Here is a 576,716-nt window from a genome sequence, read left to right on the forward strand (position 1 = left end):
ATGGAAGATATATTTGCTTCTTTTGAATTTTGTTTCTTCTCATTTCTGTCTGGCATTCTCTGTCAAGTTTCCATGCTTAGCTTTATCAGTCTTCATTTCCCTGTTAAGGCTCACTGGGAGGAATTCAGCTCTGGAAATCACTCTCTAAAACTTGCTAAATCAGAGCTCAACCAGGAGTTACCAGGAGTTATCTAGTTTATCACTGCACTAGGGCAAAATTTTCTCTGAGTATTAAACCTGTGCATGTTTCATCTAGTCTACTCTGGAGTATTCCTAATGGTGGCCCCCAGTTACCCCTCTTGGCAAATATTTCCATTGTTTAATTTCATTGCTTTTTAGCATTTTTATTCCTTATGTCTAACCTAAATTAATTTTCTTTCTTCAAGTTTCATCCCATTATTCCTTATTATATTACCTTTAATCGCTTGAAGTAATTCCTCCCCATATTTTATGTTACTTCTCCTGAAGTAGTTAGACACAGTTATCATACCTGCTCTTTGCCATTTTTTCTCTCAGCTGTACAGTGTACATTCCTTTCCTGTCACTTCATAGATCATGCCTACTAAACTATTTATTGTTTTTTGCTACCTCTCTTGCCATTTTCTCTAATTTATTCCTGTCTTTTTATAGTCAGGAAGCCCACCATACACAGCCAAACCAAAACCTTTTAAATAAAGAAAAAGTGAACATGGAATCTCATTTTGTAGCAGCCATTTTAAGAAAGTGTTTTGAAGGTTTATTAAGGTATTATGTACCTAATTAGTCATTTTTACGAGTACTGAATCACTGTGTTCCGTGTAAGCATAATTAACTTATGTTAATGAATCTAATAACTAGTCTGAATAATCAATCTTCTTAAAAGTAAATATATCATTTCATAGAAAGTTTTTGTTCAGTGTCCTGGCAGAATAATTCAAAACCTAATTTAATCTCATGAACTTTGCTGGATTTGTAATTATTCTGAGTTACACAAATAGTCTTGGAAAGAACAGAATTTTCTGAATTAAGAAGGCTGTAGATGACATTCAACAGGAAGAGAGCAAATTCACAGGTGACAAAAGTTGGCTGATGCCAGTAGAGATAACTGCACCTATGGCAGTGAGGAAGCGTCCCTCATTTATGTCGACTGTCTTTCACGCTGCTTCAATTTGAGAAGGAGTCATAGGTCAGACAAGTCTTTATTAAAAAATAAATGTTATATAAAAGTAAAGCTTTGATAATCTTATTTTGTATGACCTTATTTTGTCCTTGGGCAGGCAATTTCAGAAAGCCGCTTTATATTTCAAAACTGGTAGTTGTGTTTTAAAACCACACCAGAACTCTAACCAACAAGGTGTCTGATCAGCAGCAGCTTAGACAGGGCCCACACCAGTGCAGAAAGGCTCTGGAGACCAGGCAATTGTCTCTAATGCTTCCTGAGTAGTTTCATATAATCACAGCTTTAACCCAAACTGTTGTTTCTAGTGACAGGCTCCAGGATGCTTCATTGCATGGCTTTGATCAGAAGAATGACTGTATTTTATATTTTAAAGAAACAAAACCAGCAAGACATACTAAAGTCAGACCTAGTTTTATGAATTTGCATTTTGATAAAAATAGATTGTGTTTTCATAAAAATCTTTGCAGTAGTAGTGGCTTTTGTTTTGAGTACTTTGGGTTTGGGATTTTTTCTTGAGAGCTAATGCACATGGAGACTCACACGTTGCCTTTCTTTCAGTGGAGTCATGCCCTAAACAACACCGGTTAAATAGGCACCTCTTATAGAGTGATGCAATTACATCATCAGTCTTGCAGCTCAAAGAATTTGTATATCCTCATTAGAAAATAAATTGTAACTTTAATCTCAGGACCATTTAATACTGCATTAGTTACACTGCCCAACCTTTGGAAGGTGCCAACTGTATGTGACAATATGTGATTTCTTAATTGAAATCTAGACTATGGTATTTGCAAATGCTATGCATGGCATTATAGCACATTTCACTCCTGCTGAAGCAATTCATTCAGGAGACATGTGCCTCTTTGGCTGCTCATTGGAGCTGGCCTGACCTGAAGCATATGCTATGTGGCCAAGGGAAACAGGATGAGAATGTGTGGGTGGGGGACCAGACTGAAATTTTCCCAGATGCAGGTCCTTAGAAGAGCAGGGAGACCATTTCATCTAATTTAATGGCAGCATACCATGCTGGCAGCTTGCAGTCATTTCAGAAAACACAGTTGAGAGAAATGAAAAATCAACAAATATTATTGTCCATTTGAAAGCAACTATAATTCAGACAGAGCTCAGCAAATGGATTGCTGTTATTTAGGGTCTGGGGAGAGCTGTTCAAAATGCAGAGCTGAGCTATACAGGCTGTTATTCCACAATAGCTGATGCGTTTCACACCTGACCAGATCTAGATTTACTTTCAAGAACAGATAATTCTATCTATAACCACCGGTCTGACTCTCCTTGCACATATGCCATTAAAAAATTAATGTATTTCATCATGCCTATTGGAAAACCTTCAGATTTGACTCAGCAATTTAGGTCACAATAATGCCCTAAGAGCATGCCATTTGCCTGATAGTCAAAGTGAGCATTCTCAATTAGTCTGAAAGAGAAAAGCTTAAAAAGAGGAACAAGAATTCCGATATTCAGCAAATAGCATAAGTGGAATTTTAATTCCCACTAAAGTCGGGTTTCAGTAGGGCTTACTGAAATGGGAAGTATGGCAAGAACAAAATCACTATGTCATCACACTGTTTTAAAAATATCTCTACGTATGCCTCTATCTGTAAGTCTAAGATAGTATACATCATGGAAGAGTCTGAAGGAAAAATCCATACTAGAGAGGATCTGAACATGGTGCGTGTTTCACCAAGAAATGCTGACAGTACTTGGCCTCTTCTCTGTTAAAAAGAATGCATTTGGATAACAGTTTCATAATCTCATTACATGAGAAAGTTTTTAATATAGTTTTTTTATATGTTCAAAATTAATGTAAATAATTTTACATGAGAGAACAGATAGAAATTTCTGGATTAAGAAAAAGAAAGTAAGAAGGTCTTGCTGGATAATGTTCTCAAAACTTGTCTAATTATTACTGTTCATTCTTTCTGTCATTGTAATTTAACAGTGTTTCATTGTTTAATTTATATGGCATTGAACCCATGTGTATTTCAAACATATCAAGCATATTTTCCAAAATTTTGTATTTGGTAATGATTTCAAAATTAATTTACTGTTGATCGTGCCACATTTTTTCCCAAATTTGTGCTATTTGGAAATACAACCTTGATTTAATTGGTGTTTCGATATTTGAAAATTTAGGATGCTGCTCTCTTTTCAGTACTATCAGTAAAACCACATGGGAATTGGTTTCTTCCAAATTTTTATGCATATATTTATTTACCTTGTAGTCAACTGCTGTAGTTCTGATAAGTAACTAAATTTGAGTTTAAAATAATCCTTACTGAGGGCCTTGGGTTGGCAAATGCCTTTTATATAAATAACAACTGCTTCAATTTAGGTTTTCATTATTTCTAATGGAAAAGAACTAGTGATACACTGGAATTGTGATAATGAAAATTGAACAGATGGAATTGGATGAAAATGGCATAAAATTCTGTTTAATTATATTTTTTTCCTTTTATTTCTTTTGCATGGAAAGAGCTTAGTTGTTTGTCCTTTAAATGAAAATGATGAAAAAGATTTTGTAGGAGATAATAAAATTTAATCATATTTAATTGAAATAAGGCATTGCAAAGTAACTCAGTTGTCATTGAGAATGACTTTGTAGGGAAGTCCTCCACTGTACTCTCCCTCAAGAATACAGATAGGGTGCAAAAGAAGCAGTCTGTATTCTTGCAAAGTTTGTTGATATTTCCACAATAAATGTTAATGTGTTCATCAGTCTCAGAACGAAGTATCTCATGTTTTCTTTTTCATGTTCCACAAACTTGAAAACACCAATAAACAAAATCATATTTAGACAGTAAACTCTTTCAGAATTATTCTCATGATTGTGCTCTCATTTGCACCTTTATAATAGCACATTTATAAATTCAGATGTTCCAGTGTGCATTATTCCCATCTTATGTTACAGAAGAAAAACTAAAAAGATCATTTACAGTTTTTCTTTTTCATACCACATTAAGTAGAAGCCTTAATGATCTATTCCGCGGTAACATCTGGAAGTCTCAGTTAGATAAAACGCTGTTTTGTTAGGTCCCTTACAAATATACAGTTGGAAAAAGTCCAACTCTGAAGGAGCTCTCACTCTCAGAAATGCTTGAGGAAGGAAAAATAATGATTCACTTTTTGTAGCTGCAGACATGAATCACAGAAAGGTGATGTGACTTGCCCAGGGATATACATGCAACCTCTGGCAGAGCTGGGATTTACGCTTTCATCTCACTGCTTAGTTCTTTAATCAGAAAACCTTCATTCCTCTTGCAGCCTGAAAGTGACCCAGCTTTCCTGCAAAACATTTCTGTTTTTGAGGAAACAGTATTGTCTAGCGCTTCTGAGCCCTAGTGGTCCTTGTGTTCTGTCTGCATGAGTTCCCAGTCTCAAAATCTCCCCAGCTGAATTGGGCAGAATTTAAATTTGAGGGGCAATTTGCAGGATTGAAAATATACATTGTTAGAGACTGAGGGGCTTTAGCACAACTCTGAGAATGTATTTACAGCTGCCATCACATACATTAGCTGTAGGCACTGTCTGAGATCTTGTAATCATTAAATTAGAAAAAGTGACCAAGTTTATTTTAAAAGCATTTCTTTGTTTATACTCACTTGTATACTCTTACCCTGTGTTCTTGGCAAGCTATCCTGTTCTTCTCTAACTCATAAATTTGTATTCTACAGAATATAACGGCTGCATTTAGTTCTTCTTATTACAGTGATTACCAGCCATTGCCATACAATGAGGTTTGATATCATATCGGAGTGAGGGGTCTGAATTTCTCTGTGGTTGACATGCTAACAGCAAAGTTTGAAAGGGCAGATTTTTAAAACAGTGAGCAAAATGATTAACATGAGACTGAAGGGCAAAGTAATAAAACTTTAAAACCACTAACTAAGCCTGGAGGCCATGTAAGAGCATTGTAGTAGTGGCACAGATGGTGTGCATACCGATGAGCAGGAAAACATAAAAGAGAGAACAAAACTGTATGGCTAAATGGAGAATTATGTAACTTTTACTGGGGCAACAGATGCATTATTTTCTAAAGCAAAATCCCACGGTAGACAGCAGAGAGAAACTCAGATGGAAAGCTATAGTGGATTCACTACCAAAAGAAAATCAGGGAGTGAAGCTCTGGAAAGAACAAATAACAAAAGATGGAAAATAATGAAGCAGCAATGGGAGATTTTGAGACACAGAAAGGAGTTATGCACACAGTTAGCACTTCTGGGAGCCTGAGGCTAAGATTTCAGAATCTCCATTTTTGGTGTTGAATCTCAAGGTGTCTATAGTCACCTTGTTGTGTTGTCTTGGCTGAATGCTGAAGTATTGCGGACATCAGCCCATGGCCTATTTTCTTCTCATCTCCTCAAGCTAATGAGCTTCTTGTCTTCTGCCTTTGGCTCTGAACTATGTGTGTTGGTCAAACTAATGACACACAGAGTAATCACTCTGGACAGAAATTTCTAAATCATTCATTTATTTTCAGTCCAGCTAAAGAATGGATGACTTCATCCATGTTATAACAGTAAGAAAACATTCTCCCCTTCTATTCCCCTAGTAGTGGTATTTTCTCTATTTTAAGGTGATAGCTCTTGCCACCTACAGAGATGAAGCTAAGTATGGCAGATGAAGATGCAATTTTTCTGTAATCGCATTGGAATAACTGGCACTGAACCTGAATTTTCATTCTAAAGGTCATGGATACCTGCAACATTTACCATCATAAATACTCCCAGGTGATTAATAAAATGGTATTTATTCTGAATCCATGTTGCCAGAAAGTCCTGAGAGCCACTTTATTATGCAGCACCCTTTTCTACTTGAAAGGCTCAGGTCTGGATAGGAATAGACCCCTGGCAGTGTAAGCTGGACATGTGGGAAGCAGAGTAATGGGGAATGTCAGGCAGTCACAGAGGTTGCTGATCCAACATTTCCCTTGTTTCCAACAGATCTTCTGAAGCATCTTAAAAGCCTCTACTCATTGGTTAAACTCTTAAATGGTTACTGTCTCCAGGGAGCGCCATCAACAGATGCTAATTACAACTCTTGGATTGCTATTACTTAATCTAGCCTATCAAATGCACTGCTTCACAGCGATAGAAAAAGATTTTCCATAGAAACTGAGAATGTATTCCCAGTCCTTCTGTACAACTTTTTAGATGCAGTGTGGCTTGCTTCACAGTCTTTCTTTGAGGCATCTCATTCTGGTCACCAACTGTGTTCAGATCCTCAAAGTCAGTTCCTAAGTTTCCTTAATTTTTAAGTTTATTGCTATTCTGCCAAAATTTAATCAGTTCTTTTATCCCCCTCTTCACTGTTCAGTGCCTCCACATGTGGAGCTCTTTCTGCATCTCCAATTTAGAAAACATTAAACATTAACAATATCACCCCTTCTGTTATCAAGCTGACACAGTACTCTTTGACCCTCGGGTATTTTCTGAACTTCTCAGCTCTGCATCTGAACTCAGCATGAGGAAGTGCCATGCACAATGGGAGAAGCAAGGAAAGATGAAATTAATTCCATTTCACATTTGTCTAATATTATACTGATAGTAATTTACCTGTGTCCTTGTGGATGGTGCGCTTGGGGTCTGCAACTGGATTGTTACCTTATAAAGATGACTCCTGTTTTATTATCCCTTAACTATCTATGGTTGCAAAATAAATTGTCTAGTATATACATGTTATAAACACTACTGCTGAAATGATGTAAAAGCTTTAGAGAGCTCATTGCGGTCTGTGTTAATGGACATGTTTTCAGTAGAATTTTATTTTTATGTGTGCCTTCAAATTTCACAGCACTCTAAACTAGATTAACAATGTTAGAAACATGCGTGAAATATACTTAATGAGGCTATTCTGTGCCAAAAACTAAATCTCTGCCCTTAATTCAGTGGCTGTAACTTCTGCATCCTTTCCATATTTTAGGCAGGAGGGATGAGACCCAGCGCCATGTGTTGGCCAGTGACATTTATTGAACTTTCTGCTATTGTGAAGCCATGTGCTAGTGTCTGAGGTCTGAAGACACTCTCTGATCCCTGTGTTGAGAAAGTCCAGTTATCTATAGTCCTCTACCTTCCACACATAGTGGAGATACAGCCCACCAGACCGTAGCATCAGTACCTCTCTGGACGTTGTAGAGGGCTTTCAGCAAAACCAGGGCATGTTACCAGAAGCGTGCTATGAGGTATGTTAGACAGCAGTATGAGCTGGGCTTAAACAGCTGAGATACTTATTAAAACTACAAAAATAACTGCATAACTTCCACATAATACTTCTGAATTCACTAAACTATATTCATTGGGTGCCTTTTAATAGGCAACACATTTCTATCCATAAGCACTTAGTTCTAATAGGAAATACAGAAAACTTTCTTAGGAGATAAAAGCAGTAACAGTGTATCTGAATAATTGCTAGATGATTCACTCCTCCACCATAATATTGACAGCAATCTCTTCATGTGTTTCTCTACCTTGCAACAGGCTCTTTAACACAGGCTTTCTTTGTTCCTTTTATAAATCACCACGTACAAGCCAATCTCAGTTGTCTATCATTCCAGCACCTAGGAATGCATTTGGGCAATCCTCCTCTGTCAGAGCTCACTTGGCTCTGCTGTTGCAGCATATGTATAGCTTAGCGTGAGAGCCTCCTCCCTGCCATCTTCCAACAGGCTGTCGGGAGCATCCCTGCCCCGGTCTGTCTCATGGCTCCCACTGCTACCCGCCCCGGCCATGCTGCACCCTGACAGGAGAGTCATGGGTTGCAGGCAGGAATCCAGAATGGATGCTGGTAGGGCTGTGCTGCTCATGGACCATGAGGCCCTGTTCACAGTGGATCAGAAGAATACCCTGTTGGGACAGTCATCTAGATTTGCTCTGTCTTAGCCTTCCTTTCAGAATTGCTTCTTATGGTGACAGGATGATCTAAGCAGGCTAGCGATCATAAATACCACGCAGAAATAAAAGAAAAGCATCGAGGGCATGGATGCTGGTGGATATTTATGGCAAAGGCATGGCATTTTAGAGTGGATTTTGCTGCTTAGTTCATCCAGCTCATAACCTTCTTTCCCTGCTTGAGTATCTTTCCCAAGAGCTCCTCAAAAAACATCTGCAGGCTTGACAAACTGCTCTGCTGGCAGTGACATCTCATTCTCTGTCTTTAATTTTTCCTGGGGGCCTTGTGATTGCTCTTGATTGTATGACATGCCCAGACAGGTAGTCATAAAGTAGGAAGGAATAAAGGGCCTTCGGAAAGATAAAATCTAGGAAGGAGCTGCCTCTGCCATTGCCAAAGCAATTATTCTGGGTCTTCCCTACATTGTGTCTCCAAATAGTTCCCAGGACAGAGAAGGGCTTGCTGCAGATCACATGGATTGCTCTGCTGGCTGCAGCTCATTTTTGGTTGCTCCCTGCTCTGGTACACCTCAGACACAGGCAGGGATGAATACCAGGATGAATAGACTTTGCATAGAAGCTCTGGAAATGTTATGGGGTCCCTGTGTACAGAGTTCTGCATAGAAAATGATCTGTGACTCTTTCAGATGAAAACTGAACACCACTTGCCTCTAGCAACCCTTAAGAGCTATGTCCTGTTTAGATCCTTGCAGTGTCAGGTCTCAAAGACACAGCCCAAGGTCAGAATTTCCTCAATTTGTGAGGGGTCTCCTAAATAATTCATGTTGAATTCGCTAGCAGAAAAGAAACTGCACCCTAAAATGTTTATCTTACATAAGTTACTTCTAATTGCTTAGCTATTTCTCAAGCACATTTGTTTTTATGAAAATAATTATTAGGTTCCCACCAATTTGCGGTGTTTCACTTTTATTGTGCAGTGATGGTTACTTGGCTTTCATAGATCAAGTGTTGATCCTTACTTGTTAATACAAGTGTTATTTAGCATACATAAAATTAAACTCATTATAACTGCAGTAAAAGCTGTATCTTGCTAGGGGTGTGTGTCTGTGTATTATATATGCATCTTGTTATCTTACAGCAGGTTGTATAGTTTAATATGCAGATACTTTATAGAGGTCTCATATTCATAGTTTTCTTTTTAAAGGGAAATTAATGAGCCAAATAATAATCATTCTAAACACATACAGCAAAACAACTCAACAAAAGAGGTTTTCATGACTAGAGCTGATGAAGATGCAGGACTGTGTCACTTTGGGAAAAAGAAAAAAAAATACTTGGAGTGAAAAATATTGCTGGATGAGAAAAAAGGCACAAAGAAACATGCTGATTAAAAAATGAAGTGTGCTTGCCTTTTGATTGTTCCAAATTCTTTATGAGCCAAAAAAAAATTTACATGCTTAAAAATTCTAAATATTCAGCATTAGATAATATTATCTTCTGCAGAACACAACTACTCGTTCCAGCTGGTTCATACCAGGACATCCTAAATATTCAGCTCCCCATATCTTTATTTCCTCCCTGGCCAAACTTGATAAAGTATAGTTAATAGAGTTAATATTTCAGATATTTTAAACTAAGTAAACTAATTACCTTTGTTTAGTTAGAGGCAAGTTATCTATACATAAAGCTGTAACTGTTAGAAACAATATGAGTAGTGGTGCCAGCTGGTATGTCTTGGAAAGCACTTTCCTTAAATTTTATATGTAACATTAATGAATTGCTTACTGACTGTTACAATTACCTAAATATTCTGCAGCTGTAAAACTGAAAGCCTGACCCTTCTCAGTTCTTGTGTTCCTTTGAACAGTGTATCCCTTCTTAAAATCTTCTAAGACTTTGAAAAAGCAGAATAAAATATTCAGTAGAAAAAAAACCTTGAAAAATATTGATTTATGATAATAATAATAATAATTCCAATACTAAAACAGATATTTTCAATTCTTCATAAAGAATTTATAGGTGAAAGCAACCTTTTTGATTATGCTTAGTTCTTAGTCCTGCCAAAGAAAATTCAGTTTGTACTTTCGTGTTTTATGATGTACATGCTGTGTGTCCAAATATTTGAATACATCTCTTCATCTTTTGTCTGCATCTGCATTACCTTTATATTTATTTTCAACCTTCACCTGGCACTCCTTTTTTATTGCAAACATTGGGGAACTAATAAAAAAGGTTAGCTTCTTCTATATGCTTAAGGACATTATTATTAACTTCATTAATGAAATTCATAAAATCTTTAGCCTTTTGCCAAGAAGTAAATTTTTTAATTAATTCAGAAGTACTCATGGAACATGAATTGCTTTTCTTTGAATGTTGTTGCAGAAATTCAAGCTCCATTTGCAAAAAGTTAATACTTACTGTCTAAAATTTTCCATTATCCCGACTTTTAAATTTTGTAATTAGAAAAATCAAACTCTTTGAAGAAGAAGAGAAGAAGCAAAATCCCACTTTACAAGCCAAAATATTATTATCTTCTATTTTTGTGATTACTGTGAAAAGCATCTTGAATCCACTTCAAAAAGATAAAGTGCAGCCACAGCAGGATTGTTGAACATGTCAAAAATCTTGGACACCTGTCCTACAAGGGGGAAAAATATCATTTGTGTCAACATGTTTATTGACTCTTCGTTGCAGAGATAACCATGCCTTTATATATTTTTCAAGCCGCAGTGGGACCTGGTTTATAGCGGTTAACAGAGCTGTGGGGTTTGGGGAAGGAGTACCTATTGCTGCACTTCCCTGCAGCAGAAGGCAGCCACCCAGAAGACTGGCTCAAACCTAGCCTGTCTATGTGTTCTGCTCAGCTATAGCTAGCAACCTCGCAGCAATGATTGCAGCGGTGGGAGGTTAGAAACCCAGCCGACAATGGACCTGTTTGCATTGAAGGTTTGACACAACAAAAGGATGGGCTTGATGAGATTACATCCTGCCAGACCACAACTTCTAGACAGTGTCTCTCAGCTGGTGTATCTCACAACAGCTGAAGGACTTACCCTGGCACTGTCTGAAGATGGAAACTGGTATTGTATCCTGGGTTACAGACTTAATAGACTATCACAATTTCTGCAGACACTTCCACCTGGGGATGGGGACTGTACTGAGTGACAGAGCCCACACTGTTATTTGAAATGGCCTATTGCATGTGAGGTTTTGTCAGCACTCAATCCACCAGCTGCTGAGGCAGGAATGGAGCAGCATGGATGGCTGAGTAGGTATAGCAGGAAGAAGCATCAGCTGGCAGTCTTAAATACATCTAGGAGTATTCAGTCTTTGTCTCCTTTGGAAGTGTGGGCCTCTTGAGGTAGGATTTTCTCTAGGAAAATGATTTTGAATAGGTTTATGCAGTCCAAAGTGGGTCTTTCTAGCATAGGCAGTTTCATTTAGCAGTGAAAGCTCTAGATAATGGTGGTTATTTTAGCCTAAGGATTTGAGATGCAAACAGAGGTCAAAAGAATGCCTTGTGTGGATCTTATGATGCCCTAAAGATGTGAATCCAGCCAGCACTCTTTATTATGAAATGAACAACTGTGCTGCATACTGCAGACCTCCAGGCTGAGGAAACTGTGTGATACTTGCAGAAAAAAGTGAAACAGTGAAGGCCTGTTGTCACCCATATTCTTATTTGTTTGTAAATGTGTGAAATAATGAAGGAGAGCTGAAGCACAAGGCTCAACAAAAATTCCTCTGGTTCATATTCAACAGCCTTGCAGGCTCGTGCTGCTCAGGAAGACCAGTTACAGCTGCACAAGAGGGACTATTCATAAAACAGAATGAACAAGCTCTGATACCGGTGGCAACTGCTACACAGGTTTTCTGATCTTGTCAGGCAACATTTCTTTGACCCAATGTCAAACTGAAACTAAGTAAACCCATCTTTGAGGTCCCTCAGAAGGTCAGTGGGCTCTCAGAAGTAGTTTTGGAAGAGAAATGAGATCAGTGCTGGACACAGTGGTCACTGACGAGTCAGGTAGTAAATGGCAGGGATCCTATTGTGGATGACTGATGCCAGGGCAGTGCGGTACAGCTCAGCCCTGACTGAATGCCGATGACACCAGTTCATGCCTCACCAAATCACAGAGTGCATTCAGGTTGGAAGGGACCTCTGCAGGTCATCCAATCCAAATAATACCCTGCTCAAAGCGTGCCTCAGGATAGACCTCATATAGACATGACTACAGTGAAAATAGCTTGTATGCTGACATTCCTAAGGAATACCTCCTCCTGTATTTTGTCACACACTATGAGTTTTAAAACAATTTTTACCCTACGTATGGGTGTCTTGGAGGTAACTGGCATGGACCCATGCCAGAGAGTGGACTGGGGAATAGTTCCCATGTTAAAATTAAGTCAGAAGCTATTTCTACTTGACAGCAAAACTAGTTACATGATCTCCCAAGTAATACATACATGCTGATCATGGATTTTGCATAATGTTGGTGGCTGGATTCCACGAAGGACGTCAATGACAGAATTATGAGCTAGCTTGTGGTCTGACAGCAGGCAGGGCAGTCAAACCAGCACACCCATTATAGTAATTTTTCCTTAGAAAACTTAACCTTACAACCACCTCTGAGCTGAGAGTCTGAGTCTTTGTGAGACAAGCCACATAACTCCATGCTGCTGGTTCAAATGTTGCTAGATGCATAGTGATTCAAGCTGCAGGTGGTCGGCTGGGCATGCGGCAGGTGACCCTGCCTATAGCATCCCCCAGCCAGGGGGGAGCAGCTTCCACCTGCAATAGACTGACCAAGTCCAGAGCATGGAGAGGGCTGTTGGACTGAAAGGAGAAGTTTCCCTAGTTCTTCTGGCAGTTCTGATAAAATGATCCATACCAGGATACTAATTTTCAAGTTCTTGTTTAATTTTGCCAATATACCTGTTGTGTTCTTTCTTCCTGACCTGTGGAAAACTGGGTTGAGATTGTCATCTTAAAAGGCAGCAATAAGATCTGTCAAATAGCTGTCTTACCAAGTTTCTGTGGTGTATCGTTTGCATTCTCACAGTTTAAATCTGAAAACTAAAAAAACCCAAACAAACATACTTCTCTCCCAGGAGTATAGCACCTGGGTAAGCTGGTAAGCTGATGCAAAACCATCTAAACATGAGTTGAAGCAACATCTAGGAGTGGAGTGTATTTCATAACTGAAATAATCCCAAACTTCTTGCATAGCGTACAGAATTAGTATACTTATGTCTACTCTTTCAGTTTTAGACTGAGGTGTTCCATCAACCTTCTGGTGCAGGCAAAACCTTTACTTTATTGTGTGTTAGGATCTAAAATATGCTAGAGTTTTGAGGTGATTCCATGCAGATCTTTCCCATACAGAGAACTATTTTATGTTCTAGTAAAATATGGTATTTTGCTTTATGCTTAAACTAGAATGGTTAGCTTTCTGAACATAGAAAACTAAAAGTAACATGTAAGAAAAAACAGTGAGAAATGTCTTAAACACGATTCTACCTCTATCCATTGTGTCCTTGCTTCTACTCTTATTTTCAGTCAGCTCATTGTCTTGCTGAGTTTCAAGAGGCTTTCCATGCACAAGCTTCCTCTCGTGCCTAGAAAAATTTGAGCTTCAGACCTGGTTTGTTTGCTCTTTGCTGAGAATTTTATTCTCCTGCCACACTCTACAACATCTAGAACTCTTTCTCTCCTGAGCAAGTTCACCTCCCTGCCAGGGTATACCAGCTGCTGATTTCTTTTTTTTTTTTTCTAAGGGAACCAAGAACAAACAATCCAGACTCTGTTCATCACAGTCACATTTTTTGGAATAAAATTAATTATATGGTGACTGCTGAGTTTATTTATGTTGCATTAGATCCAAGTGACTTCGCTATTAAAACCAAAAATTTTCCTATTTCATTTAAGTCTAAAGCTACCAAAACAAAACTTCAGCAATTAAGATTTCAGTAAATTATCACATCAGGGTTTATCTGTGTTGTACTGAAAAAATGGTAATAAACTGACAAACATACAACCAGGATTCCAAGTAAGGCCCACTCCCTCAAAACCACTTACAAAGAGCTGCAGAAGAAAGACCAAATGAAACAAAGCAAAACCTTCATTACAACACTCCCAGTCAGAATACAAGCATAAAACCCAATCATCCTGCTTTTTAAATCCGTAGATTTTGGTATCATGCCAAGATAATCAAGATAATTGCCAGCTCATTTTTTTCTAATGTTAAAATAAAATTGTTCAGCAAGCTTCTTCATGGTAATCAGGAACACCTCACATTTGCATTATGAAATGGACAATTTAAAATATTCGCTTAAAGCCACAATGCAAGACAAATAGCATCCTGTATTTCACTCATCAAAACAACAGGACACCTGACTGCAAAAAAAAAGAGATCATCACATCAAACGGGACAGCTGGCCATCTTACCCTAACATTTGAATTGCAGATATGCTTCTCAGCTTCAGTATTATCAGGTAAAGGCTAGGAATGCCTTTTCTTCCTTACTTTAGTTTTGGAAATGAGAAGGCCTTCTCTAAATTTCTGAGGAGAAATATTTCTTGATATCCTCTTTAGGGACTGCTTCAGGACATTGTGTGCTTGTGGCTGTGTGGAGGCAGAGGGTGTCTGATTCTATAGAAACACCAAGTGTAAGCTCTCAAAACGAGGGCACCTCCTCCCACTTGGAAGCCACCATCCTGAGTTGAGATGAAATCTCTAACCTTCTCCTGGCCAGAGGGGTATTCCTTGGTACTATCAGACAATGGTAGCTCTCACTGAGACATTGTCCCAGTCCTGTTTCTGGGATTGGAGAGGGAAATCTGGGATTTTGTGCTCATCCAGATCCCCTGTCACTAAAGGTCCACCTGCACAGGAAAGCTGTAGAGTCCCTTTGGCACTTTTCCATGCTGCCTAAATATGTAATTATTTCTTGGGTTTGAGAGGAGTTGTCACCTACTCACTCCATATCCTGATACACAAAATATGGATGGCTGGGTTCAAATTGGCATTCCAGACCAGAAAGAGAGGGCAGTCCCAACCCTAGTCTTTTACATGAGTGAGAGCCAGTTGTCAGCCACACTAGAGCTGCTTGAAGGCTTTTTTGACAAATGTTCATCACACCTGTAACTTTCTCATGGAAAGTTTTAACTGTTAAAAATTTCCATGTCTAAGGGACTAAAAGGGTGCAGCATGGCTGCGGCAGGCAGTGGAGGGGTAGTGGGGCAGGTGGTTCCTGCAGTGGCCCCATCCCACTGGAGGTGGCGAGCAGAGTTGGGCTGGGGATGGTGACCAGAGCACGTGAGGCCAGGACAGGCAAGGGACTGGGCTGGGTGCAGGGCTGGCAGTGGCATAGCTCAGGCCAGGACTAGGGAAAGGCCTGAGCTCAGAGGCAGCTCCTGGGCAAACAGGATGAGGGCGCATGAGAGGAGGCCACTGGTGAGGCTGGTCAGGGTCATCAAGACCAATTAGTGCACTCAAGGCCCTGACAGTAAACATGGTTCAGAAATACTCATTAAAGTCGGCACCAGACTAAACATCCTTTCGTCTCCTACCAAAGGGTGACCGTGGTAGGCAAAGGAAGAATGCAGAAGAAAGACTGAAACCTCTTGCCACAAATGCAAATTAAAATATGTTCAAAGCAAAACCTGCAAACCCTTAATTGGTTTAGTTGATTTAAGCAAACCCTTAATTGGTTTAGTAGTGGGCTTGGTAATGTTAAGTTAATGGTTGGACTGGATGATCTTAAAGGTCTTTTCCAACCTAAACGATTCTATGATTCTATGTGCATTAATAAAACATATCCTACTGAGATAATTCAGCATATGAGATTATCTATACAAGAATGCAGTTAACAAACTGTCATCTTCATTTTCATGTAAAATGAAATAAACTAAAATTTTTTCAGACCAATATGTATATCAAAACCTAAATAAAATCATGCAATTGTTGACCATCTGCTTGCAGGGAACATTTTTGACTGTGATAAGCTATTTAATGATGTTGCCCACACTAACAATGCTTATGAATTAGAGCAGTCATGTGCTTTGTGATGATTTGCTCTTATGTGTCTTTTCCTAAATACCTTTATTGTTGTTGTTAAACCCTGACACTGGAATATATCCAAAGTAGGGTGTAATTAAAGCTGGCTGAGAGCTCAGTTCTCAGAGCAGAATGTCGAGCTTGATGAAACAGATGAATGCTGTTTCAGGCTCTGCCAATGACCATTGACTGATATTTCAGCAAAAGGCAACATTTAAAGTATCTGGTCATGTTTTGCAATACTGTCCATGGCTTATAAATTCTTACTTGAACCCAATGTGATTTACTTTGTCACATAAAGTTTGATTATCCAGCTTATCATGCGTAACTGAAAATGTTGCTCATAAGATTATCTACTTCTTTTTAAACTCAGCTGTAGCACATGAAGGCTTTAGCTCCTCTAGCAGTGGATTGTGGAAAGCCTATCTAAAAATCATGTTATATACACTTTAAATATACACATATGTTATTAAATGTATAGCATGTCTTACATGATTTTAAGAGAAACTGAATAAGAGATTTTGAGTTTTCATTTCAGGACACAACATGAAAGAAGGTGATATTACTGCCAACACATGGCAGCAGCTGAAGCGAGCCCTGGGCTCAGGGACCTAACTCCCTAGGAAAAAGAGAAACGTCAACTTCATGTAGCAGGATTTCTGAACTTGCGGATAGTACGTAGGGTGAAATTCTCAACTTACCTTGAATCTTCCCAGGATGCTTGGGTTTGTACCTGTAGAAGTCAGATTAGCGGGTTTTATGAAAGGGCTGGTTCAGCCACCACATTACTAAAAAAGGGAAATAAAAAAAATGAAGGATCCAGCAAAACTCATCTCTGAAAGGGTTCTGGGGCTAACACCATCTCATGTACACTATAGTCAAGTCCTTCTGTTGTTAATTACTTGCTTGGCTTGCAGTGGGGCTGAACAAAATGTTCCCAGTAATACTCCAAAGGTTGTGAAATATGCTTGTTTCTTAGATTTCATTGCAAATGAAATAATTACAGTGGTTTTGTTGAGATTCACAAAAACCTTTTGAGTGAAAAAGGGTCTTTGTTGTGAAGAGAGGAATTGGTATTTATAGCAAAAGCATTGAAAAAATGCTAGTCTTTGCTATTCTGATATGAAAGACAGTAAAACTTGCCGGAGCTTTATTTTGTATTCTCTAATCCTTAAAATGAACCTCAGGAGTTATAAACATAGGTGGAAAAATGAAACATGAGACTCTAAATGATAATTTATCACATTTCACCTTGCTTTATTCCTACTACTTATAGCTAAATTAGTAAGAGAAGAGAATTAACTCATTAAAAGGGTAGAGATGATGCCTTACAGAACTTGAGAAATCTCATTACTTGCATGCAAGATAGACTGGGTCTAATTTACATTTATGTAAATCCACTGGAAGAAATGCAATTATACTAGCATAACTTAATGTGAAGATGAATCAAACCTGATGTCTTTCTTTATAGCTGTGGGGAAAAAAGATGGGTTTCACAAAGACCCTTTAAGGTGAAACTTAGGGTTTCTAGTTGATGGGTTATTTCAATGTTTCTGCCTCAGGAAAACAATTAAAAATCCTCTTTTTTTTTTTTTTTTTTTTTTTTTTAAAAGGTAAAGCGGGGGATTTGCTCAGAGTTACTTTTAGGTTATGTGCATATTGGTCACGTATAGTTTATAACTGAGCTAGCTGGTCAGCAAAGCTCAGGTTTGGTTGGGGTACCCTGCAAATTCTGCCCTTTGCAGCTAGTGACACCAGGCTCTTTTAGCGGGGATTGAGAGATATCTGGTCTGCCTGATACCCACTACATGGTGTCACCTCAAAGTCTGCTCAGAGACTGCAAGGTGCTGGGACTCATCCCCACAGCAAATGAGTGTGCCATGCACACATAAAGCAGGGATCACAATCACAGTTCCCCTCACATACTACCTATGGCTTAGCTGGACCAAACATAGCCTCTGAAGGGAAATAACCAGGACCTGAGTCCACCCTTGGGCTGCTGCAGCCCAGCAGTAGAGCTGCAGCCTTTTGCAGGGATAATACTTCCTGGAAGAAGGGGCAGTGCTGTGCCAGCGCGGGGACCCTGAGCCAAGGCTCTTGGCTGCAGGCTGCGTGCTGCAGAGCCTTTCCTTGTGCTGCCTTGTTTCTCAAAGCAGATCACAAAAGCAAAGCAGTCAAGGTTTTGGGAGACTGAGGGAAGAGAAAGAAGGACTAGCTAGTATGCCATTAGCGGGTAGGTACGTGTGCTCACCCGATACTAGAGTCCATGTTTGAAAGACTCACTCACTAGAAGCGCACAAGATGGACACATGCTATGTGCTACCCCAAATGCCCTTGATCGCTCACCCAGCACTCTCTCCCTCCTTACAGTCCCTTTTGTCCCTCTGCTCAGAGCATCTTCCCTGCTGGGCTCTCCAAGCATCCTCCCTGAAGGGCTTTGCATCCAGAGACCACATAACTATTCATTTCTGTTATTCTGCTTGTCTGATCACTGCTTCTCCTGCCCCTCTCCCACTCACAGGATTTTCTGGTGGTCTCCTGGCCCAGTTCAGTGGCTCACCTACATTACATGTCACCTCACAAGATAAGCCCTTCTATCCTGGATGAGATTATAAAAGTTAGAACACAGGTACTTATGCAAAGTCTTTACAAATAAGGCAAGAAAAAAAGGGGTCCCCCTCACCATCATCAGTGATTATATCAATGCATGGGTGGACAACCATCCATGCAATTTTTTTGCACAAGTAAGAACCCATGTTTTACATGCTTAAAATAAATTTTTTCGAGAACAGGTGTTTGAAAACAGTAATCTAGGGAGATGCCTCTCTCTTCCCTAAATTGTCATTGCCAGGGAACAAAACCCTGGAAACCTTGGTCCCTGTTTACTGGTCTGAATCTCACAGAGGACTAGTTTTTTGAAAGACGAGCTCTTCAGGACATTCTTCCATATTTTTTGCTTACCAGAATTATTATATAATGTCCTTAGTTACAGCCAGTTCTCTGGGGAATTTTTGAGATAAAGGCAGAATCCAAAGAGCTGTCACTCATTGAAATGACTCCTTAGAGTCAGCAAGGAAGTAGTTATCTGGAGCTATATCATTTTCTGCATTTCAGACCAGACTTCTAAACCATCATTTTGCAGAACAACCGTGTTATCACTCTATGTCAGAAGCAAACATTTCAGTAAGTAAATTGGGCATACCGTATTCTAAAAATAAGGGTCAGGAAAGGATGCATTGTCTCCAAAAGATCTAACTGGACCTGACACTGACATATATCTGGCTGCCTTTTAAATGTAGATAATATCTATTTTTTAGATATATCATATTTATATAAAAGTTATATATTTGTATATACAGAAAATATATAAACAGAAATATATCAACATATATCAACATTTATATATATGTGCCTCTACCAATATATCAACAGAGATACAACAGTATAAGTGAGAATAGAATCAGCTTCTTGGAGTAGGTTGTTTTAGCCAAACAGCAATTCTAATATTTCATTGATTTTAAGACTAGAAAGAAAGGCCATTAAGTAATCTCCATCATAACACAAGAACATTCAGAAGCCATCTGTGAAACTCAGAAAGCATGATTACAACAACAAACACTAAGAGGCTATGTCTATGTTTCAGTGTAGTGAGCTTTATATTAGTTTAGCTCAGGTACCAGAAACAATCTTGTAAGATACCGAGCACACTTTGGGGTTTCCTCAAGGTGTGTGTTGCTGAAGATACACTATTTTTATGGCTCATGCTGCTGTGTTTATAACTAACTCAGCTGTCTCTAGGTGAGGGTGAGGCATAGGCAGGTTCCATCCCTTGTTATGCTTGGTTTAATGCATTAACCCAAGAAAAAAACCTCTAACGGGCACTCCATCCCAATTGTCACAACACTGCAACAGCATCCTTGAAGGTGCTGCAGAATCCAATTGGAGGTTTCTTGTCTATGTTACTAATTCAACCCCATTTTTTTTTGAAGGAACATTTTAACAGTAGGTAATTCTGTACATGATTTGTATATAATGTCAGAGACATAATAATGTGTATAAACATAACTAGAAGAGTACTGTAGTTTGTTGCAGTCTGAGAACTAAATGGGGATTAAATTAAGTAACAGCATAAAAATCAACAATAGGATTGTACAAGTCACCTGATCATAAATTGATTGTCTTACTACATTACCTCTCAGCATAATCCCATACACAAAATGACAGATTTAATCGTTACACTAGTTTAAAACTTCTATCAATTTTATATGTTCTCTTAAACTCATTTACTACTCAAATATAACAAACATGACCATGAAATTTTTGTAGAGACTTTCATGTACTGCCTTATACAAGTAAACACTCTGTCTCATTGTTTTGACTTGTGAAATAAGAAAATGCAATATGGAAATCATGGTGGGAGAATAAATGTAGTATCTTGCAATGCCATTTTTACTGCCACTTTTCTATTACTGAGCTTTAAAGGTCCCCTGGTTTTGATCTGTGACAGAACTGTTTTAAAAACAAAATTTCTTTCCCCCGTGAAATTACTGGTTTTAGGCAATTCTCCTCTGGCTACCATGCTGGCTGTCCATAGGTAATAACATGTGATTAAGATAACCTGGGAAACCAGAGTTAGCAGATGTAAAGGTCTACTCTTTTTCATCTTTTCCCATTTCTTGTCCTATCTCATCTCAGAACCATTGATATAGTACATAATACAATTCTTGCTATTGAACCAACAAATATAAAGATGTTATAATACTCAGGCTACTGCGGCAGAAAGGTTCCTTCTCCAGGTGTGCAGATAAGATATGAAATGCACTGGGGATTCAGAAGACACACATCTATACAGCTGTCTCAGGAATGAATAGGGAAGGTGTTTTTAGGATAGCTGCAATCAGTGATAGTTCCAGCTACAACTAAAATGCTGAAAGAAAGGAACAGAAAATTATTTTCTGTAGCTATACTACAAGAGGCTGTGTATAGGCTGATTAGTTTGATCAACACACACTAAACTTGCATGTGCGTGAAAATACCTTCCTGTTGATACAAAGACAAGGCTCTGCAGTGGGTAAGTTAAGAGCCGACGCAAACATTGGTTCAAATACAAGTGCTCTTTTCTAAATAGCTCTACCAAGTTCCTGTGGTCCAAGAAACAACTTGGAAATTTGATTGGGGGAACTTTTGCTTTCAAGGGGAGATGGAGGGAAGGGAAGCTGACAAATCTACTGTTCTTCCACACCTCGCAGAATGAGTTGTTCAAGAGGGAAACAGATAGCTACCAATTTCCTGACTTCCTCTCTTAGTGACAGTGTATGTGCAGAAGAAAAGTTGCATGTCCCACCATGAGACTTCTCTGGAAGCTACTGCATCTCCATAATTATGTGCTGACCAGTATCTCTGTACTTCTACTTACCATAATAATTACTGTACTGCAAGGCATTGACAACTTACAGATCAATCTCAAGAGCACACTGACCAATTGCCTTTGCAAACAGATATTTTTAGTGAAATTACTGTTCAAAACTGCCTGTTCAGTCTTCAGTTTGAACCAGTAATAAATATGGCATACTAGGTAGCACATTAATAAACAGTTGACTAATATTGGCTCCAAAAATTAACACAACATTAAGTTAAATGTAATAAAGAAGGAAAGAAAATTAAATTTTCTAGAAGTAAATATAATTTTCTGAGTGTATCTGATATCTGTGGCACTGTGTTACATTTTTTCCTGGTATAGTTTGTTCCAAATTTGAGTCTTCTTGAGTGGGTGTGCGAGAATTATATAGAATTTCATTGAATTATCCAGGTTTACTAAAGTATAGCTCTTGCTACACATAATTTCCTCGTGACAAAGAGTACATACTACTTCTAAAGGCAATAGGAAATGATTCATATAGCCTATCTATGACCATGATTCCTGTGTGGATTTGATCTCTCAGGAATCCCTACAGCCCTGTCAACATCTTAGAGTCAAGCACCACTGAGACTTAAATTTATAAGTAAGCATGTGCATTCCAGTAGTAGCTTTGATCTGAGATCTATCATACCAAATACTGTACAAACACAATTTGAAACAATTCATGGAAGAGGTAAAATGAACATATAATCATGGAGTGTGAACTGCATAGTAACATGGTGGGTTTGAGGGCTTCCCTTTCTATGTAGTGCATCTTTCAGGTATGTGCCTCTTCCACTAGTGGGGATTCCCAAGGCTCTGCCACTAGCCCAGGTATGAACATTTCCTAAATTCAGTGTCAGTTGTGGATGTTTTATATGCCATTTATATGTCCATTTTATATGCCTCCTTCCCTCACTCACCCATTGTCTGGATGATTTAAAGACCTACTCCTCCCTTGCTAGCTTTTCCATTTCTCCTACTGCCACCTAATCTCTTCAGCTCCTCCTCCCTCCTACAACTTTAGCCTTCTTAGAAGTATGAAGCACACATAGCTGATGAAAACAGGAGAAAATGGAGATGGAAAACACTAATTTAGTATCATCTTTTGTCAAATTAATTCTTCTAGAAACTCATCAGGATAAATCATATTGCTTAGGCAGAATTTAACATAATTTTCAAACTACCCTAACACATCTGAGCTGCATGGTCTATTCTAATATCTCCAGAGCCAGAAAGGACCCAGAAAAATTAAAGGCCCAGATGGACATCATGGCTTGGTCTCGAGCAGACTGTGAATTGAGATGTGGAACTTTACAAATTTTGGATCTTTTCTTCAGGCTGAAACTTGAGAAGAAGGACACCCACCAGCATACTGTTCGTATCCCAGAAAAGATCTGAACTTTCCTTGCATCCCACAAGGAAGCTGCTCTGCTCCAAAAAACCTGGATTCCCAAGGTTTTCAGTTCACCTTAGGAGAATATGCTAGTCAAATACAGGGGGAAAACTGAGTTCATATAACAGTACAATACAAACCCCTGGTGCCTTCAAGTTAGGAGTCTGACCACAAACATCTGCCACTCCATACTTACAGAGCTGACCAACAAGATTTGCCAGATGAACACAAGATAGCACAGGCAGAAAGCCACAGCACCCATGGTACTCCTTTGCAGGAAGAACAAATAGCCAGTACTGGGGCTTGTTGCTGCAAAGGAGGCTGAAATCCCATTTCTGCTCCTCCAGAAATCAAACACAGCAGACTCATGCTCAGCAGAGCAGCAAAGGATTTCTCCTTTTTGGTAAGCAGGGCAGCAGAACCAAGCAATGAAGTGCTGTTAGTGTACTTTTTTTGAGAAGGCAAAAAAACCGTAGGGAACTTGGGGAACCTTGTAGTACAGTGCCAGAAGACAAGCAGGAACTAGCTTCAGAATAACTTTCTCTGCCCCCCATCTCAAAAAACCCCACCCCACAGTCCAGTAAGAGGAAACTGTGGGAGGAAGGAAAGGTCTGACTCACAGCAGAAACAAAAAAGCAATGCAAAAAGAGCAGCCTCCGTATGCCATAATAAAGAGACTTCATATGTCTTTAATTAGCTCATTATAGAAGGGTGTAAAGCAGATAAAGGAACCCAGCATGGAATTATTAAATCAAATTATATTAAAAAAGAAAGCAGGGAGCAAAGAAGTTGGTCATGATACAAGTTTTGCTGTTAGTGTGTTGTTCTAAGCAGAAGGGAAAAAGAAGGTGTCTGTAAAGCTTAAGGAAGAAGAAGGATGAAATGGAATAAAAAAGTTTGGACATAATCTGCTGTACTGGAAGTGTCCATGGGAAGTGAATGGGGAGATTATATTACTGCCACCATCATTTTGCATACATGTCTGTATTCCTGAAGGGGACTTCTCTTTCCATGTCCATATTCACTTTCAGCTCTCCAAACACCATAATACCCCAGGTTAAAGAAATGTTAAAAAATGATGTGATGTAGCACGATGTGTCAAAATGTAGACATCAAGTCTAATGTTATCCTGACATTTAAAGATAAATGATGCTAATTTCATGCTTTATCTACCTAACCTCTGCTGTTATATGATCTGCAATTCTGTAGCAAATGAGAGGAGACTAGCCCTTTAGGTACTGTAAGTGTTCTGGCTGCAGCACACCATCAGTGTAAGTTATACTTTTCAGCTCTACTCTCACAAAAATGACCTGCTAGGTGTCTTGGCACATGCATGCTTCATGCTTCTTTATTTTCCTTTGAGTTGACAAAACAAAGCAAAAAGGCAAATTGGTTTTAGGGACCATGGCACAATGCATTTAAACAACTTTGGCAGCTTTTGGAAAAACAATCAATCACAGAATAGTATAAAAACCACAAAGAGCTACCTTTGAACTTACTCATCTCCACTCAATGCAAATGGAGTGGGAGGGTGTTACAGTAACCTCCTCTGTGCCTCTCAATATGAGCTATGCTAGAGAGTAGTTGGCATGACTTGGAACATAGATCATAGAATCATAGAATCGTTTAGGTTGGAAAAGACCTTTAAGATCATCCAGTCCAACCATTAACCTACACTACCAAGTCTACTCTAAACCAATCAAGGGTAGACTAGACTAAACCATGTCCCGAAGTGCCACATCTACCCGTTTTTTGAACACTTCCAGGGATGATGACTCCACCACCTCTCTGGGCAGTCTGTTCCAATTCTTGACCACCCTTTCCGTAAAGAAATTTTTCCTAATTTCCAACCTAAACCTCCCCTGGCGCAGCTTAAGCCCAGATAATAGGTATTCACTGCTTTGGCCCTTTTGTGGCTACACAAGGGATTGCAGGGGTTGTACTTTTTTACTCCTTTAGCCTGCTGAGCTCTTGCACAGGGGAGAAATGCAGAAGTTCCTTCTTCCAGGCAGGAAATGTCCCACTTGTGAGTAGGTACAGGACTTCTTCCAATGTCTCTGATATACAGTACTCTCTGCTGTCTTCTTTAGCAATCAGAGTAGCTGAAATTATGAATAATACTGAAAAAGTGATCTAAAAAGAGGAAGATGTAAACTATCAGTCTGAGGCAAGGGAGAGCAGGGGAAAAATTATAGTTCTCTGTCAGCAATGTAGCCCTGGGTGGACCAGATCAAGATGAATGATATAATGCTCATCTGTCCGTGTTGTACTCTTTACTAGCTACAAAGCTGACATCTTCCTGGAAGGAAGCATAGAGCTTGCCACTCATCTTGGGAGTGCGCTTTAAAATAGATACTGAGAATATTAATACCTCAGAGACTGACTTGTGAGGGCCATCTCCTACCCTTCAGTATCTTTGACCACGTCCCTGTAATGCATCCCATCTTGCAGAAGGACAATTTCTGGTTAATTATTGAGAGAGTAAGCTAGATGTGAGCCAAGTGGTTTCTTATGAACATATGGTATCCATATCAGTAGTGCAGGGACTTGGTATACAGTTTATGCTAAGCCACATAGATCTGCATGTACGTGAGAGCCTAACACTTCATGTAGATCTCCAAGTACCCTACAGGCTAACACTTCACATTTGCTCTGTGCTGACCGGTAGGAGCTGGATACTGAATAGGCAGTTGCTGAGAGATGGTGAACTCTGTGTTACTCGTACATATATAAGTGAAAGGATGCAATGCAGATGGGAACCGGATCTCACAGTCCACAGTCAGGACTTGTGAGTCCTTTGCAATTCTCTGCACACTGCATATCTAAAGAATGGAGATAGGCAAAGAACCACGTACCTCTTAGCTTCAGTTCTATTTTGATGTTTCCACACTCCCTAGTCTCATTAGACAATTTACCCAACTGTAAGAAGGCCAAAAAGATGCAAATACACCCTAGCATAAAAAAAACAGAAGATCACACAGCACATAAAGCTGTTGTTTGCTCTATGTGCAGCAAAATAATTTAAAATCAACTCCAGTTGTGAATTCCAAGTGTTGCGGTTAAAAATAGCATGTGTATTGTATTTCAGAATTAAAATATCATCAATTTGATTTACACTAATTTACTAAAACTTTAGATCACTGTATTTTGAATACTGGATTTGAAAGTTGTTATATCTTAAAATTCGTATCTTTGTTTATTTGGATAAATTTTTCTGATACTGCCTGGATAAGTCTGGAATTTTTATTCATTCCTCGCATAAGCAATTTAATTTAGCTTTTAATTAAACCAGTTATGCATACTTCATGACTCTCAAGAGAGAAGAAACGCTTCAAACAGGAAAACATAATCTGTGGAGCTGCCTATGAATATGACTTTTTGCTCCCTTCTTTTTCACCACTCTTGTATCTGTCAGAAAATGGAAACAAATGGGACTCTTCCAGTTTGTTCTGTCACTGGGAACTAGTGTTTAACAGGTGTCCAGCCATGGCTGAGAGTTTCTGGTGGTTTCACATCTAATTACTAGATAGGCCTATCACCCCTCAATTTCCCGTATTCATCTTAGTGCAGTCAAAACCACCAACTGTTCTTATATAGAACATTGTGAATCATTGACCCCAATTCCTACAGCTGTAGGATTTGATAAACATAGATGTATTTATTTATTCAGTTCAGTGCCAGCAGTGAGGACCCAGCTTTGCTGTAACCCAAAACATGAGCAGTGAACGAGCCCCATTTCCAGACCCCACTGAATGAGTGGGGGCACAGCCCCATACCTACATATCTGAATGGTATTAACTTACGTCCTCTTTCTTTGGAGCCTGATTAGAGCCAGCCTGAAACTGGCTACACGTGCCTTTTGGGAAGAAGCTTGTTATGCTTCAGTGGCTCTTACCCATATTCATGGCTTATTCTTCCTCCTGTCAAACAGCATCACAGACCGCAGGGTTGGAGGAGCCTGTAGGAGGATGCTTTGCTCACTTCTCACCTGTCCCAGGCTCTAAGGCAATATCTCATTTACCTAAGAAGGAAAAAAAAAAAAAAAAAAGAGGAAAGAGAGAAAGAAGCATAACTGCTATTCTAGAAAAAGGAAAGAGCCCAGGTGCTTTTAGACATTCAGAAGAAAAAGAAAAAAAACATGCTTTGGTATGTCAACTTCTAAAAGAACTCTTCTTTAAAATGTGCATTTCCTGGGGAAATGTTAGGAATTTGTAGTGTCTTTTGAAACCATGGCACACAGTTACCCTATTTAACTACCTGTGACATTCAGAACAGCAATATGGAAAATGTGAAATAAATATCAAGGGTTTGATCCTGCCCTTTGGTACAGCAGTTGAGCATCACCTCCAGTTGTTTAAAATCAGCTTTTGACTGCATACGCCCTAGAAATGTGGGAGGCAAAACAGGAAAAACTCTTTTGGCTGTGTACATCTCAGCACAAAAGGTAATGGCATTTTATTTGGGAATTGCTGCAAGTGATTTTACCTTATTTTGTTATGTAGAAATGTGTTCAGTTTTAATTTACACTGCCAACACAGAGCAATAATGCCACCACAGCAAAAATGTAAGAACAGTCTTTGTAAAGAAAACAAATCCAACCAGCCAAATGAACAGCTCCCACGCAACACAGTATCTCTCAAAACCACTGGCATTGTCCTTATTTTCTCTGCAGCATTTTTCAGACATGTTGGTTAGGTTGGGTTTGGGTTTTTTTTGTTTTTTTTTTAACATGATGCTCATTCCTGGCACCACAGAATTTGACAGAGGTCTGTATTTTCAGAAAAATAGTTTTAAAATGACTCATAGGCATAGTTTGGAGGCAAAATAGATTTATTCATATGTCTGAAAATTCCTTCTTTGTCTGACTCCATTCACCCAAAAAACTCTGGAAAATTACACTTTTCCTACAGGTAGCCAAGAATCCATAATATCTGCTGTAATGGAAGAAATATAGAGGGAGGGAGGAAAAAGGAATGAGTAAAAAAAGAAGTGAGACAGGACAGATTCAGACAAGTAACTAATAAAATACTTAAAGAAAATAAAGGGGAACAGGATGAAGAGTGTAGAGAGCAGAACAAACAATGTATTGAAACAAGCTAAACAAAGGAGTTAAAAATCTGATAAGGGAACAGAGATGACAGAAACACAAAAGAAAAATGAAAGAATTAGGAAAAATATCCCAGAGGAGAAGCAGAAATCCAAGTGCCTGTTCCTTCATTTGTGACATAACCACAAATTCCCATTTACTTTGATGGCAGTGAGATAGGACTGTTAATGAAAAGTAGAGAAATAGAAAGTTTTCTTGAAGATGAAGGAAAGGCAAGCAGAAAATGCTCCTAGAGAAAAATAATAAGAATTAATTCAACATTTTGAAGACGAAAAGTACTCTAAACCTGATATATGTTATTATTATTATTGTTATTGGGAATTGTAAAACTCACAGAAATTGGGAAACAGAATTTATCACTCTATTATAACAACTTACAGTGGTTTCTCTTGTTATCATGTCTCTGAAGAAACGCTGAAGTTGAAGCATCACAGCTTACAGTTCTGCCTCTTGTAAAGTTTTTGCCTTTTGTCTCTTGTTTCCTCCCCCTCTCCCCTATAAGATGAACTGAAAATGGGTCTCACTCTGGAATTCACCTGGTACATTGATCAACAGGGCATACGCTGGCATTTTTATGCTCCTAAAGTATGCTCAGAAGGCACAGAAGAGAAATACTTGCCAGTTAAAACGGCTTCTCTCTAGCAAATCTGGAAAAAAGATCAGTCCCTAACACACCTTTGGGGCTGAAAATATTATTTTTATGATTATTTTATGATAATTATGAAAATATCATTTTTGATACGACAGTGCGACATGTAAATGTGATGAGGGAAAGGTGTTCTGTTGCTGTCATTGTATCGACACTCCAAGTCTCGGTGGTCCAAACAAAAGGGAGAGTGTAAGGATAGGAGAGGAAAGAAGTAAGGGATATATCCAATTCGGTGATGGGGTTCAAAATGCACCCCAGCACAACCCTCCCACTGGCTCATGGATGTATTCTTATATGTATATTTTTTTGTATTTTTATATTTTATATATTTATATGTGTAAATTCTTATATGTATATGAAACTTCTCTCCTCTCCTTCCCATTGACTTTGCCTCTCCATAACAGCACTTTCCTCTTTTTTCCTCTTTTGTAACTGTATTCCTTCATAAAGGGTGATAGACTCCCCAAAGTAATGGGGGATACAATTAACTGACCACACTGGGGAAAACATGAAACCAATAATCTGAGAAGCCCTGCAGGATTGCCTTGGGAGGGGAGGAGAGCAGCGGACGTCAGCTGAAAAGGCAGAAGCACAGAAGGCAGCAGGGTCTGAGTTGCAGAAGGAGGCAGAGAAGGCAAAGAGGAGTTTGGATCAAGTCCCCTTGCTGAGGAATGGGTATGAGCTGGGCTTAATGATGACACAATTAAGTGAAGTGTTTCTGCTGCCACAAAGAAGCAAAATGTTGTGGGAACACGTTTTGCTGGTAGGGACAGAGAGGAATGACTGGATTTCTCAGATAAGAAATAGCAGCAGGATTTAATGGCAGGACTGAGGGGAAAATAAATGAAGAGAGAAGTTAGGAAAGAAGCACCAACTCTGTGACACTGATGACTCCAGGAGATGAGAGAGTTGCCAGTGGTGACAAACAAAGCAGAAGATTTATGTGAAAAATGTGTAAGTTAACCTCCAGCAAAATGTGAAGTATCAGCAGAATCTGGGAAGGGTGGTCTCTGTTGGATGATTTATGTTGCTGAGGATCATCTAAATGTTGTGGTAACTTCTGAAGTCCTCAGCTTCAAAACATTTTAGACACCTGCATTCCTGTGTTTTGCATTATTCCCTGATTAACCAACAAAGCTGTAACTTGACTCATTTTGGTTTTATCTGTGTGACTTCCTGAGAGCTGAGTGAACTTATGAAAGTAAACCAGTATCACATAAGGTTAAACTTGAGAAAGTTCAGTCTGGTAGTGAAAGTAATCACTTTAAAATAACTCCCACTGTTTTCAGTACATTTTAATCTAACTTCTGGCTAAAAGTCAGCCTCTCCTTAGTGACTCAGTTTTGCTGTGTTTCAAGCGCTCCTTGTTGGCTTCCAGCTGCCATTATTCCTGTATGAACTGCTATCTCGTGATAAAAGAGAAAGAAGTTATATGGGAATGTCTCAACATGGCATTCGCCTTTCTTCAAGATGCATTTGTGAGAGGGACTTTGTGTTAGGTTTGGGTAACTAGAGTCTCATGTAATGAAAAGACCTCGGATGTGATCAGTGCTTCAGGCTCTGACCCCTTTCATAGTTTGCAGTGATGGAGAGGTATGAAAGCAGTCTATAATATTGTAATACTTCCTGGGGAAGATACCCCTAGAGCAGAAAGTGTGGAAATAGTCAGCAGCTCTGTGGAATCAGAAGTTTTAATGACTCCTTCTGCCTCAGTTTGCCATTTGAAAAAAATGAATGCTAATTTACAGAGATATTGTGGGAGGTGACCTACTTAAAGTTTGCAAACCATTTTCCTTTATAATTTTTAAACAGTGTTATTTAGCTAGAATGAGCGCACTTGTGAACAATTGTAACCATGGGCTCAAATTTATAACTGTAAGGCATCTTTTGGTTAATAAATTCACACTGAGAGCATTTGTATCACCTTCACTGTTTTCAAGCACCTTGGTGAAGGCTCCAAACCAAATATATGCCCCCATCTTAGTGAAAGACCCTTCTTCTCTCATTGTTAGCTTACAATCTACACAATAATAATAGTAATAGTAGTAGTAATTACAATAATAGTGGCGATAATAATCATCACCATAATAATGAAACACTCTGGTTTTTGTGACTAAGAATCTTCACATTGATTTCAATGGATACTAGATATAAGATCAAGTCATCTAAACTTAACCTCCTTGACTGGATCTTTGTATAAAACTTTGTGTAGAACTGTTGATGTCACTGCTGTAGCAGGAATTCACAAAATATCGCTTTCAGAGTCTAATGACCTCCAAAGATACTAAAAACCATAGAGTCAAGTGAGATATTGGTTTTATGCAGTTTTTCCCAAGCCATTTCCCGATAACTCAGTGTTCCATAGGTGATAATTACTAATTTCTCTTTTTGTCCCGCAGGAGCCGATGACCTTATCATCTCTTCCTTTTCTAACATCCCCTTTTTCTTGACTGGTGCCATCCACATTTTTCTCGCAGATTGTGTAATTGAGTAGCATAATTAAATTAAACTCAGAGTAGTTTTTTCCAGTCTAGAACTGCTTTGAAATTGCTACTTCTATTTCAGACCTAAAAGATATTTATTATTTTCCTCTGTGTTTTTCTACAAATCTAGCATGTGCTAGTTCAAAAACAGTTATGCCCTTTCTTAAAAATCTTGGCTCACTGAAGTCATCATTACCCTAACTGTATAAAAGAAGAAGAAGAAAAAAATATGACATGTTTCTATATTTTAGACTGTATTCTGAATTTTTTGAAATGTTTTCTGTAGTGCCAGTTGCAGTCTGAGCAGTGTTATTCCAGAGAAGGATGAGAAGGCACTGTTCTGTAAATAGTTAGACTTTATATAATGCTGACAAAAAAATAAAAATGGAAATGCGTGGAGATGGTCAATCAGGGCATCAAGTTTCTGCTGAAACCTTCAAAACTCTTTATCTGAATGGAGTTTTTTCCCCTATAAACAAGTACAGTTGTGGAAAGAAAGGAAAATTAGGACATATATCTAACCCAAAAATGTAATCACACCCAATTTAAATTCAATGAGCACTTCTGGTAAAAGTCTACATATATAAATGTAGGTACCATCTTATTATGCTCTGTTACGTTACCGATTGTGACCTGAAATAAACATTTGCAAAACTGTCTACTCTGGCTCAAGGACAGGACCAAAAAAGAGAAAGTAGGGAAATGTGAGTCTTGGAAAGGAAAACCACGTTTTGGACTAGCAACTGTTTGCTTGCTTGCTTGCTTGCTTGTTTGTTTGTTTTCTCTAAATCCCTTTTTTTTTTTTTTTTTGATACTGTCATATATCAAATTCTGAGTTAGCAAATGGTCTGGTTTCCAAGCTATGACATTTAAACTATTGGTCGTCTTGGTTTCCAGGAAATATTCTTCCTCTACTGTTCCTCAGGGAAGTTAAAGAGCAGCAAAAAGAGAAGCTGCAGTTACACTTTCTTACACCAGAGCCCACCCCTGCAGCTGGTGGAAAGAGCCTGGCTTTAAGGAAGCCCCTGGGAGCAGCACTGGGCCCCAGGGGAGGAATTGCCCAGACCCTGTTTATGCCTTGGGCTTGGTGGCAGTTCACCGCAGCTCGGCAGTGTTGCCATCCTGGCAGTTTCTGCTGTCAGCAGATCTCTCAAGACTGAAATACAGCCCTGTGATTACTCTCATTATGTCTATTATCCCAGATCCAACCAGCTCAACGCAGGAACAGAAAAAAAAATGATGCTAATTACTCCCTAGTTATGACTGTTGTGGCGTAACAAATTCTTTCATATAAGAAGCCATATCAGGAAAGCTGGTGAAAGTTTAAGATAATATAAATAAAATGCTGACTTTGCAAAAAATTTGTGTCTCATTCAGCTTTTTAAGGAGCAAAATTGGCAGGAGCAGAGAATCTCTCCTGTGTGTCCGCATGCCAACTCTATTTGTTTACTTTTCTGGAGCAGTTGAATATCCACTACTCCTGCCTCTGAAAGATGTTTTATTTTGGGATCAGACTTTAGATCACAGACCTCATAATAATTTTACCAGTGTACCATGAATAACTAGTATGGGCTTGATATACTAACAGGCAATTCAGATGCTAGTAAGTCCACCTATATCAGCTAGGTAATGATTCCCGTCTCCCTTTTAATTTTATTACATTAACATAAGAAAGAAACTGTAATGTAGAGGCACGGGCATGTGCAAAACATGCTACAGTGTATGAATTTACAGACAAGCAATTAATCTATAGTAACTGCCCTGGGCAGACTCCTCTCCCACAGTGTATTTTGGGGTAGCAAATGTTGTTTTCACTCAAAGGCAAGCAATTTAAAATGAATTTGCATTTACCAATGAATAATTGTGCAAATGACCTGACTGTAAATTCACTCTCTAGCTTGTTTTGTGGCAGGTTGTTCATAACTTCATATATACTAAAGTCTGACTATAAATGATCCTCCACATCTTCACCTCTCTTAGCAACACAGTAAGTTGCTTATATTGGGAAAGCAGTATGAGAAAGCAGGCAAGTTATGTCAGTAGAAAGCACTGGTACACCGGTATAACTGCTGTTACACTGGAATTGTAACACGCTATTACTAGGCCCTTTCGTGTTGCAATCAACATAGGCTAATGCAACACTTGAGCATAGATTGGATCTAATATATATGCCAACGTACAATAGAAAACTGCCCCTCCTCTGCTTAATATGATGGAATAATATGCACACATATCACCTCTCTAAGCAACCCCTAGCATTTGGCTTTTGAGTGGCCCCATGATTACTAGAACAAAGATGGATTAAAGTTAATTTGCACCTTGTCACCTTCATAGAATTGACTGCTTGTATTTTTTGTGTGCCAAATTTTTTTGTAGATTGAAATACAGACTAATTTCCTAAAAATTGATCCACATTATATGACAGTAAATGAACAAACAACTAATAAGCAGGTCATTTTTCCTCACTGAAAAGCAAACAAATGCAAAATAATTTTCTTTATTATTTGAAGGGTGACTAACAAACCAGTTCCTTTCAGATTATTTGAAATCCAAACAAACAGTTTTATTTTACATGCTCCAAGTATCAGCAATTTAATGGTAGACATAGTCCTAATTTCAGCCCTAGTGTTTTGTCAGTCTAGCACAATGTTCTCAAATGGAGGATTATAACCTTTTTGGGCATCATGAAAAAATGCAAAGAGCTGCAAAATGTTAGAAAAAGCAGTACTTTTCTGTTTGTGTAACGCCTACTTATACCAAGAAGAGGAGATACTGCTGTCATTACTAGCTACAAATATTTATATAAAGATATGCCAAGGGTAAAGCGAAGTGCCTTGGAGTGCTGCCCCTAGTATAGTTCCTACAGGGCAGAAGAATGAGCATTTACACCCACGCTGAATAACTGTAGAGAGTTCTCACTTTCCTGCCCCGGGGAATCTGATCTCCAGCTGTCCCGGAGATTAGCTGAGAAGGGCCTGCTCATCTGAGAAGTCTGAGATGCTCTAGTACATCTAGCATAGCCTGATGCTCCAAAAAGCCAGGCGCAAATAAGAGCAAAAAGTCAATGGCAGTGGCAGGTACTTAGCACCTTGGGTAATCAGGCCAGAAGGCATTCTCTTAATCTTCCCACAGGTGGATCAAGTGGGACAGAGGCCACGGATAGTTCAAAGCTCTTAGAGGAATGGGTGTACTTTGTCACTTTTTCAGTTCTGCACTCTCTCACCTTGCATTTCTGATATCTTTTCTAACTAAAACAGCAAGAGAAACTGCCTGCTCTGCAGCTGGTCTCTAGTTTAATTAAAAGCTTTATTTCAGCTTTGTACAGATTCTGTGTGCTTACTGGCAGCAGTTTCAGCAAAGAATAATACTGTCCTTGGACCCACCAGCCATCTCCAGGTCAACAGCAGAGGTATGGTCCAGTGGAAGAACAAGGGCAATTGAGATTACTTTTGAGCTCCAGTCACTCACATACTTCTGTTTCATTTTCATCTTTGTTTCACTTCTTCCTTCTCCCTTTCTGTACAGGGTAAAATCTTTTGCTCAGCACTTTTTTTAACGCATTAATTGCTTTCTATATAAATAAACACTCATTTCCCTTGTCACTGCCCAACAATAGGCTCCCCTTAGCATGAAAATGATGCAGTGGTTAAGTAGAATTACTTCTCCAAGTTCTCCCAAATGGCTTGGAGTGGCTACAGTCTTTGATGACTGTACAGCTGTTTCATACTCACCATAACTCTACCATGCAAAGGTGCCTCTTGCTCTTCTGTATCTCTAAAGGTTTAAAAATAAATTTACCAGGAGCAAAAATATATATATAAAAGCTCAACTGTCTTAGCATCCTAAATTCTGGTCAATCCTAATGTAATCTAACTGGCATGAGACAATGTCCCACATGGACTGCATGTGTTAGGAATATCTGCAATATTAGCAACAATAATATCACAAATGTCAATGACGGTTCTACATTTCAGCCCCTCACCTTCAATCCATTACTCCACTGCAGCTCCATTTTTTTCTGGGCCATGCCAAAGTGCTCATTTTGCCATTCCTAAAGCAGGATGCCAAGTGTCATGGACTAGCTTTCTGCTTGGATTTGATATTTTCTCTCTTATAAGCACTCAATGTTCACTGCTAGCTTTGAATGGTAAGCTCAGTATAAAACAACTTTTTTTTTTGTCCCAAATCTGTTTATTTCTTAGTTTTAAATATGCAAATTTGGCCTCAATCCCACAGATGAGTTTGAATAGAGTTTATATTCAGATTGATCTTCCAATATGCAAAAAACTTTAGCCTTTTGTGATACATAACAGATTTTATAACAGGTTCAAGTAGATAAAAATTGAATATTTTTTTCTGGACTAAAAATAAAATCAATGTTAGTTATGCAAGTCTTTCTGTTTTGTAATCCATTCAAAAGCCATCTAGATGTGGTCGTGGGCAACCAGCTCTAGGTGGCGCTGCTTGAGCAGGGGGTTTGGACCAGATGATGCCTAGAGGTTCCATCCAACCTCAATCATCCTGTGATTCTGTGATTCTTAAGGATTAAAAGGCAGCACAAGAAATGAAGGGAACATCTCAGCATTCTGAAGAATTTTAAAAAGAAATTGTCAGGACCACAAAGATACTTGGTCATTTAAACATAATGACACTTTTTGTTAGTGGGATGCAGATATTGATGGGTTTTGGGAAGCAGAATGATCTTAAAACCAGGAGCATTAGGACACTTTTTTGTATTCAATGAGCATTTTTAACATCAAGACTGTTCCTGTTCTTATCTTGAAAAAAATTTTTAAATCTTCCAGACAACCAGAAAGAGAGAGACAAAGTAAAGATCCTGCTGCTTAGGATTTTCAGCTGATATATGAGCATGTGTAAATTCTATGCTGTATTAAGACTTCCCACCTTTCTTATAAATTGACATACGGAGGGCTTCTTTTGGGTTAGCTGTTTCTTTTGCACAAGGCTGCAGAGTACACTTAAGTGGATGTTTTCTTGTGATGCAAGGTAACCGCAGGTAATGGTTCATCCTGTTCTGTTTCCTCACATCCTTCTTTTCTAGTGAAAGCATATGGCTGATGTACAAAGAGTTCCAGCCAAGAAAGTCTTTGATTTTTGTCTCCTGAAAAAGTGAATGGGATTTCTCACTAGACAAGTTGTGTCTTGCCCCTAAAGGCATTGGGGACATGGGATACTTTATCATATAAACTCAAGAACTAAAGGCTGCTCCTGGATTTAGCTAGGCTAAACAGGCATGGATAGAGGACACAGAGGTTCAAGACTGTGGTCTGAATGACAGAATTAATTTGGAATGTAAAACTGTAGCTTTCCTCTTTTACCACTAAGCTACTGACTACTATGGAGGCGTCTACCGGTGGGTGCTTGGGTGGAGGGGAGTTCAAACACCAAATTGGGAATATTTTCCAAGCACTTTGAAAACAGCTAGGTTGTTTTTGACACACCAGCATTTTCTGATTAAAGATTTATTCAATTTCTTCTAATTGCTTCTAAAGCTAAACAGTTGGGACTTATGGGATAATCATATTAGGAGACTTTTACAATGATCATTAGTGTTAATTACTATTCTAAAAATTTAATGTATACAATTACAGTTCAAAACTAAGACAAACAGGGCATTTCCTACCACTACATGATATTTACTTAAGACACCAAACAGGTTACTTTGGGAAGATATTTGAAAGGATGTCCTTTCTAATGACAAATTCTGCAGTAATCAAGAACAAAGAAAAGGATTCTCTGACAAGGAACAGATTTTAGGACAGCTGCAAAATCACTAAGGACAGGGTTAGACACACATTACAAAGTTAAAAAATTAGCAGTAATTGTTTAGAATAGTTTTGGAATATCCTTTTCTGATTTTTGACTTTACTAGTGATTTCGCCTAGGAAAAAAAAAAAAAAAGCAAATAAGGACTGAAGAATCTCAACCACTTGCCGCCAAAACAGGAGAGACACAATGAAGCCATAATGAGTTGCACTTTATCAGTGTCTTCTTCAATGCAACTGCTATGGCTGAAAGCCCTACATGCAACAGATCAGCAGTCCTATCCATTTAGCCCTACTGGCAATAGCTGAAGAAAATCCATGGCAAATACCTCAGACAAAGACATCTCTTGTGCTTTTGATGAGCTGATTTATCCGAGTCTTACCTACACTGAATAACAATTTATGTTAACTATGTCAGGAGAAATCCTGCTGACCACCCAAACAGTGTCGGTACATGTAGTAGAAAATGACTGTGTCCCTATGTGCAACTCCTTTCAGAGCACAGGGACCATAATGACAGACTTTCCTTTAATTAAAAAAATAAAAAAGTACTAGCTGCAGCTGCATATGAAAAGTAGACATGTTTCTTAGGTAACAGAGTGAAGAGCAAAGCAATATAAAAAGATATTTGTGACTGAGATTGTACCTAACCTCAACAAATTTTCATAGATGCATAGATGTGTTTCAGAGAAGTCAGGAAACCAAAAGGTGACATTACAGCTTGTTCTGTCTCCCAGTCACCAGTCTGTCCCCAGCCCTTGTTTCTGCCAAAGCCTTGTTGTCAGGCCCCATTTTGCCATTTGAGCTGTGATAATCTGTTTCTGTTCTACATCCAAGACAGTGTTATTTCTTCAGTTTCAATATCTCCAGGTGAACAAATCCCTATTTCCTTTCCTACTTATCTCTTTTTCTGTCCATAACACTAATTGGAAGCTACCTTGGGAGCAGTTTTCATCCAGGGCTTGGGAAGCAATTCTTTCAGCATACAGGCCTCCTCAGGGCCATGAGAAGTGTAACTGAGAGCTTTTCACGTTGCATTGGCTTTTTCTTCCTAATGAAGTCACCATGACATTTGTATGTTTTCCCAGAATCATGTACATTTTTCATGAGATGAATGGGGGTGAGGAAACAAAGTCCTCTGCCGATGGTCCCTGCTCGGTATTTCTGGCATAATCAGATGGTCGCGGTGATAAGTTCACTCTCTCCCTCCCTACAGCACACTTGGTCCCAACATCCCTGTGTGTTCTGGGGGAAAGGTTTAGTAAATGGGGGATCTGTTCCTGGAAGAAGAACAGCATGGAGATAGTCCTCAGCTGAACCTGTGGAAGCCAGCCAGGGAATGGGGAAGGAGGATGGCAAGACATATGGCCTCAATGCATCGTTCCCAAGGAAGTCCATGTAGGGACACTGATTCTGTGAACACACAGATAGTGGTGTAGGTGGTGACAAATGAAAGCTGGTAATAACAATTATAATTGCATTCAGTACTATTTTGCTCAGGTGTGGTATCTTTTAACTTCCCAAAACAATTGCAAATGACTCTATTTAATTAAGCGATTAAAAAAAGCCCCCAAAAGACCTGTGCATAATATAAAGCTGTGTGCAGTGTGTGCTGTATTCACAGTGCTGCCTGCAATCACAGACAGGTTCAGTCCAAGACAAATTATACTGGAAAATCATTCTGACAGCATCTGATACTTCTTACAGTGTTTGGGGAGACAGAAATGACTTTGGACATTGAAATAAACATTTTTTTCTCACTGTGCAAAATAATTTATTATTCTCAGCACGTAGTCAATCTAAAGGCTTGTTTGAATACAAGGAGATGTGCCATTGCTCTGCATCAGGAAAGATTTCTTACTCCAAAACATGCCTCCTTGCTAGTCCCATGCCTGAAAGAAAGAGTAGATAGAGCAGCCTTCTCACTGTCTTCTTTCTCTCTCTCCAGCCAATTATTTCACATAAAACTGCAGACAAATGTTGTGTCTCTTTTCTCTCCTCTTCTTTCCTCCATTTGCTTTTGCTCTTGACTGTATTTGGTACCTGGATTACATGAAGAGTACTGGGATGGGGGAGGAAATACAACCTGCGGTGGGGCTGTCTCGGACAAAGTCCTGGGTCTACTCTCATCATGCAAAGACCATGTACCCCGTGTGCTCCAAAAGGAAAGTAGCTTGAGGAGTGGAAATGCAGCAGTCGTGTCAAAACACCACTGCTGTGGCACTAGTGAGCCCTACTCACTGGGGCAGGGCTTTTTATCTCATGGTTATGCTGCTTCTCTGACACCAACATATACATCTGCTTGAGTAGCAACAAGGCTGCCTTACAGGGAATTTCTAATGTAATCTGTGTTGGTTTGCAAATGTCTTTAGTGATCATAACTGTGATTACTGCAAATATATATATATAGTATATGTATAAATACACACATATCTATATGTACACTTACATGTACATACATATGCATATACCCACATATTCGTACCCACATGCATACTCACACCATACCTGTCAGTTGTAATGACTCAAACAAACCAACTTTATGATCAGTGAGACAGATTAACTATATATAACATAAACAGAGGCATTTGCCTGATCAAGTGGAACAAGAAACAAAGGTAAATTTGCTGATTCAAGGAGAGCACTTTACTGCACTTAGTATATTAGATAGGTATTTTGTTCCACCATCTCTTCTATAATGCAGCTAAGTCTCTCTTGGAAGTGTCAGAGCTCATTTAAATAATGGTATAGAAGGGGGGAAAACTTTTCAGAGACAGGACTTAAAAGCATTTACAAGACTGAATCAAGGAGGGGTTGTTAGTGAACAGGATCTTCTACAAGGAACAGTAATTTCAGTTCAAGCAACACCTCCCATAACTGTGAAAAGAGAACACTTTACAAAGGGAAAGCTCTTCTACAATCCACAAAATCAGTTTTTAAAATTGAATCCAAGACATTAAGTGTTTTGGTTTGGGAAGGTTGCTTGGTAATGTTTGAGGTTTCCCTGACCTTTACTTGCCTAAGGGAAACTTTAACTGGAATAAGCACCAACTGTTCATCATCACCATATATTATGAAATAAAAGCTTCCTTTTATACTTTTATTTGTGCTTGTGAATTAAACATTTATGAAAAAATATACTACTAGGTCTGAGGTGTGATTTGTGCTTTGTTTCATGAAAGAGACTGCAGCTTGGTTCATCCTCCATAAAGCTGCCAGATTTGTTAATAGAATCAGCAAATATAAGACCCTGCTACGTGCCAGCAGATATTTTTTACAGTGCACAGGAATTTGGATGATAAATCCAAAAGAAATCCTCCTGTTCTGCAGATTGAGTAGATATTACAAACAAGCTCCTTAAATGAGAAGACCTGTTTCTCCCAAGAGAACTGGTGGAATCCCCAGTGCTTGACCCATGCCAGATGTGGTCATTAAAACACTGGAAAAGGTTGTAGGGTAGGGAACAAGTCTGCACAGGCCAGGAAATAGACTGGTGGACTGAAGAGACTTTGCCAACTCTTCTTTGATGAGATACCATCAAAAATCTACTGGAGAAATCAAGATGGAATTGGCACAAAAATATGATTTTAAAGAAGTTTTAGTGAAGAAAAATGTAACAATAGAGTCCTTAAATACTCTTTATCTTCTTGACCTATGGATGAAAATTCAGTGTAACAAGTGAAAGTCTTCCACTGGACAAGAAGTACCTTTGAGAAGCATGCTTTGGGGAAAAGAAAAAAGAATTTCCGATTCTATCTTTGATTTGAGATTTGTAAACTGGGGTGTATATAATGACTATTGAAGTCTAAATGAACAGTTTTATTCATGACATGTTTAGTCATTCTGAAAGCTATGTGTTAATGTTTCAATATTTTATACTTCAGGTTGCATATCATATCACTTAGTTTCTATGAAGATGAAGGGTTTTTTTCCACTTCGCTCATTACTTGGTGAAGGAATGAGAAGGGTGAAATTTACGTACAAGTGCTTGATGAAATTCAGATTTTACACACAAAAAATAATTACTCAGATGCAGAAATGTTCATGATGACTGCTGGTATTATACTTCTATGAAGGTGTGATTGACATAACAGCTGCCCAACCTGACAGGCAGAATCACAGCCAGAGGAACCATGTTTCCAAGAGGAAGGACAAAAGATTTCAGGAATAGGGTAGGGGATAGGAATATAAACCTGGTAGTGGAGGCAAGGGGAACAATGTCCTGCTGTGTTTCTGCCATGAAAATAACCTCCTGGTTAACATGCTCAGGTGGGAGTGGGAATGCTCTTTTTGCCTTGGAGCAACCTCTGTTCCTACATCCACCCCACCTGCTGCTACCGCCTTGAAAGCCCATAATAATTTCCAAAACGCCCTAGACTGGCACCCCTTCCCTGCTGAGGTTGCCTGCATGACCTGAGGCTGGTCACAGCTTCACAGTGCCAGATCACCCCTCACACACCGTCCTGCCCTCTTCCCCAAATCCCTCACACTTTCTGTGCCAGTGTCACCATCTGGGGAGCCCCCTCTGTACCTGTTGGCCTGCGTCAGACCTCAGTGCAACACTTAATGTCATGGGTGGGTGGTCTTGCGTATTTTATAACAATACACACACACAGAGAGATACTTACGGGGTGAAGTGGAGGCTGGGAAAAGGAAGCAATAATATAGGATGTGTGCTAGCCATGCTCTCACTGACGCTACGAGGCTGCAGATCAGACTCTCTTTTAGTATGCTCAGTGTCATAGCTTTTAATATTCTGCTATGCTTTTGAAAACTTTCAGTCATGAAGAACATTAATTTACATTTTCAGACTTTAGTCCAAGAGTTCAATGCAGTTAGACGGTGAGGAGGGAGAGGAGAGGAACTGTGAAGCACCAGATACAGTCAATCATCGTACGACATGTGTCACAGTCCAGTGGATAGGGAACAATAAGTTACAGCTCTGTGAGCACCTCTACACCTCGCAATAAGTTTGTGTTTGCTGCCGGATGAACTGGCACAGCTACTTTGTACCAGGCTTGCAAAACCCATGCGACCTACTCACAGAAAAATTTTCTTTATAATCTGCTGTAAGGGTAGGCTTTATATCCTCACATAATGTGATTCTTTTCCTTTGGGATTCCCCTGAATCACTGAAAGTATGTTAAATATTTTCTAGTAATATTTTTCAAAATAAAAATAAAATTTTCTTAGATTAATGCTTTTCTAACAAGCCTGGTGGAACATTTTGGATAAAAAAAGCCTGCTTTTTTCTCTGTCTTAAATCTTTGTTCTCCAATTCTTTCAATACTTCATCTTTTGAAATGAAAGGAAAATAAATAAAATAAAGGTATGGGAAAATAAATAAATAAAGAAAATAAACCCCAGGAAATAATGAGTTGGAAAAGTTTGAATTAAATAGTGTTGAAGCATTATTTTTCATTTGCTTCATTTCTCTTAGGAAACCGACATAAAATCTTTCTGTTTTAACAGGAAAATCACTACAAATAGTAAAATTTTCAGCAAGTTTGAAAAGTTATTTTCCAGCAAAGAAATCGTTGATAGAAAAAATATAAACAATTCTTATTCCACTGAAGTCTATACCACTTAGCTTGAAACACATGAATTTTACAGATTAGCTGTAAATTATCTAAAATAAACATTTCCTTTCATCAGTTTAGAATCTGACACTTTGCAGTTGTGTAAGTTGGAATAAAGAGTTCCAAAATTATTTGTTTTATTTACCAACTACAAACATTTTTATCTTGTTCAGTTCATTTCCACAGTAAACAGTCTTAATCTTCTTAATTAATCTCTTTGTGTCTTCTTAATGCTTATAATAATTCTTATTGCTTGTCACTGAACAGTTGCAATTTCTATAATGTTATATTTCGTTTGGATAACCAGAGCCAAATACAGTATTCAGTGTGGTTGTAGAGTATTATCTGAAGACTTTATAGTTTCAGGGTTATTTCTATATCACTATTTATGCTTCTTGCAAATTTCTGTGTGCATACATGTATTTTTACTCCCACAGCCACAACTGGACTGAGGTTTATTTTGAACATGAAATGGTCCTTTCCATTTAGCTAAGAGGTCAGTTAATTTAGACCCCACCAAATGCACTGGGATAAATCCAATTATTGTCTTGCATTTATCAATATTGAACTACAGCTGACTCCATGCTCTGCACAAGATCTAGCTAAGCAGCTTAGGGGTATCCCTAGCCTTGAGGCAGTTGCTTCACCTGGGACTGGTGCTGCCTTGCTTTCCAGTCCCTTCTCTAACTCACGAGCACTGCTACATGTGTGTCTGTGATCACACCCCACTGTTACCATTTTGCCCTGCTGAAAATTGACCATTTTTTCCTCTTCATTTTCTGCCTCTAGCTCTTCTTAATCCCTGACAGTACTTTATCTTTCATATCATGACAACTTACATTCCTTAATAGCTTCTTGTTACATACTTTTTCAGAAGCTTATGAATAATATCTGATGAATTACAGATTCAAACTTCTCTGAATGTGCAAGGGCCAGGAAACAAAAAGGGAAGCAGTAGATGAAAGTAATTTTGAATTATATCAGTAAATCCAAAACTGACTAAGGTGCTTGCTTAAAGAAATACTCTGCCTGCTGCAGAAAAGACATAGGCTCTGAAACATGAAACAGGGACTGAGGATTTTATTTTGACATGGTGCCGTGGTTTAACCCCAGCCAGTGACTAGGCACCACACAGCCACTCACTCACTTCCCCTGCCATTATGGGATGGGGGAGAGAATCGGAGGAGTAAGAGTGGGAAAACTCCTTGGTTGAGATAAGAACAATTTAATAATTGAAATAAAATAAAGTAAAATAGTAATAATAATAATAACAACAGTATAATAAGAATAGTAATAATAATATACAAAACAAGTAAGGCACAATGCAATTGCTCACCACCCGCCGACCGATACCCAGACAGTTCCTGAGCAGCGATCGCTGCTCCCTGGCCAAGTCCCCACAGCTTATATACTGAGCATGGCGTCATATGGTATGGAATAGCCCTTTGGGCAGTTTGGGTCAGCTGTCCTGGCTGTGCCCCCTCCCAGTTTCTTGTGTACCTGGCAGAGCATGGGAAGCTGAAAAAGTCCTTGACTAGCATAAGCAGTACTTGGCAACAACTAAATCATCAGTGTGTTATCAACATTCTTCTCATACCAAATCCAAACCACAGCACTGTGCCAGCTACTAGGAAGAAAATTAACTATCCCAGCCAAAACCAGGACACATGGGCACTAGTGCACCTAACTGCTGATCTCTTTAAAAGCCAACTGAAATATATCCCACCTAAATGTCTAAGTTGAGTCACCGTTTTTAAGGTTGAGGACCTAGGTCTCTGTATCTGATGGGTGGTGTGGGAAAGGGTGCAAAAACAGCATGGGAAACTGAAGAAGGGAGATTAAGCACAGTCCTTACCTTGTCTAAGGCTTAGCTCCACAGGTATTAGTGACTGAAAATCTTTGAGAGGAGAATATTTGTAGAAGCACAATGGGAAATATGATTACTGCTGAGGGCAAGCTGTACCTGACTGACATGTGATGAACTGTTAATATTTACATTATTGTAGTGCTTGGGGGGTCCAGCTAGAAGCCAAGTCTGTATTTCACTCTTTGCCTGCACATAGAAAGCAGGTGTCTTGAGGAATGTTTCAGCCACCTGAGATTTGGAGCCAAACCCATTGTTTCCTTCTCCCTTGGCACAGAAACCAGAGCTATGTACATTGCCAGGTTCAGTGAGCACCTGAGGGTCACCAGAAACCGGAGTGACAAATTGGGCTGAGTAGGAAACAGTTCTCTCCTTCCTTCATCCCTTTTTTTCACGTCAGAGAAACTGTGGCATTTTGCTAAAAAGGCAAACACTTAACAAATCCATGATGAAGCAAAGTGTATTTTACCATGAGATAATATCACTGCGTCTTCTGAAAGTTGTAGGTCATGGATTTGAAAGCCTAGGTGTCCCTCAAGGGCGCAGTCAAATATTAAGCTATCTTTTCCCAAATCCACTTTCGTTTCCTTACTGTGATGGCCTCAGACATTGTCAGCCCTGGGGTCCTACAACCAGCGTGTGTGAAGAAGAGGGAAACCCAAGCCAGAACAATTTGTTCTAGAAATACACTTGCCTTTCTTCTATTTATCCCTCAAGGTAATTTAAAATTTCTTTTAAGCCTTGAAAATGGTATTCATCTCCCTTCCAGTTTTCTTTTCTTTTTAATGTCAGTTTTGTAATGAGATCTTTTAATGCTCCAGCTCTCCTCCTAGACTTTTTCCCATGGTTTCCCTAGTATTTATCAATACAAACTACTAAATGAGAAAAATACAGAGATGGCTGCCAAAATAACGTCTGCAGTGGAGATCCTATATTAGCTGAAGATTACATAGGTGTACCCAAAGTAGCTCTAAAACTTGCAAGTTTGGATGGTAATAACAGCTACTTCAGCTGCTAAGACTTATTGGGCAGCTTTTATAATGCCTGCAGAGTCCCTTGCTGCTGCTGCAGACTCACCCTTGTCCAGTGCTCAATCCATAATGACTATTCAGTTGGCCTCTGTGACTGCATTTCTAGGAGGTGCAGCGGTGCCTTTGACTACAGTGTAGACATAACCAACAGAGAGGATAATTCACCACAAGTAGTAAAATTGTCTGTAAGTTAAGAATAGAGAATGCAGCTGTTCTCACCTGCAAATTTCCCTTACAAGGATGAAAGCTTTTCTGAAACATAATATTCTTGAAGGACAAAATGACAGTGGTTCCCATGGTGATGAGACAAAGGATATTGGAATAAAAATGTGGAGGTCTTTTGAAATAACTAGCAAACAAATGATCAGGAATGTTGATGAAATGGTGAGTAAACAGAAGTATGGAAATGTATAGCTGAATCAAAAGAAAGACAGAAGTTATGGGCTGCCTTGTGTGTCAGAAAACACTGTTTTGTGGTGGTTAGGTATATATGATTTTGTGTGTGTAAAAGCTATGTTCACTTTAAAATAAAAAGCATACACCTCATTTTTATTGCTAGAAATGGATGTATATTTTTCCCTCCATGTATATTTATCCTGAATTGTTTTGGTTTTAAAGAAAAAAAAAATCTTAATTTTACATGGAAGTGGTTTATATTATGCTATTAAAGTCCTATTTTAACAACCTTTCAGAAATTGCCACAATTATATTGTCCTTTTGAAGGTCATCAAATATATTGAATGTGAATTTACACATCGAGATCATAGTAGAAAGTTTAAGATCAATCTTGAATTCTTGAATCTACTAAAATTTTCAATATAGCACATCCAGACTAAGTGTCTGTAAGCAGCTATTTCTATAACATTTCTCCCCTCCCTCCTCCCAAGGAGTTAGTGCATGTTAAAGACTGTACGTATATGGACTTTTAAATTATATGGTTGCAGCATGGTTAATCACCAGCTAATTTGCAACCTTTCAGACATCTTCAATCACTGAATTTGAGGCATAATGAAAGAATGACAAATCATTCTGTGATTTTGCCAAAGAAATCAGGCAAATCAAATATAGATACAAAATTATTTGGTAGAAGAAAAAATGTTTTTTAAAGGAAATATACAACCTCTTCCCGTGTAGGTGAGAATGTGACTGAGAAAAAAACTTAGCGAGCTAGAAGAGAAGAGCAACCTGAGATCACATATCCATATCCATAACTGGTCAAAAAATTCATGGCTTAATCTGTTTTTGACTACATGAAAGAGAACTGTTAAATACACATCTCTTCTTTGAGTCACCAGCACCCTGGGAAGAACACCTGAGGGATTTGGTGTAGCATGGGTGCTGTATTATGCCTTTTAACCAAAGTTGGATCAAACTGCAGATCAACTTTAAAACATGAGCAACCTCCTTGCTTGTCTTACTGTTCCTCTCCTATGAAAAATCCACCTGAATTTGTCTCAGACTCTGTCAGCTCTTGACAGATTTAACCAGCCAGTCTTATTCACATCTTCCTGCTTGTCTGTTCTCCAGGTTTTAGGATCTCATGAAATTCCTGAGAGAGAGCATTTAGAATGGAATCTATCAAATGACCTCACACAGGAAATAATCCATTTTATTCAATTTCCTTTGCCATGGATTTAGCTTGCAGACTTGTTACACGGAATCCTTGTTTTGGTGTACTAAACAAGATCAAAGGTGACTCTGACTCTTCCAAATTCCTTTGAAAAACTAATCTGAATCATTATGCTTTGGACAACTTCTCTCCTAGGAGTCTTTTCTTTAATGAACCATTATTCTACATAGCACAGGATCTGCTCAACTAAAATAAACCCAAGCATCTTAGAATTTTACAGCTGCTGCAATTAAAGAGACATTGTCAAGCCAAACTTTTCTGAAACCACACAGCAGAAATTTTTTGTTAGATGTGTGTATATATATAAATATATATATGTATTAAATTCAGTGGATCAGTTAAGAATGTTTTCAGAAATATTTTAAATCCAGATATCATTGTCTGTTGCCAATATGCAAAAACCAAACAGGGAACCTAATTCAGTGTTCATTATGACTCAAAGCACTTTTGAGTTCATTGCTTTGTTCAAGCAGAATGCAAGAAATGATCTTATGAAATGATAGGGTCTGATCCAGTGGAACTGAATTAAATCAAATTGAAAATTAAAGTGAATTGAAATCTTTAAGCTCTTTGTCTTTCAGCAGATAATGTTGCAGTTAGTGGTAACATTAAGAGCATCTGACTTTTTCTCAAAATATCTCTAGGCAAGGATATCTTTCTAGTACTCCAAACATGGTAGCTGTGTGTACTAGAACATTCAAAATGTTGCCATGAAAATATTCATAAGACTAGTGCTTGAAAAGACAAGAATCCATTTTCCATAAGAGAGGCTGATTCCATTGTCTGATTTCCTTTAAGAAAATATATTATAATATAAATATAAGTGTTATATATGTTATACTTATAAATATAAGTTTTCATGTTTATTTATAGCTACTGCTTTCATTATATCTTGCTTTCTTATGTGCCATTTCATGCATTATGCAGGAGCAAAAATGAAACAAAACCCAGTGAAAATTTGGCTGCAGAACAGCCATGAATTACACCAACTTAAATTTCCTGAAAGCTCCCTGTCTTTGAAAAAAGGTATACTTTCTGGGGCTGGTGAGAGAGAGATGCGCTGCGTCAGGGTGGTACCCAATCAGCCGAGGAGTCCATCAGTGCCTGTCCTCTGGGGAGTGCGCTAAAAAGGCACCAGTCAGGGGTTTCACCCATAACAAACCCATGTCTCTGTGGCAATAAATGGAGAGCCATGTCTGAAATATGTCCATTCTTCCATACAGAAATGGACAAAGCACAGCAGCTTTCCCTCTTGTTATCCAGACAACTTTCAAGTACTACTGCATCTAATCTGATCTACAGAATTTCCAGTTGCAGGTAGCTGATGCCTCCTTGGGCATGCCGTTGATACAGGGCCACTGATAGGGTGCCTTCGCAGATTAACAACACTGGTATGATTGACCAATCCTTACATCCCCTTTAAAAGTCTAGGGATACCCTTTGTTTTTAATATAATTTCAAATATACATTTTCTCTCTATCTTTTCTTTGCTGGACTTCCAGGAATTAAAAAAAAAAAAAAAAAAAAAAAATCACACACCCTAATTCACATTTTTAATCCAGCCAGATTTCAACCATGAGAAAGATAATTTTATTCTTTTGACATTTGGTTTCACCAGTCTTCTGTAACTTTTCTGTTAACAGAGAAAGCTCCATAAGGCATTTTATTAAAGGTTTTAATATGACATCTGATCAATATAGCCACCACTATAATTACAAAAACCTTGTTCCAAGAAGATAATTACATTTCATTTTCTTTTGATTCAATTATATTAGTATATTACACTTGCATGTTAATTTTCCATTTTTAAGTGTTACATTATGATAGGAAAGTTTGATTTCTTTGCAGTTTTGAATGTTTTAAAGATTGTATTTGGTCTCAATAATTAGAAAATCAACAGAAAACACCTAGCTGTATAGAGAAGAACCTGCTGTTACCAGTACTACTGTATTTTTTTTCTGCAATTTGTTATTTCCAGACTTTGGCCAAAATCCACGAAAGTAAATGAAGTGCCCGGCAAAATGTTAAAAATTAATCGCTTTCTGCTACGTGGCAACTGATACTGAGTTGGTCAAGAGAGACTGTCTGAGGATATGGCAACCTTCGGTGTAGATTCTGTGAACAGAGTGGGTCTAAATAATCATTTGGGTCACTTTCTGTTAAATACAAGAAGATTATCATTAACATTTTAATCTAAGCAAAGTGATAAAGTTACTGAGAATGATGTCTCATCTTCAGTTGATGTCTTTCTGCCATAGTTATCTGTCTTGGGCAGACTGATGTTAGTCTTCAAAGGGCATATGCACACACAAGAAATTTGGGAAGAATCCTTAACATAAATAACCTCCCATGAAAAATGTCATACATGCAGCCTGCACTTAAATCTCACTCTCAGGGCACCTCTGACTGAGGCAAAGCTTTAAAATCCAGAAACATCATGAGAATTTCTCTGGGCAGAATTAAAAATGCCAGGATTTATTTAAAGTAGCACAATAGTTAGATGATGGATGAAATCAAAGTTGTAAGCATCATATGCAAGTTTGATATTTTTTTTTTAATAACTTGAAGGCTTTTCCTTTTCCTTCCTGCCCACACAATCATTTTTGTTAAAACCCTTTCATAGGGTGTTCTGGAAAAACACCAAAGTGACATTTTGGAAATATCATGGTCTCTGCATGTGCACAGAACAAGGAACAGCACAGAAACGAAAGTACAAATATCAATGTACTGCCCCAGAAATGAAGTGTCAGTCTGCCTCTGAACATTTATAAATCAAAGGAGTGTGAGATTACTATCCACTTGGAGTTTTCCCCTCCAGGGTACCCAAAAGCATGCAAATTAGTGCCAGTTGTGCTGACAGCTATTCATTAAGTCTATCAGGAAATTGCTCTGTGATTTAGGGTTTTCATTAATTCCTCAAAAAGCATCAGAGCTGGTGCTTTATCCATGGTGGGAAATCCAAATGCTACCCTTTAAGATAGCTTATGTATGCTTCAGCGTAGTCGACAGTAATTTTGGTGAGGGTCATAAATGGCAGAATACACTGCTTGCTTTGCTCTTGCCGGCTGAAGTAAAGCAACTGGCACTTACTGGCAGTTCTGGCCCTGACAACACGTCCTCTCTGCACATCTAGCAGAATCTCACCATGCACATACCGCGCTTGAGCACAAGATGCGATCCGTGGTTTTCAAGGATAAGTTCGGATCATACAGGCAAGCAAGAATGACAGGAAGGAAATTTCCACTTGCAAGGGTTTTCCTATATTTCAGGGGAAAGCAGCTGGGATTTTCCTCCCTTCATGTTCCCCAGATGGTGCTCTTAGCACCAGCTGGCTCACCCTACAGAGCCTCTTCTCTTGTAAGGCAGTATTTATCAGTGCAGACCTCGACTATTCTCTGTTCTGGGTTTCAGCTGGCTAAATTCTCCCTAGCAACAGAAATTACTATGGAAGATTTTTCTCTTTAGCTTATGACATGGATCATGACAGTTTAACTCTTGGTACTTTTTCCTCACTGACACATTATGGATATTATTATCCACATAAAGCTCACAGTTTCTTGTATGACAAATTTTTGAGTTTTGAGTCCCAAAGATTACATTTTCCTCTAGAAAGACAGAAACTCTGAACACTGTATCCAATTTTTGCTTAATATCTTTCAATTTTTTGTCACCACTTACTCTGTTTTATGAAATGTGTGAATTTGCAATGGCATCTGCTATTTTATATTTCTCTATCGTTATGTATGACTTGTATGTATCTGTATCATATAGTCTTTGTCTCATAAGCACATTGATACCATATGGTCATTGCAGTCCTTCACAAACAAAGGATTCAATTTTTTAAATTATTTTTATTTCTTTTCTGTTAATTACTTATTTTTCTCTGCTATAACTTAAGGCAGGATTGCAGAACTGAAAATACTATTGGTACTAGGAAAGCACCAATAATTGATGTAAACTAAGCATCTCCATCTAAACTCATCTCTATTTTTCTTCTTTCTTTCATGTTTGCAGAACATTGAAGTTAAGACTTGAGACACAGAGAATAGAGTTTGTCTCAATGCAAATAACGTATGTACAGGCAATATTTTTTCTTCTGTTCTTTTTTCTTTTTAACAAAAGCATTTTAGTTTACTTTTATTAATTCAAGTCTTAAGAAGTGTTTATTAAACAAAATGGATCCCCTATTCTGGTTTTGAATTCTCATCTTTCAGATCTTTCCAAATAGGACCTGCATATTTATTCTTAATAAACCTAATTTCACAGCCTCCCCATTTCCACATTGCCATGATCTTAACTGAAATGTGTGTGTATACACATATACACATATGGATTACATGAAATCAAGAACTATTTAATAAAGTTCTTTTTTTTTGTTTTCCCCTTAAAGCATTAAATACAAATATCAACCTTGATGTCATAGTTTCAAAACTCATTGTGTAACTCTTCAGAATACACTGTGAGGTTCCTATTGACACTAATGTGAGCAGAATTAGTTTCTTAAACCAAACACTTCTGAAAACTTTGTAAAGACTCCACATGTACAAATATTTGCAGAAACTCTAGAACAGACCTGGGGCTTTTATTTTCTCCATTTATAATGTACTAATGCATTAGGCTGTATTGACTTTGAAATTTTTTTCTCATTCTTGATGTTTATGACAGATTTTTCTGTCATTTTTCCTCCATGCTGGAAAAGTAGAAGACTTGAGAAAACATTTTACCATTCAGGTGAGTGCAAGTGATATCTCTTTTTGTCTAGAATTTAATAAAGCTTTGAGTTGAGCTGCTCAGCTCCTTCTTCCTTTTCTTTGTTATTTTGTGATTGTTTATGCCTTTATTTCTTTTAAGTGATTCAGAAGATGACCTTGAAAACCAAGAGAATAAGGATTTTGAAAGAAATAAAAGCACGATATAAGCACTAAAGCCTCGTATTCCTATTTTTAAGCTGTAGAACTACCTTGTTGTTGCAGGTTTAGACCAGCCCCAGGATGAGTTCCCCCTCCAGGGACCACTGCTTTAACTCTTTATTACCTCTGAATTAGATTGTCCACACAGGCCGCAAATAAACTCGCTCGTCATGTAGCCACTGGGCAATGTTTTTGACTTTCTTTATGTCTAGGGCCAATTAGGGTCTGTTACTGGCATTTCATGACTTCTGGTCTCCCCCCACAAGGGTGTTGCAGAAGTGTTAAGTTAGGGTCAGCTACTCACAAATTCATCCATTGTTTCTCTGTTTTTCCAGCTTGCTCGGGATTAATCTGGCCTGTAAGACCTGAGCAGAGGTAGTCCAAGCCCCAGTTGCCCAAGTGGTGCTTTTGGGTAGGCTTTACCACATGGCAAATACCTATAAGGATTCGGCATGTGACTGTGGCCATTTTTATCCAACTAAGGGTAACTTATGTCCATTTCTTGATGGTATTTGTTTCATTGTATCTGTGTACTCAGGTGACATCATGTATCCATGAAAGAATTTTTAATTCTTAGAAGAAAACTGTGTTCTGACTGAGAAATATAAAAGCAGAAACTAGCCCTGAGACTGGCAATATTTTGTTATAACCCTGATCTTTTCCACTGTAGAACAGTGAATTTTAGCTGATCAATTTATCTGTGAAATGCTTCTTTATGCCATAAAGCACTATAGGGGCGGATGGACTCTTTTCAAACAATACATGGGTACTGTTGCCAAAATGTCTTTTACTTAAATAGAATTAGAGTCCACATTTACTGATGAAAGGTCTTCTATAGTTGCACTGCCTTTCTGATTAACACCTCCCAGCTACAAACCAAACTAATCAAAAGTAAGGAATTTTATTTAACAGCTCCAAAAGTATGACAGAAAAGAAGATTTACAGTGCTGTAAGTCTTTCTCCTTCTCCTAAAAGAATGAAATGTTTTGTCTAAAATACTAAAAGCAATTATTCCTTAAGTTCAGTTGATAATGGACACTTGAAAAAAAACTTGAAAAAAAAAGAAAAAAAGAGAGTTCCCATGAGAGGTGTAGGTTTCCATTCTTTTAGGAACCACAGCACTGGGTCAGGTGTCTGTGTCCTGAGGCCCCCTTGCCACAAAATGCAAAGGAATGAGCAGAGCTGTCCAGGGCAGCTAATAAAAGATTTTGAAAAGTGGACACCTCATTCTTGAATCTGGTTTGAAGTTATGAGCTTATGTTGGCCCTGTCTTATAATATACGGAAAGGTGTGCATCTTTTGAGGTAGAGAGAGCAGAAGAGGAGACGGGCAGAGGAGTGACAAGTTTAGGAATCCACATCACCATGGTGCTGTTTACTCAAGCAGGGACCCTCTGCCTGCCTGCGTGCATGTGCCTGACAGTCATATAAGAATAGCTGAAGTCTTGGCCCCTTTGTAGCCTATGGGAGTTTATGCACTGACTTTAATGGAAATGGGCTTTCAGTCAGAACTAGGGAACTTTTTTCACAAGTACATTTATTAGATTGGAATACAGTTTCCCACAGGAAGTGTCAAAGGCAATAATACTAATTCACTTCAAAAGCTTTATTCCATTCAGCTTCTGTGATCCTATGAATATGATGGTTTCCATTTCACTTACACTAATATATATTTAACTCCAGCTTTAAGACTAAGAAATTACATGTATTATATGTCCTGTTTGGAGAGACTCTTCCTTACTAAATATCACATGTTTCACCAGATTAAATGAAGCAACATTTTGTTTAATAATCATGAGAATAATGAAAAAATTGGTAGTGTATATGTTTAAATACATAGCCAGAGTGCTAGACCTAGCTGATAGGAGAATGTAGTAAAATGACATTTAAATTCTCAGTCTTATAGGGAATCATGGTGACATTTCTAAATAGATGTTACTAAATGAAGGATTTCCATTTACACCAAAAAAAAAAAAAAAAAAAAAAAATCAAAAGGAAGTAATAAGTCTAATTTTCCAACCAGCACTACTTCAGAAAACTTCAATTATGAAGACCATTAGTCTGACCTCATTTACCAGCACAAAATTCACTTAAAACTGATTATAGTAGCAACTTATCTGTCATGCTCTTTTTAAATACAAAGAACAAGAAAAATCGAATCCGTGTAGTAATTATACTAAAATATCTTCATTTTTCATAATTGTTTTACATGTTAACAAGAAAGAACAATGTAACCAATGAAGTAATTACTTGTCTCTATCTGATCCCCATTTTTGTAAGAAAAAAAATTAAAGCCCAGAACTAATTATTTTTAAACTCTTCTTTTACCCTACCTTACTTTTTATATACTAAAGACCAAAAATTGATGTGTTCAGTGAAATAATTAACCTAAATGCTCCTCTTTTCTACATATATTAATGTAATATGTGTTGGAGAGGAAACAACAAACAAGTCAATGAATGGACTACGGTAGAAATTGAAATCTTTCTATTCTTTCCTATTTCTTTTCTTGGATTATTTACCCTAGGCTGAAAGAAAATACAATTTGATGCCTTTTTTAACGTGGTTTTAGGTAGGGTTGCAGCTGGGCCTCTACAGCAAGGCACTTAGAGGCATTTGTATTCTGCTCTCTTCCCTCCTCCTGTAAGCCGGTGCTCTCTGAATAGAGCAATACACTGCAGACAGTGCTCAGACACCTGTGTGAGGATCCATGGAAATACTGCTCAAGATAAGTGTCCTTCTGAGCTGGAGTGACTACATCTTTATAAGCTGTCACTGGTTTAAGCTGAGGTTAAAGTCAGGGTTTGCATTAGATGTAGGTTAAAGGAAGAAATCTGTTTCAGGAGGATGCAATGTGCAGGGCAGGATAGAAGTCAGCACTTGCATTCACTGGTTTGTTGAGGGTGTGGTTCTCTTCTGCAGTGAACAGAAGTCTGTAGCTATGGCTAAAGGTGGTGCTGAATTTTACTGCATCTACAGCTGCATATACATGTGTATAGCTGGATGCTGTACATGTTAACATCAGAGCCAGCTGACCCCTCTTTGGCTTCCGAAGTGTACGGTATCATTTGTGTCTCAGAGACATGGTAGAACTTTCAGAATTCAGCAACAAGTCCGTGTTCTATGAAGGCTCCTGTTTTGAGTCCTACTTCCACGCTTAATAACATAGCCCACCCCAAAACCTGTTCTTTCCTCAAGAACTTAAGGAATTACAGATACAATACTCACTTATTCAGCTCCTTCAGTTTGGAACAGTTCCTGAAACCTAACTTAGATTCAGTCCTAAGTCAAGATTTAACTATTTAACTACATATACACATGTATGTATGTATAATGAAATACTTTGCACTTTCCAACAACAGGCTTCATGAGAGCCCTCAGGTCCTTGCACTTCCCAACAGGAGATTGAGGTCTCTTGCTTTTAACCATAGCCTCACCCATAATGCAACTTTGAACATAATCAATCTACAGCTTTCCAGGGGTTACTACCATATCCCTGAAAATCAGAACTAATTTTAAATTATTTGCTCTTGTTGATGTTCATGATCCTAGTATTAGCAGCTTGAGATGATCTAGAAAAGTAATGTACTTGATCAGCTGCTGCTTTCAGCCTGAGACCTGATCCATGATACTCCAAATAGTCCAGTTGCACCAATGCAAGCTAGAACCATAAATCATAATTCCAGCCCCTGCTGACACCCAGACTCTAAACCCTATAAATTTAGAAGGATACAGAAATAAACCTAACACCTGAACTGTAATCTATCTCTGAATACCAAGTACCATCCTTTGCTTACTCATACTCCAGGAATCCTCTTTCTTGTTCAGGACTACCCTTCAAGCTGCAGCTACACCAGTGCAGCTCAGCCCAACCCTGCAAGCCTTGTACCTTGCTTCTGTCAAGAAGCAAAAGCTTTTTCCTCTAATCTCTGCCTTTACACCAGAGATTATCATATTCCTTGTTACTAAATCTAAACCTTTGTTTGACCATAGCAATAATCTTAGCTATTCAGTCCTTCCTGTCCTGAAGCCTAAACTGAAGCTGAGCCAGATCTTCCTTATCCAGAAATTATTAAAGATGCATTAAGTTTTTCTGTAAGTTTTCATCATCTTAGCCACAATAATATGATTTAAGCAGTAAAACTACTTCTTTAGACATTACTGCCTCAAACTCTAACTCTAATATGCTTTTCTGACAAATGGACCCTTTCTGGTCTGGACAACAATATGATACTTTTTCTTCTCAACCAGAGCCCTCTCACCAGCCTTGCATGACCCAGTTTATTCATTATTCTTCTTTCTCTGGGTTGTATTCAAGACACAAACCTAACTGCAATATTTAACATAGCCCGGTGGCCTAAACTCTCCTCAAATATAAACCTAGCCTAATCCTCACCCAGAAACAATTGCACATCTTAAACCAGTAATTGTCTTTGAATGTTCTTCCTTCCTGCTTTGGCAAGCAGATGAGCATGTGATGAGATCAGACAAGGTCTTATTGTTTGGACTGGCAAGATGTGAGTTAGAACTAGATTTTGCCTTACCATTTATGACAGCAGGGGTTGGGAGGGAATGAGGTTTAATATATGAATGCCCTAACCTTCAAGCTAACCAGCATCAGAGGCTATTTTAGCCAGTGATGGCTCAGAAGATGAACAGGTATAAACATATAATCATGTGTAAATTGGAAAGTTATGTAGGTGCTTGTTTTTGTTTGTGTGTCAAATAGAAAAATTATAAGTTTTCATTCTTGGTGGGGTGTGTGGTTAGATTGCTGTTCTTATAGCTATCCATATAAACTGTCAGACAAAGTGATATAAGTGGAAAACCAATGGGGAAAAGTTTGAAAAGATCATCTAACTAGCAGTGCCTGTGGCTTGCTCAGGAGTAAGAACTGTGTTTCTGCATATCAAACATCATCAGAGTCCAACATTTGTTTAACTTTTGCAGGAAAGAAATCTGAAGCAACTAAGGAGGAGCTAATGTTTGACTGGAGGAATGGTTCATTGAGTTCTGGGATTATTTGGGAGACTGCGGTTTGACAATCCAGACACTGCTGTTAATTCATTAAATAAACTTGACTACTACCTCTATTAAATACACTTGGCCCCTGCCTTTATGAATGCTAGCTGGGTCTTTTCTGAAACTGAAAAACTGAAAGCATGTGTTTCTGATTCTGGTAAACTGTTTAATTCTATAATGCCAGTACGACTGCCTCTGGGCTAGCTGACGGCTATGGCCAACATGAAGCCTGAGGACTGGTAGGAAACTGGACATATTAATGATAATGCTAGGAATTCATCAGGTAGTATTTGTGCTAGAGTTCATGATTAAGACTGGTGCTCATGACTTCTCCCCCTCATGGGGGCAGAAGCTGGTTTTCCCCCTGGCACCTGTAAAAACTAGGGGAAGGGACTGGTGCTATAAGCATATAAAAAATACATCCTGACTCCGTGGGTCTGGCAGGCTATTGAAACACTTGGTTCTTTAAATCCTGTTACTTCTAGTCTTAACCTTAATGAAATTACAGTGCCACCACCCATCAATTCCTGACAGTGTCTTAAAACATTCACTTGTGAAAAACTCCTACCCCAGTCTCACAGGAGTGAGCAATAAATCTCCCAGTGCCTTCTTGCTCTTCTGTCCCCTAACTCTAGTCTTAATCTATCCATGACAGTATACAGCAGAATCTGTCACTAACTCAAGAATTAACATTAAGCCACCCACATTAGTACTGTGACTGACTTCTCTGAAAACACCCGAGTATTTTTTGTCAGGCCAGGAGCTGGCAGGAGATACCTGCTACCACTGCTGGAGCTGCAGTAAGATTTAGAACAGTGGAGCCAGCTGTATATTTTGGTCCTGCTAAGATCGATAAAGGTTGTTGCTGACATAGGCAAATACCTTCTGCAGAATTTGGGAGGAGGATGAATTAGAGTGGTTTTCATTATGGCTGGGGTTAGGTGTGGTACAATCCCCTGCTTCTGCCTGCAAATGCTGCATGTCTAACTATGATGAGCAACTCTGGGGTGTTTGAGGACTTCTAGATCATCCCTGGAAGGGGAAGGAAGGCTGGCCTGGATCCTGCAGGATACAGGGAGGGATTTTTTTAGCCCAGGGTTAGAACTAAGGCTGAAGAACTAGATTAACTCCTGGATTATTACTGCCAGGTTCAGTTTATAATTGATTCTGAGACTGTGAGTGGTGAGTGCTTTATTGTGTTGAGGCTATGTTTAGGCTTGTAGTGGGGGTTTGGGGCAGCTGAGGTAGGAGAATGAATGTTAAGTATGAATTCTGCATGGCACACAGAGCTGGTCCTTTTCGAAATATTTTTTCATAAGGTCTGGGATGGATAGAGCTAATAAACTACTACATTAAATGTAGGTTTGGCATTAGACTTGAGGACTAGAGAGAATAAAAATTATTGTATGGTATTGGGCTACGCAGGAGTGAAAGCCTACAGAGGTAAATGCGTTGTGATTTCTGCCAAAGGGAGGGTTGCTAGTCGACTTTGTTGAAGGCAGAGTTACATTTGAGTCAGACTTAATGCCAGTCTTTAGGAAAACAGGCTGAATTTAACTAGGGGTTAGCTTAATTGGTTGACGGTATAAGAATAAGCTAACATCAGGTAAAAAACACATTTGGTCTTAAGATCCAGAAAACTGCCACTGGAAGAAGAGTATGACTGGAAAGTACTGAATAAAGGTGAGCTGTATGTTTGTGATTACTGCTTGGGTTATCAAGGTCATTATAGTATTATGTTCTTATACTAATGCCAGAATTTAGTTTAGGATTAGCATCAAGTCTGACCATTGTGGTTCACTGACAGATCCTACAAAGCCTACAGAGCTAAGACGAAGGTCAGTGCCAGCCATGGCATTTAGCTTTTGATTGATATTGGGACTCAGGAAGGTCACTGCACTTGTGTGTTAATGGTTGTGTCAGGGCAGGCATTTGAAACAGCAGAGCTAGGTTTATTGATCGAATTCGCAAGATTACCAGGGGTAGGATGATATCTTAAATAGGTCATACTTAGTGCAGGTGCTAACAAGAATTGCTGTTCTACTGTATTAAGTTTGTAATTAGAATTTGCTGTGTCAAGGACTAAAGAGCTGAGGCCAGCAGGCTGGAGAGGAAACAAACTGAGAAGATAGGCTTGTTGGTTGTTCTGGACGCAATTATCCCTGGGCTGTGGGATACCTGATAGGATAACTATGTAGATGAGTCTCCATTTAAAAAAAAAAAAAAAAAAAAAAAGGTGTGGGGTAGTCCAGGTGATGGAAAAATTCTGATAGTACCCATGCCCTGAAACTGATTGCATAACCTTACTTCTAGTCTATTACAATTTATAAAGCTCAGACTACCCTGAATCCCCTGCACTTCAGAGCTGGAAACGTTGCCTAGCTCAAGTATAGTGTAGCAAACCCACATTTATCCTGCTCAGGTACAGTGCTGAATTCTTGCTAGTAAGCCTGAAATTCAGAGCAGTGGACAGCTCTGGCTGGGCACAGACTTGTTCTGTGTCTGAGGCACATCAGGACTTATTATTTCAGATGTAGTTGAGATTGCTCTGAAATATTTTTTCTGCTGTAAAGCCTAAACTTCTGGTGAGTTCCTGAGCAGATCTTGGGGAAAACCGAAACAACAGAAACCACGCAAAAACTCAAAAAATAAAAAAAACCCACCCAAGCCACAAAACCCCCATGATATAAAAGTTGAGAACACATTTGCAAGTAACTTAAGAATAGGTTACTTTACAACCATAGTGTAACTATTCTAACTAAAATACTACATATGTGTAGTACTCAGTTGCCTTCTACATATATGGACTTGGAAGAGGACTTCTTTCCTAATGTTCTTTGTGAAGGTAAAGTAAACAACAAGGAGAATAAATGATATTCATAATTCCATTACTGGAAATACTAATAAAATATTACTCCTCTCTGTCTTTGTTTCAAAAGGAACTTTCACTTTAAAAAAATAAACCAAATATTGCTACAATCCTAGTTTTGCTTTGGCATGAGTATTCAATATGTAGCCATATAGCAGTTGAAAGGATCTTAATTAATCTGTGAAATCATATAAAAGGAAAGAAGAAAGGTCCCAAACACTTTGCAAAACGATTTTGAACACTTGTTTTAAAGAGAGGTAAACTGAATTAAAATGAACAACTTGCCAATTCTCTCCATCAAAATAAAAGAAATCTCTCTACATTCAGAAATAATGCAATGTAATTTCATAGAATCATAGAATAGAATCATAGAATTGTTTAGGTTGGAAAAGACCTTTAAGATCATCCAGTCCAACCATTAACCCAACATCACCAAGTCCACACTAAACCAATTAAGGGTAGACTAGACTAAACCATGTCCCCAAGTGCCACGTCTACTCGTTTTTTGAATGCTTCCAGGGATGGTGACTCCACCACCTCTCTGGGCAGCCTGTGCCAATTCTTGACCACCCTTTCCGTAAAGAAATTTTTCCTAATTTGCAACCTAAACCTCCCCTGGCACAGCTTGAGCCCATTTCCTCTCGTCCTATCGCTAACTACAGGGGAGAAGACACCAACACCCACCTCACTACAACCTCCTTTCAGGTAGTTGTAGAGAGGAAGGATGTAGGAATTTGTAGGAAGTTGTAGGAATTTGTAGGAAGTTGTAGAGAGGAGGATTTTGGGAAGGATGTACTGCCTTTTACATATACTGTGCAGCTGAAGCCCTACGTCAAAACCAGAAAAATTCAACTGGGTAACCATTTGGGGATTCTTTGCCTTTAATTCTGTGACGAGTGAGAACAAACATTTGAACCAAAGCAGCACAGAAAACCTTCATTCCTATCCATGGTGAAATGATAAAAACACTGGGTAACCTCACACTTAACATTCCAGGTGGGGCAATGAGATTTAGTACGGTGGCCAAGGCAGCACTGGTTACACTGATTTTACCTTTTCACTTTATCCCTGGTACCTACAGTGTTGTAAGGAAATTAGTAGAGCAATGAAGGTCATGCAGTGCTCTGGGGATTATAATACTGTAAAAGACACTGCTACCTGATAGCCCACTAGTGGCCCAGAAGACCCTGGTTCTTTGCTGACTTTGGTCTCATCTGAGCATCAGAGAGCAGCTGATGCGAGCATTTCCAAGCAGCTCGGTCAGATTATGAAACAGCATTGATAATGATGTTAAGTTCATGAGGTTTGGGCTCGTTCTAGTTGTAAATGACAGGGACAAGGCTGGGAAGGAAGAAAAGCCAATGGTTAATGGTGAAGAGCGTTGACCTGAGCACAGAAATCTGACCAAATGCCCATTCACGTCAATGGAGTCATGTCATATACGTGCATCCCTAATAAGTGTAAAAGAGGAAAGAATTAGGACTTGAAAACAGCAGGTAGCACTGATAGAAAGATTTTTAAGGGAGTTTTCTCATTTGCCACAAAAATTTTAAGTAGACACTGAGAATGGGAATTTTCTTACTGAACTATGGCTGTCTAACTATTCAGCATATATTACATGTTCCCTTTTCCACTAGGAGAGAGAGATAGGCATCCTCAGAATGGGAATTCCTCCTGGTTTAGCTATTGCATTACATTTGGATGGATTACTCTCTGGACACACTTTAGCCTCCCAAGTTTGTTTAAAGTAATAACAGAATAGGGAGACAGTGTGTATGTTTTAACCTGGAACTACGTGTTTGATTGTTGGAATTGAACCATAATGTTTCAGTTGCAAGCACTCCATTATTAACATGGTAACAAGTTCAAAGAGGTCATAATCCCGTCTCAGACATTTGGGTAGTTTCCAAATTAAAAAAAATCTGAGCAACAGGTTATATTGTTTTGATCTTTACCATAGAGAGCCAGCTAGGTCTTCTGCAACATGCTTCATTCTTCTCTCATTATTAGGGCATTCATCATCTTACAAGTGCATGCAAGTACTTTTGAAAATAACATATGAGGGTTGATGGGGTCTGCTGTCTCTGTAAAACCATTTTGTCTGACATTTTTATAAAACCTGCATCAAAAGTGCTCCCATGAGGCTGTACCCATTTAGGTGAGGTCAGTATGTTCTTGTTGCTGTATGGTAAACCTACTCATCTTTCTGAATATGAAATTATTTTCTAAAAAATGTCAATTATAAACCAAACTTAACTGGGGTAATGCAGCCTGTGGTAATGATGGCGGTTCTCCAAACAGATTTATGTAAACATGTTCACTTAAGTGAAATGTAACAAGTGTATATATGGGCTATAATCCTGATCTTTCAAAAATACCAGTCCAAAAGATATTAAACAAAGCCCAGTTGCACTAATTTTATGAACAGACATTTGCATTTCATTACATGTATATTAGCGCAGAAAAATTGACACTGATGTTTTCCAGAGTTCATGTCTGCAGGCCATTTAATTTCCATTTCATAACAACTTTATTTTGTAAGCACAATGAAGGAAAAGGAGTGCTTATGTCTCTGTTCCCTAGTCAGGTGTAGCAATGTGTCCTGGTTTCAGCCAGGGTAGAGTTAATTTTCTTTCCTAGTAGCTGGCACAGTGCAGTGTTTTGGATTTAGTATGAGAATAATGTTGATAACGTACTGATGGTTTAGTTGTTGCTAAGTACTGCTTATGCTAGTCAAGGACTTTTCAGCTTCCCATGCTCTGCCAGGTGCACAAGAAAGTGGGAGGGGGCACAGCCAGGACAGCTGACCCAAACTGCCCAAAGGGCTATTCCATACCATGTGATGTCATGCTCAGTATATAAGCTGTGGGGAGCGGGCCGGGGTTAGTGATCACTGCTTGGGGCATCAGTCAGTTGGTGGTGAGCAATTGCACTGTGCATCACTTGTTTTGTATGTTCTTTTATCATTGCTATTATTATTGCTTTCTCTTCCTCTGCTGTCCTATTAAACTGCCTTTACCTCAACCCACGGGTTTTACTTTTTTTTCCAATTCTCCCCCCTATCTGGTGGAGGGGAGGGTGAGCAAGCGGCTGTGTGGTGCTTAGTTGCCAGCTGGGGTTAAGCCACGACAGAATGCGAGCAGACCTGGAGAGCAAACCAGCTGGTGTTGAGCACCCCATGTCCACAGCACACACATTTCAAGCGGGGGAGGAGGAGGTTTCAGGCCAGGTCTTGTCTGGTTCTGTGGATTGGCTTGCATGTGGGGTGCATTAAGTGAAATCTTGGGGAGTTCACTGAAGTTCAGTTATATCCAGAGGGAATTCAGATCAAGTGCTTTGAGCCACCTCTGTGATGTACACCAGAGCATAATAAACAGGGAGCACTGGACGAACACTTCGAAAGAGTACTCCTGATCCAAGTAAAACACTAATGCAGACACTGAATGAGAATAGGCCTCAGGAAAGTACTAATGAGAATAAAACAAACATTGTTTTCACCCACTTTCAATTTTGGAGACATAAGAGTCAATTTACCTCTCACTGTCACCAGCTGGCAAGCGAGATGAAGCAAACAGATTCCTTTCCTGTTTGCCTATAAACATCGAATTATCTTAATCTTCTTACATTCTGCTCACTGGGATTACCACGGGAGATTTTGAGACTTAGACTAACACTTCTAATTGCAGGCATAATACCAAAACATATACAGACGTGGAAATACAGTCCTTATTAATTAATCAGCTGTAGAAATAGTCCCTTTCTTATTGAACAAATTGCTGACGCAGAGAGTCAGGTTATCCTCTTCTTTCTTTATCAGCAGGGGAAGTGCTAGGAGTGGCAAGGCACTTTGGGACAAAACTGCCAGGCACCAAAGGAAATGTTTTTCCTTTGTGAACTATTGAAAAGCTAATACTACCTATTCTTTCTGTTCTCACAAATCTTTAGTGAAATCATCAAACTGGTAGTAACTGAAAAAAAGTGTGATATAAGAAGCAGAACGTCATTTGAGTTGGGCATATAACTTCTGGCCTAAGGAAAAAATAAAATATGAGAAAATGAATTAAAAATAAGTTAAACAGAATAAATACAGACAATGGAAGATGTCAATGTGAAAAGGCCTTTTTCTGATTAAAAATTTAATTGAATTTCCAAATGCTCCTCTCCAGCTAAATGCTGAGGAAGCTCTGTTGTGTATTCACAATTTCCTGGATGTCCTAGAACTGATTGATGACAAGCATGTTATCATTTTGTCACAAGAGACAGTTACATATGAAAAGAGAAAGTAAAAATTTTATCAGCATGAAAACTGCAGGTGTGTTTAGCAAGAAACTTGTTTTTAAAATAGTGCCGTTGCATTTTCTTAATAGGTAAGATAGCTGTGATCAATCACTTAGGCCTGAAGACTCAAATAGATTTTGAAATGCTACCTTTCAGCAGACTAGCCCACAATTACACTGGGGATATGAGTTTAAATGCTCTCATTTAGTTAATAGTAACATATTGTGATGTAATCATTACACAGAAGCAATTGTTTACTGTTTGTGATAGCTAATGACGTTTAATCCTGAGAACTAATGACTTGGATAAAATGAAGAGTAAAAGCAGAAATGTAATTTGTGAGTAAGGCAAGTTTCAGTTTGCTAAAACTACAAACTGGTCAGAGAGTGAAAGACAAGAAAATGCCACTTCAATCACTACAAATATATAATTTCAAATTAGAGGGCCTTTTCAAAGTACTCCAATAAGCAACAAAGAATAATGAAAAGAAAACTTGTGTTAGTCAAAGCACAAACCAGTTTTTACCAAAGTGTAACAAAGTCTCACAGAAGCCACTGGAAGGTTGTTTAAAATGTGCAGTTTTCTTTAATGAAATTTACAGCTGTCAGGGACATTTCTTTTAAAGGATTTCATGTGACTTACAAGTCATGTAGACAGACATAGTCCATCATGAAATTTGAGGTATTGGCATCTTTACCATTTGATATTGGAGACAGAATCATGGGGTTTATCATCAAACCCCTGTTTTTTTGTGGATTTTTTTTGTTTGTTTGTTTGGGGGTTTTTTCTGCTTTGGGAAGACATGCTGAACAGACCATAACCTCAAATGAAGAAGCAAATAATATTATTGTATTTATAGCTACTAAATCATACTTGCTAATCCTCCCATGTCAACTTCCATTTTGTCTTCCACAACCTACTGCATTCACTTGTGATTTGCTGTGAGCTTGGTTAGCTATCAGAATATGTAAAATGTGATAACTTATTGGCACTAGATTGTCATTGCAAATATCAGTTAGAAGTGTGCTAGTTTTAATTTAAAAAGTGTAAGTCAATAAAAGCCAACTTCATATGCTACAGAGTGTCCAGAAAAATAGGCAAACCAATAATTTTTTTCTCTAATGCAGAAGAAAAATGTAAGGTGCTATTGTGATTAGACATCTTCTGATACACACTATGCCTGTGCTTGTCAGGAACAAATAGACCTGAACCTTTTTGTTATTTTAGAATTAAACTTTGGAAGAATAAAATCTGAGGGAACATAATCAAACACTGAAATTAACAGGATTATGATTTACTTTCTCCTTAATAAAGACATTAACGTCTCTTTACAATAAGTGCACTGTTGGAACTTGTCAAGTCAGCTTCCTGTTAGGAAAAAAAATGATCGGTGACATGGTACTGGGGTATGTTCTCAGTATCATTTGTTTCATCTAGATGCCATGCATGTCCTTTGTAATGAGGATGGTCATAAATGTCAAATTCCATTAGAAGTCACCCCCCAGGCAGGGTAGGCTGCAGATGATGATGGGTGGCTGTGAGCAGCCCCGGCCATAACCACCAATCTTGCTGAGATGCACGCAGGGCTTTCTTCAGAGTCCTCAGCTTTGAAACAATACCCAATAGGCTGGAAATAAGTACCTCTAAAATTCACTGTATTCTAGGAAATTAAGGCAACTAGCCTTCCATCTTCCCATATCTGCTCTAAAGAACTAGCTATACAAAATCTAGTAAGGAGAACATTCTTTTTTTTTTTCCAAAGCCTTACATGTAAATGCTACATGCTTACATACAAATGCTATGTAACTATTCCCATCACAGCTTTGTCTTCAGGAGGAAGAATGACATTGTGCAAATAAGCAAGCAACCACATGATTGCACAATTACTTTCATGATGATCAGGTTATTTGTGTGTTTAGAGACTAGTTGTACCTGCAGCGAATGCAAATCTAAGCTGAAGAGGACTGTCGAGAAGAGGAGGGGGCAGGAGGGGAGAGCCACTACTCTTCCTGGCAGCTTCCCATATCAGGGAGCAGCAGAAATAGGTCTCGTGCCTCTCCAATACCCTTAGGCGGATATGCGCTGCCTTGGCATACAGGGAGAGCATCGAGACTGCAAGACCTTCTTCAGGGGCCACAAGGCAATCTATGCAGACTTCTGTGTTTTCATATTTGGATGCTCCTGCTCTAATTCATGAGGATGAAGGCAATGGGTTAAACACACCCTTCCTGTAACTGCTCTGAAGCGGAAGCAAATCCTTAGCCAAAGATTTGAAATGACCAAGATTTATCCTTTATTCATAGTCTAAGTTCCTCCAAAAATCTGGAAAGGTGTTTTTTACCAAAGATTAAAGAGAAGCTAGTCCTGGAGACAAAAATCCAGACGAGGGGGAGTGAAAGAGGCAAAAGAAATGAAGATTGGTATGGAGCTGGGGCTTCCATCCTCTGCAACATGTGTTTGTGCCTCAGCTTATTTTTAATTGTTTTCTCCATTAGTAATATAGATGTTCCTGTTATTCCTGGCAAAACCAGAAATATTATCTTTGTCTCAGCTTTGTCCTTTTCATTAGGGGTTCTGGAGGGATAATTCTCTCTCTGAGCTTTCCATAGCATATAAATGGAAGGCCACTGCCACTGAAGTGGAATTATTTTTTAATTAAAAAAAGTCCCTTATAGTTAATCCAATTATATCAATGATATACTAGGATATGTATGTTAACCAGCTATATGTACAGGCTGGTTCCCAAAGAGATTAAAGAAAGTACTGCTGTACGACCACTGTTGTTGGAAATGTTCCCCATAAGACCTGTCATGTTAGATCATTTGTCCATAGCATGCAGCCAGAAGTCAGCTGAGTTCCAGCTGCTGACAGACGAGAAGTTGCTGCAGCCAACATCAGGGGGTTTCTAGGAAGGGCTATGACAGTCTTCTGTATCCGATGCCATCACTGCAGGGTGTTTGGAGGTTTCACAGAGCACTCGGAAAATCCATTTGGTAAGCATGTGCTGGAAAACATCCCAAGGGACGTAATATGCTGGAGGTACTAACCAAGAAAACAAGAAGCTAAGGATAGTAAAAATAAGGGTTTTTCTGAAGACAAATGTTAAGTCAGAAGCAAGAATTTTTGTCCTATTCTTACAGTTCATACCATGGTCTTTTTTAGTTCCTATGCCATCTGTGTCATGGTAAGCTTTAATAAGTTATGATTGCTGTGTTTTCTCCATGTATCTGAACATAACAGCAATGAAAAGCCCATTAAAATATGTATCTGACTTACAATAAATTACAAATTATTACGTAGTCATCTTCACCCACTTTAATATGTCAGTTCTTGTGTTTGTTTGCATTATTATTATACCTGTCATATAGTTATAAATTCTCTGTTCCTGTTGGGCATACTTTTTGCCTTTTAATCTTTCAGGAAATTCAGGAAGGGAAAAAAAAAACATTCTAGCCAACTCGCTTTACTTCTATCCAAAGAAAAGAGCTAACAAGAGATTCTGAGGCATTAAAGGCAAAAAGCAGGTATGTCAGATGAGAGAACAGGAAAAAGTTTTTCATTAATGGATGTGTAACATTCTTAAAGGTAGGTAGTCTCAATATAGTTTTCTTTTTAATGCCTGAACATCTACAGAATGTTTCTCAATGGTAAGGCCAGTAAATCAATGAATAAGTACATTTGCTAGGTTTTTATGAAAACCCTCTACCTTTTCATAACAACAAATAAATTAAGTGGAGGAAAGCACAATAAAGTAGTATGAGCAAAGGAGAAGGACCCCAGGGAGATTCTAAGCTCTAATCAAGGCTGTGAGAAAGTCCTCTTGTTTGAGACAGATTCTCAGACATGCTTCTCGAGAGGCAAAAAATCCCACCTGTGGGATTTCTGGATCCTCACCTCCCAGTGAAATCTTTGCGTGTTTAAGTACCTCTTGTCAGGTATTAATCTTGCAGTTTATCCCATTCAGGCATATGTTGCATGGATTTACAATGAAGTCATGAGGGAATTCTGGAGACTCAGCAATAATCTGGTGTCAAAACATTAAAGAAGTTGTGTCTAGGTTTCTTAATCTCTAAATAGAAACAAATTGAAAAAAAATATCAGCAGTATATATTAACTTGTCTTACAGAGCTAAAATTTACTGTTACTAATTTACTTAATTGTTTTGGAAAAGTGCATGTTTTCGTAGGAAACAGTAACTGACCAAAACAAATAACATTGCAAAAAAAAATCTATCCACAAAACCAATGGAATGCTAAATTCACCGAAAAAGAATATATTCTGGGATCCAGTGCCTTTGGCTATCTGACGTTGCTTGGGGAAAAAATAATAGTTAATTGGCTCGAGAGGGTGAACCTGCAGACTTTAAGCAAAGTGGGAATAGAATGAAGGGAGAAGGGATATGAATTTAGACATCCTCTTCATAAACAAGCTCCTTACCCATAGGCTACAAAGTATTTTTCCTATACTTTCTTTGTACAGTTGAATATTTAATTACTGTATGTGAAGTGGAACAGCTTCAATGGAAGGAATTTAACACCCTGCCTCAAAAATCCTTACCTGATAATGCTTAAATCAGTCCCATCGCCCTAGGCAGGAACAGAGGAGGAACAGAGCAAAGACTTCATAACCCTTGCGCCAGTCTGTGTCTGAGAGGGAGTTTTCATAGATGCTTAGCTCAGGGGCTGAATTTCTGTTGGGGACAGACCACCTGTGCTGGCCTGAAGGGAAATGTCTAACTCAGAAAAAGGTACACTTTATTATATGTGTTTGTTCTCATCGTTTCGTATCCTCTGGCATAGATGTTCATTACTCCTTGTGCTATTTTCTGTGATCCACCTTAAACACGACGTTTTCTTCCTGCACAGTGCAAAGAACATAAACCCTTAAGAAGGGCTGTGAACGTCACACAGGTAACTGTGTACTGTAAAGATGGGCAGTGCATTGACAGTCTGCACTCTGAGACTCACTTCTCTTGAGCAGTCTCAAATTCCTCCATAAGGACACGATGGAAGCGCTCAAAAAGCGGGTAGATGTGGCACTTCGGGACATGGTTTAGTCTAGTCTACCCTTGATTGGTTTAGAGTGGACTTGGTAGTGTAGGTTAATGGTTGGACTGGATGATCTTAAAGGTCTTTTCCAACCTAAGCGATTCTATGATTCTATGATTCTATGTACACCTGTGTTTTGACAGGTGGCAGTGACCCTGGCACTGAAAGATCCAGTGATAGGTAGAACATGTTAACAAAATTATACTTTTATTTTTCCTTCTCCATCCAACTTGAGGTATCAAAATCAATCTTCTCCGACCTCCTTCTTCATTCTTTGTAGTAAATGTTCTCCAGGTCAAATCATACCCCCGTGTATATTTTTGCAACTCTGCTGATTTCCCCATTCCATTGGTGACAGCTGTGTAGTCACATTACCTTCATTTTATGTCAGCTGTAGCACCTGGGTGACCCGAGGACATCAGTAAATTGGATCATTGCCTCAGATTGCCTTAGATGACAGTCAGTGTTACTTTGGTTATTTCTGAGGAGAAGCCTCCACTTGTACCCAGGTGTAGCTGGCTCTACAGGACTTATAACAGCAGAAGCAATAAAATCTTACATTTGTTACACATTTAACAGGTATTACTCTGAATAAGTATCAGAAATGATGCTGCTTCATAAGAAAAAACAAACATTTTTAATTTAGGCACTTGGCAGAGCTACCTCCCTGTTCTGCACCCCAGTGCATTTCAAGAATTTGATTTAAGTTGACACAAGATAAGAAGATTTAAAATAATGCCTGACACTTCATCCATAATCCTCACTGTGGTGCCATCTTATTGCCCTCTTTTTATTTAGTTTAACACAGTGGCAGGTGGCAAGGACATGTAAGGTGTCTTCACTTTAGATTTCCCGATTCTGTTAGACCGCTGTGGTCATTTGCACATCATTGGTACAATTCGTAACAAGAAATGTACTTCCTCCTGTGTGGAAAGACAATAAACATAACAACAAAGAACAAAGAAATGGATTCTAAGATGTGGGTATGGGGTTAAGCTAAGTAGGATATTAGATAATTGAAAGGTGCTTCACCCAGGTGAAGCAAACCAAGATAAAGTTGAATGACCTGTGCACAGGTTTTGCAAGGGAATTATTGAGTTACAATTCAGTGAAAAGTACCTTAACTAGGGTTTTTTTTGTCTATGATTATTTGGTCAATATAAAACTCTGATAACCAGAGTAGGTACATTTTGTGCTTTCTAGAGAACAGCAATCATCTGTCAACATAATGCTGACTCTATAGCCACTGAACCTCTGTAAATTGGCACTATTTTCCTCAGTAAATACACACAATGACAACTTACAAAAGAAACAGGAAAGCTTCCAAACAAATGATCAGATGGTCTCATTGCAGATCAGACTAATGGAATGTATTGCGTTTACCTGGCAAGGTTTTGGTAGCGGTGGAGGATGCAGGGGTGGCTTCTGTGAGAAGATGCCAGAAGCTTCCCCTATGTTAGACAGAGCCAGTTCAGGCCAGCTCCAAGACAAACCCACCACTGGCCAAAGCTGAGCCAATCAGAGATGGTGGTAGTGCCTCTGTGATAACATATTTAAGAAGGAGGGAAAACTGCTGTGCAATAGCAGCTGGGAGAAAGGAGTGAGAAAATGTGAGAGAAACAACTCTGCAGACACCAAGGTCAGTGAAGGAGGAGGAGGAGGAGGTGCTCCAGGCACCAGAGCAGAGATTCCCCTGCAGCCCATGGTGAAGAATATGGTGAAGACCATGGTGAAGACCATGGTGAAGCAGGCTGTCCCCCTGCAGCCCATGGAGGACCCCATGCTGGAACAGGTGGATGTGCCTGGAGGAAGCTCTGACCCTGTGAAAAGCCCATGCTGGAGCAGGTTCCTGGCAGCAACTGTGGCCCCCTGGAGAGAAGTCTGTGCCGGAGCAGGTCTTCTGGCAGGACCTGTGATGCTGCACAGGACCCACGCTGGAGCAGTCTGTTCCTGAAGGACTACACCTTGTGGAAAGGACCCACGCTGGAGCAGTTTGTGAAGAACTGTAGCCCATGGGAGGGACCCATGTTGGAGAAGTTCATGGAGGACTGTCTCCTGTGGGAGGGACCCCATGCTGGAGCAGGGGAAGAGTGTGAGGGGGAAGGAGCAGCATAAATGAAGTGTTACAGACTGATCACAACCCCCATTGCCTGTCCCCCTGGGTTGCTTGGGGGGAGGAGGTAGAGAAATGAGGAATGAAGTTGAGCCTGGGAAGAAGGGAGAGGTGGGGTAAGGTGTTTTTAGTTTTGTTCTTATTTCTCAATATCTATCCTACTCTGATTTTGATTGGCAATAAATTCAATTAATTTTCCTAAGTGGAGTCTGTTTTGACCTTGATGGTAACTGCTGACTGATCTCCCTGTCCTTATCTTGGCCCACGAGCCTTTCATCGTATTTTCTCCCCTTGTCCTGCTGAGGTGGGTGAGTAATAGAGTGGCTTGATGGACATCTGGGGGCCAGAAAAAGTCAACCCACCACATGAAAATACAAAGAAAATCCAAGATTCTACAGGAATAGTTCCACAATAAATAAATAAATCCTCCATAGCAGCATGGATAGAGATATGTGAAATAAGAGAATTATTCAGCAATCCAGCAAATCCAGTTAAAATCAGAAGCAAACATCTTCAGCGGTCTGTCCTCAAAACTTGTCTTGAAAGCTACTAGTATTGGTAACAGTTGCACAAAAAAGCATCTGAGTAGCTCCACTACAGAGGAATACCTCAGGGGACAAAAAACCAAACAACAAAACAACGGGATAGTTTAATTTTTTGGAAATTCTTTCTGTGTTAGTCCAGATCAGGAACTTTCTTAAGATACTCAAAATTATTTGCAACAGAATCAAATACTGTGACCAGAAAACCTATCAATGATATCATACTACTGAGCTGAAGGCAGCTACTTTCTATATTCTTTTGAATATAATATAACATTAACTCTTTCCATCAAATCAAAATATGTTGAAATTTTATTATGATACAACTTCAAGTCCTGTGAACAAGGAGAGTGCCAAAGGTTGTCTAGGCTGTTCCAAATTCCTTGCTACCTATCTGAGGACAGAAGATACTACAGCCTTTGTACTTGACCCTAAATACACAGGTAGGTTGACTGTCTAATCTGACATCCATTTATCTGCAAACCAGATGATGCTTAGCAGTGTTGAAGTTGTATGAGGTCTGTAGTCTTGAGTGGTCTACACTCTCAAGTATTCAAAACTGTAAATTAGGCCCCTCTCATCAAATTCACAAGACATTTACTATTAAATAGGGAAATATTTCAGGTCTCTCAACCTTTAGTATGTTCCTACTTAGTGTTTTCCAGATGGTTTTTGAAATCATGAAGATTAGACTTTTTTTTTCTAAAAAAGATGGTAAAATTATCTCAAAATATTGCTTTCTGAGTGATTAAGCTTTAAGATATACTCAAAAATGTGTGAAACTCATTATAAGATGGTGAGAATTAGCAACTTTCTTCCCTCGTTTGCAGTGAACATGAAGGAAGAGCTGGGGAACACAGTGACTCATCTACATGAATTAATTAAATATTGCCTGTAGTGCTTTCTTATCTCACTCTCATATTGTTAAAAGGGTCTCTGGCACGATTTTGCTCTAGGCCACCAAGAGGTCTCCTAGTCAGTGCCTGAGCAAGTCTGCGTGACGATTCCTAATAGACAATTTGGATAAGGCACCTCTTTTGGATGCCAAAAGCGTTTAATAGTATCGATGCACCAGTTGGCCCCAGGGCCAAAGGATGGGTCCAGTTGCTGTTTAATTTGCTAGTTTCAAGGTGACCAACATGAGGAAGACTTGTGAAAACATATGTGGAAAAAGTCTAGGGAAAAGCAGTAGACTTATTGGGAAAATCCCTTCCTCAAAAAGAATAAACAAAAAACTCACTAAGGAATGGAAAAAAGAGATACCTAATTGCAAAGTAAACTTAGAGGTCTCTATGATCAGGTAAAATCAACATTGGCAAAAGTCAAGCTGAGTTAGAACTTGCAAATTAACTTATACTATAAAAATAGTCATATACATAAACAAGAACAGGAAAAGACATCCCCGCTGCCCCCTGCCCCTGCTATACAATAAGGATGGAGCAAAGATTAAAGGCAGTGTTGACATGAATCCAAATGTAAACCAGAGCTTTGCCTTTTTTCTGGTGTCATTGATAAAGGTGACTAGCCAACTATCCCAAAAGATAATGGGAAAGTCAGTAGGCAAATGGAATTACTAAATCCAAGACGCAAGTAAAACTCAATTTGGAGATATCTGTCCCAGAGGTCTAAAAATATTGCACATTAATTCTAGGTCAAATAGTAAGAATTGTTAATACATTTATGAAGTTGATAACTGTACCTCTTGGCTAAAGAATTGGAATTGCAGTACCTCCATTTAAGAAATGGAGAAAAAGGGACAACGCGGTACAGACTCCTTTATCTGACTTCAGCAGTATGCAAGATTTTGGAATATTTTAGAAGAAACTACTGAAAGTTATGGGAACAAATAAAAAGGAAGTTGAATAGTGTAGGTCTATCATCTATGCATTATGCAACACCATCCAGGTAAGGCCTCTGGTTTTCTAGAAAATGGAAATAAAATAGATCTAATCAACCTAGATTTCAGTAAAAGATTTAATATGATGCTGCATGGGAAATTATTAGTCAATAAAGATAAATTGATAAAATAGATAAAGGAGATTGTGTTGGATTATGTGGAAAAGAAAATCTTTCAGGCAGGAGAGCCTGGTAATGGAGCTCTTCTTAGATCAGTCTTGTGGACCATCTGGCAGCTCATGGCTTGGACAGGCGTAGTCTTCGCTGGGTAAAAAAATGGTTGAGTGGCTGAGCCCAGAGAGTAGTTGTAAATGGAGTTAAGTCCAGCTGGCAGCTGGTCACGAGCGGTGTTCCCCAGGGCTCTGTTTTAGGGCCAGCCTTGTTTAATATCTTTATCGATGATCTGGATGAGGGGATTGGGTGCACCCTCAGTAAGTTTGCAGACGACACCAAACTGGGTGGGAGTGTCGATCTGCTCGAGGGCAGGATGGCCCTGCAGAGGGACCTGGACAGGCTGGACTGATGGGCTGAGGCCAACTGTATGAGGTTTAACAAGGCCAAGTGCTGGGTCCTGCACTTGGGTCACAACAACCCCATGCAGCGCTACAGGCTTGGGGAAGAGTGGCTGAAAAGCTGTGTGGCTGAAAAGCTGTGTGGCGGAAAAGGACCTGGGGGTGTTGGTAGACAGCCAGTCGAACATGAGCCAGCAGTGTGCCCAGGTGGCCAAGAAGGCCAACAGCATCCTGGCTTGTATCAGGAATAGTGTGGCCAGCAGGAGCAGGGAGGTGATTGTCACCCTGTACTCGGTGCTGGTGAGGCTGCACCTGGAATACTGTGTCCAGTTTTGGGCCCCTCACTACAAGAAAGACATTGCGGTGCTGGAGTGTGTTCAGAAAAGGGCAAGGAAGCTGGTGAAGGGTCTGGAGCACAGGCCTTATGAGGAGCGGCTGAGGGAACTGGGACTGTTTAGCCTGGAGAAGGGGAGGCTGAGGGGAGACCTTATCGCTCTCTACAACTACCTGATAGGAGGTTGTAGTGAGGTGGGTGTTGGTGTCTTCTCCCAAGTAGTTAGCGATAGGACGAGAGGAAATGGGCTTAAGCTGTGCCAGGGGAGGTTTAGGTTGCAAATTAGGAAAAATTTCTTTACGGAAAGGGTGGTCAAGAATTGGCACAGGCTGCCCAGAGAGGTGGTGGAGTCACCATCCCTGGAAGTGTTCAAAAAATGGGTAAATGTGGCACTTCGGGACATGGTTTAGTCTAGTCTACCCTTGATTGGTTTAGAGTAGACTTGGTAGTGTAGGTTAATTGTTGGACTGGATGATCTTAAAGGTCTTTTCCAACCTAAACAATTCTATGATTCTATGATTATCATCAGTGTCTTTGCTTTTAGCTGTGCTAAGGAAAAGTTCTGATTCACAACTTTGGGATGCACTGTCAATAAATAAGTCTAAGAATAATATGTGCAAACATCAGAAGACCTTAAGACTTAACTAAAGGCTGGAAATTGATGAGGGATTATAACAACTGCCTCCAAAAAAACCAACAACCAAAAATAACCCCCAACCCCAACCCTTACATACAGAGTTCATAGTTCATCATGAGGCAATTCTGAGTCATTCTAGACATCCATAAAAATAGATTATTGTAGTCAGGAAAAATATGTTCAAAATAGAGAGAGATGTATCAGTGACATTTTAAAAAGCCCTGGTGGAAGATCTCTTGCAGATCATTAACAGGATACTGCAGACTCAACCATATTCAAGGAAGATGTTTTCAAACCAGAATCATCATGGAGAAACCTTAACTATGCTGAGGGGGAAGACTATTATAGGAAGGCTAGACTAGCTTGTCTTGCTTATCTTAATAAGAAAAAGGATGAGAAGAACATGGATGATACCTAACACTTTGTTACTTCGTGTGTAAACACAAAGAATGAGAGAATTATTTGAGCATAGTAACAACATTGGCACAGAAACAATATATTTAGGATAAATTTTTAATGACTTCTGAACAGTAGAAAGTGATGGTCTGGAACAATATATCTAAGAGAGAAATAGGAACAAAAATTATTTGGATTTAAGCTTAAGTACCACATTGGGTACTTATAGTAAGGACTGGACTTGACAGCCAGTAGTGTTTGTCCTAGTGCAATATTTATAGGACAGTCCCTTATTTCTACTCAGTGGCACCTTCTAAGAGGTATCTGAAGCCAGCACCAAACCTTTTTTGGACTTGTCTGGGCCTCTTTTGTGGCATTTCTTTTTCATAACTAATGGAGGAGATTTACACGTCTACTCCACATCTTCACAACTTATTTTCTACTATGGCCACATCCTACAAGGTATTTTAAGACAACAAGGATCTCAAGAGAGAAAATATTTTCCCAGAAATAATAATTCCAATTATTTGGGTGGGAAAATTACTTCACATCTGCTGTAAATTCATTCTTAGTTCTGGGAAGGGGGTGAAGCTCTCTCCCTCCTATGGTTAAGTCACCTACAAGTAGGAGTCAGGAGGAAAATGAAATTCTTCTCTGCTGTTTCTGAGTGGTTATATTTTTTATCAAGACTAATATAAGCATGAACAGTTGCATAAATTCTTGATCTGTGAGCATAATCTCTCCAGGAACAGAGCTATCTCTTTCCACATGGAAATAAAAGCTCTGTAACACTATCACTTTTGCTCCAGATGATCATAGAATCATAGAATCGTTTAGGTTGGAAAAGACCTTTAAGATCATCCAGTCCAACCATTAACCTACACTACCAAGTCTACTCTAAACCAATCAAGGGTAGACTAGACTAAACCATGTCCCCAAGTGCCACATCTACCCGTTTTTTGAACACTTCCAGGGATGGTGACTCCACCACCTCTCTGGGCAGCCTGTGCCAATTCTTGACCACCCTTTCCGTAAAGAAATTTTTCCTAATTTGCAACCTAAACCTCCCCTGGCACAGCTTGAACCCATTTCCTCTCGTCCTATCGCTAACTACTTGGGAGAAGAGACCAACACCCACCTCACTACAACCTCCTATCAGGTAGTTGTAAAGAGCGATAAGGATGCTGATGTATAAAGCATATTAGACAGAAAATCTTAAAAAGTATCTATTTAGAGTTAATTCAGCTTCAGATCACAATAGTTTTTGTAAAGATGTTCATGCAAATTTGAAGGCCAGACCTCATTTCACAGCCCCACAGGACAAGCTCTGAAGGGAACCTCCAGCAAATAGCATTTTATTCTAGCAAAAAAATAGAAAACAAGGATGGAATATCCTTCTGTTTTTAAGTTGGATGGCTTTTGCCACTTTTGAATCAAATCCTTGATGGTATTCAAATATTTTTTTAAAAGAATTTCCACTTCTCCCATTTTTAATTAAAAGTTATAAAATGCATTATTTATCCAGATTAGATCAGAGCCATTCCATCCTATTTACAACAAAGAGAGCCTGTAATAAGTCCTTGAATCCCCTTCTAATCTATTATATAAATATTTATTTAATCAGTTTAAAAATGCTAATTATTTACCAGAGAGACTGAACAATTGCTATAGAGTTACTATGGATGAAAACAGTTTTTGAAAGAATCATGTACTTAATAGCTTGAAACAGTTCCTTTACAAAATGCTCAAATCTTTCTGGCAAATGCATATTTAGGTTGCTATCTTTTTATTGTATTTCATTTAGCTATAATCTAAGGAGATTTTTTCCCAGACATTTGTTGATTACATTAATTGTTAATTAGCCATTTGTTTAGAAGTGTATGTTCTGCGATTTCAACCATTAGAAGGAATGCTGCTCTTCACCATTACTTACAATTTCAAACTAGTCTCTGTTTTCATACCACCACATCCTCACTTTTGTATACCCAGACAAATATACACTCCTCAACTTTACAATAATTTTCCATAATGCGAATGTCCTCTTAGATGTATTGAAATAAGCAGGATATCAAAAGCAAAAACTATCTTCCCAGAAGACAGCAAAATAATGCAGTGTATTGATAGTACATGAAATGTTATGGCAAAGTAGAGCATATCATTAGTAGTTACATCCAGATGAGTTTTGGAAGTTAACTTGGAGGAAGTCACCTGTTGCAGTAGGGAGTGTAGAGGTGGCTGAGCTAGCACTGCATGGAGGAATTCAAACGGTGTGGCTCAGCATTGCCTATCTATCTCATCTGTCTGGGGACAGAAACTGGGACCAAGCAAGGCCTGGTGGAGGCAACAAGGAATTGATCATGTGGGACGAGATATCAACCAGCGTTAGAGGAATAGCTCTTTTTCTTGCATCCTCTTTTCTGGTATATTCTTCCTTTAGTGCTTTTGTACTACTTCCTTTCACTCCACTACATGTGGTACTACTATAGGGTGCAGGATGATGCTCGATGGAAAACAAAAAGCTTGTGGTTGTTGTTGGCAGCATATCCAGTGCTGCTGACAGAGAAGCCAGAGTATATTCCCACATCAAATACTTGGTCTGTGTTGCTTCTGACAGCTGTCTTCACCATAACCAGTACTAATTCTGATGATAGTCAACACCTAATTTCTCAAGACAGAAATGAGAGTGCCATATAAAGTAATCATAAAGGGCACAGGCTTTGTCCTAGCTTTACCTTGCTCTGCAATCTAAGTATGGAGAACATACTAAATTGGTTAAGTTTCATCAGTGTTCATAGCCTGGAAAAATAGTTATATGATTTTGTGGCAGGCGTGTTGATTTAAAAGAACAAGACCATTCTGAAAGTAACGGAAAGTAAAGCACTTTAAAGATCTCTGACATTTTCTGGAGCCTATTTTTCAATCTCTAGACAAAGCGTTTAGACATCACTTCTATGCTACTGTTTTATCTCCTCTGTCTGGATGTTAGCATTATTCTCAGTACTGTAGTTCCTGTTCTGATGAAAAATATACTTACTGTTCATTTTACTTTTGATGTTTGCTTTCACTGAGCTTTGAAACTAACCTGTGTGTAATCCATGAGTCTATATCAGGTGAGGATGTGTTTCCCAGACCTTTGGAGAGATTTTGAAAACTTAAACTGCAATTACAGATCTACATTGCATTGTAATGTCTCTTTTTTTCTTATGCTCAGTGTCTCCTTTTCTAGTAGATGACTATCAGGGTGTATTTTATGATTCTTAGCAAGTTGTTTAACAGAAGACCTTGTCCTCCAGTTGAAATAAAACAGCTCTTTACTTACAAACAACAGCTTTATTTGCACTTCAGTGGATACCATAAATACCTGAGAATTTAATTTTCGGTTATGTATGTATTACTTCAAACGACATTCTGATCTCCCTGATGCAGTAGTTAACACTTAGGCTCACAAGTGTGTGAATAGTTGCATTTCACAGCTCTGTTTGAGAACCTATGTTTCAATTACAGATACTACACTGAATATCTAAGGCAGCAAACCTAGTACTTAAAAGATACATATTTTTTCATTAATTACCAAATCCAATTATCTATGCAAAATAAAGTAAATATGAAAAAAAACCCAAATAAAAAAATCACATTGGGAAAAATACGAAGGGGAAATAAGTACTCATAGAGGTGAGGGAAAATCTATAATCTAATCAATGAATGAGATTGATTATAATAATAATTTGGTGATCCAAAAGACCCTCAAAAGCAGATAGTTTCATATGCTCAGGAACTTTGTTTCCAGTATTTGAGTTATAGCATGCTGAAGAGGTAGACTGGGTGTGGATGAGAGCTCATAGCAGAAGAAAAGAAAACAAGAATGATTCTGTGGTTTTGTCAGGAAACAGCCATCATGAAATGTAAATTTCCAGATAACGACTCTACATGGTGCAGGTCGGGAGTCTCCAAGAAAGCTTTCCAGGTATCCTCTTAAGTATTTTGATCAGTACTGGAGTTTGTTGGTGCTTTTACTCTTTCTGTTTATTTGTCTCTGTCTCCGTCTTCCTCTCTCTTTGTTTATTTATCTTTTGGAACCAGCACTCTAGAGTGCTCTGCCAAGCAATCTTCTTGTTTACTTACTTTTTTCTGTGGTTGTCTCTTATCAAGCATGCAGCCTTATGTGGTTTCCCAGGCTGTTTACATATGCATAATTTTGGGAAAGAATACCAGCAATTAATAACATTTTTACATTCATACTTGCCTCAGTCATGAGTGTAAGAACTGCAAGGAATGCAGAGTAATGCAGCAAAGGATAGAGCCCCTTGTGTTCTTGAATTTTTTTTATTAATGTCTGCTTAATAGCAATATTTAAAAAATGTAACTAAATATACATAAACTTTTTTTTTAATTTACAGTGGATACCATATTTCTGTGCACTTGACATGCTGGTAGTTGAGTAATCATAACTCTTACGATGTCTAACAGAATGCTAAATGCATTTCCTGCCACCATACCAGGCCAATGAATCCTGTTGATATTGGTGAACCCATGATCATTTAGTCAGATGATCTTACTGATATTTTGTGTAGCAAAGATAAAAATCTTATGAGAAGTAGATGCAGTTCAAAAAGGTGACTGTCTGTGGAAACAATATTTTGTAATATAGGTCACCTTGACTCCAGGCTCCAGACTGCAGGTGCAGAATACAGTGCTTATATTAAAAATTTATTTAAACATCTGTTGCTGCAGGTAAACTGATCCAGTTGTCATGTCTTAAAAGCCTTGTGATACTCATGAGCTGCAAAGACACAGGGTGGTCTATGGCCTGAGCTTCTGGAGGAAGAAGATCGCTAGCTCTTTTGCCAGCTTAAGCTCTAGATATGGCATATGATCAGCCTTTGCAAGAGCTGCTGTGCCCTGGTGCCTGTCTTTTATTGCAAGGCCCCAAATTCTTGTGTCAAAGAGGTTCAAATGTGGAGCAATTCCCCTGGAATCTGAGGGCATACACAACTTAAAACATAATGAAAGTGTGGAAACAAGTTAAGTGTTTCTTGCATTTTTCAAAAAGTTGAGGAGATGAGGGTCTTGATAGAAAAGCCAAAAAGAAGGTGATGCAGTTCATGTGACTGGTATAACATGGGTATAAACCCACTGCCTTAGATAATGACACTCCTGATTTATGACACTGCAGTTGAGAAGAGAACCACAGAGCTTACAGTCCATTTGGAAAACCAAGGATGGAATTTGTCTTGACCCAGGCATGATGTCATATTCAACAAACTTAAAAAAGGAAAGCATTCATCCAGGTTTTCAGTAATGCCTTTTTGGACATTTTCTTGTCAGCTTTCATTTGTACAATGACAACACTGCTGTGATTTGAGATACTTCTGTTCCACTACAGTTCCTATATCAGTCAGGATCTTCCACTCTGCTCGCACACACCACACGCACACACTGTTAAAAACAATTATTCACTACCATGTTACTCTATTCCCCTGTCACCCTGTGGTTCCAGTGGAGCTACACAGTTATAAAGCTGGAGCAATGCAGTAGTAAATCAAACGTATATGTGTGCACCCACACACACGCACAAAATATTTCCCTCAGAGAGTCATGAGACTGTGTTGCTTGCTTTACTATGAGTAAATCCATAACCCGTCATGTTTTTAAGAAAAATAATATGCATAGAATATACACATCCTAAAGAAATATCCTTAAGAAATAAAACATCAGAACAAGAGGAAACAACAATAAAGAAAATATTAATGAAGAGATATTTACTGTTAAAAGTATTCTTAAGCAAAAAGTCGGGTTCTCAGCTGGTGTAAGCTGGAGCAGCTCCATTGCCTCCAGTGGAGCTGTGCCAGTTTATCCCATGCGTATGCTCTGGCCCAGTATGTCCTGCAAGTCAAATCGCTGAACAGGAATCTTCAAAGCCTTCCCTATCACGTTGTTAAATTTGTATTGCTGTTAGCAACAGTTTCTTTTAAACAAAGTTTGCATACGCAAATTATTCACATTGCTTTATTTTTTCTTTGTCAGTTCACAAAAAAGTATTTCAAGCTGTCATAACCTTGCATTTAGCCAGTGAAAGAGTAATCCTGAAAGGAGAATATTTTTTTACAAACTGGACACATACCCTGTTTATTTTTCTCTAAAATTTGCACACCATAAAGCAAGTAGGTTTTTTTGTTTTGTTTTAAATCCTTCTTCAGATATTATTATACAAAAATATTCATATGCAAGTAATAAAGATTTTTTTTAAACATCCAACTTTTTTAAACCTAAAGCAAAGTTACACCAAAAGGTTTTTTTTTGTTGTTTTTGTGTTTTTTTAATCTAGACAAAGTACACCTTGTGCTTTAACAAACCTACGGCATCATGTGCTCTTTACAAGGATTCTAGTGAAGATGCTCATGTGTCATTATTCATTAAATAATGCAAAACTTGCCTACTTTTGTGGATTTTATTTCCCTTAATCTTCCCCCCCTGCCCCGTGTGTTATTTGTGTTTGTATATATGTGTGAAAAAGTTAAGGCAAGTGCAATCAAAGTTACAAAAATCACTATTTCTATTGCTAACATGTGCAGCATTCATGTTTAGTGAGTGATGTCTTTTCTCCTGTAAGAATAAAAATTGATGAAAATACAAAAATGTTTAATATATTATAGTTGTTACAATAAGCTGTTCAGTTTTATACACCATGCTTGGTGAATTTTCCAAAGGTTAGGATAACATAAAACGTGTTCTTTTTGAAGTAACCTACACTGAAACTAGGTAACATTTTGATCACGACTCTCTTGCTTCTCAGCGATGTGTATAGTATTACTACAAAAATGCAGTTGCTTTTAGCTATGATCCATCTAATTTTTTTAAAAAATAAATATAAGTTAATCTCTTTAGGTAAAATATTTAATATACAGTAAGCATAAATATAGGTTGATGTATCTCAACTTTAGTGCTTCTATTCTAACTTCAGTGATTTTGCATGAAGTGTATAAAGGACGAAGCATATTTTCCAGTTTTTAGTCATATCTGTAGCCTTAAAGAAAGCCTTGATAAGAATGCATATGTTAATCTGTGGTTTATATGGCAATAGTAACGAACATTTGGAAAAGGCAATGATGCTGAATCTTCAATTAAATTCTAGAATAACCAGAAATCCATGTTCACAAAATCTGGGCCTGATTTTGCTCTTTTTTGCACCAGTTATACACAGAGTTAATTCTGCCGACTTGAGTAGAATTATTTTTTAATTTTACCAGCCGTTAAGCAAATTAAGAAAAATGATCACAAAGCCTAGTATGGCACCTGTTTGTTTCATTCCATCAATGTAAAATGTTTTAAAGTTGGTAAGTATATGTTTATATCTTCAATGTATGTGCATGTATTCAATAGGAGTTACAGAGCATTTCAACTATAGTTGTTCCCAGAATTACAGAAGGCCAGCTGAGAGCTTACGTAATAAAGTGCTTTATGGAGATGCTTATCCAGCTATTAACTTGGAATAGCACGCTCCCAAGAAGGGACTGTTACTGCTTGAGTTGTGTTGTGCACTTTGCTTACCGACAGCCAGTTCCTCCTGAGCTGAGTAAAGTAACTAAACAAAATTAAAGAAACTAAATCCCCTAGACAAATTGTGGCTGAAAGAAGATGCTGCAGGTGACATCAGAATCAAACATTTCTCTACATACCTTTATTTCTTTATTTGTATTACATTTGCAGTTTTTGTGTAAAAGTGAAGGCAGTGAAATTTTTCTTCTACTATGGTAACTAGGCACATGTTTTTTCTTGTAAAGGTCTTTTGGTCATTTTGCTTTCTTGTCATCTGAATAAAATGCAGTTATCTACTGTATGTTAATAAAAATATTTACCTATGAAATAGTGTATATGTTTAAGCATATATATTATTAATAGTCACAGGACGCTAGTAACTGCACAGACTTAATAATGTGCTTTTCTTGCAAAATTCATGTGACTCAAAATTGCTGTGAGTGACAGTAGTGGATTTCAGATGTAATGTTGGGAAGATAATTTAATTCCATTTTACTCTAAGAGCTAAAATGAATATTTTGTCTTCTAGCATCCTCAACTCATTAAATGTGTTGGCTCTTTCACCACTGCCCAGCACTGGGCAGCTGCCTACTTTATTAGCTGCTGAACAGGGATAAAATGAAAATGATTAATGAATCTGCAAATTTTTATGATGAAACCAAGATGTTATATTAAATGATTTCTGAGTTTGCTGACTAATATAATAATAAAAACCCTAGATCATATCTTTACAGAATGTTTAGAATAATTTATAGCTGGTGACTGGCTAGGGCAGAAGGACAGGAGGAGGAACAGGAAAAAGGGGCAGATTTGTGTATTCTAGTCAGCTACCTGAAACAATCAATGATGATATTGTACATTTCCATTGATTCACCTTGACTTTGAAATGTCTGATTTTATTTTATTTTTTTGAGTCTTAGGAGAACCTTATCAAGCCAACAGATAGCAATCAGAGGGCCAAAATGAAAAGGAAACCTCAGGTTTCTCACAGAAACCTGATCTTTCTGTCAGCATGTGGCATCAGACTCACTGTGTCTGAGACTCCATGTGTTATGGCACCTGAAAGCACCATTTTCCCTTTCTAAACCTCTTTGTTGGAGTGTCTGTGAAGTGGAGAACTAGCTGAAGTGGGAGCTGAGGAAATCCAGCAGCTCTTTGAACAGGTGCAATACGCACAGGTAGGAGATTTAGTCCTGATGACTCTTTCTTTATGTTTTTTCAAGATCTTGAAAGCAGCACGATAGGTAAGGTGCCCAAGATGACTAAACAGGGAATTTTTCTTCGAAATTCCACAAAGAACAAATTGGCAAGTGTAATTTCAAGTAGATAGTGTCTTTACTGCTGTTTCTCACTCTTCAAATATCTAACAGTAAAAAAAAAGAAAAAAGTGTAGGAATTCTATTTGCTATATGGCACTGAGAGCTATTCACAGTCTCTTGTTCAGGAGAGTGAAAAGGTGGAAGTGGAGAAAGTAGGAGATGAACCATACTGACACTAATTATTATTTACAATGATAGGAACTCTGGCAGATATTCCTATGATTCAGGTGGATCCTGTCATCTAGAAAAAACATTTCCTACCTCTAACAAGGTTGTATAAATGGCTTCACATAGCACCTAAGAGGTGAACGAAGTACCTGGTAAATTCAGGTACCTAGTGCCCTACAGGCCAAGGATGACTGCAAACTCCTGTGGCAACAGAACTAGCTGAGTGCGAGTCATGTACCACCTACCTGGTCCTGACTTGACCAGGAAACATCTTCACTATACTTCTCCCACCCAGTGTCACTCCTAGCTACATATCTGCGTCACAGTGCCACCTAGCAATGGCCTGGTTACAAGTTTGTCTTCTTGCAGCACATGGAAGATGTGGTCCTGTGAACAATCCCAGGTTTTTGGGACTTCTTTGAGTTTTTATGAGAGCGCTACTTATTTTATTGCACTGTTCTATGATCGAATGATTACAGGTTAAAGTATCTATGTATAGGCATTTAAATGTATAAAGTGCTTTTTGTGATGTAACTAAGATTTGAGAGTGCTTATTGCAACAGTTTTTCCCCAGATATCTGCACGTTTTGCCAAGATTCATGTGTTTAGCTGAGGTAGGCATAGGTTAGTGAGGACAGTTGTGTCGCTGCTTTCCTCTCTGCTTTGTATTTACATAATTGTTCCATTTGAAGTTGCCTAGGTTTTAAGAAGACAAATGTACAACGTTCTAATGTGATGCTGAAGGTACACGTATCATACTAATTATTTACATTTTCTACTGAAATGTCCCCAAGAACTTAATTAGGGATGCAGCGAGCTGTTCACCAGAGAATATTAACTCTGGCAAACAATTTCTTCTAAGTCTGTAAATTCATTGCCACTTGCATTGTAAACTTACAATGAAGAATGGGACTTTCTAAAACAATAAATAAAATCTCCCTGCGATTTACCTGTCATGCAAAGAATGAAAAGAAAATTTAAAACAGTCTCTCACATAACTTCCTACAAAACAGCAGCAGAAAACAACTTGCCCTGAAAAAAAAAGAAACCCTTAAAAAACAGGTTGAAAGAGGGTTTAGTAATTGCATTGTTATTTTGCTTTTCTTTGCTTATTTTTATTTTTCGAGTGTGTGTGTAGACCCTGAAGCTTAATGGCAGATGCATGGGTGAAAATATTTTGAGCCCATGACTGACCTTTTTAAGACTTTCTTTTTACTTCACAGAAGGTTCAGGACAGTATCTGGATGTTGCTTCACATGAGCACTCTATGTGGTTGTGAAAAATGGTGTGAGAACTAAGAACAAAAATAAAAACTTTTACAAATCAAAGCTTTGCTCCTGTAAGTCTCTTCTCAGGAGAGAAGACATCTACTCACCCTAAACATCTCTGCAAAGAGTTTTCACATGTACCCCAGCCTGAGGGCTCACAGCCAGCTTTGTGTGCTTGTACTTTTAATACAGCCTGCAAGCTAAATGGAGAGGAGAGGATGGGATGGGACAGGATGGAATGGGATGGGACAGGATGGAAGTTGCTGTGAAGGAGCTCAGGTGCAGTGCTAGCTGATTGAGATGGCAATTTCCTGTAACTGGCATTTAGTGGATTGCACACTAACATAGTAAGCTAATCTCTTTCTGTGCTCAGTGCTGGCTTTTACTTTGCACGCTGAGCAAATGGGAAATACTGTCAGCTGTTTCTGCTCTTCTGGTTGCTTTACAATAGGGGATCTGTGCTCAGTCAGCTGAGGGCACTCACATTTACTGTCACTAACATCAAGGCTTACTGCCCACCTTCTCTCTCTGTTGCCTGTAGCAGGTAGAAGAGTCATGATGTATTGAGCCTATAGTATCTTCTACACCCACTTGACATAGGAGTAACGAAACACGATGGCCAAAGGGCCCTGTGCTCTCCCTCTCCCTGTGCAGGTGCACACAGTCTCCCCACTGTAGAGCTTCTCAGTCTCAGCCATGTGGTGCAGCCCCACGCTCCAGTTTGCACTTCTTTATCCATCACCAAATGTATGTGAGAGTATGGGCTTGGTAAGTATTCATTTTTCCTGGATGATTTTGTATTTTTGAGGGGGACAGAGAGAGAGCTAATATTGGATAAAAAGAGAAAGAGAAGGTTAAAAAGCACATCCACTTTATTTTTGGAGTAGTTTGTGTGTTCCTTCTGTCATGCCTTGGCGGTTAAGAGAGATGTCTTTATAAAAAATACCAAAATATCTCCACCAAATGCTTAGCTCTCAAATTTTGCTTCAAATTGTTTTCCTAATACTAGTGACCCAGCAAAGGGATGTTTGTACTTTCTGTAATCTCAGTACTAGACAAAGATTATCTATTTCATTTAGCATTTAGATCCTAGAGAATCATGTTACTCTTAAACCACCAAAATAAAAGTATTTTAATTGACTCTTGAATGTTTCTGAAATTACATTATCTAGGATATCAGCTATTTATGTATGAATGCTGATAAGCTTTTGGAATGAGGCTGGTTGTAATAACAAACAGAATATTTTCCTTCAACAACCCTCAAACTCAATGTACTCAATTTTTAGTAATCTGAGCAGCTTCAGAATTTATGCATTTTCCAAATAAGGTATCAGGCCTGCTTTTGTAATTTCTGCTCTGACTGCTTCATGACTCTGCGGACTCTTGACCTCTCACCTGCAGAGCTTATTAGTCCAGAGCAAAGGTCAAACTTTGTCTTAAACAGAATTTAAACAAACAAAAAGCATAGGAATACTCTTAATAGCCGAAACATTTCTATTAGTTTTGCTCCTCAGGGCAACAACTTCAAGTTCTGGAAAATCAACCCGAGGCCAGCTGGAGAAGTGCAATACTGCCAACACGTCTTCTTGGAGGATACGGCCAGAGTGGATGGGAAATTGCCCAGCAAAATTACATCACAAATGACAGCTCAGTACCCATACTAAATTCAGTGAATCTCAAATGAAAGACACAGCGGTGTTCTCCAACCTCCACCCAGTGGGCTGTTTACGAGGAGAATAGTGATTATACAGAAAAAATGCAAGGGAACTTGCAGCATTCGTTATACAAGGAGACTCGCTGTTATGAAATTGCCTACATTTTTTCTGATGCCACTCACATTAAACTCTTGCTCAGCTGAGAAAGGGGTTAAAAAAAAGTGTTCTAATAACAGCAAATCAGAGAAGGGGTGGGTGTGAAGTAGTATAATTACTCTGGATAACAAACTAAGCCTGTTACAGGGATTTTTTTTTAGTACTGACAGATTTCTGCCATCCTCTGTATCACAACAATAGAAGACACACCAAAAATACTCTGTGCTAGGCTACCAACAAGTACAAAATCATTCAGCAGTGTATTAGACATACAGGGACATATTTGTGTTGCTGATCTGTCTGGATGGGCCCCAAAAAAGCCAGTTGCTTTATGTAGGTCAGCCAGAGTACAGAGCTCTGCAGGACAAAAAAGCCACAATACAGTAAAAAAACAGGTAGGTATTTTGACCTTTCTTCTCCATTGACCTTTATCTTATTTTTGAGCTTACTTTACTGCTGTGATTTCTTTTTTCTTCTTTGGATTTTAATTAAGCTCTTCTTAGGCTTGCTAGCTTGATATATTGTTTTCTTTTTTTTTTTTTTTTTTTTTTTTTTTCAATTTAAGAATGAAGGAAGTCTGTTTACCAGACCAGTTTTCCCCAAATCTCACTGCTTTATCTATAATTTAAATATGGCATTAATGCACAATATCCAAGTAAAACTTTTTGAATTTTAATCAGGTGGGTATAACAAGCTTTCTAATTATTTTGAAGCTGATTATCACCTATTATGTAACATACACATGGTTTTCACAGCTGGGCAGTAATAGAAAAAAAATCTTAGTTTGCATCTAAGCCTGACCGTATTTAGCTCTGAACCAGATCATATTGAAAGTGCTTTATGTTGGCTGCCAGGTGAGAACTGGGTCCTTACTAAAATGCAGAAGATATTTTGCTGCTGCTTTCCTTGCGGCCAAGATTTCAGCTTGTCACAGACTGCAAATATGAAATCTTTTTCTCTTTGCTTTTTCAATTTTCTCCTCCCACACAAATCAATCTTACACTCATTCAACTTTATTAGATTTACTCTCAAATCATACTGCTGCAACTGAGAACAGAATCAGACCCAGCAATGCACTTTGCCTTCAAAATAATTAACTGCATACTGTACAGTCCTCCATTTCTGTCCAGCTATATGTGCTGTCCAGAGAACATACATACTGACTTTGCACAGGTTGTGCAACAGAGTCCTTTAGTTTTATATCAAGGACTACCCTGATTAGAGAGAGCCTTATAAAGACAAAGCACCACACTTGGATAATTCATGTGCATAGAATCCACATACAGACCCAAAGTTATTGACCAGGCAGAGTAAGTTTTTCCGATCATCGCACTGTGCAGTTTTTAAAATAAAGTGCTATTTGCTTATGGCTAAAACTTACATGTGGCTATTGCATGCACACTTCAGGCTGCATTGTCAAAAACTGGAACACTTTCACCAAAAAAGGATGGAGCCTAAGCACTAGGGCAATGACAAGTTTTGTTGGTTTGTTTTTGTTTTTTTTTTCATTTTATTTTGCGTTCCAACAGAACTTTTGCCAAACATAGAGCACGTGAACACACAACAGTTTCCTTCACTGTTCCCCACACAGAGCTGTTCATAGAGAAGGAATACTAAGGAGGAATGTTTCTAAAGCCACAGACAGCTTCTCCTTTTATTTCAGGTTTTGTTTTGTGGTTTGTTTCTTTTTTTTGTTTGTTTTCCTTTTGTTTAATATTATGACAAAACATTATAAGAAAAAATATTTTTAAGTAGTGTGAATATCAAATAGTATCCATCAATCCCTGAATCATGCTATTCAAAGTGCTTAAATCTATGCTAAAAATAGAACAACAAAAAAGTACTCCTCATGTGGTTAAGGAAACACCTACTGATCATCTAAATGTGACTGCAGTCAGATAGTTACATTCTACATTTATTCCACATCCCAGTCTTTACCCCAGGGCATGTAAAGGAGAGGGAAAGGGGAAAAGTAATGCATTGCTTTCAGAGGATACTGGGGTATTTGGCATCCAGCTGAATGAAGGAAAATGCCATCAGTCCCTGACAGGTGTCTGTAAGAGCAAATAAATAATAGCTTTCTTACACTATGAAAATAACCAAATGTGCAAAGATCTCTTAAAATTTTATCTGGCCTGGAAGCTTCATTTCCATTTTGTGGATGTTTGGCACATATCCAGAAGGAGACACTGTAATAAAGAACAGATTGTAGAAAAGGACTTGAGCAAATTGTCAGAGAAATAAACATTTTTAAGCAAATAAGAATCAGTGCATATCCCAAAGCTCTATTAGCTTGTTATGCAGATACTGAGATTTCTTGACTTTCACAACAGGAGCATAGTCATTTCCTCCCACGCTGTCAGTTCTGGAATACTCCCACAAACATCCCCCAAACTGCAGTTTACCCGTTCTCTACCCATCATTTCCTATTAAGAAGACCAAAATATTATAAGCTGTACTTTTCTCATTGTGACAATCGGGATGAACAAACCCCACACATTCATTATATTGGCCAATATCATTCAGCTGCCATAAAAATACCTAAAGCTAATTAATTACATAAATAGCCTATAACATCTGTTTGCCAGGATACCAGCTACATTTCTGCCAGGGTAAATCAGACCCACAGCTATATGACAGTGTGCTGCAACCAGTAAGTCTACCCCAGTTCCTCTGCTTCTGCTAGCAGAGAATACCAGAGAGCTTGGCCTGAATATGTTGTAGAGCTACAATACCGCTCCTTTCTCTTTCTAAAACCAGAAAGGACATTTCCATTATTTAAAACATATTTATGAGTAACATGCTTATTTCATTTGTCTTAAAGATGTCCAGATGTGAACGTGATGTTTCTTTTATTCTTTCCTGGCAGCTGTGGTACACACATTATTTGCAACTCCTCAAAGATAGAATCATACATAAAAAATAAAACTAATTTATTTATTCATTAAAGTGAATAAATTGTTTTTAATGCTTCCAGGTCTGATTTAAATATTAATTTTGTATAAATAAAGTTTATTCTGAAAACAGTTATATTTGTTGGTATTCATGTCATTTTTTCTGCCTGAGTTCTTACTGAAATCATGTTGAAACTAATAAAGTTTTACTTATTGTTACAAGCTAAAACCAAATGAAAGAAGATTTCTTAATCCTGAATATATCATTTTAAAGCAAATACAGGTTTTGGAACATTAAAATACAAGGGGACTCTGTAATCCACAGCAAAATAATGTTTTCCTCTTACTTTTTCAGAAAATAATACTTCCTATAGTACAAAGTGACAAACCATCTACAATACTGTCTTTTTATTCCCCTTTGGTTTGGAAGTCATCACTGTAAATATCAGCAGGACTCTCTGCACTTCGGTGCCTATTGCCTCACTTGTCTTACTTGCCTGACAATTGCAAATGATCTTATTTGCAGGATTTTTAAAGGGGGAAAATAAAATGTTAAATGCTTAAAAATAAAATCCACAACCACATTAATACATTTCCAGGAAGTGTTAAAAATAGGGTTTGCTTTTATATTTATAAAAGGGATACAATCAACTCATTCTTAAAATAATAATTAAAAAAAACAAACCCAAGAAAGCAAAACCCAAACCATCTCTAGTTTCTACACACTCTGTAGTGACTACTGTGAAGCAACCGATACAGACTGGGTATATTCTGTTGTTTGACAGGTATCTACCAAGTTACATGTTAGATGATCAGACTGTAGTGTTACCCCAAGTGGGGGTCATTGTAAGGGCAGGGAAGGAGCAGTGCACATTACGGGAGTAGAAATGAAACTGGAGCTCTCAGTGAGGGATGGGGTCCTTCTAAGAACAAATATTTTCCAAACGAGGTGAACTGCAGCAGGCATGGCCTTCAGGAATCAGGCTAGGCAGGCCAACAAAATGGATGGTGCTTCTGATATCAACATAGCTTTGTCCAAGCATTCCCAAGAGAGGTTAAAAACAAACAAACAAAAAGTCTAAAACTATACTAATGAAGCAAAAAAGTTTCCTATCTATACAGCAGTCTCTTCATTTAAAAAAATGTAAATATACAAATTGCAATGACGTATAAAACAAAGTCGAAAATGTGAATGGGAAGAGACATGGGTAAAACAGGAAGACTGATGCTACAAAGAAATTGCAAAAAACATATGTACAAGACCCTGTTTTTCCTCGTATGTTATCGATTGTAATGCATGTTTAACAGCAGCAGTCGAGGATGTAGTTCCAGGCACCAGACTGCAGACTCAGCTCCTACTCAAGGGGGTTGACAGCCCCTTGCATTTCTGTCACCAAATGACACTTGATATACTGGTCTCCCGTGGCAAGAGGGGCAGTATCGCACTGTTTGTGTGACCCTCTTCCGGATTCTGCTCCCTGTTAGTTTTTGTCTGTGGCCGCTGCCCGTTTATAAGTGTCATAGGGATGTTGCAGTAGGTATGCTGGTTACCTATTGAGGTAAGTGGCAGGGTGCCGGTAGGAGGTACATCGTATTCATAGCTTCGATAATAGTGTTTCTGGCGCATCTGTGAATGATATGTGTTATGAAATGTGGAGCGCAGGTCTGGATGGGCAGTGGCAAGAGCAGTGGAGGTGGCAGCAGCCATGGAAATTGCGGAGACTGTTTGCAGTTCCCCAAAGGGCCCCTGCTCACTGACATCTAAAACCTGCTCGTGTGTGATGGGTTCAATCCTCTTAAAAGGCATTTCATACTGTAAACGTTTCCAGAACTTGGAATTCAACTTGTTGCATTTTGGTCCATGCCATTTAATGACAGTGAGGAGCTTGATGGTATGTTTCAGGGCCTCGACCTCCTGGTAGTTCATAACTCCTCGTAGTTCACTGCATTCAATCAGTATCACTTTGATTTCGCCTGTGACTAACATGTTTCGAAGCCTTGTTTCCAGTTCAAAGATGCTCCAGCCTCTTCTTACCACATAATTTGGAGTCATGACGATGATCAGTCGCTTGCTTTGGTCTACACATCTTGCCACGTCTTCAATGTAGGCTACAAAATAAGACAAGTGCTCAAAAATCAATCAAAGACAACAGTCTGCTCCCATAGAGGGCAAATCGCTGTTCCCAGAAGAGCTCACTGAAATATGCAAAAACATCACTTGCAAACATGCCAGGTTGGCTTGCCAGGACATGGTCCTGGGCAACCTGCACTAGGTGGCCCTGCCTGAGCAGGGGTATTGGACAAGATGACCTCCAGAGGTCCCTCCCTTCCAATCTCAACCATTCTAGATCACAGGATCCTGCAAAACGTCTGTTCCCCCATGTGCTATGGATTGGGAATATTTGTTCATGAGCTGTGGTTTTGTATCAATATCTATGTCTTTATTGGAACAAGTGTATCCATCACCATTTTTTGCTTTAAACAGGCAAAGTCACCCAGGTTGGCAACAGAGCAGCAACACTGTGCTTCAGGGGCTCAGTCTCAAACCTAAATGATACTCTAAGGTGTACTGTAAGGTTAGATTCTTGTTTTCATTTCATGCCCCCACCACACACATTCACAAAAACAGTGTTGTCTCCTGCAAATGAATGTTTAGTTTGCTGTGGATTTCAAAAATATCCATGCAATTATGTCTGATGTTGTGCTTTGTCTATACCAAGCAACCTTTCTTATCTCCAGTAAAAGATAGTGAACTTAGTAGCTGTCTATATGGTTACACTAAAGTTACGAAGAATACTATAGCAATGTACAAAAAATTACTGTATGTAGGTTGGAATATGTGAAAGAAACATGAAAAAGATCTGCTTGTACTAGCTGGAATAAATTCTAATTTTCAGTCTCCGAGAATGGTCCAGTACCTCCGCTATATGTTTATCTGCAGTGGGCTCTAACAGCATTCACTACTTTGTTCTTCTGTGGATGTTATTACTTAACCCTTGCCTTAGTCCAAGCACAACTTTTTCCTTCCTATCTGAATTTCTGTAATAAACACTTAGAATCCTGGATATCTTTCCAGGCAAACTCTAAGGAACAGAAAACAAAGACCTCTGTATTCATTCCTAGATATGCAAGCTCTCAGAAATCTGTACAAAAATGTTAGTCTCGTTCATTTCCTTTACTTATGCATGCCCTTTCTGCACTGTTTCACCTTCAATCAATACAATTACTAAAAAATAATCCTCTTATCTGGAAAATAGACATTAAGTATGTTTGGTGGCTTCATTCCCTAAGACGAGGAAGGAAAGATGACATTCTGAAGGAGTAGTCATAGAAAAGATACCAAAACAATCATTGTAATCACAGCATTTGCTGTTTAGGAAACACACAAGCATAAAGACATGACTTACTTCCTGTGGGAATCAAATCTCTGTCTGGTATGAACAACTTGTATCCATAATGCTTTTCAAGCATATCTGGCAGGATTTCAAGAGCAAATCTTTCTTCTTCTCCAGTTTCTTGATTCCACTGGTCAGGATCCACTTTGGTATAGGATAGATATGCATCATAGTCTTTGTTGTCTAAGGAAAAAGAGGAAGAAAGTAAGTTAGTTTATTCATTATTCTTGCAGATTTCCTAGATAATTCCCCAGGAATTATTTCTGGGAGAATTTCCCAGGAATAGGAAGTTGTTTAGATAAAATGGCAAGCTTTCACCCAATCTCCAGATATGAATCCATTCACCTTTCCTGTTTCACCTGGTAGAGGTAATCCTTATTTACAGAGATGCAAGGGAGAAGGGATCCATATCCATAGACTGAAGTAGGTTTGTGCATAAACATTTGTGTAAGGCTCTGTATGAAGGAAATCCACTCAAGAAAAAAGTCACTGAAAAGAATTTGAATTATTCTCTAGCTTTAAAAGGGAAAAGAAAAGCATGGAAATGCCTAAGCTAATGTGCAATTGTCTCTGTTGCATAGTATTGCATTTCAGTCTTGCCAGATTTTTACTATAAATGTAGGGCCTGGGGCTGAAACGTTTTAAGTGTATATGTATCTTTACTTGTAAAAGTCATTGACTTTCCAGGTCTGAAATTATTGCCAAGCTTAAATCTTTGCAGCATCAGCTCCTGATAATGCAGTTTAAATCTCTTGAATTCTATGTGCTTAAATTTGCAAATTTAATGTTGCATTAATGTACATTTCATTACTTAACAGTGTGTTATTTCATTTCAATATGAGAAATAAATGCCTGTTTCTTAAATGTGCTTGGTGAGCCTACTTGAAAGACTGAATCAAAAGAGCCATCATTAATTTTCATTAGGAGGTCAATAATGCCAAGTGCTCTGGAACTAATTCAGTGGAATAAGAGGTCACGTTTTGACTTTTGTTGTGAAGAAAGCAGAAAAAAATCAATGGCAAGAGTAATGAAATGTTAACATCCTTCTAAGTCTCTCAACAACATTATGCACAGGCTATCGAGAATATCAATTGCTTGCAAAAGAGACCTGACTGAATACTCAACTGTGTGTCATAAATAACACTATATTCCTTCAATGATGACTTCAGTTATTTACTGAACCACTCCTTTCCTCATTTTACAGCTTTTTGTATTGTGGTAGCTTTACTTGGAAAAGCCTGCCAAATGCAGGATGAGTGCAAAGAGTATAAATGAAATTAATGAAATGGTGCTAATCTTGAACAGGCCACTCTTCCTTCTGAGGAATCACGCATACTATACTCATTAAAATTTGCAGATGATGAAATTAAAGTGGTAAAACTGTAACTACTTTCAAACTTACCAAACTCATTAAGTGACTATGTGCTTATTCTCTCCCCTGCAGACTTTTTGTGTGATATTATCTATTGGATTGTTATATGCACAGAAAACAAACCAAACAAAAAAACTCACCAAAAATAAAAAAAAAGAAAAATAAGTAAAAGAAAAGTACTGTTTTCTATGGTTCACTCTTTCCATTAATTTTCCCTGGAGTGTTTGTGAAACCATGATCCTTCACAATAGACAAGCACCTAATGCCTTTGACAATGCCTTGAAACAACACTCAATGGATCAAGTATGACATAGAGGGAGATTACATAGCAGGTTTTTGTTTCTACAGTAGGACAGAAAGAAGTTTTTTACAATGAGGGTGGTGAAGCACTGGAACAGATTGCCCAGAGAGGTGGTAGAGGCCCCATCCCTAGAAACATTCAAGGTGAGGTTGGACAGGGCTCTGAGCAACCTGATCTGGTTAAAGCTGTCCCTGCTCACTGCAGGGGGTTGGGCTAGGTGACCTCTAAAGGTCCCTTCCAACCCAAAGCATTCTATGATTCTATGATTCTATGACAGTGTTAACCCAGCAACTGAGTTAACACACAGAGAGGTCAAGAGATATATGGGTAAATTACTGACAAAATGATGATGCAGTAATGCCATTTGCTGTTGTCACCTTAATAATGGTCATAACCATAGTACATGCTTGAGAGCAGTGTTGCTCTGTTTAAAGTCTTTGAGTAAAGATGAGAATGTATAATTTCTCAGAGGGATAAATAATAAGAAATAATGCAGTGTTCAAACTATTTTAAAGGTTCAGAGTATTGGCTGTTAAGATGTTTTTTACATTCTTATTTAGAGGGAAAATTATTCATGCTATGCCACTGTTTTCTTGCATATGTAAATATCGCACTAATGCGTTTATTTGAAATACACATTTTTCATACCACAGAGACGCCAGCATTTCCACTGACTACAACTGCATTAACCTGTGTTGCAGGGAACATTTCCTTCCACCCTAGTTCCCTAGTTTTAATAGCATTTGAAGGGCTATGAACAGCCAGGATCTAGGGTATGTCTACACAGATGGGTTCAGGCAATCATGAATTTATTCAAACTCCAATCCAGCAAGATGTGTAGTCCGGTTTGGGAAACTGTGAGATGCATTAACACAGTGGTTTCCCTGATCTATTATAATCTCCATCTGTCAGTTATTTTTAACTTTGTTTGATGAAAAGTAAAAAGTTCAGTTTACAGCAGTATTACCTTATGCAGTAATTTTGTTATCTGATGGGCTGACATACTGGCATGAGTAGACAATTTGCAAAATGTAAAATGCCTGGGATGATCACATATGTCTTTGTTTTACTCCTGTGATATTTATGTGTTATCCTGCTTTTAGTTAATTAAAATTATTTGGGTTAAATTGCCAACTCTGTGAAATGTTTTAAGAACTACAGCAGGCAGATAGCTATGCCGCCATCAGAAGTTATCTTTTCTGTGAAGTGATCAAAGAGCAATGGCGTTATTTACTATCTTCTCTAATTGTTATGGATAGTAAAAAAATGTAGAGTTTCATTTGTAATAAAAAATGGGAGAACTCATAAAATTGTTGAAATCTTCCATCTCCAGGATGGTATTTAAACACACAGTAGATAAAGTCTCTGTGTGTGGTTCTTCTCAGTTAAACGGTCCCACCTACTCCTGCTTGTAATGGGTGGAACTGATGCTTACATTCCAAAGAGGATTTCTGATCTTAATTCATGATTTTTAATGTGCTGTCCCAATGGACTGAGAGGGCGAGATGGGAGCTTGCAGACATTCAGATCTTATGGCTCAGTCAAACGCTGGGATCTGGGGCTTGCATCTTGCCAGTCTCGTGGCCATGTCACATGGAAGCAGGAGGCTCTTGGCTTTGCTCTTAAGCCCTTTGCTCTCAGGCTGTTCTCCATGTAAGCCTTCCTTCAAGCAATGCATCCAGGAGTCCCCAGACTCCCAGCAAGGATGCAGGAGGTCCATCACAACTTTCTGTTTTTTTGACCATTCATTGGAACAGGTATGTTACCTGTGAAAATATTTGATGTCAACACATCTGCCTTTTCCAAGAAAAAAACACTTCATCAGAAAATTACTGATCTACTCCTAATCACAAATCAAGTTATAAAGGACTTGATATTACTACTTATATTATTATGTAGTATGATAATTACTGATTTGACAATGCAGTAAGTGCAGATACTGGCTGGATCTAATATTCAATGTCAGAAGAAAAGGGCAAAAATCCAAATTCAAAGCAAACAAAGCTGGTGGCAAACTAAGCTTTTCTTTAAAACAAGAATTTCCTTATTTCCCTTCATCAGCAAACAATTAAGTCTTCTATCCAAGCATCCTCGGAATGAAAAAGTGATTGATTGTTGCTTGCACTTTGATTTTAGATATAGATTATGCAATTTCAAAGATTTGGTTTTTTGCCAGGCGCCTGAGCATTAGCAATAAACTAGAATATAGTTACTCACTACCCGTTTCCTCCCACACTTAGGAAGAAAAATACCTGTTAATAACCAAAGGCAGGGATGTTGATCATTTCATCTGAAACCTTTTTTCTTTCCCATGGAGATTGAGAGCAATTATCTACATATACTTTTGTATCTGAAAGCACTCTTATTCCCTTAACCATTTCAGGATTCTTTTTTTAGAAACATATCAGAATACGTTCATCTTGCATTGCCTCCAGTTATGTTGCAGAGATGTATTATGTAATGTCTGTCCTTTAATTTAGTGAACACAGCTGAGTGTGACATACAATATCATGCAACAGTAATACTGTGAGACATCTTAGTGTACTAAGTTTTCTCTTCCCATTCTTTGTGAATGGACAGCTAATCCCCCTCAGTTATATGTTTTGTAGTTGCTTTCTGCTGCCTACCCTATTCAACTAGGACAGAGTTCTTCAACTCAGCAGCCTCCATTTCTGTGAAGTTTTGTTGTATCCATTAATTGAAAATATTGAAAAAAACCCTAAAGCAGACATTGCATGGCCAAATTCAACCAGACTTCATGCAAAAAAATTCTTTGATATTGTACCGTAGACAGCCATGAGAGCATATGGAAGCTCTGGATTAGTTCATCAAATGGGATCAAATACAACCTGTGCTCAAGGTATGATGCATTCAGTCCACAAATGTTTCAGTCAGCCCAAAACCACTGGTTATGTAAGACTGTTCAAAACAGACTGTGAGGTACAAACTTTGCCATACCATTTTAACCATTCTATGGAGTTGAAAGTGAGGACACTGAGTAATGATCATGGAGCTGTGCTCAGCCACAGGTCTGACAAAATTGTTTGGGTCAATCTTAGGAGTAAATATTGAGGGTGAAATCCCAGCTTCATTAATAACCCATGGAAACATTACTTCATTTAGTGGCCCAGGATTTTAGCCACACCACCTGTTGCATCGTTGCGACATGCATTCTTTAATGCCGTCCATTCCTTTCTGTACTCATCTGAATGTAGAACATGTTATAATACTCCCTGTAACTTTCTACAGTGTTAATCCAGCAGAAGTGATATAAACTTTCAGGGGATGAAGTTGCAAATGCTGCTTGTTATTCCAAGGATGTGCTCAGCAGCAGTCACTTAAAGGCTCAATGTAAGCACAAAATGAAACCCAGACTCTATATGCATCTACTTTGTCACATGCAAATGGGATCTTTGGGTAAGTAGATTGCTATCAGACATCTTAGAACTCATCTGTATGCATGCTCTTTTAACAGCTACACATGAAGAAATGGTAAGCTGGTGCCTACAGAAAGATAGATAAAACTTCCTCTTCTACAGGGACCGGCAAACAGATTAAACTTTGAATTTATAGATATACATGTTTTTTAATGATTTCCATGTTGCACTCCAAGAAGCCAGCAGTTTGAGCCTTTGAGGGTTTATTAAACCTTAAACACTGCAGATATTTCTCCTAATGGGGGACAGAAAAATTATATATATGGATGAAAAATTGAAAATAAAAACGCCTTCATAGAGTCAGTTTTTTTCTTATCAGCCACGTTCAAGCAGATGACAAACTCTGATCTTCAGCTGGCATGATACATTTTAGCACAAGACAGAATAATAGATCAAAACAGAGAGAAATGGCACAATGTCATATTTCACAGTGAATCATATTTTAATGAAGCTGTAAGTGCTAGACACCAGGGTCAACCCACACCTCTGCGCATCCTGAAATACTCCAGAGTAATTGGCAGTGCCTTCAGAAACATTCAGTGCACTGAAGGCAGCTGACCGTGTGCAGGCTGCTCTGTGGCTAAGTCGAGCCAGCAACATGTCTGGCTTCGGCAGATCTTCCATTTCGGTATCAACAGGGAACAGGACAGCTGATTCTTCTCCTTTGCCAGAGCACATGCCAGCCTAGTAAAGACTCAGATACTCATTACTGGAGTCTAGGAGCAATGCGCTGATTTAACTCGGGGTTTCAGGATTTCAAGAGGGGTTCTTAGAAATGACAGACCTGATCCTTCCAGTGCTGCAGGGAGTTGGAGTCAAGCCGATGCAGGAGGCTTCCCTCTTTAAAAAACGTGCTGTGTTCAGGAAAGGTTGCAAAGTACTGAGCTTTCAAGATTTCCCAGAGACTGTAGCTTTTTCAAAATTCTAATGACTATGGCATTTCATAATCTGTATTTGTTTCATGATTTGTGGGGCCACATTTAATGTGCACATTGTGATAGTGTTCATCACCCTTAGCGTAATGAAAAATGTAATTTAAATGCTTAGTTGAGTAAAATGCCCAAATCCTAAGTCTTTCAAAATGCTTATACTTTTCCTCACGCTATTTACTGTTGCTTATGAAGCTCACCTTAACATTTTTTTATTTTTAAATGTCAAGCCCTTTTAATGTTAATAAAAATTAAGAACTACAAACACTAGCTTTTTCCATGGCAAAGTATTTGTTAAGTGTAGCATTCCTAATGATAGTTCATATCCTTGTGCAGATTGGGTAATGGTGAATTAGAGGGAGGTTTTGTAAATGTAACACTGGGGAAGAGGTTAAAGAAATGTAATCAATTCTAAATAGGTTCTGGAGTATTCTCAGCACACCATAGACCAGGAAAAAAAAAAAGAAGAAGAAAAAAAAAAAGTCCTTTGTCCCTAGTAGGCAAATTTATAAAAATATTAAAGCAATGGGTATGCGTTTCTTTTTCCCTTTTTTCCCTCCCCCCCGCCTTAAGCCATATTGAATTTTGGAAGTCTAAAGAACATGAAAACATAGAAGAAATACCACTTTTAAAGTTGATTTTATAAGAACATTTATGAAAACCCCAAGATATCAATGCTGCATTTGACATTTTTTGAAAATTAGGAGTGACTCCTGGCAGATAAAAATTCAGCCAAAAAATAATACAATGACATGATTTCAAGTGTAAAATGAATTCTCTCTGTAAGCTATATTTTCCCTGGTGTTCTATAATTACAGCTAACTTTTGTCATTGATACATACATTAGATAAAATATTACCTATTTAAAGTGAATAACCTATTATTAAAGTTAATTTTTTCTCTTATATTTAGTTTGATTTTGTATTCCTAACTAAATGAAGAATGCATCTCAAATGTTTCTCAGTCATTCTCATTAACATGGCCGTTTAAATTTATTACTCTTACTGAAGACATTCTATTTTCAATATAAAAATCTGATGAAGCATTGATCTTAGAAGTTGCCCTAGACAGATATGAAAACTCAGAAGTCCTTATAAGAGTTTCAGAATATTAAAAAATTACAAAAGTTAAAAGGTGGTGATAGAAATTATTCTCTTGGTTGCTATGAATTATTTGCAGGTCAAACACTAATTAAAAACTGTATTATTAGTAGATATTGAAAGACTGAATGCTAACTATGGAGCTGGAAACACAGCATAGTAGTTATCCATGAAAGACTGGAAGAAACTAGCTGCTATTTAAAAAAGGAGAAAGTAGGAAGAGGCACTAATAAAGAGTGTCATGTAAACTCTGAAGATGGAAGAATATAATTTTTTTCTATATTAAAGAAATTTCTTAAATAAAAAAGGGTCAAGAAGTTATACTCTTGTTATGGTCCTAATTCAACAAAGCAACTAGTTACCTGTATAAAATATATGCTTAATTTTATGTTTATTCCTTAGTTCTGTTGATCTCAGGGACAGTAGTTGTGTCTTATCATTGGGTTAAGTATTTTGAAAACCAGAGCTAAGATAGCATTCATCTAGGCAAAAGCAGTGAAAAGTTAAATAAATCATTATAGATATAAACAAAACTCAAGGGCAAAATGGCTTGGAAACAGGCTTTCAATCTAAGATTCTTGAAATCAGATGCCAATATGCTGGCAAATCTGCAAATTTTTAATAAAAAAACTTCAAAGTTTAGAACCACTTGACAGAGCTGCTGGTTGAGGAACAGGAGATATCTCAGTCTTCACTGATTTATATATGTTAGTAATTTTTTTTTTTTTCTATTTTACATCTGGAGTTTCTAACCTACAACAATCTTTTAGTCTGGAATCTAAAGATGTTCTTGGTGATATTGTGATTTATATATATATATATATATGCGCATGTATTTTAGATGCTATAAAATAAGAAGAGAGAAAAAAGCAGGAATTTTTCTTTGAATTAGTACGTTTGAAGGACATAATCTAGAAAATCCCATTCAGTGGAGACATAGATTGAGATTTTATTGTTTGAATCACATTTCAGATGTAAATAAATAGCATAAATAAGAAGAGTTAAGAGAAGCAGCCCTCCAACAGTAAAATTGTAACTAAATAAGAGGAAACCCCTTTTTTGTGACCAGTAATATTTAGAAAGATGAAAGCTGCATTTTTCTAATGGTGATTTTAATAGAATTTGAAATTGATAATCATAGAGCAGGATTTCTTATTGCCACAATTTGCCAATAGCCAATAAGAATACATACACAGTGGTGAGGCTGCTACTGCAAACTTATTCTATGGGTCCCCAGGGAAGATTCTGTAATTGCAAAGTCATTAACCAGCAGTATTTTTAGTCTTGCTATACTTGCATAGCATAATCATTAACACAAGTGTTTTGACGGTGCCTAAACCATTGGTAAAAGTTATATTTGAAAGTTAGTAACTAAGTCACACTGAAACATGAAGAATCTCAAAGCATTGCCTTTCGTTGCTGTGTAAGAGGTTTACTAGGATGAAACCCAGGAAACCACTAAGAAGTACATCTTACCTGCTCTTGTCTTGCACAGTTAAGGTATTATCTGTGCAATCCCAGAGGTCTGTCCAGGAACCCTGCTAGTCTTTTGCAGCTAAATAATAGTAAGGACAAAAATCATGATTACCTAAGGACTCCCAGGTGCAACAGAGACTTCAAAGCACAAACTGTTTCATCAGTTTCCTAATCTGAGCATTAATTTTCTTCCTCTCAGCAAGCAGTAGAAACTCGTCTCTTAAGAAACTGCAACCAGCCCAGCCAAGGAACAGCCACTATAGATGCCATGTACCAAATCCAAGCAAGACTTCCTGAATTTAGAGAGCTCAGTAGTGACACATTTTAATCACGTTAGGAGCACTCTGTTTTATTTCAGCAAAGCCGGGGAGCAGGAGGGGGCATCAACCTGCAGAACTGAAAGTGAAACCCAGAGGAACTCCCCAGCCCTGGCCGCCAGGTACCTTCCCTGCCTGCACCCGAGCTGCACAGAGCCTGTGTTTTCCCTGCCTTCACCAAGGTTTCCTTGGAAAGGAAAGCTGAGAATAAGATCGTGGACACCACGGAAAGCTCCTGCCCAACACTGTAGAAACAGCTGATGGGACCTAAAGGCACCAAGGGTAATTGTGAAGGTTCATTAGAAAACTATGGCACGTTTGTTCAGTCTTTCTCTTTAATTGCTACTTCCTTTTCTTATCAATTTTAATGCCAGCCTCTTAATGTAAAATTTCTTTTTTTTTTATGATAATGTTCACCCCTTGCTTATTAGTCCCTTCATACAAAAAATTCCACCAATTTAAATGGTTACTAATATACCCAGGTGTTGGTAGGGGCTGATGCCTGCAGACTGTTTTTAGTGCTAACAGTACGATATGTTCTTTTCTCTGAAACTGGAATCTGGAATGTAGACACATATATAAGTTCATGATTTTGAGTAATTTTGCCTATCTGACCATGTCCAGTGGTTTTCAGCCTGTCATCTGTAGACTTCTGGATTTATCCTTAGTATACCTTAAAGCTGGCATACAGACACCTGCACATCCACTGGAAGCTCTCAAGCCTTGAAATGGCAATAAAAAGTTGAAAATAGCTGTTTGGTGACATTGAGCTTCCTAGACACTTTAAGGCAGTGTCATAAATGGTGCTGTTTAGAGAATTGGTCTGACTCCCTTCTCCACCCTCGCTGTGTCTGCTGTGGTTGTCATGCCTGGGAACTGCTCTTTGCATGAGTTGATGAGGATGAGCAGTCTCACAAAGGAGAAAGTTGTCCCAGGTAAAATCCTGGGAAAATTTCCACGATTTTAGGGGGCCTGGAAGTCAGCTTGTATGTAGGCAAAGAGCAGATTTCTACACAGTGGTAATACCTCTTCTGACACAAATAGCCTTTTAAGGTCACAGAGTGCAAGGTAGAAAGAAGTCAGGGCATGTGGTGATTGCAGGTACCTGTAAATGTTTACTTGCATTTTTACTTTTCTCAGTTAAAAGTACAATACTTGGTTTGTTCATCAAGTCATTTAAAAACTGGGAAAGCCTGCAAGAGAAGATCCCTGGAAAATAAAAATACATAAACAGTAACTGCTAAAACACTCCTCAGAGGACGAAAGCAGTGTAAAATTTCTTGTGTTGGAGAGCAATGTACAGCAAAATAGAAGAAATCTTCACTTCTAAAAGTGGCTTTCACTAATAATGTGTTAGTCCTTAAAGTGCACTTTATGGACAAGGATTTTTAATATAAGCTTTTAAGGTTAGAGCTGCAAACCTAAAAAGGTTGCCTGACATTTAACAATGATCAACCCTCAGAAGTTCCCAGTGAATACCTATTTCTGAAAATTGTGTTGTTTTCAGAGTAACACTGGACATTCCTTTGTCTGCATAACACTTCAAGGTGTCATCTTCATCGTGTATGTGGAGAGATCTTGAACTGAAATTCACCACTTAAACAGATTTGGGAGTTCCTGACCACCAAACTGGTAGGGGCAAGTTATATCTCTGAGACGCCATGGACATGCCAAACACCTACAGGTGAGAAAACTACTGCTTTGCCAAGGGTCAGAGTGTTTTTCTTGCCGCTGTGCTCCAGCTCCCAGGGGGATCTGTCAGATGTTCACAGTGAGGTCCCCTGACTAAACACCAGCACGTTGCGTTACTCCACACTGAAGGACACAACACGGTGTCTGTCATGCAGTCCCCCGGTGTGGAGTCATCTCCCAGGTGGCTGGAAAGCGCAGGCAGAGAGTGGGAGGAAAAGCAGTAAAATGTGAGCTGGATTTGATTTTATTCCAATTTAGTAGGAGAGGCAGGGAATTAACCATGAAAACAAAAAAGGGGGGCTTCAGTGCCTGTTCCCAGGAGACAATAAGTGTGAGGCTGAACTGAAGTGTTTGCAGGAGAGAGAAAAAAAACAGGAGAGTCTGGTCCCCATGATGAGAGAGAAGATGGGAAATTCAAAGCTGTACGTTAGAGAAATGAGGAATCAGCAGCTGTGATCACTTTCTTAATCTACAGTACCTCTACCGAAAGTAATAAATTAAGTTGCATTAGCTGTAAGGGTTAAATACTTTGTTTTTAAATATTTCTTACAATTTCCCATGCCTCCCACAAAAATGTGTATGTTAGCCTGAGAAAAACTGATGTGCCTAAGGCTTGGAAAGGAAAGAGCAATTGTGATGAGATTTGACATCCTGAAGGGCTTGTTCTCTGATCAGGGAAGAAATGAAGCATTGCATTTTAAAAGAGATTTTCAACTGAATATTGTAATTGGACCTCACTTTTAAAGTGTTTGAAATCCTCTCAGGGTACAATATAGTGCACACAAAAAAAGTCTGTGATATTTTGATGTTTGCTTATCTACATGCTGTCCCAAAGTATAACAGAACATGGTGTAAATTATGAATAGCATGTGGGCGCTCTGCTTTGCACTGCAGGAGATGTGGTTAGAAGAAGATTTTAGAGTTCAGCATTTTGTGTCTGTCAGTAACAAACTAAGTCAAAGGAAAGGATCTGAATGTATGTCTGCAATTTAATTCTGCACAAGCCATGGCTTGGTCTTCTGTGGGACATTTTCTGTCTGTCTCCTTTCTTTTGCAGGATTTTAAGTGAAAGAGACAGAATAAAAAGTCCAGCTGCAGTAACTTCATTGACACAATGGGTTTTATCTATGTTGCTAGTATATTGAATACAGTAGAAGCTACAGGTTTCCATTAGGAATCTGCAAGTAGTATTTTTCTTCTTATAACACTGCGGTTAAACACTCAAGCTATCAGTGTTTGTATTGATCATCTAAGGAGACCTCATGCTTTATCTTCTTTAACAATGAACTTTGCTCAGAAGGATAAAGGGAATGGATATTGGTTCTCCTCCTCTTGAATCCCAGAACAGTATCCTTTAGAGGTCACTTTTTTGTTGTTTAAAATGTGTGATTAAAGTATTGTTGTTCCCAGATGACCAATGTTTGGGATGGGAGGAGAGAGAGGCAAGTGTGTAACACCTGGTAGAATAAGTTTGCAAATGAACTGGCATTATTTGAGATAACAATAAATGACAGCTGTAAAAGGAAGATTTACCAATATGGAGAGAGAACACATTAAATTGCATCTATTTAAATAATTATTAATTAAACTCTCTATTTCTGCATAATTTAATATGACCATTATTAAAATCACACAATTCATCCAAGTAAGCATGCCCGTTTAACCTGGGGGCTGCTTTGTGGAGAAGAGAGGATCTCAGCTCCTGAAAAAAAGGTGTCTGCCAAAATCACAGTCACAGTCCTTCTGGGCCTCAGTTTCCTCCTCTGTAAAATAAGTAGAATAACCTGATTTTTTTCCCCCACTGAGCTGCTATATTAATGTATCCTTTTTGTAAATCCAGTAGAAGGATACAAAATGTTCTAATGTTCTTGGGCTTGTTGTTATGAGCATTTTCTATTTTGAATCCCTGTGCAATTTTAGATGGGAGGCAGAAGTGGGTCATTCCCTAGCGATCTTATTATGGAAATCTTTCCTTTATATAAGGACCTTTAATTCTGCTGTTGCTCCTCTGCCTTATTGGTGACAGATTTGGCCATCGCTTGTTTATCAGTACATATTTATTTTAATACATCACAGTGGCTTCTGCCCATGGGCTATTACCTTGAATTGTAAAATAACTTTTATTAGTATTTCTGTAAAGAAGAAGGTCCTGTCACCAAAGATGTAGTGGTAGCACAAAACATCAGGAACTCTGACCCAAGAAACCAAACCTAATTAATCAGAGCCTGCAGCTCAACCCAGTTTGCTGTTCAACAGTAGTTTTGATTAGTAGGACTAGAGGCAAAGACGACTTTTTCCTTCAGTGCTTAAAAAGAGAAGAAAAGAAAATGCATGTATACATTTGACACAAGCTGGTGCATACATTGCAGATTACTGTTGTTTAGGCTGGGTGTCCTTGAATCACAGAACAACTTTAATGACCATTAGCCGCTCTCTCAGTGATTAAGTAAATGATCTCAAGACAATGAACTGCTGGGTATGTTCCCAAACACTTGGTACAGTTTATTGAAACTGATCAGTTTAAACAAGCGGTAAATTGAGATTCACTTCAACCTCTACCTATTTGGCAAATACAATTAGTGAAGACACTCCCTAGCTTATGGAGAGGTGAAGCTGACTTTCAGTACTGACAGAAAGTGCAAATCTTTAATGCATCAATGTTGGTAATTTACATTCAGTATTGGGAATAAAAATCTAAAAGACATGGGTGTTTTCTGGAGCTCCAGAGAGCAGCAAGAACATCAGCTCAGCAATCACTGTTGCTGATGTGCTGTATGAGGAATGCATATTCAAGTCAGTGCCTAATGCAGCGAGAAAAAAAAATTGCAGTTGTTAACGCATCTTGAACTGAAAGAAAATTTGGGCCTTGGTGGAAAGAAATGAAAGACAGACATACTTAGAAAGTAGGAAACATACTAAGAAGCTACCTTACCTCCATCTAGTTCTTCAGCTCCAAAATGATTCCTGTAGAAGAGCATAATCTCTATCTTGTAACACTTGTAGATAGTAACTAAACAAACAAGCAGCAGAAGAATAGCACCAAGCCCACCAGCAAGCTCAACTGTGTACATCAGCTCTGCAAAGAATCACAAAAGACAATAACAACCACATTCCAAACCACAGAAAGATTAGCAGCAGATCTCGCTCTTATGTGAAACATTAAAATAAAATAATGAATGATGGGTTATTTTTGTATTTATTTCATTATAGGGCCCTTGACGAAATACCTAATTAATAGATTTTTTTTTTTTCCTTTAATAAAATAGTTTTTCCTCTGGTACACCATCTGAACTGCTCATTTAAAAAATAACAATTGTTGGGGATGGTTTCGTGTATGAGTGTATGCATGTATGTAAGAGATATTTGATAACTCTCTTCCTTCTCTGTAGATAGATCACAGTTTGCTTTACACAGATAAATGTTGACATTCCACTTACAATGAAAGCAGAGGTGAATGTTTCTTTTTTGGGGACTATAATGCAAACACAGCTCCTCCCTTACTCCTCACACGAAGAAGATGAGTTTCAGTCTACTGAATAAGATTACACTAAAGATTTGATTTTTTTTTTCCAAAGAAAAATAAAAATTTTTAGAAAACCCCCAAACTTGAGAGTTGTGAAGACAAATTATCCAAGGAACCCTCACATCTCAGTTACATGTTAATATTTTTGACACAGTGTCCCAATGATCTGCAGTTCATCTTTATTCTCCTCTTTCCCCCAGTGGGGTTGGCTTATGTGTAGTCACAGCAAACCATCCGGATTTGTCCATTCTGACATTCCCATTCAGACCATGACCCCCTGGTGTCTTCACTGCATGCTGCCACTGGAGACTCACATGATGGATTGAGATCCTTGCCATGTAGCTCCGTTCCTGAGGACAGGGGCTCTGGTCAAATGTGGCCACAACTATCACCAGCAGCATCCTCAGTGGGGCTGCTTAACAGTGCATAAGTAATATGCCATCATGGACTTTCACCCCCCCAGTCTTAAGTGTTGCACACTCAAGGAAGCTCACACAGTTAGGTGGCATCCATTTAGTTGTTACTTTTCATTTGCATATTGACTGAAAACTGGCAATGTTAAAAAAGGAGGGCGGGAGGAGGAAGAGCGTTACTAACAATGTTGCAATTTGAAATGAGTAATAAACAGCATATCTTAAGACCACCCATACTTTTCCAATATCACTCAGTTTTGAGGAATGCCAAGAAATCAGATCTTGGAAATCCAAGATATACAGTTTGCTTCATAAAAATCTGTGCTGAAGAAAGCTCAGTTCCGTGTTATTTTCACAGTATCCTCTTCCAGTGGGCAGCTTCTGTCTGAGTGAAGCAGGGTAGCCCTGAAGTAACCTTTTTTTTTTTTGTGTGTGTGGTTATGTAGATACATTACTCCAGCACAATACAATTCAATTAGAGAAATAAAAGGTTAGAGGAAAAAGTGACAATTCCATTTATTTTGACTGCATCTACTGAGAATCACACACTTTTTTATTATTTTGAGGCAACTGTAAGAAGATTTCATTGCTCTCTAGAAGACACTAAAAGTGTAATAAAATAAAATAAAAAGGCATTTATATTCCATGTCACTCTCTCCAAAACTGTGCTGGAAACTCCTTTGTGTTAGATATTTTTAAGACTGGCATGGTTATTTCAGACTTTCAATAATTTTTCTGGTCCAGAGAGGGGAATGTTATTAAAAACACCCAACAAAAAACTGTTTTCATAGACAAGTAATACAGTATTTTAGAATATAAATGGAAATGGAAATTAGTCTGCACTGGCTCACTATACCCTGTTTATCATTTTGTACTACAGGTGATGCAGCTGTTCTGGTAACTACAAGAAAGGCTTTAATATTTTGGGTTGCCAGGCACAAAATACTCTATGTGCCTGCTGTTATGACTCATTAAAGGCAAGGAAGAACCTTACAAGTGGAAAACAAAATTTTTTCCTAAATTAATGATTTTGAGATTAAATGGAAAAAGTAACTGCAGGTAGTCATCTCTTCTCTGTCACTGTGCATGAAATCAGACTAATGCACTGCATAACTTTTGCCAACAGAGAGTCCCTCTTAGTTATCTTTTTCTCCAAAAAATATTTCAAGTTTATGCCTATATTTTTACTTCAGTAAAGTCTATCTAAACACACATGAAACTGTCCTAAATTAGGCAATCAAAGCAAACATCAAAATTCTCTAAGTCACCCTGAAACATACTAGAAATTGCTTTTTTATGTGCTGCTGCCGAGCCCATCATGACCACTTATGAGCACAAGAATAATGTGGTTCTTTCTTAAACAGATTTGTTTGCCGTGTAAGTTTCATGCTCTGTCCATCTAGCATAGCAAGCATGTATTTTTCTCCATGCTGGACAATGTCTATTAGCACAGGTTCACTCTCTGTCTTGGGTGCTGTTTGTCAGGGTCCAGAGGCAGAGAGGAGCAGTGATTAGCCAGGCAGACTGCTGCGTCCTTACACCCAGGTCTGCAAATGCCTGAGCTAACCCCCAAAGCCCTGGAAGTGGGACAGCCACACCTGTGCAGCACCATGGAAGGTGGGACAGATTGGCCTGGGCACTCCACCACACCAGGCTGATTGCTTTCAAGCCTTGAATTAGTATTTCTGCAGGATGCTAAACTGCGCCCCACAGGGGCACTGGCTGGCGTTGAGCGGCCACAGGAATTTTGTGAACAGCGTTACCCTGTGTTGTGCTGAACTGAAGGTGTGAGGAGCGGAAGGCTTCGTCCTGCCTCTGCTGTTGGCCCCTTGGGTGACTGAAGCCATTTCACATTTCTGTGCCTTGGTTTTCCCAGTGTGAATTGGGGAGGGCGCGTCTGGCTCCTTTGTGGGAGGGGTTACTCCTGAAAGGTGCTCTGGGAATGCCAAGGGTGTTGGGGATGTGTATGCTAACAATGATGCAGTGACTGTTAAAGATAAGTTAGAGTGTAACAGCAAGGTTAGAGTGTAAGGCTACCTTCACAATAACAATTTTTTCTGCTGCTTTATTCTGCCTTTTGCATTGCGATTTAGGCACAGTTGCTGCAGCAAGCATTACACTTCCTTTGAAGTGTGATCTGTTTTTCCTGCTGAAATTCAAGTTTCCTGTAGCGGCTCCATGCTAAAAAGATTCAATTTCAGCACAATTCCACATCAGAGGGGAGAGACAAAAAGTGCAAGCCTTTTAAAATCTATTTAGCCTCTGTGTTACATTGCTCAAATTACAGACCTGGCCCTCCTTAAGGAGCTGAGGCTGAATGTAGAAAATAGTAGAGGAAAATTACTCGGCTAACCCTTAGGGAGACAGGCATTCTGTTAAACACAACAAATGAGCAAGTGCCAGGGAGTTACATCCAGAAGCACAGCAATCATTTAGTTACAGGCAATTAACAATAGTCCTCCAGTAGCACGGGAACAGTTCTACTCCAAGGGAAAACACATTGATTACTGCTGCAGTAGTAGATTGGTTTCTGAATAAATAGCTTCAATTTAAAACAAGATTTGTTACAAGCATTTTGACCAATGTCTACAATTTTTTTTCCTTATTGGGAGGCTTTGGGCAAGCAACCCAGTGAAAGAGATGGCTAATTAAAACAAAGTATGTGTCCTCTTCAAATATCCAGCACAATATAGCTGGTAATAAACACACTCATTTAATACTGATTCTATCCTAACTGTTAGGCATATTTGTAGGATATATCTTTAATTTTCACCCAGCTTTAATATTTGATAAACTTCTTTTCACTGTGTCATGCAGGTAATTCGCTTATCGTAGCTGAAGTTGTAACAAGAAAGTAAATAAAAGGGTGCCTTCAAAGATTCATATCTTTTGACTTATACGACATGCTTCAGGGAATTTACATTTAATGATCTGTGATAATTTAAAATTAATCTTATTCTATTCATTAGTCCACATACAGCTGAGCTACTAAGAAAAATAATTATATTTCAAACGTTCTTTTTTTGTGATTTATAACTCTTCGAGGACATGTGATTTATAGCTGTGTATTCAATTTCTGAGCCTTTTTCAAAATCCAATTACAGTCTATCTAAGGTTTCAATTTTGCAATCACTTACGCAGATTGCTTAACTTCATGGACTATAAGTAATCCCTCTGAAGTCAACAGGACTATTCACAGAGCTTCAGGTTAGCACATAAATAAATCTTTGCAACTTTGTGGCCTAAACTCATTTCCATTCTCTGCTTGTCTTGGGCGATTTAACTCACAAAGCTACAAGGTTTGGTTAGAGACAGCTGTCAGTTTGTCTAGGCATACTTTCATAGGGCTCAATTGTTAAATTGTAAAGGTAATGAATATAATTTGGAAGGGGAGCAGTTGAAGACAATACTAAAGCTCTTATGATGACACCTGAGAGAAGGTAAAGACAGCAGATACTGACAACCAATGCAAGACTGATGGGCCATAACATGCAGCTTTGCTTGTAAACAGGTGTGTTTCTTCTGAAGGAAGGAGGAGGCTGGCTAACACAGGGATACTCATCTGAGTGTCATTTCAGACATCAGCAGTAAATAGTAGGCAGAGTTTAGGTTAAGAAGAAAGAAACAGACACTCACAGTTTAAAAAAGGAGAAGTATGTGCTTTTTTCCTCTTTTTCCCCCCTGCTTAATACAGTACTCATTATGGCATGGCTGTAAAACAATTTCTCTTTCCAAAGTATAGCATATGAAACCACAGCTTTATACAGCATATGCATATCCAATGTGCATATATACATATCAAATCTATTCTCTACTTTTTAAGACTTTTTGCTTGTTTGTTTCAACATGCCAAACAAAAACTGTTTGTATTTAAGGTACCTAGATGGCTTTGTGGATACTGTTGTGAATAATTACTGATGGATATTGTAAGACAATAATACTTCTGATACCAGTAGAAACAGGTTTGGGATGTTCCTGAGCTTGATTATGAAATAATTTCTTAGTACAAAGTATATGCTTTCTGCCAGCATAGGCCACGCATGCCTGTAGATGTCTGCAGAGTTGACTTAAGGTGGCTAAGTTTAGTTACAATTTTTAATGTGGTTTTCAATGCAGTAGTTTATTTATTAGAACTATTGAGACCTAGTTATCTCACTTTATTTTTTAGATCAATATATAATGTATATTCCCGATTCATCTATGACAAAGAACTAGTTGGGTTAGGGATTATATGTACGTATGTATATATGTGGGCAAATACAAGACAGGGAACTTGTTAACCTATTCATCAGTATGGCAGGCATCCTATCTGAGCCTTGGTGGTATTGGATTTCTCAGTGTTATTAGAATAGAGATAGTAAATTATTATAATACAAGTATATTCTTACTGATGACATTTTTAGTTCTTCTGAGAAGTGTAGGATACCTGTTCCCAGCAGGAGAATAATTACTATCTCCAACAGTATGTTAGCTCAAAAGAGGATAAGGTTGAAAAGAATATAGATGCTGCAATGTTACTGAAGTTTACTACATTTAAGAACACTGCACTTTAAAAGCAGTTTATATTCCAGGTAGAAGGAAAAAAATCGTCATGGTGTGGAATTGCATTAATCTGTGGTTAGCTTCCCCAAATAAATGAATTGTGTATGACTTAAAACCTTACTGATTAGGAGAGCTTCTATTTGCTTATTGCACTACAGAAATCAGACAGCCCACACAATTACTTCTTTTAGATCTTCCGAAATAAATGAATGTAAGAAGCACTGGGAGGTGTTAAAATGTGGGGAAAAATGGAGTACCAAGTTCCAAGAATGTAAGATCATAAAACATACTGTTTACATTTTTTCTGAGGATAGCATTAATGAATAATTTAGCTCTGCATGGATTATGGGAACAATTTGTGACATTTTATTTTAAAATATTTTCATCCTTGCCAATCAAGGTTAGGATTGCACTTAGACATTATATAAAGAGAAGAACTATGATAAAAGCAGTACAAAAGCTGTTTTAAAAAGGAATCTGTTAAGCAAAGCAACTTGTTTGACACTTTGTCAGAGGAAAGTTAGATTTAGCCACATGCTAAGTAATCTGACTAACCTTTTTACTGGAAATGTTTTAGTCCAATTTTCTAAAGGATGAGAAAAACCTTACTGATGAAGAAAATGGTCTTGTAAAGAGTTTCTGTCAGGCAGCAGTCTTTAGCATTCTACTAATTTACTGATTTTAGATGAGATTGAGTGTAAAAAGAAGAGTCACTTTCAGTTAGGTTTGGGACAGGAAGGGAGGCGATATTTGACTTTTGGCCGTATGTCATGAACTTCTTGTCAATTGAACCTTTGCACTGCCCAGCACAGTGACAACCTGAAGGCTTCTTGAATGGCCATAGGGGATGAAAAATCAATTCCCATCAAATCAAATCCAATTTAAATTCAAATTCTAAAACGTGGTGAGGAACTCTGCAAAGTTTTTCCTGCAGTGCAGAATAAAAAATGAATGCTTTATACACTGGTAGATATACATGTGTCTTAACTGACCAAGTGCGTCAGAGTTTTGTTTCCACCGAGACTCAGAGATTTGCTGAAATGTTCAAGTAAGTAGGACCAATTAACAGAAGTTGAAATATAAAACTCATTGTTCTCATATCTCACATGATGAGCTCCCATTCAGAAATTTCGGAAGCATCATGAAGCTTTATGGCAAAGGGAGCTATAACACCTGCGGTTTCTTTGTAGAGGTTAGAAAAGAACTTGTTTCTTTTCTCTTTTAAGTCTTAATTGTCACTCATCACTACCACTGTATGAAATCATGTCCTAGTGGCCGAAAATGCTCATGAGATCAAAAACTTAGCTTATTCAAGTCCTTACAGTAATAAAACAGATTTACACTATTATGTGAATGACACTGTAATTTGAGGTGCTCGTCAGATATTCTGTTATTGTTAATAACTGTATGAAGAAAATTCAGCATTACTTGCTATTCAGAATTTGCTATTCAATTGTACAGAAAATACTAATATGATGTTTATGCATTAAAAAATGATGAGTTTAAAGTATGCCTACGTATTCATAGGTTTCCTCAAGATGCATTTCCTATAGGAAATATCAACTTGTTTCTTTTTCAAACATACATTCTCATGGGCAATTTCAAACAGAATAAATCTCTTCCTCTAAGCAATTTATTTCAGTGAAGGTCTTTTTTTGTCCCAACAGAAAAAAAGTTGTTTTAACCATCCCTCATTAGCTTATAGTCAATAAGACCCATATAAGCCCATTGAGAACACCTATGATAGAGGAAAATAAACCCAAAACATAAAAAAGGCCTAGGACAGGAAATTAGACAGCACTGACAAAATTGGAAAAAAGGGAAAGAGATACTTTGAAAAAATACATAAAGTATGTTACCTGCTCTTAGTTCTGGTGTCTGTCCCATGAAAAGTACAGGTATATTATTAAGCTTTTAGAATAATATCAATAACATAAAAAAAAATGCCAAGATATAATTTGAGATTATTTTTGCTTTAGAGTTTTAGTTGCAGACATGCAGACAAGAATTTCCATGAAAATAATCACATAATTGGATAATACTCCAATAATAGATAATTTCCAACATCGTCTATGATTAAATGAGACTACAAAGGCTTTGATCCAGCATGTAAGTCATACTTTTCAATACATAACAATATAGAAGAGCATTCTTTCTCCTTATGCATTATATTTTTATCTACTACATTGGTAGTCTATGGGCTTGTGTTCTTGAATTAAAAACCTGTGAAGAAATTAGAATTATAGTGTGTGATCTACCCCTTATATCATCTGCAATATGTGGTCTGTCATTAATAAATTTGTGCTTAGCTGCTGTCACTACCACTCTCAAAATTAATTTCTAGAAGGTTCCTCTACCTGGCTGAAGATTAACATGTAACTGCTACCCATGATCAATGATAACTGTAACCAACAAGTAAAAAAATCAGCGTTAGATTATAACAAGTAATTTTTTTTTTTTTCCCTCACACAAAAGAGAAAATAACTTGATTATTATAAAGGTGATAGACAGAGATTTGGCCAACAGCTGGTGGAAGGGAATGAAAATGAAATCTCCTGGGTTCTGATCACTCTCTTTTTCTGATTATTTTTGCACAAATTTTGTAGGAATGGACCAGAAAAGGAAACAGCATCAGCATTGTCATGCTTAAAATGCTCTACTGCCTTTAGCTCCGAGTTAAATGCCCCCTACGCAAGCATCTGAGGAAAGTCTAAAAATGGTTAGTTGGCTGCACAAAAACATGGATCATAGGTTTTCTCCACTGGCAGTCAGAAAGTAAAAGAAGCTCAGGAGAAAATCAGGGCTCAGCTCCCCGAGATCTGGGCTTGAGGGAGGTGCCAGGGACCCCAGCTTTCTGCCAGTGATGGATGGATATCCAAACTGAGTTCTCTTTTCCTGCACAAGTGGTGCTGGAGTCTGGGGGAGCTGTGTTCTGCTCCCCTCCCGAAATTCCTCGCGGGAAAGGGGAGGCTCCAGGCTTCTGTTCCAGTGCCGCATCAGGGAAAGAGCAGAAGCCCCCTCTCCCCAGCTGAATGTGCCAGGCAGTGGCTTCTGGTGGGGACCACCATCAGAGGGACCCTGCTTGTGTTTCCTGTGAGGTGAGTGTGTGTCCCTGCTGGGCTGACCAGTGGGAGGAGTGAGGAAGATGCATCCAGCTTTTTGCTGGTGGTTTAGACTCAACTTCTTGCCCTTTCAGGGCCTGTGTAATTGCAGGCATATCCAAAAGCTCTGCCTGGAAGTTTAAGTTTACAGAGGATATATTGAGCAGGGCGAAGTAACAGTTGCAAGGGTATTTGAAAGGCTTAAATTTTGTACCTGAATTCCCACTGCAGAATTTGGCCCTAAATACCTCTTTTCCCAGGAACACTCTTTGTTCAGTAACAGAGATTTCTGCTTTCCTGTCCCTTCTGATCCTGGTGATAATATACCACATATGAAGTTTAAGAAGGATTATAATTTCTTTTTCAGGTATCCAGTGAACATTCCAGATTCAGCATTTTTGTTGGTTTATACTGCTGGAAAAAAAGATCACTAACTAGAAACCCAGCCAAAACTAATCTCTCCGCAAATGCTTCGGTGTTCAGGAAGCAAATTTACCTAATTGTTAGGTCCCAATTGTTCTAAGTGAGCCAGAAATTAATAAGCAGCTAACTCATTCCTAGCAGAGACTAAATGTGGATCTAAACAAGGAAACCTAAAATGAAATGTTGTCATGGTGATACAGGAGACTAAGCAAGCAGTGCAAAGCTCCTCTTCCTAGGAGACCTGAGAGACTAGCTCAAATTTTTATCTGTCATGGTTAATTTATTATTTCACTGAAACAGTTGTCAACATGCAAAATATGTAGAAGGCTTGTAACAGATCCCTTTTGTTTTTCGAGGGCACAACAGATTTTGTTTCCAAATCACAATTTCAGATTCAACCTTACTTAAAGAGGGGAAAAAAAAAAAATTGGGGGAGTTTTTGCTATTTTTAGCTTTTTGCTCTGTATAAGGGCAATTAAATATTGAGGTTACTTCCTCTTAAGCGTGCCATCATGAGGCCACATACTGTGGTGTGTTTGACATACTGATTTCTCCAAGAAAGGAAGCAAGGAAAGTAGACCCTTGCAAAATGTATGCATGCATGCACTCTGGTAGATTAAAAAGCTGGTGGTCACAGAACAGAAAAGACTTATGTGTTGTCAGTCTCGGAGCTACTGCTTGTATGGAAGGGAAAATAAGGACTCACCATCAGCATGTGACTTAATATATGTCAGTTAATTAAGTATTTGGTTTAAAGTAACTTAAGCCTTAAAATTTCTTTATTTTCAGTGTTCCATGCACTAATCTCATTTTTAAAACAAGTCATTGGATTTCAGTGTTTGTTGGGTTAAGCTCTTGCTCTGGGTTCAAACGTCTCTGAATTAGGAGTATATGACTACTAGCAGGTAAATTATTGAGGTTCAATTACGTAATAAGTTAATTTCCCATCTCAGTAACTTCAAGAAAACATGGCAAATGCCAGGCTAAGCAGAACATCTGATTATTTACATCTGCATCTCTTAAGAAGCAATGACAATAGTTCTGAGAAATGGTACAAATTAGTTCAATTAATTAAAAGTACACAAAAATACTTTTAAATAAATGAGTCACACTGTCTTGATTTATGGCTTTCTTTTAAACTTAGACAGACTTTGCATACTACAAGACTAAAACTAGGGAAGATATCACGGCTTTGATATAAATTGAGATGCCACAAGTAGTTCAGCAGCACAGTAAGAGCCTGGTTTGCTCAGCTTTACAAACAGTCTGAAAAAAGCACAGTAATGACAGTGAAGTACAGGCACTGCTCCTGATTATTCTTTGCTCTCTTAAACCAGCAGGATGCTGCATGAGGGTGGGGACTGTTAAGCCCAGGCATATGGAGCACCCTTTGGGAGGTAAAGTGAACAAAGTGGATCTGGGAACCTCGCTTTGTAAGAGATTCTCCACCTCTCTGTAATTATCTCCGTGGGGGATGGTTGTGGCCATTAGGCAGGCTGGAATCACGGGATGTGAGTGGTGAGTAGAAGCAGAATGGTCCTTAGAAGTTTCTGTCATGACACTTCACTTCAGAAATGTTGGTGTTAAACAAATGTGTTAGAAGGAAAATGTCCACGGTCAGGCTATGCTGGAACTCCCCTGGCACAGGGTTTATGTGGCATTTTTGACAGAAGTGGAATGTATTTTTCTTGGCTTGTCTAATATTTGATTTTATTTCTTACAGAAAATTACTACAGTTGTATTACCTGTAACTTCCTATTATTTTTTTCTCTGTTGAGCCTTTATTAGTTTTAAGGTTCACGAATTATGAAATGCATCTTTTATATAAATATAATTAAAAGGTGTTATTGTTATTTTTCCCAGTGACAGCCATAGTTAACAACAACATTTCTGTTTTATATTGAGAGTTGTACAAATGCCTGGGGAAAAATGATCTTTGCCTGTTAATATCTCAGGAAACCAAAATTCCTGCTTGCATCAGAAGGAAGCTCTACAAACTGACTGCCCCTATATTGTACCATTTCATGGAGAAAAACTGCATATTTACCCCTTTTATGTAGAAGAATACTGGCATGTCGGCGTCCATTTCCATTTTCGACGTAGCACGAGTAATTCCCCAGATCTGCCTCTTCCACAGAGTCAAGAATCAATGAGATGGAAACCTCCTGTTCCCCGAGATGTTCCTTGAGAACCCTGAGAAAGAAGCAACCATCGCTGCTATGCTGCTTATATCATAGCAGAGCATTAAATAATCATGACATGATAATGCTACTTACAATTCATAACTCCCTGGCTTCAAATTTGGCTATGGTTTGATGAAATCTTAATTAAATTATATCATGCCCTTTTCTTCCTCACTTCTAATGAGGAGGTTTGGCTTTGTAAATGTTAATGAGAGCTTCAGTTAATTGTCTTCTTTAAGCAGGATGATGTACATACTGATAATATATTATTGCACACTGATGTAGACCCTGATCTGTGAAGTATGTGAAATCTTGAAATGTTAGAAGAGAGAAAAAGAAAACAGTTATTTTGGGGTTCCGTGTCACACTAGGAGTCTGGACCAAACACACTATTTGTGCACTTTCTGAGGGTCTTCAACATGTCACTCAGAAATACTGTGTTCATGCCAGGGTCTGAAAAGTTATTTCTTGAATGTATTATAAAATTTGACTGTGTATTATAAATCTGTAGAAATAACTGGCATACCAGCTATGCTTGTTCATACAGATAATAAATAATAAAAAAAAACCTCCTGTGTAAGACTGCACCTGTCTTTGCATTGCTTGCTTCTCCTCTTAGCAAGCCCATCCATGGTTTTAGAAACCCAGCAAAGCAAATCACAAACTGCTCTAGGCTGCTCCTTCATGTCACACCTGAGAAAAGAAGTGGAAACCAGCCTTCCTGCACCTCCCTCTACAAAACAAGAAAAGTTGTTAGGAGGTTCTTGTCACCTTTTTATCAACCTTCAGAAAGCCAAGTCTCTGGCTGAAGGGCTTAGGAGAAGCTTTAGATGCAAAATACAACTGATCTGGTTGTCATGCACTATTTAGTGTATTGGTCTCTTATAGGATAAACTTGAAGTACACTGTAGTGAAATATGCTTCCAAGATGATCTTGAATGTCTATGTGGCCTTCTTGATTTTGGTAAAGGAATCGTCTCTCTTACTTTGGTCACACTGAAGAAGTCCAAGGTTAAGCTGAAAATGAGTGTGACTTCATGTCTTTTGATGAGATAGTAAACTCCTATGTAAGAGGTGAAGTGTAAATAAGCTCATTTTGTTCTATTACAGACAATTGCTGTGGATAACAAATCTGTGATTATTTAGCTTCCTTTGTAACACACATTTAGATTTGCCTTCATTTCTGGGTTTATCCATGATATATAGCAATATGCACACATACAGAATTATAAATGAAAAAGGCATCTCTTCAGATCCAAGTAGATACTTCATACTGGATAGGAGCTGATATGCTATGTCAAGCATGTAATTCACAATACAAACCCACTTTTTTCTTAATTTCCAAATGAGGCAGCACTTTTAGGAGCAGTAAAAGTACATGCCACGAGTTGCCAGATCCTCTCTAAAACAAGATTTTCAGCAGATATAAGCAGCCCACATAACAGGATGCTTGGCTCTCACATCCCAGGAAACTAAATTTTTAACTTGAAGAAAAGAGATCAAAACATTCCAAAAGAGAAGCTAGACTTCAGCATTTATTTAAGGCTCCATGTTTTAAAAGACTTCTTTTGAGCTGTTCTCCTTGAATGTATTTATTTTTCGTTATTTCATCTTGGTAACTGTCTTAATGGTTCTTACTGTAGATTGCCAGAGTTTGAAAAAGTCACTATGCAAATTCCAGTCAGTTACACTACAGTACTTCTTGGGCAGCTATTCTGCTTTTGGAGCTCTCTAACATCAGATGTGGCCGAGGAGTGCATTTTTCTGTTCTCTACTGGTAGACTTGAAAAGGTAAAGAATGGATGTTGCAAAACCAGGGATTAGACCCAAAGTATTCCTGAGTTAGCCTGTGATAACCAGTATTACATTAACTACCAAAAAAAGATATTGACAGAAAACCAAAATGCTTTTTCTTTTACCTGATGTCACTTTCCCAAACTCGACTATCATCCAAATCTTCAATAAACTTCTCCCCTTTCATCCAGTAGATTAAAGGACTGACATCTCCACTATATCCAAAGAAAGCTCGGCAGGTTAGATTAGCAGAACCGCCTGTTACGAAGAATATAAGAAAATATATTATTTCAAGATTTGTAGAAAAAGTTTCATTTTTGAATCAGTCACTTTTGTTGATTTAAAAAAACTTTATATTTGTAGAGACCCTCAATATCCAGCTGCTGTTGAAGATGTCTGAAAGTATCTACTTGTCTTGCAACTGTTGTTCAATGTATTTTCTGAAAATAAATACAATAAAAACTAAATTAAATGTTACATAAGAACAGGATTCAATTTTGTATTCTTTTACCAAGTTTTCTATGTTTGGTAAGGAAATGAAAGACTGTTTTTTCAAAACCAGCTAACTTAACCAAAGATTTCCATGTTTTCACTGAAAATAGATAAAGGTTAGGTAAAATAGACATGCAATCACATCTGTGCTAGTTCAGCTTTGCAATGGTTTCTGCAAAGAGGCTGGTAGATTCCTGTAGGGTACCATTTCCAAGGGACAGCCAGCAGAAGGATGTATGCTCATTGTTAAGTTATCTTTGCTGGAAAGTATTAAACACTGAAACTGAAAAAAGAAGATGTGAACTCATTCTGTACTTTGTGGGACATGTCTCACTGTATGAATGGGAATAACCATTAGGTACATGCAGCAAGGAGCAGAAATTCTATATATGTGCAACATTACTTATTTAATTGTTATAACAAAAATTAAAAAATGTAATATGCCTTCACTTTGGTTTATTTTCATTGTGTAGTCTTGCATTGTGTTAGTACTACTTGGCTTTGGGGTTTCAGCTACAGCACATACAGGGGTCGAAACAGTACTTCGCACGTATTTTGTGTGTTGGTAAGATCGGATAAAATTAGCCATACTGTGGACAGCCACATAGTTAAAGATCTCCCGTTCACTACTGTAAAGATGTTTGTCTCAACATGCGCCAATTCTTCTAAACTGCTATGTGCATTTCTTTAGTGGATAATTACACACTGATTTAAAGAAGTGTTGTGACTTAAGGAATGTTTTTCCACCCCCCTGAGGGGAGTATTTTCACGGAATTTATATTACTGCTGAGACCAAACTCATATTTTATTTACACTTTCAATTTTTGATCTTAGGATTTTAAAGCTGACTGACCACAGCTCCTGGAAAAAAGAAAGATGCATTGTTAACACTAGTTCATTCTGTACCGAGATGCCATGAGAAGTCCATCTGGGTTCAATGAATTCCTTAAAAATACACTGCTTTGGGTCAGGACCTGCTCCTTCTCAAACATTAATATTTGAACATCTTATTTACTTTTTAGTATGGCAACAAATGCAGGATACTGTATAACAAGAAGATTAATTATTAAATAAATGTCTTATTTATCTGAAATGATTTGTGGTTTTCTGTAAAGCATCTGACTCCTCTGCCTGGCTTGAACTCTCATGTCCATGCCATAAAAGGTGCAGAATCAAATGTTTGTAATCAAAATATGCAACATCAAGGCAAGTACCATCTATGCTGCTTTCACAAGCTGTTTAGGAACCGAGCTGCTTTTAGTCATTACATGAACTTTTGGTTGCTGCCATGCCCTTTGCCAGCAATGCCTGCTAAGGAGACAGGAGTATCCCAGAACTTGAAATGAGGATGGAGAGCAGGGTCTCATTCATAATCAAAAGGTATGAAATCAAATCTCTGACTAATGAAACATTTTGATAATATCATTTCATTCAGAGCAAAGTTACTTAATGTAAGCTGAAGATCTTCAGCAAGAAAGCAAAAACTCTCTTTCTAAAGACAACCACAGCTCTTGTTTCCACACCCCAGGGAGCAATGGTCAGGAAACCTCCCTGGAAACCCACCTCCTCAATCTCTACACAGCTCACGAAGTTCCATTTGGAAGCACTGGAGAGAAAGATTTTTGCAATCTTGAAGCCCTTTGTGGGGAATGAGATGAGCATTGGGGCACTGACTTCATGTGGGTGAAGTACATGAAAACCTGTAACGGAACATGATAAACTTCCTGATTGTGCCCAGGACATTTTAGCAGCTGCAAACCCAGTTTCTTATAGCAGTTTCATAGCAGATATAAACTAACTTTTTGTTGTTGTTTTGCATCATAATTATGATACCTGAACATGTGAAAGGGAAAATACAAAACCTTAAAGGATTATGAATATCTTGGCCACAGTCATCCAGTCCTAGCACATGTCCAGGGCTGCAAAATGTCTAGTAACCACAGCATTGGGGAACTCTGATCAGTCTCAAAACAGGAGAAGGTGCACATCTAAAGCAAAAGCAGGCTCCTGTGATAATTGGATAACCTCTATGGCATTATCTACCAGTCTTAGAGGAAAGAGTGCTACCTAATGCATCACTGCCACTTCCTGGGCTTTTTCTGGAGCTTTCCCACCAAGTCAAGGCCTGGTTGAAACCTTTTAGCTTTTAAGAGCTGGCAAGATCACAGCTGGAGGGACTGTAGCTTCTGGCCAACTTATCCATGATTCACAGAGATTAGGCACCACAGGTGCTGAACCATCAAAGCTCTCCAGGCTCCTGCAGCTAACAGGCACCCAACTGAGAGCTGATTTTTGCACTGTGCAGGCCTTTAAGCCTTTTACAGGTGACTATTAACACACATAGGTTTGCTTTTTAAAAATAAACTTATTTTGTTAAGGGCAAAAAATGTTGGAAAATAAGAGTTCGTAAGATTAAGGCTTTTTTCCTCATTACATTCTTAAAGGAATTTTCCCCTTAAATACAACATGTAAACATATTTTTAAACACAGAATCCAAAGTTTCCATTCAACATGAAATATTTACACATAGAAATAAATTAGGAAGGATGTAATGCCTCTTAGTAGTACTGTGTTGATTACAGCCACTGAGCAAAGGCCATTAGCATACTGGGTGTTCAGCTATAAATTACCTATATTGTCTACCTTGACCAATCTTCACAATAAGCCAGTGGGAAGTTCATTAGCAAGTCATCAAGGAAGATTTAGTGACCAGCTAATGACCAGCTGTGACCATTAATGAGGATGTCTGTTACTCTAGAGCTTACAGGTCTTTGCAGAGGGCAGTGGAGCTCACTTGGTGGAGCAGAGATGCTCACAGCTGCAGGCACATATAAGTAATGGGCAAACACTGACTGAAGGGCAATATTATGAGTGGACAGAGTATTTTGGGAGCTCTTCTTGATCTCTGCTCCACAGCTGCTCTCATGTGAGTGAGTGTATGCTGTAGGGAGGGCTGCATTTTTCCCTAGAGGTGCACCTTTGAAGTGAGCGGTCAGAGGATACTGAGTTTGGCACAGAGTGGCTGCTCTGCATGATAGTCTGTTTTTAAGGGTGAATATTTTTAGAAAGCATGCAAAATTTAAGTAAATAATGAAAAAGCAGCTTTGCTTCATGTCTAAGCTGATGTATAAAACAACCCCTCAGCCAATTAATAGATATCATTCACAGTTAACGCTAAATCCTAAATCTCTCCGTGTGTTTTCTGTGCTGAGAAAAACTATAGAAGTGATTGAAAAACTGCAGAAGTTTGATGAATGGCTATGTAATGCTTTCTATGCCATTAATTTAAATTTTCCTGTAAATGTTGGATTATTACAGTTTTTTAGTCTATCTTTGAAGGAATTTAAACACATGTTTTAAATTAACCACTACAGAAAACCATCTCTCTCTCTGTGTCCCCTTTGCTGTGAGATGTGAATTCTTGAGAATGTTCTGTCTCAATTTAGGCCCTGGGTAAACTGTTTTTTTTAATGGATCCTTGAAAAGTCCAAAGGCATGAGATTAGAATTATTAAGTGAGACTGATAGTGTTGGGGTTTTTACTAACACCCTTTCCAAAAAAGAAACCAAGCCCAGAACACCCTCAAGAAAGGATGAAAAATGACACTTTTGACTTCTTAGTATGATTGTCATTTTCACTGTGAAATAATGCAATAAAGACATGTAAGAGAACACCTAAAAATTAAGCTTCAACTGCATATTTCTCCATCACCCTTATTTCTGAAGATGAATATGCTTTTAATATATTGAGCGGATTTTTGTAAAAACTGGAATATATAGCACTACATGTTCCTGTTGCTTGCTGTGATAAAGTTGCACTGTCAACTCTAGCCAACTGGGTTCAAGCTAAATTAATCAAAAGCTCTTTTCCATCTAAACTGAGAACAATTTTTGTTACACAGTATGCTTTCAAGTAGAGCAGAATGCAAGGAGAGACCACAAGAAAGTGTGCTTCCTTGAAACCAGCAAATCCCTTCAGCAGAGCAACCCCACTGTTTTTGTGTCCATTTTCTCTAATTGGCAACCTTTGGGGCACTTTGTAAACTACTGCTATGGGAGCCTATGACCAGGAGAGGGCACTGTCTAACTTCTAAACATTAAAAAAAAAAAAAAAAAAAGTAAATTCCTAGTGTATTAGTTCTAATTAAAAACATCAGCCTGCTAAGAACCTGCTAGTTGTAGTTAGCAAATAGTGAGTGTTTGTGGTTAGTGAAATGTCATCTTGTTGGGCAGTATAAATTACACTTGCACCATTAGTCATATAAGTTAACATACACTGTGATGTCACCTGTTCTAGCCTTTGATTTGACAGATTCATCAGTGAAAGACAACCATTTTTGTTGGAAGCAATGACAATTATCAGACATCTTCTGCAACCTCTTTTTAGAAGAATCCTCAAAGATGTATTATGGAAGGGAAGTGTTTTGAGAACCATGATCAGCATCTAGTGATATGGAGGGCCAAGAGAGTGGAAGTGCTCATGTTTTCAGAGAAGGCTCATGTCCTAAGACAGTTCTTGAAAGGGTTCTTGTAAACATGATTAAAGGAAAACAAAAAAGAAAAAAAAAAAAGAAAAATAAGGTACCATATAGTTTTCATGAACCTTGATCACATGATCATATTCTAGGGATCTGTTAGTCTTCCCTTAGTGTAGGATGAACTCCAGAGATTCCTCTTGATTCCTTCCTTGCATGCACAAAGCATCACCTACTGCTACACTGCTCTCCAATTTACATGCATATTTTCACATCTTGATACCTTGTACTCTCTTACCAAATCACAACTGTCTTTCTGTATGTTTCATATAGCAGGTTAGGCCAATAAAAAATAAATAATGTTGTTTCCTGAAATATAACTTCAAGCTGGGAACTGCTAAATTCTACTCTTGTCACTAAGTTGATGTTGTGAAGTCTTTGATAAGGCATCAGGTCTTGCATACAATTGTGAAGACACAACGTGCAAATTCTTTCTACTTTGAATTCAGTGGATGTAGGTTTGAAAGGGCTGGGTATTATCATTCCACTAAATATTACCATGCAAGTATCATACAAAGTGGCTGAATGTGATTACAGAGCTATATCTCTTCATTAATAGAACTGTCCGTATTTTGCTATGCTGTGGAGTGGAATGTTGATTGCATGGGACTGAATTACATATTGAATAAGCTCTTCAAGCCATAAATGTGTAAATTTAGAGTACACACAACCACAAAAAAACCTTATCAGCTGAAGGTTTGCAGCAAGATCAGAGAGAGATTGTAGCTTTTGAACTTTCGCTGAATTTGTAGATACCACTATTTATAGGAGAGGCTAAAAATCACTTCCTTTAATTTCTGGTTTTTTTTTTTTTTTGTTTGTTTGTTTTGGTTTTTTTTTTAATTTGGGAAAAAATCCTACTTCCTACTCATTAGGTTTTTCTTTGTTGTTTTTTCTTTTACTTAGAAGCTAGCCGTCTTCAGCATAGGGCTAAACTGATTTGCCCACACATAGGCGTTTACAGCCACATGAAAAGCCTACAAGGCTTCCAGCTGCTGAATTACAGTTCAACAGTGAGACACTTAATGGAGGTGTCTGTATGTTGCCACTTACATGTTACCTGCCATCATCTGTCAGATATTTGAATCCGCAACACTTAATAAGGTACTATACTGAAACATACATGGTAAGATCTAAGATTAACCTAAGAGTATTAAAAAATTTCAGTGAACTGCTTCATAGATTGTGAAGGAAAAGAAACCCAAATCCTTTCTGCTTTGAACGGGCTCTTTAGCAGCAGGACTGTCAGAGGCAGAGTCAATGAAGACAGCAACCACCACAGCAAACTGCAGAAAAAGAAGTGATGTATGGGACTTTGGGCTCAAAATGCCCAGAACATCTCTCAGGTACATATACTGTTAAACTAACCTTCATTTCACGAGAGGTAACAAACCCCCTGAACCAATAATCTCGATTTTCCTAACAGCAGGCCTCTCCTCTTGATAGATGGTAATGTCAGGCTGGTAAATTAGTTGTTCAGAAAGTATTTTTCATTCCTTCCTCTTCAGAAGTAGAGGCTGGAGTGGAAGACAACTATCAAAGTATAAAGCAAGAGTTGCTAAAGAAAAGGAAAGTCACTGCAATTGTTTCACAAGCTTAACTTAACTTTTACTCCAGAAGCTCATATTTTCTCATGGTTTTTTTAGACCAATGCATTTCTCAGACACTTTTTTCCTATGCCCTCTCTGTCAGATCAAAAAATAATTTATCTTTTAAAAGCTTAGCTGTTTTTAGATATAAGTCACAAGAAAATATCCAATGGAAAAACAACAAAAAAAGAGGAGTGGCTCTAAATGTCAACCTTCACATGTTTTTAGCTCTTACAGACTTAAGACTTGGGAGCTTTAAATCTGTCTGCACCATGCATAGCTTAATATTGTTCAGTGTTTTGTTTCTGGATTTTTCGACCATACTGCCTTTGACTAAGGTGCTCTGGCTTTTGCATTTTAATGATGCTACAGGGTAAGAAAACAAGCTTAGCTAGCAGCCTGAAGTTCCCTTTGCATAAAGGAGTCCCGTATGGGAGACCATACTTCTTATGGTCTCTGTGCCTCAAAAGCGAGGCAGGTAGGTCACGCACCGAGGGATGCCACTGCCCCTCAGCAGTCTCTGATCACCAGAATGGCCTCTTGCAGCTCTAGCTTTGTGAAGTCCTCATCTGGGTCACGTTTTGGGAAACTCTTAGAAAAGCAAGAGGGGTTTCCTGTTTATCTTTTCACATTTCAGGGAGGTTAGATTAGGGAAAAAAAAAAAAAAAAAAATTCAATGCGTGTCTCTCTGGTAAAGAATATTTATTGATAAGAGATATATTAGGGACTGTAACCTCCTGGAGTTCTGTAGATGGATCTGGGCCCCAAGAAACTACAAAGCTGGAATAATTTCTCTATTAGTTAAGGAAGACAGTTTCAAGCCATTACAGCTCTTGCAACATTTTTGTCATTCCCATACAAAACCCAGAAGCAAAGCAGCAGCAGATTGAAAGTGGGACTTAGGCAGCTCCTCAGAATGCAGCTGTCGCTAGACTTGCTTTGCTAAGGAGCTACTTGAATGTAATGATAAATCCAGTTCACCCATGCCTATGATGACAATAATTTTCTAATATAGCACGCTTGCAATAGCACAGCTCCCTTTTCACTTTGCTTTCTTTTACCTGTGCAAGCGGTAGAAATAACTGACCTTTTATTTTTTTTTTTTTTTTAACCTGAGGAGTGTTGGCCCAACAGATGAAAACATTCAAATCTCTTGCCATGGAGGTTTTGTTATAAATCCTGTTTTCTTGTTCTTTCTGAACAGAATATAGTGGGTTTGCTTTGGTCTCTTGTGGGTGCTAGTCCACGTCAAAAAACACAGCACATAAATCATGGCAACCAGCTGCAGCTCCAGTACCTTCTCCCAGCCTCCCTCTCAGGTGCACCACACAACGCTTTGTGTACAAGAAACGCAGACTATGTTCGGGATTCTAGATAATGATAAATAAAGCACTTTTTTCCAAAAGAGGTTAACTCTGAGGACCTGTAGCAAACAACTTCCTGTGTCAGATCACACTTAAATGAAAATATCAACAATCTTAAGGAACAGATTTGGCAATTCAGTTTACATACAAATTATTGGCTATTCAACCTCTTGCAGTTATTTCAGCCCCTGACTGTTCAGCCAGTTGATTTCTTCAGACATAGGACTTAACGAATGGCATTAGAAACTGTGTTTTACTATAATGTTTCATAATACCTGCTCTTTAACTGCTTTGGAAAGAGGGATTTTAGCATTTGTGCAATCACTAGATAATTTGAGTACACATAGCAAATTCCCAGCTTTGAAGCCACACATATATATTAAATAATAAGTTGTGGTCTTATTTTCCATTGGTCAGCTGGACTGCTCTTTTCTTCCCTTTGCTCTATCTTCATGAGCAAGCCTTGCAGGGAATTATTTGGGCAAGGAAGTATTCTGAAAAATACTGTAAAGATGGGATGCGTATGGAAGATTTTTTATAGAAGTAGAGCTTTTGGGAAGTGGCAGGCACAGTGTCACCTACAACTGCTGGGTGGGTATTAAGGGAGTTGCGACTCCAAATAACAAATGATAAATAATTAAACACTATACCTTCCTCTGGTGAACTTTACTGTTCATCACACACTGGAAACATTAGCAATTGTAAGATTTTCATGAACTAACGAGTTCTGTCAGATCACACCATATGATGGAAAATGTCATTTGGAAAAGACCGAGGCTAGTTTGGCAAGCACATGGAGGGGGAAAACTACAATTCCCATGAAGCAATGTGGCACAACAGGGTAAATACAATTGAAATAAAACACATCTATTACATGAATCAAAATATTTCAGTTTGGTTCAAAACAATGTGAAACTACTTTTCTATTTAAATATTCACCAGGAACGCCATTAAGCACCACTGAAAATTGGAGCCCTGATGAACTGAACTTGTTGATTACTAATAAAACAGATAAGAAAAGTCAACAACAGCTTTCCCTTTTACTGCAATAAAACCTCTGAGGTTAGGAACGTATTTCATCCTTATTCATACTGGGTTTTTCCATGTAAACAAAAGAATGAAAAAGAATGACATATGCATAGTTTAGATGTGCTTCTGCTTTAAATCGTGCTGTCCCCACCTTATGTCATGAAGATATTGTAATAGACAGAGAAAATACTAATTCTTAGTATATCCTCAGAAATAGCTGACATTTGCCATTTAAATAAGTATCACATGGAGTAATATCTGTTTATATAATTAAAAAGCCCTAACACATATTTCTATTGCATAAAAAATTGAATGCATGCCTTTTCTAACAGCACTAGGTTTTCTGTTTTTATACCGCAGTCATTACACCATGTAGTCTTTCTATTTCTCTTGGATGTGTGAGCTAGTCCCCTACTTTCCAGAGAAGCTCCTGAAACAAAATCCATGAAAACAAAACCCTCTCATTCACAAAGATACAAATAGAGAAACTTGGGTTTTTGTCCATGACAAATATGCTATATTCTTGGACCATACACATGCCGGAATCTGCTGCAATTGATCAGCATCCTTTAAACACGAAAGGCAGACAGGCTTTTTTCAGTATATACCTCTATGTAACTGCATATTAATAGACAACACTTAGTGAGGGCAGCTGCACAGATACCACCAATGGAATAAAGAGAATCCAGCTAGCACTGCATATGTTCTACCTGAGTTTAAAGGAAAAAAAATGTATAGAAATGGGGGCAAGCTTGAATTCTTGATTCTATACCCTGCTTTCTGACCTGCAGGTGTACAAGTGGATACATGAGAGCTTCTGCCCTACAGTAGGGTCTGTGCATTGTCCCCAGCTCCCAAAAACTGCCTTCTCTCACTCTGATTTTTGGAATGGGTGAAGACCTGTGACCTGCATCCCCCTCCACAGATAGTAGCTGTTCTTGCATGGCATGTGAAAGAGTGGAAGAGTTGTTCTTGTACTCCTAAATTACACCTGCTTGAAGGCTGACTTTACATTGGCTCACTCTTTAACAGGAGAACAGCCTGGCTGGGCTGGAGGCCAGGAAGAAGCAGAGCCTGATGTGCCCGTCTGTGTTTGAAGTAGGTGCGGTTCTGGGCATCATAAAATGTGATTCTCCCAAAACAACTTCCTTCTCAAGAAGAACTAATCATCAAATTATTTTGGCTTCTTGCTCCTTTGTCAAGAGGAGATGCTCCTGAGTACTGGAAAACCTGGACAACAGCAAGGCTTAAATGATTTATCCTCTTGCAGCAGCCACGCGGGCCTCTCTTCTCTAGTCCGCCTTCATCCTCCTTTGGTTGTAAATTCCATAGTTGACCTGTACAGGGTCCTGCCAGCAAAACTCCTCAGACATTTAGGGCTTCTGTATCAAATACCTGAGGTCAGCAAGCAGGATATCAATCCTTGTTACTAGCATAATTGTGAATTTCCTGATAAATTTACACAGCTTGCCCTCCTCCTGCTGCACGCCCACCAATACTGTAATTTTTGGTTTAATTTTCTAAATGCTCTGACAGGCACGGGAGTTGTGACATTTCTTAAAAGCAGAAGAAAGTGAGGGAAAATTTCACTTTGTTCCATTCAAGCTCCAGGAATGCAGAATTTTTTTTTACAATGTTGTTTGTAGTTTTTAACAGTTTTTGCAGGTCTCGCAGCAAGGACTTAAAAGCAGAATTTGAGTGACAATAGAAATATAAGGCATGACAGCTGCTGGTTACAGGAAGAGACAAATATTGATTATGCAATATTTATGATACAAACTGTGCAAGGAGGGAGGTGGCAGGCAGGTGCCTCTGACAGTACAGCTCTCTGCAGAGGTGTGGGGTGCCACCCTGAGCAGCACCCCCACTGCTCGCCCAGTCCTCTACCCCTCCAGAGCTGAGGCTGCCAGTCACCCCAAGCTGCGTGATGGCTTTTTAATGTGGACACCTGTCCACGAGGGACCAGGGTAAGTCTGCAAAACCTCTTTTCACTTGTGACTTGGAGCTAGCGATTTAATCCAGGTCTGGGGAAGAAGAAGAGACTGTGCGAAACTCTTGCACTACCTAGCCTATTGTCAGGTCTAAAGAATACCATTGCAGCTATGGGCTTTGATTTTTATTGATGCAGATATTTGTAAATGCTGTTACAAACTACTGGGTAATAAAACAATGATGGATTTTTATTAAGTGCTTAGTACAGTGTTTACTTTCAGTCCTTTGGCATCTAAATGGCATCCCTTTAAAAAAGTGTTATAATTGTAGACGTATGAAAATGAGTATTATTTATACAACAGTCCAAAATGAATGGCCTTAAGCATTAAGTATTTCATGATTACATATCCAGACAGTTTCCTAAATGTATAGTGTACACCCTCAGTGGAGTTTAAATGCATACTTATCTTAATTTTTAAGTCATGCATTATCTGAATTAAGATCAGTGGGAAACCTCCCCTGCTTTAAAAAACTCTCCTTCTTTCACAAACAGGTTTTTTTTAATGTTAATTTGACATCCTTAACCTTCAAACACAAAAAGCAGGGAAGAGTAAAACAGCCATCCAGACTGAATCAAAGCAAAGATCCACTATCCCAGCATGCTGTAACCGACAGCATTCAATAGAAGGAGGGCAAAAGTCTAGATACAAGTGTCATAGTCCTTGAAAACAGCCCTAATTTTATGATGAAAAAGCTGAAATACTTTAAACTACAGCAATACTATTAATAAAAAGCAAGATCATATGGCTGTCCTTTGCAGGCAATTAATCTGTCTGTTCTAACAGGATGCACATATAAAACAGTACCAGTAATCAGCTTCATTATCACTAGGAGACAAGAAAAAATAGCCTTCTGATAGAAGTTCAGCAATGTGCTTTTTAACAAAAGCATGTGCATTTATATGAGAAGTTAAAAGATGGAGATTTATTGTTATGATAAAAAGCAGCTAGGTGAGCTTATCCAGTTGAATGCTTTGCCCCCAACTTGCTTTTATTTTCTCCAGGTTTCAGGATAAGCAGAGATAGTTATGACTAAAGTTTGGCAAGAGTTGTTTGGGGTTTTTTTTTAAATGCATTAGATTTTTGATAACAACTATAATAAACTTTATTTTAAATAAATTATTCTCCTAAAACGCTTGGTAAGTGAGATGATAAAGTTAAAGTGTTAAATAATGAGAGAATCTGAAAGACATGAAAAAACAAGGGAAAATAACAAAAGGCAGAGGGAAAAAGGCAACGTTGTTTCTTTTCTAGGTGGTCATTTTAAGATGAAGGGAGGATTTTTTTCAGGACTGTGATGGCAGGCAGTGTTTCCTTGGTGTTCAAGGCAGGTAATAGGATGACATGGGGTGGCTGGTCCTGTAACTTTTCTATTTCCTCTGTGTCAGTCTCTAAAACAAATACCTGCCCTCCTGAGTGAGAGAGAAAAACTAACTCAATGGTAACAGTAGTAATTTTTAAGTCCTGCTGAATTTTACCCCCTTATTCTACAATAAGGGATTCTTGTAAAAGCTGTTTCCATTTTTAATGTTTAGGTCAGTATTGTGTGGAAGGAGTAGCTGGGAAACAAAAAGATCGTTGCTGTTGAGATTAGGACATGACCTTTTCAAGGGTGTGCATATGGGAAGCTGGACAATGGTAATGAGAAGATATCCTCTTAGAGGTGGCCTGCTGGCACCTAACCAGTGACACTGCAGTAGCCAAAAAGCAGGTTTCAGCAAAAGGCTGAGCTGAAAGAGCCTATCAAAGCCTGTAGCTGCAATGGGGACATTGCTTTTCCTCCTCAAAACAAAACACCACAATACTCCTGTTGCCCCATGTTCTCAAAGTCACCCTTTCTCATCTCATCCCCTCTTCCCCATCCTGAGAGATCTCCTGCAATTGCCAGCACCTCCCTGCTTGGAGATAACTCCAGGGCTAGACCTCCAGAACCCAGATCAGATGAGAGGCAGCCTAAACCCTATTAACATGGAGATGCATCTTACACCTCTCTCTTCACACAAAAAGTAATGAAGGCTGGAATCCTCCAGGACCCTAACATAAGACATCATCAAATATTACAAAATTACATTGTCCGAGGAGTGATCAGGAAGAAAAAAGCCCAACAAAACAAAACAAAGCAAAACACTATAAAAGAGGTGTTGGAAAACTGGCTGACAGCAGCTGCTTCCTTTCATCCATAAGAAAGATTCTTCTGCTGTAGGTTTAAGACTGGCATTACGAATAAGAACTAGCTAAGAGAAACAGTTTGCCTTCCTGAATAAAATGAATCATTCCTAATATGATTAGCACATTATATATTAGAATGAAACATAAAAGTAAGTTTGAAAAGAGCATTTGTTGACAAGGCAGAAGAAAAAGGTTGACATGACATTTTCCGCATAAATGAAGACTTTGAAGGAAAAAAAAATCTGCTTTTTTATGTTCATTTTAGAGTTATTTCTATTAAAAAGCTATTAGTTACTCAAATGTCACTTTTATGAACAAAAACTTATCTCGGTGACATGGGAAATATTGCAGATGAGCTATTGTTTGTGTGAAGAGCTGCAAACCCCCAGATTTTCACTAAGACAGACAAAAAATGCAGAGCTCCTAGATCACCCTTTCACTAAGTGGGAACATGAAAATCTCCAATAGATTATTTAAAATTACCAAGGCAAATTGTTGCTTGTTGCTTATTTCTTAGACAGGAACAAAAACGTATCTCCCATAGAATTTTTATAGTTTTAAAACCCTCTGTTAAGGACAGCAACTTAGTTGGGGCTGAGGATCCCAAGGCTTTACTGCTAGCAAACTTCAAATCAATGTCCTTGAAGCTCTTCCACAGCTTTCTGCCTGGAAACATGGACCTTGGAAGACCAGCTCAAGCTTCTTGAAGATGTAGCTTCTAGGGTGCCTCCCATGTCGACCATCTCCAGACCAGGGATGCATACCATTCACGTTGCACAGTAAGACTGCTTCTGAGATGACAGCTGTAGCCCACAGGAAATTCAAACTTCCAGCTTTACTGCATCAGGTGTGAAAGGCCCCACGTGACTGTTGATATGCAAGACCAAGGCAGTGTAAACTTAGGGATGTCCCCTGACTTGCCATAAATCTAAGATGTTTGACTTACCAAAATGCTGTGAAGCCCATTTGTTCTGAGTGAGACTATCTTTTACCAAAAATTTCTGACCTTGACTTTTAGATGCAGTTCCACCTCTGCTACATGTGTTCTGTATGACTTTGGGATACTTACTGACATTTTCTATGCTAATTTACCTGCCATCGGGGCTCATAGAAATTTGTCCTCCCATCCTCTGTTTTGTTTAATTAAACGGCAAGGGCAGCAAGTCAATGAGATTCCACAATTGAGACTCCCCGGCATCAGCTGAATGAATGAGTAGGCCTGGGTACATTACATAGTAAACCAATATGCAGATATAGTAGCTAAACTCCTGAAAGCAATATAGCTGTAAAAAGCTGTATTAGATCATCCGTACTGCTTCTGTACCAGAGTTTACTCATTCTGAACCACATCAATGATATAACTGTAGGATGTGTTACATACTGTAGATCTATTATTACTGTTTCTTCCGTACAAACCAGATTAAAATTGCAATGGATCCTCCTTCTGGTGGAGGCCAGTAAATGTTGCTGTGATAACAAGTATTGCTAGTTACATTTGTGATTGTTCATTTCTTCATTCACTATTTCTTCATCTGTTCCTCAAAGACGTTACTCATTTTGGCAGGCTATGTAAAGAAGTGTGAAGAAAGGGGAAGATTTATTAATGCATTTATATAAAGGGTGTCAGGTTTAATTCAGTATAATCTGTAGGGCAATATTACTTTCAACTTATTAGGAAAAGACTAAATAAAGCTTGAATGGCTAGACACTGGAAAGGGCTCTAAACAAATTGCTAGTGAAACCTTAGCAAAGAGCACCCTTGCTATCACTCTGGTTTAGGCTACACTTCTGCAATGAGGAAACTGCTCAACACTCTGTAAGCTACGAGATGACTCATATGCTTCAAATTAAGCATTTACATAACTGTTTATAGTCTGGGGGCATTGGATCATAAGCTTCATCGGGTAAGAGGATAATTTCTCTCAAGCTCATCACACACCTAAAATTTCATTCCTTTTCCAGAAATATTCCTGCTTCTAGTAGGAATATCTTGCAATGTCTCTTATAACATCCCAGATATCTTTTTACCTCCTTTTCACTATTGACTTGTAGCAAACATAGTGCTTTCTGGATGCTTTTGTTGTAAAAGGGAAGGCATGGGTAAAATGAAAAAAGGCAAAGTAGTAAAGATAAAAATCAGGGAAAACATTTTGTAATTTAATTCATTGTATTAGAGAAGGAATTATAAGTGGAAGAAAAATGTGTGCTCGTAACTGCTTTGTTAATCTTAATACTCTATGACATTAACCTACAATCAAGATAAAATCTAATTGCATATGATATAGAAATAGATGTATATTCTTATATGGGTGTCCATGTACTATTTAATTATTTCAATAAGTTCCATGTTTCTTCAGTCAATATGTGTGTAAGTCTTTTAAAATACACCCTGAAAGCATAATTACTGTCGTGAATGGTATTACAATAGGGATGAATTTGGACCCTAACAATATAGTCTGATTGTTTTTACTGGTTAGAGATGATATTTGCTAGAAGATGCAGATGCAAGGAAACTGAAATATTCATCACAAAGTTAGAACACACTTGCCCCATCCACCTCTAATTAACATCTTTCTCACTTCTATGTTACATAACCAGTGTGTGCCCCATATATTAATTCACCTTTTTCCTATGTCTGCAGTCCAGTGGGAAAACTTGGGGCTCCATGTTGCATAAACTTTGACCTGTTTCCTTTCACAAAATGATCCATTTCACCTCTACTTTTATGGATAGCATTTTGTATTTCTATACTGCCTTCATATTGACCATCTAAGGTGTTCTACAGTGCTGTTAAACAGCACAACAACTTTTCCGATACAAATGTCTGGCTTTATGTATTCTGCCAAGTAGAACATAATTAATACACTTCCATGATTGCTATCATGATGAGAAACCAATTGCTGAAGTACTGCCCAGCCTGACAGCAAAACTCCCATCCTAGTCTGGGATTTCACCCACTGTCTTCACAGCACCACAGCATTTTGCACAGTAATATGCCATCTGTTGATGGCTGGCAAAATAACCCTCATCATTACCACTGCCCAGCTCAACAGCTGTAGTAGTGCAATGAAATATAAAACCATTTAAGGCTCCTATTGCTGTGAGATAAATGCATGAGGACAGCCCATATTACTGCTTCCATGTAAGGGTGTATCACCTTGGAGTCTTTTATTATGGGTGAATAGTAGGCAAATGGAATCTGGGTGTTTATCTGGACTAAAAAGAAAGGGTTTACTCAATCTTTCATGCATGGGTCACTGAACAATTTTCACTGCTCACAGCAATTACTGATGTACTTGTATTTCTGGCTCATGTTATCAAGTAGAGCCCTGTCAAATGCTGCCTGTCTTCCCAATGTGTTTGTGATGACTACACAAAGAAAGTGTGGTGAACTTGGAAGAGGAATATCAGAGTAGCTCCTTTGAGAGACAAGATGAAAGGTCAGCTGGAGAAAGTGACTAATTGTGAGGAAAGAAAAACAAAATCAACCCATACCTTGCAAAGAGGGATTTTATTTCTGGTGTTAGGGGATGAACACTTACTGGTAATAGGAAAGGTAGCCATGGAAACATGGTGGCTACAGCAGAGAGCTTTCAGACCACTGACTCCACATCCTTAGCACAGGATATAGTTTTCATACTTCTAACCTACTTAGTAGATATTAAACTGATGTTTTAGTTTAGCCAAAAGACCAACAAGAAAGTTGCATAATTATGTGAGAAATTTGGACAGAAACCAAGACAAATGTTTTGGGATTAAATATTATATAATTAGTTTTATTCACTGTAATGCTTTAAAATTCTCTGGAAGGTATCCCCTTTATTGGTAGATTGAAATATATTCCCTTTGTGAGAATATTGGAGGGAATATTTGCCCTCATGAAGTAAATACTTATTATCTTCCCAGCTGCCTGATAATACACTTGTGGTAATGGTTCCTTTGCCAGCTTTGCCAGTAATCTCTATGGTTTGTTTGGATTCAAGCTATATCTTCTTGGGGGGTTATGGGTAATAGTTCAGTTTAAATATTAATTCTTTCTTCCTTTTTTTCTGAATTCACAGAGAACATAACATTTCTACTTGTTAAAGAAGCAGTAAGAAAATCCTTTGGGTTTTTATGCATAAAAAGGAGGACTATCCAGAGACTATAACATCATGGGAATTGACCTATTTAGTAATGTTTCCTAACAAATTCTTATCCTCTTAAGAAAGGCATCTTAAGTGAATTAAAAGGTTTATGTATATAAATTGTCTGGAACTATTCAAGGATGATGATAAAAATAAGATGAAATTTGTAATTCTGTTGGTAGAGAGAGGAACTTTACGGATGGGAGTGGCTGGAGGTGGTAGAAGGAAGAAATACCTACTAGTCATGTAAGGTAAGACTACAGGCTTGTTTGCAGAGACAGGCAAGGTCTGTCGAGATGCTAAGCAGGGTGCATTAACTCTCATTCAGAATTGTGACATTTCCAGTTACTCAGGAGACCACAAAGAACAAAATTCCCAGTAAAAGACCATACAGACTGTGACTACGCCTCCTTTCTCAGATGTACACAAAGCTTTTATACAATTCACTTTGCCTTGACCAAGGCAATGTTTTTTCAGTGAATATCTAAATTTAGAAAACAAAAGATGTAAAAAAAAAGATGTAAAATTATTTGTGAATTCAGATGGGTTTTGGCTGACAGACTAGGGAAAGGCAGAAAATATGTTCTTCTGACATTTTCGAATAAATTTCATCAATATTTCTTACTCTAATTTATTTTATTTTGAGAGATGAGCTACCCTGACAAAGGAAAGATTTTTCAAAGGGGATTAAAAAACTGCAAAAGAAACGCAACTTACTGTTTTGTGCTGAGTGAAAGAGTTGGCTACTCCAAAATGAAATACTGCATGGCATAATTGTTACTCTAAATATCCCTGAAAAGAAAATTTAATTTCAAGCTTAAAAATTGCACTCGTATTTCTTATCCAAATATTGACCCTTGTCAGATTCAAATCACAAGGTTTGAACTATGCTCATTAATGTGAGAACAGACTTCTTTAAGGCATTAAGCTCCTGTATCTAAATTGTCCTTTCACCATATCCTAGTCTTTCAGGCAAATGGTATTTGATAGAGCCAGAGGGAAGGGAGAGGTATTGCATCTCTAGATATCTGAGTTCTGTCAAGGGGTGAGATATGTAAACACAACCTAACATAATACTTACATGCCTTTGAGTGCCTTAGACTTGTACAGAAACATGCAGAAAACATGCAGAACTTCACTAAAAAACTATGTAGGATTTTTTTCTGCCAGCCTTTACATCTCCGGATGTGACAGAACGGAAGTGGTATATAACTTAATCTTGCTCAGAATACACTTACTGGAAAGATCACAATCTGACAGTCATTGGGAAATCTGCAGAGCAAGGATTGTCTTGGCTAAACTATCTTCTGTGAATTCAAATTTCCTTTAAAATATGCCATACGAGTGACTCATAACAGATTACATGTTTGTATGGTCACTGTCATCCTGCTGGGATGAAGAGCAGCATGTGGACATTAAATTACACAGAGCCTAAGAAATCGTGGAGGAGTCTGCACAGATTTTACTTGACTGCTTGGTATTCTGACAACAACAGAATAAACCAAAAGACTTGGAAAGACCATATGGAAAGAGATTTTCTGTAGGTCCTGATTTTGTCTGGGCAACATATCTCCAGAACAACAACAAATTTTACAGTATCTTAGCCAAGATAAGTTTATCTATTACTATCTATAACACAAAAAACTATGAGAAAAAAACTTTTTGGTGATGTATCAAAATTGAAGTGGGCTACGAATCCTTAGGCCTGGAACAAAGTGTGCCATCACAGAACATTTTCTATGCAGGTTGCAGTGCTTTCAACATCTCAAGTTGAGGTCATTTTGACCTTTGTTTTATCACTCTATTCTAATATAAAACCAGGAGAATTACTTGTGAATGTCATAAGAACAGACAAGAGGTGTTAAAATTCCCTGAACCATTGAGACAATGGTTTGGTTTTGGAGTTTGACTTGCATTTCAAATAAAAAATTATTTTCTGACCTATTCTGTGCACCTTTGTCATTCAGAGTTAACCATCCCAAACAGGGCATTAACTGGCATGAATGACTAATGCTCGCCATGTGGATCATTCTCTCTATGTCCTATGTAGCCACAATATATGAGCTAGATAGAATGATATTTTTAATAAAGTTTTGCCTAGGGAATTTTTATTTTAATATTCAGACTACTTTGGATTCATATTCATTTGGAGGCTTGTCAATGTGATGCCCATCTACAAGAAGGGCTGGAAGGAGGATCTGGGGAACTACAGGCCTGTCAGCCTGACCTCGGTGCCAGGGAAGATTATGGAGTGGTTCACATTGAATACGCTCAACAGGCATGTGCAGGTCAACCAGGGGATCAGGCCCAGCCAACATGGGTTCATGAAAGGCAGGTCCTGCTTGACCAACCTGATCTCCTTCTATGACCTGGTGACCCACCTGGTGAATGAGGGAAAGGCTGTGGATGTCATCTACCTGGACTGCAATAAAGTCTTTGACACAGTCTCCCACACCATTCTCCTTAGGAAGCTGGTGGCTCATGGTCTAGGCAGATGTCCTCTTCACCGGGTAAAAAACTGGTTGGGTGGCCAAGCTCAGAGAGTTGTGGTGAATGGACATAAATCCAATTGGTGACTGGTCATGAGCAGTGTTCCCCAGGGCTCTGTTTTGGGGCCAGTGTTGTTTAATAACTTTATCAACAATCTGGATGAGGGGATTGAGTGCACCCTCAGTAAGTTTGCACATGACACCAAATTGGGTGGGAGTGTCGATCTGCTTGAGGGTAGGATGGCCCTGCAGAGGGGTCTGGACAGGCTGGACTGATGGGCCAAAGCCAACTGTATGAGGTTTAACAAGGCCAAGTGCTGGGTCCTGCACTTCGGGCACAATAACCCCATGCAGTGTTACAGGCTTGGGGAAGAGTGGCTGGAAAGCTGCCTGGCCAAAAAAGACCTGGGAGTGTTGGTCGACAGCCAGCTGAACATGAGCCAGCAGTGTGCCCACGTGGCCAAGAAGGCCAACAGCATCCTGGCTTGTGTCAGGAATAGTGTGGCCAGCAGGAGCAGGGAGGTGATTGTTCCCCTGTACTCGGCACTGGTAAGGCCACGCCTGGAATACTGTGTCCAGTTTTGGTCCTCTCAGTACAAGAAGGACATTGAGGTGCTGGAGCGTGTCCAGAGAAGGCAATGAAGCTGGTGAAGGGTCTGGAGCACAGGTCTTATGAGGAGTGTCTGAGGGAACTGGGGTTGTTTGGTGTGAAGAAGAGGAGGCTGAGGGGTGACCTTATTGCTCTCTACAACTACCTGAAAGGAGGTTATAGTGAGGTGGGTGTTGGTCTCTTCTCCCAAGTAGTTAGTGATAGGATGAGAGGAAGTGGGCTCAAGTTGCATCAGGGGAGGTTTAGATTGGATATTAGGAAAAATTTCTTCATGGAAAGAGTGGTCAAGCATTGGAACAGGCTGCCCAGAGAGGTGGTGGAATCCCCATCCCTGGAGGTGTTAAAAAAATGGGTAGACGTGGCAGTTTGGGACATGGTTTAGTAGTCATGGTGGTGTTGGGTTGATGATTGGACTGATGATCTTAGAGGTCCTTTCCAACCGAAATGATTCCTAGTTTTACTTTCTTAAAAAATAAGCCAGCCACCAAGCCAGGAAATATGAAATTAATTATTACTCAGCCCTTAATTGGTGTTAGGTTAATGGTTGGACTGGATGATCTTAAAGTTCTTTTCCAACATTAACATTTTGATGATTCGATGATTCTATAATACAGGAGCTGGGTTGCACTTGGAGGGCAATGTTGGGATTACTGCCCTGTGATTCATCAGAAAAGTCTCCACCTCAAAATAAGGTTGCAAAGAAGTTATCAGTGTAATTGTAGAACTAATCAAGGATGTATCAAAACTCTCACATAATGACATGAACAAAGAGATATTTTACTAAACCAATTGTGCACCTGATTTTTCCTGCTACTGAGGTGCTATGAGGCTAACCCAGTGATCTGGTGAAACTGGCAAACAGCCATAATTAACCACAAATGTAGGATACAGCCTTTCACACTGATCAAGCCTAAATACTCTGGGGATGATTTCTTGTTTTATATCTGATCAAGGTTTTGATTCAGCAGCATGGTAAAGAACATGCTTTACTTTAAACGTCTCAGTCCCATCCCTGCTGCACTCACACAAATGGAATCAATTAGGCAAAACACAGTTTATAAAGCAATGTACATAATTAAGAGCTCAATTGAACTGTTGTCAAACTGTCTTTAAGGGCAAGAGATCATTTCCAACTACATGTCTCAGTATTGGTGTAACAAACATAGTGACAAAACTACAGAATTATTAAAAATACATTTCACATTTTTATCCTTGCTTGTAAGAGTCCTTATTACAGATGTTAAAGTCATTCATCAAAAGTTTAGTGGTAAATTATAGAAATAGATTAAAGATGTACACAGATGTATGTATTTGCTTAAATTTAAGTACCTGGCTACCCCTACTGAATTATTCCTATTCCTTAGATTGAACGAAGTTTTGTTTTGTTGGATATGTATCTCACAGTATTGAATTTTCCCAGTAGAGTTTCTCTATAATTAAAACTGCACCAGACTTTTCAATTTCAATTGTTCTTAACTTCTAGAAAAATCCTTTCATCCATTTCTAAAACCTTCCAAGAGTGGTCTCAGTCTCATTCATGACTGTCACTGTTGCCTAATTAAGAATAAATGAAGTTTATACATTAAGACAAGAAAAGTTAATCCAATAGAAATTTATGCATGACAAAAATAATTATAGGCCATTTCCAGCACAATGCGAAAAAAATACTATTTTTAAATCAAACTGAAAAGTTTTTTCATGATCTGGGTGTGACGTTGGGTTTCTATTGTTATGACAGGAAGCTTGAAATAGATTGACATAGTCCGGTAGATACTACCACAATGTTCCTGGGATCAAACACTTGGAAATGGTTCTGTTGCTGATGCATGCCATAATTTTAACTGAACACCAGGTACAGTTTAAGCAGGTACACGCTCATTTGTCCCTGCTATGTGAGCACTGCAGCTTTTGACTCCTTGCCTGTTGCTTCTGAGCAACTTTGTAAAAGAGTTTCCCAGGGAAGAAAGACTACAGGCAGCAACCTAGAGAAAGAGGCAAGAAAAATATGACTACCATCTTTCAGCAGGCTCTAGAGTATGAAATGACAGTAACTAACTACTATGGTCAGATATTGTATAGCTCATGGAAAGAAATAAAAAATAAATCTACTAGTATGGAAAGAAATTTTATTCAAAGTAAATTCTGCATGGTCACAGCTTCAACAGTCTTCAATAAAAACCATGCTACTTGAAAAAATCCCAACGTATGGACTTAAAAAACATGGACTTAGAGCACAGTAACTCTTTTCCATAGATGTCTATGCAAGCATGGTCAACTGAAGAGAGACTCCATAATAATTTGAAATCAATTTACATTACAAGAGCCATTGACATCACTGTCTCATCATTTGTTGCTAAATGAGGAGATCTAATATTCTGCCTTAGCAGGTGCTCTGGACCAATTATTGAACATAAATTGCAAATCCTTTGTTAGTCCTAGACTTCCTCTGAGGTATGATTTGGGAAGAACATTGATTTGTAGTACCCTGGGATCTGGTCTCTTTCAATTAAAATGCTGTAAACACATTGATCATAAAAATGAAAAAAAAAAAAAAAAAAGACTCCACAGAGGATAGATGAGAGAGAGAGTAAAAGGGGAAATTACATTAAAGAAGTCAAAAGGAAATAGCTTAACACCTTCAAAGGTTTGGATGTTTAGACATTTCTAAAAATGGGGAAGTCAGAAGTGGAAGAATCGGTTGAAAATACCACTTGCTTTCTGCACCCACCCAAGGGAAAAGAAAGCATAATATGTCCTTTGACTGATGTCAATTGCTTGTGTGTGACAGAAGGAAAGCAATTGTGAACAGATCCAGCTCTTGCTCTTTCTTATGCCATGAATGTAGAAAGTGTCTAAATCTTGTTATTTTCTTCCACGGCATTTGTGACATCTGCTCTTTCCTAACATCCCTAACATCCCTAACCTCTGAAGATTCACAACATCTCATCTAATTTCTACAACAGCCTTCTCTCTAGCAGTCCTGTAAAATCCTCTCTCCCATTGCCATAAAAACCTGACTACTAAGACCAGCTTCTCTGAAAGCAGCTTTGACTATCAAAATCCTTCACATCCCCAACTGCAAGACCATTTAAAACCACTTTTATTCTCTCCTTATTCCATCTTCTTTTTTTTTTTTTTAATTATCTAAACAATTTGCCACTCCTAAATTACTCTGAATAATAAAGTCCAGCACAATCTTTTAATCAGGTAAACCTTTTGCTGGAAAAAGAAATAGATGTTTTGTTTAAAAATAGAAACAAAATTTAAAAAGGACCAAATCAAAAATTATCTCAAAGTTTGGACTGATGTGATTTGTCTTGAGGTTTTAGTTCTTAAAAGCTGTTGTGATTTTTTTTTTTTTTTTATTCCAATTTAATAATTTTGGGGAAAAAATTATTGTAGGACACAAAAACTGCCTCTTAACCAGTTATGTCTCCTTGTATAGATATTTGATTTTAGGTGGATATGTACGCTACTACTTGACAGAAAGCGCTTTTACTACTTCCTTTTCATCTTAATCCTTTCCATTAACCCAGTTAGGAGGGGTTTCACTGGCAGATCGGAAATGATTTGTGTGTTACCATGGTTTCAATAGATTCAGTATAAAAGTATAAATATCTAGTTCATAGCTTTAACTCCCTCCCTCCTGCCTCATGTTGCTGGTCTAAGGATTTGTAGTATGAAGTAACTTGGATTTCTGGTTAGAAACTTTCTCAGACAGAGTTTAGCTGTGATAAATAAAGTTTTAAAAGGTTCAAGTTTTCAGTAAGGGAAAGACTCCAATAGAGACTTAAAATAAAAAATAAATTAGAAGCATTATTTCTTCATTGCCTACTACTGGGCTTTAATCTTCATTAGCAAATGGGTGAATGGATACATTTTTCATCTATTCATTTTTTCAGAGAGGGGGTGGTAATTCAGGAATTAAGCTAACATGACCATGTTGGAAATAACCCATAGAAAACTGGCAAAACCTGATTAGCTTTGCTGTGTGGAAATGCCATTTTTCTCAGACTGTGGTGTTGTAAGGTTGCAGGTTCGTTGTGACTTCCAGTCTCTAGGTCATGCAGGGCACCTTGAAAATAAAAAGATGTTTTTTACCTAAATTCCCAGTCCTCCAAACTCACAGAGGGATCCACTACCCCATTTTCACATGCTCACTGTTCAAAGTGGAACAATGTTTTAAAGGTTGTCTCATGAACTAAAAATTTGATGTCAGGAAAACTTCAGCATAAGCCCCCAGCTGGATGGTGTTTATCTCTGTCAACCCAAATATGTGATGTCTCAGTATTCAGCTTCATACCAGCATCCCTTCACCCACTGTGGTGCCCTTAAATTAAAATTCACATTTGAACTACTTAGCTGTATTGGTACTTGGGTAGAAATAGATGACACTTTAACATTTTCTTTCAAAGGGTAGACTTATTGGCTCACTATGGAGTTAATCTTACACAGGTTTATCATACGCAAGATAAAATTTGAATCATTTAGACCAGTAGTTTTAAAACTGTACTGTTTTAGTTATCCTGAATTTTTTTTTTTCCTTCATAACAAAAGTCACTCAAGGGATATTAATATTGCCAATTTTTTGAACATCCATTTGCAGTTTGAATAAGATGCAAATAGCTATACCCTGAGAAATGAAGAAAACTAGGTTGCCTTTATATTTTACAGCACAAGGTTGAAATTAAACGTGCCATTTTTCACCAAAATATTGTTTCCCATTACTGAAGAGAAGTGATGGGCCTGAGGGCCTCATGCATTACAAATCTCATGTGCTTTAAATTGCTAGTAAATCACTTGCAGTTTTGCCTTTAGTAGTTTCTGCCGAGCTCAGCGTTTATTGCTTACAGCTGAATACAGCCACCTAAATCATCCATCACATTTTTATAACCTACTGTAGCTTTCCATTTCATACACGAAGGAACTGGCACATCTTCAGAATGGGAATGGGTGAACACACTCTATATACACTGAATAGTACTATACGTGTAGTTCAATGCAGTGTTTTTAATAGCACGGGGGAAAACAGCATGGAGTTTCAGCCATCAGCAGCCGTGGGTGTTTGTGCTTACCCACAGGGACAAAGATCTACAGCCTGACTCTCCAGCACAGACCCTTCCCCGCAGGTTGATGTTCACACCTCTAGTGCTTGCTGGCAGCATGTTGCTTACCCATAGATGAACCTTTCTCACCCTCAGTGGCCCCACGCAAGAAATAAGATGAAACTTCACCCAGCCATGACAGAGATGCCAGCAACCATGGAGTACTGAACAAACACGCTCGGACCTGGTTTGCATGCTGGACCGATGAGCCAAGATTTTGCTGTGTTTAAACTTCAGACTCCCTTGGTAGGACTCAATTATGAGCCAAAGCCTCTCATTAGTTGTAAAGTTTCTTGTAGCTGGATGTAGCAAAATGTCTGTTGTTAGCATTTAAATCCCCAAGGGGGTAATACCTTTGAGAGCAGTGACTGAATATAGAGAGGTGTAAAATTCATTTCTGTGCAAAAGGCTGACACCTCTTTATTCACCCGTGAGTACTGTCCAAATCATGATTTACATGGGAGTTGAGAGGTTCAGAGGCTCTGGGTTTCTGGAGCCTGAGAGAATGGTAAATAACAAAAAATTCAAAAGTTTCAGTGGAACTAGTGTTTTACCAGGTCCAAATTTGATGCCACTGTGTAGTCCTCATAGATCTAATGTAGCTTCATCGCTTGCTGTTGAAGGCTCTCTTGCAATATATATATACATATTTCCTTGGGATTCAGCCATATTAACTCAAAACCATCTAGATTATGGACTTATTCCAAAAAGGTCTGATCCAAATTCCTAAAATGGATTTTTTTCCTTCTCAAATTGCACATTATCCTTGCATAACAGCAGTTGAGTTCAAAACTCCGAGGTTACACCTTATTACTCCAACTCTGAATTTTTCAATGAAAAACCCAGGCTGTAGAATTTTTCAGAAAATTTTGCTATGAACTTCATTTTAAAGTGTCATCTAATACACTCTTTAGGAGGTGTCTTTTCATACTGTGTTAAACTGCCTTTTTTTTCCTTGAATGGGAAACTAAATGCATAAACTAATGGACCTTTCCACATTTCTATTTAAAGTAGTATTTTAGATTATTGCAAGCACATTGCCTCAACAGCAGAATCATGTCTTGTTTGCTCAGAGTTGGTAAAAAATTACAAAAGGAATTACAGAGACTTTGTATCCAAATGGATATGCAGTCAAACTAAAGGCTCCATCCATTTACCCAACAATTGCAAAGTCCCTTAGACTTATTTTTAAAGAGAACAAGGGGCTTATTTCCCTGTAATTTGATTGATCTGTCCTTTAGATGCTACAGGTATAGATACTAGAAAGGGATAAACAGTTTTACTGCAGATACACTATAAGTGGAATTTATAATTATCATCAATAATAATTAACAAATGCTATTAATCATTAGTCAGTTCCTAAGCAGTATCAACTAATCATTATTTAGCAATTAATCACATTCACCTAAGTATTAATTATTCATTAATTGATCAGTATTAACCAGCTAATAGTTTATAATAAGTTATTCTTAACTACCTAAAAGCAATAAACTTTTCCTTCACAAAGGGACACTTTTCACATTTTCCAAAACTTCTTTCACATTTATTTTCTTCCTCATACTTTTAAGGGGGGAACCCCTGCTCCCAACGATATGTCCTCTGATCCTTTAGGTGCACAGTCTGTGTTTGGGTCAGTACCAGCCTGTCACAAAAAGCCCTATATCCTTAATTTGTCCTGGTCAATTAACTCACTCCAATAGACCCAGATGCATTTAAAAAAAGTAAAAAAAACAAAAAAAACAGTCACTGAAGTACTAACTTCAGTATTTGAGTATAGCTTTTGGCATACTCCAAATAACTGAAAGTCACCTCAGAAATTCCAAGATATCTAAGATATCTTCAATCAAAGCCCTTCAGAATTCTTTCTTTTTCAGTGTTTTGACATACATCTTCAGTTTTCTTAATTCTGAGTATCAAAGAAATATCTGCAGTGGTGCTAATGGGACATGCTACCCAGGAAGCCCCTTTCACTGTGCTGAGTGCTATCCAGACAGAGGCAATCCGATGCTTAACAGACCTTGCATGTTATTTTGTGGAGAAGTGAAGACTAGAGTATCTGTTTCTTCCAAGTATTTCTATAGCTTTGCATGTATATCCCAGAGTGCAGAGATTCTATCAGGAAATACTATCTCGTGTTTCTCTGGGCATGACAGAAAAACCTTACATTTGCGGGAGTCACACTGAGCATTTAGGTTGTACAACGCCTATGGAAATCCAGGGGTCTTCATCAAGAAGACTCTACTAAGGAAAAATAATATTGAGTTTTTGTTAAGAAAAAATAATATTGACATTCATTTCCATTTTTCAGTTTAAGCTGCTTCTAGTCACTAAATTCATATAAAACAGCATAAGAACAAAAGGAAAATGAATGTAATAAAACTAGGAACGCTGAGATTTCAGAAGCCAACATATATTACTGAAGGTTAGACTGTGTTCATAAATGCATGTGATTCACATTCTAATATGACTAACACAATTTAACGCTGCTGAAAACCACTTAAATTTCAAAAGCCAATACAGAAATGCAGACTGGTATATGATGACCCATTGATTTATAAAAAAAAGCCCCACAAAACCAAACACACAAGAACTAAATTTGCTTAGAACAAATTCTCATTTTTAATTGGTTATCTACAAATAAAATGAAGGTTTAAATGATCCTGAGCTGAATGTACCTGCTTATATGGTAGATGGTTAATGACATCTAATGTGAGGGAGTTCTCTGAATCTCCAATTAACTGACTTTCAGTTGTAGCTTGGGTGTTAGCTTTTTCTCCAAGTAATGGCAATGCTATAGCCATGCCAGATCTGTTTCAAACTATGTTTATTCATCTGCTCTTTAGACCATAGTAGCTTTTCTGGCTATACCTTCATTCAAATATCGGAAGAAAAATATAACTAATAAACAAGCCTGGCTCACAGCTGGTATAAATCAGTGCAGCTTCTCTGTCTTCAGTGGAATGACACCAATTTATAGCAGCTGAGGATTTGGCTCTTGGAACCAGATTATGAGCCAGATGAGCACAATGGGATGCAAAAAGAAGGCAAAATGTGGCCATAAATTTGCTCAAAGGCTCTTCACATTTTGATGATAGTCTCTTTGTAGAATTCAATTAACATTGCTGTTTCTACTCATAAAATTTATGCCCATCCTGAATCTTTTTTTTTTGTTCTTTTACACTATCCAGAGGCCCAATCTTACAGCTGCTACTGAAGCTAAATTCTATTGATTTCACAAGATGCCTTCAGTATGTAAGCTGGACTATTTGAATATCTATGTTAAAAAATATGAACTTGGAAAGCAGTCTGGAAATATTCTTTGGAGTGCAGAATCTAACATTTGTCAGATGTCTCAGCCCCTAACAGGTTCAACCCACAGTGCTGCCTTATTGCAGTCATTTTATTTTTGCAATTTATCAGTTATGTTTTGTGTTGTGTTAGATTTTATGTGCTGGTTTCCTGATGTTGGATTAAGAAAGTGTATTTGTGTATGAAGCGTATGCTGTAAATAAATAAATGCCATAAAAAAGAGTCAGAACCAAGTATCTTAATTACTGTGTGGTAATATTGTAAAAAAATCAAGAGAAAATTTCAGGAATAGGTTTTTTAATCTTGTTTGTCGTACAGCAAGTGAGAAAGTCATTAAAACCAACCAGTTTCTGTTAGTATACCATTTGCAAACACCACTGCCTTTAAAGGTTTATTAGAAGTTTCAATATATGTGACGTTCAAAACTAAGAAAAACAGAGGCAAAACCCAGCAATAGATCATTACTGTTTTCCTGTATTTTCCTGCCTATTTAATCTTAACAGCTAGTTTGAGCCTTTTGACTGAGTCAACAGCCTAGGAGGAGCAGTAATTGTGACCAAATTACAGTCCCTTCCCTATCCTTCCAGGGCTGGAAAGTCATGGCAACAGCAAAGGTCAGATTGTTATCCTCCTTCTATGCTGCTATTAGCTGCATTATTTAGGTGCTAAATCAAGACTCCTTTTCCTGTCTACTGGACAGTGATATCTGCATCCCAAAAGTGGCTGACTTTCTCTAGCCTCTTCTATGTACCATCCAGAAAGTTTTGCAAAACCATACTGTAAGGAAGGAGAGAAAGCCATTGTTCATTGTTCAACCCCAATATTCCATTTAGGGTACATTGTATGTTTGGCCTTTTTCCAATTAAATCTAAAATTTCATCCTTTCACATTGCCTGTCCAACTTCTTTCCATCCACTTTCTGACACAGCTGCTAATGCAACATGTACCTGGTGTCTCCCCTCTCCTTTCAGTTTTCTCCTCAAGAACACTTCTTAGAGATCATCCATGAATTCTAGCTGGGTGTTTTAATGGTATTACTGAGGAACTGACATGAATGATAAAAATATTAGACTAGCATAGTCCTCTGGATATGAGCCTTTCTAAAAGCATTAGAAAAGAAGATTTTTCAGCATTTTTGTGCCTAACACATATATCCAGTATTGCCCATCGACTTTGTTTGTAAATTTTTAGGGCAACAGCTATGTCTTCTTTTATGTTGTGGAAGAGAATGTGGAGATGGTTGTGAGTGCTTTCCGAAGACGGATAATCACAATAAATGACAAACAGTGCTCAGACTCCTAAGTGGTCCTTGGGCTGGGAATGCATAAAACTTAAGAACATTCTAAACGAAACTACAAGAGCTGGAGGATGTGACTACACCACTACAACACAGGCCATTGAACTACTGAAGAGAGAATAGATCACAGGGTGTAACATTTAGGAAAAATACATCCTTTAAAATAAAAATTATTGTAGTATATTGGAAAATACTTGCCCAACATAGCTTTAAAGCTTCAGAAAGCTAATTTTATAAGCAAAACTAAAAAGTGTGAAAAAATTATTGGAAACGAAACCAAATATTAAACCATGATAGAATTAACAATAATCTAACAGTAAAAATAATGACAAAATTAATAGTGCAAGAATTCTTTATCAAAGTCATAGTGAGTTTTAAGATGAACTCTACAAGTCTTTTCCTGTTCCATTTTATCTGAGCCACAAAATCTTCTCAGAAACACTTTAGTCAATGAATATAAACTTCCCTTTAAACATCCTCTGATTTGAAGGAGTGAAGCTGCCATTTCCTTTTGTGGTTTGTAATTTTTCATTATATCTGATTTTTATTTTTCATATCCAGTCTTATAATTCTGCAAACACAGAAAAAACTTGCAAATTTTGTATGTTAATTTATGCTAAACCAGTATTCAAAGTGTACCACTGCTTTTGTTTGGTGCTATTGACTTTGGAAGCGGCCAGGCAGCTCAAGATGAATTGCAGAAAGTTTTGGATGGTTTAATCTGGTCAGATAAATTTCAGTCTGCTTCTTTAGCCATATATATCAGAAATGGTGATTTTGTTCTCTTGTCTGACAATAGCTGTTACATACATGAGCAAAGAGCTACTTTAGCAAACAAAATTGGTTATGTACGTGTGATCTTACTCTGGACTTCATTCTTCATTGCCTGTGGCTGTTTAGGTTTGTACAAAATGAGCATAATGAAACTGTTTCATTTTGGCAGTATTTTATTCCCATACTGCTTGCTAAGCAGTCTTTAACCAACAGAGATCCAAGCACATTCTTTCCCCTCACCCCCTTTGTGCAGCTAGGGTGCAAGTCTCAGGATTTTTCCTCTTCAGCAAACACAAAGGCAATTTAAAAAAAAAAAAAACCACAAAACAAAACATGAGAATAGAGGCTAAATTTCAGCTTCCATTTGTTTTTATTTTCAGTGATACCAGTTAGGCTCAGCAAATTAAAAAAAAAAAAAAAAAAAGCATTTACTTCAGTTTCCCATATTTAAAGCTTAATCCTGTGCCAGATTCTAAGTGAATTTATTCTACTGGCACTTCCTAGATGCTTGAAAAGAAATCACAGGAGAACCTAAGTATTTTCTCTTCATCAGGCAGAAGAAGAAATATTGTCTCTTTTCCTCTCATCTTAACTTGAACTCCATAAACTGCAATGTTTGCCAAAGAATGTCTTCCAATCCATTTGAGTTTTAAATCTGATATTACTACTTAACTAAATTAACTAAATATTGTGAAGAGACTAAAAGTGGAAAATAAATTATTCAATAAAAACATCAAAGTCAGGTGAAGATCTGTCTTTTATATTGCACTGTAGGCTAATAAAAGCTATAAATAACATATGGTTAAAAAAAGATTCAAATGAGCATAGTAAATAATTGGGATTCAGCAATAATATGTACTTGTAACAGTCTTCTATGGGTCTGGATTTTGATCATATGGCAATTTTAAACCAGGAATTTCTCTTACTTTACCAATTTACTTCCTATTACAAAGTTATAAATGAGATGAAATCCAGATTGTGAGTGAAGCTGTCAATATTCATGTCCAAATTATTAATGTTTGATTAAGAGGAAATCTCGATACATAGTTATGACCATCTTTTACTAGGCTAAAGATGGCCATATCCTGGAGTCCCACAACTGACTATAAAAATTAAAATTATGGTATTTGAAGGAATCTCTGACAGAAATGTTGAAATAAATATCTCCTTTTCTTAGAAAAGCCATTAGAGATTTGTCCTTTCTAATGAATCAGATTATGAATGTTTTTAAAAATTCTTTTTAACTTAAAAGTATATATAACAACAGCATTGACAAAGTCAGAAACCATCATTCTTACATGAGATTTTTTTTAAGAATTCAAGTATGGACTCCTAAACAATTACTACCATCTCCCAGACATTAGAAAGAAATAAATGAAAAGCAAAAATGGAAAACATGTGTGAAACAGTTGTCACTTAATCATTTTTGTCCACTCATTATCATCTTGGTATCTCAACCTCTGACCTGAAGGTAATGCTTTACATCCTTCCTTCAGGTTTTCCCAAGAGACCAGCATTTGGAATAGAATACAGATTCTGAAAGCACCTTCTGAAGCTTGCCTGAGTGCTTTTTGAGCAAGGCTCAGAAACAGGAAGAAATCATCCCCTGGATGTCAGAGACCATCCCTGGCACCACTGAAAGTGGGGTGCCATGATGAACCCCCAGGTCCACAGAAAGCCACCCTGTGAAATCTGCAGAGAATGTGTCCCCCTCCCCCGGCTCTAACAACAAGATTTGGACCTGTGTGTTTACAAAACAGCTTATGCATTCAAAACTGCTTGTTTCTAAGTAGTTTTAATAATTCAAGGATGACCTTAATATTATCAGCCTTGGTTCATTTTCTGTTGTTTGTATGGTATTATTATACAATATTTCAAAATAAATATATGCCTAATGTAATTAATTTCTTCACACAGAAACCTTTTTTATCAAGGGAGTTTTCTTTGAACAAGACGACCCTTGTTCCACAGGTATACTTCATTTTGTGTTGTGTGAGATGTGAAAGGAGAACACTGTAGGTCATGTGCATTCTTAAACACATGCTGTTAAACACATATTGAGGTGTTCTGCTAGATGGCACCTGAAATTCCTGTGGCAATAGTAGCATGGTATTAACGTATATAATGAGATAACTAAAGAATATTGGCAAATACTTTTCCTTTTAAACAGTTTTCAACTTTCAAAAATGAAGGAGGAATGAAACACTGAATTTGCACAGAGACATTTGAGATCCTTACAAGAATATTTTAAGTAATAATTTCATGTAAAGATAGATATTAATTAGGCAATAGTTGGCTAAACTACAAGTTCGATGATCTTACTAGATTAATAATTGCTTTAGGGGATTTTCTTAATTTTTTACTTTACATTCTTATGCTCTTGCAGTTTTTGTATCCAGTTCCACAAAACAATGTTACTGCCGATGCCAGTGAAATCACTCATATGTTTAAGGCTTGGTATACGCTTAAGCGCTTTGCTTCATCAAAGCACTTCATATATTGCTACAGTCACACATTCCTGTACTTTCTGTCTTTCTTTCGTGCCTTTTTTTCTGTACATCTGTGACGTATTCTGAGATCTGCAGTTGGAAAGAGACAGCTCGCTGACTAAGCTCCCTGTACCTGCTTGTCTTATTTTACATTCTAAGCTTTCCTGGGGAATGGTAATATCTCTCTAATGTACTTGTCTGTTGTCTAGTACAATTGCCCCAGGGCACTAACACGATGCAAATAAATAAATAAAGAAATAAACAACAAATACAATATTGCAAATCTGTTCAGACTTTTTTGATATGCCTCTTTTTTTTTTTTTTTGAAATCTTGTAGGCAATTGGGATTAATAATCTGTTGCTAAAGTTTTGCTTTAGAAATTCAGAGAAATATTCTTGTGCATTGAATTATTTATATAACATTTGTTATTCTTGGTTTTGACTCTTATTGCTTATGTCATCCTGTCTTTGCTTTTCAGACAGCTCACCAGGATGAGAACACTTCTTCTCTAACTCCATGTGTCAGTATGATTATTTCCAGTCACTGAGTGCCACATAAACTGTGTCATCTTGGTGCATTGGACTGACCAAATCTCTAGGATCCCTGTGTTGAAAATCTGTCTCAGAACAGCTGGATTCTATCCACAGGCCAACAATTTCAAACAGATTTTGGACAAACTATGCTTTTTCAACTTTGTCATTATATGACACTTATCTGCATGAAACACTAGAGATTCTTCCTTACAAGCTATTTCATAACTACTTTGGCTACTTTAAATATGAATTATGTTTAAGCACTATTTTTTAACTATAAAAGTAGACTAATTAAAAGACATATGAAACTTCTTTTCTCTGATTGATTGAACTTTTAGGAGGCAATTTAAAGTAAAAGGATATACCTAAGATGCTTAGGAAAAGCCTTTAAATCACCTTGGTTTCTTTCAGTATGCTGTTAACATTTGTAGTTTCAGAGACCTGAAAATTTGAAAACATGCTGTTCTTGATGTGGGACTGCTGGAAAAACTTTTGCCTGTAATAAGCCAAGATGTTTTTAGGGATGTATAGACTGGTAATGATAAATATTTACTACTCTCTTACATAAAGCTATTGATGAATCCTTAAGTGGTGTAAGCTGCTGATCTTTAAAGGAGAATCATATGGTGAAGATATGACAAAATTGAGCAACTGGAAATATGTCCTCCTAACATATTCTCATTTATAATACCTCCAATGTTAACAAGGTAGAAAATGCTGGTGTTCAATTAGGAACAATTCCTAAGTGTCTCAAAATTTTATCATGTTTTTTTTTGTGTTGCTGCTAGTTCAGATAATCTAATAAGAGATACTGCTTCTTACCCCTGACCTTGTTTAGCGCTTGATCACGGCACCGTGAACACTGTTAGATGGGGTCCTGTATTCTGAAGGATTCTGCACGCTGGCAGTGCTTGACTGAAAATAGCAAAAATGCTACTTTGGGGCTGCAGTGGTGGGCTTGTGAAGGATGATACCATACTCCTCTTGCCTAAGCAGCAAAATTCTGCCTGGCTTTCCCTGGACAGCTGGGGAACAGTAGTACCCCACTTGATTAGGCAGGTAGAGATATATGCTGCCACAAGTAAGAAACACACCCATGCCCCAGAACAAATTCATCCAAATTATTGTGGAGCTTTATCCAAGCTAAAAATCTATAATTCTCAGTATGGTTACTTCTGCTGCCTGTCCGAAGAGGTGCTGTGACAGTATGCTTGTTTCTCTTCTGTATCGGCTGTGAAATATCTCTCGCTTGCTTTTCAACTGTCACGTCATGAAAAGCTTCATCTTGAGTTCATCTTTTAAGGCAATTATAATAACAAGCAAACAACCTGACATAGTCATTAAAGATACAGTTTTACACCCTTTCTGCAGGGGAGAAGAAAGAGCAGATTGATATTTTACCCCCAAAATTTCGGAACTGCTAGTTCTCTTTTGGAAGATGTTTTTAGTTTGCTCCATAAAATCTCTGGTTTTGGTAACAGAGGTTTTAAATTCACCTCTCTCTGTGGGTGATTGATAACTAGAATGAGTATGCAGAACAGAAGGATTATGGAGAAAAATACTGAAATGTGTAAGAGGTCTGAAGGGATTGACATACAAAGATAGATTGAAATTTTAATATGTGTAGAGTAGCTAAACAAAAACTAAGAAGGGATTGATAGTCATGCAGGGAGTAAACATAATAACTTGAAGCAACTGGAGGAAATTAAGCAGAATAAAAATTAGTCAGAAAAAAATTAGGAAAAATAGACTCGATTAATTCCCCAAAACAAAAGGGGAATTCCCAACACTTCAAGTCTTAAATCCAATATAGAGAAAAAAACATAATAGGATGTTCTTCTGGGACAATTCCTGCACTGCAAAGGCATATTACTTTCTGACCTACTAGGTCCTTTTTAACACTAATTTGTCTGTATATGTAATTAACTTTTGGAAGAATGCCAGAGAAAATACTGCAGCAAATCCTGTAGAATACTGTCTCCTTATTTTCGTATGGGCAAAGGTGATAGACATTAACTGTGACATAGTATGGGAAATATGTACTGATTCTGTGATTTTTAAGAAAATGATGGTAGACTGTAAGCCAGGCTGGAGAATTCATGAATATTCAAATTAAATTATCTTTTTTTCTTATCCACCCTACTTTGCCACCTGTACATTGTAATGTCTGTTGCTCAAGAGGTTACCCAGAAACAAGCTTTGGGAATATATTGTCCCTTGAGAAATGTAATTAATTACTATTGTTTCCCCCAAAGGATTTCACTTTCAGATAATTTATTTTCTAGAGTCACTGATGAGCTGACTGGGAAAATGAAACACTTGAGTTTAATTACCAGTTAAAATTACAGTTTTCTAAGCAGGTACTTCATCTCATACCCTTTTTATAATTGTCTCTTCTTATGATATAATATGCAGTTATATCTGCTGCCTTTCACAGTTAACAATGTCTTACCACCACTTTCAAGGCAAAATGAATATAAGATGATTGTAAGATGACTTAAGTGTGGCTTTAGAGTGCACTAAGCATAGCACAGTTTAATCTCTCATAGATGCTTAGATATTTCCCCAAGACTGGTGCAGAAATGAAGAAAGGAAATTAACAAGTAAATTACCTGAAATGACATATTGACATTAAAACTTCAAGGTCTTTTCAAATTTTAGTTTATAAAATCTAATGCAAATGAGACAATGGATATAAACTGCATTATTAATTTCAGTGATACACTTCAGTGACCCCTAAATGTAGTGCTTGAAGCCAGATTCCCAGTGGAGAGACCATACCCTCAAGACCTGAGCTTTGCTCTGCAGTGTGAGCATCTTCTAGGTAGGGTCATTTATAACAAAACACATATCAACAGTGTTAGCCACAAAATGACTAAAAATGTCAAGAAGTAATATATTATTTGCCACTGGTTTTATAAGATCTGGTTTTGTTCCTAAAAAGGAATAGCTTTCTTCTTCCTCACTAGTTTGCTCAGGTATTTACAGACATGTTATGCTTTGCATTGCCTATGCTGGATGATTAAATGGAGTTGCAGCTGAACTGTTAGCTGAACTAATAATTCTCCAGTCTTTTGACCTCCATCTTGTTATGTTGCCACTCTGATATTCTCTGGTATGGTCTTTGCAGCATTATTCCTCCTCCTAGGAGACAGAAGAGAGGAATTCAGTGTAGATGAAACTGTGAAAATCAAATCTAGCAATGGACCACACCAGAAACTCAGCTCAAAATGCAACATTTGTTCTACTCCAAGCAGGAAAATGTTTATTGCTATGACCTATACTTTATAAATCATCATTAATTCTGGCATGTATCTAAACATACTTCAGGTGTCTTAGCCAGGAATTTTATTTTATTTTACATTTGTAGCTATGAATTAGAATTGCTGGAGCTAAGTGATCTGCTAATGGGATGGAGTTATCATAAAGCTTATCTTTAAAGATGATAAAGATTTTCTTTTTCTGGCATGGATAAAATTTATTCCTATTAATTGCAGATGTGAATTAATGAGACAAATATTATGATTTGAAACCATGTCATGTTTTCATTTGTGTTATGGGCTGCCTAGGGAGAGTGACATCTAAGTCAAAGATGTAAGACTATACAAGTATAAGGTCAGTTCTTAGGATGTTGACAAACAATTTGATAATGCGCAGTTCACTGAGCTCTAACACATGCACAGATAAATTAGAACTTAAGATCTCCAATACCATCTAATTGGCTTCGAACAACACTAATTTCAAATTATTGTAATCCTTCCACAAGTAAGAAAAGAATCTATGATGCTCAGTTGTTTGCTTATGTACCGCTGACTACATATCACTTCTGTCTCCAACAAGAAAATTGTATGTGTTTTGATTCCTCCAGAATTCTCTGTCTCCTCCACCGAGAAAAACTCAACCCAAATCCACCAAAGACACAAATGTGTCTCCAAGATAGTCTATAAATTGCAGCACATTTCTGATTATCCACTTCTTCTGGCTAATATACACGGTCATAGGTCTGTCCCATTTACCTCTTGAGCTTTACTTTTGTTGGATTTGGACTAATAGGAAAAAAACCCCAAACCAACGACCTCCCAAAATATGAAAAAAGTGCTGAAATCAGCTGTAGAGACCACCCAGAGGAAAAAAGTAACATACGTCCCCTACCCCCTCTCTTCTTGGTTCTGGGATGTTTATTCCTTTTATTTTGATGGTGTAAAGTTACCAGGGTTTTTTTGGCTGTACTTTTTTGGGTTGTTTTTTTTTTTTTTTTTGCCTCTGTGTGTGTGTGTGTCACACGCAAGATATTTGTTAAAGTTTTTCACATATAAACTTTTTGTTTCTTATAGTTCTTTATTTTATTTGCTAGATTTCAGACAGGGTACAGGTGTTTCAAGTGAGCAAATGCTCAGAACAGAGAATTTCTCATGGTGAGTAAGCAGTGTTCTGGGTAGTTTTATTTGTCATCCTCTCCTGCCTCCCCAGTCTCACCTTTGGTCTTTATTATATATATTGTATATCTTTTAAATTTCTGAAGTTTTTACATGACTTGACTACTAATATTGTTGAAGGCAAAAGTAACTTTTTCATTAGCATTTATATTGTTTTACTTTCAAAAGACAGGAGAGAGAACATTACTTAGCCATTAGGAAGGATAATAAAATCCTAAAAATACAAGGATCCAAATTAAAATGACAAGAAGCAGCACATTACATGTGAATGTACTAAATTAAACAGAATCTTCTGAAACATAAGGTCAGAGCATATGATCTATCTTATAGAATATTTTGCACAAAGAATGGGTTACATGTCTATTATTCAAGTTCTTTATAGAATCCAGCTAGATCAGCAAGGACTTAACTAGGAGTGAAAGCGCTTGAGAGAAAAATCTGCTTAAGATTTCAATCAGTAGTGATTTGTGAACAGAAGAGAAGAAATGTCTTAGGTCACCAAATTTAATTCTCTCATCTTGTCGGCAAATAAAGCCAAAAGCCAAAATGCAGCAGTTTCCTTAGGATGTGCAGCACCTATACCTTCAGGTTTAGATTAAAAGCTTCACTAAACAATGGAGACTCAAGAATTCACAGTAACTTTTAACTAAGAGACAGAAATGAAAGAACTGGAAATGTGCTTGCTGTTTCCCGTTATAATAAAAAACTGGTTTTGTCTCAATAGATCATTACCAACCCTTACAAAGTGGAATATCCCTCCTTCAGAAAGCAAGATTTCTATAAGACCTTTAGAAAGCCTAATTTCCAAAGCAGCTTCTCCCCTTTACCCCCTTCCATTACACCTGCAGTGGGTGAGTACTAATCTTAAGAACAGTTTAAAAAAATTTAAAACCCAGTTCCAGTCATTGCAGACACAGCAAGCTGGGAAACCTTTTAATCCAGTTTTATATAAAGATGCAAAGATGCCAAGATGCCACCTGTTAGACCAGGCTAGAATTGGACAGTTCACATTAACCAAATGAGGAATACCTAACTGTGAGGATTTTCATCTGCCTCAAACTTTTTCCAGTGTTTGCTCAAAACCCCAAATATGTTGGTTTTTTTTTTTTTTCTTGGTTATAAAATGTGTCAGACAGGAATGCAGCTGTTTATATAAAAAAAATAATGCTTTTTCTTGTTTTCCTGCCATAACAAGGGAAAACAGGGTAACATCACTTTCATCATTATTATTTTTTACATTATTACTTTGAAATCATGGGAATTTCAAATCTTAGGTAAGTGATTCTTTGGCAAAGCTTAGACCCAAGAAAGCTTTCCTTTGCCTCCTATTTTCAGAAAGGCGAACTCCCACCTGCTGCAATGTCTTTCTGACCTCGCTCAGTTCCTCCATGGCTCACAGAGGGCTGCATTGTCCTTATCTCAGCCTACCTCGCTTGAATGTGCTGTTAGCATGACAATATACCATTGTTGTTAATTATTAATTGAGGTGGAGTGAGTCAGTAACTTTTCTGTATTATTTTTTCAGCTCAGATCTTGCCATGCAGAGGCAGCTAGTGAGCCATCAAAGGCAGCAAGATGTTATGAGACCTGTAATGCCCCATAACTTTGATATGCAGCTCTCCTCAACACCTCATTCAGGTGACAAATATTTTAGAAGAGAAGCAGACAGATAAGTTAATTACTTCATAGATTCTTGTTTATTAAATGCTTGCTCCCAGGTTCTGTTAAAAAATTACTTATTAGAGAAATGGAAATTTGCTTTCATGAAATGACGATCAGCCTCTCCCCACCACAAAACTGGTGCTGCAAATGGCACACAAACCAGAGCACAATCTCCTTTTGAAGGGAGAATCCTTGCCCTGCATCAGAGATCAAAAGCCCTGACAAAATTGTTCCAGTCTCATCACACCATTTGTGTGAGCAGATATGCCTATCATTTAAGAATAAAAAAAAAGTAATTTATTTTATTTATGGCTCATTCTCCTTGGACTTTAATTGACTTATAGAGGGTCAGAAATCCCATTTATGCTTCAAACAAAGCTGCTTTACCCCTTTGAGATAGTCAGTCTCTTTCAACTTGTTCCCTGATAAACATATGCTTGTGTTGAGGCTACCCTTATATGAAATACTCTTTCTTCTTTCTATGTCTATCTGAGACTTCCCTCACTTGGAAGATATTTTTTCTGCAAAATGTTTATCTATCACTTCATTACTGGTTTAGATCTGTCATGGAAACTGAATATATTTCCATTTCTCAAAATATTTACCAGTGAGACTTAATAAAAGATCCGTTTTAGAAGCCAAGATTGACATATTTTAGACTGTTCTGTTACATGAACTGAGTAGGACAGACAGAAGCCTTCCCCTGCCCCAGTGCAACTGGCATGCCTCCAGCATGCAATGCACACGAATATATCGTTGCTTCCAAACAAGAGGATTTATCTGTATGACACAGCTGTGCAGGGGTGGCAGCTCTCGTCCTAAATGTGTTATAGGCATGCTAGCAGTTTGTATATATGAAGTCTTCTACCCTGAATTCAGTTGCTAATGCTACTGTCAGTTCTTGGGCTAATCCAGGTCTGCTCATGCAGGTGTTGTAACACATGCTGCATATTTCCTCAGAGAAATGCCTTTCCTTCCAGCCAAGGCTATTTGCCTGAGTGGTAAGTGGTAGTAGCACAAGCAAAATGTCTCAACTTTTTGATTGATTTTTTTTCCCTTTTTTTCTTGTCCTCCCTTGACTTTAGTTGTTTTTAAGTTCTTTCCAACAGATATTTCCCACTACTGCTTCCCGTTTCTGAACCATGACTCACTGAGTCCGCTGTAGCCTGTGCCCCGTAACATCCTTCTGTCATTAGCTGTCCCACAGTCCTCCTGTTCCACTGACATTTTTTCCCACCTTCTGTTGTCCTTGGGAATCTAGCACCTCCCCTGTCTCTCATCACCTTCCCACAACTTGCAATAAATGGACAGTACGTGAAATACATTCAGTGGTATTGGGAGCCACAGCTACTAATCAGGATTTCTCCCTTTGAAGTCAGTGCCCTCATCGCAGGCCAGAGAATCATGCTCTTTCGTTTGCCCTCTTTCTGGCCAAATAAATATTGCATTATTTCTTGAAAGGGGCACATAGTTCCTAGGAGCTTGCAGCTAACCTCCAGCAATCTTTTAGAGACAAAGGCAGATTTGTGTCCTCCTAGTCTAAGGATGCCTGGACTTCAGCCTTTCTCCTTCCAGTGTACAATGACAAAGGTAACAGCAGAAATGTTCCCACCAGCATGTTTCAAAAGAAAAGACCGATCCTCCACTCCATTTTTTAAGAGAACAATTTCAGTTTCAAACTCTGTGACAGAGTTCAGATACATGAATCCCAGTCTGACAGGAATGCTTCTCTGCAGACTTGAGTTAAGTACCAAAGCCTCTGAGAAGAGTGACATTTAAGTTAAATCCTGCTCTTCAGTATTCATATGAGGTACTTGAGGTTGCTCTCTGCTGCTATGAAGCTTATTGCAAGTGTCTCATTTTCCTCAAATAGGCAGTTTATGGGACTGTGTTTTCCACTTTGGATTCCAGTAACTCAAAAATAAGATGTGGTAATGTTTATCTCTGCTGTGCTTAAGACACTTTTTGAATTGTTTTTGAACGTTCTTTACACTCTTTAATCTTCATATTACAATCTTAATATTTTCACTGATTGGTGCCGCAGTGAACTGAAAAATCTCTTCATTCAGTCAAGCTGCACCTTATTTTTCAAATCAAAATATATACCACTGTAATTGGATTAATTAATAGAAATAATTAGCTAAAAGAAATATCCATAGAGCTCTCAGTGACCTAATAATAATGACCATATACTCTAAAAAGAAGAATGAGAGATGGAGGGCTAACAGGCAGATAGTAAGCTTTTAGCTGAACTACAGTTTATTATCTAAGCAAATGCCCCATGCCAAATCTTCTATCCCTACAGTTCCATGACACATGTTTCATAGCAAAGCTTCAAAATAGAAACAACTGTGAACAGAGATCCTGGAGCGGAAAAAGCCTAAATTCTGAGAAAATTAGTATTTGGGGTTGGGCCTTTGGAAAGTATGAGTCACATTGTCCAAGTGGGTATTTCAACTGTCCTTTGCTTTTGGTGAAGGAATTGAAGAACTTCCTAACAGTTGTTCTTACTTTTCAGTCATTATTTCCTTTGTAGTAAGCCACTAACACTGTGAAATGCTGGTTCATTGTAGCCATCAGTCAGTGATCAGTCAAGAACTTTTCATACTTCATCTGTAACCTTTTTTCATCTTAGGAACCCTTTAGTTTGCAGCATGGGCAACAAACAGACATCTTTTTCTGTGAATCCTCTAGCTGAGAGACTTTCTTTTTCTGAACTCATTCATGTATCCAGGAGCTGTTAGAATGATACAGTGAAGTTTTCTGATATTTCCTTCATCATGCTCAAGGTCTTTCTTTCATATCGCATGGGGTTTAAACTAACATTATAATTTAAAAAGAAAATAGCAGCAAGGATTAAAATCTGGCAGCAGGAAGAAGTAGAAAGCATTGCATGTTTGTAAAGTTTAGGTAGGACAGGAATCTTTGTTTCAATGATATGAAAAGCCCTCAGCTGGACTGATATTTTAAGAGAGAATAAATGAGACAATTCTTAGCCAGCTGAAATTTTTTTATTTTATTTGAAAAGCAGGACCATGGACTCATAGCTACTATGACCAAAAGAGAAGAACATCCACATTTTTAGGATAAATTCTCATTCCTTTTAGCAATATACTGTTATTTAAGTGCATGTCAGTCAAATTGGATAGGCACTACACTGAGCTGACTAAATCTGGGGAGAAAGACTGTTCTGCTATGTTGAGAGCAGAGCTATAGTCCATATACCTCTCCTTTTCCTCCTTTATAAGTCTCCTCTTGAAACAGTACTGATATTATCACATATTTTGCATAAATTAAAAAAAAATCTGCAGATTCAAAATGTATAATGCATAGGTACTCCAAAAACCCTGCACATCAGCTGAATATTTAGTACAAACTCTCTATACTTTTAAAATAAATCTTTGGAAAAAGGTCTGCTTCCTTTTTCCTATAAGCAAAGCAAAGCAAAATAAGCAAGACACAGTACAATGCCAAAAAGGAAAACACCACCTAAAAGCATATTAAAGGCAACAAATACATCATTGCGAATTCACAGCAATATTTCATTTCAAACAATCGCCCATTCTTGAGTGCTAGAAATGACCCATTGTTGAAAAGCTATGTGATTTGTGACAGTGGTTGTATGAGAGTTCAACATAGGAATCTGTAAACACACTTCAATTTTATTTCAGTAATTGCTGAAACAAACATAAAGACCATTCTTAAAGATTTTTTTTCTGTTTCTTAAATCCACATTTAAGCAGGCCACAAAAATCTTCACTTTTCATCCTCATACGGCACCCCTCTCAAATGACAGCACTCTTCAGGAGAGCATTAAATTGACAAGTTGCAACTAAAGCTCCCCAAAAATAAACACATTGCAATTTATCCAGGGGTACAAGCATGTCTCACGTTGTCAGCTTTCAGACTGTTGAGCTGAGAAAAATAGGTGCAACTTTCCATTAAAGGTCTTCTTTAAGCCTGGTAGTTAAGAACATAAAAATGGTACCTTAAAGATGGTTCCTAAATCCTAACTATGAAGTGCTTAGAACATTGATTTTCTAAAGTGCTGCACACTCTGCAGTTCCCTTTAAAGTCATAGCTTAGTCAGGGCAAGATAAATGCCTAGTGATTTCTGTGTGGCCAGCTTTAGGTGCCCGTATATACGGGTGCTTTTGGTATTTAAGCTACATGTATAGGTGCTTAAATAAAGACATTCCTCTGTTTGTACTGAAGTTCTATGGGGATTTGTAGGCTACAAACTAGCTTTCCTCACTTTTCAAGGTGTGAGATGGTGTGGTCAGCTAAAAAGCCCTGTTAAAATTTTTCAGATGTGAATTCTGGGAGTGTAATCAAGATGAAAACATGCAATAGAAGCATAACAGAGAACAACTGCTATTTCTTTCTCTTGTTTACCTGCTGATGTCCACAGCAGTCCTAGCTGTTTACATGTACTTTTTCTGAGTAAGCTGTAATAGCTATATAGTGTGCTTAGCATTTACACATTTTACAAATATGTTACAAGGCATTTTCTGAAAAGAACTTGCAGTGACAGTCAACTCCAGACACTAGGCAATACTGGATGGTATGGTTATTCACGGTAACAAGAAATGACTGGCTGAAGTCATTTCTTGGGAGCGGTCTCTGAATACTAGGAAAGAACAGCTGGACTGAGTGGGCTGGGGAATGAGAGGATGACAGGACATTAAGTCAAGAGAAGAAGAAACCAAGGGAGAAGAAGGCGTAGGGAATGTGCAGATGAAAAGAAACTAGAAATAGCAGTATCAGTGAGATTGCAAAGGGTTTTGTTATCAAGAATTAATAGCTTTACCATCATACAAAGGAGAAAAAACAGGTAACAAAGGGATTCAGAAAGGACAGTGACATGATCAGAGCAAGAGATAGGAAAGGAAGATTCCTTTGGCAATGGCACTTAAAGACATTAAAATGGGAGATAATGGCAGGCAGTGGGGGTGGATAATTTCAGGGACTCAAATCCAGCCATGCTCAGCTCATAAACACACATGGATTTCAGCAATGCAGTGTTGTGGAACCAGTGGCTCCCAGAGATGTTAGAGGGGAAGAAATCACATATTCTAAGTGTCTGAGTATGTTTGTGTTTTAAAAACACGTTAAAAACATACCACCAGTGGGTCTGTACTTCACTGGAAGACAAATTTACATTGCAATATTAAATTTCTTCCAAGTACTCTGAATCAAGGACACACTGCAGCCTGCATCTTGAACTCTAGCCCTCATTACCTTAATGGGTTTAACTTAGACCTTTAATCACATATAATACTGTCCATTGCTGTAATGATATTCCTCAGTCATAGAAGGAAGATATATGTTTGGCAGCCTGCTAACAGTACCGTTGGCCACAGCAGGCTGTTTTAGCTGGTGCTGAGTTCCTTTGCCGTGGGTGAGGGAGACATGGCCACCCCCCTCACAAATCCTGCTATTCAGCAAAGATGATAACAAGGAAGCTACACTCTGGTGGCCTGGTACCTCATTTTTCTATTTGCTAATTCTTTAAGACTGGATTAGGAAAGCTCTGAGAGAGTCGTAGCTCTTATCTGCAGGAGGAGGTGCTGCTGCTGCTGCTTTGTGCTCCTGTTTTCCATGTGAGTGAGTCCCAGGTAACTGCCATCCGTCTTTACACCCCAGAGACCTGCAGCCTTGTGTTGCTACTGTGGTGGGATTTTCCACAAAGGAAAAAGGCATCAGAGGAAAGAGGTTAATTAGGCAGAGAAGACTTCTGTCCCTAAACAGTGAAGCAAGTGCTATAATGAAAGTCAGTATAATGAGGCAAGTAGGATGGACTTTGACACAGTGATCATGTCAGGTGGGTAAAGTTACCCTCCTTTCTTTGATAAATAACAAAATATATTTTTAACTAATAAAAGCCTTAGCTCAGTGTAAATCTTCACAACCATTGTTAAAAAGTTGCTCCTTTCCCTTTTTATTAATTTTTAAAACGTTCTTTCCTGTGCTCTAAGGATATGGTCCACAGGTGAAAGGAAGATTGCTGTTTATTCACATCTCCTGGTATAAGACTTGGCTGTTAATACTGGGTGCAGTCCTTCCTGTTGGTGGTGTGGATAGTTATATTCCAGCCAAGAGTTTATGTTTAGGAAACCTTAGCTAATTGAAACTCTTTTGCTCAGGTGCATTGGTTCTTTTAGCTCTGCTGATGTCTATAGAAGAGTTCTCTGTGAAAGTATTACTAGCAATATGGCTTAAATTCAGGGAATTTTTTCCAACTTGGAAATGTCTCTGTTACCCCTACAGTGAATGTTATTGATTATTCCAGTACTCAAAAAAAAAAAAAAAAAGTCATTGACCTACTTAAGTACGTTATTATTTAATTTGTTAAACTCTCTAATTTTTGAGAGCAAAATTAGCAAAGCACCAAAGCAATGTAATAAAGCAACCAAATTTCATCCCCTTTTAAAAGCAAATGAGAGGAGTTATTTTAGTGTAAGAGTAAAGGGTGTGTGTGTGTGTGATTATCTGAAACATCTAAGGTAACTGTCAGTAAAATCAGCTACAACAAAACACAAAACCAAAGTCTGAGAAGAATCTGGCCTTCAGATGTTGTCTCAGTCAGTTCAAGAAATCACAGAACTTGCCATGACAAAGCACCGTGACATGACAGCTTCTGCTGTATCTGAACCCCAGTCAGGTTTCAAGGTTAAAGCCATATTTGTGTTTTCAGAGTTTTTCTTCATAATTGGTAAGGTTATATCTATGAATATTATAACATCTAATCTGAAAATTTCTCATAGGTTAAAAGGCAATCTATCATCATCTTTAAAATGTGATGTTAACAGCTTTATAGTTAAATTAGGCCATGAAAAATGGCTAAAGGTTGTCTATGAAAAAGCTCTTTTTTATGACAAGGATAATTGAACCCATAGAGAGGAAAGTATAAGCTGAAAATGATTTTAAAAATTCATCATGAAAGTGTGTCATTATATTAATTTAGAGAGAAAATAACTTTTTTTTTATTTACCTATCTCTAATGAATTCATCTTTCTCCACACAGACAGGCTAAGAGAATGTCAAAGTGTTAATGATGAACATGTCAAAAGTTAGACTTTAACCTTGTCACATTCTGTGTAAAGCTGAGCAGTTAAAAACAGTGTTTCTGACGTGCTTGTAATGCAACAAGAGATGAATCTTTGTGAGCTTTTTTTTTTATTTGAAGGATAAAAGAAAGATGTTTGGGAAAAATTGAATTAAATCAATTTGTTAGCTTTTTTTTTCCTCATATCAATGTATTATGCAATGAAAGAGTGTTCTAAGAGCACTGAAAATTTCACTTCAGCCTGCATATAAAATTACTTAAATTATTCTCCAAATGTGGCTCTTTATCACCACAAGATAATAACGATGACAGAACAGAATATGAAGAAGGGCATTTCAAGTCCTGTTACTATTTTTTAGCTCTGAATAGTAGTTGCAGTGCACACTGAGTCAAATTTTTTCCATTTTGTCAGTGTTTGTCGAGTAATTTGTAGTCAGCACAATTAATTGCCCCAGTAATGAAACCAATGATCATACCTCTAGAGTTGACAATAATGAGGCAGAATATCCAAAGTACTAGATGATAACTAAGCTGTGTCAGACCCTGGAATATGTAAGTTCTTTTTGAAATGAGTCTTCATATATCATTTAACTGTTCCCTTAGACATTTTTCATAATGAACCTTCATTTTAGTTCTTAATTTTCTTAGTGTTCAGAGATTAAAAAAAAACATTTTAGCATCTCTGTGTAGTGTTAGGACTCCACAGAATTTTGTGAATTCTCATAAGAAACAGGCATTTTCCTTTCATGACAAATGAGGGGTTTTAAACAATGAGTATGGCAATATCTCATTTAAAAAAAAAAAAAAAAGAAAGAAAAGAAGCTAAAAATGTTATTGAACCTACTGGATATTTTAGTGTTGTTCACTACTCATTAAATAAAAATGTTGCTATTATTTCTATTTTACAGAAGTACTGATTCAGCCAGGAAAGAAATTATCCTCCTGAAAATGTAGTTGAAAGATCTTCTCTTTAGACAGGTTTTGTAAAAGAAGAAAGGCATGCATCTGGGGGTACTTCAATTTGAAGTTGTATATTTCAAAAACTCCATAAGCTTTGCAACATATTAAGGTGAACTGCTGACACTTAACAGTAGAAACTTGGGGCTGTTTCTGTTCTCATTTACATTGGATTCATATGGGTATATGTCATTTAGTTCTGTTAAATCCATTTTAATTTAAATAAGTGTATGTTCATGTAAAAAAGGGTCCATTCAGGTTATTTTTTTCCCCATTATGGACATGTTTCTCCATATGTCATTATAATAAAATCCCAGCTGAGGAGCTGTTATAATGCACTTGGTCAAGGTTCAGGGCTGTTATGCCTCTTCCCCCTTATCCCCCAGTTTGGTAAATAGAACAGACCAAAAAATATCTGCTCAGAAAAGGACAGGAAAATAAAATATGTTGTTCTGCCTATGCTTCTGTGGCAGTAGCTGAATGCAGTGTAAAGGAATTACTGTAATGATCCTGTAACATCTTAGTGTTCCTCCACAGAGAGAAAATCAATAGTTTGATCAAACGAGCTATTAGGACAGCAGAGAACAAGTTCCCAAGGTAAAAGAAAGTCTTTTTTTATGATGAGGGTGATGAAACACTAGAACAGATTGCCCAGAGAGGTGGTAGATGTCCCATCCCTGGAAACGGTGAAGGTCAGGCTGGATGGGGCTCTGAGCAACCTGATTTAGTTGAAGAAGTCCCTGCTATTGCCAGGGGGTTGGACTAGATGACCTTTAAAGGTCCCTTCCAACTCAAACTATTTTATGATTCTACAAAAACAAATTGGTCTGCAAAAATGGCTACACTTATGCATTGCATTATTTTTGGTGTGGATGGAGTTGTGTATACAGGGACACAAAAATAAAAGTGTATGTCTTCCATGCACAGTGGATTTAAATATGATGTTTGTCACTGGGGTACCTAATTAAAAATACATTTTTAACTAAGTTAAAGTTCATACAGAAGAGGGTATATAGAACAGCACACAAAACTCTGTAAATTCCCTTTATATGAGAATATAAAAAATGTGAACCCTCTTACTTCAAAGAAGAACTAGTTCAGTAAGAGATTTTATTTCATTACCTTTTTGCATAGGTGATAAAATTTTGCCATAAATGGAGGGTCAGATGAGCAAAAGATATTATCAAAAGTATAATTTGGGAACACCTTTGATTTATTTCCATAACAAAGGACTATCTGTTAGAGATAAATGAGATGTTGCACCTAACACTTTTAGATGACACTACCTGCAAAGGAGAGCTAGCTGCAGATACTGAATCAATAGCACACTGTTTTATGAAGCTGAATTGTAAGTTAATACATGCACTCAGACACATATTTTGAGATCTCTATGTAAACACAAGAAACCACATTTCAAAATAATAACTAAGGTGTTTATCATTATCAGATAGAAAACAAAAATGTCACTGTTGAAAACAAACTACATGTGAAGTACTAGCGACAAAAAAGGGACCCATCCCCCTATATTTAAATCCAGGAAGAATGGTACAATGCAAGTGAAAGGAGAATGTAGTAGTTTACAGTAATTCTCTTGAATATGTTGTTCCACAGACACAGAAAGTTAAATCTGGGTTTAATTATTTTCCTTTTTAATTAAGAAGTAAATAACCTTATTAGAATAATGTTCTTCAACCATTCAAACTAGTTTTCTCCAAGAAACACAATTAGTGAAGTCTCTGCATGAGTTACAGAGATAATTCCACCAATCAAGAAGCAAAGGAAAGGTCATCTTTTATGTCTCATGTTAGGCATACTTTGTCAGTGTTGTTAAATTACTTTTCTGTGGATTAAATTCCTGTTAAATGGTTGATTTTTGCATTTCATTAACTCAGATCATTATTAAAGTCATGATAAGCGCTAATGAAATACAGCTTTTTTCACTAATAGACTGTCATAGTGATGCTCAGATAGATCTTTTCCTTGGTAATCATTCTCTCAAGTAAGCCTGAGATGAGGAATAGCTAAATCAAGACATGAACATGCTAAAATAATTGGAATGTATCCCTTAATCCTACGCCTTCTTTCATAAAGGCCAATACATAGAAGAGCAGGAAAGCTCTAATTGCATCTGTCCTCAAGAAAGAGGAGATAGTACACAACCTCTCCTTCCTGGGTACAATTTTGCTGCTAACAGAGAAGGACTTGATGTACTTCAATCTTTTAAGCTTCTGTGTTTTTTCCAAAGATGCTTTTAGGTGGATAAAATGCATGTTTTGGAATGTAAAGAAACCATACAGACAGAGTGGTCATCGTCCCTCAGATAGTCAGTGCAGTAAGCATTTATGCATATTTTGGGTATCATGGGTCTCTCTGAAAGGCAACATTGAAGTATATGTACATATATATCCTCATATGAATTTTAGACTTATTAGCACACCTACTAGGAATGACCCCATACCTAAGTAAATTTTTAAGATTTTCTCAAACACTTCAACCATGAAACATGATTATTTAGTCTTCTTTACATCTGGCCATAAGTACAAAAGGTCTCACTGGATGACCCAGAATGTTGTATTGAAAGAAAAATGGCTACAAATACTTAGCTTGAAATGTGTCAGTGTGGGTAAGCTTAGTGAGCACTCAAAATGGCAGTGCAGAGTAAGTATCCTCCCATTACACATTTACCTTTCATAGACAAAGGAACTGATCATCTAAAACTGTTTTTCTGAGTCAGGAAAAAGGCAAAAGATATAACTAGTTCGTACTGGTGTCTAATTCAGAATGAGATTAATAATTCTCTGGAGTCCACTGTGTTGACTAGACCTGTATTGACTACAGGAGGAATGTAGGAGCCTGGCTCACATCTAGACAGGCACAGGTAGGTATCTTAATCTGTAAATTCAATATCAATAATGAAATTTCAATATCTGAAGAATTATTATGAGGGATTTTACAATTTATGAGGAGATGCTGAGCAAAAATTATCAAGCTGTGAAAGTACTCAGAAAATAAAGTAGTGGGCACAGCATCAGAACTTGAGCATAATATTAATTACCAAACCTGTTATATCTCAGGTATTTTGTTGCAAAAAGCAGGGAAATATAATACATGTGTGTCTTCCTGTTCTCCCAGCTTTTAACTAAACAGACTGAATGTGGAATAAATTGTTTAATTTTCCCAGGAAGACAAACTGATTTCATGCCCAGGATAGTCCCAAGACACTTATGGAAGAAATCAGGCTGAGGGAGCTGGGATTGTTTAGCTTAGAGAAGAGGAGGCTGAGGGGAGACCTTATCGCTCTCTACAACTACCTGAAAGGAGGTTGTAGTGAGGTGGGGGTTGGTCTCTTCTCCCAAGTAGTTAGCGATAGGACGAGAGGAAATGGGCTTAAGCTGCACCAGGGGAGGTTTAGGTTGGAAATTAGGAAAAATTTCTTTACGGAAAGGGTGGTCAAGAATTGGCACAGGCTGCCCACAGAGGTGGTGGAGTCACCATCCCTGGAAGTGTTCAAAAAATGGGTAGATGTGGCACTTTGGGACATGGTTTAGTCTAGTCTACCCTTGATTGGCTTAGAGTAGACTTGGTAGTGTGGGTTAATGGTTGGACTGGATGATCTTAAAGGTCTTTTCCAATCTAAATGATTCTATGATTCTATGATTCTATGATTGTATTTCAAGCAACTTATTTAGAAGCACTGCATGTTTATCACAATTTAATTAGTGACAGAAAAAATAATAGTAATAGCTAATTCATGTTCAATCTAATAAATGTGCATATCCTGTGCCCTTGTAAAACTAACTCCAGACCTGCTTTTCAGAGGAAGCATTTGGACATTTTGCTTATGAAGATACCTAGAAACTGCAACATTCCTAAAAGAGGTAGTATCAACATATGTTTTCAAAAGCAAGGTGGCATCCAAAAAAGCAAGGTGTTTCTCATTTTGCCTTCTTTCTTTTCCTTTTTTTCCCCTCTTTTTTCTTCCTCCCACCCCCCACCCCCCCTCCGCACAAATTGCAGGAAAGTTGAAAGTTATGTTAATTGCAATTACTAATTTTTCTCAAAGCACTTGTATTTGAACTTTTTCAATTACACCTGAAATCATTGTAATCACAGGTCTCCCAAGGGCCTTGCTTTTTTATCTTCTCTTACTCAGATCTCATTGTGATAGTCTAGATAAAGGAAGCATTTTGTAGTATTTATTCAAGCTTTTTCTTCTGCTCTTATCTCCTACTGCTCCAAGGGCAGCTTTACCAGTGTTCGCCAGCAACACAAGTGAGAATGTTTCTTAGGGATTTAGTTCAGTGTTTCTATTTGCTTCTGATTCCTCTTCCCCAATCTTACTAAGTCTTCAGATGATCCATATTATTGTCTGCATTTCAGGTTTCAGACCACTGGGTCTGTTGTTCCAATCCAAGACCAGTCACAAAGGTTTCTATGCAAACAAATCCTAAAACACAAATCCTGTTTCTAATTGGGATAAATTAAGAGGAATTAGAGTGAAGTACTATGGATCTAGGCCAAAGTGGCCTTTCTTTTCTACTTGAGTTTTTAAGAACCTAGTTCTCTATATCAGTTCTCTATGGCTATATCAGCACAGACCAGAGTGACGTTGCCCTGAGATAAAAATCAGTTCTGCAGAACAGGTGATTGAGCACAAAATTTCCTGTAAATCTTGTATTTCCTACATACTGTTTACAGCCATGTGGACATTGGGGTAATTTAATTCCTTCTGCGGGTGACTATGTTTAACCATGCATGACACAACAGATTCATGTTCTCATTCTGCCTTCCCCCTTTTTTTGCACATGGATCACCCCAGAGCTTTAATAATCGTGCCATCCTTATGAAGCTTGTCTGACAAAAGAAGATGGTTTTTTTGGATACAGTTGCACACTTCAATTAAACAACTTTAAGCAGCATATGCTTTACTGAATGACACCATGCTACCACGGAAGAACTCTAGCCAAGTGATGAATTTAAGTAAGTGAATACAAATAAAGTTTCCTAAACAGAAATATTTAGTGCTTTTTTGGTGCATTTCATTAACTATTACATGTAAAATATTTAAAATAAAAATATTTAGGCTAAAGTATATCCTAACATAAGTGATTATTGAAATAGTCTTTTCATTGTTGTGTTCACATGGTTCAGGCTTACAAAGCATTGAGAACCCTAAGCATATGAAGTGATCCTTCTTGAATCACCAGCTAAACCACTTCTGTGACTTAAGTGACAGTTTGATCTTTTTCATATTCATATTTATATTTCTACTTCATGATCAGCACTTGACCTTAGTGCATTTGCTGTCTGACTGCAGAGCAGTGTTAAATTGAATAGAGAAGGATCTGGGTATCACATGTTGATGAAAAGTATCTGTACACAATTAGTACTTTGCCCTTTTCAGACTTTGGTCATTCCATCATGGCAGGAGACACTGCTTATGGTTCAGTTCAGATGCTAATGCATACGCATCAAATGCCATTTCAGTTGCACTTATACAAGATACTTTGTGGGATGGGTAGGTATGCCACAAGAGGTTTGGGAGACCTGTGTCATTGCAGTTGCAGAATGGATGGGATACCGTAGGCTGTCTCAAATTGCATAAAGGTGATTGAATCCTTCCCTACCTACCTTATAGGTCCATTCACCATCCACAATTTCCCCCTATTCAAGAGTTAGAATTTTAAGCTGCTGCTTCTGTTTATATTGCAGTAATACTTTGCTAGTTTTAAAAATAAACTGTCGTTTAAGTCTTCTTTTAGTGGAGACTTTAAAACTCGCCACCACCTATCTCTTCAAGCAAAAGGTTCTGCGCAATAAACTAGAGTGGTGGGTTTTGGGGTTTTTTGTTTGGTTTGTTTCTGAGACACATGAACTAGAATATGCTGGAAAAGACATCAGTCATTTCTGGAACTTTAGTCACAATGTAAGCACTATGAAAGTCAGTATAGAGCTCAGGACACAGATTATATACAGCCCATATTCTGGCAAACTTTGGCACTTCTGATGAAGTTCCAAATTTACAAAAACATAATACTAGTGAGTCTTTCAGTGGTAACTGGCACTATCCACATACAATCATTTTTAAAACATCTGTTTTAAAGGTTACCATGACTGAGTAAGGCTGAGACTGCTCATACTAGGTCAGGTCAAAGTTCCCTCTACCCCAGTACTGAGGCTCCGCTGGGGGTAAATAGAAGGTACAAAGGTCAAAACTGGAGCAGAAACTATGCTTGTTCTGAGATTAAGGAGATACCACAGTGCATGTCAAGGCGTGTAGGTGCTTGCTTGACCCTGCTCTCTATTTAAGCATGTGAAAGTCTCCTCTTCCCTTAGCATTTAAATCTGAGATACTCTGTTTTAGCTCTTCCTCTGTTATTTTCTATAGGGTGAATTAGTACAAGGAGGACCATATTAATAAACCATGAATCGATAGTCCATTAAAAAAATTCTTGCTACAGATTTCATCAAACTGTTCAGAGCTGCAGAGCAGTTCTGCAGGTAATCCTCTGCTCTGTTACATTTACCATGTATAGACAAAGTTTTCAGAGGAGTCTTGATGCGGACTAAATTTTTAAAGAGAACACCACGTGTGCACCAGATCTGGTCCCTTTGGGCAGCTTTGAGCCACATGCATGGAGGGGGCATGCGTCACAGGGACCAGTCTAAATCTATTCTGAAGTACAACTCCAAAATGTAAAAACTGTCAAAATTCAGGCCGCAATACAAACGAGGTCAGTCTGTTGGACTGCTGATATTGCACCAAATTGTTTGTCAAGATAGAGATACTCACTGCCTCCAAGCTTCTGATTTCAGTTTACAAGCTCCAGTATGAAAGTGATTTTCAGCTTCTTAAATCTCAGAATTCCCCACACTGGAAGGAAAACATTAGGATTGCGTATGTGGTATCTAAGTTTCAGCTGTCAGTATTATTAAACCATTCAGGGACACAAATATAGCTTTATATTTGAGACAAAAACCCAAAGCAGATAAATGGCACTCTTGATGGCATGTTGTATGCCATCAAAACAAAAAAATTATTTACAAGTTCAAGTCATTCCCAGTCACCTTTCAGATTGCTGAATTCAGTCCACATTTTTCAGCTTCGATTTGAGCACAAAACGCAGTATAATTGTATGGAGGCTAGCAAAGTTGTACTGGAACAGAACATTAGCTACAGATATAATATCTCTAATGGAAGTTGGGTGAAGGTAAAATTGATAAATAGGAGACACAAGGGTACTTGAGAAAAGCAAGAAAGCCAGCAGTTTAAAAGCCCACATGTGAACTGATCTATGAAGTTTTGAGAGAAAAAAGAAATTAACGTTTCTTCTGGAATGTGTAAAATTCTTCCATGGGGAAAGGATGGAAAATGTAGTCATTTAAAAATATACCAGATGTCAGATCATTGGAGAAGATGATTTTCCTCTATAGGAAAAAAACATTGGCAAGAATGGTGGATTACAGGAGCTAATTGTTCTTTTTTAATTCTCTAGTTCCTATAATTATATTATGACTAGGAAGTTATGAAACATCGGTTACCAGCTAGCAAGCTGATTGGCATGGTGTATTCCAGTAATAGCTGTAGTGAATTCTCCTTTAGAAAATTAATTAAGCAATCTTAAGCCTAAAGTAATTTATTTCAGGAAAAGTCATATGGTATCTTGTGAAAGGAATCCATATACATGCTGGGGGAACTGCAGTTGTGAACAATTATATCCAGTTTAAAATAGATTATCAATATCCCGTGGACACTCTCTGATAGCATGAAGACACTTGCATTCCCATCGTTTTGGCTGGTGCTACTTCACAGGGCAATAGAGCAAGAGACATTGCAAAAGGATCTTCACATGCCGGGAGGAAAAAACAAATTGATATAAAAGTGACAGAGCAAAAGGTCACCAAGCAGTGGCAGTTACACAACGGCTTTTGAATCTTAAATAGCAACATGAAGGAGAAAAAAATAGGCTATTGCGATCCTCAGTCTCAGATTCTATCAGTAATGGAGAAACAGGGAAGGGTAGTAAAACAAAAAATGAACAGCAGTTTTCTTGGCACCGTTCAAACTGACTTAAATGGTATCAATGCAAAGCTGTTTGCTTGTTTATTTTGTTTGTGCTTTGGAGAAAATGTTCAGAAGCAATTCATCCTCATGTTAAGGATTTGCAATTTAAGATTTACAGTGTAATATAGCCAGTGATAAATTGGTTTATCTATAACATGAACATGTTAAAGCTCGGAAACATTTTTTAAACTTTTTCTCAGAAGAACTCTTTATTTCTCTCTCTTTCTTTTTACTTTCTGTTTTAGACCAGTTCTTATTCTGTACTTGGAAAAGAGAGAGTGTTATAAGGTCCCTTAAAGACAAAAGATGGAGTCAGTTATAAATGTGGCCATCACTTCAGAGACACTAATCTGCAATCATATTTGGTCTCATTTATGAGCCAGTAATGAAATGAAGTATTAATCTCCTTTATTTGTACAAAGGAAGTTTGCAGAAATCACAGCTGTTATTTTATATCTTTCTGTAAAATATTAATTTCGACGAATGGAATTAATTTCCTATTGAAATGTCTGTATTGCTGTACTAGGTAAGAAAAAACATTTTACTCATAGGTTAATGACTTGTTAATTGTTTAAGGAACAGAGAGAAGGTATCTGCACCAATCCTGTCTAAAGGTCATTAGCATTTAGAGAGAAATAAGAGCAACTGGCAGTCCAGGAAGGAAAATTCTTGGTAAATTGACTGTCAGTATTTTCAAGGACAAAAAGAGATTTTGAAGTTAAATAAAAACATAAGCAATGGCATAAGTATGCAAGTTAGCATTCTTTTCTGTCCACAAGATCTTTCTCATGAACGTAGTCTGAAGATGTATGTCTGGCAGGAGGAACAAGATCTTGACCGTACCGGGTAAGTATGCATCTACAAGTTGGTATGAGTCTCAGGGAAAACTCCATCTAGCTTACAGAGATTTGATTCTGAAATAATCCAAATACTTTCTTTTTTGACACTTCTATCTTTATAGCCTTTGTTGCTCATTTTTTGGTTTTGTAAATTAATTTTTTTTCCTAATGGCATGGCTTTTATTTAGAATGGTTTCAAGATATATGGGTAACATATACCTGTGTGATATTGTATAAATCCAAGGCATTCCTATGGCACAACAGTTTTCCTCAGAGAATCCACAGCGTACTCCTGCACAGATGGGTTTGAGAGTCAGTAGTGCAAAGTCTAAATGGATCAAATACAAACTAACAACTATTCTCAGCTAAGAAATTTCCCTGTTCTTAAGGAACTTAGAGCAGAGTACACTTAATTCTTGACAGGCCTAGAGGAGTTTATAATACAAGTATGCAAAATGAAAACTAAGATGAAGGACTCTCATAAAGATTAGACATTTCAAATTTGTTGGATATTTTCCAGCTAAGTCAGAGGACAAAAATGTAATTTTATAGTTCTGAAATTACATATTACTAGAGACGAATGACAGCTATTTTTCAGCTATATAAAACACTGAATCTACAATACTAGTACTAATGTTTTCTCCTGCAAAGGTTTTGTGATGCTTTCTTTTGGTTTGTAGCATTGGTAAAGATGACATAGTAAAACCCATAGTTTGGAGGGGGGGAGGGGGTGGTGTAATTAGAGACAAAAGTTATATTTCTACCAGGACATGCCAAGTACATGAGTGCAATATATTTCACAAAGAATTAGTAATGTAAAGGAAACTCTGAATTATTTTAAATTCTTATTTTTAATAGGAATAAAATAATATTTATAAGCAATTTGGGAGGGTAGCTAACATTAGATGTATCAAAGTTAAGTGTACATAGATGAATTAATTCTTTATTGTTGTATATTTTATTATTTTTCATCTCATAAGGAAACAAAGCTGTGGGACAGCCCAAGTAAGCAAATATATACATTAGGCTATTGAAAGGTAGAATAAGCGTACTACAGAAAGGAAAGGAAAGGGCAATGATATTACTGTCTGCACTGACTGCAGAGTTGTGGAAGGCTGTATGACACAGGATGCTTTCGAGACAAGGTGAGATTGTCTCCACAGAGGGACTGGTCAAGGTGGAGCCAGCTGGGCTGCCTTGTACATGCAACACAGCTAAACCACAACACAGATCATCCTCCCATGGATAACTGAGAGTTAACTGCTTTGTGCATCCTTGTTATTACTACAGTTATCTCACTTTCTTTTATAACTAGTATGAGCTAAATATGGGCAAAGAACAGTTTGGCATTCAGAAGATTTAAATTAGGCTGTATTGCTGATTTGTCTATGACTGTCTAATGCATGGGATGAGAGTGGGTTTATAGCAGTCGTTCTCAGAAAAAGACTAAGAATTAAGTCACTTTTAGTTAGGGAACCCTGTGCATTGTCTCCCTAGATATTTTTAGCCTTTGCTGTTTGATATAAAGGGAAGTGCTGAATGTATATGGGATGAGGCAGATCTATTATCGTAAAAATTGATGTTTAAAAGCACTAGATAGTTTCAGTGCCCACACATTTGCATATCTGACTTGCTACCAGTTTTTCTAGAGGGCACCTTGTCAAGACTTTCTGTAAGCAGCCCTACCCTTCCCCTAAGTTACCTTAGCAGCACCTGAGTGTAGACAAAGAGCACATAAGTAGTTGCTTTGGAACTTCCAGGCCATAATCTATATGAATTCCGAAGCATGAGAGTAAGTAGGGATAATGGCTCTAAACTCACTCAATTAATTCTATGAAGTCCTTCTCTTTACTTTCCCCCAAGAAGTCCCAGTCTCATAACGGGGGAGACAATGGAAAAATAATGTCACTTTTAATCCTAGTAAACAGAGAAGAACATATTCAAAATTTCAGGTCATAAATAGAAAAAAAAATTAAAAAATTAAATTAACAGTGGCATCTCCTTGCATCAGATTGCTTTCAGTCTCAGTAAAACTACCACTGGGAGGAGACACCACAAAAGAACAACAAAATACGAGGACAGGAAGAAAGACCAATATAAGTCCTAGAGCAAAAAACACTGTATGTAAGAATCAACAGCTCGGACAACAGAAAAAATCATTATTATTAACAGCAGGTTTCCCAGCAGCATCAGGCTCTAAAACAGATGAATTTGGAAAAGTGACAGTAGTAAATGGCCTGCAAAAATGTTAGTGACAGGAGGTCTTCCAGGCTGGTGTCCAAATGTTGGATGATACCACAACAACCTTATCAACCATAAACCTCATTAATCAAGAATTTCTATTTCAGACACCTTCAACTTTTAAAGTGTAAATAAACTTTCTTTCTATATACATAAATCTTACCTAATCTCATGTACCAGTACTGAGCTCACAATTTCTTAAACCTCTGTAATTTCTTGCCCTTTTGTAGCTCTGTGTAACAGAGATGTGGGCAAATCTCCCCTTCACATCCCCACAGTTGAGATTTCACAGAACAGAATCATAGAATTGTTTAGGTTGGAAAAGACCTTTAAGATAATCCAGTACAAACATTAACCTAACATTACCAAGTCCACCACTAAACCAATTAAGGGTAGAGTAAGAATTAATTTCATGTTGCTTGGCTTGGTGGCTAGATTATTATTTAATGAAAGTAAAGTAGAGTGAATGTAATGAAAGTAAAACTAGAATAGAATCATTAAGGTTGGAAAGGACCTCTAAGATCATCAGTCCAATCATCAACCCAACACCACCACGACTACTAAACCATGTCCCAATGTGCCATGTATACCCGTTTTTTGAACACTTCCAGGGATGGGGACTCCACCACCTCTCTGGGCAGCCTGTTCCAATGCTTGATTACCCTTTCTGTGAAGAAATTTCTCCTAATATCCAATCTAAACCTCCCCTGATGCACCTTGAGCCCATTTCCTCTTGTCCTATCGCTAGCTACTTGGGAGAAGAGACCAACACCCACCTCACTACAACCTCCTTTCAGGTAGTTGTAGAGAGCGATAAGGTCACCCCTCAGCCTCCTCTTCTTCACACCAAACAACCCCAGTTCCCTCAGCTGCTCCTCATAAGGCCTGTGCTCCAGACCTTTCACCAGCTTTGTTGCCCTTCTCTGGACATGCTCCAGCACCTCAGTGTCCTTCTTGCACTGAGGGGCCCAAAACTGGACACAGTATTCCAGGTGCGGCCTCACCAGCGCCGAGTACAGGGGGACAATCACCTCCCTGCTCCTGCTGGCCACACTATTCCTGACACAAGCCAGGATGCTCTTGGCCTTCTTGGCCACGTGGGCACACTGCTGGCTCATGTTCAACTGGCTGTCGACCAACACTCCCAGGTCTTTTTTGGCCAGGCAGCTTTCCAGCCACTCTTCCCCAAGCCTGTAGCATTGCATGGGGTTATTGTGCCCGAAGTGCAGGACCTGGCACTTGGCCTTGTTGAACCTCATACAGTTGGCCCTGGCCCATCAATCCAGCCTGTCCAGGTCCCTCTGCAGGGCCATCCTACCCTCAAGCGGATTGACGCTCCCACCCAACTTGGTGTCATCTGCAAACTTACTGAGGGTGCACTCAATCCCCTCATCCAGATTGTTGATAAAGATGTTAAACAAGACTGGCGCCAAAACTGAACCCTGGGGAAGACCGCTCATGACCGGTTGCCAACTGGACTTAACTCCGTTCACCACAACTCTCTGGGCTTGGCCACCCAACCAGTTTTTTACGCAGCAAACAGTACACCCATCCAAGCCATGAGCTGCCAGCTTCCCTAGGAGAATGCTGTGGCAGATGGTGTCAAAGGCTTTACTGAAGTCCAGGTAGATGACGTCCACAGGCTTTCCTTCATCCACCAGGCACGTCACCAGGTCATAGAAGGAGATCAGGTTGGTCAAGCAGGACTTGCATTTCATGAACCTGGCTGGGCCTGATCCCCTGGTTGACCTGCACTTGCCTGTTGAGAGTACTCAGTGTGAACCACTCCATAATCTTTCCTGGCACCAAGGTCAGGCTGACAGGCCTCTAGTTCCCCGGGTCCTCCTTCCAGCCTTTCTTGTAGATGGACGTCACATTGGCAAGCCTCCAGTCATCTGAGACCTCCCCTGTTAACCAGGACTGCTGAAAGATGATGGAAAGTGGCTTGGCAAGCTCCTCCACCAGCTCCCTCAGTGCTCTTGGGTGGATCCCATCCAGCCCCATAGACTTGTGAGCATCCAGGTGGCGTAGCAGGTCATTAACTGCTTCCTCCTGGATTATGAGGGTTCCATTCTGCTCCCTGTCCCTGTCTTCCAGCTCAGGGGGCTGAAAACCCTGGGGATAACTGGTCTGGCTATTAAAGACAGAGGCAAAGAAGGCATTAAGTACCTCAGCCTTTTCCTCATCCTTGGTGACAATGTTCCCCCCTGCATCCAGCAAACGATGGATACTCTCCTTGGCTCTCTTTTTGTTGCTGATGTACTTGTAAAAACATTTTTTATTATCTCTTACAACAGTGGCCAGATTGAGTTCTAGCTGGGCTTTTGCCTTCCTAATTTCCTCTCTGCATGACCTAACAAGATCCCTGTACTTTTCCTGAGTTGCCTGCCCCTTCTTCCAAAGGTGTTAGACTCTCCTTTTTTCCCTGAGTCCCAGCAAAAGCTCCGTATTCAGCTAGGCTGGTCGTCTTCTCTGCCTGTTCATCTTATGGCACATGGGGACAGCCCGCTCCTGCGCCCTTAAGACTTCCTTCTTGAAGAAGGCCCAGCCTTCCTGGACCCCTTTGCCCTTCAGGACTGTCTCCCAAAGGCCTTTCCCAGCCAGTGTCCTGAACAGGCCAAAGTCTGCCCTCTGGAAGTCCATGGTAGTGGTTTTGCTGGCCCTCCTCCTTACTTCGCCAAGAATTGAAAACTCTATCATATCATGGTCGCTAAGCCCAAGACGGCCTCCGACTACGACATCTCCCATGAGTCCTTCTCTGTTTGTAAACTGCAGGTCAAGTGAGGCACCTCCCCTGGTAGGCTCACTCACCAGCTGTGTCAGAAAGTTATCTTCCACACACTCCAGGAACCTCTGAGACTGTTTCCTCTCTGCTGTGTTGTATTTCCAGCAGATGTCCAGCAAGTTGACGTCCCCCATGAGAACAAGGGCTGGCGATTGTGAGACTTCTGCCAGCCACTTATAGAACGCTTCATCTATCTCTACATGCTGGTTGGGTGGTCTATAGCAGACTCCCAACAGGACGTCTGACTTGTTGACCTTCCCCCGCATCCTTACCCATGAGCACTTGACCTTATCATCACCACTGTTGAGCTCTATGCAATCAAAACACTCCCTAACATACAGAGCCACCCCACCGCCTCTCCTTCCTTGCCTATCCCTTCTGAAGAGCTTATAGCCGTCCAATGCAGCATTCCAGTCATGAGAGTCATCCCACCATGTTTCTGTGATGGCAACTATGTCATAGCTATCCTGCTGCACATTGGCATTTGAGCCAAGAGCTGCAGTGGAGCCCAGTCACTATTGTTTCTTTATTAAAGAGACTCAAAGTATCTTTAAAAAAACATCTAAACCCATGTTGTATATGGGAACTACTGCTCTGGATCAGAAACAACCCCAAGTAAGAATGTGTAGAGCATTACTCCCCACCTATAATTCCAGTTTCTAAGTCTCATCAGTTTAGAAACTTCCTGAAATAGCTCTTGCATCTGTTGAGGATCTCTTCTATGAATTTGCTTCTCTCTTGAAAGCATTTTTATTTTTCATCTCAGTTGCATCGCAACACACTAATTCTGCAGCTGTTGAGAGCTGGTCAATAGGAAATACTGGGGACAGAAGTACATTACAGTATCCAGCAGCATTCAGATATTAACTATGTGCTGTGATTTATCCCTCCCAGTACCACAAAATCAGTTATATTTGCTTTTTTAAAAAAAAAAAAAACAGCAAAAAAGAAACTTAAAACCAACACAACACCCCCTCCCCCTGATTTCTCTTGTCTTTAAAAACAAAGACACTATAAAATATTTAGAAGTTCAGTGAGACTATGGCTCAATCCACTAATTTCCAAATCACTTCTTTTGTTTCTCTTTTTTCCTCCTTGATATGTAGGCCAAATCACTTCTGGTTTGCTGTCTTGAAAAAACTCAATGTACAGGAAAAAAATAAAATTCCTCAGATGTTTACCTGAAATTTTTGCATGTGGGGGAGAGGAGAGAGGGACTCCTGGTTTTAAGTTAATTACGCTTGTGACCCCTTCATGAAAAACACTGTCAAGAGCCAAGGAATGTGAATTTCAATTAATTTCATAGCAAAGGAATAATTAAGACAGGATCTTACTTTTTTTAACATTTGCAAAGTCTACATTTACACAGTCTACCTTGAAGCTAGCTGACCCTTGGTCGATGTAATTAAATAAGCACTTGTAAGATGCAATTCATCTGACCTATTTTGGACACCACTTCTGTTCACTCCAAAGAACATTCAGATCAATAGATGAGAAGAAAATATCTACATTGCAGATTTCTTCATTGGTTCACATGACTTTCACCTCTTCTTTGAATCCTGAAGGACTTCACTGTATGGCAGAGACAGTTCTGGGCATTGTGGAGTCACAGATGTGTCTGGTAACTAAAACAAAGAACTGCTCTGTCCATAAAGCTGAGACATTCCTGCTTGAGGTAACAAGGATTTGCCATTTCAAAGATTATAATTGTCTGTATAGAAGGCCTGAAGGTCCCCTACACCTTTCAGTGCCTAAATTCTTGTACATGACTCTCTTCTGTAGGAGACAGAACTAGGCTTTAGGAGGTATTTTTGTTTATTACAGCTTGTTTTCAATCTTGGTGTCAGAAATGGCCACTAAAGGAGAGAATCACATTTGGCAATGTGTCAATACATTGCAGGTGAAATACTCAGGGGTTAATGATTTGACCCTTTCTCCATTCCAAATTATCTTCTGAGACTGTTCTACAAGTATGTTTTTTGTTACTTCATCTACTTCTAAAAACTATATTGCTTAGCTTTCAGAGCCGAGCTGAAGAAGAACTGTAGAAATCCTTCAGCAACCTGTGTATTTCCTGCTATTGGGCAAAATTCCATTTTTTATTATTTTAATATTAATATATGATAAAGATTAGAAAACCATATTCCTACAGAGATGAGCACACTCTAAAATTGGCACAGCTAGCATTTGCTGTAAATTCTAAAGAAGACAGAGCTGCCTCATTCGGTTTTAAAATGGATACATTGAATATAGCACATGTAGGGAAGAATTAACTAACTGTAGCAAAATGTTTTTCTCAACTGCTTCTCTCTGCTGGAAATCCCACTATCGTACTTAAAAGCCAAGATAATGAGAAAGCCTCTAAGATGTAAAAGCACTACCTCTAATCATTTCAATCCCAGTTTAATATACAAGATTATAAAACAGAACAGCCTTCCTTATCCCAAATTCAGATTGAAATATTTTCTTTTCAAGTTTTAATATATTATTTTGTTGCAGGTTCTTACAGTGCACTGCTACACACACTGGCGTCTGAGTAACAGTAAACAGACTCTTGCTATACTTGGGAGACAAAAGTGAATGCAAATGTACAACAGCCCAGTGAAAAAAGCTGGAGGTAAGATATGGAGTACACACTGAGGTGTGACAACAAGCAATACAGCGTGCCAGCAACAGGCAATGAAAAGATCACAGGGATATACACATTAGCAGGACCTAATCTGAAATATCTGGGGTAAGTGAGAAATACTGCCAACTCCAATAAGAGTTCTACTTATTGAGAGAAATTTCATTCAGCTGCAGGCATGCAATACTCCAGTATTGCAGAGGTGGTGACTTTCCTCTTCTGCTTATGGCACCATGGGGCACTAGGAACAGTACAGAGAATACAGGATTTTCCAAGAGTGCTATTTATAGTGCCTAACATTAGCTGTTTAAAGATTGGGTGTCCAGTTAAAAAAAAAACCTAGGTTGTTTCTGTTACCATAAGTAAACATCTGCTCTTTGGGGGTGTCCTGGTTTCAGCTGGGATAGAGTTAATTTTATTCCTAGTAGCAGCCACAGTGCTGTGTTTTGGATTTAGTGTGAGAAGAATGTTGATAACACGCTGATGTTTTAGTTGTTGCTAAGTGCTACTTATGCTAGTCAAGGACTTTTCAGCTTCCCATGCTCTGCCAGGCGCACAAGAAACTGGGAGGGGGCACAACCAGAATAGTTGATCCAAACTGGCCAAAGGGCTATTCCATACCATATGACGTCATGCTCAGTATAGAAACTGGGAGGAGTTGGCTGGGGAGCAGCGATCGCTGCTCGGGAACTGTCTGGGTATCGGTCAGCAGGTGGTGAGCAATTGTATTGTGCATCACTTGCTTCGTATATTATTATCATTATTATATTGTTATTATTATCATTACTATTTTACTTTATTTCAATTCTTAAACTGTTCTTATCTCAACCCAGGAGTGTTTCTCACTCTTACTCCTCCGATTCTCTCCCCCATCCCACCGGGGCAGGGGGAGTGAGGGAGCGGCTGCGTGGTGCTGAGTTGCTGGCTGGGGCTAAACCACGACAGGAGGGAACTTAGCCTTTCCAGGTTCATGGCTAAGATGGGGTAATCCTCTTTTGGGAGATGTCCCTCTCTTGCCCTTAAACATATAGCAATTCTAGATGCTTAACTTTCAGATAATCAAAACTAGGAGACTGAATCCTGTCAAGTTTAGAGAGGGGAAGCAGGGAAGCAGAAGAAGGGATGGAAGAGAGCAGGAGGTTTCTCATTAATTTTTATGTTCTTTTATCTAGTATCTAATACTCAACTAGTAAAGATTAATATACATTCCTGCTAATAGCACATATGGCACGTGAAATAAATAGTATTTGCTAAAGACCTCCAAACATACTGTGAAACACTAATATTCCAAAGTGATGAAGAAATGAAGAAATTCATGCCTGAAAAACCTGGAAACCACTTCACTTGTAACTCTATAGACTGACAGTAAACATAACTTTCAGAATCTGTTTCTGTTCCACATTTTGTCTTATGAAGTGGCAAAATGGAAAAGGGAGTGCATTTCAATGATGCAGATGATGTTTCTGAGTGAATCCAAGGCTTGCTGCACACTGTGTCTTCTTGATGTCCCCTCCCACTGAGTTAGCATGCCAGGAGTTTGGCTGTCGTATTGGGATATGGGCTGGAAATTTATTTATACGCAAAGTAGATCAAACTGACTTTCTGACAGATATGAAATTATATCTAAACTACTTTCAAAGTAGATGAAAAGGGAACTGAATGCCAGACGCATTGGTCTTCATTGATGGGCTTGAAGGATATAGCTTTCATTGCTTGATGGCATAAGAACTTTTTGGTTTTAAAGTTTTTTTTGTCACTGAAGAGTCAGTGTTTATAAAAGTTTATTATAATGCAAGCATAAAACATAGAGGCAAGTTAATAACATTTGTGCAGTATATTCTTTTAGAAAGAAGTATATGAGCTATTTCAAAAACATGTTGTCAGTTTGCTAGTTATTGCTTCTGGAAATAGTCCCATAAAATGAGTGCAAGCTGCCCTCTAAATTATAATGTAATTTCCTTATTTTGGTAGAAGGTAAGCATTTGGAATACCATCTTGTTTATCACAAATGGGGACACCATATTTGCTCAATAGAAAATTTTAATCAGCTAAGTGATATTTGTGGAATCAATTTAACCTTTGTTAGGAGTCTGTTTTAAATATTATACTATGCAAGAATATGCTCGTGTTCAATTGATGAAAGTGACCTGTCTGCAGAATTATCATTGTTGCACATGTGAAGTTACATGCTGCATGAGAATTTTTGTACACTGTAACATCAGCCCTGCCTACTGGACTTATTTTACCTAGTTACAAGGAGAACATTCCAGAACATAATAAAATAGGCTCCCATAAAGGATAAATCATATCCCCAGCCCCAACACATAGTCTTGTCGTTCACCTAGTTTCCCTTGTTTTGTCTGCTGGGGAGAAGCAGGGTCTGGCCATTTCTCCAGGGTTCGTTGCTGCACATTTGAGTATTTACTTGTCTAAGATGTGTCTAAGATATTGGACCTACTGTACTTGTATGACACTGATTAATTATTATGAATAATTATTCACATGCAGTTAATCCAATTTATCTGCCAAGGCAAACTTAATGAGCATGGTAAGATCACTTTCTTTGAGCATGAACAACAGCTGCAAATCTCCCCAGATATGTCAGGGCACACAGATATATCAGGGCTCTGTATTTTATGCATGTTTTGCATGTAAGAACTATGCCTTGTATGTCACAGTATAACAAGCTTATATGAAATATATTCATGTATATGTGCTCAAGGCAGAAATATGACAATCCTATCTGGAGAAGGTAAATCACTACTCTGGGCAGTCATGTTTGGGTCCACTGTAAGTGGACCATTAAAGGTGCCACTATCTAGCTCTTGTAGCACTAAAGCCCAGAGCAAAGAAAAGGTTTCCCTGTAAAAGGGATGTTCCAGTGGCTTCGTCAAGTGGTACGCAGGATGGTTCAGTGGCTTCAGTAACCCTGGTTAATCAGGGTTAAAATAATCCCCAAGGGCTTTCTTCTCAGTGAGCAGTGGTCAAACATTACCCTGCACAAAGCCATGCCAGTGTAATGTATGCGCACAAATAATGAACTAACACTAGGACAGTACGATGATTTCAGTCATAGTCATAATACATGTGAGGACTATATGTCTTACAAATTTTAATGGTATTTTGCCTACTAATGCTAAAACAGAATGAGGTTGCAAAGCAGTATTCCTGAGAGCCAGAATCTATAACACACATTGGACTTGCAATGCCAATGGCTTCAAAAGAGATTAATTGCAAAGGAAGATAATGTTCAGTATGAGAAAGGACATCAGAATATCAACCTCAGAAGTTTCACAGGATTTTATCCAGAGGGAACGGTTATGATCATCCCAATTTGATTTCCAGCAAAACAGCCCCAAATTGTTCAACCACTAAATTCCTTCACTGAGCCCACAATTCTGGTGGAGTTTGAGTGTATCTTTTAAAAAGACAGCTAATCTTATTTTAAAGACTTTAAATGATGGAAAGTGCACCACAACACTCAGCAAATTGTTACACATTTTAATTACATTTTACTGCTGAAGAAGTCTACCTCATTTCAACTCTGAATTTATTAAGCTTATAATTCCAGCCACTGGGTCTCATTCTCCCTTCATCTGCAAGATTAAAGAGCCTTCTACTACCAGAAAACTTTCCTCATGTGGGCAGCTGCAGACTACAAACAATTCACCTCTTAACCTTCTTTTTGTTTAGTTAAATAGATTAACTTTTTTTAGTCTTTTACATTTGAGACAGGTTTTTCAACCTTACATTATTCTTTTTCTTTTCTAAATCATTTCCAAGCTGCTGACATCCCTTTTACACTCTTGAAATGAGAACTGTGCAAAGAATTTCAATAAGTTCTCATTAATATCATGGATAGCGCTACCCACCTTACACCTACTTGTTACTCTCATCTTTATAAAAACAAAGTCTGTGTTTGGCTTCAGAGCCACAAAATCACTTTGTGACCTCAGCTTCAGATGCTTGTGCCCTGTGGTCTCCAACTGCTCTACTGGGAATGGGTGAAGGTCCTTTTGAAATTCTTTAATTTCAGGTAGCGGTCTTATTAAGCTATACTTCTAAATAACTTTCAGACAGAACCATATTAAGAAATGCATATATATATATATAAAAAAAAACCTGTCACATGGAAAAAGCCATCTGCTCTTATGCATGTATTATCGCAGGAATAAACCATTCATTAGCTGAATAGGCAATAATATAGTGCTAGATATAATTAATACTTTTATTAATTATAAATATTTGCTTAGTTACTTAGAAAAAAATATCAAGTGGTTGTAAATCATTGCTTACTGGAAATAGTTTCCACTTGGGTAATGTTAAAGCCAAAATCAGGGCGTTTAGCTGAACCATTATCCATTAAACATATAAAGCACTCTATGCTTACTAAGCTAGCCATTGAAGTATATCCTGAATGGTTTTGATGAATAGACATTTTAAACTACAAATGACAGTCTAAGAAATCAGTTTATGATTTTAAATATCTTTTCTGTATCTAGAAATTTTCCACTTACACTCAAACTGAAAGGAAAACATTCCTCCTTCTCCAAGTGAGTACCCAAGCCAAAGGGAAGACAGATATTTTCAGATTTTCTCTTCTAACATTTTTAACACCCATGCTTTGGCCACCAAGCAGCACAAAGATACTAGTTATAGTGGTTACTCACAGCAGCATTGTCTAGAACAAAGTTTCTGTTTTCACAGAATTTTGATGATGTATGCTATGAGACAACTTCTTAACTATGAATTAAAGTTTGAATTAGTGGCTGAATTGGTTTGGTTCCAATGAAAACAGTTTTAAACATGATTTTACAGTTCTTAGTTCTAGGGATGAAGAAACATTGTTCTTGGCTTCTACTGCAATGATTGTCCATTTTCCTGAGGGCTAGACTGATCCTCTCCTCAGCATCATTTTGGGGTTTCCTTGTGAATGAGAATCTAGGGGACATATTTTCCTCTGTATCATACTTCTCCCTAATTCCTTCTCACTCTGCTGCACTGTGTCTTTGAGGGATGGATAAAAGTCAGTAGTTATTTCTTGCTGCTGATTTGTAGCCTACAAATTCTCCCTTTGTGCGACTTTAGCTAAGTTTGTCAAGAGCTTAGAAAGAGAGCCATCTCCCTTATCTTTCTTCAGATTTGTTATGTACATGCACCCACACAAAGTTCAGTACAACAGCCACCAGGAATGAACATTATTACTTTCCTATTCCTACTTTCCCTCTTATTGTAGATATCCAAGGAACACCTACAGGTTAGAAAAGCCAAGCTTGTGCTGTTCCATCCTCCATGCATCCAGACTGGTCCTTATATGGTTGTTCATATATGGTTGTTCAGCAGCTCATATTTCTTCAATAAAATTGCTGACATTTTGATATTCTGAGATAACCTCTTCTTTTCACACATGTGAAAGAAACTGCTGCACGTCTAGGGACCAGTGACATTTGGTAGATGAGCTGTGTTTTTTCTATTTTGCTTCTAAAGAAATTACTAGAAATTGCTTCAATGCCACAAAATTGGGGACATTTTGCTTTCCTTCCCCATGACTTTTGGCAAATATTTGCAAAAATTATTAGCTGCTTTCTCAATAGTTTGTAAAGCTGTGTGAAACTGGATTCCTCACTTGCTGGAAGTGGTGTATTCAGTTTTTGTTTGATTGATTTTTTCATCAGTGTTCTGCTTGCACATGTTGATATCTTCTGTGGAAGCCAGATTATAACAGACCCTAAACCTCAAACAGGATTGACAAATTTCAGTTGCCTTCGCATATAAAAAAAGCCCATATGTAAAGCCCTCACAGAATTGCAAACAGCGTCTTAGTATACAGCTCACAGGCTTTGCAGAGCAGAGCCAAATCTGGATGAATTCCCAGGGTCTGTGCAGCCCTCCAGCTCCTCTGTGACTTTGTGAAATTACGCTTGTTATCTTAAAGTTCTGCATAGTGCTAACAGGTAACCGTTTTCATAGACAAATATGAGATTTGCAATCCTGTAGAGTTTTAAGGTACTCCCTGTGGGGCCTGTTTTGCAAATATCAATTGCAGCCAATGAAATAAATCAGAATTATAAGCAATGCTGTAATTAAATATCTTGATCTTGGGTCCTATTTTTAGTAATAGAAAAGAAATCATTTCCATTAAGAAACATTCAAAACCACTCAGTGAATTCCAAGTACAAATATTTGCTGCTATTTCTAAGGATTACTTATCAAAACATCATAGGATGCTCGTCTCTCTTGTTGTCCCAGAGCAGGCTGTTGTCCCAGACTGAATGCAAGTCCTGCACTGCTCCATGCTGAGATATATATAATGGCTGTCAGGCTCAGAATAAAGTTTTTTTAACCTTCTGAGCACCTGTATTACATGGTAGATTGACTTCACCAGCTATCCATCATTAAGTTCTCTGGAATAAATTTTAGAAAGTTGCTAGACTTTGCTTCATGTCTTTAACTGATGGTGTGTCATTTTGCTGGAAGTTTATTTGTTCACATTTTTTTCAAGTTGAAGTTTTTAGGCTAAATTACTAATCTCCATATAAATACTAAATCTCAACATATATTTTATTACTTCTTTGTAGTAACGTTACCATTGATATTCATTCTGTCTCCTGTTCTATATATCATCAGTAAAGATCATTCATATGAGAATCATTCCAACCTCTACAGCAAAAATTAATCAATATGGATAATAAAATCTGCTCCTGTGGAAAGCCACTAGACACCTCCAGTCAACAAGACGTTATTTATCCTAACGATTAGCTTAGCTGTCTTCTGAACAATGTAAAGCAATTTGTTGACGTTTCCTGCACCAAATCTTGCCCTCCATAAAACAACCAACATATGTTTTCAGGAAAGAAAAATGAAAAAACATTTGTGAGAGTACCACAATTAGCTATTTATAGTTACTATGGAAACAAAGAAGAATCAAATAAGCACCAGGGCTTGTGTGATTATACTTTTGTTCATTTGACAGTGTATTGAACCGTAGGTCTACTTTTAATAGAATTTTCTTTCAAATATTAATATAATTTAGTGTGATGGATTTCACATTCAGGAGTACCCTATTTGATGATAATAAGATAGGAAGGCTTAAATTCTGCTCACCCATAAACATGAGCAATCTGTGTTTTGCAATGCGGGAAGTTTTACATTTTTAAAAGAAAAAATCCCTATGTAGGTTGTAGAACAGAAAATGTTGCTGCTCTCTGCCAGATGTTCTTTGCTACAAAAAAAAAGATCTTGCTTTGTCAATTCATGAAGATGATCAGAAGCTTCTGATTTTTCTTATTTTTGTCTTTATTCCCTTTCTTGGAGGAGGAGGGAGTTCATCTCCCCACCACAAACAGAGAAGCACCAGGCTGCTGCTGCCATGCTGCTTCACTGCTCCTTCCACAAAAGATCACAGTAATAAAATGCGCTAAAGGAAAGACCAAGCTATGGATGAAAACTGGTGCCTACATACACAGAGGCCATGAGTTGTAATTGTAATGGTAGCTTTAAGGCAAGAAGAAACAGAAGCTCTTGGTTACTAGAGTCCTACTTGCTTTCACACCCAGAAAGATTCTGGCTATGACCTATACTGTATTTCAACTAATCACTAGTTCAAAGCTCCATTTCAGTCATGTAAAGAGAATTATAGTGACAGCAGCACGTAACTTTTCTAATTACAAGGGACTTGTAGGTACTAGGATTGTAATCAAAGTTTTAAAAAATATTTTGACAGCATATACAGTGCACACATTACTGTAGTGTTTTTAGTGTTACAACTTTGGAAAGTGTCCTGTCTGCCTTCCACTAAGGAAGGGACTCCTCATGGTGATAAAAACATCACAACCCAGATTTCTTTTTCTTTACCACAGCTCTTGATTTTAGTTCCTCAGCTGAGCTTGTGATAAGTTCTGTATTTAAATCAGCTTTTCTGTTAAGAAGGAAATTACTTTATGGATGACATCCTGGTTCAATTTACATCAATAGCAATATTCCTCTCCCTTCATTGGAGCCAGAATTTCATAATACAAGCTTAAATTAATTTTAAAATTATTACAGTAAGAAATGCAGCTTCCAGAGGCAGAATTTGTCTTGTTTCCGAATGCTTTTAATAACATAATGATGCATAATTTTTCACACTTTCATATAAGTGTATCTTTGTCCAGAGAAAAAAAATGGACAATGACAGAGAAAAAAAATCTCAATATCTTATGGTGATACCAAAAAAGGGGGAAGAACAATAATTGAAAGAATACATTTAGTATAATTGTGTACCACAAATGCTATAACACACTAATCAATCTGATGGGGTTTTTGTAATGCTATTTCAGAAGAATGCTATGATTTTATCTATAACATATTTTTATATGTCCTGCTTTTCCATATTTTAATACATTGTTTTCATTTTCAGCATGATTAGAACTCCTGAATTTTCTCACTTTAGAAGTGTCATAAAATCCTTGTGATGTGCTTAGATAAGTTTCCAAAGAACAACAGCTTCTTGAATCTCTATTTAAATTCTTTTTTGGACTTAAAACATACTTATATATGTTATTGTGCTACTAATTATTGACAGCAGTTAAATGCATGCTTGAAAAATATTTCTGTCATTTTGGTGATGAACTTGCTTTGGAAGTGTTGTTAATACCTTAATAAATACATAACTTAATATCAGATTCTTTTAATTTTTTTTTATTCAAACTGGAACTGACATGCACATAAAGGTCTTTGAAGGCCTGAAAGTCAATAAAAATAGCTGCATTTCTTAGCCTCTCTTTCAGGTCTTTTTCACATTTGGTTCTAATTTTTCTGCCATCTTTCTCCTCTAATTTCTGACAACATCACGTTTGATGAAATTGAGTGAGTCACTAAGAAAGAATGTGTTGCAGACTTCTGTTTATAACCCAACATCTGACTGATTTATAATATTAGAATATCTTGTCAGCTATGCAAGGAAGTATAATGTGTTTGTTACCTAGATTCTTCATTTAGAATGTTTCTGGTTTTTCTGATAAAAATTATTATTTTTCCAAATACTGTATCATGAGGGAAAGGAAAGAGAAATGTTTCCTCGCCCTATTAAGGTTAAAGGCGGCCTTCTGCTGCCAGCAAATGTACATGTGTTCGTTTCTAAAGGCACAGTCCTTATGAAAAAATTACAATAAATACATTTTGGTTGGTTTAAACAACAGATGGCTGACATCTTTTACACTCTCTTTTTTTCCAGTGGTATTGTGCCACCATCTGAAAAGCTTGAATTGTAGCACTTCTTGTGTTTTTGTTGATTTTATGATAGGAACCAATCTGGGAAGGAGTAATGACATCTCTCTGAAGGGTAAATGTTTTGCAGTAGTTTTCTGCATGTAAAGTCTGAGACAGTGAAAAAGAATAGGCAATCTGAAAGGTTTAGTTTTGTTTATGAAGCTCAGCTGGTGAGAGATTGGAGTGAAGAGAAACTACACTGGCAAGAAATTTCTAGAAATGGCAGTATGCCTCCTTTCTCCTTATTGGAAAATGTAAGAAATTGTTGTTAACATCCAGTTCTTATTGCTACACCAAGACCTTTGACTTTGGAAATAATTGACATTGTAAAAGCTCCTTTTTTCCTCTCTAAGCAATTTAGAAAGTGGAAGATGTGATGGAAAGTGGAATAAGGATGGAAAAACTGAAAGGTTTCTAGATGAAACAGAAACGTTTGGTCTGAACTCAGAAACTCCTTAGGCATGGATTCCCCAGTGAAAGCATTCAGATCAGTCACTAGAAGTAAAAATCTAAAACTTTTTCCTTGTAAACAAATGTTAGTATGACTGACCTTCCTGTGAAAGGAAGAAAGTCATGCTACACATGACTACTTTCATCTCATGCTTTGAGTCAGGCAGTGTTCTCAAGTGTAGCTCCTCAGCAAGCAGAGCTCATGTGTCACTGCGAAACACGGGCAGCAGAGACACACTGGGCCAGGTTGCCTGCAGAGGCAGGAGAAGGCACCCCATGGTCTCCATGTCCTCCCACACCTTACCTTCTCCTTCCTCTCCACCACATCCAAAATACCTTTCACATTTTTGTAGGCTTTAATATGTCACAGGTTATTCCAATGGATCCTGGGGACGCTTACACAGAGCAGATCACTGGCAAAAGCAGAATAAGTTGCTTTAAAGCAGAGTTAGTCAAGTATTTTTGGCAAGGGAAGTTTCATCAAAATATTGGGTTTTACAAAGCTGAAAAGCTGCCCGGAGATGTGTCAGTTTAGACAAAGATGAACTTTTTTAATAAGAAATGTGTGAAGTCACAGAGAGAGAGAGAGACAATTCAAGGTACAGGCATAAATGTCCCCACATTCTCACCCAAAATGCTCAGCCAGCATAGTTCTGTTCTCTGAAAATGTGCAGGGGTTTTGTTTATCTCCCAACAAGAAATTTCAAAAGAATGAAAAAACCAAAAAACAAAAAAACCCCAACACCTTAAAATTTGACACAAAATAAAATTGAGACTGCTCAATTTTGGACAACTCAAGCTTAAGGTGAGACAACTGAAAAGAAAAAAATAAGATTTTTTTTGGCAGTTTTCAAAAAAACCTGTAGTAGTTTACCTGTAGCAGTTTACCTGTAACAGTATTAAAATAGAACTTTTTAAGCTCAATTATTGCAGTCTTTAAAACTGCAGTTTGAGAGAAATCTTAATTACGTTATTTTCTTACAATAAGCAATGGAGGGAAAAATACCCAAGTATTATGTTCCTGTAAGTGAAAATTAATTGAAGATTGTGCTAATTTGAAAACTCATGTAAAGGGGTAGGATGAAATATTATTACATTTGAACACAGTGACATGTAGCTGCTTTCTTTTCTGTTTTTTTTTCTCATTTCTTGAGCAGTGTTCCTTATCAAAAGTATATCATGTTATCTGAGCTAAAGAACAAGCTGGAAAAGAGCTACTTATATATCACACTCCGTATAAGTTGTCATCTTTGGGGGAAGGAAAACAAGAAGATCTAAGCACTGGAAAGTGTTTCAGTATCCAAAATATCCGTATTGATTCAATGTAAAGATGTGCTAGGAACTATGGTAAGTGATCTGAATTTACAACTCAGTCAGCAAAGGAAGAAGTATGTTGGAGCTGAAATTTCCACTGCTCATTTTTCCACTGCTCTGAGATTTATAGTGACATTTTTTAATGAAAACCAATTGGCTTTAAGGACATTGGATAAAGGAGAGCAATATAGTACACTAATCTCTGAGATATACCATGTTTTGCAGAAAGTTTTGGGAAAAGCAGTCAGACATATTGATTTGGAAGGCAAAGAAAGGAACTTCCCAATAGAAGAAAAGGATAAAGAACTTGTACCTGGCTCTTAGAGACCAGGGTAGAATCTGGGCTGACCTACATATATGCATGGTCATGCATATATACTGTTTTTCCAGTGAGAATTCAAGGTACCTCCTAATGCTTAGTTAAAACAGAGATAAATACCCTTTCAGCATTTGGTTTGGGTTTGTGCTATTTTGTATAAAGCTGGCTCACCTCCCTTCTTGACAGAAATTAAGAGAATGAAATAGCAATGGTTGTAGAAGCCCTCTAGAGGTACACCCTGAGTGAACCTTGGTGGAGTGGGAAGTAAGACAGCTACAAGGAGACCACAAAAAAAGTCAGTCTTCATACCAGATGAGCCCTACCAATGTGAATTGGCCGTCACAGTGATGGAGACATGAAATGGAGTGGGACACAGCCTCTCTCTTTCCATGGCATACAGAACATAGGCTACTTTGGGAGGTCCTACCTGGAAGCCCAGAGCACTTCCCTTCTCCTTTTTTTCTTTAGCAGGTGGATACTACTCCAGATGCAGACTCACAGATGCCCAGTGAAGGGGAAGAATAACTTCCATGGACATGCTGGCTCCACCCACTGCCAATATAGCCCAGAGTGTTGAGGCCACCTTTGCCGCAAGACTTGCTGCTGGCTCATGTTAAACTCAATGAATGTCTGCACTCCCTGGACATTTCCTGCAGAACAGTTTCCAAGCAGTCAGCCCACACCTCATGCTACTTCATGCTGTTATTCCATTCCAGCTGCAAGGTTTTGCATTTCTCATTGTTGAACTTCCCGAGGTTTTCTCCCACTCATTTTTCCAGCTTGTTGAGTGCCACCTCCCAGCCCTGCCCTCCAGCAGATCAAGTGCTCCCCAAAAGAGAGATGGAGTTAACAAGTCTTCAAGCCTGATAGAGATGTATCTTCCAGAACAGGGCCTGAGTTTGATGGCTATGTGGTAAACATTGCAGATAAAAGTTGTCTTTTTATTAGCTGTTAAGCTTAAAACTAATTCTGCCTTTCCAAAGCAAACCATAAAAGGATTCACCTGTTGCCCACACAGAGCATCTCTCAGCGCAACACCTTCAGCTTTTCCTTCTTACCTTGAGAAGGGTCCATAGGTCACGGGAAAGGAGCATATGAGAAAAAGCAGAAGGCAGTGTTTTGCCAGCCCCATTCTGAAAAGAGCATTTATTTTACATTTTATAAACTCCTAAATTAAAGGTATCAGTATGTTATGCATACAGCCTCATTAATACACAGAGCACAGAGTGGATTCTACGAACAATTAGATGAAAGGCTGGCTGCTGATACATCTCACCCGATATCTTTCTACACAACTCTAGGAAAATGCACTTTGTCCTGCAAAATGTAGCCTTACAGGCACAGCACTGGGGTGTACTAGCCTCCATAGCCATAGGCCCAAACTTTTATCTCTGCAGTCAGTGAGCAGTAAATAATGGTTTGAATTCATTACACTGCTACCTGTGCATGAAATTGTGAGTACTTGAGAGAATGGGCATATACAAAGCATTTTACATGTCTTCTTGTTTAAGCTCAGAACTCAATCATAGAATCATAGGATCATAGAATCATGGAATGCTTTGGGTTGGAAGGGACCTTTAGAGATCATCTAGCCCAACCCCCCTGCAGTGAGCAGGCACAGCTTTAACCAGATCAGGTTGCTCAGAGCCCCGTCCAACCTGACCTTGAACGTTTCTAGGGATGGGGCCTCCACTACCTCTCTGGGCAACCTGTTCCAGTGCTTCACCACCCTCATTGTAAAAAATTTCTTTCTTATGTCTAGTCTAAATCTATCCTTCTTTAGTTTAAATCCATTACTCCTTGTCCTGTCACGACAGGCCTTGTTAAAAAGATTCTCCCCTTCCTTCCTGTAGGCCCCCTTTAAGTACTGAAAGGCCACAATAAGGTCTGCTTGCAGCCTTCTCTTCTCCAGGCTGAACAACCCCAACTCTCTCAGCCTGGCCCCATAGGAGAGGTGCTCCAGCCCTCGAATAATTTTTGTGGCCCTCTTCTGGACCTGCTCCAGCAGGTCCATGTCCTTCTTGTGCTGAGGGCCCCAGAGCTGGACGCAGTACTCCAGGTGAGGTCTCACCAGAGCAGAGCAGAGGGGCAGAATCACCTCCCTCGACCTGCTGGCCACGCTGCTTTTGATGCAGCCCAGGATACGGTTGGCTTTCTGGGCTGCAAGTGCACATTGCTGGCTCATGTCCAGCTTTTCATCTACCAGTACCCCCAAGTCCTTCTCTGCAGGGCTGCTCTCAATCTCTTCATCCCCCAACCTGTACTGATACCGGGGGTTGCCCCGTCCCAGGTGCAGGACCTTGCACTTGGCCTTGTTGAACCTCATGAGGTTCACAGAGGCCCACCTCTCCAGCTTGTCCAGATCCCTTTGGATGAGTGTCTCTATTTCTGTCTCTCATAATAAGACACTGGATAGAAATTCATAATGCAAATGATCTCCACATCTAGAATAAATTAATCATAAAGATATACCTGTTCTTTAGCCACTTTTTCATACTGAGGTGTTATAAATGTTTGTTTTAAAGTGTGAGAAATAATGGAGAACTTTTTTAATTAAGTGGCTGGAGTTAGTTAACAAAAATATACAAATTAAAAAAAAAAGCAAGAAACAATACAAAGTCTTGATGAATATAATGCAAAGGAATATTCTGATTTAGGACTTTAAAAATGAACTAAATTTAGTATACAGAAATTATTAAAATGATTAATAACAACATGCAACTACTATTGTAATTGCTTTACTAATCATAGGGGCATTATGCAAAGTTCTTTAACATGAAAAACATCATTTGCATGTGTGCTATTGCTAATTAGTTTGACGCTTTGTGCTAGCAGAATGATCATGCACCAGGAGTGTATATTTAGAGTATTTGTAACAAGGTACTTATTAAAGTATAGTCTTCTATGTTTGGTTATGATGGAAGACTTGGTAACTTTGCTGAACACTGAATGCTATCATTGCCCTTTCCTGACTATGACAAAGGAGGGCAATGCATTCTCCATAGTGACTGATGCAAAGTAGTGACAAGAGCCATTTATGTAGTTAGGAGAAAATAACCCATAGCACTTCGTGAAAATGACATTAAGCAAACAAATATTAAAAACAATGACAGATACAGGCTATTGAAATTCAGATTAATAATATCCTTGCTTTCCCCTAGCAACTAAGAAAAAAAGAAGAAACACACTAAGTTGGATTACACAAAAGGCCTTTTTAAACCTTTGGTTCTAGGGAAGTACGCCATCAGCAGGAGGGTAAGTTGGTTTGGTATATTCAAGACACTCCTCCAGATGTAGGCTACATCCAGAGAACTATTTGAAAATGTTAAGAAGATACACAAAAATGTCACGCTGCCATTAAAGGGTTTTCAAGCTACTTTCAGTATGGCAGAAAGGAGCTTAAAATTTAATTAAATATACATGCTTATTATTACTTTGAATAAGGAATTTATTGTTGTTGTATTGAATATTTTAATAACTTTCACACAGTAAACACTGCAGAGAACATTGTAGCAAATTCATTCATTTTAATTAGTCATGTTACCAGTTATGGGAGTGACACTGTTCAGCTGCCTCGCAGTAAGTAAAATGCCATTTCTGTATTCACATGTAAATAACTGTGGATGACAATCAAGAAAATGTTGATAAAGGTGTATATAATTACTGCTATTAACATTAAACCATAAAAATACTTGAGAACTAAGTTATACGTATAAAATAGAAAGCTCCTTTGAAGACAAAATCCAAAAAATTCTTTTCACATGTTTGTTTTAAACCCTTTGATTATTATATGTTTAATGAATGCACAACACAAACCAGTATGGAAGACAAAGCAATAAGGAACAAAGAAAAATATTTTCATTTTTCTAACGATTGCATGGAATGAAGTCTAACTTACTGTAATACGGATTTTTAATTAGTCTGTGTTTGATACAAGGTGATGATGAGAGGCAACTGCCTTTTATTTCAGTTTTGCTTTTCTGTTGACATATCTGTTTCGGTAATTGTAGAAGCTTGTGAATAGATATGGACCAAACTTCAGTAACCATGAAATATTTTGCTAATTCATTTTGCAGTGAGAAACTGCTTAGATTAAAAAATGTATGTATTAACAAAGTCAAAATATTAAAACATATTTTAAGAGATAGTTTAATTTGTTTTGTTGTTTTGCAGTTTCTTCAAATCTTATTTTAAGAAATGTAAACAGAATTTATTTAAATGGTCTAATTTTCACGCAAGTATTTTGTTTTATGCTTCACTTGATCCAAAAATAGTAGTTTTTGATTGTCAGCAAATTGAAGGATTTTGTATATCCTTATTTATACATTAACAACCCCAAGCTTTTACTGATGATTAGGTAAAGACATGGGATTGCCTGTATCAGTGTCACATCAGTGAGATTTATTAAAGAGTCATCATATATGTTGGCAAGATATTAAGAAATGTTATGAAATGTTAAATAATTATTTTCCTTATGCATTGGCTGGGAAAAAATTACCAGTAAGAGTGTCAACCAGTTTTTGGTTTTTTTTAGTTGTAGTTTAAGTTGTTTAAGTTCCACTGGTCACATAATTCACATGGTAATAAATTCTAGGTCATGTGATGAATTAACCCTAAGTGCTCAGAAGAGTAAAAAAAAAATACATTGGGAGTATGTCCTATCTACAGTGGCCTTTTCTGGTTCTTTCTGTAGTGTGTCCATGTGAAAGACACATGGTATCTACTAATTTTCTTCTCCCCTCCTACTCCCAAAAAATCAAGTTAGTGTGAAGCCATGGTTCTTTCCAAAGCACGCTAAGCCCATCTGCATCTGGGAGGTCCTAATTGCTTCTCACCATACCAACAGTGCCATCATGACTCACATGTTATTTATACTCCAACACTTCTGCCCCTAACTTCTGCCAAATTTTCTCCATCACATCAAGTCACAAAAATACACTGAGATATTTCTCTTGATGTGTAGCAAGGATAGATTCATCTGTGTTGTACATGGAGCACTGTGTACCACTAATGCATTTCACTCATCTCAGCATATAGGATGCTGAACTAGTCTTGTTAGTATGGATCCACTCACAGTTATGGGTCATAAAGCTATGCCCAGTCAACACATTAAACCTGATCTGTAACTATTCCTGAATATTTAAGGTGTTCTGTCTGAAATATTTTTAGAAATACAGTAATTCAGTCGTTTTCAAAGTGCCCTATGCTTATTTAGTTGTCCTTAAAATCTGACATCGAATTGCCATTACTGATAGAAGTACAGAGGAAGAAAATCTGTGCATAGAAGTTCCAAATGGAAGCACTTCGAGTAGAAAGATATGAGAGCTGCTGCGACCACTTGTGGCAGTGACTGATCTGGATATACACTGATCTCTTTTGTGCCAGCCAAGCCTGCTGTCAGCAATAGCTTGTCTGGTTTTTGGCTGATTTCAAAAGCATCACACAGGAAATTAGGTAAAATGAAAGGTGATGCTTCTCCTTTCTAAATCCCAAACCATGCATGATACAGAACTTTGCGTGGTCTGGCAAATGAATGCAAAGCAATGAACTTGCAGGTAAAATTCAAGCGTGCACAATGACTTCGAGCTGGTGAGCAGTGCCAGAATTCACAGTATCTGTAGAGACAAAACATGGTTGCGTATGGTCCCTGGAAATGGGGGAGGGAGTAGTTCAGGTAGGGCTACAGTAGCCTCTGGCAAAGCGTATGATGACCAAGTAAAAAGAAATGCAAGAAAGATAGTCTAATATATGCTTTTGAGGACAGAGTGGCAATTACAATGTCCTGATGGATCATTAAGCTCTCAATCCAAATATCAATAGCAGTGGCAGAAGGCTTTTATTGGCCTTATCTTAATATTAGCTTTACCTTACTTTTTGACATATAAAAGCCAAGTTTGTTGGAAGACTGTCTGAAAATTATTTATCTTAGCTGCTCTTTCAGATTCCTTCATTTTGGTAGAATTCAAAAGTTTTGGGAGTGGGTATGAATAACAAAGTAAATAAGTAAGTTGGTCAGTAATGCTTATTTGCTGCCTTTTCTTGCTAACAAATGGTACAAACAGTAACACCAAGACATATATAGCAGCAGTATAGTATCAAACTCCATTGTGGATTCAAATGAAATGGAAAAGAAAATCAGAATAAATTCTACTTGTAAACTTTCTGTAAAAAACAGATGAGATATCATCCTAAAAAGTATTATTTCCATGTTCTTTCTTTTCTACAGAGATGGAAAGGGATCATTAGGAATATATATAACCCAGCAAGCAAGGGGCTGTTAGACACCTCTGCAAATAGTGCATAATAAATCAGTGAACAAAACCCATGCAGACTCCACTGTTCAAAATATTTTTTTAAAAAAATCCCTACCCCTGCTATGACAGATGTAACTGGGTGGTCTAGCTTAAAAAAATATCCCAAACAAATGAAAAGAATTCTTCCCAGCAGCAGAGTCCTCTCACTATTTCAGAACTCAGGTTTGAGGATTGAAGAAGCCGCAGTAGGGTTATTATCTTCAGTAAGATTCAGTCTCCTGTGACAATTTTTTGACAAACTCTAACAGGATAACAAGGTATGCAGGGCTGACACAGGAGGATGATAATGCACTTGAGATTGCCTTTTGAGTAATTATGTGATCCCAATTAAATTATTCTGGTTTAGAATGTCTTAAAAGGCAGGTCAAAATTTGGTATTCATTGTCCATCTTTATCTAGGAGTTGAAGTCCTGCTCAGTACACTGCATAATTACCTTGAAAGTAATGATTAGAGCCTCATTGTCAGGCTTCATTACTGAGCTTCCTTTGCAGCACTCACAGCCTAGGTTGCTCCCCAGTTTTTCTTGCATTTGAATGCATGAGGTTCTGGTAATAAATGTCATTTAGGATATATATAAAGGTACTGTCACCCCAGAGATAACTTCAACCCTAATTAAGCATTTGCAGTATTTCTAGAAAAAAAGGTTACTATTTATGATAGTTCTTTTAATAACTTATGAGTCCGGACCCTATACAGTCAAATACACCTTCTGATCATAATCAGAACATGGATGCACTTTGGGAAAAGATATACTTTGGTTAAAAAGGAATTGCTTTGCCAATTTTGTCTCAGAAGAGTTTTTGCACTCGTATTCCAGAAGTAATCATTCAAAGAAGCACATTTCATCATGCAGGCATTTTTGATTACCCTTCTGTACGAAGTACATAGATTATTTGTCCTAAAGGACTGCAACTGACAGTAAAGAGACTGTTTCATTTACTTTAAAGAAAAGGATTAGCATTCAAAGTATCTTGGGATCTTGGATGCTCTCTCTTTTTAGTGAGACAGCAAATGACTTGCGTTTGAATATATGCATAACTGCTATGTAATTATTTTGATCAGTGAAAAATAACTAGTTCAGGTCTAAAAGAAATGTAAGCCAGAAATGGTCAGTTAATTTCCTTTTGAAATTAACTGTACACTCCTATGGTTCTCTCTTCTTGCTTGTACAGCCCAAAAATATCTTTGTATTCAGCATCAGTTATATAGTTCTTTATGCAAGTAGAAGAAATTGGTCCATCTAACACCAGTACATTTTAAGCTCATATGTCAGAGAATGAGATGGCACCCAGCTATTCAATAGCAGATTGGATGCAACTCCCATCAGACATGCAGTGTCAAATTGGTCAAGGCCTACAATTATTACTTCACTTAAATTATATCTTTCTATAATTCGAATTAAAAATATCAAAAGCTTCAGCAGCCTGCCTGTATACATGATGGTGAACAATGTTTACCTCTTAGAAAATTCTTAAATCCATGCTAACAAGAGAGAAATGTGAAAAGGTCACTGACAAAAACCTATGAGGGGCAATAAAAAAGTTATTTATTAAAATTTGCATTAAATAACAACTTCATCAGCTTTGATATTGATTCTTTCTCAAATACAAAGTGTTGCAAAATTATTTGTTCACTGTAGGAAGCTACTGGGAAAGAATACTTGCCTTACTGGCTGAGATGGTTAATGTCTTCTTCTGGAAGGAAGGGATGCTGACCCATTTTGTGACTAACATGGTAAATCTGACTATTTTAAAATACTAGCTTCTCATAAAATAGATTTCAGCAATTTATTTTGTGTATATATAGCTATGTATAATCTTACATTACAAACATAATTTGGCAATGCAATATATGGTTTAAGTAATAACTATCTACAAAGGTTCAGACTCCTTAAAAAGCTTTCATAATCCCAAATATCCCATTAGACCAAACGAAATAATCACAACAGTGTTTAACCAAAAGCTTTTCTGAGTATACATATTTGGACTGCACAACTGGAAGCTTACATCAAACTCAGAGACAGTGAGGAGAAAGGGCTCCAGGGGCTTGGGATATGGCTTGCTACAACCCTTGATAATGAATTGCCACCATTAATTTTATAACTCACTTCTGAGTTGAAATCCAGAGGTGAAGCAAAGGACATCTTCTAACTACAAAGATGTTAACAGTTGGAAAGCCAAGTTTGGTAAGCTATTGTTGTTTCCTTAAATAAATTTTCAATTCTATTAAAAATGAACAAAATCCATCTTTTTAGGAGCATGTCCAGTGTGTGCAGCTGTAATTTTGTGATGGAAATATAGTGTAACATTTGATTTGATACAAGATTGGCCTTTCCCCAAGAGAAAATTATAGATTTTTCTACCAATCACAATGTAACACACAGTTTGCCAAGCTTAAAGTGCTTAGCAATATTCTTGGCAAAGGATGATATATAATAATCTGTCAATTACACTACTGCTGTGTGTGGGAAAAAGAATTCATTTTGACTACATTAAAATCTGAGCTCCTTAATCCAGGCCTTGACATCTTTGTTCTAGAGGAATACATTTTTCTATGCAACATAAGATAGAGATTTCAAGCTTTTCAGATTATTCCCACCATGCATTACCTGGAGTAAAAATGAAAAGTAAGAACAATACTTTGCCATTCAAGTTACAATAAAGCAAACTACTAGAAGCACAATTTGAGTTTTCTTTCAACAGAAAAATGCATCAATTTTAGTCCTAGCCTTGCCCAAAGAAGGAAATCCAAGATCATCCAAAGCTTAAGGTAAAAAATCTGTTGTTCGCAGTATCACTTCACAGGAAACAGAAAGTTGTATATTGCAACAGTAAAACACATCTGTGCCAGAAACAGAGCTTCGATCCTCTTAGAATTAAATAACAGTTCCTTAATGTAATTTATGTCCCTTATTAGCTGTGGAAAGCTTTGTGGTTTTCAGGTTTTGTGCCTATATACGTGAGCATTCCTCTGTACTCATCTCTAATAAACTAAACTTGTTTCTGCTTTATACTTGAGCTTCATGCGGTTGAAGAGCTTATGATTCAGCCATGGTGGTCGATTGTTAAACTTCTGATTCAGCTTTCTGCAGTGAAAAATATTAATGTGTCCTAAATATAATGTCATTAAGGAATTCTGAACTCTCCCAAGCCTCCCCTTTTTCAAGATTTAGATTTGTCTCTTATCTAACATACCAATCCTTGGAGTTTTAATCTTCCTTTCTTTAACTTTGTGTCTCTGTTGTGATGTCCTTTCTCCTTTTTTTCTTGAGAATCATAAGGCCTCATGAGTCCATGGTCAGAGTTAACTAATTCATTTCAGTGATCAAACTGAAAAGGTCTTCCTGTCCCTCCCTTCTGCAATAAAAACCAACAACTTCAAGCACTGTCAGACACTTTGTGCTTTGCTGCATTCTTCATCTGGCAGCTGCCTGAGTGTGTCAAGTCCCTTTTTACTACCAAATCATGTATTTAATTGCTGGGAAATATCATCTTCACCCATAAGATTCCTCTCTCCATAAGATTCTCTATTCTAGCACAAAGACACATCTTTCTTCTGTTGTACTAATGAAGTGAGAATTCAGTGTTACTTGGGGGGGGGTTGGCACATACAAAAAAAAAAAAAACCAAACCAATATGTGATTAGGATGGAAACCTTAAATCTTTATCTTAAAGCTGGAAAGCAAAAAGCATAAGTTGGGGAGAAAATTTCTTGCTCTCTCAGTACACTGAAATAGTGTGTTTAATAGTCTATTTCATTTTAATTTTGCAGACTATTAATAGTCTTTGCATAAATACTACTTTAAATCCTAGAATTTTATTTAGAATTTTGACTGAACACTAGTCCATACAATGCTGAGCTCCATAGACTATTTACATGTTGTATGAAGTAGAACCTCTCATTTTAAATGTGTTGCATTTTAATTTTGAATGGCCTCTTCTCCTTCTTGTACTGAAAAGGGTTAATAATTCATGATTTTATATATCACATCATATAAAGTTTTGCTTTTCTTCCCACAGTAAATAGGATTAGTCTACATAATCTCATAAAATAAAAGCTTCTGCTCTTCCTGTCTCCAGACATATTTTTGCTGTACTTTTGTGAACTTTTCAATTCTATTTATTTGTGAGATTAACTAAATTCAAGCATATTTTGTAATCAATGTATTTTAGAAGAAGCCATCTTACTAGTTGCATGATGATTCTAGATGTTGTTAGTTAGAGGTGGGTTATTTTGGAAAATGGTGCTAGTAATAATTTTAAACTAGAACTTCTTTTAAAAAAGTAATTTTTTGTCACAGTTATGTAACAGACTGACTTGTACATCTAAATCCCATTGCAAATCGCTAAGACTAGGTGTTATTGAATTAAGCGTAGGAAACCTTGCTGGAGAAGTGGAGGGAGGGAGAGAGGGAGGGAGGGGGAGGGCCCTCCACTCTCTTATTGCACAGGATTTTATTTTTCCAAGGTGGGTGGTTGCCAGGAAACAGTAAATACAACTGAAGAAATGGATTCATTTGACATGAATTCTATGAGCAGGGTGAGGGAGCACAACACCATGCAGTGACTAAGCTGAGGATCAGTTCAAGAAATCCGCATTTGTTCAGGTGATTACTGAGCAAGCTACAGACAATAATTTATTTTCACATCTTTTCCTACCCTGTGTCCATCCCCTGCAAAAAATGAAGATGAGTGTAGCGCTGGCAGCCCCATGAGCTTTGAGGGCAGCTTTTCTGGGTGAGGCCTGGCACCCAAGGAGCACTTCTATTGCTCTCACATGCCGGCAGGGACCCCGGGGGAGAGAAGCTGCCTGGCACTGCCCGTCGGACACCAGGGTGCTCCCCACAGTCCTGGCTCCACTCCCACCTCTCTGGCTCCTCTCCTTCCTACCCTACTTTCACCTCCTCCCTCATCCCTTCCTCCTTCCCTCCCACTTGAAACCGTGGAATTAACACTACATTTGCTTCCAGCTCTGCTGACACAATGTTCATTTCTCATGCATGTATTTCTTCCAGACTGAAATCTGCTGGATGCAAAGCCCATATCTTTCTTGGTTTTGTTTTGTTTGGGTTTTTGTTTTTTGGTTGGTTTTTTGGGTTTTTTTGGTTTGGTTTTTTTTTTGCCTGGTACAATCAGGCACTATTCTTTTTTTGTTTCCATGCATCATCACTGCAATAAACGTAAATAATAACAGTACGTGCAAATTATCCATGATTAACTGTTTCTGGGGTGAGATTATCAGTTCTCTGGGAAACACCCCTCCCACAAGAAGTCTGTAATCTTATAGTAATATTAAATCATTGAAATGATTCAGAAATGTTAAAGCAGGAAGACTTCAGCAAGGGAAGCTGAAGTCTGCAACTGCCTAATAACTGCTCTGACATTTTTATGTAAAGATATTTTTCAAAATACATTTTAATTGACAAATTTTGTTACAAAACTTGCAGATATCATACCCTGGTAATTATATGTACAATTAATTTGGAAGCGTGCTGGAGAACAGAATTAGTGCAACTAATTTCACTGTAAAAACAGGTATCTGCAGAAAGATATATACTTTAAGATGACATTCAAAAATATCCCACTTTCTTTTTTATGTATTCATTTTTGAAGACTATAACTGGTGAGAAATTCTTCTGTCATGGCTCATATTTCTGATTTGTCTTTTCTGTAATGTTGCAGACACATAATACTCTAGGAAACATGTTCTGAGTTGGGTAAAAATATGTGTCTAGCTAAGCAGCTAAAGTTACAACTGCTCCCAGAGTTACCATATTTCCATATTCAAATATTACCATATTTACCATATTCAAAGACTCTCAAAAGTTTAGTTAGTAACTTTGATCTAAGTAGGGGTAATATCCTTTATCTATTCAACACATACCTCTAATTTATACAGATTTGAGGACAGTAGGACCTTCTTGATCTTGAATTTTTTAATCTCAGAAATATCAGGTTTAAGGACCAGTAAAAGAGAAGATTTTTCTCCAGTTAAAAAGAAAAGCTATATTACATCTATAAGAAACCAAGTTTTTCAGAGAAATTGGAAATTCAAAAGTGTAAATATATTTTGCATTGTGCGAACAACATCTACATCAGTTTTAACATTAATGCATGTCCTCTTTTACTGCACAAATTTTGCAGAGTTTAAGACTTGGAAAGAAAGATCAAAGCATAAAATTTAGTCAGTACTTATACAACCCAGGCCCACGAGAAAAGGTAAAAAAAAGCATAACTTCTCATAAGCCTGGATAAGAACTGTCTGGATGTCTTTGGTGGCTTATGGAGCTGAAAAAGACACCATTTCCTGGAAGTGGTACCTGTCTTGCTGCTGCAGGACTATGTGCTATGGAAATCTGGCATACACTTAGAGTAATGTGGATGTCCACCAAAATAAAGAGATGCCATAGATGTATGACTTACCCCAAGTAACATTCTTCATGTCAGTGCATATGCTATCAGGAGCACAATGACCAGAAATCAAAATTTCCTGAATTGCAACCCTGTATTACTCTTCTCGAATCACATTGCCCTAAGTGTTTACAATCTCTACAGTAAGTTTTGCCATAGGGAACTACTATCAAGGTAGGTCACACTTCAAGCCTAACAATTTTGACAGTATCCTTTCAGTACATTTGTTTTTTTCAAAGGATCAGTGTGAGTGACTGCCACTTCCTATCATGTAAGAACACTTGCTGATCTTACTGTATATAACCATCTTCTTCATTGCATTATTTACTGAAAATGTGGTGACAAGGTAGAGTTGTCAGGAAACCATGTCCTCTACAAATATCTGACCTTAGCAAAGTACTAATTCATACTATATCCATACTTTATTTGTATTATATAAATATATGTGTTCCAATGCATAATCAATACACTAAACTATTATTTATACAATACAAACAACTATGGAAAATTTGTTAAAGTTTCATGATGTATATACAGAGTTGCACAGAATAAGTCTTTATAGTGTTTTGTTATTGGGTTTTTTTCTGTTGTTTTTTCTGATTTTTTGTTCTTACTGTTATGAAATATTACTTTGAATTGAATAAAACCACCTAGTAAATTGCTTTTTAAGTGTATGCACTCATGTGCATATACACAAATCCCTGGAATGATGAAGACAGAACCTAAAAATAATGCTTGCCCTGTTTCGGTACCTTTGATCTTCTCCTCTGTTTATCATTGTACTTGTCATGCTTTTCAGAAAAGCACCCATATTTTATTTAATTTTTTATTTATTTTTTAATCTTTACTTATAAAAGTACTTTAAAAAGACGTCAGAGTTATTATTGCCATTTTGTTGATAGGAAAAATGAGGCAAAAGAAGATGAACTGATCTATTAATGGTCATACCTCTCTCCTCACCCCTCCTGAATCAATGGGCCAAAAGATGGGGACCAGAAGGGTAAAGCCCCTCCCACTGTAAGGGAAGATCAGGTTCGAGACCGCCTGAAGAACCTCAATGTACACAAGTCTATGGGACCTGATGAGATGCACCCCAGAGTCCTGAGGGAATTGGCTGATGTAGTTTCCAAGACACTCTCCATGATATTTGAAAAGTCATGGCAGTCAGGTGAAGTCCCTGCTGACTGGAAAAAGGGGAATGTTGTGCCCATTTTTAAAAAGGGAAGAAAGGAAGACCCTGGGAACTATCGACCTGTCAGCCTCACCTCTGTGCCTGGGAAGATCATGGAACAGATCCTCCTAGAAGCTATGCTCAAGCACATGGAGGACAAGGAGGTGATTCGAGACAGCCAGCACGGATTCACCAAGGGCAAGTCCTGCCTGACCAACCTAGTGGCTTTCTATGAAGGAGTGACTGCATCAGTGGACAAGGGAAAAGCAATGGATGTCATCTACTTGGATTTCTGTAAAGCATTTGACACAATCCCCCACAACATCCTTCTCTCTAAATTAGGGAGATATGGGTTTGATGGGTGGACTGTTCGATGGATAAGGAATTGGTTGGATGGTCGCATCCAGAGGGTCATGGTCAATGGCTCGATGTCCACATGGAGACCAGTGACAAGCGGGGTCCCTTAGGGGTCCGTACTGGGACCAGTGCTGTTTAACGTCTTCATCAGTGACATAGACAGTGGGATCGAGTGCACTCTCAGCAAGTTTGCAGACGACACCAAGCTGAGTGGTGCCGTTGACACACCAGGAGGACGAGACGTCATCCAGAGGGACCTGGATAAGCTGGAGAGGTGGGCCTCTGTGAAAATCATGAGGTTCAACAAGGCCAAATGCAAGGTCCTGCACCTGGGACGGGGCAACCCCCAATATCAGTACAGGCTGGGGGGTGAAGAGATTGAGAGCAGCCCTGCGGAGAAGGACTTGGGGGTACTGGTAGATGAAAAGCTGGACATGAGCCAGCAATGTGCACTCGCAGCCCAGAAAGCCAACTGTATCCTGGGCTGCATCAAAAGCAGCGTGGCCAGCAGGTCGAGGGAGGTGATTCTGCCCCTCTACTCTGCTCTGGTGAGACCTCACCTGGAGTACTGCGTCCAGCTCTGGAGCCCTCAGCACAGGAAGGACATGGACCTGCTGGAGCAGGTCCAGAAGAGGGCCACAAAAATTATTCGAGGGCTGGAGCACCTCTCCTACGAGGCCAGGCTGAGAGAGTTGGGGTTGTTCAGCCTAGAGAAGAGAAGGCTGCAAGCAGACCTTATTGCGGCCTTCCAGTACTTAAAGGGGGCCTACAGGAAGGATGAGGAGAATCTTTTTAACAAGGCCTGTCGTGACAGGACAAGGAATAATGGATTTAAACTAAAGAAGAATAGATTTAGACTAGACATAAGAAAGAAATTTTTTACAATGAGGGTGGTGAAGCACTGGAACAGGTTGCCCAGAGAGGTGGTAGAGGCCCCATCCCTAGAAACGTTCAAGGTCAGGTTGGATGGGGCTCTGAGCAACCTGATCTGGTTAAAGCTGTCCCTGCTCACTGCAGGGGGGTTGGGCTAGATGATCTCTAAAGGTCCCTTCCAACCCAAAGCATTCTATGATTCTATGACTCTATGATACAAAGTAAAGCATGGCATTTTTCATGCCAGATATTCACCTTTCCATGTTCTACAGATGAAAAAGTGTTGCCTTCCTCTCTAGCTCTGTCCTCAGGGAGCTCAGCATCTTTTCTGGGCTTTCCAGTAGAGTAATTTCTTAAAAAATACTTGGGACAAGAATCATGCAGAAAATCCTGATGTAAGCAAATCCCATGGGAGTTTTACTGATGACTCTGATGTCTTTTTTTTTTTTTTTTAAGCTGCTTATAATGTTGAGATGCCTTCTAAAAACAATGTTTAATAGCTGTTTAGAACAGCGAAGTTGTCCTTCCAGAGAAGATAATTCATCCACATTTTTATGTGTTTCCTTGTTTACTCAGGAGGCTCTTACATTTAGGCATTAGGCAGTTAGTATTACATTCGTTCCCTGCTTCCTGATATTGCTCTTTTCCTAGCATATGACACAAGAACAAGGCTGTGTGTTCTTTCACTATTTTTTTTGTCCCTGCAATATAGGAAATGCAGTGTCACAGCTGTGCAAAATAATTTCATCAGTCTGCCTGTAGTGGAAAAGCCTGGAGAGATTTGACTTCAATAATTCGGAGATGTGGGTGTGCTGAAGTGAAGCAGTTGTGGGATGGTAGAAATGTGTTGGAGGGAATGTGAAGGTAGTGAAGCAGAGGGAAGGGGGACCCCCATTTACTCTGCTACTTTCTTCTAGCTGCTATCCCAAGGATACAGATGTCAATAGCATTGTTAGTCTGTTCAAGACAGAAATCTATTACCTGCTGTCCTGCCAGATCCACTTAGAGTCAGGACAATCTGTTTCTATTGTTATTCCCATTTGTAATTAAAATCAGAGCTATATCTATATAAACAGCCAGATACCACAGAATACTTGATAGTGGTAGTTTCATTTACTACTGGTAAAACCTAAGGCTTATTTTGTAAAATAAAAATAAAAAATCTAGTATTTGCAATTGTGTTATTAAAAATCATGTATTATTTCAAAATACACTTTGAGAAAAAGATACGTCTCCGTGACAAGAAACTAAACACAGCCACGTGCTAACTTAATAAAGGAATCAGGGTTTTTTCCAACTCATCTTCACAAATTTCTGAATTTCTTTGTATTTTGGAAAACGTGTCAAATCAGGAGTATCTCTAGGTCAGGACTGACAAACCTGTTGCAGTTCAGTGTGCTTAATTATCTAATATAAAGAAGAAGAGGAAGCTCAGTCTATGTACATTTCATGTTGATGTACCGTTTCTATAGTTAAAATATGTCACTTGCTCTCACTTCAAAGATTTTTATAGAAAAGCCAGATAACGTCACCCTCTGCTGAAATTTGGCACAAACATCAAATGTTTCTGATGGAACATGCCGACCTTGCATGTTACTTTTACTTTTTGTAAAATAGTATATAATCAATGGCTGTAACATGGTTCCAAAGCAATTTAAACTACAGCCTGATTTTAATTAACCAGGGGGCAAAACACCAAACAAAACTCTCTCAACAATTTTTTGGCTGAAATGATCAATTTCTGTCTCAGTAATAAGGGATAGGAACTTAAAATAATTCAATTATTTTAAATATTTATGGAAAATTAAGTAAAATTTGCTTCCATTAAATGAACACTTGACACAAAATTACAGAAGAAAATAACAGGTCTCTGGACTAAATATAAATACCCATATAAATATATTTGCATATCTTTCAAAACATCTGTAAAAGCAGTAGTAAATGTGTAATCTTAGCTTTCCAGAAACATACCTAGTAAGGAAACTAGGGTCCATTTATGACCAACTTTCCTCTTTATTATGGGCTTAAACTTCTTACAATACTGTAGTGTAGTGTGCAGAGAAAATATAAACCAGCAAGACTACTATTGAATGTACAGCAAGAAAGGGAGTGAGCAACGGATCAGGTGAAGGAGCAAGGATCAGGTGAAGGAGCAATTAAGTCAACATCAGGACCAGCAAAAGAAAGTAACAGCCTGCCAAGTAACAGCTAAACAGATAGCTATAAACTCAGCCTAGCACACTTTGATCAGGTCTGTCATCTTGAACCCCTTAAGTCCCACTTAGGGTGCCAAAAAGAACTGTGGTGGGTTGACCCTAACCAGCAGCCAAGCACCTACACAACTGTTCACTCACTCCCCACTCCAGCATAACAGTGGAAAGAATAGGAAGAAAAAACACTAAGAGAAGTTGTGGGTCAAGACAGGATGGTTTAACAAGTGAAGGAAAGAAAAAAAAAAAAAAAAAACATAAGCAATGCAAAGGAAATCACTCACCACCTCCCATAAGCAGACTGATGCCCAACCAGTTCTGAGCAAAGGCCACCTTGGAAGTCAAAATGAAAATCCCTTCCTCTTCCTCCACCTCATTGTTTGTTGCTGAGCATGACATTATATGGCATTGAATATCCCTTCAACCAGTCAGGATCACCTGTTCAGGCTGTGTCCCTTCCCCATTTCTTACTCACCCCCAGCCTGCCTACTCACTTGGGTGGAAGGGGACAGAGTGGGAAAAAGAGAAAGTCTTGATGCTGTGCAAGCACAGTTCAGTGAAAGCCAAGACATGTGTTACCAATACAGTTTTCATCACAAATTGAAAACATAGCACCATATGGGATGCTATGAAGAAAGTTAACTCCATCCCAGCCAGAGCAAGTACAACTTGCTACAGATGATACTTAATCACTTATATTGCAAAATTAGCAAAAATGTTAACAACTAGCAAAAGGGGACTGTTACATACATCCATCAATGAAACAAGGTTTGCAAGCAAAGATGGCCAAATCAAGATCTTCCTAGCCCCTGGACAAGTCCCAGGAGGTTCTTGGACAAACCCTGAAGACCCCATCACCTGCAAAGAAGGAGGTTGTTTGAAGGAAGTACTTCCCCACATGGCAGGTGCTTGGATGACTAAAGCATTGGTTGACCAGATCTCACTCACATCCTGCTACATAAATATCTGACTTGAAACAGAGGCTGGATTCTGGGCTTTCTTGAATTTGAGAGAATTATACCAGTCTGTTTAAATGGAAGTGCAGTGCTAATGTCACGTGACTTTAACTGCCGTCTTAAAGGTAGCCTATCAAGGAACCCTTTGTAGTCACTGAAGTGTATATTGTATTTCCTGAAGCAATTCAGCCAACTACTTTACAAAGGTGTCTTAGGATGGAGTGAATCATCCACTTTAGGTACTTATTGCTCTCCAGGTATTGATGTAGTTGTCTCAGTGCCAAAGTGCAGTATTAGAAAGAGAAACTGTGAATATCACTAACTGAAGAACAGTCTTGAAACAAGGGTACAGCTCCAAAATATAACATTTAGCAAATCTGTCCAATGTAGTCACAGTTCATAACTGATTAGGGTTTATTCATTGTTACTGACTGACTTTAATGCATGTTTCCAAAGGGAAAATAAACCCCAAACACCACCACCACCAAACCGAAAAAAAAACCATGATCAAGAAAGATATATAAATGCAAAACCAAAAGACAGTTGGACTTCTCCAACTGTAAAATAAATTTTTTGCCAGCATTTTCTGTCACTTGAAAGTAGTTTTGCAGCACTAGCAAAATGTAGACCAGTCCTTCATATAAAGTAAATTTACTGCAAACAAACTGAATTAAGAAATTGTACAAAATGAACTGTTACCAAAACCATGTGAAAAAGAATTATTTTAGGCTTATTACCCAAGACATAACTTTTCTAAATATTGAGTTATCTTTTCTAAAAATGAGTTAACTTATTTTGCTTAGGTTGAATAAAGAAATAGATGACAAAAAAGTACGTTAATGGTTCTTACCAGATTCCTTTACTCCAAACTCTCCAGTGCATTTATTGCCACTAATTAGTATGCTGTAATATTGTCAGAATAGTAATTAACTTACAGAAAATACGAGCGAGTCTGGTAAATAAAATCACTGGCTATGACAATCATTTATGCTATAGTCATTAAAGGTGAGCTGGCAAACAGAATTATGGAAGTTTCATCCACTTAAGTAACACATGCTCACATAAGCCTGGTGAAGAGAGGCATTCAAGCACATAACTGAGACAGAGTGATCTTTCCTCAGGCTTAGAAGATTTTTTGTTTTCACTGCATTAAAGTCTTGTTCTGTTTGGAGTTGTATTAAAGACCACAGCAGTATCACATGGTTGTAAAAATAATTTGAATTATTCTAAAGCATCTAGCACATGGCTGGGATTGAAAGAAGATGGGAAAAAGTATTAAAAGTTTATGAATATTACCTCAGTGACCGCCCCTTAAAACCATGGGAAGCTTTAACCTGGCACCAGTCTCCTTTCTTAATTTGAGATAGTATGAAAATGCTCACAGGAATATACACTGAGAGGATTCTGGCCTTTGCACCAAGGCTAAATGGAAGCATAAACTTTTGCAGTCAGCCTTTACAACAGGGGATAACACCTAACTATAAGCAGTGAGGCAGGAACCATGCACACTACTTCCCCTCCCTGCCCTGCTCTTCCTTTTAGTCCATATCTTGCTAACCTGAACTGGGGTGCCAATAGAAATGACAGGTATGAGCAACGTTTCTTCCACCAATTCTGGTTTTTATATTAACAGTATTAAAATACTTCTTGATAATTAACCTCGACTGGTTTTCTGGCAATTTCTTCGTTTTGAAGAAAATTAATAATTCATCTCCACAATTATAGCTAATAAAATAGCATTAAAGAAGGGATAACCAGATTTTCACAAATTAGAGCTTAAAATTTTTCAGGTGTTAGTGACAATGCAGAGATGCCTTACTGCTTGTAAAACATAAAAATAAATCACAACATGGAACCAAGAGATTTTTTTCTTAAGTGAGAGATTGTTCATAGTATTATGTTTTCAATTATAACATCATCAATTTTATTTTTATTTTCATTTTCAACATTATTTTTAGGGGAAAAATATTCAGTAAAAGGTACAATGAAGAAATGAACAAGTTATGTTTTCATTAATATGTGCTGTTGTAAATATCTAACTCTGGGAAAATAGTCTGTAGTTATTAAAGTAAAAGACAATTAGAAAAATAGACCAAATATAATCTATACTCTTTCTGTAATATTTTCCACAGTTGCTCCAGAAGTGTTACGTGGTCTTCGAGAACACACAAAAGTTGCAGACAAAGTGTAAATGGTCTAGTAAATCCCAAACCTTTCATTTCACAGACTATCAATTGTCAAATGTGTGGGCTGAAATATAAGCTTTACAAGGCAATAACTCCATTGTAGTGGGTTTTTTTTGAAATGTGACATTATCACCCGTCTCTTTTTTTTGCTTTGAGTAACGTGTAAAAACTCAAAGCCTTTTCCATGATGTAGCCTTTATGAAAACAATTTTCCATAAAGTGGTTAGTATTATGTCTAAAATTAATGATTCTCTTCTATGCAAATATGCAAGTGATGTTTTTATAATGACTGTATAAGATAATAAAACACTTAAAAATTATGTGACTGAGAAACTACACAAGGCTCATCATACTCCCAGAGAAGCTGTTCAGCAACCACTAAAATGAAAAATCAGTCCTCTCCATCTTGAAATTTATGGCCCACTGCTTCTGCTGTCTTTGAAGATACCATCCTCAAGAGTCAATGTATTTCCATGCAGTGTTGGCACTTGTCTAGGCTACATTGCAACTCCTAAAACAGGCATCCATCCCATGTGAGCTCCAATCTTTCCTATGTTCTTCACTTTTCACTACCTGGAAAACCTCAACAGAATTTAGATTTTTAATGGCTGTTTGATAATTGTATATGACAAAATAGATAAAATATGCCAATTAAATTTATTTTCAAAAGCAGACTTCTGAAAGATGTTATGGATGTTCTTCCTTTTCATCAGATTTGTAGACAAAAAAATATGGCTAAACTAAGATAATCTTAAAATTGCTGGGCTCTCTCCTCAACTCTTGATGAGATTTAATGGACAAGATAGGATTTAGAATCCTAAAAATACAGCAATTAGTATTTCAGGGACTATTCATTGTCTTCCAGTGAAAGATACAGCTCAACCACAGTCAGTCTAGACAAAATATGAAGTGAATGGCACAAGAACAAGCAAATTTATTCCTAGTCAGTTAGAATGAAACCAATAAGTTTCTATGAGAAATAAACAAACCACTACCAGTTCACCCAGAAGTGGTATCCTCTGCATAGAATTTCTGAATCATCCTATAGAAAATATGTATCTATCTATAAAAGGGATGTAATTTTTTAAATGAATGCTACAGGATCATCAAAGATTTTTAAATTACTTCTGAAAATCTCTTGGATGTCTGTTGGGCTTCTGCACGGAATAACACAGCTCTTTCCTGCATAGAACGTGCCTTTGGATCCAATTGTATCAGTATAATTAACAAACACAACCTTGTTTAACATCCTATTAGTATTTAGGATATCAGCATATATTTGGTACTGCTCTGCAAACAAGACACATGCAAGGACATTCTGGTGGGTGCAGAGCCCTGCCCTATGTTCTTTTCATCTCTCTTGTTAAAGCAAAACAAGACAAAGGAAACTAATTGATGCAGGCATCATGACATCGCTGCACTGGTTTTACACATTTTCTAGGTGTTGAAAGAGAAAGGTAGTGGATCATTAAGATGCTGCTTTTGATAGGACTAGTAAAGGGTTTGATAAACTATTATTTTTATCTAGAAGAGCTTTTTTATTTCAGTAAGAGCATTAAATATCTTCCAAAATGAAGTTGTTATTCTCATCCTGTAACTCCAAAAAACTCACAAAACTGCAGCACTACGTTTTCTGGCATGATTAATCTTAAATTTATATATAATGTAAACACCACAGGCACAGTAATTTTACAAAACTCAAAATTTCATTAGTATCTCCCATCCACCTCCGCGCTTATTACTCCAGACTCTCATGGCTTTTGCAGTTCCAGTCATGACAGGTTCTCAAGACTGAGGAGCTGAAGGATTTCTGGGAACGTGATCCTAAAAGTGCATCCCTTACAAACAGGATTTCCAAACCTCAACGCATTCCTGAATGTATCAAAACATCGGGAACTTTGTAAAGGAAAGGGAATCAGAGCTGTAAGCAGGTAATACTGGCGTCATTCTGGCTGACAAGATAGGGAAGCACTTACAAGCTAAGAAAGGTAAAATAGCACATTCTGAATCTAAATTCAGGATTCTACAGCAGGGAGTGAATGGTGGAGTCCTGCATTTGCAAAATGTCAGTGGCATGGGCCCCTGCAAGGGCTCAAGGTAAGCTCTGCATACCTCAAACCTGGAGAAAGAAGAAAGGGTGTGGGGACCAGAGAAGAGTCTCCAGGAGAAAGACATAGGTCTCAACATTAGGGAGATCCAGATAGTCACCCATCTTGACTATTACCTACTTACAAAGTTAGAACAAAACATTGGCTCAAAGAAACACAGCCGAGTTCTGTTCAGGTAACAAAGGCTGGGGTTAATGTTATCTAACATCAGCTGGTCACACTGAAGACATTTACACCTGAGCTGGTAATCCTATTTGCTCTCTACAGTGAATTGAAATGATCACATTTAGGCTATCGGTCATCTGACTTCTATTAGCCATCTATATTAGGATGAAATTTATTTCTTTCTGCTGACCATACAGAGTTCACACAAGTCAAAACTCTGCTTTGCAGCCATCCACATTTGGCCAAATTAACGTTATCCATTATTTCTAAGATAATATTTTATTTGGTGCAGTTACACGAACTAGACAGATGCAAAGTTCAGAATCTGCCATAAACAAAGTGATTTCCTTACAGAAGGCAATGAAGGAAGAATATCTGTACAGACACTCTAGCATGTCTTGAACTGGTTAATGGAGTTAAGTCCAGCTGGTGACCAGTCAGGAGCGGTGTTCCCCAGGGCTCTGTTTTGGGGCCAGTCTTGTTTAATATCTTTATCAATGATCTGGATGAGGGGATTGAGTGTGCCCTCAGTAAGTCTGCAGATGACACCAAACTGGGTGGGAGTGTCAATCTGCTCGTGGGTAGGGAGTAAGGGAGACAGTCCTGAAGGGAAAGGGGGTCCAGGAAGGCTGGGCCTTCTTCAAGAAGGAAGTCTTAAGGCGCAGGAGTGGGCTGTCCCCATGTGCTGTAAGATGAACAGGCAGGGAAGACGACCAGCCTGGCTGAATACGGAGCTTTTGCTGGGACTCAGGGAAAAAAGGAGAGTCTAACACCTTTGGAAGAAGGGGCAGGCAACTCAGGAAAAGTACAGGGATCTTGTTAGGTCATGCAGAGAGGAAATTAGGAAGGCAAAAGCCCAGCTAGAACTCAATCTGGCCGCTGTTGTAAGAGATAATAAAAAATGTTTTTACAAGTACATCAGCAACAAAAAGAGAGCCAAGGAGAGTATCCATCGTTTGCTGGATGCGGGGGGAACATTGTCACCAAGGATGAGGAGAAGGCTGAGGTACTTAATGCCTTCTTTGCCTCTGTCTTTAACAGCCAGACCAGTTATCCCCAGGGTTTTCAGCCCCCTGAGCTGGAAGACAGGGACAGGGAGCAGAATGGAACCCCCATAATCCAGGAGGAAGCAGTTAATGGCCTGCTACGCCACCTGGATGCTCACAAGTCTATGGGGCTGGATGGGATCCACCCAAGAGTACTGAGGGAGCTGGCAGAGGAGCTTGCCAAGCCACTTTCCATCATCTATCAGCAGTCCTGGTTAACAGGGGAGGTCTCAGATGATTGGAGGCTTGCCAATGTGACATCCATCTACAAGAAGCACAGGAAGGAGGACCCGGGGAACTAGAGGCCTGTCAGCCTGACCTTGGTGCCAGGAAAGATTATGGAGTGGTTCACACTGAGTACTCTCAACAGGCAAGTGCAGGTCAACCAGGGGATCGGGCCCAGCCAGGTTCATGAAATGCAAGTCCTGCTTGACCAACCTGATCTCCTTCTATGACCTGGTGACCCGCCTGGTGGATGAGGGAAAGGCTGTGGACATCATCTACCTGGACTTCAGTAAAGCCTTTGACACCATCTGCCACAGCATTCTCCTAGGGAAGCTGGCAGCTCATGGGTTGGATGGGTGTACTATTTGCTGGATAAAGAACTGGCTGGATGGCCAAGCCCACATAGTTGTGGTAAATGGAGTTAAGTCCAGCTGGTGACCAGTCAGGAGCGGTGTTCCCCAGGGCTCTGTTTTGGGGCCAGTCTTGTTTAATATCTTTATCAATGATCTGGATGAGGGGATTGAGTGCACCCTCAGTAAGTTTGCAGATGACACCAAACTGGGTGGGAGTGTCGATCCGCTCGAGGGTAGGATGGCCCTGCAGAGGGACCTGGACAGGCTGGACTGATGGGCCGGGGCCAACTGTATGAGGTTCAACAAGGCCAAGTGCCGGGTCCTGCACTTCAGGCACAACAACCCCATGCAATGCTGCAGGCTTGGGGAAGAGTGGCTGGAAAGCTGCCTGGCGCAAAAGGACGTGGGGGTGCTGGTTGACAGCCGGCTGAACATGAGCCAGCAGTGTGCCCACGTGGCCAAGAAGGCCAACAGCATCCTGGCTTGTATCAGGAATAGTGTGGCCAGCAGGAGCAGGGAGGTGATTGTCCCCCTGTACTCGGTGCTGGTGAGGCCGCACCTGGAATACTGTGTCCAGTTTTGGGCCCCTCACTACAAGAAAGACATTGAGGTGCTGGAACATGTCCAGAGAAGGGCAATGAAGCTGGTGAAGGGTCTGGAGCACAGGCCTTATGAGGAGTGTCTGAGGGAACTGGGGTTGTTTGGTGTGGAGAAGAGGAGGCTGAGGGGAGACCTTAGCGCTCTCTACAACTACCTGAAAGGAGGTTGTAGCGAGGTGGGTGTTGGTCTCTTCTCCCAAGTAGTTAGTGACAGGATGAGAGGACTCAAGTTGCATCAGCAGAGGTTTAGATTGAATATTAGGAAAATTTTCTTCATGGAAAGGGTAATCAAGCATCGGAACAGGCTGCCCAGCAAGATGGTGGAATCCCCATCCCTGGAGGTGTTCAAAAAATGGGTAGACATGACACTTTGGGAAATGGTTTAGTGGACATGGTGGTGTTGGGTTGATGGTTGGACTGATGATCTTAGACATCCTTTCCAGTCTTAATGATTCCTAGTTTTTACTTTCATTATAAATAATCCAGCCACCAAGCCAGGAAACGCAAAATTGCTACTCTACCCTTAATTGGTTTAGTGGTGGACTTGGTAATGTTAGGTTAGCAGTTGGACTGGATGATCTTAAAGGTCTTTTCCAACCTAAATGATTCTATGATTCTATGAACTCAACAGAAATGTAGAGGTATGGAATACAGTAATTTTTTCATATTTTGAATTTTGAACAACATATTGAACACGTTGAAATTCTTGTACAGATTAAAGCTATTATTTTACAAATTTTGTAGTTCCTAGAGTCATCTTGCAAACTTCAGAATTTGGCACTAATATTTATATGTTTTTATAGGTTTACTTTTCTTTACATTTTTCATTATATATTTATTTTAATATGCATTTATAAAAATAGGTTTTATCACATGATTTTCTGGGTTTCACATACGTCTCAGTGGTATTTCCTCCTTTGTAAAATACTCTGACTGATATAAAATCTCAGCATTCACCAACAATTAAAGATGTTTATACAGTTTGTGATAAAGCAATATTATATATCTCAGACACCTGAAACAGAAGTCATAGATTAGGATACAAAAATATATTAAGAAGATAACTTAGATAAATAAAGATATGGAATGTTTCGATTAGTTGAAGGATTTCTGAGAAAGGCTATTTCAGCTGTTAAAAATCAGACTCCATTTCATTTTAAAAGTTGATCAGAAGCATAACATCTTTGTTCTACAAATTACTTATCTGTGGAATATGTCTATTAACCCTTCTTTACTTCATGTGAGTCCTAGAAGTCTTCAGTGCTTGGAAAACATTAAGATTCTTGGGTAAGTAGTAAGACATTTTTCCTAACCAGAATAATGTGACAAATGACCTACTCTTCAGAGTATTTTAACAGTTTCAGTGAAGTGCAACAGGAGGTGAAGAGACACCCCATTGTCAAACCTGTGTATCTCAGGGATAGACATCAGCATGATTTATTACAAGAGCTTGAACTGAGCCTGCAGCAAAGGAGCATCAGTTTCTGATCACTAGGGAGGGCTGGGCTGGGCTGACTAACATCTTTGCTGAAGTGGATCACTCTTACACAAAGCATCTGTCAGGACTCTGCTATGATACATTCACAAATCGAAGATCATGACAAGTACAGAACATTCTGTGCTTCTACTTCTGTTTTTTGCCTGGTTGAAGTTAGCAGTAAGATGATTTGTATTCAGTACTCTTGTTTTTCACCATGTCACACCCTATTTTGCTTTAAGTACAGTTCAAAATTTCTCACCACAGCATAACCAAACTAATTCAAGTTCTTCCCTGATTTTGCTTATGTAAAGGTACTATAGGAGGGACCACTGGGAACATACACACTGCACTTGTTTAATCGTGCATGTAAAAAAGTTTTTTCCTCTGCCATCTCTGCTCCATAAACTGATTTCAGTGTATCTCCTGAAGCCAAACTCTGCCATGGAGCTGACTTCATAGGTCATGATCAGGGGAAAAACATACTATATGGTACCAGTTACTTAGCTTCTCTCTAAAAAATATCACCGTTTTGACATCCACATTTGCCAAAGTCTCTGTGTTCCTCCATGCCTTTATCTAGTCTTCTTTTTCTTTCAGCAACTTCTGAATATGATAAAATATAATTATTCATAATGAGATACAAAGTATAACACTATTACTTTATGATGGCTGTCAAAATTGCATTTAGAAAACCGTATGGGCTGCCTATATGAATGCACTTCCGTTGCTGCCCCAGTAATTTGGCACTAAATTTTGCTAGTGATGCTTTAGTGGAAACTCAGGAAATTAGGTATCAAAATATAAGAACTTGTATGACCTCCAAGTGTTTTTAAATGAAAGATGGTGAGCAGGCAAGAGTTAAAAGAACATGTCACAATTAACCCACGTAAACTGTGCTATACTTCTAGTATTTTACCTGTTGGTTTTTTTTCTATTTATTTGAATGAAAAACAGTAGGAAAAGAATTGATAGGCCACTTCTATTATCATTCAAAATGTGGTACACATTTTATAATGCAATGTACCGTATATTTGCTATGCTAAATGAGAGATAAATGCCTATAATAATGTAGAATGAATCATGCTGGATATCATATTCTTGATGCAAGAAATCAGAACGTATTAACAATTATTAAAGCAACAAAACCAGTTCACATTTTCTAAAATCATATCTTTACCCCAGAATGAGTGTGAAAAAGACACTTAATTTCTACTATTCTTATACTGGGAGGTAAAAAAGACCCAGAAAACTAGGTACAAAAGAGTTTTATGTTATTGATGGATTCATAAATAGGTGTAAACAAGTCTGAACCTGGCTGAATTACAGAATACAGACCACAGTTCATTCAGTGTGGATGATAGCACCTTTCACTTATTCTGACTTTGTAAAGGACTGGAAAAGGCGACAATTGTCAGTACTTATGCAACACTTTGTCAAACATGAAATGTGCTCCCTGCCAGGAAGTGTCTTTTCAGTTTAACCTCAAAATGTCAAAATCTCTCTGTTTCCACAGTTTCCTGATCACCCCTTTTCCCAGTGAAGCCTCTTCATAGCACAAGAAAGGAAGGAAGAGTTTTAGTCTGCAGCAGAATGTGTCTAAGAATAAATATTCTGACACTGATTTCAAAAGCTTAGTTATTGGCTTCCTTACACTGATTTTATAGCCTCATGTTATGTTCAGCAGTGATCTTTGGGCCATTAAGCATAAGAACACTGAAACTTAAAATCCTTAACATCTAAACTTTACAGAATAAGGATAGCTCTATGATCATCAGGGGATGCAAAGAAAGCTCATTGCCAGTCTGCTTATTCCACATTTTATTCTACATAAACCATTCTTAAGTCTTCCTTGGAGATAAAAGTCAGAAGGACCTCTGATTTGCTCCTGCATGGCAAGTCTTAAAGTGCTACACACTGAAAGTCTCCATAGCCAAGCAGCTCTCTAATCGAAGCACACATGGGGGAATGCATATTTTTCCTAACATCCCACTCAGTGAAGAGCCTGAAAGATGGTAGAAAATCTCCTGGAAGAACATAGCAAAACTGTCAGATCACTAATGCAGGCCAGCCCATGCTTCATGTGTGGTTTTCCTGTGATCATGCCATGTGACCTATTTCTTCCAGCCCCCACCCTATTACATGTGGTTACACGACACATGGGTACTGCTACAGACATAGTTTCTGTGACAACAAGCAGAGCTGATTAGCTCTCAGAGCTACATGGTTTCACTTATCATCTTTCCCTCAGCTGTTTGCTCCTAAACCTCACGCATGTCAGTCCCTAGTTGTAGTTTCTTCCCCACCATGTCCATGGGACTCGACTTTGCTCAGCCACCATGTTACACAGTGAGTGCAAGCACTCAGGGAGTTTATTGTGCTGATTTACTGTGTCCACCAGTCTGCCACACTGGCCTTGCTCTGCACAGACTTTGCAGGGGTGATTGATCTCCATGAGATCATCCTCCCAAGTCCTTAATCTGCCATTGACACCAGGAAAGACTCTTCACTCTATTGGGAAGTCCTTCTGGCCATTCCTCCTATTAAAATTAATGTTACTGTTAAAAATAGCTCTCTTCCATGTGTTATAGGGCTTCAACTTTCATCATCTAATGCAATCAAATTTTTTTTCATTGTTCTTTGACCCTTCTTTGGTGGAACAGGTTGTTCCTTGGAATGCTTAGCTGGGCCTGAAAGTCTTCTATGTAAGCATCTCAGGAGACAGTATCACCTGAAAGCAACGAAATGTGCCTCAATTTAAAACTAATAATAGTCTTCCTGTACTGGTATATCTACAGGCTATTGCAACAGTCAAGGCAAGTCTATACAAGGTCCAGGCAAATATATGCAAACCCAAAATATTAATTTTCTTTTAGCTTAAAGACACAAAAAATATGGTTAAGTATTAGCCACCTAGATCATGGAACTTCCTCTGCCTCTGCCTGCAGGCTAGGTTTGCTTTTTACCCTAAATCAGAAACAGAGACTTTGCAGCAAGGAAAAATATCTATCCTGCGGCTGCATCAATTTTCCAGTGATTTCTCTTCCTCCTAATGAGTTGAATCTCCTTTGTGGGCAACTGTTGCTAAAGGAGTTCCACTTGCTGTCAGGAAAAATGGGACACCTAAATAAAGAGCTAATCCTGGCTTCCACCCTGTGTCTGGGGGAACCAAGGACCAGCCCTGTCAGTAGTGAGCAAGGTGGAAAAGACGGCAGATAACACTCATATGCTGGACAGAGAGTCTTTGATGTCACTATCAAAACACTATGTTACACTGTATAGGGCTGCAATGTCAATATCACATCAGGGATTGTGTGCTGAGGGGGAAGCTGAAGGAGGATGTTGGTCACTGCAAAGAAAGTTGCCTCGGAGGTGCTTTTGGGTCTGGCAAATCTCTTTGTCTTACATTATAGATAAGCTATTTTCATCTATTCTGACAAACTTTAAGTAGTAGCTATTAGTTTTAAAGGAAACATTTTGTTCTCTGCAGAAGCATGGAGTTTATAAATTGAGAGGGCAAGTATTGTAACAAACAGTTCTCTATTTCTGTTCAGAGTTTCTTATTTTCATTTGACAAGAGTATTGATCAGAAGTAAATAAATAAAATTTCCTTCCCATACAATAACAATCAGTTCTGGAGAGATTTGGTGCTTTTGCTGGTTTTGGCTGGCATAGAGTTAATTTTCTTCATAATAGCTAGGATGGGGCTATGTTTTGGATTTGTGCCGGAAACAGTGTTGATAACACAGGGATGTTTTAGTTATTGCTGAGCAGTGCTTGCACAGAGCCAAGGCCTTTTCTGTTTCTCACCCCAACCCAACCAGTGAGGAGGCTGAGGGTGCACAAGAAGTTGGGAGAGGACCGCAGCTGGGACAGCTGACCCCAACTCACCAAAGGGATATTCCATACCATATGACGTCATGCTCAGCATATAGAGCTGGGGGAAGAAGAAGGAAGCAGGGGTACATGTTCAGAGTGATGGCATTTTGTCTTCCGAAGTAAGCATTACATGTGATGGAGCCCTGCTTTCCTGGAGATGGCTGAACACCTGCCTGCCAATGGGAAGTAGTGAATGAATTCCTTGTTTTGCTTTGTTTGCATGCATGACTTTTGTTTGCCTATTAAACTGTCTTTATATCTCAACCCATAAATGTTCTCACTTTTGCTCTTCTCATTCTCTCCCCCATGCCACCAGGGACAGAGAGTGAGTGGCTGTGTGGTGCTTAGTTGCCTGCTGGCCTTAAACTACACAGTGCCTGAGGTTAAAACTATATACAGATATTCCTTAGTGTACCCTAGGAAGCATCTTAAATCCACATTATAGAGCTGAGCACTTGGCCTGGGGATGCTGAGGTGGAGGTTTTATAGGCTTCAGACTTAGCTTCCTTAAGGATATGATTTTGGCTTTGGGAACAATCATGAAGACTAAGAAGACTAAGAAGTACTTCCTTGAATCCTGGAGAATCAGGATTTGCTATCTAGAATATCTCAGAGGATGTTCCATGATGACCGTGAAAAGAAACATTATATTTCCTTTGGAAGGCAAGAGTGAAGAAATTAGAAGAATTTATGACTCAGAGGAGGTACAACTTGTTTTCTCGTCTAATCCTGAGAATAACTCTTTTTCTTCAGAACAAACTATAGTGTTGTGATATACCTCTGATACTTTTTTGGTGCAGCAGCAATGCAAGGATGCCTCTTCTTCTGGATAATGGTTATAACAGGAATGTAAACAGAGATACTATGGTTATTATGAAACTGACCTATCTTTCAGAAAAAAAAAAAGCTTGTTTAAACTTTTTGACGTGTTTCAGAAATGCACAGTTGTTTTTCTGAAACAAAAATATAGGAATTTCCTATTGACTATTAAACACTAAGCTGCTCCAGATGCTTCAGGAAAAGACTATCAAATATGAGATCATCTGCCATATAATATATCTTATTTCTTATCTTTTTTTGAGTAAGTGGTTTGACACCCGAAGCATAAGATTGACATCTTCTTTTATAAATTCAACTTCTCTAAAATTCAAATTATCATTTAACTACTGCAACTCTGGATATTTTATTTCATAAACATTTCCCACTGTTTTTCAATTACACAGCATTACTTTTTACAGATATGTCCATTATTCTAACCCACACATTTTGATTAAACTGGATTTCAGTTTGTAGGTTGTGTCAATTATTTGATTCTCTTCTTACTGCTTATTTCACTGGCTTTGGATCTTGCTGATTACCTGAATCAATATGTTTATATTCCTTTTCCTGATCAGAGCTGTTAATAGATATGTCATTTTTCAACTGTTAGCTCCACAAAAGGCAAGTGCTTAAGCAACAAATAAAACTGATCATTATATTTATCTGAAAGTGGAGTCTTTTTCATTGTGGAAAATGTGGCAAGCACCCTGTGTGGAGAATGAGTGTGAATGAAAGAGGTATCGAGGTTGGAGGGAGCATATTCCCTGGTGCCATTCAGGACACTTGTAGATCCCAGTCTTTGCTCCTTGGAGGGGCAAGCACCTCCCAAGTGCAGAGCGAAGCAGTCACTAGCACTGTTAGGACTTGTTTTCTAAACTGTCATTTCACTTGTAGATAACATCTTTTAGGAGCTTACATCTGTCTGGTTAACAATTTATAGCTAAATTTGAAATTCCTGATTTAGTTACAGACCTTTTTTTAAACATGAGCTGATAGTAAAATACAGAAAATTAAACAAACATTTTAACCTGAACATTCACATTAGTTATCTGTGCATAAAGATTAGAATATCTATTCTGCAATAATTATTTGAAGGAAAACCAACAAATTGTACAAAGGAAATTTTGCACATAGGAAAAATACAAATGCAAGTTTTTAACTGAACATGTGTTCATGCCTTTGTTTTCCCAATATTCATTGAACTCTGCTGGCAAGCTTTAGAAAACCTTGCAGAAATATAAACAGGAACAAAACCAATTCCTCTGTGTAATTCACTCCTCCCAAGATTTTGTATACATCGCTTAGATTTCTGTACAATGTGTAGAAGCATGTTGCTGGAGGGTTTTCTGTAGCTCTTTTTAACTTGAGAACCTTTCACAACACACTGGAACATTTTCTGACTGTTGGGTTGCAAAATTTCTTGATTTTGGAATATATTATATACACTTATACTCAATTTATATAGCTGTGAAAACCAGAATGAAATAATAAAGAAAACTATTATTTTGCAGTTATTACAATAATTTAAGTATATGTATTTTAATAAGGTTGAGTACATGTGAGGCTCTTTAAGTACTTTTTGGACTTTAATGCTTTCTCACAACACTGCAACAGAGATAGTAAATTATTTTCCTCCTTTTGTCACAGAGCAAATACATTAAAAAAACTCCAGATACCTTTTATTAGATGACAGAACCATTGTAAAAATTTGTGATGAAAGATTTCTTCATCAGAAGTTTTTTATTTAAATGACTTCTTTTTTAAAATCTTTTTAATTTTCTTTTTTTTCCCTTCACCTGGAAGCATGGAATTCTGGCCAAATAAACTTCTGGTACTCTACAGGTCTGCATGTAGAAAACGCATAGATAGATGCAGGTTCATGCTTCTATTTGATTCAGTCTTCCTCCTCATGTCTCTTTTAAAGACATTTTACTGTGTGTGAATAAAAATACACCCCCCCCACCCCCCCTTTTTAAACAGAAATAGGAATCCGCCCCCCACATCACACAAGGCTTTTCAGAATGAGGCAACTGTGATGAGGCATGATCTTTCCTCCCTGCTGTCTTTTCCACAATGTTATAAACAGCTTTCCTCCCCAATTGATGAAATCTTAAAACATTTTATGAAACAGAATTCTTATTATATATTTTCCAGTTTTTAGCTGTAAGTGCAGAGGAAAAAAAAATCCTTGGCTCTGGGCTCTGACAAGTGATGATAATTGACATTACCATAATGTCTAAGAATTCCAGCCATGTAGCAGAGCATTATCATGGCAGACACTCTACAACACTCATAGATGGTCTTAAGCTTGATGATCTTAAATCTATAATCTACATTTAAAATGAGAGGCAACAGATTGATATAGGCAGATGGAAAAATGCAAGGGAAAATGAGGCGATGGCATTAAAAACAGCATTTTTCACATACTAGTAATCTATTTTCCAAATTTCATCATAGCATCATAGTAAAGGAGAGTTTTAAGGAGGAATTTGAAGAAGAACGATAACATTGATCTGTGGAAACTCTTCTTAGCAACAGGGACACCACAAAAGAAAGCAGAAAATACTTTCTTGATAATTTGCACCAGGTAAGTGAAGCATTCAGCTGAGGGAAGAAGAAAAGGTCTGAAGTCAGGGCAAATGTGGACTAGCCTGCAAGTCTAGATGGGGATAGTTAGCCAGAGATGAGAATGGAGAATGCAACTTGCAAAAGAAATCAGAAGGAAAGGAGTAATACTGAGGATTTAAAGGGCAGCACAAAAGGATCAGCTTACAACTGAGGAGATGAAGGACCTTGTGCCCATCAGATCAAATTCTACTCCAGAGTCTAAAAATGACAACTCCATCCTATATTGTCTGTCCATTTCCCATATTTGTTTACAGTATTTCCAGGCAGGTGCAGACTTGTTTTGCCCATGGTCTTCACCTGCCAGAAGAAAACCTACTCTAAATTCAAAGGCAAGATTTAGCTTACTCACTGTGCCAAGTGCAGCTGCATTTCTGGCTAAGCTGACATTCAAGTAGATAATGTTGGCATCCATTTAGAGGGTGGAGGAGTTGGCATTATGCTTCTTGTGAAAAGACCTTATAGATATGTCATAAAAGTCCTGACTACCTAATGTCCAGACTACGTTGTTTGTGTTTGGTATGTAATTTGCCTCACAAAATGGTTGAATAGTACCATTTTTTTTTTTTCCCCATTGGCATGCAATAACAATGTGACTGTCACCACTTGGCAGAAAGGTTCAGGGTTTGACTTGACTCAGAAGTAGGAAGATAGATCACTGCAGGGGAATGATTACTACTTCTCCTTAGTAGGTGTCCAGGTGCTTCTTTGACTCACTATGGGTGTACCAGGTTGATCTGTACATAGGAGCCACCTGCTGCAAGGTAACTAAGGGTTTCTATAGAAAATATTGTATGTCCTACTTGATAGCTGAAAAAGCATTTACTTTTCCTTTTCACAGCACTAATAAATACACCTTGTACCTGTTTCTCTCTTTCACCCTTTTTCACTTACTTTATAGAATCATAGAATCATAGAATGCTTTGGGTTGGAAGGGACCTTTAGAGGTCATCTAGCCCAACCCCCCTGCAGTGAGCAGGGACAGCTTTAACTAGATCAGGTTGCTCAGAGCCCCATCCAACCTGACCTTGAACGTTGCCAGGGATGGGGCCTCCACTGCCTCTCAATGAGGGTGCAGAGTTTTCACAATACTTGTCTGCATACTGTTTGGTTTATCAGTATGTGTGAGAATAAAGAAGCCCTGTCAGCAGCACAAAGTTTATGTATATATTTTTCTCAAACACTGTGTATATAATTTAATTGTAATTACAATGTACATATTTGGTAGAAATATTGATAGAATTGACTTACAGCAGAAAACGTGAAGCAAAGTTCAAAGAAATGTATAATTTATGATTATCTCTGCCACTGAGATCCTTATTTACATTGGCATTTATATTTATCATTTGACTTAAACTCTAATATAAGGCAAAGAAAAGGATAAATGTGGTTAATACTAAGCATTCATGGTATTGCTAATACTTAAAAAGCCTCACCCACCCAAATGTTTGACTGACTTCCAATTTTGCTTGCTTCTCCTGGAATTTCTATTAGATGTTCGAGAAAACAGAAGCATAACCCATTAACTCACACTATGGTACTCTGACTAATTCAGAGAACATAAAAATGTCTGTGGTTTTTGCATCTAGTTCCACTTGTATCTTAAAAAGATTGGATTATTATTATACTCCAGATGGTCACAGATGTTAAGGAAAGCTTTCTTGTTCTTTCTTTATTGAAACTTTTAGTCAGAAAACTTTTACATAATTGAAGATTTTACAATTTTGGTTATGAAAATTTAGGTTCTGAAAGAAAAAAGAAATGCTTTGTTACTGTGTTTTTTCCTTTGAATAATAAACCTGGAATCCCTGAAATTTTCTTTAAAATGGCAAATTTCATTATTTAGAGCCCAAAGGAGTCTATTACCACCTTGCTGTGCAAGTGAAGGTCCTGTAAACATGAGCTTATCTTGTGCATGTATCAAGGTTAGAACAGATTCTTCTTACATTTTGAGTGGTTAAGCAAATTACATACACCATCTTGCATCAATACTAACAGGAGAAATGTATGAAACATATAAATTGAAGCTTGCAGGTGAAGCTGCAGAAATCATATACATTCGAAGATGCAATTTATGTGAACAGCTTGTTCTTGATACCAAAGCAAGAGTTTGTCATCCACTCCCACGACTCCTACTAAGAAAGGTGGCCCAATTTAAGCTTATCTCCTATCAGCATTATTCTGTATTCCTACACACTGGACTTCTTCCATCTCCTTTTCTAGCATTTCAAAGCTGACATCAACCTTTCTTGATAAAAGATGCTCTACTGGATTCTTACATGTGCCTCATTTTCCACCCTTTTCCAACCTTTTCCACCCTATACTCTTTATCTCCCTTTCACAGTATGAGACTGGTGTGAGCTCTTCTAAGTGAATTTTACCTTGAGTTAGTCCCTTCTAGTATAAAAGGATGTTAACCTAATGTAAGTCTTATCTATGGGCAGCTACACTCCACTGTGAGAATGTGCTAATCTTTTTACACTGACTGCAACATTGCTTTTTTCACACACATACTTCCAGACTCTGACATCCAGCACGAAATTTCAGTCCATGGTTTCCTAGTACAAGCTTTACTTTCCCATTGGCACCTTGCTTAATCTTTACTTCACGAGTCCAGTTGAAGAAAGAGGCATGATGTCTGCACAGCCTTTCTCATTAATCTACCCCCTACCTGTGAGTCCCGTTCAGAGTGATAAACTCATTCCAACAAGTTACACTCCTTCATCCCACAGGTCACCATGTGGTTTGTACAGGGTGGACAGGTAACATGGGAAGGAGTAGGCCTTCAGATTATTAACATGAGGTAGATAAATAGCTGTGTAATTTATGGGCCTAATCTCCCAGGTTACCTACACAACCAGTGGAGAGAAACAGATATTTCCAGCGAGTGATGGAGAGTAAGAACCTACTCAAAATACTCTGTGCTGCTTTTTGAAAGTTTTGGCTCTCAAGAGAGATAAGGTGCCTAAGGAGCTGCACAGGACAGGAAAGAACAGATATCCAAAATCCTTCTGAACTCTGAAGAAACAGCCCATAGCATATCCATGGGTGAGAGGGATTGGTGAAAAAGTCATAAACAAAGTACTGGGTAAAAAAGTTTTGGTCTTTCCTTATAACAATGCAGTTCATTACTGGCTGAGAATAAACTGTACTCTGTTATCTTCCTTATGGACCAGACAATAATGTGTGACATGAATCTGTACATTCTGAAAAGAAGGTAGATAGGCAACCAGGCAGCCAGCTTGTGGGCTGTTTCATCTGCTGTGCTGATGTTTCTGGCTTTTTTTCTGAACTGTGAAAGAAGAGATAATCCCCCTTGCAGTGTCAGCACGACCCATAAAACTCATTATAGAAAGCTTATGTTCTTGAATATAAAGCATGAAAAATCATTTAAATGCTTAACAACAACTGAGTTTGACCTCAAAGTTAAAAAATCATTTTAAAGTACAGTGTTTATTAGATGTCAAAATACCGCATGTTCACAGGGGTAAAACTATGTTATTCTCTAATTGATGTAAGCTAAGAATAAATATTTTTATTGATGACTGAAATTTATAAAGCAAAATCCCATAAAAACAAATTTCAGGCCCTAATTAACAGATAAAATGAAATCTGAAACCTATTTGGTTTTGTTAGCACAGTAATAAGCAGGGATTTTTTTTTTTTTTTTTGTCATTCTCTATTTTGTTGCAGGGCAATGCATCATCTAGCCTAGAGCTGAGGAGAGAACAACAAAGAGAGAAACTGTGTTTTGTTGTAAAGTCTAGTTGTCTGTATGTCTCTTCCAGTTTCATTGTTGGTTTCCAGAGTACAAAGCATTCTTATTCTTCCTTTCTTCCTTCCTGAGAGGTAAAAATGTCATTTCTTGATAGCATATCAAATATGCTTCCATAAAATCTATTTCAGTTTTGTTGGCCTTATTGCCAGACTTGAAGTCTGCAGGTTTATCAACTCTTTCCAATCCTCCTGCAGGAAACAGAGAAAGGGTGACTGAAACATTTCTACTGCCCTTTTTGTCCTGTCAAGGGGAAAAAAATCTTTAGCATTCCCAGATGTTCAGGTGGACCTATTCACTGATCTCGTGTTCTCTGAAATGCAGCAGCAGTGCAGTACAAAGATTGAAGCAGACATTGATCTTGTTTCATTACTGTCCAGCTCTGATAACTCTAGGTCAAAATAAATTCCAGAGTGATTTGAACATGCACTTTCATCTATATCTTCCAGTTCTGTAACTTGTCTAATAGTGTATTCACGTTAGATTAGAATCTATGCATTGAAATCAACAGCAGTATGTGAAGGACAGTGGACTTGGCCTCTTCCTCATTTAAGCTTTTCTAGTTAAGGAGAGTGTCATCCACCAAGTAACTGCTATGGCCTACGGTGTTAATACTGAGGTGGAATACATAAAGGCTCCTGGGACGTTTGCTTGGGTACATGGTCAAAGGCTTGCTTTTATCAGGGGGGGTACAGTAATTAATACCATGGAGACTATATCTACAGTGTGAACACATGTACAAAGTACTTGTGTGATTCAAAGAATACTCTGTCTTTTACTGATTGCTCTGAATGACTTAAATGCAATTAATAGATTGCATAATCTGCTCAGGTTTTTGCATTTCTTTCTACATTAGAATAACTCATTTTCTACAAGATTTCTACAAGATTAATCTATAAATATATTATATTCATACTGAAATGATTGTGTAACAGTTTGCCCAACAAGGGCACACCTGAACTTTGAAAATCCCATTCCTATTAGCCATTAGATAGTGCTTCAGTCTCAAAAACAAGGCAAAAAAGACTGTCTGTGAAGGCAATTGGTCATAAAAAGTGGTTACACAAAAGTGGTTACATATTTTGCCTATGTCTAAACCTAGGACAACTGAAACTTTTCCTTAATCTATTAATGCTAGTCAGATAATATAACTGTGCCCATCTCATGGTTGCATGTCTAAGTAAATAACAATAAATCAAGGAAATATGATCTTTCAAAGAATGCAAAGAAATCACTTTCAATTACTCTGTAAAAAGAAATAGGTATTGCTGACTTAGTTTTCAAATCTACTGTCTTAAGCAGGGAAAGATTAATATTGTATTCTAACTTCATAGATTTTAAATTAATTTTTTCAATTATATTCATACATTAAAAGCATGGGAAGAGCTTACAAAAAATGAAGACCCCTCAGGAAAATAAACCTTACATACTTAGAGAATGTATCTGACAGCTACATTTAATTTTTTCAATTCATGCTTGTGATATGTGTTATTACATCTGCTTGGGCAGCAATTAAAGTTTAATTAATCTATCATTGTAATTATACAGAGAAAATAGAAAGTTTAACTTGTTTGTCCAATGGTGGCTTTCTGTCAACTTTAGGTATGAGTCTATTTTTAATGGGTTCATTGTGGTTTATTTAATCTGTTGTTCTATTCTTTCCCTTGAAAAATTATCTAACAAACCTATGAATAACTCCCACAACCCTCCTCTTTTCTTCCCTCTGACTTTTAGTTACATTGGTGTTGCCAGGAAATACATATGGACTGTATGCAGGTAAGAGCCTTCTCTGCTGTTGTAAGACTCCTCAGCATACAGAACATGGGAAACAAGCAGTTACCCAGAAGAATTGGCATTTTCTTGTTATCCACTGAGAAATGTGTTTAATTTCCACGACATCTCTGATTTGAAGTAAACCCTGTTGTCATATCCTCATCCATTCATCATTTTTTTCCCCAAGGTTTACTTGATATTGTTTTTTTGTTTTGTTTTATTTCTTACTTATAAATGCAATAATTTTATCTCTGTGAATGCTCCCAATAACAACTTGCTAGCGCCTGTGGAAACATCAGCCAGTACTGCAACTGTAAGTCCAGTGAATTGTAAGCTAACATGTATGCACAAGACCCATGCTAATACTGCTGTTCGAAGACAAGCTATTATAGCATAAGCAAGAGACACACAATAAAGTTATGCAAATGGGACCTCAGAAAATGAGTTTTGAAATAAGTACTTCTTTGTTTCAACTGATCTGAATAACAACTGCAAAAATAGTATATATCTGCCAAACATTATGCATTTCAATAATCAGCAATATAAAAAAATATAATTTAAATGTTTATCTCTTTTTAAGAAATGTGATAGGTCAAAAAAAAAAAAAAAAAGAAAAGAAAATATGAGCTATCTCCTAGCCTAAAAAATGCTGAAAATGGAATGTCTCATCAGTAGACAGACAAGCCAAGAAATGGAAATAACAAAAGAACAGTTAACCATGCTCTCAAAAATGGTACTGCTTTTACAGTACAGCTCAGTATTGGTTTCAAGTATGTAACAGAGCTTCTGAAAAGAAAAAATTCCACCTGAGTTCAATTTGAAGCAGCTGGAAGTTAGTCTGGAAGCAGGAGATGAAGAGCTTTACAATTTTTGCAAGTAAACCCAAAGTTCTTCATCTTGTTTAATGGGGATGGGGTAGTATTTTACCTCATCGTAACAGAACGCATAGGAAAAAGAGCCCAAACGATCAATAGCCCAGTGAGAAACCTGAGTGTCTCCTTATGGTAATGAACTTTCAAGTGTGTACATATATTTTTCAAATTTGTGCATTAGTATGTACAAAAGCACACAGTTCTCTGATTTGTCAACCTACGAATATTTCTGGTTTAGTTCTTGTTTTAATTTGACTTATCCAGAGCAGGGAAAGCTGATCACAGCCACTGCTGACAGGTAGATGATGTTCCTACCCATGCTTGGTGCTGACCCTCAGCCTGTTTGGCTTTAACAGCATCACAGTGGTATCACCTGGCATCTTCTGTTCCCTGCTCACCCCATGACTGCAGAAGCCAGTAATCACAGTGTCTTTACAGTGACCAAAGACTATGGATTAGTAAAGATACAGGCCTCAAAAGCACCTTTGTACATCTTACACCACAAGATAAGGCTGAGCACCATGCCTCTCCAGCTGAGAAGACTTGTTTTTGCCTCCTGGCCCTGAAAAATGCATGGCTTTTAGACAGATTTCACAAGAGGCACACCTTAAAAGCCACTTTTCCTGATCTGAAAATCAGGACTCTGCAAAGAAAGCCAATGTATACAGTAGAAATGTGAGATCTGGTTTTTGGGATTTCAGTGAGTTGGTCATACATCACAAAGCTCAGGCTTCCTGCCAGGGCTATTCAGTGACTTGTGCAAGAGCCTCCAAACCTGGGCCTTACAGGGTGGCCAGTACAGCGTGGAACCTGGTGTGTGCAACAATCACAAAAGCCTCAGCAAGCCAATCGGTCATTTTTAAGTTCTTTTTTGCTTGTTTGATTTTATTTAATTTTAAAAGCAAGAATCTAATATAAAAGAGTTATCTTTGCTATACTAGTAGGTGCAAAAAGTAATTTATATCCCCATAATTCAGGACATAGGAATTAGAAAATCCCAAACTTTTCTGCTAGAAGGGAAAGAATTTTGCCAATGCATCTGAGGAAGCATTGTTTCAAATGCTGAGGGCAAAAGTAAATAGTGATTTATTTTACCATGGGGAGGCAGCATGCCCACAGCTTCTCTAATGTCTTTCTGTGCTGCATGTGCAATAGAGCTTCATGTCCCAAGTTTTCCCAGCACCAGCATGACAAGTGAGCTTTCTGTCTCCTTTTGACTCAGATTTTTACTCTGTCTGAAGAAGAACACAACATCTTTCACATACTGTGACTCAATAGAGAGAATACTACTGCCCCTTTTTTTTGCTGTCCTTAGAACATGTTTTAAGAATTCATTCCTCATCCGCTGAAAATCATGAAAGAGCACAGAAAATATAGCATATGGACAAACTATCTGATAGTTATCCTACATACACACATGCACAAGAACCCATAAAAGCCATGTGTTAAAAATGAAAGGAATTTATAAATGTTTAATTAAAGCTTACTTTCTAACTGAATTTTTAAAAGACCTTTTTACTCTCTGAAGACATCCTACAATAAGTAGCCACACTGAAATAACTGAGCCTTCCCATTGTGCTTCCACGCTGTACTTGTCTGATGTTACCCTTTATCCCTGTAAAGGTGCTTTCCTGGCAACACAGTGATTAATGGAAAAGAGGCAAGTTGTTAAATATTTAGCTTTCATGCCTTACATTCTCTTGACAGAGGTCTGTAAGAGCCACATAGACTACAAAACCCTTTGAAATGTTGCATTTATAAAATAGTTTTCTAAACATTTTTAGCAATTAAAATGGAAAAAAAAACCCAGTAGTTTTATATACTGTGAAAATGTCAGTAAAAGCTAGGAATTTATTATTATTTATTCATTTATGGTTAAATCAGGAGGATAGAGTGCTACCAGTAAATATAATATGCCCAATACTATTTCCTGTAGCTTTCAATGGACAAAAATTTCCCAGCTATCAAACCCTGCAGGCATAAGAGGAAATGACTACTTAACCACGATTTTCTAGTATTTTCTTCTTTCACCCTCTTTTAACATATGTATTTCTATTTAAAAAATATGATTTTATAGTGCTTTTCCATTAACACCCTATTCTATTTAACCACTTAGACATAAGCAGCATGAGTGTTTCTCTTCCTGACATGTCTCTGCCATTGTGTCTGGACCAAACCTACTACTGAAGGACACTTTTTCACTAGCATTTTTCAAAATAGATTATTACAGGGTGACTGAAGAGCCCCCTCCCAACTGATGACACCACTAACCCTAAAAAGACAGCTCTTGCAAAGAATTGATTAGTCATTAGTAGCTTTGCAGTGGCTCTTTCTGCTCTATCCTCTTTTCTGGCAAGGGGATAGCCCTGAGTGTGTACAATGAAAGTGGAAGTGCGGCAAGGAAGGGGAAGTCAGTTGTGTGTGGTCAGCCATCAGGCTCGCTGTGGGAATGTCCACAGATCCTGACCCTGGCCCATCTTGGTAGATGACTAATTCATTTTCTTTAACTAACCTAAGCCTTTGCCTTTCCATGACAACTGCAAAATGAATGCTGATGGTTTACAGTTAGACCCCATGTAAAAGCCTTCAGTTATTGCCTGTTGAGTTACTGAGTTGGATTCATATAAGTGGCTCCCAGGAAAAAAACATCATATATTTCTCAGCTGTTCCAGTTAGCTGAACCAAACCTTTCATGAAGAATTAGCTCCTGGAAATTCCAGGACTCAGGTTATCAAAGCTTTGCTTAACTGAGGATTGACATGACAAATTGCCTGACAAAATTCTTTATGTAAGAACTGTTTGCGTGTGTCAGTGGATGAATGCATATATACAAAGGGGCAGGAATGGGTACTGAAATGTCAGGAACAGATTCTCTACCTGATGATAATTTCAAAAATACTTCTGTCCTCTAAAGGCATTCCTGGCCTGCATGGATTTGGTGATTGCACAGATTTTGCTAGCAAAAATAGAAGAAAGTGTGAGTAACATAGATGAGCCAACACAGACTATCACAGATCAATACAAAATATGGGGCCAGATGGGATCCACCCAAGAGTACTGAGGGAGCTGGCAGAGGAGCTTGCCAAGCCACTTTCCATCAGCAGTCCTGGTTAACAGGGGAGGTCCCGGATGACTGGAGGCTTGCCAATGTGATGCCCATCTACAAGAAGCACAGGAAGGAGGACCCGAGGAACTACAGGCCTGTCAGCCTGTCCTTGGTGAAGGGAAGATTATGGAGAGGTTCATCTTGAGTACTCTCAACAGGCATGTGCAGGTCAACCAGGGGATCAGGCCCAGCCAACATGGGTTCATGAAAGGCAGGTCCTGCTTGACCAACCTGATCTCCTTTTATGACCTGGTGACCTGCCTGGTGGATGAAGGAAAGGGAGTGGATGTAATCTACCTGGACTTCAGGAAAGCCTTTGACACCATCTCCCATAGCATTCTTCTTAGGAAGCTGGCAGCTCATGGCCCAGGCAAGTGTACTCTTTGCTGGATAAAGAACTGGCTGGATGGCCAAGCACAGATAGTTGTGGTAAATGGAGTTAAATCCAGTTGGCAACCAGTCATGAGCGGTGTTCCCCAGGGCTCAGTTTTGGGGCCAGTCTTGTTTAATATCTTTATCAACAATCTGGATGAGGGGATTGAGTGTGCCCTCAGTAAGTTTGCAGACGACACCAAATTGGGTGGGAGTGTCGATCCGCTCGAGGGTAGGATGGCCCTGCAGAGGGATCTGGACAGACTGGATCGATGGGCTGAGGCCAATTGTATGAGGTTCAACAAGGCCAAGTGCTGGGTCCTGCACTTCGGGCACAACAACCCCATGCAGTGCTACAGGCTTGGGGAAGAGTGGCTGGAAAGCTGCCTGGCGCAAAAGGACGTGGGGGTGCTGGTTGACAGCCGGCTGAACATGAGCCAGCAGTGTGCCCAGGTGGCCAAGAAGGCCAACAGCATCCTGGCTTGTATCAGGAATAGTGTGGCCAGCAGGAGCAGGGAGGTGATTGTCCCCCTGTACTCAGCACTGGTGAGGCCGCACCTGGAATACTGTGTCCAGTTTTGGGCCCCTCACTACAAGAAAGACATTGAGGTGCTGGTGATGTCCAGAGAAGGGCAATGAAGCTGGTGAAGGGTCTGGAGCACAGGCCTTATGAGGAGGGGCTGAGGGAACTGGGGTTGTTTGGTGTGGAGAAGAGGAAACTGAGGGGAGACCTTATCGCTCTCTATAACTACCTGAAAGGAGGTTGTAGTGAAGTGGGTGTTGGTCTCTTCTCCCATGTAATGAGCAATAAGATGAGAGGAAATGGGCTCAAGTTGCATCAGCAGAGGTTTAGATTGGATATTAGGAAAAATTTCTTCACGGAAAGGGTAGTCAAGCATCGGAACAGGCTGCCCAGCAAGATGGTGGAATCCCCATCCCTGGAGGTGTTCAAAAAACAGGTAGACGTGGCACTTTGGGAAATGGTTTAGTGGACATGGTGGTGTTGGGTTGATGATTGGACTGATGATCTTAGACATCCTTTCCAATCTTAATGATTCCTAGTTTTTACTTTCATTATAAATAATCCAGCCACCAAGCCAGGAAACACAAAATTGCTACTCTACCCTTAATTGGTTTAGTGGTGGACTTGGTAGTGTTAGGTTAGCGGTTGGACTGGATGATCTTAAAGGTCTTTTCCAGCCTAAACAATTCTATGATTCTATTATTCTAAAACCAAATGCAATTTCCCATAGTCAACATAGTCAAGGGAGGTACACAGTCACTAGAAGGCAAGAACACCCTTGTTAAAGCTAGTGCAGAGTTCTCTGGACAGGGTCTCATCATCCTCCATAGCTGATTTTAGTCTTGAGCAGTCATTCTTACAAATTTCACATGACAGTAATAAGCTTAAAACTGAAAATTGGTAGTTAAAAGCCCAAATGAAGACCGCCCTATCAATCATTCTCAAAAGACAGAGTACTTGCTGACCACCTTTTTTCCAGCTTTTTTTTTCCCTCTTTTTCTTCTCTTTTTTTTTTCCCCTTTTTCTTTCCCCAGACAGGAAATAGAAGAAACATACTTTCTGATATATACATCATATTTTCTGATACGCATTGAAATCTGCTTTTATCTATAAGTATTCAACAGAAATACAACTGGATAATTATAACCCAGCATGGTCTAATATAATCAGAAAATTAATATATTTCCTGCAACAGAATTTGTTTACATTTCTTTCAGTTTTCATTTAACAAACAGAAGGAATCAGTATTAGCCTTGCAGGCTGACATTAACCCAGCTGGAAGATTATTAAGGAATCTCTCACTTGATATGTGTTGTAATCCTGACAGCATGAACAAGACAGATTTTTTCTGCTATGCCCTTGTGCCCTTCCATTACAGTCATAACAGTTGTCCAATACACATCTTCCTTCCCTTCTGCATTTAGCTGCTTCTGGTTGCACACTACACTACCCCAAGTGACTGGGTCTGTGGATTTCCCTTTCCTCTGTCACACAATGGGGACCATGTGTTGTCCAAATGATACTCTCCATACTGGGGTGTGGTTATGTTGTACCTCATGGCTCCCTCCTCCTTTTCTGCCATTTCCCAGTCTTTGCTTGTTTTCTCCTCAACCGCTGCTAGGACCTTCTTCCTTGTTAGCAGAGGCTTTGTGTGCTTCCTGCATTCTCTCTGCCTGATGCCTGAACTTCTGGTTTTGAAGAGCTTTGAATTTTCATTCTGCCAGGGGCTCTCTGGTTATGCCCATTATACCCAGTCTCCCAATCTACTTCTTACTTCTTACACTAATTACCATACACATCTTTTCTGCTTACTCAAAGCCAGCTGTTTGGTTAGAGGTGTTTGAAGGATACTTCTGAATACAATTCAAGTTATTTCTAAAGTTTAGGCTGTTTACTGAAATTTGAACAGAACACCAGCCATGACATACTGGAAGATTTCAATTCTAAATATCATACCTATCATTAAAAATCAATGTCCGATAACAGAGATAAGGAATGCAAGAAGCACTTAGGAGAAAAATCTGCCATGAATATGGAGCACAGCAAAAGATGCTGGGAGCATGTAAAAAGCTCTTTCATGTTTCATTAAGCATCTCTACACAATGTTTCTTTCCATAACTACGTAAACTGCTAATGAGGAAGTTTGTGATGTCTCACAAGCTCATGCATGCATAGCTCATTAAGTCACGGAAACTATATTGCTGATACAAAGTGGTCTGAAGAAAAGGCAAGCAGGTGTGCTGAATTCAGAAGTATGCATTTTAGAATTTCTCATCAGTTTAGTCTGTTCCAGAAGTAAGGTAGTGCCAGAGATAGGAAAGATAGGAACACATTCTCCGTATTGTTGAAACATGAATAGGCTTCTGCCTGCAAATAATGATCCTTTGGGATCAATGAGGAGAAGAGTACTAATAAATACCACCTTGAAATCTGTAATCGCTACACATAGTTTTTACTGCACATATGCATGCCAAAGATTTTCTTTGCATTTTATTACCCATTAAAAATGCCAGTGTGGATAGAGGGTGGGTGCATACAAACACATGGTCTGATTCCTTGCAATGCTGCTGAAATAGCAAATGAAAGCTGTGCTAAGCAGCATATTTTTGGATCTTAGCACAAGGACGCATTCTGAGATTACACCATGACCTGACAGAGTTTTCCCCAGCCAGAAATGTCAAATGAACACTACACTGACGCCTTCTGTCTTCGTAGAGTCCTGTGGGGTGTCTAGCAGCTGCAAAATGTCTTCCAATAAGAAAAGTATTGAATAGCTTGTGTAGAATTATTTTACACAGTGTAATTTTCAGAGATATTTGTACTGTGTGGAATAAACTTTGCCCTTCTCTTCTTTGCCTTTCTTTCTGTTCTTGACTGGGAAGACAGTGGTAAAGAAAGAAGGAGAAGACAGTGTCTTTTACAGGGTTGAGACCTTTATAGGTTTCATGGAGACATCAGCACACTGGAGAAGGGGAGACTGAGGAGCAATAACTGTAATCTAAATCTCTTTCCCAGGAAAGAGTAAAGCAATTACTGCCATTGTGGTAAGAGCTACTGTGACTAGGTATCACTAGTTTGGCATTGCTCTAGACAGTCCATACATAGCAGAGTAGAAGTCTTCCCTCCAAAAGCTCATAGTTTTTGCTTGTGACAAAAACAGTCATATGGAAAAACATGTGGAGACGACAAACCAAGCAAGTTTTAATAATTTCAGTCACAGTTTGCTCTGCCTGGTCATCACCAGTAAATGTATTTCAGTAACAAGTAGCCTGAAAGCAGATAATACCTGCCTTAGCTATTTCTGCCATGTACGAAATGAACAGGTATCTGAGTGAGTGTTAAAGGATTTTTGATGCTCCTCTGGTGAGTTCACGTAAGGATGTAGGAAGATGAAGAGGTTTCTGAGATAATGAGTTCCTCTTGTTCAGTGACTTATCTGTCACTTTTATGGAGGATCCTGGGAAGGAGGAAGTCTATTCTACTCTCAGGGTATTTGGGTGAAACTTCAGCAGGAGAGGAAGCCCCTTTCTTTACAGGAACTGCCACGTATGAAGCTTTTGCTGTTCCAAGAAATGCTCTTTCAAGCAAATTGAAATCTTCTTGCTTTACTGCTACGAGAAGTGTCTGTCCCACCTCTGCTAGCAGTATAGCCAAAGACTAATGGGAAACTGAATACTTGTCTTTTAAATGTCTCTCAGATAGACAAGTGGAGAGCCATCCATCACTGGCAGGTATTTTAGCTCTGTGAAAGGCACAGTGTTTGAATCCCAGATAATCCTTTGCAGCTACACTAGAATAACTCTTGGGAAATAATAACAGTAAAAGAAGGCAGAGCCCAGACTAGAAAATCATCATTATTAATCACAGGAGAAAAATACTTATGATAAGGGTGCGTAGGCACTTTCTAAATAGAGAAAGCCAACTATTTTCAAAAAGAAATGTAAGAATCAGAACTGGAACTGAGGCAAAATTTGATGGCTTTGGCCTTTATGTGAAGGATATGTATGGCAGCAGTATTGCACATAGAAGTCTCTATCTCCAGCAGGCAGAGAAGATTACTAGAGAAAAGCATGCAACCCTCTAGAGAGTGAAGCCTGGCAAGGAGAGAGGAAACATTTTACATGTAGATAGAATAAAATGTTAAGAATGCTTTTTAAGTCTTTTTAAAGAAACAATTATATTGTTTTTCCAATACAAAACTGATTCAATTGTCCTCAGGCTTCTGAATCATTTACATCCACAGGGAGATACAAAGTCTTGAATCCCTATTTATCTCATGTAACTGGAAAGGCTTTAAATTGCAAAGACATCTGAAGTTGATTGGCTAAAGAGAATCAGAAAAAGTTTGGGACTGGAGAAACTCTTAGAATTCCTTTCAATGTCATGCTTCTGAAATAAGCTTTATCATTACTTACGTATGGCAGACACCTGCCTCATTATATTTTAACTTACTTACTACTCCAAGCAGTATGGTTTTTAAAAGTGAAGTTTTAAGAGAACCATATCTAATTTAAACATCCTTAATAATATTATCTACTTCAGTCAAAATTCATGTAAAGATTCTGTGAGACGCTTAGAAAAAAACCCTAACATTAATGCAACACAAATTATTTCCTTTAGCTACACGTTAGAGATTCTCCCTCAAGCTACCTACTTCCAGTTTATTTGTTATTGTCTAATGTTTTTAAAGAGGTAACACAGACCTTTACAAGTCTTGACCTTCACTAATGATTAACTGATTATTTTTCTTTGGGGTTTTTTTTTTTCTTTTTTTCCTTCTCCAATCTTTGTTCATAGCAAAATAAATATTCTTTGGATCAATGTTTTAAGTAGGCAGAACTCAGTAGCACAGGTGCATAAGTAATAATGAAACCTATTGAAAAAATTTTCCTTTTATTGCCTTACCCCAGTTTAAGTTCTCATACTAAACTCCAAATGCAACAATAATTTTTCTTCTTTTTTTTTCTTATTAGTTAGAAAACAGTCAATAGATAAAACCCAACTTCTCCTTGTCTCCTAAAATACTCTTATAGCTTACAACCATAAAGAAAATGATGTAGGACGTGTTTTTTCATCTGTGTGTAAGATAACATGGTTTTTATGGATTTATTGTTATTCCACACAGCCTGTAAAATCTACAGTTACTGTAATGTAGTCCTACTTGTGTCTGTAATCCACACAGGCAACATGTGGATTCCAGAATCCAACATTTTACCTTTAAAAAGCTAAAGGTAGACTGCTGGTTTTAAAACAATATGTCTTTCTATATCATTCATAAAAAGAATAAAAAGTATTTTTTTATGTATAGAATTTACTAGGGAATAAAACTGATGATGCTTACATATCATGTTGGCTTTTCATTATTTAGACTTTATAGTTTTACATTTCCTCTAGTTTGAACTGTCTTAAACTTCAGTAATGCTTTACCTTGCATTTACAATGCACTGAATATGTATTTCAGGAAATGCCGCTAGGGGTCAGTTACTGAGGCTCAGCTGATCTACAACTCAGTCACTCTTGAGACCTCAATTAATTGACTTGAAAATAACCAGAAATTATACATACACCACAGGTTCTATCTTCAGTCATCTCTAACTAGTGAAGTTCTCCTTTTTGTCTGTGGATTGCTTGTAAACTGCTACTGACAGTCCAACACTTTTCTCTGTGTATGTGGGTTGAGGAGTTGTAGAAGTAACAACACAACCAGGCACTTGTACTGAAGTGGAATCAGCTCCGCTCCCAAATCTGTTTAGCATATCCCTTACCTCCATCTACCTGGGATCAAGATTATCAAGGAATCTTACACTCACTAACCACCACTGTCAGCAGTTCAGTAGTTAAAGCTTTTCCCATAGTGCATTAGATTGGTCCACATTCTCTCTCAGCTTTGTCTTTCTACTCTCTTTCCATCTGCCTGAAACCTCTACTATCCTTAGGATTTAGACAACTCCTTGAAAAGCTCAGATATGCTGAATACAGACCTAGAAATAAGCTGCTTTAAATTGTCTTTTTTCCAAGAAGAGTTAGACTGATTTCAAGCCTAGAGCATGGGCTGCCATCTGGAGGGTAATCCAGCCCCCAGATTAATATGACCTTTATGTAAACCATGCTGTAGATCCAGTGGAGCCTCCTCCCCTATGGTGCTTCAGACCTGCCTCCAGATACAGCCTCAGCAGTGAAATATCCACCCAGCTGGGTGACTGCCAAACGCCCCCGTAGATCCCCTCATCCATTAGGCTAATTCTGAATGAAGCATAGTGAATCTAGGACACAAAACCACATGAATTACATTTCATGCCTTGGGATATTATGACAGCTCAGAGGAGTTGGTCCACACCCACACTTGTTAACAGATTGCCACAAAGTAAAATAGGAGACAGGGGCAGGGATACTGCAGAGTAGTAGGTGATAGATCGATCAGTGACACCATCTTGCCATAATAAGGATAACACTTCTAAATGAAAAGCAAAGGAGATGTTCAAGCTCTAAGAGATACTGAATTCTCCTTGTACAGTCTTCTCTTTTGATCTACTTCAGGCTGGAACTCCTAATTACATAAAAAGCTTAAGCAAAATGGAGTTGAGAAAAAGAATGTGTGCAGACACTCATTGAATGCAGTGAATGGGGGTTTGGTGGTTTGGCACATACGATGTGGACCACAGCAGCTCACTATCCTTACAGAAAACTCTGGTTTCCAGGGTTCCAGTGTAAAGAAAAAAAAGGGAAGAATTTCAAAAGCAAAGTGATTTGCTTTTAAAATTATTAATTTGGAACCATTTTCATTGATGATTGCCTATAACATAAAGTCACACCAAAGTAAAAATAAGATATCCCACAATCCTAAGATTAGTCATATGATACCTTTTCAGTGTATTGTACAGATAAATTAGAGACAGTAACCTTGCTTGTTCAGGTTGTATTAAAGTCAGTATATTTTTTCCATAACAAAGCAGTATTTCAAAGGCAGGAACAATCTTGAGATTATTCTTTTCATGCCACTAAGAGGAGCAACTGAAAAAAGTCTGAAAAAATAAGTCTTCTGATATGACAATATCAAAAGACTGAAAATTTATCAATGAAAATATCATCTGCTAAAATTAAAATTGTCTTTGAAGTTTGATGAGTTGTATAAGTATGACTAAAATCAACCCTTAAAAAATATTTGTTATGTTGTTCTCAGTATCACTAATTTATCATGTATACTTCTGCTGAAAAACAAGAACCATCAACCAGTATGCTTTTTACTGATATAAATGAGTACAAACGAGATGAAGCAAGAGCAACTGATAAACAAAATTAACTGAATGTCTAATTAAAGAGTTGATATGACTAATACACTTTTTTCTTTTATCACAGTACAATGTGTTCCTTGCTCTCAAGTTGCTGTAACTGGATACCAGATAGCCAATTAACTAACAGTGTGATTCATGTATAGCTTTAAATAACATCAAAATAATGATGGAATTATCTTTTGTGTTTGGCCATGGTAAATCATTAACACATCTCAGTTTATGGAGTTACATTTCAATGAATTTAACAGTCAACACATTAGAAGACCTGGGCTATAAATTTCTATGATATACCATACCTATGACATTTCCAGTTATAAAATTCATGGTGTTAAATGGTTCAATTTAAAATGTTTCTGAAAGCTCTATTTTAAAAATTTTTGAAAGCCTAGCATTCACCTGCTGTGTATAGGTATCATGAAGGAAGATATTCACACACTAACTTCAGGTATGTCAACCCAGATGTCTAAGCAAAGAGTCTAAAATCCTATATAGTGAATGGAGTGAGTTGTCAGTGTGCCAAAGTCCAGAAAAAAGCCACTTTGATAGGAAGATACAGGTAGCTGCAGAGCAGTTCCACTCTGATGTGATATGATTTATGCCATACAGGTGCCTTTTGATCTATATCAACCCTATGGGGAACCTACTGTGACCAAGTATTAAGTTAGAGTGATATTTCATAATCAGTTTCAGCCAACACACATTTATGCTGTCTTCTCCCTACTTTTCTCCCTGGTTAAGCGTTCCCACTCTCACCATGTCTTGGCACTAGGGTTTGTTGCACCCATGTTGCCATCAGCATAGCAAGCCATCTAGCAAAAATTCAGTTTCTTCCCTTCGGGATGACTTTTCAGCCATCTCACAAATCCTGTGAGCGTGAGTGCTGAAGCTGACTGAAAGGAGAGTGACAGGAGGCAGGTGTCAGAGCAGCGCAGATTTACACTGCCTTAAAGCAGTCATGAACCATCACACCATTAATGGCTAACGTAGCTGCCAAGGAAAATTATGTTCCCTCGAGAGACTCCACTGACCAATTCAAGAACCTATTGAGTCAGAGGTCTCAAGATGGACAACTTCTTAATATGTAAATATATATATAAAATATATAAATACATATAAAAATAAATGTAAATATGTAAATATGCAAATAGCAGGAACACAAAAGTATTGACAGCAATGGGAGTTAGCCATCTAAACAGTTTTTGTTCATCTGACTCTAAATGTTTTTTTATGTTTTTGATAACTTCCTTTTACATGGGTACTGTGTCAGAAGCATTTTAAACAGAAAGCAACAACAACAAAAAAAAAAAAAAAAAAAAAGGAGTTTGCATGTCCAGAGATTCCAGGAAAGAGTTAGTAGCAAAATTTGCCAAAATTTGCCTCCTCCCCAGAATTCTCTCTTCTGTAAAAGTAGAAGCTTGTACAGTCCCTTGTTTTTTGAACTGCTGGTGTGCTGGCTTAGACTGCCTTGGAAGCCAAACTCCATTTTCTACCTACCCTGTTCTCCTTACCTTGAGGAAAGACTGATATAAGGGACTCCCAAAATAAAATACTCTGAAAAAGGTGGCAGTATTCATAAAACTAAAACAGTAGTCAGGGCATTGTAACAGGTACCAATGCTCTTAGAAAAGTCTTTCAAGTATACTGAGTTATTCCTTGTATGTGTCCATCCAGTAAACACTACAATACCATTTTAATTCTTATTTTAAGTTTTGACTTAAACTGTGTTGAACTGTTATTGTTGGCAATGCATTTGCATATGTGCCTACTGTAATAAATAAATTATTCTGAACAACACACAGGACAAAGAAAAGATTGTTCATTCCTCAATAGTAATTCCAAATAATTTCTATCTTGGACTTTGCCATTGTAAATGTAACTTTTTTTGTTTGTTCGTTTGTTTTTACTTACTGATTTGAGTACTCACATGATGGGAGGTGTTTGTATTTATGAGGTTTTTAAAATACCTGACCTTTCCAAAACATTAGGAAACTAAAAATGGCACCTTGGATACTCTATCTAGATAAAATGTCTGTTTTGACATTCACTACCATTTGACAAAGGAAAAAAAAAAAAGAAAAAGAAAGAAAGAGCATACGATATTCGTTGCTTTATTTGTAAATCATCTTTCTTCATATGGGAATTGAATCTCCATATTAAAAGTTGAAAATGTCTTTCAAAAAGAAATCCTCTAATTTTGACTTAAGTGGGATGAATGCTGTGTTTAAAAGAAACTGGTGAAAGATTAAAAACATGCACAACAAATGCACAAAACCTCTCTACTAATATTTAAACTATAACAATCCTGCAGATATCTTTAGTATCAATCTCTAAATTATTGTAAAATCAGCACCAAGAAGCTAGTCCTCCTGTAATTTTAATGAGCAGAAATGTACCATGCATGCTTTTAGACATCGCATGAAAAATCTGACCCTGAATAAATCATTTAAAAATACAGGCTTTTATTATTTGAAATGAATTGCCTAGAAAGAGCTGTGAAAGCAACAAAACATATGACCTTATATCCTCATATCTCCCATCCGTATGACCCTATAGCCTCACATCTCCAATCTATAAGAGAAAGGTAATTTTGTAACGTTTGTGGTGATTTTTTTCTTAATAACCCTAATGTGAGTTAACTGAAGTATGCACTTCATTTTTTTCTGTAGTGAAGATAAATAGTCACTTGATATCTTTTATTTCTTGGTAAGTATGAAATTTTTCTAATATTTCTTTTCCTATAAATATTTTCAGTTATTATAAACTAGTTATTGGAATGAGACCAGTATATTTGGAATGTAGCACATATCTATTTAAAGGATACTTTAAGCAGTTGAAATGACTGATACACTAGAAGGTGACATTTACTGCAGAGTTCAAGGTAGATACCCAAGACAGGCCTCACAACTAACTAGATCCTGAGGTGTAAATTTAAATACTGGTTTTACTGAACTGGATGCCTTCTCTCTCTTTTAACTTCCTAGCTCCACAGTTCTCAAGAGTTACCTCTGAGTTCAGTGAAACAAATGTTTAACACCAATTTCTTTGTATTTGGACTTTTTTTTGTGTATATTTTCAGATTGGCATGAAAACTAAGTGCTGAATAAATCTCATGTTTCAGGTGATATTTTACTTTCTTGTGTGGAAACAAGAAAAAGTAACTAAGTTCTTTGTCAGAATTTTACCTTAGGCAAAAGGATAAGAAATTAAAAGAGGACAGATTGTGGAAAACACTGTTGTTATGTTTTGCTTATAGCTGTCCAGTTCATTCTGAGAGGGATACAGGGCACAAATTATGATTGGCATGTGAGTGTTAAACACATTGCTGGCAATTTTTTGTCAAATATGAAATTTGAACTAATAACCATATGTATCCTATTATTCTCAAGCTTAACACAAAGCAAAGGAGTGCACTGACCTATAGCTCTTGATCATGCATTCATCACTACCAAAGTGTTATATGAAGGTTTACAATACATGCCATAAATAAACTATTGTTGGAATTATTTTCTTTTTTTTTTTAAATCAATTATGATATGTAGCATCAAACTGAATTTCCATGAGTTGTTTTTTATTTGCAAGTTTCTCAGATATTAAATATAATATAAAATTAAATATCTAGTGAATTAGCCATTGATAACAAATGTGTGTTGAGTATATCTAGGGATACTATATCCTGTGTATTCATCCATAGTATGCTATGTAAACAGAAAAGAATAGCACCTAGATATGAACAATCTGAACTTTAGGTGTCACAAATCTGTAAACAAATATAAAAAAGGTGCTGTTCAACTGTTTCAAAATTTTCATACTACTATGATGTTCTAAACCGTAAGAATTTATCACAATTATTTAAGCACCTCAACCCCTGTCCTGGTTTCGGCTGGGATAGAGTTAATTTTCTTCCTAGTAGCAGGCACAGTGCTCTGTTTTGGATTTGGCAGGAGAAGAATGTTGATAACACACTGATGTTTTTAGTTGTTTCTAAGTGCTACTTATGCTAGTCAAGGACTTTTCAGCTTCCCATGCTCTGCCAGGTGCACAAGAAACTGGGAGGGGGCACAGCCAAAAGAGTTGAGCCAGAATAGTTGATCCAAACTGACCAAAGGGCTATTCCATACCATATGACGTCATGCTCGGTATAGAAACTGGGGGGGGGGGGGGGGGGGTGGCGGGGGGACAGGGATCGCTGCTCAGGGACTGGCTGGGCATCAGTCAGCGGGTGGTGAGCAATTGCATTGTGCATCACTTGCTTTCTATATTGTTATTATTATTATCATTATTATATTGTTATTATTATCATTACTATTTTACTTTATTTCAATTCTTAAACTGTTCTTATCTCAACCCAGGAGCGTTTCTCACTCGTACTCCTCCGATTCTCTCCCTCATCTCATCGGGGTAGGGGGAGTGAGCGAGTGGCTGCGTGGTGCTTAGTTGCTGGCTGGGGCTAAACCACAACAACCCCTCAGTGTTCCTCCAAGTAACTTTCCATTTTCTATTGACATGACAAATTGTCAAATCCCCGATAATTATTGCCACTAAGAATGTATGCAGATTTAGATGGATTTTTCAGCACTACACCTTAATACAGTCTACAAATCCATAGTACATCTAAGACCAATGCAGCTTCTTGTAAAACCACTCCTAATTTGGACTGCATGAGTGTATGCTGACTTCACCAATAATGCTGGAAAGCATTTATTCCAGAACTGGAAAGCAGAGTAATTCCTGGGAGGAAAAAAACCTTTACTAGTGTTTGTCATTCCACCAATGGCCCAAAGACATCCTTACTGAGATCATCTTTACATGTGAAGACCATTGCTGCTCACAAGAGGTCTGTATCGGTAAAGCAGAATACTCTGGAGGAGTTCATTAATTTAAAATTGTTATCAATCTTTAATTTAAAATAGCTATCAATGATAAGTACTTATGACACAGTATGAAATTTTATTTAAATTTATTTATTTATTTAAATTATTTATTAATTAGGTTAGCATGTGGAGATCAGAGCTGCATGTCAGAAAAATATAGAAGTGTTTGAAAGAAAGAGAAATTATATCACTGAGGATACTGTGATAGATTTAGATGGCATTCATGAAGAGGGGTGTGTGTGAATCCTTGGTCAGTGTGTAGGAAGACTGAATTGCAGTAGGCTGTATTACACTAGGATATTTTTCCTTTAAAAAACTTACCTATAATGTTTAGTTTGAATGAAGTAGGTAAAGTGGTTGGTCTGTATCAATTAACTAGAGTACCAGGGAGAAAGTAATGGCCTTTTCTTTCAGAACTGAGGCAGAAACCTGATACTCTCTACATTTGAAACAGTACAGAAGTGTTATACAGCTGCTGAAGTATATTGTCTTTTGATGGAAAAGGGAAATAACTAATGTTGACCTAATGAAAAATATGGTCCACCTATGCAGTCTTCTACAGTAAGTGGTGTTTAAACAGCATCTTCAGGATAGATGTATATCCACAGACAGAGTTAACAGAATAACAGTAACATGTTCATGATGACACCGTTTGAGTAAATATGAAAGTTTACTGAGGACTTACTTGACTTTCTGTAATTTTGGGTGTATCTGGCTCAATTTATAATTAAATAAATTAAATTACATAGTAAATTAAAGAAAGTGAGATAAAATTTGTACAAATGCATTGTCAAGTTTTATTTGTATGTGTATATATATGTTATATATATAGGGAGAGATTAAGTATACATGTATATGTATTCTCAGATGCACACACACATGGAGAAAGAGAGAAAAATAAACTTTTAAAACATATAGATATGCTATTCCTAATTATCTTAATTATGAAGTTTTAGGGTTTGATTAAATTAGGAAAAGAGTGGAAGGAAAAACAGTTGACATTGTCACTGAACTGTAACTGCAAACTTTTCCTTAGTGCAGTTGAATCTTTCTGACTCATTTATTGTCTGTTTTTTAGTAAACTATGTTTGGCCCTTCATGGACAGCCTCAGCTGCAGAATAGTTGTACTAATGCAATCTGAAGGTTGAAAGTCTAAAAAAGGGTGCCTAGGAAACATTTTTCTTGTTTTTAATAATCAGATCTTAGTGATTAAAATCTCCCTTATTACTATGTGGTTTTCTTCTTCACTAGATTTTTTTTTTTTCCCTGAGTCAAGGGGGAAGGACTTTGGAAGGACTTTTTTGCTTGAGAACATACTTCTATGCTATACTTCTCCATTTGGAATTTGAAAGCTGAGCTGAAAATGCCAAGAAAAAATTTGAAAGTTATTTTCTTTCTTTCCAGTAGAATGTGTAAAACAGCATGTATGAGATATTGGTCAGCTTATATCTGGTTAGATTAAAAAACTACATTTCAAACATTTGAGTTTTCATGAACCTGTCTTCAGTTAAATCATTAACTGTGCAAGCGAGTGTTTAAGCAAAGCTTTTTCCATTGAAAGTCCTACTACTTGACTAGGTGAGTATACTAAAGTGAACTTTAGCCCACAAATTATGATATGATATTAAAACAAAACATTTTAGAACAGTGAGGCTAGGAATTTATCAACGAAAACTTTCTTTTAAAATATTAGCTTGTTGAAAACTAGCTTCTTACAATAAGTAGTTGAAACAGAAAAAAAAGGACTTCTTAAAATTATTATTTTTTTTTATTACCTTTTCAAAACACCCCTAGCTGTTTTCTGAAAGGAAAACCCCAGCTCTCAGGTAAATAAAAAAATAAATGATATGTGGGAAGTAAATTTTGAATTTATGGTTTTGATTATTCCCATGTGAAACTGTTGCCCATATTATGTTAATCTAATCATAAAAAATATCAAACAACCAAAGTGTCCAATCAAATTACATGACTGAAGAAAGATCAATTTGGTTTAAAGAATGTTGGTGTAATCAGATAAACTTAAAAATCCTTATATCATAATGAAAAAAAATCAGTTCCTATTACAGAGCGATATAGCATTTGGATGTAGTGTAGAGATAAAAATTAATGATTTTAGTTATTTTTTAATTTTAATTTTCATCCTGAAAGGAGGCACAGATTGGTAGTTATTTCATATCACTTTAGTTAATTTATTTATACAGCTATTTATTAAGCTAGTTAAGGAGGACTTTTATCATTAACAAGGCCAATTTGTGTGGAAGATTTTTATGACAACACAGTGCTATAAATGAAGTAGCATACTACCCTCTCCCTGATGATTTACCTCTGGCACTTCTTTGTATTCTTACTTTAAAAATACATTAAAAGCAGTTTTAGTGACATTTTTTCTTGACTATGTGTAGAGAAGGGGGAGAAAGAAGCAAGCCTCAATTCACTAGGTAATAGTCAATTTAATTTTATAGAAATAATGCCCAAAAAACAAATAGGAAAAAAAATTCACTGCATATTTGTTCACAAGAGTAATTTTTTAGTGTTGGATGAATTTCAGGAAAACTAATTTCATTCAGATGATAGAGGAAGTGTTTAGGTGCCTGTCCAAATTTATCTTTTAGGCCCATTCATATGGTGCTGGAAATCCTTTATTCCTTTTTTCTTTTCTCCAACATCAAGCCTAGCTAAAAATAATTCAACAATTGCTTTATTTTTCTAGGTGAATTTTGGCATTTCAAATTACAGCCTTGTGCAGAACAGGAAACATATTGAAAAATGGGGAGGACACAGGCTAACTAGCTTGTGAGGTGTTTGAAATAATTATTGAGGTTTGGTTTTTTTTTTTTTTAATTCAGATCCATTACTCCCTGTTGTGGAGACACACCTGTCAACTTTAGTAACATGAAGATGGATCAGCTGGACATTTTTAAGTCAGACTAAAAGTATTCTTCCTGTTTTCTTGAAGAGGACAGATATTTAACAGTGCTCGTGAGAAAAATAATGTTACCTGAAAGACAGGTGAAACTGAAAAGACTCAGAATTTACCAATGTAGAAAAACAGAACATAATTTTTATATAAATATACATATAATGGATATCATATATTTATATCATAAATATATAGCAGCTACATTAATCTAGAATTAAAAATACAGTTATTGGAAGTTTTAGGATTTTTCATATGTAAGAAACAAAATAAATTCCTTTCCTGAATAGGTTTCTATTTTTATTACAAGGGTTTTTTTATGTTAGCAGGGATTTCTCAGTTTGATTTTGTTAGCATGTTGGGGATAAGAGGAAGCATATTGTGGCATGAAGTTCCTTGGGTCATTATGTTGTTCTTTATTATCTGTGCCTTGCCTCCCGTTCATTGTCTCCTTTTCTCCCTTCCCTGGCATATGCTGCTGCCAGCCCACAGAGTGGCTCAGAGCTGAGTGAGAAACACTCCTGATTTCCTTATAGCTCCAAGCTTCTTGCAGGATGCATACTTTTGAAGACTGTATTTGGCACAATCTTTTATCTGGAGTCATTGTTCCCAGAGAAGCGCTTTATATTGAGGTCACCACAGCTATCTGAGAACCCTTCTAACAGCAGAAAAGCTTAAAAAAACCCCAGTATTTTCACCCTTGCAACAGGATTAAGTTATTGATTACAAAATTGGAAGTGAGGTTACAAACAAAAAACTTTAAATGCAGAACAGGATAAGTTGGGAACTAATCTTTCTTTCCTCATCTAGGATTTCTCTGCTTCATGCTTTGGCTGTCTCATGCTGTCTTTTAAGAAAAGCGTTTGAGAAATTAATTTCTCCTTCAATTTCTACCCTGTGCTTCTATCTTGTGTTTTTCTGGTTACTCTTCAGTGTGATAAAAAGATATTTCAGATGAGATGTCAAGATTCCTGTGACTCTCTAAGGTTGCTCATTGCAGTGCAGCCATGCTTAACACTCTCCCAAACATCAGGTGAAGAGCAGGACACCTTTCCCATGACCAACTGCAGACAGCTTGAGCATGATGGGAGCCTGTAGGTTCATAGGATTGAGGACTGCAGATTCTCCAGCTCTGGTTTCTTTCCTTTTGTCTCAGCAAGTCAAACTGCAGTTGCTAACTTATGCCATAACAGTTCATCAGTCACCCCTTAGAGAAACTCCTTCCTTAATGAGCAGTCAACTTTTGGTCTGATGCTGTTTTACAGAAGCCACGCAACACAGTAATGCAACAGGTCTGTGGTCCCATGATGTTAATTTTAATTGCTGGTGTATAGAAGAGACCAATATATCTAAGTAATAATGTCAGATATCTCTGTCACTCAGCAGTGCTGGAGCCAAATCAATGAGATGTGCCTGGCGTCTTCCCACCTTGAATGAGACACTGCATGGAGGTGCTCTGCTTAAGAACTAAACTCCAGTAGCTCCTTCAGCAGCAAGCACACTGGGGTTACTGAGGACTTCCTCAAAAGTGGTCCCAGCACCACTCCCCAGAGGAGGGGAAGCAGGTGAACCATCACTATTGATATTTCAGCACACCATGTGCACCTGCAGAAGCACAGACATCCCTGTAAATTATCTAGGCACCACCCAGGGCATTCCCTGACACTTGCAACCTGCTTAATTTCCAACTCAAGGTGGAGGACTGTGAGATGAGTAGCACAGAAATGTGGGGGGAGAGCAGGAATGCCCCAGCTTCCCACTGCACTGCCTGCTGACCTGCTAATGAAATCCTAGACTACCTCAAGCTCCTAGTTCCTTACTCTCTCTTTTCTGTGCCATCCATTCCACTTCTCCCCCCTCCACCAAGACAATTATTTTCCAAATAAGGGACAAACACACCATTCCAAACACATTCTGGAGGACTGTGTTTTCTGGCAGTGACTAGACCAGTCTGCAACACATGGTTGCACCAAGCCTCAGGTGGGTAGGAAGCTGCTGGCTTAGGTAACTAAGGTTTGGCTAAGTGAATCTTGACATTATTCTAACGTTAAAATATTCTGCATTTTTTGCAGGATATGAACTGACCCCCTGAAACAAATGCTAGCTTTCCTCATTGAAAGTGAAACATAGACCTTTCAAAAGTTATCCAGCAGGACCAAGACATTAAATCTGAGTGGCACAACATAATTTTTGTGTCAGGGAACTATCACTTTTTTGTACTTGCTCCAGTTCTCACAGGCTTTTAAACAACAAATTAATATATTCTTCTAGCTTCTTGGTATAAGGCTAAGTATTATAGCTTCACATTCATTTATGGACAGACTTTCCCATCTGTGTCTGAAAGTGACGTTTTCAAATTAACTCTTTCATATTCATCAATAGCTATTTAATTTTCAGAAAAGTGTCTTTTCCAAACCCAGACTTCGCAAATTTTTTAATCCGTTCCTTAGAACTATGAGAAATCAAAGATATGATTAATTATAAAAATCATAGATAACAAACCTCTAGCTAGCCATTAATAATTACACTCTTATTGAAATAGTCTCAGCCATACAGTATATTTAGCAAGACAATGTCAAAGCCCCAAAAGGTTCTGCCTTTTGTTTTTTTCATCAAAAATATCTCAGTAAGCAACATTAGTTAGGAAAAAAATGTGTGGAGTCACTTTCATTTCTCTTCCCTAGGCTTGTGTTCAAATGAAAACCTAAATTCATCTAGGATTGTCATACAGGAAAAGTTTTCTGAGTTGGTATATCAGAAACAATACTTTCAGAACAACAGAAATCAGTGGTAGAATAAAATATGTTAGAATAAAATATGTTATATCTCCCCTTTTCTATATAATTTTTTCTGAAAACATGTATATCAGCATCTCAGAATATTACCTGAATAGCATGAATCATTTTAAGTAATATTTTATGAATATCAAAACAAAGATGAGTTATTCTCTGGCCAGTATTAGGCATAGAATGGCAAGCACCATAAAATATTCTGCCAATGACTGTCAGAAATAATTTGCAAGCCTTCTGCTTTTTTTGGTGTTCTGCTGCAGGATGTACCGAGTTTTGCTTGCTTTATTTATTTATTTATTTTCCTATGAGATTTAAACAACCACCAGGTTTGTTTCCATTTGTTTCTGTAGCTAACATGCTAGAAGATCTATCAATAGGTGACTGTTCTGACACCAAGGCATAATTCCAGTGTAACCTACTGTGGACTGTTTTTTCCTTACAAGTTGCCCTCTGTGTCAATCCACAAAGGAGATGGATTGTTATATCCTGCAAACTGTAGTAACTCATGCACTTAGCTTTGGAGCCTCAATTACCTGTACGGCAGCAGGAGAACAAAGTGACAAAACATACCCACCATCCACTAGGCTAGAAAAAGTGAAACAAAATGGTTTCTTCATGCATCAGTTTCTCTCCATTCATCTTTACATGTATATTCGTACATTCAGAATAATCAGATGCTATTATGTTAACTTCTCACTGTTTGCTAGATGGTTTTAGATCAGCACAACATTTATAATCACAGAAAATCTTTGCAATTTTGTAAGTAATCACCAAAGCAAAGAAGATTTGCAAGCAGAATTTAAACTACAAAATCCCACTAAATCTCACAGTAAATATACATAAATATACAGAAAATGGGAAGTTTAGACAGAAAAGCTTAGGTACACTTATAACTATAAACTTTCAGCAAAGGTAAAAATCAGTATCAGTAATATTCAAGAGCTTAGTATTCATTATTAATTGCTACCATTTTTTTTGTGAACAATCTTCTAGGTGGTATATGATACATCTCTGCATGGAAACAAAGTACGTTTAATGCCTTTTCAATGGAATTATTAATGCCGACATACCATCACATTGCCATCACACTTTAACACATCAAATACCTTCAGAAAATTTGAATAGAAATTATGTATTTGCTACTTACCTAACTGGGTCTCCTGAATTGTTAGCTTACTCTCCAAGGGGTGTAAAAGCTTTGGTGGTTTATCTGTTAGTGGAGCTAGAAAAGAAAGAAATTCACATATATAGTTTCCTGATTATTATTGGGTAGAATAAGACTTGATTTTATACCTATTGTTTCAGGAATGTTTCATTTTTTCTTTTATTTAAATAATGTTCATGCCTTCAGTAGCTGTAAAGGTTTTTGCTTAGAGAGTAAATATAGCACCAAAATTTAGAATCCTTCACGTGCTAAGGTATTGAAGGCACTTGTGTTAAAAAAAGTCATCTTGTTAAACCGTCACAAAAACCATGTACTGACATGTTACAATTTAGTATTTTCATAAATATTATCCAGCATTTCATAGTTTATTATAACATTTAATTACCCTTCTATCAAATACAGTCATAAACAGAGAAATAATATAAACTAAGTTACTCTAAAACAATTTTGAATAGTTTTGAAGAGTTTTGTAATGGTCAAAAACCTTCTGAAGGTTGTTCAAGAGTATTCAAACCATGGAGCTAAATAGTGCTGCTATTCTAGATTTATCATCTGTATACTTAATTCATAGAAGTGACATTGATTACTACTACTTTTGTTGTTAGCAAGTGTACTCTCTCCCTCTACTGATCTCTGACAGATGAGTGCAAGCTATATAAAAAAAGAACATTCTTTTTTTTTTTTTTCTTTAAAAACCATAGTAAATGTTAATGGGAAAGCTCCAACTTTTGTAGTCACCCGGAACATTTTGATATTTTGCTTTTCAACATTAATTCGTACTTCAGTCTTTAACACAGATTATGGGCTGTCAGAGATTTAACGTGCATTTGAACATTTTGATATAGGTCTATAATATTTGTTCCCTCTGGCTTGTCAAAATCACTGTTCCCTTTCTTACTGACACACACACATCCACATGTGTATGGGTTTAATCTACTAAACATGCTCATCTCCTGTCAGTTGAATTGCAGGAGAGGTTTAGTTGCGTTCTCTTTATTATGTTTCCTCTGCTCTTTGGCTAAATTATCAATGCCCTTTAAAATCTACAGTATTAATTTCAGCTTTGCAACATTTACAAAATGGATCCATTATCAACTCATATGTTTCTGCTTTACAGAGGTTTTCCTTTATCTGACCAGGACATAAATCCACCCAATTGGTGTCTGGGATGTTGACGCATCAGATCTATGACTGAATCAAAATATCTCTTCAAGGATGGGAAAAGAACTGGATTTGCTCCACAGACCCTCCTTCAGTTCTTTCTTGCAACAACAACCTCTACTCTCTACAGGAAATCATTCTGCACTACAGACTTTGGAGAGAGCCACAGCTGTGAAAGTCTTTTCAGCAACATCTCTGGTTGTTACTTTTCTTTACACTGATTTGAATGCTTTTTAGCTCTCTCTGTCTCTTTTCTTTTTTTTTTTTTTTTTTTTCCTTGGGGGCTAAAGTGGGAGGAAGGGAAAAGGATTAAAAATATATTTTTTCTTAAACTGCAAAATTAGTCATTCCCATTTCTTAACTTCTCTGTAAAGGCTCATAATTTATCAGCACATTGCCATTTTTTAAACATCATCCACTATGAATTTAAATTTAGTTTTGCAGTTCTGTCATTTTCAGCTCAATTACCATTCATCAGATAATGTCTTCTGAGTCACTGTTGTTCTAAATCTGTTTTGAAAATCTTTGAGCAAACAAAGTTCTCTCATTGTAAGTAAAGATATAGTAACTGGTGGAATTAATCCAAATGCAACAAATAAGTAGATTAGAAAACAGTATTTTCAGCAGTTTAAGCAAAGATTGACATTACTTTTGTGGTCCTGTGCTTCAGGTCTCTAAGAGGCTTCCTACTTTTAAATGAATAGGCACAGGATGTTAATATATGCAGATAAATCATCCTTCAACAACAGTATGCAGTTGTTATGAAATTTGTGACAAATTTAGTTTTCCCATAACTTGTGAGATTCAATAGATAATTTAACAGAGGAAATGTTACTGAAAGTAATAAATTAGACACAAAACTGATGTATCAGAATCACAGGAGTATGTAGGCTGGAAAGACAGTCTGGAGGCCAAGTGGTCCAGCCTCCTATTCAAAGCAGGTCCAATAGAGCAGGTTGATAGGACCTCATCCAGTCGTGTTTTGAACATCTCTGTAGATGGAGATTTCACCACTTCAGGTGTTCCAGCCCCTGGCCACCTTGTGGTCCTGCACTAGACTCAATCCAGTACATCCATGTCTTTTTGTACACTGGGAGCCCAAAATTTGACACAACATTCCAGACGTGCCCTCACAGATGCTAAATAGATGTGAAGGAACACCCTCCTGGACCGGCTAGCTAAATTCTTGCCTTTGCCAACTCATGCTCAACTTACTACAGGAAAGGTCCTGCAAGTTTTTTTCCTACTCAGTCAGTCCCCAGTTCTGCACTGCTGCATGAGATTATTCCACTCCTGAGCAAGACATTGTATTTGCCTTTGTTGGACTCCATGACTTTCTCCAACTTGTCAAGGTCTCCCTACAGCAGCCCTGCCTTCCACTTTGTCACCCATTCCTCCCATTTTGCTGAGAGTGCTCTCTGTCCCATCATCCAGGACTACATAAAAACTCTAGTCAACATTAAAACAAAGATACACCAGAGGTTAACTGTATTGTATACTGATTTTAAAGTGTTAATTACCAATACTTTTGACCAGGAAGAATTAATTTTTAATAAGACAGTACAGCTCTAAGCTCTCTAAATTGGGGCAAATATTAGTATTTCAGCGTTGCATTCCCTATGATGCCTACCAACCAACCAGTGTTGTGGGTATGTCTATACTACAAGCAATCACATCTCCCAGGGCCAACTCCTTCACCCATCTGGAAAAGCAAAAGCATCCCTGGGTATTCTGCCTTCCAGAGTTTTAGGCTGTAGGCAAATACTGTGAATGGGAGTAATATAGGCAAGGAAAATAGTTTTAATAACTTGGTATACTTAAAATATCAGATTTTCAAAGGTGATTTGAAATGTGCTCTCAGTCAACCAACAACTTTAGTGTCTGTTACTTTATCTATTTATTAGCTTGCAAATGTATGTATGTTTTCCTGGCAATTAATCCATGTGGACTGAGGCAGAGGTGGGAATTTCTCCAGCTGCCTCTCTCTCTTTCAAGTTTACACTCTCCACAGATAGCAATATTAATGGCCAGCACAGAGTTTCTGCAATCCTCATTTAGTTTATAAACTCTGAAGTAGACCTATGCATCTCCTATAAGCCATTTCATATCCTTTAGACCATGGGAAGTGGCTTCTTAACTGGGTCAACACACCATGCAACAGGCTATTCAAAATTAATACAATTTTCAGATGGATATATTGAGGCACAGTTATCTATTAAATTGAACAGTGAAACCAAAATTTAATCTTTTCTTCTTAAACTTTTACTGAATATCAAGAATCAAACAAAAATTACAAAACTCAACTACAGCTGGTCTCTTAAACAATTTAAATGCCTCTTTTTCTTTTTTATGAATAGATGTAGGAAGGCAATAATTTTCATGTCCTACAAAAATATCCATGATTTCAAAGCATTTCATGTTCTGTACTGTATACAAAGAACCAGAATTCTTTTGAATGTGTTTAAAAAAATAAAGAGAGGGTCCTCTTCCCACCAGGTAGCGGTTATCTATGTGGTTGTCATACAAGAGGAACAGAGTGTTCAGATTCCCATTCTTGCATGAGGGAATTCTCAAGTCTCTTGGCAAGAATCTTAGTTCCTGGATATTATTATCTACTGATACATGGGTGTACTTCTCCCTCCCTCTATCCCCCCTTCCCTTCCCCTTTTTCCTTCTCTTTCTCTCTTTCCCTATTGCTGTCTTCCCCCCCGCTCTTTTTTTCTTTCCTACTTAAGAATCAAGAACCTTATCCCAGACAAAATTAACCTACTCTGGTATATTTCTCTCAAACAAAATGGGGTTTGACAGGTCAGATTCTTTCAAAGAAAATCTGTTGGACCATAAATCAAGTTTACAGCCCATCTTATGTTTGATTTCTGAACCATCACTGATGAATGGTTTGAAAACAAATATGTGCCATACCTGATTTTCATTAGAAACAAAGTAAAAAACAAAACAAAACCAAACCAAAAACATAAGTGAAGTAACTAATTCTGAAGCTGTATAAAATAATATTTAACTTTAGAGGTACCATACAGCTGCAGACATATTGATCCTGCTTAAAGAGAAAGTGCCTAAATTCATATTCCATGTCTATCAGATTGGAAGTATATTTAAAACATATTGAACAATTTGTCTCACGCAGATGAAACTGAGAGCCACCACAATCAGTCACCCAACTGGAAACTAGCCAGAAGATGATATTTTTACATCAACCACCTACTTCCATGCTCCTTTTTCTAAGCTGCTGCTTTAGCTTTAGGTGTTTATGGTCACATGATACATACATTTGCTCTATGCAAAATTCTGTTATTTGAAGAGACCAGCCACCTGTTAGAATTTAACACAGCTAATGAAGAAAAGCTTAATCCAAACTGTACATGAAAATATCACTAATCTGGACATAAAAAACCGGAACTGCCTCAAAACCCACAAGCTTCATAATAGAAAAATAGTAATTCCAAAGATCTATGTTTATGTCTGTTTTACAAAGTGCTCTTAGATTCTTCTGATGATTAGGGTATGATTACAAATAACCTCAGTTTCTTAGAAGCAGACAGGGCTGTGTGGAATTGTCTGCAGCTCAGAAAGGCAATTTATTGGCTGGACGCTTCCTGCAAGGGCAAAAATTCACAGGAACGGCTGCCTTACCTGGCCAGTCTGAGTCATTTATCTTTTAGAACAAATCTAGTTCAACTTTTTTATTGAAGTAAAACTTACTTTCTGGGGATGAAAACCTTTCTGATCTTTCTGAGATTTGAGAAAATACAATGAGATTAAACCTTTTATGTTTATGAATCTAGACCATTTTTAGAAAAAAAATGCCTGAGATGTCCCTGGAAGCTATTACAATTATAGCACATGATTAAATAGGGGAAAGAATTTATTACTGTGCTAAGGAAAAATATTCCTACACTTTGAAATCAAAGGAAACCAGAGAGATGGAGTTCTTTTCCTAAAGTCTGCACCATTTCTTTGAATTCACCCTGCAGTTCAGAAAGATCCCCCATCTCTTAGCTTGACTCTAGAAACTAAGAGAATTCCTCATTACAATTTACTTTCCTGCTGATTTTCTGAGCCTGGGTTTCTTTTTGTCCTCTCTCAATTCTGCTATTTTTTGGCACAGGCAAATGACCTCGGGGACAAGGCACCTCTTCCAGAGGAGGGATATTAGGTCTGATTGACTATAAAGCTGAACCTTCAGGCACTTCTCAGCATAGTGCCTGGCACTGCTGCCTACTCCTTGTGCCCTCAGAATTGGCCAGTGCCTGGCTATGAAGTGTGTGTTGTGTGCTTACCCCTCTAACTACTATATCTCAAAATTTAACCAAGTATTGTCAAGCACGATAGTCTTATACCAACAGCAGTGGAGAAGATTTGAAATGAGATTAAAATAATAGATGTGGTTTTTAGATTGCTATGTTAAAGTGTCCACTTCATGAGAGAGCTCTTGAAATAAAGCACTTTCATTGGAAAGACATCATTTGTGAAAAGCTACCATAGATGGCAATATAGAATTGCAGGTAGTTATAAGCATAGGAGGAAAAACTATAGCATTTCAGTTGATAACTGCAGTACCTTGGAAAACACTGGTGTATGCTTTTGGGTTTGGTTTTTTTTCTCTTTTTTTTTTTTTTTTTTTCCCCAGTAATGATGTCTGTAAAAGAAATAATGCAGTAGCAGTAGTCTACAGTAGGTTGCAATAAAATTAATTACGTGCAGCCTGAAACTGCAGTCTTGAAACTTTAATATACACAGTCACTATCCTGATGAATATTAATATCGAGAACACTGAGGTTCCTCAGAGCAATTGTGAGCACAGAAAAACTTAAGTAATGTAATGCAAAGATGTTGGGTTTTTTCTTTATTTCTCCTGACACAGGTATAGCTCTATGTGTTCAGATATATCACTAGAGAAATCATTGTCTTTTAAAAAATAAATATATAGCAAGGTATTTCATAAAAAGGGAATTTTTTATACCTACTTGAGACTTTTAATGACCTTAAATCTCATTTCTCAGTTACAATCGTATTAGTTTTTATTCGCAAGGGCATCATTTAAAATCACGTCTGCCATGAATTGCACAGCATCCCTGTAAGAATATTCTGCTTCACTGTGTGAACAAGCCTGGTTATACCCTGAATCAAGCAGTTCAAACTGAGGGCAGATATGTATAAGGATACTAAAGATACATGTGTGAAGCCATAGGCATATGACCGTAAATGAGCTGCCTAATGTGACTTAGTTATCACTATGACTGATTGAAGATCAGCTTTTATCTTCTGAAATGTTCCCATAAATCATGCACTGAGAGACAAAAAATCTGTCTCTTCTTTCAGTTTATGTCTTTCTTATTGTCTTCTCCTTACCACATGTTAAAGAAACCCCAACCCTATTGCTTTGGGCATACAAATGAAAACGGTCTTTATTTCTCCTAATCCTTTCTTCTGAAGTTTTCCCTGAACTAAAGTTACAATCCTCAATATTTGACAGAAGAAAATTTTCCTAAAAGAACTATATAATGCATTAAATAGAATATTAACACTTCCTGTGAGAAAGTGCAGAAGCAGATAAAATGGTAACAAAGAGGCCATTATTATGCAAAAGTTTCAAGGATGCATATTGAGAAGAGGCATTGTTAAAATGAAATCTTAGAAGATGGGAAGAATATTTCCAAGAAGTCTTTTAAAATGTTTTAAACTTGTGAGTGCCTCTGATTAACAACAGGTTGAATACTGGAGGAGAAGAGCAAATTCAGCCAGATGTTGGGGTTTTCATTATCTGCTCATCTCTAATTGAATCTGATGTGACACTTGTGACATCAGAGAAGTTGTATATATTGCTTTTTTTACCTCTGTTAGTTTTCTTGAACATGCAGTGACATTTCCCAGTGGTCTCCAAGGAAAAACTACAAATAATCAAAATGCTGTCATCACAGATGCTAATGCAGTCTTGAAATACAAAAGAACCAAAGAGTATATGTATTTAAAACTACTGAGTGACATATCAGCCTAACATCTTGACAGTATCGGTGTCTTTGTGTGACAGATTTAGAATTTCTATTTTGATCTTACAGAGACAACAAGAAGCAATAAAGCAAGGGACAGGATTCCCCCTCCCCCACAAAAAAAAAGAGGCCCAAAATACAAAAAGACAAATAAAAATATTAAAGGATCTAAAATATCAAAAATATTTTATTTCTCTCTTGCATAAAGTTCCTTTGCATTACACCATTGTTTCTGTACAAAGCTAACACCTAAAGCAAGGTATTGCAAATGAGATTTTCTGTGTAGGTCTACGAAAAGGATGTCATGCTAAAGCCTGATCTGTCTGCATGGTCTGTTAAATTTGTTCCTCTACTTCCATCTAAGAGACATCAGATCATCTGAAAAAAACCTGAGAAATTGTGAACAAGATGGTTGCTGCTGTTGTTGTTATAAACAAGCATGTGATGTATTATCTGTACATTTAATTAAATTAAAAGCTCTTGTAGCAAAAGAATGAAGCCATGCATCCAGGAGCACTTCCACCAGGAGATTCTCTGATGTTTCAGCTTAATGGTGAAGCTCACCAGCGTTTCATTCAGCAGAAATGTTGTCTGTTTTGCCATGTTTATATTACTGGCTCATACGAGTCCTCTAGGCCAAAATAGCCATCTCTTTTCCTGCCAGAATGCCATAAATGGATGTTTTGCATAAGTATTTTTATACTTCTGAAGGAGGGTGCCCACATCTGTTGCTTGTCACATGTAACAGGGCACTCTTATAATATAAAACATGTCAATGAAATCTGGCATTTTGTGCAGTCTCTAAATCTTCCTTCTGCCCTTATAGTGAAAACAACTAGCAGACAAAATAAGCTGAGGACAGAGAAGACCACTACAATTGGCTTATTTTAACAATCATGAGCTATGCTCCTGGTTTGAGTTTGGCTTATTCTCCAATCTTATCTACATGGAGCTTTCCCTAAAACATCCTTGTCTTTACCACTGTGTGAGAACAGGATTAAGCAAATCCAGTTCACCTCAGTTAAACTGTATATGCTGCAGTTTCTGCTATTGTTTCTATTCCAAGAAAATAAAAATTTTGGGAGGCTGTTCCCTAGCACTTTTTAAGTCTGGAAGCCCATACTAATGATTTTTGGAGGGATCTATATGGGCCATGACCCTTACTATATCTACTTGTAGACATATTTATTTGCAGTTAGAACCCATAAGAGTATTTTTTTTTTTTTTTTGTCCTATATCTATGTGTTAGGTTATGCCTTTGTTTAGAAGAGTCTTCAGTGAAGTAGTGTCTTGTATAAATCTTGTATAAGGCTTGTGAAACAGACACATATACAGTATTTTTAACACCGGGCTACCTAAACAGATTACATACTCATGAAGCAAAACAGAGTTATATAAATCATGAGGTTTAGGCAAACAATTAAGAAAAGTCAGACTCACATATTTCACATCAAGCAAGCATTCTGCAACACACACTATTAAAATTTCTCTGCATATCATCATAGATTCCCTTCTCACAGCTAACCTATTCTCTTTCCATTTTTCTCTAGATTAAAATATAAAAAATATAGCAGGGGGAAGTATCATAAGATTATGCACTCTGTGACTAGACCAAACGCACATTTTCTTAACAATTACTCTATTATTCTTACTGGATGACTCCCAGAAAATCTCATTTATATTGTCTGATTAACTGGGGATACTTACATTTTCTTGTCCAGCCTCACACTTGTCATTTGAATTTTAGTATTCACTATTATTTCTTTTCTTCGATCTTTTCAAAATCATTAAAATTTTCCCCTGAAATTTATCATTAGTTTCCATTTTTGGCATATTATTTTGTATACCCTGTCTCAGATTTAGATTTCAAACCTAAGAAACTATAGTGTGTTTTCCCTCATTTAAAGTCATTTATTGCAGGACACTGATTTTAGGAATTGAATAGTAGTACGTGTGAATCTGTTCCTGCCTTGCTTTTATTATCATCTCCTTTTTTGAGAGTTAGGGCAGACAGTTCTTGGAAGTACTGTAGCTCATGACCTTTGAACACAAATTCTAGATACTCTGTGCTTTTTTTTCATAATTAAATCTTCCTGCTGATAATGCTGACATTTCAGAATAAGATTTCTCAGCCTCTGAGGAGGCCTTGTAAAGGGAATAGGACCCTGTGCACCCTGACCACTTCAACTCTTCCAAAGAGCTGACATTTAAAGGCCTTGCAATTAAAGTTTTTACATATTGCACAGAGTTTCCTCTTTCAGGATTTGTAGTCAATCTTTTAATTCTGTGGCTCTATTTCAAAATAATCTGATTTAAAAGGTGACCTGCTCTCATTCTCTCTGTTCTGGTTATGTCATAGACCTGTACTCCTCTTCCATTCGTTCTCTGAGTCATTTCAGTCATTTAGTCTTCTGAGTCTCTCTTTCCCCTGCTAGAAATTTGGACATACTATCATTTCTTGTAGCCCAAAACTTAAGTGAGAAAAATGCATAATTTATACTTTTGTGAACAGTGTGAGGGCTTTTTTTGCTTTCTGTACTTTTCTTTGAGTGCACATTAACTTTTCTGTCCTCTCAGGCAGCTATTTTTGATCTGCTCTATTCAAGCGGGCCTTTTTTACTTTTAAGTTGAGAGACTTTGGACTGTAAAAAAGCAAATGTCACTCCCATCTTCAAGAAAGGCAAGAAGGAGGATCATGGGAACATAGGCTGGCCAGCCTCACCTTGACACCTAGGAAGGTGGTGGAACAAATAGTCCTGGAAAACATTTCCAAACACATGAAGGACAAGATAGATTATGAGTGGGAGTAATCAGCATGGACTTACAAAGGGGAAATTCTGTTTAACCAACCTGATAGCCTTCAGTGATGACATGACTGGCTCAGTGGACCCAAGGACAGCAGTTGATGCTGCTTATCTTGACTTTAGCAAAGCTTTTGACACTGTCTCACATAACATCCTCACTGACAAACTGATGAAGTATCGATTAAGTATGTGGACAGTGAGACGGGTTGAAAACTGGGTGAACTGCTGGACTCAGAAGGTTGCAGCCAGCAGCACGAAGTCCAACTGGAGGCCTGTATCCGCAGTGCACCCCAAGGATCATTGCTGGGGCCAGCACTGTCTAAATTCATTAGTGACCTGGATGATGGAACACAAAACTGGGAAGAGTGGTTGATGAACCAGAAGGGTGTGCTGCCACTCAGAGGGACCTTGATAGGCTGGAGAAATGGTTTGACAGGAGCCTCATGAATTTCAACAAGGGGAAATGCCAAGTCCTGTCCCTGGGGAGGAATAACCCCAGGCTCCAGTACAGGCTGGGATCCGACCAGCTGAAAATTGGATTGGCAGAGAAGGACCTTGGGATTGTAGACAACAAGTTACTCATGAGCCAGCAATGTGCTCTTGCAGCAAGGAAGACCAACAGCACCCTGGGCTGCATTATGCAGAGCATGGCCAGCAAGTTGAAGGAGGTGATGCTTAATCTTTACTCAGCTGTGATGAGACACATCTGGAGTGCTGGGTCCAGTGCTGGGCTCTCCAGCACAAGAGGGATATAAACATACTGGGATAAGAACAGTAAAGGGCCACAATGATGATTAAGGAATTGGAGTATTTCGTACAAGCAGAGCCTGAGAGAGCTGGGACTGCTCAACCTGCAAAAGAGAAGGCTCAGGGGGATCTTGTCCATGTGTAAAACACTTGATGGGGGAAGTAAAGACAACAGAGCCAGACCCTTCTCAGTGGTGCTAAGGGACAGGACAAGAGGCAATGGCACAAACTGAAATACAGGAAATTCTGCTTAAAAATAAGAAAAAAATTCTTCACTATGAGGTGGTGACACATGTGAACAGGTTGCCCAGAGATGTTGTAGAGTCTCCATCCTTGAGATATTCAAAACCCAATTGGACTTGACCCTCAGCAACCTGCCCTCACTGACTCTGCTCTAAGCAGGGGAGTGGCCCAAAAAATCTCCAGCAGGTCTCCACCTGCTTTTTCATTTTTAGCAAATATTTGCACTTACAATCAAGTTTAGAAAGTCTGGAGAATTCCCATGGTGTCCTGAATAGTTAGTGTTTATGCACCAGAGAGGATGGGGGTGGAGATGGGGGACGTGAAAATTGCGCTGTATAAGTCTACAGTTTGTCATACAGATGTTCTGCCCAGTTCTCTACTGTGTGTACAGACCCTCCCATTATAACAGCAGACATCCTAGCACAGGGTACTTCAGAATTGCATTATCTCTATAAAATCTTGTCTGTCCTGAAATTTTAGTTTTCATAGCTTTTCTGTTTTGTATCATGGTAGGAAATCAAGGTCTACCATTCGACATTAAAACCAAAAAAAGTTACACAGTCCATGTAAGGGGAGGGAGGTGAACATGCCTGAGAACAATAATATCTGGCACTTATTGTCCATTTGATGTATCAAGCTTTAAATAAAGCTCGCTATAGAAACCCAGTATGGCAGATGTTATATTAGCACATATCATACAGTTACTTGGCAACACACAGAGATTAGACATCATAAACATTTGGTCTGCAGAAATGTTACCAGACCTGGTGGTTACACAACCATAATTTAATGCTTGGTGCATACAAAAAACCACCCTAGTTGCAAAAAATGCGTATACTAAAATGTCTGAAAAGCAAGCTCCAAAACGAGAAAATCTTTTTGAAAATAATATGCCCATTACACATTTTTTTAAAAAAAAAACAACCCAGCCTCCCCTCTTTTAATTACAAACAAGTTGATAAAAAGCACCATTGCTGGCAAACAATGTAGATCACATTGGATTGTTTCTTTTTCAGATACTATAATTGGGCAATGATGACAGACTTCTATCTCTTTAGATAACTTCTTTTAAAGGAATCTTCTCTTACTTTCCTTTGGAAACAGAAGACAGTGGTTGGACAAAGTTCATTTTATGAGTTAAGGAAATTAATGCCTATTAAGGCATCTGAACATCAGTTTTGTTTGGCCAGAAACATGTTTTCTTTGGCTAGAAATCTATGTCGTTCTGTTTCTTTGTAGAATCTCTACTATCATAAATTCACAATAAGTGTCTTGATTTCTATTACTCCTTTCTCTTCATAATCAAATATTTTACACCAGAGGAAGTGGAATTGGAAGGCTTTCCCTTAGTTTTCCCCAGACTTGCTGTTTCTTCTGGACATAAACAGGAATTTCTGATGGAATGTACAGATTGTTTACACAGAAAAGTAAGGGTTATTCAGGATTTTTCTAATTCTGAAATTTAGTAGAGATTTCTCCTTTTCTTGACAGAAATATCTAAAAAAAACCCATGACACATTGTTTTGGGGTTTCTGGGGTTAAAATAGAAGTGTGCATTTTGGATACAACAGTTAGAGTAAGGTCTCTTTAATATTACTCTTTGTCTGCCTAGGTTTCTGCTTCTTAGTTCTTGTGGTTCAAACACTATATTTCACAATATTTTGGTTTGAATCAAGGCTGAAGTTAAAAGATCAGAAATACTACAAACTCAAATTTTAACAGAGGGACTAGCTATCTATGTTAGAATTTCCTAATCTATCTTGCAGTTTGTCTACAAGGCAGTATCCAGTGTCATACAGAGCTGTTTGAGCCCCATCAGAAAAAACATATTAGGACGCCATTGTGTCTGGGCTAAAATACTCTGTTTCAGAAGTTCAATAATCTGTGCTCTTGAGCAAGGGACTCACCAACTAAGGGAAGACTGCCCTGCTAACAAATCTGTGCAGCTTCTAGCACAGATTCCAGACAAGTTATCCGCAGGACATTCAGCCCCCTGAGCTGAATGCCAGGGATGGGGAGAGGAATGAAGCCCCCATAATCCAGGAGGAAGCAGTTAATGACCTGCTATGCCACCTGGACGCTCACAAGTCTATGGGGCCGGATGGGATCCACCTGAGAGTATTGAGGGAGATGGCAGAGGAGCTTACCAAGCCACTCTCCATCATCTTTCAGCAGTCCTAGTAAACAGGCAAGGTCCCTGATGACTGGAGGCTTGCCAATGTGACGCCCGTCTACAAGAAGGGCCAGAAGGAGGACCCGGCGAACTACAGGCCTGTCAGCCTGACCTTGGTGCCAGGAAAGATTATGGAGTGGTTCACACTGAGTACTCTCAACAGGCATGTTCAGGTCAACCAGGTGATCAGGCCCAGCCAGCATGGGTTCATGAAAGGCAGGTCCTGCTTGACCAACCTGATCTACTTCTATGACCTAGTGACCCGCCTGGTGGATGAAGGAAAGGCTGTGGATGGCATTTACCTGGACTTCAGTAAAGCCTTTGACACCATCTCCCACAGCATTCTTCTTAGGAAGCTGGCGACTCATGGCTTGGATGGGCGTAGTCTTCGCTGGGTAAAAAACTTGGCTGGGTGGCCGAGCCCAGAGAGTCGTGGTGAATGGAATCAAATCCATTTGGTGACCATTCACAAGTAGTGTTCCCCAGGGCTCAGTTTTGGGACCAGGCTTCTTTAATGTCTTTATCAATGATCTGGATGAAGGGATTGAGTGCACCCTCAGTAAGTTTGCGGATGACACCAAACTGGGTGGGAGTGTCGATCTGCTGGAGGGTAGGATGGCTCTGCAGAGGGACCTGGACAGGCTGGATCAATGGGCCTAGGACAATTGTATGAGGTTCAACAAGGCCAAGTGCCGGGTCCTGCACTTGGGTCACAACAACCCCATGCAGTGCTACAGGCTTAGCGAAGAGTGGCTGGAAAGCTGCCTGGAGCAAAAGGACCTGGGAATGTTGGTCAACAGCCGGCTGAACATGAGCCAGCAGTGTGCCCAGGTGGCCAAGAAGGCCAACAGCATCCTGGCTTGTATCAGGAATAGTGTGGCCAGCAGGAGCAGGGAGGTGATTGTCCCCCGTACTCGGTGCTGGTGAGGCCGCACCTGGAATACTGTGACCAGTTTTGGGCCTCTCAGTGCAAGAAGGACACTGAGGTGCTGGAGCATGTCCAGAGAAGGGCAATGAAGCTGGTGAAGGGTCTGGAGCACAGGCCTTATGAGGAGTGTCTGAGGGAACTGGGGTTGTTTGGTGTGAGAAGAGGAAACTGAGGGGAGACCTTATCACTCTCTACAACTACCTGAAAGGAGGTTGTAGTGAGGTGGGTGTTGGTCTCTTCTCCCAAGTAGTTAGTGACAGGATGAGAGGAAATGGGCTCAAGGTGCATCAGGGGAGGTTTAGATTGGATATTGGGAGAAATTTCTTCATGGAAAGAGTGGTCAAGCATTGGAACAGGCTGCCCAGAGAGGTGGTGGAGTCACCATCCCTGGAAGTGTTCAAAAAATGGGTAGACGTGGCACTTTAGGACATGGTTTAGTGGACATGGTGGTGTTGGGTTGATGGTTGGACTGATGATCTTAGAGATCTTTTCCAACCTTAATGATTCCTAGTTTTTACTTTCATTAAAAAGTAATCCAGCCACCAAGCCAGGAAACATGAAATTGCTGCTCTATCCTTAATTGGTTTAGTGGTGGACTTGGTAATATTAGGTTAATGGTTGGACTGGATGATCTTAAAGGTCTTTTCCAACCTAAATGATTCTATGATTCTATGTGAACTAAGTGCCACTGCACAATACGTCACTATAATATATCAGGAGCCTTAATCCAGTTTTCAAAAATGGTACAGGTACTTAGGAGCCTAAGTGTCATGCCGGTTTTCAAAAAATCATGACTTGATATGAATCCCATTTGTTTAATCCCTATGCTTTTGGAAATCCCACTTGGTACCCTAATCCTTGTACCCTAATCCTAATCTAGGAGCAGGAATCTAAATCCCTGGAAAGCAAATGACTTGCTTCTAAAGCTTTTATGGCTGAAACCCCAATTTTCCAGCAAATTAGACTCTTTCCCAATGGATAAGAAATCTGTAGCGTAGAGTCTGTGTAGAAAGTATCAGCATAACTTATTTCACATACAAATACTGTTTCCTTCTGGTTTATATGGTTTACTTTCCTTGCTAGTTCAAAGAAGTACATAACCTGCCATGCTGGAGAAATGAAAGAAACAGTTGTCACTTCAGCCATGAGATAATAAAACCAAACCTATTTAGAGCCTAAAAATGTAGAGCTGTAGCAACCTCATAACAACTGAAGATGTTTTTACTGGGAAATAAATAAAGAAAAAGATTAAATCAGAAATATTGTGGCTTTTACAGATGCCAAATAATTTTATAGAGAGAATACGAAAAGCTTGTTATCACAAGAAAATCCTCATTCTTATATTGATTGGAAGATTGTTCTTTGGGAATACTTCATCCTTGTGGCTTCTGTGTTCAGTTTTGATAGCAAGGAACAATTTTTCATCCCACAAATGGCTGTGGGAAGTAGCTATTACATTACATGTATTTGTATTTGTCTAATACAAACCCAGTTAAAGCTTCATTATAGTTGTTTAGAGCTGATCACCGGAGAACACGCAATAAAAGGTGATGTAACAAGGAATGATACCTCAGCTAGGGTGGGGGCAAGCTTAATAGGCTGTAGTACACTAACTTAAATTAGTCATCGATTGGACTAATCACAAATTGCAAATGTGGAGACTGCCAAAATGGAGGCTCAAAAGAAAGTAAAAAAGCACTGCAGAAAAAGGAAACTTGAGGGTACTTTCTGTGTTAGGAATAAGTATCATTTTCAAGCATACTCAGTGACAGAGAGGAAAAGAATGAGAAAGGAAACCAAATCACTGCCAAATTCATTTTGCATAGGGAAGAGTGGAGGAAGGCATGACAACATCACACATTTCTGCTGAAATTAGCTGCTTCATGTATAAATGAAAAGCTTCAAATTCTTTCAGCACTTGAAGCTTTCTCCCCTATCATTACTTTGTTACTTATTTTGATAAAACCAAATTTATCAAATGTTTGTGGGGTCCCAAACCAATTCCATATGTATATATTTATCCTTCATGTGTATTTCAAAACCATTCATCAATATGCTACATGTTAAGCATTGTTCAGCCAGACCCACTTCTGATAAATTTGAAATGAATATATTTCATTTGTGACAGCAACAGGAAAACAAACAATAAAAATGGTATGAAGCCAGATATATTATTCTATGTTTCAGTTCTGGGAGTACAACTAACTTTAAAGTACAAGGTAGATTCAAGCTATCAGAAATCAATAAGCAAGAAATTGGAAAAATTTGTGGTGCGGAAGAACCCTGGAGCCATGCCATAGTCATTTTCCTGGGGAAAACCTCATGCTAGGAAGCAATGTGGAAGGCAAAAGAAGTCACAGTGAATGTGTGTCCCTTGATGTATGCACATCTTTTCTGCTCCCCCCTCCTTTTTTAAAGGGAAAGGTCAGAGAGGAGGACATTTAGCTTTAACACATACTTTAAACCAAAGCAAACCAAGCCATATACACCAGAGAACAAATAATGTAGTGCAAGGAAAAGGAAAAAAAAAAAAAAAGGTATATAGCAAATCATGCTACAAAATGATTATGTGCAACATTGGACAGATTTTAAAAAAGACATTTCAGAAAAAAATATTGTAAAGATGTTAAAAGCAGGCTGCAATAAGTCTTTTTGAACAGAAGGTATTGCTGAAGGATTTGTAATTTTTGCAAGTGTTTGGTGCCTTATTCCTATATTAATCAGAATACCTCATCAATATGTGGATATTTCAAAAAAGGTTTCTAAGAGTGTACTCATTGTGTGAAATATCAGCATCACAGAAGTGTTAAGGTTGGAAAGGAACCTCAACCTGGAGGTCATCTAGTCCAAAACCCCTGCTCAAAGCAGGGTAAAATAACCAACTCATGTTCAAGGGACCATAAAGAAATAATCTTTGTTGTATTAATAAATTTTTATCTGTCTAATCATCTTGCTGCATTTTCTATAATAAAGAAGGGATGAAAGGAGGCCATTTCATCCCTGTCCACCTCTGCTTTGCCCATGACAGAACACCCTCACACTGGAGTTCTGACACAAGAACTCAGACAAGAATGAGACTCTTTCAAACTTTTCTAAAACAGATTTTTGATTGCTAAACATTTTACAAAGAAAATAAGGGAAAATTTCTCTGCCAAGTGTTGTGATTTTTTGAAAAAACAGACTTACTAAAAGCTGCTTATAAGTGATAGCCAAGTTATTAATAGCTGAGCATTGGCAGTGGAGTTAGGAACATTTAAAATGCATTTTTAATCTCAAGAATTACTTCATACAATAGACTTTCTTAATTTTATGAATCATCAGAAAAAGGTCTTCGAAGTTAAGAACAATCAGATATTCTGATATCATTTGCACATGTTAGGATTTTTATTATTGTAAATGCACTTTAAGATGCACTTCCTAAAATGGATTTTCTTCATTAATAGACATTTCCACTTTTGTACTCTTCTGTATAAATTGTTGTCTTCACAGTCTGCAGATATATTTTAGTGTCTCCATTGCCCATTTTCCCCAGATATTTAAGTAGCTATAATGTGCATTTTTCTGGTGTTTTGGAAATACACAAATGGAAAAAGACAGGAGTTGAAAACAGAAAAGATGGACAGATGTCTATGTGCTAATTGTAAAATAAATAATAAACTGTTAAAATAAATAAAAGATGGTCAGATAGGGTTAACAACTACAATGCCACATTTCTGTAATCTTAGGATGGCTAGAAGTTGGAACAATTAGTAGACAAATCCTACTGACCTCTAATGAAAGCAGGAGATTCAAGGAAATAAGATAGACTGTCTAACAGCTTCTGCCTATTAGCAAAAAGAACAGTTGTTTTTGAGAAGTGAAAGAAGAAAGAACAATTGTTTTTGAGAACTGAAAATTAAAATGTGTAAAATCCCCATCATCCTTCTATCTGCTGAGAATGATTTGCTTATAGAAGTATTAAAATACTCTGTCATAAGGTAACTACTTAAATATATTAATTTTTCTTAAAGATTTTCCTGCTGCTCAGCACTTCATCTGTATTTTATATTCAACCTTATAAATATTCATAGCAGTCCACATTGAACTCTTCAGCAGAAATCATTTCCACAGATTTTTACAGTGGATCTGTATGCAGGACCCACAGCCCCACATGCGGCTCTTTAGGTAGTCCTAGAGGACTTTGTGCTAAAATAATGAGCAGTGTTTACAACTTCCCTACTGAGGTACAGAGAGCAAGCTCTGCCTCTGGGCCAGTTGTTCCACTCTGAGACCATTCTTACAGCGTGTCAGCTGGTGCAAACGCAGTGGTCTGATTTTCCTCTGTATCATCTGTAGGTAACAGGTCCACTGAGCAAACTAACTTTTCAGCACAGAGCTCCTCATAAGTAAGTTGGTTGTTTCACTGGGAATGGAAGTCCGAGGTCCCGGAACAAAACAAAAAGGGAAATAAAATGTTAAGAGATATAGATGCACATTCAAAACCTATTTTCCTAGCTATATTGCATGGGAAACAGTTGAGGGGATGGATGGAGGAGGAGAAAAGTCCTCAAACAGTGACATCAGAAGTGATTGCCTGAAGTTAGTCTAATTTTTTTTTTTTTTTTTCTTTTCTGTTAGGCATCATTGGCTTAGACATTTTGAAAAAAAAAACCCTACATAATAAATTAAAACCAAATGCTTAACTGAAAATTGGAGTGAAGAAGAATCATCAAGACATCCACATTTCCAAAAACTGTGAACAATACTGGGCATAAAACTTAAAACAAAAGAAAAAAAGAAAAAATTTCCCAGTTTGGACTGACAGTGAGAATATGGGAAATATTTTATAGGTCTTACCTAAAAATTTCTGGATCTTTTTATTAAAGCAATTAACACGATTAAGTACAGTTTTCCCATCTGATTTAATTAGCTGTAATCATATCAAACTATTGTAAGTTGGGCATCAAAGATGTATGATACATCTTTTCAAACACATGTACAATTATTGTGAAAATGAGTGTAAGAGTAGCATTCACTAGCCGAAGGCAATTACAATTATGAGAAGTGCTTGTTTGGTAAAAGGTCACAATGTGATGTCCTGCATTTGCCTGAAATAGTCTTGTCTCTGCACAACCTCTAACAATGAAAGCATATTTTTAACAACCATGATTTAGTAATTTAACTTTAGAACTCATTTCATGTGCTTCTGAATATTTTAACAGTGAAAATTGAAAATATATTATCTTGAAAGAAATGACAGATTAAACTTTTAAACTGTTTTTTGGTTTTGTACTCAAGCAGTTTACACCTTTAGCTATAGGCATATTGCTGAATAAAGTATGCCAGTTTTATGAAACAGCAATGCTATGACCATGATAATTCCTTAACACCATGTGAATTACTAAGAACTTTTTAAATGACCCTTTCAAAATTACATTAATCTTCAAGTTTCTCCCCACTGTCTCCTGATTAATTCGCTTGCATTTTGCTGGAGACTACTCGCATAGAGCCTTTGCCTGCAGCTGAAAGGCCGGGGAGGCTGCTTTTGGTACAGGTCACATCACATCAATCAAGCACCAGTGCTCTTCTTTCATCCAGCCACTGTATATTAGTGACCTGGTTCCTGAAGCCAGGACTCTTTGCCAGAAACCAGTTTTCTAGCCTGCATTGTAGCACACTACAGCTGTAGAGGATGTAACGTAATTAATCGCTTTCACTTTTGCTGCCAGCAAGTTGTCAAACAGCATTTGGGGAGAGACGAAGGGGAGTAGTATAGAAATTGAGAGAAGTCTTAAAGTAGCTTATGATGAAGACAATTATTTTTAAGCAACATGTGCCTCAAGAAGGAAACAGAATGAAAATGGAAACTAAGCTGGCTCCTGTTTGAAAAACATGCAGAAAATGACAATGCATAAAGTTCCTGGTCCACGTCATGAATTAACCTCAGTAAACCTACCAAACCCATTCAATATGCAAAGTCTATTTGTGGGTACAAAAAACCCCCGATATAATGATAAAATGATATCAAATTGATGAAGAATCCCTACTAGAGTCAATAATGGTTACTTGTAATAGGTTTTGCCAACTCTGTAGTAAACTACAAACTTCCTAGGAGATGGTTTCATTGCTTGGGCTTTTCCCCTTTTCATTTATGAATAAACAGCCAAATAATATGCATAATTTAAAGATGTCATTACAAGTTGCTAGCAAAAAGTGCTGCCATATACGTGAGTACTGAAAAAGTATAAACCATATATACACATACAGGTGAAATATAACAGAGTGCTGTGTTTAAACAAGGCATAGTACACCAAGGCACAGTATGGATATTTGGAATGACAAAGTATCTTAACTGTACAGATAAGCAGGAGAGAAGAAAGAGAATACAGTTAGAGAATTTACAAATTAAATAAAAGAAAGGAATCTACAACTTACTGAATTAAAATTCTATTGCCTTGAATATCCTGCCACACATGGTGCCCTGTGTCGTTGTTTTAAGGACATTGCTTCATCTGTTTCACCTCCTCCTTCACCTTTCTTTCCAGACATCTAACAAGTATATTGAACACCACCTGCCTTCCTATGATATCCTGTATCCTTTCAAACTTCTGTTTTGATGAAAATCCATACACTTAATTTTCCTTTGGAAAAACAATTCATCACTATCTGAAACACCTCTGTAGTCTTAAAACCAAAATGTATCGAACATTTAATATACAAATGCTTTGTCTCATGTACCAGAACAAACAATGAAATAGATAAACCCCCCATATTTTAAAGTTTCCCAGCTTTGCCCACATATGTCCCCTGGGAATTTTCACACAAAGGAAGAGGCTTTTTTAGCAACAAAATCAAACTGGGGTTTTTGTTTACATCTATGTTTTCTGAAATAGAATCAAACTGTAGAGTATTTGACATTAAATTAAGTGTCTAGGTAATTTTCTCTAGGATTGAACTATTTATTGATTCACAGACAGACACATTGTAACCAATAATAGCCTTCTACTTCCCTTTTTACTTTCCTGTAAGTAAAAATAAAATCAGGAAAAGTATTCAATCTTCTTATAAAAATAATTGGCAATGACATCTGAATGTTATATTACCTCCACAAAAAAAAAAAAAAAAAAAATTCACAGGATATACTCTTCTACATAAAAATCTATAATCTCTGTTTTCTCTAAAAAAATAGACTTGGTTCATGCATAACTTATAAAACTGGTTTTGTATTTTGAAATTATTTATCTTGCTTAGGCATCCAGGACAAACAGTGATTAATGTCAATGCACTTCTTATTCATAAATATGCATGGCAAGTATTACAGGGCTACATAAGTGAGAGCAGGTTCGTGAGCAATATGGTAACATCAGAAGAAAGCCACATCAAATGAGTTATTTCTTCTACTTTGTTATGTGATATCCAAACATCTGGTCTCATCTGGAATTGCTGGAAGTGGAGCTGTTCAAAACTTTGTTTATTTGAATTAAAAGCATTTGTAGTTTGTCTATATTTGGAACTTTTCAGCCATATTTACTGAGCTCAATATTCAGAAGAATGAACCTTAAGCTTACATGTTTCTTTACTAATTCAAGCTAAGCAATAGTTACATGTGATTCTCTCATCTTCATCAGGTAATTAATCTGAGCACAAATGAATCCTCTCCAAACAAGTTTTACATGCAACAAATATTATCAGATTGATCTCTCTTTCTAAGTAGCCACGTTATGATCTTGAAAGTGAGGTCTCCTTTCTTCTGTTGCTCAGAGAAGACAGACAAAAATGCCACTTGAGTTTTGTCTTTTCTTCTTGGGGGGAAAAAAAAGGGCAAAAATCTCCTGACTAATACTGTTGTTTCTAACACTGAAATGTCAAAGCTTATGAGAGTGCTGCTTATCAGTATTGAAAATTTGAACTTATTTTCATAGGTATAATGGATAGAAATGCCGAATGTAAATGTAAAGGTAAGTCAAAGCAAGTAAGCAACAGAACAGCAAACAAAGGAGGACAAAATCCTAATACACTTCCTTTTTCCACACAATATCCAAGTTCCATATTAGTGTTGAAACTTATGACAGTGACAGTGCTGGAAAATATCATCAGCATGTGCACAAACATGTTCTTGGGGCACATGACAAACTTGGTACAAAAGCTGTAGATGCTTTCATCTGCTTAGTAATAACTATGTGATTATATAACAGAAAGGACTCATGAATCCTTAACGTGGACAACTACCCTTACCTGATGTACAGGAAGTGTTTTGGAGAGTTTTATTTTAGTACTGCCATTAACTGCTAGATAATTAAAAACCAGATAAACATATTTCAAAACCAAAATATACTATCTATATTTCAGGTGCTCTGTTGCCTGAATGTAAGCACTGTTTTTCTTTAAAGACACACTAATTGAGGGGAGAGCATGAAGAAGACTTTAGGAAAAAAGAAAACAAACCCAATACTTTCAGTACAAATGCTGGGAGCACCCTTTCCCAGGAGTGGGGGGGAAGCAAAGACCAGAAATTATAGTAAGGAAATACGTAGGCACACACACCAGCAACTAAATCAGACATTTTAAGGGAGGGATTTCACAAACAGGTTGTTGGCAGGTTGTGAAAGATGGTTAAACATGAGTTCTAAAACTAATGTGGCTCTCAGTCATTGGCCACAGATTTTGAAATGCAGTCGCTACAGACATTCATAGGAACTGTCCATCACAAGGGTGAGCAGGAATCTGTGAAGATTTGTTCCAGTGCACAATATATTTAAACATGCATATATGCAGATATATGTATATGTATGTCCAAAAACACATCTGCAAAGAAGTTTGCTGCAACTCAAATAACCCATTTTCTGAACAATCAAGGATCAGAGAGATTTCTGAGCACTGGAACTGCTCTGGATTAAGTCCCAAACAAGCGATACTCCAAACTTCTGACCTTGTGAAAGACACAAAGCTCATTTTTAAAATATGACTTTTCTTTCCCAAAAAGATTACAGAATTAAGGTTGGGATACCTGGCACAAGGGTCCTTCAACATGTATCTCTTTACAAATTTTCCTCTATGCATCACCATCCCTTGAAATAAACATGTTGCTAAAGTGTAAGATTCCTTTTAGAAGAAGAGAAAGAACATTCTCTCTCTGGCAATTGTGAAATAACATGATATGAATCAGAAGTAAACAGAGCATCAAAAGCAGTCATGCCTCTAACAGCCTGAAATCATAAATGCTGAAAGTATTATGTGCGCTGATTCATCACAATGAATTTCACCAGGAATCTGAAAAAGGTCATTCAAATATTAAACATGCTACTATTTCACTGAAGACAGCCTCAACTAAAAGAACACTGTACCTCTATTCTATAATCCTAAAATGGCATCTCGGTTGCCAAATGCCCCTGATGTCCCCAGTTGCAGCTTAACTAATGCTAAGCCAATGAAACGTAGTTTTCTTCTCTACTGCCTAAACTACAGCTAAATGTTATGAGACTGTCAGTGGCTAATAAACCCGGCAGGAACAATTTAGGCATTTAAATCTAGGGAGTTTTTTGTAACTGGGAACTAGAAGCTTATAGGCTGAGGTGCACCTTGCTCCACCCAGGGCCAGGAGGATAAGCCAATCTCCTAAATATTTCGCTCCCCACAAACTGACCACCAGTCACCCTGTATGAACAGGAATTAAATACGCTGTGGACTAAGGAAGCTTGTTCCAAGTTTTATGGGATTACAATATTCAAAACCGTACATGGTGCAATACATGTCTGGTGGCAGGAGCTTGTGACAGTGTGCTTCCATCCCCGCCCCCCCCCCCCCCCCCCCCAACTTTTATCTCCCGTAACCCTGCTCAGGCAATAACCACCAGTGGCAGTCGTAATGGATGCGCCTGGTCATGATGGCTGCATCCAGCTCAAAGCGGATTTGGGAGACAGATAACCACACAATAGCCAAGGGCTATTGTGCAATGCGCCCACCTAACCACAGTGAAGAAACTAAAATCTGTAGTCAGTATGCAAGTATGACTATGAGTCAATCATCTTACCCCCATAAATAGTGAGCAGCCCAAGAGCCCTTTGAGCCCTCCTGCACAGCAGTAGGCTGCAGGCCAGGTTTTCCTCTTGAGTAGGGAGGCCTCTCAAGGTTACTCCTCGAGGCTAAAGAGATTTCTTGCCACAACAGATCCTTGGTAAGTGACTAATAGCATGCTAAACCTTGAAATCTTAGTGAAGTGATATAAAGGATTGGTTGTGCATATACAGTCCTTTAGACATAAAGCATTGACCAAGTCTGGGACTAGGATTGGATCCAGCTACACCTAGACTCCTCTCTGAAGAAGGAGTTTAGAAAGCAAGGGGGTCCTTTCTGAACCTCATGACTCAATGGGAGGGTCTCCCTATCAGATTTGTCTGACCCTGTCCTTTATGCAATGAATAATCAAGTGTACCTTGCCATCGAATCTTTTTAAACCACTGTTGCATTTACCTTTGAACCTTGTTAACTCACTGTTTTAGATCAATAAAATATATTTTTGCTTCTCTCTTATGAGTGAAGTACATCACTCCATCCATGACAGAGCTGCACCCGTAGCATCTGCCCTGGGTGCCACAGTCCTCTCTGCCCGAGGACTGCAGGCTGTGCACGTGCATTTGAAAAGGTCAGCTGCCTTTCCAGCTTTGAGCAGGTCTGCTTGGAGATGCTGGCCACACAGACCTGAAGTGTCCTGTTGACCAGGTTGAATTGTCAGTTGCTGTCTTAGACAGAAGACTGATTTCTAATCACAGCCACACTGTATTAAACTTTTGAAAGGTTAAACAGATGAGCTTGAGTAGTTTTAACTTGATGAGACGTTCTTCAGATCATTATGTCCTCATCAAAAAGCCAGGCAGCATTATACTGTCATTCATTCATCAACAGTTTGGGATGGAGACAATAGGAAATGTCTTGAATACAATTTCCTTGATTGCTTTCAAATTTGCTACCATACACTACACACAGATCACATTTATTTAATCAGCTAATTAGACGCCAGCAACCTTTGATCTCTGCTACAGATTATAAATTATTAAAAATATATTTGTTAGTGAAATCTGTCTTTAACACAGCTCTTTGGAATGTTTCAGAATATCTGAAAGAAGACCATGATGTTTTTATCAAGTTTACCGTGGAGACTGAATTTCTACAGTTGTAACACTATGTCCTATATTAAAGCCTGACTGATAACCATTGCCATGGTAACCAAAAAGCTTCAGAGAGCTTATGAGTTCTCATATGAGAATTTCATAATAACAACTTTATGCTTTCCTTTTTTTTTCCCAAAAGTCAATCAGCTCTAAGCAAACAGCTCTTTTATACATGTATATGTGTTTATAAATATATTAAAATATGAAAGTGTCTTGCAAAATTAACTATGTCCATGTATTTATTGTTAAAGTAGGTAGCTAGGTAAATTCTTCTTTGCAAGAAGTCTAGATTTTGCAAGAAAGTTAGAAAATCGATTTCCTCATTTAGTCCAATAGGAAGGTACTTATAATTATCTCAAAGTTATCTTCCACCATTGGTCACAGACAGTTAATAATACCTACATTATACTATGATATTTGGTGATGGTTCTACTTTTTGTCAGCAATTATATCAGCAGACTGGGTCCTTTTTAGGTTATCAAAAGTTTTTTAGGCATGCAGTACCAAACCAAAGGAGATGAAGACATATGTCTTTGCTGCAAACACTTAGATTCCCATTTGCTGCTTAATGTGACTCTGGTTGGGAATAAGAAAACTTCAATAATTTGATGTAAAGCTGGCTAGCTCTATAAATCATGAAATTCATTATTTAACATTTCCTATTGGAGCAACTGCAGCAACAAAATTGGAGCAACTTATGATAAATAAAGGAATAGAATGGTTCCAGCCTCTATTTAACTTCAGAAAATATGTAAGCCATAGATTTTCAGAAATTCTTTTCTCTTCCATGAGCTGTTCTAAGGTATATTCTAGACTTCACAAAGTTAATCTTTTTAAAAAATCAGCAAAATAACATATATGTATTATATATAAACCCAAGTATTTTAGCTAAAACCAACCTTGCATTTGTTGTCTATCATGTTTACAGCTGTAATAATACACCTCCTGTAAAAGATGTGGAATACATTGTATGCATTATATTTATATACCATACAACACTCTCTATACTTACAACTACACATTCCTAAATGTGATATATTCAGTTTCAAAATAGTAAGTATCAAGGCATAATAATTTATTTTAAGGCTCAAATGGATGCAATAAAAATGTCAGTGTTATAGAGTCATTATAGATTATCTTATCAAATACCCATAAAATGCATTATTATTATTATGCATAGGTAAACAAACTGAATCAAATAAAATATGGACTTCCCCTTGAATGACCAACCAATGTTCAAAATGCTTGAATAGAATTTTAAAAAGTAATTCCTCTCATATTTTCAGTTCTTCCTTGTTCCACTTGTCCTTGTTCCAGTCTAATGAGAAGTGAAGGGAAAATTGTTCCTCAAGGATTTCCACAGCCGTGATGCAAAAGTAGTGGTTTCAAATAACATCCAAAAAACATTCAATATTTTAGATGTGTATTGAAACAGAAAGATACCTGAACTCTGTGAAAAACACCCTAGCAATAATTTCTAGATATGCAATAATTTATAGCATGCAGATGAATACAGACACTTTACTTTCTTTTTTATAAAGTCAACACTGTCAGTCAACAGTGTTAAAAGAGTTGATACAGGGAAAAATCATTTAACTGCACTGTTCCTGTACTTCAAGTTATTCATATAGGTTAAAAATAAGAGCTATTTCAATGACTATCACTGTGTAACATTAGGAGTCTAATATAAATGGGGTCCTTGCACATTCATTAACTATCATATATGCAAGTGGAAATGAGAAGCATTTACAAATATGACCATCTATCATTTTCTGTTAGAAACCCACAGAGATTTCCCTCCACAGTAGACATGGAGGATTAACTGTTTCTTGGCCTCATGACCTCCCAATAAAAATCTCCCAGCTACTAGATCATGATGGCCAATGAAATCTTAGTCCACCTCAGAATTTGGTTTTCCAGGGGCTGTCTTCACATTGGACAAGACATACAGAACAATTTTTTCTAAACTTGCCCCCTCCATTTATCTTGTGTGCATCTGACTGTGCAAGAAGGCTCAGTGCTTAATATGGACATTCAATCATGACGTCAGTGCTTAGGGCCTATTTTTAGGTGTAGGAACACCTGAATTAGCTGCTCAAATCAGCTATAGTCTGACAGAGCTCTCAGCGCAAAGACAAAGTCAATAAGGTGCCTTCTTGTCAGCTCCTCTGTTAAACAGAAATGAAACATAGTCCTTAAGATCCATTCTTTCTGAGGTCATTCAACTAATAGGTCCACAAACAGGCTAACTTAGAAAGGCAGACAAATGAAAAATGAGAGGAAAAAAAAAGCAAACAGAAACTCAGCTTTCTTTAATTTGGGGATGTCTTACAAATACACAATCAAACAAACAAATAAGCAAGCAAGCAAAAGATAATGTTTTTTCAGAAATGGCTGGACACCAACAGAGTATTAAAAGCTGTATTTTAAAAGCAATGGGATTTACCAGAGTATATGTTCTTAAGTCAATATATGTTTATCTTGTGCTGAAAAGCAAAACATGCCTGAGTGGCTCAACACTCTCTCACTGTGTTTGTGTAGTGTTGCTCTTTGTAAGCACTCTGCTAATTAGCTAATGATTCTGAAGTATTTTAAAGTGTTGTGAAAGAGCCACTTACTAGTATAGTTATATTATTATATTATGGAACACTTAAAATCTACATGTATACATATTTTTCTTTGTTTAAAATTATCTAGTGGTTTAATTTTCATGTTCTGATTTGCAATAGAATGACAGAAAGTTGAAGTCCCTCTGAAAACCAACAAACCCAGTTCTGTTCTGACAACAAACCTAATGATGCTTTTCCCAGTACATTTGTTTAACCAGTTTGTTGTAACAGACAGATCTGAAGGGGAATGATATCCTTCTCTACCACGTCCAGTACATGGCTGAAATCATTACTATATTTGAAATTTTATATGATAATAATGCTTATGCTAAGAGCAAAGATACATAGTTAGACCTATTTGAAAAGTAATATATTTAATAACTAATACCATGTCTAACAAGGGATTATAGACAACTATTAAAAAGAGGGCATTCTAGTTCTTAAACACTGTCCTGATAGAAGCAGATTTTTCACTTATACCTCCAATCATCATAGAAACATGAGTTATTAATTCCTCTTCACTGTAATTCCCAAAATAATCAACTTCTCCTACACACTGGTATCTTTGCTCTTAGCAAAATATCACTGCTATTAGACTTTTGAAAGCATGAAACCATCTTTGAGCACATAATTTAATGTATCTGAAATAAGTTACTTGTACTGAAGTATTTAAAAAATCAGTTGTTTTACACTTACTGGGATGCTACTGTCAGAGTTGCCAAACCTAGATCAGAGTACACGACTGTATGTGCCTAGGCACTATGTCCAAAGATGTATCAGTATGCAGGTTGGTGTCCAACCCCAAGAAAACAGGAACTTTTGTGACTGTCATCACTTACACCAAACAGCTGTAGTCAATCAAGTCCCTGTCACCATGGGACTAACTGTATAGAGACTAGGATACATAAATCCCCCAAATTCCCCCCCAAACAAAATACATTAAAAGTTATTATCAGTAGGAAATCAGGTAGCATATTATTTTTATTTTTTATTTATTCTATTTTTAGTTCTAGGCAGAATAAATGACAAAACTTATTTTTGCTCTATGGTTTTTCAGTTTTCAGCCTTTTTTCAAACTAGTTCTACTCACGAACATTGCCTGTCGGAGTTCAAATGAACATCATTAATACTAGAAACATCAGTCCTATATATAGATTTTCATAAAGGCTATCAATCCACATTTCCTCCTGCTTGGAAGAACCATCCTGCTTTTGAAAAGCATAAAAAATTGAAAACATGGTGACAGTCATAATCATGGCAATCTGTACTTTTAGTATGGTCACAGTGATAGACGATCACACAGTGCTGTTAGCATATTGTCCACCCTGTAGCAGATTTTCTGTGTATCACCTGCTGAGGTGATTAAACTGGGATTTTTCCTTCTTTGTACTAGACTTTCCAGCATATGTGTAAAATCAAACTGGCTCAAATAGCAGGAAAAGCACAGGATTTTCCTCCTGTTTGAGCCAGTTTGATCGTAATCCCTTAATCCTTTAAATTGTTCACCAAATCTACAGAGAAAAAAGTACAAGGCTAGCTGTTTCATGCTGGAGGACCACTGGTACATTAAGCAGCCATTAATCTCTTGGGATGAGCATTTGCAGCAATGTTGCTTCCACTTCCTTCCTGGTCCTTTCATAATTTCTGGTCTTCCCATCCTGATGCCCAGGAAATGCTCCTTTCCCAGTGTCGAAGAACTTACTCTAAAAGACTCAGAAATGTACTTTGAAGCACAACTAACTGCTCAGCAATCCTCTCTGAGTTTGGAAAGCCAGATATAAAATCTTCCTTTGGGGCGGTCACTCACTATATGAACAGTTGATTATTCTCCTCCCAGGCAAAAGTAAAACTGTACATACTACACCAACAGCTTCTCTACATTTTTCTACAGTTTGAAGGCATATTTAAGATCCATCCAGAAGCAAGAAATATGGACAGTTACACAAACTATGAAAAGAAATGTTCAAATGTTGGCTTTCAACATCTAAATCAAATATGTATTATATTTAAATAAAGCTTTAATGTAGGCTTGCAGTTTGTACTGAAGAAGGGCATCTAACAACAATATTCTGTACTCAGACAAATGTTATAGGTGAAGATGTTTTATTAGGAAACATGTATGCCATTTCCCGTTTCCAACTTACATGGCCAAATCATTCCCACCTAATAAAAGTCTTTTCTGAAAGTTTGGGAGAATTGCTAAAATGATATTTTTTCCCATGCAGTTTCTCCCTAATTAGGTAGAAGTGATGCTCTGTGGAACAACTATTTTAAAACGTAATGTGTGCTTGCATGCAATGAACAAAATAACCCATTTTCATGGGTTTCTTTAAGTTGCCAGTGGCCAGTAAAAATTGTATAATATAACTACAATCATTGTGCAGTTGTGATTTACACTGAAGAAGAGTGTATTAGAAATACATCTAATTAAATACTTTTTCTTATTAAAATGATTTTTTTGCATTAACAGAATAGCATTTGCTTAGTTGCTCAAAAATTAGTTGACATTTCATTTAGATATCATTGTGAATGATTTGGCAGAATGAGATATGAGCTCAAACTAATAATTTGCAGGTCAAAGGTAAAGACTTTTATACAGCAGCATTGCTGGATTTTCTTTGTGCAAAACCAGTACTGAAAATAGAATATATAGCTAGGATATATCTCAAATGTCCTATGACAAATTCATATTTTGTTTCTTACAGCTTACAGTGACAGGAGCTTGTGTCATGAACCATGTATTCCATCTGCTAAAAGCCTATATAACTTGTCAGTTGATGTCTCCTTGATGCAACTGTCTCCCATGTCAAATACTCAATAAATCAGATGAAGTATTTCCAGAGTGCAGTATTCATCCTGTGGAAGTTTTGCAGAAAATAAATAGTAATTTCTACATTGTATTTCTAGCTCTGAAGCAAAGGAGCTCTAAATAGATTTTGTACAGCTTTTCCTATTTACTTGGATTGAAGCTTTTGATACCAACTGTGAATTAACAGAGCCATGAGACACAGGATAGCTATTTGTAAAGTTCATCACAAGGCAGGTATTTTAACTGTACCAGTGCCCCATTTGTTGTTCATCAACAGTGGCTATTCTTAAGTAAATGTAACTCTGCAAGACTGGTAGAAAAATAGCAGAAGGAATTCTGCGTAACAGTTTTACAGATAAAAGGAATAATGTCTGCCTGCATGACAGATATAATGGCAATACTACTTTTATCTGCCATTGGTGTCTAAATTAATTATTTTCTTATTCAGAAACTTGCTGAACACTGCTTGTTGTTTTGATTACATACCTTAAGCAAATACAGTGAATTACAGAATTTGAGTAATTGAAGACAAATATTAAACCCCCTCAACTTTACAATGGACATTTTTATGAATAAAAGCCTCATCAATATTGTGCTGGACAAGATTATGTTGGCAATCTTATTATTTTTACTCACTGTGAATCAGTGAAAAGAAAGGAAACAATAAATCAGAAACATGAGACTGTCCCCATCATCACAAAACCTAGTGCTGCATAACCTGCACCACTCTAAAATGAGTGTTGAAAAGATTAAAGATGAACAATAAGCAAACAGCCAAACACAGTGAGATGGCAGAAAAATGTGTACAGTAACACATTGCTTAAAAAGGCTGGCTGGAAATAGAAGAACGAAATCTGAGCATTGCCTATGGTTTCTACTTTTGTTCCTAGCTGAGCTTCTAAACAACCTTAGACTTTTCTTTCTGACCCATGCATTTCACTGAGCAGTATGTAATATGGGCAAATCAGGTCTGAGATCTCATTCCTTCATGGAACAGTAAAAAAAAAATATGAGGTTTTCAAAGAATGAACAATCGTTGTAAAAATAAGTATCTGACATTCCAGATTGGGAATATTTCTGTGCTCTTCTCAGCTTTCTTCAAGGAGGTCGATTTTCACAAGATGATCAGCACAGAGAAGACAGATTTTAAAAGCTTTCTGAGAGCTAAATCCTGCCTTTTTGCCTGCATTGACTTTTGAGTATATTTGCCATGCAGAAAATGCAAATGAGAGTAGCATGCACAATTTTTTTTAAGGAGGTAATATAAACCCACAAACATAAATGAACAAGTTTGTTTGAGACCCTTCCTTAAAGAATATATTTAGGATTCTTTTTTTTGAAAGACTCCTACAATTGAAAGCTCTCACTGAGACTCACGTAAAGGACGCTCATTTATGCCATAATTTTAAAGATTCAAATACACCTCACAAATTAGGCATCCAATTTTAATTTATGTGTGACCCTATCATACTTGGACTTTGTTACAGTCTGTATTCAGACACATCTGATGTACAGGAGATGAATCAGGGAAGGTGCAAGTCACAATTTTATTGTTAATGTGACAAATTTTTCAGAACTTTGTCTATGATGATCCTGTGGAATTTTGTACCATCCCACCTTTTTTTTTTTTTTTTCTCATCTGTATGCCAATGACAAAAAGAATGAGCCGGTCTAGAACAATTGTTATAATAGCAACAGAAAAATCCCTCAAGTATTATGGTACATTGGAACTACAGCAGAAAGTAATCACTCTGTGTGCACATGTCTGTATACATTTATGCATACGTTACTTTGCCCCAAGGACTTAAGACTTATTTTGCTTTTTACAAAAAACCAAAACATAATTCTGCTTTAATTTTCATTTGTGAATTCACTGCAGTATAAAAAGTTATTACAGAAACTATGTAATAGAATTTTATAAATGCTGTCAGTTCTCTCTAGCCTTTTTTCCATCTGTAGCTTGTTCCTACAATCCTCTCCAGATGAAGTCTTGCTAGGGAATTGAGGGGAACAGAGTGACTAATTTCAAAATTGTAAGTGATAAACAAAGGACGTCACACTCACAGCTCTCTGCTCCTGTTGCAGTTAACAATAACACTTTAGGCTAGCAACTGATGGTGCAGTATGGAAAAAGTTTGCCACATAATAAGCTTATTTTGATAGTAAATTTTTTTGATAGTAGTTTATCTAGATAAAACTACACCGTAGGGCTCCCCAGCTCCTGTACCATAAAACAGCCTTCAGCAAGTGTTGCAAGACAGAATCGTTGGATAATCTGTTCTAAGGAATGCATATATAGTACATCCTTTTCAACTTGTATTACCACATCATTAATAAAATCCTGCAGCCATGTTGCACTGTAATCAACTTTGTTATGATGTACTGCTATTAAGCAAAGTTATTATGCCTGCTTTCTTTGTTTCATCCCTGAAGTCAATTACACCATCAGGATACTTAAGTGCAGCTCACAGTTCATCACAGCTTTCTGCTCAGATTACAGCAGTTGCAAGACCTGAATGTGACCAGAATGGAAATCCATGGAAAAAATATGTATCTTTAATAGGGTTTCTCTGTTACAGCTAACAAAGTTGTTCGCAAAAAGTGGCATATTACACACACAAGAGGGGTTTGGTTTTTTTTTTGGGGGGGTTATTGGTTGCTGGGGTGTTTCAAAATCATTTTACTCAGAATTTAAAGGGCCTACTGCAGAACAGAGAGGAGAAGGAGGGGTTGAAAAAACCACTGGAGAGATGAAATCAAAGACTGAGGTCACCTCCTGAGTCTGTAGAACCTACAGTACCTGCTAAGCCCTATTGAAATACAGCTGGGGACATAAAAGGAAAATTGTCAGGTGGGGAGAGACAGAGAAGCCGTCCTACACAGTAAAGAGGATGTACCTCATTTTTAACCAGTATAATATGTATTTAGCCAGTATTAACTCTTGCAGAGAAATAATGTGTGTGAAATTGTGGGGACACAAGGAGTATCAAAAAAATGTAAGAAAAGGTTTATTTTCAAACAAAATTATTATACAAGGCAAAATGCACCTGCTGCTGCCAGTTTATACCATTCATCTTGTGGATCTGCACCTCACTAGTTTTTTAGACTCTGGAGAAAGAAAACATGGCGGAAACTTTCTGTTGCAATGGCCTGACTCAAATCACAAGAACCGATGTTCTCTGGTTTCGCAGATGCTAGAAGTTGAAGAAAATCTCCATCTGTACATTTCCAAAAGAGTCACACTTAAACTACATATATTTTCAGAATGTAGGCATATGCCATTGGATAGTCAGCACCAGATGGGTAGTTCTGCACCATGTATTATCTTCTAAAAGTAGGCAAAATAGAAAGGCGAGTTACCCAACATCATGCATTGACACCTAGGGCCAAAGTGGCACTTTGATTACGCTCTGTGTTGCAGTTTGAAACTAGAAAAATCAGAAGGAGTATGGCGAAAACAGCAGTCTGACGTGTCCAGTAAGGGTGCTTCATTAAGATAGTGACATAATGAGATAATGGGTATGCAACCTCTATAGCAGGGTCAATGACTGTCCACAGGCTAGCTTATGTGTTAATCATCAATGAAGAAAGATGAGACCAGACACAGTGCTGTAACTTCTCTTTGTAATGACAATAAGCTATTAATTCAGTTTTAGATGAGAAATAAATTATACCAGTACAAGCTATCTGAGAAAATTAGAATAATCAAGCATAGTATCAAGATATTTATAATCTTCAGTGAAATGAAAAAGTAAACAAAATGCTATGACATTTTTTTCCTCACAGAGGACTCAGAGAACACAAAATATGGGTTTATCTGACCTTTTTATTAATTTTTCAAAAGAACCTTAGATGCCCTGAATTCTGCATGTTGCAAGCACTTCAGTAAACAAATAAATTCTCTCCTCAATAAAATTACCTAACATATGAGTTGGATAAGATATGAAATTATGGACAAAAGTAATGGCTCTGTTTCCACTCACACAACAACTTACACTATGTATGTTTGAAACTCTCTGATGACATAAATAAGAATATATGTTATAAAAGCACATAGTGTATCATAAGATATAGCATATGAGGTTGACAGCTTCATTACTTCCTCTTTGTAACAGCAACATGAAATAAATACACGATTGTGATTAGTGCATAAACAAATGCCGCAGATTCTTTAAATTGATTTTTAATGGCAAATTTCTTCATTCTCCTCTCTGATGGTATCACTTCAGGGAAGAATTTAAATATGTCTCCATTCCTTCACATACTTTAGATTTTTTTTTCCACTTAATCTAAGCAATGAATTTTATCAATTTACAAGTAGACTTCTACTAATAACTGCTTTATGGGTTTCACTTTTAATTCACGAGCAGTTCCATCCGTAAAACAAAGGAGATGGAGATGCTGTGCAGCCCAATATTCATAGCAGTTGTAAAGAAAGTGGGAGGATGAGAAGGATTCCAGGCACCGTGACTGGAACATCTGGCGTGGGCTGGAGTGTATCAGGATCTCAAACCCTGCATGTTAATAACTGGACACTAACTGTAACAACGATTCTGCGTATGAGAGACCGTGAGACTAATTTTAGTTTAAGCTGAAGGACGTTTTGTCCCTCAGTGCTGGGGAAATTGCTATTGACAACTACCTTACTGTGTACTGTAGATCTAGATTGATAATTAGAAAATATTTTTAATATTTTAGGAATGCCTAAATGACATTTAATAGCTTAAAAACAATTGGGAGGAGTGCAGTTGTTGATATTATATTGAGCAATATGATTTTTTTTTTCAGTAACCAGTACTTATACATAAATAATTAAGCAAAGATTCCACTAGGCAGTATTTTTGAAGACTTCTTTGTTCACACACGTGTTGCTTTTAAATGCTTGATTTAAGCAGAATTGAAACTACTGATACGTGATTTTAAATCAAACTCTCTCTTAATATAATTTTTTTTTCTTTAAATATAATGTTAAGCTATTCAATATATTTGCAATCTATATAAAGTGGAAACAATTGCTAAGCCTTCCCTCAGAAGACATTATACGCTCACGTGAATAAATAGCTTTCTATGAACTGTTTGGACATTGGTCAATTATTTTAAAATTACTTAAATTTATGGTCAAAATTTCCTAATCACTTTATTTTAAAGACCTATTTCTAGCTGTCAGAACTGATGAATTTATATCTTCTGTCTAAATGTAGAGTTATACTTTATTATTCAATAACATAACGAATTTCCTGCTAAATGGAAAATACACTGCTATATGCAAGAAAAATTTATATTACAATATGGCAGTGATGAGAGACACCAGTAGTTTTACTCTACTTATAATCAGCTTCAAGGCTTCATACTTTCCATACTAGTACTTCACCATTCTCACCTGCTTCTACTTAAAATATTCCCTTGAAAATGGTATCACTGAAACAGACATATCAGGGCATACATCTCAGGATGAATAGAATTGTGAAAATTGAAGCAAAAGCTTCATGTTGGTGTTTTAAAAAAACAGCAAATCCTTTCAGGAGACGTAATCAATATTACGAATGATATGGAAATCATAATACCTTGACTGAGAGTAATGGATTGATGGCTACAGCAGAATAAAAAGGAAATTTTTAGTTTGAGCTGCAGGTATGGAATACATCCAAGTGCGCAAATAAGAGCATTGATTTGCATTTGCTTGACTGAACTAATGGAAATTCTTGAGAGCAGCCCTGCAGAGAAGGACTTGGGGGTACCGGTGGGTGAAAAGCTGGACATGAGTTGGCAATGTGTGCTTGCAGCCCAGAAAGCCAACCGTGTCCTGGGCTGCATCAAAAGCAGCGTGGCCAGCAGGTCGAGGGAGGGGATTCTGCCCCTCTGCTCTGCTCTGGTGAGACCTCACCTGGAGTGCTGCGTCCAGCTCTGGGGCCCCATACCTAGAAACACTCAAGGTCAGGCTGGACGGGGCTCTGAGCAACCTGATCTCGTTAAAGCTGTCCCTGCTCACTGCAGGGGGGTTGGGCTAGATGATCTCTAAAGGTCCCTTCCAACCCAAAGCATTCTATGATTCTATGATTCTATGATTCTGATCAAGACACTGATATTGTCATCTTGTATTTGATAATACAATTTTACGTGTTTTGAGAAGGCCAGCAAAAAGGTAAATAAAAATGATTGCAGGTTCAGAGCCAGAGATAAAATATAAAATTTTGTAGCTGTATAATTAAATGAGAAAGTTCTTTTTTGTTAGAATCATAGAATCATAGAATTGTTTAGGTTGGAAAAGACCCTTAAGATCATCCAGTCCAACCATTAACCTAACACTACCAAGTCCACACTAAACCAATCAAGGGTAGACTAGACTAAACCATGTCACAAAGTGCCACGTCTACCCATTTTTTGAACACCTCCAGGGATGGTGACTCCACCACCTCTCTCGGCAGCCTCTTCCAATGCTTGACCACTCTTTCTGTGAAGAAATTTTTCCTAATATCCAATCTAAACCTCCCCTGATGCACCTTGAGCCCATTTCCTCTCATCCTGTCACTAACTACTTGGGAGAAGAGACCAACACCCACCTCACTACAACCTCCTTTCAGGTAGTTGTAGAGAGCGATAAGGTCTCCCCTCAGCCTCCTCTTCTCCAGACTAAACAACCCCAGTTCCCTCAGCCGCTCCTCATAAGGCCTGTGCTCCAGACCCTTCACCAGCTTTGTTGCCCTTCTCTGGACACGCTCCAGCACCTCAGTGTCCTTCTTGTACTGACGGGCCCAAAACTGGACACAGTATTCCAGATGTGGCCTCACCAGTGCTGAGTACAGGGGGACAATCACCTCCCTGCTCCTGCTGGCCACACTATTGCTGATACAAGCCAGGATGTTAATTGCTGAAAAACTCCCCTGTTTTTTACCATCTTCCAAAAGCTGATTACCATGTACATTACAATCTCTAGAGGATAGATGTCCAGTTGTTACAAGAAACTTACAAACTCCCCTGTTCCTGTAGAATTCATACCAAATCAATCCCTATAGCAAGTGGGAAGAACACTTGCCACTCAGTTTCTCTGAGGCAAGGAAATAAGATATTAAGCAAAGCTTAAGGAGCAAAAGATAAAATTAAAACAAGAAGCTTTTAAAGATGATCATGGATAAGAGACTTAAGCAAAGATAATTCATACTTCAGTACAGTTAGTTTATAACATATTGTCTTCATGTCACCAAAATGCTGTAGTTCATTTAACAAGACTTAGAAAAATTGAATGCAAAGACTGGCAAGCCAATGTAACAAGAAAGCTGATGAATGAAGCTGGCATATTACATGTCTTCAGTTATTAGGTCTTTTCAACTTTTTAATTTGTGTGTGAACAAATGTCTTGACGCAGACTATAAAGAAATAAATTAGAAAGAACAGAAAACACTTAACTCTTTATGAAAATTCTGTCCCAATCAATTAAACCAAATCAAGATTGTCTGCTTTAATCTTGGAGTCCTTTATTTGGACCTGACCAAAATAAAGGTAGTAGAACAGACAAAAAGAGAAAGCTACACAAATTCAAGCTACAAGGTGGGGGGTGGGGGGGAGGAATGATTTACAAGATAATTGATTTTTGCATTTAATAAAATAAGATTTTAATCCTAATACAGGTTTTACTGCAAAACCTTGACTGATTCATTACACATTCACGCTGCAAGTGTTTCTTTGTTTCATTTCTAGTCATGATGGAAGTGCTTGGAAGCATCTGCACTCAATAATTTTCTTAAATGAAAAGCTGTAGTCTGATAGGATAGATTGCACTGCACTTTTAAATAAAGATAATACTATTATATATATACATACGTACTTACTGCACATATTACACTGTCACAATGCTACAATGAGTAGGAGGATGCAGATTTCATTTGCATGTATTTCAGATTTGTTCAGTACAACCAAATATTCCTCTGTTGTATTGTCCCACATTGCAACACACCAAAATAACATGAAAACAACTAGCAACAACAAAGCATCACCATTTGGATGATTTCCAACTTATAGTTCTCAGTATGTTTCTCTGCATGTTTATCAGACATGAGTATTCACCAGACAGTATTGTTCTTTGTCCTATCTTGTATACAATATGTGGATTTGCTATCACAATTCCATAACCTGAAAAAACATATTTTGCACAAAAGAGTTTATGCTGAAACACAGTAGCCTTCTTTCAGCTCACATTCATTACTACCAGAACCCAGTTTTACTAGATTCCTATATTTTAATGACACACTTTCTGTTTATAAGATATCCAACACGAAAAATCTAAGAGCTACCAGAAAAACTGGAGATTACATTAACACATTGATACTGTGCCAGACTGCAAGAAAATGAAAAAGGGTGTAGAAATGCACATTCCTGCATGAAAAAGACATTAAGCCAACCTAAAGAGGTAAAGAATAATTGAGAGACCGAGTCATGTGAAACTATAATAAAAGTAAAACCCTGAAAACAGTCCTTCCTGTACCTTGTTAGGTTGAAAAATAATTGCAAGAACAATAGCTAGGTTCAAACAAAATTATTTTGCCTAGAGCTCAAATTGCACAAGAAAGAAATAACAGGAAAACCAAGATTAAGATCAAGAACAAGAATATTTTCTTCACACTTAGAGCCAGATTTAAGTAGGCAGTAGTTTCATAGCATCAAATACCATTTATATGCAATTTGGTACCAAATACTTTTTGACAGGGAATATATCATCATTTCTAAAAGCAACATGCAATATGAGAATTCTGAGATTTAAGTAATTAGATTTTTACCAAAATAAAAATATTTTGTACATTGTCATTGGATACAGTATTTTTATTCCATTTTCCTAATCAAGTATTCTCCTTGGACCTATAGGAATAATAGTGCAGTGTATTTTTTTTAGATTTCTCACTTTAAATTTTTTTTAACAAACACATCTTGGTGATTTATTAGAAACATGATTCATTATTTCCTTAGACTGGTACTGGGATTAGAGTGATATGGATACCATCAGATCCAACTAATTATAGAGCCTGTACATAATATCAGATCATTCTGTGACACACTCATGAACATAGTTATAACACACAAAAAAATCACATGAATGGTGTGAGGTGCCCACGTCACCTCAGAGTGTGTCCAGCAAGACCAAATTTCTGCCTTGGCAGGGTGGTGAGATCAATAGGGGCTACAGTACCCAACCATTTAATCTCTCCTGCTGATTCATGTAGAGGAAGAAATTTTGCAGTTGTTTAGAACTTTCAATCTTTTTTTCCTTTGCAGCTGTGCAGTTTGGGAAGTTGTATTACAAAAGAAATCTGGCAACAAAATACAAATTAAAAATGTAAATTAAAAGCAAAGAACAAACAATACATTTTAAGTGGAATAACTAGAGCCCTCAAAAATTCAGATTGTCTAAATAACTGTCCTTTAAACAAGTTTTTAGTTGCTTGTTTGTTAGTTTGGTTTTTTTCTCTCCTTTAATTTGATGAGTATTGATAGAGAGTGTCACACCTTATTTATAATTAGATTGACTTTTCCAGTTCAATAGCTGGATTTTGGACTCATCTCTTGGAGTTAACTTTATATATTTATACTTTTTAAATCTACCTCATTTTTTGCAGCTGGAGTAGTGCAGTTCAATAAGACATGGCCTGGACATAAGAATTCTCCTGAGATTTCTCTCAGACCTGTTTCTCATGGGCAGAACCCTAAGTCACTACATTTAAGCATGTTTCTGTATTATATGGTTTGAAGTATCTTTTCTCAGGAGAGACAAGTCTAAAGTGGAATGAAAATAAGATTGTCGCTCAATCATACGTGGAACATGTCTGCTTCTCTTCCTCAGGACTGTGATCCCAGGACACAAAATTTAAAGATGCTCACCCCTAACTGATCAGAACAAAATAAATAGCAACAGAATATTTTTGCCAATTTCACTCTTTAGTCTGTGAAAATAAAATTATAAATAATATGAAAGTCATGGAAAACCAGACGCAAGTATTTGTCTGCTCAGAATTGTAAAGGAAAGGCATAAATGAAAGACAGGCCTTACTACAGGAAGAACAGCATGTAGTAACTTAGATGGATTTAATTTCTCCACTTCAAGTTTCGTATTTAATGAATATCTGCTGCACACAAATACTAAAATTAATCTTTTTCAATGCACCTGCAGGATGACTCTCTCTTAAATAATTATTTGTTTGGAAACATATGAAAGAGAAGTAGGATTTAAGGGAATATACACGAAATGTTCCAAACCAAGATTTCTGGATAATTAAAAAGAATAGAAATGTCACTGAAGGATTTTTGCACTATGAATAAATGGAATTTTTCCAAGACATAAATCTCACAGTTTTTTGACATGAACTGTAATTTTTCAAGTGCCAGTCTAATTTATCTTGTGATAATTATACATTGCTCTGGTAAATAACAACCATTAAATTCTCCTACAAGATATTGACATTGCTATGTCCTCCGTGGAAGCTCGCAATGCCTTCAAACACTTAGATTTGATGGATCTTGCTGAAAAGTTAGTTACATGCTCATATATAACCATGGTAACAATGATCACGTTTATCTAGCTAACAGGTTCAAAATTAGAAAACTGTCTCTGGAGGAGAAAATTTTACCTTTAGCCCACTAGCTTGATGTTTTATAGGAATAAGCTAATTAGGAAAATGCTAATATTCAAATTAGAACACTATTTGCATATGCATTCCATTTGATAAATATATCAAAAAAGTAATTGTATAAGGTGTTAAAAGATAATTGCAACCTATCTGATGTTGTTCCTTGTAGGAAATAAAGATAAAACACAAAACAGAAGAAAATGTAATGTTATATTTACAGTTTGGAGCTTTCAGAAATTAATTTTAAAAGATTGTCAGCGCTCCCCCCCGCCAGTCCCCCAGTTTCTTTGTAGTAAAAATAGTGGAATAAGTGGCTCATCTACCCTTGACATTTCTTATGGATTTGTTAGCATTAAACATGAATTGTTGTGACACAGTAACACTTAAAGTCTATTTCACAAGGACACAATCAACATTTTATGTAGTAGAAAGATACTAATAGGCTAGATGCTGGTTTGCTTAAGTCATTTCACTATTACTGTATTTACAATAACACATGAAAATACTGTACAACACTTATATAATTGCTACAATGGGTTTATTAGTTCAGCAAATACTTTCCCAGGTCATTTGTACCATGTAGATTTCAAAATAATTTTTGGCTTGCCTTGAGGAAACTTACTTACTTTAAAAAAAGAAAGGCAAAACAAAACAAAAAAACCCAAATAAATCTCAGACTATATAAGATGTACAAGACATACAAAAACAATTTCCACACTGTAAACTTAACCATACAGGTATTTAAAGATAGTCACGCTTACAGGGATAATTTCAGCTACATAAATGCCACTGAAATTCATCTTAAAATGAGAGTGTCTTAATTAAATTTATGCAGACATCAAAGTATTTTTTCTATGGAGCAAATCACAACTCTGAGCCTAATGTTTGTAACTGGACAAAAATGAAAAATATTGTAAATCCAAATATCTTTTGTTTTCATAGGAAAGCATATAGTTCATCTGTGTCATAATAAATAACATTTTATGGCCAGAGTAACCATAAATTCAAGGTTCAAAATAATGTTATATACAGGTCTACAATTCAGTACAATTAAAAAAAATATTTATTTTAAAAGCTTTTGCATTAAAAATATTTTACAGTATAGTAGTATTTTACAGCATAATAGTACTTTAAAGTATAAAAATGTTTTTTAAAAGCATTTTCATTTAATAAATAAAATAGTAGCCATAAAACTAATATTAAAGTACTGAAAAAGCACTATTTAAAGTGACAAGATCTTACCCTTACATTATTAAGCTCAAGAACGCATTTCAGCGCTCTGAACTTATAATATCCTTTTACCACTGAATTATGTAGAGAATTGTGGTGAAATAACTTGGGTGTTATGTTTAGTCCTTAGATTTTCCTCAGTCATTTTCAATGGAAATTATGGAAGTGAAACTGGTCTTAGTAGTTTATAACCCTTCCATGATGAATAAATGCTAGACGACTGCGACATCTTTCAGAGACTTCCGTAAATTTTTAATGAAATAGCATTAATATGATGGGTCTTCCATAGTTAGATGGTATTTCTCCATTTTTTTCTCCAATAAAGTCTTGGACGATAATAATGATCACTTGCTCACAAGCAATATCTCCCCAGCTTTGGGAGCTGTAGAGATTGTATCACCTTCCAGTTTATTTCCTATATGAGGCTGTTATTTTTCTAATGCCCCTGTGTATCAGTTAAATTTGGGCCTTCTTAAGTGTTGAACTGGGATGGAATCTGAATAAGACTGAATTGAATGATAAACCAGTATATTATGATGAAAATATGGAGGAAGGTTGTTTTGGCCATTTTGTTCAAAAGGCCCATCCACCTTTTGAACAGACATCAGAAGCAGTGTTAGACTTTGGGATGCACCTTTTGGCATCTATGGACATCTATCTCTTTTATCAGTTTTGCTTGATGAAGTTGCTTGAAAAATTTGCTCATGTTGAAGCTTTTTACCAAAGCCTACTAATACAAACATGACAAAGCAGGCATGATAATTGTCATGGTTTAACCCTAGCCGACAACTAAGCACCACACAGCCACTCGCTTACTTACCCCCAGTGGGATGGGAAAGAGAATCGGAAGAGTAAAAGTCAGTGTCATGGCTGTGTCTACCAATAACCAGGGAAACACTGTAAGCAGGGCTGCTCCAATGCAGATTTCAAACATAAGTAATGAATTTCAGCTATTCCAAATCTGAGAGAAGTTATGAAAGCAGCTTGCCTGGCTGTAATCCTTGAGCCCAATGTGCAAAGCACATAGCGGAGAGATGAGATCAAGCAAATCTCATAAAACAACATTATTCTCACAGTACACTAGAGAAACTCCCTTTGGTTAGAGGGCTTCACTTCAGAAATCCAGGGTTCTTGATGGACGAGGCACTCTTCAACTTATTCCCCAATCTCAAATGCATTGATTGCATCTAATTACTAATTTTCCAAAACCAAAACTCCCGTCAGATCCACCCAAAATTTGCTTTGATCAGCATTACCTTCTGCATTCTAATATACAAGAGATACCAGCAAAGAAGGAAAGGATTACCTCTTTTTACACATTACTACACAAAACTGCTGGTCTTCAGGATCTGAAACACTGACTAGCTAGATTACCATGATTTCTCACTGACATAGACAAAAGAAGTCACTGGAACATATTCCCTTCCCTGTACATATTTGGAAGGAACTGGGAAAGGAATGAGGAAAAGATAGCAATATGTTGCAGGCTGTTGAAAGAGGGAAGGACAGTGGGGGCAGAGCTGTGATAATACTGGCTCATTATTTCCTTCCTGAAGTGTCCCTCTCTCTCACACATCATCCATTTCAAAGAGAGGAGAGGTTATCAAAAACTTGTTAAGGATAAACAGCAATTACTGTTTTGACAAAAACCAAACACCTCTGATAATACTTTGTGAAAATTACTGCTCTTTCATTTCTTAAAAAAACCAAAATAGACACAAAGGTCTTTTTTTGATGAGAATATTTCCATTTTGAGCAGGTTTGCACACAAGAGAATAATTCTACTCAAAGGGCTATACTGAGTCCTGTTTATATTTTTTTTCTGGTAACAAAACCCAACCAAACAACACAGAAGTATCCCATGAAAATGAGGATATACGGGGGGACCAATCCTCTCCTAAGTATAAAATATCTACAACCCTGATTCAAAATAAACTGTAGTAAATCTCAAAACAATGTGTACATTTACACATTTACAGTAGACTGAAAGAATCTGGAATTTGTCCAGCCATCCAAAGAACAGTGATGTTTCCCTTTGTTTAGCAAAGATTTGCACAGTTAGGCTGAACCTAGTGGGATGAACTTTCCTAGATAACTGACAACATGAGAATAACAACAGGTGAATAGAGAGGAAAATAAAATTTCCTATCAGTCCCAAGTTATCAAAAGTGTAAGTAGCTCTTTTATGGTGCTGTGTGGAGACAGGAGAGGCTCCCATGGTCCGCTCTCCAAGCGTAGAGCAAGGAGAAGGCTATGTTTGTTCATGTTCCCTGACATTAAAGAGGATCAAAAGAAGGGCATGAGGCATCTGTTAAAGCATAAGGAGTTGGCAGCAGGGCAGCAGCAAATCACCACATATGTCTGCAAGGCTGAAGGGCAGGAAATATATCACCATTTGTGGGGCAGCGCGTACAACACCGACAGCTGGGGACAGGTGGGACTGGGAAGGCAGCGGCAGAGGGTGGGATACCCTTAGGTAGTCAAAACCACTGTGAGATGCTGTGAAAGAGGAGTTCAAGGGGGAATGTAGGGATGAAGGGGAGAGAACAGGCAACCTAAGAAATGGAAAAGAAAGAGGCAGAGTTAAGTCTTCTAAAAATGACAGTTCTGGTACGTAAACAGGTTTAGTGCTGCCTTTATGGTTTGTACAACCCCTGGCTATAAATGATCAGAGTGTGACAGCACCAGGTAGTCACCAGTATTTTCTCCATATTGGATTTCAATGCAGAGCTATAACTACAATGCTTTTAGCCCACCAGATGCAGAAAATGGATCAATAGTTCATATTTAAAACAGAATCAGACACTAATGTTAGTCTATGACCAGGGAACTTCACAACACAATATTCTCTTATCCCACACATGAGGTATGAAATTCTGATCTTGTAGGTAAAGACTGAGGTTCAGAGACTTTAATTCATGTACCCAAGGTGCTACAGGAAGTCTCTGGTAATAATGGAAAGCGGGATATGTCACACTCCTAGGCTAGTGTCCTAACTACTAACCAAGCATTCAGAACAAACACGGTGCAAATCCAGTTAAGCACTCAGTAATCTACTTGTGTTTTTTCCTCTGTGCTATGGAGACATACACTCTACCTTCTTCATTTGGGTCAAAATGTAATGTAAAGCATGTGTAAACACAAAACAAAATGGAAATTTGTCAAGTAAATTTTGAGGGAAGAAAAGGAAGAAGAAGAAAAGATAAAGATGTACTCTCATGTAACTGGCTTGCACTTAAGCTGACCGTATTGTTTGTATGTCAGAAAAAAATCAGTAACTAGGAATTTTCTGACAACACATTTTAAAATTAAGCCCTTGTTGAAAAACACTTTTCTTATCAAATGCCTGGTCATAAATTCTGCAACCAGAAACAAGCACAAATTTGGCACTAATCAAAGATGTCAGAGATGCTGTTTGAACTGCCAGTAGATTTTATCAGAAGAAGAATATTTAAAAAAAACCCCAACATTACACACTAATTGTAAAATTCAGTGAGGATGGTCTCCAGAATTCATTCTCATGTTCTTCTGTCACAGACATGGGCACAAAAGACCTGCACCAGAAAAGGTTACGCACCTTCCTCCAGCTGCAAGGTTGTATGCATACAGTGCTACTTACCTATGCAGCTCATGGAACTGCTGCAAAGAAAAGGTAGACTGGGGATACGAAGTGACATCAGCAGGCAGAATAAAATGACAGAAGGAAAAGGTTCTTACTGTCACATTGAATCAGGATTAAACTGTGGCATATGGTAACTGCACATGAGATGTTATACCCTCTTGGCATGGACCCTGGATACAACAGTGGAAAGGGAGAGTCTGTGTTTAGTTATTGGGTTCTGCTCTGTGTCAGGGAAAGAGAACTGGGTTGGAAAATAATAACTTGCAGAAGTTGTAGTATTGAAATATACTTTTTAAATCACTTGTCAGAAAAGCCTAAAGAAAAAAAAAAAATCCCTTGCTATTTCCTTTTTATTTCAACTGAGGAAAATTTTACTATTGGATTTGCCCAGCCATTCCACCTCATTAGAGCCTGAAACGGGGAAGGAAAAAAAAAGTAATCTTTTGCTCTGCTTTCTGCAGGGGAGTGTCCATACCAACATAGCTTTTGAAGGCAGAGTATCACTGCACCTGAGACTCCTGAAATTAGGCACAGCTGGGTGACTGGAGCCAGCTTTCAAGAAGTGGCTGGCAGAGTGGGTCTCTTTAGGCTAAGGAGGGAAAGAGCAAGTGAGATGAGAAGTGAACTAAGCCAAAGTTTCACTGGAAAGCCGGGCTTCTCCATCTGTCTTTTTCTTAGCTACAGCTCTACTTTCATGTTCACTTCAGTGGTTATGGACGCAAATACATTCCTTTAAGAAATAACTCTGGTGTCTTTAGTGGTACTAAGTTTCTAGCGAGCTTATGTTACTTCCAATGGTCTGTGTGTTACTCTGTTTTGGCATGTGTTTAATATAGGATAATCAAGATTTACATTAACAAAGTCATTTATTAAAAAAAAAAAATTAAAAAACCCCAAACAACCCAAAACTGGAAAATGAGCAAAAACATCTTAGCAATGTAAAATGTCTGAAGATAAAAGAAACAAAGAATTTGCACAATAAGAATATAATTAGTACTATGCGACACATGGTGAGATTTCTGGTTTTGATCTTTAGTATTCCTACAGCTTTGTCAGCCCACCAATAATGAGGATAATGGGGTGCTTTTCTCTAACTGCAGTCACAAGGTATGGAAATTAAAGAAGTCTCTACAAAGTCTGAAATCTGAAACTATAAATAATCATGAAACTCCTTCTGGACCCTGGAACTAAATAATGACAAATGCACTTTTTCTGAGAGGAAAAAAAAGCAGCGCCCAGCACCATGGCAAGTGTGTTGCTACTGGTGTGTAACACACTCCAGCTCCCAATCTCATTCTGACTATGGAATGACCAAAAGCACTTTGATGCACAAGGATCTAAGGTTTTACATGGTAAGGCTATCTAGATCATATTTTCTGCCCACAATTTTTTTTTTTTTCCCCACATAGATTTTCTTGTATATGTCATTTGAACTAAGGGTCCCAGCTTTCCCAGGAAGACAGACACAAAAGCATGGACCCCAAAAGTAATATTGAAGATGCTGTAAATGTGAGAAGAGGGTGCTACTGAAACTTCTTAATTCTCTGAGGTGGGGTGACTCATTAAGGAATCATTTCAAGATTAGGTTGAGAGCAGGGAAGAGGCCCTTGTGGTTCAGTGGCAGGAAGAGTGGAGAGATGCTAATAGGACCTTGGGTTGGAGACCTTGAAAAGAACAATCTTTCTTATGTGCAATGTAATTTTTCTATTTCTTTTCTAGGAACTCTAACAGCTGTCTTCCCAGAACTGTTATATACCATTTATTTTAAAACACCTTTTCATTCCTGAAGTATTTGCTATAAAAGACTTTGTAATGACATTTTTGGATCCCTCTGTAAGCTATAAGGTAAATATATTATTGCATTCATGACATACAATATGTAATTCTCACTGGACTTCTAGAGTGACTTCATCTGCATATTAGTAATCTTTTCCTATGAACAACAGCAGAAATTTAACATTTTCTCACCAAGATTCTTATGCAATCCATTTTTAAAAATACTGTCTTAGCAGATTAACAGTGTAGTTTGGGGGGAGGGGAGGGAAAAGAAACTTAAAAGCGTGTTTAGGTGAAAACAATGATAAGTTCCTCTTTTCAGACAAAAATAAAAAGAAAATAAGGGGATTCTAAAACAAAGATATAAAGTGTTCCTTTTCTATTTTTTTTTTTTTTCCTTAACAAAGAGGTACAATCAAAAAGTTCCCTTCTATCAACACTAAGATTCTGAAGACGTTTTTTGTGGGCAGATTTTTGGGAAAACCCATAGTTGCAGAGATAGACAAAGTACAACGAAGGAAACAGGCACTTTACTGAATGCACTTTTTAGTCTTTTATTTTCTAATGTCTAGAAAATGCTTATAGATTCAAATGAACATCATGCTTTGTCATCTAACATTATTTCTTATTATCTGAATTTTGAATATTACCTCAATTCACATATATTTCACAAGACCCAGCTCACTTTAACCAGGCTAAGCCGTCATCTGAAAATCTTATAAATAGTAATTGGAAGTAATTTTTTTAAAGAGTAAAATTAGCTTAAATAAACAACTCCCAAAGAGTATTTGAGAAAATAGCCCATTGTGCTCATAACTTTTGCACAGCTTTGAGTTTGGACAGTGTCAGAAGGGATTCCCACATTACCTTGAGGAGTCTCAGACTTTTTGTTGAAGGACCATCTTTAAGTATAAGAATATATATGTGCTCAGAAAAAAGCCTAGTGCAGCAGGACAGGATATGAGGTAACAATTTTCCTTGGGAGTAGTACCCCATGTGGCGGCTTGCCCACTGGGAACCCTGGGGAAGCCATTCACCTCATTCGACATGTGGCTAATGCATCTCTGCAAAGGTTCCTCAAACTAATTGGTGTGCAAACATTTTGATTGCAAATATAGTTGTTAGCAAACCTGCATTTTTTCAGAGTTTCTGTTTAGATAGCTCTCAAAATAGGGCATCTAATTTGTCCATTTTTTATAACCTTGGTTAGAAAAGATCACAGCAGCAGTGAAGAGAGTGCAAAGAGTCAGTGAAGGGAGTGCAAAGAGCCAGTGAAATAATGAGATAATCCAGAAAAACCTTGTCAGGATTACAGGACAGGAAAACCTCTGAAATACCTCTAATGAATTACTATGGCTCTAAAGGACAATTTATGTTTTAGAGCAATGCATGATTTCAACTGACAGTTGCAAAATAAAAAATAAGTAAGAGCAAATATTTATGTGTCTATTTTTATCTATATTTATGTGTAACTGACATATAATCGATACATAACTATATGTATATGTAACTGCATAGATACATAACTATGAGCTCAATTCTGACATCCAGAGTCACCTTGATCTTTTTTTTTTCTGATTTTCTTCTCATAAATCAGCTTATATTAGTGGAATCTGTCATATTAAACATATACCTAAAATTAAGTTGATTGAATACATTCCATTTTATGTGTACAATGCTTTAGTTTATGTTTGTATGCTTACATCCTTAAAAGAGTTAAACACATCTCGATATTATGATTTTTGAAAAATACTGGAAATAATGGGATTTTAGTTAAAAAATTAGAGAACGGCAGTTGTTTTAACTGGACATCTTTTATATGGAAATTGCACAAGGTACAGATGAAATGCAACGTTTTCATTATTATTTTATTTTTAATTAGCACTTGTTATTTATTCCTTCCCCTATCTTCCCTATTCAAATTTTTGAGTGTTTGTATACTAATAATTTATTTCAGAAATCTGGACACTGTGGTAATATTTACGTTCCACCTTCTAACTTTATTGACAAAAAAAAATCAGGATTTTCTAAAAATACATAGTTCATCTAAAAATATTTTTTATAGATGTTGAAAATTCATAAAATAGTTTAAATTATTAGAAAGTATTGTATTATACTGAAAACAGAGAATGGAAAGCAGGGTTGGCTAAGCATTTATAACAGTGCTAATGGAAGGGAGATTTTCCTCTTAATTTCTGGTTTGAGAAGGAATGGAAACAAAGATGGTGCTTTGAATATACTATAGATGAAGCAAATTTAACAGATACTAAAAGAATTTGAAGTTTTGTCTTAATTTGACATTCCTCTTGTCTGTCTTCATGGTATTTTCTTTGTGAATAAAATAATTCACAGAAGTTCAGGAAGATTACTGTTGTGCAACAAGGATTTAATAATGTATTTTCACTAAATTGGAACTGATTTGGTTAAAAAAGATATATAGCATGGAGAAACAGAAGGAAGGCAAAATGAAAGAGAAAATTAATCTTTTCTGTGGAGGCCATGTGCAACATTATAATAAATAAAAAAGTAATGTTTTGCTGCAATAATAATTCCTGTTACTGGCCTGATAAGCATTTAGAAAGGTCAGAATATTTCTATAAACCATCCAAGTTATCTTATACTTATACAAAACATGAAAATATTATTTGGCATGTTGTTTTCTCAAGAGGTAATATTTATGACCATTTTGAACCATTTAGAATAATGTATCTTGTCTGAGGCATCCCAAGATATCTTCACTGAGCCTAGTATTTTCAAAGTTGAGTGTAAAAGTGGCCAAAAAAGGATACTGCACAATAGATATGTAACTGTTATTAAAATTTGAATATCAAGAATAAAGACATAATAGGTAGACAATGTAATGATACCTAGTAGATTGAGCTAAAAGAAAAACCTTATCATCCAGAAGAGTTACCTAATTCAATATCATTCAAAGTAGTCTTATGATTTTATTATGTAGATACACCATCCAGAAAGCTGTTTGATAAGGTTGCTATATGTACCATAGCAATTTAAACCTGAAATCCATAACAAAGTCCTTGGACTCATTCTGGAGATAGTATGGATTAAATGGACAAAACCCATATCTACAAAACAATTAACAACTGCTCAACAGACAAGGCAAAAATCTTTTGTCAGAGCTAGGTGGCTCTGCCATAGGCTCTATGCTACACATCCTGAGAAGAGCATTGGCATAATTTAAATTTTAAAAAGAGGTTTAAAAATTATATAAAATATCATTATCAGTAATTCGGTTCAACTGTTCACCCCATGTGTGGGTTGTTGGGGTTTTTTTATATCTTTTGGTCAGTTGGTTTTATTATGTTTATGGTTTTGATTTGGTTTTATTTTTTATTTTGTTGACATTTAGGTTTTAGTACAACAAAGCATGCCCCTGCTGTGTGTGGGTTTTCATACAGCATGGAAGTGACTGAAGTGTGTTTCAGAAAGTGGTGGAACTAGCATGAGGTATGTGGCTTTAGTACTGGAGCAGTCTAAAAACGGCTGTGAAGAACTCACTACAGGCAGCAAAATTTGCCTTCTGATGCTAGTGCAGAGATATACGGAGGTTTAACTGAGCTGGGAACAATTTACTTTCACCTGAACATACAAAGGGAAATTCCTGAAGGTACATGGCTTTGTCTTTAGATGCCAAAATGTGTTAAAAATTCAATTCCAGCAGACTATTCCAGGACATCTGACATCTGGTCTGCTTGTGGCAGACCATGACATTGTGCCCAAACCCCTCATACAACTTTGTCTGGTCTGTCTAGCAGACTGAAATTCTTCTTGAAGTTATGGGGTTTGGACATTTTATCAGAACTATTGCATAAGGTAACACCTAGAGATCTAGATGTGTGTCGTCACTGCCATGTAAATATAGTTGTCTATGAACAAATATAGACTGTTGTTCATATTCAGACTCTTGATTGACTACATGAACCAGTGCTAAAAATACAGTTAATCACTTTCTACTCTTCTGCAACTGACAGACCAAATGTGACAAAAATTAGCCATCATAGTGTGTTAAACGTGCTCTAAAGTTCCCACTGAAATGTATGATTCAGCTGCTTTGATATGCACATTTTGCTGAAACAGCACAATTAGTTATCTTCAGAAAAGTGTACAATTGAAAGAGCAAAGTCTGCTTTTGATCACCACTTTGAAAGCTTCATTAGCACAATTTTATTCAGAGCTGCAGCTGCTTCTCTTTGGTGGTGGAAACTAATCAATCAAACTGCAAACTTATACTTCTGAAAAACTACAAAGCAGCATCCAAGTATCAGGATATTTTTGGTGTGCCTTTAAAGCACGCTAATAAGGAACAGAATATGTAATTCTCTTTATACTAAATACACTATTCACAGCAATGACAGTTAATTAGCAAGTAAAACACAAAAGTAAATATTTGGCAAGATTACAACTTTTAAAAAAAGGAGTATAAATGAACTACTGGGGCAAGTAACAGATGTTTCCATATTGTGTACCTGACAGGAGGGCTTTTTAAATGAGGTCAGTGACAAATTCTTTAAATTATGTTTTTTGTTTTCATTCAGGTCAGAAAGGATTACTAACTTGTCCCCTGTGATAGTCTGTAATTTATTAACTGGAAACTGCTCTACAGTTGTTGGTTTTTATCTCTTGACTGCCTCAGGCTATAGGCATAATTGAGACTGCCAAAAAGCAGAATTAGCTAGAAGGAAGTTGAGAAGAAATTTGTCCGGTTTTCCATCAGCAAATGTCTGTAATAGCATGACCAAATATTCTACTGTGATCTTTGGCTGGACAAAGTTACCTTCCATCACTTATAAGGAAGATGTTAACCCTTTATACAACTTTGATGAGGATTTATGAATACATAGCAAGCAGCAAATTCTATTTTGGATACTCCTGTGCATGAAAATGTTATATTATCTTAATTAGTTCAATGGAACAGTGCAGATGTCAGCTCTAGCTATATTTTAATTGGTTATAATATAGATATGGGACAGGTACAGGTGTCTCTATACGGCCATGTGGTGCACAGTGGAAACACACTCCTTGTTAGATAGAATAGGACTGGAAGTAGAGACACATTTTGCAGTACACAGCATCCTCAGAAAATGGAATTATAAATTATTCAGGGGGGAAGTATTGTAATTTTGGAATAATTAAGAGGGGCAGAATGAGCTTGATCAAGCAGGGTTCAACTAACTGTTCTGCAGCATTCAATAAGCACTATTTTACCAGTAGAAAGGCAAACATGGCCACAAAGGCAATTTGGTTTCATACAGATCCCAAGCTGCACCCAGCTGTGTGTAGAACACGCTTGGGTGGGCCTACCGGGTGTCCTGCAATGCAGGGTGTACCATCACCCAGGACCCTTCAGCGAAAATGCCCATGGGGTCTAGGCTGATTCCATGATGACTTGCTTGGGATGCCACTGCATTACACCTACCCATTTCATTTGGGCATCTCAGACCCCCTGATGTTATACAGTCAAATTTGAAACAATAAAAAACAGCAATAAGAAGGAAATTTTGCAATGCTAACAAAGTATCAAACACTGTAGATAATCAGTGCAAAACCATTGTTGCATGGAAATTTAAGATAAGGTAGATGTCTCCTTGTTTCCATTACATGCATTCAAAATAGGTACAGGAAGAGTGAAGGCAGCTGAGACAGCAGACATGTCATATTACTAGTTCTAAGGCATCTTTAAAGATGCAAAGGAAGGTGGTATATGAATTCATCATTTTTAGCCTGGTGACTGAGAATTTGCAGTGATTTTAGCAAAAATCCTTAACATTCTGCAGTCATTGAGCTAGTTGATAGTGTCAATGCACTGTGAAATAATGTAACATGACAAGAAATTCCTTTGTAGATCTGCAGGTCAAAATCTTTGTGTATCCTTGCCTCTGTTCTCTGAAAACAAACTGTCTACTGGTGTGATTTCCTTTATGATAATATGTTTTATGGTAGCAGACTCACAAACTGGTAGTGATTTGTGGCATTCTTTTCTCAGCTTCAGAAAAGAAGCCATAATAAATCACCTGAACCTAAAAAATGTGGCCTGCACATATTAGGAAGTTACAAGCCACTGAAAAAAGCCTTTCAAAATGGAAACAGGCAACATGAAATCCAATAATACTTTCTTGGAAGAACTTATGCAAGTGAATAATCCTTGTTGTGATATGTAGTTCAGCTATCCCCTGGGATAAGTAAATGCTAGGTGAATAAAGAAGAAAATGTAGCTACTCAAATAGTGATTTTTATTAACATAACAGATATATGAACAAAGAGGTAAAGTCTTCCCTTTTACTTCCCTCTCCAAGACTGTTTTCAAACAGTTATTTGGTTCTGTCATTGACAATCTGATAAAAGAGGATATATTTTTCTTCAGATACTATTAAAGTAGCTTGTATAATTTTTTCAAAGCATTTGCAACAGACATTTCATTGTTCCAGAATTTTCATAGATGGCAGCTACTATAAAATAATGGGCATGTTACTCACAAACACAGGCTGCAGACAAACAGTTTTCCCAGAAATCCTGATCTCATTCTGTCATTCAGAAAGAACTCCCATTTTTCTAATATGTAGAAATCTTCACATTTAGCACAACATGTACACCTATGATCAGAAGACGTGTTAATTTAAATGAATAGCAAGAGGTCCAGCAGACTTTAACCCTTTTCACTGATATTCCTTTGAGGATAACATAAGTAATGAATGGGGGGCGATTTAATTAAAAAAATGAACCCTTCCTGGTTATGCATGATTAAGTTCACAGACCAATAAAGATTAACACTTAACATTTACTTGTTTTAACAACGCTCCACGGGCCTGTAGAACTGTGTGAGGACAGCATTTTCTCCTGTAAGATCTATCAGTATTACAGTGGTGGATCCAGGCTGACTCTGAAAATGGCTGGTATGTAGAGAAAATTTTTAGGTGAAAAGTTATCATGGGCATTAAAGATCATTCTGACTTCGGAAAATTCCTTTTTGGATTTCAAATGAGAAAAAAAAATCCAAAACCCCAAAAACTAGTCAGACTTTTGATGTCATCTTTCCTATAACACGTCTCACCACCAAAGTTACAGCATGTGTCAACCTGTGTCAACAGGGTACGGTTTCTTAATCTTTCTTATTTATGTGCAATTTCATATGTATGCTAGCAAGTTTGGATTAACAAAACCTATGTTTTTCATATATATTCAGTGTACACATGATCCAGATAGAGAAAAATTAGATTGTCTTATTGCTGGAAATTAGTTTAACTGTTAATAGTTAACAGACATATGATATTGTTCTGTTTTATTTTTTTAAACGTACATAAGGCTAGATAATGCTGTCCTCAACACATGCACATAAGACAGACAGACATTCTGCCCATGTGAAACTGAATAGTGTTTATAAACTCATGAAACACTATGTTGACACAAAATCCTAAAGCTGTAGCAAAACCCCCTAAAGTTAACCCAGTATTTGTGCCCTTTAGCTTCAGGAATATAAAACATAAGCAACTAACTTGATGTAATCAGCTGATTTTCTTCTGGATTTCCTAGCACCTTAAAACATCCTAACATACTAATACAGGCGTAACAGTTAGATGTGATGAAGCCCTTGTAGAGATGCCTATCTGCCTCTTGTGTATATTACAGCACTTATACACCAGACTTTGTGTGTTCAACTCCCATCACAAAAACATAGTCCTTAAGACTCCTCAAACACATTAGACTATTCAACTCTCAAACATCTTTTACTGCATATCAGACTAATAAATAAATATTTGTATAGCTTACAGATTCTAGAGAAAGCCTCAGTTACTGTCCCCAGCCTAAAGAGGATCTTTTTCAAGTATGAAACAATTATTCAAAACTATTAAAGCTTCTAAAGCATGCTGTCTCTAAACAGACTCAGAAAGTTTTTTTGTATCATAAGGAAATCTGAGGAGGTTAGCAAACAACTGAAAAAAGTCACCGTTGTGACTCAGCAGCTTCCACAGGAAATTTCAAAGTTTATGTACAGCAATAATTCAGGAATACACTGCAATATTTGACCATCTCTGAAAGTCTCTGCTGCCTCAGTTGATGGAGGAGCTCAGGGAGGAAATTTTCATGTAGCCCATGTAACTCCAGACCAACCAGGTCTTTCATAGTAAACAGGCTTTTCTGTGAGTTGGTGAGTGCACTGCATTCATCTTCAGAAAGTATTTTGCTTTCCAGTGAACTGAAGCTGGACCTACAAATAGCTTACAGAAAAATTATATGCTTACAGAAGAATTTTCCATACTGGACTTTAAAATCTTACCATCCGTTTCACACACTTGAAATGAAGAACAAAATGTACACTAAATACTTGGGAGGAGTTCCGTTTTAGATGAAGGTTTAGGATTACAAAGCTCCTTACTGGTGCATCTTCAGTGGTGAAAGACTCTCACACACAGCACCAATGACAGAAATATTTGTGTAGGAAGGGTCTTCTCACCAGTAATCTGCTCTCAGGATTCACTTCCACTGTATTCAGCTAGTGATAATTTTACCAGTGCAGCCTCCCTTGGCAACATGATCTATTGCTGAAGTGTTCTTACTGTTATGAAGATATTCTTCATATTAAATCTAACATTCGAGCTGCAACTCAACCATATTACTTCTTCAATATATTCAGTGGAAAATTAGAATGACTGAACCCTCTCCCATTTTTTAAGAATCTCTTAGGCATACCATCCCTGAACAGAACTAGTTCCTTTAACCATCCCCAATAGGTTTTTTTCCTTTAGTCAGGTGTTCAACCATTTTGCTGCTCAACTCCTTTTTTTCTACACATCTAAAATGTGACAATCAGAACTGGATATAGTGATACAGTGGATGTTTGATATAAAAAATACAGATGTACACAACATATAAAGCTATTTAGATGTTGAGTTTTAGAATTAAACCAGGTTTATCAAGTATGTTGATCTGGAGAAAAGTAAAACAAAACAGCAAAAAACTAATGAACCTAAAATTCAGTGCAAGTTACTGAAAATCTGTGTGAAAATGATACTAAAATTAGAATAAAATGTAGAATTTTTCAAATGCTCTCATACAGCTTGTTTTTAAACCAGAGAAAACAAGCCAATATAGCAAGAAAAAGAACTGATTTCACAGAGTCATAGACTCATTTAGGTTGAAAATGACCTTTAAGATGAGTCCAACTGTAAACCTAACACTGCCAAGTCCCACTAAACCATGTTCCTAGGTGCCATATCTACACGTCTTTTAAATACCTCTAGAGATGGTGACTCAGCCACTCCCCTGAGCAGCCTGTTCCAGTGCTTGACAACCTTTTCAGTGAAGAAATTTTTCCTAATATCCAATCTAAACCTCCCCTGGTGCAATTTGAGGCCATTTCCTCTCATCCTATCACTTGTTATCTGGGAAAAGAGAGCGACACCCACAACAATATTTTACAACATTTTCATATCCCTGTCTTTGCACTACAGCAATATGGCAGAGATTTCGTTTTAGCAGACTGAACATCTCTGTTCATATAATCTCAGTGGAATAATGATAGAATAAATGGGCTAGACCAAATTACACATACCAAATATCTTGCACCATTCATGCTGATCAGGCATGAATTTTGAACTCTGAGTCTTCCTAATCTAATAGAAAAAGAGGTCTATAACTTTTTATCTAACAGTCACAAAAAGTACCACATGGTCATCAATTGTCTGTTTGCTTGCCTATCTGGTTGTGGTGGGTTTGACCTTGGCTGGATGCCAGGTGCCACCAAACCGCTCTATCACTCCCCTCCTCAGCAGACCAGGTGGGGAGAAAATGAGATGGAAAAAAACCCAAAAAACCTCATGTGTCAAGATAAAGGCAGTTTAATTAAAGAAAAAGAAAAAAAAAGGCAAAAGCAAAGGCTGCATGCAGAAGCAAAAGAAGGAAACAAATATTTTATTCTCTACTTCCCATCAGCAGGCGATGATCAGCTACTTCGTGGGAAGCAGGGCTTCAGTATGCATAGCAGTTGCTCCAGAAGACTAACATAAATAATGAATGTCCCCCCTTCCTCCTCCTTTCTCTTAGCTTTTATTACTGAGCTGACATCATATGGTATGGAATATCGCTTGGCCAGTTTGGGTCAGCTGTCCTGGCTACGTCCCATCCCAAGATCTTGCCCACCCCCAGCCTACTCATGAGGGGGGGAAAATGTTGGAGAGACAGCCTTGATGCTGTGTGAGCACTGCTCAGCAGTAGCCAAAACACTGGTGTGTTATCAACACCTTTCTAGCTACCAATACAAAGCACAGCACTGTGAGGGCTGCTATGGGGAAGATTAACCATCTCAGCCAGACCCAATACACTGGTAAAACAAAGTGTGATCCTGAATTTATACATCAGAAATCCATAATATCTCTGAGATTGTATGGCCATTGCTGTTGTTCGTGATGACCATGAGACAGTAATCCAGGAAAACAGTTAGCTTCTTGCCTAACTGGATTACAGTCAGACACACTATGCACTTGTTTGACAGTGGAAGAGTTTTCAATGGTAATTGTCACATCTCCACATATTTAAATAAGCAGCACAACCCTGAATATGCAGCGTCGTTAGCACAGACACTCCTCTGTCTCCTTTATTCATTGCTTGATGTTATAGTGATTCAAAGGCGTATGTGGTTAAAGTAAGACAAGGAAGCCAATGGACAACCAAAACCAAGTTGACCCTCTCTTTTTCTGCAGATTTGTTTATGTTTAATATGCTGGTCCTTGTTCCACTCTGTGTTTTATTTGGTCTCTGACATTTAGTGCTTCTACTTCAAAAGATTTTTTTCAAGATAATGTCAACTAAAAGCCAGCTCTGGTTAAAAAAAATAAAAAAAAAATCAAAACCAGAACTGGAAACGTTAACAGGAAGGAAAGAATTTGCGTCCCTGCAGGCAGGAGTCGGTCTGTAGGCACTCCTGTCCAGGCACTCCTGTCTGCAGACATAGCAGGAACTGCTCTTCAATGTCCTATTGACTTCCAGAACTTTTCTCTGTCTTCGGGAATATTCCATTGTCTGGATTTAAGAAGCACCCAGGACTCAGAGTCCTGACTACGAATATTCTGTTAGCCACATCAGTCTCAACGCTGGAAGCCAGAAGTCTGTATTTTGTTACTCCTATCCTCCCTCTCCCAGCAGCCTGGTGTGAATTTGAGTGACCCAGACTTTTATTTTATTTTCAAAATTCTGCTAACACTTTTTAGTCTGTCCCACCTCTATCTTTACAGCTGCTAATTCTTATTTTCTCCTTGCCTTTGTACTGAAAGCAGAAGACAAAAATTCAGTTTATCCATGTTCAAAGCTTTCCCTTTACAACCAGTTCCTTAAGATTTTTAGTGGTAAAACAGCAGCACCTCATTCAGTCATATTGCTGAATGCAGTCATCTGGCATATAAATCCTTTGAGTATGACAAAGAAAACCAGGATCTTGTTGCCCTCCATAGCTTGTAAGAGTGGCTACTGGAGTTGTAGCATGCTTTGAAGTCTCTATGCCACCAGTGATATCCACAAACAGAATATATACATATATTGTATATAAAAAATAACAGAGGATAGGTATGTTTTTCACATTCATTTACTTAAAAGTTCTCTACAGTGATTGTGTGAAAAGGTTAACAAATCTGATAGTTTCAATCCTTGGGGAGGTTTTCCCTGGATCTTTTCTTTGCAGGAAACAAGAGTTATGAGTTTGGCTTAGTACAGACTCATGCATGTCAGCTGGGTACAATTTTTTTGGCTGGAAGTAGAGAATTACCTGCCAAGCTTAATGCACAGTAAACTTCACAGCTGGATGAAGACTTTGTGTGTTGAAAAATAAAAAACAAGTGCAAGAATTGTGTAAAATGTCCATTCAGACATCACTAATCACGCAACATAAAGTAGTATGGGCTCCATACCAGCCTTAAACTGTATCAAGAATTTTCAAAGAGTTGCCAAATTTGATATGCCACTAAGTGAAATTTCTGAAGTTGTGCAAATTCCTACCAACAATAAAAGATGCAGCTAAAAAACCCTAGTGGGAAACCAAATGAAGGCAAGTCATCGCAGTGTCAGAGACCTGGAGGCCTGCAGGGTGGAGCTGGGCTCCCCTAGGTAGGGAGCACTTAGAGGAACCGAAGCAGGAGCCTGAGCCTTGCCTGCTGAGCTTTACCCTGATACCGCAGCTGAGCAGAGCTGCCAGCAATGTCTGGGGAAAGAAGATCAATATGGAGCTGGGCTACAAATGTTTTTTCAATAAATCAGCAAATCAAGTACCTTACATAGGTTCTGATGAGCTAATGGAAGGAATCAAGTACTCTAGGCTAGCTTAAAGAAGACTCAAATACTTAAAATTACTTTAAAAGAATATTTAACAAGAATTAGCATCCTAAATTTTACAGGTTATGCTACTTAGAGAGTCATCTATATATCTGTTATATATCACACACACACACACACAGATTGTTTCATACTTAAGTTCACCACATTCTCTTTCATTGATACACACATGCTCGATGAAATGGGGGGAAAAAATTAGCTAATTTGGCTGATTTGGCTGGAAAGCTGCCTGGCCGAAAAGGACCTGGAGGTGTTGGTAGACAGCCGGCTGAACATGAGCCAGCAGTGTGCCCAGGTGGCCAAGAAGGCCAACAGCATCCTGGCTTGTATCAGGAATAGTGTGGCCAGCAGGAGCAGGGAGGTGATTGTCCCCCTCTACTCAGCACTGGTGAGGCTGCACCTGGAATCCTGTGTCCAGTTCTGGGCCCCTCAATACAAGAAGGACATTGAGGTGCTGGAGCGTGTCCAGAGAAGGGCAACGAAGCTGGTGAAGGGTCTGGAGCACAGGTCTTATGAGGAGCGGCTGAGGGAACTGGGACTGTTTAGCCTGGAGAAGAGGAGGCTGAGGGGAGACCTTATCGCTCTCTACAACTACCTGAAAGGAGGTTGTAGTGATGTGGGTGTTGGTCTCTTCTCCCGAGTAGTTAGCGATAGGACAAGAGGAAATGGGCTCAACCTGTGCCAAGAGAGGTTTAGATTGGATATTAGGAAAAATTTCTTCATGGAAAGGGTAGTCAAGCATTGGAAGAGGCTGCCGAGAGAGGTGGTGGAGTCAGCATCCCTGGAAGTGTTCAAAAAATGGGTAGATGTGGCACTTTGCGACATGGTTTAGTCTAGTCTACCCTTGATTGGTTTAGTGTGGACTTGGTAGTGTTAGGTTAATGGTTGGACTGGATGATCTTAAGGGTCTTTTCCAACCTAAACGATTCTATGATTCTATGATTCTATAAAGAATAAACTAAGTTTTGATAAAGACATTAGAATTATATTTAAAGATTTCGTCAGAGTTCCTGCTTCCTCATAAGAGACTCCATAGCAACAGCAGACTAAAGTTTTGCTGACTTGGTAGGACATTCAGGAAAACATTTTGCTGAAACACAACCAATAATTGTGACAGGAAAGTTGACAAGCCCAGTTACACTAACAGTCGCCTTCTACCTTATGTGTTGAGAGATTGAGAGGAGCTATTACCTTCCAAATAAACTAGTAAATATTAAAGTTACAACATTAAAACAGAAATTTCACTTCTCTAACTTAGACTTATTTACAAAAAGAAAAACGTATAAATTGGTACAAAGTTGCTTATAAAGGTTTAAATGTGTACAAAAGTACCAACACTAAATACAGTGGTGGGGCTATTTTCTTTTCCCTCTGGTTTGGGATGTACAATGGCTGCTATAATTTTAATTTACTCCAAATTTATCAATTATGATGTCAAAATATGATGCAGAAGCCCTTTTAATCTCTTGCTACAATGCCTTTACAAATAAAGGTAAAACTCTGCAGATTTCAAATTGACAGAAATTTAAAACAACAGATATTAACCATTCACTTTTTTTTTTTTGGGGGGGGGTATCTTTTGGGGTCAGACCACTGTTACCAAAATGTGTTGTTCAAGAAAATATGTCACTTTTTTGATTGAGCCTAAGCAAATTTCTGAAAGCATAGGATATTCATTACATATCTGAAATCAATTTTAAAAAAAACAAAACTATTCCTCATAAAATAACTAAAACCATTGACTGATGTCTGTTTCCAGAGGATATCTTTCTGTGGATTAATTTGGAAGCTGTTCCTATGATGACAGAAGATGGTCTGTTCATGTATGTACAGCTTTTACGTACTCAACAAGATAATTTTCACTTTTGGCTTGCTCTTCTACTGGGAGTATTGAAGATGACGAGGAAAAAAAAAGCTGGGGGAAAAAAATATCCCTGTAGGAAAAATGAAAGATGTTTCACTGCCTGCAATATTGAACAACTGCAGAGGGCACAACACTAAAAGCTACAACCAAAATAACCCTCTCTATAGATGATTTTGGTCTTGCATTCCTTTAAATAAGTGTCTACTGACTAAGAAAAAAAATTTTTTAGCTCAAGCCAATATTCAGAATGGTGATTAGATGTACAAGTTAACATGTTAGAGTATGCAGATCCCATAGAGACTTGTATCTACTTAGTAGCTTATAAAAAATTATACCTTTATCTTCCTTTCAGCTTCTAAGGTGACTCTAGGAAATTAACAACCAGAAGAACACTTGTTAAAACTTAAGCAAGCTGTGGTTGCATTGATGTTTGTGGAAAAATTAGGAAACACCTTCTAAGACTATGGCGATGGCCTAGCTTTCAAAGATGGTTATGGCTACACCTGCCCTGTGACATCTTCAGGATAAGTTGAGGGGTTTGCTTCTCAATTCTGCACTGGTAAAGGCTACTCAGGTATCAAAGAAAGCAAAGTGGCAGCCCAGGCCTTGCCAAGACATCACACCTTCTCATAGCAAAGTCCTGAGCAGACCACGTATTTTATGCCACGAGGCTTGATTACTCCAGCTCAGCATACCCCTGTACAAAAGCACCCATCTAGAAGAAAAGCCATAATTAACACAAAATGCAAAAGGCCATCTGCTTAGCAACCATGAGAACACATTGTCCCTCCTTCTGTACACTTTCTCCCAGATGAATTGAGAGATCAGCTTAATCTATCTGTTCTGATATCTAAAGCCATCTGTAGTAGTTGCCTTCCCATGGCAGCTATCATCTCTCCCCTTATAACCTTCTGCTGCATTCTCCCATAATAATCAAACTGTTGATCCACACAAAGCCCTATGAGTGCAGGGGGCAACCTTTGTATTTCAGATGGAGCGCTGTATGACATTTCTCTTACCAAGATGCAAGAAGGACACCGAATATCACAACTTCCAGAACCAAAAATTCCTTTTGTCCTTTCAAAATCTTTACATAGAATAAAAGCCAGACCCATCCTCCCTGACATAAAAGATCAAACAATGAACTAATAAAGCTAATTTTGTAGGCTAGAGATATTTCTATTATAAATCCAGACAGCAGAACTTTGTATAATATAATCTGACCTCTTGCACAGTACAGGTCAGGACACTTCATTGTATTTCTTTCCACTTGAAATAAAAATTATCTTCTGCACATATTAAAAAATCAAATCCACATTTAAATGTGGTTTTTTTTTTTTAAAAAAAAAAAAGCTCTAATTGCTATTCTTTCCAGTCAAAAATTCATACATACTACAGGAATTCAATATTTTGATAGAGCTTAGATTCACTTTATTTTCCATGCCACTGCTCTTATGTAAAATATTCTCTGCCAATTAAGAGAAGTACTAAAAAATGATTACTTGATAAAATCAATTTTGTATATACTAAACTTCTAATCTACACCCCTCTTGAACTGGAGGTTCAGAAAGCATGTGGAAAAAACACTAAGCTAGTTGCAAAATAAGTTTACTTATTTACCAGACAGAGAACAGAATTTTTAATTGCATGTGCCAGTACAAATATAATACTGCAGCCTTTTACAATGAGGTGCAGCCAGCAAATCTGAAAACATTTTAATTTAAAAACATGAACATGAGAACTATATCTGTCCTAACTAAAGCTTTTAAATAATAAATAAAAAGATTATAGTAAACGGCTGGACCCAAATACATTAAGCTTTCAAAAAAAATACTGACACCTGCCTCACCCCGCCAGAGAATCCTCCCTCCACTCCCCCCCCTCCATTTTTAGACTCAAAAGTGCTTTGCTTTATTAGATTAAAACTAAAAGTTTTAGCTTTTTCCAAATAGAAACTTAAAGTCACTAGAGAAGACAGAGTAGCAACAAGCGTTCTTCATCCTCCTGTGCCTTCCTGCATGGCAGAAAGCCCCATATTTTCCTGTCTTGGTCCAAAGAAACGCCTCCAAGACCTGGGAGGTGGATGTCCTGCTCTGCACGGCCCCGGGCTCTGCTGGTGGGGCTGTGGCTTGGCTGCTGCCGCTGCCCAGTCTGCGGCAGGGACCACAGCAAAACCACCAGTATCTCCCCAGACTTTTTAGACAGAAGTGAAAATACACACCCATCTACTGTCGTTAACATGATAAATAAAAAGTCTGAGTTTGTATTCCACGCTGGTTTTTTTGAAATACTTTTTTGAAATACTATGCTACTGAGAATTAAAGACAATCTTTCATTTTATGTATTTTTCTGTGAATTTTTTCAGAACACAAGTATACTATAGACTCAATTCAAATATATCAGAGTAAATATATAAATAGAGGACAAAGTAAAACTGTTTCTCGATTTTCGCTGTGAGGATTTAAAACTATGGAAACATTTATTCAAGAAAAGAAGTCTTATAACCGTAGTATCTTTATTTATATTGATACTGTCATCTTGTCCTACAAAGACATTAACCATAAACACAAGTGGGCCATGCTATTAATGATTTACTGGAGTTGTTTTTTATTATGTTAACCCTGTTTTCATTTTGAGGAGTTTCATGACTCATTAAATCAGCCAACAGTGCACACACAATAGAATGCCAAGAGGAAATTATTTAAAAGATATATAAGTTTGTTAATAACAGCAACAACAGAAAATTCACTATAAATATTAACTTCCATTAAAAAATGATTTTGTCTTTATGCTGACTATTAATTCTTTTTCTATGCACTGCACAGTCACTTCTCCTTGTCAATATAGGATGCTGTACTTCTGATCGTTGGCCCATTTACAATCCATGCTGTACTAAAATATAATCACATTTCAACTAATAAGGCAACCGTTTTAACATAAATACAGAAATAGTGTGCAAACCTGAGAACATTTTTATTTAATTCCTTAGACAATTAATCTGCACAATATGATTCAATCTAAGTATTAGGAATTTGATGTAATAAAGATTATAAATACAAACTGCTTAGATTAACGTAAAGCCTGGATGCTGGCAGTGCAATTGTCTTTTGCAATCAGCTGTCATTCTTGTTTTATTTGAGATAAGTAGTAAAACGTCTAATAATTTTAATTTCCATACAGAATTTTGGAAGAAAAAAGGCAAGAGCAAAGATCCATAACAAAATCCACAAATAAAACTCCATTGTGTTAATAGTAGTGATTATTTCTTTTCTCATAAATGTTAGCAATATTTGGCATTGCAAATATTGATACTAATATACGAATATCAGAACTCAGTAGTTTGTTTCCTTAACTGTATATACATTTTAAATACAAATGGGGGAAGAAAAAATAGCTACTAGGTATTCAGAAGGATACATTCCTAAAAGAGTGTTAGTCATAAACATCCAACTCTCCAATGAGTATAATGTACAATTATTTGAGGGTCCTTTTAACATTTTCTGAAGGTTACATTAAGAACTCCTTGTGATTTTAGAATTCATTCTTCATTTAATTCATATAATTAATTATTTTCTACAGAAACAAGAATTTGGCAGGCATACCATGATGTAGAAATATAATACAGATCACTCTTAGTAGGAATTTGTGCAGAGGGATAAATGTAATATGGACTTGGGGAAAAATTTGCAGTGTAATAGATAAGACCACAGAGATATTCAGCAAAGACTAAAATCATTGTTATATGTAAGGATGTGTTTATTGTCATTAATGCAGCCTTGAAGAAGTGGGTGTTAAACAGAAGCACAGTTGTGTAAATTAGCTTTGGAAAAACATTCTGTATGCAGGGGATGACTTGGAAGAAAGTGTTTTGTATTTCCAGACTGATGCTGTGCCTAGAATTCAGAAAGGCAGATAAATGATACTATGAGACATAAACTGAGTGCATTTTCAAGTGTTTCTGATGAAAATATCTTAAAAAAACAAGATAAAGTGTTAGATATAACTATTATGTGTGGCAGACAATTGGTGTTAGAGTGGATTTGTTTATAATAGATTAATTTCTGTTTAAATGGTAAATGGAGGGGTTTGTGTAGATCATGGCCTCGTTTAACCCCCCCTTTTTTTTTGTCTAATAGAAAAATCTGGATTTATCTGGATGTGAATTCTCAGTTTGCTGGTACATATCTGAGATATAACCAAATACTCCATAACCACTTTCAGTCTGCATAGTTTGGTCTAACTTTTGCCAGATTAAAAACATCAGTCAAAATCTTAAAGACTATAAGTATTTTCCCGGATATATTTACATTATCATGAAAAAAATCAAAGCGTAATTTATAGATGCTGAACAAAAATAACAGAAGCAGTCATTATGTCTGTACTACAGCAAGTAGTACAGAGGGATAGGAGAAGAATTGTTAAACAAAGCAGCTGATGCTGATGCTGAAGACCTGACTCTCTCTCCCTCTGCCCACCCCCCTTCCTCCCACCCCGTTTGCTTTTGGTTTGTTTTGTGCGAGTGGATGACTGCCCTTTTTAAAAAACAAACAAAAGCCTTCAGATTAGCCCTATTCTGATCCCATAGATTGAATGACCATTTACAGCTTTTACAGCTGCAGTGCATTAACAGGTGCAATGCAGTGTGAGAATTGATGTTTATTGGTTGAAAGACTACTTAAAACTCCTCAGGGATTTTTTGTAATCTTTTTCTCATCAGCATAGCATTTAAACTAGGTAGATAACATCAGAATTCTTTTTTGGCTTGCTTGGACTAAGAAGTTTTGGACATTTTTGCCATAATCCTGTATGATGTCCCAGACTTCAAGGTTACTGCTTGGTCAGTCACTGTTTAACACCCCCAGCATAAAAAAAAAAAAAAAATAATGACAATATATTGTGGAGTGGGGCTGATCACAGTATCTCTGCCTCTTCAGACTTTTGCAGACCATAAAGAGTTATGAAAACTTTTAGGGTACTGTAGTCTAAATAAGGAAGTCCACTATGGCGTTTGTATTTACAGGACACTTTTAGTTCAGTGCATACTTAGTGAATTATCAGTGTTGATATTGATCAATAATCAATTTCTATTTTCAATTCAAAAAACAAGCAAACAACTTTACTCTGATATACTTTTGGTTAGCTTTACTTTTCACCAGAATAAAATAATTAATTTTAGTTTACTATGTTTATTATGTAATAATATTTCAGTGATATAGGTTTGTTTTCAAACAAACTACCAAATTTAAGACTTAATGAAAAAAAAAAAAAAAGTGGAGAATAATATAAAAATTTGTTACAGAACAAAAGAACAGAATAAATAGAAACAAAACCAGTTGTTTACAAATAACTACCAGCTGTTTAAATGTGAGCTGCAAATGATAGTTTAAAAATGTATAACAAATACCACTCTATAACACATGAAACATACTTGTGGAGAAAATTACCCCTAAACCCACTCATTTAATTGTAATATATTTGAACTGTAATGCATACTAATTAGTTTCCACAGTACATTGTAAAACTAATGTTTTTAAAAAATAAAAAAATAAATGGAAACAGCTTTAATATTATTTTGAATATTTTGCACTATATCTATATTCATTATAGCTTTTCTTGCATACTGGGTATTATAGGCACACAGCAAAATAATAAGTAATACTGATCTAAAAGCCAGCACATAGTACTTTAAGCCACTTTCCCTACCTTCTTTCCAAAGAGACTATTTTAATGTAGTGTCTAAATCTTCCCTCCCTCTCATCTGAAACCCTTAGGTTAATTCAGCAGACAGTTATGTTGAAGCTCATAGTGTATTCTACCTTGGGTTTACAGGTCTCTAATAGTCTGTTTTGTTGAAAAGGCAGAAAAAGAGAGATTTATCAAATGTCACATTTTGAAATGGCACTGATTGCTTATCCAGTGAGTGCTGCACTGGAGGCATGAATGCTATAACTCATACGCAATATCAGTTCCCCAAAACCAAATAGTTTTCTGTATACATAAATAAAACTACTGGACTGATGCAGGCAAGCTTAAGACAAGCCACATACTATAAAAAAGGGCAAAACCTCTGACTTATAATAGAAAACATCTGAAAGATTGCAGTATACAATACTCTGCTGACAAACAGAATTTCCCCCCTTCCCTCCAACCCACTTCCCCAGCAGCCATGTCTCTGGCTTTTATCATGTTTCTACTCAGAACGGCAGTGACTGCCCACAGCTCCTGTGAGATCTGTATCACACCATCAGAAGAAAAGACTGCTCAGTGATTTTAACATTCAAAATTATTTTGCTCTAAATTCATTGTAATAGTTGTGCTGGACGATGAATGGACAGGGTCCATGCACTCTGGCGTTCAATTCAAAATCTTAACAGAAATGAACACATTAAATAGGAAAAATATATTTTAAAGCAGTATTTCAAAACAATGAAACTTCTCCAAAAGCTACTGAAAGAAGGTATTTCAGACACAGTTTCCTCTTACAATGTATTTTTAAACTTCAAGTTTTAAAATTTAATTATTTGCATTGGCTTAATCACTCAATATCCCTGTTGTCTCTGGCTCTGACTATTATTATCGCTAAATATCACTAAAACATCATTAATTCAGATAATTAAAATAAATTAAATCATATTAGTTTGTCATATGGGGAATAGTGTGGACTGGATTTTATTTTATAATCCTGACTACCTATAATAAATAATTTATGCCAAAATGCAAATGTGACTTGATCTTATCTAATTACAAGCTGTATTGTCACAAAAGTGACTGCTTATAACTTGTTCCATATTGGATCTATTCAGCAAGTGATCAATTCTGACATCTCAAGAATCACAATATGTTAGCAGCACACTCCAAAATTATTCATGCTGCAATTTCTGAAGGTTATTGCAGCGAGCTGCAACATTGAGTCTGAATTGCTTGACAAGAACTGCACATCAGTACCCAGGAAAATCACAAAAGCAATAACTGTATTTTACAAACCAAAAAATGATGAAAAAGATTAAAAGTTTATACTTAATGTTAACTTCAACTATTTAATTATAAATGTGCTTCTCATAAGTTACAAAAAACAATATACCTATTTTTGCAAAAATAGAATGAAAACTCAAGTGTACATTTTAAGACTTCAAGTATAGTAGAAATTATCCTTCAAAGTTTAAGAACCTGGATGAGCTTTTTTGCAGTTTCCTGACTGAATTAAAAATTCCTTAGCACTCAGCCAAGAGCAGATGTGTAATGCTGCAATAGTAGTGGGGGCAGGGGAACTGAGAAGTAACATTATTTAGTTGATTTTCTCGTTCATAGTCTAAAGAATAAAGTCTTTCATTGACTGCAGTACTCATGACTCCTTCAGAATTTTCAAGGCTAATTATTTAACAAATGATTTAATAAGTTATTCAGACATTAGGCTGTACAATACATTCAAAACTGGAATTCAAACACGGAAGATATCTATAAGATTTCTATAAGATAGAAAAATCCTAAGTAACAACATCACAGTTTCAATGTGATTCCCTGAAAATGTGGTTTTTATGTGTACATTTAGGAATCCGTATCCAGAGAAATACAACAGTCCTCATTAAAGAAAATCACAAAAAATCTGCATATATTGCAAACAAAGCATTGTACAGAAATTGTTCTGGAAAAAAAAAAAATAATAGCACCCTTGCCTTAAGTATGAACATTTGAAATTTAACTTTAAAGGTAACAGAGCCTCCAGTCAGGGTTACGATAGCTCATCCACCAGCAGGTGTTATCTGTTCGACAGGATGCTTATACTCCACATACGACTGCTAGAGAGAGCGAGAGAATACGCAGTGCTTTAGTGAATCTGAAGACTGGAAGCCAACTGAAATTCATACGGGTCCATGCCCTGTTTAGGAGATGCATTTTTAAAGGGGGCTTGGAAATAACTAATAGGGTCTTGAAAGACAACAAACACCCACTCTATGCCACCACTGAATAATGAATTATTTAAAAACATGGTCCTCTAAAAGACCGCAAGTTATATGACCTAGATGAAGCGTGAGCTTGCAGGGTGTTTTGGTGCTGCCCTGTGTGGGTGTGGGGGTGTGTGCATGAGGGAAGTGGGGAGATCCCAGCAAAGGCTCATGGTGAAGCCCTGTGCCATAGTGTGCCAAATTCTAGCAGTCTTTTCAGGAAGAATTCACCTTTCCGTTTTGGTATTTCTGCTCAAAGCCAGAAAGAGAGAGAAATGCAAACAATCCCGGAAAATAAAAGAAGTGGGCTTGGGTTTGGTTTTCTTGGAAGCGGGGGTGGCGGGGGGACGTGACACCTGCAACAACCAACCGCAGATAAAGCATGGAAGACATTAAATCCCGCTCTGCCTAGCACACCTCACGTGACTCAGCCTGGGTCTGCCAGAACACACGTTCATGCTGTTCCCTACACAGTTCATTGCTTGATTTTGAGGGAGGTTTTTTATGAGATTTTTTTGCAGGGGTTTTTTGGTCAAAGTTTTTAAGAACTGATTGTATTAGTAAGTTTACTCGGCAAGAAAAAAAAGAGAGACCTATAATTTGCTGGCTAGGATGCCTCACTAAAGAAGATACAATATCAGGTAATTACTCTATTTTTAATATATATATTTTTTACCATTTAAGAAGGAACGAGACACGCCCATTCCAGAACAGCAAATCCCTTGTGTTTCCTGTAGGAATCTTAAGTCCAAGTCCCTAATTTGAAATTCTAATGTGTCCTTGAGTCAAACAAGTTTTTTCAGGAAATCTTGTCCTGCTCCTGGGCTTCCCTAGCATGGTTACATTCTAGGGAGTACTAAACACAAATTAAACATTTTCAGCCTTCCCCTACTTTAATTTTCTAATCCTTTCCTGATATGCTTCTATGTTTCCAATCTGTCTTGAAGCATAGACCCATTCCTGGACTTTGTCCATTCTTTGTTCTTCCCTGTCTACTTTTAAAAGAACACAAAGGCAGCAGACGACAGTAATACTTTCATTACCTGTCCATATTCTTGAGCTCCTGAGAAAGCTTTTCTGGCTCCCATTAACCTTTCCTCTCCCAGTGTAGGGATTAAGCACTTGATCCCTTTCACTCTAACACATATTGCTTCTGCTCTGACAAAGGAAAATGTTGCAACCTCATTATTATTTTTTTTAGCATTTGCTAACAGCAAAATCAATAAAAAATGGCTATGGAAATGGTTCTAAAACAGCTGGGTTTAAATAAATTTGTACATACGATCTTTATCTTTTGGAGGTATAAAGCCTATAATAAAACATAACTGCAGGGTTGGTAAAATGTTGAGATTACAAACTGTATATGATGATAACTTGTTACACAAAATGCATTTTGCCATCACCCCTTGTAAACAGCTACCATGCTGATTCATTGGTCTTTTTGTCTAACTTTTCTATCAGGAAAAAAACATTTCAGTAATCATATGTTCTCTGAGGTGCATTCCAGAATAAATGTACTCTGTTGAATTAAGAATCTGCTGGAAGATCAGTGAACTACAGTGGAGGAACAGGAAATAAAGCAAGCTTGACTAAATATGTTTGCTTAGTCAGAATCTCATGTCTTTTTAAAAAAGCTAACTGGAAAATAAGGTAAGAGTACACCGTAATCTCAACATAACTGTAATGTGAATATAGTTACATATTCTGTACACTTAAATGTGCCTCCTATAAATTATTCAAATATGTTCTTTCCATCTGAACTTTTCAAAAATATGTCTATGTATTATAACTTAGTATTATAGACTAGATTACAGTACAGCCAGAAGAAGTCAGCCAGAATTTCTGGGCCCATCAGCTGTATCAAATTGCATTTCAGAAAGATTTTGTTGATACATTGGATGAGGATATTCTTAGGTGAATCACTTTTTTTTTTTTTTTTTTTTTAAATGAAGACAGAAGGAGGTTGAGACAAGCTAGTAGTTTGGTTCTTACCATGTTCATCGCAGATCCGTGAGACCAAAGAAGTATACCCAGTTCAAGGAGCAGTTAAACTATTGCAATACAACTGTGAGTGTACTGCTACATACTGCATATATGTTTACATCAACTGTCATTATGATTGCCACTCATGTCAATCAGAATCTCTCCTTTCTTATCTTTCTGCTAGTTCCATCCACCAAACTTGTTTCTTCTCTGTTTCCTGCTTTTCCTTATAACCTCTGATTCATGTTTACTGCATGTTTCTTTGTCCTCAGAATGTGTTTCATTTATCCTACCTGCCACATGAGCCTTAATGAAACTTGATCTTACCACTAATCTTTCTATAGCTTCTATAACCTCAGTCCTGAAAAAAATCTTTATTGTCACAACTGGTCCATGGCAAGGTATACTTTCCCAAATGTCAGCTTTGTCTCTCCTTTCTCCTGCTCTCACATCACATTTTCACACTTCATTCGCATATGGTTTATTGCTAACAAAGCATTTTAGTTTTTCAAGTTCAGATCTCTTCTGTTACTCCCTTTAACACCAGTTCTGTTCATAAGCTACTTTTGTTTATTTAGTATTCCTTTCATTTTTTTCTATAGACAGGGTCATGCTATTTTTTTGTGTGGTTAAAAAAAAAAAAAGACAGAATGCTTGACATTATCATTGCCCTTCATCTGCTTTCTTTCCCTCTATTTCTCATCCAGAGACACAGAATGTTCTCTCTTCGTATCATGCTTGTCTCTATCACTCAGTTTTTATTCTATCATCTCTTAATGTTCATAGTGGGGAAGAAAAGTTTACAGCTGTTTAAGGAACTAAAAAGCTGTATGTATGAAGCATATGTGTAGTTAGTTTTAATAGTTTATGTAGACTGCAACATGCAAGCATGGCAATAGCAGCTATATCAACTATTTTTGTTTAAGTTTCATAGTCTGTGACATATAACTATGGTACAACAATTGGTAGCGGATAACTCTAACAAACTTAGTGGCATACAATCACAATAAGTACTAAGAACATAGTGTTGTGGTTACTGCAAGCACTCCCAGATCCCTTTGGATGAGCACTCCTAGTTTCCTCAGTTTGCCCCAACCTGCAAAGGTCTGCAGGACCTCTCTGTTGCCCCTGCAAGCCCATGCACAGGCATAGGGTATTGGGGTGTCCTGCTGGTGTGCAAAGGCTGCCGGGGGAAGTTGTTCACTCGCTCCTGTATCAGCTGATGCTCAGAGTATGGGGTATGGAAGGGTCACTCTCTCTTGCTCTTCCCCACTCTACTGCAGGCTTTGCACTGTCTTTCTAGCTCCTCTCCCTCTGGGACCTACAGCTTTATGTCCTTCCCCAGTTTATCCTCACAGATGGTTCACTGTCCCCATTGAGCTAGCTCTGAACCTGATCCAAAGCAAATGGATCACTCAGTCCTTGGTTGCAGATCTCCATTCTGGTGTTGCAGCTCCAGGAGTGACGCATAGATAGTCAGTTCTGCAGCTGTCTTAGCCATGATGGTGTCACATTATTCACCTGTGGCCCAATAAATTCATAGCTATGTTCATGCAGTAATTCAGCAAGCAATGGTTAGCTTTTGTCTTGCCACAAGCAATTCTAAGTTTGTGCTGGGTTGATAATTTGCTTGCAGACCCTCCTCACCTCAGTGGCTGTTATCCCCCTTAACTATGGGTCAGAGGCCTTTTCTGACATCAAAGTAGATTTAAATTTCCTATTGCAGCTTATCATGCCAAATATAAATTCCTCCTTACATTTCTCCTTTAATTTTCACTCCTCAATTGCATCTTACTCTAAGAGCATAAGAAATGTCCAACTATGTCAGAACAATGTTGCTTCCAGCTCAGCAGCCTGGCTGCATCTAGCTCAGCAGCGACAACACAAGAAGTCATTATGAGCCTTGCCACTTTCTGCAAACCACTCTCCCACAGAGTTTATCACCCTTTGTCCCCTTTCACATCATGGCACAAACATGCTCAAGCCCCCTCCTTTTTCTAAAGAAAAAGGCATTCAGCTTTCCTCTCCAGCAACTCTCTTTTTTTGTCCTTTCTCTTCAATTTCTACAGGCACGGAATATTACAATGTCTACCCCTAACTGGGTTTCCATGTGTGAGGGATGAAACGGCTGGACATTTGTCTCAAAGCTTGCCCACATGAAGCTAACAGAATCTTGCAGGAAAGTACGCAAGATATCAGCTGCTCACATGACCACAAGAATGATGGTGAGGCCGTGGTAACAGCCTGCTTGGAGCAGACGATTGGCTGTGGTCATGTGCACGTGGTTGGCGCATGAGACCCCAGGCATAGGGGGGCTTGGAGACGTGGGTTACATGCCATCACCCTGGGCGAGCATGACACAAGGGAGTTCTGCGCAAGCATGAAGTTGTTGCCTCAGGCACACAGCCTGTAAAAGACCACCATCCCAGACCGTGGTGTGGACCCCAGAAGCATGGATGCCCAGGATGCCGTGGATCCATGGTGGTGACTATTTGCACTCTCCTATCCTGAACTCTTGCTTAATTTCCCATCTTGCCTTCCTTCTTTCTTTATCGCCATTTTTCTCTCTTTTCCGAGTGATTAATAAATGGGTGGACTTATGACATCTGACCTCGTTTGTGTCTTAATCTCGCTCAAAGGGATTGAACGTGAAATGAGAGGTTGGTCTAGCTGCCCCTAGCCTCCCAGACTTGTCTGAGGTTGATTAGAATGCAAGGGGGCCCTCCTCTCATCCAAATTGGATCATAACACCATGTATTTTCCAGAAACTCTTAAAACACAGTCCTTAGTATCTTCTGTATATTCTACTATTAAGACAAGTGGCCCATTTTCCTTCTTTCATTTACTAGCTTCCTTAAGCCAACTTTCTTCTCCTGCCTTTTTTTTCTTCTGCTATTCCATCCTTTTCTAACTTTCTTTTTACCTCACCTGAATCACTATTTCAGTCTATCCTAAACAAAAAGGTATGATCTTAGATCCTGTGGCAATTTTCTCCATGGTTACCAGAGTCCTCTTGGCCTTGTGCATTTTCTGTTTAAATTATTTCTTTCATGAAACCTCTCCACAGAAAACAAATTTCCCTTCTATTGTTACATGGCAACACATCCCAGCACTTTATTCTTGCCAAAAATTTACCACACGTAATTTCACGCATCTGCAGTTTGCATATCTTATACTTGTACTGGTAAACCACATCTCTCCTTACAGTCATTTCAGAAAAAAAAAAACCCCAAACAACCTAAACCACAACACTTTTAGGCACTGATCTTTTTCCGGTGACTATTTGAGAAAGAATGATTTCCTAGTTCTGTCTTATTTCTCTCAGGTATAAACAAGTTTGGTTGGTTAGCTCATATGTTAATGTCAGATAGTCCCACTCAGACTCTCAAAGCTAAGACCTCTGTTTGATTTTTGATACGTTTTACTGCATGCCCAGATGTAAGCTTAAGTTCAGTTGCTTAAAACAATTTTCCCCCCCCGTTCTTCCATGCTAACTTGTTCTCATCACCAAAAGTCTCTCTCCATCTCCATCAATCCAGGCCTTTAACTTGGATATCATCTTCAAATCATATTTCTTACTTGAGTCATCACATCTAGGCTATGTCTTGACACGTTTTATTTTTACAACTAAGACAATTTTGAATTTTTGTCATTTTAGTCTTTCTTAGCATAAACCTGTTTTTTCCATCTCAAATGCAAAGATATTCAAGATTCTTGTGCCAAACTCATAATTCACTCATAACTTTGATGATATGAATTCCCTCTTTTTATTTCTCTGTTGAATTCCCCTCTCTAAAATATCATAAATGAAAGTGGAGACAAAAGGCTTTACAGTTTATCGACAGTCTTATCATTTCTCCTTCAGTATCAAGGATTCACTTAGCACTTCCCACTTACAAAGCACTTCCTTTTCTGTGTCCCCAAGGGCAGTTGACTATCTGCAGTTAACAATGTCTTATTGTTTTCTTCCAATCTATTGTGTATTACTCATAATGTTGTTATGGATTCTTTTTCACCCTTACACGGCAAGCTATTTAGAGAAAGAAGAGCTTTTCTTCGCTATACAAACACCTGTTAAGTGGGGCCTGGACAAGACCTCTTTTTATTGTGAGACTAGAAATATAAAATTATATAATTATATAATTAAACCATAATTTGTTTTGGTGCATCATCTTTGGGGGCATACTTTGTATAACAGGAAAGAATCATACCAAAAGGTCATTCCAAGACAATGGGAGCCATTAGCTCTCTTCCTCAGTGGATGTTCTGTGGCCTATGGTTAAGTGGATTGGCTTCACTAAATTCATATCTCCTAGTCCTATATATTAAATTCTCAAATGCTATCTAAACATTACTTTAGTTGTAGTAACACTTACAAAATACAATCCATATGCATCCTGTCAGCTGTATTATCATATTATAACAATTGCTTCAATATAAATATTAAATATTAATATGGTAATGAAAAGGACTTAATTATCTTCTAACATGAATGCAGCATTTTTACTTTCTAGGGTTCTTTTCATTTGCAAAAAATTAAGTTGTTCCAGTATTCTGAGGGTAAAATGAAATATAAGTTCCTTTTGGTTTTTTTTCCAAGAATTGTGATGTAATTTTGAATACTAAAGCAAAGGGTAAAATAGGTGGAAAACATTTAATTATTTGATCCATTTAATGAAATCAGACAAAACAGTCCAGAAGGGACAAAACACTACCTCAGAGTGAAGAAACCTGTTATAATATGTGTTTCTTTTCTATAATTGGAAGAGTACAGCAAAGAGTGTGATATCAATAGGCTGAAATCATGGGAAGGTTTGAAACTACTGCACAGGGAGTTTATCTGAAACATTTGTACAGGGAATAACTCTATCATGGTATGATGCAATCAATGAGATTTGCATGCAAAAACACAGAAAGGGCAAGTCACTGTACACTTAGAGACCTTCTCACCAAATTCATCCCCTTGGGGGTTGACATCAAAGAGCTGTCATATGCAGGTCAATTATTGATGTTCTGAGAGGAACTTTATTTCTGGTAACTAGCTTTAAATTCACAACTAGACTTAGTGTCAAGGCGCTTAATACAGCCTATGAGGAAACACCCACAAGATTGCTAGCCTGGCCATCAGTATGATGGAGGAACCATTCATAAATGGCTGGTGTCATATAGTTGCATGAAGTGCATGAGGCACATGTACATGAGGCACAGCCACGTTTCACAGCTACAGAGCAGGAAAAGAAATTTTAACTAAGAGCTCAGGTACCATTCTTGAAGGGCATCTTGATGGATGTTTCTATTTTCTGAATCCTGATTAGAAAAAATATCTGCTAAGAGCTGAGGAAGAGGGCACCTGTGCAAATCAGATCAATCTCTATACTTATGTTGTGTGGGATATATCATTAATTAATCAATTGATATTTCCCCCCTACAATTTTTTGAGTAGTTTGTATAATGTACAAAAGCTGCCTTTGGGTACAGAGGGTGGAGGCAGGAGGTATATCAAATTCAGCATACGAGTCTCTGAGCTTTCAGAAAAACAAAACTGATGATTGATTACAGATGTTTCCTTACAACTTGCAGTTCGAAACATCTTAGTATATTAAAACTGTGAGGACATTCCTTAAAACTTATGCCTGTTACAAACCTAAGGTTGAAATTAAGAAAATTATTACTTTCTTTAGAATGTTTTTCACTATACATATAAATTATCTTTTATCCCCATCACAATTTGTTTTCACAGCTGGTCTTTTGAGTTTTAATCCCCAGTTTGGGTCCTGAACAGAATACAGACTTCAGGTTTTTTATTTAATATTCAATCCCCTTCCCTAATCCCTGTCAGAAACCAACTTTTGAAAACTAGGATTGGGAAGTATATAAAAGAGTATTTTAATTGTTCATTAAAAGCCTTCTTTGCAATTTTTTAAGTACTAGGAGACCAGCAAGAAAAACCTGGACAGTCATACCCACTTCCATGAATTTGTGGATTCTCACACAAAAGTAATTTTGCAACCTTTCCTACTTCAGTTTTCAGAAACATTTGCCAACTGTAATAGCCTATACTTAAGACAACATATAAATGAAAAGGTTTTCTTTGTAAGTACTTAATTTATATAAACTGTCTTCAAGATGGATTAATGTGGGTAGACTAGTGAGAGATGATAAAAAACTCAACAATTTCTATACACAAAGTTCATAAAACAAAGAAAGATGTGCAACAGATTTTCTTTTTTTTTTTTTATCAGAGTCCAGTTATCTATATTTATAAATAATCAAACTCTAATAATAGCCATTCTGTAAAAGCCTGTTGTGGTAGTGTAAGGAAAAGGACTTCAAAATTTCAGATTTCAAAAGAAAGAAGAGGCTTAATTATATTCTTTAATTCTTTGTTAGTGGCAAATAAAGACTCATAAGAAATAAAATAAGAACAATGTATGTGAGGTTATTTGATTCACAGACTTATCAAATCTGATTTTTACTTATATAGAATATACCAGTAAATACATACATACAAGATATTGCACTATTACATTAATGAGTTATTACAATAGTCACTTTTGATAAGACACATGAACTTCATTCATAATGCTTGTGGTAATACTGACATCTGTGAAACCATTTAAAAAGCATACTTGCATTACCATTTATTTAAAAAACAACTATATTTTTAGTCTGCTCCAAAATTCAATTCTAGATTAGTCATCTGAAATCTATTAACAAGTAGTTTAAAATGTCAATTTATATTTTAAATTTAATTTAAAAAAAAAAAAATTGGGAGGTGATTCTGCCTCTCTACTCTGCTCTGGTAAGACCTCATCTGGAGCACTGCGTCCAGCTCTGAGCCCAGGACATGGACCTGCTGGAGCGGGTCCAGAGGAGGGCCACCAAAATGATTCGAGGGCTGGAGCACCTCTCCTACGAGGACAGGCTGAGGGAGTTGGGGTTGTTCAGCCTGGAGAAGAGAAGGCTGCGAGGAGACCTTATTGCGGCCTTCCAGTACTTAAAGGGGGCCTACAGGAAAGATGGGGAGAATCTTTTTAGCAAGGCCTGTTGTGACAGAACAAGGAATAATGGATTTAAACTAAAGAAGAATAGATTTAGACTAGACATAAGAAAGAAGTTTTTTACAATGAGGGTGGTCAAGCACTGGCACAGGTTGCCCAGAGAGGTGGTAGAGGCCCCATCCCTGGCAACATTCAAGGTCAGGTTGGACGGGGCTCTGAGCAACCTGATGTAGTTAAAGCTGTGCCTGCTCACTGCAGGGGGGTTGGGCTAGATGACCTCTAAAGGTCCCTTCCAACCCAAAGCATTCTATGATTCTATGATTCAGTTCTGTTCTTTGTTGCAGTTTGTTAGTTCTTCCTTTCCATCAGAAATTACCAAACCAATGTTACTTTACCCTATATGAAATATATTATATATGTAACTTGTCAACTTCTTGCAGATGATGAAGAGAGATCAGAAGAAGTGAATGTTTTCCTTAGGTATTCTAATGGATTTTTTTTTCTCTTTTAGGAGCTCAAAATGCTTTAATTTTCATGATGCAGTTTTTAATCTGCCTTTTGTTTGAACCACAAAGCAGGAATTCAAGAAAAATTGCCCATTCTTTCAGATTCAACATCAGATGAACTTCAAAAATTATATCATATAAAGAAAAAAATTATCTGGATTTTAAGTATATAGTCTTTCATCATTATTTTCCAGTTGTTTTGTTTAGGGTTTTTGTTTGTTTGTTTGTTTGTTTGTTTGGGTTTTTTTTTTAAGTGTAGTTATTGAAGAAGCATAATATCTAGAGCATTTTTGCTTTGCTCCTCCAAAGGAAGTATGCGAGCTGAAACTCATTAATCGTGAAGGGGCTGTGCTTTACATCCTGATATTGGACATGCTAGCCCCTAAGCAGCCAAAAGTACTGTAGGGGCATTTAACTCAGTTTGAGATCTAGAGAGGAAAACCATACATTATTCAGAGATGTCTGGAACTCGAGGGTCAGGAAGACAGATTGCATGAAGAAGTGCAAAATTAAAGGAGTCTTAGGTTCTGACATGGATGCAATAACTTCAGAGAAGATGAAAAGCATGGAATAACAGTAATGGAAACTTTATTAATTGACCAAAATCACTGTAGTATAAGTTTTCTATCATAGTGAGCTATCAGATAATAATGATCTTCAGATGTAATTGACCTGGGTGAGTTTAAACTCATGACCTGAAGGTGACAGACCACATATCCCACTATGAGTTCCCAAAGACAGCAATTTGGCTTTGGGAATTACTTTTCTGAAATAGATAAAATCATAATAATCTTTGCATGGCATAAACAGGGATCAGAAAATAAATGCTAAAAGCTTTGTAAAAAATTGTTGATTTTCATTAACTTTTGTTGATAAAAAGTAAAGATTAACAAGTTGATAAATGGCTATCATATAACAGAACGATTAGATATTTGGTCATGTAAGTTACGGGGAGGACACAAGTTAAGAAGCATTCATAAAGCCACCAGCTATTATTTCTATTATATAGCTCCTCAGAAATACTTTAAAAATTCAAAGCAAAATAATTTTTTAAAAAAGTAATACAATGCAAACAGTCTGAATGAGAGGCATTTTGATGAACCACCATTTCAGACCGCCTATATTATATACTTGTAAGTCCTAAAAAAGGTTTATGGAAGAGGGCTAGCTTCCCTTTCTCTCTCTCTCTCTCTCCCCCCCCCTCTCTCTCCCCTCTCTTTTTACCTTTTCCTTGCCATTATCTCCTGGATTTCCCTGGACGCGAGTCTGCGCAGGCCCCTGCTTCACCCAGATTACAGCTATATCATTTTAGTACTCATTCTACTCAAGATAATTGTATAGATTATAAGAAAACAAGCAAATTGCAATTTCTGTTTGAACTGAATTATAGGAATGGCGCTTGTTATCTTATTGGACAAATAAAGACATCTCTCCCAAGTGTCTTTAACATGACGTAGAAAAAGTGACAAATGCAAAAAAGAAGAAAAAGAACAATAAAAATTCCAGCTACCATACATTGACTTCTATCTACTTCTATAAATATCTACACAGAAATACTAATGATTATGTTACATATCTGTTTTAAAAAGTAAAAGTAATTATCTTAATAGTTATTGCAGAAAAAGCTCCAAACTTAAAAACCTCTTGAGCAGAAAGTTTTTTTGGTTGTGCTTTTCTTTTAACATAAAGACACTTTCAGCATAATTACTTTCAGGACTTTAAAGAGGGTAAGTAATTGGTTTTGGAGGTGGGAAGGTATCAAGGTTCAGAAGGACTTTCTCAAACTCATGGATGAACTCTGTGTTTTGATTTGGCAATATCCAGTCTTTTACTGGGAAAGCCTAGTCAGTGTCTCACAGAGGCAGTCAAGGTCTTCAGGTCATGGCTGCTCCTTTGTAAGGTATGGCAGTACCTTGACCAGTGTTGACAAAATCATAGAATCATAAAATCATAGAATCATAGAATCATAGAATGGTTTGGGTTGGAAGGGACCTTAAAGATCACCTAGTTAGAACTCCCCTGGCATGGGCAGGGATACCTTCCGCTTGATCAGGTTGCTCAAAGCACAATCCAACCTGGCCTTGAACACTTCCAGGGATAGAGAATCCACAACTTCTCTGGGCAACCTGTTCCTGTGTCTCACCACCGTCACAGTAAAGAATTTCTTCTTAATATCTAATCTAAATCTGTCCTCTTTCAGTTTAAAACCATTAAACCTTGACCTATCACTGCACTCCCTGACAAAGAGTCTCTCCCCATCTTTCCTGTAGGCCCCCTTTAAGTACTGGAAGGCTGCTATAAGGTCTCCCCGGAGCTTTCTTTAGGCTAAACAACCTCAACTCTCTTAGCCTGTCCTCATAGGGGATGTCCTCCAGCCCCCTGACCATCTTCATTACAAACCCTCTGGTTACATGTAGTTATGAGAATGTTTTTTGTGGGACTGATTCATGCTTGTTTTCTGCCACAACATGAATGGGAGGCCCTGCAAAAACCGGGCACAGAGCAGAGAGTTAGAGGGTGGCTCCTTGCCAGGATTCACATCTGAGGGGCCCTTGGGAGGGCAGGCAGCCAGATGGGCACTGCCAATGTGATAAAACACTGTGATGGGCCTTGCAGGGCCAAGTCATCGACATGGTGATCAGCAGACAGTTGCTGCAGGTCACGTCAGTGTAATGCCTCTCTTACAAGGAAGGCTTCAAAAACAAGGTTCATTTAAAGTATAGCTCCATAATGGCATTAGGTAACTTGTCCAGCTTGAAAGCACAAACAAGATTGATGCATTACAAAATAATTTTGGGTCCTCTATAGTTTTAGTGACTAAAGAAAAACAAAGTAACCCATCTTATGCAATTTTGCCTAATGAATGTTCTCTAGATGTGTGTAAAAAAAACCCCTAAAATATAACTAGTTAAGTTTGTATATATACACAAAAATCTAGGTCTCTCCTCATCTTTCTCATCACCTATTTTCATTTACCAGGCCTCTTCTTATAACTATACCTCCAATGCCTTACTATGCTACACATCCAAATGAGCTTTACAGGAGCAGTTTTACAGAAGTAAATAACTCTGTATTCCAGACTCCTTGGCTGTTGAATAGTACAGAGATTTCCACCAGTGCAAGCAAGTATTTCAGAAAGCCACGCTTGCTTCCTTCCTTCCAAGATTAAAGCTGATCATTTTATCTTCTTGTGGAGTCCTAATTTTTTGCCAAATTTCAGTGCTTGACCTCTCATGTCATGGCTGACAAGCCTGCCAAAATTTTTTCGATGTGTTTTATTAAGGGTTAGCTGAGGTGATCATTATCTTGGTCTGATTATATTGAATTAGTCTACTTCAGCATGAACAACCATTCTGCAATGTCAGTTATTATATTCCTACATCCAGTTTCTTTAATTGGCTAAACCGGACAGAAAGTGACCTTTTCAGCCTCCAGAGAACATTCAGCATTCCAAATGACTTAGTCTGCTTTGTCACTGAAAAATTGATGGTACCAGCTGACCAGTCATCTGTGATCAGGTAGCTCATATTTAAACAAGCAAGCAAGCAAGCAAAGTTCTCTTCAGGAAGATTTGCATACACAAAAAATAAGAATACCAGATAAAACTGAAATGACAACATACACATAGTAAATATGTAAGGCATAACACATTATATTTACCAATTTGCCTTCAGAAAATTTTTATTAATTCTTTCGCATATGTTGGAAAATGACCACGTAGCCTCTCCAGATTTGCTCAGATACACTGCTTGTTCTCTTTTACACATTTCTGTCTGTATCACTATTTTTCATTGATAAAGAAGTAAAACATCCTTGTCAAGGTCACACTTCAAGGTCACAAGCAGCACTTAAAAACCATGGATGCCAAATCGTTTTCTTCTATCCTTCAAATATGCAGGTTGTCCTATTATAAATTTTTAATATAAACTTCAGCTGAAAAAACTCAGGTCTTTATTTTCATCTCATTTCATTTCTAATTGCTTGGTTTCTCATTTCAGTTTATTTGACAGACAATGACTGACTTTGTTGCCTGTTAAAAACCTGATCAAACCTTATCCAGCTGGAACCCTTTCTCTTCCAGTGATGCAGACTTATGCATAATAAGACAAAACTTGATGCTTTCCAGCATTTTCCTATAACTCACCCTTTTCATTTACTCTCATAAACTATCATGGTAATGAATTGTCACTCTTTCAACTTACAAAACAGTAAAATAGCAAGTGGTGTTTTTGTTGGTGACTATAGGTGAAATGCCACCCTAAGATGATCCAAAGGCTTCACTGAGAGCTTCTAACAGAGCTTCAGTGAGAAACAGATACTTGGATAGGCCTTGCTTTCAGCAAGCATTTCATTTGACAAACTGGTAAACTCTCTCCCATGAAATCATAATTCCCTGTAAACTCCTCAAATAAAAACCAGTGGGCTTTTCATCCAGCTTTCAAAGCACTCAATATGTGCTGTGTCTTTACCAAAGCTGTGAAAGTCATCCAAGGTGCCTCTAGGTATCCTCTGCTCTGCCTGTGCTTTACAAGCACCAAGCACTCTTTTAGTGCACAGCAAAGAACTGTAAAAGAAAACAGTTATGAACTCTCCACATAGTTGGCACTTCTTTTTCTAGTCTGTGTTTCATCACTTCCTCCAGGATTAGGAAAGTTTCACAAAAGTTTAATAATCCCTCCATTAAAACAGGCTCTCTATAATAGCACAATATCTGTCTTCCAGAATTTCTTGCAGCTTGCAAGGTGTCCAATATTCTTATAATTGAATTTCCATTTAAGTCAATGTTATTTACATCATCAGGTTATAGAGATAGAGATGCAAATACTGAGAAAATCTCCTTCTCAAATGAAGTATCTTTACATGATAAATTGATGAACTTTTACAGAGTTCAGCCAAAGCTCAACAATATCAACATTCATTAACTAAGCTGTGCTAAAAATTAGTAACTGCTTCACCTTCCCAAGTCCTGGGAGACTTTTCATGAAGAAAAGTCTCTGTATATATGGAATAGATCCATTAATATATCCCTTATATATATGGAATATATTCCTGAATTAATTCCAAAGTTAAAATATTTCAACAACTGCTCGCATAAAGAAAAAGATTTACTTAATGGCTATTGTCACATTAATGTGTTTTACAAACCACCAACAAAGGGGCCACAATGGCATACAGAGAAAGACATGTTCCTTTAGTCATTACCAATGAAATGTCAAATGAAGTGCGTGTCCAAGTTCTTGTTTGTGTGGGACTGAAGAATATAGGATATGTTTCTCTATTTATTATAGTGGGTTCCCTATAGTGTATTTGTTTAAAAGATTTGTTCCTTCTTTGTTTAATAAACAAATGTTTCTTTAAAAAGACATATGATATTTTATTATTTAAAGGGTTCTAGTTCAGAGAACATGAATGGTACTAAATTCATCAGTGCCTCCCTATCATCTTTAAGCAGAAGGACTATAGCAAAGAATTTTTTTTTTTTCTGTGCCTTATCTGCAGTCTCACAGGGAGAGGACTGTGGCAGACCTAATTATATTCACAATGAACTCAGAGGAAAGTGGTTCAGAGGTGAAATTTTCATTAAAACAATTACTCATATCTCCATATGCTAATTCATATACAGATGCTGAACTGTAGAATGAGTTTCTAAAATATGTATCAACTGTATTTGAGTGTTAATGAGCTTTCTGAATACTTGTCTTGAGAAGTCATGTTCTCAGAAATTTGATAAATCCCAGTGACAGACAGACCCATTCAGACAGTGAACCTTCAAATTACATTCAAAGCATGATATTTTCCTCCATGATGTATCTGAATTACCCATTAACCAAGGTAAGTGCAAACAATCTGACACCAAATGTCATCAACAACATGCATAAAGGTCATTAGCTTGTTAATGTTATACTCGGCACTTGTGCAACATAGGATGATGTCACTTACATTACATGCCACAAGAAGGGATTTTTAAAAAAATGTTTTGTGTGAAATGATACAGAACAATAAAACATATTTGAGGAGAGTTGCAAGTGAGTGTTTAATAGTAGAAAAAAGAATGACAATAATCATCCTTCATGTTCAGAAGTTAAAATTTAAGACACAATTTTTGACATTAAAAACCTCCTGCAACTTGAAGTTAAAAATTTGTTAGCATTTTCTTCATGGTTATCTTGAACAGCATTTATGATATCTAATATTGCATGGCAGCATATATATTTTTTATCACATTTGAAGTTCAGGTCTAATAGTTATTTCTCATTGACATGACTATTACATTACAGACTTTAGCATTTCTCTTCAAATCAAGTAATCCCTTCAGCATGGTTGATATTGCAAAATCTGCTCCAGGCATTTTCTTTTCAGCACCATAAATGAGATAGTGTTTGGCTCTCTTACATACTTATGCTGCATATGAAAGTGAAGAACTTTTATAACTATTGTTGAAATAAAATTATGCTAAAATGTTTAAATTTAACCTTAAGAAAAGTGAAAAATGATGCATCTATTTCTGTTTTCACTCAGATTAAAGTTGCTTACAAAATACAGAGGATCTGCAAATGTCTGGGTGAGTTCAAAGAAACATTAAAGAGTCCTGATGCCCTTAGCTGTACATCTATGACCAAAATTATAAATGAGATTATGTTACCAAGAGGCAGGGAAGTAAGTTGTTCATATATTTTAAAAATTTTTACTTATTGTCAAATAAGATTGTCAAATATAAAGTTATTGAAAAATATGCTATTTCTTTTAAAACAAAATAATAGTTTATAAGGTTTATTTCTTATATAACCATTTAGGCTCAAATCCTCAAATGCAATAGGCATCTAATATTAAACTCAGTTTAAGCAACTGACTCACAGTAAACACAGACTGAAGTGGAAGTTAGGCATCTCAATATCTTTGGGGATCTGAGTCATGGTAAACAATAACAAAGCAAACTAAATGAGGTTCACAATGTCAATCAGAGACAGGTATTTCAGAGGAATTAAAAAAAAAAAAAAGAAAATCACTGTTGATTGTGATAAATACTGTTATTTTTTCACCAAAATCAGTATTCTTACTTCAAGGACTTGATCGTGAGCACTTCTGCACAAGCTCAAGTTGAAACATGTGGTTTCCATGGGTGATCTATATCTCTGGGAGGCAGCACCCAGGCAAATTTCAGAACAGACCTGCAGGCTCAAGCTACATGGTACATTTTCTCTATACTCATCTGTGTTGGAAGTATAAAGCTTCGATCTTGTTTAAAAAGATAAATTACTTTTCCCCACCAGCCCCCCCTACGTTTACCACTGCAAATCACTGGCTGATATGCATGTCTTCTCTGGTATTTTGATCTACTTTTATATTGTATTAAAAATGTACTTTGTCTGAAGGTGTTCTAGAGAGGTACACAGGTATCCTAGATTTCTGCCATATTGCTAAGGTTGTAACCCTTTAAATATCAGTTTCATCAGCACAGACTTAAAAGACTTTGAAGTGTCCAGTGAGATACACAGGTGATGCAACACATGATTTCCGTTTTTCAGCAAAACTGCTGTAACTGTGATACAGCTAAGGTATACCTCTCATCACTGAATGTAACTGAAACATGCCATGCTTTCCACTATTAGAGAGCTATTAGCTATTCTACTTGCTGCTCTCTAATTCTCTTTGAAATACCTGGGAAAGCAGTGAATCTGAAAATTATTAAACTATGTATCATAAATAACTGATAAGCTATATTACAGTTTTTATTTAGCAGTAGCTTGTAATAAGAGTAGCCAATTGTGTTAATAAAGACGCACATATGTACATCCGGAGAGAGAGCAGAGGGGAAAGGAAGGAAGGGAGGGAAGAATCATTTAATTTTCTACTAAAATACAACATTATCTGGAATAAAATGAAGCAATAAACAGTTCACAGAACTGCACAAAACCGGAAGTGAATACCACAGCGAATTACAAGTGCAGGGATAATTACATTCAGCAGACTGTAATTACCCCTACTGGAACCTGTCCAGAACGAAGGGTCCAACCCAGCAGCTCAGTCTGGTTCCAAAGAGCAAGTGCCCAGGGCGGCTGTGCTGAACACTGGCTTTCACACGGGAGGCTACTTACTCATGAGCTCAGAGATAGCCCCATAAAGCCTGGCCAATGAAGCCTGTCACAAGAACGGTGCGGCAAAAAGAGACCATCACCTTCTATCAGGCAATGATAAAACCTCGTCTCTTTCTTTTTTCAGGCACAGACTTCCTTTCTGTGCATCTGCTAACTAAACGATAACTGTCACAATTAAAAATCGCTTCAGTTAATAGACATTGCAGCTGTTCGATAATTTCAATCGAGTTGCAAAAAGCTGCCGCTGACATAACTTTCTTTTTTTCCAACTGGTATCACCAAAATTCTGGAAGCTATTATATTGACAACCAAGTTTAACCTGATATTTTTTGAATGCAACTGTCAGACATCTATTTTTTTGATATGACATTTACATCTTATTTGCCTAGTGTATGGCTACCTAATGTCTGTAAAGAACTCACCAAGTAAAAAAGGAACATAAAAAGTTCAGACACATCCTAAAGTCAGAACTCTTGTGCTTTTCTACCTCCTTTTGCATTTGCTTGTACCTGACCTCAGCAGCTTCTCGTTAAATAAATGAAAAGGATGAGGCAAGAAGCATAGCACAGCGCAATGCTCAACAAAGGCAGGATTCTTGGATTGATGCTTCTTACCCACTTCTACCCATTTTGACATTTTTTGTTCATCAATATATTTTCAAAGATTCACAGACTGGCTAAGCCTGGGAGGCATCTCTGGAGATCGCCTGGTCTAAGCCTCTGCTCAGAGCAGGGTCCATGACAGCAGGTTGCTCAAGGATGTGTCCAGTTGAGTTTTGAATATCTCCAAGGATGGAGACTCCGCAACATCTCCGGGCAACCTGTACCTGTGTGTGACCACCTGTGCAGTGAAGAAGTTTTCTCTTATGTTTAAGTGGAATTTCCCGTGTATCAATTTGTGCCCATTGCCTCTTGTCCTGTCACTGGGAATCACTGAGGAGTCTGGCTCTGTTTTTACTCCTCAATCAGGTATTTATGCACATGGATAAGCCCCCCTGAGCCTTCTCTTCTCCAGGCTGAGCAATCCCAGCTATCTCAGCCTCTCCTCATATGTTAGATGCTCCAGATGCTTAATCTTTGTGGAGCTTCACTGGGCTTGCTCCGGTATGTCCATGTTTCCCTTGCACTGGTGAGCCCAGCACTGGCTTTATTTCTATGAAAAGAAGCAAGGCTGCTCTGCCACAGCCACTTGAGAAGTAGCTACAACCCAATGTTATGGTCTGAAAAGAGCAATAACACACCTAAAATACTGGTGTTGAAATTGCTTCTCAGTGTCAGTAAAAACACCATAATATTTTACTAAGGAGTTCTCCAGATAAAAGTATGAAATATGTTGTACATAACTAAATTCTTAAACTAAGTTGCCATTTTTCTTATCCACAATTGCTCATTATACTGTGAATCTCCCTTAATTTTGTAACTTTATTTTGGTTTGCTCCTTAATGGAAAAGGTACTTTTGGTACTGCTGCTTTTGTATATGCTACTATATATGTAATAAGTTGTTCAAACTTCCCTGATTTTTTTTTTTTCATGTAAAAAAAATCTTTGTAAAAGAAAATGCTTAAAGGGTATTCAGTCTCAAGGTATATTGAACTGTGACAGTTTTATGAGTTTTCCTCCAATCTGTTTCTGAGCTAAAAGAATATTTGTAATGAACAATGAATGGGTTTGTCACTGTAAAAATATATTGGTTATATGATACCTGAGGGTTTATTAGTGTGTTTAGGTCTTGCATTAATGCATAAAATCATAAAAGTATCTACATCATTTTCTCATCTAAGCCCCAGTGTTTGGTTTGCCTTTAATCTCAGATGTTTCAGTGTTTCCAAAAAAAGAAATGGATTTGAGGAGGAATGAGAAAGGTAAAGGGCTAGAAATGCTTGCTATAAAGTAAAAATACTGACGTATTCTAAAATATGTAAGAACAATATAATTATACTCATGTCTCTTTTTCATAATATCCACTTTGTTTTCAAATATTATTACATGGAGAAACCCAATAAGAGACCTCAAAACCTTTTTTTTTCTGACAATGCTCTGTACTTTCTTGGGAAAAAGGAAAATATGTATACTGCTTAACTGATTTCAACACATAAGAGTTAAAAAGAATTCAACAAATAACTGACAGTTGTTATAAATCTGTAAGACAGTCTTTTTCTTATAAGCATGACACTCTTATACATCCATGCGGTACCTGAACTCATTCTTTTGAATTTGATTCATCCCATTAAGAGATATACACTGTTTAGTCTTCCAGGAGGTAGATATACAGGAGGCAACAGTTGAAAATATGAAATAAGGGTTCAGTGGTTAATCACAGAAACTAATGATAACTAGATAAATTTATAATTTTTGTGCTTATACGATTGTCATCAGATGACTTTAAGGAGTAATGACTAAAAGTCACCTTGTTTGTTAACTATCTTTATTCTAGTGAATTCTATTATTTCATCCTACTGAAAAAAATCAGGTTTTAGTAGCTCATAGTGGCAAACTCTATCTAAACACCCTTAGGAGCGACAAAGGTAAACGGCAGGGTTCACAACAAAGATACTTTGAAATCTTCATAGATACCTGATTTTCCACTCCTAGCAAATCTTCAAAGCCACTTCTCCATTACCTTCTTTATAGATGAAAAATTCCATCCCATGCAACTAACCACAGCAAAGGAAAATGGTAAAGAGCGAGATTAATTTGACCACCATTCTTAACACCACTTTTGATTTTTAAAAGCTACTGAGCTTCCAACAAGTCTCTATGTTTCAGTACAGATTACAATTTTGTAGCTGGAAAACACTGGCAGATATAGTGTTATAGTCTGAGAGAATGATCAGTGAGAGCTGGTAAGAAAATATTAATTCTCTGGCCCAACTGCAATTTATATTCTTCATGCCATATGAATTAATCAGAAAAACTAATATAAGAAATTTATTATGAGTGTCAAGAATTAAAATATGTCACAGTTTTAATCCTTGAAATTGTTATTATTGTCTCTACTTTTATTTGGAACAGATTTAAGGTTTCTGTTACAGAAATTCTCCAATATTAGTTGCACCAAGTAGCATCTTTTGTAGGCATCAGTGTTTAATTTTCAGACATAAGCCTAAGCTCCTTTGATTGAATGTTTAAGGAGGTTAAGATACATATTACCAGATGGAAGTATTTCTTATTAGCATTCTCCTCATAATAACTGTGTTGTACAACAGCAGTACTGTAAATTGTTGATCAGTTTCAAATCCTGGGCTAATACATTCTTTCTGAGTAGCCATCTTATGTGACAAGATCTTAATAAAGCTTTAATTCCTATATGCCATGGCACCACTACATGGGAAGTGCATGGCCTACCTCTCTCCAGGGTGTTACTATAATTATTTTACACTGGTATACACATGTGAATGAGATTAAGGGTAGAGTGAAAAAAGGAGGAAATTGATAAAATAGAAAACTTGTTCCAGTTTTACCACATGCTGGACCTCTTTTTTCTTGCTTAGTGACAACTATACATCAGTCTTTTTTACTAAATTAAAAAAAAGGTGCTTAATTTTTCTTCATTTGATGCTGACTACTGTGAAATCCTTTCACGACAGCAGCATTGAAAACTCAGATTACACTGTGGATTTGGACATTGAAATATCGAATAATTCACTATGAGCAACTTGGTTTTCAGTTTACTGTCCTGCCCATTTCTGGGTTGGGAACAACAAGGAAGGAGGATTAGATGAAATACCAATGATTTCTGAGAAAGGTGGTGTATCTTAAATCCAGCATATCTGATAGGGAACACTGTAATTTAGTATTTCTGTTGCAGAACTTACAAGAGGCCTCAACACACAGTAAAAAAGTAAAGGACAATCTAAAGAGATATACTGTCTGACAAGCAGGAGAAGGAAAGTACAATTGTGTCCTTCTTTCAAAGGGAAACCGAGGTACAAGGAAGGTAAATGTCAGAATGAAAAACAGTAGCAGAAAGCTGAGAGCACCTGAGTACTTCAGCCATAAGTCTGCTCTTTATCTTATAAAGAATTGAGCTGCTATCAGTTCAAAATGACTGATGATTTCTGCTTACCTTGAATGGATATAATTTCACTAGCTGCAGCCATGTAAAGTGTATACAGTCTCCCTTAACAGTGAGTTTAACCCCAGCTGGTAACCAAGCACCACACGGCTGCTCACTCACACTCCCCCACCCCCAGTGGGATGGGGGAGAGAATTGGAAGGGTAAAAGTAAGAAAACTCGTGGGATGAGATAAGAAAAGTTTAATAATTGAAATAAAATAAAATTATAATGATCATGATGATAATGATAATGATGATAATAATAATAATAGTAATAATAAAAAAATGGTGAAAAGGAAAACAAGAATAAGAGGAACAGAACCCAGGAAAAACAAGTGATGCAACTGCTCACCACCTGCTGACCGATGCCCAGCCAGTCCCTGAGCAGAGATTGCTGCCCTCTGGCCAACTCCTCCGAGTTTCTATACTGAGCATGACGTCATATGGTATGGAATAGCCCTTTGGCCAGTTTGGATCACCTGTCCTGGCTGTGCCCCCTCCCAGCTTCTTGTGCACCTGGCAGAGCATGGGAAGCTGAAAAGTCCTTGACCAGCATAAGCAGAACTTAGCAACAACTAAAACATCAGTGTGTTATCAACATTGTTCTCATACTAAATCCAAAACACAGCACTATGCCAGCCACGAGGAAGAAAATTAACTCTATCCCAGCCCAAACCAGGACACTGAGGTAAGAGAAATGGACACCTTTAAGTGTGCATCAGTTGACCACAAGATATTCTCCATGATCCTTTGATGCTCTCCACTGATTACGGCAAGAGCCTAGATGACTAGCTCAGACTAAATGCCTAGTGTTTTTCTAGCCTAGCAGCTAGAAAAAGTTGAGACAAAACTACACACTGACTACCACCATACACATTATGTGTGTTTGTCTGTATTTTTGTGGAGTTTATTTCTCCTGAAAGGCTTCAAAGTAACTTCAGCCTTTGGGAGCATGTCTAGGTGACTGTCTTATACTACTGGTATTTTAAATTTTTCATTATTTTATCCGTATGCTTTAACTTCTGTGGCTCTAAAAATAATGAAAATTTTAAGGAAAGATGGACATAAATGCTGACAGATTGAAGAACTCCAAAACAGCCAAACAAATACTGCCTTCACATCCTTCTTGAGCACATTTAAAAGGCCAAGGTGCAGACTTCTTGAGAGCTAGTTTATAACCTAGAGAATTATAAAATATTTTCATTGGTTTCAGCATGTTTTGCACGAACTTTTAGTTAAAGATATTTGAAATCACATACTTTCAGATCTGAGAACCAGAATATTCTATAGCATGACAACAGCATCTCTCTGAAGCCTCTATGTTACAACTATGAAATCAACTTTGTTCTTGATTTTCAGCAATGTAAATTAGAACAGAATCAGTCACTGTCAATAACTATTGAAAAATATTACATTTCCTCTGGATGGCTTGTACTGATCATAAATACCAGTTTTACAAGTAGCATGCCTTCAAAAAGTGTCTTAACGGTTGAGCACTAAAACTGACCCGTCAAGATATTCAGCTAGACAGAATAGGCACTTATGACCATATGTATATACTATATTCTTATCTTATCCTATCCTAAAGATGATACTGGAATCTCATGATGAGAAGAAAAAAGATTTAGATTTTTTCCAGATGAATTATTTTCACCATCATAAAATCCGAAAACACACAGAACATGTGAAGAAATAAATTAAGAAATAGATCAGAAATAGCTTAAAGTATTTATCTGATTGCTAAAAGATTAAGGCAATATAGACAATTAAAAAGAAAAAGAAGGCACAGGTAATGGAAGAAATGACAAATCTCAAGTAACATGTTTGATCTTGTATTATATCTTCCTCAAATATTTGTTTTCAAATTTTTATACCTGAATATTGTTTTACAAACATACATTCTTATCATTCTCTTCAACATAAGAAACAATGTTCATATGACTAATAAGTAGATAATCTGAGACTTTTCACTCAGAAAACAGATGGCTGAAGGCAGATAGCAGAGACAGCTATAATAAAATCATGAGTGACCAGAAGAGCTGGAAAAGATCTTTCACTAGCTTTTCTTATGCAGTGCTGAAGCTCATCAAACAAAACGAACAGAACAAAGTTTCAAAACAAACAAAAGTATAATTTTTCACACAATACTTGGATAAATGGTGGAATTCCTTCCTGCAAGATATTATGGAGGCTTAAAGGGTACATAAGACTGGACAAATAAGTGAAATAGAGATCAGAAAAAGACTATTAGGTACAGTCAGCAGCGGAAGAATTCCCTGAACTTCAAGTCTTACTTTCCTCTTGGGAAACTGGAAGATATTCTCAGGAAATATCATGCTGTCCTGGTTTCAGCTGGGATAGAGTTAATTTTATTCCTAGTAGCAGGCATAGTGCTGTGTTTTGGATTTAGTAGGAGAATAATGTTGATAACACACTGATATTTTTAGTTGTTGCTAAGTACTGCTTATGCTAGTCAAGCTTCCCATGCTCTGCCAGGTGCACAAGAAACTGGGAGGGGGCACAGCCAGAATAGTTGATCCAAACTGGCCAAAGGGCTATTCCATACCATATGACGTCATGCTCAGTATATAAACTGGGGGGGGGTTGGCTGGGGAGCAGCGATCGCTGCTCAGGAACTGTCTAGGTATCGGTCGGCGGGTGGTGAGCAATTGCATTGTGCATCACTTGCTTTGTATATTGTTATTATTATTATCATTATTATATTGTTATTATTATCATTACTATTTTACTTTATTTCAATTCTTAAACTGTTCTTATCTCAACCCAGGAGTGTTTCTCACTCTTACTCCTCCGATTCTCTCCCCCATCCCACCGGGGCAGGGGGAGTGAGGGAGCGGCTGCGTGGTGCTGAGTTGCTGGCTGGGGCTAAACCACGACACATGCTCATGCTTACCCTGTTCTTTCATTTCTCCTTATGCAACTACTATAGTCCACATGTGGAGATATGGGTTAATTCAGACCAGAATTACTATCTTTAAGAGGAGCTTCTGAAAAGTTCTGTAATTAAATCCCAGAATCCTCTAACTGAAAAACCTTTTCCCAAGACTAAAAGTGAGAAGAAAGCTTACTTCCATGAGCTACAGTACATGATAAAAGGAGTTTTAAATATTAACTGATGTATGCAACCAAGTATAACCACATTCTGTATGACTGTGTGTCCTATTTAAATTTCTCATCATTTGCCTTCAATTCAGAATGCAGTAGCTACTTCATTTGTCCAAGAGAAAACTTAAACACACACTGTAACAGCTTTCTTATTACTTCAATGAAAAATTCATGTCTTAGACTACAAATCTATGTTTTTTTCATTAAGTTTGCTATCTATTGGGAACTTAGAGTGTTGCAACTATACATTTTGAAATTATTTGCGTATTCAGGGAGAAGGTTAAGAGAGAACGTGAAGGAAAGCTGATTAGTCATCCTGTTTTACATACAATTAATTCAATACCACTTGCATATACTATTTATTTATAGCTCTGTGGGCAGAACCTCTGGTCAATATTGCCAGTTTTAACATGAAATAACAGATTGTTTAGTTACCACTGCAACACAAGGTATCATTCATTTTTTTTTTCTTTTAAATCCAAAGTATTCAGAGTTATTCAAAGATTCCTAACCATGCTAAAAATACAGCAATCAGAATTTCTGTCTAATTAGAAAGCGACAGAGGTGCACATGAAAAGTTAAAAAATTAGTTACATTCCTTGAAACACTATTATATGAGTGATAAATAAGCCAGGAAAACTTTATAAAAATAAAACCAAATCTTCAGTAAAGAAGTTTTTGGCATGACTATGAATTAGTATCTTAGCATTAAATATAGATATATGTTTGGGTTTGCAGTAGAACATATTGGGTCTGTAAGTCATGTCATACCTACTAGTCTAGAAGTTACTAATTTAATACAGATGTTGAGTATTAAAATATATCAATCTTTATCCTATAAATTATCTATTTAAAAGTAAAAGTCAGGTTAGCTTCCTTGTATTTCTCTTTTTCACTATTTTACACACTGCAACCATTTCACAAGCAGAACACATATCCATGTTGTCATTACAATAAATCTAAATTTACACTTTGGTTCTGATTTAACTAAAAGGATAGGGTGGATGGCAACAGGTAAAATAAGGAATGTAAAAAAGATGAATATACAGCGCACATAGTAAATACAAATATTATGCCCCGTTAAAAGTTACTCTGCACACCTATTCAAACAAGTCATTGTGGTTTTATAAAAGCTCATATAAAGAACATTAATGCTCTTTCTTTCTTAATAAAATTATCCAAGAGCCTTTTCATACCTTATGATCTGTACTGAAAATACTAATATATCTCTGTGTGTTACACATCTTCTGGTTGAATTCAAAAACTAAAAATCAGTAACAGCTCAAATTGACTCCAGCTATTGGCAGCAGGCTTTGTGATAACAGGGACTTCTACTCAGTTGGATGATAGATTTATTTCCCCAGAGAGGATTAAGCTATGCTGAAAGTAACTGATAGATGCAAATATCAGTCAGTTCCAGTGCCAACTAACAAATAAAACAGTCTCACATCAATACAAACCTTTAAAGATTCTTTTGCACAAATGTGCTTTTTCTAATGGAAGTTTAACAGAGCATGGAGTTTCTAATGGACATAAATGCCTCATGAAGGAAGCTGGTAATTGTAGCTTGGATATCAGTATAAACAGGCAATTTATGAGATTTTTTTTTCCTTTCTTATAGCTAAACCTTATCTAAAATCACAATTAGGGCCAGGCTAGAGATCTTATGCTTTGAAACATAATTGTGATACATACAAGGTCATAATTTCAGTCTTTACAAGCAGGCAGCCACCAATCAGTCGTGCCGGTGAGGTCTGGCTTGCCAAACCATGGCCCTATCTGAGAGTCATTTTTTTCAGAGAGGAAATGCCCTACTAACTTCCATCTCTCACTATGAGGAAAGAACCATAATTTCTCAGTTACTGTGAAACAGAAATAGGAAGGAAGTTGCTGTCAAAGGGTCCTTTAACACCATCCTATTTTTGTAAGCACAAATTTCTCTTCTTTGAGAATACAAGTAAGGTTATATACATTCATGCTCCTTTTCCCCCCCCCGTATTGGCCACTATCATTACTACTTTAACATCTATATCTCAAAGCAAACAATTAGAAAAGAGACTGCTTGGAAAACTTACTATATAGTGTTCTAATAAAATATTAGTCTGAATTCAAAATGGTTTATTAAAAAAAAAAAACCAACCAAACAAAACCACCCCAAACAAAAAAACCAACAAGCTTTCTTGGAATTTCAGTGGTAATAATTATTTTTAGAAATAGCAATTTCAGCAATAGTTTAATATCTCTAATTAGCTGCAGCCTATCATATTAGAGAAGTCTTTTCCAATCTGAGACCTATTTTAAATACCAATACAGAGGAAATATCCGTTCCTCCTTCAAGCAGTCACTTCTGCTTCATATTTTCACAGTTAATAATATTTCATTACAATTTTTGTGTAGGGACCCGAAATAAAAATACCATTCCTTTAAGGAACAGAAGAAAATGGAGAAGAAAATGTATTTAGCTTAACATCATGTCCTTTTTTCCTCTGTCAGTCTATTTTTTTTTTTCAAGGAACTGGAAAGTATTGCAGACACTGTTTTGAGAGAATAGGACTGTCATTCTAAGGCTATTTTGCTGCACAGACTCTTTCCAAATGAATTAATTTTTTAATCACTTCTTTCCGTGTTTATAAAGCTTATTTATATACTTACTTATTGAAAAGCAAATTTTGAATGTTCACTCCCTTTTTCAATGTAATGTCTAGTGCTACTCCACTTTGACTATGTTCCGCTCTTTCACATGAACACAGTTCTAAACTGATTCCATGAAAATTTATTTAAGTGAAATCATAAGAGAATACAGTGAACAAATTTATTTTTTTAATTTTTATTTTGCTGGTAGGTGATTCTAAACAAGCCAGCAGTGCCATAGTGAAGCGAATGACTAGAACCTACTGGGTATTTATACTTAATATGTTAAATATGAGAATCGCTGACAATTAAAAATGGTTGCTAAAAGCCCAAAGTACCATGACTGGCATCAGAGATGACCAAGAAAAATGCAATATTTTCAGTTTAGGTCAAAATTAGGGGAAAAATTGGGTTCATAGGAAGTATGTTTCAGGTCTGAACAACCATATTATTTATTCTTGCTTCCTTGTATCTGTGTGTGTACCTATGTATGCATACATGGATCTATGAATCTTCTGCCTATTTTCACTTCATAAGGTCTAATTCCTTGATTAGCAAGACTCAGAGAGCAAAGGATTATCTGAAGAAAAGTCAGAGTTTACAGACAGCTTGGTCTTGATCCAAGGGTCATCTTTCACTTGCCCCAAAGCAGCACTAATGGAAGAGAAGGAGGTATTTTTTTAACGCTAAGCCTTGACCTCCTGGGGAAGCAGAATGACAGTCCCATTTGACCAACCTTTTCACTGCCATGTGAGGGGAAGGGAATGTAGTTCTAGAAATAGTCTGAGGGTCAGCAAAGGGCTAATGAAAGTTTTCCATGAAGGATGATGACCTAGGAAGGAACTGCAGCCTGCACTAGTATCCAGGCAATACCTACTGAGTAAATAAAGTTGTAACTAACTATCCTGTAGCTCTTCATACTTCATATCTTTCCTTTCCTATGCCTGCAGTTCTGAAACTAAGAGAAGCATTAATTCAAAATGTTTTAGTTTTTGAACGAGTTAGTTTAACTTTAAAAGAAAATGTCTTCCTATAAATCATTCAGGGTGAATGCTACATGACTTTGATGTCCACATGCTGTTTGGAACATAATAAAGTTATGAATCTGGCTGGAATAACGGAATCTGAAGTCAATATCTGAAGACTTTTCTTTCCCTCAGAATCTGATCAGAAGAATTTGTGACTGGAAAGACAAGCACACAAAGAAGTGCGGCATGTCTGTATTTGTAATAAAGCAATTGAAAGATGCTTCAGAGAAAAATTTCTGCATTTTACTGAGTACAAAGTTAATGGTTAGTCCTAGCACTGTCACGTCCAACCTGTCCTCGTAAAAGCCTGCAGTTGACTAGAAAAATCTAGATTAGCTAGAAATGAGTGGCTCTTACCTGCCAACACCACTCCTTGAGGTTTACCTGTTGCATCAACAGCATAAGGTTTGACAGTCATAGGCAACTGTGCATTGTGCAGTTTTCACTGCCAGTTTGACATGTTGCCTAGTCTAGAAGCACTGGCATCTTTAGACAGAGAAACAACCACCAAGTGGGTGCTGCTGGAAAGCATTTCGCTCAGCTTGCCTCTGAGGAGCAGGGCTCTGAGCCGCCTGAGAGCCAGCAGGGAGAGAGAGACTGGGAGCAGCATGGGAATATTTCGGCTGACCTTTCCAGAAAATTTCGATGTCGGTCTCAGCTCTCACAGCAAAGTTCAGTGTTTCCTTTTGCAGTAGCATTGGTGAGATAAGAGCAATAGAAGTGCAATGCAGCTGTGAACTTAAAGACAATGGCTTTAAATTTGGGTGGAACACTGACAGCAAGAGTACAAATGTTCTGCCTTCCCTTCACATTTTGGGATAGGCGGGACAGGTTATCACTAACAGTTTTCCTGTTAGTTGGTGGGGTTTTATTTATTTGTTTGTTTGTTTTGAAGTAATACTGCCTTTCTGAATGCTAATACTGATTTTCACCCTATAAATTGCTATTTGAAAACGATTATCTAAAAATTCAGTAAAAGGATTAACAATTTAACCAGTTTATAAAATTAATACCATTAAATATATATATATATACACCCACACCGGTCTCATAATAACTGTGTCCAACTTCATTTTAATTCTACAAAATTATTTTGTGAAGTAACACCTCACAGAGCCTCCAGAGAATACCAAGTGAAATCTAGGATCCTGATTACAGGAACAGTGAGTTTCAAATACAAATAGCAAAGACTGATCATCTCTTCAGGCCCCTGTCAAGAGTTAGTGCACAAACTAATACCTACTGTCAGCTTCTGAACTATGTGGCTGCAAAATACAGGTGGGCTAAAGGAATCTTGTAGTGACATAAGGGAATACCACAACTCTTTTCTTCCTTTCCACGTGAGAAAAAGAATTTGAACCTAGGTGACATTTTAAAAAACATCTTGATTTGAAATTCAAGAGTAATTTTTCCATTTCTATAAAAGCTTCAGGCAAACTACTGCAAAAAAGTTTAGAAACAGGACATAGCCCACTTAATTATAAATGAAGTTCTTTGTCCTGAGTAGCGAATGATCATGATACCATGAAACAAATTATTTTATTTATCTACAAACCAGAGCAGAAGAGAAGGTTTCTCCACCCCTCCTTGTCTAATGTACTTCTGGACCTCCACATAACAGTGAGGCTGGTAGTTCAGCCTCCAAAACTATTCAAGTCTCTTCACTGCTGAGCTTACCAATGAGGATGCCAATTATTGCTGACTGTAATAGCATTTTTTTGTGAAGTAGACATTTGTCAGACAGGAATCACAATGAGACAAGCCTGTTAATTTATAAACAGAAAATTAGTGCCTCTCCTTCTGAATTTGCTACAGATGATCGAGAGATGAAGAGAGATTTTGAGTTTTGAGTCTTTGAATTCACAGCAGTGAAACTAAAGACATTTTTTTAAGAGATCTCCAAACCTGGAACTCGCTAGACACATCCAGAAAGCTCCTGCCTATTACTGCTCTTGTAATGAAGCATTACAGCAGCTGCTTAGAACATGTTACTTATTTGTTTTCTTGGTAACAAAAACCTGTCTTTTAAGAGTGACTGCCAGACAGAGGTGACACATCACTGACTCTAGCAGTGTTACAAGAGTCATCATTTGATGGAACCACTGTGCAAGTAACAGAATTATGTCACTCAGAAGACAACTCTGTGAACAGTGTGATTTTTCAAGCAGCACATCCTAATAATTAATCACCAGTAGTATTACTAAGATTTTTTGAGCCTCATTTGCTGCAGTATCTGCCTTGTCTAACATTCATTGACCATTAAGACTTATGATTCTGAAAAAAAAGAAACTAAATAATCTTAGCTAATTTTTCCTGCTGTGTTAGGCAGAAATAAGTCTCCTAGAAAGAAAACAAGGCATTAGCAAGCAATGTTTAAAAGCCTGATTTATAATGTAAGTGTTCACTTTCTTACAGATGACATATGAAAAAAAGATTAGACGAATTCTAAGTGCTTGTCTAGCTGCAGAGCTGCTTCAGACTCACATTTAAATTTTTGCATCTTGTGATCTAACCCCTATGACAATGCCTGAGTGGAGTACCAGACATGGAATCAAGTTCCAAAGGCCAGTCAGGGTTATTTTAGAACAATGTGATATGTCGATGCAAAATTCCCACCTTATTTTTACCAGACAAAACAAAAAATATTTCTCATTTTGCCTAGCTAAAGTGTTGGGCTTTTTTTCAGTGCAGCAGGGCAAGGATAGAGGGAGGATTACAGGCTGTGACAGGTTATTTGTATAATAAAGCCACATTAAGCATTAATTTCATCTTTGAAAAACTTATTCTGAAATATGCATTTACATTTCAATATTATTTAACATTTGGGCATAAGATGCACAGGTATTTCTCAAATGTCTGTATAGATAGCCAGCATAACCTTAGGGAGGGAGGAAAATAGGTTCGTATATTTGACAGTACTGTTTGTTTTGCCATAATGCCATTTCTAGATTAAAAGTAACTAAGCAAATAAACCAAAATCATGCAGTACATGACATAGTAACAGTTTCAAAGGCAATTTGGAGCCATTCACTTGTTATGTTACTTAGCATGAGGCCAATGGTTATAAAGTTTTTAAACAGGAAAAGGCTGCATAATGCAGTTGAAATATTTCATGATGACAGGTAAAGGCAAAACTGACAGGTAAAGGCAAAACTCTTCAACGGATTTCATATACATTCTAAAATGATTGTGAAAACTACCTTTTGTGGGGAAAAATCATTATTTATTAAATAAGTAAATGATGCCTAGCTCTGCTTTTAGCTGATGTTTTCATTGGATCAGTCTATACAAACCTTGGGCAGTAAACTTTCATAGAAGCACCATTTCAGTGACATTCAGGTAGGGTGCATTCTTCACCAGCTGGATACAGAAATACATAATGTAAAAAAATTAACTAAATATCCATCGCCTTTGAACTTCCCCAGAATCTAACTACTTATAATTTCAACTGAGCAAATCTTGTAAATTACCTGTTATAGAGCTTGTTGGTACATAAACAATAAATTAAAAGCCTTACATAACCTTTTTTTTTAACAGAAATTAGAATCAACTTTCAGTGTGATATCTCTGATAATCATAGCAATATCTCAATATACGACCTTAAAAAACAAAACCCATTTAATAGTTCAGAGAATGCCAAATAGTCCTCACTGTAGCTGTAGCAGTATTTTACCCTTCCCAACTATACATATGTTTAATTATTTTTCACAGTGGTTTGCCCTCTTGTTTTTCTATCTCTCCAGTATTTCTTTTATAAATCAGTTATACAGAGTATAAATAAATCTAAGCATATTCATTCCACTTATATTGTTTTATTTAATGGAATGTTGACAACTATTGTCTTCTGAAAAGCTCCATTGTACCATGGACTGTTGAAACCTACAATGGGTTTTAGAAGCTGTGATTACAGAAGCCATTCACAATGGCAGATACAACTGTATTCACTTAAATACATTCCCACCTTCTGACTAGCTCACCATGGTCTTCAGTGTCAATACTATCTTGTGAAAAATGGTACAGATTCCAGCAATAGGGAAAATCATAAACAAATTTACGCTAGGCCTTCTTTAGAAAAAAAATCACTGTCTTCCCTATGTGTGTTTTTCTCATCTCTACTAGTGGAAGCTTCTTACTCCTTCCATCTTCACATATTAATTTTCTCCCATACCCACTGAATCTCTCAGAGTGTATTGTTAGAGTCTTCCTGAGCTTCTGTGCCATGGTAGAAGGAAAAATATGTTTGTCTCAAACAAATGTTCTGTTTACCCACTCTGGTGCTACTGTCTTGGCTTGAATTCACAGCAACCTTTTCCCTTGCCTTCAGAAAAACTGTCATCTTATTTAGGAAAAAGAGTTTGCGAATCACTGTAGGCATGAAAATCTGCCTTTTATCTCATAGAAGAGCTTTCTAATAATATATTCTAAGCAAGATTTTTAAATTATCTTTCTCCTGTTAAAAGTGTATTTTCCTCCCAGGGCAGAAAGTACCATATATTTCTTCAGAGAAGTGTTCCTCAAAATTTGGTAAAGGTTAAATACAGCTAAATACTGTTAAAAATATGTATTTTCTTATCTTCTCACAAGACCAACAAACATGCAAGCAATTTATTCTCTCCTCTCCTCTCCTCTCCTCTCCTCTCCTCTCCTCTCCTCTCCTCTCCTCTCCTCTCCTCTCCTCTCCTCTCCTCTCCTCTCCTCTCCTCTCCTCTCCTCTCCTCTCCTCTCCTCTCCTCTCCTCTCCTCTCCTCTCCGATAAAATTTAGCAAAGATTTTTGAGAAGAAAAAGAGGATTTGTTTGAACTGGGAATGTTTTCTGTTGACTGGTAATCAGTGAGCTCCATTCAGATTTAATGAATGGCTGCATGTGTGTTTGTTTATAAACTCTTAAAGATTTTTAATTAAAAGTACAACAGGTAAAACTAATTTTAAAAGTCATGTGAATATTCTTTATATCTGAATAAGTAAAAAATCATCAAATATCTCTTAGCTGTAGATGAACTTTGTAGAGGCACTTTTCAGCCTCTTTCAAATCTTTTAACATACCAATCCACCACTGCAGTGCAAATGATTTTTTTTTTTTTTTTCAAAATCCTATACAGGCTACAATAAAGGAGGAAAATGCAAATAGTATCAATGCAAACCTACTTCAGTATTTTGATTGCATGACAGACCTATTGCAACACTGGCCTAGCTTCTCTTTTAATGGCTGAAATTGCAGAAAACAACTTTTTTCTATCCTAACATGCTGATAATGCTGAAAGGCCTCTAAGAAAATAAATACCCTTTTGTGATGTGTGGTGAAGAAACAATCCATATCCTGAAAATTTAACAGTATTTCAGTTAATTTAACTAGATGTTATCAACTGCCATAAGCAAACAAGAATTAAGACCCCCTCCAATTCAGTTCTTGAGCCAGAACTGCATTTCATACTCTACTCATTTCATTTACTATTCCATAATGCACATGAGTAGGAACTATAAGGACCTTCTACACATGTAGCTATTCATTCTGTAACAATTTACTTATTAAAAAAGTCTCCTTTCTGCTCACAAAATCCTTTTAAAATCCCAAGAGTAGATTCATCATTTTTCTATTGACTCAGTATAGTATTTTTAATCAAGTTAATGCAAGTTTTCTGTCCTTTGCTACTATGAAGCACTCAGTTTAATAAGGAAACTTGGTCAGCTGGAATTTTTTTTAGAAGAGTTACTTTGGCATACATTTGAAAATGGAAAGAGAATTTTCAAGTCATGAAAGTCTTTGAATTCGGCCAGTAAGACCTAAAAGAGTCACTTATATTGTTTAGGTTTTTTTATCTTTGTTGAATTAAGTAACATTTTTCAGAACTGCTGTTTTAAAAAGACAGGTCAGAAAAAAACAAGTAACACGGACAACTAAAAGAAATTATCATGTTTCTCATGGAATTTTTAAGTAATAACAGGACCCTGAACTTGTATTTAAAGTTAGTATTTTCTTCCAACTTACATAAACTACAGCACAAAGTAAGACATCTTCAGTGCTTTATGCTTTGTGTCCACCCCATAGCAGGCATATATACCTGTATATCTTTCTGAGTGGAGTTTATAAATCACCATTCCCTCCCTCAGCTTTATGTGCATATCAAATCCACTATGACAGATCACTGGATGTTCATGAACCACATAGACAAGAAGACACCTAGAGCAGAACAATACAGAATTTAGCTTTTGAAAATATGAGAAGTAATCTGCCAACTAGCATTTATACTATTTTAGAATAAGGCATTACAGAGCACATGCAAAAGTATTTTGAAATGTCCTTGACTTTTCAGAAGCCAGAATAGCTCGCTCAAATATTTTTCTCCTTCAATCCTTTGAGACTGTCTTTGTCAGAACAGTAGCTGCATAGGACTATTTCCTATTAAGTGTACAGCTTTTTATTTGTGCACAAAAGTAGGGAAAAATAAATGCTTTTTCTGTTATGATCACATAATTTCCAATAAATGTGACATTATCCACATTTTGCAAGTGTCTTTTCTTCTTAAATCTCTGTTCCTGCCCTCCCATTCATCCTGAGAAACTGTCATTCCTCAAATGTGACCAAAAAGCCTATATATTGCTAGCTGTACAGAAATGACAAACAGTTCACCTAGCCTTATTTTTCTTTTTTCCTGAAGGTGTCGGGGTAGCTCCTCAGAAAACTGAAATTGCTCAAAAAAATCTAGAGTTTGTTTTTTTTTTAAAAAGCATATGCAACCCACACAAAGGAATGAGCCTATTTCTATTTAAATTAGCTTATCACAATGCATTTTTTTCCCTTTGCCAAGTTATTCATGAGTGACTTTTTGAATTCTGAATGCTAGCTCAAAAATTCTAAGAAACTAATGGAATTGTTTTCAAGGAACAAAACACCTGAAAAATCAAAGCAGGGTTTCAGAAACGCTCTGCCACTGCATGGAGGGGTGACTGCTCAGCCAGAAGCTGTGGCCCCTCTGTTTCTCGGGTGGTGGTGGGTAGGTGCTCCCTCCAGCCCTGCACAAGCAGTGGTCCCTGCGGCTTCCATCCACAGCGGATTATTTTTGTGCTGCCTTCCTACTAAGCCTTGGCTTGTCTGCTGCCACTGTTCAAGTTTCACACAGGGGAGGATGCACAGAGTGGTGGTTTGCAGGAGGGCAGGAACAACTGCAGCAGCGTTTGTGGGGAGGCTGCGTGGCCCCTTTGGAGGTCCCCGCTGGTGCCGCTGCCGAAGCACATCTTGGAAGCGACACCAAGACCCAAAGCGCGTTGCCGGTCTGTGCTTTCAGGAGGGCAGGCTTGGCAAAATGAGAGACACCAGGTTCGGTCATTGAAATCACAAAGTGTGTCAGATTCAGGGGGGCTGGTAAGTTAGGATGGGTCCAGCATGGACTGCTGTAAGGCAGCTGGTGCTTGGCCTCTAGTGCCAGGCACAAAGCTGCGGAGGAAGCAGGAGGTGTTCACAGTGAGAAACACTTGCCTCCTGTGCTGTGTGTGGAAGAGACGAGGATTCCTGGCAGAGCTGTATGACAGAAAAATAAAAATCACATCTCTCCTCAAGTTCTTTACCCATCTGGGCATTAATGCCAGTTGATATCAACATTAAGAATGCCCTGTTAGAAGACACTGGTAAGTAGTGAACACAAGTACTAGTTTAAAATAAATTTACCATCTCTACACTGAAACACTGTAACCCACCTACTTACTAATAAAACATTTACTCTGTTTACTACAGCTCTCAAATCAAAACCTTTGTTTTCAGAGAGGACTCAATTTTCTTTATGTTTAGTGAGTTGTATTCAGAATAGTGAAACATAAAAGGAAAGCTTTCAGTTGTCTTGTAACAACAATCATCACTTTCAAAGAAAGCACAGAATGGAAAAGTGTACGCTCTGTATTACATGTGAAGCACAGTTTATTCTAGCTGCCAAAATGAATCAAAACAGTAATATTTTAATAAAACCCCCATATTTATTTTGCACAATGCATCTGGCTTAAAGAAATGCATGCTGTGACTCCATTCTAAGAAAACATAAATACCATGAAAAACAATAATATAGTAATATTGTTATAGACATGATGACTTAGACAAAACAAGGTAGAAGCAGTATATTTTATTAGACCAGCTGGTATATTAAGCCCCTGAGATCTGAAGACAGCCTTGTACACCCAAAAGCTGGCTTTTTCTTTGCAGCTGTACATCTCAGTCTAAAAAACAAATAACATTTCTACTACAGATTTGTTCTTGTCTGTTGCAAAAAGCTGCCATTAATTTTTGGACTTCTTTTATAACAACAAAATATTATGTAGAGCCAGCTTACCGTTTCCAAAGATTATAAACATAACAACTGTGAAAACTTAAAGTAGGATTCATGTAATTTAGATGCCTATATTATAAATCTACATTGGAGTTTGTCACCTAAAGCTCCTTTGATAGTCAGAAGATGGAAGTGGGACTTTGTGTAACACAACTCATCTGATGTTTCACACATTGGCATTAGGAGGAGACATGTCATGCCATGGAATTGCTATAAAGAGCAACTAGCTCATATGCAAATGGCTGTAAGTATTAAAGTTAGGTGAGAGGAATCTTACCGCTAGAGAAAAAACACACAACAGATCATATACGCACCATAAATAAACCTCCCACAACTTGAGTAAAATTATGCTGTGGGACTGTTGACTCCATAAAGGGCTTATTAAGACTGAGAATGTTTCTCGTCGTGTCCTGTGTCTGGAGAAATATCATCATCTTGTTTAACATGGGAAGGATGCAGTGAGGAGAGACAGAATGATTTAGAAACGGTGAAAATTCACAGGCATTTTTCTGGTTTAGTTCCTCCCTCTCCACTTTGTTTAAAGAATATGGAGGAAATCTGCTGATTTATACCACTCCTCAATCTTGTTCCTATGAAGTTATATTTCATATTTTTAAATTAATGCAGTTCTGGATGTGAATATAATACTCCAAAGTGAAAAGAAAAACTGTATTAAAGAAATGAAAAATGTCATTGCTGGTTCCAATTTCTTTCTCATATTCAAACAATTACCATGTGTTATCAATTTCCCACAGAAAAAAATAAGTTGGTGACATTGTTTTCCTATATTAAGCTCTCACACAGATAAGTAAAACATCAGAAGTTAAATTATGATATAATTTTGATTTATTCATTCCTATTCCTTTTCACATGTCTTTCATTTTCAAACTTTTCAGATAAAGCACCCTAGGATAGAAAATTTGTTCTCTTGGCTGCTTTATTTTAGCCCTGTACTTTTTCCAGTAAGCCAGTAGGTGTTTTATCCATACTGATTCCAGTAAGAATAGGATCAAACTATTCACCAAATGAGTAAATTAGGAAGAACTACAGTTTCAGCCAGATCCAAAATTAAAACCTGTGTTTTAGAGTCATGTAAAAATAGATGGGCAGGTTTTCCCCTTTTATTTTGGTAAAAAAGATTTCATCTACTGTTCATTCTGGTTTGCTTGGTCACTATGCAGCTATTGTTCATGCCTTTTTTCCTGTTACTAAAACATGATGAAGGTATTTTTAAATTTCTTTTTAAAAAGTAATTGATTAATTAATTGAAAGAAATTGCATGACAGAGTAAACAATAAAACACCAAGGTGATTTGCAGGGTTGGGTTTTTTGGTTTTTTTAAACCTGATTTCACTTTTTTAAATGAATTTGAGTTCTGATCTTTCTTAACAAAAAAGCCGAAAGATGAAATATTGGCTCTGTCAAGTCAATGGGCAAACTGCCACTGATCTCAAAGAAACCAAGATTTCACTCTTGATTCACACTTGTAAAAGAATTCCTAGTAAAACTTGTTTCTTAAATTTGCTATGCACTGGTTTTCCATTGTTTATATAATATGATATTTTAGATGGTTAATTAATACTATGAGACAACAACATGGAAAAAAGCCTGATCACTCTTTTTCTGGGGGTGCTGAAGGGCAGAGGACAATATTTCTGAGCTCATCCCAAGACATGAATATTCTTTAAGATAAGTATACTTTTGATATAGTGAAATACATCTCAGATACTTTCTACATGATTTTGATGTTACTATTCTCTTAATGATGTAGCCAAGCAGGTAATGCTGCAGTAAAAATGAGATGTCTGTCTTCTTTAAACAAAGTTTTTCTGCCTGTAATAACATTTGCAATGATTTCAGATACCTGTATTATCTGGGATTTCTCGCTGAACATATGTAGTACCAATACCATTTCACTTAGTAGCTCTGAGTTAAGAATTTGACTAAGCCAATTGAAAGATATTGAAAACAATGGAAAATTGTCCTCCATTTAAAAGCTAAATATTTAGTTCGTGTAATTGTGTACAGACTGTTTTTAAGGATGAGTACAGATTGTTTTTAAGGATGAGTACAGAATGTTTTTAATGATGGAGGCAAGACAAGGTCCATATGTTATCGTACTTGTACATTTTATATTCTAGTTTATTAAAATACCATCCTGGAAGACTCCACTGTACACATAAATTATGTAAAGCTTTCAAAGAAAAGATAGGGAAATGATAAATGCTCAGTTAGGACAATATTGTTGGATTTAACATACTCTAGGGGAACGTAAAAGTAAAATGAAGTCTTGTGATTCCATAGCAGTACTGTGAAACATTAACATTGAACGTCATTTAACTACATTTTAAAAGGTTCCTTAACAAGCATCTTGGGTGCCTTAAGAACAGATTCATTTAATTTTTGTAATGTCTTACTGAACTAAGGGTTTATAAGTCTTTTATGTCTTTAGTAGTCACTAACAGTTTTGTGAGAAACATTTTTGTCTACAGTTTCCTTCTCTCTGTAGAATGGAGCCCATCTTAACAACTTCACCACTCTAAACTGAAGCAATGGGAAGCAGCACCATGGTAACAATTCCTCAAAGTATTTATATGACAATATTCTGATATGACTCATGAAGAAAAGGAAACTGACTCACACAGACTTCCATCACACCAAGACATGGCACTTCCCTAAATTTTTCTCAAATGATGTAAAAACCACATTTGTTTGGAGTTATTATTTTTTTACATTAGTTTTTAACCTTACACACAAAGCCACAATTGAAAAAAACCTGCAACAAAAGAAAAAAATGTAATACAAGTTTAAAAAGTCATTAGGTTCCTAATAACACTATGCATAGAAATAAGCAAAAATTATATAATTTTAACAACAGTATACCACAGCAACACACTGCACTTGTTACATAATATCTAATTTAAGTGGAATTCCCCATTTTCATCAGGGAATAAGAAGATTTATTCTACTGATAAAGAAATGTTAAAATGTCCCCTTAACTTTCACTGACACCATATCGTCAACAGGGAGTACAGAACTCCAACAGAAGTCATGACTGCACCATCAATTACAATGTTTCGTAGCGTCTGCCCAAGTAACTATCACAAGTCATACATATTTTTTCCATTCATTAACATTGTATGAGATAAACAGAGGCATCAACGGGCATGACACACAGTGAACAAGGATGATTAAAATAAACTTGTAAATACTGAAACTTACTTTAACATACTAAATACAAAAATTTCTGATATGTCTTAGGGTTTTATAACTAGTGTTCTATTTTCACATTATCCACACAAAAAAGCCACAAGAGACTGATCACTTCTCCTCTTCTGAAGATACTCTATTAGGTAGAGAGGAAGACCTAGGTTATAGCAAGGGAAGTGCAAAATAAGGTGTACTTGTATGAAAAGCATCAGTAAAATAAGGAAAGTCAGAAACAGTGGCCATGTCCTGGAGGAATTTTTGACAAATAACAGAAAAATACAGCAACCAAGAAGGATAGAATATTATAGGAGGTATATTATGTATGAATTAGGACTTTATCCAGAATGACAAGCATGTCAACATATCACCCAAAAGGAACAATTTATTAATCAGATCTAATTTTAGGCAGAGGAAACTCTACTCCTTCTACAGTCCACAGAGACTGTCTTGTAAGAGAAGTTCTGACCACCTAACTGTCTACTTCTCTGAATTACTGCCTAGAGGAGCTTCTCTCTCTCCAGTGACCATGGATGGGAATAATCTCCAATTAGTAAAGCTGGCCTTTGTGAACACCCCAATTGGGCACATCACAAAAGTAAAAATGTCCGAAGGCCACCAGCAACAAGGTTCAAAATAGAGCTGGAAGTCTTTTTCCCTTTAACTTATGCATCCATTGTTTTGCTAAGTTGCTGAAGTTGGTTTTCTAATTCATAATTTTCCAACCTATAACATATAGCACATGACATCATTTGCACTTACTTTGAAGTAAAATACATAAAGCTTTGCTCATTGTTGTCTTCATATAAGGATGGTTTTGAATAACCCACTAAACCCATTTACAGTGCCTATGTTAAGTGAAGACTTATAGACAATTTTTTAATCAAATCTCGACATAACATTCTGATTATTATTACTCAAATGCACACAGGAGATTAATTTAGACCCTTGTTTTCAGCCATACAAAAATGACTGCACTATAAAAGAAGAGTGTTCATTTCTAATTAAAAAAAAAAATCCAACCCATTCTTCAGCCATTAATTTGTTAAACTTACTGAATTTTATGTATTATAAAAATGCTAGGGTGGTATTTTGAACATGCTGCTTTCATAATGAGTCTATTATTTGCTTTATATTTTAATAGTCTTTGCACAGAATAATGGTAAATAGAATTTCTATCTGAATATGTTCTGGAGTTGAATTAAATTCATGATGAACAAAAGGAATGAGCATCAGCTCTGATAATTATTAGGATCAGCTGAAGCAAGGAAGGGCTGGGTGCATTCAAAATGGTTCATCCCTGTCATTAACTGCAGAAACCAAGCAGAGTCTGTTCTCAAGCTCTAAATGCTTGGGGAAAAAAAAAAAAATCTTTGTTCTTTAACACTTTTCTCACTTAGCACCTGCTAAAAAGAAACAGGTACATGCTTATTGCAGCACCTTTCTGCATTCCAATGCATTGAGGAAGAAAGAGCAGCAGAACTGGAAAGAATTAATGCCAACATTTTGGGGAAAAAAAGGGTGCACGTTTTGTCTTACACAGTTGGAATACAGACCACTTAAATCAGGCTAAAACCTTCAAAGTACCCCCCCCCCCCCAAAAAAAAAAAAAAAAAAAGGTGACTGGCTATGTATATAAGATCTAAATGTAGTGAGCTGTGAGGCTAGGTATACAATTTAATTATGATTATTTCTTCATACTATTTATTTTCACAGTGGACTTTTCAGCCCTAAAAATACACACTTACATATAGTCATTTAAGATTTTCTACTGTGCTAACGAAGACAAATTCTGTCAGAAAGCAAAAGAGACAAATCTTATTCAACAAATCCCAACCTTTAAGCAACACTAAGAGAGTCAACTACTGTATAACTGTGAAACAGACAAATTACATTCCTTTTTTTTCCCTAAAAAATCTAAAGACAAAAAAAGACATGGGTAGCAGATGGAAAAGAGTAAACTGGCACTTTCAAGATTATTGCAGAAATATTTTAAACCAAGCAGACTGAATTTAAATAATAAAAAGACTATTGTGAATTTGCTTTAAATTTAGTATTGCTAAAGCTTGATTGTGAACACGCTCAAATCTCTAAATCTAAAATTGTGCTTATTCCAGCAGGAGTTGTTTTCAAGGGGACTTTAAGGGGACTAATCAATGAATAAAGACAATAAAGGGTATCTCTGAGGAAAGGCTTCAGGAGAAAGAACATACTGATTAGCTCTGATTCCATCTGCGAGGTATAAGGGCTTCTCACTTTTAACAGAGTAGAAAAGATATTTTAATATTTAAAACTAAAAATGTCATGGAGGAATTGAGTAAGTAATGCTCCAACTGCAAGGCTGATGGGGTCTTTTTGCTTTATGACGTTCATCATGGAGAACTATTTGATATTGCATTGGGGACAGATATACTCTCTCTTAGACCCACAATGGACTTCATTTGACCTGAAGGAAATTCTGCAAAAGTGGAAAGAGTTTGTGCTTGCAAATGTCTTGGTAGTGTAAGTAACAGAAAGAATATTACTAAACCTAATGTTTAATTAAAAGAAATCACTGTTGGAAAATATTTTTGACCCATGTTGTGCACTGTGACTAAATTAATACTATGCTGTTAAAATATGATTCTTTCCCAAGTCTGAACATACACTTAATTAAGTATGTCACAGAAAGCAGGTATGCCTTAATTAAAATTGCACATATAAAAGAAAAAATTGCTAATCTGACAAATCTGAAGGTATAAATGTCTACAAATGTTTTTGTACATTGGAGGACTTTTTAGAACATGTAATTACACAACCAGAAACCAAGAACCACCAATTACGCTGTTTATGTGAATATTTTCATTAGTTACAAGCTAGAATAATCAGGGCGTAGTTTGTATTTTGCAAAGCAGATAATTTCTAAGTCAGATCTCAGAACAGTAAGGAAATCGATTCAAATCACTTAGATGAAAATATATTTTCAGTGTGAGATACAGATCTTCCAAACAACATTAAAATCAAAGCAAAAAGAATTATCCTAATAAAAACCTGAAAGATACATCCATATTATAAGAACAAATCATATTCTGGATCAGAAGTAAAGTATATACTTATTCTTCGTAAGGAATAAATACATAACATTTGAAGATTTTGTGTATTATTTACAAATGCTAGTGCAATGTTGCTCCCATTAACAAGACTTTTTTCATAAAATCAAAAATGTGAGCACTAAATATGATTGTTACTTTAAAGGTGTACCTAAGGTGGTACTCAGTGCTTATAATTTAAGCTAAGAAAAGGCAATTTGTTTTCTCATTCTTTAAAAAGAGGGGAAATCATCTTTTTCCATGGCTTAGGAATTTTCAGCTGCTACAGTTAGATGAGATGGGTAGCACCTATAAAGTGAGTTTGGCCTTTTTCAAAATGTATGAATTTCCTCCTTTTTTTTTTTTTCCCCCCAACTTTAATACTAAATCAGAATACGAGCCATTCCATATTCCACTGTGAGGTGCATAGGTTATGTAAGGTGTGAAGCACTGAGGTTCTCACAACAAGCATACACAACATCAATACTGAAAATAATGTGCCTATATAATTATGTCCATAGTTTAATAGCCTGTAATAGCAACAATGGTTTCCCTATAGGAGACAGCAAGGCTGTCAAAGTGCATTGTGTGCAGAAATAAAGGTGATCCTGAAATTAATGGTCTTCCACAGTTGTCCAGAGAGAAGGAGAGGTGAGGAAGGCAGGCTGCTGCCAAGTCCCACCAGTGCCATAGCTGGCTCGCCCTGCCTGCCTTACATAATCCAGGAGCTGCTACTCAATTTACAGTATTGCAGTTGCTTATATATATGGCCCTGTTCTTCCAACAAACTCTCATGAAGATGTTTTACCTTCTACTCTAATCCTGTGTGGAATACTAGAAAGAGAGCTTTTTGTGACTGTTTATAAGGTCAATAAATCATATTATTTGAAGACACCCTATCTTTTCTTCTCCAACAAGATCTATGTTATTCTTCCTTTTTTATTAAAAGAGCAACCCACTCCTGTCTAAAAAATTGCCAGGAACTTCAGGTTACTCTCACTCTCAGTGTACTTTCAACATACTTACAAGGTACATTCCTCATATGTAGTTATGTGCATGTGCCACCTCAGTAGTACGTTTTCCATTCTAATTTAGGTAGATCTATGGTGTCCATGACTTCAGAATTGGAGATTCAAACTTGTGTGCATTTGAAACAAAGAACAGATATATTATTTGCATAAAGTAGCACAAGAAGTCTGTGACAGAAAAGTTTAACATGATGATTGGAATGATGATCTTAGAGGTCCTTTCCAATCTTAATGATTCCTAGTTTTTACTTTCATTATAAATAATTCAGCCACCAAGCCAGGAGGTGTGGGGATGCTACTCTACCCTTAATTGGTTTAGTGGTGGACTTGGTAATGTTAGGTTAATGGTTGGATTGGATGATCTTAAAGGTCTTTTCCAACCTAAACAATTCTATGATTCTATGAACGTCTCTCCTACCCCACAAATTCAGCAAAGGATCATTCTCAGGAGGTCTTAATAGCTTTTTCTTTTGATTTCATTTATAGAACACCTAAATTGTCATCTGCAAAAAAGACTTTACAAGAAATAACTTCAAGACATTTGTACACATGACTGCCTGGGCCCAAACCTAGTTTCCAATCTGAAGAAAATTTTTTCAGTAAAAATTGTTCAGAGATAGGCTATCCACTGAAATAATGCTACTTTCCAAAATCATAATTTTTATCTTGTTCATTCTAGTTTAGTTTTGGAGAGCCAAAGGAAGAACATTTTAGGTAATTGGAGACTATCCCTATGATTATGTAACTCTGCTCTCTGGATATTCTGCCTGTTTCTCCTTGCCTCTGCTAGGTAGAAGGAAGGATAAGAACGCTGCTTTAATCCAGTTCTACTCTCTGCTTAGCACACTGAATCTTGTTATGTCAACAACCAGATACCTATGATTCTTAACAAAATAATTAACCATCTCATTTCTTACTAGGCAATGGTAATAATGCACAAAGGTGGATCTTCAGCTTCTATAGAATACTACAAATGTATACATATATAATATCTGGCTCATGGATTTCTTGTAGCAGAAGTGTTTTGTTGTTTTTTTTGTTTGGGTTTTTTTTTTTTTTCTTTTCCTGTTTCTGGAGGAAAGACAGTATATTCCAGGGAAGAAATGTAGAAAGTCCAAATTCCAATCTTACTTAAATACATACATGGAAACAAAGCATACAGAAAATGGAAAAAAATAAGTGACATCCACCATTACTACACAAGGTAATTCTAACAAATATGGAGAGTTATTTTTCATAAATCCCATTTTGTTAAACACATTACAAGTTGATAAACACATTACAACTCCCCATATGTTCTAAAAAGTCTGAAGCAAACTGGTAATTCTTACTCATATTTTTTGAAATTCTTTTATTCTAAATAAAATATATGTTTGGCAGACAAATTTCAGATGTCTTACAAATAATTTTTTCACTTCTTCTAGAGCTGGGATTTATTGATGGAATTTGTTCCTAGCAATGGTTCACACAAACGTCATCATTTATTGATACTGCCTGGAGACATGTTGGAGACTGTATGTCAGAAAGACACATCATCCCTTTGTTTCAATTAATTATGTTTTCATTAATAAAGTAATCAACTATAAATTTAGTTTTCTATTTTTAATTTGACATTTACAACATTTATTTCTCAGTTCCGGAATTAAAGTTTAATTCCTTTTTCAAAACAAGTGTGCTGTTCCTTCCAGCCACCAGTTATTCTATATATTCCTCAATGTATGTCCAGGGCAACTCAAACTGTTTTCCAGCTCACAGAGAAAGCATAAGACAGACACCTAAAGCATGAATTTCTTCCTATAAAGCATTGATAAAAACTCTTATCAAGACATCAATACAGATGCAGTATAAAATTAGTAGTACTATGAGTAAATCTGTTAGTCATGTAATACTATAAAGATGGTATGAAGACCTATGGTACTACCCAAGCAGTTTACTAATTTGGAGGCTGTCCTCACATCTGCTGGGGTTTGCAGAGGTGGAATGGAAGCTGAATAATTCCCTCCGTATGCATTCATTCATTTTTAGCACATCAAAATCAGCCAAGTCTCTTTCTGCCTCTGTCTAGTTAAACATTAAATACTGAACTCCTACCTACATCACAAGTGATGAATTACATTTTTTAAACTATTACTACAAAAAGTAACATGCATCTGATTCCAATGCTTTTTTTCTTTCTCCTTTCTGTCAGTCTGAGTCTGTCTGAAATACTGCTGTGTGGTGGAGCACCAACGATAGGGACACAAGGGATCACCTGAGGACTGAAGGAGTATGTACTCTTCAAATCCATACATCATGTATTGCAAAAGATAATTGGCAACCTCCTTCTGGTATAAATCAAACTCTTGAAGACTGTCACTGCTTTCTTCATATGAGAGTCAATCAAACTGAGTATATGGATGTTTACTGTGAGGTTAATCACTAGACAGTAATTGCCTGTCTGTACTGACCAAATAAATCAATTCCATACAAAAGAAAAATTATGAAGAGATCCTGGATATTGAGCTTAAGTAAATATGATTGATTACTTGAATTCTCTCAAAACAACATAAGCAATATGATTTCCAGACTAATCTACTCGAAGAAAATTACAAACCATAATTCACTATAATTTCTGATGATGTGGAGGGCAAATGGGATACGTCAAAACAGAAAACAAACTTTTCACCATAAAAGGAAACTCTTACAATTCAGCCTAATGCACAACATGAATGCTGCTACTAATTGTCGGTGTGCAATATATTTATATATTAGATACTAAAAAGGAACAAGAAAAGGCCACAGAACTCCTCTAAGATCTGATTCTTGGTTTATTCGGTACTTTGAAGGTGAAAGAACTTACAAATGCAAACATCTTTGTCAAACATAGGAATCTAGTTCACCTCTGGTTTGCAAGGAAAATCCCATTTCTGCCTTCTTTTAGGGAATATACTGTGAAACTGCACTGCATTACATAGATCACGATGTACTCCTGTCTTTCAATGTCATCCTATAATTCTAGAGGCTAATTTTCTACCTTAAGTGTATGTTCAGCTATATTCTTTACACGTTTGCAAAATAGAGGTTAGAGGTCTAGTAAGGAACTGAAAATTTAATGGGCTATTCTTCATACTGTTCTGCCACTGTGGACATTACTATTATGGTATATATTTTGTTTTCATCTATGATAGATTTTACATATTGATATGGTAGTTTTAAATGCAGATTATATTGAATGCATCTTCTTCAATTGCTGTTTTCTAAATTATAGAGTTTATTTATGTTACATAATTATTCTGTGGAACTTGATACTTCAAAATGTTTTTGAAGCCAAGAATAAATATATTAAAAAAATAATCAGACTAATGGAATATAGGTTAATTGGTAACCATGGCACATGACAACTGAGATCAGCAAGTTCTTGAACTACAAAATACAGAAAGCCGAGAGAGAATACCAGAGGAAGAATATTACTGTGCTTCAGACATTGCCTGTTTCAACACTACATCTTACATACCTATCACCCAGTTGCAATGGTCTCACTGGGCTAGACCTACTGCTATTGGGCTGTAGCTACAGCTATTCTTTTATTCCAAGGCATTTAACCACATGAAGAATGATCTTATTTTCTGTTAGAGGTAGTGCTTGCTGAAGCTACCTGTTCCTTGTCCACCTTTTCCATTCAAAAACAAGACCTACCCATAAGCTTTTGCAATAGACCAAAACTCAGACTTGTTCAAAATGTTGCACATATTACCGTGAAGTGTTCAGGACAGCTTGGATGTATCAACCGTTCGTATCTAGGCACACAGCAAAGTTTTCTGCAAAAGCAGTTTATGTAGGTATAATGACTCAAATACATACAACTCAAATCACAATATTCAATGTTTTTTCCAAATATAAGAGATAGCAAGAGCCTGTAATTACCTGTAACTGTTAATTCCGTAGTTCTTCTGACAATAAAGAATCCATATTTTAACTCACAAGTGTAATTTCCAATGTCATCCTCTCTAACTTCCCGAATGACAAGAGTGTCCTTTTTAAACAAAATACTTGATCTCCACGTCTTTGACTTGCATTCCTGTTTAAAGATAATATAACACTTTAGTGACTATGTTCTTACACTTAAATTGGACCACTGTTGGCAATGCTTCTCAAAGCCAAGAAAGCTAGGAAAGACCTCAGGCTAGTTATGAGCTTTACATACACTAAATATCTAAAAATCCAGTTTAGTTAAGTGTTGATTAAAAAGAAAAAAGACTATAGATTTTATCAGTTGACTTAGTATTTGCCTTCTGACAAGAAAAAGGAGTTGATTCTTTTTGTGGTTTTCTTTTGACATTAATTTGCTGAGGGGCTCCTATTACATTTACTTATTTGCCATTACACTTACATCTGTGATTCATGGCTGTTATATTACCAGTAGCTACAGGTTGGAGAGGAATTTTTTTTATTATTATTTGTTTATTAAGAAAATTATAACTTAAAGAAGTAGAGAAACAGAGGAAGATGAGAATGAGGAGAAATGAGGTTGTTATATATCTCATTCTAAAAACATCTTAGAATCAAAGCTCTCTGAACTCTTACCAAAAGGTGAGTTTTGTATCTACAAAAATGAGTTAGTATTTCAATCTTTACTACCTAAACATGACTTTTTATGCTGTAACAGAGAATATACATTTTTGCATGCATGTTTCTTAGCTCTCTAAAATGATTAACTTATTTTCAGGTAATTAACCTTGGTATTATTTGAAATAGCTTTGAATATTTTAGTGTTTCTAGTTTTTTGGGGTTTGGGGTTTGGTTTTTTTTTTTTTTTTATTGCTAACCAGTATATTTATAAGCTATTAGAAAAAGGGATTGGCGCTTTTCATAAGAAAAATATTTTTTGATGAATTGTCACAAAATATCTTGCTTGATTATCTTAGCATAATGATTGTTTATAGAGCAAGGGCTTTTTTTAAATGTTAAAGAGGTTGTTTGAGCTCATTCACACAAATACTGTCAATGACTCTTAAAAAGCCAATCCGAGCTCTTGTTTAAGAAGCCAGCCATAGTTTTAAATATGACGAAACTTCAGGTATATTTTGTATTACAAACACAAAATCCAAGATGAGTATAAGCAAATAATTGGTTAGATACCACCCATCTTAGACATACTGTCAGTTAATTCTGCCAGAATCCTTCTAGGCCAGAAGTTTTTACTTATTAGATAGCATAGTCTTGTGTACCATATTTAAATGCATTTATGTAATCAAGTATATTATCAGACTTTTAACAAACAATTAGAATGCATACCAGGACATAGTTAGACTAGCACTTCCTATATATGCAGACATCTGTAGCCATCTGTGTAGACAAAATACACGGAATCTAAATTTCAGGTTTCCTGAACTGTTTGGGGATTTCAAATTGTGTGCATTACAGTACTGAGGTACTGAGTATTTCCTGCAGAGGGTAAGAAACCCAGAACTCAAGCTGCTTTTTATGGAAGCTCTAGTGAGCTGCCCACAGGCAGTACTATTTGCAAGAACATGGCCCTTAAGTAATGATCTAGAAATCAGTACACAGTATTGAAATAGAATTATTGATAAAAACAATTAAATCACTGATATTTGCAAGTGAAAGCTAATATGTAAAGACCAAAGTTTTGGAAGTCTTTGCTGAATTTTATGCTGTAAAATTAAGCCATTCATTCAGATAACAGCATGCATAGCTATCTTATTTATATTCTTCCAAATAGATTTTATGTCTGAGTTTTTAGAAACACACTCTTTAGCCTAGTATAGCACAAGCAGTTGCTGTATAAGCAGCTCACATGGCTTTACCTTAGCATATCAAACCAGCACAGACTGGTAATGCTTTTCTTTTTTAGCCCTCTTGTTAGCAGAAAGCTGCCAATTCTTTGTGACATCCATAAAAGGATATTAAGAAAACACCAGCTCTAAAGTTTATTAAAGAAAGCATTTGAATCTCTTTCTCTCACTTAGTTCATTCTTTGCCATTCTTGATTCTGTTGTCTGTTCTTAACAAATCTTAAAACAATCCAAGCTTCATATCATATTTAGATCATGAAAATCATCAGAACATTGCATAATATCTTGTTGAAGGTGAAAATCTTTTGCATTCCTTACCTTATACCACAGAATTTCAGGCTCCCTAAATGGAAACAAAAAATCCTCAATTTCAGGGCATGAAATTTCCTTGCTTTTGCTAAGTTCAGCTTTTTCAAAGTATTTCATCTTTGAATTGTAGCAGAGTCCAGTATCATTTTCACCCACCGTCAGCGAAATGGACACTTTCATACAGTAAGTTGAGTTTCTGCAATGCAATAAAAATAGAAATAAAATTCTAATATGAAAAAAAAAATGCCAATGTATATGACATTGTTTTTAAGTCATTATTTTCATCCCAAGCAAAAGATAGAAAAACAGACATTGTATTTTGTTTGTATTTTATAGCTATTCATGATAATTTTATTTTTCTCAGCCATTAACTACAATATTTAGTAGGTGTTGACCTTACTCTGTGACAAAAGGTTTATCTCTACCTTTTGTCAAACTCCTTCTAACATTACTGTCTTTACTGTGTATTTGAGGACAATTTCCGCAAAAGCAAATAGGCAATAAAAGCTCCATGTATTTACCAGTGAAACCAGACAACCAGCGTGCTGACAAACACCATTACGACAGCTCTCGGGGGTGAACAGATCATGTTGTAGTACCACAGGCAAATGCCAAATTGGAACTTAGACACCACACTGAGAGCCACCTACTCATCACATCTGAGAATGCTTTGAAGTAGAAGTGGTAACCTTTTTGCAGCCTTTAATTAAAATGAGTCTTGTGACCCTTCCAATTATAGAATAAAGGATGTTTTAACCTAATGGACTGCTAACTTGTTTACCTTAGCCTTCAATACCCATACACCCAAGCCAAAATGTTGCTTCTGCATTACCTACAGTCTTCATTAGTTTGGGTTCTCTCCTGAAACGTGTTACTTCCTCTGCTGCTGGATGTTGATAAGACAGGCAGCCAGAGACTAGGGAACATTGTCTTCCTTCCCACATCTCACTGTGCAGTGTAATTAGGCTTAAAGACAAAATTACTTGAAATGATTTATTATATTTTTTTATTTGAGTTTCCAGGTGGGCAGCAAATGAGTGTGTAAAGTTGAGTACTCCCCAGGAGCACACTGTGACAATGCAAAATTTCTCTCCTACTGTTTTGTAAATGCATTTGACCTCTGATCTGCTGAAAGAGGATCCTGCAGAGAGCACTGAGGAAACATTCATTTTCTTATTTCCATTCTCAGACTCTGTGAGCTGATTGCTGATTTACAGCAGTCTTGTGTGTATCGGACATGGCAGAATAACAAAGATGGCTACATTTTCTCCTTCTCTTTAGATTTCTTAATATCTGTTTCCTTTTTCTGTTCAAGAAGAGGGGGCAGAGATGCTTAAGAAGAAGGAAGAAGAGGAACTTCATTCAAAGAATACTATAGTTCAGTTTTCTAGAGAAAATGTAAACCTGAAAAAGGAAGATATTAGAAATTAGGGAATATTCTTAGAAATATAAATTTTGGAATGGAATGACCCTTAGCTATCCAGCTAATTCATGGACTTGTAAGGAAAACAAACACAAAATTACTTCCTTATAATGAAGCTATAAGTATAATTTATTACCCCATTCAAGAACCTGGCTGTATAAAGCAAATAAAGTTGTTTAAGCTTTATGCAAAGCAAAGAATGCATCCACTGAATATGGATCACTTTTGCTGCTTTCAAGCTGTTTAAGAGTCAATCACCATTCTTACCTGGACATGCAATTTAAATTAATTCAGTATTTTAAATAATGCATTTTCATTTCTGTACATTGTGTTATTCCTTCATTAAGGTGTTACTTGGAATATTTATTTATTATGAGGCTTGAGAACATCATAAAAAGGTACCTAAGGAAGTTTTTCCAAATTGGAAATATTCTCTTTCTCTGCTCTTGAGATACCTATCCTTTGGAAATAGGGAGAAGGTCTAAACAATCCATCCAGCTCTGAGGGTCAACAGTACATTAACTAGATGAGAGAACTCTGCTATTGGATGACAGGGAGCAATACATAATGAGGTACTGGTTATTTAATTTGCACATTTAAATATTCTCTTTTATTTCTTTCCATGTGTTTGAGCATTATGTTGTGTTCCTATTGCTGAATCTCATTATTTTAAAATTTCTAGAAGAAGCTTGAAGGGGGTAAAAAAAACAAACCAAAAAGTATTTAACTGCCATCCCATTCTCTGAAGAAGCAAGCTAAGTAAAATTGTCATATATATTTTTTGTCTTCCTTCAGTATGTAGAGAGAATTGGACAGAAAATCTGATTTATGTTTTGGTCTACTATGAGCTCTGTTCTGCAATAGTGGCAATGTCAATTGCCAGAGCTGGAATTCCTTCTGAGGCACATCCAGGTTTCCATCGCAACAGCAGATCCTTTAGCAGATGTAGCTTAGGCTTCCTGCTCCATAAGAAGAGAGGTATTTTGGAAATATCTCAGAATGTTTAAACCCATTGTTTGAACAGGATGTTGGTATTTAATGACTCAAAGTTGTGCATGTCTCTGATTTGAGTCATATGGATATAAAACTCCTGCAGACAGAAGCACAAATTAACTGGGCTTTAAGGTAATTATGTTCTGAACTGTCAGATATAAGGTACTGAAACATTCTGGGTGGATACTTTGTCAGCTGAGTTCCCTAGCAGAGTTTTCTCTCAAAAGCCCAAAATATCATCAAAAGAACTTAAAGCTCCGGATGTCACCTGGTGACACAGACTTCCTTATTGCGACACTAAATACTAACTGCACTGTCAATCTGACTCATCTTGTACGCTGTGTCAGAAACCAAGGTTGTTGGGATGAAGCAAAACTCAAAAAGAATGATATAAAAGACAGAGCAACACAAACAGTATGAGCAAAGGAAACCAAGTTAATGGCCTCACAGAACAGAAAAAGAGAAAGAAAATTAAACAGTCCCCAGGTGGGAATGAAGAATAAAGATGAATTTGCTGATTACAGATGGAGCATGATGGATACCGTAGATGTGGAGCCCTTCAGCTAGCAGAAAGTGTAGCAGGCAGCAAAGCCCTCCAGGAAGCATGCATACACTGCAGAGGGTAAAAAATGTTCATGTGTTAGAACTAAGAAAATTTTCCATATGTGTCTTACTGGAGGCACCAGATCAAAGGAGCAAACAAACAAACCAACCTATGTCATGAGTTCAAGAAAATATTATAAGCCAATGGAAACTCAGTGTTACATTCATTATTAAGAGTAAATGCTACAAACAGTTTTTCTCCTTTTATTCTCCAGTATGGTCCAAATTATGGGCCTTGATCACTAGACAGCTACACTTCAAAGCCATACCAGTCTAAAACTTCAAATCTGCAACAGCTACTTAAGTAAAATTGAGGCAGTGAAAACCACACAGGTTATGAATTTGTTGTATATATATGAATATATATGAAAATGTCTTCACCCTAACATGTCATTTATACACTATTCGTCTATAAACATTGAAGTAAAACCAATATGGCAGTACTATCTACTTAATACATTGATTCCATTATAGTTCTTTTATTTTTGTAGCCATTTATCATCCTTAAAATTGTATGGTCCAGTAGCAATGGATGTGTGATTGAATCCTGTGATAACAATAGGACAGAAAAATATATAAATGGCTTAAATTCCCTATGACTTCTATATTGCAGGAGTAATTGCACTAATGCCCCGCTTGCCATGGTTCCCTTGAATCAATGGTTCACCTGTTCTTATCTGATATTATTTAACCTCTTGGTTGTACAGCAGCCATGTGAAAGCATATAGAGCACTGCCTAAGAAGAGTCTGTTTAAATAAGAACAGAAGACTTGTGCTTTTCAACCTTTTCTCTGCTAGAAGTGGCATCCACCTCACCAGTTCATCAAAACCTATTTCACCTTCATGTTAGTTGATCTGCAACTGTCATAGATGTAGATTCATATAGCGTATCTGCCTATGGGATACCTTGATATTCAGACCCTGTGATACAGAAGAGTGTGACAGAGTGAAGAGTAGAAAAGCTCTATGTAGAGAACTAGAAGAACATGGTTAAGTTTGAGGAAAAGAAGAGCTTGAAATGTGGAAAAGTCTTGTAAAGAAAACAAAAGTACAGTTGAGTAAAGAGGAGATCTTGATGAAAAGCAGAAAAATGTAGATTAAACAACCACAAATACAGCCACATTACAAAATCTGTTCCTTCTCCAGACCATGACCCAGAAGTCATAGCAACACCCTGAAGACTCTGCTTAATTCATGACCCAAGTAAGTCTTTCCTAAAATAACATCAATGGTTATTTACAGTCCTCTGAGATTCTTAATTACTATATATAGGTATATCTTCCTTAAATTAAATGAAATTATAGTAACTTGTAATAGACAGGTCTATGCAATACTTGACTCTTGCAACCAAATTCATGAGGTAGACTGATATTTTAAAAACTTAGGGTTACAACTAACTATTTCTGCAAAACAAAGCTTGAAATAATTATTAGCAACTAAAACAGTTTTATGACTACCACTCATTCATCAGCTCAAGGAATTGCAGTACTTCTTGCTATTTAAAAACTTCATTCTTCATGTTATGCAATTAGAAATTAAAGTGAGCCAGTAGAGTAAAACTTGTCATCTACCTACATAAACCATGCTTTAACATCAGTATAATTACCAACACTAAACAGTATTAAAAGGTTTTCTTCAACTGAGCTTTTTTGCTGAAGAACTCCTAACATTTTGAAGAAAAATATTTCTTTTCCTTTCTCTGTTCCTTTTCTCTGCTTGAACTGATGTCCACTTCAGAATGTTGTTTCTTTGAGATGTAGGCTGGAAAACACACATCCACATTTCATGTTTTTTTTCTTAACTGAAGAGAAGATGGTCAAAGTAGAAAAACCCAAAGGAATACATCTTATATTTTAGGTATCTAGTCTAGAAGTATGTCCTATCTTATTCATGTGGATTTCTGCACAAAGGTTAAAAAAAACCCTGCAACAATAAAAAAAACCACCTAAAGGAAAGACTGTAGAAAATTGTGGGACTGTCCTGCTAGAGTATGTCTCCATTGTTGTTCATATCTAGCAAAACAAAGACTCTTGTGAAGTTTATTACACAATACCTATGAAATCAACAGTGCCCAAAGATCTATCAACTAGTGGGATGCACAGGTAAAATTCTCTAAATATTTTCAGGGTCTTAGATTTGAGTATTTTTTCATATCTGGAAAGGCAAAGACATACATATTTCACTTCTAGATATTTTTCTTTTGATCAAGTATTGTGATTATCAGAATATACCAGAGGATACACTTTTGATCCATACCAGTCAATCAAGTAGCAAAGAAAATATGAGCTGTTGACAAGAATCATCAATGGTGACTGGACCTGCAAATACAGAACTTTCACTGACTAATATAAGGCTGAGATCTTGTCTATTAAAATACTTGTGAAGTGGTTCCTTTTTGAGTAAAAATGATAAAAGCATACATCTGAAGATCTTATTTCCAATGGATTTTTTTCCCTTTTTTTTCAAGAAAAAAGGCAGAAGTCTGTACTGTAATCCAAAATATCTATGAATGGACATAGATCAATTTGTCAAATGTCAGATAAAAGTCTTTACAAAGAATAACTTGAGAAGCCTAAAGAAGGCAGAACTTTAGGAGCAGAAAGCTGGAGAGTTTGCTTTAGTAAGATTAGATTATCTTTGTTGGTTGTTTTAATTTCTTTGGGGGTTTTGAAAAGCTTTGCATTTACAAAGACACGACAAATACTTCCTTCTGTTTCATAAAAATCAGGTTACTAATCTTATCCTTTAATACTAAACATCTAACACATAACGTTAATCCAGTCTTAGAAGCAAGAATTGAAAAACAATTTGACGAATAAATAAGACAGGACATTGGAAAACTCTTCACAGCGGTCCGTGAAGACAAATTTCACACACACCTGAAAATTAACTTTGCTTCATTCTGCCCCATGTCAAAGAACACAGGGAATATGGATTAACTATATTTTTCTAGAAAAACAGGAAGCTTTTCTTCATGTTTATGGCATCAATATATATCTCCCTTCTCTTTTTAAAAATAAATATACAAAAATCTCTTGTAGCTGAATTATACTTTTTTTTTTCCTTTTTGTAGTTCTCAACAGGTTTCATGTATTTTTCCCCTGCTTTTTCATTCTGTCCTATATATCACTTGTTAAACAAGAACTGATTACATGGAAATCTTCTCCTTTAAACTTGGTGAAACACCAAGCAGATGAGAAGAAAAAGTGATGGATTTATTACTTTGCAGAGAAAAAAATACAAATCTCTGGAAAAAGGCATTTCACCTAGCAAGTTGTTATTTAACAGTAGTAGGGAGGAAAAACACACAGACAAAACCCCACAAATTAACTTCTGAGCCATCAAAAAAAATTTTTTTTAAATAAAAAAATAATACTCTAGGCAGAAAACCAACAAAATAGCAGAAATAAATCTTTTACAGATTATGTATTGAATCACTGTATTAAATTCTTTGTCAGGAGGTAATAGACAGTAGTAAACATTATATTTCCAGGTTAAAAAAAAAAATTAAAAGAGAGTGGTATGTAAAAGATACGTATGTTTTTTTCATTTGGCTTTGCCTTGCATTTTTTGTTGCATGTGAGCCCACTGAACAGATATGATCAGGAACATTCTGCATTATCACCTTCATACTTCACCTTTTGGCGGGCTACTGAGGTTTCCATGCTACTGGAAGATACAGAATCCCATCCCATTGGATGTGGGATGTATGCATATGGTTTTTGCCCTCTTATGGAAACCATCTAGGGGCAGCAACTTATGCATCATCACAAGAAAAATCAGGGAAGGAAATTATTCCAATATTTCTAATTTCTACCATGTCAAATATCTCCAAGACATTTTGACCTTCATATAAGATATTGCAATTATATTTTTGTACATTTACATACACTTAAGTAAGGTCTAAAATAACTCTTGAAAATACACACTGGCCAGAACTGATGGCTGCAGTAGTGCCAACACCATTTTGAAACTAATACCTTCATAGGCCTGCAACCACACAAAAAAAACCCTGTTTCTGCCTTCCCTATCATTCTAGTAAGCAAGCTATTAAGAACAAAGAAACAAAAAATACGCATGAGACATTCATAGGCAGGAACATCAAAAAGGTTGGTGGCTTTTATATAATATGTATAATACTCCATATTTTTTTAATACTACTGTACATAGTCCGATATGGTATCAGTTAATCCAATACCAAAGTGTCATTACATCTGCACAACATGAAAATACAACAAATTATAACATTAAGAAATTTTTTAAAAAAACACGTATTTTAAATCCTAGTTATATTCAATTTTGTGTATAGCATTGTTATAACATGCAGCACATAAAAAATAAAAGCCAGTGTAAGTTCTATATAAAAACAAACTCAAGAAAAGGGAAAGGTGACAAAATTGCTAGAAGTCTCACAGTCAGCGTAATGTTCAATGTTTAATAGTTGTTAATACAACAGAGACTCAATCAAGTTGCCAACTTCTGTGTCTAGGAACAGAAGAAAGAACAATTAATCTGAATTAACTTCATTTCATTTTTGATACAGATAGATAATGAAGACAATCATCACAGAATACTAGCAATTGCAAATAATACATCACTAATAGGTTTTTTTCCATTAATTACCACTGACTAGTGATACCTGTACCATGTTACTGAATGTAGTTATATTTAAACAGATATATTTCATCTGAATGTTGTTAAATTCAAATGCTACAATATTATTAGTAACTTTTCCATACGTACACAAACGTTTCCTAACTCTAATTCTGTCTGACTTGGTACATTTGTGAAGGACTGTTAAATTTAAAAGAACCTAAATCAGCAATACTGACCATCTACTGATTTACAGATTTGTGCTGTAACAGTCAAGAGCCTATGGGACAAGGAGAGTCAGAAACTAAGAATCTTAATATTCAAAAAAGATTTTTTTTCTCCGTGATGTCTAGTCTCAGATTTTATCTATTCTCATTCAGGCTACCTGCCATGATGGATTGCTTTGGAAAAATGGCAATCTGTATTGGCTAAACTAACTGTGCTTAGAATCATACAATCATAGAACCGTTTAGGTTGGAAAAGACCTTTAAGATCATCCAGTCCAACCATTAACCTAACACTACCAACTCCACCACTAAAACAATTAAGGGTAGAGTAATAATTTCATGTTTCCTGGCTTGGTGGCTGGATTATTTAGAATTAAAGTAAAAACTAGGAATCATTAAGACTGGAAAGGATCTCTAAGATCATCAGTCCAACCATCAACCCAACACCACCATGACTACTAAACCATGTCCCAAAGTGCCACGTCTACCCATTTTTTGAACACTTCCAGGGATGTTGACTCACCACCTCTCTCGGCAGCCTCTTCCAATGCTTGACTACCCTTTCTGTGAAGAAATTTCTCCTAATTTCCAGCCTAAACCTCCCCTGATGCAACTTGAGGCCATTTCCTCTCATCCTATTGCTAACTACGTGGGAGAAGAGACCAACACCCACCTCACTACAACCTCCTTTCAGGTAGTTGTAGAGAGCGATAAGGTCTCCCCTCAGCCTCCTCTTCTCCAGGCTAAACAGTCCCAGTTCCCTCAGCCGCTCCTCATAAGACCTGTGCTCCAGACCCTTCACCAGCTTCGTTGCCCTTCTCTGGACACGCTCCAGCACCTCAATGTCCTTCTTGTATTGAGGGGCCCAAAACTGGACACAGTATTCCAGGTGCGGCCTCACCAGTGCTGAGTAGAGGGGGACAATCACCTCCCTGCTCCTGCTGGCCACACTATTCCTGATACAAGCCAGGATGCTGTTGGCCTTCTTGGCCACCTGGGCACACTGCTGGCTCATGTTCAGCTGGCTGTCAACCAACACTCCCCGTGTGTGCTTTAACTCACTTATCACATGATACTTTTGGGGGGTTTCTTTTGGGTTTTTTTTGTTTGCCTTTTTTGTTTTTCTGAACAGGGTAATAGGAAGAGCTGACAATCTAGTCAGTTAATTTTTCCGTAATCTGTCCAGTCACATATGTTCAGAAGTGTAAAATTAGCTAGAAACTTTTCCCACACATAAGTGAAGTTTTTCATTTACCTATTTTATTCAATAGATTTTCAGGTACTAAAAAAATCAGATCTAAAACATACAAATACAAAAACAGGAAGCAAGAAGCTGTTTGGGGATATTTATTTAAGACAACAAATCCATTTAAATCAAATTTGTCTGAAAAAATTAAATTAGCAGGTAACTTAGAGAGAGAAGAACAGGAGGAGGAGGAAGAGGAGTCACAAGGGGGAAAGCAGACAAGAAAACACATACAAAGCAAGAATAATTTCTCTTAGCTTTAACACTTACAATATTGATATTTACATTTGAAGGAATTGCTTAGAGAACTAGGCACCTAAAACATAATTTCTTTATAAAATTGTCCTGGTTTCGGCTGGGATAGAGTTAATTTTCTTCCTAGTAGCAGGCACAGTGCTGTGTTTTGGATTTAGTAGGAGAAGAATTGATGATGAGAAAGATGAGAAAGAAGATGAGAAAAATGATAACACACTGATGGTTTAGTTGTTGCTAAGTACTGCTTATGCTAGTCAAGGACTTTTCAGCTTCCCATGCTCTGCCAGGGGCACAAGAAACTGGGAGGGGGCACAGCCAGAATAGTTGATCCAAACTGGCCAAAGGGCTATTCCATACCATATGACGTCATGCTCAGTATAGAAACTGGGGGTGGTTGGCCAGGGAGCAGCAATCGCTGCTCGGGAACTGTCTGGGTATCGGTTGGCAGGTGGTGAGCAATTGCATTGTGCATCACTTGCTTTGTATATTATTATTGTTATTATCATTACTATATTGTTATTATTATCATTACTATTTTACTTTATTTCAATTCTTAAACTGTTCTTATCTCAACCCAGGAGTGTTTCTCACTCTTACTCCTCCGATTCTCTCCCCCATCCCACCGGGGCAGGGGTAGTGAGCAAGCAGCTGCGTGGTGCTTAGTCGCTGGCTGGGGCTAAACCACAACAAAAATAGAACTCTAAAATGGGCCAGGTGGTTACTCTTATGAAACTTCACCTTTTTCCTGTGTTGAATAAAACCTGGTAATTGTCAATCTCCTTTTCAGCCTCACCAGAGAGAACTCAGAGGTGGATTTATGCAGCTCGATGCTCCCCAGGCAGTATTCCTCAACATCTTTATTCATGACAGAAAGAGGGAAACTGGCACTCTGTCCCCTACTTGTCCACTCCAGTGCTTTGCCATGCATACCTTTCACCAGCAGGATAATTCAGGGGAGTATAGGTATAGCTTATACTGAAGACACACTGCCTTTGGGACTAGAAAGAAGTGTCCTTTGGGAAGTCCTCACTACCCCCCTGAGGAAGGAATTTTAATCCAACCCTTGTTTTGTTTAGTTGTAGAGCGCAGCCAACTGGCTTTCTGTGTGAAGAAGCAGTTCTTGTGATCAAAGGCATTGAGGATAAGACGACCTTCATCTAGTACACAAAGGCAGCATTCGAAAGAGGGATGAGCAGGGCAAATAGACCTCTTGATCCTGCCATTGCTCATCAGGCACAACAACATTTTTCTGCAGTTCTAAATAAGGTGCAACAGAACTGCATTACAATAACAATACCCACTGAATGCAGCAAGACCCACTAACAATGTTTTTCATATAAGACAGCAGTCTTAAGTCTTTGCATTTCTCTGCATACCCTTATTCCTCCTTCCTTTTCAAGGGATGCAATACTTGTAGTACATGGCTTGTCATGACACTGGATTTTTGCAGGGTTTATTAAACACAATGACTAATCAGGAAGTTTACTGCCAGCAGAGCAGACATGTTCTTTTGGTGTACATCATGACAACAAATTAATTTTTTACCCTTTCAGTAGCATTAGTAGAAAAACTGCAAGCTTTGCATTAATAGAGATCAGTTGTTTGTACTGAGTTATGTTATAATATTCTGCTTTTTACCAGGGTAAACAAACTGGAGAACAAACAAGAAGTAAAAAAATCTCTTTTATGTTTCCTCTTAGCATACAAGCTTGGGAAAGTAAGTTTATTTCCAACTCCTCCTAAACTGGACATTAAAAAAGAAAGTCTGGGAAATGTCTGTCTTCACAGTATTTTAAATTTAAATATGTAAACTTGGCCACTGATATCAATACCCACTTTCTATAAATGGTCCATCCCATTTCAGGGGAAAACTTTTGTTGACTTCATTAATTAGTTTTTTTCATGTTTTTGTAGACACAATTCAGTCCATTTTCAGTCCAAGTAACTTCTATTAGAGTTATTAGGATGCCTGAAAACTGGATAGAAAAGCATTCATTCAAGAGAAAAACAAAACCACATTATTGATAAGCTACTTGTGCTCTTGGCTACTGGCTCCAAAGGCTCTTTGTGAGCTTTAAAACTTTTGCATAAAAAAAATTTAAAGCCTTTTGATAGCAGTGGGGTTGTTTGAGGCCTCGTGCTGCATTGTGAGGGAGGGAGTACAGCACACCCTACTGCAGCCAGAATAGCTGTCATGCAGTGAGGTCCCTGTCATGGCAGGGTCTGATGGCCTCAGCAGTCTGGACCATTTGTTCAGGATAGCAGTTTTCAAACTTTTTATGCAAGTTTCCCTTTTGTTGTTTCCCCCACCACCCCCCCCCACAACCTCTGGGATAGCTGGCACTCACACTCCCTGGCTCTGATAGTTGAAATCATGGATTGCCTTTTCCACAAAGCTTCCAGAGCTAACAAAGCTGCAAGTGCTGGGGCAGTGCTGCAGGAGTGGGGGAAGAGAGAAGAAACGTGGAGGGAGGTGGACAGAAGCCAGCTGGAATTTTCCTCTATGCCTTAGAAATTATCTCCTGCTTCCATACCCCGGGGGACCAACCCAGTTTGAAATCTGCGTTTGACCTCAATTGAATTACGTAAGCACTGATTTCTTCCCTCAAGGGTTACCTAACTATATGCATGATACTACGAAATAACCCACTGCACATGAGCCTCCAGGACTATTTGAATATCAATGCCCTGCAAGATACTTGTTTTAATATGTTTGAATTATTCACACCAGACAATATTGATCGGTTTTAGTGTCCACTTCCATCCTCGGAAGCCAAAACTTTCACATTTTATCTTCTTCTGACACAACTGGTACATGCTGCCATCCCATGTTCCCCCTTCTCCTCTCCAGCCTCCAGCCCCACCAGAAGAGAATGTCAAAGTACAAAGTCTAACTGCATTAGAGTAACGCTTTCCTTATGTTAGAGCGAGTTCCTGACTGAGGTGAAAGGCCTTTCAATGGTGTTCTGGACAATAAAAATTAAATACAAATTAGCCTTTAGAAAGGGAATTGTATTTTCTCATCCTTATAATACCTTAAAGCTTCTTTTGCGAGTAAGCTAGAAAAAAAAAAATACATGTGTACACATTTATGTTATTGACTTTTCTGTATGATCTCTGTCTTTTTTAAAGTCTAAGTGAAACTTATCCCTTTGTGACAGCTGGAATCAATCTGACATTGATTTTCACATTTTAATAAAACCTCACTTTCTTAGTACAAAATTCTTGAACAAAATTATGACAATAAACTTAAGAACTTGTACTGGCAATTACATGGGAGGCACAACTGCATAAAATTAACTAATTTCCCCATAAAATGTTTTCTTTAAAATTAAAAGTTTCTTTTCAGATAAATTAAAACCCAAAAATACCTCCATACTCTTACAGTACAGGGATATCTAAATATTCCTATAGTGTAACTCTGTACTCCTGCAGAATAGGAATATATATCTAAATACATTTTATTTGAAGTTAAAGCTTTTTTTCAGATAAGTTTAAAAGAAAACTCCCATATTCTTATAACATCTATTCTTATACTCCACGTCTATGCATATATATATATGTATAAATCAGTCATATGGGTATATTAGGGATTCCAGTAATTGTAAAACCAATCAGAGAGAGTATGTGATTTAAGAAAGTTATCATAAAGGTTTTTAAACCATATGAATACTATACCTATACGTTGTTCATTGCAAGTAAAGCCCAATTTTTAAAACAACTTTCTATGAAAATATTTGGTATGTGAACTCCTTCAGAGAATAGCACTTACATATGGATTGCAGGTAAAAATGTTAGAGGTGGTTGAAAAGGATGGGAATCAATCAAAAAAAATTGTACTGCACAGAGTATATAAGGTGAGTACAATATGGATTACCACTAGTCTGAATTTAATAGTACATTTAATATTTTAGTGCTACTTATAAATTTATTGCTAAATTAGCTACCCATTTCAGTGAGGATTCCCAGGATTGTTAGTGAAGAAATTTTGGGCCAGTGAGTCATGAAGTGCTAAAATGGAGACATGTCAGAATGATATTAAATGTTTTCTCTGCAGCAGATCAATGTATATTCCCAAAGGAGACAGAAATATGAAGAGCTGTGCAAGTATACCCTTACAGATGAAAATCCCTTTAGCTTTCTACAAACTGCAGTAGGGAGATAATACCTTAGCACAAAACACCTCTAGGTAGACTAGCTCCTCACAGTTCAGGAGATGATGGCATTTAGGGTTTTTTTGGGAACCAATGATCATGGAGAGAAAATTTTAAACCTTACTTAGCACCATATGCCAGTGTCGTGGTTTAGCCCCAGCCAGCAACTAAGCACCACGCAGCCGCTCGCTCACTCCCCCTACCCCGATGGGATGGGGGAGAGAATCGGAGGAGTAAGACTGAGAAACACTCCTGGGTTGAGATAAGAACAGTTTAAGAATTGAAATAAAGTAAAATAGTAATGATAATAGTAACAGTATAATAATGATAATAATAATAATGATACACGAAGCAAGTGATGCACAATGCAATTGCTCACCACTCGCCGACCGATACCCAGACAGTTTCCAAGCAGCGATCGCTGCTCCCTGGCCACCCCCCCCAGTTTATATACTGAGCATGACGTCATATGGTATGGAATAGCCCTTTGGTCAGTTTGGATCAACTATTCTGGCTGTGCCCCCTCCCAGTTTCTTGTGCGCCTGGCAGAGCATGGGAAGCTGAAAAAGTCCTTGACTAGCATAAGCAGTACTCAGCAACAACTAAAAACATCAGCATGTTATCAACATTCTTCTCCTACTAAATCCAAAACACAGCACTATGCCTGCTGTTAGGAAGAAAATTAACTCTATCCCAGCCGAAACCAGGACAGCCAGAATAGCAGAAATGCAGTACTATGGCTTCTTCTGAAAATGACAAGTTAACAAAGTTTTGTTATTCCTCCCATTTCTTCCATTTATAGAATCACAGAATCACAAAATGTTTGAGGTTGGAAGAGACTTCTGGAGGTCATCTGGTCCAAACCCCCTGCTCAAGCAGGGCCACCTAGAGCTGCTTGCTCGGGAACATGTCCAGATGGCTTTTGAATGTCACCAAGGATGGAGACTCCACAACCTCCCCAGCAATCTGTGCCAGGGCTTGGTCACCCTCACAGTGAAAAGTGTTTCCTGATATTCAGATGGAACCTCCTGTGTTTCAGACCAGACCATTGCCTCTGGTCCTGTCACCAGGCAACACTGAAAAGAGTCTGGCTCCATCCTCGTTGCACCTTCCCTTCAGATATGTATATACTTTGATGAGATTCCCCCCTGTGCCTTCTCATCTCTAGGCTAAACAGTCCCAGCTCTCTCAGTCTGCACACATAGGAGAGATGCTCCAATCTTTTAATCATCTTTGTGCATCTTCATTGGTCTCTCTCATGTCTGTCCATGTCTCTCTTGTACTGGGGAGCCCAGACGTGGATGCTGTACTCTAAGTGTGGCCTCACCAGTGCTGAGTAGAGGGGAAGGATCACCTCCCTCGATCTGCTGGCAATACTTTGTCTAATACAGCCCAGGTTGTCATTAGCCTTCTTTGATGCAAAGGCATGTTGCTGGCTCATGTTCAACTTGCTGTACACCAGGACCCTCAAGTCCTCTTCTGCAAAGCTGCATAGATTGTTATTCATGGAACATCTGTTTTCTAGGGGTTTTTTTACTGGCAGGGGGTGGAGGGGAACTGTTAAAGGAAAATACCTTTCCCAAGAATTTATATAAAAAGGGACAGAAAAAAATAACAGTTGGTATGAGAATGAATGAAAAAAAAAATGCTTACTCATTGAAGCCAGAGGCCCTGAAAATGATGTCTACCATCTGGTGCAACGGTGCATGCCCAAGCAGCTGTGCCTACGCAGGGTTCTGCATTCAGGAACAACTGGGTGTTGCTACATCCTGACAACTGAGAAGGTCATCAAATATTGGAACATCTTCACCACCAAATCATCCATTTTATAAATGCAATCCACCTTCTTTTATACACCAGAACTGAAAGTGTTATTGGAAACAAAGAAGATGCTGAATGGCTTCTCCCTTGTTCCCTCTCTTTGCTTGATGAATTAGCACAAGTGCAACCTACAGTTCTCAACTAGAGCTATAGGAGGACAGATCCTATCATTGTCTCAAATGGTAAGTTAGTTTCTTCTTTTCAGCTGTTAAGCAGCTGCATAAAGAACATCCCTTGAAGGTTTCTGTCTTGTTTCTGAATGATTAGATATTTATCTCTTGCTAACTTTGGATGAGTGTGTTCTTTTCTGAATAGAGATTTCTCATGTTCCATTATAAGAGGTATCATTAAAAGTAGATATGGACAGAGACATCCAACAATTATAACATTTTTTATAGATATTAGAAGAATTACATTTGCACATGAATACGATTCCTTTGAAATTCTCTCAATAACTCTTTCCCCTATCTACCCAGTAAAAATGGGAATCAGTATGACATGCTTTGAAAGCAGACACTAAACAGAGAAAAATCATCACATTTATTAGGTTACTGCTTCAAGGCTAACTGTTTCCTAGCATACTGATGCCACCTCTCCAGAGTACTGGAAATTCTCAAATGAAATTACATTACAACTCTCAATTTAAAAGTAAATAATTCCAATACTTATGACTGCTACATTTGTTGAGAAACACTTTTAGTTATTCTTATTTTACACTTACTTTCCTATGAAGAAACAACAATTCAGAAATCAGCCAGTCTTCTCTAGCAGAAGCAGAATTAGAGAGAAGGTCTCTCAAGTAGTACAATATCCCACAGATGAACGTAAGAGCATTGCTGTGTGCAGATTGAACTAGAACTCAAAAGAATGTACCAGCTTTCTGCAGAAAAGTCAGTCTTTGACAATGCTTCACCTGCTACCGAAGCAGAACTTTAGAAAGGTGCAAGAACTTGATGAAATTTATACTACTGAATACCTCAGAGAAAGTCCTGGATTCCCAAATAAGAAGTTTGCATGCTGAAAAGAGAGCAGGATATGAAGAAACAGATCAATAAACAAAGGAATATAATACAATTTGGATGTGTCTTTTATCCAAGGACCATAAAGTAAGTGGAAAATTTATCTATTAACTATTTTTGGCTGTGTTCATATGAAGAGCTTTACCACAAACTAGGTTCCAAAATTGCTTCAGTGTGATCTGTATTGACATAATAAATATTTTTAGTTCTCTCTAATTTTGAGCTCTAAAATGTGATCCTGATCCACTTCAGGCTGTTGCTGAAGATCAGAGTCATGGAAGCTCAGGAAACAGAAACCAGAACTCAAATTGTATTCATATTACGTTCATATCAACAGCATCCCTGAAGCCAAATAAAGGCAAGCAAGCACTTCCACCCACCTCAGATACCTATTCTGCCCAGTGTTGAAAGTGTTATTTCTCAGTCCAGCCTCCAGAGCTTCTTTCCAGTCTGCCTGTCTGCCCTTAAATACACTAAAAGCCATCTTTGTGTCCATACATTCAAAGGAAAGCATAGAAATGCGAGCTTTATCCAGCATCAAAGCACTCTCTCAGCAGTCAAAGCCATAAAATCTCTTTTGCCAAAGAGACAGCATGTCACTATTTCTTCTCACACCAACACCAAGAGGAATTGTTGCCCTATGGAGCACCTGCTGGAAATGCAATACATGTATCTTGCACATTGTCCTTGGTCTCCAAGACTGTAAGCACAGAAATAATCAACTTCAGAGAAGAAAACAGAGCTCAGTGAGCTATTTGAGGTAAACATTATTCAAGGATCCCTTAGAAGTAATTTCTTGAAGCAGTTAGGACAGGCAGAGGGGTACACTTTTTGTTGCGAGGCTCTGAAAGCACAAGTGAGTTCAGACTCCATGTTAAAGAATGAGTAATTCCCTTATAGAATCATACAATCAGAGAATCATTTAGGTTGGAAAAGACCATCCAGTCCAACCATTAACCTACACTACCAAGTCCACACTAAACCAATCAAGGGTAGACTAGACTAAACCATGTCCCAGAGTGCCACATTTACCCATTTTTTGAACACTTCCAGCGATGCTGACTCCACCACCTCTCTGGGCAGCCTCTTCCAATTCTTGACCACTCTTTCCATGAAGAAATTTTTCCTGATATCCAATCTAAACCTCCCCTGGCGCAGCTCGAGCCCATTTCCTCTTGTCCTATTGCTAACTACGTGGGAGAAGAGACCAACACCCACCTCACTACAACCTCCTTTCAGGTAGTTGTAGAGAGCGATAAGGTCTCCCCTCAGCCTCCTCTTCTCCACACCAAACAACCCCAGTTCCCTCAGCTGCTCCTCATAAGACCTGTGCTCCAGACCCTTCACCAGCTTCATTGCCCTTCTCTGAACACGCTCCAGCACCTCAATGTCCTTCTTGTATTGAGGGGCCCAAAACTGGACACAGTATTCCAGGTGCAGCCTCACCAGCACCGAGTACAGGGGCACAATCACCTCCCTGCTCCTGCTGGCCACACTATTCCTGACACAGGCCAGGATGCTGTTGGCCTTCTTGGCCACCTGGGCACACTGCTGGCTCATGTTCAGCCGGCTGTCTACCAACACCCCCAGGTCCTTTTCAGCCAGGCAGCTTTCCAGCCACTCTTCCCCAAGCCTGTAGCATTGCATGGGGTTGTTGTGACTGAAGTGCAGCACCCAGCACGTGGCCTTGTTGAACCTCATACAGTTGGCCTCGGCCCATCGATCCAGCCTGTCCAGGTCCCTCTGCAGGGCCATCCTACCCTCCAGCAGACTGACACTCCCACCCAGTCTGGTGTCGTCTGCAAACTTACTGAGGGTGCACTCAATCCCCTCATCCAGATCATTGATAAAGATATTAAACAAGGCTGGCCCCAAAACAGAGCCCTGGGGAACACCACTCGTGACCGGCCACCAACTAGATTTAACTCCATTCACCACAACTCTCTGGGCTTGGCCACTCAGCTAGTTTTTTACTCAGCGAAGACTTTGCCCGTGCAAGCCATGAGCTGCCAGCTTCCTAAGGAGAATGTTATGGGAGATGGTGTCAAAAGCTTTGCTAAAGTCCAGGTAAATGATGTCCACAGCCTTTTCTTCATCTACCACGTGGGTCACCAGGTCATAAAAGGAGATCAGGTTGGTCAAGTAGGGCCTGCCTTTTATGAACCCATATTGGCTGGGCCTGATCCCCTGGTTGACCTGCACATGCCTGTTGAGTTCACTCAAGATGAACCTCTCCATAATCTTTCCCAGCACTGAGGTCAGGCTGACAGGCCTGTAGTTCCCCAAATCCTCCTTCTGGCCCTTCTTGTAGATGGGCATCACATTGGCAAGCCTCCAGTCATCAGGGACCTCCCCTGTTAACCAGGACTGCTGATAGATGATGGAAAGTGGCTTGGCAAGCTCCTCCGCCAGCTCCCTTAATACTCTTGGGTGGATCCCATCTTGTCCCATAGACTTGTGAGTGTCCAGGTGGCACAGCAGGTCATTAACTGCTTCCTGCTGGATTATGAGGGTTCCATTCTGCTCCCTGTCCCTGTCTTCCAGCTCAGGGGGCTGAATGCCCTGAGGTAAACTGGTTTGGCTATTAAAGACTGAGGCAAAGAAGGCATTAATTACCTCAGCCTTTTCTTTGTCCTCAGTGACTATGTTCCCCGCCACATCCAGCAAAGGATGGAGAACCTCCATGGCTCTCCTTTTATTGTTGATGTACTTATAAAAACATTCTTCTTCTTCTTCTGCAGCGTACCTAAATAAATCCAGTCTTGTTTTCCTGATCTTCTTGACATAATATAAAAAACCAACAGCTGTGCACCTTCACTGCTCTCAATGCCAGGTTTCCATCTCCAGTGTCTGGCCCCAAGCAGAACGTGACACATTTGAGAATTCAGCAGAGCCTCAAGTTTCAAATGCATGAAAGTAGACAATCTTTGTCTCATATTATTATCAGTCACCAAGGTAAATAACTTTGAGGTGAAAAATGAAAATGTTACAGAGGCTTCAGATGCCCCAACAGAGAGGTATGAGGATAAGGCACAGACAGATGCCACATACCATAACTATATATTTTCATTGCTTTTAGTTTTCAAGCTTGCTGCTGCCTCTCATCCTCAGAATCATGAATCATCCAGAATATCCAGACATGAAAACCCAAAGTCATGTGAACAGTGGCAATATGAATGTATGAAAGCATTTCTGCACAGACAGCTTTGAATAATTTTACCTAATTCAGGCGTGCCTGTGTAAGCTATTTTAGTTTGATAAAAATGAGATTTGCTTTGTGCATTTTAATTCACATCTCAAATGTTAAAGGTAAACTGAACAAGTTTAAATACATTTCAGATAATTGAAAGTCACTGGCTCTTCTTTTTCAATTGGACCCTGGCCCAACCGTCATGTGTCAGTGTCTTTGTACAATGCCTTTCAGCACAGATATGTGAGAAACAGTAGCAGGGACATCTCACATATTGTTTCTTCGTGGTGGTCTCACAGAAAAGTCCGCTTCATTTGTCAGAAATGCAGAATCTCTACTTTGGCTTGTCTGGCTGCTTCATCCTGTAGCAGGACGCAACTTCCAGCTGGGCTGGTGCTGCCAGCTTAATTATCTGCTGTTCCTTGTGACCTAGCTTCACCCTCAAATTCCCCACTATCTAAATATAGGAATAGCTGTATAACACAGTTTAGTTCAGTTTATAAATACACTATGGCTCAAAACCCTGCCATCAGTTTGTGTAATCAGTGGAGAATTGAATGAATATACAAACTCCTTCTGAATAGAAAATGTAACCTATATTGTCATCTATGTACCATATTTTCTGTTCTATATTTTTGTTTCTGCAATCTATTTCAGTCACTTTTTTTTCTTCAGGTTGGGAAAGAACAAAGAGAACCTGTGAATTCCCGTATTGATTAAACATTTTGTCACATTTTTAGTGGATGAATTCATATCTATTTGCAAGTATTTTAATATTCAGAATAATTTGGGTTAGATAGTTATTTTCTTGCCATTTGTTCAAACCATGACTTCTGCTTGCACTCTTGACGTTTTTGTTAGAGGTAGCTGAATCCAGTAACCAGACAGATGAGAAGATGCTGTAGCTCTGTGCACCAGGTTCAGCCATCAGCCAGGATAAACACGTGTGCCTGATAGCACACACACATGTGCCTACACGCACATACATGCACACGCACAGCCAGTCACACAGGCAGACACCTACACAGATGCACAGTGCTCACAGAAATGTGAACTGCAGAGCTGGCCCAAGCCAGTTCCTCCCCTCCAGCTGATCAAGCTGAAGTCAGCTAGTGCAATACATACATATACATGCACACAACATGGATACCTCCAGCAGCTGGCCTTAGACACTCAGCCCAGGAGCTGGCCCCAGATCCACTGCTCTTCCCAGCTGCTGCACTGGCACACAAAGTTTGTAGCCCCCACCAGCTGCTGGAGCTCAGACATCTTATCCTACTCACCAGCCAGGCCAGCTTGAAGTGCACTAGCATGCACCAACACCTACTTAGCACAGACAATAGAGTCACATGGAAGATATAAATGCCCTTTAATGAGAAGATGGGACAGACTACAAGGCTCAGACAAGAGTACTCACCATCAGCCTGTTTATACTGGACAATCTTTTATCTCCTTTTCCCCCTATGCCTTTGCCTTTTACCCTCTACTCCATCTATTTCCCACACTTGTTCTCAATATAACTTAGTCTCTTTCCCACCTATGGTCCTTCCCCTAAACATCCCAAAATAAGTTCTGTACATCCCCAGAATCCCTTCAAAACATTGTTCAGCAATACTTTTTACATAAACAAAAAATGCTTTTCGTTCCTGCATCTCATGGAAAGTCCCATACACCCTTCAGCCTGAAGGCCTTTCCAGGATGGAGCCTCTCCAAGTGATTTCTCTGGGTGGTTTTCCATGCACAGGTCATGGGGGTTTCTTACCCATCACTGCTCCTTTGACCCTCATTGAGCCTTTGTGCTTTTCATTATCATCTTTAGGCACTAAACAGTCTGACTAACTTGATACTACACAATATGATAGCTGATGAGGTATCAGTAGATTTATGTTAAAACTGAAGACTGTCAAGCAGTTCTCAGAGATGAGATAGGGTGACATTCTTCACAGGCTACAGATATCTTCCAGGTCTCCTTTGTTTTCCCAGCTGGGTCTTTCCCTGCCTCTCTTTCTAACTGGTCTCTTCTGCTTGCTTGGTCAGTCTCCTGGGCAAACTTCCATCATGTTTCTCTCTAAGACTATTTTTCTGTGCAGTGTTCACTGTCCCTTCTGTGCTATTTTATCTAAAGACTTTCAAATCATGGCATCTTGTGGTAAAAATAGTCACAGTTTGTGAGTGTGATCATAACTATTTTTGAATGCATCATATTCTGGTAATCCTGTTGCCTAATGATTTTCTGAAACTTTCCAAAATCTAAAGCAAACACACACAAAATTTCTAATCAGTTTCTGCATCTTCCTAAAAAACTTGAAATGCAACTTCTGTTTTCTTAATGTTCAGTTTCACAGTATTTCTTCTATGTGATTTTTCTCTGAAAGTTATGATTTTCTTTTTACCTACCATTTTTGCTCCCACTCTAATCTATTTCAAAAATTGTATCTGTTTATACTATGAATCTCATTATAAATATGTAAATAATGTATCAATATAGCTTCCTTAAGTCCTAAATATTCTCAAAACATTTATTTTTTAGTGGCCAAGAAAATAACAGAAATATTTATCTTCTAAGCTAACGAGTTTTGGAGCTACTACAAACAAAACAAATATAAAATAGTAGCAAAAATGCCAGATAACATTTCAGGATAGCATAATTATAAATGTCACCAAAAAAAATTGTACTGTGAGGGGAAAAAGAAAACATAAGAAAAAAACCAGAAAAAATCTGTTGCTTTCTGAGCAACTTAGGGGTTGTTTGTTTTTTAACAGGCTTGTTATGGGAAATCTTCCATTGTAATTATGGATCAGCAACTGCTACTCCATAATACCGAATCTTTCTCTATAATTTCTCTCTCTTTCCACCTTTTTTTTTTTAGAAGAAAAACAACTCATAAATATTTCAGTTTCCAATTACTGAAAGATAAAGAGCAACACTGAAATGGTGAGATCTTGAATAAGAGCACAAATTGTAGTATACCAAAGAAAATATGCAAGGAAAAGGTTTTGTTGAACTGTGCATAGCACTGACAAAACACAAATGTTTTGAGTAACATGATTTTGAAGCCCTCATATTATATTCTGCTTCCTTGTTCTGCTGGTTGAAATTATAAGAGTCTCTTGCTGCTGTTGAGATCAATAGCAGAAGTCCTACAGTCTTGAATCTACAGTGGAATTTTTTTCCTTTTTACATGTACACATTGGTGTTAGTGACAACAGTATTGTATGTTATTGTAAAATGTGTTGACAACAGAATATTTGGCCCTTAAAAATTAATTTGCACCTTCTTTAAGGATCCACGTAACATTACAGACTTTTTCTGTTATTATATTAAATCATTTTTAAAATAGCTAATTTTTAAATCTCAGTCATTACAAAATATTGATGGCTGTAGTACAGCTATTAATCAAATGCATAAATATATGTATATTGTAATGTAAATTGCCTCAGAAATTAAGGGCATGTTATCAAAAGTGGAACAATAAATGGAAGTTTTCTACATTTTCTGCATGTTTGAATCAAGGAATGAATAAGATCATTCCTCATAACACAGTCAAAACATGTGAAACACGGCAGCTTTATGTAAGAAGGCCAGAACTCAAAAATATGTTCAAATATATTGCAGCATAAAAGAAAGCATCAATTTTAATATATGATAGCTCTGATAAACATCAGTATTACCCCAAGAGCCCTTTAGCATGACAGCAACCCAGTCTATTATTATGAAAAGAAAATAGTTATAAAACCAAAATTGCTTTCACAAAATAAAAAACATTCTCAGGAAAACACTATGAGAATAGCTTTCCTGGTTTCCTATGTGGTTTTTTTTAGTTTCTACAGCCATTTTGCAATGAGTGTTAATGATATTACTCTTTCAGAGTAAACATGGGAAACTGCAAAAACTATAATAAACCAAAACGAAACTGCACCTATAAGTACTATTAGCACATGAGTATTATTTATTACAGCACAATGGAGGTTCAGTAGAAATAGAATATTTCTGTGTTCCTTATTCCTACAGCTTCTCATTGCAGACTACCCAGCTAAACCAAATTACTAGGATGCCTTAATTCCAAAAATTGTGGGTTTTGGAATGTGTTCCTTCAGAGCATCATCATACACAATTATTCAAACAAGATGTATGTTTGAAGGAAAAGCCATATCCTGTGGTTATATTTCAGTTAGAAATAGTTGAGTCTATCTCAGCTGTCAGTATTTATAACCTAGTCTCAGAAAGCTCTTGAATTTCAGGGGACTGTCCCTCCTTTTAAAATTAATTTTAAGCTATCTGTTCCAGAGAACCAAGGCTGAACACAAAAAGTAAGTCTTGTTTGGGTAGATTTTACTTATTTGAGTAGATTTTGTCGATTTTGGTGCAAAGGAGCACAGCTTCATATCAGGAGTTCTGAATCTTCCTGCAGAGAACAGAATCTAATTTTTTTTATTCTTTTGTGTAAAAGCTGTGTAACGGAGTTCTGTTTCCCGTATCAGTTCAGTGACAGCTCATCATTACTTTGTGACTGAAGGCTGTGCTGAACACTCAGCAGAACTGGGCTTATTCTGTTGACAAAGCAGAATTTTGCCGCAATCTGCTGAAATGCCTAACCAGAGGAGGGATAGACCACCTCTTCCAGCACACAGGTTCCTCTAAGACAGCTTCCTGCTGTACTTTCCCTGCACAGCTAGACTTGTGGCTTAAATAAAAATATCGTCTGTGGTGATTTCAGACAGCAAGATGGTATGTGATATTGAGAAGCAGATGAGGGAAGTCCCTACAGTGGCATGCAGCATATGCACATTTATATATATATATATATTTTTAATGTTTTAAAACTAGGAATTTTTTTATGAATTTAGTTGTAAAAGCATTGCCTTGGTTATGATGTCATTAATGCAAAAAATAGGAAGACCCTGACTTAAATGATTACTAAATACCTTTAGCTCTACCTTTCTGTGTGCTTACAGTATGAATCAGTTATTAGTTATATGATTGTACATTATTGTTTACTGTGAACTTATCTCATTTACATGCCCAGTATAAACTGGTGTTGCCTAACTTTCTATTGCTTAACATTTCAAACTATGAAACATTCCTTTCAACACTTTCTCTAAGAACATAATTGTCAATTACTAAATCTCAGTGGCAGTGTTGGAATTCAGAGATGTGGCTATGAGGCATGCCATGTTGAGGCTCAGGAGCCCCTACATATAACTTGTTTTTTTCTAAGGGGGGAAAGAAAAAGGAAAAGCGAAAAAGGAAAAAAAGAGGAAAAAAGAATTAAAAAAGAAAAAAAAAAAGAAAAAAGGAAAAAGAGAAAAGAGGAAAAGAAAAAAAAAAAGCAAGCTACTTCAGGGCAGACAAAAGTCACATTATTCTCCAGAAGGTCCCCTGGGCTACTGAGGCCCCCAAGTTAAAATACAGGCATGGAGAGACCCTGTATATCAAGTGTAGCTCAAAAGAAAAGAGAGTGGTTATATAAACCCTACATCCTCTCTCCCCACCAAAAAATCCAAGGATAAGATTGTTTTTGTGGGGAGAGTGACAGATCCGACTGCAGCACCACTAAAATATCATTCTTTTATCACTTGCCCTCATTTCAGTTTTAATAAGCTCTCTTGGCTCTCTTATCTTTTTATGTTCACTCCACAGCAATTAAACAGAAATGCAAATGTCATACCCATTTTTATAACTGTGCCTCTTATAAAACTGCAATAAACTCAGCAAATGACATATTTGTTAAATGATCGATCATCTTTTTGTCAACAAAATCTAGTTAATATGAGGGTAATGCCTGTATAGGTACCATATGTGTGTTTGCATGTTGTATAAACATGGGAAGATTATTAGTTAAAATTCTAGTACAACTTCAGAGGAAGCATTAGACTTTGAAAGCTCAAGTCAGTTAAATAAGGCAGGAAGAGAGTTTATGAATATTCAGCTTGTATTTCAAAACAGCTGTTTCATTTGACCATTAAAAAAATTACCCCTTTTTTATTCACAATATGCAAATATCCAGTAAAGTGAGATTGCATTCACACAAATATCTGGTAACTACTTTAATTCAGATGTGTTTTCATACAACCCTCTTCCCCCTTTAAAGGGAAGCCTTATCATAGAACAAACAAGAGAATTCAGATTTATTTTTCTCTGTTTTTCTCTGAAACCAATGTAGCAATCGAATCAAGAAACAGAGAGTATAGCACACAAAATAATTCAATAATCATCCATCTTGAATAATGAACAACATGCTGTCATAGTGATGACAGCTGATCACTACCACCAGTAGAAAAGACCTCACCCAAAGTGAGGGGTGCGCTTTGCTGCTAAACATATTCCGACACAAAACCCTATCTGTCTCCAGCTCAGGTATTTGCCTGTGACCTCGACCAAAGGCAGCCAAGTGTTTCACACTCTGTAATACGTTTGCCTCATCATCCGCGAAGTGTAAAATTGTTATTTTGCAGAGGAGGAACTGACATGGAAAGACTACCTACCTACTCCTCCCAAATAGTAATGTGACTAAATATCACAAAAATAATTTAAATCCCATTCTGAACACTTACCCTCCGTAATCAACTCCATTTTTGAATTAGCGTGTTACAGGATGAAGGAGTAGGAGCCGGAAAGAACATACAAAAGAAAAAACTACATTCTTATTTTATTTGTAGTATATAAATATGACCATTCCTTGTGACTCTATTATTTTTCCCTCCACTTGTTCAGCCTTTACACAAACTATTCATAGCCATGTGTAACAGCAGGGTGGTAACATCAGGAAAACGGCAGGAGTGAAATCAAGATGCAGGTAGCCTAAATAGCAGTGACTGATCCTGTGTCAAACAGCAACACATCAGGGCAGATTAGAAGAACCAGGCAAAATAAAGGGCTGTATTGGGTTTATATGGCAAGGTGCTGCAGAGATGGCCTGTGTGAGAAGAGGCCAGGGGCTGCCCCATGCAAAACAGACCCTGTTCCACCTGTCTCCAATAGACCTACCTCAGGACACAGCTGAGCCCAGCAGCCAAGCTGGCCATGCCCCTGGGAAAGCATATTTAAGGATGCATTTAAGAAAAAAGCCTGTGCAGCAGCTGTGAGAGAGAGGACTGAGAAAAAACTGAGAAACAGCCCTGCAGACTGGTGAAGAAGGAGGGGGAGGAGGTGCTCCAGGTGCTGGAGCAGAGATTCCCCTGCAGTCCATGGAGAAGACCGTGGTGAAGCAGGTTGTCCCCCTGTAACCCGTGGAGGATCACTGCAGCCTGTGGAGGACCCCAAGCCACAGCAGGTGGACATGCCATGAAGGAAGCTGCAACCTGTGGAGATCCTGTGCAGAAGCAGGTTTTCTGGCAGGAGCTGAATCCCATGGTGGACCCATGCTAGAGCAGTCTGTTCCTGAAGGACTGTAACCTGTGGAAAGGACCCATGCTGGAGGAAATCTTGAAGAACTGCAACCCATGGGAAGGCCCCAAACTGGAGCAGCTCATGAAGGACCTTATCCCATGGGAGGGACCCCACACTGGAGCAGTGTAAAAATGTAAGGAGGAAGGAACAGCAGAAATGAACTGTCAGGAACTGACTACAACCCTCATTCCCTGTACCCCTGTGCCACTTCAGGTTCGCGGGGAGGAGGTAGAGGAGTTGAGGATGGAGTGAAGTTGAGCCTGGGGAGAAGGAGGAAACTGGAAGAAGCTGTTCTTAGTTTTGTCTTTGTTTCTCACAATCCTACTCTAATTTTTTTAATTGGCAATAAATTAAATTAATTTTCCCCAAGTCAAGTCAGTTTTGCCCATGAAGATAATTGGTAAGTGATGTCCCTGTCTTTATCTTGACCCACAAGCTTTTTCATCTTTCCCCCCCCCCATCCTGTTGAGAAGGGGGAGTGACAGAGCAGCTGGGTGGGCATCTGGCAGCCAGCCAAGGTTAATGCACCACAAGGGCAAATCATTAAGTTCCTACTGGCACTCAAAGTAATTTTGAATCCCAAAGGTATGAGAAAAAAATTGGTTTTAATTTTTACTGCTGCTTATTCTCTAACGATATTTTATTTTTTATCTTACTATCCTCCTCAGCGATATCCTCATACATTTAAAAAATGACTTTGTTTTAGGCTTTTATATATTGTAATCTTCAAAAAGCATATTCATTAGACATGAGTTGCATGATTTTCTGCAGAGTTACAGAAAAAGCAGACAGAACCAACACAAAGATGACATGGTAGGCAGGAGCATCACTTGTTTAAACATCACTTTTGGAGACTAGACAAGAACATCACTTTGATGTACCATACCAAGTATTCTATTACAATTTTGAATACTAAAAGGCAGAAAAAGACCATAAAATATAGCATGACTGAAAAGCTGTCTTTTCAAAGACAGACTAACACTGGATTGCAAAATAAATAGTTTTAATTGAATGTGGGGCCCACTGTGCACTGAGAAAGGACTATAAAACACAACATTACCTACAGCTGGCCCAAGCCAGGAGTTCATAATTTCTAAATTTGGGAGTAATTTATTTTGTCTATTAAGTTTTAAAGGTATGTTTGCTACTTTCTCTTCTTCTTGACTATGAATCAACATTTTAACTTCGTCTTCTTAAGCAGCTATAGTCTTCTCTGCTTTGCTCTCACTATTATCTTTTCTTTTTTTAAAATCTACACTGCATCAATAGCAAAATCATCTTGAATGTAATCCTAATCTGTCATATAATGTAATGAACAGAAAAATAAATGCAGAATCACACAAGTTTTCAATAGTCCTTCTCAAATGTTTTCGAAAACACAGGTAGCGCAAGCTCAAAAGCTATTTGTCTTGAAATAGGGGAGTAGCTGTAGGTACAAACCCATGTCTCCAGTATGCAACAAACAATATTAGCTCATGAACAGGTGTAGCTGAAAAATGTATTTCTTTTATAGAACATTTGGTGTTTCTCATAACAGACTTTCAACCTTCACTTCTGTAATTAGTGAATATAATAATAATAATCAACTAAAAGGCACAAAACTAATTCTAATCAATGCCTTCTCCAAAATAAATCACTTCCAAAAAATGAAGCAATCCTCCTTAGCCATACTTCGATGTTGTTATTCAAACACATTGCATCTCTCTGCAAAAATTCTATTTAATTTCATCTTATATTCTAAGTAACACACAAGAGTAACTGAAAAGGAGGCCAAGCTACATTACTGTACAGCAGAACTAGCACAGAACTGTTACTGCTTTAGGTCCCAAGAGGTAGCGGTGTTACACTGCATGCCAACAACCTGGCCCGCTCCCTAGAGAAGAAGACTAAATGGGACATAACATTCAGTATTGAAACAAATAGTAAGATTTCTAAAAGGTTGAAGCAAGGGTTTGGATGCTTTCATTGTCTAGCCAACAGAAGCAACTTGAATGCAGCTGCTATTTACTAAGGAGGCTGGCCTTTATGATCTCTTTAATAGGTCACAGTTAGATACTCAACAGTAGAGGCATATAAATGTTTACAACGAAACATAGATTTTACAAATCTATCTCTACATCAATTTTAAACACAGCCTTACAAATGCCTTTTTACTGAAAATAAACCGAAATCCCACATGTTTTTCCTGTAGTTCAAGTCTTAGAATTGTAACATATTATTTGTATTCTAGTCGCGTCAAAATATTCCGGTCAAAATGAATGCCTCCCTGTTTTAGGTGTTGTGTATAAACACTCAAGAAGAAAGCCCATGACTGAAAATCTTACATAAGAAAAGAATCAACCTTTCAAAAAGAAGAGGAAGAGTGTTTAAGATACAAAGCCAAATGGTATTTACTTCTTGTTTCTGAAATTTTACTTCCTTTTTTTCTAAAACTGGAAAATAAGTAAGGATAAATGTGCTTAGACTACAACTGGCGACAGGCAGATCACTAAGAAAAAAACTGAACTTTTAAAGAAGTATTTGAAACTGACTGTGTCTTGAGCAGAAGTGGAATGTAGGCAGGGCAGACAGAAAGGCTGGCAGGAAGGGAGTCCTGGAGGAAGCCCGGCACTGAGATCAGTGATCTCTTAAGCAGCATAGAAAAAGATTAAGGTCACTTTGTTCCTGATCTAAAGTCTGTTGCAGTGAACAGGAACTTTTCCGCTTAGTTCAATGGACTTGGAGCAGGACTTGATTGGTAACTTTCTTTCCTGTCTGAGGAGGAAGAAAAGGTGGAATAAATTCTTTAAGAAGTCAGTCAGCTTGCATCCATGTGTCTTCACAAGGGCTTAATTAGACTTCAGATGTCCTCAGCTCACCCTGCAAGAGCTGACATTGGAAACAGGAGTATAAAGTCTCCTGAGTCATCTCTGTGCTACCTACCCTGCAGATACCTTAACGTAGGCGCTCTGGTGCTGCGCTGAGACCAGGCTCCTACCAGCACGTACCGTGCAGAGGAGCTAGCGCTGCCTCATGTAAACATGATCTAGCACTGCTGTCTGAGGCTATTTCTCATGTTGCCTTTCTGAGGCTTTCAATATCTTGAAGTGAAATAAATCTTGTTACAATTGGCATAGTGGTAGGGAATCGGATTCTTAAGGAAACTATTTCTCTAACCTACGTAGTCAGGAGAACCTGGTGCTTAATATCCTCATTTCCAACAGCATTTTTGTCTGAAGAGCTGAGGACAGAAAAATGAAACCCTTTAAAATATATTAAATTGGTTTATAAAATAAATTCATAAAAAGTTGCTGCAGACCATAAAGACCTGTATGCCACTTACATATTTTAAGTAGATAGGAACATGATCAGCTGCAACATGAAGCAGACAATGTGTTCCAGAAACAAGGAGAAAAATATGTGTCTTCCTGGGTGTTTAAGTTATAATTAAGTCAGCATCTCATGAGACACTGGTTAAAGAGAGATTTGCACTTCCAGATAGAATATTTATAAAATGGGAAAGAGAATATAGAGAAGATATGGCAAAGACATCCTAAGATAGCCCGCTTATGTAGAATACATTTTTAAATACCTTTCTGTGTCACATGAGTAAAAATGCTCTGACTACACAATTTCTTGTTTTCAGAGAAATGAAACAAAACAGCTTTGAAAGCAGAGAGAAGAAAACTCACTTTGAGAGTTATTGCCTGTGTCAGCAGCTGTTACTCAAATTTCTTACATATGGTGCCAAGAAAAAATATGCTTCTTCAGATATATTATAGTACATTGCATCATTGTGTAATTTTGACAGTCTGAGAGATATTTATTTCTTGAATTCTCTTTAGAAGAGTACATATACCAAAGCTGAACAGAATTTGGCTGTTATTTAAAACAGCCAAAGCTAACAGAGTAAAGACCCATATGCCAAAATATAACCCCACCCCAAAAAATAGCAGCTGTGTACATAGACACAAAATCATACAGGACATACTATAAAAAACAAGTCTTGAATGTCTGCAGGCAGACACTCTTCCAAGGAAAATCAAGGAGTAAAAAGAAAACTATTTTTTCATAAGAAAAAAAAAAAATCTGCAATTACTCTGAGGAAAACAAACTAGTTCCAATAATTAAAAAAAACCCCAGTCTGCTTTGTCAGTAGTCCACTCGAGTATCTTTTACAGTTGCCTATGTGAAGACCGTTCCTATGATTTGCAGCAGAAGGTACCCACTATAGGGAAGGTGCCTAATTTCAGTAATCTGGGATTAGAGTATTAACCAGGACCATGAAGCTCAGCTACAGAAATACTCAGAAATCAATACAGACTATGGAACAAAAATTTAAAGTACAACCAAGCAGACAAATGGTGCAGGAAACACTATGGCTTTAGATGATCAGGTACAAACTCACAAGATCTTATTTTTTTACATATTTTTTTCTCCACTCTTTTTACTGACCTGTCCTATGGTAAACTGCCCTTCAGTTTTACCATGAATAGATGGGTAATATTACCACTTAAATATTTAAGATAATAGAAAGGCCTATACAATGGTTGCACCTATTCAGTCTAAATCTTCCAAAGACATTATAGGGTGGTTTATACTGAAAGAAAACCAACTTACAACTTGCCAAATACAGAAGGAAAAGGAAACTCTTTAGTTTTAGGAATTACTTGACCAGCTAAGAACATAATAATAATTTAAAAAAAAATGCATAAAAGCATTTTCTTTGGTGACAAAAATTGTTTTGTAAAACTTAACTTAAATATTCCTATTTTTAAAATGAAATAGGATTCCTAGGCTTTGCTGAGTCTTGAGTACAGTAGTCAGAAATAATGAAAACTACAATGAAAAATGATGACTAGTTATTAGAAGTCTATTTTACAGACCTATGGTTTAAAAATCTATGGTACTGGGAATGCAATATTAACCATCAGGTACAAATGCTTTACTAGTGTTCAAATATATACAACCCAAACACTTGGTGAATCTTTGTGCCTAATATTTCTTGAAGCCAGTTAATAGGTGGTTTTCAAAGATACCAAGTTATAGGAAATATGGTCTTATAGACCTCTTTGGCAATTCTAGCAATTAAATACAGTTCTAGAATATGTTAGAGTCAGAAATGTAAAAAAATAGTCAATTTCAGTACATGAGATTGTAATACATGCCTTGAGTTTACTGAAAAAATTAATATAAGATTTTAATTATCTTCTACATTTTTCAGGCTGTAAACTCAGGGTATTGCCGTTATACCCTACTGATATGAAATACAAATTGTAAATAACATTTCGTTTATTTTCCTTTCAAAGAAATGCTTAAAAGGAAATTATTAGATTGTTTTTGGTTGTAATATATGAAACAGAGTAATTAATATTGGTGTGCTGATGCATCTTATTCTTTTCATAACCAGACTTCATAATCGCCAAAATTTTCCATGGAGAAGCAGTCTGGATGTCTTTAAAATACATTTGCATGAGTAGAAACACTGAAAAACACACTCCACTACAATGATATGAACATGGTCACTGCTATTGAGCCATAGTGGGAAAAAGACACCTCATTTGCCACTACACATTTCCTTGTTTTGTATTGTTACATTTTCCCATTGCCACAACTGCCCATCATTTCAAAGTGGAAAGAACTCATTACAATTATTGCTACTAATCTGAGAGTACTAGGAGTCTTGCACCTTCATTTATTAGCAATGTTTGTTGCACCTTGTGCAGTTTAATAATAAATGTGAAGTTTAATACCTTTCAGTGTAATAGGAACTTAGCTCATGCTCAGTGACTAGCACATCATTTTTTTCAAAAGATATCTAATAGTACAGTGGAATAGCAACATGATGCACGTATGAAATAGGACTAATCTGACGTAATAAACTACAACGGATGAGACAATACAGCATACACTTTAAAAAGGAGTATGGGCATATAATTTACATGATGTGTAACATCATTGTAGTTTATGGCATAAATAATAGAACATTTTCAATTGTGTTTACATGCTTTTCTCTAAAAAATGAATAATTGTTTTGAAGAACATTAGCCTTTCTAAGCCATAACTATGCACCTCAGATTGGCGAGTCCTTAAACAAACAGAAGCATCTACCTGAACAATAAAGGAGATCAAATTATCTTGTTATTAAATAATACCGACATGCATGACTAGAGAACTACATTTCTGGAATTCTTTTAAATACTACCGAAGTGTAGGACATATGTATTAACATTTAAATATCCACCATTCCCCTCCCCCAGTCCTAGAAATAAATATGTTTTAATGACATTTTGAATTTTGAAGAACATTTCAGAAATTGTTAAATTGCAGCTGGTAAATGACACGCAAAGTATTTAGAATCACAGAATCATAGAATCGTTTAGGTTCGAAAAGACCTTTAAGATCATCCAGTCCAACCATTAACCTAACACTACCAACTCCACCACTAAAACAATTAAGGGTAGAGTAATAATTTCATGTTTCCTGGCTTGGTGGCTGGATTATTTTTTAATGAAAGTAAAAATTAGGGATCATTAAGGTTGGAAAGGATCTCTAAGATCATCAGTCCAACCATAAACCCAGCACCACTGTGCCCACTAAACCATGTCCCAAAGTGCCACATTTACCCATTTTTTGAACACTTCCAGGGATGGGGACTCCACCACCTCTCTGGGCAGCCTCTTCCAATGCTTGACCACTCTTTCTGCGAAGAAATTTTTCCTAATATCCAATCTAAACCTCCCCTGGCGCAGCTTAAGCCCATTTCCTCTCGTCCTATTGCTAGTTACTTGGGAGAAGAGACCAACACCCACCTCACTACAACCTCCTTTCAGGTAGTTGTAGAGAGTGATAAGGTCTCCCCTCAGCCTTCTTCTTTAGGCTAAACAACCCCAGTTCCCTCAGCCGCTCCTCATAAGGCCTGTGCTCCAGACCCTTCACCAGCTTCATTGCCCTTCTCTGGACACGCTCCAGCACCTCAATGTCTTTCTTGTAGTGAGGGGCCCAAAACTGGACACAGTATTCCAGGTGCGGCCTCACCAGCGCTGAGTACAGGGGGACAATCACCTCCCTGCTCCTGCTGGCCACACTATTCCTGATACAAGTCAGGATGCTCTTGGCCTTCTTGACCACCTGGGCACACTGCTGTCTCATGTTCAGCTGGCTGTCTACCAACACCCCCAGGTCTTTTTCAGCCAGGCAGCTTTCCAGCCACTCTTCCCCAAGCCTGTAGGGTTGCATGGGGTTGTTGTGACCCAAGTGCAGGACCTGGCACTTGGCCTTCCTAAACCTCATACAATTGGCGTTGGCCCATCAATCCAGCCCGTCCAGATCCCTCTGCAGGGCCATTGTATCCTCAAGCAGACCGACACTCCCACCCAGTTTGGTGTCATCTGCAAACTTACTGAGGGTGCACTCAATCCCCTCATCCAGATCATTGATAAAGATATTAAACAAGACTGTCCCCAAAACAGCTCTGGGGAACACCGCTCATGACCGGTTGCCAACCGGACTTAACTCCATTCACCACAACTCTCTGGGCTCGGCCACCCAACCAGTTTTTTACCCAGCGAAGACTACGCCCGTCCAAGCCATGAGCTGCCAGCTTCCTAAGGAGAATGCTATGGGAGACGGTGTCAAAGGCTTTACTGAAGTCCAGGTAGATGACGTCTACAGCCTTTTCTTCATCCACCAGGTGGGTCACCAGGTCATAGAAGGAGATCAGGTTGGTCAAGCAGGACCTGCCTGTCATGAACCCATATTGGTTGGGCCTTATCACCTGGTTGACCTGCACATGCCTGTTGGGCGTACGCAAGATGAACCGCTCCATAATCTTCCCTGGCACCGAGGTCAGGCTGACAGGCCTGTAGTTCCCCAAATCCTCCTTCTGGCCCTTCTTGTAGATGGGCATCACATTGGCAAGCCTCCAGTCATCAGGGACCTCCCCTGTTAACCAGGACTGCTGATAGATGATGGAAAGTGGCTTGGCAAGCTCCTCTGCCAGCTCCCTCAGTACTCTTGGGTGGATCCCATCCAGCCCCATAGACTTGTGAGCATCCAGGTGGCATAGCAGGTCATTAACGGCTTCCTCCTGGATTATGGGGGCTCCATTCTGCTCCCCGTCCCTGTCTTCCAGCTCAGGGGGCTGAATGCCCTGAGGTAAACTGGTTTGGCTATTAAAGACTGAGGCAAAGAAGGCATTAAGTACCTCAGCCTTCTCCTCATCCTTGGTGACAATGTTCCCCCCCCCCCCCCCCCCGCATCCAATAAAGGATGGAGATTCTCCTTGGCTCTCTTTTTGTTGTTAATGTATTTCTAAAAAACCATTTTTTTATTATCTCTTACACCAGTGGCCAGATTGAGTTCTAGATGGGCTTTTGCCTTCCTAATTTCCTCTCTGCATGACCTTATGAGATCCCTGTATACTTCTCGAGTTGCCTGCCCCTTCTTCCAAAGGTGGTAAACTCTCCTTTTTTCCCTGAGCCCCAGCAAAAGCTCCCTGTTCAGCCAGGCTGGTCGTCTTCCCCGACGGTTTGTCTCACGGCACATGGGGACAGCCTGCTCCTGCACCTTTAAGACTTCCTTCCTGAAGAAGGCCCAGTCTTCCCGGACCCCTTTGCCCATCAGGACTGCCTCCCAAGGGACTTTCCCAGCCAGTGTCCTGAACAGGCCAAAGTCTGCCCTCTGGAAGTCCATGGTAACAGTTTTGCTGCCCCTCCTCCTTACTTCACCAAGAATCAAAAACTCTATCATATCATGGTCGCTAAGCCCAAGACGGCCTCTGACCACAACACCTCCCATGAGTCCTTCTCTGTTTGTAAACAGCGGGTCAAGCGAGGCACCTCCCCTGGTAGGCTTACTCACCAGCTGTGTCAGGAAGTTATCTTCCACACACTCCAGGAACCTCCGAGACTGTTTCCTCTCTGCTGTGTTGTATTTCCAGCAGATGTCCAGCAAGTTGAAGTCTCCCACAAGAACAAGGGCTAGCAATTGTGAGACTTCTGCCAGCCGCTTATAGAATGCTTCATCTACCTCTTCATCCTGGTTGGGTGGTCTATAACAGACTCCCAGCAGGACGTCTGCCTTGTTGGCCTTCCCCTTCATCTTTACACATAAGCACTTGACCTTATCATCACCACTGTTGAGCTCTATGCAATCAAAACACGTCCTAACATACAGAGCCACCCCACTGCCTCTCCTTCCTTGCCTATCCCTTCTGAAGAGCTTATAGCCGTCCAATGCAGCACTCCAGTCATGAGAGTCATCCCATGATGTTTCTGTGATGGTGACTAAGTTGTAGCTATCCTGCTGCACAGTGGCTTCCAGCTCCTCCTGTTTTTCAATATTTTCCTGTATTTCAATACTTAAGGATCATCATGCCTTTTGGGATGTAGCACTGGAAGATTATTTAACTTATTCTGAAATCATGCTTCCTTCAAGCCAGGTTAAGCTAAAACCAAATAATATTTCTTTACATGATATAAAATAAACTGTATTCACAAAATACTATTAATGAGACATTTACAGTATTGAAAAGACAATTAGACATAGATCTGGTTTGTACTTACGTAATTTCCAAACAATCCTTTCACTTTTTACCTGTTCAGCTGACAATCAAGGAAGAAATGCTTCATAGTACCTTGGCTGAGGAGACTGTTGTTCTGCAATCCACTATCTTCATGTTACTCTCATTAATAATGTCTATTTTGCAGTTAAATACAACTTCTCAAAGCCTAGGTTAGTCTTTATGGTTATTCAAATCTGCACAGTTCTGTATCAAATTTCCTTCTCTTTAACTTTATAACCAGAAATTTCTACCTGTAGATAGAATGGTATCTGCTCATTCCAGCTTTAGAAGTCAGCAGGCTTTTCTATGACAACGTGCAGTTATTAACTGGTCAGAGAATAGTAAGGATAAGTCCCGCAGTTTAGGGACTATTAAAAAATCATTAAAGAGGTAAGAACTCAAATTCTCATCAAAGCAATATAAAAAACTCTCTCTGAAACCTTTCAAAATTTAATTTGATATTTTGCATAAAGAAGGAAACTGACATTTTATAAGCATAAAAATTAAAATAATGTCCATATTTAATTTACATAGAATATGTTAAATTCAGTAAAATGATGAGTGAGCATTTGAGAGGGACTTGGATAAGGTGAGTTAACAGTAAGGCTTGTTTGGCCTTTCCTGAACATTTCCATGCATATGCATTTTTCAATGTTAAAACTACAACAACTGAACTATGAATTAAATACCCTTTTGAACAATTAAATCCTTATTCCCCTCCCCAAAAGAAACCAAAGTAAAAGAGTGCCTATAAAGCAAAATGCTCAGTCTTTTAAAGTCTGTATTGGGGAACTGAAAATCCCTTTAGTAGCTTTTTGAGTGTTATTATTAGATGGAGAAATTTCAGACACAGTTTCTTATTACAAACTCTTCTCTTTTTTTTTCTATTTCAGAAGAAATTTTGGAAAAATATTCCTCCATTTTCCTGCAGAACAAAGATGCTGAAATATTGACAGTTTGTTTGAAACAGAATCAGAGATTTGGAATTTGTCAAGTTTGGATTTTAGTGTTGTTTAATTCAAATTACTTAGTCTTACTGTTGAAGAGTTTAAGAAATGTTATCTGAATAAAGTAATTCAGTTTTTCAGAAGGAATGGTGTACTAGGAATCCTCAAAGGCAGTTGAAACACATTATTCTCCTAGCTATGAATAATCCTCATAGGCATCTTTTTCCCTTCCAGGGGAAATTAGGTATATGGATAATGTCATACAATGCGTCACTAGCATAGTCTGAATTTTATGTTTTGTTTGGAGCTCCTTGCCATCCTCAGACCAGGGATTCAACCGTGTAGTCCATAGCCAAATGTGTGCAGTGCAGCTTTGAGCCTTTGGCTTAGTTTTGCTAAGAGAATTGTTTTAAGATGTGGCAGTATATGTAATTTAAAGCCATACAAGATTAGAAAAATAACCGTAATTGTTGAGAAAATAATAGTTAAAGATTTCCAGACGAAACACTCTACCATGAAAGCTGTGATATCTTACAAAAAAAAAAAAAAAAAAAGCAACAGAAAACCCAGGAACAGAGCAACTCAGTATGCCTGAGGATCAGCTCACCTCAAGGAGCAACAGAGGCCAATTTTTCCCTAACCAATGGCTGTCTTGCCATCAGCATCTCACACACAACTGGGGTCTCATTCACGGTGCAGATATATTAAAGCTTAGCACATTACTGCCAGTTATCTACTGTATGCATTGGTCAATAAATAACTGCCGAACTTCTCTGTACTCTTAACTTGTGCATATACTGTATGCAGAGTCTGCACACAGCAGAAGATGTCTTACCAAATGCGACCCACTGACAGGTAATTTCTCTCCCCTTAGTGAAAGCTTCTCTGGAAAATTGAGTGTTATTTTTGCAAAATAAAATTAATCAGACTATTAGATATGTAAGGGTCTTTTGAAGATCTGGACATTAATCTGAAAAATTGTATGTGTGTATGTGTTTATAATCTTGTCTTAAAAGTTAAGCTCCTCAGTAAATGTTTTTTGAGACGGAGGAAAACCACAGAGTTAATCGAGGTGCTGGTCTAGGGATTCAGCAGAGACAGTTTCAACTTCCTCTGCCACCATACATTTTCTGTATGATTTTGAGCTGGTTCAGTTAGATATTTTTAAATGTTTAAGCACTTGAGGTTCAGACAAAGCAAAGGGATTTAGGATCCTAAATATCTAAATGCAACCTGCCTTGCCTGCGGGTCAGGTCCCTCTTCATTCCCTCTGCCTCAAAGGAGTGTTGCAAATGTGAAAGATTAAAAGCTGTTCAGAAAATGTACAATACTATATACTACATTAAAAGTACTTAAAATCAACAAACTTGTGCCAGGATCTATTTGGAATGGTATTTTAGAAAATAACAAGTTTTTTAAAACCACTGGGGAAAAAAAAATATCTCAATAATGTGTTGCAGAAAAAAGTTGCCAAAGGAACTCATATACACTGTTTCCAATATTTGCAAGCATAACAAGTATGGTCAGTCCAAATACAGGAAAGTGATTGAGGAAAGTCACTTCCCATGTGAATTTTACACTTTCTTATTCATCTTCTCATTGTAGCTACTTCCAAAAGTTTTTATTCATGAAAGTTTATCAAGTATCCTAGTTTGGCACCTGTGGAATAAGTACTTTTGATTTACTTCCAACAGGTATCTGGTCTTTATTGAAAGTTATGATCCACATATGGAATCATAGTTACCAACTCCATACAGCCATTTAAAAAATATTCTGGTGTTTTACTTGACCACAGCAAACATAGAACCACAGAATCATAGAATTGTAGAATAATTTATATTGGAAAACACCCTTAAGATTATCGAGTCCAGCTGTTAACATAACACTATCAAGTCTACCACTAAACCATGTCCCTAAGCGCCATATCTACGTGTCTTTTAAATACCTCCAGGGATGGTGACTCAACTTCTTCCTTGGGCTGCCGGTTCCAATGCTTGACCAATCTTTCTGCGAAGAAATTTTTCCTAATATCCACTCTAAACCTCCCCTGGCGCAGCTTAAGCCCATTTCCTCTCATCTTATCACTAACTATTTGGGAGAAGAGACCAACACCCACATCACCACAACCTCCTTTCAGGTAGTTGTAGAGAGCGATAAGGTCTCCCCTCAGCCTCCTCTTCTCCAGGCTAAACAACCCCAGTTCCCTCAGCCGCTCCTCATAAGGCCTGTGCTCCAGACCCTTCACCAGCTTCATTGCCCTTCTCTGGACACGCTCCAGCACCTCAATGTCCTTCTTGTATTGAGGGGCCCAGAACTGGACACAGTATTCCAGGTGCAGCCTCACCAGTGCCAAACACAAAGGGAACAATAATATACAGTGAAAGAAACTCTTTAAATGTTATAGATAAAAACTGTAAATGGACTGAAAAAAAAGAAGACCTGATCAGAGAGAAGCCACAAAGTTTGGCAGGCTGGATATCAGAATCAATGAACTTTCATAAAGTGAAACTCACTCAGAAAATGTAGACCTCAAATGAGAATAGTAAATGAGAGTACTATTTCTTTGTAATTTAAAGGAGACAAGAATGTTGCAGTCATCAGAACAGAGAATTTGAATATTTTATAAAAGGGAATCATACATCTCACTATTTTCTTTTTTTTTTTAATATTATTACTTGCAATTTGCATCTTTTGCAAACACAAATGCTTACTGTTAAAAACTATTGGAGAATACAATTTTAATAAATTTTGTTCATGAAAATGTGTAACATTTACAGGAAAAATATCTCACTTAATAGTGTTTGTTTGTTTCTTTCTTTTTAAACTATCAGGAAGAATCATAAGAAGTTCAGCAAAACACTAAATGTTAACTAATTTCTTCTACTTCTCCAGCTCAAATCACATCAGGCCTCTTTGTACATTGTGTTTTGAAATTTCATGGTATTTAAAAATGGAGACTTGGCATCTAGTCCCACTTTTCAGTATATTTTCTCTAGGAAAATAAGAAGGTATTATCATATGCCTCTGTTTAACCCAGATTATCTGCTTCATGCACAAGTGAAGTTTGTCTGTGAAAGACTTGCAGATCCTCATCTGCAAGGTACTGTATAGCACAAATTACTATTACTGATGATGACAAATGGTGCTGACAGTATTTATTCACTGCACTACCAAAAAAATTGTTGAGAAAGTTTTGCTATAGTGCTTAAACCATTAGCAATTTAGGATTCTTTGGCTGCTAAATACAAAATGTGGGCAGTTCTAAGCATTATTTTCACATTGAGTTTTTGAACTAAAAACCTTCAAAGGTGGCTTAAATGGAGAGGAGATGTTCCTTATTATTATTAATTTTTTTAAAAATAAAACTTTAGTAATATATTGTATCAGACTCCCTAGAAAACTAAGCAACAAAACCACTAACATCTGAATAATTTTTGTCCACTACATGCTTCTATCTGTTTCATTTTCTTTGTTTCTTGTTCTTAAGTAACAGTAATTACAAAGTCTTGAGAACTACTCACTGATCCTTTCCATTAGGACAAGAGAAAGTAACAGTTAGAATCAAGTAAAACTCTGAAAGATATCCTGCAAAGCAACAGAATGTCATCAGCACTAGAAAAAGCTTTGTTTACTGGGCTGCTGTCTACTTTTGCAGAAGTCTGTGCTCACTATATGCATCAAACTGTGTGTTTGTGTATTGTGCTCCATGAAAACTATTTCTTCTGTCATTAGTCTTCCCTGAGCATACGCTCATACACACTTGTGACTGCAGCTCCTATTGATTTTCCCAGTTAGGGACAGGAACCAGGTTGTACGCAGAAGTACTGTATTATCTCCCCTCATTCCTCAAACAGGGAAAGGGAAAGCAGCTTGGGGAAATCAGATCATTGTGGGAGGTAAAATATGAAAAAAAAGAAGAGGGGTGAGAGTGAAAAATGAAATATTAGGGATGTCCAAGGATGTAACATGAGAAGAGAACAGAAGTGAGACTATGGGATCTCCCCACTCCTGCCCGCCCTGCCCCAAGCTTCTTGCCTTTTGTCCTGTTGTGGGCCAGCTTTTTAAGGCAAGGAGGAGATGCAAGAGATGGTGGGCTTTCAAAGGGAAATGAAAAATTTAAAAAAAGGGGAGGAGAAAAGCACAGCCAGCAACACAACAAGAAGTCCCCAATAAAACAGGAAGGAAATACAAAGCAGGGTACTCAGTACATGTGTGCACCAGGGTTGTCTTCTTCCTGCAAGACAGGCATGAGTCAGAAGATCCTGTGAGCAATACCATGAGTTTACACCTACTGCTCCAAAAGGATTTTCTATTTTATACACCTAGGATAATTAGGCCATTACCTGAGCCATGGTATTCACAAGTGGCAGAAGCCTGCCCACCAAAGTTCCCATCTTTGATGAGGGGGGCAGGGCCCAGAAGTGAGGAAACAGAACCTATCACACACAGGAGTGCAGAAGGGTTTCCAAAGGGCCATTTGGGATCTGACCAAGTGTGTGTCACACCACTAGGTAAGGTAGTCTGGGGGCTTTGAGATCCTCAAAGAGATGCCCCATGGGTGCGGGTGGGGGCTGCTCTCCCCCAGAAAAACCCCAGGCACAGGGGAGGACTGCAAATTCGAGGAGGTCCCCACATCCCAGAGCAAAGGGTGGGGGACTTGTCAGGGTTTTCAGTGCCCACAGCCATCATCTGTGGCGGGAAAACCTGGAAAAACAATGCTCTGTGGCTGCTTCTGGCCAGGTTCATTTGCAATAAGAGAAAGAGAAACACAGTCTGAAATTCATATGGGAAACGAAGCAACTCTTTACACTTTTCTTCTCATTCATTCTTAGCTGTCTGACCCCATTTATGGATAAGAAGGAAGAGAAAAGAGAGAGAGAGACAGACGGACAGACAGTGATAGATCATAGCTATATCATTACCTACTAAGTCTTTTTAAGGCACCATCATCTCAACTGCAAGTCATCAAGTCAGTCTTTAAACTGATGGGGAATGAAGTTTCCTATTTCATCTTTGATATAACCATCCACTGAAACATTCATCCTCACCTACCCTTGCATACACTTCTCAGTGCAGGAGAGTTGGATTCTGGATAATTCTGTAGCTCCTTACAATAACTTCCGTCACACAGGAGGGAAAAATAATCAAAAGTAAGAGGTTACAAGAAGTGTCCATACAGAGCACAGATTCACAGTGGTACTGATTTTCTACATCATGTGTCCCTTTGGAGCTGCTGTGTGGTTTTGGATCTACATAAGTGGCTTCATATAAGAAATTAATTCAGGCAAAATTAAACCTCATTTTTTTGACTATTTTGTAACCAGATATCCTTATTTCATCGGATTACCTAAAGCATTAAATCTGTATTGCCAGACATACAACAGTGTATTCTTGAACTTTTTGTTGTCAAAGACCATATTGCTCTTCTGTCCTAGTCACAATATGTGGAAATTGATTCTAAATTTAGTAATGACTATGTTTTGTTTACATTACAGAATAAAAGTTATGGTTTAGGATTTCTGAACTGTGATTTCAGAAATCTTTTTTCCACTTACCCATTATATCAAGGATACTGGTATTTATTTTTTTTTACAGTAGGTTTTTTTGCATGAGAAGATACCAAATGCCAAATATTTAACTTTTTTTAAACTTAACATAAAGGCTGCTTATTAAGTGCTATCAGGACTATATTTTTATTTTTGTTAATATCATACAACCATGACTACCTTAGTGATTAGTAAATATAGTAGAACAGAATATAACATTGAATAATTGAACTTGTACGTAGACAGGTGTACACTGTACCTTTGATTTTCATAATTAGAAATTTTAGAACAGAAAAAGGTATTTGAACTCCCTGTTGCTTTATAGGTAAGCAGATCATTGATAGTAAACAATGATAAAATTGTTTTTCCCACACAGGCAGTTCCACACTATAAAGCTGGTTCCATGTTGAAACAAACATCAGATTTCCCTCATGTGACTGCTTTTACAAAATATATTGAGTGATAATAATTGACTGATAACCTCAGAAGCTCTGTGCACTATGGTGATAAGAGAAACTATATTCTTTTGATTGTATGAAATAAAATGTTCTGTAGGTTATCAAGCGACTCACAAAATCATTCCTTTCACAAGGGGCCTGGTTATAATTCATAGACAATTCTTAGAGTGGGAAATAGCCAACAATGGTAATAAATGTGCATTGCCTATACAGTTGCTACTGTAGTGATTGGCACTTGAGTGTGTGCATTGCAAATGGATAAAAAATAATGAGCATATTCATTATAACGAGTGATTCACAGTAAAAGGTAATAAGGAGGTAAAAATCATGATGCAATGCCTAAGGAAGAGTATACAAATAATGAAAAAAGGAGGATTCCAGGCTTGGATCCAGGCTGTTGGATAGTTTGACTTCACTGAGCACTACTAATTTCATCATCAGAAAAAAAATAGTATATATGTTTGCTATTAGCCATTATGTCTGAATAAAATGCCCTGTGTGACAAATCTAGACTCAAACCTGCCTTTAAGGTTTACTGAGTAAGCTAAGGATCTTTTTATAGTGGCAGAGCAGAATACTGGAGTGATCAGTATTAATAGTAACTATTTTCCAAGTGGCTGATCCTGAAAGATCCCAGAGTAGCACAGGAGCTTCAGTATGCTGAGGAAAGTAGCAGTCAAAATCCTAAATTACAGCCCTATGGAAGGACTGCATCGGAAAGATAAGCCTGAATAATTTTTTTTTTTTTTAAAAGAAATATTTCAGAATTTAAAATTCAATATGATGAAATAATATTCATTAAGATGTTAGCTCAGGTCCTGCCAAAACATTGTTACTGCTTTGGCCAGGACAGACAACACCCAGGCCATCTGTGACTTCAGAAGTGTGGGCTCCACCATTACTGGAAAAAAGGTACAGTCATACTCCAGCTACAGCTTTTATTATAGATTTCATGGCACAACTCAAATGAAAAACATCTCACTTTGCCTAAAAAAATACTTGAAGGAGCAGATAATGCAAACTGGAAAAGAAGCATGTTCAAATCAAGGGAGAAAGAAATCACTAATGGAATATTTTCCAAGAGTGAGCCATTCATTTTTCAAAAACTCATAAAACTTCTTTTAATCCTCATGTTTTCTAGGTTGCCCTCAAGATCAAAAAATTTCTTAGGGTTGTATGATGAATTAAAGATGAAATTGCTGCTATCTGAACCAAAATTATAAAAACACATACCCCTTGCAAGTAAATATATCTGTAAATTGTTATCACAAAATTTGAAAAATGTAAGAAGAATTTATCATAGTCACTTATGGATTTGCTTCTATTGCCTATACAGGCAATGTAATTGCAAAACTATGGAGACATCATTATTTGTGTGCTTTTTAGGACCATTTTCATGTAGCATTATGACTGAAAAACAATTAAAATTCAGGTCTTCAGAGGCCCAATGGCAATGCTGTCACAATGCAATTTTAGACAATTCAATTTAGATGCAGCAGCTGCTTTTCAATGAGATTTTGATGTTTACCCAATTTTGCTGCTGGGTTAATTGAGTCATATTGAGGTCAAGTGGCTTGTCTGCAATCACCCAGATGTAGGCTCAGTGAGAATTACAGCTCAGGACTATCACAGCTATAAACCTCTGTTTCCTCCAATAAGGCAAAAATACAAACAGAAACAAAATAATCAATGAAACACTGTCAGTAGAAAACTATGTCAGCTGCCACAGCAGAAGATTACTTGGGTTACCTGTATTACTAAAGAATAACCATTAAGTAAAATGGAAGAAAATACATTAACATGAAAATGAGAATAAAAGAAGAGCTAAATACTTTAGAATTTATCTCATCTTAACAAACATTATTTTAAAATATGCCAAGCAGTTAAACTTGAGTAATAACCCAAGCAGTAGAGCTTAAATAAAATATCTTCCTTTTGCCACAGGACAAAACAATTCCTTACTGAACTCATTACATAAACCGACTGCTCCTCTGTCTGAAAGCAATATGTAACATTGGAGGCAATATGAAAAAGCACGTGCTCAAAGAATAACTTGAGTTTCTCAAACTCATTGCTGAATTCAGTTCAGCTGTAACTATTCTAGGAAAAGGTGTCACAGAAAATAGTCCGATGTGCAGCTGCAATCTCAGCTGAAGCAATAAATAATTCAAAATTGTAAGTCTTACAGTGGTGCACATAAATAATTAAAATTAGCATATTTTCACTTGGAATATCATATTCCTCTCACAAAACCATGTTTTACACTGTTAAGTAATCCTACTTTGGAACTTATCTATCCATGATTAAGCTGCAAGTTACAGTTTGCATTACTAGAGACATGAGTTTTGATACGGTTTTGGAGTGAGGGGGGAGATTTTGAATAAGTGTGTTCCCACACACAAGTACAGGTAAACAGGAACTCCAGGATAGAACTGATGGCTCAATTAATAGCAAATATGATTGTCCTGGTTTCAGCCAGGATAGAGTTAAGTGCACAAGAAACTGGGAGAGGGCACAGCCAGGACAGCTGACCCAAACTGACCAAAGGGCTATTCCATACCATATGATGTCATGCTTAGTATAGAAACTGGGGAAAGTGGGCCAGGGGGCAGTGATTGCGGCACGGGGACTGGCTGGGTACGTCAGCGAGTGATGAGCAATTGCATTGTGTATCACTTGTTTTGTATATTCTTTCTTCATCATTATTATTACTCTTTTTCTCTTCCTCTGCTGTCCTATTAAACTGCCTTTATCTCAGCCCATGGGTTTTACTTTTTTTTTTTCCAATTCTCTCCCCATCCCACTGAGGGGGAGGGTGAGTGAGCGGTTGTGTGGTGCTTAGTTGCTGACTGGGGTTAAACCACAACAGCCCTTTTTGGTGCCCAATGTGCGGCACGAAGGGTTGAGATAACGACAGATCTGACCAGACTGTGTTAAAACAAATTTGTTATAACCATTTTTTATATTAGTTTAGTAATCACTGGTCATAATGTTGATTTAAGTGCTCTCAGAGTTGTTGCATGTGTTCTTGGAGTTGTGTTATGTAACTTAGACTTATGGAAACACAGCCCTACCATTTGCCATGGATTGATCCAGACAGCACTGGAACAGTTTGAAGCTCCAGAACATCTGCAGCACATTGATGACATCATTGTGTGGGGCAATACAGCAGAAGGAGTTTTTGAGAAAGGAAAGAAAATAGTCCAAATCCTTCTGAAGGCTGGTTTTACCAAAAAACAAAGTAAGGTCAAGGTACCTGCATGGGAGATCCAGATTTTAGGAATAAAATGGCAAGAGGGACATCATCAGATCCCAATGGATGTGATCAACAAAGTAACAGCTATGTCCCCACCAACCAGCAAAAAGGAAACACAAGCTTTCTTAGGCGTTGTGGGTTTTTGGAGAATGCATATTCCAAATTACAGCCAGATCGTAAGCTCTCTTTACCAGGTGACCTGGAAGAATGATTTGAAATGGGACCCTGAGTAACGACAAGCCTTTGAACAAGTTAAACAGATGATAGTTCATGCAGTAGCCCTTGGGCCACTCCAGGCAGGGACAGATGTAAAGAATGTGCTCTACACTGCAGCCAGGGAGAATGGCCCCACCTGGAGCCTCTGGCAGAAAGCACCAGGGGGGACTCAAGGTTGACCCCTAGGGTTTTGGAGTCAGGGATACAGAGGGTCCAAGGCCCACTATACTCCAGCTGAGAAAGAGATATTGGCAGCATATGAAGGGGCTTGAGCTGCTTCGGAAGTGGTTGGTACTGAAGCACATCTCCTGCTGGCACCCCGACTGCCGGTGTTGGGCTGGATGTTCAAAAGGAGGGTCCCCTCTACACATCATGCAACTGATGCTACGTGGAGTAAGTGGGTTGCACTAATCACACAACGGGCTCGAATAGGAAACCCCAGTCACCCAGGAATCTTGGAATTGATCATGGACTGGCCAGAAGGCAAAAACCTTAGAATATCACCAGAGGAGGAGGTGACACGTGCTGAAGAGGCCCCACTGTATAATAAATTGCCAGAAAATGAGAAGCAATATGCCCTGTTCACTGATGGGTCCTGTCATATTGTGGAAAAGCATCGGAGGTGGAAAGCTGCTGTATGGAGTCCTATATGACAAGTTGCAGAAACTGCTGAAGGAGAAGGGGAGTCGAGTCAGTTTGCAGAGGTGAAAGCCATCCAGCTGGCTTTAGATATTGCTGAATGAGAAAAATGGTCAGTACTTTATCACTATACTGACTCATAGATGGTGGCAAAAGCCCTGTGGTGGTGTTTGCAGCAATGGAAGCAGAGCAACTGGCAGCACAGAGGCAAAACCATCTGGGCTGCTGCATTGTGGCAAGATATTGCTGCCCAGGTAGAGAATCTGGTTGTAGAAGTTAGTCACATAGATGCTCAGGTACCCAGGAGTCAGGCCACTGAAGAACATCAAAACAACCAGCAGGTGGATCAGGCTGCTAAGATTGAAGTGGGTCAGGTGGATCTGGACTGGCAACATAAGGGTGAATTATTTACAGCTCAGTGGGCCCATGATGCCTCAGGCCATCAAGGAAGAGATGCAATATATAGATGGGCTCATGATCGAGGGGTGGACTTAACCACGGACAGTATCCATGAATGTGAAACATGCGCTGCAGTCAAGCAAGCCAAGCAGTTAAATCCTCTCTGGTATGGAGGATGGTGTCTGAAATATACATATGGGGAGGCCTGGCAGATATCGCAAACCTGCAAACCTGCCAAGGCAAGCGCTATGTGCTCACCATGGTGGAAGCAACAAGACACATCCTGTGCCCCATGCCACTGCCCAGAACACTATCCTGGGGCTTGAAAAGCAAGTGTTGTGGTAACATGGCACCCCAGAAAGAATCGAGTCAGACAATGGGACTCATTTCTGAAACAACCTCATAGACAGCTGGGCCAAAGAGCACGGCATTGACTGGGTATATCGCATCATGCACCAGCCTCTGGGAAAATCGAGTGATACAATGGACTGTTAAAGACTACCCTGAGAGCAATGGGTGGTGGGACATTCAAACATTGGGATACACATTTGACAAAAGCCACCTGGTTAGTCAACACTAGGAGATCTGCCAATCGAGCTGGCCCTGCCCAATCAAAACATTTATGTACCGTGGAATGAGATAAAATCCCTGTAGTGCACATAAAAAATATGCTGGGGAAGACAGTCTGGGTTATTCCCCCGCTCAGGCAAAGACAAACCCATCCATAGGATTGCTTTTGCTCAAGGACCTGGGTGCACTTGGTGGATGGTGCAAAAGGATGGGGAAGTCCAATGTGTACTTCAAGGTGGATTTGATTTTGGGTGAAAATAGCCAGTGAATGTAATTGTATGATGTCAATTGTTATATAATACTGTATGTCATCCCTTTTGTGGCTGCTATATGCCACATCAGTGGTATTACAGTAAGAATCGCCCAGCTTAATGAACATCAACTTTGATGAAACCAAGCATAGTGCAGCAGTGATGGAACCAGAACTGGCTTCAGCATGCAACAATCCAACACCGCACACCATCTCTCCTGCCTGGAAAGACTGTGATGACAGATGGAACCCAAAGTAATGGACTAAATGAACTCAAAGGACATTTTAGAGGGATGGCCTATAGACAAAGGGAATGATATCTCTGTGTATATATCACGACAGGGAAAGTGGTGGTGATTAACTGGAATGGAGTGGAAAGGGTAGGACCTGTGCATGACGTTGATGGTATAGAATAAGGTGTGGATACTGTCCTGGTTTTGGCTGGGATAGAGTTAATTTTCTTCCTAGTAGCTGGCATAGTGCTGTGGTTTGGATTTAGTATGAGAATAATGTTGATAGCACACTGATGGTTTAGTTGATGCTAGGTGGTTCCTACACCAGTCAAGGACTTTTTCAGCTTCCTGTGCTCTGCCAGGTGCACAGGAAACTGGGAGAGGGCACAGCCAGGACAGCTGACCCAAACTGACCAAAGGGCTATTCCATACCATATGACGTCATGCTCAGTATATAAACTGGGGGGAGTCAGCTGGGGAGCAGTGATCACTGCTCAGGAACTGTCTGGGTATCGGTCAGCGGGTGGTGAGCAATTGCATTGTGCATCACTTGTTTTGTATATTCTTTTATCATCATTATTATTGTTATTTTTCTGTTCCTCTGCTGTCCTATTAAAGTGCCTTTATCTCAACCCACGGATTTTACTTTTTTTTTTCCCCCCAATTCTCTCCCCCATCCCATTGAGGGGGAGTGTTGAGCATGTGGCTGTGTGGTGCTTAGTTGCTGACTGGGGTTAAACCATGACGGTGATGGATAGAACATGGCTAAAAAGTGCAAGGTCAGAGAAGCATAAGTGGTATATTATTTAGAGGAAGAAAAGATAAGTAGGTGGTGGTGTCATCAAGACAACAAACTAGCAGCAGTAATATTTCAAAAGACCTTAAGATAGGTGGCATTGTTAACATCAAAATGAGGAAAAGGAGTCACAGAGATGAGGGAAAAAGAAGAACACACCTACGTTAGCATTTTAATTTGGATCAAGCGAGGACTTGCAAAGATAACTTCTTGACCGTGCCTATTGCAGTCTTAGAGTGTACAAACTAGGCTCTTTCAGAGAAAACTAAACTGAAAGATTGCACCAAGATCACACTTAATGTCCTCTGACCATCACCAACAGAAGTTGAATCCAAGGTGTCGCACTGCATCTAGGCTAAAATAAAAACCCCAGAAATACATGTAATGTAAATGTCAGATCCACAGCACCAGTTGCTTTACCCTACATTAAACCCTACAGCTTTGCATTATTTGCAGTCAGACACAATCCTTTAAGAGCATTTAGGAGTAGGTAGAATGTGAAATAGTTTCATTTGGAGGAAACTAGAGAAAAGCAAGGCAAAATTCTTTGCAACTTGGAGCGAGCATCATCTTTTTAAAAAATAGAAAAGGAGAGATATTCACTCTGTCAATGGATTAATGTAATCACAGTTTAGGTTGACCTTCAGAGGTCATCCAATCCAAACCCCTGCTCAAAGTGAAATTTAATAACAGACAAATTTGCAAGGATGTGACCATCTCATTCATTTCTGGGTACAACAGAAGCCTATTAACTCATCATAGTCTACTCAGACTGATTTTTCATGAGTAATGTTCATGTTATGTATATTATTAATCATACACCTATAAGTACATTCCTCAACACTTATAGAACGTTATCGGATTTATTTCTTTTTTAAGAAAAAGAAAAATCCAACTTTGTGTGGGCAATTACCTAATCACCCCAAAAGCACTTCAACTTGCATAATTCTGTAAATAATGACTAAAAATGTACAAGAAAAGTTTCTTTCAAAAATCCATTAACAGCCTTCCATAATAAAGCAAATACATATCAATTTTCTTTTGGAATTTCCTACTTTTGTTGCAACAGCTCTTGGAAATAGTGCTGAATCATTAAGTAATGCTACTCCTTAGAGACTTACTTGTAACACTGAAACATTAAAAATTTATAATAGCAATTATATTTTGACATAACAATACCTACTTTTCACTTGTTGCAAATCCATAGTTAATACACCAATGAATACAAAGCTATGCTCAAGAGGCAAGGAACAAACTAATAAAGAAACCACTACCTAACTTACATTTTCACACACACGTGTATATACATATTAGCATACATATATAAAAACACAGAGGCACATATATATATATATACATGCATACATGTATAAAAGATATTGTCAGTATTTCATTTCAATAAAATGTTTTTTTCCCATAGAAGACATTTTTCTTAAAAGTAAAAAGATAGAATGTGCCAATATGTTTCCTTTTGGGCTAAGAAACTGAAAGTAGTACTGATTTCAGGTGAAGCATTCTTCATACACTCACTCATCTTGAATCACATCACTTGAAACTTGTACCTGTGGCAGAATCCTTTAATTTGAACTCATACTTTCATGAAAAATCCTAACAGATCAGTATTAAATTTCCCTGTTTTTAATTATCGGTTGTTGACAATTACTGAAAGTTGGCCTACTCAAAAAATATTTTTACATTATAAAGCATAGCTCTGCTTTTATAATCCTTTGACAACACTAACTCAAAGGTGATGCATGGAATTAAAACTTAACACCATACAGAACCAGGAAGGACCAAAATAATTCTTCTACGTGACTAAAAAAAAAACAACCTTTTTTTACTCTGACACTGGAACTTTACAGGCTTAAAATGTAGAAACACTTTTTGTTTTATTTCAGTCTAGTATTAAAGCTGTTAGAACTATTAGTTTAGACTTTGGTCATATTGTAATGAGGAGAACATATTTTAGGAGTTGTACTCTCTCATTTTAAAGATAGTCTCTCTCTACAGTATTTTGACTGGTTTACCAACTTTTTTCTCCAGAGTTATTTTGAACCAGAGACATCATGGAAAAAACTGAACATTCTGTGATTTCCAAATAAAGTTTTAAAAGTGACATTTTATGTTTGTATTTAATGATTATGTGGATATTTGAGAAATACCACCTTGCTGTTCTGTTGAAAATCCAGAACTACTCTATTTACAACAACTCACTGTTTGCCATTTAGATATTTGGCAAGAAAAAAGGATAGGAAGATGACAGATAGATGACAGGTAGAAAAGCAAGTGATTTATTCTGGTCACATTAAAGTCAAAGAGCAAATATAAGGCTTAAAATTCATTAATCAGACAAAAAAATGATATTAATAAAATAAATGTGGTTTCTGTTTTATTTCCTGGTTTAGAACCACTTCAACCCCTCAAGTATTGTCTAAACTAATCCTGAAATATCTTGGTGTTCCTCTGAACACAAAATTTCTCTTTCATGTTTTTTATTTTGGAAACACCCTCCAAAATTTTTATGTTAAGGTAATGAAAGTCCTTATTGGGAAACACAGACCAAAGATTAGAGAGGCAAGAAGATCAGAGAAGATGTTACAGACTTGAAATCACAGACTGATGATGCACAAGCAGAATTACTAGTGCATGGTCATTATTTCACCAGAACTTTATGGCAAAACAGATAATCAAACTTTTAAAAAATTATATGGCCTGTTTCATTTTTCAAAATCCTCTGTGTTTCTTTAGTGATTGTAGTTACTGACAGAGAAGAGTGTGAAAGTTTGTTGTTAAACAAGAAAAAAATAAAACACGTGCACAGGAAAGACTTGTTGATTGATAGGGTACTGTTTACTTCATTCTTTGGCATAGAGTTAAGCTTTCATGACAGAGGGAAATTAGAGGAATAGAAAGAATGGAGCCCCTTTGTTTAACAACTGAGAGTGAAGCAGAGTCCCTTAAGAAAATATTGGGAAACTGCAGACTAAAACAACAGACAGGTGTTAGGAGAAAGATGATAAGCTTTTAGTTATTTTGTTTAAGAAATGGGCGATCTGCAGGAATACCTTCATTCAATTCAAACCTCTAACCAAATCAAACAAACAAAGACCCTTTTATTCTAGGCAAACTTGTGCTGCTTTGAGTGGAGATTCCAGCAAACTATTCCCATTCACTTAACCCTGTGACATGTCTTCACCTTCTTTTAAGGTGGAAACACTGTCCTTAACTATGGTATTGCTCTATAATGTGACAGAAAGAATGCCTAATTTTCTCTTTAAATCTGTAGTCTCCATTAACTCTTCATTTGACAGAATAGGGAAAAGAGACAATCCCAAATTTGTTTTATTTAGAGAACACTTATCCACAGTAATTTAACAACATTTTCTTTAAAAAAAAAAAAAAAAAAAAAAAACCACACCAACAAAAATCAAACAAAAATCCCCACAACAAACTATAACTACCCATACCCCCATAATAATCTTATTCATATCAGGTCTATATTATCTAGTTCAACAAGGAGAAGTGCAAAGTCCTGCACTTAGGGAGGAACAACCCCATGCACCAAGATGTGCTGGGGGACACCAAGCTGGAAAGCAGCTTGGCAGAAAAGGACCTGGGGGTCCTGGGGAACAAAAACCAGCAATGTGCTCTTGCAGCAAAAAAGGCTAACGGTATCCTCAACTGCATTAGACGAAGTATTGCCAGCATGTGGAGGGAGATGATCCTTTCCCTCTGCTCAACACTAGCGAGGCCACACCTGGAGTATGGTGTCCATTTCTGGGCTCCCCAGTACAAGAGAGATATGAACATACAGGAGAGAGTCCAGTGAAGGTCCACTAAGATGATGAAGGCACTGCAGCACCTCACATATGAGGAAAGGCTGAGAGAGCTGGGACTGTTTAGCCAGAGAAGAGAAGGCTCATGGGGATCTCACTGTGGTATGTGAATACCTGAAGGGAGGGTGTGAAGAGGACAGAGCCAGGCTTGTTTCAGTGATGCCCAGTCACAGGAAAAGAGACAATAGACACAAACTGAAACACAGGAGGTTCTGTCTGAACATTAGGAAACACTTTTCACTGTGAGGGTGGCTGAGCCCTGGCACAGGTTGTCCAGGGAGGCTGTGGAGTCTCCATCCTTGTAGATATTCATAAGCCATTTGGATGTGGTCCTGGGCAACCAGCTCTAGGTGGCCCTGCTCGAGCAGGGAGTTTGGACCAGATGACCTCCAGAGGTTCCTCCAACCTCAGCCATTCTGTGATTCTGTTATTCTGTGATCTAAACTGATGTCTAATCAGATGTAGGAAAAACACACTCACATTAAAGCCTGCATTGTTACACATGCTCTTAGGAGTTTCCAGAACATCTATCCTATGTTTATAGAACAAGAACTTCACACTCTGTTTTCTTTTCTGGTGCAATTGCATTATTTTATATAGGATATCAAGCTGCATCAGGATTCAGGAAACATGGCTTCTATTAACCAGCTGCTCTCTGATCATGCAAAAGTCAGTGTACTTTTGCTCTTAATGCTAACCTTTATCTCATTTTTTATGTCCTATGCTCTTGAGATCAAGGCTGTCATGATGAGTCAGATCCCCATTTGGTATAGCTTGTCAGCTGCCACAGGGTTTAGTTATAGTGGATTAGGATTTTTTTGCTTGCAAACAGCTCAATGTCAGCAGTTTATAAGTGTAACTGCAAGAAAAATAAATCCTAACATTAACTGCTTGTTCTTAGCACATCACATACACTAATTTCCATGATACATGCTTTATATCTTTTCTGGCATATTTTGGTATAGTTGAAGAAGTTCAGTTATTCTGGATGAGAGAGGATAAGCTGCTATGTTACTTAATTTTTGCCCTTCTATCTCTTGCTGATGCCTCAGGACTTGGATCGGTGCCCCTTCTTTTGTCATCGAAATGAATTCATTAATTCCTGTGTCAGAAGAACTAGTTTCAACCAGAAGATGAAATTGATCACAATTTTAAAAAATGTAATAGGAAACAAGGTGGAAAGCTTATCATTGTGACCTTGTAAGTGAATCATGAAAATAATGTTCAAAGGGATCTTCAAGTCCAGTGTTACATAGTGTGTACTGTGATTTTTTTAAAGTTCTATTAATAATATTTGAGTGTAGCTTTTCAACTACAAACTTCGAGCTTTGCTAATGAGAAATATGATAACATTAGTAGAGAATTGCTCTTAAGGAGAGTAATTTTCTTTATTAATACATCATGATAGCACAATTTTATCTCGACTTTTATTTACACAGACAAGTGTATGTATACGCAGACAATGTATATACTAAAACACTTGAGTTTTTTAGCTTAGTGAATCCAGAAACTTTAGTATTTGTTTTGTCTGTACTAGTAAGATGAAAGGATAATATTCGTGTTGCTTGGGTATGCTAGGCAATAAATTGTTCTGGCAGTTGATTAAATACTAGACCAAAGCCAAGACATTTAATAAATGCATAAAGCCTATTGTTGCCTGCACATTCCATCGTCATCAATTTTACTGCTACTGTGACAAAAATAAAATACTTATGGACAACATGATCTTATAAGCTCCCTCTCTTTATAAGCTCCCTTTCTTATTTCAAAGCTTTAAATGTGATGCGATAGCGACACAATTCATAATCCGCAATGTTCTCCACAATCCAATCTCAAAAGATGAATCTATCTGCATACATAAGATTCATTCATTGATTTCACATTATTTTTGTCCCTGGCACATATTTTCACATGTGGAGGAAAAAAAGAAAGTACTTTTTCAGATAAAATCACAATGAATCAACCTCATTCATTCTATCCACATTATTTGTTTCATTTCAAAAATCCATAGGCTACCTTGGTTGCCTGTCCATTAATTTCAGTGAAGCATCTTGTTAAAATCACCTATGCAGTTTCATCTTTTCATATGTAATATGAACTATGTACAGATCTCAAATAACACTCAACACAAATGCATATAAATTCAGGATCTCGTAAATATTTGCAAGGATCTGCCTTAGAGTTCCTGAAGTTGTTCAAGTGATGTATGAAAACATATTCTATGTCCTGGAATTCTTTGGAACATTTTCTTTTTGCTGTTTATAATTTATTTTTCTTTTTGCATCCTGTATGACTGGACATTTACATGTTATCATACATACATCATGTCCTCCTTCACTACACTATTAAAAAAAAAAAAAAGGACTGAATGAAAGAGCAATGAAGAATGAATGAGAAAGAATGAATAGTAAGGATACTTGTCACACATGAACATTCATTTAGCACAAGAATACAAAAGAAGAACTATTTCACAGCATTACGCTCAACACTTTCTTCAGGCCTATCAAAGCTCCTTGTTAAGTTTCCTGCATATACGTATTTTAGGCTCCTTCTCAGGGAAGGATCTGTTTCCTAATAAGGTGCATTTTGAGAATAAAAGCTGTTGTTTCATTGTTAAAGATTTTTTTTTTTTTTTAAACATCAGAAGGGATCATACTATAACCCTGTAGTGTAACCACCTGTATGATATACACTATGAAATCCATGATTTCAGTACTGGAATGTAACTTCTCTTTGAGGTGGAACATGTATTTTACAAAGACAATTTTACTCAATTTAAATGTTCCAGCAAATGAACAATTGACCAAAACACTAAGTAAATGACTCCAAATATAATAGTCATAAATTAGTCATTGTTCCTAGTCTGAGTGCACATAGCTCAAATTTCCTACCACAGAATATTGTCCTGCCTTTTGCTGAGCCATGCTACTTGATGTTCCAATCCTCTGTCACATATTTTGGGTAACAGATGCAGAAGCAAAACAGGAGTCATTGAAAATAATGCTCAGACATGAGCTCCATAGACCTTTTCAGACACAGCACTGCTAGGCAGAGTTGCTTATGCTGTACATGTGATGCATGCTCTGTTCTAGAAGTTTTAATGCATATATGATGGGATTAAATAGTCGCATTTTGGAAGAAACTTTGCATTATGAGAATTAAAATCTGTGTCTACAACTATGTAATTTACCATCTGCCAAATGCCTCGCTTTTGTAAATCTGCCAGGAATAATTGTATATTTTCTCTAGAAAACAGAAATCTGTAATGGCCAGAGGAGTAATTGAAATGTTTAAACAACCCTCTACAAATATACAGTGCTAACACAGTAGGGTTATCTCTGACTGCTGTCTGTCTATCAAGGTTCTCAACCTTATCCCCATACTTTCCTGAAGGTAATTTAGTTTATTAATTACCTCTGCTGCACTTCAATATATACTTTATTTCAACTGAACTCCTAATATTTCCTCATTAAAAAAATACATAATAATAACCAAGTAACTACATATTTATAGACTTGACTACACACTTAAACTTTTTGGAAAACAAAATTTTCAAGATAATTGCAAGATCTTTGTCTGCTAGTTTTTCAAGTGTTTAATAGTGGTAGCTATAGTAGCGTTTGCACAATAAATGAAAGCAGAAAAACATGGATCACAGTATGGTTTTGTAAAATAGCTGATTTCATATTACACTAGTTTGAACTTAATATATCACATTCTTTGTTTCACTTGGACTCAAAACAGCAACATATAAATGATCAGACTTTGTTTTCCACAACATATTACTAGATGTTAAGCCAGATATTTTTGTTCTGTTTTCTTTATTGAAAATAAAATAATTTTGAAGGCATGGTTAAGATACAGTTACAATGTTTTTAGTTTCCCTAAAGCTCATTCAAAATCATTACAATTAAATAAGACAATGATCTCTAAACTGTTTAAATCACCACTTAAGTCACTTAAATCACTGCTTAAATCATCTTTCTTCTAGGAGAGTACTACATACTAGAAGAACTAATGGCCTATGAACTAGAAGAGAATACCTACAACCGTCCCTATTTCAGTGTGTGTTAAGAACATATATATTCAAGGGAGAATTCTAAACATGTTTATTCTCCTCTCCCTCCTTCCCTATACATACCCCAGAGAACTGGAAACATTTTATGTTACTATTTGAAGAGGTCAGTCAGCTCTCCAGCTCAAGCCGTTTATTGCTAGCAAGAAGATAACCTGTCAAATTCACAGAAGATAATCATGCCTGTGCATACTGCCTGTTCTCTGAGTCATAAAAGACTAAAAAGGGGAGGCATCATTTTCATTGTCTCTGAGGAGAAAATACATATATTCAAGGCTATAGGAAGAAAATTCCACAGAGATCATTGAATCATAGAATATCTCAAGTTGGAAGGGACACATAAGGAATGAGTCCAACTCCCTGCTCCTCACAGGACTACCTAAACTAAACCATATAGAGATACAGTGGTAAACATAGGAATTCTCAGTAAATATAAATAACATGTATTATGATATCCTTATTTGACCTTTGCAGTTTTGGCTCATTTTGAACAAGATGTAGAATATTTTTTGCATAATTTCCACTTCCATCACTTACCTAAATACATTAATTTATATAAAGATCACGACCTAGCCACGATCACAAATACTGTAAACATGGAAAGACCTTTTTGACATACTCCGCATGTCAAATGCCCTAAATTTCTTTTAACTCAAGTGGTAATTTGCTAAGTAATGAAGCTCAAATGACTGAAAAAATAGACCCTTTAAGCACTCAAAATGAGAATAGAAAAATGAACTGCAATAATTCTAAGAGTGTAGCACACAATGAATAAATCACCAACATTTGATTGTGATTGCTAACTATATTGCAACATCAAAATCACTCTAAACACATGAAAATTACTTCCTTAGAAATTTCTATCAATTGCTGCATAACAGTTATTCAGTAGCAGATGATGGTCCCCTTACACTAAATATTTTCTCCTTTTTTGGTGACAGAAAATCAAAACCGTCATCCTACACACAGTGATTATTTATACTTTTAAAAGAAATAGCATTCATGATGCAATTCGGATTTATATGAATACAAAGATATCATTCCTGTATTGTAATTTCCAAATTTGCTATACAGTATATAAATTTGGTTCTCACACCTCTTCCAGATAGAACTATTGAAGAATCAGAAAGAGTTAGATGTTAGTGCATAAGAAATGCACAAAACTTTATTAATCATGTAGCTGTTCACTCAAAAACATTACTCCCCCTTTAGCAGTCTTCACACTGCTAAAACAAGAGAGTCTATAATAGTTATTCTGTCACTGAAATTAAATTTCTTTGATACATTTTATAAACACCAAAGGGTGAAACCTGGTGGTAAAGTAAGTACCGCATGTCGATGAACTTCCCAGTGGCAGCAAAGGATTGAAACACATGCAGACTGCTCATTCAAAGTCACTGTTTAAATGCGACTTTGAGAAGAGAGACTGACAGTATGATTCTCTGTAGTTTCCCAAAGTTAAGGTTTTCACACAGTATTTGCTGTTCTTTTTCACGCATAAATGTTATGCCATAGTCTGCTATAGAGCCTCATCCACATTTTTACTCCCCGCTCCCATCGTTTTAGAGAGAAGACATACATGCTTGGACATCCCCCAAATCCCACAAAAGACAACACCCGTTGTCCCATGTAGATCACTTTATGTCAAGTCTTACGTTTGAGACACAGCAGGGACCCACTGTCCAGCACAGTTTAACTCATCCAGCAACCAACTATGCCTGTTCTGCCCTGGTGGGACTGTGGCACACTGATTTTCAGTGCTTGAAGAATGCCTCAGAAAAATCTGGATCATAACATATTTTTCTTGTATTATTTTGTCCATGCAATTGTATCTTACTTTTTTCACTGACAGAACGTAACTGTCATGAAAGCTGATGCAAGTCATATTTTTAGACCGTATCAAGTCCACAGAAATTACATTTTACTAGTTAATCTCATTGATCTTATCATTTTGAAAATAAGCATAGGAAAAGGGAGAAAAAAATTAATCCAAACTCTTCTATTTTAGCTGATTTCATTTCATTTGGCCTTTGCCAATTTTGCTCATGCACTGAACACCCACAAGATTTAAAGACACGTGGGAGGATTTTTCTCATAAATAATAGGAAAGTACATCTTAAAAGTACCACTCTAAACAAATTGTACATTATTACATACACTGCTGGTTTATTGCTCTAATTGACAACTAGGTATTTTCTCTCTGGTGAACAATATGAGAGGTTAACAGAGTCCCTGTTTTCATTTATACCCTGTTGAAGACTCCCTGTGACCAAAAAGTCTAATGCTGGGACCTGTACAGTTTTAGAATGATTCCATAAATAAACAAACTTTCCCACTAAAAATAAACAAACAAAAATCTGCTCTGATAAGGAAAACTACTCATAGTGGAAAAACTGAACAATTTTTCAAAAGCAAGTGGCAATATTTCAGGTGAGACAACTGTTCTAATATAACACCCCTTGAATAATAAACAGACTTGAGCTTAAGAAGTTGTTCATGGGGCCCATAAAGGAGTCTGCACGTTGTTTTGGCTTCAGCACTTGAGAGCCAAATGGAAAAATTAGCAATTTCAGTAAGCATGAATGGAGTATTTACTGTCAGTGTATCATAACAGTCTAGTAATCTCACACTTATCGAGGCGATTCTTCTCAACTGATGAATGGATCAATGCAACATTGCTGTCAGCAGGAAAAGGGACTGTCACTTTCCAAACCTCAAAGCAATGCTACTGTGAAGGAAAACTTTTGGGGAGAGGGTATTTAACTATACAGCAGTCAGTGTTCTGCAGTGGGGAAATCAGATGCACCCTTAGTGTAAGGTGCAGGGGATGCAACACTGGACCTGATGGTCACCAATGCAAGTGAGCTCATCAGTGACGTCAAGACTGGAGGCAGCCTGGGCTGTAGTGATCATGCATTGGTGGAATTCACACTCCTGAGGGATATGGGAAAAGCGAGGACTACAGTCAGGACCCTAAATTTTAGAAAAGCAAACTTCCAGCTCTTCAAGCAGTTAGTCAGAAGGACCCCCTGGGAAATGGTCCTCGGGAACAGGGGAAGAGAAAAGAGCTGGCAGACCTTTAAGGACACCTTCCATAGAGCGCAAGGGCTCTCAGTCCCCAGGTGTAAGAAATCAGGCAAGGAAGGGAAGAGACCAGCATGGCTGAGTCAAGACATGCTGGTCAAACTAAAGAGCAAAAGGGAACGGCACAGGGAGTGGAAGCAGGGACAGGTATCCTAGGAAGAGTATAGGGAAGCTGCCCGGTGGTGTAGGGAGGGGGTCAGGAAGGCCAAGGCGAGGATGGAGCTGAATTTGTCAAGAGATGTAAAGAATAACAAGAAGGGTTTCTACAGGTATGTCAATCAGAAAAGGAAGGTTAAAGAAAGCGTATCCCCCCTGATGAACAAGAAGGGCAACCTAGTATCAACAGACAAGGAGAAGGCTGAGGTACTCAACAACTTCTTTGCCTCAGTCTTCACTGGTAACCTCTCTTCCCACACCTTTTGACTGGAAGGACTGCAAGAAGGGCTGGGGGAGCAAAATCCTTCCCACTGTAAGAGAAGATCAGGTTCATGACCACCTGAGGAACATGAACATACATAGTCTATGGCACCTGATGAGATGCATCCCAGAGTCCTGAGGGAATTGGCTGATGTAGTTGCCAAGCCACTCTCCATGATATTTGAAAAATCATGGCAGTCAGGGGAAGTCCCTGGTGACCGGAAGAAGAGAAACATTGCACTCATTTTTAAAAAGGGAAGAAAGGAGGACCCTGGGAACTACCAACCTGTCAGCCTCACCTCTGTGCCTGGGAAGATCATGGAACATGTCCTCCTAGAAGCTAAGCTAAGGCACATGGAGGACAGGGAGGTGATTCGAGACAGCCAACATGGCTTCACCAAGGGCAAATCCTGCCTGACCAACCGAGTGGCTTTCTATGAAGGAGTAACTGCATCAGTGGACAAGGGAAGAGCTACGGATGTTGTCTATCTGGACTTCTGTAAAGCATTCAACACAGTCCCCCACAACATCTTTCTCTTTAAATTGGGGAGATATGGATTTGATGGGTGGACTGTTTGTTGAATAAGCAATTAGTTGGATGGTTGCATCCAGAGGGTAGTGGTCAATGGCTCAATATCCAAATGGAGAACGGTGACAAGTGGTGTCCCCCAGGACTCCATATTGGGACAAAAGCGGTTTAATATCTTCATCAGTGAGATAGACAGTGGGATCAAGTGCACCCTCAGCAAGTTTGCAGACGACACCAAGCTGAGTGGTGCGGTTGACATGCCAGAAGGATGAGATGTCATCCACAGGGACCTGGACAAGCTGGAGAGGTGGGCCTCTGTGAAAATCATGAGATTCAGCAAGGCCAAGTGCAAGGTCCTGCACCTGGGATGGGGCAACCCCCAATATCAGTACAGGTTAGGAGATGAAGGGATTGAGAGCAGCCCTGCAGAACAGGACTTGGGGGTACGGGTGGATGAAAAGGTGGACATGAGCCAGCAATGTGCGCTTGCAGCCCTGAAAGCCAACCGTGTCCTGGGCTGCATCAAAAGCAGCGTGGCCAGCAGGTCGAGGGAGGGGATTCTGCCCCTCTGCTCTGCTCTGGTGAGACCTCACCTGGAGTACTGCGTCCAGCTCTGGGGCCCTCAGCACAAGAAGGACATGGACCTGTTGGAGCGGGTCCAGAGGAGGGCCACCAAAATGGTCCGAGGGCTGGAGCACCTCTCCTATGAGGCCAGGCTGAGGGAGTTGGGGTTGTTCAGCCTGGAGAAGGAAGGCTGCAGGGACAGCTTATTGCAGCCTTCCAGTACTTAAAGGGGGCCTATAGGAAGGATGGGGAGAATCTTTTTAGCAAGGCCTGTTGTGACAGGACAAGGAATAATGGATTTAAACTAAAGAATAGATTTAGACTGGATATAAGGAAGAAATTTTTTACAATGAGGGTGGTCAAGCACTGGAACAGGTTGCCCAGAGAGGTAGTGGAGGCCCCATCCCTGGCAACATTCAAGGTCAGGTTGGATGGGGCTCTGAGCAACCTGATCTGGTTAAAGCTGTCCCTGCTCACTGCAGGGGGGTTGGGCTAGGTGATCTCTAAAGGTTCCTTCCAACCCAAAGCATTCTATGATTCTATGATTTAGTGTCATCACCAGCCTCAACTATGCCTGCCTGGAGACACTTGCCCTGCTTATTCCTTATGTGGTGTCCTAAGAGAACAATAAAACTTAGAAATGGGAAAGCTGCATGTGTTGCTATTAAATCTCATCACCATCTTAGAGAAGTTTTTAAGAAGGACAAGGACTCAGTATAATTTTGTATAACATTAAATCTATACAATATGTTAATAACTTTCCTACCTATATTGCTGTAGACCCTGGGGTAAAATTCATAGGACAGAAGAGTTCTAGATGACATATTAATTTTAACTAGGTATACACAGCCCATTAAAATTAAAACCATACAATTCTACTACCATGCAATCTGTAGATTTAAAATATATGAACAAAAAACGTGAAGTAAAATATTAGATGTAAAGGAATGCAGTAATTAAAGTTTCCTTAATCCTGTGGCCCTGTATGCCTATATTACAATGTTATCTTTAATATGCATGAGCACATTTCTTTTTCCCCAGTCTTTCCTCCATTCAGCCACTTCCTCTTCTTATTTGGTACCCTGGATGTACAATGGATGTACAATCCCCAGTAAATGCGCTCTGATCTCATCTTTCTTTCTATCTTACCACTCAGTATGCGTGTCCCAATTTTACTTACTGCATATCCTGAACTGAACACAAAGGATTTTATTTCCTTATAAGCACATATATAGTTTTATCACTGCACTAAGTTCTTCATTAACCTTTCACCTTCTAAATTAGAATATTTGACTGCAATCTCCCAGGGAAACTATTTTTTCCTTTTTCTGCCCCACCCTAAAAACTCTAGCCAAACAATCCATAAAGAGCTAGTGTTTTCACTGGAGAGTTAACTGAATTTTTCCATTCTTAGACTAAATCCTCTCAAATAAACCTTGGCTGAGTGAAAGTGACCATTAAATAACATGTACTTGGAATGACTGCATGAGCAGCTAAAAACAAAATCTTAGGTTACTCCATGCATAACTTATGTAGACTTAATTCCTGGGTTCCAGCTGCTTAACTGAGTACCCCTACATTCAAGTTAAGACTTTGTGTGGGTGACAAGACATTACCAGCAACACTTAAATTATACTTCCAATTAGCAATGACGGAAAGAATATGTTCTTGTATTGGTTTTGCACAGCAAGGGTTTGGTAGTGGGGGGGCTACAGGGGTAGCTTCTGTAAGAAGCTGCTAGAAGCTTTCCCTGTGTCCAATAGAGCCAATACCAGCTGGCTCCAAGAGGGACCTGCCACTGGCCAAGGCTGAGCCCATCAGCAACAGCACCTCTGTGGTAACATATTTAAGAAGAGGAAAATAAAAACCCAACAGGGCTCAAACTGCAGCTGGAGTGAGGAGTGAGAATATGGGAGAGGAATGACTGTGCAGACACCAAGGTAAGTGAAGAAGGAGGGGGAGGAGGTGCTCCAGGCACCAGAACAGAGATTCCCCTGCAGCCTGTGGTGAAGACCATGGTGAGGCAGGCTGCGCCCCTGCAGTCTATGGAGGTCCACGGTGCAGCAGATCATAGAATCATAGAAATCATAGAATCGTTTAGGTTGGAAAAGACCTTTAAGATCATCCAGTCCAACCATTAACCTACACTACCAAGTCCACACTAAACCAATCAAGGGTAGACTAGACTAAACCATGTCCCAGAGTGCCACATCTACCCATTTTTTGAACACCTCCAGGGATGGTGACTCCACCACCTCTCTGGGCAGCCTCTTCCAATGCTTGACCACTCTGTCCGTGAAGAAATTTTTCCCGATTTCCAACCTAAACCTCCCCTGGCTCAGCTTGAGCCCACTTCCTCTTGTCCTATCACTATTTGGGAGAAGAGACCAACACCCACCTCACTACAACCTCCTTTCAGGTAGTTATAGAGAGCAATAAGGTCTCCCCTCAGCCCCCTCTTCTCCAGACTAAACAACCCCAGTTCCCTCAGCTGTTCCTCATAAGGCCTGTGCTCCAGACCCTTCACCAGCTTCATTGCCCTTCTCTGGACATGCTCCAGCACCTCAATGTCTTTCTCGTATTGAGGGGCCCAAAACTGGACACAGTATTCCAGGTGCAGCCTTACCAGTGCTGAGTACAGGGGCACAATCACCTCCCTGTTCCTGCTGGCCACACTATTCCTGATACAAGCCAGGATGCTCTTGGCCTTCTTGGCCACCTGGGCACACTGCTGGCTCATGTTCAGCTGGCTGTCTACCAACATCCCCAGGTCTGTTTTGGCCAGGCAGCTTTCCAGCCACTCTTCCCCAAGCCTGTAGCATTGCATGGGGTTGTTGTGACTGAAGTGCAGGACCCAACACTTGGCCTTGTTGAACCTCATACAATTGGAATTGGCCCATCAATCCATCCTGTCTAGGTCCCTCTGCAGGGCCATCCTACCCTTCAGCAGATCCCCATTCCCACCCAGTTTGGTGTCATCTGCAAACTTACTGAGGGTGCACTCAATCCCCTCATCCAGATCATTGACAAAGATATTAAATAAGGCTGGCCCCAAAACAGAGCCCTGGGGAACACCACTTGTGACCGGCCACCAACTGGACTTAACTCCATTCACCACAACTCTCTGGGCTCGGCCACCCAACCAGTTTTTTACCCAATGAAGACTACACCCGTCCAAGCCATGAGCTGCCAGCTTCCCAAGGAGAATATTATGGGAGATGGTGTCAAAAGCTTTGCTAAAGTCCAGGTAAATGACATCCACAGCCTTTCCATCATCTACCAGGCGGGTCACCAGGTCATAAAAGGAGATCAGGTTGGTCAAGCAGGGCCTGCCTTTCATGAACCCACCTGCAGTCCATGGGAGGACACCACACAGGTGCAGGTGGGTGCACCCAAATGAGGCTGTGACCCCATGGGATACACATGCTGGAGCAGGCACCTGGCAGGACCTGTGACCCTGCGGGGACCCACACTGGAGCAGTCTGTTCCTGAAGGACTGCACCCCATGGAAGGGACCGGTGCTGGAGCAGTTCATGAAGAACTGCAGCCCATGGGAAGGACCCACATTGGAGAAGCTTGTGCAGAACTGTCTCCCATGGGAGGGACCCCACGCTGGAGCAAGGGAAGAGTGAGGAGTCCTCCTGAGAGGAGGAAGGAGCAGCAGAACCAATGCATGAGGAACTGACCACAACCCCCATTCCCCATCCCCCTGTGCTGCTTGGGGGGTGGAGGTAGAGAAAATCGGGAGTGAAATTGAGCCTAGGAAGAAGGCAGAGGTGGGGGGTATTTAAGATTTGGTTTTATTTCTCATTACCCTAATCAGTTTCAATTGGTAATAAATTAAACTAATTTTCCCCAAGTTGAGTCTGTTTTGTCTGTGACAGTAAATGCTGAGTAGTATCTCCCTGTCCTTACCTGGACCGACAAGCTTTTTGTTATACTTTCTCTCCCCTGTTCAGTTGAGAAAGGGAGTGATAGAGCGGCTTTGGTGGGCAGTTGGCATCCAGCCAGGGTCAACCCACCAGTTCAGAAAGAATATGTTTGTATTTAACAACTCTACCGATACAAGGTGATAACTGCAAATCTAGGTCCCACTGGAGTTATCAGACAATTTCCAGTGACTAAGCCATTACAATCTCAGTCAAAACTCAGACACTTTGGGAGGAAACAGTTTTCTATTGAAAAGTACTCATATTTTCTGCACTTTGGTTATAACATAACCCCTTGCTTATTGGGGAAAGAATTGTTCCTAAACTAGATGAGATTCAGGTGTCTTGAAGCCAGAACAGTGGATACAGTTGTTAAACTAATGCTGCAGTAGAAAAAGGCCTTAAGTGCATATTCTCAAGATACTCTTACCTAGCTCAGCTGGGAGCAGTGGCAAAAACTGATGCCTGTCAGTCCTGGAATATTGCATATCCAGTGCTCCAGTAGTGAATTGAGTAAAGATGTTTGTTTAGAAGCCTCATCTTCTGATATTTACACTTTATTATTAGTGTTATGCAGCAACATACTGCAGGACACAGCAACCCACATATCCCTTGTCTGCATTCCTGTAGAAAGACCTGGGGTTTGCAGAGACTGAGGATCTGCTCTGTTCAGGTGCTGAACAGATACAAAGCCAGAAGGTCTAGGCACCTTATCCTTTCCCCCAGCACTGAGTGAAAAGGGTATCTGGAAGCACATTTCAATTAAATGTCAAGGTTTTGGTTTTTATTTTTCATTTGCATTATTTTTAAATATTATGCTGAAATTAATTTAATTTTTATAAGGCCTTGCTTTTTGTCTTCCAGAAAGAAAAGACAAATACAAGAAAACTGTAGCCAAAAGCAAAGATGTTACTAGCAAAGCTACTTTTAGTATGTCACACTAACAAACACAACTTTGAATGCATTTGATTGAATCTTTGGCAGTAAAGTACCATATTAATAGTCACACTTTAAACAATACCAAAGATACAGTGAACCACAGTTATTTTAACAGATATAATGTCACACACGCAGAAACTGCCTGTGACTGTCATTTACCTATTACCTGTAAAGAAACAATGTGAGTGTGTATTTGACCATGTGCTATTCATTTAATAACATACCACAGCTGGGGGTTATTGACTGCTACTTGTAACATGTAAGAATAATGTTCACAGCGTCTAGTTTGAGAGTAGCTGTGAACCTGGGCCTCAAAATCGTTAATCTTATTATTACCTGCATATACATATGCATGCATGTATATTTCATTCATATATATATATGTATTTATCTTCAAATAATATACATATATGCATATTCAAATCTGTGCATGAAGGAGAAGAGTTCCAGTTCCATTACAAAAATGCAGAAGCACCTTTCCTAGAAATCGTGGGGGGAGAGAAATAGTCCTTGCTGGATCAAGAAAAGCAACAGTAACTGAAGCCCACTTTCTGAGCGAGGGAGTGCAATGTTAAATACAAGAATGCAGAATAACAGGTGAAGTAAGAAGAACTGGAAATGGGGTCAATGGCAGCTCCTGTGCACAGGTGAAAACCTGTAGTTTCTTAAATTTTGCCCTTAAACATTGAAAAGATTTCTCTTGAAGTGCTAAAGACACCTTCACACTCCTCCTCTTTCCAAATGTCAATACCAATGGCACACTTTCCCTTCCAGGATCATCTCTCTGTCTTCCCCCCCAGGTCCTGGTTGAGGCTGACCTGCCTAAAGAAGAAATAAAATCACTTTTATCTTTCCTAATCTTATGACTGCCAACACTTCTCCCTGCAGTTCTCCACAAGCCTTTACTGAAATATTTTCCCATTGGTTATTCAGGCCGTGTTTTGGGTGCTACCACACACAATGAGGCCAAGAGATACAGTGCTGGCATCTTGCATGTTGGACTTTTTTTTTCCCCCTTCATGTAGTTGTTGTAGGTATTTTACTTGGGCATTGATTGTGTAATCTGAAGCCTGACTAACACCATACAAAACCCTCAGCCTGCCTGGCCTTGGCCTGAGGCTAGGTGCCACACATTGTAAAGAATTCCCTTCAGTTGTCATATTGTCATGAAACTTCACAAAAAGAGAGTAGAGTTAGAATGAATATTGAGGCAGAACTACACATGGGACAAAACACTGAACTGAGCCCTTTATATTGAATGAGTTAATTGTAATGTCCAGAAGAGGTAGATAGACATTTTGGGGTGGGGGGAGTGGAACACAACACAAACATGTAATGAAAATGTCACTGAAAAGTCATTAGTACTTATGCTTGTTTGAGAAATCTGTCACTTTAACAACCCACAGTTGAAGGTGATGAACTTTAATCTGTAGTCTCTGCCCTTAGAAGCCAGCCAACTTGATCTTAAAAACTCAAGAACATCAGAGAAATGAAGCTGATTGTGTAGTTGATTATTCCTTGCTGCTAAATCTATCCAGTTCACCTTGTGCTTGAAAGTGGAAAGATTTGTTTGAAAGGGAAAAAAAAAATCATAACTGTCTATTACTTGTTCTTTTCTCTACATATTGTAAATAACAGAGTATATAAAAAGCATTTTCTGTTCTTCAAGGCTATCATAAAAACTTAACATATCAGGCAAAACCCAATCCTTTTAGATTTCCTTTTTAGCCTACTGTTTTAAAAGTTTATTTATTTTTACATACAACCCTCTAATTAAAATTACTTTACATAATTGTATTAAATATAAAACTTTGGGATCTTTTTCACTCTCAGACAACAGGCATATGTATGAAAATGAATCCAGATGAAACAGCTAAACCAAAAAAGCCACTTTATTTCTTTATACGTTGCCATGTATTTCAAACATTTTGTGTCAAGATTTAGCATGCAAGGCTGAAAAAAAAAAGTATGCCAAAATCATAGAAAGGCCATATTATAAACATTTCCTGCAGATTGACGAATTTAATTTTCATAGTTATTATTGTCATTATATCAAACAAAAACTTGAAATAATGCTTTACAGGGGTTCTTTTCAGTGCAGCCTGAAGAGAGTGGCCAGAATCCACAGTGCAGCCCCAAAAAGAGAAAGGCCAAACTCATTCTAACAACTGGCCATATTCACATAAGTCTGTGACAAGCCAAAATTAAATCCAGTTTTCAAGCATGTCCTCATTAACTGTTTTCAGACCATCCCATCTTCCCTTTAAGTCTCTTTCTTGGTTCACTATGTGCATATATGTAGCATATACTGGTGTGCAACTATGGATATGTGTGCGTGTGTATTAATATACACACACTAGCTCTTGCAATAAGTGAAAACAGAAGCCCTCCTCACTGTCCAATCTTGATTAATTTTTCTAAACAAAGTCCAAGTCTAGCAGTCAAAGGCTATATCATAATGCTTCCTGCATTAAAAGGCTGAATTAAGATTATAGGGACAATCTTGACCTTTGATCATCTCAGCCTCTGCAATTAAATACCTCAAGATCTCTTGGGTCAGTCTCATCACCTTGGAAATGAGCAGCACCAGGCTGTGTTACTTTGACAGATAGTAGCACTAAGCAAGCACCAAATGTGCAAATGTCATTAGTTTTCCTCTAGAGTGGGAATATTTGCACAATATTATTTTCAGTGTTACAAATAATTTTTACTTGCTAAGTCTGCTTGTAAGCTTTATGTTTGGAAGACATTAAAAAGATTGTAAATTCACTGATATCAGACTACCATGAATTCGGGATATATTTACTACAAAGGAGTTACACTTTAGTCATTCTACAGTCACCACTGAAACTGATGAAACAGTTCGTTATGAAATATGGTCATTGCAAACTTGGATCTTTGTCTTATGCTTACATGTGAACTCTGACTTTATCACAGTAAAACAAGAAAGAGAAACATTCTTTGAACACAAATTATTTAGGTTTGGATTAAACCTAAATGAGATTAAAAGATGTCATTTGATTCTTTCTAGCACATCAAACCTGAAGTCATTTTAAGGTCTCACATGACTTGTCCAAGTATGCTACTGTCTTCACACTAGACTATCAATTCATGTGCATCAGCACTTCTGTGGAAAACCTGCTATTTTGACATTGCCAGATTCAGTAAGTAACTTGCTTCTCCTCAAGCCCTACATTTCCAAGTCAATATTTCATCAACATATAGGCTGCCTAAATGAGTATCAGTTGCTTTTTTTCCTCTAATTCCTTCCATGGTCACCAGCTATCAGCTACCTCATAAGATCATGAACAGTTTGGGTCAAGTATCTTATCCATACATACTTTAATGGACATGAACATTTGAGAATGGATGCTACTAAGCCAAATTATTATTGACCAAAATATTTTTTAAAAGATTTTTAATCCAACACCCCCCCCCCCTTTTCTCAGTCCCAGGAAAAATACAAATGTCATAACATCCATTAATGGTTTTTCCAAGATAGTAAATGTCTTGAGGGTTCAGATCTTCCTTTTTCTTCAGCAAGACTGTTGATTATTAACTATACTATCTCAGTGAGATGGGCAGCATCTAATTTACATTTCAAAAGCAGAAACAAAAAACCCCACATAAATGCTAATTGTCATTTTTAACAGAACAATAATGCATAGTCTTTCCAGTAGTAGTAGTTTATAATTATATATAATATATGTTATAATAATATATTATATTTATAGATATTGTTAATTAAAAAATGTGTATATAGCAGACACTTGCCTTAGCATCTATTCTCAAGTTTCTGTTTTTATTAGTAGACTTTCAGATAGTAAATTTTGATGAACCCATCTGTGACTATTGGAAGATACCCTTAAGAACAGGGGTAATGCATCTTAATAGCCATCACTGTTTAAAACAATTCTGTGTAATAAACCCTTGCCACAGTGAAAATAAGTAAAATTCCTAGACTTCGTCAATCTAATCCACTTAAACATTTTTTCCAGACATGGTTAGAGAAACAGATGGATTTTATTTCTTTAAGACTTTAGAGACTGAAGAAACAAGCAAAACAAAATTAAGTCAGAACAAGGCTTTCCAACAAGAGAATATTAATAGCTTGCCTTCAAGTTTCTATAGGCCAATATATTTATTCTTTAATTTCTTCTTCACTTATTTATCACCCTCCCTGCAACTCATGCTGTTCTATCTTTTAAGTCCTCAAAATAATCAACGCAATTTTTTAGTCTCCCAATTATTCCCTTTATTATTATTATTTATTTATTTGGTCTTATTACATTTAGAACTTTGCATTTTTGTCATGTAGCACAACTGATCAATTTTCCTTCCTATGTCTTGCTAATAAGAACCTGGTACTTTTTCCGCAAAAAAAAAAAAGAAAAAACCCACCAAAACAAACAACCACCAAAAAACCACACACACCCCCAACCAAACCAAAACCACACAGAGAACTCTGGAACCATGTGTGTGAACTGAGAGATATCTTATAAGCTTCCTCCAGTTCTTGGACTTTTTTTATGATTCACTGCTTTCAAGATTTTCTCCGGAACAATAATATTACCATTAAAAGTTCTTTTTTTTAAAAAAAAAAAAAAGCAAACAAATAAACAAACAAAAAAAACCCCAACACACACCACACTTGAAAATCTCTTACTAGTGCTTTTGTCTAAGAGCCAGAATTATAGTAAAATTATTTACTGGACTTCTAAAGAGAAGAATCTGTTAGACATACTGGAAAACTTAAATGAAAAGATAAGTTTTATTTCACTACAGTGTACTTTTTCATCGATACTTTTACCACTGTTTTCCCCCTCAATGATTTTGACTATAAAAAGTTTCCAAATGTCCACCTGATTTGCATCTAAGTTTTCTTGAGATTATTTCTCCTCATAGGTAAGAAATAAAAAACCCATCAAATATTTTTCTCTTTTTAAATTTTTATCACTATGCCATCCTCTTACATTTACTGAATGTTCCATAGTACCCATGAACACCTCCTTGATAAATAATAAAGCCCCAGCCTGAAGACTTGCAACAAAGATGTTTCTTCTTTCTTCCTATATCAGATAGAAGAAGTCACATGATTTTTTTGTGATTTGATCAAAATAGAGGAGAAGCTTGAAGAGAAGAGAAAGAAAGATGGGCAGATGCCTCCACCTTTCCAATCTTCTGTACGCTGGGGATCACAAAACCTTTTCTTTATTTTTGGTAATATTGGGTGCCTTTCTCCGATTTATGAAGGGAGAGGAGAGAGAAGCAAGGATCAGAACAAGGACCATGAAAGAACTTCTGAACTCTGCTAGGACTGCTTTAGATCAGTCTTGTTTTGGGGAAAATAGTCTAATGGCTGTGGGAAACAAAGGTTAATTGAATTGTTCCAAAGACATCCTGAAAACATATCACCTTCTTCCCATCATTACTTGTTCCTACCATAGTGGCACCAGAAAATAGTCAGTAGGCAGGTTATCTTCAGTCTCTCTACTGTATTTGTAACCTTTCTGCATTATGGAACATATCATCTTTTCAGATTCAACCCTTCTGAAAAAGTCATGCAAGACTTCACCATGGACCATCTAATATTTCATGCTTCTTGGAGTGTGGCTAAAGAATCTCAGCTGCTGCTTTTCCTTTCCTTTTCTAAAGGAGCATTTGTAATATTTATTTGTGGAGAAACCTTGGAAATGTTAATCTAATTACTGAGAAAGTGTCTTGTTTGTTGAACTGATGGCTTTTAAGTCAGTTTGATGAATTTTGGGAACCTCAACCACTATTTTAGATTTGCATTTCAGAACAATTTAGATTATAAATTAATTCAACCACATTACATTCTTACATTATAGACTTCAAATAAGTTTAATATTTTAAAATGTCAGTCTCATGACATAGCACCAAGTACAGAGATATGTCCCTTAACTTTCACATCAGCCAGTGCATTTCAAGGTATGTGATATGAATACACAAATTAAGTTAATTTAATTTGTGATGCACTTTAAGACATTTCAGTTCTGTGATCCACTTACATTCATATACCTGTGTTCTATGTCTAAACTCCTACTGTAGCTACCAGTCCAGCTGATGGAGCCTAGCAAATGGTTTAGCTGAAAAGACAAAAAAGCTCATTTTATTTCCTAAGAGCAGGTGCATAGTGGCATGTGGCTTGCCCAAATGTATCCCACATTCCGCCTGCTCCAGATCCAGTGCCATATATGTCATTCCCTTGTAAGTGTCTTGGAAATGCTCCTAGTGCCTCTAAAATAGTATTAGACACCTATCCCAGTGTAACTGAATCAAGTCTATGCTATATTTTAACATCAGCTAAATTGCTCTCTGGCCTGAGAACAATGGGAATTAAAGAAGGAAAAAATTCACAGGCAGCTATTTAGCATCTAGATGCTTAAACTGAATTTGATGCCTGCAGGCTATTTATATACACAAAGGTAAACATTTGCAGGACAGACATTCAAAATAGAATTTGAAATAAGATGTTAAGAGCAAACTTAAATGAGCATGTAAAAAGTAGGAGGCCCATATTATTACTAGCTATACAACTTGGTGGTTTTGAATTCTGCTAAAGAAAACAATAAATAAATAAACTATAAATGAACTTTGGAGACAAAGAAAAAATTGAAGCCATTGTTTTGAAAATATGTGCAAGTCATTTTAGTTCTTTGCCTTTGTCTTCCATTTTCTCTAGTGCCTGGACAAAAATTATCTACCCTTGCTTATCTATCTATTATATGGAATTAACTTTCTCTGTGTTTTCTCCTTCTCCCACGTTTGCTAAAAAGGCAGCTGATAGGCCACTTCCATACTGTCATATGCCTTTTGGTCCTTTTCTAAGATGGATGACATTAGCAGGACAGTGTAAAATGGACGAAGTATTGCCTACTCTTCAACAAAAGAGAAACTGTGTTTCTTACTACAAACAATGCATATTAGTGCAACCTGACTACATGTTAGGACCTTTTCCATCTTAAATTACAACTGCAAAAACAAACATCACAGTCTTATTTTACTGTTGGACTGAAGTGAGATCTAAAGTGTTACATTTTGGTCAGAAATATTAATTTAATTGCGACAAGAAGAACCTTGACAATCAAAGGGCAAGTGAAACTGGTTTGCTAAAAGTACTCTTAGGGAAAAAAAAAACCAACCAAATTAACCTCTAATAAAATAGCGGAAGCAATAGTCAGACTAAGTTATTTGTTACATTGCTGTACTTCACCAAATAGCTCAACAACAAAAGAATTAGTAGTAAAAGAAACTTGGCATCACATAGAAGGCTATTCTTCACATAATTCTCTCCTCAAGTATTGTCTATGCCATTCCTGTAAGTTCAGAGCTGTTAAAAAGGGGATATTGACAATGTCTTCTGCTCAGTCAAATACACCAATTTATTCTTCTTTTCCAGTATCAACATCCTTCCTCTGTTCTGTGTAAGTACAGGCTTTACTTATTTTCCCCTCAGTATAAAGTAATATATCCTTTAATGAAGTCTTACCTAAAACAATTCTCTGGACTCCTAGTTCTCAGACTTGCTTACATCTAGTCCACCAAGAATCTTCACTTACAATCATAACTCTACCCACTGTAAAGATCATATTGCTCCTTTATCTACTCACCACCATGCTTGCTTGGTTTTTTTCAGTGCAAGTTCTCATTGAGCCAAGCAAATATACACTGGAATTTAACATTATACATAGCTTATATTAATTTAACAATGAGAAGAAGTACCCTGCACTCACCTGTTTCTCTCTTCAGTATTAGGTATTTGTTTTGTCCTAGTGCATGTGAAAGGTATTTATCATGTACAATAAAGATGCTAATGTCAGACAGCTGACCTGCAGTGTCAGAAGGACAGGGAGAATGGAGAATGAGTAGATTTTAGTCACCTGACTTCTAACAAGCATCAACTTCAAGAAAATCCCAGATGTCTTTTATTTCTAGGAACGAGCAACTGCTTTTTCCATCTGTACAGGACACAATGTAAGCTCCGGTAACAAAACCTGTATAAATTCCTAATGTTACCCTGAAGGCTTTTCCTACTCACCAAGGCATCCCTAAGTCACAATGAAAAATTTCATGGATTCTGGCTAGTCTACCAAGCTTACATTTGAAAAGGAGATGGATCAAACCTTGATCACCATAAGAGACAGATTCCTTGTCATGGTTAACAAACACTTTCACAGAACAAAAAGACCTCGGAAAAAGCTCAGACAAGCTTACAAATGGAGTGTAGAAATAATGAGGGCACAGTCAATTGCCTCCCTTGCTCTCTACGAACGAAATCAACATGAAGGAGGGGACCAAGGAGAGTCCATCTCCTGTATGCAATAAATGTTCTCCTGGACTTGCACACCACTTCAAGAGGCTGTCAGAGTTGTTGACTTCTGTACAAAGACCTGTAATGGTAGTTCAAACATTTGAATAACTCAAATGGCGCAGACATCTCCACCCTTATTTTTTTTCAGTTTTCTTTTTCCATTCCCTCAGTTTTCTTGCCACATGTCTATGAATGCCTATTTGCTAAAAGCTTACAAAACTACTTTCTTTGTGGGGGCCAATGCTCTAAACCAGGACTTCTGGGCTTTACTCAAAAGCATCCCACTAAATGCGAGTCATGAAAACTTGCAAATCCGCATTCCAAACTACTTTGGAGTAATTTTAAATGTGTTTCTAGTGATCTTTTTCTGTTAATTACTTTACCACTGTGATGACGCTTACTTAAAGCAATTAATAGCATAGCAGGCTCTTCTGATAGTTATTTCTGTGTACTGCTAGCACATTTGGTCTTCCTTTAAGAAAGCTTATTTCTCTCAGATTTCTTTGTTACTAACACAATTAAATGTAACCAGGGATCCCACGAAGATCTAGGGAACACCATGTTTTTTAACTTGTAAGATAAACTGCTGCAAGGCTTGAATTTCAGATATTTTCTCTTTTTTGTTGTTTTTTATTATCATTCAGATTTAACACCTATTTGTTATCTGAACACTTACTTTTTTCTTAAGATAATAATTTGTAAAAACTCTATAAAGAAATAAAAATATTTACAAGTATATATGGCCAGGGTAAAAGCCCTTCCTACAGTAAGAGAAATTTTTAAAATGGTTGGTACCATAAAATGGTAATTCCCATTTTTAAACATGTTTTACATTATTCAAAATGATGAAGAAATGGTACTTGCACAAGGTTCATGAAAAATTAATTGTATTTCTTTTTTGCTTACCATTTCCTTCTCTAAAGCAAAGATTTCCTTATACTTTCTGTATTCAGGATTTCTGATAATGCATTAAACAATTGTGTCCATACATACTATGACTATGTGCAATGTATAGTTTTTAGGAACCAACAGAATTATATATATAGAAATAGATATTCTTCTTAAAATGAATAGAACAAGACTTCATAATATCTGAATGAACACTGGTAATTCAACAAGTTACTGCGGGAGATGGTTAGGCTCCATAGCCTCTTTGAAAACAAACAAACAAACAAACAAACAAACAAACAAAGACTAAGGGAATTTTCTCTAAAAATAAATGCATATATTGTTATTTTAAACTTCATATTTATTATCTCATGTTTATTTCACAAAATAACTATGTGCTGATAATAATGCATCATTCATATAACTGCAATTATTTTAACTAGCCATACATAAACAAACAGTCAAATAGTTACATTGGTTAAGCTATAATTGACATGACCTGTCAAAACTAGATCGGTTAAACTACAGAAAATCAATATTTCTGTATTTGAAGATGATCAGCACAGGAACATATCCTACTTAACAGAAGAAATTTATGCTGTCATCATTTCACATGATGCAGATAAAGGACTATTTTTCATAAATTCACAGCAACCTCAGGTTTCAAATCATGCCTAGGGAAAAAAAAAATACTTTACATTCTCCTACACACTGTGATGCTTTTCAAAGATAATCTGAAGCAGTTTTAGTTGAAAATTTTATAGAGAAAATTAATGTTCTTTTATTTAAAATATCTCTAAAGTTTTTTAAATTTTATTTCTGTCTTAAAAATTATATACAAACTAAACTATATGGCAGGGAAGTTACATGATTCAGCAACATAATATCTGTATATGTGGATGTATGTGTATATCTCTGTAAACATGAAGACAAAACCCACAGCTGCTATGAATATTGAGTAGAGATATTTAAAATACAGCTAAACAGCAAAGATTAAAGCTCACCTTAAAAAATGAGTTAGAAACACTTATATCTGAAGCCTCTACCTTCAGATGTGCAAGGCCATAGCAAGGGTAATGAAATGAAATAGAAGACTGGACAATAATCTGACTCCCTTCCTTCCTTCCTTCCTTCCTTCCTTCCTTCCTTCCTTCCTTCCTTCCTTCCTTCCTTCCTTCCTTCCTTCCTTCCTTCCTCTCTTTCTCTCTTTCTCTCTCTCTTTCTTTCTTTCTTTCTTTCTTTCCTTCTTTCCTTCTTTCCTTCTTTCCTTCTTTCCTTCTTTCCTTCTTTCTTTCTGAAGTAAAACCAGAAAATTCTATCTGCCTCACTGTATTTCAGTCTTTACCCCTTTGTCTAAAATGCTAGATTGTGTGTGACAAATAGAAACAGTTAAAGATTCTCAAGCAGATGCCCAGGTGTTTTACTGACTTGGGGCTGTAAATAGATTTGAACCATCTCCATAGTTGCTGTTATTCCCAGTTTGAACCTGACAGTCAGATCTGAATTTGAAACGTCAAAGCTGAATATCACTGAATGAACTATAGGCAGTATTTTTATGGCTGATAAGTACATAATGAATTTATTTTAAGTGTGTTAAAGTTGGAGAAGGTTTTTAATCCGTAATGTAATTTATAATGCATTATTTAAACTTTTATTGTTGCCTATTTTTGTCTGGATCTTATGCTTACTTTATAGCCACTCTCATGTTTTTGAACAAGACTTGGTTGCCTGTATGCATTTTTCTCCACTAAGTATTTCAGCTTACCAAAGCAATTAATGTTCGTAAACATCCAAACACATAAGTCTGCACAAAGACTCAACTACAGAAAAGTAAATGGTCTACTACCACCATCATTATTAAGGACAAATGGAGGACACAGGCAGATGTTACATGTTTTAAGTCCAAACTGATTTCTACAAGGGAAAATACATTATCTCTAGCTCTAAAGTGAGAGTTTCTAGTTACAGATGTAAAAGCAACCTCACTTGAAAACATGAGTTTAAAAACAGCAAAGTCATTAGTTAGTAAAAGCATATGCAGATTCAGAAAGATGTCTGAATTGCTACATACACTGCGTGCAGTGATAAAGATGATTTTTAAACACTATTTAACTGGCATACCGATGCAAAACTCTTGTTGAATGTATCATAAAAACTATTTCATCTTTTGCAATACAACCCATTGTAACATTTTAGCGTAAATCCCAGACCAGCCTTCCTCTCGAGCCCCATTGACCTGAGCTGATGTTAGGTTGGGCCATTACTGGAGATACCGTAAGAGAAGTTTCCAGGCAGGGAAGGAAAAGATGAAAACATGAAGGAAATATCAGTTTGACAGGCACAATATTTCAACTTCTTTGCAACATTAAAGGAGGCAGAAAGTTTGACAGAAACCACTTAGTACTTACTGTCATACCAGGTGTGTGTATATATATATATATACACACACACATAATTTTTGGGAGCTTGAGTTGAATATATACATTGACTCTGTGCAGCTTATCTTGTTATATTTACTGCTCATATATGATAAACAACAAGCAACCATGTGATGTGACATCCACTGAAAGACTTAATATTTTATATCCTCTGCTTCCTTAAAATTGCAGCACACGTTGCAACAGAATGTTATGGTGCTGTGCTTGAAACAAACTAGATTATTTTCTCCCTTGAAAGCAGGGTATAAGCCCATACATTTTCTACCAATCAGCTCATAGTCCTTTTATTGCCTGTAGTAAGCTGAGAGCTATTTCTAGCTGTCCGTCTCCTCTTCTCCAGCTATGGGTGTGCAGCAGTGCTTTGATAATACTGTTCAGTCTTGATTTTCTCAATTCCTTTATGACAGACAGCTTCCCATAGGAAGGAAAGCATAAGATATGAAACATGAGAGTATTGGGAACAGTAGTGAATAAGCATGAAGGTTGTTTCTTTGCTTCTGAAGGAAAAAGAGCCAACCTTCACTGCTTATCCCTAGGTTAATTTCACTGAAAATGTTAACATTTCTACTCAGTGAAACTCCATGTATCTATTGTAATGTAGTCACTGTAGAAATTAGTTTGGTCCACTAACTACCTTTTTAATATTGTTCATTTCGTACCATACAGTCTGTTCCAGCATGTTGTTCTCTACACATCCTGTGCAACAGATATATTTTTCTTCCTTACTGTTGGCACAGGTAGCAAAGGCACAGAACTGTGAAAAAAGGAGCTTCTGAGCAAAGAAAAGAGTAAGTACTGGACTGTTCCACCCATTCAAGTAAGTTTGAAATAAAAACTAGGCAGAGCCATTTATTCAAAGCACAGTTCTGCTTTTGCCCATTTACCCTTTACTGCCTGCCCTCATTACCTCACTGATACATCTCTTCTCCCATCTCTCCTACTCAAGTTATTGTTAGCATCACACTGAATGTAAGTTTGCTACCAGGTAATTTTAAGCCTCTTAACTGAGCTTCTCAGCTGGGGGGTTGTGGTGGTGCATTTCCCCCCACCCCTACCTTTTCTCTCTTCAACCACTTTATGACCTCAGGAATTCCTGCCAGACTGCAACCATGGTGTAGTGAGTTGGTCTGTTAGGTGCCCCTTAATTGTACCAGAAACTCCTACATGGTTGAAACGGGGAGTGAGAACAACCAGTTACCCAGCAGTCTTGAAACAAAGCAGTATCATGGTTACTGGTATTCCAGAAATTACTGACCTGGATCATGGCTCTGATGGATGACTAAAGCCAATCATCTCACAATCCTATAAACAGCAGTCCTAAGTGAAGCCCTTTGAGCTCTCCTGGACTGCAGTGGGCTGCACCAGCATCTCCCTCGGAGTGGGACACCTCTCAGAGCCAGCAAACTCTTAAAGTTTGCTAAAATCCGAGGCCCATTGCTGAAGACTGACAGTGGAACCTGGGCTGAAACCCTTCACTCCTTGAGGCTCAACCCTCACCCGTTGAGAAATGCCAAGGCATTCGACATGAATATTTCACTGAACTCAAGGGGAATTTTTAACAGGTATACCTTATATGTGTATATATATATGTATTCATGTCTGTGTGTATGCATGTGTAAATCAATTTAAGTAGTCTGCAGATGTATTATTTAGTTATAAAGTGAGTCTTATACTGTTGCATTGTCCTTATTCACATAAACCATTGACCAAGTCTGAGACTAAGATTGGAGCTAACCGCACCTAGACTCCTCTCTGAAAAGGAGTTGAGAAAACAAGGGGGTCTATTCTGAACCTCGTGACTCAATGGGAGGGTCCTCCTTATCCCCTGTATATACAGTCTCTCTGTGAATCATTCCAACCCAGTGTAACTTAATTTTCTTTTATGCACTTCCATGTAGTAAAAGAGTGAACCTAGCCACTTTTGAATCTGTAACTAAGTCGCTGTTTTGATCGATTTTGTCTAATCACTTAGTTAATCACTGATGACTGAGTGCTATTAAAATATCACAATCAAATCCTTCAATTTGTCAGAAGTAAATTCTAAACTGCTACTAAATCAAACCGTGTAGTCACTCATTCACAATAAATTAACATCATCATCAGGATTCACAAACCTCCATTTGCAACAGACTTCAAAACTAAAATAGCTTATAACATCATTCTGAAGGTGTTTATAGCCCTCATCATTAAAATAAACAAAAACTTCAAATTTGTAAGAAAAAATTTCTAAATCCCATCCCTGCAATATTCACTTTGTTTCTTGAAAGAAATTACAGTTCTTGTTCACTAATCTTTCTCCAGATTCTTTGGTATATTCTACCAGTATCCAAGCACAAAGTGACAGTGGGACTGAGTATTCTGATTTCATTGATGAAACTAAAGAGCAGTAAAGAGCAGTAGACAGCTATTTGATGCAAGAGGTTTTTTTCTAGATATTTCTGTAGCAATAACTTTGGAAGTACAGATAGAGTACATAATTTTGCCAGATGTCATCTGTTCAGCCTCTTTTTTTTTTGGTCAGATAATCACTTTATAGTGTAAGAATCTGAAGGAACAAGGGAAAAAAAGGAACCATTATATTGCTGAGTAATTAATTTTATTTATTTCAGATTAAAATATTAAATCCATGTTTATCTTGGGAACATAAAGTTTTAAACTTGATTCTAAATGGTCATTCAAAACTATTTGAAAGTCACCTTTGACCGTATGCAAAAAGACGCATAAAAGAATATATTCCTCTGATACTGAAATAAGGATTGTGTCTTCTACTAATAACCATCTCGATCATACATTTGAAAGTTTCCACCCAACAAATCTAAAACTGAAATTGATATAACAGCAAGCACAGACTTCTTAGTACCAACCCTTTAACCAATACTTGCTTATTCTAGTGGGTCTCCTCAAGGTGAAAGGCTTTGTAACTATTTGTAAGATCAGGATCGTGTTCAGGGTCACAAACTAATTAGTACTGTATTTTTTAAAATCTATCATCAATCTACATTTTAAGGTATGTTTGATTATGTAAATTGCTGGAAAGTGCAATATCAGATATTTAAGGTTTTCTTTATCTAAACAGAGGGGATTAATTATGGTATTTTAAATAGCACTATGGAATAATTGACAAAACTGTTGCCATTTTCATAGCTACTGTTACACACTTATCTGAAAAAATATTAATTTAAACGTAACTAAATATTCTCCTTAAGTAGCTTAATGTGTAGTTTTTTGTGTTTTCCTTTTAAAGAAAACCATCATCATCAGAAGAAACATGTTGAAAATGCTGTGGAACAAGGTTATGTAAAGAGCTCAAAGAACAAATGTTTTTAAAAACACATCATCTGGTAAAAATCTCCTTCACCACGCACAACCCAGACAGCATTCCCCATCCCCCCTTCCCCACCCAAAAAAGTGGTAGACACTAAATATCTCCAGGTGCTGGTAAAAAAAATTCCTTATTTTCCTTGCAACATTGGAATAGCTTCATTATGCATTCTTTTTCCAGCCACTCAGTTGTTTTACTCTTTCTTTTTGACTCTTTCTACTGTGTATGAGTAGCAAGACCATTTGTATCGGTATGCAGACAGAGAGGAACACTGCTTCATCTGTTCAACTAACTGCAATAACTGATTTTATCAAACCTTTGAACAATTAGTAGCGACTCTTCTCTGTACTTTCTATGTACAAATTCTAATTCACATAATTTCACATCTACTGAAAATCTAGTATAAGGCTGTGACAATATGAAAGTGTGTAGATGATCTTTTTGACTGCAAAAGGCTGGAAACTATCTCAGTGCACTCTATTTTAAAGATGCAGAAAGAAGCTGAACACCTATTTCAGAAAGCAGGAAGTGGAATCTAGTCCAATTTATGGTGATGAAGCTTGATGCATCAGAAGGTTAAATACCTTTGGAAGATATCTGGCACCCAGCTTCTATTATCAGATTAAGCCAGATGTGATCCTAGAGGATATGTGTCTGTAAAAATGCTGAATTTTCACCTTCCATTTTCCTTGATGCAACTACTTTACATCAAATAACAATTTTTTAAAGAAAAAAGTGAATTAAATGAAACCATTTAATAAAATCCATATAAAATTAAATCTGAATGTGAAAAATAAACTTTTTACTCTAGGATAGTGACTGTAAGAGTTAAACCAGAATCAGAACCAGGAACGCATGACATGCATCCAGTCCCACCCATCTTAAAAATTTTAGATTTTGTTATAAATGACCTAAATTTGTATATAAAAAAAAAATTAAAATGTTCAAGACATTCAATAGTAATTTCTAGTTAAGCATGAAATGCTTCAGGGAAGGGATACCAGAAGGAGAAGAAAAAGTAACACACTCAGAAAATATTTTTCTTTGGCACAAAGGTCTCACTATTAAGAGACTTGCTTCATATCTGATTAATTAAAATGCAGTATATTAAAATATAGTACCTTATAACACATGCATAGAGCCCGCTGTCTTGTACCACTGTCGGTCGGAACCAAATGGAGTCTTCTTCTTTGCTCATTCTAGTTCCATCAAAAGCTATAGGTTCCTCAAAATCTCCGGGTCCAGAGCTTTTGTACCACATCAAACTAAGTCCAGCACTTTGGGCTAGGGAGTAATTAGCTCTAATATATCCATAAAAGAGCGCACATTTTATACGAACAGGTTCTCCCACTAGAACTTGATATTTCTTGTAATCCACAGACCAGTCAGTGCATCCATCAGCTAAAAGAGAAGAGAAAATTACACGAGATTACCCAAGGCTTCAGAGAGCACTATTCACACAGCAGCCTTCATTGTGGAAAAGCACTGCATTTGAGAAAAGGTCCATTGAGTGACTAGTAGTACTCTTTTGATCCCTGAAAAATTAACTGCATTTTCACAACATTAATGTCATGTACTTGTCTATGCAGAACAGTTATTATGAGATTTTGTGTTAAATATTGATAATTTCTGAGATAACTGAGAAATTGTTCTTTCTTCTTTTGTGGAACTCTAGCATGACCACTTATAAAATACTGGAGTGAAATTAGTGCAACACAGAGGCCATGTGGTACACAGGGTATCATAATCTGTGAATTGCATCAATCAAATACCTTCAGAGTAGCTATGCAAATGAAAGAAGGTGTTACTCAGTCTCAGAAGACATTAGGACAAGGAGCTGTGGCCTGAACTAAAAAGTGTGAAAGTTTGGGTTAGATTTGAAGGAGGAGAAGAAATTATCTTAACAATAAGAGCAATAAGAGCAAATGTGAAAAAAGATACTGCCAGGAAAATTACTGACAGTACTTTTAATGGACTATTCAAAAACAAGTTACGCAGATCTTTCTTGGAATTCCTGTCTTTCTAGAACTGCATTGCAAATTAATTTAAATGATTAATGTTTTTATTTTTTCTTGTCCTGATTAGCAATAATTCTAGAATAATTTTCATATTCTTTACCTGTTGAATAATGTCAGCCACTACCAATATTGTCCCACAAGAACTGTTCATCAGAAAGCAATACTAGATTTGACTTTCTGAACCCCAGCAACAAAACTAAATCCCCAAAACAAAAAAAACCCCACAGCCTCCTTCCGTCTTCCCCATTATTTTTACTATAACAACACCAAAACAACAAAAGGAGAACAGATACTTTCTACAATAACTTCCTTAACAAAAGTTTATGGTTTTTTTTTCTTAAGGAATTTTCAACCAGGGAAGTTCACCATTAGGTTCATTCACTTAAAAACTTGGTGTCCAGCCTCAGCTAGTTAACCAGGCCCCTGATCCAGTCAGTAGAAAGCAATCAGTACATCCAAAGGAGAATTTATTTCATCCTAAAATGAATATCCGTGACCTGGGTTTTGAATTTGCCCCTTATTTTTATTAACTTTAAGAGAACCTGGACAGCTAGCTAGCTTAGAAAATCTACTTTTGCAAAGCTAAAGTCACATCAAATGCCTCTCACCCTAGAGCTGGTTGAATACTGACTTTAACGGAGAATTCAAGCTACTGTGCAAGATAAAGCAGTATTAGTACTTTAAACAGACAATGTTTTCATCTCTTATTTGGGAGAATAGCATGCCAGTTAATGATTTTTGAGATTTACATTTGGATAATACCACAGTACTTACTATACACTGCAAAATAAGAAAGGCACAAACATCTCCACACACCACTGTGTAAGTAATAATCTAAGCTGACACAACATTGTAAGATGGAGAAAGAAAGAATAAAAACTTTAGAATCAATTTGCACTGAGAACAGAATTCAAATAGAGAAATTCTTCATATATCTTTGGATTCTCTCCTCCTGCATTTACTTTTAAGACCAGGAAGGGACAATAGTATGGCCCTGTTCCAATTTTCCTATCAAACAGTCCCTAAAAATTAGTAACCTTTCCAGGGCCCTAATAGATATAGATGTACTCTTGCAGAAACAGAACAGAGACAAGGCTATGTTATTAGCTTCCCCATAGGACTTAAGAAACTAACTACTATTTATTTCAGAATTCATTTACATCTTTGATCATTTAATTTTTTACCTTTCTGAAAGAACATTCTCTCTCTGATCTGATTCTATTTCTCTCTGCTTCTAAATCCCCATGCCAAAAATGAATTAACAGGCACCTCCAAGCAGCGTTAATTCCATTACATAAGTTACCAGGTAATAGCTTCTTCATCATACTTTATTATCAAATTGTAATCTTGCCTTTCATTGCCTAATTAAGTTAGTACACTTTGTTTTACAATATTAGCCTGCTAGTCATGTTTTCTTTCTCAGGATATGCAGTTCTAATGGTTCCCAGTTCCTTGAGCTTGATAAATCCATGAGAACTTATTTCAGAATAACACCAACTATGTTCCAAGCCTTCTTATTGAATGAAGGATTAACTATGCAGAGCAGATATCTTTGACTTTATTTCAGCATGCTATTCCTCATAAAAAAATTGCTAAGGATCACCTGCAGTCGAGTTTAGTAGGCTTAGGCAAACATGCTAGCACGTATTCTATACTCACATGCAAAACCAGAGAGAAGATTACCAAACTTTTGAAAATTAGCATTATCAAAGTTCAGTTCCTGAGTATTAAGGAGAATGTTAACAATAGATTGAATAAGTAGACATTATATTTACATTAATGCTCTGTGAAATAGTTATTTCAAAGGTATAAATTGGGTGATGTTTCTATGGAAAGTGAATACAAATCAAAAACTCCTAAATGCCTAGAGTTGTCTAAAGTTTCATATTAGGACTTCATATCACAAAGTACAACCAACATTACATTTTAAGGTAACTATCTACTGAACTATTTGGTCATTTGTTGACACTAACCACATCAGTATGTCCCACCAGATAGCTTAAGAGAGTATCAACTCAAGCAAATATGAATACTGGCAAGCTCGTAATATTATGGATTTGTATTCTGTGTTTTATCTAGTGGTGTACCCCAGGGGTCAATACTGGGTCCAGTCCTGTTTAACATCTTCAGTCATGATCTGGTTGATAGGGCAGAGTGTACCTTCAGCAAGCTTGCTGATGACACAAAACTGAAAGGAGTGGTTGATACACCAGAGGGTCATGCTGCCCTCCAGAGGGTCCTTAACAGGCTAGAGAAATGGGCTGACAGGAACCTCATGAAGTTTTCGTGGTTTCAGCTGGGACAGAGTTAATTTTTTTCCTAGTAGCTGGCATAGTGCTGTGGTTTGGATTTAGTATGAGAATAATGCTGATAACACACTGATGGTTTAGTTGTTGCTAAGTACTGCTTATGCTAGTCAAGGACTTTTCAGCTTCCCATGCTCTGCCAGGTGCACAAGAAGCTGGGAGGGGGCACAGCCAGGACAGCTGACCAAAGGGATATTCCGTATCAGATAACATCAATGCTCAGTATATAAACTAGGGGAAGGGGGTCGGGGGGCAGCGATCACTGCTTGGGGACTGGCTGGGCATCAGTCAGCAGGTGGTGAGCAATTGCATTGTGCATCACTTGGTTTTTGTATTCTATTATTATTATTATTATTATTATTATTATTATTATTATTATTATTATTATTATTATTACTTTCTCTTCCTCTGCTGTCCTATTAAACTGCCTTTATCTTAACCCATGGTGGGGTTTTTTTTCCCAACTCTCACCCCCATCCCACTGAGGGGGAGGGGGGGCGAGCGGCTGTGTAGTGCTTAGTTGCCAGCTGGAGTTAAAGCATGACAGAAGTTCAACAAGGAGAAGTGCAAAGCCCTGCATCTGGGGAGGAACAACCCCATGGACCATGATGTGCTGAGGGACACCCAGATGGAAAGCAGCTTGGCAGAAAAGGACCTGTGGTACTGGTGGACACCAAGTTGAACAACATGCCCTTGTGGCAAAAAAGGCATGCTGAGCTGCATTAGTCAAAGTATTGGCAGCAGGTTGAGAGAGGCGATCCTTCCCCTCTACTCAGCACTAGTGAGGCCACACCTGGAGTATCTTTTCCAGTTTTGGGCTCCCCAGTACAGGAGAGACACAGACAGACTGGACACACACAAAAGGCCACAAAGATGATTAAGGGACTGAAGCATCTCTCTGATGAGCACAGGCTGAGAGCCGAGACTGTTTAGCCTAGAGAAGAGAAAGCTGAGGGGGGATCACATTAATGAATATAAATACCTGAAGCGAGGGTGCAAAGAGGACAGAGGCAGGCTCTTTCCACTGGTTCTCAGTGACAGGACAAGAGACAACAGACACAAACTGAAACACAGGAGGCTCTTTCTGAACACAGTTTTTTACTGTAAGGGTGACTGAGCATTGGCACAGGTTTCCTAGGGAGGTTGTGGAGTGTCCATCCTTGGACATATTCAAAAGCCAGATAGATGTGGTGCTGGACAACCATTTCTAGGTGGCCCTGCTTGAGCAGGGGTTTGGACCAGATGACCTCCAGAGGTCTCTTCCAAGCTCAACCATTCTGTAATTCTGTGATTTATTACAGTTACATTCAGTGACAATCTTAAGAAAACATATCCTCTTCTCAATGTGGTCTTTCAAAGAAGTGAACATGACAGTGTTTCTCTTCCTGCTTACAGAAATATTATACCAGTTAAACTCTGCCAACACTGACATTCAAGTCACTTAGAACCATATTAACCTTATTACATCTGGGAGCTTTAATAACTTAAAAATCTTCCAGGAAATACCTCACACTACTGCTCAGCCAATGTGCCTTCATCTATGAGAAGGTGTTAATGAAATTTTGACAGGTGTAATAGAAGTTCATCATTCTCATCATAAGACAGAAATACCGTTCTGTGGTATTTTGTGATAACAGTGATATTTCAGGAGACAACTGTCTATTTGTGCTTAAAATGCTCCTATTCCACTGTTACTGAGGACTATAAACAGAGGTTTAAAACCAAATAATGGAAAGAAAAATAGACTGTCATGTCCTTAAAAATGAGATTACTGTGAACACTCAGACAGATGATAGCATCATGCACTGTAAGTGACACTTCCTATGTACACTCTGCATGTGGTGGTGTATAGAGCATGTGCATTTTTCAGTCTAGGAAAACTTGTATGTGTCAGAAACCTAATTAAAGTCCTGATTTCCAAATTCCTTAAAGCATGTAAAGATACATTTTCAAAACCACAAAGATTAATGATATTCATGATGCCTTTCACATTCATAGAAATCTTTAGATTTTTCTACTGACATTGGCACCTTAAAAATGTTACATATTTGCATGTTAAACACTTGTGTTACTGCCTTCATAAATAGGGACAGAGAAGAGCAAAAGCTTAATGTTCATTCAGACTTCTTAATATTAAATAGACTGAGGGATTTCTATTCAGTTTTGTATTCTAACTGTGGTCCATTTCTATTTTGACTGGATTTTCTTTCTTTTGTTTGTGTATAAGTAGGGCATTGACCAAAGAAAATATCTAGTGTTTCCCTTCTTAGTTATTGCTGCTTCTGACACACAATCAACACCTACATTTATGCTGGTTCAAAACAACTGTGGGAAAAAAAATACACTCAAGACTTTCCAATGTTTGCATTTCTATCATCACATCATCAAGTAGTCAATCTTATTTTATTTTATAAATTGGAAAATACTCAAATAATTCAACAGCTTTGAAATTTCAGAACTCCCTTCAAATGAATGGTTGTAGCCTCTGATCTCTATTTTAATATGCTGCCAGTTATTGCTACACATAATAGCACAATACAGGGTCCAGGATGAATATAATTCACTCAGTTATTTTCTTGAGTGATTTCAGCGTATGAAATAAACTACACTACATCACTGTCCTAATAATAAGATTGTTCTGCTGGATAAACAAGCTTCTTGCAGGCTGTACCTGCTGATAGGACCCAGCACATAGAATGTTTAACATTACTGAGAAGGTCTTCCCCTTCATTTTTCAGGATCATCTGTATCCTTTCCAAGGCAAAATTCAGTGCTGAAAAGGAGAAAAAAAATAAAGCTAATAACTCCTGGGTCCACTGCTACAGCCTGGCATCATTCAAAAACTTCAATTCAATTTATAGGTTTCCGAGTTAGTAGACGTCTTCAAGTTTCCAATACATTGGGGGAAATCTGAATTCTGGACATCCAAAAAATTTAGGTCTGACAGTTGAAAACAGTCCTTCTAAAACGTTTATAACAGTAGCAGTAAATTCTCCTAAATTTATTGCACTTAATATTTAATAAAATAAAATTAACATTTTTTTTTTCCTATTTATCTGTGTTTGTAGTTCTGTTCTTAATGTAATTTCCTACAGAGAGGTTTATGCAGTGTCACTGTGCCTTCTATTTATTTGTCAGCCACTTCATGTTTTTTGAACATTAGGCATTTGCAACCAAATCTGACAAAGTGATCTCATAAATTGTGAAAAATGGGTACATAAGGGAGAAAGTACCAGCTCTTGTTCCTACAGCTGGGAACTTGTCAAAGAGGGCATTAGCAGATGCAGAAATAAGATCATAGTATGTAGGGAGAGTGAATATGATGCATAGAGAATGTGAACAAAGGATATTGTAGCAGTGCAGCTATGATTTTGGGGTAGCGTGGAGAAATATAGGGCATAATCTGTCAAGAAAACAGGCTTCCCCTAACTGGCTGTTCATAAAACAACTTTTCAAAAGTTTATCAAGCGATGATTAAGACTCAAGATTACTTTCTTTAAAATAATTTTCACAATAACATTTTACCATCAAAATCACAGTCTGTTCTGGATTATCCTTTTTTACCTTGCTTGTTGCTTTTTGCTTTTTGCTTAGACTAGCTAGCATTGGGGTGGTGGGGTGGGGTGGGTGGTGGTGTATATCAAGATTTTATACTTTATAGTACACTCATTACAGTGCCTGAGCGAATTAGCTCTATGCAACATAACACATGGTATTCTAGTGTGTGTTCCCATTATGGAGAAATGCAAATACTGTCTATTTTTAGTTTGTGTATCCTTTTATTTGCCATAAAAATGAACTCTGACAGGAATGAAGAAGCAGAGCCTAGAAATGCAACATACTATGGAGATGAGAAAGAGAACATGGTCAGTTCTATTCTTAGACCACTTAGATTTTGCACTTTCAAAAAAATATCAGTATAAAATTGGAAACATAAAAAAAAATTGATTTATCCCTAGTACTAATGTTTTCAAATGGCCACTTCTTTCAAATGACCACTTCAAGTATATTTTATACATGATTAAATTTTCTTTTGCACTAAGACTGCTATTACAGCTTTGCACATTACTATGCTGCACTTCTGTTTGAGATAGCATTTTCATTTTGAAATGCCATTTTTCATTCTCTTGAAAACTCTTATGAAAATTATGTTCTAGGCTAAAAACTTACATATTTCCTTCTCAGTCTAGAATTGTGTAATGGCTGGTATAAGTGGGTGCCAGTAAGGGAAAAAGAAGATGTTGAAGGACATTTGAGGGAGACAGAAAAATTATTTTGGATATCATCACCTATTAAAGAAGTTAGCTCCAAAAAATTGCAATTGTCCCAGCCCCACCTGAGAAAAGTTTTAAAAGTGGCAGATTTGGTAGCTGAGGAATCTTGGCAAATGCACTAGTTTACAGGAAGAGGAGTAATGGAAAAATAAAGCTACTGTTTGCCATAAATAAATTAAAAATGTTGTATTTCTTGGCTTCAGAATACTGCACTAATGTGAAACAGAGTACACATGCCAAGGTATTGGGGTAAGGGACAGAATAAGCATGAAAATGCCTTTATGCCTGTCTGGTGGGAAGTTTTTATGTAATTTTGTATTTTACTTAAACCAAGCCAAATTAAATAGTATTTTTGTCTGCATTAATACTAATCCTTTAATTATCACTATCATGTTGTACAAAAAGTTAAACCATGAAAGCATTTTTTTTAGAAAAAGATAGAATAAATATACTATGCAAGACAGAGCAACCAAAGGAAGAACAAATGCATAATGAACTTCCTAAATACCTACTCTAAACCAAGAATTCTTCCCTGATGCTCATTCAGTTCCTCTCGCTTTTTTCAAACCCTTCTTTTCTGGTTCACCATGTCATACAAAATAGGAGGTTTAGTAAACATACATTTAAAGGTAACCTAGCCCATACTGACTTATCAGGTTCTGGTGGGTTGACCCCAGCAAGCAGCAAAGCACCCATACTTCTTCTAAGCCCCACACACAACAGGACAGGGGAGAGAACAAGAGCAAAAGTGAGAAAATTCATTGGTCAAGATAAAGATAATTTAAGACGTGATGGAAAGAGAAAAAAGAGCACCATATAGTCTGCTTTGAATAAAAATAACTCCATCCCAGCCAGACTCAGTACACAGGTCCCTTAATCTTTTGTGTGCTTCTGTGTGCTACCTTCTTTCAATTATTAATTTTCAACTCAGAGACCATCTGTACATTTACAGTTAAAGAAAAGATGGCAGCATAATGTAATCAACAGCCATAAAACACAAATTAATTAATTTCCAAAGCCTGATATTAAACTGCATTAATGATCAGTGCCCACCTGAAATGAACTGTTTCTTGTCTGTTATGTTTACTCTACATCTTTATTTGAGGACAATTCTACACCCTCCATTTCTTATGTGGCTCTACTAGAGTATCTGCAGTTGTTTTTGGACCTTAAGAATAAAAGTGTCTTTCCTCCCTGCTCCCCAAACATACTATGATTTATTTTGAAAGATAACTTCTACTCAGTGCCACTGTCATACAATTTCTATTGTTCACTATATGATTTAGATATGGAATCTCAACATTACTGCGTGAGGAGATGAAGCCTGGTATGTATTGGTCTTAGATTTCCCCCTGGAACTGCAAATTACTAAAACAAAATAGTAACCCAACCTGAACAGAAACTTCCATGGGAAGTTGTGACACTAATTTCTAAAAATTGAACAAGCACACGTAAGGATGTCTTTTAGAAAGAAGATTTCCAAGAAAGAGAATCTCTGGGCCATACTGGTATATCATGTTGAATAGCAGATGGCAAATTATTTAATAACTTCCAGAATCTCTTATTATTGAAACTGCTTCTGAAAATGCATTCTGTTCTCCAGTAGCTTAATTTTGGAGATTATGAGGAAGATCAAGGATTTCTTCTTGTTGGAATTTCAATAGCACTTGAGTAGCAGCTGTACTTCATACCTTTAAACTTTTTTGCCTACAAAAAACACAACTGCTGAATATCACAAACAAGTTGCTGAGTACCAGCTGAACTGTCATAACTAAATATGTGAAGACTCTCTGCTTGGAGTAAATATGAGAAAATTCAGTGGATTAGTTCATAAAACAAGTTGATTAATCAAATTATGACATGTGCATAGGAGAGTGCAAACACCTTGTTGCTGTGACTTAGCTGGTGGAGATTTCTTAAGCTGCATTATCATCAATATATGACTAGGACTGTGCAGAAATGAAAAGAATTGCACTGAGTGCTTCAGAAGACCTGAGACCCAAAGAAACACTATTTATTTCAAACAGACTTTTAATCAAAGGATCATGTTTTGCTTTAAAGCTTCAAAGATTAAAAGTTCTAAACATATAATTACTAAGTATACATAGGCCATGAGGTTGCCAGCAATAGTACATATTAAAAAAATAATTACATATTTCTGTTTATTAATCTGTTCTACATTGCTTTCACTCTTAAAATAGTGGTAGAGAGTTAATATATTGAAACTGTGGTCTTGGATTGACAATATCAACATTCTTATATCAATATCTATCTATCAACATCAAATATCTATCTGGACTTCTGTAAAGCCTTTGACACAGTCCCCCACAACATCCTTCTCTCTAAATTGGGGAGACACAGGTTTGATGGGTGGACTGTTCAGTGGATAAGGAATTGGTTGGATGGTCACATCCAGAGGGTAATGGTCAACAGCTCAATGTCCAAATGGAGAACGGTGACAAGTGGAGTCCCTCAGAACTCTATACTGGGACCAGAGATGTTTAATATCTTCATCAATGACATAGTGAGATCAAGTGCACCCTCAGCAAGTTTACAGATGACACCAAGCTGAGTGGTGCGGTTGACATGCCAGAAGGATGAGATGTCATCCACAGGGACCTGGACAAGCTGGAGAGGTGGGCCTGTGTGAACCTCATGAGATTCAGCAAGGCCAAGTGCAAGGTCCTGCACCTGGGATGGGGCAACCCCCGATATCAATACAGGCTGGGGGATGAAGGGATTGAGAGCAGCCCTGCGGAGAAGGACTTGGGGGTACTGGTGGATGAAAAGCTGGACATGAGCCAACAATGTGCACTTGCAGCCCAGAAAGCCAACCGAATCCCGGGCTGCATCAAAAGCAGCGTGGCCAGCAGGTCGAGGGAGGTGATTCTGCCCCTCTACTCTGCTCTGGTGAGACCTCACCTGGAGCACTGCGTCCAGCTCTGGGGCCCTCAGCACAAGAAGGACATGGACCTGTTGGAGCGGGTCCAGAGGAGGGCCACCAAAATGATGTGAGGGCTGGAGCACCTCTCCTATGAGGCCAGGCTGAGGGAGTTGGGGTTGTTCAGCCTGGAGAAGAGAAGGCTGCAGGGAGATCTTATTGTGACCTTCCAGTACTTAAAGGGGGCCTACAGGAAGGATGGGGAGAATCTTTTCAGCAAGGCCTGTCGTGACAGGACAAGGAGTAATGCATTTAAACTAAAGGAGGGTAGGTTTAGACTGGAAATAAGGAAGAAGTTTTTTACAATGAGGGTGGTCAAGCACTGGAACAGGTTGCCCAGAGAGGTGGTAGATGCCCCATCCCTGGCAACATTCAAGGTCACATTGGACGGGGCTCTGAGCAACCTGATGTAGTTAAAGCTGTCCCTGCTCACTGCAGGGGGGTTGGGCTAGATGACCTCTAAAGGTCCCTTCCAATCCAAAGCATTCTATGATTCTATGATTCTATGATTCTTTATCAAAGCATATGTTACCTGCATACAACTCCTAGTGATTTGATGACTACTTAGTGCCTACAGGTAGTCCTGCTAGACTCAAACTGTAGACACAGATTTATTTAAAGCCGTATATGTGTCAGATAGACATTTGTATCTATACCTGCAATTAAATAGAAGTTAAAATACAGGATAGCATTTAAGAGCATAAAGCAGTTCTAGGAAGGTTTTTTTTTTCTTTACTTAATATGACAAAGCTATTTATTTCTCCCAAAGTTGAGAAGAATTTTTAAATAATCCTCATTTTGCATCACTGCTTCAATTCAATTAACTGTATGTGCATTTGCACGCAAAAGAACTGACCTAGTAATTACATAGTTCTTGGACAGGGATATGATGTCAATATTTATGTCAATAAGTTAATACAAACGTATGGTGCCATCAGAAATCGTTAAGTAAGGCTTTGGTAATCTATAGTGGTTTTAAGACACTCCAGAAACATTTTAAATGCTTGAGGAGAGAATAATGTCTTCTCTCCATAGATATTTTTGGGCAGGTAAGCAGAGCAGAGGTTGACCCAAAGGCTGAGCCTGGGAAGAGAGAGGGAGGAGACCGGAGAGGACTGGAAGGGCAGCAGCTTTATGGCCTGATTATGGCTGTCCTGGCACCAATGTGTGGCCTGGCAATGAGCACCGTTGCATTGGGAGACAAGAGGGTTTTTCCACAGCATAGGTCAGACCACGATCTGCATTGCCTTGCCATCAGACAGGGGTAAATAATGATTAATGTTGGGGAAAACCCCACAAACCGCTCCCTCCATGTAGCTGCCTCTTCAGCAGGTGACATATTTACTTTAAAACATAGTTGTCCTTTTAACAGTGATAAGTCTATTCTATGTTATGCAACTACATATCTTAACAAATTGCAAAAAATATACCCTGGTAACAGATACTGCTAAATTTTTGCTGTACTAATTTGTGTGCATGTATACAAGCATCTAAGGTTCAGAAAAGGACACATTTTTGTTCTCTTTTGCATGTATTTTTAATCCCAAGAGCCCTTTAAAATCTTCTGTGTGAATGGCTCAATGGAAAAAAAAATTCTTGACATTACTCTGAAGCTTACTACCACCACACAATACAGCACCCAGTACCATAACAATTAGAAATACATACTAGCCAAAGTAAGAAACTTAGCCATTGTCAGTTTGGAATGTTAACTAAAATAGATCACCTTTTTATACAAAAAGTACTGTTATTTAATGACTAACAAAAGTGGAATATAACAGAGTTGGGGTGGCGGGGAAGAAAAAAGTATGCTTGTTCCACAAAATTACAAGAAAAGCTTCCATATGTGTGCAACACTGGGATAATTTATCATCAAACTGCTAAAGAAAGAACACATTTGCTTATGAAATAAAAATCTTCTTTTAATTGAAGAAGTTTTTATCATGTATGCTCTTTTCCTGCAGATGTTACTGAATACAAAACATAGTAGCTTAAAACCAATAGGAACCTCATGAAAGACTTAGTGAGGAACAACAATATCAACTGAACTTTAAAGAGAAAATATTAACTACTGTAAATCTGCACACCATGGATTACAAAAAGTCATTACAAATCTGTTTGTACATTTTTTTCTGTTTTAGAAGAACCCATATTATTATAGCATCTGGCATTTTCTTTCCTTTTTTTTTTTTTTTTTGTCCATATTAAGTCAAGAAGCTAAAGCTTATGAAAGATATTAAATTTTGTAAATCTTTGCTTCCCACTTTGACATTTCTTCTGTTCCCATATGCCACATTTGCCACACTTGAGACAACTTACCAAAGAGAAAGAGGTCACCAGAGTAATACAGTAGTTCAGTCCTTTAATCTCATTAGACAAAGGAAAGGAAAATCATTACTATTTGAGTTTGGGAAGAAAACTTTGCTCCCTTCACCAAGGCTTACTTTAAAGCTTAGCATGAATGTTTTGGTTGAAGCAAATCTAAAGAAATAGAATGGATTTAATTGAGTTAGGAATCCAAATCTCACAAGACTCGGATAAAAAGCTTCCTCGGGTACCTTTGTGGATCAGGTAAGCATGTTGATGTGCCTAGCTGCACTAAATTTCACCGGTGAAATCAAAACATCAGAGCATTTCCCTTTCCCTCCTTACACTACATCCTAGAATACATCCAAAACAAAAATTAAGACTTGTTAGATAAAGCAAACAAAATACATTCTTATGTTCAAATACTTTTTTGCATCCTGACTCAATGAATACAATAGAAATATTTCTGCAATGAAATACTGAGAACATTTTCAGTCAGAACAAATTGTCATCTTCAATTAAAAGACAAATTTTTGATATATTATAAAATAAAATTTTCATTTGGGTTTAATGAATGGACACAGAATATTTATTTGATCGTGGAACTGCTTTTTCCTACAGTGTCATTGGGACTCATGACCAAGTCAGATGGCTCAGATCTGCCCGAGCAGACACACTTTTTAGTGGTCATCTCACACAAAAATCCTTGCAGCCATAAAACCTCTTGATGGAAGATGAAAACTGAATTACACCACAAGGCGTACAGTTCAGCTTGAAAGTTGCACAGGAGAAAGGATTTGGACTTTGGACATCCAAATCACAACTTCCAAGGTAAAAAAAAAAATTAAAAAAAGCAATTTTATGCTGATTTACTTATTGTTTCAGTAGCCCCATACTAGCTACTCTGAAGAAAATTAACTCTATCCCAGCCAAAACCAACAGAACATCAAAATGAAATTCCACAGATTGGGTCAAACCAACTTCGAAAGATAAGTTTCAGCTGCTTTTCACTCTAAAGCTATGTAATGTAGCACACACTCATTGAAAACTTAAACCTTATAAATTCCACTGAACAGAAAATAAATCTCTCTATATATACAAAAAAAGAATCTATCACTGTCTCTACAGTTATAAGTTTGCATGCCAGACAGGCAAAGTGCATACTGAATGCTTATTGACATTTCTCAAGGCAGGAACTGAAGAATTCAGCCTAGTGGTGTTCTCCAACTTCAGACTTTTTCCTGGGTGTTTACCTATGCAATCAACATTTGTACAATATTTATGTGGCACTCATTACTTTCCTATATTTGTTTCTAATCATCAAGAGGCCAAAGAGAAGGTGTAACAATTTGGCTGGGATAAGGGATAGCATTTGTTAGGAAAGCAGTGGTAACTAACCATAGACAGAAAGAACACAGGACAAGAAGCCAGATATCTCTAGAGAGAGGAACGTTCCACAAAGTAAAAGTAAGTTCCAAGTAAAGTTCATGTGCCAAAATTGAGACTAAATTCATAGATGAAGTCGGCATCAAGACATAAATTTCCTGTTAAGGCTGTGGGATCTTTTTGTTACTGCTGTCATCTTTGTTTATGCTATGCAGCACAGTTAATTTCATCAACAGGCAGCAATAAGAGAATCCCTGTGTTTTAACTGTTTTTATCTGTCCTAAATCTTAAATTTTCCTTAAAAATGCTTTCCAGAGCAAAAAGTACAACTCTGATTTTCAGAATACTCGCCTTTTGCTACAAATAAATTGAATATCATGGTTCGTTCTCTTCCATGGACTAGAGAGATTCCTTAGCTGACCTGTAACTATTTTCTATGAGCCATTAGGCTGCCCCTTCTTAGTTATTAGATGGATCCTTATGGGATATATCATCCAAAGAAGCCTGGCATAGAAGACCAACAGGACTAGGAATTATAGCATCATATAAGCTGGTAGCGACATTCCCTCTCCCCCATCCCATCTTTTTTTTTATTTAAAGGAAGAATTCTTTTTCCTCTAAAATACAAAACACCCTAAAATAAGCAAAACTAAGTATAATAAACTATGCTTTCAGTTAAGCCTGGTACTCACATGCCTGTCTAAATGTGAAGATGTTTCTGTAGTCCAGAGTAGGCACTAGGTGTCACTGCATTGGATAAACATCATAAGAAATTTCTTACTCTCTATGCTTTTAATTAATGGTATAGCACATGGTCATACTTGAGTTACATGAAAAACTGAGCTACTTTTAATATGCGAACAATTTTTCTGAACATGTTCAAAAATCCACCAGTGTAAAAAATTAACTAGAAATGTCTATGTTTTAAATTAAAAAAACTGGCCTACAAACTCATATTATGCCTTTCCAGTCACTGAAGGAATTAACATTTTTATAAAGGAATTCAATGAAATTAGAAAAGGTTGTAAGAGCATCTTATAACCCAAATATTCCACTGAGAGTAACTTTTATTGAGTAATGCTTCACTCTGTTTGATCTCTGTGCAGCCTTTTTCATACCTCAGATGCACCGAGGTGAAGAAAACGCTAATATATTTTTCAAGATAAGGTCACAGAACTGAAATAGATTTTGATCTGTGATTATTTAAAATTTCTTTAGGGATTGTTCAATTTAGTAACTAATTCACCTTCTATCTATCCTCACTGTCCTCCTCTGCACACACATGCACTCTTAAATACACAATTTAATTATTAATGATGAATTTTGGCTGCACAGTGTAAGGAATACCGATGAGACTGAAATCTGAGTGCAAACTGGAGCTGTGCAATTTGCGGGTCACTGGTGTCATAGCCAGCTGCTAATACTATAGGAAGGCAACATGTAGAATATACAAACGTTATGCCAGAAGACAGGAGACATGACTGAAGTAGACAAATAGACATAGATGCCATCATCTGTATCGCCAAAGATGATTTGTGTTTATACATCCAGACTGAGAGGAAAAAAGGACTAGGGACTTTTTCAGTCAGAAGAAGGAAACTGTTTCCCTCTTTTTCTCTCCCAAACTAAAAGCAGTAAAACTAAGGGGAATTAAGTAGAAAAAAAGAGTACATTAAAAGTACATTAAAAGAGATAACCAAGACTGGATAATGCTGAAAGGCAGAGAAGAGACATGAAAAAACAATACAGTTAATAAAGTTTTGCATGTTTCTTTATGAACAGCAGCGCTTACACTGCTCCTTGTTGTTCTGGTTTGGTTTGGTTTGGTTTGTTTCTCCTGAGCATCCAAGACCTTTTCATATAAATTCAACAACAAACAAGTGAAGTTCCTCAAAGAGTTCATGTTACCTCCTCAAATTTCCTTTTTTTGGGTAAATAATATATATCAGTTTAGAAGATGTTCCAACACTAAGTTTATGCATGAACATGTTTGAATGCTTTATGATGTGTTAAGCTTAAGGTTTCTTATTTTCTTTCTGGAGAGGACTGCAATTTCTGGTAGAAAGATAGAAGAAGATACAGAAGAGCCTAAAATTGCAACATTCACTTCTGAATTTCTAGTAATTCAAATATGAGGAGGAAATTTCACTTGAATACAAGAATCCTTTTTGATAATCAAGGTATTAATTTTGCTCGGACTTCCTGCAGTTTCTATGCCTTCAGATGAAAATACTCAGGATGCTGTAGTTGCTTCAACGGGTGGTTAGACACCAGGATAACTGCCTGAAATGGGGATGCAGCAGGAGACTGACAGTCTACCTGGACTCTCGAAGGAGCCAGGGCTAAAAGAAAAAAACAAAACAAACCCAACATATGTAAATATACACATATACATGTTTTCTCTTTTCTTTTCTTATTTTTTTTTTTTTTTCTCCCCTGTATAAATATTCATACCTGTTCTGAGTGAAGAAAACAGCTTACACAAATTTATAAGGCAGGGTAAAGTTGGCTCACTTTAGCCTGGCCTTAGTTGACTAGACATGAAACAGCCCAATATTAGCACAGTAGAGTGCACAAGCTGTTATGTTTTGTGCTTCAGGTTGGGAACAACTCTGTGCTAATGAGACTGCACAGCTTCCAGTCTGGAGAGCTGCAAAGCTCACAACTGTCAGTGCAGGCAACTCCAAGTAATGCATAATTTCTTCTTCCGTTTCAAAGATCAGCTCAGTCTCTAAAAGCAGTCGGAGAAGTTACATCAACCCCTCATTCATTTTTTCACACACCTCCCCCAGGGTTTTGTGACTAGTGTCATTCATTGTTCCATTTTATAGTAATAAATTAGTGCCGCTCCAGTAGCTCAGGATGGCTGTTCACATGGTGGTTTTCGGCACATTAGCCAAACAGTAGGAGAAGTCATATATGTCTCCCATTTGACACATGAGTCTCAATTTTACACTTGGGTTTGTAAACAGACTAAGAAATAATATTTATCAAGCTTCTCCTCAATACAGTCTTCTTAATATCAAGGGAAACTTGTCTTTGAGAATAAAATTGTCTCCAGCTGAGCAATGTTTTCTACACTGCTGTGTGGCAGTCTGTAAGTAAACTTAGCTCTTATACGGGTCATCAGCAGTTTAATTACCACCTTTCTCTAAGGCTTGATCTTTAATGGCAATAAACATACCTGAGGAAAAGGTTTAATTTTGTTTGTGGCTTAACCATAGCAAACAAAGTCTTCCACCAGCATGAATAAAAAGATTATAACTTTACAGAAAAGATCTGATTAATATGAATGACCCTGGTGTGGAAGATTTTGATATGAATCTCTTTCTTTTCCAGCTAACCTTTGAAATTAAGGCCAGCATTATTCTAAAGGATTATTTGTGTTTAGAAAAATTCATATTATGGTACCCAGAGCTATAAACAGCAAGTCAGAGTAAAGAAAATCTAAGGTAAGATTATATGCCTCCTGAAATGGCAATGGCAAGTCAGTTCTTTAATGTGTCACTAACCAAGAAGGGTAGGCAAGGAAATAAAATCAAAACTAAAACATGTCCCCTGTGTAGCACATGTGAAATTTGATAGGATTAAGCCTCATTGTGTGGCATATGGTGTATTATTTCACACATGTAATAGAGCAAATAAATGGGATGAGGCACGTAAGTATTAATCCCAAGATTCTCATAGCCTTCACCCTCTGGAGTCTTGTTTTCTGTTTCTTCAGAAGTGATTTTGTAAATAGTGACAGAATAAAGAAGGAAAGGCTATTTTTAATTGTAGAAATTGAATGATGAAAATTAAAATCCAGGTCTCATAATTAATTTGGAATACTTTACATGATTATATATGAACTCTAGATGGTATGACTTTTTATTGTTATAAAAATGTTATTAGTAACTCCATAGTTAATGCTACACTGAGATTTGTGCTGAAAGTGGGATTAAAATCCTTCCATTTCACACTTCATTGATTGAATCTCTTTTCCAGAGTTAACACAATATCTTTAGAGCAGAATTTTTTTTTTTTTTCCTGGAAAATACTGTCTCTCAGAGAAAAAAAATATAATACTCAACTGATCCCTTCTGGATTTCTCTTTCACCTTCTAGATGCCTCCTATTTTTCTTCTCAAAATCACAATAATCACACAGTTCGAACTTACATTATATATGCACGTATACAGCCACATTTTAGACAGGTCATATTTCAAAGCACATTTTATTCCATTTATGCATTAAAACCCCCACATAAAAGTGGAATTAGCAACCTAAGAGCTTCTTTTCTCTTTTCTACTATTCAGCATCTTACCCTATCTCTATGACTAGCTTGTATCTTCAGCTTTTTGAAGAAGAGATAACTGCAGAAGCTTCAGCAGAATTATCTGTTCAGTTCACTGAAATCAGGGTGCCTGTGAAACTGGGTCAATTTTAATCAAAATTCTTTTTTGAAAGAAAGTTGGAAAAGAAAACAAGCAGACAATATTATACATTGAACTAAAAAATATTTTCACTTTTCCTTCAGAAATCATTATATTTTGTATTCATAATACCACACAACAGCATAGAATTTAATGTAAAATATCAGCACTTGAAATAAAACATTTAGTAGACTTGAAATTTTTCTCTTTTGTTAGTGACAAAATGGTCAAACATTGTTATTCATAACAAATCCAGATTTTAAAATGAACCCTCCTTCACAAAATTGTATTACCAGCCTCTGGACTTGCCTTATCCAGTAAAAATTCCTGCTTTCCTTCCATTGGAAAGCTCCCTCTCTGCAAAGCAGTTCCCTGACCCGACAGGCAGTCAGGAGTCACTCGACCACCTGTATATGGACTGCACAAGAAACCAGTCTGCTTCTGAACGAGTGTCTTTTTCCTTCCATCTCAGCACACTGCTTTTGACAGGACTGTCCTGTCTGTATTGGAGTGCGGTTTCTGATTAGTGGGAAAGAGGACATTCAGATTTTGCCTCTAATCTATTACAGAATTGCCAGGTATACATCTCTCCTCTGCTGTCTTACATTTTGCCTGTTCTGATGTTGCTGGAGAGGATGAGGGCAACAGATGAATTACAGCCCAGCTAGCTGACAAATGTATTAAAAGATGTATTTGTCTAAAAAAGAGAGGAGCCCACTGCAGCCAAGTATAGTAAAACTGTCAGAAAAGGGCAAATTAGTAAGAGCCAGGCACACTCATGAGAGAGTGGGGTTTCACTTTGACAAAAAGGTCTTACAAATACAACGTTTTTCTGTTGCTCTTTGTTTTCCAGGCATATCAGAAATTTTCAGCTTGCAATAAAAAAATAATTCATGTATAAGGTTTCCACTTCATCTTTGACTTCTCCACTTTCTTTTTACGGGATTTTTATGCTTGTCTTTTTCCTTTCCCCCAGATATCTAACATAGCACTATAAAGTTACTAAATATTGTCTGCAATGAAAATTTAGAATATCAAATAATTCCCATTATAACACAAGTAAATATCTTGACAAGGAAATCGAAAAAAGTTTTTAGAACATTAGTGTTACGTGCCAAATATTTTGTTTCCAGACTGAAATATCCTGAAGATCGGTTGTGGAAAGCATGTTTAAAAGACCCATTTGAATATCTGGTCCCATCAAGGAATTCAAATGTAGAATTATTAATTCCTTTGTGACTAGGGCCTATTGAAAAGGTGACTACACAATGTAATAGTAAAATAATTAACCACTGCAGATAAAAGACATCAAAAATAATCTCTAAAATGTTAGAATTAAAAAAGTTACATAGTAAATATCTGATAATGAAAAATCATCCAAAAATAAATAAGAAACTGAAGATTTCATAAATTAATATTTCAGCCTTTTTCCTGAGTTGCCAACAGCTGCTTAGCTTTTAATTTAATCCGCAAATAAAAGTATTTTATTCTTTTATTCTTTTATTAGACAATTCTTGACATCATAACACCCATTTCACCAAATGAGCACGTAGAGATACTGGAGGTTAATGAAAATAACCTTTCACATGAAAATATACAATATCTGCTTGAATACTAAATAAAATGAAGTATACACAAATAAAAATGAAATCCATCAAGTTGTACCAGAGAGTAAAACTACTCCTAGACACTACTGTAAAGTGTGCCTACTAGGTACAGCCTTTGAAAGAAGAAAAAAATGCCCACTTTTTCTCTTCCTTAATAAAACAATCCACTGTTCTTAATGGCAGGACTGGGCTAGGTCTTCTGGGTCAATGGTTCTCGTTGTCTATCAGCTCAATCAATGGAGGAAATAGAGATTCTTATATCAATTCTTATCTCAGGACCACTTAAATACTTTTCTGCTGAAACTCCTGCTGGAAATTACTTCATAATCTCCTTCCTCTAGTGTTTAGAAACAATCCTGTAATTCATAACCCAAATTTAACTTACATGTCACATTTACCTGTGGTTAGTTTATATTTGCACTTCTTTGTGCAAGTGTACCTCATTTATTTTCTCATTTTTGTGACTAGCAGTTTGGAAAAGCTCTACAACCACTTTATAGTCATCTCTTATGCTTATCTGAAATGCAGAAGGGAGAAAAAACAATCTGACTCATCAACGTATATCATGATGGCTGTAGTAAAAGGAACACTCCCCTTCGAACAGGTGGGATTACTAGTAGTACCAAGAAGCATATTTGTAGCATAAAATTATATCAACAAAACAATGCTTTATCTTTTGAAGATACACTAAAAATCTTGCAACAAGTGTACTTTAAAGATGAAATTACAAAAGAGCAGCAATGAAAATAATTGCTTCAGCTACTGATGCTACAAGTTGGCTTCTATCAGATGGGTCTAGTTTTGTCAGAAGAAAAACACAACCTTACTAATTTTAATAAACCCTTAAAGAAATCTTTGTAACTATATTTATCAATCCTCAATATGGTCACATCAGACTATACTCAATTATTTCCTTTAAGGGCTTCTCCAGTTTGAGTAAAACAATTCAGGTTTATACTACAGTCTGTACACTCTATAGGAAAATGTTATTATGTTTCCTTTGCTTAATTTTTCCCCTGTGTTCCTAACGAAACAGATTCACAACTACGGATTCACAACTGAAAATTTGATATGTTGCCTGGCAGAATTTGAGATCACTCCAAGAGAACAATTACATAGAATTTTCATTCTCTGTTTGGTCATTATGATATATTAGTGACATTTTAGACCTGTTGCAAAAGTACACACACAGAAGCTGTGGAACCCAATACAGCAATCTGAAAGAATGGAGAGATGCATTTGTGAGAGAGAAAACAATGTCACAAGCAGTATATTTCCTTAATTTTATCAAGAGATGGTTCTTAAGAATGACCCAATTCATATGTTGTAAAATGTATGGAAAATTAATATTTTGGGGACTACTCGGACTGTCTACCTTAGGTATCTAACTTGGGTGCCTAACAGAAACATGGTTTCCTGTCTACTTAATAGAGAAAGAAGATCTGTGAGGGGGCAACCTGGCATGTGAAAATGAAACACTTAAAATTAGTGGTGACTGAATTGCCTGTGTATGCAGATGGAAACCCTGAGCACTGAATCCTGGGAGGAGAGACCTCACATTGGGGTGGCAACAGCAGCACCTGCCCCTGCTGTCGTTGTGCACCTCTGCTGCATGGACAGATCATCTGCCTGCATAGAAGCTAATGAACAAAGACAAATTACAGCACAGCAGATGAATTAAAACCAAGCTTGTTGCCAGTTTATCCAATGATATTAGATTATGAACTGTAATGGCTTCTGCAATAAGGGTAGGAAAACACAAAGGGATGTTGTGCTGCATAGCCACAGATAATGACCACTACAGTTTCTAAGACAGCATTTGTATAGCAGAGCCATGTGTGCAAACCAATTTTTCCTTTTTGCTAAAAGGAGAGAGAAATCCCGTTTCCCAGTGAAACAAAATCATATCTCAGCTTTTTAGTTTTGTGGTCTGTATGTACTCACTAACAGTACACCTCCTCATCCCTTTCCCCACACCCCTGCCACAAAACCAAGGTGGCATTGCTTCTGAGAACCACTGGTTGAGCATGTTTCCTCTCCTTTCAGCAAAACACAAAACAACTCCTCCCTGTGAGTCTGAGTCTCCAAAAATCAGCTCTCAACAGCTGTCAAGCAGGAGTCAAGCTAGCTAGCCTGTGTGAAGAAACCAGGCAACTGAACCAACCCAGGGGCTGGAGTCAACCCTCAGTGCTCCACAGATATTCTGCTCAAAATCGTTTCAAAATCCACACACAAATACATTAGAACAGATCGGTTTCACCCAGTGAGAAAAAAAATTAACATCTGTCTAGAAAATCATGCTCTGTTGTACACTTTGTCCTTCCCTGCAACTCCCCCTCCAGTTTTCATTCAATTTTAATTCCTGCTCAATTCTGTTTTTCTGAAGAGTGAACAACTCAGGGATTGCAACTCTGAACTGCATGTTTTCTAGCTAGTGAAAAATGTATGTGTTCTAGTAGGTGTTCTTTCCAAGACAAACACAATGTAAAAACAGAGTGATTTTCATTATAAGCCTGCTTTGTCAGATATGGGATTTTCAGAGTCCCTGAATTCAGTAATAATATTATCTGCTATAAGAGATTAGGTAAGCAAGTGCTAATTAAACTGCTGGACAGCAGCCAAGCTATCACTGCTAAACAAGAGTTACCTGAACAGTTGCATCTCAAACAAAGGTAAGAGGTGCTGCTTTAAATATGTCTGTTTTTCAGTTCACCAAATCTTTCAGACGGTACAGTCAGGAAGTTTGCAGATTTAATGGATTTTCTCTTTTGGTTTTGGAAACAATTAACAAAAGAGTTGAACTTAAAAAAACCCCACAAAACAATACTCTCAATGGCATAAAAACAACACAACAAATGTGTGATTTCTATAAATTCGGTAAGTTTCTGCAAGACAATCCCAGTACCTTGCCACTTTCAGCTGCAAGAAAAGTTTGTCTTTCACCCACCCGTAGATCAATGAAATATAATTACTTAGAGACTAAGGATGTTACCGCTAATTCTAGTACCTATAAATAACAACAACAACAACAATAATAGTAACAATAATAGGAGGAAGAAGAAGAAGAAAAAGAAGAAGAAGCAGCAGCAATGTAATAAATTAGAAGAAAAGCATGGTGATGCTGAAAAGAAAAAAAATCACACTTTCACAGACATAGAAGCTAATTCACTGTATCTCGCTGACCATTTTACAAGGGTCATTAGCTCACATGAATTCAGAATCTAAAGATATCTGTGAGTAAAGTATTAAACAGCCAGTTTCCTGTTACCCATTGTGAAAATCATAAATGAGGTTTTAGCACTAAGATCATTTCAAGTCTTTTAAAGGTCTTTACAATATGCAACTGGATCTTCACTTCGATAGCTTGATCAGTTAGCACTTTTTACATGCTTTTTATAAATGTGATGCAGTGCTTGTATTGATGAAAAGGAGTATTTCAAATGTGTGATACTCTTTCTTGAAGAGTAAAGCTGCTACATAATTTTTTTTTTAAGATGGAGCCACTATTTACCATTCCATCAATCTCATCTGTACCCAAAGTATAAAATAGTATTTAATGAAAATTAATTAGGTGGGTTTGAATACCTGTCCAAATGTGTAAATCCAGATAAATCAAAAAGGTATAAAACCAAAGTGTAAAAAACACCACCACAATAACCAAAGTTGTTCTGAAGTGCACTGCCTGACAATTTCCTAAACTAATGAAATGCAAACAATTGTAAAAAATGAAAGCAGTCTGAAACGAGGCCAGAAATGAATGGAGGGGGAAAAAATGTGTGCCAAAGTGGACATTTCTCAGTGTTCTAACTGGCAACCATGAGTTGAGAAGAAGTAAAGGGTTGGCAAAAAAAATCTCAGGACTTTTATACTAACCAACAGTACTTTAAAGAGCCAGCTTTTATTCTGTATTGGCAAAGCAAAGTTTTACTTGTTTTTTAATATATATACTGTAGCTACTATTTTTCTTCTTATATTTGGAGAGAATGACAGAGGATAATTTAAAAACTAAGTTGCAGTACTACTGAAGTGTTTTCTTAACCTTCACCTATGCTTTTTGACCTTCACTGGAATAACATAACAGCAGAGTAAGAATTAGCACATGGTTTTCACTTCCTTGGTATCTTAAAACATCTCTGTGACAACTTTTTCAAAACAACAAGTTTTCAGGAAATAAGTATTTTGATGATCTTAATTTTCTACTGAATATAAATCCACTTCATGACATTCCCAGCTATTAGTAATTAATGATATAACAAGTCCTTTATAAGGAAATTGAAAAAGAAAAATAAGATTTTGCATGGAGTCATTAGCATTCATAGGCTTCAAATGGAATAAGTTATTCTTACATTGCTGGGCAGCAATTCCTCCTCTCCATTCATTGTAGAATAAAATGTCTTAAGCTAACATAAGAGACAATCTTGGTTTTCAGACAAGAAATCTTTAAAAGGAAATATTTTTCTTAAAAAAAAAACACCTCAATTTAACAGTGTAGCTGTGAAGCCAAGTAAATCACAAAATCACATATGAGCTGAGGGTGGAGGGCACCTCTGGAGATCATGTAGTCCAAACCCCTGCTGAGAGCAGGCTCAGTGAGAGCAGGTTGCTTAGAGTCATGTGCAGCTGAGTTTTCAGCATCTCCAAGGATGGAGACTCCACAACATCTCTGGGCAACCTGTACCTGTGTGTGACCACCCTCATAGTAAACATTTTTTTCTTATGTTTAGGTGGAATTTCCTGTGTTTCAGTTTGTGCCCATTGACTTCCGTTCTGTCACTAGGCATCACTGAGAAGAGTCTGGCTCTGTTGCCTTTACTTGCATCATCAGCTGTTTATACACACGGACAGGGTTCCTGTGAGCCTTCTCTCTACAGGCTGAGCAGTCCCAGCTCTCTCAGCCTCTTCTCATATGAAAGATGCTCCAGTCCGTAAATGGTCTTTGTGGCCCTTCACTTGACTCAGTCTAGTATGTCCATGTCTCTTTTGTACTGGGGAGCCCCAGCACTGGACCCGGCACTTCAGTTGGTTTTCACTAGTGCTGAGTAGAGAGGCAGGATCAGCTACCTCAACTTGCTGGCAACCCACTGGCTCATACAGTCTGGGACACTGTTGGCCTTCTTTGCTGCAAGGGCACACTGGTATCTCATGTTCAACTTGGTGTCCACCAGGATCCCACAGTCCTTCTCTGAAGAGATGCTTTCCAGCTGGTTGGCCCTGGCCTGTGCTGGTGACTGCAGCTGTTCTTCACTAGGTGCAGGACTTGGCATTTCCCTTTGTTGAACTGCACAAGGCTCCTATTGACCCATTCCTCCAGCCTGTTGAGGACCCTCTGCATAGCAGTACAACCACCTGGTGTAAAAGCCACTCACCACAATTTTGTGTCTTCTGCAAACTTGCTGAGGCTAAACTCTGAGCCATCATCCAGGTCACTAATGAAAATGTTGAGCAGTATTGGCCCCAATATTGACCCCTAGGGTACGTTACTAGTGACTGGCCTCCAACTGAACTTTGCATTGTCAGTCACAACCTTGAACCCAGTAGTTCAGCCAGTTTTCAACTCACCACACTTGTTTGATCAGCTTGTGTATGAGGATGTTATGGGACTGTTGAAAGCCTTACTGAAGTCAAGGTAAACAACATCCACTGCTCTCCCCTTTTGGTGGGTTGACCATGGCTGGAAGTCAGGTGCCCACCAAGCCACTCTACCACTCCACCTCCTCAGCTAGCAGGGGGAGAAAAAAATATGACAAAAGGCTCGTGGGTTGAGATAAGGACAGGGAGATCACTCAGCAATTACCATCATGGGCAAAACACATATTCTCACTCCTCTATCTTCTGCTGTTGTTGCACGGCAGGTTTTTTTCCCTTCTTAAATATGCTACCACCATTGATGATTGGCTCAGCCTTGGTCAGCAGCGGGTCCCTCCTAGAGCTGGCTGGCATTGGCTCTGTTGGATATAGGGGAAGCTTCTGTCATCTTCTCACAGAAGCCAGCCCTGTAGCCTCCCCGCTACCAAAACCTTGCCACACAAATCCAATACAGCACTTCATCTACCAAGCCAGTCATCTCATCGAAGACTAGCAGGTTGGTAGAAGGCTATGAGGCTGGAACATAGCACAGTATTACCATTGTTAGTAAAAGGTCACAAGCTTTCTGCTAGTTCTGCAAGGTCTCAGGACTTTCCAGCTTTTGTTTGGGCTTCTCATGGTCTGCCTGGAGCTTTGTTTTGATCTGTTTAGCAGTAACAGCAGTTTTTCTAAGGACAAGGGTGTCTACTTTATTTTACTTTTGTTTAATGCCATGAAATTATACAAAACATGATTTTTATAGAGATCAGCAAAGACCCATGATCAATGAGGAGAGGCTCATCCAATGCTGCAGCAAATGGGGTTCCCACCATCAGAAGGCATCTATCAGCATTTCCATCACCTGTCAGCAGTCCTGGTTAACAGGGGAGGTCCCTGATGACTGGAGGCTTGCCAATGTGGCACCCATCTACAAGAAGGGCCAGAAGGACGACCCGGGAAACTACAGGCCTGTCAGCCTGACCTCAGTGCCGGGAAAGATTATGGAGCGGTTCATCTTGAGTACGCTCAACAGGCATGTTCAGGTCAACCAGGGCATCAGGCCCAGCCAGCATGGGTTCATGAAAGGCAGGTCCTGCTTGACCAACCTGATCTCCTTTTATGACCTGGTGACCCACCTGGTAGATGATGGAAAGGCTGTGGATGTCATTTACCTGGATTTTAGCAAAGCTTTTGACACCGTCTCCCATAATATTCTCCTTGGGAAGCTGGCAGCTCATGGCTTGGATGGGGGTAGTCTTTGCTGGGTAAAAAACTGGTTGGGTGGCTGGTGGAGCCCAGAGAGTAGTGGTAAATGGAGTTAAGTCCAGTTGGTGGCCGGTCACGAGTGGTGTTCCCCAGGGCTCAGTTTTGGGGCCAGCCTTGTTTAATATCTTTATCAATGATCTGGATGAAGGGATTGAGTGCACCCTCAGTAAGTTTGCAGACGACACCAAACTGGGTGGGAGTGTCGATCTGCTGGAGGGACCCTGTCCCCCTGCAGAGGGACCTGGACAGGCTGGACCGATGGGCTGAGGCCACCTGTATGAGGTTCAACAAGGCCAAGTGCCGGGTCCTGCACCTCAGGCACAACAACCCCATGCAATGCTGCAGGCTTGGGGAAGAGTGGCTGGGAAGCTGCCTGGCGGAAGATGATCCAGGGGTGCTGGTTGACAGCTGGATGAACATGAGCCAACAGTGTGCCCGCCCAGGTGGCCAAGAAGGCCAAGAGCATCCTGGCTTGTATCAGGAATAGTGTGGCCAGCAGGAGCAGGGAGGTGATTGTCCCCCTGTACTTGGCACTGGTGAGGCTGCACCTGGAATACTGTGTCCAGTTTTGGGCCCCTCAATACAAGAAAGACATTGAGGTGCTGGAGCATGTTCAGAGAATGGCAACGAGGCTGGTGAAGGGTCTAGAGCACAGGCTTTATGAGGAGCAGCTGAGGGAACTGGGACTGTTTAGCTTAGAGAAGAGGAGGCTGAGGGGAGACCTTATCGCTCTCTACAACTACCTGAAAGGAGGTTGTAGTGAGGTGGATGTTGGTTTCTTCTCCCACGTAGTTAGCGATAGGACAAGAGGAAATGGGCTTAAGCTGAGCCAGGGGAGGTTTAGGTTGGAAATTAGGAAAAATTTCTTTACGGAAAGGGTGGTCAAGCATTGGAAGAGGCTGCCCAGAGAGGTGGTGGAGTCACCATCCCTGGAGGTGTTCAAAAAATGGGTAGATGTGGCACTTTGGGACATGGTTTAGTCTAGTCTACCCTTGATTGGCTTAGAGTAGACTTGGTAGTGTAGGTTAATGGTTGGATGATCTTAAGGGTCTTTTCCAACCTAAACAATTCTATGATTCTAAGATCAGTCTCCTTTTCTACTACTTCTGCTCTTTATACGATAAATCAGTTAACTAGTTTGAGTGTCAGTTCCTTTCCTACTGTGATTCCAAAAGAATTGGCATTTCCTCAGTACCAAACAGTGACAACAAAACTCCCCTACTTTTCCACTCGCACTGAAGTCAATGGCCTTATGACTCAAAGGATTCAGTGGAAGAACGAGCACAAAAGCAGAGAAAGGCATGGATGCAAGAATGTATGTGTGTAGCAATTTTAACTACATTGTTTAAACTCTGTTACATTTTTTTTCATGTACTAGTAGTACTCTTGGTTTTTTCCCTCTGCTTTTCTGTAGCAATCAGGTACAGACTAAAAATGATTCCTTGATAAATAACATCCACAGCCTTTCCATCATCTACCAGGCAGGTCACCAGGTCATAGAAGGAGATCAGGTTGGTCAAGCAGGACCTGCCTTTCATGAACCCATGCTGGCTGGGCCTGATCCCCTGGTTGACTTGCACATGCCTGTTGAGTTCACTCAAGATGAACCTCTCCATAATCTTTCCCGGCACTGAGGTCAGGCTGACAGGCCTGTAGTTTCCCGGGTCGTCCTTCCGGCCCTTCTTGTAGATGGGTGCCACATTGGCAAGCCTCCAGTCATCAGGGACCTCCCCTGTTAACCAGGACTGCTGATAGATGATGGAAAGTGGCTTGGCAAGCTCCTCTGCCAGCTCCCTCAGTACTCTCGGGTGGATCCCATCTGGCCTTAGAGGGACTAATAAAAGGACTCAAAACCTTATAACTTTTCCTTATTACCTACACTTACCTCATAATTCCATTTGTCTTCTGTGGGTTCAGAAATCCCTAAACTGAGCATTTCTAACCTTTCAGTTACAATATCTTATTACTTAAAGGTAAGTGACCACTTACAGCTTGGGCTACTTACCTGGTTTTTAAGCAATAAAAAAATTAACAATGCACATAAACAAGCTTTTATCTGTATTCAGTTCCCCTTTTACACAGGAACGATTAGCTCAATTTTCATAATTTCAGATGACAAGCTGTCAAAAACATGCTTTTTCCCCTCCTGATTTATCTTGAAAAATCACTACCTCTCTCCTATTAAATTATTCAAAATCACTAACCAGAATATTTAGTGTGCTCTTTAAAAAAACTAAACTAAACAAAACAAAACAAAACAAAACAAAAAAACCCATGCAGTACTGCAAGACAAAGCTGTATGTGATGTGTAAGTTTACACAAAAGTGCCATTTTTCTTCTTCCAGGCACCTGATCAAGTACTGCATATACATGTCAGAATTCTCAGAGGGTATTAAAAGAGTATCTATAGAGAACAGGTGAATTAATGTTTAAAACCCCTAAGTATTGATTTATAAATCCTGTAAAATAAATCAGTGAAACATCTATTTCTTGAAGCAATTCTGATCTTGCTCCTTTCCCACGCATCCTAAAAAGACATTTTTCTGCACTGTGCATTGCTGATATTCATGTAGGGAAACAAACTGTCTATTCCCATTTAACTGTATCATGCTGGTAGTTCAGGAGGCATACAAAATACTTGGTTTTCATTTCTGTTTTCCTCCCCAAATTTCTTTCAGTTCACTAGACAGTGTATTTATCTTTATTGAGTTCTGTTCTTAGATAGATACATTTTTATTAATGTTTGTAGTCTGGCTTTGCCACTTTAAGGGTGAACCTGACTAGGAAGAGGAGGAAGAGGTGGATGCATAGCTGTCAGTGAGTCCCACTTTATGCTAACTGCCATAGTCTTGGCAGATTGTCTCTAGATATTAAAACTTTGATCCTGAAATACTTACACAAAAGCTTATTTTAAAGAATTTGAATGGCTAAAGTTAGTAAGACCTCCCACATGCTGAGGGTTATTCAGGTGTCAAATGTCTGCAAAACTGGGACCCAAGAGACTCTTCTCAGCTTCTTTATCTTTCTTGCTTTTCCACCCTCCCTTCTACCATTTCAAGCAGGTAAGAAGCTGGGAAGATCTGATGCAGTAATGCACACGAATACAGACAGCATGTTTGTGAATGGTATCTATAATTTAAATTTCATAGGCAGAAGGTAGTCTTCCTCTGTTGTATCTTTGGCTTACTGAAACCCATACTGTACTTCAGTATGCTTTCCCATACATTGGTGAGGAGTCCCATTTTCTGAAGCTTTTTCCAGAATAGGCACAAATAAGACAGCATCATGCAGCATAAAGGCTCCAAAAATTTTTTGATGCCTTAGACATCAGCAATTATTTAGTCAGGAAGCACACAGAGGAATTAACCCCTACCTGAGAACTATTTGTTGTTGTGGCAATAAACCCCCTTATATCACCAAGAGCTGTCCATACTTTCATAACAGAGCTCTTTTTTTTCCTCTAAGCTTCATGTAATTACATGTTCAGGAAAATTTGGTGCAGCAGACTTCAGATTTACCTATCGTATGTCTTACAGACCTTGTTAGGAAATTGTGTGAAAAAGCTAATTAATTTTAAGGTTTCAAACACATTAAATTTGCAGGTGGATGTAGAATTTTACGTCATTTTTCTCTGGCAGATATATATTCATTATGTCTATGTAAGTGTAAATATAAGTGTAAGTATATGTATGACATAGTTTAAAGAGTGTTAAGGATGCTTCTAATCTGGTAACAATGAACACTAAAGCTAGCACTGTTTTTCTATTGTCTTCTGTTTACTTCCTAATTTCAAAGAAGGCCTCTTTCCCCTTTGTTCAAAAAGGAACAAGGAAAACTATACTCAGAAAAACACATACACAAAAGAAACAATCACCAGGTCTGAGATTCAGAAATTAATGCCCCCCCCCCCCAAAGATCATGAAATGGAAAACACCGACTCGTATATAAGCTTTTCCTTTCTTGATGCTCTTTCACACACACACACATCGGGTTAATGACTTGGATTATGATTATATAAGTACATACATAACATTTAGCTACATCTTTCCCTTTCTCTATTTTTCTTCCTCCTATTATATGTAAATTGTGCCTCATTTTGTACCATTAGTTTTAATCACAGTCATGAAAAATCCACAGCATTCTCATAGTCTAAGCAAACATGGTCCAGAAAAAAAAAAAAAAAAAAAAAGTAATTGAGTTTGAAATGCTTGATTCATCCAACTTGTCCAGTGGTTTTTGTCACATATATTATAGAGGTATCAGTAGCAACACCACAGTTAATGCGGTATTGAGATGCACACTTAAAGCAGGATTAAATTCTCCCATTTCATCCTTCAGTGATTAAAATAACACTCCAAATGATGTAGCAACTCTTCAAAAGATAAGTACGTACCAGGCAATTTACAGATGAACATTTGAAAATAATTCCCTATTAAACATTTTCTCCAAGAGCCTTAATGTGCTGGCATCACCTTAATATCACAGCGTAATGATTTTTCACAAATATTCCCTAGTCTTACAAACTTTCAAATTCAAAATGCTTGTTAGGTAAGTGTTTAAACATTGTTATTGACCTTGTTTCCATTTTTTCTTGTAAAAGTCAAACAAGATCACATGCTGAATCATTCAGCTGTCCCTAGTAAATACCTCCGTGCTTTATTTGCACTAACACCTGGTCACCTCCATAGCTCTGACTGTAGTTTTTACTATAGTCTTACTCCAGATTGATTATGAAAAGAAGAAATTCATGTCAGCACTGAGAAGTCCTTAGATATTCCCAAAGCTTTTTTTACTGGAAAACCCAGAAAGTTAATGAAATTCTTTAAGCCAAGGAAAAAAGTATCATGATAGGCAGCCTTCAGTTCAAAAGAGTAATAGTCGTGCATTTTATACTGCCTTCCCCAAGAACCTCTTCCTTGCTTTGAGGTAGCTACATGTGTGCACAGAAGGGCTGCAATAGCCCAGTGGGATCTGCAGGCAGCCATAACAAATCAGAACAATTGCAATTCACCTCAGCCACCAGGTCATATATTTCTGATGAACCAGATATCACAATATCTTCAAAATAAGTTCTGACATATTTTAAAAAACAATTGCAGTATTTCATAATAGTATGCAAATCTTTTAACCAGTTACAGTGTTTTTCTGTTTCAGAGTGGTGGTATGTTTTGTATTGTGTTCAAGTAAAGAAGCAAGGAATACTGGATAAAAGCAAAGTTTTTACACTGACAATATTCAAATGAATTAGAGGTATTGAATAGAACATTGTGAATAACTTAAGGAAAACCACTGTGTTGATAAAATAATGACAAATAACTCAAGGTATTTTTTAAAATCTTTTTGTGTCCTACAGCAGAAGGGCTTTTTGCTACAGAAAGACCTTATCAGTTTTATGAAATTACCATGAAGCACATTTTAATGTGATTATAGTTTCCATCCATGGATAGCGACATAATTCCAATGATACAAGAGTGGTATTGAATTTGTACTGTCCTTTACGTTGAAGCCCCATGGTGTTTGCCAAAATAATTAAAAATGAATACCAAAGTGATATATTCCTGCAAAATTAATAGGATCTTACCTAGCAGAGTTACCAGTGGTTCCTTGAACATAAATCCTAAGTGGAGTTATGCTGTGCAAACTGTCATTTTGATCTCCTTAATTTCTTTTAACAATTCACCATGCCTATACTATTTGTTGAAACATCAACATGTTTCCTTCTGGGCAGTGTGCAAGATCACATAATAAAGTCTTCATAGTAGCATCTTACTGTTTAACAGATGGACTGTTAGCATAGAGTGCAATAATTTTTTTTTCCAATATACAATGCTTTGTATGCAAACGTTAAAGCCAACAAATCCTGCGACTTTTATATTGTTATTTCATAATAAAACAAATTTTATTCTGTTCAGACGCTCTTACAGGGCAAGTGTCAGGGTGAAAATTACCAGTAGAATGCATAAAAGCCCAACCTAAATATTTGCAAGACCACAGGTTTGCAGCATTTTAAAGAGAAAGACCATTGGAAAGAACAATTGCAGGCTGTGAATCTTAAGTGCTGTATAAGAACTCCAATTACTTATCAGTCAATATTTGATTTCACTCTGAGGGAAACCCATCAACAAGACTGCAAAAGTTCACTGGTAAGCACCTGGCTGTCATCAGATCCAGCTTTGTATTGTGCATGAAAAGTCACAAATTAAGCTTTGGACTTCTCATGGTGATGTCATACATGGCTTCCCCTAAACAAATGGTTCTGGTTCAAGACCTTCTGAAGGAAAATTACGTAAGCTGAAAGACATTTCATTTGATTCACTTTATTTAATTTGTAATTTATTTGTGACCTTGTCTTGGGTTTGTGTGGCAAGGTTTTGGTAGCCGGGGAGCTACAGGGATGGCTTCTGTGAGAAGCTGCTAGAAGCTTCCCCTACATCCGATAGAGCCAACGCCAGCCAGTTCTAAAATGGACTCGCCACTGGCCAAGGCCGAGTCAATCAGTGACAGTGGTAGCACCTCTGGGATAACATATTTAAGAAAGGGAAAAAAAACCCCACCAGAACACAAACTGCAGTTGGAGTGATGAGTGAGAATATGGGAGAGGAACGACTCTGCAGACACCAAGGTCCATGAAGGAGTGGGAGGAGGTGCTCCAGGTACTGGAGCACTGCAGCTTGTGGTGAGGCAGGCCTTCCCCCTGCAGCCCATGGAGGTCTGTGGTGGAGCAGAGATCCACCTGCAGCCCGCGGGAGGACACCATGCAGGTGCAGGCGGATGTGCCTGAAGGAGGCTGTGACCCCATGGGAAGCCCACGCTGGAGGAGGCTCCTGGCAGGACCTGTGGGCCCATGGAGAGAGAGGAGCCCACACTGCAGCAGGTTTGCTGGCAGGGCTTGTGACCCCATGGGGGACCCACGCTGGAGCAGTCTGTTCCTGAAGGACTGCACCCCATGGGAGGGACCCACGCTGGAGCAGTTCATGAAGAACTGCAGCCCATGGGAAGGACCCACATTGGAGAAGTTCATGGAGGACTGTCTCCCATGGGAGGGACCCCACGCTGGAGCAGGGGAAGAGTGTGAGGAGTCCTCCCCTGAGGAGGAAGGAGCAGCAGCGCCAATGCATTAGGAACTGACCACAACCCCCATTCCCCATCCCCCTGCGCTGCTCGGGGGGAGGAGGTAGAGAAAATCGGGAGTGAAGTTGAGCCTGGGAAGAAGGGAGGGTTGGGGGGAAGGTGTTTTAAGATTTGGTTTTATTTCTCATTATCCTACACATGTTCTCACTCCTCTCTCCTACTCAGTTTCAATTGGTAATAAATTAAACTAATTTTCCCCAAGTTGAGTCTGTTTTGCCTGTGACAGTAATTGCTGAGTGATTTCCCTGTCCTTATCTCGACCCATGAGCTTTTTCGTTATATTTTCTCTCCCCTGTTCAGTTGAGAAGGGGAGTGATAGAGCGGCTTTGGTGGGCATTTGGCATTCAGTCAGGGTCAAACCACCACAGACCTGTAGAGATAGTCGGGTCATCTCTTTCTCTGACATAAAGTTCTCTGAGCGTAAATTAATTGGAAGACCTACCACGCCATTCTTTCCAAGGGGTTTTAAATTTTGCACCCTGCACTCGGTTTGCATTATCCCAAGGCAGCTACAAAGTCTAGTTTTAAGCAGCCTGACTTCAAAGCAAATAAGGATGTACTTGACTCGACCAGTACCCCAAAGGACACCAAAGTGTATTTCCTATAGTTGTTCCCCAACAGTGATGCCAGATAGTTCACTGATGAGTCTTTCGTGAAACTTTCCAGTATCCCAGTCTGCCTCCAGCCTATTCAAATGTCACTGATCTTGAGTACAGAGAAATAAGTCCACTCTGAAATACTAACGTGAATTGGCCTTAGTACTTAGCCATAACAAAAAAGTTTTTTGGTTTATTTCGCTGCACTCAGGCATTCATCCTGCCAAAAACCAAACAACTCTGCTGTAAATCATATAATGTTCCATAGAGATGGCAGGCTTTTTTTTAATTTTATTTAAAGAGAAGTAATTGCAGAGGCTGCTCTGCTTTCCAAAAATAGATATCCGCAAAACAAATTAATTTTACATTTGCATTTTATGGCCTCTTCACTGAAGTATTTTCCCTCAAAATACGTGATTTCAAGAAAAGTAACACATTATTAGTCACTTTTTCAAAAACACCAAACATGCAATACATATTATCTAAAAGCCTCTACTTTATTTCATAGCATGTTTCTTTTTTGAAATGTTTTACATGAAATACATGACAGAATTTTCACCTTATTTTGGATTTTGTGATACAAACAAGGTTACTGTACAATTCAGAGCATAAAGACTTGTTTCCTGATGGGGAAAAAAATTGATTCTTAGTGCCACACTATAAAGTTAATTGGACCACTGGGAAAAGATATTTCAGGTAAGTAGCTACAGTAGATATTTCTTTGCTACCATGTATAGGTATTTTTCTCTGAATCCATCAGTTGGTTACATTTTCTCTAAAAGAGTAATTTAAATTATGCATAAAGTGTCTCTCTAACCTATTTTATACTAATACCAATGCAACATGCAGATCTTCAGCAAGACGCTCTTGCTGGGACATGAAGTTCACTGCAAAAGGCTAAGTTTACAAGGAGTTGTGAAGGCCTGGTTCTTGTTTTCTGGACCTGTTCTCAGCACTGATAGCTTGAATCTGTTTGTTTTCAATATGCTGGACAGGATAACTGCTATAGCATGCTGACATAAAGTGCTTTGCACTTATTCTAATCAGAAGCACAGAGGTTACAACTAGATCAGTCGAGCCTGGAGCAATTGCTCCCGTCAGTTGCTGCTTTCAGTAATAATAACATTCCACTTTAAGCAGAACTATTGTTTATTGGTCACATCTTTTGGTAAAGGCATGATTTGTCCATGGATGACTCTTGTGACTAGGATTAAAACTTACAGTAATGATGTCATCAGATGACTCTGATTTTTCATGTGATACTTATTTAAAATCAGAAATGCTAGCTTAGGCTGGGGGCACATAGCCAAGCCTTATAGTTCCTTTAGACCACCTGTTGATGTGACCTTAGCCTTAGCTGACTTGCTTAACATGTCAGCCTCCAGATGTAAATAACTTCCTGAAGAATGAAGAGAAACACAAGCTTTATATTTTCAGCAGAGTAAAGCAGAAGATGGAAATAAGGATAAGAGATTTTACACATCCTGTAAGAGAATAGGAAGGACAGATTACTCAAAAGGATTTTTTCCAAAACACTGACATAGGTCTTAGAGCTTTTGCCAAAATACACCTTTGAGCAGGGTTAAAAAATGTTTATACTATCTTTTAAGAAAGTATGCAACAACCTGTACAAATACATGTTATGTATGCAGCATTTCTGGTGCTAATTTTTTCAACTAGATTTTTCAATTATAATATTGGTATAATATTATGAGGTACAATCTAGAATAAAAAGAATGACTGTAAGAGTGAATAGGAAGTTGCATTAAACAGTACTTCCAGCTGGCAATGATTTGCTTTAAGTGACTCCTTGAAAATGCAATGTAAATTAAAGGCCAGCTTGTGTAACAGAACTTGATACGAGTTCACTGACTTTTTTTAATAGAACAATTCCTGTTTATGAAAGCTCTTATGTAAACATTTATTTTTAGGCAAACATAATCATGCATCTTCACAGCCATACAAATTAAAGAGGAAAACAAAATATTGTAATAATGGATAAAGATTTAATTTACATTCAATTTTCCACACAGGTATGGGAAAACCACATATCATTTTATACAGGATAGTCCCTTTTATATGTGTGTACATATAAGAACAGTCTCTTAACATCTTTCCAGTTGTTTTTCCCCTCTTCACTCAAATTACACCTTTCAATGTTAAGACTGAAATATCAGGCAGTGAAGGTCTAGCTTTATTGTTAGAATAGTCAGACAGGAAACCCACAGATGGGCTGCAAACATCTGAATAAATAATATTTATCGTATACCTTTGAACTTCTCATCTGCATTATAATCATTAATATATCTCCCCCCAAATTATTTTAACAATACCAACCTCTCTGCATCTGCTAGAAAGCACCCTATTACCAAACTATTTTGCTTTTTCTCTTGCATATGTAGATTTTTTCCCCCACCAGTTCACATTATCGTGAGATCTAGGACAGGCATCAGTCAGTCCTGAGTCTGGAAAAAACAGAGAATCTCTTGATCCTGCTGAGTCAGAAAAGGTTTCTTTATGCCACAGGAAGGGAGTAACTGACAGCTCTATAATAGGATTCACTACAGGAGGTAAACACAAAGCAGAGGAGTTACTTCACGCTAGGTACACTAGTTTGCTGATTTCAATTACATAATGTTACTGGCACATAAAAGATACTCAAAGTTGAAACAAATATTTTCAAGATTATTGGAGAATATATTAGTAGAATTAATTATCTGATTACTAAAACTACATTCACAAAAGGAAAATTCACAATTAGTCCCTTGCTGTGAGGCAATATAAAATTAAATCACGTAATATCAGGCATCTCAAGGTTGCGGCAGAGATAAAAATTTTCACATTTTATGGTGAGTACTTACATTATGTGGTAAGTAAAATGATTAGCAAAGGTACTTTTAGTCTTATTACCCTGAGAAGGACACCACTGATGGCATTCAGTAGAGTCTGACTACTGCAAGCTTACATTGCAACCCCTAGCAAATTCTGCCCTTCATCAGTTCTTCATATTGAAAATCCTTCTCTCTCAGCTTTGTTTCATTTTGTTCCATGTGATTTCCAAGGTATTTAGGGCTGGGACAGTGCCTTTATGAGCATGCGTACGGTGCTGACCACTGCCAGACTCTTGGCTGTACCAGACACTATAGTAATACTATGTTTATGACTTATCATACCTCTTTCATCCATGAACAGTGTTACAAAATGACTTGAAGTTCTCATTTGCTTTTGATAACTTTTTTTTTTTTTTAATGACAAGTATGGGAAGACACTTGTAACTTGGTAACAGCCTCTGGAGACTTAAAGAAAGAACTAAAACCCCAAAAGACACAATGAAATGCTATCTTATAAGAACACAACTAGAGAATTATGAGGAATATAGCACTCCTTTTAAATCCCCCTCTGTCAAACCTGAGAATCATTTTTTTTTTTATTTAGGGTATACAGTTGCGAACTATTACTCCAGTAAGAATGGAATGCTTATAAAATGGTATTTCTGTGAAAAGAAAGCCCAGCTAAAAAGAATGGTACTCAAAGAAATGTTGTGTAACAGGTTTTTTAAAAAAATAAATTTTATTGTCTCATTCCTTAATTTCCAGTAATGTACGAAATCAGTCTACAGGCTTCAGCACTTAACAGGGTTGGTAAATTTGACCTAGAACAGGTTTCCAACTGAAAAATGATGTTGGATAAAAGCCTTCTTATTGCTCTCTTCTTACCCAGAGAGATGATCTATTTCTGCAAGTCAAGCTGTATATAATCTGTGCTGTCAGAAAATGCACTCATGCACTCACACTGTGCCACATAAGTAAACAAGAGTAATTATAATAACAATAATGCAAGACAACCCCACTCACTAATATTTCAGCTTCTCCCTTGATTTGCCTTAAAGGAAGGGGGAAAAACCACATCAGTTATTGGCTCTTACTGTGATCTTTTGACATAAGACACTTCCTCATCTTCAGCAACATCTTCATGAATAGACTTTACTGTTATATATCCCTTATCAAGAGCATCAGTGTTGTAAAAATTTCTGCTTATCACAGTATATATTTCTATAATCTCTGACCTCTTTGTGCTCTGAGCCCAGAATAGTCCCATATCCCTCAGCAGCAATTCTGTACTTTCTTTCACCAGTTATGACTGTGATATACCTTCCTGTCAGCTCCTGGCAGGCTGCTTGGTTGCAACTTTCATTTGAACTATGAATCTTCTTTTAAGTATGTATTTTCTTAGCTTACATACTCAACAAGTTGGTTTTGTTTTGGTTTGGTTTTTTTTTTTTCTTTTTCCTTCCCCTCAAAAAAAGAGAAAGACTGAAATAGATATTCTGGAATGTGTAAAATTTATCTTTTTTTTATTTTATTTTTTTTTTAAGCTGTGAAGTCTACAAACCTTGTTGATGTATATAAGACTATTAATTTACCTTCATCGTAATCTGTCATACCAACCTTTTCTTGGCTCTCCTCCTACCTTTTTTTTTTATTAACGTGCTGCTGTCATGTTTTGGACTTTCAACCCTATGGCCACGACCATCTCTTTGTGTACATGTTCATGCCACAGCTGCCTGTAACTTTGCATGTACTAATTCAGTATAAATATCAAAGTGTAACAGTAATGTTTGAACACCTCTTAACACCTTTGTCTTCCAATTCGGATCCTATTTGCCTGTCCACATTCAGTAAAGCTGATGGTTTATAAAGCATTTAGATTATGACCTTTACCACCAGCAGCTGTTCACAAGTGTCATCAAAAGCACTGATAAAATAATCTTAATTTAGCATCAGCAACCTTCTAGGAAATTAATCTTAATTTCCTGAAAAAAGTGAATCTTGCCTCCTCCCCCTTGTATTTCTTCAAGAACTTTATCAGCTTGAAGATACCACCAAAAAAGCTACAAAATCTTTCTTCTATTGTTTGAAAGAGACATTGACTTGAACTGAAATTTGACGGAATATTTTCAGAAAGGTTTGGAGGTGTCTCATCGTTGCACTTGTAAGTGGATTGCTGATTCAAATCTGAGTACACAAATCTCATTTGGAAGACAAAGCATTTTTCTGCACAAAGTTAATTTTGTCAGCACAAAAATTAAGGTCAAAAGGAAGCTGCCTTCCATCCTTAAGTCTCAGACTGCCAGAAAAAACAATGTTTATAGTGCATTCTCACTTCAGTTGACTACAAAGCCTTCCATTACAAATCCTGTATTTTTACCAGAATGCTGTCCCTGCAAACCATAAAGTCACACAGCTCAGTAAATATCTGTACTACAATACAGTGATGTACTACAATTCACCAGATTCACAAGTCTTGTTACCCAAGGCTAAGAGGTAATGTTACAATAAATTTTCTATGTAACTTCTAAGAGGCCCACTGGACTCAATGATCATTTCTCCTTTTATGTAACAGTAATATGTACTGGGGAAAAAAATTGGCAGGTGTAGGATTTCAAGATGTAGCCTAGTTATAACTTGTTACCTACTTGTAAAGGAACCTTCCCAAATAAATAAACTTGTTCGATTTATTCAATTCATGTATTTTGCTTTCTTTTCCTGATCATTTGTACTTTCTTAGCTAGTTTACTTTGCAATTTATCTACTGCATTTATTTTTGCTTGTATACAATTCCTTCCTTCCCTAGGCTCCTTTCACAAGGCACCGACAATTTTCTAATACAACATACCATACTACATCTTCTCTCAGCATTCTGGATATCACTTTCAAAATTAACACCCAGGAGAAAAAGAGATTGGTGATGCAAAACATATATTTGCAGTAAGAGTTATGCACATACAGGAATACCTGTATAATCCACTCAAGGCCTATCTATCACTCCATCTTTATTCTATAAAAAATTCAGAGACAAAATTCTCGCCTGTCATTCTCTTACATAAATCTGCATCTCCTGCTAATCTCTTTAATATTACCAAAATTTTGCACACAGGCTAAATCTAAATAATTGAATCTTCCATACTATATCCATAAACTAATTAACTGACCACTCTTTTAAAATCAATGTGGGTAAATTAAATTTTTAGTGATAAAAACAGGGCTTTCTTTTCCACAGTAATGTGGAATCATACGATACATATGCCTAGAAATTATCCAGATTAACCTGCGTAAAAGATTACTTTTGAACAGTAGTGTAAGTGTGCTGTAGGGAAGAAAAAATGACACATTTATACTCCTTGTGTAAACTTCTTGTGGGCACACTTTAAAAAAAGAAGTCCTTACTCTCAAACCTAGCCTGCAAATGGAAGGACAACTTGTTATCTTCAAAAACAAGTTATTTCATACACATATCTAAAAAGCTGATAACCAGCTGTTGAGACATCAGTTGTAGCAACCACGATGTTTCTTCATTGTAAATAGCAGAAGATTGAGTATTATGTTCCATAAAGCAAGACTAGGACAATGAAATGCTCTTACCAGAAAACTGAGAAAACATCTACTGCAGATTTAGGGCACTCAATTTTCCCTTTTCCTCAGGGGGAGAAAAAAAATTGTCTAGGAAATGATTTGTGATTCTACATGCATAGAGGTATCCAATGGGATGCTCATAAAAGAACTGTTAAAGAACAACTTGTCCTACGCAGCTAAATAAAAGGGCATAAATAGGCTCTCACGATGAATCACAGCCATCTGTGTAGGCCAATGTACATAGAATTAAAAGGTGGTTCTGGAACTATTTTAATATCCCATCTTCAATCTTTGGAATAAAAGGAAGTGACCTACATCGGTCTCTCCCTAGGTGGATTAGAAGGCCTTTTCCTTGAAAAAATGAAAAAAAAAGAAAGACATTAAAATTACTATTAGACAACTGTTTTTCTGATTTTTAAGATCATGTACAGAAGAGCATAACTGTCTCCCTCCACCCATATAAGCACGGATACCTGCAAATTTGACCTAGTCTTTTTAATATACTTGCAGAAAACCTTCCAGTCGGCATGTTGCTGCATAACCTTAACCCAAGACTACCTAGGCCAGTGGAAAGCACTAAAGGCTTTGAAGAAAATATTGTTATATTTATATTTACATTTACATTTATTTAACTATGTCAGGGAGTGAAAATTAGCTTTCATTCATTATTTTTCTTCAGCTATGTTAGGCTAAGACAGAATTACATTCTTTCCCATTTGAGAAAAAAAACACAGGCATTTTTTTTTAAGTAAAATACTTAAGTCCTGGTGGATTGTGTGACTGCCATGAGAAGCTACCTAAGGAGGGCAGGCAGATCAGAAGTTTGGCAACTCAGAAATGAGCTATAATAAGTTCAAGCACTTGTTCATAGCTCAAGCTTACTAGCATTAGTTTGTGGGCCAACTTTCCTTTTCTTGTTCTAATCAAACTTTTCTAATTCAACCTCTTCAATGTTCAGAAGTCTCCACATGATGGCACCATAAATATCTGAAACTGCTTTTCTTGACTTTGAAATGAGGCGGAAAGCCTGGTGCCAGTGCATTGAAATGTTGAGATTATTGTTACACTGTACTTGTACTCCACAACATTATATGTGGCTACTGGTTCGTCCCTAATATTCTTAAACAGTTTTGACTAGTTCTCTCTAGTCAAGAAGCAGAGTATGATCTTGTTCATGTTTTTTTGTTCTTTGACCAAAATATTTGGCAAACAAAAACTTTTCCTCTTCAAAGACAAATAATCTAACTTCAGTAGTTAATCTGTTTTTTTTCTATAAATGTCATTAGCCACAAGATTTTTGATAAAATTAACCAGGTGGACTAGCTTACAGGCAAAGTTGTTGTTTGAATTACGCAAGAACTGTTTTATGGTTTTTAAGATAGAGAAGTTGTTAAAAAATTTAATTCCTTCCAAACCATTCAGGTCAGCTGTAAGCTGACAAATAACTTTGTAACTATTTCAAGCAGTAAGGAAGAACTTGCTATCATACCTGACAGTCAGGAAAACTTGGTAATTTTGGGTTTTTTTTTTGTTATGTTGCTTTTGATAGCAAATTTTGCCATACCTAAATTATATTTAGAAGTTCCATGAGGCAGACCTTATCTGAAGAATTTTTTTTTTCTTGCAAAGTTTGAGAATTTGAATTTAGGAAAAACTAGAGACAAAATAAAGCATGGAAGATTCATGTATTTACAGCAGGCTCCAGACAACTTCAGAGAACTTTCATTGAAATGATGGAAGAGGGTAACTTTCACTGAAGTTACTCAGTCACTCTCACTTCCTTCATTCTCCCAAATACAGCCCACTTTACACACTTGTCTTAGAGAAGTAGAAGGTAATTAAGTAAAACAATTTTTAAGATGGCACCAGAAAAATGTTATCAATGGCTTAAAGAATTTATATTATGCTACTGTAACAATGGCTGGATGCATCAGAAATATAAAGCATGCAATTTACTTTAATGAAATTAGAAAGTGGTTTGAAAGAAATCCAACAGTCTGTTTTAATCCAATGGCAGAGCATTGGATCTTCTGATGCCCTGTCTTCTTAGGATCCAGAATTAATATTTGGTCTACTCTTTTCCTTCTGTCTTTTTTTTTTTTTTTTTTTTTTTTTTTTGTGGTTCCTTCACTTGGCTGTGTGAAATTCCCTGTCAGGAAGACTAGCTTTATTTAGGGTCAGTAGATCTTTCAAGAAGGAATTGACTTTAACTTGAATAAAATGTTGATCACACAGTCCCTCAAGCTTACCCACTCGTGTGATCTCCAAAATCAAACTACTCTGGCCCCCTCTCCCAAGGTTCAGAGCATAAATCTCCTACTGACCTTTGAATCTCAAACCTTTTAGCCCTATTTTTTTGTTGAATCGTATAGCTAGTGTAGGAGCCCCTCACAGGACAAAGTACATTATATTATTTATCATCACTGAGGATAATGTCAGCACTAAGAGAAAGGTTCTGTGTTTCTACCTTGTTTCTGAAAACTAACCTGCAGTTGTTTACATCAGAGGAGCAGAGCTCTTGGAGAATGTTCACATAATGAGATTTAGCACTGGTTTTCCCCTCATTTATGACATAACTCAGGGCCTTTTAGCATAGCCTACAAACATGATCCACTAGAATTTCCACCCTGAAAATATTTATACAGACCTGTAATAGCCACAACTAAACTGAGATCTGATGTTTACAGTTTCATAGAACTGTAATGAGCACCCTGGTCCCAACTGCAACAAGCACTAGCTCTGTCTCTTTGCTAACAAGCTGTACATCTTCTCCTACTGAGAGCCATGTGTGAAAGCAGGAAAGACCTTCATACTGTTCCAAGAAGTTATTCAATTGTTTTAATTGCCTCTAGTGTGTCTGCAGAGCGTAATTTATTTAAATGCCTGCAATGATTTGGAATATAAGAGCAAAAGCCAAAATGAAAATAGGATATTCATTAACTTGTTGAATATATTTACATTAACATCAATTTGAAGGCATGTAAAGTGTAGTTCCCTAACTCAATATACAAGGAATTATCACAATATATCAGTACAGAAAGCATAGTGACAAGAAGTTAATGTCAGTAAAACCCAGTACAGCTTATTATAAACTCACAGGCAATTTGGAACATGAGTTTAAAATAGACTCTTTCAAATACAGTTGCTCTTGAGTGACTTATTTTATTTTTGCTAATGGAACAAGGTTAAAATGACATGATGATAAGGAGTCTCAACTTTTTAATTATGTATCATCTCCTCTCATTTTAAGCCTCCATTCTAGAATAATTTCTCTTTGCTGACATATAGGCTCTGGCTAGACTGATGAAAGCAGACTCCATCTGCCGGTATTCACAGCTGCACATTCACTGCCTGTGCCCAGGCATTGGAAGGCTGGTGCCATGGGGATTAGAGAGTATGGCTCAGTTCTGGAAACAAAGCCTTACTCCAGTCATGCCAGGCCTTCTCTAAGGACATCATGGTCCTCCTCCTCCTCCTCTTCACTGGACTTGAAACAAATAACTAATGTACTCCTCCTCCTCTTCACTGGACTTGAAACAAGTAACTAATGTACTCCCTTAGGTAGAAATCTCACACAGTCCTCCTTGCCTGAGGGTTTATATGAGATCATCAGCTATTAAAAATAGAAAGGGTTAAAGCAGTGATACTTTTATCTCAAATGCAAGCATTTAATCACTATATATAGTGCCAGGACAACACTGATTTTGTACTTAAGTAAATCAGCATATTTCCAAACCATTTTTATTAAAGAAATATTTTTTGAATTTTTACGGTTTATGCGTAGACTTCTTCATTTATTATCAATTCTCCGCGAAATACTTCTCTTGACAAGTGGCAAAAGTCATATTTAAGTTGGAAAAAAAGGTTAATTCACACACGTTTTTGTCCTTCCCCTCCAGAAGTTGAAGGAGGGAGGGAGAACAAGGGTGTCTTTACATTCCACATTTTCCCTCTCACATTTTGGGTCCCTTGGTCCCCCTGCAGAGGCAAAACAGTTTCTTAAGTCATCCTTGGGGAAGTTCCTAAGTGTGGGAATGTAGAAATTCTGCTAAGAGGTAGTGGGAATCAAGTGCTGTACTTTGCAGAGGCCTGAGTTACCCAAGGGTAGTTAATTCTAACACAGGACATAAAACAGCTCTGAGCAGATGAGTGAAGGCACGTGGAAATCCTTAGCTTCCCCTCCTTTCATGCCCTCCAGGGACTGTGCTGATTTTGATAGGCCACGCCGTGGAGTACCTTGCCAAGTCAGTCTGTCAAAGTGTCTCCTAGGACACTGTTCTACCTTGCATAAATGGGAACAATCTGTGAACCAGAAATAGCAAAAATGACTGCTGTCATCCCACCCAAGACAGATGTGAGCTTGCAATATGCTATCAACATAGTTCCTAGAATATATGTTCCAATAGTGTATTCCTTGAAGTAGTATCTGCTGACTCACTTTTCAGTCCTCTGTTGCAAATGCATTCAGCATGGCTTCTCTAGACATCAATTCATATCTCAGAAAGTCAGAGGAGCTAAACACAATGCCACTTTCATGACTGGAAGCCCTATCTCCTTTCTTTACGACATGATGAAATTAGTTATTAGTGCTTGTCAAAGGATGGTTCCACTTCCCTTTCATCTGCTGCACAGAAAATGTTTTCCTTTCTGTGAATAAAGGGAAAAGAAGAAATACTGGGTTTGTGAAGTTATTGCTATGGCTCATGGGAGTTGCAGTTCAGAAAACAGCCACACAGCTGTCAACAGTTGTTTCCCAGATGGACAAGCATGTCTTGATTTACAATGGAGATACACTGGATTCCAATGCTAGAATGAAACTGAAATAGTTGTGTAAGATAACATGAAGACCAGCAGAAATACATACATTACATTTGCTTACATATATATCTAAACATTGTTTCCTCCAATCAGCAAAATTTGCATTTATGTCATTCTCTGAGGATTTGTTTTGATGATTTGGGTTTCCTTTTTGTTTATGCTCATGTTTTCCTTTAAAAAAAGGTTCATCTCTGAATCTAGTTCTTTGTCAAATATCACTGCAATGTTAAAAAAAAAAAATATCAGCTCTGCTTTAAACATTTCATATTTTATTAAGAATTTTTATTCTTCCATTCACTTCTAAATATCATAATGATTTAATTACGATGTATATGAGAATTGAGTGACTTTGGTGTATAAAATCCCAACATATAATATCACTTTTCATAAAAAATAAATTCCAGTTATTCCTTCTTCAATCAATATATTTACAGCTTTTAAGAAAATTTATTATATTTTAGAAGTTTTCTACTATGAAACAGTAATCTTAATCTTGACAGGGATTGACCCCAATGATAGCAGCATAGCATTTTCACTGATGTCAACAGTCACTTTTCATTATTAGCTGGATATATAATTTCAGTTATTTAAATTCAGATGTTCTTGACCTCGTTGCCTTTTATTTTTAGGCTAAATAACTCAAATATCTAGGAGAAAGCTGAAATTTTTCTGTAGAGACTGACAACATTGAGCATATGATAATATGAATGTTACATGCATATATTTACTCATATGTTACCACCCTACTTGAACATAGAAAGCTGCATCAAATCGTAATGAGGAAGGTAAGAAAAAGGCAAAGCAATGTTAAAGATTATATGCCCCACACTGTTTCATGAGAGACAGTTAAATAAACCTCAGCCTGACACCTGATCAAGTAGTAAATTTTACTCAAATGGAAAGAAACACTAGAACCATAAAGATGCTGGTCTGAAAAGCAGTGGAACAAAAGAGAGGGGTACCAGGCTGAGTTACAAACAGCCCACTGCAAGATAAAGTCAATCTATCCAAGGAAGAGATGAGGTTAATTGGGCTAAAAGGAACTGTCAAAAGCAGGCAAGGCAGGTTCTCATTTTAGGTAAGACTTGTGCTATTCTGTGCTTTTTGGTTTTAGTGTCTTTGTTCCGTAGGTTATATAACTTGCAATGAATGTATAAACAATAATTTATGTAGGAAAATATTGTGGTTGGTTCATTGTTGAAAAACTGTTTCATCACACGTTTATTTTTTGAAGGCTCATGGGCCAAAACTGATTTGGCCTCAGGCTAATGGGTTTTAAAACCAGCACGATTTCAGCCTAATAATGCATTCAAAAGCAGTTAGGTGGTATTGCTTATACTCAGAATGAGGAGCAGAAAACAAGATCTGTCATCAGAAGGTGCACTCCAGTAATTAAAATGAATTTGAAGCATAGCCCTCTCTGGTACTATAACATCTGTTTTGTATTGCCACGTATTTGGAGAAACAGTTGGTCTTTGCTCTTTATGGCTTTCATAATGAAGTGAACCTTAAGAACTAATTCCAAAACATCAATGGTTTAGATTCCTAAGCACACTCAATTATAAGCCTTCTCATGTCCAGAAAGGATTACTATTTTCTTATTATGAATAAAATATAAATATGGAGTGTACTACCACTTTTTGCCAAGAATATTTTAAAAGAGAGATTCATATATAATTTGTACTGCTGCAACTGTAAAACAGCAATAAACACTGAAAACTTAACCCCCCTGTCTTTCACTAACGTGAGCTGGGAATAAGTTGTCATTTAATCACATGAGTTAGTGTGGGGTGTATTATGGTAAAGCTTAATATTAGGAAATAATGCTAGTTTTCGGCAGGGTCTAATTTGATATACATTTTTAAGCCAGTTCTAAGGAGCATTTGATTTGCATCTTTTGTCTAATTTGAAAATGACCAATGGGTTTTTCTTAAACTATGAAAACCTGCTGAATGCATGGTTCTTTGTAGACAGCTTTATGTTTTTAGAATATGCTGGGCATCCATCCATGTAACTTAAATACAATGTTTCACACAACGTTTTTGAAAACTAATGAAATGCAAAGGTGATGTCTTGAAATACAGGGGACAGTATGCTGTTTCTGCTTAAGGAGTCACAGATCCGTTTTCACAACAGAAAATGTTTAAAGAGAAAGGCAGGAATGGGAAAATGAAGTCGTTGTTTTAAACTGATTTAGTTAGAACTTTATTTTATATTCATTGAACTTCACAGCAAACTCCCACTGGCATCAGTTTTTTTGGATTAGATATTAAGTGACACCTTTACACTCTGCAGTTAGATTGCCAAAGCCAGTGTGGTTTCCTACACTGCTTTTAGTCTTTATTTCATTATTTCTGACCACTTCTTATTGATATTCCTTAACTCCAGTAATAGTTTCCTAATTTTTAAATTGCTGAGGTCACAGGGGTTTAGTTTTAAATAGTATTACTCTGCATCAATTACCAGCTTATCTATTAAAATCAGTACACCTAGCACATGCTGTCATCACATATTTTAAGGAGCTTCAGACAAATATTTATTTCTTACATGCTCTGATTTTTTTAATTTAGATTTAAATTTTGTGTTTGGATGTAATTTTACAATGATTAATTGAACTAAAGCTTTCTTGTTTTTGTTTTTCTTCCTCTGAAATGAAGAATTACATCCAGAGTGGAAAAGTCTTCCCTTCACAGACTGCCTTGGTGAGACTTACTATAGTCTTAAAAAATGAAAAAGATAAAATAAGCTACTTAAGAAAATTAGTTTCAGTGCAGTCTCCTCTTAAATTCAATACTTTTGCTGATACATTTTGATAAAGCAAATATCCTCATTAGTAATTTAAAAAATAAAATCAACAAAAAGTTCTGATAATACATTTTATAAGTCATACAATTCAGCTGCAATTCAGAGAGCTTTCAGCCTAGCTTTTGTTACTTGTGTCCATTCATCCATAGGAGAAGATAAGGTTCAAGACCATCTAAGGAACCTGAATGTTCACAAGTCCATGGGACCTTATGAGATGCATCCAAGGATCCTGAGGGAACCAGCAGATGAAGGTGTTAAATCACTCTCCACCATATTTGAGAAGTCGTGGCAGAGTGGTGAAGTTCCCAGTGACTGGAAAAGGGGAAACATAAACTCCATTTTTAAAAAGGGGAAAAAGGAAAATCTGGGGAACTGCAGGCCGGTCACCTCTGTGCCCAGAAAGATCATGGAGTAGATCCTCCTGGGAACTATGCTAAGACACATGGAAAACAGAGAGCTGATTGGTGACAGCTAACATTTTTCCATTAAGGGCAAATCATGCCTGACAAATCTGGTGGCCTTCTATGATGGGGTTACAGCATTGGTGGATAAGGAAAGAGTGACTGATGTCATCTACCTGGACTTGTGCAAAGCATTCGATACTGTCCTGCACAACATCCTTGTCTCTAAAATGGAGAGACGTGGGTTTGATGGTCGGACCACTCGTTGGATAAGGAATTGGCTGCATGGTTGCACTCAAGCAGTTGTGGTCAATGGCTCGATGTCCAGGTGGAGACCAGTGATGAGTGGTGCCCCTCAGGGGTCCATATGGGGATCAGTACTATTTAACAGCTTTGTTGGTGACATGGACAGTGGGATTGAGTGAACCGTCAGCAAGTTTGCGGATGACACCAAGCTGAGTGATGTGGTTGATACTCTAGAGGGAAGGGGTGCCATCCAGAGGGACCCTGAGATGCTAGAGAGGTTGGCCCATGTGAACCTCATGAAGTTCAACAAGGCCAAGTGCAAGGTCCTGCATCTGGATTGGGGCAATCTGAAACATGGATACAGGCTAGGTAATGAGGGTGTTGGGAGCGGCCCTGTGGAGAAGGACTTGCAGGTACTGGTGGATGAAAAACTGAATATGAGCTGTCAATGTGCACTAGCAGCCCAGAAAGCCAACCGTATCCTGGGCTGTATCAAAAGAAGTGTGGCTACCAGGTTGAGGGAGGTGATTCTCCCCCTCTACTCTGCTTTGGTGAGACCCCACCTGGAGTACTGCGTCCAGCTCTGGGGCCCTCAGCATAAGAAAGACATGAACCTGCCTGAGCAGGTCAAGAGGAGGGCCATGAAGATGATTGGGAGCTGGAGCACCTCCCCTATGAGGACAGGCTGAGAGGGTTGGGGTTGTTTAGCCTGGAGAAGAGAAGGCTCCAGGGAGACCTTATAGCAGCCTTCCAGTACCTGACAGGGGCCTACAGGAAAGATGGGGAGAGACTCTTTATCAGGCAGTGCAGTGATAGGACAAGGGGTAATGGTTTTAAACTGAAAGAGGACAGATTTAGATTAGATGTTGGGAAGAAATTCTTTACTGTGAGGGTGATGAGACACTGGAACAGGTTGCCCAGAGAAGCTGTGGATGCACCCTCCCTGGAAGTGTTCAAGGCCAGGTTGGATGCAACTTTGAGCAACTTGATCTAGTGGAAGGTATCCCTGCCCATGGCAGAGGGGTTGGAATTAGATGATCTTTAAGGTCCCTTCCAAACCAAACCATTCTATAATTGTATGATTTGTGATCCTCCTTTCTTCTGTTCCCTCAGAAACACATTACAAGTGGCCAACAGACAAAAAGAACACAAGAAAATTTAAGTTCTACCTGAAACCATTCTATAAATTACTCCAGAATCTCACCTGGACCTAGATGCTGTCACCTATTTAGATAGGTAATACTGGCTAAAAATGTAATTTCTACGGCATATATAACATCAAGGGGATGCATATGAATTCTGTTTCAAAAGAGCATGCTGATTTCATTAATAAATACATGGTCTTAGGTAAGTGACCAAGTTCTTCCATGAGTTACACTTAATATGTGGGCTAACTTTCAAATACAAATAAGCTGACTGTTTTTTTGGATATTGCCTACATACTATAGTATATGGATATTTATCTAATTTAGTTAGGAAACAGCTGTAGTTAATTTGAAGGAAAAAACAGTCTGAAGAGACAATGATTGGCAGAGCACATGTAATGAGAAAAATGTTGTAAATAGTTTTAGATAATTTATCATCCTTACCTAAGTTTTTTAGTGAATAAAACAGCTGAGCAAGTAAGAAAAAGAGCAGTTACTGCTTATGAAGTGCATTGGTGTGAAAAGCTAGGAAAACAATCACTAAGCACCTAGATTTCATCTTTCTGTGAAAACAGGAAAAAAAAGCTAACATACATGCATGCACAAACACACATGAACTAAAGTACAGAAAGCACACAAAATTTCTCTAGTGAAGCTGGTTAGTATTAAGATCTGATCATAAATCACAAAGGCTACATATACATAATTACTGCTATTACAGCACCTTCTTTGGATATCTAACACCCAGCAATTATTATTGAATTAGACTTGTTAAAACAAGACATCTAATAGATGTAGAAAGCAGATTGTAGAAAATACTATGATAATTATTTTGTAAAATAAACCCATTAATTCACATTACTCAGTCTAGTATAGAACTCCCAAACTGAAGACATCACAAAGTATTCCAGCGATCTCTCAGCATTTCACTTAGTAGGTGAGCTGTGATTTACTACATTGATCATTGTCACAAAAATCCAAAATTCTTAAAAGTCTTGCAAGTCAAGTCTCCTTGCACAGTTAAATCTCGAGATATTTTTTATTAGTTTTCCTTGCCATACTTAGCAGTAAAGAGTCTTATACAAAATGCTCCCTTCCCCCACAATGCATTCACCAGCTCAGAAAGTGCTTTTATGACAAAATGATAAAACAAACTGTTTCTGCTGTCAAATAACTGGTGTTTCAAAACGTTGTCTGCATAAGATATCTACAGTACAAGGAAATCAAAATCCTAAGCCTTTGTGAAGAAATATAAAAAAACAGCCCTTCAAGAGCTAGAAAGTTTGCAGCATGTACTATTTGTATATACATACCTCAATTAATTGCCAAATATATTGCTTTAAGTTCTGAAAGTGTTTTTTTGCTTTTTGTTTTTAACATGCTCTACAAAAATCTCCCTACTGGGGAGACTGCAAGTGAGCAGACATATAGAGTCATGAGTAAATATAATGTATTTTAGAAATGGAAATTTATGTATTCAAGTCAGGGAAAGATGTCTGGATATGTGCTCTAACACTAGAGATTTCGCAAATGAGTTGTGTAGGACTGCATCAAACAACACATTTGATGGAGGTCACAGAGTTGGTACATGGCTTTTAGGGGAATTTTAAAATGGGCAAGAAATATGAATAGCAGCCTTCTAGTGATGTAGACAGGCAGAAATTATCTAACGGAGTTGCATGTGGTTCTCTGTTCCAACTCAGCAGAAAAAAAACCTCTGAATTCAGGATGCACATCAGAAGTACTTTTTCCTTCAGCAAAGAGACACACCCCTTTCCTGTCTCTATTTCATCTTCCACTACCACATGACAAACATAGGGAGCTTACTTGCTTACGCGTTTTTTACCCACCATACACCTATTTCTATGAAAACTTCACTGGCACTCAAAATCTCATTCTTTTCTGTCTAATTTAGTTTGTACTCTTTCTTCATCGTATTTCTTTATACAAGTTCATTCCAGTCTAAGCCTTCGCAGCTAGAAAGATTTTGTCCACCACATTTTCTTATTGTGAAAATGTCTTTTCCTAATTAGAATTTTTTTCGCCCCATGTTTCTTTGCAACCCAAAGTTTTATTTTAAAGGCATTAAAGCATGCTAATACGGAGTTGAAAATAAAGACAGAGTCAAAGAAAAAGCATCCCACAGAATGCCATAATGCCCAGGACACTTGCATGATTATACAGAAACTTCAGTTTGTATTTGTTCTGCTGAATTCTGTGGATGGGTTTTAAAATGAGAAATTTCTCTCACGGATGTCATTATAAGAAGTAACTGTAATAACACCCACTCTAATTCAGCAACTGTTTATAGGTGCAGGTCTGTCCCACACGTGCGTAGAGCTCCCTTGACTCTCCAAAGTGCTCAGCATGGATACCGCATCTCATACATGCTCAGTTAACTGCAAGTCCAGTGTCTTTGCCAGTACAATTCTTCAAAGATGTCAGGAAAAAAAATCCTTGCCTTATTTAAAGTACTGGCAGAAATCCCACCAATTTTGCTTGAAACAGGATTTCACCCAAAATGTGGCAGTTAGCAGGTTAAAGAGCAATGGTTTAAGTTTCACTCACTCACATCATTCTGTATTGGTAACGTGCTAGTCCAAAACAGTTGCATGAGCTGCAGTTAAATGCTTTTACTTTCTTATACCAAAACATAGTATTAACACAATGTCCTTTGAAGTCTCAATCTGTCTTCTAATGGTTTGAGATCACTCTTTTTTGAAAAGTATGAGAGGAAAGAAATCAAATAGGCATACTAAAATTACTGTGCCACAGTAATTTATTCATCATAATATCTATATACTTAAACACCCTGTAATGTTGGTGTTGAAAAATGGAAACATCTTTGCAATTGCTTTCTCTGAAGAGCCAAGTTTCGAACTTGACATGATCATTTAGTCTTGCCTGTGATCATTAATGAAAGGATAAGAGTTCTTAGGATGAACTCATTTTAATTACACTTTTGTCTGTTCCTGGGGGAAAAGAAAATATTGTGTTTTGTTGTGTCAGGAATGGTCATAGTGGTGGTGTTCAGCACAGAAAGAAAAGCATTTCTTAAAATTTAAAAGGAAAAACCATGACTGATCAATAACCGAGTTTGAAGAAAACAGGCATTGGGGAATATGACAATCACAAAAACAGGTTAGGAAAGGTTTAAAAATGTCTTTTGTGAAAGAAGAATTCCTGATTGCTGTTTTGACTCCTCAGTTCTCAACCATAGCCTTTTTAACATTCCTAAACGTTCAGCTTTTTATTAGAAAAAATCACAGTACGATCAAATTTGGCTTTTAAATCAGTGGATTATTTTTTTAACCCCAATTTGATTTAATTTTCAGAAAAGCAAGAATACTTATGTTATGGTTTTTAAGGTTACAATTATTTTGATTTTGTTTTGAACATAGAACAAAATGGCACATGTCCCTAGTTTTGAAAAGGATTATGAAACACTTCCATAAAGCACAATGACCAGTCTCCAAACCTTGTTGTTACATGAAAAGGAACAAAAACGTGAGTGGCAGTAAAGGTCTTCCTGCTATAATTCTTTTGCTTAAAGGCATAGGCAAAGAAGAAAATTTATTACACAGCACAAGTGGATGTGAATAACTTCTTAGATTGCTGTACATGAAAAAATTCCTTTTAAAGATAATTCTGGAAAAGAAATTGAGGAGAAGGACACAAAACTTCAGTGATATCCAGATGGATATTTAACATACCTGTGTCTAACTTTTTACAGTACTTTACACTATTTTAAACTGTAGAACAAATGACCAACTTAAGCAATGTTACAAAAATGATGGCCAAAGACATGCAAGCTCTTAAATATGGTTGATGCATGTGCTATAATGAATGATGATAGGATTTTCCCTTACAGTGCAGAACATCTGAATTCCGTACAGTGATAGCTATTATTTTGAGAGAAGCACAAACGCTGCTCTTCAAACAAAACAGAGCATTATTTCTGAGGACATGAAAAATAGCTTATCAACATTTTGTAATCAAAAAACATTATGGATCTAAAAATCACCACAAAAAAACACACCAACAGCATTGCTGCTCCAAAAACTCTGTGTTGAATAGTTCTAGTTTACAGACATTGCAGAAGATTGCTATTAAAAAAGCTCTTGCTAAATTTTAGTAAACACTAAAAACATTTTTCTTCTGCATCATCAGTTGAATGTCCTTCTACACTTTCTCCAGGATGAGTATAGATTGATCACACACTCAAAACCAAACTCTGAGGAGGTAATAGTGGAGATAAACCATCATATTAAGGAAAGTCAGTTTTATTTTTCTTAAATGATAATGAAGTGAGCAAAGAAATCCTGAAAAGAATTTCTTGAAAAGGGGTTTTATAAATAGGAGTGCATATTCCTCACAGGCAGAAATGAAGTTTTTCAGTTAAAGAAGCCACCTCACCGAACACATTTTTTGTTAGCAGCTTTCTGCAGGTCTTACTGGAAAAATGTGGTTAAAATCTAAATATAAATTTACGTTTTATTTTCACATCAAGAAACTTCATGAACTAGATATTTCATTGCCTGTTCCCGAGGTAAGTAGCCCAGAGAACCTGGTGAGCCCTACAGATGTGCAGCATGAAGGAGCTGGCCAGTTTTGGGGTCAGCCAGCTGAAGATACAGCCCTTCAGGGAGCTGCTGCTCACCAACCCATGTGTCTGAGTCACTTGGAAGCTCAGTGAGACTGCAGCTGTGTGTGCCTGGGGACCCTTAGACCCCATGATGGTGGGAACAGAGGCAGGCAAGCTATTTGCTTCCTGGGCAGGACTCAATATTTCTTGTGGAAATGAGTCATGGGGAGGCATTTGGCACCAGGTGCATGTTTTCCTGCCCAAAAAGCAAGTGGTTGAGGCTGGAATCAGACTTCATGGCTGCTACAGAAACCTTGGATGGAGACAACATGGGGTGGGAGGACTTCCTGACTGTAGTGACTGTTTTCTGTGGGGGTGAACTTTTCTTTCTCCAGATATTCTGATTACTTCTTTGTAGAGTAAATCCAGACACTTTGCATTTCATGTGTGATCAAGCATTCTGCTTTAACTGCAGCCCCTGACACAGACACCACTGGTTCTGTACTGCTTTTAACACTCCACGATCTTCCCTTGGTATGACTGTATAGCCCCCTTTAAGTAATATATAAGTACCTTGTGATACGCACTTAGTTTATACATGACTTTCTTTCCTTGCCACTTTGTGCAAAGATGACAACATATTATGAAACTTGAGTTAAACTGCTAGAGAAAAGCCAAGCTGGAAACATGATTTTCACAAGCTTGTACAGATAGGTGGATCGAGTGCCATAGGAAGAGCTCTGACATATATATACCTTTGCTAATCAAATCAGAGAAGGTAACATTTTCAACAGACAGCTGGGCAAATCTCAGAATCTGAATACCAGAAGGACACCTTGCATTAGCTCCTCTGAGCTAGGAAAATAAAGAATAAAACCTGCAGACTAAAGGGTCCAACAGACCTTACCCAACTGAAAACTCAGAATGCTTAGTTTACTAAAAAATGAAAAAGAAGTTGCAGTGACTATGACTGGAGCTGCAATATGACCACATTATCCTACCATATTTTTAGTACGAATGAAGTGGCTCAGTCTTAAATTCAGAAAATAATAGCAGTCACTATAAATGAGGAAAAAAGGTGTACTACTTCCATTCAAAAAATGGGTTTTTTTGTGGTTTTTTTTTAACATAAATTTTCAATATTTTGCAATGCTATATTATGAAGTAGATGAGATTCATCATTTGCCCTGATAAATATGTTTGTTTGCAATGAAAAAAAAATTAAGCTTCTGTTAGATTCACTTACAAATTATGCAGCAGAGAAAAACCCAAATGCAAAATGAAAGCACATATTGCATTTCATCTCTAGAAACAATTTCAAACAAATGAAAGTACAAGACTATGATGTTATAGTTCTAATTTTAAAGCTAGAATTACACCTTGAATACAGCTGCTGTTACAGAAATTACAGAATGCTGCCTTAGAATATATTATAAAGAGAGTACCAAATGCATTAATGTTAAAGTAAGAGAATTTTTAATCTTTTAAAAGAGATAAAAGCTATACTTGAAGGTTAACTTCCATGAATAAAAAAATTGTAGCCACTCTTTTATTTTTAATAAAAGTCAAATAATAAGAAATTGCTTATGATTGTTTTTTCAGCTTTCTAATTCCTGAGTCTCCCTCTGAAATGTGCTATTACATCTTACATAAGCACCAACACCAATAAACACTACAATGCTTATTTTAGTAACAAAGCCAGAGGTTTCCTATGACCATAATTTTGAAAATAGTATTAGGAGTCTATGACATGAAAAAAAAAATCACAAAAATATAACATAGTTGTCCACTTCCAGCCATTGCTGCCTAAATGAGATCTGTCTGCTTGCAAGAAACTCATTAGTTGCAACTTTATGACTTTGCAAGGGCTCAGAACTTTTCTCCACAGGATACCGGATCACTTAACTGAGGAATACGACATTCAAACAAGTTGTTCACTTCACTGTCACCAATATAACAAAAAATTAGACTTCCCTGATTTTCAATTTTCCTGCAATTTTCCCTTAAAAAGGACATGCAATTGGTCAACACAAAAAAATATGGAGGAAAGTAAAGAAGACCAGAAGACTTTATTGCCCCAGTGACTTTTTAAGAAAACTGGAAAGAAAAACAGTGCAGGCACAACCCCTGCCTGCATACATATGCAAGTTCATCCCATGAGAATGGGAAGTTAAAAAGACAATTGGGTTCCATTTCTTAGTTCTTGATAGCCAAGGCCTCAGTTTAATAATAATAAATAAATAATTTTAGCTATTGAAAGTATTATGTTTATCATATAGAAAGTATTCTGTTTGGCACGCATTCTTTAGTAAATATTTTTCTGCATGCTAAAAATTCTTTAGAAACTGACAAATGTCAGTTTTCAAATAACGTTTGAAATATGAGGAGTCAATACAGATTTTAGACATGTAAAATGTAAAAACACAGCAATACAGGAGTTAAGTGTTCCCAAAGCAAAGAACAAAAACCACAATCCAAAAGCTAAACGATTATGTTTAATAACAGAAACTTTATGGAAACATAATCTATAATAGAATCTAATGATAGTTCACGTCAGTAGATTAAAATATTTTAATGCAAATTGAACTGACAATAAATCTCTCTGATAAAGAATTAAAATTAAAATTGTAATCTTAGCAATAGTTGCATGTAATTTGCATATACATTAACCATTTCCCAAGCACCTTTCATTAAGTGACTAGCAGAAGTTTTTTTCATGTAAATGTGTGTGTGTACGTGTATGTATGTGTGTACACATAAAACTCCCTTAATAGAAATATTTTACTAAAGTATATTTGAAAATTGGTAATTAAAATCATTTAGTATTAGGAATATAAATATGTAACAAACCCCTACAGGTAATATTACAAGTACCATTAAACAGGAATTTCTGGACATGGAGCCATTGACCAGTACCCTCTGGATGCGACCATCCAGCCAATTACTTATCCACTGAACAGTCCACCCATCAAATCCATATCTCCCCAATTTAGAGAGAAAGATGTTGTGGGGGACTGTGTTGAACGCTTTACAGAAGTCCAGATAGACGACATCTGTAGCTCTTCTCTTGCCCACTGATGCAGTCACTCCATCATAGAAGGTCACTCGGTTGGTCAGGCAGGACTTGCCCTTGGTGAAGCCGTGCTGGCTGTCTCGAATCACCTCCCTGTCCTCCATGTGCCTTAGCTTAGCTTCTAGGAGGACATGTTCCATGATCTTCCCAGGCACAGAGGTGAGGCTGACAGGTTGGTAGTTCCCAGGGTCCTCCTTTCTTCCCTTTTTAAAAATGAGTGCAATGTTTCTCTTCTTCCGGTCACCAGGGACTTCCCCTGACTGCCATGACTTTTCTAATATCATGGAGAGTGACTTGGCAACTACATCAGCCAATTCCCTCAGGACTCTGGGATGCATCTGGTCAGGTCGCATAGACTTATGTACATTCAGGTTCCTCAGGTGGTCACAAACCTGATCTTCTCTTACAGTGGGAAGAATTTTGCTCCCCCAGTCCCTGTCTTGCAGTCCATCCACTTGAGAGGTGTGGGAAGAGAGGTTACCAGTGAAGACTGAGGCAAAGAAGTTGTTGAATACCTCAGCCTTCTCCTCATCCATTATTACCAGTTTGTCAGTCTTGTTCATTGAGGGGGTACACTTTCTTTGACCTCCCTTTTCTGGCTGACATACCTGTAGAAGCCCTTCTTATTATTCTTTGCATCCCTTGCCAAATTCAGCTCCAGCTGCACCCTGGCCTTCCTGACCTCATCCCTGCACAACTGGGCAGCATCCCTATACTCTTCCCAGGGTACCTGTCCCCGCTTCCACTGCCTGTGTAGTTCCTTCCTGTCCTTCAGTTTGACCAGCATATCTCGACTCAGCCATGCTGGTCTCTTCCCTTCCTTGCCTGATTTCTTACACCTGGGGATCAAGAGCACTTGCACTCTATGGAAAGCATCCTTAAAGATCTGCCAGTACTGTTCTGCTCCTTTGTCCCTGAGGGCAGTTTCCCACAAGGTCCTATTGACTAATTCCTTGAATCCTAATTCCTCAGCTGGAATTTTGCTTTCCTAAAATTCAGGGTCCTGACTGACTTTACTCTTTGCCTGACCAAGGCAAATCCCTCAGGACTGAACTCCACCAGGCTGCCTCCAATCTTGACACCACCAATTAGCTCACTTGCATTTGTGACCATCAGGTCCAGTATCACATACCCTACAGTAGGGCTGTCTATTACCTGGCTTAAGAAGTTATCCTTAATGCATTCCAGGAGTCTCCTGGGTTGCCTATAGCTCACCATGCTACTTTTCCAGCAGATGTTGGGGTGGTTGAAGTCCCCCAGCAGGACAAAAGCCTGTGAGCGCGATGCCTCCTGTAGCTGAGGGGAGCTCCCTATTTTTCCCTGTTATTCTCATAGGGAAGAAAAAAAGTTATATGTATTTTCTGAGAACAAAAATGGAACGAAGTTATTAAATTGGTTATGTTATATTCTTCCCCTTCCTGCACTAGATCTTACTTCTTGTAATATTCTAGCTAATGCTCCAAGATACAGACTTCTATGCAATTACAAACAGTGTCAGCTGGCAGTTATCTGAGAGAAGCAGATAATCCTGGTTCACTTCTATTACAGCCTAAAATCTATTTTTCCTTTTTCTTTTTTCAGTCAGCTGCTCTGTGTCATATAAAGAAAACAATTTGATCACATAGGAATGAAAATCACTATGAAACGTAAGGCATGGCAAATGAAACAGACAACTTCCTCATTTATGAATATTTTAAAACAGCATGACTATCCAAGCAATGTCTTTCGTAATTTCTATGACTTTTCATATTTCTCACTTTTCCTTTTCTCTCTTTACATTTTCTTCTCTACTATGTCTTTATTACTAAACCAAAAACCACTCAAAAAACCAAAAAAATCCCAACCCAGAACAAAAATTGTATTTTTGTAAGAAGAGTTGCTGTTTAATGGCAGTCTTACATTCTGCTTAATAGTACTGGGCACTTGTATATGCATTTGCATATGCCAAATACAGGTAAGGGAAATCCCACAATTAATCATGCTCTGAAATGCCGCCTTTGTAAGCCAAATATGAGTTATTTAGACTTTGTCCAAATCCATGCATTTTACGGACGATACCTGCAGCAAAAGCTTTCAGGGGGTCATGAAACCAGTCACTTATGTCCTCCTAATTTAGGATAGACACATTGTAGTCTGCTGCTATTTAATAGGTTGAGGATGCTGATTAAAAGTTTAGTTCTTCTGAAGTCACAATAGGATTTCCAATATTAAACATCCAATAACTTAACCATTCTTCTTTCATCTGTTGTCTTTGGAATGGAAAATAATCTTGAGACCCTCACACACCTCATCACTAAAGGTGTCAGAATAGTGCTGGTGTTGCAAGACCAGCATATCCCTGCACAACAGAAGAGCAAATTCTGTGTCCTCTCTAAAGTTGTTTTAGCACATGACTCGTTATTGGAGCCAAGTTTTCTTTGTTAATGTATATGACTTTTCTGAAGTGCTTTTCTAGAAAATTGAAAGATATTTTATACAGTAAGTGATATAATAGTGCAAGTACGTTGCAAATCACAATATAAGAGCATGTGTTGTTAGCAATGAGATTAAGAAAAAAACCCCATGCCGTTCTCCAGTGTAACACAACTAGCTATAAACTTTCCAGAAATAACTGAGATGACAAAACACCAGCTGGAAAAGCACTCAGTCTTGACTTTAAATTTCCCAACAACGAAGAAAAAGAAAATTCTGGAAATTATTCTCATCCAAAAAGTAGATGCTATTAATTGACTTTAACCCTTTTATCAAGTGTCTCTTAAATGTATAATATGCAAAGGTGTTAGGTAAAGAAGCAACCAGAAACAGCAAAATAGAGTTCATTACAGATTAATTTGCCATATTTCTCAGGGTGTTTTCAGGTAAATTGGGAAGTCTGGTAAGTCGGTATGCACAGAAACAGTGCAATCACAGTATCATTTACTTTTATGTAAGCTAATACATATGTGATTGACCTAAGGACCACACATCATGAAAACTTTACCAAGCATGTACAACTTTTAAAAACTAAGAAATATCTCATCATAGTACATTCAATACCACTGAAACTGGGATTTAGTAATATATGTCAAATATAGCAAGAATTCTGGAAATAATAAATCAACAAGGTTGCTTAAACATTTAAGAGACAGGTATGATACAGAGGATTTGCTTACTTAATTCATAGAATCATAGAATCGTTTAGGTTGGAAAAGACCTTTAAGATCATCCAGTCCAACCATTAACCTAACATTACCAAGTCCACCACTAAACCAATTAAGGGTAGAGTAGCAATTTCGTGTTTCCTGGCTTGGTGGCTGGATTATTTATAATGAAAGTAAAAACTAGGAATCTTTAGGATTGGAAAGGACTCCTAAGATCATCAGTCCAATCATCAACCCAACACCACCATGCCCACTAATTCGTGTCCCAGTTCAAGACCGTTTAAGGGAACCTAGTGACATCAAGCCTTCCATAACAGAGAATACAGATTTCTTCCCCTCCCCACCATCATAACTGAGGAAACGTTAAGGCCTAGGAGTATAAATTTAATGCTACTTTCTAAATGCTTTACAATTACTTTCTGTCACTGCCACTCATTTATCTAGAGGACAGATAAAAATGTAGGTTGAACACAATGTGTTTCAGAAGTATACCTGAAGTTCAGTGTGGGATAAAAAAGTACATCTGAAGCAGTAAGAATAAGCAAAAATATTTTATGTGGTTGATTGACAGGAAAACAGAGAGGAAGTCTTCAAATGGTAACGTCATTCTATTTCTAGAGCATACTTAGAACCTTTGTTGCATTTACATTGTGTTTTATATCTGAAAACCCTTTTTTTGAGCTAGCTGTGTGACAGTTGTGATTCTTACTGATGAATTTGTCTGATGAAAGAAAACCTGAAGATTCCATAGAAACTTTTTTTTTTTACTATAGAGGAATTATATAAATTCTTCAAGTTTCATTTTAAATTCAGTATGTTTGCCCTATATATCTACTCAGAACACTGTTCCAAAACTTTTAATTCTTAAATAATTTGTCAGTTCTAACACATTTATGATCAATTTACAGCTACTTGATCCTGTACCAGAATTGCCTTTTAAAGTTATTTCCTTCTTCCTTGATGTTTACCTTTTGGACAGCAAATCATATAAACACTTAACCTTTAAGAAGGTTAATGACTTGACTGTTTCTTCTCATACAAAGGGCCCTGATCAGTCCTCTTAACCTATTCAGTTTAAGTTAACATTTTTGATTCTGAAAACCTGTAATTGTACATAATGTTCCAGATAAGACCTTGCTAAACTTAAACTTATTCTATCTAGACTTCCACAGTATCTCTCTTTGCATCCTGGCAAAATACAGCAAAATTTACACTAGAGAAGAGATTCATGCAGTCTAACTTAAGAATTTCACAATTCAGTATCTTCAAAGAAAATCCAAAGAAATCTAAAAGAGTGGTGTAACAAAGTGCAGGTTTCTCAGTGGATGGCATCTTCCCTGAACATGCAAAGCTGTGCCTTGTAATTTTATTTTCATCTTAACTCAGAAGCTGCAGGAGATGTTATGAAAAGAAATAATTCCTTTTTGTTTTGAACTGTCAAAAAAGTATTTGGCTGCAATTTAAAATTTTAACTAATGTGTTCCATGTTATAATTATGCAGCATTCATGTTCAAAAACAGCATTCTGTTTCTTGACACTTAAAAGGTTAAGCTCTCAAGTTTTTGTATGACAAGAATATGAAATTAAGAGATCTAACCTAGTACTGTAGATTAGCCACTTCTCTCCAGACATTAAAAATAGATCTAATAAAGTTTGGTTACTTACTTAGGACATAGTAGGTAGTTACACAAGATATGGGGAAGGCCTTTCTAAGTTACCAATTTATTTTATTTTGAAACAAAGCACATTTTCATAGGCAGACCATAGCAGAACATGTAATACATATTAAATAATTTATTAGTAATATTTAACATCATGTATGTTCATGAAACAAGTGTAGAAAGTTTTTAATTCCCTCATATTTCTTTAACATTATTATGATTAAAACTAGATCTGTTTCCAAATGGACACTTAAGGCTTACAATGTGTTTTTACTAACCCAGCCTTTTTTGGCTTGGTTTAGAAAACCATAAACTTAACAAGAAGGACTAGAGAAAGTAAGAGAAAATAAAATTTATTTTTAATGTAGCAGGTTAGAGATATGCAAAGCATAAGCACTTTTCTTTTTAACATTCTGCTCATAGAAATATGTCTCTGTTATGACCCTGAAAATTTAATTGTTCCATGAAAATAATTATAAAACTGAAATCTACAGAATTCAAAAATATTTCTGTAGGTTAAGAACTTTATCTCCAATATTGACAGTTCTAAACTTTTTTAGAATTTTTAAACATATTTTTCAATTTCAGTTTTTTTTTCTTCAGTTCTGTGTTGCTGATATAGGCTCAGCTAGACACCAGTTTCTGTATTATTTCCATTACCTGAGCCTTTCATGGATCTTGAGATCTTGTTTAACATATTTCCAACTGCTTCTAAACACATATCTAAAAAAGTATAAATTTCATGGGGATATCAATGCCAAAATTTCCATACTAAAATTTAAAAATGAGAGTTACAAAATTGTTTCAAGTAAAATTATGTAAATGAAATAACTAGATATGCATTATTGACCAATGTTCTACATTACATTTGCAGGTCTCTACTAGGACATACTCATCGCATAGATCAAACACTCTATTCTCACTCCCCTATACTTTTCTTTCCCAGTTGTACTTATGTTATGAGAAACATTCCTAGAGGAAAATTTTTTTAGGGCTACTTTTACAAGGCCCAACTACCTCTGTAGCAGGAAAAAAAACTCAAATCAAACCAAAAAGTATTACCTTTTCATGTATTTGTACAAACAAAATTTTGTAAGTGTGATTTCTGATAGAAGATTAAATCAAAGAAACAGAGCTGCTGAAACAAATACTTTCATTAAGTGAAGTAGAATCAGTATGACTCCATTAAATTTACAAATTAGTAACAACATACAATTGCAATATTGAACTAACACAAAAATTTCTCCATTATCTCTGAGTGAGAGGAATTTAACTAATCTTTTCAAAGAACTGCCAGAATTTGTTACAGAATTGTGGTAGGCTTAACCAAATCTCTGGTTAAGCTACTCTTTAGCTTAATCATATTGTAATACAGTACAATGCAAATGACTGAATAAGACCAGATTAGAAGATAAATGTGTCCAAGCACTTTTTGGGTTTTGGGGGTTTTTTGTTTGTCTGGGAGTTGTAAAGCACCAGAGAGATTTATTTTCTGTTTTGTGACTAGGTATGCTAAAGAAGATAATCTGAAAGATAAGGAATGGAAAAAGGGAAGAGGAAAAAAATAAAGGAAAAAATAAATGGGGTAAAAAAAATTGCAAATCTTGTCTATATATTCCAAGCAGCAAAAAACCATTAATGATTGAATATCATCCCTGCAGCGTTGCTCATTGCTCATTCCAAAATGACATTGTTATTAAAAAAAAATGAAACAAACAAACCCAAAGCCCCAGAAATATTTATTTTGCATCAGAAACTTGACCAGGTTAGCATGTCATTTACCATTATCACTTAACAGATCTCTGCTTTTGGGGATTTCTGATTTCTAGGGTCAGGCTTTTTAAAACATTTAAGGAAGCATTTTACTTTCTTTAACAATAGCCATGACATATTGTGCATATGTATACCTTTCTCTTTTTTTTTTTTGTGAGAATAAATGGGTTATAATAATATTTTAAGATAAAAATGAAAAAATACTTCAATCAAAAAAAAGAAATACAAACCCACAAGTACTTGGCCTGTGTTAGAATATTAAGCACTGTGAATTAAAATATTTTTGTTGATACTTCCTAGCTTAAAACTAATTGTTTATAATTCTGCCTCTAAATGCCTCCCACAGAATACAGATTGACCTGTGGACACCTGAGGTTTGTGATAAATATCCAGTGAGAATAAATATACCGGGATAAGTCATGCTGAGAGGCCATTGTATTTACTTCAGCTTCTGTCAAGATCTGAAACCTAAATGTGGACACAGTTCATACATTTTATGCCACAAAAGTGTTATAATATAATGACTTAAATTGTAACTGCAAGTAATTAAAAATTATTTTGGCAAAGTTATAAGCAACCCTGTCCAGAAAAACTTTAGCAATACTTATATGCCATAAGCAATCATCATGCACTGTCTTTGTAGTTCTCCAGAGACCTTCATTTATTTTTTTAAATTGACTAAAACAACAGTAAACATCTTTTTGAGGTGTTGTGCTTGAAAATAAACTAAACTTTCTGTTCTGAGTGAGCTGATTTACCATCATCATAATATATTAACATATTAGTATTTATTATCCAGATGTCAAGGGACTAAACCGAAGAATTAAAAAATTATCCTCCCCCAGTTGTAAAAAAATGCATTTATTACTGAAATTTAAAACCTTCTTGTGGGTTTTTTTGTGTTGGGTTTTGGATTTGGTTTTGGGTTTTGGTTTTGGTGTTTTTTTTTTTTTTTTCTTCTTTTTCTTTCTTAATTAGAACTTTATCAAACAGAACACTCCTCACCTGTAGAAAGAAAGGACTATCTCTGCTTTGAACCTCAGGGCACTTTAATCGTGCTACGCACTCAGGACCTTTATTAACAAGGCTACACAAACACAAATGGTCCACATAAACAGAGTTGAATAAATCTTTGTGTTTGTACCTGTGCTTCTGAAAAATCTGGAATAAAGCTCTACCTTGGCAGGAAGCTTGCCATGAAGCTCCATATGACACAGTTTCACCTGTTTTCATAGTCTTTAGCATTTCAGAATACAAAATATTTTTTTAAGCAAGTGTCATACAAACCTTATGGACTATAACTTCATAAATCTAAAAGTGAGCCAAGAAACATTTCTCTAATTTGATAGCTAGCTTTGAAATATAAAATTCTGAATCCTGTTTTTGTGAGAATCAGTTTCTTCAGGACAACCATGAACAGGATTTATCTAAATGAGCCATAAAGTGACCAATAAGTATCACTTAAAAAATGGTGTAGCTCCTGCTGAATTCAGTTAAAAGATGTGAAAGATTCTTTTTATACACTCTTAGGAAAAAAGTTGTCCTATGTCACTTCAGCTGTCTGTGAGAAAATCGGTATCTTCTTAACTCTAGCCTGGTACACAAACCCCAAGATCAACTCTTCTCTCAAAGATTATTCAATTATATCCTTCTAAAAAAATTACAAATAAAACTTTGCCATAACACAGTGCTCTTCAGAAACAGCAAAAGAAATCATTAAAATATGTGATGAAATGAAATATTTACTCTTACATGCAAGAGGAAGACTATATTTTTGACAAGAAAGTGCAAATGGGAGGTAAGCTGAACAAGAACAGGAGCCTCCTACCGTACATCTTCACACACATGTGATTTAAATTCTGGCTGTTCAAATGTCCCTAAAATCTTTTTGACAGATTCAGTTTCCATGCTCAGGGTAGAGGCCATGCCATTATTTCTTTCTTTTTTCCCATTGCTTTTATTATTGAAATTCATTAGATTAAAGCCTGGTGGTATTCCTGGTACCCCCACCTTTAATTGCCCAACTGGACTGACCCTCAAAGAGTAAAAGTGAGCTCTGGGAGCTGCTGGTGATGATGGAGAGTTACAAAAAAGAGGTGAAGGTGGTCATGGCAATTTCTGTAGATGCAGAGAATAGATTAAATTTGTTACATGATAAAGGTGGTACATTTATTTTTAAAGTGGTGAACATTATGTGCACGCTTGTTTATTTCCTTTTATTTCATTTCATTGATATGGATAAAAAATTGGTTTGATGATGTATAAAAATTACACTTATTAACTATCCTTCTGTTGACCTTTTACATTCTCACTGGGTGAGATTCATCCCACCCATTAACTGGAAGACCCGAGTATGACCTATCATACATTTTAGCTACTCAGAACAGCTAGACGATAAAAAGCAGATCAAAAAATCATACTACAGGTGTAAAGCAGAGATGCATAAGAAAGATGACTATACATTCATTACAAAGTAATAACCCAGCAATTGTTAAAGAACCATTCACATCCAAGTGAATTCAGTGGAAATTTCCTAATTTATTTCAGTTTGGAGTGGGTTTTAAAACCAGGTATTTAAACATTGGGCATGCTTTCAGTTTGGGGATATCAACAATAAAGAAAATACTCAAATTTATTTTAAACTGTGCAAAGATTTCTTTTGAAAATTGGCAGCTGCTAACATTCCAGAAAATAAGACTGCTAATTTATGTGCCAAAATAGGAGCATTTAGCTGCTGAAACACTTGATAAATCTATCTCTAAATGACTATTTGCTAAATCAAGTACATATTTATAATTGTGTAAGATTATATTACTTTTCCCAGCATGAAACTAGGAATGAGAAGTTTTTCTGCATAGAAACAGATCCACTGGATTTAATCCAATCCCTTCCTTAATGCTATACTGCTCAAAACGTTCTAATGATAAGATCCAGCGTGAAGTTACCCAGATCTTGTTTTCCCATCAAAACAGCCAAGGAACACTTTATTGTAACAATTAAGGATACTATTTAAGGACACAATATTTAATTTAGAGTTTAGACTTAAGGAATAATGCTAATAATATTAATTTACTGTCCTTAGTGATACCCAACATTATTAACGAAGAATGTGTAAAAAGACATTAGAATGCCTTCACCTTACAAGTTACAGTAAAATTTATCTGCAGGTTTCAAAGCTAAGATTTGATCAGCTAACAAATACAAATAAAGGCACTTCACTTACTTTGGAAATATAAACAGTGACAGAAAACATGTAATGTACTGGATTAGAGTACCTAAGCTTAAAACAATTTTTTTCTTATTACCTCTTCTAGTGATTAGTGTCTGCAGAATAAATTGAAGTTAACAGGATAAACATACAAAACCCAATTTAATTTTCATGCATGTAATAATTTTGGATCAAATTACAGTGGTAATCATGAATGATAAAATTCTAATGAAATTAAGTTAGTTTTTATGAATTAAATATATTTAAATTGTCAAACAATAATACCCAAAGATTTCATATCTTACAGCTGGAGATGAGATAGTATTCTGCTAGATTTCTCTAGTTATATTTTTAAGTGACATCTGGCTTAAATGCCAGTTGTTATAGGAACTTTAAAATGAACTTTTCAACAAGTTGATACTGAATGATTTTCATCTGCAGTTAAGTTAGAATACTATTTTAATCTTTTTTTTTTTAATTTTTATGTTCCTGGTTTAACTGTGGTCCTGGAAAGCTACTTGCACCTAAGACCTGAGTTGCACCAAATTCCTGTCACCTCAGATCATTCTACACTTATAAGAATGAGATTAATGTCAAACACGAAATGGTGTGCTTATAGTAAAGCCAAAGTTGCTATGGAATTATTTCAAAGAAGTCAGGAATAATAGCTTTACAGTCATTTTCCCAGAAGACTATTTTTTGTCACCAAGCTTGACTACAGCAATAGTTTCCATAAGTGTCAGAAAACACACATGGTGTAGTAGAGTGCCTTGATATAAATAAGTTACCTTGCCTTTCTGCATTGAATTTGCTGAGTTTTCAGAACTTCAGTTCTGTTGGGAGAGCTATAAATAAATGGTCTCTGGTCATCCTATGATTTTACCTGTTTGCATAACTAAAGGTGCAGTCAAGTTTGATAATCATGGCTGGGAGTTGGTCAATTGATATCCTGTCTTGCAATGACTATTATCACAGAGAACAGAAAAAGCCCTTCACACTGTTCTCTCCACTCTTTCCAAATGCATCTCTCATTGGTCCATTAATTTCACTCAGGATTGTAAGATCACAACTCATATTGTACAACAGCGAACCAGAAGCTCATAATTCCACTATCAAACATGTAACACCTTTGATAAATATGCACACAAACACACATTCAACCAGAAGAAATACACAACTTCTTAAAGAAAAGAATGCAAGAGAATGCAGAGAATGCTGCGTGTGTATACCAATACATTACACCCTTCTACTGATGATTTATGTAGCCTTTCTTCTACAAACCTGATGGCGTAAACCAGCTTGATAATAATCTGTTGAACATCTAGGTTAAGACAAGGCTTTAAAAGAAACATATAGACAGTAGTGAACTTATCTCTGGTTTGAGTATTTTGGTGAATTCATGTGAATGGTTTAAGTAATAAGAGTACAGCAAGATTTCATTCAATTAAATTAATAATTTTAGACCGACAAATATTTACTTTTCATAAATAATTCAGTCTTCATACTAGATATTTGGATTTCACTACAGTATCAGCTCTTGGCATTGCAGCAAATATAATGACAATTGCTAAAGTCAGTGCATGACATGAGGCAATTTTTTTCAGTTGTTTCAGGTACAGCATAAAACTGAATATTGCTACTCAGGATAGAATTTCAGTAGGACTTTTCTTTAAAGTGTTTAAATTTAAGGTCATTACAATGTTTCTCAGGCAAATTAATTTTATTCATATATACTTTCAGACAAATTGTAGATTGTTGTGTTTTGACTTACCATTTTCTCTACAACTTAATACAGTATATTTTTACAATTTCTATGTCCTTTTTTTATCTTGGGAATACTTGTCCTACTTCTAACAGACTCTACTCCTGTTTTTCCTTCTGTTTTCATTATCTAACTTTGCAGGATTTTGTGTGTTCTGATTAGATGTTATTTGCAGTGCCAAGATTTTGCTTAAAAAGTCTTTCTCTTTCAAGTCTCCATAACCCTAGAAAGCCACTGAAAGGTATCTTATAAATACAGTCTTGAGTATTTGACTTTCTCATCTTATACAGGCCAGTCTCCTCAAAAATTTTACCTAGCACCGTCTCTATTTCTTGTCCTTACTTACCACATTTCCTGCATTTTATGCCTTCCAAGTTGTTCTTAAACCAACATTTCAAAAGATATAACTTTCAATTGGACAGCCTATGAAAATCTCTCAAATTTCTAATTTCTCAAGGAACTCAATGTTCTCTTAATTAAGTTGACCTAATTATGACAAAAATTAAAAAGAAAAGATTTCATTTTTTGAAGTGTCTTTAAGGCATTTTAGCACTGAGCTGGTATTTAACTAAAGCATTACTGATGAATTCAGGTATTTAAGGCCACCCCAACAGTTCTGGATGGTTTAGGAGCTTAACACCTAGGCACAAGCTAGTTAATTCTCATGGAATTAATCCTTTTAAGAAAGCCCTTTAGCTAACATTGTTTCAGTTTAAGGCTTTAAGGAATCCTTTTTGATTTAAATTAAATGAGTTCTTGAGTATTTAAAGTAGTTTATCTGTTATTTTTCAGCTTTTGGGAATTTCAAACTTGAGTCTCTTTTAACAACAGCTGTTATAAATTGCAGAAAAGGCTTGATATATACTTCAAATGATTTACACCTCAAGTCCTATCAATGTTAAAGTTAAACAAAAGAAAAATAAATTTGCCCTGCCTCCCCCCATGATTAAACCTGATCTTCACCCACAAATGCGAAGCCTGTTGATGTCAGAAAATCTTAGCCTGTGGAACCACAGAAAAACCTTTCAGCAGCACCGCACAGGGACAACCTGCAAATACAGAACCTATTTAACAATGCTAACAGGACTTTGATGGTTCATCAGCTAAAACAAAATTCTTCTTACAATCCCTGAACTGAGCTAGATCCATGGAGTTGATTAAGTGAAAACTAATAGTAACATTTTACTTCTTTCTCAAAGAAATGAGATGTGATTGATAATATACAAGGAGCAGATCTACTACTGTTTATGTAGGACTTTCTTAATTAGGTCCCGGACTGCACATCAGCTTAATTTAACATGGCGAAACTCAATTAAGCTGTTTTAACTCAGCCAAGCTCTTGAACCAGTTTAAGTCTTTAAAATGGTGTACAATGTGCTTTAAAAGTTTAATGAGTTTTAAGGTAGTGATTCAACTCCTAAAGCATGTCTATTGACATTTGGCATTTTTCTTTTCAATAGGTCTTACAAATATAGAATCATCATTTATCTACTCATTTAACTGACTAAGATAGTTTTACTTTTTTTCCTGTTTATTTCTGATGGCCCTGCATAGCTAATTTGCTGATGAGAAAGCCAGCTGGAACCTCTTACATTTTATGAGTGGCAAGGCAAGACTCTGACCTCAGTTTCAACTGTGCAGGATCACCGATACCAACAAGAGAAGTGGGAACGTAATTTGAAGACAAGCGTTCTGCAGTTGAAACAGCACAGACAATTTGCCTTGGTTATCTATTTCTGTCACAACATTTCAGTTTTCCATGAAAAAGGAGCAATCCCACAATTTATTTTGAATTACGCCCAAAAAAACCCAGACCAAGAGAAGTGAAGCTCTTGGACAAGAACACAAACTAGTTTGAACAAAAAAGTCTGCATCCATAGGCAGTCATTAAACATGATACCAGCAGTTCTAGGTTTGTACAATGAAATGCATTGCAAAACAAATCAGAACACAGCAGGATTTTTTCTTGGTTTCTCTGCAGGGAAAAGAGTTTAAAAACTTCATAATATCAAGTGCACATTCAAACAGCTTTGAGCTGAAAGTCAATGACATCCAACAAATATGCAATCCCAAAAATGCTGAATTAGGAAACACTTTCAGATGAGAGCCACTTGTGAGCAGGAAATGCTGTCTTAGTAGCTAAAAAAAGTACAGCTTGTATTCAAAATCATTAACTTCTTCTGAGGACCTAATAAAAGTTGGGACCACAGGACTGAAAGATATAATTCAAAATACCCATGCATAAAAAGACTGAACAGAATTTCTTCAGTCTTCATTTTTTCCCCTTCAAAACTCAAAATTTTCTCATTTATTTTTTTCTTTCTAACTTTTCCACTTATAACCTCAGGTGTACCTTGTCTATTGTTCACATGTCAATACATGGAGAAGACTACGAAACTTATGCTCATTAAAGAATAGCTTGTGCTGTCTCTCTCTGTCCTCCTCTCCTGCTCTCTTCTTAGTCCACTGAGAACCTTCCACCCAACTGTGGAAAGAGAGAACCGGGGAGCTAAGTGCAGGGATGCACACAATTCTTCTAGTCCCATTAAGAAAATTCAGTGAAAGCCACAGCTTGCATCAACTCGATTCATAGCTGAAGAAATACAGCAGTCAAGTCTCTAACAATATTGTTTCACTGAAATTGTAGTACTGAGAAGGACCAGTCACATCTACAACCTGCCACATTTGTCAGTCTCATGAAGAGCCGTAAGGCCTTCCTACAACCATCACACTCAGCCGAGCTCTGTAGGAGATAGTAGGAAGGTTTCTTAACCATCCCTTGTCTCACTTTAGGCAATGGCTAGGAGGTTTTACTAATTTTCTGAGCTGAGGCTAATAAAAATCAGACATCAGCTGAGGGTTCACAGTATGAATCAGTAAAGTATCAGCAGTGGTGAGGGTTTTAAGTCACAGAATTTAGACAAGTTCTAGAGCTTTAAATAAATTTTTCATGTAGTTTTGAGTTAGAACAGGACACTGGGTATACCCAATGTCTTACAAAACTTAACCACCTACAGCAAATTCCAAATTTATAAGCTATCCCCAATTATGAACAAATTTTACTGAATATGCTGTATAGCTGAACATTATGTTCTCTGACAGAAATTAACAATTTTAGAGAGCTGTTTTTCCAGAAGCAGAAATAGAAGGGTAGATAAAAGATTGCAATAAAAATAAATACGGTTTATTATTTGGATAATCTCTTTATTTTGTGGCATGATCATGGGAGAGAAGGAAATATCCTCAGGACTTTACTAACATCCAGAATGCTTCTTCAGTTTACTTTAGTAATTAACAGTCCTGTTGACAAATCCCTAATATGCAAAAAAAACCATGTCTCACTAACCCAAAAGGAAGTTCGAGCCAGATATAGCTTTATCATATGAAAATTGTGTTGTTTGAAAAATGAGAGTCTGGAAAGTAAATTATGCTATAGTAAAGTCTGCAAAAAAGGGGTGGCACTCTTAGGAACTGTATAGACTCATGACTTGTGAGCATTTTAACTACCAACTTTATACATTAAAAGTATCAAATAAGATGTTAGTGATTCACACACTTGCACTAAGTATTTAACTTGTGTAAGTATAGCAACCCTGACAGTGAAATGATTGGCCTTCTGAGGAGAAAGACTTACAGTCACACTAAATGTTAGCTCTTCACTCTCTTATCATGATGTGCTTCTTCTCCTGAGCATTTTTTTTTTTTTTAAATAACTCAGGGAAATAATGCTCCAATAAAGGATCTCATTTTCAAGTCTGATCCCATACTCTGCGATGGTTAAAACATTGGGAGATTAAAGGAGGTTTAAAGAGCCCTTTTTACAGATGAGAACCAAGACACAATATAGCCTTCACTTTAGTTGCCATGAGGATGAAGTAATTGAGATTTTTAAGGTATTTGGAACCTTTGGCAACAGAAGCTCTACAAACACATAGTTAAATTGCTGAAGTAGATGGTTTTCTACCGCTGTTAGTAGATGCTATCTCCTGTGATCACACATTCCCCCATGACATTTTAGAGGGGAAAACAAGCAAGTTAATCAAATTAACCTTGTCATGTTTCTTTTTTTTTTTGACAGTTTCTAGTGTCCAGGCTCATGTGAACAATTCTGAAAGCCTCTTGCTTATTATGAGTATGAATTTCTACTTAGCTTCCACACAAAATCCTTAGGATCTCATAATGTGCCTTGATTAAAAATGCATTTCATATCTTCTATATTGCTCTCTCTTTCTTTTATAACCTATGTCCTAAATAGTTTTTCAGTTACCGTGTTCTAGCAATAACTGTTACAGTGCTATGCATAAGCAACTTGTTAAAGTGACAAAGAAAACCTATGGTGAGAAAAATTGGGTTTAGGTGTCTGAAAGGCAAACACTTATAAAGATAGGTACAGCACACAGTATACCATTTTTTCCCTTAAGTTTGGGAACAGGAAGAGTTTCTGTGAGACAAAAATGAGCTTGAAAGCTTCCATCCAGACCATGCCCAGTACATATGTTCCTTTATTTTTTCCCTAATTGCCTTTTGGTATATGCATGCCTTTTTTTCATTGTCAGAAATCTTTAATAGCTTTCCCCCTCCCACCTTTGGTAAGTTTTATCAAACATTGTGTATATTTCCAATTTTCTTTTAAGCATATCTCAGAAATGTGTTGACAGAATTTTCTGGTTTGTCTTTCAGGCCATATAAGCGAGTATTAGAAAAAAAGCATCCTGACATATTAAAGGGAATGTGAGATGCTTCCTGTAAATATAATTATGGTCTTAATTCTGAACACCTTTTTTTTCATGGAGGTTTGTATTCCCTTTCCAAGTAATTACTCATATTTAAGAGGAACTGAGGTAGCATGCATCAAATTTTAGGCCAGACTAACAAAACAAAAAGGAACAGTGATGGTAATAAAAATTAAGTATCTTAATAAGTGCAGGAACATTAAAATAGCCATTTTCTAAACCTCAGCTCTTTCTCTCTCTTCACCCATTCACCTTCACCTTCTTGCACCATCTTCCACTTCTGGTCATTTGTGAGCCTTCCCCCAAAGCAGAAGAGTTTTACCTGGCATCTTAAACTGTGTTTATGCTGAGCTAAGATGCAGAAGAGAGAGAAGACAAACTGCAAATGTTGGAGATACTTTTTTAAAGTCTATAAAGTGCCTGCAACAATTACTTTTAAAAGGGTTGACTGCCTTTGGGCTTTTTAAAGTAAACTATGAAGTGCGATGCCAGGAGTTACAGTATTCTTTGAACACATAGGTGTGCAATAAGGGACTGGAAAGGGTGGAGGAGGTTTGGGGACCACCACCAGGAGGCTGGTGAAGGAGGAGGGAACTGCAGCCACCATGCACCTTTTGGTGCTCCAGCCCACCACCTGCTCCAGTGGAAAGTGAAAAGGTTTCTTTTCACACCAGCCACTTTGCCTGCTAATAAGATCCCACCAGATTCCAGTCAGTACAGAGCACTCTCTTACTGTTACTACTCACATTCACCTACTTGAGCTTCTGCTGAAGCTCACTGTCATGAGTCTCTAGAAACCATGTTCATTTTCGGTTTGGAAAGGGCTGTGTTTGTCTATTACCTTTCCCCTGCCATATTTGAAGGCAGGTGTTTTAACAAACATGCAGTGTATTCTCATGGATTCCCAAATCACCACAAACACCAGAGAAAAAACAGCTTTTTATAATACAGAGTAATACTATACTGTGTGGCATCTGGTCTGAGAAATCACTGGAGACTGCAGAAAAACAATAGAGCAATTTTTTTCTTCAAGTTGCATTTCAAATATCCTACATATTGAATGAGTTAACCCTTAATTGTGTGCTCTATTCCTCCTCTGTTTATGTGGCAATGAGGCATTAAAAAAAAAAAAAAAATGGGGAAATGGACCAATGCTGGCCTACTGAAGGAAACATAATTGTATTATCTAAGTCAGGTGTAGAGAAGTTCTAAAGCTGGAGATTAGAACTAAATTTTATAAAGGAGAATGTGGAAAGGGCATCTATTTTTTGTACATTTTTTGTTACATAGACAAAATAGTTACTAAACATGTGCAGTTAAGCTGGTTTCAAATATTTTTCACCTCGTTCAGGCCTGAGCTTTAAGCTATATTTACTCTGACCAAATTCCAAAGCAACATGGTCTTCCTCTGCATACAAAAGACATGCAAAAAGCCCCCACAGGTTAGGTATTACTTGATATTAGCAATGTTATTTTCTATTTCCAAGTTAACAATGCCTTCAGAAAACTAGCTAATAAAGAAACATCCAGAGGGTTTTTTTTTTTTTTCAGTTCATGAAATCATCACCTTATGATTTTATGGGTGATAAATAAGAAGTTTTATTTTAGACAAACTGTTAGGAAGATGTTTGTTTATAAATTCATAATTACATATGCATTCAATGAATAGTAAATTCTAAAATGATGGTACATGCTGCCCATAATTTAATGAGATGACCTTGTGTTTATGCTCTCTGAAGGGACAAAAGGTGGAAGCTTGCATTTTAAGCCAGGAAACATATGATCACCCTTTTATAAACCTTGGTTCCAGTACACTTCCTACTTAACTCATTGTAAAAGTTCTTCATGCTTTGAAAATTACAGAATTTTCTATGCATTTGAGTATTACTTCCTCACACCTTGCTTGTCTACTGTATGATTTGGAAGAAAGGAAAGAGAATTTGTTCTCTGTTCTGTCCCCACCAGTATTACAGGACATGAGGAAATATCACCTTTGCTTTTGTCCTTATATAGGGATATCACAATACCCGTTTTGAAGAGTTTTGAACAATGACAAAAAAATTTTATCACTACTGCAGATGGGACAAGTAGTTTAAGCTCTTTTCAGTGCCACAACAGGCATCCTTGATCCTCATGGTCTTCCTCCAGAAAGCTCCAATCAGCTCATATTTTTCCAGTACCACCTTGGTTACACCTTACAAACTCAATGCAAACCTAAGTGCTTAAGGGAATTGCTTATTTATTTAAGGTTTTTACTTGTCTTTGGCATGGGCAGTGAATTTATTCAATTCCACCACAATAGTCTGCATTCAACATGGTTAAACAAAGAAAAGAATCAGTTTCTGTCTGATGAGCAGATTAAATCCTTTCATTGGGTTGTGTGATAAAATAAAGGAGGACAGAGGCACACGGGCAAGGGTAGAACCCTGCCCTGGCCTCTGCCCAGGACGTCACAGTCCCATGGCTGGGGTGGACACCCATTGCCGTCAGGCCAGGGAAAGGCTCTCAGGCACCTTTGAGACTGAGGGTGGTTTGGGGAGGAACAAGTGTGGGAAAATAGAGGGATAAGGGGGTAAAAGGAGCTGGTAATGTGTAAGAAGGGGCTGGTCGTTGTGCTTGTCTGGCCATGCCCTGCACCTGATCTGTCCTGTTTTCTCATGAAACTCCATTTCTGGCTATTTTCCTGTGTGAGGTGCTCTCTATCTCTGTGCACATGAGTGTATTGGGTGTGGCTGAGATGGAGTTAATTTTCCCCACAGCAGCCCTCATAGTGCTGTGCTTTGTATTGGTAGCTAGAAAGGTGTTGATAACACACCAGTGTTTTGGCTACTGCTGAGCAGTGCTTGCACAGCATCAAGGCTGTGTCTCCAACATTTCCCCCACTCACCAGTAGGCTGGGGGTGGGCAAGATCGTGGGAGGGGACATAGCCAGGACAGCTGACCCCAACTGACCAAAGGGATATTCCATACCATATGATGTCTGCTCAGCAATAAAAGCTAAGAGAAAGGAGAAGGAAGAGGGGGCATTCATTATTTATGGAGCAACCGCCACGTGTACAGAAGCCCTGCTTCCCGGGAAGTGGCTGAACATCACCTGCTGATGGGAAGTAAACAATAAAATCTTTCTTTTCTTTTTGCTTCCATGCATGGCCATTGCTTTTGCTTTTATTAAACTGCCTTTATCTTGACCCACAAGGGTTTTTTTTCCATCTCATTTTCTCCCCTCTGCCCCATCCTGCTGAGGAAGGGAGTGATAAAGTGGCTTGGTAGCAGCTGGCATCCAGCCAAGGTCAACCCACCACAGGGGGTGTCTGAGTGGCAGCAACTGGAGTGAGATCAGGGCTTACAAGGGCCATGTGCCTGCGGGCCACCACTGGCACAAGTGAGAGGGTGTGTGTCAGCACACGTCATCAGCAAATAGCAGGCTGGACTGGCTGCTGACTTGGGTAAGTGACCTAGGAGCCAGGGATCAAAGAGGCAATAAGTCTGGGTAAAGAGGTGGAAAGACCAGAAGACAGGTGGCAACTGGAGGGGTCAGGGGCTCTGTGCCAGGTCCTGGCGAGACCTGAGAGAGAGGCGTGTGTGCATGTATGCGCGCATGCGCATGCACATGTGTGAGGCAACTTGGGTTGAGAAGACCCAGGGACCACTGCTGGATAGAGTGCTTCTGACACTATATCTAAGGCCAGTTACTGGGTGTACACATGTGTTCACGTGTGTGCTTATCCTCAGTAGTGGCTGGACCTGGGGGCATGGAGCTACAGCAGCTTCACCTCTACCAGATTCAGATTTCACACAATTTATGCACATCTTCTTTGCGTTTAAGACGTGTTTGCTATTACAGCCTTGGAAGATTATCTTTGTTTTTAAATCTTTTAAAACAGAAAGGTTCTACTTGGCACACAAATAATTGAAATAATTCATTAACCTCTTCACCTCAATCAACATAAAATTATTCCTACTTCCTCCCCAATATAGCTTTTCTAATCTTCAGACATTTCACTAGATCATGTGTTCCACAGAGGAATGAAGATGAATAAGCTCGGTAAGACACAACTCCAATCTTAACTAACACATCTTAAAATAAAGGACAGATGGCCTTCCAGAACACAGGACACACAATCTTCTCTCACAGTTTTTATTTGTGAAAAAAGTCAAGGCTCATGAACAAGCATAGAAGATACTCTTTCAAAGCACCCAGGTACCAATTAAAAATTCATTTTTCCTTCAAAATCACACTGCCTCAAGAAAGAATAAATACTAATAACTACATAAGAGGCAACTTATGTAGTTTACTTCATAGGGTAAATTTTATGTTACTGCTGTTCTACTACATCCATAACCTAATTTTCTCACTTGCAACACAGTCATCCAAAATAAACAAAAAATCATCCCTTGCTTTTAAAAAGCCATAAGATAACAAAAAAAAAAAAAAAAAAAAAAAAAGCCCACCCCACTCTCCAAGCAATTTAGGCCTTTTATCTGGTCTGGCAACTCTTCCGTAGCTCCTGAGCTGTTCTTTACCTGGAAAATTATCCAGAATGGAGGACAGAAATGTTGTAAAATTAAAGCCTTTTATGAGAAAAGGCTGTGCTAATTACAATCACAGCTAGGTCCAGTTATATGCAGCAGTAGTCCTGATTACAACCAGACTAGAGTAAATTTGAAGAACACTGGGATCATTAGACTGCTTCAAGTAGTTGTAAGAGGCTGAGTATAGATAGATAAATTTTATTTATGCATATACGTATACACACACACACACACACACACACATACACCCACCCAGTAAAAGTGCAGGTAATCTATGGGAAAAATTACTAGTAAGTCTATTAAGGGCTAAATATACATTTTGAGATGTTTAACATCAATGTTTGTATTTCTACCTCTGGTTAGTAAGTAGGCAGCATGTATTCTCTTTTAATAATTATCCCTTTTTGCCTTTTTATTTTCTGTTTGTTCACATCAAATTGTTAGATCCGTCTAATGACAAGCCAATGCACTGAATCTCAGATCACAAAAACACAACAACATGAAATTGGTCGCAACAGGAAGAAAATATTTGAACTGCCTTATAGATGGTCAGTCAGACTTGTATTAAAAGTTTCTGTGATAGGGAGGAGGGCAACGATCTGAGGAGGGTGAGAACCTCCAAGGGACCTGAACAATGATTTCAATTAATAAGAAGTTAGTACTACCTTCACCTCTTGTCTCTCTACTGTTACAACAGGAGGAAAAGAGAATACATGGTGTCCTTCCCATCATCAGACACTGTTCAGTATCTCCAGGTCTCCAAAGTTCTTATTAGTCCAAATCAAATAAGAACAGGAGTCTCTTCCTCTCCTGGACAGCTCTAATAATTGCACAAACTAATTTTTCCCCATATTCACCCCCTCCACACACACGGGCTTTCACACGCTGATTAGATGTTTTCCAGCATTTAATCTTTCCTTCATCATGGGAAGAATAATGGGATATTCATAATGGGATAACCTGACAATGGAATATCTAAATATTCGTAAATGATAAGCAGAACCTGGGTCTGACAAAATATAAGTGCCTGCATATGCAACACAAAGGGTTTAAAAGTGAAGCTGTTTTTACTGCAAACTCATTCAAAAGGGCAAAGAAGATAAAACCAGCTGAATATTGAATACATTTTAGACTTCTCCTATTATTAAAACAATTACATATAATATAATGGTAGCACTCAAATCACTGATCCTTTTTAAATAAAATTGCATACTAGCACAGCAATTTAAAGCAGACAGTTGTTTTGCATATCTCTTGAGATCTCTAATGTTTTAACTGTGTTTGTCTTGAGCAGATACTGTGAACTGCCTGCTTTGAACTTTTTCTGTTTTACAGTATGTCATGCTAGAACAAGGCTACTCAACTAATCTTTTTTTTTTTTTTTTACTTTAAAAACAGGGTCTTCAGACTGTATTTAAGATCAATAAAATTTCACATCCTTACAAAAATTTAAAAAAATAATCTTGCTTATAAAACATTTGAGGAGTATTTTTGCAGACCTTTCGATACATGTAGGTCCTTGGTGCTCACAAAGGGATTATCTAGTAACCACAAAGCAAGAGATATTGTTTTTATTTACTTAGGTTAAAAAGGACCTGCTTAATGAAACACAAGAAGAGATTCAGACTGCTGTAAAGGGAAAAGACATAGAAAAGCATTGAGCAGAGAATGTGTGGGTTTTTTGTTTTGTCACACCAGAGTCAATTCTCACTGTGAAGCCTGCAACAGCAATGGTTGTTGAACAACTGCCTAGATGTAGTGGTTCAGACCAAGTTAACTCCAGGAAAGCAGAAACAATTACTTGCCTGGCATGAAAGTTTCTATCTATCTGAATTATTTTTTAAATTTAGAACTAAAACACATAAGAAGTAGCAGTAAGAGCAAGCACAACGTTTTATCAGTTCTACGAGGCACAATTTCCAATGTGTCTCACTTAAGTCATTCTTACAGAGAAGAGTTTTTACCTTTGTCCCCTGTAAAATGCCACATACTTTCATCTCTAGCATTTTTCTCCAGCAATACTTACTCAGAAATGCTCAAGTGGATATGCATTTTTAGCCAGGGTATGTCATTATCTACAGTATCTTTGCAAGAGAGATACATAGTGAGCATGTGTGTGTACATATATTATTGACTGCCCTTAACACAGTCTTACTTCTGGACCACCACTATGTGTGGTGTCACCTTCAAGATCTACCATAGTTTGGAAGGTCCCACCAGAGCCTTTCTAACAGAAGACTGAGCATAGCTATGGCAGAGAAAGACAGTAAACTGCAGTCATTCTTCAGTTGGCTACCACCTCACAAATGGATGAGTAGAGGGAGCAATTTTCCAAAGATGAGTTAAAACTTCTGTTGCTATTCATAACCTTCTTTATCATGTCACACTAACTCCTTCTCTGTGAGGGAACAGAATGAATCCCTGCCTCTGCCATTTTTAGTATAGGCCCCTAAACTAGAGAGATACTGTCAAGTTTCAAGGTCTTTAATATGGTCAAAATCCATGCCAATACACTGTAGGATTAAAAAGAAGTTGAGTTTTTAAACGGAGAAGCACTGCAAATGACACATGTGTGCATCATAACAGATTGTTTTAGAAATTCTGTGTTGCTTTAGAGTAGAGATAGGTTTTACTGCTGTCTCAGATGACCTGGTAGAATTTCCTATATACATTTTTTATGTACAAAAGAGAAAATTATTGGATGGTAAATTCTCCAAAGCAGACTATAAATTGAGTTTTATGGATGTAAAATTTGTTCTCACAAATATCTATGTGATGTTTATTTGCAATTGTTGCTTGTTAACATCATATACATTTCTAGTGACTCAATTTACATGCATCAAGAGCCATCCTAAAATGACCTGACTATAAATCTGGAGGGAGGATACGAAGTTTGTTTTCCCAAAATGTAGATCAGTTTTTCTCTCTTCAATATTTTCAACTTATTTACAGCAAAGAATGCTTTAAAAAGTAGTGCTTTTATTTTCTACCAGCTTTATTAGTCTATCTCTTTGCAAAGTACTTTCACTCAGACTCTGTATAAATCAGAAAAAAAAAATATTCTGTCCTATCAGAGTTAACAACATTCTTCCCTTTCAGTGAAACTTTGCATAATAAAAAAATAAAAAAGCAGCTGCATTATTATTACTCAGTTTTCTTTGTTTGTCTCTATTTCGGAGATATTTGGAAGCATTTTGTTATTAACATCTGTCTGCGCAGTCATATTTGTAAACAATAATTTCCTGCTCATATCTCTATGCATGTGTATGCATGGAAATGGAGAAATAATGATTAAAGAAAACTGACAAATTAAGATGGAGAAATAGTATTCTAGGAGCAAATGTCCGTGTGTCTTCTAACATGCCAGCCTTGTTATGCATCTACACTGCAGCTGGACTGTATAAAGTGGATGGTCACACAGTTGACAAATTAGACCCGTCAACAGCTACAAAGAGAAGAAAATGGAGGGGATTTCACTACACAAGAAAACGGCATACTTTCTTCTTTGAACTTTATTTACACAGAAACCTAGTGTGTGGTTTAAAACAAACATATGTAAATAGAGTACTTTACAGAAAAAAGTCCTTAGACAGAAACCCTTAATAACAACAGCCTAGTGAATGGAAAATTGAATCGACCTGAGTACCAAAAGCCTACTATCACTCTTTCTTTTCCTCCCAATCCAGCGAAGCAGAATAATACCTCGCCGCCTGTGCAGTCTTTCCATTCTAGGCTAGGAAAAGCATATATTACCTGACAGAGCACCAGATTCCCTGGTGCGAACCTTCAATTTAATTATACAGACAGAAAGGATTCTGAAAAGACTGATGCGTCAGTAGCTATCAAGATCATTAAATCCAATCCCTATGAACAAAATGTTGAGTCATTTTCAAGAGGCTGAAATGGAATGGCTCCTGGCCTTTATCAAACTCATTTTGAACCAGCACCCAGTCTAACTCTGCTTATCGCATACAGAATCTGCTTTTATAAAAATTTGAGCTGAAGAAAAGTGTTTGGGTCCCTGGTGAAGAAAAGGCTCTGGGGCGGCAGCCTGCATGCTGACAAGTTATTTGCCAGGTTCGCTCTATTTGCATCCCACGCTTTGATGAGCTCATTTGGTAGCAGAGCTCCCAGGTGTACATTACTTTGATTTCTGGACCCTGTGACTAACCCACATGCATCTTCTAAAATGAATTAAAGTTTGATTCCATTTCCTGACTTTAACATTTCCAAAACCATTTCCAAAATGCAAATTCATTATTGATTAAGTTAAGTTCATGAAAAAGTTTTAAGTCCTGATTCTAGTTTCATTCTGGTGTTTCTCCAGTACATGCCCATTAAGACTATTGGATTCACTCCTGATTTATTCAGACACATATAAGAAGATTTCTGACACTACATTAAGAGCAGATGTAAGTATTGGCCAGAAAAAACTTTTTTTGTGCACAAAATTTAATTGAAAGCATCCAAGAACCTATTGGCATTTAATCATTGATTCAATTATATGCATCCACAAGGCTGAGAATGAATAGGTTTTTATTTAAGTGAAAAAAATGAGTACCTCATAGTATCACAAAATTCAGTAGACCATGTCTTTATTTCAAAGCTTTAAAACACTTTTACTATAATAGCAATAGAGACAGTATAAGGAAGAATACGGGCATATTTTCAGAATCCTGAGAAAGAAGAGAAGGCACCAATGATCAGTTAAATTCTAAGGTTCATGTTTTCTTACAGCTTTCCTTACGGTTCTGCTGCAGTTTCCTTTCACACATTTTTAAAGAGAATGACCCTGAATATATTTGAATGTATGGCTTCCTGTCACAATTATCCTAACCAAGAATTCATGGTTCTCCACTTGAAACCTATAGACTTAAACGAAGTGCGTGCCTAACTTGAATGAGTGTCTCTCCAGAATGCCTGTAGAAGATTCAGAGACCTGAGTCAGTATAATACAAGTAATATGCACACATATTACTTGAGACCATAAATGGTCTGCCTTATTCATCCCTCTCCTCTAACATGTGAAGACAACAAAAGAAGGAAAGAACATAATCAGAGCGTGATCAGAACATGCCCTCTTTCTCCTTCTCTTGTGAAATATGTCACTCCAGTAACAAACCATTGACATGAACTAAAACAGAAGTTAGACAGTCTTTCTTTCCTATGGTATCCTTATACTCAGTATAGGAAACTGAGATCATTATTCTAATAGAACAAGATAATTTTTTTGAATGTTAATCTGCCCATAAAAATAATAATAAAAAAAGATAAATACAAGGGAAAGAAAGTTTAGTGAATGCATCTCACCTCTACTATTTTTGCAACGTTAGTGTCCACAACCTTTGATCTATTCATCCTTGCAATGAAAGCACGAGATGATTTTCCTATGTTTATAAGAGGTATAGAGATTACATCTGAGCTACAGGATTTGAGAATTTTCAGCCACATTCTGTTTCCACATCAAAGTAAGCCCATGCGTGCACAAGCTCGTGTACCTCTCAGCTAAAACATGGTTTCTACAGAAAGGAAGTGCAAGCGTGTGCCTTGGACAGAAATCTCAGAGGGTACATTCAGATGCTCCTAAAGATGCTAAATAGCCTGCCATAAGTGTCTGGAAGTGCTGGAAAAGGAAGTTGGTCACATGTAACCCAAATTCAAAGTACATTCTTTGGTATGAATGAAGAGCAACTTGAAGTGAGTAAGTGGAATTTCTCCAGAATTAAAAATGTGTGAGAGCACAATTAGACTTTCTTTGTTCTCTGTAGTGAGTTACCAAAATAAAAACTATAAATATAGCTTTCATTTTAAATGCAGCCACTTGAGATTACAAAGTGTGCCAATCTGTTTCTCCCTATAGAGCAGCATCAGGCGTTAATGGAAATTAGGTCAAGAAAGAACTTTGCATATCTGGTCAAATCTCATATATTACAGGACATTGCATTTCAAAAATTTACTTATCTCTTAAATTTAATAACTAGTAGGTAGTTTTCTCAAGTAGGTAATTACACTCAGTATTAAAAAACAGGCCTTACTTATTGTTTGAATTTGATGCCAACTTGTAGGTGCTGACTCTTTCTATACCTTTCTCCCTTTTATTTTCTCTATATTACTTTTTTCTGTAGAAGGTTACTTATACAATTAAATAAAGTTACTACTTCATTCATTTATTTTTTAAAAAAAGAAAAAGCTGAATAGACAATGCCCTTTTTCAATGGCATTTTCACCACATTTGTTGACCTCTTATGTGTGTTTGTTTATCTAAATCCTTCAAGCAACCTGATGGTAATAAACACAAAAATATTGGACACAGTTGTGCTCTGCAGAGACAGGACAGAGTGTAGATTGGAAAGGTTACTTTCGGTTCAAATTTCATTTTCAGCCCGAGGTTGAAAATTTGATTTTTAAACTTTGTTCAGCAATATATTTAGATATGTTACTTATTATTGTTGTTTTTATATTATTCCAGGATGTAAACATGTATAGTGCAAAAGGATATCATGTCAGGGTTGTACAATATGACATAATATAAGAGTAATTTTTTTTTTTTTTTTTTTTGTAAAAATAAAGTAACTTCCAGCTGGTATGATTCTCCCCTTATTTTCTACTTCAAATTATCTATAATTTTTAAGTAATTAAATATTATGTCACTTTTAACTTTCAATAAAATAAAGAAGTGCTGAGGGGACTACGAAGTGAAGAAGCAGTTTTCAATAGTCAAGAAAATAATCCAGGTTAACAGGTATATTGACAACATCTGTTCTCCTAATTAGTATATTTAGTGAGTCTTCTGCTTCACTGTGGAAAGTGTCAAGATGTCAGAAAAATTTCACACCCAGTTCCACTAGCTAAACACCTGGCATTTCACGTCTGTTGCTCTACTGTTCCATGAACTGCCTCCAGATGCTTCTTGGTCCTCACCTCTCCCCATAAAAAGCCATGACCAATGAGCCCTCTTTGTATTTCTTAAAAGACTGGTGGAAATAAAGGGGATACATTGAATTCACTATGGAAAGGAAGATCCTAATAAGCAGAGTCTGAGTTCTACTGTCTGCCTTCCATCCCACGTTTTCTCAATGGATGAGTATCTTTCTGAAACCAAAATATTATGCCCTGGCTAATCCATGTTAAAAGCACAGCTTCAGAATCAAATGCACTATTAACATGATAGGAGGCATTCGTGTATGCTTATTGACTTCAAATCAAGCACCACCAAACAGTTAAATGAGTGAAGCAAAAAAAGATTGAAGGTAGGGGCTAAATTTACAACTCTGTTGTAGAAGAAATGCTGTTCTAGATAAAAGCACAGAATCATACAATTGTTTAGGTTGGAAAAGACCTTTAAGATCATCCAGTCCAACCATTAACCTAACATTATCAAGTCCACCACTAAACTAATTAAGGGTAGAGCAGCAATTTCATGTTTCCTGGCTTGGTGGCTGGATTATTTTTTAATGAAAATAAAAACTAGGAATCATTAAGGTTGGAAAGGACCTCTAAGATCATCAGTCCAACCATCAACCCAACACCACCATGCCCACTAAACCATGTCCCAAAGTGCCACATTTACCCATTTTTTGAACACTTCCAGGGATGCTGACTCCACCACCTCTCTGGGCAGCCTCTTCCAACACTTGACTACTCTTTTTGTGAAGAAATTTTTCCTAATATCCAATCTAAACCTCCCCTGGCGCAGCTTGAGCCCATTTCCTCTCATCCTATCACTAGCTACTCGGGAGAAGAGGTCAACACCCACATCACCACAACCTCCTTTCAGGTAGTTATAGAGAGCAATAAGGTCTCCCCTCAGCCTCCTCTTCTCTAGGCTAAACAATCCCAGTTCCCTCAGCCGCTCCTCATAAGGCCTGTGCTCCAGACCCTTCACCAGCTTCATTGCCCTTCTCTGGACACGCTCCAGCACCTCAATGTCCTTCTTGTACTGAGGGGCCAAAAACTGGACACAGTATTCAAGGTGCAGCCTGACCAGAACCGAGTACAGGGACACAATCACTTCCCTGTTCCTGCTGGCCACACTATTCCTGATACAAGCCAGGATGCTGTTGGCCTTCTTGGCCACCTGGGCACACTGCTGGCTCATGTTCAGCTGGCTGTTGACTCCCACGAGTCTTTCTCTCCTTGTAAGCAGCAGGTCAAGCGAGGCACCTCCCCTGGTAGTCTCATGTACCAGCTGTGTCAGGAAGTTATCTTCCACACACTCCAGAAACCTCCGAGACTGTTTCCTCTCTGCTATGTTGTATTTCCAGCAGATGTCCAGCAAGTTGAAGTCTCCCACAAGAACAAGGGCTAGCAATTGTGAGACTTCTGCCAGCCGCTTGTAGAATGCTTCATCTATCTCTACATCCTGGTTGGGTGGTCTATAACAGACTCCCAGCAGGACGTCTGCCTTGTTGGCCTTCCCCCTCATCCTTATCCATAAGCACTTGACCTTATCATCACCACTGTTGAACCGAAACACTCCCTAACATACAGCCGAAACACTCCCTAACATACAGAGCCACCCCACAGCCTCTCCTTCCTTGCCTATCCCTTCTGAAGAGCTTAGAGCTGTCCAATGCAGCACTCCAGTCATGAGAGTCATCCCACCATGTTTCTGTGATGACAATTGAGTCGTAGCTATCCTGCTGCACAATGGCTTCCAGCTCTTCCTGTTTGTTGCCCATGCTGCATGCATCGGTGTAGATGCACTTGAGCTGGGCTATCAATTTCACCCCCAATGTTGCCATGGCACCTTCGGGCTCCTCTCTAGTGAGCCTGGCTATATCCCTTTTCCCCTTGGAACTTAATTTAAAGCCCTCTCGATGAGTCCCGCCAACTCATGAGCGAGAGTCCTTTTCCCCCTTGGAGACAGATGAACTCCATCTGCCACCAGCAGGCCCAGTGCCGTGTAAACCTCCCCATGATCAAAAACCCCAAAATTCCACCAATGGCACCAGCCTCTGAGCTGCTTGTTAATCAGCTGGGCTTTCCTGTTCCTTTCAGTATTCTTCGCTGCCACTGATGGGATTAAGGAAGACACTACTGTGCTCCCGATCCTTCAACCAATTGCCCCTGTGCCCTGAAGTCCCTTTTGATCATTTTTGGACTTCTCTCCACAACCTCATCACTGCCAACCTGCATAACCAACAGTGGGTAATAATCAGAGGGCCGTACCAGATTGAGGAGTTTCTTAGTAATGTCTCTAACCCGGGCCCCAAGGAGACAGCAGACTTCCCTGTGGGATGGATCTGGACGGCAGATTGGGCCCTCTGTTCCCCACAGGAGGGAATCACCGACGACAATTACCCTCCTTTTTTTCTTAACAGGGGCATTCGTAATGTGTGGGGCTGACTGACTCACCCCAGGCAACCCCCTGGATGGACCTTCACCTACCTCCTCACTTGCCTGGCCCTCAACTTCCAGACCCCCATATCTGTTGTGTAAGGGCAGCTGGGGAGGTGAGGGAGGCTGGGAGGGGATTCGTCTGTTGCCTTGAGCAGGCACCTGTTTCCATCCCCCGCTCCGTCTCTTAGGTCCCCTCCTTCTGCTTGCTGGTAAGAGGGCAGGGGATCCTCTGCTCCTTGTGGGGCCTCCGCCTGCTGCCCTGGCCCCAGCGATGGTGGGGTGCGGCTCCACCAGTCTGTCTCCCTCTCGCACTCCCTGATACTCCTCAGCCTTTCCACCTCCTCCTTCAGCGCTGCCACCAGGCTGAGCAGACGGTTCACCTGGTCACACCGAAGACATTTGCCGTCTCCGCTGCCCTGTGGTACGAGCGACAGGCTCAGGCACTCCCTGCAGCCGGAGACCTGGACAGCTGCGTGTTGTGCGGGAGCTCCCTCTGGGTCGCCACATTCCTTCTGGTGACGGCTTTTGGCTGAGTGGAAACCACAGCTGCCAGGTCCTCTCCTGGGAGGGCGATGACCACGAGTTGAGTTTCCCTTTAGAGCCAGGAGAGCCGCACCCTGTTTGCCCACCCTGGTCGCTCGCGCTCCCTGAGGGCCGCTCCTGTAGGTGAGGGGGTTTAGGCCCCCGTCGCTCCTGTCCCTGCCCACGCCGAGTCAGCTGCCTCTCCTCAGGAGCTCGCTCTTTGCTGCTGGGGGGGCCGGGGCACCCTCTCTCTCCCTGCGCTTTTGCCCTTGCACTTTTGCCACCAACTTGCCGCTTTAGGGAGGGTGCCCCATCACAATCCTCCGCTCCAGAGCCCTTCGCCTCGCTGGCTTCTAATCAAACTGCTGATCTCGTCAAACTGCTGACTAATGATAAATTTTCCACCTATAGCGTTCTTATACAGCACTGTTATTCCCATGCAGTAAACACAACATGTGTTGCATGTGGCTGCGAAAAAGATCTATGAGTAATGGATCACTGCTTGAATCAGAAAAGAAATACCCTATCCATCAGATTTTTGTCTTTTTTAACATTCTTTGTTATTAGTTAATTATGCTGTACATTATAAAACCAATGGAAATGATTAAAAGAAAAAGATGCAAACAGCTTTGTTGTTGCATGAATTAATTTTGTTATACCCAGGCTGTTGTAAAAGTAACAGATAAAGTATATTTTGTGATATAGCCTGTTCTATTGACCCCTAAGATGCCTACTCTCATCCAGTTTTCAAGACTTCATAACTTGCTTTACTCTCACTATTGCAAAATAAAGGTACACTTCCTGCTTTACCTTCTTTAAAATTATCTTTTAAGTCTAGTAAATCTGTTTTTCATTAAATTGCAATCTTAGAATAAAAGTTTCAAGAAATTGCCTTTCCTTAATGGCAAAAAAGATCTATGAGAAAATTAAGAAACTGGGAAGTTTCTAAAGATAAAAAGCAAAACCAAGGCCATTTCCGTGGTTTTAAGAGTTGGGGAATGATTCTATTATAAAGAGAAAAAGAATACAGCAATCTCTTGAAACAGGTGGTTAAAACCAGGTCTGGTTTCTCCCTCTGACACAGGGAAGAACTTGTGATATTAATTTTGTAATCTATGTGTTAGTGATCCAATTTCTAAAACAAAATTCTAAATTAATGTAATGAACAATACAGACCTAGTCTTCATTCTGTATTATGTTCTCTTTCTTGATATTGAAATAATTCTATCTAGTGCCACATGTTGATTGAAGACCTTTGGGCAATCTTGGACAACCTGACTAGAATATTATAGCTTCCTATGTAGGATAAAACATATAATCACTTTTTATTCACTAAATCTTTCAGCTTAAGTATCATTCTATTTGAACTCCCACATACCTCCCTTTTCCAAACATGGATAAGATGAAATATGTCTATTCATATGTCTTCTGTGTTTCAGGCAAAAGTATCTATTTCTTCCTTAATTTTCTTTTTTTTTTTTTTTTTGGGGGGGGGGGTGTGGGCAGGGATGGGAGGGTGACAGGCTGAAGAAATCTTTATTTTAACTATCCTTCTCTTGTGATGCATTGGGTCAAGTAGGTACAGGTAGCAACAGCACTGTTTCATTTTTCTCCTGGACAATATACCTAATTTTCCATCATCTGTTGCTATAACAAAGATCATTTTCATACTGACCTGTTTGATAAACATATGAAACAAAAATGAAAGCTATTTATCATCTGTATTGCTATAAACTAGTTTGCACTGACCCCACACATAGATAAATATGTAGATAACAGAGATTTAAAAAAAAAAGGAAGGGGGGGGATTATTTAGGCTTTAGCATTATAATTGTGAAAACAGTATATCCATAGTATATCTCTTGGAAATGACATCTCCATTTTGGAAATCACCATGTTATCTTAAAATATACTAACCTTTTGCTTGTATTTCATATGAGATACTTAGCTGCTGCAGTAAACTTATATAACATTGCTGTTTGATGAATAGAAAAAAACTTATGCTCAAAAGCCAATCAAATATGATTTGATTACACTATCACTAGCTATATCTAATATGTTAAAAAGGAACTAACCTGGAAGAATCTTCATTTTAAGATATTTTGACAGTATTGCACATTCCCAGCTGAAGTTCTCAACTGAACTGTACTATGGATAAATGTGGGTTTTAAGCAACTCATGCAGTAGTGTTTCATTTTTATGTTTTCCAATAAATTAATTTCTTGGTCTATTTATTTTTGCTCTTTTTTGTAAATGAAAACATATTTTTTAGACTCATTTTAATCTTTTCTCAGAGCCTTCAATACACATAACATTAATATCATCTTACTTTCAGATGAAATTCTAAGCATGAGGATAAACAGTTTTTAAAGGAACAGCCCACTTTCCTAATGACAGATTACTTTCTATACTATTAAATTATTAAATTAATTTACTAAATTATTATAAAACTATTAAAATAATAATTGGAAACCATTATTAAACTATCAACAATAATTTAATACTATATAAATTATTAAAATTAGTAAGTTAAATAAAATTAATAAAGCAAGGGCATCCAGCATGATCTGACATTCATATACATGCAAGTAACCCTATGCATGGTCCTCCCCACTTCATAAAATAAGAATATTTTAGAGAAGCAACTCCTTCTAAAATTTTTAAAATATAAGTTCTCCCCTTATTGTGGTACAAATATTCCTCGACCCCAAGGACTAATTTTATTGTTTAATAGATAACTTTATTGCAGCACACTCCCAAAACAAGAGATTTCAGCTAATTTAGTCTGCCATTCAATTTTCTCGTGAGGTCTGGTACATTTTACCCATATGGCAAATTATACTGTGGTTCTGATTATGACAAACTCATGCATCTAAAAAAATAATTTTCCACCTGCAAATTGTCTGCTTACAACAAAAGTGCTCCTTGAATAACTTCAGTGATTGAGGAATCGTCCTTTTCTTCTACAGCATGAAGGATATATCTATATTAACATGAAGCTCCTTCATGACTTCTGACATTTACACTGACCATGTTCTCTTGATCTACCCCCTCCAAGAAGCCAAGAGGGTGGGTCATGAACTTCCCTGTGCTGTCGGAGCATTCTGTGTATATTATAAAACGATCTTCAGCAATACTTATTTCCGTTTCTAGTCTTTTATCTAATTTTCTCAACAAGCTTTGGTGAAGATATTTGGCTTAATCTGCTCCTGTTTCCCCAAAGCCTGTCTCAGAGCTGAAGAAAAGAATAACTTATATTATTCTGAGAAACACCTAATTTTGATTTTTTTGCTCACATTCTGTTTTCATCTTGCTGGGTTTCTTTCCATCAAAGCTTTTCAAATTTTTTGTTTCTCTGTGGGGGACATTTTTTACCATCTTCCATTAAAAGTCCTTTATCAGATAGAAGGGGTCAAATCCCAATGACAAATGGACAAACACACAACTCTAATTTGAGACCAGAGCTTTGCTGACCCTCATTACTTTTTCAGATATAAATGCTTTGCTTTCCTTCACTCTTTCATTCTCCTCTATCTGCCCCTTAATGTCAAAAGGAGGATGTTCTCTTATCTCTCTCATTAATCATCTCTGACACTCAGCAAGAAGCCTTATCCACAGCAATCTTTCTGTAGCATGCCAAAAGCTGGGTTCACCTCACTGTAGAAGAGGACACGGAGTCTTTGGCACTGTGAACTACATAGTCTAGGTGCACTCTTTTGCTCTTTCAGTGTTTTTTATGTAGAGTCTTCATCATACACTGTCTTGTCAACCTACATTGCCTAAGCATGACAAGATTAAAGAACATCAGCCTTGAGTATGATGGACAGGAAAAACTTTCACACTGTTGTGTGATGACAGTGACTGATACAACGGCTATAATGAAAATTATCAAGCTTTCCTCAAAGTAATTTCAAGAAAAATCTCATTGCATCTTGATCCTGCAAGTGCTCTTTTTCATCTTACAGACAGGTAAATAAGGTATAATAAGAATGTTATTACATATCACATACACAGCTGCTAAGGTATATTTATATACATATGTATGTATGCTACTGTATGTATATTTGTGTATATAAGTACACATATACTATATGTATATACTTGTATTTATGAACATATGAATTTGTATAAATGTCACCTACCAAACTTCTAATACTGCAAAAAGCTTTATATACTTAAAATGCTTTTTTGTCTTATGTGGGATGAAATCTTACACAATCTCTGTCCCTGAAAATGTCACAGCTAATATAAGTTTGTTATAAAATCTGATTTGGATTGTCAAAAGAACTTAGACATTCTTAATGCATACCAACAGAAGAAAAATGTGACTAAACTATGAAACTCGGGGACATAATCTAACCTGTAGCAAAGGATAAAATTCATTGTGTTAATACCACTTATTACACTAAAAAAATATTTACCAATTTACTTTGTTCCTGTTGCAGGAGAATACTACTGAGTTGGTTAATTAGTCTGAATGTTTGCAACAACAAAAGCATTAATGCCCCTGAGTGACATAGAATACTCATTGGAAAGCTATTTTACAATTTTTATTACTTTACAGTGTTTCAGAGTTACTTTTATTAGACTTAAAATGCAGCACATCATATCATCTAGATATCTTTTATATCAAAACAGAACTTTGATATTTGTCTAATATAGCTATTTAACTATTAAATGATTCTTAGAAAAAAAACCAGTAAAAAGGCACTTTTAAAGAGTGTTGAAAATGTACATTTTCAAAATAATGATATGTTTGCAATTATGAAAAATGTGCAACAGGACTTATGATCAGTAATAATGAGAACTTTCCCTGGTATATGTTTAGCAACTGTTGGAAAGACTAATCTGCAAAGACATAGGAAATATCTATAATGTTGATTAGTATTTAAACAAAATAAATTCTGTAATAGTCAGATCTAATATTTTAACATTAAGAAATAGTATCATGAACACACTCAGAAATTGTGTATGATTTTTATCATGGCTGTTGGTCTAATGTGTTTTTTATTCTTGCAACAGTAGAGCCATAGACCACAGTCTGTGAAATGCAAAACTCAATAAAATATCCCGTAAAATAGCATCTTTTGAGAAGAGTCTGAGCTCTGGAAGGGAGGTCTGCTGTAAGTCAGTGGCATTTAAGATCTTAGTGAACAAAGGTAACCTGCACCAAGCATGTAAAGACCCAAGCTAGCTCTGTCTGAGCTAATGCTGAAAGCTGGAGATAAGATGCAGATCCCTTCAGCTAGCTCTCCTTGAACTGCCCCAAACCTGGAAGCAGGCCAGGTGTGTCCATGCAATACTGAACAGAACCCCCGAAAACTAGACTGCTTCCAGAGAGATATTGCCATCCTTACAGGATGCTGTGCTGGGTGGATTTACCAGCTCAGATTGCTCCTAGCTATAGATCAGCAGCTATTTAATCCAATCTCTTGCATATCCACTGGAGAAAAGCAGCAATGTTTACCCAGTCCGTTAATTAGACTGTAGTGTACTACAATGAAAATAACTTTTAGACACACAGCATTATTCTTTTTGCATGTTTGGTGAACAACTACAAATTCATCATTAGCCCCAAGAAGCAGAGGAAGTATAGGATCATCTGACATTGGCAATTTTCACTCAATACATCTCCCGGACATCATGAAAACTAATATTGTTCATATCTGTGTAATCAATTTCCAAAGGAAAATAGCAATTGCTGCATCAACCAATCTATTATTATGCACTGAAATAGAAAACGTGCTATTTTTGTACAGACATAAATGTAATGGCACCATATTGACAATATTCCTAAAAGTATAAACCAGCTATAAAGTTTAGAGATTTTTTTCATAAGTATATTTTTCAGGAAATACCCTTAGAGTCATTACTTACTGATTTTTAATGTATCTCATGTTAGTCCTTCAGGATGTGCAAGGCAAGTGAAAATTAATATCAAATGACTGTTAATGGTAGCATTTACACAGACTGAAAGATGGAATACCTTTTTGGTACATCTTGAAGAAGACATAATTTTCTTTTTTGCAGAAAAAAAATCTTAAAGTTTTCCTTTCTGTGTGCTTCAGGACCCTGCCATAGTCAATGCAGAGTTCCAAAAAATATAGAAAAATATAGTCCTTAGCAAAAAAAAAAAAAAAAAAAGGCAGAAAAAAGAGCACTAGTTATGAGTCTTTTCATGATAACACAGGTCATGATCTTTCTGAAAACACTAGTCCAAAACTGACCTAAAAATCTTTTACTCTTAGGCCCTGAAGCATCAAATTAATATGACTAGTAGATCATACTGAAAACAAGCAAGCAACCAACCACAGCAACAACAAAAAACCCACCTCATGATATTCTGTATTGGCCAAGGGAGGGAAGGGAAGGGACTGTAATTCACACCAATATTATGACTGTTGATTTCTAAAATATATCACATCAGAGGATCCAGAAAAGTATATTTCTCTCTTTGAAAGAAGAAAAGACGTTGTACATAACAAAAAATTCTGAATCATTATGGACCTATCAAAATGTCATTAAGAATTGCATTATAAAGAAAAAATATGGCCCACAAGTGTTGCAGAAGAACTCCTCACGGACCATATTAAATGTAAAAATAATGCTAAACAGTGATAGAGAATCTGAAAAAACAGTTTCCCACCAAGGACATAACAAAAGAAATATATACTGCCTAAACCCCATAACTCATGACTCAAAGCATTTCTGAAGTCTTTGTGTTTTCCCAAACTAGCTGAAGTGTTGTCAGTTCCTAAAATATATTTCAGAACTAGGCATCATTTAGGAAATATGCAGTCATTTCAAAATGTAGTGACCTATGGCATATTGAATCATGAACATTTTGACCTTTGGTCTATTAAATAATGCATCGTTTGTGTAATGCTTTTGGATAGTGTCTCCAAAAACTGTGTATACAAAGGCATAAGTTTAAGACTAGAAAACAGAGAAGCTTTTAAAATATAAGCTGTTATCATGGAATCTATCAAATAATTAAGAAAAGGATGGGGACAAGAGTCATTAACAGAAAAACTGCTAAAGATTTTATTGCCTGTAATATAGACATATTCTAATACATTATAACCTGTTTACCAAATTGAAGACTATAGAAATGAATATGATGCATTCATATTGAGAATAATAAGTGACAGGAATATAGGATTCAGACTTCACTTTTGAATTATTGCAACATGTGCCTGAGCTACAGAAACAGAGTTCAAGAGTCTTTAGTTTCAGTAGTTAATGAACTAAATGAACTAATGAACTAAGGGTCTTTACTTTCAGTAGTCTTTAGTTTCAGGCAGAACTTTCTATCCAATTAATATTTTGACAAAGCAACTTTTCTTTGAACGACACTTAGTGAGAATAAAATCCTGTATAATATTAGCCGCTTGTATTTAACAGTCTTAGATTACTTCAAACTTTCCAGTCTTTCTCAAATGTTATGCACATTAGTCACTTGACATGAATGGACCAAGTAACATGGTCCAGCTGGAAGGAGATGTCTTCAGAAATGTTTTGCATCCATTGGCTTGGTTCAGCTGTGAGTCTGGCCAACAGGGCCATTCCCAAAAGCCATGGTCTCCCAGAAAATGCTCCAGATTCTGACAGAACCTTCAAATGATAAGTCATCAAAACCAGATGACTTATCAGTGATTATTAGATGATAATTAGACTTATAAATTAGACTTAATTAGACTTATTAGATATTCCCAGCAAAAGCATTTCTGTTGGGCATACCTCTGGTGATCCCCTACTGCAGCCTGTGAGTATTGTGGCTTGCACACAGCCACACTCCCAGTGACTGCTGCTCTCAGAAATTCTCTTAAAAAAAGGGTTCCCACACAATTACTCCCAGTCTGGCCCCAGGCTTTATCCATATCAGTTTCTTAGTTTCTCATGTGTAGTAGTTCTATGGGAAAATCAATATGAAGTCCAAAGATAGGACACAGTAGGATGAAGGAAATTTGCTTTCTTTACTTGAAAAATAGTGTATACAATATTTTTTCTACATAGCTGTGCAAGTGGAATTGCAATCTGGTCTAACACTTACAGGGGAGTCATAAATAACTCAGTAGAAATAAATTGTTGTATGCTGTTTTTTCCAGCATTAAACTGATTTTGTTCCTTTAAAGAGGTCAATGTAGTGTTTACATTACTGTATCTTCATATTTAACATGTGCTTCTGGTAAAAGTGATGAAAGAAGTAACAAAGTGTGAATTGTGTTGCAGACATCAGTAAGATGCCATTTCAGCTTCAGAATTTTTTAAACAAGAGAGTTGCATTTCCCAGGAAACGGAGGCAGGCAAAAAATCCAATGAAGTTAGATTTAATGCATGAGTCATCTAAGCAAATTAACTATTTCTCCTGTATATAAAACATTACTCACTTAAAGCCATAAATATATCATTAAAAATATAACATTCTACAAATAGAAATGCAAACACATACTTAAAGTTTTCTCAGATAGCTCCAACACCTTACCTTAAACATTTCAGCAAGCCACTTCAGTAATTTCAAAGTCTGTTTTGTGTGAATGTTTTAATTACTGTATGGAAGTCTATTCAGCATATTACATGGCCAGTAGCTAACCATTAATGTGAACAAGTCTATTCATTTGGCAGAAACTAAAGAAACCCCAGAAAGCACCTGTGTTTCAGTATGAAAATGTAATTCTGTAGCAATAAAAGTAAGCTTATATTATATTTCCTGAGTTGTGAAACCACAAAAACAGGCTATAAAACTTGGGCCCTTCATGTGAAGGGGCCACACAATGACACAGCATCAGGGCCTCTCTGTCAATGCTGGGTTTTTAAAATTAAATTCCCCTGGGATAGTATGCTGTGCAGTCACAGGGCTTGACAATTCTCTGGGCAAAGAGAACCAAACTTGGATTACAACAGGTAACACAGGAGAAAGTGGAGTGGCACTGGGTATAGAGACAATTGTTTCTTCATCCCAAAGTCTCCGCACTGCTCCCTGTTTTCAAGCAGAGAATGGAGAGGATGGAGAAGGAAAGTCAGCATCTCGCTCTGCTCTCCCTCCTCTCCCTTGGCTAGCAGAGGTGCCAGACATGCCGGCAGGGCACACTGCACCATGCTAAAAGATAAATTATGCTCCTTGTGTGCCCTAAGCAGCTCAGGGAGACATTCTGAGCTTCCAAAACTCCCAGTGGCCCACAAGGCAAAGAAAGAACTGCATCACCCCAACTTGATCCATCCCCAAACAGGCACAGTCTGGCACCTCAACAACCAAGGGACTTCCAGAATGTGACATAAGCACTTTATTTCAGTGAAAGGCACAGGTTTATCTAATTCATAAGGAGAAAATGAGGTGAAAAATTCCCACAGAAGAGGGTTTCACCCCAAAAGGCACTACTACCCCGTGTTCTCTGTAAGCTAATCCTCACCTGGGAAACGATGTCTGAGTCTTGTTAAAGAAATTTTATTTGAACAGCTTGGTTGCTATGATGAACCTTGCAGTGGGAGTTTGGCTTTTAGCATTACCACATATGTGAAAGTAAGCATGGTGTGCTCTGCTTTATGCATATAAACAATTTCCCCATAGTAATACAGTAAACATTGCAGAAACTAGATATGGCCATGAAGCCCAAGCACCTTCTTTCAGTGCCTAGTGTTTTTGAATGACTCTTCTTGTTAATCAAATTTTGAAACAAAAAATCTTTCAATAAACTGCTGTTAAAGTTATTGTGGGTATAGAAAGGGTGGGTATATTTGGGGTATAAAAAGGGAAGGCAAGAAAACATAAGACAGATCTCTATCTTGTTGCGTCTCAAGCAAAAGACAAACTGTTGATGAGAGGAATAAACAGACCATGCTGTAGGATCCAGCACTTTTATACAGTCTTGATATGTAAGGGCACTGTACCGAAAGACTTTTAAGCTGGGAAAGAGCCAAAACGGTGTGCATGGAGCGCTGATCATGCTGCAACATAAAAGCTTGAACAGAGAGTACTATACAGGGTGCTGAAGGAAGCTGCACTTCTTTTTAAAAAGTATGTAGGACCTCAAACGTACTAATGCAGGACACCCTAATGCACAGAATGCTCATAAGAAGAAAAAGCCAAGATGTTTTTAAGCACTTTCTGGGTCTGCCACCCTACATATTTCAGAAGTATTAGAACATTATCATAAGTGTCAAGAGTTCCTGTTCTGCCTTACTGAAGTGCCCTCAGAAAAGGGCAAGGGAAGAGATCTCCATTGGCACCATCAAAGTAGGTAGGGATGGATCGCTGTTCAAGGCTTTGAGGATGAGAATGCATATCCATGATTGTACATGATTTTGAAGTGAGTTAGGAACAGAAAGATTTTTTTAATAACCTAGTAGGCATCTATTCAACCTTTGGATGGCTAAATATCTTGTAAAATCTGTTCCACCCTACCAGACAAACAAAAAATCCCAGGTAACATATATATTTCATTGCTAGCTACAAGATTGCTCTGAGACAATGGAAACCTTTACACCCCCCACACAGAGGGTGGGCCTCCTGGGCTTTGCCAGGTGCCTACAAAGCCTTCTTGAAAAAGACTGCTTACAGAGGATTAAGAGACTCAATCTGAAAACAAGATACCTTTATTCTTTGAGTTGTAGGATCAATCATTCACTGTTACATATTGTGCCCCCTGTATCACCTTTCCTTTTTCCATGATTTTTATTTACTACACAAGCTTCTTTTCCGTGCCTTCTGCCTTTTTCTTCTTTCATGGGATCGAATGGCTGAAAAGGATCTAAATGGGTCATGTAGTCCATTCTGTTGGGTCAGTGTCAACTAGCCAGCCCCTGTGGGTCACTGTTTCTCCCTTTAATGCCTTTTCCTGGAAACTGCTTCTTCCTTCTCTAGATTAACTGGGTAATTTTGCAACTTTCCAAAACATAATAAATCTTTTCAATCACTTGTTTGCATATTATGAAAAAAACACTAAAACTTAGGTTATCAAAAATTCAGCACCCAAAGACATACACAGCTTGTATTTTATTAAACTGAAAAAAACTCTGAAATAGGTATGAATGTCCTTAATGTCTTTTGCACACATTCTTCCAGTAACAAAGCAATATTCATTAATACATGCATTTCTGTGTTTTCTAAGCAAATATCCTACAGGCATTGCATAAAATGATTTTGAATGTACTATATTGCCCCAGTATCTTCAATCAGTAGAATAACCTATGATTTATGGACTGAGAGAGTCTGAAGAACTTCCACAGAAAACAGAGAAGGATAAACAATAGCAGAAAAGGTTGACAATGATGTATCAGTCAAGGCACTTTTCTTTTTCTCAGTAGACATGGTACAACCATATTTCTTGTAAATAGGAATTTCATCATATCTCTGGTCAAACTGGTGATATCACCCTAGCCTTGATAAAAAGTCTATAATATGCCTGAAGAGTAATATCAGACACTAAATCAAGGGCCCTTTGTGGGTGCACTGAGATACCATCAGAGCACTATTTCCCAGTTTCCTTTCCTGTTTCTAGTTCTTTAAAACAGAGCAATTTAGATTTGTTTTAAAGAAAAAATTCTAACCTTATAATACCTGGAAGTATCCAGCAACTAAAAATCAGAATAAAATAAACATTGTTCTATATTTTGTACAAGTTTCCATTTTCATTGTCCTGTATTTTGTAGAAGTTTCAACTTTGTACAAGTTTCAACAAGTACAAGGGAAGTTCTAAAAACTCACCTTAAACTTTACTTAGACAGTTTTCTTTTCTAAAAAAACAGTGATGTGAACTCACTTTCACAGGCTTAAAAGCTTGATGTCTGCATAAGCATTATGATGGATTAAGGCTGATTAATTAAAGCTGCAGGTTTAGCTAATCACCTCAAAATTTCATATTCTTCAAAATCCCTCAAACTTTGACATTAATATTGGAAAGAAAAGCTGAAGACATCTTTTTGTTTATTTCCCAATCAGCCAGAACAAGGGCCTTTCATCAGCACTTTTCAGGCAGGCTAAATTGATGAAACGGGGAGAGTTTGGAGCAGTATGAGAAAAGCAAGAGAGTCAGATTTTGTTAGACAAGCCCATAGAGATGATGCTATCCAAAAATACAGAGAGGCAGATAAAATGGAATGTTTCTGTCCTTTAAGGTTCTTGGAGCAATGCTTTACTCTTCAGTCATATAAGCAACAGCTAACACCCCTAATCTGTCTGTGTGCCAGCAGTGGTCAACTTTAGCCTAAACAAGGTGTACAAGGTGAACGCTCCTTGGAATAGAAATAAAAATTAATATCTCTAGAAGTTGCATCAATTTGCCATATACTATAGTTCTGAAAGCAATGCAAAGCTTCCTTATGTGTTTTTCACTTCACATGTATGTCTGTATTCTATGCTGGGTTAGATATATAACTCTGTATTAAAATGATAACATGTGTTTTGATAGATCAATGATTATTAGAATTTTGGAAAATTATGCAAAATTATATTTCTTTTCAAAAGTGGCCAAAATGTCAAAGTTACATAAAACCTTATAATCCAATTTTGCATTCAATTTAATGAAAATTTCCATTTATTTAAAGTGAATATATAATTAAAAGGTATTAATTTTTTTTTGTGTGTGTTGAAGGCTATTTATACAAAGCAAAAATTGGGTGAGCTCTCCATCTAACATACAAGAGTAAATGAAAGCAGGTTTGGTGGTAATCTAGCATAACAACATTAGGGTTAACAGGCTAAAATTGACTGTTTTCCAACTTAAAATGGTAGTCCTGAGTTTAAAGTAGGTCCAGAGAAAAATATTTTTAACTAAACTTTTAGTTAGTTTTGATTAGTTCAGTGGGTAAAGAAAAAAACCTTTCCATTTTTAATATACAGAAAATGACAGTAGAGAATGCACTGGCACTAAAGGAAAAATGGTCCATTTGATTTCTGCTGCATCCTTTATTTCCTGAGTCCAAACATGACTGTAATTTAGGTGTCAAGTAAAATTATGTTAGACAGGTTTTCCTTGTCCTTGCTTGTTCACATCATAAAATTGGCATGTTTTTGCAGATCAGCTGGAAAGAAACAAGAGACTTAAACTAAGGGACTCAGGTTTGAAATGATGACAGTAAAAGAAGTTGTCTGAGCAGTATTTTTCTGCACTGTACTTAACTAAGTACCTTGCAAAAAATATCTACTTTAGGGACAAAGGGCTAGCTCAGAGTAGCCAGTAACTACATCCTGAATTCTTGCATGAGAGAAAACGACCTAAATGCTTTACTTTGACCCCATATGGTAAAAAAGCACAGCAAAGACAGGATTCCCCCCCGCCCCACCCAGATTACAGATATGTAATAGAAAGTATGCAATGCTTGACAGTGGCTCAATACAACATATTGTTTCTCATCCCACCTCCAATCAGGCAGTCTGGCAGAATTCTGACACATTACAGTTTTGAGATGTTTCTTACAGAGAAGTGAAACTTTAATAAACTTTAATCTAATTCTAATAATCTCTGAGCAATCAATCTTTTTCTTTTCTTTTCCTTTTTTTTTTCCCTAACAAATTTATTTTCATTCAGGTTTTTAGAACAGCCTAAAAGGAATTTATTTGTGTTTCCAGGGCTTGTTAGCCTGTTGAAAGTATCCAGGTAGCAGCAATTTAGCATCATTGTCCTGACACATATTTCCAATGTGAGGAACCAATAGGGGATATATCTAGAGTTACTGAGGTGTATCTAGAGCTGTCTAGAAATATCTAGATAAATGTAGAGATAAATCCAGGAAAGGTGGGAGAGAGGAAATGTAGGAGGACAAAGTGGCATAAAGATCTGCTTCCCGTCTCTCTCAAAGGATCTTCCTGTCTCTTTTCTCTCTGGAAATACGTATGTAATGATACTGAGATAACAGTTATCTCAAAAAGACAGATTCTACATATATGTCTTTAAGAGTACAGATCTCTGATTGCGCTGCCTTCAGTAATAAACCTCAGACTGACACACACCAACCCAAAATGATATAACTCAGAAGACTATTGCATTCACAGTTTTCAGTACCTTCTTTAAAGCATGAGTGAAATCTTTACTTTTGTAAAGCTTAGTGAACTTCATTCACTAGCAACATGACTTTCCAGCCCCTAACGACAGAATGCTACTGCATGTAGTTAAAAGATATTATTTTACTATCCTGATGATCAACACACTCATCTCCCTCTGCCCTGCAACCAATAGTAGTTAACATTAGAAAATATGTTTTGATGTAAAACAGTTTCCCTGATCTGTGGGGGAAACAAAGTTTTATTAATCATAAATATGTTCTCTGATGAAGCAATTTCTTCATTTGACAAATACCTTTTGTTTGTCATTGCTGAAGATTGACTTGGATTCTCACCTACAACATTATCTGTAAAGGCTATTGAAGAATATTTCAGTAATGAATATATTTAATTTATAGAAAATGTTAGTTCACAGTCACATCAAAAGAGAATGTTTTATTACCCCTTCATTAGTAGGTTGATTGATTTTTTCAGTACAGTCCTGAAAATCATTAAGTATTCTCACACACAATATTGATGCCTCCTTTGTGAGCTCAAATTTGTTGTGTAGGAATGGTATTCCTTAATATTTTCAATGGAAAATTCATAGAATATCAAGAGCAATTGCTTTATCTTATCTCAGTAAACATCCCATTGCTGATAAAGTCACTTCAGAGGAAGGTTCTCTGTATTGACAATCATAGAGTAGCTGTGAGGAAAGTTTCCTCTTAAATCTGCAAAACCAGAGAAAGTCTGACTTACGCCCTATAGCTTGTTTTACACATTTCTGCATCAATATTACAATTCTTTAACACCAAATAGTTTTGCATTCTATATCAATGATTAATCCTTTTCCTAAATGCCTCATATGACACAGTAGCCACAAATTGCACATTTTGTAGGAAAAATGCTTTAAAAAATATTTCTTCTTTCTATTATTGTTTTATCTGTTATTATTATGGGGAAAAAATTACCTTTCCATTTTACCTTTCTTTCTAATGTAAAATAATATCCTGTAAAATAATATCTTCCTAGTCTTTATTTATTTAATGTGTTCCTTCCTTTCTAATAATTTTATTCTCATTTCTCTATTTCTTCTATACCTTTTTAAAGTGAAGTATTTAATAACTACAAAACATTTGAAGTGTGGACTATGTGGACTAATGATTTCTTGTTTATTCCACCCCCAACTGTTCTGTCTGTCACTCATGTAGTGTATCTTGTGGATGACTGTAACATTAATTCAATTTCTTTCAGCTTGATGAAGGTTCTTTTCCTAGCATCTAGTCAAACAGATTCTAGATGATGGGGAGAATTTTCTGTGTTTGATTCACAGATTCTTCATTTTCCAAAATTACTATTTAACATGGAAAATAAACTTTTGAAGTATCTGTTTAAGAGGGAACTGAAATGATGCTACAGAAAGGAATGAGTAGATTTGCACTGAAACACAATATCTGAAAGACACCCCAGGGGTTTGGGGCTACCCAGACATTGATGGTGATGATACTGAGATAAGTAGTGGAGATGGAAAGAAATTATTTAACCAAAATGTTTGAAGTATATTTTTCAGTGTGATTGTTGCTGGTTTTTAAAACTTGAAAACATAAATCATCATCTTTAAATTCTAACACAAAATTATCTAAATTCTTTGTTCCTATTCACTTTTCATCTGTCAAGAGTGAAGTTTTTTACTCAGCATTGCCAACAATTTCATAACTCAAAGTCCTTACATCGGGGTATCTGTGCATTATGGATATCTTATGAAGGGTGTGGATATAACTGTGACTCAGACAAGGCCTGAAGAGTAGGTATGAAGGAAGCTGCTGCCCGTCTTAGACAAGGCTGTAGGTCATGATTCTCCCATTTTGCCCAGCTTTAAATTTTGATGCACAAATTTGGATTCAGCTGTTCGAAGCAGCTGTAAGGCGGGTTAAAGCCGAACATACTCTGTATGTATACACTAGAGGAGATCTTCAAGGGCACATGCCTGAGACAATGCAGACCAAGTTGCAGTCTAGCTATTTGAATGCATCAGAAATTAGTGAATGAAAGTGGAAGACAAAATTTTAGTTCTAATTCTTTCAGTCAGCCTCTTTCAACGGCTCACTGAATAGGCATTTGCACATATCTTAACCTTCTCTATTTTATTTTCCCTATCTGTTAAATAGGGATAGCAGCAGATGTACCACAAGCTGAATACAAATCAAATTCTTCTGAAGAACTTTTTGAGATCCTGAGGTAGAAGGCATCTTGTAAGTGCTAAACATTATTATAATTACAGCATAATTATACATAGTAATGTTATCTTTTTGTCACTATGAAATTACCTTACTACAGCAGAATTTTCTTAATTGCCATATACCCTGGTGGAATCAGGAATATGCCATTTGACCAACTGTCCTAATTATTTGGGATCCTGAGTAATATATCACACTGGGAGATTTTTTTAAGCACTATAAAAGCAGGCTTAGGGGATGGAACAAATACCTTTCTCTATGTACATGCCTGGTAACACCGTAAAAATAAATCACGCCAAAAAATGAAGTCAGAAACAGTAATGCATTTTAAAAACCTGGGTTGAAGTATGTTTTATTCAATAATCTTCTCAACAGAGTGGGGAAAAGCTGAAGTAAAATAAAAGGCTGACAAAATAGGGTATCTATGACTATGTAGAAAATTGCTCCTGTTAACTTCAATTAATTAAATTTTGCACTAGACCAACTTTTCTGCCATTTAATCAGACCAACCATCACCTTCATCCACTGCTTTTAATTAAAATACCCACTGCACTGTTACTTCATTTCGGTTCTTCACTTTTACCTACTTCTTCTGAGTGTTTTGCCTGGACTGGGAGCTTTCTCGTTTAGGTATCTTTAAATCACTGACAGTTGCAAAACACTGGTATATTATGTATAAGCAGTTGCAATGCAAATAAAAGCAATACCACAGTACCTTAATCTCTTCAAAATAGTTCTCTTTATTAGGGTATTGCATCAGCTTAATTATTTTATACCAAAGGACTGATATATTACTCTAAATAGAAGTAATACCATTTTGTTTTATTACTATCTTGCTTCTAATACACTGGTAGCATTCTCCATATCTTTCTCCCGCTCTCCCCCTCCCCCTCCCTTCTCTCCTTCCCTCCCTGTCTCCCTCCCTTCATGGCTTCTTCAGGAATTATGGGAGTACAGAAAGACAATGAATACAAAAAGAAGAATGAGCACCTCAGAAATTCATTCTGATGTTGAGACTTTGAAATGAGGCCCATGTAGACTAAGTCTAAAACCTCAGAGTCATAGCCCCATTATGAAGAAGAAAAAACAGAATTTGATTTTGTACAGTCTTACAGACATAAAGCATCCCAAAGCACTCATCAAAGTAGGGCATTAGCTACTGCACTGCTTGTGATGGGTAAGCAAATAGAGAAACAGTTTTCCTTCACATAGATGGGGACTTTAAAAAATCTGTTTATGAATATTAATGCACAGGGACCTTCCTTGGGCCTTCCCCCCACCAAAAAAAAAAAAACCCACAACCCCAAAAACCCCAACTAAATACTTCATTATTATTATTCTGGACAGTCATTCTGAAGCAAGGAAACACATTCTTGTGCCATACCTTACATTACACAGTTTCCTAAATTCTGCTTGGCATGAGCTGATCTCTTCATAGCAGGTGGGATGAGTGCCCCTCTACTAGTTGCAGATAGCAGAAAAATACAGAAGTGAAGGCCTGGAATATGGTTTCTATAAATTATTCAAAAAGAATAATTAATTTAAAATTACATTTTACTAAAAATGCATAAACCCCTGTGTTTGTAGTTAAAAAAAAAGTTAAAACCCATTAAGTCCCACACGTTACAGACAGTATCACAAACACCTTCCAATCCTGCTTTATATGTGAGAGCATGACTATCAAAGAAAGCAGACAAAAGGCCCTCTATGAATGAGGCTTCTTATCTTTGCTCAGTGATGGGGCTTCTCCTTTCCACCATAGGATATGTTGTTATTAATTTCTATTTCTGCTTTAGGAGTCATGCTGCAGTCTCAGTCACAAATTTGCATAATGTGTTATGGCACCTGTTCTCACAGACTAAAGGGAATACCATCCTGAAAACTACCAAAAAAACCCAGTTACAATCACATAAGTACATAAGCTCCACAATCTAAATCTTTAATCTCCCAGCTTTAGGGGAAGGACCCAGAGCCCTGAGGTCAGCATAATGTGTAATAAAGGATTCAGAAGTCACATTGCCCCTGTGATGAGGAGGAAGACACATACTGTGGCAGCTTCCTAAGCCAGCAGCTTCCTGAAAAAGGAAATCCCTTCTCCAGACAGTGTGATTTTTGCTAGACACTGCTATTTAACAAAGATAATTGGGACTATGATCAAAACACCCAAAGTGGACTTCAGTCATCCCTCTCTGTAGGCTTTTAGTCTCTCCTAGTTTGAAAGCAAATATCTTGTAGAAAATATGCTTTGGTCCATGTATCTGTACTTCATTAATTTAGGCTCCAAGATCAGTGTAAAAAATCCTGTGATTTCAGTCACACCTCAGGTGAGAAAAGATATCCCTTTTCCTGGCTTTAAAAATACATTACTTTTGGGCCTGTAGATATAAAATGAGCTGCTTATGTGTTGGCAGTTTGTTTGAGAACAAGAATGTGTAATGTCCGCAAAGAAAATTTTCAGTTTCCTTTTATCAGATGTTTGCTGGTGCTTACCGACCACAAAAAGCAAGCAAGCCCAGTACTAATCTATCTCTGGCAATTTAAGAAAGAGGAATACGGAATTTCATGCTAGTAACTCAGAATAAAGACAAAACTTTCCTGATGCATATAGAAAAATATATAATTATTCCTTCAATCTGAAAATAGGACATGAAAATGATGAAACTAAGCAGGTTTATAAAATCACCTGTTGCCTGTTAAGAAAGCCAAGTAAAAGAGTTCCTGGAGCTATGTTACAAGCCACTTGTACATTACCTAGCAGAACCCCTTTTTTCCCTTTATTTCTTTTTTTTTTTCATTCTTTTTCTTGTAAATCTGAATTTTAGCTCGATTCCCCTCTGTTTGTGTAAAGTATATATTAAGGATTAAGAAGATAATCCAAAAAGCTGCATAAAGTAATTGCTTTTGATGAGGAAGTATCTGGTGAATTGGCTAGTTATATTTCTTCCATTCTAAACATTAGCTAAAATATGCAACTAGTTGGTTAATTCTAATCTACTATTTCATACAGTTAATGAATTATTCATAGGTTCATGCAGCTGCTGAAATACTGCAAAAGTTTAAATTTAGCACTCAGTACACGTGGCAACTTGGCAATTATTTTTTTGGAATATGGCTTTTAATTTAAATTCATATGTGATTGATGTGATATGACATGCTGAGAGTACAACAGATAGTTTAATCAACAAATGGTCCTTATGAATAATGTTGATGGTAAAAGTTCTATTCAATTTCATATCACTTTCCTCATCCTGAAAATGAATTTCAGTTCTTGTTCAGCTCTTGACATTCAATACATTGGGTTTTTTCACTACAAAACATCTTAGATTCTAAAACATTGATGGGGGATGGGCAGAAATGCAAACAGGAAATAGATTATAATATTTAGTGTTTTCTATGAATTTCATTTCCATTTCTACTTATTTATCTTCACTGGCTTGGGCTTGGTCCAACATTTTCTACCGATTACAGTAAGGTTTTAGATCAGACCCTATGTTCTATGAATATATATAAAAATATAGAATCATAGAAATCATAGAATCATTTAGGTTGGAAAAGACCTTTAAGATCATCCAGTCCAACCATTAACCTACACTACCAAATCCACACTAAACCAATCAAGGGTAGACTAGACTAAACCATGTCCCAAAGTGCCACATCTACCCGTCTTCCAAACACCTCCAGGGATGGTGACTCCACCACCTCTCTGGGCAGCCTGTTCCAATGCCTGACTACTCTTTCTGTGAAGAAGTTTTTCCTAATATCCAATCTAAACCTCCCCTGGCACAACTTGGACCCATTTCCTCTCGTCCTATCGCTAACTACCTGGGAGAACAGACCAACACCCACCTCACTACAACCTCCTTTCAGGTAGTTGTACAGAGCAATAAGGTCACCCCTCAGACCCTTCACCAGCTTCGTTGCCCTTCTCTGAACACGCTCCAGCACCTCAATGTCTTTCTTGTAGTGAGGGGCCCAAAACTGGACACAGTATTCCAGGTGCGGCCTCACCAGTGCCAAGTACAGGGGCACAATCACCTCCCTGCTCCTGCTGGCCACACTATTCCTGACACAGGCCAGGATGCTGTTGGCCTTCTTGGCCACCTGGGCACACTGATGGCTCATGTTCATCCAGCTGTCTACCAACACCCCCAGGTCCTTTTCGGCCAGGCAGCTTTCCAGCCACTCTTCCCCAAGCCTGTAGCGTTGCATGGGGTTGTTGTGACCCAAGTGCAGGACCCGGCACTTGGCCTTGTTAAACCTCATACAGTTGGCCTCGGCCCATCGGTCCGGCCTGTCCAGGTCCCTCTGCAGGGCCATCCTACCCTCCAGCAGATTGACACTCCCACCCAGTTTGGTGTCATCTGCAAACTTACTGAGGGTGCACTCAATCTGCTCATCCAGATCATCGATAAAGATATTAAACAAGGCTGGCCCCAAAAGAGAGCCCTGGGGGACACCGCTCATGGCCGTCCGCTAACTGGACTTAACTCCATTTACCACAACTCTCTGGGCTCGGCCGGAGAAGAATGGAAGAGAGTTGCCCTAGTTGGCATGAATATTTTTATTTATCAGAAGAGGTTCTAATGATGGTTATTATAGTTTCTTAATTTATAATGGTCAAAAAATCATGAAGAGGCAGAGCACTTATTTTCATGACATTGGAGAGGGGTTTGCTCTCAAGACATTATGGCAGAAAGAACTAAATTCTTAATAAGCTAGATACTTCCATGGAAATGCAGAAGCGGCACATGTCTTTCACACTAAATTTCATGAACTCTTCTTTTGTAAAAGCTAAAAGTCAAATACCTATTGCTTTGAAAAGCAGAGCAGAAAATAAAGGTAGGATTACGCTGCTTAGCTTATGGTCTAGGAAGGGTAGAGACCCATATATGATCTTCACATATGCAGGTTGCTGGACATGCAAAATGTTACCTCCAGCATAAATGTTGTGCTGTCATTTATAACTCAATAACTAACTGGCAAACCTCAAAAATATGACTCTCAAAATGAAGATGAATACAGATCTCAGAAAAAAAAAAATCACAGAAAGTGATTGACAAGCATTATTACTATGCTTTTGCTCATTGTGACTGTGTAAAGACATTGGGTAAAAGACATAGTAGGCTTACTTTTCCCTTTGGATGCTGCCTTGAAGATGTGCCCCCTCCTTCTGAAACCCCTTCCCCCAAGTGGGAAGGAAGGGAGCTTCCCATAAGTTTGCATCTGTACCTCCGTCTGACCACTGCTGTGGGTAAGAGCTTGCAGTTCTCTTGTCCCCAATCTTACCCCACCCCTGTTATGGCACTGAAGTGTGTGATTGGCATCTTTCTCTAAGAATGAGAACTAGGGTCCAAATATGTGATTGGTATGTTGCTTTATGTTGCAGGTAAACGTCCTATTAAAAGCCATCATTTGATGTTTTCTATATGACTGGAGAGTAACACATACCATCTTTCCTAGTTATGATCGATATGAGGAACTAATTGGATTTAAAGACATTATAGTGAAAATAAATTCACTGGTCAGGGTAGATAAAGCCTGACATTCTTTTAGGTATTACTTCTTTCAGCAAAAGGCTAGGAAAATATTTCTAACTAGTCATCTTATTGTTCTGTTCCATCTGTAAAATTTAACAGTTCTAGGGATATTCTATTCAAATAAGAGAAGTGAATCCTATTTCTTATGTTGACTGGGAAAAAATCCCATGATCTTCCAAATACCTAAATTTTAGGAATATATAATCTTTCAGAAGACTGTCTGGTTTTTCTTGTTACAGTGGATTAAGACATTTTTATAAGTTATACTGAATACTAAAAAGCAAATAGTGTTTTATTAATATTCAATCTTCAAAACCACAAATAAAAATAGACAATCAAAGATAATGAGGAGTCATTTTCTTAGATTAACTCTGCTCCTCTGTAAGCACCTAGACGAATAAGCCTATTTTATGAAGAACTTACTTTTCTTCAGTAACAGTGCTGCTGGAAATCTTGTTTTTGCCTAGAGGTAGGTAAAAGACATGTATTTCAAGCAGTTGTAGGTGCTAAGTATTTTTTGAAAATCTGAACCTTAGTCTGCTCAGAACAAGGTAATCAGAGGTAAGAATGATCTTGAGATCTTCATAGCCACTGTCAAGTATCATTACTTTATAGCAAGACATAAAAAAGGTAGAGAAAAGCATGGAACTCTACAGTTGTCTAGCACTTGCTCTTTGGGAGCAGGCACTTAGAGTATGCATGTTCTCCCTACCTCTTAGAAAAAAGTACCTATTTAAGACATTGAAAAATGCAATGCCATGATTTGCTAGTTAAACTGACTTGTTCAGAACTGACATTTGAATAGTTTGATAATTGTTCTGCATGGGGAGTCTCTCTGATACACAGAGACTCCTCAAGTGTGTGAGCAGATGGCATGATCTACACTTATATACGTAAGGGGGGCTGCATTCTCTGCGGAAGAAACTTAAGGTGTACTTGTTATGCTCAAAACATTTCTATTGGCAAAAGGAAAAAAAAACCCCTCACCTTTTATGCAATGTCAAGAATTTATTGATTGTGTAATTGAAATATCTATTCACATAATCATTGATAGTCCAGAACTGCTTATTACAGGGGCAGAGGGAGAAAGAGATGGAAAAAAAGAAAGTAAAGACACTGTTTCAGGGGAAAAAAGTCTCAATAATAATACAGCTATAATTGTAATACAGAAATTTCTTAGTTTGTATCCCTTTCTGTTGTGTTATTCTCACCCATCCACTATTTCTATAGGTCCTACAGTCTGCAGCATCAGTCTGGGAATGGGGGACTGTAGCATGTCTTCAGCACCCCATGTCCTTCCCTGAGGAGGATCATATTGATGTTGATAGCTTCTTGCTCCTCATTTCAGGGTCAATTGTATATGTTTCTAACACAGTTTTTTGCACCTTGTTTGTGTTTTGGTTTTGGGTTGTGGTCTTTTTTTTTTTTTTTTGTCTGGAAGGCCCCTACTATAACTGAATTTACTATATGTCAAACATCTTCCATATCTTGTATACTTGTTCTTTGTTCTCCTTGTTACTTCTAAAAACCAGTTTTACCCAGCTCTGAAGGCTGCATTTCTTTATCAGTAGGTAATTGACCACTGACAAGTTGTTTATAGCCCTGGGACTTCTAGTATCACTGTGTGCCACCTCTGTTATCATTCCATCCCTGCACTCTCTCTACACTGCATGCTTCTTCCCCACTTTCAAGGGCTCTGCTTCACTCCCATTCTTTTATTCCATTACACTACATCATTATGGTAGGGTCATAAACAGTTCATTCTACACAGAATAATTACTTAGTAGTACTATCTATATAAAAAATTATGGTTATACCACACAGTTACACAAAGCTCAGCAAAAGTAAAACAATTTAGGAAATAGCCATCTGGTCATTAGAATATTGCTTTTACAGCTAAACAATATCAAACATAGCTCTGAACAGGCCAAGAGAAGTCCTGACAAAGCCTGAGAAGTCATGAGGCTTTGCAGAGCTACTATGAAGCCTGAAACCTGTTATTAGCAAGGTCAATACAGTATTTATTGGGTTACAGGGCTTCATTGTTGGATTGTCTCATATACATTCAGAATAGCAAGACTTGCCTAGAACATATGACTGATTTTTGTAGATTAATATAAATACATATTAATTGACTTGGCAATACAATGGAATAATACACAACAAATAATTACTGAAGGTTTACAGTTTATGATATGCTACTGAAGAAAGAAAGATAACTGAATGGCTCATCCACAGTATAAACTGAATAATCATAATGACATTTTTGCAGCAGAAAATTATTTTGATTAAAGGCCAAGCTTTGCCCTTAGTTACATATGCACAGCTGCTACAGATGCCAATTGCAGTTATGGGTATGTGTATCTGAGGGAAGGATCTGTTTCTGAATAGGGATGGAAATTGTATTATTACTTGCTTTCAAGAAATAATAGCATTCTGGAACTTCAGATATTTCATATGTAACAAAAGGAATTGCTTGGTAGGACTAAAAATCAATTGGAACAGATTCTATCACTTTTGTGGAGTAGTACCTATCTACCTATCTGATAAATAATCTTTCTGATTCAGTAGAATTACATCCTATATAAGAAGTATTCACCATGAATAACAGGAAGAAAAAAAAAAATCTTAGTAGCTATAAATGTTTCCCAAAATTTAAGATACATTATTATAGAGGAAAAGCAGAACACTTTAGAAGAACTCATTTCTGAAACTCTTTTTATAAATGCTGCAAATGCAGATTCAATCATTTTAGATATGGAGCTAAGGTCTTAGTCAGCAATATGCCTTGGTTGACATTTAATTTGATGGACATAACAAAAACAAAGAGTACTTGTCAAGCTGACTGACACAGCTCATTCCAGAGCTTTTATGTCCCACTGGGCCTCCGATATTTAAGGTGTTGAGACTGTTGAGTGTCATGGGTGTGCAGAGTCACTCATGTTAGCATCCACCTTTGTCTGCATTCTTAAATCTTGAATTAATTAACAAAGGGAAAGAGATGTG

The 576,716-nt window shown here is 37.6% G+C and overlaps 1 protein-coding gene across 1 annotated transcript; it reads right to left on the reverse strand.

Annotated features, from left to right (window-relative positions):
- Positions 1-91,949: 91,949 nt before the first annotated feature.
- Positions 91,950-472,836, reverse strand: IL1RAPL1 (interleukin 1 receptor accessory protein like 1). The gene is made up of 11 exons (XM_075714842.1): positions 472,708-472,836; positions 468,268-468,310; positions 463,106-463,385; positions 379,870-380,056; positions 377,663-377,816; positions 259,687-259,761; positions 120,683-120,815; positions 118,628-118,773; positions 107,511-107,654; positions 93,967-94,137; positions 91,950-92,668 (listed from the first exon to the last, which is right to left on the reverse strand). The coding sequence occupies exons 1-11, from the start codon at positions 472,834-472,836 to the stop codon at positions 91,950-91,952; spliced, it is 2,181 nt and encodes a 726-aa protein (XP_075570957.1).
- Positions 472,837-576,716: the final 103,880 nt, after the last annotated feature.

The sequence above is a fragment of the Pelecanus crispus genome, chromosome 1 (genome assembly GCF_030463565.1).
Source record: "Pelecanus crispus isolate bPelCri1 chromosome 1, bPelCri1.pri, whole genome shotgun sequence".
Lineage (NCBI taxonomy): Eukaryota > Metazoa > Chordata > Aves > Pelecaniformes > Pelecanidae > Pelecanus > Pelecanus crispus.

Excerpts from the sequence above, each read along its gene's own strand:
- IL1RAPL1 (XM_075714842.1), bottom strand. The coding sequence starts at position 472,836 with ATGTTGATATTGTCAATCCAAGACCACAGTTTCAATATATTAACTCTC. Across the intron at positions 468,311-472,707 it reads TTTTTTTAATATGTACTATT|ATTTCTATGAATGTGAAAGG; the intron begins GCTGGCAACCTC and ends AAAAATCTAAAG. Across the intron at positions 380,057-463,105 it reads CTCTATGCATGTGTTATAAG|AAACTCAACTTACTGTATGA; the intron begins GTACTATATTTT and ends ATTGCATTGCAG.